Genomic DNA, 576,716 nt, shown 5'->3' with positions numbered 1-576,716 from the left:
CTATGCTTTGTATGAGCCAATGGGCTAACCACAATTCATTATAATTTCACTCAAAAAATAAACTATTTTTTCTCTCTCCTATTCTCTGCCATCATGGTGTGTGTGGTTGACTGATCCTCACCACGGACAACAGCAGGGAAGCCTGGAAGGCACCCTAACCTAGGGGCTTGGATGACGTTGGTTTGAATCCCATCTCTGCACATTAATATTCTGATTTGGGTCTTCTCACAAAACCTATCAAGTAATTCCTGGCCAAGAAACAAAAGCAGAATCGTTTCATTCGCCAGTGGATTCAGATGAAACTGGTAACAAAATCAGGTACAACTTCAAGGGGAGGTATTGGTACTGGAATTGGGAGAACCAAGCTGGTCTACATGAAATAGCACACGAGATGGCACACATATTTATGTTGCATGTAGGTCACATATTCCTATCCTATCACTCCTAACATCACTACTACCTGAGCAATAGATATGTTTTATCAGGGAAATTTTTCTTTTCTGTTACTAGGTTTCTGTGGTAGTTGGTTGGTTCAGTAATAAATATGTAAGACCTTTTGTTTGAAAAAATACATGTAATAAATTTCCAAGAAGATGGTCCTTTAAAGTTCAAGTGTTCTAAAATTAAGTATTTATCTTTTATTTATTTATTTTGTTTTTAATTTTTATTTATTTATGATAGTCACAGAGAGAGAGAGAGAGGCAGAGACACAGGCAGAGGGAGAAACAGGCTCCATGCACCGGGAGCCTGACGTGGGATTCGATCCCGGGTCTCCAGGATCGCGCCCTGGGTCAAAGGCAGGCGCCAAACCGCTGCGCCACCCAGGGATCCCAAGTATTTATCTTTTAGAACAAGAAAAATAATGAAAAGAATACTGGCTAATAGTTTTTTCTTTTTTTTTTTTTAAAGAATTTGTTAGGTTTCTTTTTTTTTTTTTTTTAATTTTTATTTATTTATGATAGTCACAGAGAGAGAGAGAGGCAGAGACACAGGCAGAGGGAGAAGAAGGCTCCATGCACCAGGAGCCCGATGTGGGATTTGATCCCGGGTCTCCAGGATCGCGCCCTGGGCCAAAGGCAGGCGCCAAACCGCTGCGCCACCCAGGGATCCCGGCTAATAGTTTTAACTCTACTGATTATTTTAATAAACAATGAAACTACTAAAATAGTTAAGTATATTACATATATGTAAAGTGCTAAGAAAAAAATAGTAAATACCCAATAACTATCACCTGTGATATGAATTAAATCTCCCATTTTACTCTCCAAGCTTTAATACATTCAAAGAATTAAATACATTCTCTATTTAGTGCTTTACTTATCTATGAGAAGATTTCTTTACTTATCCTTATTTATTTTTTTAAAAAGATTTTATTTATTCAAGAAAGACAGAGAGAGAGAGAGAGAGAGAGAGAGAGAGAGGCAGAGACACAGGCAGAGGGAGAAGCAGGCTCCATGCAGGGAGCCTGATGTGGGATCTGACCCCGGGACTCCAGGATCATGCCCTGGGCCAAAGGCTGGTGCTAAACCACTGAGCCACCAGGGATCCCATAATCCTTTTTTTATTTTTATTTTTATTTTTTAATTTTTTATTTATTTATGATAGTCACAGAGAGAGAGAGAGAGGCAGAGACATAGGCGGAGGGAGAAGCAGGCTCCATGCACCGGGAGCCTGATGTGGGATTCGATCCCGGGTCTCCAGGATCGCGCCCTGGGCCAAAGGCAGGCGCCAAACCGCTGCGCCACCCAGGGATCCCATAATCCTTTTTTTAAAAAAGTAAACTCTATACTCAATGTCGGGCTCAAACTCACAATCCCACCCCGAGATCAAGAGTTCCATGTTCTACTGTCTGAGCCAGCCAGATGCCCCTCTACTCATAAGGCTTACTATTAATTCTGGGCAGCCCGGTGGCTCAGCGGTTTAGCGTCACTTTCAGCCGAGGGCCTAATCCTGGAGACCTGGGATTGAATCCCACGTTGGGCTCCCTGCATGGAGCCTGCTTCTCCATCTGCCTGTGTCTCTGCCTCTCTGTGTCTCTCATAAATAAATAAAATCTTAAAAAAAAAAAAGGCTTACTATTAATTCTATTTATAATTCTTAAATTTTCTCTATTTTTCTTCCTCGTTAGACAAATACACACTCTAAAATATTTGACTAATTTGAAGACTTATTAAAAAACCGAAATACACTAAAAAATGAAAATAAAGTCTTAGCCTGCTGCAAAGAAATATTTAGTCTTGTTTATTAACTACCTAGCTTTCTTCAAAAAAATAAATCTTTAAAAAATGAAAAAAATAAAAATGTATATATAAAAGGCTTAAAGAAAATACAACAAAGTGTGGATTTTCTTCTTTATATATTCCTTTATTCTCCCAATTGCCCACAAAATGCATACATTACTTTTATAAATGGGGGGGGGGGGAGGGAAGCCTTCTTTATACAGAAATCCTGTAATCTATTAAAATATCTTATGAAACTTCATTAAATAGAGTTAACTTTCATTAGTAATGAAAAAATTAACAGTATTTCACTTTTGCACTACTGGTTCTGAGAAGATACGTTTGTTTGTTTGTTTATTTATTTATTTATGATAGTCACACACACAGAGAGAGAGAGAGAAGCAGAGACACAGGCAGAGGGAGAAGCAGGCTCCATGCACCGGGAGCCCGATGTGGGATTTGATCCCGGGTCTCCAGGATCGCGCCCTGGGCCAAAGGCAGGTGCCAAACTGCTGCGCCACCCAGGGATCCCGAAGATATGTTTTTAAAACATAAAAACCATTACATATATTACTTAAGATTCACAGAAAAAAATTAATCACTGTTTAAATTATGTGGTACTTTGATGACCCTTAGTAAAAATTTTATAGGTAACTTAAGTTTACATTAAGTTAAATTTCATCAGTAATCCTATTTTTAAAAGTTTATACTATAAACTTAATAAAACATTTTAAAATGTTAAAATATCTGTTACTGTACTCAGTGTTACACATAGCCTACTGTCTGATAAATGAAATTAAAAGTTGCCTTGAATTATGAAGTTTCCTTTTTCATTTTCCAACTATCTCATTGCCTCTGCAATACTGAAAACATTAGTCTTTTGGTTTTCTTCCATTGACTTAGTCTTATTAGGCCTTCATATGGTCTAGTCTACCTCTTCTCCAACCCCTTACCTTAATTCTATTTTAAGAAATGTTTCCTTTTGGAGCACCCAGGTAGCTCAGTCGGCAAAGTCTGACTTCAGGTCATGATCTCAGGGTCCTGGGATCCCAGTCCTGGGGGCTCCCATCTCAGGTTCTGTGCTCAGCAAGGAGTCTTCTTCTCCCTCCCCCACTCCCTAACTCATGTTCTCTCTCTCTCTCTCAAATAAATAAAATCTTAAAAAAAAAAATCTTTCTTTTTTCCTCTTTACTCACAATCAGGCCACTTTTAAGATGTTTACTGTGGTAGACTGAATAATGGCTCCCCCAAAATATCCACATCCTTGGAATTTGTGGACATTATCCTATATGGTAAAAAAAGGGCTCTGCAGGTGTGATTAGAGATGGGGAAATTATCCTGATTATCTAAATAGGCCTTAAATGCAGCTACATGTATCCTTATAAGAGGGAAGTGCCGGGAGATTAGACAGACAAAAAAGGAGATAACAGGACTATGGATGCAGAGATTAGAGTGACACAGCCACAAACCAAGGACTGCTGGCAGCCACCAAAAGCTAGAGGAGAAATTCTTCCCTAGAATCTCAGGGAGTGTGGTCCTGCTAATACCCTGATTTCAGCTCAAAGATACTGATTTTGGACTTTTGGACTACAGAACTACAAGAGAAGAAATTTCTATTGTATTGTCATTAAATTTGTGGTAATTTGTTACAGCAGCCACAAGAAACGAATAAACTTATCATTATGATTTTGGGAACAATAACCTTGGCTTTTCTCCATTTCCTATGTTTTCATTGCCTACTTAAGCATTGCCCAAATGCAACTGGTAAGAATCAACCTAGGTGCTTGTTAAAAATACAGAACCCCAGTCCCTAACACAGACTTATCAAAACAATCTTCAGAGACTCTTAACTAGAGAAAATAAATGGAGGGTTGCTGGAGGGGAGGTGGTAGGGCGATGGGATAACTGGGTGATGGGCATTAAGAAGGACACCTGATGTAATGAGCACTGGGTGTTATATGCAACTGATGAATAACAGAACTCCACTTCTGAAACTAATCATTTACTTAATTATTGAATTTAAATAACTTTTTTAAATCTTTGGGGAATAAGCCTTAAAAACTGTGTTTGGGAACCCTAGCCTAGATTTTCAGGGTTGTCTTTGCATTTACATTGTCAAAATTTCAGCTCAATTGCTAATCTTCTCTTTTAATGATTACATAAAACATTGTTGCTGGATTTTTTTTAAAAGATTTTTATTTACTCATGAAAGACACAGAAAGAGAGAGAGAGAGACAGGTAGAGGGAGAAGCAGGCTCCATGCAGGGAGCCCGATGTGGGACTCGATCCTAGGACTCCAGGATCATGCCCTGAGCCGAAGGCAAGGCATGTTAAACCATTGAGCCACCCAGGCATCCCTGTTGCTGGATTTCCTATGTATATATACATTTTCATTTTCAGACTTAGTTTTACTTTAGCTGTTGTATTATCAATGTGGTAACATACTTCTCAGGTTTCTACATTTAAGTAACTTATTTATCTTCCAATTTAAGATTATTCCAAATTATTCTTTCTTGTATTTCCTTATCCCTATATATCAAACACTCCCTCCTTTTCTGATAGTGCAACACTTGGCTTTTTAAAATTGTAACTTTTATTGATAACATTCCTATATTATATATTTACTGCTTTTTTTTAGTATACCTTACATACAATGAAATGCAGATTCTAAGTATATAGTTTGAAGAGTTTTGACAAATACACAGGTTACACCCTTGTGATCATGACCACAATAGTTCCCTCTTTTATTCTCTCATTTCTACTTCTTTACTTTCTAACTCTTCTGTAAATTCTTTTTTTTTTTTTTTATGATAGTCACAGAGAGAGAGAGAGAGGCAGAGACATAGGCAGAGGGAAGAAGCAGGCTCCATGCACCGGGAGCCCGATGTGGGATTCGATCCCGGGTCTCCAGGATCGCGCCCTGGGCCAAAGGCAGGCGCCAAACCGCTGCGCCACCCAGGGATCCCTGTAAATTCTTTTACGTGCATTATTAAAGCTTGTAGCCATTCATATATTGCCTCAATGGCCATTAATTCAATCATTTGTCTTTTTCATTCTTTTAGTAACTATGTTCTAGAACTGATCTCGGGAAAAGTGCATGAATCATAAATGTGGTCACAGCAAAATGATGGTGGTGAGATTGTGACTCCTCTAATTTACATTTCATAGTAAATTCAAAATATCAGCTGAAGTGTTCATTCTGATTACATCTTTCTACAGTCAGTTCCGGTGTACACTTCATACAATTTTTTTTCCCCATTTCCTGAGCTTACAGAGAAAAGGAGACATAAAGGAATTACTTTGTTTGACAAGAAGATGTGCTTCACACACATTACGGTTTTTTTTTTTTTTAAAGTCCTGTTTCTAATAACTAAGATGTGTAATGGAAAAGCTGGTCAATAAAATGAAATCATCCCCCACATAAATACAAAACTTCCACTGAAAGGTAATCTGCTATATTTCATCAATTCTAGATGCGTATTTTGCACATTTTAACATTTGAAATAGGAATGTCGGGATCCCTGGGTGGCGCAGCGGTTTGGCGTCTGCCTTTGGCCCAGGGCGCGATCCTGGAGACCCGGGATCGAATCCCACATCAGGCTCCCGGTGCATGGAGCCTGCTTCTCCCTCTGCCTGTGTCTCTGCGCCTCTCTCTCTCTCTGTGACTATCATAAATAAAAAAAAATAAAAAAAAAAAATTTGAAATAGGAATGTCTTGCAACTGACCACAAATTACAGTTTAATTGACAGTAGTTTTTCTTTCTTGGTGGTACGTAAAAGTATACCTTCCAATCAATTGTGCCTTAGGTTTGCTAAGGTATCGTATTGTAAATCTAATGTTACATAAAATGTACACAAGATTTTTCAGATATATTTTCTTCTTTCTTTAAAGACAATAATGTTAGAATTTTTATTTAGGGAAAGAGTGAAAGCAAACAACTTGTGATTCGTCAACATTTAATTAACTGTCTGAAACTAGTGAGGAAATTCTCATTAGATAACATTCAGTGGTTTAATCCTTACATGGGCTGATAAACTTTGTGTTTTGTCAGAGACTGACTAGGTTAAACATTTGTGTCAAGGTCAAGAGAAAGATTTGGCAGGGAAGATGGATTAAGTAACATAAATATAGTATTATTAGAAAGATAATTTAGGGGCGCCTGGGTGGCTCAGTTGGTTAAACATCTGACTTCAGCTCAGTTCATGATCCCAGGGTCCTGGGATTGAGCATCAGTGGCAGGCTCCGTGTTCAGCAGGGAGTCTGCTTGTCCCTCTGCCACCCCCCTTCTGCTCTTTCTCTCTCAAAAAAATAGTATCTAAAAAAAAAAAAGATAATTTAAAGACACTGCCCTATTGCTGATTTTCCATATATAATTATTTAGTAAAGAAGACATTTGCTACTAGTTTACTATACTGACTCATTTACTATAGAGTATCTATCCTAGAACATTCTTAAAAAACTGGTTGTTCACCTTTGGTCAGAAAAGCAAATGTATAATAGGTAGATGGACAGAGGAAGGAAGAAAAGGAAAATAACTATTGCAATGGCTTCCAAACTGGTGTCTTGCTTCTGCCTTTTACCCTCTTCAATCTATTTCTTACAGAGCTACCAGAAATCTGATTAAACTAAAAAATCATTTCTCTGCTCAAAACCTAAGAGTTCCCACTTGGAGAAAAGCCTTACAGGGGTCTCCCAGGCCCAAAAAAATCTCTATCTGACATCATTTCTCAGGCTAATCTACTATTCCTCTGGTTCACTGTAAACTTGTCATATAGCTTCCTTGTTCTTTAAACACTGGGGCATGCTACCACTTCAGGAGTCTGCACTTACTGTGCCCTCTCCCTGGAATATTCTGCCCCCAGATATCTATCTGCATGACTCACTCTTTCATTTCCTTCAAGTATTTACCAAAACGTCACCTTCTCAGGAAGGTCTTTCCTGGCAACCCTAAGACTACAGCTCAACTCCCCTCCATTCTCAAATAATCCTGATCTCTCCCTCATTTTTTTCCATATCACTTGTTTACCATCTACTATATCTTATTTTTTAATTAAAAAAAATTTTTTTTAAGATTTTGTTCATTATTCATGAGAGACATACAGAGAGAGAGGCAGAGGGAGAAACAGGCTCTATGCAAGGAGCCCGATGCAGGACTTGATCCCGGATCCTGGGATCACGCCCTGAGCCGAAGGCAGACACTCAACCGCTGAGCCACCCAGGGATCCCTATATCTTATTTTTTAATAGTCTTCCCTAACTAGAATGTCAATTTTGTGAGGACATGGATTTTTGTTTTATTCACTGCTATATTCCTAGTGGTGACTTCAATAAACACATGCTGAGTGCAAAGGAGAGAAGAGTAGAAAGAAAGGTGGTAACCATAACCGGGCTAAGAACTGTAATTATAGTATAGTAAATGGAAAAACCCTAAGACAGACAGAAGTAAATTCCATTAGGCTCACTAATTCAGTCCAAATTTTAAATCTACTGAACTCCTAGCCCAGATATCATTTTGGAAGTCCTATAATATATCATTTCTATTATTACTGTATGTCTTATACTGAGCAGTCAAATTAGTGGTTGATTATGTGTGTGTGTGTGTGTATATATATATATATATATACACACACAGACACACTTTCTGGAAACTGGAATTTGCAATCAGATTTCCTCTCATATACTATACCAGAAACAACAACATTACTAGGGTCACATATGTCATTCCAATGCCTTTTTTTTTTTTTTTTAAGATTTATTTACTTTATATATAGAGAGTACATGTGAACGAGCTGTGGATAGGGCAGAGGGAGAGAGAAGGGGAGACAAGTGGGCTCCCCACGGAATGCAGAGCCCACCTCGGGGCTGGATCATGACCGGTGCCAAAATCAAGAGTCAGGTGGCTTAACCAATCGACTATGCCATCTAGGAGCCGCTTCCCTAGTACTTTTAACCAAATAATCGATTTTTCATCTTGTTTTAATAAATTTCAAACAACTGTCCTAGGTGTTGTGTAGCATATAAAGTGAACAAAAAGCCTTGCCTTCAAGAAATATGTAGTGAGGGAGACAATTTTATGTGATAAAACACAAAATTAAATATTTCCCATTCTTTTTCCTCACCAACTGTATTCTGTACAATTTAACCTTATAATACTTCCCCATCTTGTGATCTTTCCACATGTCTGCAGCCTGTTACGCTTTTCTACTTCCCTCCTCTTCCACTCCACTGCATATGTCACTCCAATACCTTTCTTGCTGGTCCCGTCAACTCTCATTACTTTTTGCCATACTTGGCTTGCAAATTCCCACTCAGGATCAATTCAACAATCACCTTTGCTTTCTTAGCTGCCTGTGTGGCTAGAGAAAAGTCACAACTGCTTATACTGGTCTACTGCAAATTAATGGTCTTCAAATTGCATTAGGCTCTTAAAACCATTCAACACTCCTGAGTAGATCTGCTCAGCTCCCCCTGATTCCCTTCAGCAACTACTCCAAACTTTTACTACTTCAACTCTCTATATTTCCGCCCCCTCTCTCAACAAGTGACCTTGTTTCCCACATTCTAAAGAAACAAACACTAGCAGCTGTTTTTTCCCCCTCAGATCCATCAATAAACTCTCCTACAAATAAATCTAGCCTCATCATATTCTCCACTTTTTCATAAGCAGTGTCCTCTGGAGGGATGAGCTATCTGTCCACCTGAGCATTTAATTGTGCTGTCTGCTTCACAATCTGCTCATACACTGCTCTTCTAGTTAGCCTTGATCTCACAAACTCTTCACACACAGGATCTAATTTTCAAATCCAGTATTTTTTAGTGTCCTTGACCTCTCTGCAGTATTTTGCCTTGGTGATCATTCTGTCCACTTTCTTTAAACTCTCAACTTATGGGAATTCTCTCATATCCTTCCTACCTCTCAGCCCTGTCAATCGATCCATTTCTTCCCTGTAACCCTTAAGGGTTGGTTTCCACAGGTGCTATCTAGCCTAGGCAATCTCAGCCATTCTCGACTATAACTCCTAAATATTTATCATAAACTCAGACCTCTTATTCTAAATTCCCAATTATACTTTCATGTTATCAACTAGACACATCTGCCTGGACGTATTCACTTTAATAAGTACTGAGTGTCTTCAATGTGCAAACCACTGTCCTAGGAGCTAGGGATGGAACAGTGAAAAGACACAAGCCTCACTCTTCCAGATCTTACACTCTAGTTTGGCAGAAAAGGGATTAGATACCTTCTAGGCACTTCAAATCCAACACATATGAAATCAAACATACTATCTACCTTCTAACTCTGTTCTTCTCTCCTGTATTCCTCATTTTCTCCTCCTTCTCTCCCATGTACTTATACAGTCATTATACCCTGTCAATTCTATCTCCTATACATCTCTTTGCTATGTTCCTTCCTTCATCCTCTCTTCCACTGCCATATACCTTCATCATTTTTACTTAGGATTTTTAAAAATTTATTCATGAGCAGAGACATAGGCAGAGAGAGGCAGGCTCCCTGCGGGGAGCCCAATGTGGGACTTGATCCCAAGACCCTGGAATCACACCCTGAGTCGAAGGCAGACACTCAAACAATGAGCCACCCAGGTGTCCCACCTTCAGCATTTTTCATCCGTATCGTTAAAGCAGCCTGTCAACTGGTTTCTCTGCCTTCACAGTAAGAATCAAACCACTCTCCACATCAGAGTAACCTAACCTACAATGCTATCTTCATCTACGTATAGGTCTTTCCCAGCTTATGATCCCTGAGGACTTCCCATCACTTAGAATTTTAATTATTATGCCCTTTATACTTGATCTGTACTATCCATATCTACCCTTGCTTCCTATAAGAACAAGTGCTTCAGGTGGAACCAAATTACCTACCCATGCTATCTACTCTGCTGGCAAGCCTTCCTCTTCCCTGAGAGCCTACAAAATTCCTGGTCAATATTTAAGGCTTAGTTCATTTAAGTGATAAATAGCTGTTAATAGTGCCAGACCTGAAGCTAGACTGTCTGAGTCTGAATCCAGCTCATACTGGCTGTTATAACCTTGGGCAAGTTATTTAATCTCTCTGAACCTCAGTTCTCTTTCCAAAGTAGAATAGTAGCAGCCACTTAACAGAGATTTGAGAATTGAGTTAACACATGCAAAGTACCTGGCCCACAGTAAATGCTACATTGGTATGTAGCTATCATCATGTCTTTACTACTACTTCCCCTTCTCCCAAAGGCAAACACTCCTTCCTTTGTACTCCCATGGCACTCTATCATAAGACTGTCACTACCCTGTGATGATCTTAGGGCAGGAACTTTCTTAATTTCCTCTGTCAACATAATTGATGTCATATTTTTATCTAAAATAACATCAATAAATATGGAATCTGTTCAAGCTACATGCTGTGTAGGTGCAAAAGAAAATGCAAACATCTGGCCAAGACTTCAAAGATAATCAAATTTCAAGTGGACAAAAAAAAGGTGAGAAAAAAAAGCATGCTACAAGATTAATAAGCATGCATAAAGCAGACACTAAAGTGCAGAGGTGGCTGGGCAATGACAAGCAGACTAGAATATGTCTAGTGCTAAGGATATACAGAAAAATGAAGCCAGCCTGAAAGTGTCACGAATTGTGTTTAATGCCTGCCTAAGGAGTTTGAACCTTACTGCAAGAACTGGGTCCAAGTAAATACTTTTGACTAGTGTCGTTATATGACTTAGTCATTTTAAGTTAGGTAACTTTAAATAATGTGAAGCCTGGATTGGAAGGTAGACAGACAGGAGACACAGATCAATGACAGGTACTGCTACAATCCATTCAAGTTATCTAAACATTAAGTGGGGCCATACAAATGAAAGATGGGATAAACATTTTTGAGATGAAATTAAATGGCTTCGGGCACCCCCAGTGGCGCAGCGGTTTAGCGCCGCCTGCAGCCCAGGGCATGATCCTGCAGACCCGGGATCGAGTCCCATGTCGGGCTCCCTGCATGGAGCCTGCTTCTCTCTGCCTGTGTCTCTGCCTCTCTCTCGCTCTGTATCTCTCATGAGTACATAAAATAAAAATAAAATATTTTTTTAAAAAAAGAAAGAAATTAAATGGCCTCAGTGACTATTCTGATATGGAGATGAAGGATAGGATTCAGAAGTTTCTTGCCAGCATGACTGGAAAATGATAACATGACAAAGATAAGGAACAGAGAGAGAGGAGCAAAGCTAGAATCCAGGAGAGGTGTCTTTACTCCACCTGAAGTAACTTTGAAAACAATGAATAATTTGTTTAGAATTAAAATCAAATGCTAAGAGAATTATTCCATCACACTGGCACCCACTGCTCTTATTTAACAAGCACATCAGAGCAAAATGTGTCCAGTTCAAAGGGCTCATTTGTTTACTAAATAATATGTCACTGTCCTTCATTTTGGGGAAAAAATAGCCTATTATGTAGAGGTACGGCTGAGGAGTGGCCAGTAATTTTCAATACTGTGTATTTCTTAAAGCCTGCTTTTTAAAAAAGTTTTTCACATAACAATATTTTCTTGAGGCTGTAAGATTCTCTTCTCTGCCAAATATCCTGATGAAAATTGAAGGCTGCTTAAGAATGTATTTAAAAATGTTGCCTTTAGTTTTGCTTACTCGCTACTCTGTATGAAATGCTTGCATTATTTTGAATCTGTGATTTATATCAAAAAAAATTTTTTTTAAAGATTTTATTTATTTATTCATTCATGAAAGACACACAGAGAGAGGCAGAGACACAGGCAGAGGGAGAAGCAGGCTCCATGCTGGGAGCCTGATATGGGACTGATCTTGATCCCAGGTCTCTAGGATCTCGCCCCTGGGCCAAAGGCAGGCGCTAAACCGCTGAGCCACCCAGGGATCCCTATATCAAAATTCTTATCAATATATGCACTTCATGCTTTTTCTCTATCAAGACTTTCTCAAAAGGCTGATCAAGATAACCTAAACTTTTAGTACAATGTCTAAAAGTTCTAATTATGGCAGTCTACTTCTATCAGAACAAACACAATATAAGGAAACTTAAACAGGCCAGATATTTCTGTATTGCTGTAAGCAAACTTCAGTGCACAACAGAATACTCCTGGTTGTTTGCTGAAAAAGTAGTGTATGGCAATTACACTGGATTTAAAAAAGAAAAAGAAAAAAATATTTTAAAAAGTAAAATGTCCTTCTCACTACTTCAGGAGATTCTGATTTACTATAGCAGGACCCAGAAACTTTTGTTTCGTTATCCAAACACCCCAGGTGATTCTGAAGCAAATGTTTCAAGGTTACTTTGAGAAACACTTGTATTAGCTCTGATATCAGAAACATGGTTTAGTTTCAAGTCTACCTTTCCCACTCATTGGTTGTGTGACCTTACACCGCTTACTTAGTTTCTTCAAGGTTCAGATTTCTTATCTGTAAAAGGTGAATACTAAAAGTTTCACAAGGATAATTAGAGGATATAATGAAACAATGCTTATACTTAAGACAATGCCCACCTATAATTATTACTATGATTCACCCAGTTCCACAGGACAAAAATAAGGAAGAACTGCACATAAATACATATTCACCATGACAGTCTAAATGCTTTGTAATTCATGGTAATGTTTTTTCACTTCCTCCTGGTCAGGCATGCTCTTTGTCTCCCTTTAATTTTATAATACATGAAAAAAGTTTTTGGACACATTACATAAGTGCTTCGAGTTTCATAAACAAATTTTACCAAAGGCATAAAACAATCAACGTGAATGTTAACCAAAAAATATTTTCATATCAGCATAAATACTCCAAAAATTAACACTTCTACTGAATATTATTAGTCAGATTTTACCAGAGAGCAAATCCTGTTCGCTTTTGCTGGTAGACCACAAAATTAGAAACAAAGTTATCTAAAGAAAGAATGCCAACTGCTTTACAATTAGAAAAATCAGTTTAGGGGATCCCTGGGTGGCTCAGCGGTTTAGCGCCCCCTTCTGCCCAGGGCTGATCCTGGAGACCTGGAATCGAGTCCCATGTCGGGCTCCCTGCATGGAGCCTGCTTCTCCCTCTGCCTGTGTCTCTGCCTCTCTATCTCTCTATCTCTCTGTGTCTCTCATGAATGAATGAATGAATGAATGAATGAATGAATAAATAAATAAAATCTTTAAAAAAAAGAATAATCAGTTTACTGTACTATAATCAATTCATCTCCTTTCATTAGGAAATGGCAAATCTACTGGCTTCCCTATTTTAAAATCCAAAATGTAATTTTTAAAGTGCCCATCTAACTTTAATGTATCTCAGAAGATGCAGATACACATCTACAGAGTTTTTATATATTTTTTTATTTTTATTTTTTAAAGATTTTATTTATTTATTAATGAGACACAGAGAGAGAGAGAGAGAGAGAGAGAGAGAGAGAGGCAGAGCACAGGCAGAGGGAGAAGCAGAGGGCTCCATGCAGGGAGCCCGATGTGGGACTCGATCCCGGCTCACCGGACTTAAGGCGGCGCTAAACCGCTGAGCCACCTGGGCTGCCCTCCAGAGTTTTTAAAAACTTATTAGAAACTAAGCTTTTTAGAAATAACCAGAAAACCTATATGCTGCTTTCACACTAACTAGAAATTCTAAATGATGCTTTTGTGTAAACTGAGAAATTAAAACATCATTTATAAAAGAATGCAGCCCCCTCCTTATCCTTCTACTTGACAGAGTTATAAAACTCATCAGTTAATGGGGATCCCTGGGTGGCTCAGCGGTTTAACGCCGCCTTCAGCCCAGGGTGTGATCCTGGAGATCCGGGATCAAGTCCCACATCAGGCTTCCTGCACGGAGCCTGCTTCTCCTCTGTGTCTCTGCCTCTCTGTGTATCTCTCCTGAATAAATAAAAATCTTAAAACAAAAACAAAAACCCTCATCAGTTAATACTAAATACTTCATTTTTATTTAAAAAATAATATCCTACAATATTTTTATCAGCTGCCAAAAATCGACTGATGTATCTTTCACATTAACTAACATGAATAAGTAAAGGCAAAATGGAAAACTGAAGTGCAGGCTGTTAAACGTGATGGACCCAAGGAACCTTACTGAGCTGCAATCATATATCAGTATTTTTCAAGTGCTCACTTGTACAAGGCACTATATAGATTACCACCCTTCAGCCAGGGCAAATGAGGGGAGAGAGGGAGGGAGGAATCGGAGCCCTGGGGGCCCTTTCTTAAGTAGCATGCAATTGGCCTCAAACCACCAAGAGAACTCGGTAAAAGATGTATTTTTTGGGCATTAAGAAACGTAAAGGTACCCTAAGCTTCCAGTACTTTGCACAATCTCGTAGGCTACTGGAGAAGAGTTAAGGTTCAGCAACTGCAAAATTCCTTGCAAAAGGGTAATTTAGAAAAAGCCTGTACTATATCCGTTTTAGAAGATAAGAGTGGGCGGCACGGGTTCGAGGTCCACAGCGGGAGAAAACTGAGGGTGCCGCCACGAAGGTCTGAAAATGGGTTTTCAGGGCCCCCGAAGTGTCGGGGGGCAGGGGTAAGGCTCCAGCTCCGGCCTCCAGTTCTACTTCCCCCCTGCGCCCCGAGCCGGCCAGGGGAGGGGGTCCAACAGAGGGTCGGCGTCCGGGCGGCGGACAAGTAAGCGGCCGTGGGTCTCGGGGAAATCAGAACCGAGCGGCCCCGAGGGAGGAACGGCTGCAAGAGGGCGGGGCGCGGTGCAGCGAGGAAACCGAAAGGACGCCGGGGAGAAGGTGCCGCGCGACCGGGGACCCTGCCCGGTACCACACCCGGGGGCCAAGGCGCGGGGCCGAAGGGTCCCACGAGCGAGAAGGAGGCAGAACTTACTCCGCGGTCCTCCTCCGAGAGGAAGTCGGGGCCGTCGTCCAGGCCTTCCTGCGGGGTCGCCGGGCCCGGCGCACCAAGGAAAAGATGGGAGTTGGGGAGACACAAAGGGAGACATTAGTGCTCGGCCGGCGCGGCCCCCGCGCCCGCCCCGCGCCCGCTGCCCCCACCGCGCGCCCGGGGCTCGGCACCGCTGAGAACACCCACCATCATGGCTGCTCCGAGGCGAGGGCCAGCGCAGGCGCGCACCGCACCGCGGGGCCGGAGGGAGCCGGCTGTAGAGGGAGGGGCGGGGCTGGTGGCGGCAGGAGGGGGCGGGCTCTCGGAGCGGCCTGCCCCGCCCCGCCCTGTGCCGGGGCCCGGGGCCCGCTCGCCGCGGGAAGAAGGCTGGGCCCTCCGCCCAGGGTTGCAGCGCCGGGTCGGAAAGGGCCCGCAGGCCCAGGCCCACATGGCTGCCGGCAGGTCGCGGCCGGCCGGCTCTGACCCGGAAGGGCCGAGTCCACCTGGGGAGCCGTCCAGTTTCCTTTCCCTCAGGGCTGCAGCGGAAAAAAAAAAAAAACAAGCAAGCGCTCTCCAGAAGCCACAATAAATCGTCTAGTTTTTGTATTATGCCACGCGGTAATTAATCACAATTAATATTTTGCCCATAGAAATTGTGGGAACTGAGGGCCTCCGCACAGTCAGCTGTAATCAAGCTTTTACTGTTGGTGAGGTAATAACACCTCAGGGGTTGGGGCACTAATGGTTGTGGACTATAAAGATGAGCTGAGCTGTCCGCGTTACAAGAGTAGAACAAGTGCCTCCAGACCTACTCTAACTGTCCAGGGGGACAGCACCACAGGAGTGGCCACAGGCAATTTAAAAGATGCAACAAAATCATTCCTTAACCTTTGCCCCATGTCACCTGCTATGCACTCACACACGCGCACGCGCATACACCATCCTTGTACTTTCGGTCACTTAATGGCATCAGCATCTTTACATTTTTCAGGCCAGAAACCTCAAAATCCTATTCAGATCTCTCCTTCCCCTCCATCACTCGTCACACCTTTAGTAACAAATTCTATTTGGTCTATAATTGATTATCTGTCTTATCTCTTAAATTGGTCCCAGTCCACAACAATGGGTCTCTTCCCTTCCACAGCAATTACCCTCAGTATTTGTCTGGACTTTTGCAATACTCTCTTAACTTTCCTTTTTTCTATCTCTCTCTCCTCCATTCTATATCCTGCTGCCAGTTTTCCTCCTAAGACACAGATAACCATGATAAGGGTGCTAACTTGTTCAGTAATCTTTATGCATCTTTATCATATGAAGGTCCAACTCTTCCACCTAGCATTTAAGGCCCTCCACGCTTGATTCTCTCCCTATTTTGCCAGGCGCTTCGTCCTATCTTGTTGAGTCAAAGCTCTCAAAACAATAATGTTAAACTATTAATATTTTCATGAGAACTTCTTGTAGCTTTCGTTTTGTATGTAAGGAGAACTGAGGTATAGAAAAATTACGTTACTGCCCAAGCAAGGATTACTCTCCAATTTGATGGGGGCGGGGGGGTGTCTTTATTTTTTGTCTTTTGTTTCTTGTTTTCCAGTGCATTGTAATAACGACTGGAGTAGTGTTTTTTTTTTCACTGAGAGTCATGAGGCATCATGTGGTGCCAGTGTAGTGTGATGAAGTGTCAGGAGGAATGTTCTGGTAATTTGTTGCTGATGAAAAGTGCCAATATTTCCTAATGATTTGTTTTGGGATTGAAGATAATGCCTGTAGAACTCTTCTTCCTAGATGGAGAGAGGAGTGGAGCTACAATTAATGGGTAGGCTTTGCATAGAACTAGGAGGAGGGGCAAGTGTCTCCTGTGAACAAAGGTTGAGAAGAGCCACCTAGTACCACCTAAATGTCTCTGATCATTAACCAAGAGTTTCAACACTTAAGCCAAGTCCAGAAACACTTAAATTATCAAATGTCAAAACTTTGAAATTACTAATTAGGGACACGTGGGTGGCTCAGCAGTTGAACATCTGCTTTTGGCTCAGGGTGTGGTCCCCCTCCGGGTTGAGTCCCACATCAGGCTCCCTTCAAGGGGCCTGCTTCTCCCCCTGCCTGTGTCTCTGCCCCTTGCTGTGTGTCCCTCATGAATAAATAAATAAAATAAAATCTAAAAAAAAAAAAAAGAATTCACTACTGAAAAACAAGACTTAAAATATAAGTAGCCAAATAAAATTATCAACAAGGACATTTAGTAATCACTGCAGTGAAAATCAATAGCTGAAAACTCACATGAATAGAGAACCCAACCGTGAAACAATAAAGTTATTCATTAATACCTGAGCCTACCTATCCGGGTAAAGGTCTCAAACTATATTTTGTAAATGATAAGAAGGAATTATCAGTAACTGATACTAGCAAGTATCAAAAAGGCAATTACAGAATTTAAGGCATATGAAAGGAAAAGAAATTAAAAAAAAAAAAGTATCTTCAAGAAACCTAAAAAACCCCCAAAAACAAAGGAAAAGAAATTAAAATCAGCTCACATAACAGATTTTTCTGCTACTTATAAAATAAATCAAAGTTCGCCTGGGTGGCTCAGCGGTTGGGCGTCTGCCTTCGGCTCAGGGTGTGATCCCGGGTCCCGGGATCAAGTCCTACATCGGGCTCACTGTAGGGGGCATGCTCCTCTCTCGGCCTATGTCTCTGCCTCTCTCTCTGTGTCTCTCCTGAATAAATAAATAAGATCTTAAAAAATAAAAATAAAGAAGATATTAAAGCTGAACCACTTGTCTAGTACTTTTTATTTTTAAAAGTTTTATTTATTTATTTTAGAGAGACAGCATGAGTGGGAGGGGCAGAGGGAAAGGGGGAGGAAATCCCAGAAAGGCTCACACCCAGCATAGAGCCTGACATGGGGCTCAATCCTAGGATACTGAGATGACTTGAGCTGAAATCAAGAGTCAGATGCTTAACTAACTGTGCCACCCAGGAGCCCCTTCCCTAGTACTTTTAACCAAATGATTTATTTTTCTTCTTGTTTTAATAGATTTTTATGAGATTGCATACTTCTATATAAATTCCTTTTTTTCTTTTTTTTCTATATAAATTTCATGAGCAAATTATGTTTTTGAGCAAAAATTGCAATCTGATTACTTTATATAGATTTAACTACATGAAAATAAAATATTACAATTGGGATTAGATACCCAATAGTGCGCTTCAAAATCAAATGTATTGGAAGATTTTAGAGAAGAATAAACTTTTAGAGAATAATAAAGTCACTTTTAAATATTGAAAATCAAAAAATGTATTTGCTTTGAACATTTTTGTCAAACAAAAAAATCAAGTATTAGGGCACCTGGGTGGCTCGGCGGTTTAGTGCTTGCCTTCAGCCCAGGGCGTGTTCCTGGAGTCCTGTGATCGAATCCCACATAGGGCTCCCTGCATCGAGACTGCTTCTCCCTCTGCCTATGTCTCTGCCTCTCTCTCTCTCTGTGTCTCTCATAAATAAATAAACAAAATCTTTAAAAACAAACGAAAAAAACCCCAAGTATTTTTCTAGAAGAAAACATTTTAAAATATGAAATAGTGATTATTTAATTAGATTTAGAAGAAAATTGTTTAATTCCTTTTATCATGTTCCGATCAAAGAAGGTTTCACCAAAATGTATTTTTACCAACTCCTCACTTCTTCAAATTCTAGATCATTTTTTGTTTTGGACAACTTTTGTATATGTGCTGCTGAAGCGAGCACATTTGGACAACCTTTGGATCTTAATTCTTGCCTCCTCTCTGAGAGTTATGCTACAACAGAATTAGGAAGATTGCTGAACTCTGTTTTTTCGAATTATATTAATTGGGGTGTGTTTACCTGCAAGTAACAGAAAACATCAATTCAAATAAACTGAGCAGTGTAGAAATTTATCTCACAACAAAAAAAAATCAAGAAATAAGGGGTCTCTAGGCATAATATAGATCTTCCTCAATTTATGATGGTGTTACCCTCTGATAAACCCATCATAAGTTGAAAATATCATAATTGAGCATATGTTTAATAAACCTAACCTATTCAACATCATAGCTTAGCCTAGCCCACCTTAAACATGCTCAGAACATTTATATGAGGCTACAGTTGGGCAAAATCATCCAACACAAAGTACAACAAGTGTACATTGTCTCATATATTCATTGAATTCTGTACTGAAAGTGAAAGACAGAATGGTTGCATGGGTACAGAATGGTTGTATGGCCTTGTGATTGTATGGCCAACTGGAAACTCTGGTTCATTGCCAATGTCCAGCAATGGTAGATTTGACAAAACAAATCACTTATAATCCAGCACTTGGAGATAATCACTACTTATACTTTGGCAAATAAGCTTTTAAATGTTTTCCCATGCATATGCCTCATCTAGTATTTTTTTTTATTGATTTATTTAGAGCAAGCATGAGAGAGAGATTGTGCATGAGTAGAGGGAGGGGAGCAGAGGCAGAGGAGAGAGAATCTCAAGCAGACTCAGTCCAACTCGGGGCTTGATCTCAAGACCCTAAGATTACAACCCAAGCTGAAACCAAGAGTTGGTCACTGAAGCAACTATGCCACCCAGGTGCTCCTCTCATCTAGTACTTTTTTGACATAATCAAGATTGTGTTTTATAGTGTTATGTCATATTATTATATATATATTTCTATTCTTCAGCTTGAATTTTAATAACTGTATAATATTCTATCAGCTAGATATATCAATGCATTTAACCAAACCCCATTGTTGAAATTGACATTGTTTATATTTTGGTTTGTTACTTGAAAACAAAAAAGCATAAAACACATTCTTTTTTTTTTTAATTATTTATTATATATTTGAGAGAGAGAGTGAAGGAGAGAACATAAGCAGGGGGAGCAGCAGATGCAGAGGAAGAAGCAGGCTCCCCACTGAGAAGGGAGGCAGACTCGGGCTCTATCCCAGAACCCCAGGATCCTTATCTGAGCTAAAGGCAGATGCTGAACCAACTGAGCCATCCAGGTACCCGTTTGAAACATATCCTAATAGTTAAATCCTTGGAAATATCCTTGATTATTTTTAAGATGTGTGATTATCAGGTCAAAAGTTTTAAATACACATTCCCAAATTATGCTCTAGAAGTGTTGTACTAATTTACACTCCCACCAACATTGTATGAAGTATTCATTTTCCCTTATACCATTTTCCTACAGGGGTTGTAGGAATACAACATGGTTGTAAATGTATCAGTTATATCTTGTGCAGTACCTGCCACATAGTAGGCATGAAAGAAAACATTTATTGAATAATTTATTTAACAGGTAAAAATGAAATCTCATTGTTTTAACATGTGTTTCTTGAAAGACCAATGACTTTGAACCTTGTTAATTTGATATTAGTAATTCTTCTTTTGTGAATTTCTGGTCTTAGCCTCTATTTTTTCTATTGCTTTTCAAAGCTATTTATTTATTTAGAGAGGGGCAGAGGGAGAGAATTCTAAGCAGGCTCCACACCTAGTATGGAGTCTGACATGGAGCTCAATCTCATGACCCTGAGATTGTGACCTGATCCAAAATCAAGAGTTGGGCACTGGGTAACTCAGTGGCTCAGTCGGTTGAGTGTCCAACTCTTGATTTTGACTCAGGTCATGGTCTAAGGGTTGTGTAATTTAGCCCCACTAAATGCCCAGAGTTGCAGTTGGGCTCTACACTCAGTGGGGAGCCTGCTGCTTCTCTTCCTCTCTCTCCCTGTTCCTTTACCCTCCCCATCATGTGCTCTCTCTAAAATAAATAAATGAATCTTAAAAAAAAAAAAAAAAAAAGAGTCGGACACTTAACCAACTGAGCCACCCAGAAAACTTGAAAGCTCTTTCTATATTAAGGATAAAAAGCCTTTTTTGGGTATAATAAAGATTCACGTCTTAACTTGGCCTTTTAGTTTTACAGTATGATGTTTTTGACACCTTAAGTTTTAAAAATTATTTATTTATTTATTTATTTATTTTTAAAAATATTTTATTTATTTATTCATGAGAGACACACACAGAGAGAGAGGGAGGCAGAGACACAGGCAGAGGGAGAAGCAGGCCCCATGCAGGGAGCCCGATGTGAGACTGGATCCCGGGTCTCCAGGACCACACTCTGGGGCTGAAGGCGGTGCTAAGCCGCTGAGCCACCTGGGCTGCCCAAATTTTTAAATTTAATGTACTTAGATCTATCTCTCTTCTCCTTTAGCCTTCTATTTCAGTGATAATACTAATAATACTAATACTAAAAGATACTACCTATCCCAAGTACATAACTATCCACAAATATTTTTTTCTAGTAAGTTTTTTTTTTTTTTTTTTTTTTTATTTATGATAGGCACACAGTGAGAGAGAGAGAGAGGCAGAGACACAGGCAGAGGGAGAAGCAGGCTCCATGCACCGGGAGCCCGACGTGGGATTCGATCCCGGGTCTCCAGGATCGCGCCCTGGGCCAAAGGCAGGCGCCAAACCGCTGCGCCACCCAGGGATCCCTCTAGTAAGTTTTTAGATCGAATGTTACTGACTTAAGTTAATGGACTACATCAGATGAGCAAAAATCACTTTGTCAATCTCATTGCTCCTTGATCCTCCCCCATAATTTAGGGGTTAAAAAAGCAAACCACACCTTATTTAAATAAATCAATAAGCAAGTAAACAACACAGACATCATATATAGAAGATCAAAAAAAAAAGTCATATCTCGAGAATGAGGGTGGAAAAGTTAATGTTCCAGAGATGAAAATTACTCTTAGAGGAAAAAATCAACTCCCACTTTTCTGGGATTCGGACCTGGGAATCAGTACCAGTAGTGAATCTGCTGAATTAATCTTGACCATAGTGCCTGAGGGCCAAGAGAAAAAGTGACAAATCTCTACAGAACCCTGACCCCAGGGCACATGCAGATTTATTGATTAATGTCAGTACCTCTCTAATTCTATTTGGAAGAATCTCTATTTGGAAGCTGAGATTATTTTTTTTAATTTATTTATTAGTCACACACACACACACACACACACAGAGAGAGAGAGAGAGAGAGAGGCAGAGACACAGGCAGAGGGAGAAGCAGGCTCCATGCACTGGGAGCCCGATGTGGGATTCGATCCCGGGTCTCCAGGATCGCGCCCTGGGCCAAAGGCAGGCGCTAAACCACTGCGCCACCCAGGGATCCCAGAAGCTGAGATTATTAAACTGAAGTCTAGCACACTTTCTTTTGCCTATTTTAAACATGAGTTGATAAAGATAGAGATGTAGAGAACAGTTTAATGTTGCTTCATGCCTGGAAAAAAGTAGCACATATATTATGTTAAATAATTTCTAAGTTGTATTTCAATATTGATGATTTGATGACCTCATTCCTCCACCATAGAGCTGCAGTAGAGGCAGAAGATATAAACCTGCAAGAAATATAGGGACTTGCCTAACATGTGACACTCATAAGTAGTCAGAAAAATTAAAATAATAATATTAAAATAATTCAAGATTTCCTACCTCCCTAATCCCAGATGTGAAATGCTTTAGGAGAATGGAGTTATGTTTACATATATTTTCTTTCTTTTTTCTTCAGACAAAAAAAAAAAATCACATCTATTTCAAGAGTTCAAAGTGCAAATACAGCAAGTCAGTTCACAATGTTTCAAGATACAGTTTTAAGTATAATGAAAACTTGATATACAAAAATGAAAGGGTAAATAGCAGAAATAAAGCTCAATTTAAAAAAAAAATTCAAGTAACCCTAAAACATTTAGACTAAAATATCCCATTTATGACAATTCAGAAACGCCTTAATTTATAGATACCAGTAGCACATTGCCATCTGAAAGGGTTTCTCAAAGAAGGAGAATCACCCCAAACCTGTAAGCTCAGGACCAAAGTGGAAGTTCTTGGGGCAGGTTATTCCGGATTTGGCCGCCTCACTCTCACTGTCGATCCATACGGTTTGACCCATGATACTTGGATGTTTAGGCAAATTCTAGAAAATGTTTAAAGTTCAATATGAGACCAACACCCCGCTAAGAGATACTGAAATGGCCACTATATATTTACAAGATTTTAAAGACCATCTTAGCTTCAGGCCTCTGGTGTTACAGGGGAAAGACAGACTGATACTTCTTCCATTACTTAGAACCTTTCTGTAAGGTTAGCAACACGGCCTTTACAACCTCCTCACGAAAATCATACTTCGTTATAGATTTACTTATTTCTACACATACAGAACTTTTATGTAAAGTAGAAAAAGTTCCCGCTAGGAAGAGGAAGATAATTAAAGGTTATTAATGTTCTTTGTATCACTTAGCAGCCAAGACACATGTTTATTTCTGCTCCGCAGAAGCAAGGTTAGCTATTCGCTTCAATTCAGGAAGGTGTGTGCTTTCAGGATGGTAGAGATGAGATATTTATTGCATCTTTTTCTCAATCTTCTTCATCTTTTCATTATAGGCAGTGAATTGAGAGTCTGTTCTGAAAATTCTATCCCACCATGTAAATGTGGAAGCATAGTTTCCGATGAAGTTCATGTGGTGGAAATCATGATGCCGAGAACCAGCATAGAAAAGGATCAGATTTAGGGGATCCCTGGGTGGCTCAGCGGTTTAGCGCCTGCCTTTGGCCCAGGGCGCGATCCGGGATCGAGTCCCACGTCGGGCTCCCGGGATGGAGCCTGCTTCTCCCTCCTCCTGTGTCTCTGCCTCTCTCTCTCTCTCTCTCTCTCTCTCTCTCTCATGAATAAATAAATCTTAAAAAAAAAAAAAAAAAGAAAGGGAACAGATTTAAAGGGTTCAGGGGACTGTCATAGCCACTATGGACATTAATAGTTTCTATCAACCGAATGGTCACCCATGCCCAAAAGAGAATGACATGATCACACAAACGCATGATTCCAATGAAAAATCCAGTTCCAAGAATCAGAGTTTCCAAAGGATGTGCATATTCAGCTTCCATTCCAAATGGAGCCTGAAACTCATGATGAACTTTACGAATATATTTATATATTCTTTTGTGATGCAAGAGCCTATGCAGGAAATAGTGCCAGGTATCCTCAATCACCGCACAGCCAAAGCATCTTGCCAAAAGCATATACCATCTTGGCATTCTTTCCCAATCATAAGGTATATTAAAATACTCTGTAAAATAATAAGTTCCACAGATCAAAGGAAGCTGGATACAAAAGTGACTAAAGAGAAGTACTTTAAAGCATTTCCATTGGTTTTCCCATGTTTCTGGTTTATCCTTTTGAATTTTGTACTTTTTCATAAAAGGTATAAATTGAAACAAAAATCCAGGTAAACAGAACAAGAAATAAAGAACTTCGTGAGCTATCAAGGATCCCCATGTTGCAATCTGGAACTTTGTATAATTATTCAACATAGAGTTCCAAGCATTTTTAAATGGTTCTTGTAGAGGGTTCTCAGGTAAAGTGAATCTACATACTCCACAGCCAAGGATGCTGAACTGAAGATGCTGATACTTTCATTTGGTGCCATTTTTCAAATCTCTGCAGAAAGCCTTAGAATTCTGGCCAAGCGGCAGGAACCATATATTTTCTTTCATCTTTTGTTATATTCCATTATTTCACCTGAGGATTCAGACCCTACAAGAAAATCAGAAATAAAGAGTGCAAATCTTTCAAAGAATTTTTGAAATAAAATATCTGAAAAAAAAAAAGAAATAAAATATCTGGTGTAATGACTTTATTTGCATTTTAGGCACAGTGGAGCAGGCTAAGAACCCTAATGTTTATTACCTGTCAGAAGAATTTTACCCAGACATCATTCTGATATATTTTTTAAAAGATTTTATTTATTTATTTGACAGAGAGAGAGAGAGAGAGAGAGAGAGAGGGAGAGAGAGCACAAGCAGGAGGAGTGGCAGAGGGAGATGGAGAAGCAGATTCCCTGCCGAGCAGAGACCCTGATGTGGGGCTCAATCCCAGGACCCTGAGATCATGACCTGAGCCGAAGGCAGATGCTTAATTAACTGAGCCACCCAGGTGCCCCCTGATATTTTTTAAGTCAGAAAACTTCCAAATATCTAAAATATTTAATTTCTAAAAACTTCATTTTACTCAGATTTTCAAGAATATACCTATCATGCAACATAAGATAGAGCTGTGTTTTTTTAGATCATAGAAAAAAAGGATTTTAAAAGATTTAACAAAATTGTTGGACTCTGGCAGCCCAGGTGGCTCAGCGGTTTAGCGCTGCCTTCAGCCCAGGGCCTGATTCTGGAGACCCGGGATCGAGTCCCACGTTGGGTTCCCTGCATGGAGCCTGCTTCTCCCTCTGCCTGTGTCTCTGCCTCTCTCTCCTCTTTGTGTTTTTCATGAATAAATGAATAAAATCTTTAAAAAAATTGTTGGACTCTATGCCACAAACATTATGTTGTTTCTCTGTTAAGAATTTTTTTTTCTAGTTTTAGAATTTCTGCCTTCAGAATAAAAGCCACACTTCTAAGACATTCTACTACTTCTCTAGGGACTTTTCTCCTTTTTTCTTCATGTGCATGCAGCTATGTGTGTGTGAAGCATTTTCACTTCCACTTTTCCCTATATTTTGTAAGCTGGGATATTTTTTTAAAGTCTAATTGTTGCAAAAAATGTTGATGAACCAAGATGTCTCCTGAAAAAATGATTAATCCAAAAAACAAGATTTAGCAATTTCAAATCATTTTTGGATACTCCCTCTACTCACAATGACATCAATACTATATGTTTTCATTTTTTATTTTTTATTTTTTTTATCTTTTTTTAAAATTTTTATTTATTTATGATAGTCACACACACAGAGAGAGAGGCAGAGACATAGGCAGAGGGAGAAGCAAGCCCCATGCACCGGGAGCCCGACATGGGATTCGATCCTGGCTCTCCAGGATCGCGCCCTGGGCCAAAGGCAGGCGCTAAACCACTGCGCCACCCAGGGATCCCTGTTTTCATTTTTTAAAGGTTGAATTCAGGAGCTTAGAAATTCCTTGTCTTCTCTCAGTCATATTACCTTAACTTTAAAAAAAACTTTTTTTTTAATTTTTATTTATTTATGATAGTCACAGAGAGATAGAGAGGGAGGCAGAGACACAGGCAGAGGGAGAAGCAGGCTCCATGCACCGGGAGCCCGACGCGGGACTCGATCCCGGGTCTCCAGGATCACGCCCTGGGCCAAAGGCAGGCGCCAAACCGCTGCGCCACCCAGGGATCCCCTACCTTAACTTTTAGAACTGGGTCCTTTCATTCTTCTGGTTGACTAATAGATAATTAACCTTAATGTTGACAATTACATTCACTATGCTGACATAAGTGGCTTCTATAATTTTTGAATACCAGATGAGGTTTCCTGGATGAAATTTCAATTTGGCAGTTGGATTGAGCACTTTTTTTTTTTTTTTTTTTTTAAAGATTTATCTATTTGAGGGATCCCTGGGTGGCGCAGTGGTTTGGCGCTTGCCTTTGGCCCAGGGTGCGATCCTGGAGACCAGGGATCGAATCCCACATCGGGCTCCCGGTGCATGGAGCCTGTTTCTCCCTCTGCCTATGTCTCTGCCTCTCTCTCTGTCTCTCTGTGACTATCATAAATAAATAAAAATTAAAAAAAAAAAGATTTATCTATTTGAGAGAGAGATAGAAAGCATGAGTAGGGGAAGGGGCAGCAGAAGCTTTCAAAAAAAGTTCCATGGGACTATCAACAGGTTTCTAAAACGTGCTTGATTTCTTCTTAAATTTTTATTTAATTTAAGTAATCGCTATCCCCAATATGGGGCTCAAACTCACAACCCCAAGATCAAGAGTTGTGTGCTCTTCCAGCTGAGCCTGCCGGGTGCCCCTATAAAGATGCTTTATAAAGCATTTGTTACAAATGTGCTCTTCCGGTTCTTACCTGATGTGCTATTTAAGGAGAAAGGTCAGAATAAATTGAAATTGTTCCTTTACACACATACATCTCTGAAAGTAAATAGCAATTGCCAGATGCTGGGCAGGGTCAGGGGAGAAATAGAAGGTGACTGTTAATGGATATGTGGTTTCTTCTTACAATAATGAAAATGTTCTGGAATTGGATAGTAGTGATGATTGCACATGGTGAATATACTAAAAAGCACTGAATAATAAACTAAAAGAGGGCAGGTTATAGTATGTGGATTGTATCTCAATTAAAAAAAAAACAGGGGAACCTGGGTGACTCAGTCAGTTAAACATCTGCCTTTGGCTCAGGTCAGGATCCAGGGATCCTGGGATCAAGCCCCCTCGGACCCTGCTTCTCCCTCTCATCCCGGCTAGTGCTCTTTCTCACTCTCTCTGTTGCTATCTCTGACTCTCTCTCTCCTAAATCAATAAATAAAATCTTTTAAAAAGAGAATGAAGTGACTTTGGGGAATTTCTTTCTTAAGAGTTTACACACAGTTTTAAAGAAGATGTTTCAAAATGTCACTGCATTCTTTTCTGAAAAGATATCTGCATGTTTGCATAAAGTAGGATGAGTAATGTATACAGATCCTGTGCCTTGTTTGGAAAACCTGCTGTCTCACCCTCTTGCTTTAAAGTTTCTAGGAGTGGTTTATCCCTTTGTTTAGGATCTAAGAATACTTGGGTAAGAACCATTGTCCAGTAAAGATTAATGGGGTTAAGTCCTGGGAGGCCTGGGCGGGGGCCTCAACCTCTGCTATACGAGTCCCAAGAAAGGAAGTATACAGCGATCAGGGAATAATTCTAGCTCCCAGGGCAAAAGGCCTGGAAATACCCCATGGAGACTCAGTCATAGGCCCTGGGCATGTCTATCCCTTTGGGACTGTTGCTCAGAAATAACTGGGCCCAAGAGTTCAAGAAACATGAAGCTTTCCAAATTAGGAGTGGGTGCGAATAATGTTTGGTCATTGTGTTCCACAGAGAATAAAATGGTGGGTCCAGGAGGCCCTTTGATTTGTGGCATTGAACTTTCCCTCTCAGTATGGTGAAAAGACTCAAAGCTCAGTCTGGTCTAGAAAGAGGAGCTGCCTAGATTTTGGTATGTATAGGTGGTATAAGTTTCTTTTCTGATCTCACTGCCTGAACCAACTTCTCATCTTTGCCTCTCCCAATCCTATTCATCCTTCAAGATTGGTCCTGGAGTTGCCTCCATCACCACTCTCTCTTCACCTGTAATAGGTAAAGATGGATATGGGTTCTGGGAATAGTCTCCAGTGGTCAGATGCTTACGCTGCAACTAGTCACTATGGCCGAGCCATCTTCTCTCTCTGCACTACTTTCCTCATACGTAATATGACAACAGTAACATAGTCTCTGAAGTTAGACTTCCTGAGTGTGAATCTAAGCTTTGCATTAACTATTGTGAACCTTGAATATTTTCCTAAATGTTTTTATTTTTTGGTTTTCCTTAAAAAATTATTTATTTATTTGGGAGAGAGAGAACACAAGCAGGAGGCTCAGAGAGAGAAAGAGAGAGACAATCTCAAGCAGACTCCCCACTGAGTGCAGACCCTGACGTGGGACTTAATCTTATGACCATAAGATCATGACCTGAACTGAAACAAGAGTTGGACACTGAACTGACTGAGTGACCCAGGGTCCCCAAGGTTTCTCATTCTCTAAAATGGGGATAAGAAGTACCCCTATTTCAAAGGGTTCAATAAGGTTTAAAATAATCCATGTACAGGGGCACCTGGGTGCCTCAGTGGTTGAGTGTCTGCTTTCAGCTCAGGTTGTGATCCCAGGGTTCTGGGATGGAGTTAGCTTCAGGATCCCTGCATGAAGCCTGCTTCTCTCTCTGCCTATGTCTCTGCCTCTCTCTGTGTGTCTCTCATGAATAAATAAATAAAATACTAAAAAAAATTCCTATACAGCATATAGAAGAAAATCTGAATATGGCAAAAGCTGAGATGTTTGTTATAATGATATTGTTACCATTTTCTTAGAGCTACTTATCCCACTGCAGATAAGTGGGTCTCCCAAAGCCCAGTTTCTATCATGGACGGTAAACCCATCTTACAACTGATTGGGTCAGTGGAAAATATTGGGCAGACTCAAGCTTGCTGGGCCAATCAGATTCCTCTACTTAAGAATTTTAGCAGGGGAGGGGCACCTGGATGGCTCAGTCAGTTAAGTGCAGGGCTCTTTTTTTTTTTTTTTTTTTTTAAAGATTTTATTTATTTATTCACGAGAGACACACACAGAGAGGCAGAGACATAGGCAGAGGGAGAAGCAGGCTCCCTGCAAGGAGCCTGATGCAGGACTCAATCCTGGACCCGGGATCACGGCCTAAGCTGAAAGTAGATGCTTAACTGCTGAGCCACCCAGGCATCCCTAAGTGCCAGACTCTTGATTTTGGCTCAGGTCATAATCTTAGGGTCCTAGGATCGAGCCCTGAGTCAGGTTCTGAATTTAGCAGGGAGTCTGCTTGAGTATCTTCTCTCTCTCTCTCTCTCTCCCTTTGCCCGTTCTCCCACTCTCTCTCGCTAAAATAAAGAAATAAATCTTTTTTTTTTTTTAAGAATTTTTAGCAGGGGCCAAAAGAGAATTTTAGAAGAGACATGCAGAGATAGACTTGGAAGCTGTGTTATGATAGGCCCATCCCTACTCATCACTATTTAAAAGTTATGATAGGGACACCTGGGTGGCTCAGTGGTTGAGGATCTGCCTTTGGTTCAGGTTGTGATCCGGGGTCCTGGGATCCAGTCCCACATCAGGATTCCTGTGAGGAGCCTGCTTCTCCCTCTGCCTATGTCTTTGCCTCTCTTTCTGTATCTCTTATGAATAAATAAATAAAATCTTTAAAAATAAGTTATGGCAGTTACTAGACTTTTACTACTAGATCTAATTATTTAATGTGTTAATAAAAATCCCATATATTATTGTATCACAATTTCTAAAAATTCCAATACTTATATTTCAATATGTTTTGTTTTCTTTATGATCCTATTTTATGCATTTAAAACATTATTCTGGAATTCTACAAAATACTTGACTGATACACCTCAAAAGTACCTGTTAAAGGTCGTGAAAAAAAGGGAATGCCCTAGGGGTGCCTAGGTTGGCTTTGTCAGAAGAGCATGTGACTCTTGACACTCAAGGTTGTGGGTTTGAGCCCCACATTGGGTGTAGAGATTACTAAAAAATAATAAATAAATAATAATAATAATAATAAACTAAAAAAAAAAAAAGAAAATATAGACACTGTTATAGACCAAAGGACACTGAGAAGATTTAATAGCTAAGTACAGTATGATACCTTGGATTAGATCCTGGAACAGAAAAAGGACATTAATGGAAAAAGGAGCTCAATCTGAATAAAGTCTGGAGTTTAGTTAATGATATACACTAATATTGATTTCTCGGTTTTGGCAAATGTACCTCAGTAATGTAAGATGATCAGATCAGAGGAAACCGAAGCTCAGTGAGGAGTATAAGGAAATTCTCTCTACTATTGCAGTAGACTGAATGTTTATGTCTCCCTCCTGCCCCAATCCATATGTTGAAATCTTAATGCCCCATGTGGTGGTATTAGGAAGTCCGTCCTTTGAGAGGTGATTTGCGCCTCCCATGAATGGGATAAGTGCTCCTATAGAAAGGGCCCCAGAGAGAACTCTCACCCCTTCTGCCACGTGAAGTTACAGTAAGAAGACAGCTGTCTATAAGGACAGATTCACTGGATACTGAATCTGCCAAAAGATACTTGGTCTTGGACTTCTCTCAGCCTCCAGAATTGTGAAACAAATTTCTGTTGTCTATAAGCCATCTAGTTTATGATATCTTGTTATAGTGGCCCAAATGGACTAAGATCCTATCTTTGCAAATGCTCTGTAAATCTAAAATTATTTCAAAATACAAAGTTTATTAAAAATGGGGGATGTGTGCCTGGGTGGTTCCATCAGTTAAGCTTCCGACTCTTGATTTCAGCTTAGGTGATGATCTCCGGGTTGTGAGATTGAGCCCTGAGTTGGACTCCGCATCTTTAAAAAGGGGGGCATGATTCTGAAAAGGGATTCAGGTATCCATGGCACAAAAAGATTAATGCCTGCCCTAGAGCCTCAGATGCTATTGAACAAGGGTAGGAAGATCACCAGGATCAAGTGAGAAGCTTCTGTGGGCCAGGCCCGGTGGTACATTCAGTCACATGGTACGTCCTGATAAATAAAGGTCTGGGAAGTGACAGTAACTCCAGGAATGGGCAGCGTCTCTGTACCGTGGGAGGGCACACAACCCAGCTAGCCATCTCCCATGTGAGTTCTGGCAGTGGAGTTATGGGCTTCCTGTCTATCAGGCAGGATTCTAATAGGAAACAGATGTCACACTCAAATTAAGAGATTCAAGGAGGGTTCACTTACAGAGGGAAAAAGTTCAAATGTGGTGGCAATGATGCAGGACCAAGGCAAGCAGAACCCAGGCCAGTATAAGCCCCAAAGAATTGAAATCTTGAGGGCAGGAAGTCCACCATTATAGTAGCATAGGAAGGAGTCTTTAATGGATCCTTAACAAATAGTTTTGTTTTTTTTTTTTCTCAACAAATAGTTTAAATTAAATTGCAGTAAAATGGAATGAAAAACCTGGGAAATTATTATATTATTATTATTATTATATATATTTATATATATATATTATATATATTATATATTATATATATATATTATATATATATTTATTATATATAAATTATTATATTATTATAAAGCAAGGCTGACCTTGAGCAGAAAAGTTAAAGAATAACTTCTTTGAGTGCCAAGACTTGAATTAGACAGAACTCATTTGAGTTCTAGCTACTCCCCTTCTTGATAAAATAGGACTTGCTACTATAAATATTAAAATATTGACTATAAATACATTCCTCAAGTTTATTCCCTGCTTTTCCCTCTCTGGCCTGAGCCTTAAAGCTTTCTGCCTCAGAGCAAGAGAGAGCAGTTACTTGCCCTTCATTGCAAGATACTTGGCTGGTGGAGTAGTTAGAACACAGAGCTCCCCTGACAGTGTAAACAAGAGATTCCTGCCGGCTCCTAAGTCCTTGCTGGGAGACTGGACTGGAAAGGGAGACAGTAGCTCCAGCCCACATCAGCCCTGCTGGGGGGTGGGAGGGGAGACAAAGCGAGAGAAGAGGAGGGCATAGATGCAAAGGTCTTGATTTCCTCTCTTCAGACTTTAGGTCTGGAGGGAAGAGGGGCATCAGACACACTGATGGACATGCTGGTAATAGGGAAACACTCTTGTTCTCTTTCTTTTCTTTCTTTCTTTCTTTCTTTCTTTCTTTCTTTCTTTCTTTCTTTCTTTCTTTCTTTCTTTCTTTCTTCTTTCTTTCTTTCTTTCTTTCTTTCTTTCTTTCTTTCTTTCTTTCTTTCTTTCTTCTTTCCTTTTTTTTCTTTCTTTCTTTCAAGTAGCCTGGGTGTGGGGCCTGAGCCCAATGCAGAGCTTGAACTCATAACCCCAAGATCAAGGTCTGATCAAGAGTCAGACACTTGGGGCACCTGGGTGGCTCAGTGGTTGAGCATCTGCCTTTGGCTCAGGTTGTGATCCTGGGGTCCTCTGATCGAGTCCTGTATCAGGCTCAAGATCCCATGGGGATCTTGCTTCTCCTTCTGCCTATGTCTCTGCCTCTCTTTCTGTATCTTCATGAATAAGTAAAACTTTTAAAAAAATAAAAGAGTTGGACACTTAACCAAATGAGCCCCCCAGGTGCTCCAAGCCACTCTTGTTATTGATCACTTTTAGGACTCTGAGCTGAGCTGTCTGGAGGGCTGCCCCAGTGCTAACCTGGCAGTTCAGTCTTACCAGGCAGAGGGAAGTCTTGAGATTTAGCTTTCCTTGAGATAGGGTTGAGGCCCAGAAGTTTCCCCAATCCTCAGCCCTCTCTCAAAGTCAGAAGCAGCTAAGTTGGGTGCCAGCAGGTCTTCCATGTCTAAGGCACCTAGCAGATACTGAGTAGGTTAGCTGCTGTAGAGATGTTCTGAGGACTTAGACGAAACTTTGAAATGGTCTATACAATGCCTTCTCCATGCCTAGAAATCGTAGAACAGAACAGACCCTACCCCTGGTCCCCTTTCTATCTCCATCCTTCCCCAGCCACCCAACCCCACCCCATCCCATCCCATCCTTGCCCCAGCTTGGATGATTTTGCTCTGAGCCTTCCCAGAAGCAGAGAGTTGGGCCAAACGACTTCTTGAGTTTTTTTTTTTTTCTGCTTTTTGACTCAGCAATGTATTGAATTATTCACTCTTTTATATCCTACAACCACATTTTTTAGTCACTCCTCTGACCTTGCTATTTACACAGTTTCCTTCGCCTTGCAGTTTCTAAAAAGGAAAGTCAGAACATGTGCATCCTCATTTTAAAGGCATATTGGCAGCATACCTTAAATTCTTACTTATCAAAGATAATTCTTTCTTGCATTTAACTGAACCTGTACCTTATATAAACTTGCTATGGGAAGGTCTCAGAAATTTAGGGGAAAACCACCATCATCTGCCACAGGATTCACCACAAGATGGAGATTGTAGTAGTTGTAAAGGTCTGGTCTGGGGCAGGAGGGTGGTGGCCTCGAGGAGGTGAAAGATGTTCAGTCTGGCTGGTGGATCCATGAGGGGCTGTGGAGAAGATAGTCATCAAATCCTCTTCTTTTTTTTGCCGCTGGCCACTCAAAGACACTACATTACCCAGATCCCATAGAAATAGGAGCAGCTGTGTGATTAAGTCAAATAGGATGCGAGTGAAAAAGATGTGCACAGGGCTGCCTTGAAAAACCTCTTTTATGATCAGATTAGTTTTCCTCCTGCTTCTGTGAGAGATTACCACAAATTTAGTTACTTAAAACAACACAGTTTTATTCTCTTAGTTCCAGTGGTCATGAATCTGAAATCAGTTCCACTGAGCTTAAAAGTCAGGGTGTTAGTGGAGCTGGTTCCTCCTGGAGGATCTAGTGGGGAATCCATTTCCTCACCTTTTTTTTTTTTTTTTTTTTTTTTTTTTTAGCTTCCGGAGGTTGCCTGCTTGCCCTGGCTCACGGCCCCTTCCTGACTCCAACATTTCTAATCTTCACATCTCCTCTTTCCTCCTTCCTCCTTCGACCTTCTTGCCTCCCTCTTATAAGGATTTTAGTGATTACATTTAGGGGCCCCCAAAGAATCCAGGATAATCTCCCCATCTTAAGACCCTTAATTTAATCACATCCATAAATTCCCTTTTGCAATATAAGATAACAGTCACAGTATCTAGAGATTAGGATGTGGACATCCTTGGGGACTCATATTCAGCCTACTGTGCTGATCCTGTACACTTTGTCTTTCCATACCTGCAGAGAACGATGAAGCCAAAAGAGATGGGAAAGTCCCCCATATCAGAAGGCCGGGTGGCTGATTGGGTGGAACACAGTTCCCTTGCTGACTACACTGGACTGTGAAAGAAAAATCTTTTGTTGTGGTTAGCCACTGTGGTTGACTGAATTATTGGCCCCAATGCTTTAACTCACCTCCCGCGGCCTTTCCAAAGTGGGTAGACTGTACTTCCTAGCCCTTTGACTTTGAGCTTGACAGTACGGCTTGCTTTGGCCAATAGCATGTGAGTGGAGGTGGCTGATGGCATGCTCGGGCCTTAAAGATCACTCATGCATCTACTTGCAATGGTTGTTGTTTTACACCAACACATTAGGATGGCTTGCTAGATAGCAAAGGTTAACTAATATAACTACTGAGATTTTAATTTGTTTGTTTCAGGCAGTTAGACTAAAGCAGGAGCTGGGAAACTAACTGAGTGAGAGAGATGGAGGAATAGAATGCCGTGGCCAGGGAGTGGGGAGTTGGAATCTATTATTCCAGCCGGGTAGCAGTTCCCAGTGACAGCAAGATCCAGGTATAACCATGAAGGGAGTGGCTAAAACTAAATGGAGCCATTGTCACTGCCAATGAGCAGATCAAAGATAATGACAGAACTTGAGTTGGAATGGAAGACTTGACATGAGCCAAGGGCCTGAGCCGCCACTGAATCAAGGGGGCTGGTCTTGAGACTGGGAAGCTAAACATCAGGTAACTCTGGAAAGAAGAAAATTCAGAAATTGCTAGAATGACCCTATGAAGAGTACTAGGAGTGGGAGACCACCTCCAAACCTTGGTTATATGGAACCAGGGAAAGGTGAAGCAATTGGGAGGTGACATCTTACTCGGAAAGATAAACTGTGCTTGATCTCAGTTGTCTGTTTAGTCCCGCAGAAGAAGAAAGGCAATGGGAATGGGAAGGCTTCCTTAAACCACAAATGTTATGAGATTATACTGAAGCTTCTGCTGAGTGAACCAAAGAACAATGGCACTGGCTGAGTACCTCAACAAGGCCTGAATTAGGTGCAAATGCAAAAGTATCTCGCACTGGCACTTGATAACTGCTTTTGTTATCAATTGGCTCATTATTTCATAAAATTTAGGATAAGACATAATGTATGTTAACTATAATTCAATAATAAATATTAAAAAATAAAAAGGGCAAGTGGGGCACCTTGCTAGCTCAGTTGATAGAGCATGTGACTACTGATCTTAAGGTCTTGAGTTCAAGCCCCACACTGGGTGTGGAGCCTACTCAAAAAATTTAAAAAAAAAAAAAGTTTTTTCAGGGCACCTGGCTGGCTCGGTTGGTGGAGCATACAATTCTTGATCTTAGGGTTGTGAGTTTGAGCTCCATGTTGGGTGTAGAAATTATTTAAAAATAAAATCTTTAAACATAAATAATAATAATAATAAGGCAAGGAATGAGAGTATTTTGGATGTCCTTCATAGAAATTAAGTGTACTAATAATACAATAATAAGCGGGCTTACTATTTGAGTGATCCTAAAAAGGATCTGGAAGTGCTCAAAAACTTCCTCCTGCAGCTCTAAAGACAGCCTGATGATATGAAGTTCATTTTCCAGTGAAGTTGCAAAAGCTACCCTCTGAAACAGCCTACAGCTTCCTGTCCTTCTCACAGATGGCACTATGGTGGTACAATTGGTACAATTCTAATTCCAAGTAGTGTACATGGTGTGGTAGGCGGAGTAATGGCCTCTGCAGAGATCTGTGTCCTAATCGCTAGACCCTGGGAATGTGTTACCTTACAAGGCAAAGGCGAATTAAACTTGCAGATGGAATTAAGTTTGTTAAGCAGCTGGCCCTGAGAAGTGGAGATTACCCTGGATGATATTAGGTGAGCCCAGTATAATCACAAGTGTTCTTGTAAGTGAAAGACCGAAGCAGAAGAGGAGACCCAGAGGTGTTGGCATGAGAAAAATCTGGCCCAATGTTGCTGGAAGGGGGCCACGAGCCAAGGAATGCAGCCTTGGCCAGGGAAAAGGCAAGGAAACAGATTGTCCCCTGGAGCCACCAGAAGGAATACGGCTGTGTTGACACCTTGATTTCAGTTCCATGAGACTCTTTTCACTTCTGAGCTCCCCAACTGTAAGACAGTACAGTACCTTATATGTACTTATCATTACTCAGCTGAAGACTTGATGGGAACCCTCTTCAGATCTTTGGAACTCTTTCTGTGCAGCCAGTCTCTGTGGGGCTCTGCCCTGCAAATTCTAGCCACCCGAGTCTTCTCAAATTCTTCACCCTGTCTCCTTCACGTGGGGAGACTGCAGGGCTCTACCTAGTTTCCCCCTCCCTGTGCCACTGCCTGGAAATTTCCCAAAGGCAGTAAGCTGGAGCGATCATGGACTTCAGCTTTTTATTTCCTTGCAGAGATCACTGTTCTCTGCTGCTTATTGTCCAATGTCTGAAACTGCTGTTTCAAACATTTGGCCCAGTTAAAAAAAAATATCTAAGGCAGGCAGCAAATTTGGTTCCTCTTACCTCTTCATGGCAGAAAGTGGAAGTCCCGGGAGCCATATTTCAATCACAGATGGGCTCTTTTATCCTGAACAAGTTTGTTAATCTCTCAGACCTCGCTTCTTCAAGTGATTTTTGAAAAAAATTTTGAAAAAAAATCAAGTGATTAAGAAAAAATGTAGACTACTTTTAAGCAGTTTTAGGTTTATAACAAAGTTGAGTGGAAGTTACAGAGATTCCCCATATACTCCCTGCTCCTATACATGCACAGCCTCCCGGATTATCAATATCCCCTACCAGAGAGGTACATTTGATACAACTGGTGAACCTGCATGGACGCATCATTACCACATGGGTTCCACAGTGTACAGTAGGGTTCACTTTTTGTGTTGAATATGCTATGGTTTGGACAAATATATAATGACAAGTACCCACTATTTATGATATGCCACAGAGTAGTCTCACTGCCCTAAAAACCCTCTGTGCTCCCCCTAGTCATCTTTCTCTACCCTCCCCCACCCCCAACCCCTGGCAACCACTGATCTTTTTACTGCCTCCATAGTTTTGCCTTTTTCAGACTATCATATAGATCAAATCATACAACCTTTTCAAATTGGTTTCTTTCATTTAGTAATACACACTTAAGGTTCCTCCATGTCTTTTCATGGCTTAATACTCCATTGTCTAAATGTCTCACGATTTATCCATTCACCCACTGCAGAATGTCTTCGTCCCTTACAGGTTTGGGGAAGTATGAATAAGCTACTATAAATATCTGCGTGTAGGTTTTTGTGTGTGCATAGCTTTCATGTCCTTCGGGTAAATACCAAGGAGCATGGCTGCTGAATCATATGGTAAGGGTATGTTTAGTTTTGTGAGAAACTGCCAAATGTCTTCTAAAGTGGCATTCCCATTTTCACCAGCAATGAATGGGAGTTCTTTTTGCTCCATATCCTCACCACTACTTGGTGTGGTAAATGTTCTGGATTTTGGCCATTCTAGTAAGTCTGTAGTGATATCTCATTGTTGTTTTAATTTGCACTTCCCTGATGACATATGATGTGGAGCATACAGATTATATGCCCTTTGTGTATCTTCTTTGGTGAGGTATCTGTTAAGGGCTTTGGCTCATTTTTTGACCAGGTTTTCTGTTTTCTTATTGTTGAGTTTTAAATGTTCTTTGTATATTTTGGATAACAGTTTTTTTTTTTTTTTTAAGAGAAATGTCTTTTGCAAATAGTTTTTCTTAGTCTGGTGCTTGTCTTTTCATTTTCTTGATAGTATTTTTCACACAGCAGAAAATTTTAACTTTAATGAAGTCTAACTTATCCATTTTTTCTTTCATGGATTGTGCCTTTGGAATTGTATCTAAAAAGTCATCAGCAAATTCAAGGGCATTTGGGTTTTCTCCTATGTTATCCTGTAGGAGTTTTATAGTTTTGTATATTACATGTAGGTCTATGATCATTTTGAGTTATTTTTTTGTGAAGAGTGTAAGGTCTGTGTCTAGATTGATTTTTTTTTTTTTGCATGAGGATGTCTAGCTGTCCCAGTACCATTTGTTGAAAACTCAAATGATCTTAAATGATATTTATATATGTATAATATAAACGTCAGCTGCATGGATGTCCTCAAGCTCTTTGAAATTCAAATGGCAATTAGTTCACATACTCAATGTTTCTGAGGATTCTCTGGAGTTTAGTCTCTTCTTGGTGTCCTCTGGTTGAGGTCTTGTTTCCAGCGACACTACAGCCCCTCAAGTCAGTGTTTCTTCTGTCTTTTCCTCATCTCGTCTCCTCACTAGAGAGTGCTTCATCTATTCTCTCTGAAGCACTACTCATCTACAATGTACATAAGCGAATATTATCAAAAGAAGAGAGGCATGGAGGAGGTGATATTTTAGGGCAGAATGACCTAAATTGGATCTTAACACTTCTGAACCTAAAAATCCCTGGTCCATTCTTTCTTATAGTGAAATCATTCTGTATCTCTTCCTTTCAGGTCGTAGTCTTTTTGCGTTATGCCGGGTCCCTCTGGGGGTCACTGCTAATCCATATGACATCTTTGTGTACATTTAGAAAAAAGCAGGCCTCCTTTAGCAGGCCTTGCAATTCGCAGCTTGACAGCAGAAAGTGGGCCAGATTTCACTCGTGTCCCCTCATCTTGCTTTAGCCTTCATCCTTCCCTAACTTATTTGCCCTTAATCCCTCAAATTCTTGTTCATTTTTTATAGAGCATTTTAGCTCTTTCTTTATTGGCTCTAGGCCATCCAAGTTATTCCCCACAGTCTCATCTTCATAATTAATTTAAAAATGTGCTCTTAGCGTCGGGCTCCCGGCATGGAGCCTGCTTCTCCCTCCTCCTGTGTCTCTGTCTCTCTCTCTTTCTCTATGTCTATCATAAATAAATGAATAAATAAATCTTAAAAAAATGTGTTCTTAGGTTCCTCAAAAGTTAAAAACAGAACTACCCTACAATCTAGCAATTGTACTACAAAGGATACAAAAATACTGATTCAAAGACAGACATGTACCCGATGTTTATAGCAGCATTCTTAACAATATCAAATTATGGAAAGAGCCCAAATGTCCATCAACTTATGAATGGATAAAGAAGAGTTGGTATACACACACACACACACACACACACACACACACAATGGGATATTACTCAGCCATAAAAAATATGAAATCTTGCCATTTACAATGATATGGATGGATATAGAGTGTATTATGCTAGGTGAAATAAATTAGAGAAAGAAAAATACCATATGATTTCACTCAAATATGAAATTTAAGAAGCAAAACAGATGAACATAGGGGGGAAAGGAGAGGCAAAATATAAAACAGACTTTTTAAAACAGACTCTTAATTATAAAGAACAAACTGAGGGTTGCTGGAGGGGAAGTGGGTGGGGGGATGGGCTAAATGGGTGATGGGCATTAAGGAGAGCATTTGTTTTTTATTTATTTATTTTAAAGATTTTATTTATTTATTCATGAGAGACACACAGAAAGAGAGAGAGAGAGAGGCAGAGACACAGGCAAAGGGAGAAGCAGGCTCCATGCAGGGAGCCCAACGTGGGACTTGATCTCGGGTCCCCAGGATCAGGTCCTGGGCCGAAGACAGCATTAAACCGCTGAGCCACCTGTGCTACCCAAGGAGAGCACTTGTGATGAGCACTGGGTGTTGTATGTAAGTGATGAATCACTAAATTGTATACCTGAAGCTAATATTACGCTGTACATTAATTAACTGGAAATCAAAGATTTATTTTATTTATTTGAGAGAGAGCATGAGCGGGAGAGGCAGAGGGAGAGAAAAATCTCAAGCAGATGCCCTGCTGAGTGTGGAGCCTAACTGGGGCTCAATCTCAGGACCCTGAAATCATGATCTGAGCCCAAATCAAGAGTAGTTGCTTAACTGACTGAACCATCCAGGCGCCCCTTACCTAACTGAAATTTAAACAAAAATTTGAAAAAAATAAAGAAGAAAAAAAATTAAAATGCTCTCCTAAACTCTAACAGTTTTAACTCTAGAAGGAACACTGGGGTGTTGAATTTTTTCCCTTCACTGCACATACATTGTAATGATGGTAATGGTGATGATGATGATAATGACAAAGATAAGTAAATATGCTTAGGTTATTATATGAAGAGAAAAGTATTTTTCCAGGAAAGTCAATGGTCTTTTCTTTAACATGTAAGAGATTGCATATTATACCCATTTGTTACAGAATAGAAACCAAAGTCTCTAAAGTGCTTTATGCTCTCAAGATTAAAAATGCTTAATGCTGCAGATGCATTTTGCAAATGTATATATAGGGCAGAAAGCCAGGAAGTTCCTGGAAGACAACAGGATGTTAGCCCAGCTTTATAAAGCATATATACTGGCATAGTCATCACTATTCTTGAACAGACCACAGAGAAGCAAGAGACAGGGCCACATCTTTAATACAATGTATTTCTGCAATTGTAGGATATACTGAGAGCATATGGGGGAGTGTATTAAATGTTCACACCAACAATAACCCTCATCCTGATTTCAAAACTTAATTTTTTTAGCTTTTATTTATTTATTTTAACATACTACAATTATTTGCTTTGATGGTTTGGCTTTAATTTGAAAATTTTTTAGGGACACTTGTGTGACTCAGCGGTTGAGCGTTTGCCTTTGGCTCAGGGCGTGATCCCAGGGTCCCGGGATTGAGTCCCACAAAGGGCTTCCTGCATGCAACCTGCTTCTCCCTCTGCCTGTGTCTGGCTCTCTCTCTGTGTCTCTTGTGAATAAATAAATAAATAAATAAATAAAGTCTTAAAATTTTTTTTTTTTAATTCCAGTATAGTTATCATAGCATGTTATCTTGGTTTCAAGTGTACACTAAACTGATTCAACAATTCTATACGTCACTCAAAGCTTATTATAAAGCATGTGTTCTTAATCCCTTCATTGATTTCACCCATTTCCCCCCGCCCCACCTTCCTTCTGGTAGCCATCAGTTTATTCTCTATAGCTAAGAGTCTATTTTTTGGTTTGTCTCTTTTTTTCCTTTGTTCTTTGTTAGCATAGTATGTAGAACAGAAGAGTGTTCACTGCTCTACAGAAATTCAGAAAGACCTGCAAAGGAAAGGCTGGAGATTATTTACTCCCTGTATTATTCAATCTAACTCAACAAATATTTAATGACAATCTACTTTATACCAAGAATTGGGCTGGGAGCTGTTATAGGAGCAAATAAAGAAGAATGTTGTGGTTATCTTAAGAAAAGAGAGCAGATGAGAAATATTTAACAAATTTAATTTTATTAGCTGAAATTTGGGTTTAAACATTGATTATGTTATATTCAAATTATCAAATACATTAAATGAATTAAACAAATTAAATACGGTAAATATGCTATGTTGCTCCAATATACCTATTTAGTTTAATATAGTCTGTTTTTATACACGACTTAGAGATAATGCTTTACTTTTAAATTATATTTTATTTTTTAAAGTAATCTCCATGCCCAATGTGGGGCTCAAACTCAAAACACCGAGATCAAGAGTTGCATGCTTTACTGACTGAGCCAGCCAGCTGCTCCAAGAATGCTTTATTTTTAAGTGGCACTAACCCAGTTTCCCCAAGAAAATTAAAATTTGTGAATCAACCTGGGTAGACACCTTACCTCTAATTCCTGGGCCTGAGGAGTAAGTGAATAAATTAAGAAATATCTCTTACTTCTAAAATAGCAAACCTGAGATGTACTAGGACATGTTCTTGATGACAAGAGTGAATGGCTCTGTAGGACACTTTAGGATTAGATGGTATCCTAGGTATGTGTCATAGCCAGTCTCCAAGATGGCCTCCAGAGATTCTTACCTCTAATTACTGCAGGCCTGGCCAAAATCTGATTGCATCTTCATGAAAGACTCCAAGGAAGAACTTTCTGGCCACGCCCTTTCCAAATTCCTGACTCATAGAAACAATGAGAGAATACAGGATTATTATTGCTTTAAGCCACTGCATTTTAAGATAGATTATTACTGATACAGAATGTATTGAGGTGATGTCAAGTCAATCAAGGATATGAAGGAGAGAAGTACATAGGCTTGCATCTTAGAAATAATACCATTTGTGGTGTGGAAGTTGGGAAACTAAAGGCAGGACACTAGTTAGGAAGCTATAATACTATCCAGGTATTATGTGGTGGGGACCTAAACTAAGTGACTGGCAATCAAGCTGGAGGTTACAGAAATGGATCAAGAAGTGTTTATAAAAGACAGGATGACCTCCATTAAGTGACTGATTGGCTGTGGCAGGAAAGGTAGAGACTAAAATGATTTTTGGTTTTTTTTTCTTTTAGAATCTTGGTGTAAGTAATATCCAGCTCTTTAATTGCTAAATTAAACTACTTGCTAAATTGTATAACTTTGTAGAAAGGGTATCTATTTGCCCTCCAGATCTACTTTTCACCCTTCTTCACCCTGCTCTGTGGAGTGACTGACCCAATGAACAATATGGGCTCAATGTGTTTGACTTCCAGTGAGGTTCAACCAATGAAGATCTCCAGGAGAGATGAGAGGAAGAGAAGACAGTGAAGGTGGTGTTATAATTGTCCAACTTCATCCTTGAAAGGTAACCTTGGGCTGCTTAGGTCCCTTGACCAAAGGTCACATTCCTCTTCTGGCAGGTTCCACATCTCTCTGTAGAGTGTGCTCCCTCTCTGGCCAACAGGTAGGATTAAGCCTGATACATTAACCTTGGTAGTCTCCTTATAGGAGACATACACTGCACACACTTATGTAAATTGTATCTTTATTAAACCCACCTTGAATTATCCTAATTTGAATATGCTCTTTGTTTCTTCCTAACTTAGATACATCTTGATAGAAGCAATTTACCAAGCTATTATTAGCCATAAACATCCAATTATAAATAAACTTACGAGATTGCTTTTCAAGGTATAACTACCTAAGGTCACACTTGGAGGGAATGAGACATAAAACAAATAAATCTTCATAGAGGTAAAAGAGAAACAATACAACACAACCAAAAGAGCAAGGAGTGTGAAACCAAGAGATCTCCAGCTTGAGTTCTAGATCAGCAGTTTATAACACTTTGGGTCTCATTTTTCTCATCTGTAAAATAAGACTTTTATAATAGATTAGTGTCTTTCTTTCTCTCTTTCTTTTTCTCTTTATTTCTCTCTCCTTTTTTAAAGATTTTATTTATTTATTCATAGACACACACAGAGAGAGAGGCAGAGACACAGGCAGAGAGAGAAACAGGCTCCATGCAGGGAGCCTGATGTGGGACTCAATCCCAGGGCTCCAGGATCACACCCCAGGCTGCAGGCGGTGCCAAACCTCTGCGCCACCTGAGCTGCCCTATTTCTCTTTTTCTTTCTTTGATTTTAAGTAGTCTCTATACCTAATGTGGGGTATAGAGATCAAGACCTCACAAACCCAAGATCAAGTCGCATGCTCTTCTAACTGAGCCAGTCAGGTGCCCCTAGATTAGTGGCTTTCAATTTGTATTTCACAAAACGTCGCAGTTCCACAGTGGTACCTCAGTGTCCACCAACCTGGGAAGGTAGAGATACAGAGAAAGGCCTGGAGGAGACAAAGCCCATCCTTACTTCAACTGGGGCAGCTCTGCTGTCTGCTTCACCTGGAACAAACTAACCAAGGATGTGACTGAGGATTCCAGATCAAAGACAGGCTACTTTATTTTAGATACTTCTGAGGTCATGGATGCAAGACTGGGTATTCTATCTGCCAGTCTTCTAGGGAAAGGTGGGCTTTGGTGTGTGTGTGTGTGTGTGTGTGTGTGTGTGTGTGTGTGTGTTTAAAGAGCAGTTTAGGATATCTGCCTTTTGTATGCATTAAACTGGATGGGGAAGGACATCCTTCTTAGCTCCTCTAGGACTCATTGCAGGTGTCTGTGGTGTGGGACAATCCAGGGCAATGCTGGGGGCGATAGAAACTAATCCAGGGATCCCTGGGTGGCGCAGCGGTTTAGTGCCTGCCTTTGGCCCAGGGCGCGATCCTGGAGACCCGGGATCGAATCCCACGTCGGGCTCCCGGTGCATGGAGCCTGCTTCTCCCTCTGCCTGTGTCTCTGCCTCTCTCTGTGTGTGTGTGTGTGTGTGACTATCATAAATAAATAAAAAAATTTTAAAAAAAAGAAACTAATCCAAATCTGAGTCTGCACATTCCCAGCAGAGACCAGTAGGCAAGCAAGAGGAAGACTGGGTCCCAACCCAAGTCTGCACTCTGGAGTTCATAGATTACAGAGAGGAAATCTGGGAAAGGAAAAAGACATGTTCCTGGGATTGGCATACACATGTGTGCATGTGGCAGAGTTGCTTAGTTTTAATGTTAAAAGGAATTAAAAAAAAAGATTTTATTCATTTTTTCAGGGAAGAGATACAGGCAGAGGGAGAAGCAGGCTCCCTGGCAGGGAGCCCGATGCAGGCACTTGATCCTGAGAGTCTAGGATCACGGCCTGAGCCTAAGGCAGACACTCGACCGCTGAGCTACCCAGGGTCCCTGTTAAAAGGAATTTGATGATATTTGGACCCCTATCTTGTAGAAGTGACACATACTCATGACATATCGACAGTGCATGGGCTCAGAATAGGTGCTCAATAACTGGGGACAAATAAATGTATGGATGAATTCTGAATTACACTGCACTAGAAGATAAGGATTCTGCTTTTAAATTCAGGTGTGAAAAGCAATGAGCTAGTTCACATTAGAAGTCTGGTTAGCTGTGATGGCCAGTGAGTATGGGCACACCTGTTCTTGCTGGACCCTTGCAGGTCCTTTACGACATGGAGAAGGGCTATTGGCTTCTAGCCAAAGGAGAAGCAAGGAAAGAAAAATCATAGAGAATACAAATCTCACATGCACATTTTTCTAACTCTGTCACTGGCATTTTTTTTCTTTTATGATTCAACAAGTTCAAAGAAAGATTTCAATGATTCAAAGCTTCAAAATAGTCGCTAGATTTTTTTTCAACTTTTAATCTTGCAATAATTATGGTTCACAGGAAGTTGAAAAACTATTATGGAGAGACGAGTGTACATTAGAAACTATGTACCTTACTACAAGTATATATATATATTTATGTGTGTTATGCATATATGTATATGTGTGTGTATGTGTGTGTGTGTATTTATATATATATATAAAGATTTAATTTATTCATTTCACAGCACAAGCAGGAAGAATGGCAGGTAGAGGGAGAGGGAGCAAGAGCTGAGCAATAGCCTGATGTGGGACTTGATTCCAGGACCCTGAGATCATAACCTGAGCTGAAGGCAGACACTTAACTGACTGAGCTATCCAGGAGCCCCACAAAATAGATTTTTATTTTTTTTATTTTTTATTTTTTTCAAAATAAATTTTTAAAATGTAAAATCCAGTTAAATATTTTGGGATCACTTTATTGCATTTAGTTATTCTTCTGATGTGTTGATTATTTTAGAATCAGGATCTAACAGATATTTAAAAAAATATTTTATTTATTTATTCATGAGAGACACATAGAGAGAGAAGCAGAGACACAGGTAGGGGGAGAAGCAGGCTCACCTCATGAAGCCCGATGCGGAATGCGGAACTCGATCCTGGGACTCGGATCAGGGACTCGATCAGGGACTCCAGGATCACGCCCTGAGCCAAAGGCAGACGCTCAACCGCTGAACCACCCATGTGTCCCAGGATCTAACAGATATTGATCACATTTAAATGGCATCTCAGGGATCCCTGGGTGGCGCAGCAGTTTGGCGCCTGCCTTTGGCCCAGGGTGCGATCCTGGAGACCCGGGATCGAATCCCACATCAGGCTCCCGGTGCATGGAGCCTGCTTCTCCCTCCGCCTGTGTCTCTGCCTCTCTCTCTCTCTCTGTGACTATCATAAAAAATTAAAAAAAAAATAAAATAAATGGCATCTCAGACACACTTCTTTTTTTTTCTTTCCAGACACACTTCTGATTAAGGAATCAAGTTAGCTCCCCCCAAAAAAGTTACTGTTCTCTCTTACAGAGAATAAGACTTCAGAAAAAAAGTCACTCAATAGGGCAAGTTATAGAGAGAAAGGCGTATATTTAGGATGTTTTAAAAATTGAGTCCTCTGTGAAACCATTAGCTGCCTGGCTCTCTGGAAGGTAACCAGTAGAGGGCACTCCAGGCTTCATAGACTGCCGAACACGCTCGGGGCATCAGTCCAGAAGCCTTAATCTTTTTCTTCACCTCATTATGAACTTGCCTTTTGGATGATTGCAGAGTAATTTTCTTGGTGACAAAACCCAAAACTTCTGAACTGCCAAATAGCTATGTCAATATTACACGAATAATTTAAAAATAACCAATGTTCTTGCATCAATGTTGCTCCATTATTCAACTTCTTTGAATCGGCTGCTTAATACAGGATTCCAGGAGATAACATACCCATGATTATGAGGATTTTTAAATTCTGAACACTCTTGCCTGAATCCACATACATTGCGTGAACCCAAATGCAATGCAGATCTATTTCTACATTAGTCTTTAAATAACTTGTAAAACACGAACGTGCTTTGAGCAGTTTGGCAGAAGAGCAAAGCATGCTTTTTCACCTTTTATAAACAGTGTACAAAATATGGTTATAATTTTCCCCATAAACGTGCAGACATAACTAGAACTTCAGCAGAAGTAAACCAATGCATGCTTTATTTTTTTAAAAGATTTTATTTATTTGAGAGAGAGAAAATGAGCGAGAGAGAGGGAGAGAGAGAGAGAAAGAGAGAGAGAAGAGCGGGAGGAGGAGCAAGGAGCAAGAGGGAGAGTGGGAAGCAGATACCCCGCTGAGCAGGGAGCCCAACTTGGGGCTCCTTCCCGGGCCCTCTGGGATCATGACCTGAGCTGAAGGCAGCTGCTTAACCAACTAAGCCACCCAGGCGCCCCTAATGTATGCTTTAGATGCAGCAAAGTCCCTCTGGAAGTGGGAGGAAAACTAATATTTGCCAAAAATTTAGCACTCGTCAGGCACTTGCTGGGTGTTTTACACAGAATCTCATTTCATGCTCCTACTGACATGCCTACCGGGGAAACAAAAGTTGCTCAAGGACATACAGCTAGTTCAAGGACATCCAGAAGCAAACCCAGATGTTTCTGGCTCCGTGGGCCTGTTTTTCCGGGGAGCTCCCTCATCTGTACTGAGTCACTCTGCCATGACTTGTCCTGGCACTTTCTGGGAATGTGTTCCACTGTGAGGTTCATGTTCAGTGATTTCTGGTTGCTTTCATTTTGGAATCTGCCTGTTGCTTACAATATGCCATCTGTTGTTATGAAAATGCTCCCAACTGTAAGAGAGGTTTTTTTAAAAAAGAGAGAGAGAGAGGGCTTTTTTGTGGGGGCTGAATGGTGGGAGAGGAGGGCTGGGCGAGGGCAATGAAGGGAGACCTTTGTTTTTCACCCTGTATGCTTTTGTAATGTTTGAATGTTTTATGATTAGCACATATGCATGTACTCCTTTTTCTTAATAAAAAAGGAAGAAAGAAACTTTTCAGGAAAATACAAAAAAATGTAGAAAGAACCACAGTGCAGTATTTTTTATGATGTATTTATGATATATTTATAGTAATTTGAAGATAAAGACCTCTTTTGAGAGGACCAAGATTTCATTATATGGCTAGTTTCTTCTCTTCATCCCTCACACCCTACACACAGAAACACAAACAAAAGCCTTTTATTGTTTCCCCTCATGGAACAACGATGACTAAGTGAATAAATCATCCAGTCACCAAAACTTCATCCCCAGTCATTTGACACCATGTAGGGAATACTATGTTGGAAATGTGCAGCTGTTTGAATCCGAGCAGCACCACCCCTGGAGGTTAGAGGGCTCGAAGACCAGGAAAGAACTAGTCAATACTGCTGGTCTCTAAGTGAACTAGGGCCGGCTCATTAAACAGTAGTGCCGCTAATTTGAGGGTGAGGGGGTGAAAATATGCATGCCCTTTTCTTCTCCGTGACTCCAGCAGAAGCTATCTTCATAACAAGTTGAAGGAAATGAGTTTAAACATTTTTGGGTTGAACTTGCAAACTGGAGCCTGTTAGATCCATTTCATGGTCCTGTAAAGTAAAACCTGTACCAGTAAATTGAAGTACTCTGGGGATCCCTGGGTGGCTCAATGGTTTAGTGCCTGCCTTTGGCCCAGGCGCGATCCTGGAGTCCTGGGATCGAGTCCCATGTCGGGCTCCCTCCATGGAGCCTGCTTCTCCCTCCTCCTGTGTCTCTGCCTCTCTCTCTCTCTCTATCATGAATAAATAAATAAATCTTAAAAAAAAAAAGAAGTACTCTGGGGTTAACTGTTAGACATGAAAAGGGCTTAATAATCTTCTGTGATGATTCAGTATCTGCTGAGAAGAGTTACCGCAGAGGAGCCTGACAATGGGAACAGTGTCACGACACTCCCCCCCCACCCCCATTACTCACACTGCTTTGAAACCTTATTAAAATGGAAGGCTTGTGAAAGTTCTATTTATTCTAGTTATTCTGTCAAAAATCCCCTTGTTAGGTGGCAGGAGCACCTTAAACTTATTTTCAACCTTCAGCAGCTGGCACCCTGCTTTTCCTGTCACCCCCTGAATAATCAGAACTGCTTAGGTATTCCTCAGTGCCTCTGTGCAGGGCAAATTTTGTGTGTATATGCATATATACTGTGTTACCCACACATATATGTGTATATGTATGTGTTGTGTATGTCTCAGTGTACACACACATATATGTAGGTATATACACAATAAAGACATTTATGTATACATATACATACATCTATATGTATATTAATGTATTTTGTCTTAAGAAACTGAGGGCTTCTAGAGCAGAGTTTCCTTTTGCTGGCCTTTTGTCTCTGGTCCTTTAAAAATCACTGAGGGGCATTGGCTCAGTCAGTGGAGCATGGGATGCTTGATGTTGGGGTTGTGAGTTCGAGCCCCACATTGGGTGTAGAGATGACTTAAATATAGAAATATTTTTAAAAATAAATAAAAATGAAAATCACCAAATTACTGCCCTAGAGGCAATAATTAAATGTAATGAGATGTATAAGAGAGTTCACAAGCAGAGTGTATCTGCTGCAGTCATTGTGACTATGTTCTGCTCACCTATCTGATATTTTTACTTCCTTGTATTGGTTCTTATGACTTTTTGGTAAATATGCTCTTTTGGGGAGTTTCTTAATTCATCTATTTAGATTACCTCATGTTTTTTGCTAGTACGGAAACATATTATTTTACCTAACAAGAAGTTCAGAGGTGAGGAAGATTTGGAGTTGGTTAATTTGGTGTCTCAATGTTGTCAAGGACACAGATTCTTTCCATTTGTTCTCTGGCCATCCTAACTGAATTGGCTTTTCTCCCCAGCGTGTCCCTTCCCAGTCTCTGCAAGTTCTGTTCCTCTGCAAGTTCTGTTCTTGTTGATTATTCTTGGTTCTTTTTCTGGTTTCCTTACCTAAAGGAGTTTTGCTCCAGGAGATCTGAGGCTCTGCACCTTCAGGCGAACTTCCACCCTGTCCTCAGGCTACCTAATCAGACTCCAGCTGACATAGCTCTGAAGCCTTCCCCCCCACCCCACCCCTGGCCTGCTCTCCCAGATGGTCTTGAGAATTAATTTAATTTGCACCCCCCCTTTTAAAAGATATTATTCATTCATTCATTCATTCATTCACTCACGAGAGACACACAGAGAGAGAGAGAGAGGCAGAGACATAGGCAGAGGGAGAAGCAGGCTCCCTGCTGGGAGCCTGAAGTGGGACTCAATCCCAGGATCCTGGTATCGTGCCCTGAGATGAAGGCAGACTCAACCACTGAGCCACCCAGGCACACCAAGCCCTAATTTGCACCTTGAATTAAAGAACCATAAGCAGCTCAGGGGTGGGATCCATTGTTTGTTCCTCATTACCTCTGCACCCCTTCCCCCTGACTCTGCTGGGTGTCCAGCATACCCCACTGCTTTGCTGCTGGCCTGGAACTCTCCAAGGTTCAGACTAGCCTCCTTAAGAATACTCCCTCTCCTGGGAAAGTCACCCATTCCATGGCTTTTCTTTCCACTTCTCTGTAAGTGACTTTCTTCACCTTACCGAGGAAGAGAATCAGGTTCCCATCTCCAGCCACAACCTATTGGGCTTGTCACGTGAATGTTCTGGCATTACTTTGACTTGAACATGCCCCAAGCTGAATGCCCCATCCCCTCCCTCTTCAGCATTGTGTAGATGCTGTTGATATTTATTATTCCACTTAAATATGCTAAGAACTGAAAAAGCTAAGAACTGGAAAATAGTGGGATTGTTTTTAGTATAAGCCACTTTTTAAAAAAAGTACAAGGATCAGAAATGAAGATGAAAAATTGCTGGGGCCCCCACTGAGTTATGAGGCCCATTATGTAAATAAAAATTGAGAGGGAAACAACAGGTTTAGCACAAAAGGGGGAAGTGCTAAATTTCAGAATGACTGGATGAGATGTGACAATTAAGTGGAATGTATGATTTTTTTTCCTTTTTTTCTTTTTGAAGTCTAGATTTTTTTAAACCTATGGAGGAGGACATTATTAGGATAATCGGGAATATTTGAATATGGACCATATATTAGATAATACTAGTGTATTTATGTTCAATTTCCAGAGTGAGTACTAATTCTGCAGTTATGTAGGTAGAATGTCCTTCATCTTAGGAAATACACACTGAAGTATTCGCGGTTGAAGTGTCACAGTGTCTATAATGAACTCTTAAGTGGTTCAGCAAAAAGTTAAAAATTAAAAAGCAGAATGAGAGAAAACAAATGCAGGGAAATTCCACTGGTAAATCTAACTGAACAGCATATGACATTCAATGTACTACTTATAACTTACGTGTTTGAAAATTTTCAATATTAAAAGTTGGGAAAAAGCTGTGCCTGGTAATGAAAATCACTCTTGTGATTCAAGGACTCTGTGTGTGTGTGTGTGTGTGTGTGTGTAAGGGTTTTCATGGTTTAAGTTTATATTTAGAAATTTTGGAGGTATAGTCATTCAAGAAAGCAGATGTGATCATTGACTATTTAAAACTAATAACAGTTTGAACTGTTCTAATGGGTGGAAGGGCTGCTTAGGAATGTTGCTTCCTGAAGGCAGGGGTTGCGTCAATCCCTTCTCTGAAGGCCTTCACTCACTTGGCAGCAAGCCCTGTTCACTGGACATATGCCCCATGAAGCAATTGGGCCACAAGTCTCACTGTGTTCAGATACAGGCATGATGCACTTGGTTCTGGCCCACAGACTGGGGCACCACCACAGGTGGGAAGCAACACGTGGTTCCTGCCAGTTGTCAAGCTCTGTTCTAAGCTTTCACATACATCATCTCTCTCCCTCTATACAGCCTCCTGGTGAAGTAGGAGTTATCATTCCCAGCCACAGAGAAGAAAGCAAAGCTCATGAGTGATTATGTTTTAGCCCAAAGTCATAAAAGTAGGGAAGTGTGGGAGCTGTGATTTCAAACCAAGTCTTTCCATAGAGAAAACCTACCAATTGTTACAAAATTGGTCTCTTTCTCCACACTTCCCTGACTGGACTGTGATGCACACATCTTGAATAGCTTACATATTATCAACCTGGTTGTGGAGTCAAACTGCCATTTGCTATAGAGAGGCTGGAGGTTGTGTAAGTCTGTCCCCATCGAGTAGGGGGTTATCCAGCTCCCAGAGCTGGCCACGAAGTTGCTGACACAAGTGAAGTCAAATAGTTTGGCCAAATTCTTCCCTGCTTGAGAGCACAGTATTAACAGCTTGGAGGGGCTCTGCTGTAGCCGCTGTATTTCAGTAGATGAATCCATTCCAAGCCGACTTTCTCACCTTTCTTTAAGTTGGCAACATCAGGGTTTTGTTTTTGCTTTTCAGAAAATGGCTCAGGACTTAATTTCCTGAATTTCAATGATCATGCTTCCTACTGCTGATCTTCCAGGTCCAGTACTCCCTTACTTTTGCAATGTTCATTCTTTTCTTTTTAAAAATATAATTGAAACTAAATGTGGGTTTTGTTTTTCATTTTTTCTTTTCCAAGGAAAAGGATTTTTAACTTTAAAAATAACATTTTTGGGGATCTCTGGGTAGCTCAGTGGTTTAGTGCCTGCCTTCAGCCCAGGGTGTGGTCCTGGGATCCCGGGATCGAGTCTCATGTTGGGATCCCGGGATCGAGTCCCATGTTGGGCTCCCTGCATGGAGCCTGCTTCTCCCTCTGCCTGTGTCACTGCCTCTCTCTCTGTGTTTCTCATGAATAAATAAAATCTTTTAAAAAATAAATAAAAATAACATTTTCATCAGATCAAAATCTGTAACAAGAGCTGTTATTTATTGATGTGATATAAATTGTACTAGGGGATTTGTAAATATTATATTATTTGCTCCCTGCAACAACCTCCTGCGTAGGTATTCTTCTGAGGGGAAGTTAAGTAACTTGCCCAGGTCACTCAACTTCTAGGTGGCAGAGATAGAGCTGGGGCTGGAACTCATATCTAGCTAACAGCAGAGTCCATGTCCTTAATTACAGCTGCCTCCTATTATAAAAACTTAGTGTGTATCATAAAAATACTTGGAAAATACAGAAAGTCTGAAGAAATAAATTCCCCTGAAATCCTGTCTACCGAAATAAACCACCAGTAACACTATCCTCAGCCTTTTTCTCTGCATATACATCTTTTGCATATATACAATATGTACTTTCATACAATGTTAAGTGAAAAGCGGGAAACAAAGCTACACTGAATAATTCTACTTTAAAAAATATCAATAGAAAAAAAAATCAGTAGGAACGCCTGGGTGGCTCAGTCGGTTAAGCATCTGCCTTTGGCTCAGGTCATGATCCCAGGGTCCTGGGACTGAGTCCCTTGTTGGGCTGCTTCTCCCTCTGCCTGTTGCTCCCCCTACTTGTGCTCTCTCTCTGACAAAAAAAAAAACAAAAACAAAAAACAAAACAATAAATAGAGCTCTTACTTCACATTCATCGTGTGTTTTTTCTTTTTTTTTTCTTTCAAGATTTTACTTATTTATTTGAGAGAAAGAGAAAGAGGGAGCAGGAGCATGAGAAAGGGAAGGGGCAGAGGGAGAAGCAGATTCACTGTGGAGCAGGGAGCTCCAGGGGAGGCTCTATCCCAGGTTCCCAGGATGGATCATGACCTGAGCAGAAGGCAGATGCTTAACCAACTGAGCCACCCAGCCGCCTCTATTTATTTGAGAGAGAGGGAGAGAAAGTCCATGTGCAAGTATAAGTTGGGGGGAAGCTGAGGGAAAGAATCTCAAGCAGAAACAGACTCCCTGCTGAGCATGGAGCCCACTGAGGGGCTCATGACCCTGGGCTCATGACCCTGGGATCATGACATGAGCTGATATCAAGTCGGCCGCTTAGCTGACTGAGCACTCAGACATCCCTCATTGAAGATCTTGATATTTATCCTAAAATGTAAAGAGATTGAAGGATTGTAGACAGGATGAACTCTGAACTGGGAAAAATTCCTCTGCTTGCAGTATGAAGGACATGCAGGAGATACAAGACTGTGAGAAAAAAAAAAAAAAAAAAAGACTGTGAGAAAGCTTCCAGTAATCCGGTGAGAGATGATGGCTGCCTGGCCACTGGAAAAGGTGATCAAATCTGAGATCTTCTAGAAGATAAGGTTTGGAGGACTGGGGATGGATTGGTTAAGGAAGTGTGAGGGAGAAGGAAGTGTTGGCCTGCTGCCTGGTTTCTGACTTGCAAAACTAGAGGACACTGTCCTTCAATCAGCAATATCGGCAAAAAAAAAAAAAAAAAAAGCAAGTTTGTGGGAGGTAGTAGTCATGAAGCTGGGTTAGGAAATGTTTTTCTTCTTCTGTAAAGAACCAATTTTTATAATCTTGGTTTAATTAGTTAATTTTTAAAAAGATTTTATTTATTTATTCATGAGAGACAGAGAGAGAGAGAGAGAGAGAGAGAGAGAGAGAGAGAGAGAGGCAGAGACACAGGCAGAGGGAGAAGCAGGCTCCACGCAGGCAGCCTGATGTGGGACTGGATCCCTGGTCTCCAGGATCACGCCCTGGGCTGACGGCAGCGCTAAACTGCTGAGCCACCCAGGCTGCCCTAATCTTAAACCTATTCTTGGTTTAATATAAAATTTTAAATTTAGGAGTTTAATGTCCACATATTTGGGAATTTCCTAAATTACTTGTCATTATTAACTTCTAATTTCACTCCATTGTGATCAGACAATATATTTTGTTTCAATCCACTGACTCAAACCAGAAAGGCAAAGACAAAATTTTTCCTTTTGTCTTCCTTTTAATTTTTAGGACTCATCATGGCACATGGTGCCAGTTAATAAAAGAACCAGAGTATCACCCCACAGATTAGTTTCCTGGTCACAGGGGGAAGCACAGCTTGGTAATGGGAGGGATCAGACTGTGACCAGCAGACCACAGCCATCAGTCACAGCCTCACTATCAGTGGGACAGCTGGATAACGTGTGCACCTGATGTGAGGCAGTACGAAGGACACAGAATCACCCAGGAAGTGTTCCTACCAAAACGTTTAGCCTGAGTCTAGCCAACTTTTAGATCTAACTGCCAGCTTACAGGAAATGCTAGGAAAGGGAAACAAGGGAAATGACATCACAGGAAACCATCGGACAAATCCAGAAGGTGGGACATTCTACAAGACATACTGAGTTTCTTCAAGTCAGTAGCATTAAAAAAAAGGTTGTTGGAGACTATTCTGGATTATCAGAGGCTTAAGAAGAACAAAACCCAAATGTAATATTTGAACTTTGTTGGATGGTGGTCAAATACATGAGCTGTAAAAAGACATTTTGGGGACAACTAGGAAAATTTGAATATATATCAGGTATTGGATTATATTAAGAAACCATCAGTTTGTTAGGCATGATAATGATCTCTCTTTGATACACAGCTAGGGCTCAGAATCTCAGGGCTAGGCCTAGTGGGACTCAAGCAGCAGACCTGGTATCTGCAAGACCAAGAGTAGTCATAATCTCCCTGGATTTATCTCAGCAGTGAGAAGAAAACCTCTTCTCCAGAAATAGAGCTGGATAAGAAGTGGTTGCTAAGGGTCTTATGTCTAAAAATTATGGATGGTAGATCTGGGATTCATAAAAATTCCAGTAAGCCCAATAGTTTCTTGGAAAGCAGGTGAATTTCACTGGCATGAAGATTGTTCTGGAGTCCCCAAGGATCCAATGTTATGACTGATTCTTCTAAATAAATCAATAACAAGTAGGTCAGATGCTGCCTAGTTTTCATCTGTTCCGTGTCACTGTCCAGGAAGAAATTGACCGTTCCTGTTAGCATTCTTGGTAAAATTTCAGCTTTGGTCAGTTCTCTTTTGCAGCTCCTTCTTCATCTTCACACATGAAATGTGGAGACATGAAAAAGCATGCACTAGTAAATGGGATTTCTTTTTTGCTTTAGAATAGGCTTAGGTTTCATATGAGCTGAATTTCCTGCTACCTTAAAAAAACACGGGATGCCTGGGTGGCTCAGTGGTTGAGTGTCTGCCTTTGGCTCAGGTCACGATCCCAGGGTCCTGGGATCGAGTCCTGTTTCAGGCTCCCTACAGGGAACCTGCTTCTCCCTCTGCCTGTGACTCTGTCTCTGTGTCTCTCATGAATAAATAAATAAAATCTTTAAAAAAAAACCCAAAACAACCCAAGCATTGTGATGGTTTGGATTTTGTTTATTTTGTTGTCTGTTAATGTAACTATTTGTAGAATTTATCTTGCTATTTATATAATTATCATTTTTAAAAAAGATTTATTTATTTATTCATGAGAGACACAGAGAGAAAGAGAGAGAGAGAGAGGTAGAGACACAGGCAGAGGGAGAAGCAAGCTCCCCGCAGGGAGCCTGATGTAGGTACTTGATCCTGGATCCTGGGATCATGCCCTTGAGCCCTGAGCAAAAGGCAGCCGCTCAACCACTGAGCCACCCAGGTGGCCCTCTAATAATCATCTTAATGAAATCAACAGAAATTGAACGGCTAGATCACCACAGTTTGGATGGCCACCTACCTAGTTCAACTGACCTTGGTCCAGGAAATGCTGTGCAAAGAAAGTCCATGAGTCTCTATTTAGATCTCACTTCTCATCTTGATGTAGCGCTTGCAGCCCAGATTTCTAAGTACTGGGGAAAAGAGGAAAGGAGGGAATTTACATTTATCGAGTAGCTATTATTGGCCAGGAATTACACTATTTCACCTATGTTCACTCACTTAACTGGGGATGAATATAAAATAGTTAAGTCTGGCTCTAACTGACCTGGCTCTGATTTTTAATGAAATCAGAGAAAGAGAGGAAGGGAGGGAAGGAGGAAGGGAGGGAGATATTTGTGGGGGGAAGCAGGGATATAAAATTGGCAAAATGTTTTTTTTCTTTTTTTTTTAAGAATTTATTTATTTATTCATGAGAGACACATAGAGAGAGAGGTGGGTGGGGCAGAGACACAGACCGAGGAGAAGCAGGCTCCATGCAGGGAGCCCAATGTGGAACTCGATCCCAGGACCCCAGGGTCACGCCCTGGGCTGAAGGTGGCACTAAACCGCTGAGCCACCTGGGCTGCCCAAAATTGGCAAAATGTCAACAATTATGGAATCCAAATGGAGGGTGTCCATGTACTCTGTACTATTATTCAACTTAAAAAGTTTTCTCTATTATGGGGTGCCTGGCTGGCTCAGTTGGTGGGGTATGTGACTCTTGATCTCAGGGCTGTGAGTTCAAACCCCACATCGGGTGTAGAGATCACTTAAAAAAATAAAATCTTCAAAAAGATTATTTTTTTTCACAATTAAAAAAATTCCTCGAAACCTTAAATATAATTATCATATGACCTAGCATATAGCTACTAGATATATAACCAAGAAATGTAAACTTCTATCTGTACACAAGAAAACTTGTACAGAAATGTTCATAGCTCCATTCATTATTTATAATAGCCAGAAAGTGGAAACAACCCAAGAGCCCATCAACTGATAAACACATAAACCAAAGTGGTATATCCATACAAAGGAATATTATTTTATTTGTTAATAAAAAGGAATGAAGTTCTGACATATGCAATGAAAGGGATAAACTTTGAAAGAATCATGCTAAATGAAAGAAACTAATCACAGAAAACACATATTTTATGGTTCCATATATATGAAGTGTCCAAAATAGGCAAATCTCTAGAAACAGAAAGTAAATCAGGGGATCCCTCCGTGGCTCAGTGGTTTAACGCCTGCCTTTGGCCCAGGGCACGATCCTGGAGTCCCAGGATTGAGTCCCGCGTCGGACTCCCTGCCTGGAGCCTGCTTCTCCCTCCTCCTGTGTCTCTTGCCTCTCTATGTCTATCATAAATAAATAAATCTTTAAAAAAAAAAGAAAGAAAGAAAGTAGATCAGCAGCTGCCTAGTGCTGAGATTCGGCGGTTAGGTAGAGTGATTGTTAATGGGTATGGGGTTTCTTTTGTGGGGCATGGGGGATGTTCTAAAATTAGATCGTGGTGATGGTTATATAACTGTGACTATACTAAAATACTACACTTTAAATGGGTAAATTGTATGACATAAGAATTATATCTCAATAAAGCTGTTTAAAAAAAGGATGACAGGTCAAGATTACCTGGGTTTGGATTCTGTCTCTACCACTTTCTGTGTCATATATCCTTGGGCAAGTTATTTAAACTCTAGGGTACAGTTTCTAAACTAAATAGTGGAGTAATAGCACTACTACTAGCCTTGTTTGGAGAAATAAACTGTGAGGTAATCTATGTGAAGTGCTCATATTAAGTTCTCAATAAATGTTAGCTATTATTATTATTATTGTGGATTATCCAACAACCCTAGAGTTTGGTACTATTCCCATTTTTCAGATAAGGATTCTGAGGCCCACTAAAGTTGGTACTTTGCCTGAGGTCATGCACCTAATAAATAATAGGAGCAGGTATTCTGATGACACATGACTGTAAAAGCCAGGCTTTTCCCCAGTGTAATTTAACCTGCCAGAATCAATATATCTTTTGTGGTATAATATGCATTTATAGAAGGTGCTTTAAGAATTATTTAACTGCATGTGAGAAATTAATATGCTAAAAAACATCTAATTTTGACATAGCCTTTTATGCCAAAGTGATATTATTTATTTCATATTCCCCAAACTGGGGTGCCTGGGTGGGTCAGTCAGTTAAGTGTCTGCCTTCGGCTCAAGTCATGATCCCAAGGTCCTGGGATCGAGCCCCGCGTGGGGCTCCCTGCTCAGGTGGGGTCAGCTTCTCCCTCTGCCTCTCCCCTCATTTATGCTCACTCTCTCTGTCTCTCAAGTAAATAAAATCTTTACAGAATATTAATAATATTCCCCAAACTGCTCTAGCTCAATCATCTGACATAAACCACTTTAGATAAACCATCTTATATCAATAGGATGACAATTTGTCACTGCAAAACATGCAGACTTTCCCTCTATCCATGTAGTAGATCTGAATGGCCCTGGGCTATTTTTACAGCCAGGTTAATGGAATTAATAATGTATTATCTAGGTCCAGCACAGAACACTTCCTACATTGTGTCATAGCTATTTACATATGTCTTCTTTTCTCAGCCCAGTTCCTTCAGGGCAGTGACGGATGCTAAATGTAGAATGTATTCACTAAATTGTTTCTTTCTTTTTTTTTTTTTTTTAAGATTTTATTTATCTACTTGAGAAGGAGTGAGAATGAGAGAGTGCGAGAGCACAAAGGGAGAGGGAGAAGCAGACTCCCCGCTGAGCAGAGCCTGATGCAGGGCTCCATCCCAGGACCCTGGGATCATGACCTGGGCTGAAGGCAGTCACTTATTCAACTGAGCCATCCAGGCACCCCTTCTAAATTGTTTTTGAATAAATGAGTGAGGGAACATAAAAGATGAACAAATACACGCGAGTCACACACATCCAACAGTCATTGGCTCTAATACTGGCAATATATTTTCCTACAGGTTGTGTACTTCATTCTAAGAGCCAGCTGGAGATTAAGATTTACAACTAAAGAGTTAAGGTACTCCTCCATCCCTTTTTGCCCTTTTTTGGGCAAAAAGTCCTAGTAACTCTTATTGATTAAGCTATAAATTACCCACACATTTCCAAAAAGTATTGAAAGTTCCCATTTGATCACCTTCCTCTTTACTTGACTCCCAAAACCATACACATGTACATAGCTGGGATTTTCATGCTTCTTCCTTAAATTTGTTAAACAATGCCTGATTAAAGTTAATCTAGTAGAATGAACTAGAGCTGTATTTAGGTGGTACACACTGTGAAAAGCCTTCCGGCTACCATAAGAAACGAGTCTAGCTGAATATTCAAAATAAGTCTAGCCTAGTACACCCAACTGGACCTGGGTTTGGATGGCAATTTCGTGCCTGGCCCTCAGTGCTGTGTCTGGTACATATTAAGCATTTAGAAAATGTTTGCTGCATGAATAACTGAAATTGCTTTTCCATGGCTCCTATTCATATTGCCCACATTTTGTATTAGAATTCTCATTTTCCCAGGTACAGATTTGAGTTCCACCGCGAGGACCAGGGACAACGTTTTAGATGGAAAAAATAAGAGGGATATTTGAAAATCAGTTCAGTTAGAGAAAGAGGAAATGAAGGGATTTTTTAAAAAAAGATTTTATTTATTCAAGAGAGACACACAGAGAGAGGCAGAGACAGAGGGAGAAGCAGGTGCCTACAGGGAGCCTGATGCAAGACCTGATCCCAGGACCCCAGGATCACGACCTGAGCCAAAGGCAGACGCTCAACCACTGAGCCACCCAGGCGCCCCAGTGAAGGGATTTATAAAAGACCAGAGTTCTTTTATGCAAAAGATTATCTTAGGGTTTGCACTCTGTGCAAGTCAATTTAATTCTCTTTGTTCTGTGGCCATGGTAGGTCCCAAACTTGTCATCTTCTTTTAAGGTATGCCTTTAAAGAGGGAAGGGAATGCAAGGCAAAATAGAAATCCAATACCAATTTTGAGGGGGGAGAAAAGTCTCTCAAGACACAGGTCCTACTAAGAAAAGTCAGTGATATCATCTTTGAAAATGAGTTAATGTTTTAATGCACTCAAAGACTATGAAGATTATGAGCCTCCCTGATAATTCCCTGACCATAGGCAAAATAAACATCCAGAGATTAAATGAGGCAGGATATACTACTCTAAAATGTGGAAGCACAGGACTGCTTGGATTCTCCACAGTTCACATGAAAGTTCATTTACTCTTTCAACAATCTTTTCATTTAAGTGCTTTTTCACATTCTTTTTAGCCCCTAATTTGGATTTCTTTTTTTTTTTTTTTTTTTAAGATTTTACTTATTTATTCATGAGACACACACACACACACACACACACAGAGGCAGAAACACAGGCAGAGGGAGAAGCAGGCTCCATGCAGGGAGCCCGATGTGGGACTCGATCCCGAGACCCCAGGATCACGCCCTGGGCTGAAGGGAGGCACTAAACCACTGAGCCACCCAGGGATCCCCCTAATTTGGATTTCCAGCGCCTAAAATAGTTCTTGGTATAGAGAAAGTAAGAGATAATACTGGCAGAAACCTCCTCCCAATCCTATAGGTCCCACAGAGTACTGACTAGTCTTTCTCTTCCTTGACAGACGAGTTTCTTGAAAGAATAATCTATATACCTCTGCTGCTGTACATAATTAAGAATGAACATTTAGAAACTTCTATAGCAATTTGACATGGCCATGATCTCCAAGCCTGTCATCAGTGGGCTTGTCTTGTTCAACAGAGTATAGACCTGTTAGTTGGTTATCCAACATACTGGTCACGCACAGCAGGACTGCTGTCAGTCTGTGACAGACTGGGAATCACAGACACTGTGCTTCACCACAGACCTTCGAAAAGCACTGGTCTATACCACACCGTTTCCACTTCATCACTTGTTCAGTCTTTTCAGACTGTCATCAGTCCTCCCCACCCTGCTGAAAACGCCACAGGAAATTTCACTGACTTCCTTACGGCCAAGTTTGGTGGATTGATTCATTTTGTCCTCATGCTACGTGACGTCTCCAGCATTTGACACCCTTTGCTTCTGTAACATTATGGAAGCTGTGTGCTCCCACCTCCTGACAACTCCTCCGTTCTCTCCAGGCTTCTCTTCTGCCTACCCGTTGGCCTGCTCCTCTTCTCATGTTACACTCACGCAGATTACTGCCGGGCAATCTTACTGATGTTCCATGGTTTCAACTATACACTGTTGACTTCTGAATCTCTATTTCCAGGGTCATAAACTGGATGGTACACTCACGTGCTTAGAATATTTACAAAAGAAATCAGTTTAAGTTAAAAGAGCAAGATAAACAGAGAATTTTTCATTTACAATTATTTAAAAAAACTATACAGTATTTAGCCCCCAAAAACATTTTTATTACAAATGAAATCTTATATGAACTCTGATATATAAAACAAAATAAAAGCAACTTCTTTGAAGTGGATGTGAGCCCTATCTACTTAGTCCTTTACTTCCTGGGGCTCTCAGGTAATTCCTAAGCCGTGGGGTTTCTTTTCTTTCTTTTATTTTTATTTTTTTTAAGTAGGTTCCACACCCAACAGGAGTTTGAATTCACAACCCTCAGATCCAGAGTAACATGCTCTACTGACTGAGCCAGCAAGGAACCCCTACCATAGGGTTCCTTAACCTGGGGTCTTTGAATGTCCAAGCGATCCATGGAAAGAATTCAGGGGACCTATGAAAAATTACATTAAAAAAAGATTTTATTTATTTATTTGAGAGAGAGAGTGCTCATGTGCATGAGAGCATGAGCATGGTGGAGGGGTAAAGGGAGAGAAAGCAGCAGGCTCCCTGCTGAGCCAGCCGCAGGGCTCGATTCCAGGACCTTGGTTTCATGACCTGAGCCAAAGGCAGATGCTTAACTGACTGAGCCACCCAGGTGCCCTGAAAGTTAAAACATCTTTATTTTAACTAACCGCCACTGAAATCTATTACTTCCTTAAACTATGAATACAGACCCCCCCAAAATAGGAATATAGACCATAAACCACAGTACAATCAGCAGTACTTATGGGTTCGTCACCAATAGAAATCATATATTCAAGTAATATTATGTTACTGCAGATCAGAAAGTATTATTTACATTCATCACTACATATTATGGTATTTATTATATTGCCACTAGACACTGTCATGTGTTATTAAAGAAGCATGTTAAGGGATCCCTGGGTGGCGCAGCGGTTCGGCGCCTGCCTTTGGCCCAGGGCGCGATCCTGGAGACCCGGGATCGAATCCCACATCGGGCTCCCGGTGCATGGAGCCTGCTTCTCCCTCTGCCTGTGTCTCTGCCTCTCTCTCTCTCTCTCTCTCTCTGTGACTATCATAAATAAAAAAAAAAAAAAAAAAAAAAAAAAAAGCATGTTAAGATCACTTTTGACTGATATATTTTATATATATAAATAAAATACATACATATAAATTTTAAAATCTTATTCTAAGAAGGGATCTATGGTACAAGAGGTTAAGAACCCCTGTAGGAACTCAGGATTCTGTGACAATTACCCACATGGAAAACAAAGCTCCCAAAGTAAGGTCTCTATTTTGGCCTTAGTCCTTCTCCAAAAGAATTTAATGTTAGTGGTGATAAAAAGACCCTTTTTGTTCTTAATTTTAAAGAGATATTCAGTGAAGAAAAAGGCTGTTGGATCCTTGTTTCGAATAGTTCTCTATTTGAAGGGAAAATGTCTTGATTTAAAAAAAAATTATATTCCCTAAATGCTATTTAAAACTCACTTCTACAAAATCTTTTCTCTTTCTATTCTTTTTTCTGCACCCCCTCAATGCTTATTCAATTGCTTATCTCTGAATACTTATTAGTTCACAGGTCTATTTTGTTTCGCCAACTGGATTAAAGAAGTGCCCTTGAGAAGTTTATTTCTCAGGATGGCCAGAGTAGTGTTCTACAAATAGACACTAAATAAATGTTTCCTGATGTGTATAAGGCCTTTCAAAAAAGTGAGCTTATTTACCATAAAAGCAGTATTAAAAACCAATATGGTTAAGCAATGTTTATTACAAGCTGCTGAAAACAGAGGAATCTTTGAAAGTATTTTATGAAAGGAATTAAGATGTATGTTTATAAATAGCTTTTATTTACACGTAAGGATTAAAAATCTTCCTTAATAGAAAGTGACCTTTCATATGTCCTGAAAATTCCATTTTCTATCACTAGCACAGTGGGACAGGCTTTCTCTAATGAGCAGAGTATATGAATATTGCTGAATTCTAAAATTTTTGATCCAGGAGTTTAGCGTGTCTTGTATGTGATCAAATAAGAGTTTTACAATAAAAGCTCAAGCACGGAATAACAGAAAAATTCAACAATGATTTTTAAAACTATAGGATATATTCCATTTCAAAGATGTTATAGCTATGGTTGTTTTAATTTTTCTTATTTAATGAAACCATTGTTTTATGAACATTACTGCAAATCAGGTTTATAAATCTAAATTCAAGTAGCAGAACTACAACTTTTTAGCCAATGGTTTATTTCAAAATGCTACTTTCATTAAAAAGGTGTTAGTATTTAATATTTTTTCCACATTTACAAATTTTTTCCACATTACAAATATTCTCTTCTTAGCCAATCTGATGTTTAAATGATCTTAAATATCAACAATACTAAAAATGTAGCTAACATTTCCCAAATAACGGTTAAAGCCTTGTATCCTTTAATTCTGAAATCAAGTCCTGTCAATTCTCCTACATACTTCTTAAATACACTCATCCTAAGCACATTTGCCACTGTCTTAATTCAGGCCTAACTGCTTCCAATTTCCTCACCCTCCTGTACATTCTCAACATGGTCATAAAGTGATCAGACTTGTGTTTCAGAAAGATCATGGCACTCCTCTGCTTAAAACCCTGCACTGGCTCTTTATCAGGCACAGGTTTCATGTTCATTAGCACGGTATCCATGGCCCTTGACGATAGGGCTCATACCTCTCCCACACTTCTCTCATCACAGTGCTTCACACTAAACTAAGCAGCTGTGATGAACTATTTGCAGGGGCTCTGCATGGTTTTTCCTTTCTCCAGGGCCATCCTCTCATACTGCATTCTGGTTAACTCTACCACTCTTCACAGCCCAGCTCAAACATTACTTCTTCTATGAGGCCTTTTTGAAGCCCATCCAACTTCAGTGTTAATCATTCCCTCTTCTATTTCTTGTAACATATCATCGTACTTATCACATTGCATTGGAATTGTTCATATGCTTGCCTTTCCTGTATCACTGTAGACTTTGAGATCATGAAAGGTGCTTCATGTTTGTTGAACTGAACTAAATTTGATCTAATGATCTGAGTAATTGGGAAACAGAGATGGAATGTTTCCAGAATGATTCATAGTGGCCAGGAAGATCATATTTCTTCACAGCAAACATAAATCTTATGTCTCTTTAATCACAGGGATTACCAGACCCTCTTGGAATAGCACACAGAACACAAATGCTTAAATATAGATAACTTCTGGCTTAGTGCAAAATATATACATTGTTTTATCTTAAATCTTTTAGCAGGTACAAAGTAGATTGAAGGATGGTTTCTTTACACTGCATACAAGGAACTAGTATTTATTCACCTTTATCACACACACACCAGGATAAAAGTAGACTCCTGATATATTGGAAACTATTTTGTAAAATAATTTCTTTGGGGGAACAGTGAACGTTATATAATGGGTGCCCATTATCAAGTCCCAATGAAACCAAAGTAGATGGCATAAAAAATACAGGGAAATTTTGTGGCTTCAAATATTTATGGTAGATGGTACCAAGTCATCTAGCAAGCATTCAGATAGTTGGGATGCATAGTTTTCAAGATCCAAATCTGCTCCTCTGTGACTAAGCCACAATAAAGTTCTCTTTCTGGGATAAAAAATACTAAGGAATTTGTACAAACAATATTTAAGGATGAAGTCCTCCTTTTTACCAGCATGCATAAATGACTTAAAAACTAGTTTTAACTACAGGTATCTCCATATAATTCATAATAGCTTAACAGATACTTTGTCTGCAATATTTATAATTAACTCATGACTTATCTTTATTTGCTCTTTTCTGTATTTTGCAGATTCCACACTAAACACATTATTTTTTAAATAAAAGTGTAATCATTTAAAAAAGTTACCCAGAAAAATATCAACCATGTTAGTCCAGCTCATTTTTTAGGGTTTTCCCATCAGAATGTCATTTCTGTTTTACCTAACGCTCATTTTTAAGAATTCTATTCATTATTTTACATATTTCCAAAAGAAAGTCTGAGTGAAATAAAATATCCAGCTCAGAGAGGAAAACTATTGTTGCAGGGGCAATGACACTGAATGACATTTCAACTAATCCCAAAACTTTTTTCTATAGCCAGGACACAAGATTATCTACCTAATTCAATCACCTGGTATTTCTTAAAAACTGCTATTCAATGATAACTATAAGGCATTTTTTCTTTAGCATGTAGATACAAACAAAGCCAAAATAAGGAAGTACTTGCCAAATCAATGTCATCATAAATTTAATTCTGATGCAGCAACTATTCAAAGTCTACACATGACTTGATAGGCAATAGTATTACAAGTTGTCAATCAACAATGTTACTTTTAAAAATCAAGCCTAAAAAACCCAGATATGTTCTAAAATCTAAATATATTGCAATTAGGAAAATGGCTAACACCAGTTTTGTTAGCTTCCCATCCTGTTCTCCCTCTGTAAAAGACTTTTTGAAATGGAAACTATAAAATATCTTTACATCCCTTCATAACGTAATTATCAATAAGCAGTAAGAATAAAGGGGTTGTCACTCTTTTTCTCTAGTTCTTTGATCCATAGCTTTATTTATTTTGGGGGGTGCCTGCGTGGCTCAGTTGGCTAAGCATCTCTGCCTTCAGCTCAGGTCATGATTTCAAGGTCCTGGGATTGGCCCCACATCAGGCTCTCTGCTCAGCATTAAGCCTGCTTCTTCCTCTCCCTCTGGCCTTTATCCCACTCATACTCTCTCACTAATAATAAAATCTTAAGAAAACAAAAAAAGAGATATATTTATTTCAGAGAGAGAGAGAGACCATGCAGGGGAGGGACTGAGGGAAAGAATCTCAAGCAGACTCCCCACCGAGCACAGAGCCCAATATTGGGCTTGATCTAACAACTCTGAGATCATGACTGGAGCTGAAACCAAGAGTTGGACACTTAATTGAGTGAGCCACTCAGGTGCCCTATAGTTTTTTTTTTTTTTTTTAAAGATTTTATTTTTAAGTAATCTCTACATCCAACATGGGGCTTGAACCCACAATCCTGAGATCAAGAGTTGCACACTCTTCCAACTGAGCCAGCCAGGTGTTTCTGATCCATTGCTTCTTTATACACAAAAGGTTTACACATTAATCTTCACATAAAATTCTTTTACATTTATTTCATGAAGTCTACATCTCTTTTAGATGATGTAAAAGTCACCCCCAAAAATCTCTTTTATATCTTATTCCTTATATGATATAGCAACATTTTATGATTTCTAGAACAAAGTACTGCCATTTTGACCTTTGATAAAAATAATTATGCAAATTTGGGAACTGCCTACCTTTTTCATATGGTGATTTAGTTTGTTGCTAATAATACTTTTAAAAAGGCCCTATCAGCTTACAGGAACACATAGAAACTATGGCCCAGGGATCCCTGGGTGGCTTGGCGGTTTGGCGGCTGCCTTCAGCCCAGGGCATGATCCTGGAGTCCCAGGATCGAGTCCCAGGATCGAGTCCCGGGATCGACCCGGGATCGAGTCCCACATTGGGCTCCCTGCATGGGGCCTTCTTTTCCCTCTGCCTGTGTCTCCGCCTCTCTCTCTGCGCGTCTGTCATGAACGAATAAATAAAATCTTAAAAAAAAAAAAGAAAAGAAACGATGGGCCATATGCCCACAAATTTTATGACTCACTCAGTAACTATCAATTTCCCAAAGGAAATATTTGAAATTCCACCATTACGAATATATAAAATGAGGAAAAAAGTACAAAAGTTCATGCCATTAACTTGAGTTTTCATGTTAGAAAATTATACATTTGAACAAAAATCTGTTCCAAATTTTCATGTTATCTGTTCTTTCATGTTATGCCGAATAAACTCCTAAACCATTCTGTATGCATAATCAAATTTGCTGTAGAAGTCAAGAGTAAATGAAAGTATTAGGGATCCCTGGGTGGCGCAGCGGTTTGGCGCCTGCCTTTGGCCCAGGGCGTGATCCTGGAGACCCTGGGATCGAATCCCACATCAGGCTCCCGGTGCATGGAGCCTGCTTCTTCCTCCGCGTGTGTCTCTGCCTCTCTCTCTCTGTGTGACTATCATAAATAAATAAAAATTAAAAAAAAAAAGAAAGTATTTATATATCCAGATGAAGAGTAATCAAAGCTATTTCCAAGTGAACAAATCTAAGGTACATTTAAGAAAAATCTAATAAGCTCAAAAGATTAATTGGCATTTTGCATTTTTAAAGATTACTTTGCTTATCAAATGCATATTCTCATATTCCATTGTTTCAATAATCTAGAATAAGCCTTTTCTCCTAATGGGAACAAATTCATTTGTGTGCCTTTAACAATACAAGTATTGCCAAAGACAAAAATAACTTTTTAAAATATTAATGACAATACACAACTGATAAATTATGGAACACTGCGTTTGAAACATAATGATGTACTATATGTTGGCTAATTGAATTTGAAATAAAAAAATTAAAATATTAATGACAGGGGTGCCTGGTGGTACAGTCCATTAAGCATCTAACTCTTGGTTTTGGCCCTGATCATGATCAGGTCATGATCTCAGAGTTATGAGATAGAGCCCTGCATCGGGCTCTGTGCTTAGTGATTCTCTCTCAACCCTCATGGCTAGTGCTCTCTCTCTCTCTCCCCTCCCACTTGTGCTCTCTCTCAAATAAATAAATCTTTAATATATATTTTTTAAAGATTTTATTTATTCATTAAAGACAGAGAGAAGGAGAGGCACAGACATAAGCAGAGGGAGAAGTAGGCTCCACTCAGGAAGCCTGACGTGGGACTCAATCTCGGGTCTCCAGGATCACACCCTGGGCCAAAGGCGGTGCTAAACCGCTGAGCCACCCGGGCTGCCCTAAAAAAATACTAAATTTTTTATAAATAAAAATATTCATATTAAATATATTTTTTTAAATTTTTATTTATTTATTTATTTATTTATTTATTTATTTATTTATTTATGATAGTCAACAGAGAGAGAGAGAGAGCGCCAGAGACACAGGCGGAGGGAGAAGCAGGCTCCATGCACCGGGAGCCTGATGTGGGATTCGATCCCAGGTCTCCAGGATCGCGCCCTGGGCCAAAGGCACGGGCCGAACCGCTGCGCCACCCAGGGATCCCATATATTAAATATTTTTAATAAAATATCTTAGACACCTTGCAGGGATACAGCAATGCTTCTTTTACCTACAGCTCAGCTATCTTACATACTTACTAAAAATCCAAAAACCAAGAACCCAGAAAGTACACCAAAGTTCTTTAAATAGCCAAAAGAAATGTTAGGAGGTTCATGTGCTCAGGTATTTTGCTCTCAAGCCCAAGTCTATTCACTTTATATACACAATTCTAAACAACCTCGGCTTTCCAAGTCCACATGAGATGAAAAGCAACAATTAAGAGAAACTGCTATAAATAGACTGTTAATAGTAAAATGCAGTATCTAAGAGTTTGTAAGTTTTAAAGTCAAAAGGAAAGCTAAAGTGGCACCTGGATGGCTAAGTCAGTTAAGTGTCTGACTCTTGATTTTGGCTCAGGTCATGATCTCAGGGGTGAGATCAAGCCCTGCAATGGGTTCTGTGGTGGGTGTAGAGCCCGCTTATGCTTTTCTCTCTCCCTCTTCCTTTACCCCTTCCCCTCATCTTCTCTCGCTCTGATTTAAAAAAAAAAAAAAAAAGGAAAACTACAAAAAAAATTTTCATTAAAAAATCCCAAGTTGACTGTTCTGAGGCCAATTACTTAAAAGTAATCATGTACTTCAAGAGAATCTTAGCATACTAGTACCTTATAAAGTTGAAATTAATAACCTTGAGTCTTTTATATAGTTTCTTCTATTTAAGTATTACATTTTGACACCAGCCTACTTTTTGGTAGTATGACTACATCTGGTTTGCTGGGAACTGTTACAACTTAAGCCTATTGTCCTGGGATAATTATTAAAACTCTCCCTTTTGTTCTAAAAAAAAGTCCTGGTTTGGATTGCAAATTAAAAAAAAAAATTATTTATATATTCATGAGAGACACAGAGAGAGGCAGAGGTCTAGGCAGAGGGAGAAGCAGGCTCCCTCTGGGGAGCCTGATGTGGAACTTGATACCAGGACCCCAGGATCATAACCTGAGCCAAAGGCAGACACTCAACCACTGAGCCACCCAGGTGTCCCTATAGAGCGCTATGTGCCAGTAACTACTCAGTGTTTTCATTAATCCTCAAATTCTATGAGACAGGGTACAATCACTGACTCCTTTTATACATGAACTAAGGCTCCGAGAGGTTGATTTTTTTAAGGTCACTCGATAAGTGTTAAAGGCTGATATGTGAACAGCCCAAGCAATCTGATAACAAAGTTCTAATACTTAACCACTTTAATACAAAGTACTATTTCTCCTTTGAAAGATGACTAGAGGAGCATAGGGAGGGAGACATCCAAGTTTTTGGAAAAAGAATGAGGTATCAGCCTTATTTATATAATACATCTTTAATATATTTTTTTAAAGATTTTATTTATTCATTAAAGACAGAGAGAAAGAGAGGCACAGACATAAGCAGAGGGAGAAGTAGGCTCCACTCAGGAAGCCTGACGGTAGGACTCAATCTCGGGTCTCCAGGATCACACCCTGGGCCAAAGGCGGTGCTAAACCGCTGAGCCACCCAGGCTGCCCTAAAAAAATACTAAATTTTTTTATAAATAAAAATATTTATATTAAATATTTTTAATAAAATATTTTAGACACCTTGCAGGGATACAGCAATGCTTCTTTTACCTACAGCTCAGCTATCCTACATACTTACTAAAAATCCAAAAACCAAGAACCCAGAAAGTACACCAAAGTTCTTTAAATAGCCAAAAGAAATGTTAGGGGCCTGGCTATGTCCAGTAGAGCATGTGATTCTTGAATTCAGGGTTGCGAGTTTGAGTCCCATGTTGGGTGTAGAGAGTACTTAAAATCTTTAAAACAATTTTTTCTAAAAAAAAAAAAAAAAAACAAGAGGTATCAGCTTTCTGGAAAATGGGTCTATACAATCCTTATGGGTTTCCATAATCTCATAAACTTACAATACTGAAACATCTAAGAAAATCTTTGAAGTGTAAAATTATTTTAGGCTTTTATGACCATGGGCTTCCTTAGGAGACAAAAATCCCAAGACTATTTTTCAAATATTCTTGAGACACTACTTTGAAAATATACTGAGTAATTATATCCTGCTCAAAAAAACCCAGATTATTCCACTTTTTAAAAAAAAGTAAATTAGTAACTCGCTCTCCATTATATAAATGCAGAGTGAAAAGTATACTGGACAGGAATCAGCTTTGCTACTCAGTAACTGAGCTGTCTCTTAACCTCTCCAGATTTTAGCTTCTTTGTGTGTAGCAGAGAAATACGGTTAGCTGATTATGAGAACCTAAGGGGAGTAGATGAATTTCAAGTACCTGGACAAACACAAAGGACTACAGAAATTTAGGATATTAATAATGAAAAAAAAGGATATTAATAATGATAAGCAGGCATAGGTTTTCAACAACCTGGATCATGACTCATGACAAGTATTCCATACCAATTATTTCTCTAGCTTTATTTCCTCTTTAATTCAAAATTATTTTGGGGAAAAGACTAGTAATTGGTTGTATGTGGAAAAGAAAACTACACTTAAAAAATTAAGAGCAGTCACAAACATCAACTCAGCAGCTATGCGTTGCTACTTTCTGACCGATGTCACGTGCCAGCTAATTCTTACACTGTAGGATTAAGTGGAATAATTACAAAAATGAAGCGGCTCAAAGACTTATAATAAATCTTAAGATTATAATAATCATGGTTGTCTACTTAACTACATTTAGAATGGTTTAACTAAGTTATTACATTTATATAGCATTTTCTTGTTTTCCAAAAGTCATTTCCATAGTTGATCCTCTGTAATGAGGAATGATAGTTATTATGATAAGGCTCAAAAAGAATAATTTACCCAACTGCTTTATGACAGAAATTGAAGTGGAGGAATGACTCCCAATTCTACAAGGAAAAAAAGCAATTTGGATGTTCCAAAGCAAAAGGCTCAGACTTCTTTACTGGCTGAGATGAACACGCAACATCCATAAATTCAAGCTGTCTGAAAAAGCAATCATCACTGGAGCCTGCCAGCACATCTCTAACAATTTTAATATTCATGAAAAATTAATATGCATGTTTGTTTGGATCTCAAAGTATCATTAAATTTGCTACCAAAAATAGGACCTATAAAGAGCAGAATCAGATTTTTTGAGCGGCAAACCTAACAAAGGGTGTTCCCAATCCTTCTATGATTAACCATTGCTGAGATTATTCCTTAATAAGGTACTTAATTTTCTCTCAAACCTCATTTGCTAGATTTCATCAATTAGCTCCTACAAAGGATCTATATCAGAAAAACTCAAAAAGAAGCCTTTCTTCCAATCTACTAAAAAGGCACATTAAATATACAATGCTGGCCTCATTATTTTAGATAATGATTGAAAACAACAGCTGATGATAGCCAGTTTGGGACAAATGCCAACTGTTCCCATTTGTCTGAAAATGTTAAAATTAATTGCTATAGCATTAAGTTTTCAAAGAATATTGATACCTGTAAATGAGAAAGTTTATCAACTAAAATCCTGAAAAAGACTAAATGGTGCCTCCTTAATCTGCAACATTAGTTTTGAAATTTTTAATGTTCTTAAGTGTAAGGAAACACATCTCAACAGCTTTATATATTTTCATACATTTTATTTTTTTAAACACTTATAATTTTGCAAGCTAGCAGTAAAATATTGCCCTCAATATTTTACTAATTAGCACCGTATACTTTTTAAAGCTAACTGGAACATTGTTTCATTGTAAATGATTGTAAAATAAAATGATCATTTCAAATGCCAAATTAGTCTCAAGTAACATGTGAATCATTAATTTTATCATTATTTTTGGCTTTATGCACAAAGATGTATTTCAAAGATGAACTTAGTATCAGTTCCGTCAATCGAAGTACCACAGTTTAAAGCAATATTTAGTTTCTGAAATTATTATTTATGAGGCATATAAGAAAGCTGATAAATCAGCTATAAAAACAAAAGATACTACATAACTTATTTAGAGTCCCTTATTTTTTAGAAGAATGAGGAAAATAATGAAAAATTCCACGGTATAAGAATCAGTTACACATATGGTTTAGTGTATGTCAGTATGAGTTTAGCCTTACCAAAAAGCCATCAAAATGTCCAGCATATTTCACAGGGACAGCTGGAAGCCTGAAATAAGATGGCTCAGTACAAAAGACCCCAAGCCATTCATATAATTTTAAATGGAAGCCTAGACATTTAAATCCTATTTTTGTTTTTACTTGAAAAAATATTCTGAAAATATGGGAAAATATCTAATTATACTCAAATTACTTCCACACATTAAAAAAAGGAGGAGAGTTTTTGTTTCTTGTTTTCTGATAAGAGCATTCTTAAAAAAAAAAAAAAAAAAAAAAAAAAAAAAGCATTCTTCAGAGCTATGGGGTTAAGTTCTAAGCCACGATTGACTGCTTACTAGCATGCCTGTTTTGCATACCAGTAGAATCAAGTCCAGTTTTGCCATTTGTGGATAACTATGACAAGATACAAAAGCATGTGTTTGCCATAAATAGCTCTGGCTAACAGCAAACTGCTCTCACTGAGCAGATCAAATTCTCTATAAGGAGAGCACTCTGGACCACAGCCAAATCCCACTACTAATGCTTAAGACTGCTACATCATTATTTTTTCCAATTTGCAAAATATATTAAGAAATAATAGCTGAAATGAAAGTTCCTAAACATGAGAAGTATTAACCTTTGAAGGACATTTTATAAGTTTTCATTATGACCAAATACGCAGTAAGAGCTTCCTGCTTCTACTAGTCATTTACTTAGAAATGTAAACGTGAATTAAAAAACAACTACCCTAATTTATCCAGAGAATAAATCTGGTATTGAAGAATATTTTTCAAAGTGCAAAAAATAACTTCTGATCTTCATATTAACATATAAGGAAATAAATAAACTAATGCTTATAAAAGTATCCCGTTATAACAATAATATTTTCTATTAGTTGGCTTTAGGATAGAATATTTTTTAAACTCAACAAGCTGGAAAATATCATGCATGAATGTTGTACAAAAAAATTCTTAAATGACCAGTGCAAAGATTAACAGTAGCTGTTTACCCTAAAAGTTGCTTCACGTAACATTTTGCAAAATGTCCAAGGAAAACAAGGCAACGTTCTGTAATATGCCACAATTTTTATTGCAACGTGGCCATTTTTGTGAGGGTAGGGAGTTTGATCTCAAAAACAATGTTCCATTTAAGGCTCTTTTATACAGAAATTGCCATCATGACTGATATTCAAAATATTTTTAGTGTTGTAAAACTTACATGGTAAACATAAACTCCTACACTTATTCAGTAGTGTACACTCAATAGAAAACAAAAAGGCATTAGTAACAGCTATTTCTTTTAAGATATGCAGGTAACAGGAATGAATACTGAGGTACTAGGATAAGTTGATGACACAGTTAACAAAACTTAATTGGCATTCCTTTTGGGGGGGTGGGAGGTTAAACTCATTACAAAAAAAGTGCTTTCAATGCATAGTGTTAAATCTGTGCTGCCATGTCACAAAAATAGGCTTGCCAAGGCAGGTGAGGTGTATGAATGCTCGAGCCTCACAGAACTGCAATCAAGTGCAACTATAAATAATACTGAATAAAGTTTACCATCTGACCAGTGGATAATACTTTCAAGGCATTCAATCAGCTTACCCTTTGCAGTATTCTAAGCTATTCACATTGACAATCACTTTCATTGTAGTGCTTGCTGCAAGGGAGGCATATAAAGAGTTGTTTTGGCTAAAATATGATGGGAAGGCATTCCTTGGGTTCTACATAAAATTAACAGTATTAAACAGTCTAATGGCAATCACTGATAGGCTGCTTACATGAATGATATTTCCTTCATTCACTGTATTGGAAGGACCCAGTGGGAAGAGGGGGAAAAAAAAAAAAAAACACCACCTAATACTATTTAAATTGATTGAGCTGGAGAAATGGAAGCTCCTTAAGATCCAGATGGCACTTGAATCTCATTTTATAAGGGTTTTCCTTCAAGTGAAACTACTACGTTGCCTCCCAATTTCTCTCCAAGTGTCGAACGGTCCTTTATATCATCCAAGCCATTTACTTGCCACTCATGTTTAATACCTAAAAAGGAAAAACATTATCCCATTATCTTATTATAATTAAGAAAGAGTAATTCCTCTGCACAAATTTTTAATGTTTGTACCTGTAAATTTCTTTTTAATGGCATCTTTAGAGCTAGCATAAATCATCTTGCTTTTTAAAGGTGCACTTTCAGGAGCCCTACAGAAAAAAGAAACAATTGTTGAATCCCACTTAAAAGGAAAACGAAGGCAAAACTGACTATGTTAATAACAATCCTTGCATTTTAAAAGTACTTTTTCTTTTGTTTTTACACACCAGAATATAAATACTAGGTCTTCTTTCTTAGACTCTTTTGTTTCGTATGTGGCATCGTACAAAGCATATCGGCAATCATTCAGAGGTAGCAACTTCACAAAAGATGTGTAGGGGTCCTCTACAGTATCACCAATGTCACCCACCAAGATCTGTTTTGCTTCCTCTACAATTATTTGTCTTTTGTCATCGCTTAAACAGAAGAGAACTGCTTTCTTTCTTTTTTTGATCTCCTCTTGTGTAGAAGATTTCCTTACTTTCATATCATTAAAAACTTTGATGACTTCATCATTCACTGTAACTCCAGAAGCCTGAAATAAAAAAAGAACAGTAATTCAGAACAAGTATTTTGGTTTTAACCAAAATTACTGTTTGCCTAGAGAGGATTCACGGATTCACTTTAATCTGGACATCAAAAATTGCATCCTACCAGGCAAGCAGTCCAATCAGAGTTGCCACATTTTAAGTATCAGTATATGAGATGCACCGAAGGATTCTAACTCGTCCTGCCCCATTCATCCTTTTGAAAGGGCTTTGGAGGTTGAAGTAAATGGAAGGTAGAGGGAAAGGGACAAATACAAGCTGTCCCATCCCTGAAATGTTTCCTATTTCACTGGGTGATGTCAGAGCTTCAGGAGCAGCAGCAAAAATACCTTCTGTATTGTGTCAACTCTGCTGGCCTTAAAAAAACACTTTTGGATTTCAGTTAAAGCTTCTACTATTTTTTTTTTTCTTTAAAGTCATCCTAAGCCAGTGCCGTTTCCTCATAAGGAAAGAGAATCAAGTGTGAACTCCAAACCGCCCACGGCTACAACATAATTGCCTCACAGCTCAAATGCAGACACTTCAAAACTCACGGAGCTAGTGTAAAAGCTTTTTACGGCGAAAAGGCATTTATTTTAAAAAGCGTTCTCTCACCTCCTTAATCTCCTCTTAGGGGTTTTATTACAGGGCCAGCAAGATCCTTCACAGAAAGCCTTCATTCAGCAAGGGCTCTTTAGAGCACGTACCAATTTGAGGCGAGCGCCCAGTAAAATAAGGAAGCCCCGCGCGAACGCAGCGCGCCCAGGACGAGCCCTGCAGACCCTCCCGCGCCGCGGGCCGCCGCTCGGCACGCCCGACCTCTCCAGACGCCGCTGCCCGGCTCAGGCCCCAGCCCCGGTCCGCGCCCTCCTCGCCCTCAGGAATCCGAAGAGCGGCAGGGCCTGGCCTGACGGCGGGAGGGTAGGCCGGCCGGCTGGAGGGAGAGCAGCGGGGCCGCAGCGCAGCAACCCCCCGCCTTGAAGGCCCAAATCGGGCTAAAATGGCGGCCTCACTCCCAGGGCCCTGCAGGACCGCGCGGGGGTTTTTGCTTGACGCGTCCCGGCCCTCGGTCCCCCGGGGCGGCGCGCCCGCCTTACCATAGTGCCCGCGGCTGTGGCTGCGGCGGCGGCGGCTCGGGCTCCGCTCTGTGGCACTGGTGGGAAGAGAGGGAGGGGCTGGCGGGCGGGCAGCGGCGAGTGCGGGGCACGCCGGGAGCTGCAGCCCGAGAGGCAGAGGCGGAGGCGGCGGCGGCGGCGGCCGGGGGGCTGCAGACAGCGGGCGGGGCGGTCACGTGGGCACGCCCCGAGCCGGCCCTTCCGCCGCGCGGCCCCGCCCGCGTCCTCGGCCTGACCCCGGCGCGCGCGCCCAGCAGGCCCGGCGGCTGCGCGGCGGTGGCTGGGGCCCAGGGGCCTGCAGAGCCGCCTCCAGCCCCGGGGCGCCGCTCGTCGGCCGGCCGTGGGGCGGGGGGGCGCTTTCACTCTGCCTCCCCGAGGGCGCTGCTCCCGGCCTGGGGCGCCAAGGTGTCTTTCCTTGGGTCCCCTGTGGTTTCCACCGAAAGGGGCTGGATTCCAACGTTTTGAGGGTTGTTTTTTTTTTTTTTTGGAAAACACATAAGACGTGGTGTGAATTGTTTAGATTTCCTTCCTCCAGTTAGATGAAAATAAATACTATAGGGGGTTACCCCAGTTGACTGAATTACTCAGCAAAAGCAAAATGATAAACAGAAGCGTAAAATCACTTTCCCAAAGTCTGTGGTTGGCATAGTAACAAGGGGGGGAAATTGGGTAACAACATCCCTTGGTCCTATCCTTTTGTATCTTAGACTTCACAGGATGCGGATGCACTCTCTCTTTTCTTCATGAAACCCCAGCTGTGACAGCTGATACCAAATAAATGGACCCAAGGGTAGAGAGAGTCCTCCTTCTTGGCAATCACAACCTCTTCTGGCAAAGCCTGCATAACTGAGCCAAGGCTCTTCTCTAACTAAACCTTTTTTGTACTTACACATGTATCCTGTTTATCATAGAAAAAAAATATTGATGACATTTTCTTTTCTTTCTTTTTTTTGTTGTCGATGACATTTTCGATGAAAATTTTCACAGATATTTACTGCTTCATGAGTCTATATGAAAAATGATAACTGAAACACTTATCTATAATGAAAGGAGATCTAATAAAGTGTTTTATTATTTTGGGTTGATTTATGCTACCATTACTCCTGAACGTTTACTATTTCTCTCTTTCCTCATTTGTAAAATTGGTAAAATAAATTTAAAGCTCTGATCAATAGTTAAACTTATTTTGTGAAAAAGACTTGCACTAAAAAAGCACAATTGTTATTGCCTAAGACTGCTGGGAGCAAAATAGTAAGTGCAGATAAACCTTGCCACAAACTAAGCCAGATGTGCAGCTCATGAGCAAGAACTTTGGGCTGGGAATTGAGAGACTTGGGTATTAATCTTGGTATTGCCCCTATCCCTATAACTTTGAAGGGCTTTCAACATTGCCGACATCTGTAAAACAGCTCTTATTAAAATATCTTTAAAGTCCTTTCCAGATTTAAAATTCAGTTTCCTACCATACCACTGTTTCTCAGGAAATTGTATATATATGTTCTCAGGATTAAGTAAATTGAGGGATGGAATATTAGAGTGAGAAGGGGTTATGCCCTAGTTGTGTGATAAAACCTTGTGTCCAAAATTTAATGTATTTTAAATGTACCATGTTAAGTATTGCCCAGCAAACATAGACTTGGCTTAATGTCCACAGCCTGTGTGTTTTCTTTTCTTTTTTCAAATATTTTATTCATGAGAGACAGAGAGAGAGAGAGAGAGAGAGAGAGGCAGAGTCATAGGCGGAGGGAGAAGCAGGAGCCCTGCGGGGAGCCTGACTCGATCTCGGGACCCCAGGATCATGACCTGAGCCAAAGGCAGATGCTCAACCACTGAGCCACATGCCACTTGTGTGTATTTTCTTAACGGAAAGATCGACTTAGTTTAGAGATGAAATTTCCCAGTGCATAAGCATGAGTCCCAAGCAAATGGATAAAAGTACTTTATATTGAGCTGGTACTTTACAATTCATGAAACCATTGGGGGAAGAAACACTTCCCTTTGCCTTTCAAGATCTTTTGGCTGGTCTACAATCAGACTGATAAGTGACAGGTTAACAGAGAGGAAAGTCAAATTTCATTTTGTATATGGGGGAATCCAAATATATGAGGTTCCAAAAGCAAGTCAGGAATGAAATATTTATTTTAAATAAGCTCTACCCCAATGTGGGGCTTGAACTCATAACTCTGAGACTGAGTCACATGTTCTGTCAACTGAGCTAGCCAGGTGCCCCAAAATGTCATCCTAAATTGAGGAGAAGGGGTAGGAGTCTGGGGCTTCAAAGGGAAGGAAGACAATCCATAGGAAAAAAGGAAAGAGTTAAAAAAATAATATATATATATATGTTTGCCAGGCCATCCAGAAACGATGGGACATAGAGAGGGCTTTGATCGAATATGCCTTGCTAGTTTTCTATCTACCATACCTAGTTCATATTTTAAGCTAGTTCTCTGTCGTGATGGCTCTGTTCCTTGAGTAAGTCCCCTATTTAAATTCCTTTAGGCAGTTAGAGGGGAAGCTCAGAATTTCTTCCTGAGTCTTTTGGGCCTTGATTATTTTTAGCCTAAAATAATCTGCATGCCAAAGTGGCACATCTTGGGGCTACTTATTCTGAATGCCTACACATCCTTTTTGCTTTCTTTAACTCTCTTGAAGTTCCACGGAAATCATGGAGAATGGATCTCCAGTGCTCCAAACATTCGCTCTGAGTATGAAGAACGCTTCCTTCCTGGACTCTTTCTCTCAGGGTCTCCCTCCCTCCTCAGCCTTGAAATTTGAACCAGAGAGATTCCATAGAGGCTACAATCCTGACAGAGACCAGATCTGGCTGGGGACACAGGGATCTAGATTAGGTGTCAAAACGTCTCCCCTCAAAACTAGGGACTCTAAAGATGTTAGTCACCCCCAGCTATGACGTCAAACTCTCATCAAGCCCCCTCACCCCACCCGCTGCCACCACCACCCACAGGCAGAATTGATATTTTTCATACACTAAGATTCTTCTTTTGAAGATATTTTTGTCTTTGCACATATCTTGTTGTATTGTAATAGTTTACGTGTTCTGCTACCCGGCTAGGCTCTAAGTTCCTTAAGGATCTGAGTTCTGCTCAATCTTTGAATTTCTGGAACCTGGAATATAGTGGGTGCTCAACAGATAATGAGGTAATACATTTAAGATGCTCAAGTGCTATAAAGAGAACACAGAAGAAACTTTTGAAGACAGTGAGGTCTATGTGCCCTGTGAGGCTGGCGCTTAGAACCTCAGGGCCAGTAGCAACAGCTCTTTTTTTTTTTTTTTTAATATTTTATTTATTTATTCATGAGAGACACACACACAGAGAGAGACAGAGACACAGGGAGAGGGAGAAGCAGGCTCCCTGTGGGGAGCCTGAGGTGTGACTCAATCCCAGGACCCCAGAATTATAACCTGAGCCAAAGGCAGACGCTCAACCACGGAGCCACTCACGTGCTCTTCATACCTGTTATTTGTAACCAGAACCTCCCACCACTTGGTAAAGGGATTGCATTACCAAGAATTGCTGCATGAATTCGGGCCCCTGTGTAGTGGAGGGATCTGAATGTCGGACATCATGTGTGGTGTGGTAAACAAAGGTGGAAAAAAAATGATTAAATTTCCTTACTACTTACAGCCCATTGACAAGTCCTTGAAACAAGCAGAGTGACATTCTTCCCAGAACCCAGCTGCTTCAGGGTTAATACTTTGCTAAGGGCAAAAGGCAATCTTAGCCGGACTCCCAGGATCCTGTAAGTCTACTTTAACATATAAAAATTCTTTGAAAACTTCCTTTATCCCTACCTCCCAAGATGTCTCTTAGCAATCATCCTCCAAGCATATGACCCACCAATATACCTCTGAAGGGTCTCATGACTAAGGTATTATTAAATGGTAATAAGTGACCTTTTCCCAACAATAGCTAGCCCCCTCAAGGTTCTGGGAATCTTGTTTCCAAAATTCCTTAAAGACTTACGCTATCCCTAACCCCTCCCAACTTGAAAGTGTAAAATGGGCCACTCCTCTTGACCCTGGTGCAGCTCTCTCTGCCCATGGGTCCTGTCCCTGTGCTTTAGTAAAACCACCTTTTTGCACCCAAGACCTCACAAGAATTCTTTCTTGGCCATCGGCTTCGCACCCTTCTGTCTTTCCTACATCAATGTGTGTTAGTTTCCTATCGCTGCTGTAAGTAACAAATTACCACGAATTTAGTGGCTTAAAACATACAAGTTTATTGTCTTACAGTCCCAGAGGTCAGAAGTCAGAAAGGAATCCCGTGGGACTAAAATCAAGGTGATGGCAGCTCTACTTACTTTTGGAGGCTACAGAAGGAGAATCCATTTCTTTGCCTTTTCCAGCGTCTAGAGGCTGCCCACATTCATTGGTTTGTGGCTCCCAGACAGCTTCAGTCATCACATCTCTGATTTCTCTCCTGCCTCCCTCTTTTACTCCCTCTTTTACTTTTACTTCATTGTGATTATTTTGAACCCACTGGATAATTAGGATAATTTCCCAGCTCAAAATCATTAATCACATCTGCAGTCTTTCTTGCTGTGTAAGGCAAGAAAGTCACCAGTTCTGGGACTTAAGACAGGGGCATTTTCTGGGGATGTTAAAAAAAAAGAAACAAGCCCCAAATGGAATCATTTGGCTCCCTAATCCCCATGACAGCAAACCAAGACTTAATTACAGTTTCCACCTATCCCAGGAATGTGACCTTTTGTTTTTATAAAAGATTTTATTTATTTGACACAGAGACAGAGCACAAGCAGAAGGAGTGGCAGGCAGATAGAGAGGGAGAAACAGTTTCCCCCGCAGAGCTGGGAGCCTGACAGTGGGGAGCCCAACGTGGGGCTGGACATGGGGCTGGACGTGGGGCTGGACGTGGGATCATGACCTGGGCTGAAGGCAAATGGTTAACCGACTGAGCCACCCAGGCACCCCAGAATGTGACCTTCTAAAAGTCAAACTGAAACGTTCTGATCAGCAGTGAGGTAGTCTGCATGATACAAATCTTGCTGTGCACTTGCTTCCCAAAGAAGATGTCCTAACCTGAAACACGCCTTTCTTTGGCTAATAGCTCTCTTGCCCCACTTTCCTCTGTAAAAACCTTCCACTTTGTACAACTCCTCTCTACTTGCTAGAGGGATGCTCCTCGATTCATGTATCAGTTAATAAAGCCAATTAGATCTTCAAACATAGTTGAATTTTTTTTTTTTTTTAAACCGGGGCCATTATTCTACCTACCACACCACATCTGTTCCCTTTGGCAATTTCAAGCCCAAACAAATAATGAACAGGTGGGACAGAAGGACCCAAATCAGTCCAGTACTAGAACTCACATCTAAGCTAGAATTTTCCACTTGCTGGATCACACGTGGATGGCAGCAACGCACAAGCATTAGGACTAAGAGTAACCTCACAGAGGATGGATCTGAATAGCATCTCTGCTCTGACACACAATAGTGGCACAGTCTTAGGCCATTTACTTAACTACTCTAAGGCTGTTTCTTCATGCGTAAAAAGGGAATTATGTTACCTCCTCCCTCTCAGAATTATGGTGAGGATCAGGTGAGATGCAGTATGTAAAGCTCCTTCCCATCCAGGAATAGGAGCCCTAATGGCCAGTTAGCACCAGCATGGAGTGCAGATGAGAGCATGGTTTTACCAATGATAGGGTTCAGGGCTGGCTGCCCCTAAATATGCCATTTTGGCATATTGATTATTTTAAGTTAAAGTTACTTAAGAAACATCCAGTGCAAACAAAACACTCTGATCATCCTTTGTCCCCTTGAGATAAGGAAATACATCTCCCATGTGAAAGGTACTCTTCCTGTACCGGGAGGTAGAGACATCCCTATCACCAGAGATAGGGAATTCAGGGCCAAGAAAGCTGTATAAACAGCCCTTGTTCCTACTTCAAGCTCAATCAGACCTCTTTGTCTCAGTAATTCCTCACATATTTATCATTTCTTTGTTTAAAAGGGATAAAGCTGCCTGCTCTGAGTTTCACATTTCTATGAGCTCCCATGTATGAAATTAAATTTGTTTTTCTCTTGTTAACCTGTTTTATGTCCATTTAATTAGTAGGCCAGCCAAAGAATTTAGAAGGGGAGAAAGGAGATGTTTTCCTCCCCTACATCAATTCATGGGCAACAGTCATGAAGCAAGGCCTCCCAGGCCTCATGGGTATTGGTCTGTAAGCCTCAGTTTAAGTTTGTTTATTCAGTATACTTAGAAAATTAGAAAAGTGGACATCTCCTAACGCATATTCTCCCAAGAAACAAATTAATCGGAGTTTCTGTGGCATGTAAAAGTTTAGAATCGTTTTTCAAGTCCTGTCGAAACCAATGAATCTGGAAGATTATGCAGAAGCATTCTATTCTAGCCCCACTCACTGTCAAGACACATCACACTCAGCTCCCACAGCTATTTCCTGACAAAGACAAATGTAAGCGTAAAGACATTTGCCACTTCAAAATGTACCTTTCTACCCACATGCCTTCTTTATTCTGACATATGTAACCCACGCCTGAGCTAAAAGACTGGTAAGGAGGCAAGTCATGTATTTTTCTAAATTCAAGTTGGAACTTAAAACAAGAAAATAAACATAGTGGGAGATGTGTCAGAGTCTGATCTTTGTGAATCACTCTCTGATCCACAAAACTCACTTTGGGTCTTACCTGCCTCATTTCTAGTTCTTTCTAACTTAAGAGCATGATCTCACAATAAAGGAACTTAGCAGTTTATGTTACATGACAAGGCAATGAGGTAGAGAGTCGCAACAGTGAAGTGCAGGAAGTAGTGAAATGTTGTTTGAAACAGTTGCAAACTCTATTTACAGATGCTGGTTTCAGTTTATTTACTTATTTTAAAAATATATTTTTTAAAGATTTATTTATTTGAGAGAGCGAGCGAGTGAGCGACAGCATGCACATGCATGGGAGGAGGGACAGAGGGAGAGGGAGGAGAATCTCAAGAGAATCCTTTTGGCGCCCAATGTGGGGCTCGATCCCCTGACCCTGAGATCATCACATGAGCCAGAATCAAGAGCTGGATGCTTAATGGACTGTGTGACCCAGGCGCACTGCTAGTTTCAATTTATTAACTCACAGACACGTCACAGATCCACCTATCAGTGATTTGCTATTAATCAAATTATGATAATAAGTAGCAACTGGTTACCGAAATTATACAACCCATATAAAAGCAACATCTGAGAAAAGAGACTTGCTGGTAATTTATTTAAGGTGGACATCTTTTGTTTAGCATATTTTATTATGAAAGCTGTAGATTTTTATTTATTTTATCTTTAAATAATCTCCACACCCGATGTGGGGCTCAAACTTCAACCCTGAGACCAAGAGTCATATGCTCTATTAATTGAGCCAGCCGGGTGCCCCAAAAGCTGTAGAGTTTCAAATCATAGAAATCATAGAGACATGAAAAGCATTACATACAAAAACTATATATAAGACATGAATAAGAGTAGGCAGGCGAAAAAAAACTAAATCAAGAACGACAAAAGCTTACTCAGTCACTCACTCTTTTGTTTCATTTATTAAGTACCTTTGCTAGAACCTGAGAATGCAGAGATAAAAATAACATAATTCGTGCCTTGAAGGGAGTTCAGTTCTGTGACACTACATCTAGGAAGCCAATGTCTATGGAACAATTGCGTCCATGCTCCAGTGGCATATGCACAGGATGGGTTGGGAGCACAAAGGAGGGCCACCAGCTCAGTCTGGAGTGGTTTGGGTCCAAAGGGACAAGTGTGAGTTCACTAGGCAGATAGGGAAAGAGCATTTAAGCAGAGGGAACTGAACATACAAAGCCCCAGCAGTGTAAGGCATAAGAAACCCATGTAGTTTGCTATAACTGGAGCCCCTAGACTTGGTAGGAATGAAGATGGGGTGATAGGAGATACCAGCTCTTGTGAGCCTTGTATACAATCCTACAGTTGGAATTTTATTCTGCAGGCAATGAGGAAGACAACAAGGATCTTTCAATTATGTTTTTTAAGTAACAGCTATATTGAAATATTAGTCACATATCATAAAATTTACCCCTTTAAAGTGTACTATTCAGAATTTTTTCATATATTCACAGTTGTGCACAGTGAATATGTCACCACTATCTAATTCTAGAACACTTTTATGACTCCCAAAAGAAAACCCCATAACCATTATAAGCACTCCGCATTCCCACCTCCTCTCAGCCCCTGGTAACCATTAATCTGGGTGGATTTTCCTGTTGTGGACATTCCATATGAATGGAATCATATAATACATAATCTTTGGTGACTGGCTTCTTTCACTTAGCATAACATTTTCAAGGTTCATCCACATTGTACTATATGTCAGTACTTCATTCTTTTTCTATGGTGAAATAATATTTGGTTGCATAGATACACTACATTTTCTTTATCCGTTCATTAGTTGATGGGCCTTTCAGCTGTGCGCACTTTTTGGCTATTATGAATAATGTTGCCATAAGCATTCACGTACAAATATTTGTGTAAACATATATTTTCATTTCTTTGCCGCATATACCTGGGAGTAGAATTACTGGGACCTATGGTAACTTCACGTTTAACATTTTGGGGAGCCTCCAGACTTTTCCAAAGTAGCCACACCATTTTACAATCTCATTCACAATGTTCCAGTTTCTCTACATCCTTACCAATACTTGTTATTGTTAGTCTTTTTTATTTTAGCCATCCTAGTGAGTGTGAAGTGGTACCTCTTTGTGGTTTTGATTTGCATTTCCCTCATGGCTAATGATATTGAGCATCTCTTCGTGTGCCTATTGGCCATTTATATATCTTCTCTGGAGAAACATCTAATACCCTCAGTTATTTTTTTAAACTGGTTATTTGTCTTTTTATTGAGTTATAAGAGTTCTTTATATACTTTTTTTCTTTCTTTTTCTTTTCTTTCTTTTTCTTTCTTCTTTCTTTCTTTCTTTCTTTCTTTCTTTCTTTCTTTCTTTCTTTCTTTCTATACTTTGGATCCAAGTCCCTTATTAGACATATGATTTACCAAAAATTTTTGCTTTTTCTGTGGGTTGCAGGTTGTCTTTTCAGTTTCTTAATGAAACGGAAAACTTAGAAGCAGAAAACTTCGGAATTTTTATAAAGTCTAATTTACCTAGTTTTTCTTTTGTTGCTTGTGCTTTTGGTGTTATACCTAAGAAACCATCATCTCATCTATATTTACAAAGGTTTTCTCCTATTTTTTCCCTAAGAGTTTTGTAATTCTAGTTTTACATGTAGATCTATGATCTATTTTGAGTTAGTTTCTTACTGTCATGAGGTAGGGGTCCGCCTTCATTTTTTTGCATGTGGATATCAAATAGTCCCAGCAGCACTTGTTGAAAAGATTTTTCCCCTCAAACTTGTTTTTTAAATGCCATTAGAGTACGCTAGCAATCACATTAAAAAACACTACTGATTTTTAGATTTATAATTGCTCATTGACCAATTTATAATTGCTCACTGACCAATTGAACTGATAACAAGAAAGGAATTCCTCTTGTCTTTCACAACTTGTGTGCCTTAAGATTAATTTCTAAATAAATGTATCAATAGGAAGCACCTGGGTGGCTCTGTTGGTTAAGCAACGGACTCTTGGTTTCCACTCAGGTCATAATCTCAGGGTCTGAGGTCCAGCCCTAGGGCCCCACCTGGGATCAGAGGGGGAGTCTGCTGGAGAGTCTTTCTTCCTGTGCTCCTCCCCTTGGTTGTGCGGGTGCTCTCTCACTCTCGCTTAAACAAAAACAAACAAATAAAATCTTTAAAAAAACATATCAATAAACATATACAGTTTTTTGGTTTTGTCTTTATTTTTTGATTTTCTTTTAAAGATTTTTTATTTATTCAAAAAAAATAAAGATTTTTTATTTATTCATGATAGACACAGGGAGAGAGAGGCAGAGACACAGGCAGAGGGAGAAGCAGGCTCCATGCAGGAAGCCCGACGCGGGACTCGATCCCGGGTCCCCAGGATCACACCCTGGGCCAAAGGCAGGCTGCTGAGCCGCCGAGCCACCCAGGGATCCCCATATTTTTTGATTTTAAAAATATTTTATTTATTTATTCATGAGAGACACAGACAGGGAGAGGGAGAAGCAGGGTCCTGTGGCTGCCCGATATGGGACTCGCTCCCAGGACCTTGAGATGACGACCTGAGCCAAAGGAAGACTGCTCAACCACTGAGCCACCCATGCACCCCCTTTTTGGTGTTTTTTAAGTATTAAGTTCCTACTACGTGCTGAGAACTGTGCGAGGCTCTGGATTTAAGATGAACAAAACACACGGTCTCTACCTTCATGCAGCTTTTGGTCAATTGAGAAAATAACTGGGGACTTAAGGAAGGTTTCTCAGGTTGAAGAGCACTCCAAACAAACACTACAGCATGAAAAAAGATGCTCCGCCTTTTGGGGAAAATAATAAGCCAGTGAAGCTACAGCGTAGCCGACAAGGAGAGCACAACAATGTGAGGCTGAAGTATTAATGCAGGACCTATAAACCTGTCCGAATTAATGCAGGATTAAATCAGTGCGGGACCAATTTAATGCAGGACCTATACACGTGTCCCAAACCCTGGGTTGGGGCTCCCACCCCCGCACCTCCACCCCACCCCACGGGCTCCCAGCGCCCCAGGCCCCCGCAACGCTAGCTGCAGATGCTTTAAGTTTTAAGGGGAACACAGCGACATCTCTCGGACACCGCGGGAACTTACTCACTCGAGCCGGTTTGAACTTGAGATCCCGCTGTTTCTTCGCATTAGTTGTCCGCTGTTGGCGGGATAAAAAGCTACTCCTTCCAGAGAATCGGCGCGGAGCAGGAATCAGGGTGGTTATGGGCAACGATTCCAAGGTTTGAGAAGTTACGTCGCGCCAAGCAGGCACGGTTAGGACTTATATATTAAGTCGCTTGGACTTAACTACTTAACAGACCTGCGAGGTATTACTTTGGGCCTAAGAGCATCTTGAAAACAATTACTGAGGATATTAACGGCACCTTAAATTGAACAGAGAAGATCTGGTAGCTTCTACTGTTAAGGATCTTTGGGTTTTATTCCAAGTGTTAAAGGAAGCTATTAAAAGGTTTAAAATAGGGAGAGTGACATGGAGGGTTTAATACCTTCTAGTAAAATGATACTTAAAAAATCTAGACATTTAGCCAAAAGTGATTTTGCTATCAACTACTTGTTTCATCATCACAATATCAGGTTTAAATTTTGAAACTCTAATTAATTAGGGACTCCAGTGCTTTCCTCCCTAACAATTTTGCCCCAAGGCTAGACACTAATCAAGAACCAAAGCAGAGGCAGATGTCTTTCATTTTTAATTTTTCAAAGAGTGAGAGACACACAGAGAGAGAGGCAGATACATAGGCAGAGGGAGAATTTTGAGGAGCCCAATTCGGGACTCGATCCTGGAAACCAGATCACAACCTGAGCCAAAGGCGGACACTCAGCCACTGAGCCACCAGGTGACCTGGCAGGTGTCTTTCAATAACTTTTAAATTGTTTCTCTCTCTGCAAAACATCTTTATGCCAGCTCACGTACTTTATAAAATTTTCTGAGGGTTATTCTTTTCCTTACCTGTAGCAATCCTTTATATATCCAGTATACCAACTTTTTGTCTGTTATATGCATTGCAAGTACCTTCTCCCCTTCCCAGGGCGATATTTCAATGTGTTTATGGTGTCTTCTAAGAAGTTAAAAAAATCATGTGATAGAATGTATCAAATTATTCCCTTAGGTTTGTTCCCTTTTCTTAATGTTTATGGTTTGTCTTCCCCCCTTCCTTCCTTGATTTTTCCCTTTCATCTTCCTCCCTGTACCCTTCTCCTGCTTCTCCTTCTCTTCCTCCCTACTTCCTCCTTCTTCCCAACCTTTTCTCTTTTCTTTCAAGAAATCCTTCCCCATTAGATATTTGATGAGCTCAAGGAATCAGTAGTAAAGTCTTTTTTAATAATGATATTGAGGTGATTTTTGTTTAGGGTCCCTTTCCTTTTAGAGATACATTCTGAAATATCTACAGATAAAATAGTGTGATGAGTGGAATTTTCCTCAAAATAATATGAGAAATGGAGACAGATTAAACAAGATTGGCCATGAGTTGGTAATTGTCAAAGCTGAGTAAAAGGTACATAGAAGTTCATTATACTATTCCATCTAATTTGTATGTTAAAATTTGCCCATAATAAAAAAGCATACATATTATATATATATCCTATGATATAGGAATATTTTCCTATATTTTCTTCAAATAATTTTAAAGATTTTATTTTTCAGAGAGAGAGTGTGTGCACAAGCAGGGGGAGGGGCAGAGGGAGAAGCAGACTGCCCGCTGAGCACAGAGTCCCATGCGAGACTCAGTCCCAGGACCCTGGGATCATGACCTGAGCTGAAGGCAAATGCTTAACTGACTGAGCCACCCAGGCACCCTATTCTTCAAATAATTTTAAAGTTTTATTCTTTACATTTAGGCCTCTAATCTCTGGGTGACTCTGAAGGAACGCCATAGAAGAGGCCCAGAGAACAGGCTTTTATTGAGCTATCCAAAGATGGTCAAGAAGGAATGCTTGTGTGGTTGGCTGCATCCTATGGCCATTTTTATCCGATGAAAGCCCTTTCCAAACCAATGAGGACAGTTTGCCTTGGCTATGTGGAAGCATATTTTTTGACCCAAATTTGAAGAATGAGGCCCATTATCTTCTACAAAATAGAAATAACCAGAGTACTATTTTACATTTATTAACAATTTTTTAGACCCTTCTCTTCTTCGCCATTCATTTTTTGGCCATAGGTCAGGACATTTAAAAAAATGTGATAACTGCTTTATTTAAGTAAAATACTCTTGCTAAAGTTTCGCCTCAGAAAGTTAGCTCTTTAAGATTCTGCCCTGGAATTCCTTGCACATTTAGAAATGAAGGGCTTCTTTCACATTTGGGTGGGGGCAGTGGTAGATGTTTTTAGACCTAGAAAAAAGTTCAAGCTAAGAGTCTTTGATCTGGTGGGATTCCTAACATATGTGAACTCTCAATACACTTTCTCTAATTCTACCAGATGTAGCATAGCCATAGCTAGTCCATCAACTTATAACTTGCTGTAGTTAGAGATCTCTTGCTTTCTATTATACAGGATGGATTTCCAGATGTTCTTTTGATTTGTAGTTTGCTCCTTTCTTTCCACAAAATTGTCGAGAGATGGTCCGGACTGGTGGACCCTTTATCTTTGTTTGTCCTAAAAGATGGCATAGTTAGCTGCCCCCCACCCCACCCACCCAGTATGTTAAATATGGTATTTTGCAGACTCTGACATAGTTGGTTTAGATGTTAGAGAGAAAAAAAGCAAGTTGAAATGGAGGCTTATGGCCCTGGATATGATCTTAGTATTTGTGCCTTGAGTATGTGAAAAGAATGTGTACTCCACTGTTGTTGGGCAGCAGTTTCCATGAATGTTGAACAGATCCTATGAATTGATGGTGGTTAGTTTTATGTACTTGTTGATTTTCTGCCTACTTCTATTAATTGTTGAGAGAAGAAGGATGAAGTCTCCAACTGTAACTGTGGATTTGTCTATGTTTTCAGTTCTATCAGGTTTTGTTCTACATGCTTTGCAGCCCTAAGTGCATACACATTTAGAATGACCATTCTTGTATTGACCTTTTATTATCATGTAATGCCCCTTTCCTGCCTTTGATAACCTTTATTGTTCTTAAGTCTACTTTACCTGATACTGATTTATATACCCACTCCTGATTTTTTTTTTTAATCTTTTTATCTAAATGTTTGCATGCTGTATCTTTGTCCATCCTTTTACTTTCAAGCTACCCATATAAATTTGGGTACCCAAATCTATCTATCTATCTATCTATCTATCTATCTATCTATCTATCTATTTATTTTATGATAGTCACTCACAGAGAGAGAGAGAGAGAGGCAGAGAGAGAAGCAGGCTCCATGCACCGGGAGCCCGACGTGGGATTCGATCCTGGGTCTCCAGGATCGTGTCCTGGGCCAAAGGCAGGCACTAAACCGCTGCGCCACCCAGGGTTCCCATGGCACCCAAATTTAAATTTGAAGTGAGTTTCTTGTACACAGCTTAGAATTTGGTCATGTGTCTTAATCCACTTTGGCAATCTCTAATTAATTAATTAATCTTAAAAGGTTTTATTTATTTATCATGAGAGACAGAGAAAGAGAGACAGAGACACAGGCAAAGGGAGAAGCAGGCTCCATGCAGGGAGCCTGATGTGGGATCGATTCCAGGACTCCAGGATCACGCCCTGAGCCAAAGGCAGATGCTCAACCGCTGAGCCACCCAGGCGTCCCAATCTCTCTCTTTTTAATTAATAGACTATTTGAACACTTAGAGGTTTACATAAAAGTAGAGCAGAAAGTACAGAGCATTCTCACATACTTCTTAACCCCCATCCCCAGTTTTCCCTATTAATAACATCTTCCATTAGTGTGGGACATTTGTTATAACTGATAAACCAATATTGATACAGTATTATTAACTAAAGCCCATAGTTTACATTAGGATTCACTCTTTGTGTGGTACATTCTACGGGTTTTAAGAAACCTATAATGAAAAGTAGCCACCATTACAGAATCATACAGGATAGTTTCACTGCCCTAAAAAGCCCTTGTGCTCCATTTGACCCTCTTACTCTCTCTTCCTCCCAGTCTCTGGCCGTTTCTTTTTTTATTGTTGTTCTATTTTTTTAAACGGTATATTTGGACTCTTTAAATTGTACATAATTATTGATTTGTTAGGGCTTATGTATACCCTTTCCCCTATTTCTTCTTCAAAGATGTTCTCGTCCTAATCCCTGGAATCCTTACATGTTACTTTACATGGCAAAAGAGACTTCTAAAATGCGATTAATTTAAGGGTCTTGAATGGGGAGATTATCCTGAATTGTCCGGGCAGATATAACCTACCCAAATCGGTTTTTAAAATCAGGGAAGGGATCCCTGGGTGGCGCAGTGGTTTGGCGCCTGCCTTTGGCCCAGGGCGCGATCCTGAAGACCCGGGATCGAATCCCACGTCAGGCTCCCGGTGCATGGAGCCTGCTTCTCCCTCTGCCTGTGTCTCTGCCTCTCTCTCTCTCTGTGTGACTATCATAAATAAATAAAAATTAAAATAAAATAAAACGTTTAAAATCAGGGAAAATTCCCTGGCAGCAGTCAGAGGAAGATGTAACTATTGAAAGAAGGCGCAGAGAAATGTTGGTAGATTTGAAGATGGAAGCCATGAGCCAAGGAATGTGGGTGACTTCTAGAAGCTGGAAAGAGCATGGAAATGCATTCTTCCCTAGAGACATCAGAAAGGAAAGTAGTTCTCTGAAAACTATTTTACTCTATGAGAGTTGTGTCAGACTTTTTTTTTTTTTAAGATTTTATTTATTTATTCATGAGAGACACACACACAGAGACAGAGACACAGGCAAAGGGAGAAGTGGGCTCCCTGCAGGAAGCCCGATGTGGGACTCGATCCCAGGACCCCAGGATCATGCCCTGGGCTGAAGGCAGGCGCTCAACCACCGAGCCACCAAGCGTCCTGTTGTGTTGGACTTCTAACCTACAACTAATAAGCTTGCATCATCTAAGCTGCCAAATTTGTGGTAATTTGCTACAGCAGCAATAGAAAACTGAAACTTTTTTATTTTTTTGTTTCAGGTACGTTTGTAGTCGCTGATTGAAGCTTTTTCATCATGGCTGCTTTATTATTATTATTTTTATTTTTAAAGATTTATTTACTTATTTCAGAGAGAGAGAAAGAGTAGAGGGAGGGGAGAGGGGGAAAGTAGTAGACTCCCCACTGAGCAGGGAGCCCAACTCAGGGCTCCATACCTCCTGACTGGTTAATCATGACCTGAACAGAAACTGAGAGTCAGATGGTTAACTGAGCCACCCAGGTGTCCTTGTCATGGCTGCTTTAAAATCTTTATCACCTGGGTGGCTTGGTGGTTGAGTGTCTACCTTCCTGATCCCGGGGTCCTGGGATTGAGTCCCACATTGGGATCCCCGTGAGGAGCCTGCTTCTCCCTCTGCCTGTGTCTCTGCCTCTGTCTCTCATGAATAAATAAAATCTTAAAAAAAATTAAAATCTTTGTCGCATAATTCTAATGTGTCGTCTTGGTGTTGGCATCTTTCTCTTTTTCATTCAGTTCGAGATCTTCTTGGTTTGTGGTGTAATTTTTGACTGAAACATGGATATTTTCATATTGTAAGATTCTGGACCTTATTTAAGTCTTTCTTAGCTAGCTTTCTCTGGTCCCACTGGTAAGGAAAGCCTGGGAACTGCCTTGAAATTGCCAGATGCAGTAGAAATCGGTTTCCTACTCAGCCTCTCATGACACGAGAAGTGGGGTTTCCATTATTGCTGGCCAGTGGCATGAGTGTAGGCATTCCACTGCCGGGGAGCAGGGAAATATGTCATTACTGACTGGTAAGGATGAAAGTCCAGGCTCCCTTCTTGGTCTTTGCAGACACCACTCTAGTGGAGGTGATGGGGCACCCAATTTTATCCTTATGAGGGTAGAAGTCTAGGCTCCCCACCTGATTATTGCTGGGGGTGGGTAAGGCCCGTTTTTGTCTGTGGTGTTTGGCTGAAACAGACTGGTTATTGTCTAAATGTTTTGTCTTACTAGGTTGCTCCTTTGCTGGTCCTTTGGCTACAAAAAGCTTTGTGCCATATCGAACATCCAGTCGCCGCCCTCGTCAGTATTGTCTGGATATATGAGCCAAAGAGAAAACCCAGGGAATTCATCATTCTTTCCTCAGATCCCAAGGTCCCTAGTCAGTCTCCCTTCTCTTCAACTTTCAGCCTTAAGTTTGCTTTATACATAACATCTAGGGATTTTAGTTTTTAGTTTTATAGCAGGAGGATTAGTGAAAAGAATGCTTACTTACTTCATTATCCTAGAAGTGGAAGTCTGCCTAAAGCTAATTTTTAAAGTTGTTTTTTCTCCTTATAGGCTTTTGGACACTTTGGCAATTTTCCCCCCAGTCTACATTTCTACTTCTTTCTTTTTCTTTCCTTTCTTTCGTTTTTAAAGTAATCTCTATACTGAACATGGGGCTCAAACTCACAACCCAGAGATCGAGTTATATGCTTTACTGAGTTAGCCAAATACTGTTTCACTCTACATTTTCCTTCCTTTTTTTTTTTAAATTAATTTATTTATTTAAGAGAGAGAGAGAGAGCATGAGTTGGGAGAGGGGTAGAGGAAGAAACAGACTCCCTGCTGGGGGGGCGGTGGTAGTATACAGGGCTCAATTTCAGGATCCTGAGATCATAACCTGAGACGAAATTAGATGCTTAACCAACTGAGCCACCCAGGTGCCTCCTGTCTATATTTGCAAAAAATGCATAGTCTTATGAGGGTTTTAGCTTTACATGCGTTTTCAGTTCAGATCTAATTTGAATGACCCCCAGAATTTATGTAGGTTTTATAGTCCAACTCCCTGTAGTATTAAGACCACCAGCTTTCCTTTACCAGCAGCCTACCCTCACTGGCATAGCTGTATCTTCAGCTCATGTGACTGCCAGAATGGTTTTTCAACCACTCTTGTGCATTTGGCTATGAATTTAAACAGATGCTCATTGTGTTTTAGTTGACATTTCTGGGTGTTTAAAAAATTTATATATTTTATCATGGTAAAATACACATAACATAAACTTACCATTTAAAAACTTACTATAAAATATACACATTACAGTTTCCATTTTATGTTTATTTTTAAAATAAATTCTGCTCAATATGGGGATCGAACTCATGACCGTGAGATGAAGAGTCTCAATGTTCCACCGAGTCAGGCAGGTGCATGTGAAGTTTCCATTTTAACCATTTTTAAGTGTTCCATTCAGTGTCATTAAGTACAGTCATACTGTCATGCAACCATCACACCTATCAATTTCTGGAACTTTTCATCATTCCAAACAAACTGTGTTCTGGATGTTTTTAGTTTATCAGCTTCAGGCTGGAAGTGGCAGAAAGACATTTCAGGTGGAAGGCATAGCAAGTGAAAAGGCATGAAGCCTTAAAAGAGGCCTAATACCTGAGAAACAATAGAGGCTAGTGTGACAGGGACCAACATGTAGATGGTGTAGTGGCAAGTAATAGATGAGGCTGACAGAATGGTGTCATACTGTGCAGGCCAAGCTAATCCCATTGGAGGTGAAAGGAAAGGAAACTTATAAATAAGAAATTGAGTGGCTTAGTTTTATTATTTAGGAAGATAATTCCAGCAATAGGGAAATCTTGCAGATGACAGTTCTATATTGGTTATTGTCCAATCTATGAAAGGTTTGGTATATTTTGTTCACTTTTCTAGTTGTTTATAGCAGAGAAGTTTCCCAATGAGGTCTTAGATGCAGTGAAATATTGGACAGCACAAAATGAACAGAGGTATTTACAATGTATTGTACTAAGTGAAAAAAGCTGCTTGAAATAGGATTTGTAGTCAGAGAAAGACAATTATCATATGATCTCACTTGTCATGTGGAATTTAAGAAACTAAACAGGATTATAGGGGAAGAGGGAAAAATAAAACAAGACAAAATCAGAGGAAGACCAACCATAAGAGACTCTTATCATAGGAAACAAACTGAGGGTCGCTGGAGGGGAGTTGGGTTGGAGGATGGGGTAACTGGGTGATGGACATTAAGGAGGGCACATGACGTGATGAGCACTGGGTGTTATGTGCAGCTGATGAATCACTGATACTTCTGAAACTAATAATATGTAAATTAATTGAATTTAAATAAAAAAATAGGATTTGTATGCCACGATCCCATTTTTGCTGAAGAAACTAATTTGAAAAATTATACATCAAATTTATTTCTATTTTGTATTTTACTGTGTTCTATTTTTTGGACAATGGCTGTTTATTAATTTTATAACTAGGAGGAGTAAGCTCTTTGTATTCCTGGAGAAAATATATGTATAATGTTGACCAGATCAAAGGCTTAAATCACAGCTTTAAATTTTGCACTCAGTTATTTGTTCATCAATGCTCTGAATATATTTTTCTCAAATTTGATACAAAGTGTCATTGGCTTTCAAGACAAAACTTCTGCAGAGACAGAGAATGAATAGAAAGATTAAAGGGGGGATCCCTGGGTGGCACAGCGGTTTGGTGCCTGCCTTTGGCCCAGGGCGCGATCCTGGAGTCCTGGGATCGAGTCCCACATCAGGCTCCCGGCATGGAGCCTGCTTCTCTCTCCTGTGTCTCTGCCTCTCTCTCTCTGTCTATCATAAATAGATAAATCAATCTTTTTTTTTTTAAAAAAAAGAAAGATTAAAGGCTGCTTGGTCATTGTATACCATTGAATTACTAACAGGCTGATATTCCTGCATGTTTTTTCTAATCTAGAGATTTGCTCTGATACTGTTACCATAGTAAACCCACTTGAACTGTGAGTATACAGAGCTAACGTGGAATATGTAGTTTATGCGCAATTTTCTTCATGTTGTTAATGAAATTAACCTAGCGCTCTGCCCATTTTTTAAAAAAATTAAAACTGTGAGCCCACATGTGTGCAACTCACCATACCTCTTCTTCTCCTGAAAATAAAATATTTGAATATTTTAGCACTGGAAAAAAATAGCAAACAAATTAGAGAATGAACTATATTGGAAGACGATTTTCAAAGCATGGCATAGGTATTAAATTTCTGCTTCTCACACATTCAAATATGCCAAATTATTAGTAAGGATCCTATAGCCAGTATGAATTGGATCTGTAGCCAAATATGCATAGGACCTAAATCCAAAGTTTGGAAGACAGCAGCTTTTTTAGTACTCATGCTCCCTTAAATACATATTCTGAGCACATGGCTAAAGAATAGGACAGAGAGCCTTAGAAACTACGAATGAGGAAGGAAAATAATCATGTGTTTACAATGAATAACTCTTTGAAAAATGTGATGTAGACTACTGTCTGACATGGATACATCTACATACACATTCTCTATTTTGCCTTCTGCTCACTCTTTTATATTGATCACAGAGGTAAATCTTATCCTTCTTCTTCCTGGAGGTAGCCTAGTGTATTGGAAATACAGAGCTTTGAAAGCCTGGTGTCATTTACTCTGTAATCTTGGGTAAGTACCTACAAAAAAAAAAAAAAATTATCTGAGTCTAAACCTCACTTGAAAAATGGAGAGAATAACAGCAAAAATCCTTATAGAATTGCCTTATCTATTTTTTAAAGAGCCAGAGACATAGGCAGAGAGAGAAGCAGACTCCCTGCAGGGAGCCCAATGTGGGACTCAATGTGGGACCCTGGGATCATGACCTGAGTCAAAGGCAGCGCCTCAAATGCTGAGCCACCCAGGTGCCCCCAGAATTGCCTTATTTAACATAAAAAACATTATTTAACATAAAAAACATTTCCCAGGGCGCCTGGGTGGCTCAGTTGGTTGAGCATGGGACTCGATTTTGGCTCATGTCATGATCTCAGGGTCATGGGAGTGAGCCCCACATGGGGCTCCATGCTCACTCAGCATGGAGTCTACTTGGGATTCTTTCCCTTTCCCTCTGCCCACCCCCCGCTTGCAAGCATGCACGTGTGTGTGTACTCTCTCAAATAGATCAATCTGTCAAGCTTAAAAAAACCTCACAAAACATAAAAAGCATTTCCCATAGTTATTAGATATGAAGGATATAAACTTTTATATTAAGGGCTTAGCATGTGTTAAGGATGCTAAGGATGTGTTAATTTCTTTCCCTTTTGGCTCCGTCTTGCAATTACAAATCAAGTGCTTTTAGAAATATAATTTATCTGGGGTTAGAGACTGAACCTGTAAGTGGTAACAAGCAGACTGAAATTCTCCTTGACTATCTTGGACTTCAGTTTTCTCAATCATGTTTTTGTTCCACTCATTCCTTTTGTAGTCCCTTTTCCTTGAAGAAAAACATAAAATCAAAATAGGAGTTGAATAATGCTATTTTCTTGGTCAACATTACATTCCTAGCTACTAATATGTGTCCTTGCATTTGAGCCTTGTTGCTGTGCAAGATTTCAATTACTGCAGGTATGTATATGAATAAGTAATGATTTTTGTATCTAAGAAAATCTGGCCAGGCAGATTAAAAAGCAATGTCTTATTTAACTGATTCTGAGAAAGGCAACATATAAATTGCCAACTTTTTAAAAGATTATTTTATTTTTTTTTATTTTTTTATTTTTTTAATTTTTATTTATTTATGATAGAGAGAGAGAGAGAGAGGCAGAGACACAGGCAGAGGGAGAAGCAGGCTCCATGCACCAGGAGCCCGATGTGGGATTCGATCCCGGGTCTCCAGAATTGCGCCCTGGGCCAAAGGCAGGCGCCAAACCGCTGCGCCACCCAGGGATCCCTAAAAGATTATTTTATTCTTTTTTTTTTTTTTTTTAATTTTATTTATTTATGATAGGCACACAGTGAGAGAGAGAGAAGCAGAGACACAGGCAGAGGGAGAAGCAGGCTCCATGCACCGGGAGCCCGATGTGGGATTCGATCCCGGGTCTCCAGAATTGCGCCCTGGGCCAAAGGCAGGCGCCAAACCGCTGCGCCACCCAGGGATCCCTAAAAGATTATTTTAGAGAGAGAGAAAGAGCGAAAAGACTGTGAGCCTTGGGGTGGCAGGGACAGGGGAACAGGGGGCAGAGAATCTCAAGCAGACTCCTTGCTGAATGGGGAGCCTAACACAGTGCTTGATCTCATGACCCTGAGATCGGACACTTAACTGAGCACTCAGGAACACCCAGGTGTTCCTAAATTACCAAGTTTTAAGACATTCAGGCAGACTTTCAGACTCAATAATTCAGTAAAAAATTTCCCTTAGTGTTTAGTCTAGAAGAGCAAATATATAAAAGTTATTAATATTAAAAAGTGAAGAATATTAAGTAATCAGATAATTTATTTTTTTAAAAAGATTTTGACAGAGCAAGTGAGCACAAGCAGGGGGAGTGGCAGAGGAAGAGAGAGAAGCAGGCTTCCCATTGAGCAGAGAGCCTGCACAAGGCTGACATGGGGCTCTGTCCCAGAACCCTGGGATCATGAACTGAGCCAAAGGCAGATGCTTAACTGACTGAGCCACCCAGGTGCCCCTCAGATAATTTACTATGGAAGTGCAATTATATTTTAGAATTCTCTCCTAAACATCTAACTACTATTAAATAAGATTTTCTAAGAAATTTAATGTGCTCATTAAACAATTGGCATATGAAATGATTACAAATTTACCAAAAGTTACAGTTGTGATGATATTCATGCAAAGAATCCAGAGTCGATCATCTCAAAGCAAATGAGAAAGACACAAAACATGGGTAACTACCCAATAAACAAGCCTAATTAAATGAGAATATAGTACTGTCAAGATTTTATTTTTTTTTATTTTTTCCCCCACCCCCGTCTGTCAAGATTTTAGATGAGAAAATAGAGGGATGATTCTACCGCCTTCTAATAAAGCCCTGGAGAGGACACCTGCCTTTTGCATCCTGAAAAGGAACAGCAACTCCTATGAAACTGAGGCCCTATGTATCTTCCACACCTAAGAAATAGCACTTCCTATTTTATTTAAAAAAAATTTGAGTGGTGTTTTTTAACCTACCTGGCATATCCTATACTTTCTTTCCTCCTTTTACTCTGAGAATCCCTGTCACAGACGGTTACTGTTACTAATGGAGATATCTTACTCCTCAAGGGTCTGGGCTGAAAAAGGTGCAAATCACTGCCTTACAGACTCAGGTACAATAAAACATTAGTTCCGATGGTCTGTATGGATCACATGTAATAGTCCAATTCTGATTTGTAAAAATTCCAGATTCAGAATACTTGAAAAACATGTATCATTTTATTTGTACACTTAAAAAGTTGTACATAGAAACTTGTAATACAGTTCTGTAAAACTGAAAGAACTGTCAGGGAAAAGGGAGGGTGTTACCTTTTATTGATTGATCATTAAGGAAGTTAGAGAAATAAAACAAAAACACAGTAAAATGTTTAAAAAATTAAAGAACATTTTCCAGGTACAAATTTTATAAATACAAAACAAATTCACAAATTATTTTGAATGCTAAATAAATATCTAGTTAATAAACTCAGACTTAATACCTCCAGCCAGCACTGGTACAGCACTTCAAGGATATAAAACTGGATTCATTCATGTGTAGTGTTGAAAGAATGTGCTCATTAAAAATTCTTAGACATATATACTTTTCTAAACTGTGCTATAGAAGATTTATCCGTTTAGATAAATCTCCTTTAATACCACACTTCTAAAAAAAAAAAATCAATGACAAAATAAATCACAGATGAAAAAATATTTTCAAAGATATTGGGACACATGAATGATCTCAAAATGTACAAAAACCTCTGTAAACCAGTACTATATCCAATACATCTATCAAACTTATTAGATGCTGAGCAAAATTGTAGCAAAGGAAATCTTTCCTACATTCTCCTGAGTGCTTAATATTAAAATTGAGAATATAGTGCAGGCCACACTTCAGTGTGGTCAATCAGTTGTTATTGCTTTATATATATATATATGTCTGCTTTTGAGCATGATTTAATGTTCCATTTTCATGAACAATTTGTTTTCCTCAAATATATCCTTTAGAAGGACAAAATTAGATTCGTGACTTTTTTGCAGCTGGTGGTGTGCTAACTTGATCCACATTCCCGGGAGTGACATGTAGTCCAAGTTTTTGAGCCTGAATATGAAAAAATGCTTGAAGCCTAGTTCCAGCTTTTGCTTCACTTGTGTTACGAGGGTTGTACTCAAAGCAGTTCGAAAACATTAACTCAATATCATCAATAAATTCCGCTAGAAAGAAAAAAACCAAAGAAATTAGAATAAATGTACATAAATTATAATTTTTGTTGTATCATATCTGGAAATGTCACTAAGAAAATGAAGCCCACCTTTTTCTTTAGAAATTGAAGCCTCTGAAACAAGGTAGCAGAACTAAAGCTTAAAATTATTAACTAAGCTTTATAATTGTTCTATTGAAACTATGCAATTACATAATTAGGAACATTAGATGATTACACAGAACTTCTATTAAGACCAGATTCTACAAAATATTTAACTCATTCAGTTCCTACCCAGTATCTTTCATCTCCATATCCATAGACAAACATTTTAGAGACCTCTTGGGATGCCATCTACACAATCACATTAATATACAACATTTAAATCACAAAAAAAACCACAATCTTCACCTCTTTAAGCAAAAATATTAGAGGAAAACATAAATTACTTACATGCTAATTTATATTCACATTTGTTCACTTTTTCACGAATTATATTTAAGGCAATGGGCTTTTTGATGATGTCGTAATAGTCCGGGACCTGTAAAATAATTCAAATATATCTCTCCTATAGAAGATTTATCAGAGTTAAATGGTCAAATATGTGCAAGTTTTGCACTTAAAAGCAACTGAATACTATGATCCCATTAAAACCACATAATATATTTCAGTCACTATAACGTTGTAGAAGCTTATTTGATACTACAAAAAATGTTAACTTATTGTGAAAAGAAAAAGTTTGTGATTTTGCTTGTGTACTCTATTTCTCTCTAAAGAGAAACATATGGGCAGCCCGGGGGGCTCAGTGGTTTAGTGCCGCCTTCAGCCCAGGGCCTGATCCTGAAGATCCAGGATCAAGTCCCATCTTGGGCTCCCTGTGTGGAGCCTACTTCTCCCTCCTCTGCCTGTGTCTCTGCCCCTCTCTCTCTATCTCTCTCATGAATAAATAAATAAAATCTTAAAAAAAAGGGAAGAAAATATTTCTATAAAAAAATAAAGAGAAACATATATGTATCTATACAGTTATTTAATGAGCATTACTGCATTTGTAATAAATAATAAAATGTACATAACAAAACTTATTTAGCACAAAAACTACTCAGGAAAAATGAATTTGAGTCAAACTGAGATTTAATTTTTATAGGATGCTATTCAATGGTAATTAATCCTTCACATTCTTGTTCCAGAAATCTCTCTAACACACCCTTTGCTCCATTCAAACTTCCCATCATTTCCTATATTTTCATTTCTGGGTCTTTAACTTATCATGCCCTTTTCCCGAAATGTTCTTATTCCATTTCTCACTGTTGAAATTCCACCCATCTTTAATGACCGGACCAAACAGTTCTTCCATAACAAACTTTCAAATTCCTGGTATTCTCTCCCTCTGAAAAGCTCAAATCAATCTCCTTTTTTTCTCTACTTCTGGAAGACCATTATAATTCCTATTATAACACTATAATACTGTCATATCTGCTGTAGCACATCATACTGTGCCCCACGTATATAAATAACTCCAGCACCATCTCAAATGCCTTAGTTTTAGGCCCTCTTTGTTTTCTAAGAGTCCCTATCTTTCTCACACAGTGGTCTCTAGACAAGCCCCATCAGCATCATTGCAGATGTAGTGAATCAAGAACTCTGTAATGAGGCCTAGTAACCTGCGTTTTAACAAGACACCCCAGGTGATTTTAGTGTATGCTACAGTTTGAGAACAGCTGTTTTACATAACAGAAATATCAACAGTACACAGTTGAATTAAATCTATTCATATTCATTACCTAGAATAAAAACATTGAAGCCATTTCAACACAACATACTGTCATTATTCATGAGAATCAGTCATAGGATTGGAAGGAACTGAGCAGAGAATGTTCTCTAATCCCCCTTTTTTTTCAATTTAGAAACTAACTTTCCAAGTGTTTAAAAAGCAAAGTATATCGTGACTAATGGATGTTTTGACTGCCATGCAGACTAAATCAGATAATATTCATGAATACGTTTTATCGAGTCTAATAATATTACCTGGATTTTGGAAACGAGTTTCAAAAAAGGCCAGCTGTCATCATGCCGTACCAGTTCCACAACAAGTTGTTCAAAAGCAGACAATTCATGAACTCCTCCTTGTCGGCCTGAACTCCTTCGATTCAGGGTCATAGGAGATGATTCTAAATAAATAAATTTTAGGTGATGACGAAAATTATTTGATCACTACAAGCTAAACAGGTATATAAATACAACCTATCTTCAAACAGAAAATTAACATTCTATATATGTAATTAATGAGATTATTAATGGGCTACTGAACCACACCTGCCCTCAACACAGCCACTCATCTGGAGCCCAGAACACTTTGGAGCCAGACTTAGACCTGTCTGCATAGGAGCCATCATCCACGAGCCAAAAGGAGTCAGACAGCCTCCAGAGAACAGGGTACTACAGAACATTGGACAGCTACCTGCCATGGCTGGCTCCTAGCCACATCCGTCCAGCTCTGGACACACCCCCCAGAGATGGAGATCTGTGGTGGTGGAGACCTCCAGAATGATGCTGTCCTCCCCTACTCCACCCTGGATACATGCTACTTTTGAACCATGAGGCCTTAGGACCATATGGCCTTAGGAAAGCTGAAGGATCAGCCTGGGAACTTGTCTCTTCATTTAGTCCCTAATAAGACAATAAATGTGTTTTTAGAGGCCTTTCAAAAAAAAAAAAAAAAAAAATTAGCCTACATTCTGAAATATGAAAATCTAATGTTCACTCTTTCTTTTTATTTTTTAATCTTTTAAAAGATTTTATTTATTTATTCATGAGAGATGCAGAGAGAGAGAGGCGGAGAAGCAGGCTCCATGCAGGGAGCCCGATGTGGGACTCGATCCCGGGTCTCCAGGATCATGCCAGGGGCTGAAGGCGGGCTAAACTGCTGAGCCACCCAGGCTGCCCTTTTTTTTTTTTTTTTTTAAGATTTTATTTATTTATTCATGAGAGACACACAGAGAGGCAGAGACACAGGCAGAGGGAGAAGCAGGCTCCACACAAGGAGGCCGACTGGGGACTTGATCCTGGGACTCCAGGATCATGCCCTGGGGCTAAAGGCAGGTGCTAAACTGCTGAGCCATCCAGGGATCCCTTTCCTTTTGTTTTAAAAAAGATTTTATTATCAATTTTTATTATTTTTATGATTATTAATTTAAAAAAAAGTCTACTTAAGTAACCTCTACACCAAAGGTGGGGCTTGAACTCCCAACCTCAAGATGAAGAGTCCTATGCTCTTCTAACTGAGCCAGTCAGGCGCCCCTAAAGATTTTATTTTTAATTAGTCTCTACATCCAATGTGGCACTCAAACGTCGTATGCTCCACTGACTGAGCCAGCCAGGTGCCTCCACTGTTCCTTTTTGATCATAAAATTTCTGAATTAATTAAACATTCATTGGGAACATATTGTAAAAACACTGTAATATAAAATTCCTTGAACAGAAAGTTTATAGATTATATTTTAGCCCATTTTATTAAAAATCTATTTTAAAAAAAAATAAATAAATAAAAATCTATTTTCAACTATAATAAAAAGCAAGCAATTCTGCAGAATTTTCTGAAACACATCATTAGGAAAACAATCTTTTCAGATCTAGCAAGTAGACCTCTTTATAAATTACCTTGCATGGTAGAATTGAGATGTTTTAACAATGAAATAAAAGATTATCATTAATTTTATTTATTGATTCATTTGAGGGGAGAGAGTGCATGAGAGAGGGAGGCGGATAAGGAGCAGAGGGAGGACGAGCAGACTCCATGATGAGCATGAGCACAGAGCCTGAGGGAGGGCTTGATCCCACAACTCAGGTCACAACCTGAGCCAAAATCAAGAGTTGGTCCCTCAACTGAGCTACCCAAATGCATCTCTTGTCTTAATTTTATATGGAGGATTTCTGAAAGCAAAATGCTTTCTCATAAAACCTAAGGTATATATAACGAAATCTAAAGTGTATGAATTAGTAGAAAAAGGTAGCATAGTTCATATTATGAATTCAGGTGTTTAAATTCTCTACTTAAATGTAAATCCATACATTGCCCCCTTTGTCATTGGAACCAGGTTAGTAATTTCACAAATCAATTAACAAAATGTTTTCCTTTATTTTTAAAAAATATTTTATTTACTTACTTAAGAGATAGAGATAACAAGTTGGGGGGAGGAGATGAGGAAGAAGCAGACACTCCACCAATACTATGCTTTAGGCCAGGTTGCTCCCCATTGAGGGACCATGACTCAGGTCTCAATCCCAGGATTCCGAGATCATGACCCAAGCCAAAGGCAGATGATTCAACCGACTGACCCACCCAGGTGCCTCCCCAATTTTTTTTCCGAGCAGAGTTTTTAAAAAATACAAATGTTTTAGGTATGCTATGTTTCCAAATAGCTTGAAGTTCAGAATTTGGGGAAGCCCCAAAACAGATAAGGGGATAGGAAAAGCTAAATTAGACCTTTGGTGCTAAGTTACCTGATACAATGCACCGCCTCCCCAAACCTGACAGTCTGGTGATGGCATCAAGGACTAATCGTCTTCTATTCTTTCACCAATGAACTCCTTAATCCTGCCATGTATTTGAATAATGCAATACAACCTATCTATAATTCTTCAAGGAACAGTATCGTTTTTTATGTCTAATTTCATTTTTTGGAAATAGCAAAGTTTTATTACTACTGGCATTAAAGGAAAAAATAGAATTGAAGAGATAAACAAATTTGGATAAAGATTACTATAAACAACAATTATCAGAATTAAAAAGATGGCTGGTGATCACTCCCTAATGATAATATCACTCCCCCAGGTCTCCCCTGCCCCCAAATTCAGTACATCAGATAGGAACCTTACCAAATACCCCTAGACAATGTAGCTTGTCTAGGTGATAATGAGTATGTTGTGTTTTAAAGCAGGAAAGGGTGGAAAAGAATGAAATGTGTCATTTCTCACAACTACTTTGCTACATCACTAAAAAATACTCATAATATAATTTACCTTATTCCCCAAATAGCTGCCCCTTTGATGAATATTACATTTTAGGCCAGGTTGCTAATAACCTTGTATATCCTAGTGACAGCCTTTAAAAAATGATCCAAAATATCTCAACATTCAATATTCGCAAATTACTCCATTTTCTTAGGTAAGAGGAATTTAAATTAGACTTCTTTATACCTGTAGATTGTCTTTTTCTTCCTCTTCTCTTGGATTCACTATCTTGGAGAGAAAGTTTTGAAGTAACATTTAGAGATCTTGACTTCTCACTTGACTTTGTGGCAATGACTCTGAAGTTAGGAAAGTTGGGACTATTTTCTGGTGTATTATTAGCACTTTTCCTTCCTCTGCGTTTTCTACGAGGACTAAGTAGTTCCACAAATACGTCTGCTTGCAGTGGGCCATAACTCTGGCGAGTAGAACGACCAGCAATTCTTAAAGATTTAGTTTCTGTTGGAGGAGCAGACCTTATCTTTCTGAGGCTTCTACCAGTGGTTTTAGAGGAAACAGTTGTTTTGGGTGTACTCTGCTGACTCCGTGAAGTGTATCTTCCAGGATCTTGTCGTTGGCCACGACTTGAGAAAGAAGTGCTAATTCTCCCTCTGGTTTTAATTGGCAATCTGACTTGTGGTCTTCCTCGTTTTGGTGGGCTATAAATATTGTTAGAAAACATGATTATTCTACAGAGAAATGATACACATACGATTATCCCTATTCCCTTTGTTCTACTATTCAGCCAATGATTCTACATATATTTCTTTGGTGTCCTTATGCTACAGGAGACCATTACTTTTCATTATCATTGATGGCGAGGTAATCTACAGTTTTGGTCAATGACAGTAACTAAAATAGGCCCTAAATCTGTGGTTTCTGAATACCATGCTGAGCATCTTTCTGCCATCTTCTGATTCTTACTGTAAAATACAAAACTAGATTCAATCTTTTATTTTCAGTAAACTCTACCCACAACATGCAGCTAGAACTCACAACCCCAAGATCAGATCCAGAGTTACACACTTCAATGACTGAGCCAACCAGGCCCCCCAGGTTCGGTCTTTTAATTGTCTTCAAGTCATAGACAAGGATGAAACAACCCTATTGAGCCTCTTTTTATCCATTTCCCCATACCTGGACTTCCAGTTTACCTGGAATTTTCCAAATTCTTTATCATCTTTATGTTTAACACAAATACTGCCCTTATAATCTACAAGGGCGATGGTTCCTACTAGTTGGAGCTATTAAAAAACAACCTGATTAAAATAAGCAGGGTAGTTCTCTCTATCCTCTGCAGATTGGCCTTTTTGTACTTTGTCAGTTTGAAGTTGCCCTTACTTTAATTCACTTTCCTGATTCCACATGAATGGGGCTCAGATGTTAAAAAGGTGGAGAGGTCTTAGGGACCAATAAAGGGGAGAATGCTCTAGTGCTGCCACAGCAGGAATAACCAGGTCCTCACCCAATTCATTAGGCCTGAGTGACACAGCTTGCTAAGTTGCGGAATACCTGCTTATGTATAGAAGTTGTTTCTAACTGCTAATGTGGTAGGAGTCTAACAATATAATGTGCTTCCTGGCAGATCTCTTTCTCTCTCTGTAGATGCCAAGATCACCCATATTTGAGTATACCTCCTTGAGAAAGCAAGAGGGGCACTGGGAAACTGCATTCACTTTATCTCATGAATATCCTTTGGAATGTTTCTTTGCTGCTGTAGGCACAAAATTCAGTAAAATCAAACTTAATGGGGGTCTGAATTGGTATTCCTACACAAACATCAACTTCTATTGGATTTTATGACCTGGCTAAACTCAATGTAGGTACTACATTCCCTCAGGAATAACTTCAAATGCTTATCATACTAAAGCAAGGATAACGTAAGGACACTATATTATATACCAGTTTTTAAAAAGTTATCGGCCCCAATCATTCCATTTGTTTTTGAGTAGTCAAGAGATTGTCTAGTTATGACTCACAAACTCTCATTTTATTGCATATTAAGACTTACCTGACTTCTTCCTCTTCTTGAGAGTCATCTTCATCTTGGTCTATCTCATACTCCTCCTCCTCACTTTGACCCTCTTCATCATCATCATCAACTTCATCATCCTCACCTCCCATACTGTCTTCCATTTCTTCATCACTTTCTAAGGATGGTCTCTGTCTAGAGGAGAGTCTTCTAGAACGTTGCTTGGGCCGACACTCTGGACAAAACCAATCTCCTTCAGGCACAGTCTGACAAATCACAGAAATGATCATTAATCATCTGTCACTCAAAACCTCAATCACTCAATCCTCATCTAAGAAGTAGAAGGGGGAAAAATACCTTGAGCTTTGGTCGAACACAGTAGGTATGATGACCCCGATCACAGCCATCACAAAGTACCATGTTTTCAGCATCGCCTTTTTTTCGGCATATCTTGCAACGAGCATTCAGTATAGATTTAGACCATATCACACTACGATCCAAGGTGGAGAGATGAAGAAAGACTTGGGATAGACTAGCAGAAGCAAGCAGAGACTCTCTCCAACGGTCCAGGACTGTTTTGTAAGAACGCCCACTGTCACTGGCATCTTAAATGAAAAGGTAAAGTAATTTAAGTGTCTAGGCAAACCTCAGAGATCTCCTAGAACTATTTTCTTGGTATTTTAAACAGGTTAGATTTTAAAGTTCTTCTAAAACTTAACAAAAAGATCGTGTTGATATTAAAAACAAAAACCTCATGTTAAAGAAAATATTTGCTGAGCCATAGCTTGTTTGTGATATAAAAAATTACTTAAATCCATAAATCAAAAGCTTGGGGATTTCAATAGTTAAAAAGAGAAGAATTAACTTAAGCAATGTGTTCTCAATCTAGTGGTTTTTGATCAATTCTTGGCCTGACTTAAAGAACTAGCTAAATATGATAACAAATCAGTTAGTATCCATTTGAATCAAGGATAATGCTTCTAAGTTAAATATCAATCATATAGGAGGTTTTCTCCTGGGGCTGATGAAAATTTTCTGAAATTAGATCATGGTGAATGACTGTGTAACAGTGAATATACTAAAACCCACTGAATCCATTTTTTAAAAGGATGAATTTTATATATGCAAATATCTCAATAAAGCTATTATTAAAAATATAAATTATATAGAAATGCTAACTCTCTTGTCTTCTATCTCTAAGAAAATATTTTTTTTAAATGAGGTAAAAAAAATGCTAAAACTCCACTTCCCAAAAGAACTTTCAGCATTAATATTTATATAGGAACCTTTGAAAGTTTCTGTCATTAATAACATCATTTCTTTGTCTTCTGGACTAAGATTTATTAAGAGTCATTTGGCTAGATGCCATTAATCTATCATTTAACACTGGCATGTGATTTTTCTCTTCAGTGAATCTTCCATCATTGCTACCACCTTATATTCCTAAAACATTATACTTAATTATGAAAGGACTACCACATAATGTCCAATTTCTACAAGGTTTATAAGACTTCAAACATAGTTTGTTCTTATTATGACATATTTCCTACTACTATCCTCAAAAAAAAAAAAAAAAAGTCCTCTTGGGCAGTAGCATAATGATTAAAGGGAATGTGGGCTCTGGAGTCAGTCTGCTTCGAGGTGAGTACTAGCCCCCCTGTTTGAGTGCGGCCTCAGGTTTCCCAACAGTAATATGTGGATAGCATCTACCTCTGAGTCTGAGGGCTGTGAGGAAGATTAAGTGGGATGATATATATGAGACAAGTAAAATGCCTGTCAGGGAGTAAACACTGTTACTGTTATCATTATTGCTGCATTATACTGTTCCTCCTGTGTGCAACAATTTAGAAGATATAAACAATTCATTCTATGGTCCCTACCTTTAAGAAATTTTTTATATAGCTGGGAGAGTGAAGATATATACAAGGAGCTGAAGTCATAAAGGAGCAGATCTGCCAAACATTAGTTGAGTCTTGAGCTTCTGTTTGATTGTTGGGCTGGATGAGAGAGACAGGACGTGATATCTAGGGCTCACCCAATGTGCTGAATCCTTTCTGAAAAGCTAGGACTCCAAAAGGCTATACCTTCAAGCATCAAGGCAGGAAAGGGTACATTGGAGAAAGAAAGAAGTAGCATGGAAATCTGCTCATCTGGACCTTGGTGTTGAGTGGAAAGGGAAAATGAATCTACCCTGAGAACACGTAACCAATGCCTAAACAGTTTAAAACCTGAAAAAAGGGATCCCTGGGTGGCGCAGCGGTTTGGGCCTTTGGCCCAGGGCGCGATCCTGGAGACCCGGGATCGAATCCCACGTCAGGCTCCCGGTGCATGGAGCCTGCTTCTCCCTCTGCCTGTATCTCTGCCTCTCTCTCTCTCTGTGTGTGTGACTATCATAAATAAATAAATTAAAAAAAAAATTAAAACCTGAAAAAACATAAGATTTTTTAAAGCGGCCCAGGTGGTAGTGAAATCAGGTGGATGCCAGAAACAAGTACACATCTTTGCAAATTCTCTCTAAAGAAATATCCATAGATCAAGTTCTGAGGAATGACAGTTAATAGTCAAGACTTACAATGCACATGTGGAAACAAAACATTACAGACAAGAGCCAGCAGAATCTGACCCATAAAGACTTGAGATATTTGTTTAGACACAAAATATAAAGTAACTGTTTTAATGTTTTAAGAAATAAATGTTTGAAAATATAAGGAACCAAGCAGTTTGAAAAAGCATCAGAATCTCCAAAAATAATTGAGACTAATAACTTGATGGGAGAGGAAAAAAACGAATGGGTCAATGGCTCTTCAGGTAAAGCTGAAGAAAAATATTAGCAAAGTGAGAAATAAATGCAGTAATTATTTCCACCCTCTTATTTTGTGTTTTCTATTTACTGTGATTTTTGATATAAGGCTTCATGAAAAGTTCTAGCCTGAGCAGACTCTCTAAGGAAGGAGGCAACAAAAATTGCTAGTTCAAAGATCTTAAAGAAATCTTTCTGGATAAATCCAAGGACATTCTTATTGGTAAGTGCAAGAAATAAGATTGCATATAGGCCACTGTGGAAGAGTGGAGGAAAAAGACAAACTGTGAAGGGCCTTTGGAACCTTGAAAGTCAGTCTGAATGATTTTTAACTTGAAGGTTGGTGAAACATTATGGGTTTTGATCAAAGAGGTGCTTTAAGAAAATTAAATCTGGGCAGCCCAGGTGGCTCAGCGGTTTAGCGCCACCTTCAGCCCAGGGCCTGATCCTGGAAACCTGGGATGGAGTCAGGTTCCCTGCATGGAGCCTGCTTATCACTCTGCCTGTGTTTCTCTCTCTCTCTCTCTCTCTCTCTCTGTCTCTGTCTCTCGGGAATAAATAAAATCTTAAAAAAATAAAAAAAAGAAAGAAAAAGAAAAAATTAAATCTGTGGTATCTCAATGTCCAATTTTTATTCCATCCACTTTTTAAATGGATGTCCACATGCTTCTGCTTTTATATAGAACGTAAATAAGGATAAAAAACAGTGTATACAATTGATTCCATTTTTCTGTTGTCTTGCCACTTCTCCAGATTATAAAACTCCCAAGGGCAGAAGTGTCTTGTTTCTCTTTTATCTTCCATCATGCTAGTATAAATAAATCCCTCAAGAAATTAGGATTAGGATTTTACACATGAAATAATGGTAGACTCATATGATCATATATTACATTGGGAGACTTCATATTGTTAACTGCTACTACATAGTTATCTATGTGACCATGCTATGTAGGTTTTTCCTGGAGATAACACAAAAACTCCCACCCTATAAATCCTCCTATGCTAGCAAAAAAACAAACAAACAAACAAACAAACAAAACAAACAAAAAAAACAAAAAAAAACATTAACCGAGGTATGTAATGTAGAAGAAAAATGCTAGGAAGATATTATTTTATAAGACTGTCTCCAATCCCATTCCTTTCCAAAAAGACCATCAAATTCAAGGTTTTCCTTCCAAAGCTAAATATTCAAATCAGTACTCAGCAACACAGGAAGTAAAATCATAATTCTTTAAAAAGACAAAATTCTTTAAAAAGTTAAAAATTTACCAACTCTCACACTAGATTGATCTTCCTCTCTCTTTTTCGTGTCCTTTTTTTTTCTATCTCCCCTTTGGTCTTTATTAATTTCTGTGTTACCTAATTTCAAATTGATAAAGTTAGTTTGAGGATTTTTTTCATTGCTTAAGGATTTAACCATAAGCATGACTTTATAAATGATGAGATTTCCAACCTAAACAATTCTCACAGATCTCACCTAAAATAATTCAAATATGAATATCTTCCTCAAGTTAAAAAAAAGCCTAGTTTATTAATGTGATTAATGATTAGAATAAGAGGGACATCCTACGGAAGGTGAAACTTAAGTAGAATTTTTATTTTACTTGCTTCCTCAAGAAACTGAAACAGGGATGCCTGAGTGGCTCAATGGCTGAGCGTCTGCCTTCAGCTCAGGGCATGATCCTGAAGTTCCAGGACTGAGGCCCACATCAGGCTCCTTGCATAGAGCCTGCTTCTCCTCTGTCTATGTCTCTGCCTCTCTCTGTCTCTCATGAATAAATAAATAAAATCTTAAAAAAGAAAAAAGAAAAAAGAAAAAAAGAAACCGAAACGATCTCTGAAGCTAAACTGGTAAAATTCCTACCACAGTGAATTTACTATGCTGAAAAATAATCAAAAGAATGGAGAATTTTTATATTCTATCTCAAACATTCATAAAGCAGAACCCACATTTCTCCCCCAGATTAAGGATATTCTTGATAACCTTGCTCTAAATATTTAGATTATCTTCAAACCCCAGAGGCACCTCTAGTTCTTGTGGTCCCATTCAAAACAGATTCCCCCAAAGGCTTAAACAAAATATAAAAACCTACAGACATCAATTATTCTATTAACTTTTTACGGGGCAGCAATGGTAGATAACAATCATATTATAAACAATCAATATCTAAACTTTGATCAACATTTAGCATCAAAGTAAGTTGAAGTTTTCTTATTTCACCTTTTTTAAGACTTCAAATTGAAATTGTTCTTTTTTTTTTTTTTAAAGATTTTACTTATTTATTCATGAGAGACAGAGACAGAGAGAGAGAGAGAGATGGAGACACAGGCAGAGGGAGAAGCAGGCTCCCGGCAAGAAGCCTGATGTGAGACTCTATCCTGGATTCCTAGATTACACCCTGAACCGAAGGCAGACGCTCAACTGCTGAGCCACCCAGGCATCCCAAAATTGTTCCTTTTATATCCCTTAGGATGAAATGAATGTTCCAACACTGCTGTATACAACCTAGCAGAACTATAGCTCTCATCTCTCATATAACCTACTAGATTGTAAGCTGCAACATCTCCCAGTGTTAACTTTTTCCCTTTTAAATATTTAATGACATACTGATGAAAATATGGACACATTAAACAATTTGATATTTTTCTCCTTGATTTTATAAACAACTTTAATTGATGGGCAGTTTCAGAAATGGAAGAAAAATCAGCAGAATTGTGTTTTCTCTCTTTTGGAATCACAGAATTAATAGTAGTATTTAAATATTTATAAGAGTTACATAATTTACAAATAAATTTTATTTAAAAATTTAATTTTAGTAATTGTAGATTCTTATGTGGTTGTAAAAAATAGTAGAAAGGGATCCTTTGTATATGTAGTTCAATTTAGACACAGAAACTATTAAGAAATAATGAAAACTGGGAAATAAGTGATATAACAAATATAAATGAGTATTTTTGTGAGCTATGATCATACATATTTATTTCTCTAATTTTTTTAAAAATTTTTATTTATTTATGATAGTCACACACAGAGAGAGAGAGAGAGAGAGAGGCAGAGACACAGGCAGAGGGAGAAGCAGGCTCCATGCACCAGGAGCCCAACGTGGGATTCGATCCCGGGTCCCCAGGATCGCACCCTGGGCCAAAGGCAGGCGCCAAACAGCTGCGCCACCCAGGGATCCCATATTTATTTCTCTAACTGCTATTTTCCAATCTGAAAAGTGAGTCATTGAGCTCATGGTGGAATTATCAATTTATAAAAATATGAAAAGGCTTATTAGAACAATAAGATACTGGCCATAAACCCTTCAATTTCAAATTGATATTTTATAAATATATCCACATTCTGATAGAACCATATATTTATGAAAGCTGTTCTTAGTACTCAACAAGGTAATATTCAAATAATTGAAAAAGGATTTTAGTCAATTCAAGTTGCTCTCAATAGGAGACCAAAAAGGTATGGTTTAAAAAACTGTTTCTTCTAGCACCCCACTACTGAGATACAAACTACTTTGAATATGATGAATTATAAATTAATTTAACATGTCAGAACAAAGGGAAGTTCAAGGCAGTTATGACTTGAGAGTTGATTTGGAACTTGAAACACATTGCTAAAACACAATCCAGATAGTATCACTTCTATCATCCTACCATAAATTATAGAGCATTTCCTCATTTACGTACCCTTTAACACTTGATTCAGTGCTTCTCATATGGTGCTCAGGTTAGTGACCCACATTATTATTTTTTTAAAGATTTATTTATTCATCTGAGATGAGAGTGTTTGAGTAGAGGGAGGATTGGAGGGAGAAGGAGAGAGAGAATCCTTGAGCAGACTTTCTACTGAGTGTGGAGCCCAAACAGGGCTCAATCCCATCACCCTGAGATCATGACCTGAGCCAAAATTAAGTCAGCTGCTCAGCCAACTAAGCCACCCAGGTGTCCCAATGACCCACACTTAAGCAGCTTCTTTGGGGTTCTGTTTTATATAACAAATATTTATGTACAATTTTTGATTATTCAGAATCTGGCCAGTAACAGGTTTTGGTAATCTTTCTTTTGATGAAACACAAAAGAAAAGATTGACAGAAATAGATAAAAAGACAGTCATTAAGATGAGTATCTAAAATAAAAAGTACTTTTAAGTATTATTTTAAAACATCTCACCTGAAAGAACCCACATTTTAAAATGAAAATACAATCTTAAAATTTTTAGCCAATTTCATTGTGTCAGCCCACACATTTCTATTATAGGGCAATTTCTTTCTTTCTTTCCTTTTTCTTTCATCTCTTTCTCTCTTTTTTAAAAGTATTTATTTATTTATTTATTTATTTATTTATTTATTTATTTATGAATGACAGGCACAGAGAGAGAGGCAGAGACATAGGCAGAGAGAGAAGCAGGTTCCCTGTGGTGAGCCCAATGTGGGACTCGATCCCAGGGCCCCAGGATCATGCCCTGAGTCGAAGGCAGACACTCAACCACTGAGCCACCCCTATAGGGAGCTGTCCCTACAGGGCAATCTCAAAATCATTTAAGGTACAATTAATATTTTGAAGTGCAAACTGGTACTTACCAAGTGGAGCTTTGAGAAAACGCCGCTCAATGCCCTGCTCTATTTGAAAAAGTGCCATTGCCAGATAATGAACCACATTGCTCACTGATTGTGGCGTACTTGCATTAGTTGAGACAGTACTTGGAGTTTCTGTTTTTATGCCCAAGAGTCTACAATGAAAACATGGAAGAGTTTACGTTATTATTATTTTTTTTTTAAAGATTTTATTTATTTATTCATGAGAGACACAGAGAGAGAGAGGCAGAGGCACAGGCAGAGGGAGAAGCAGGCTCCATGCAGGGAGCCTGATGTGGGACTTGATCCTGGGTCTCCAGGATCAGGCCCTGGGCTGAAGGTGGCGCTAAACCGCTGAGCCACGTGGGCTGCCCAGAGTTTACGTTATTAAAAAACACTTAGGAAAAAAAAAAACAAACAAAAAAAACACTTAGGTAAAACTTTAGTCTATTCCTCCAAATGCTTGCTTATTATCTGTGTAAGAAACAGTTTCCTCAATCTCAAAGATTATGTAAGCCAGTAGGAAAGGGAAATAAACACGTGAATCAAGAGCTAAACTAAATACCAAGTCATTTAAGGAGGTCAGAAGGGCAAATATTTGGAGGGAAGGTGGATGAGACAAGGCTTAAGTAGAAAGGTTTTAGGTAGATGACCCAATGATGAGCCTTAAGGACACAAATCCCAGGCAGCAATTTTATTTATTTATTTATTTTTAAGATTTTATTACTTATTTGAGAGACACAGAGAGAACACAAGCAGTGGGAAGGGGCAGAGGGAGAGGCAGGCTCCTCATTGTGCAGGGAGCCTGATGTGGGGCTTGACCCCAGGACCCCAGGATCATGACCAGAGCCAAAGCCAGATGCTTGTTAACTGACTGAGCCCCCCAGGTGCCCCCCAGGCAGTTTACCTCTATACCTTTTTCTCTAGCTTCAATTTTTACTGGCTAGGACACTTGTAGCTGCCTCCTAAGTAGTTCCTTAGCCTCCAATCTCAGCAGCTAAATGATCATTTAAATGTACAAACCTATTTGCTCAAAGCCTTCAGTACTATGTCTCCTCTCCCAGTATCATATCTTCCTTTTTTTCTAGATAATAAACTCCTTAAGGGTAGTTATCTAAAAATAACTATCAAGATAGTCAAAGTATCTATCTATAGATATACAGATATAGGTTCTGATTAATAATTCAGATAATTAAGCCTACCACAATTTACTAAGTTATCCTACACAAAAGAAAAATGGACAGTATAAAGTTAGTCACTTTCTGAGATTAATAAAATCTTAAGTCCAAAGACTTCTTTTTAAGCTCGAGAAATTGTCATTATCTACAAGCTGTCTTTTGGCTACACTAGCACAAAGTGGAGTAAAAGAGAGCCTGAGGTTGAAGAAAACGATCATTTCAGTGGTTACAAGTCTTAAAAGTCCTCATGATAAGATTTTAAAACAATTTTTTGAGGAAAAAGAGAATTTACTAAAATTTTCAATTCTGCAATTGAACTGGGAAGGAAAAGTGACAATTTCTTTAGAAAAACCCTTTTTGTACCTGTCTTTTACTATGACCTTTGCTTGCTCATCAATTTCCATCTCTTCTACATCTTCATTCACAGTCTTAATGATCCCATTTTCCTTGTTCTCCTCACTTAACAGCTCATAACGTCCACTCTCTAATGCTGATCTCCAGATGTGTCGATCTGTAACCTGTAACAAAACCCAAATTTATCAACCTGGAAAAATGGCATATGTTGTTCCCAAGAAGTATGAGATTCAATGTACATATGAAAAATTCATGAATATTCTAGAACAGATTGTGAATCAAAAAGGGATCTAAAAATAAGGTTACTAAGTGGCCAAAATGAAATTCATATCATTCATAGATGGAAGCTTTAGTACCTCACTTTCTATATAGGGAAATCATAATTCTAAGACTGGTTACCTGATAGTAGCAAAAAAGTGACAGATGATATAGCAAAGGAATGAACAGAACACACATATCAAGCATGAATTACTTACAGATTTTAAAAAGGTAACAAAGAAACCAATAAACAAACCAGACTCAGCAGAGCAGGCAGGAGCTAGTCAAGGAAGAAGAAAATATCCTTACACATTTTAACATCTCGGATGAAAATACCATAAAACAGATATTTAAAAAATACTAAAAATTAATATTAAAAATTAGGTCAATGATGTTCATTAAATTCTATTTAAGAAAGCAGATAGCCATACTGTATATTTAAGAAAGATCTCTACTCCTATATACTTTGATACAGGGGAAGAAACTGAGTTTTCATAAAAAATGTATCACTCCCATGTATTTATTCAAAACACACATACCTTGCCTATACCAAGTAAATTAACAAATATGACCAAAACTTTGGTAATCAGGTAAATTAAAAATGGGAACAGATACAAACCTTGATTGCTCCTAATGTTCCCTGGTAAATTCTGTCTTCAATATCCAAAAGAAAATCTCTCAGCCTCAATTCAAGCTGTCTTTCTGCAGACATCTGAGCTGCATCATATGTAGTGGAAGATCTTCCCCGGCAATATGTAGGTTTGCTATCAGTTTGAGGTTTGTCTGAAATAGTTATCAATACCTTTATTATGATTTTCTTACTAAAAAATATGATTTCCCAAAAGTGGTAGTTATGATCATGAGATAATGGATATAAGAACATTTAATAAATCCTCAAGTGCAAAAAAAAAACGGGGGGGGGGCAGAAATGTTTGCACATTAGATATCTAATAAGGAACTTGAGTCTAGAATATTTGAAGAACTTTTTCTTACAACTCAATAAAAAGACATTCCAATAAAAAGAATGGGCAATGAACAGATATGAATAGACTTTTCTTTAAGGAAGATATATAAATGGCCAATAAGACCATGAAAAGATGTTCAACACTATTACTCTCTAGGGAAATTCACATCAAAACAATAAAGTACCACTTCATACATCTAAAATGGTTAGAATCTGAAAGTCAGACAAACCAAATGTTGACAAGGACATGGAAAACTTTTAGCCCTCACACACTCTTGGTAGGAATACAGAATGGTGCAGCAAACAGTATGGCAGTTCCTCAAATGATTAAACAGAATTATCACATGACCACTCTTAGGTATACACCCAAGAGAAATGAAAACATATGTTGAGACAAAAACTTGTATGCAATGTTTACAACAGCATTATTCACAACTGCCAAAATATGCAAGCCACAGAAATATCCATCAACTAATACATGGTTAAATAAAATGTAGTATGTTTCTATATAATGGAACATTATTTGGTTATAAAGTATGAAGTACTGACATGTGCTACAACTTGGATGCACCTTGAAAACATTATGCTAAGTTAAAAAACCCAGTCACAAAAGACCATACATATATTATATGATACCATTCATTTAAAATGTTCAGACAGGGGAATTTACAGAAACAGAAAACAAATTTAGGGTTTCCTTTTGAGGTGATAAAATGTTCTAAAATTGTGTGATGGCTGCACATCTGTGAATATAATGAAAACCACTGAATTGCACATTTCAAGTGAGTGGATTACATGGTGTATGAACTAATTCTCAATAAAGCTGTTAAATAAAGAATTGTGATCTAAAGTTTTTAATGTGAAGAGAACTAAAGTAGTCATGACAATATGCCCCTAAATTTAACAGTTCTTTACCTAGAGGATCTTGTTTAGTGATATTAAAACTTATACCCCAAATGCATTACTGCTTTCTCTTATCTGTTATCAATGAACCAGCCATCATATAGAGATGCTGCTCCCTGATCTGCCGTTGCAGCAATCTCCAAAGAAGTGATCACTAAGAGAATCTGTCCCTGGACTCTCAGCCAAAATCCTTAGTGACTGAACTCTCAGTATCATGTTGAATTTCTAAAACTAATGTTAACCTTAGTGCCTTAGGTATCGAGTCTCTGATCAGGAAATGAGATCAGGAAGAGGATGGATCTTCACACATTGCCGTTTCTCCGTCCAAGTGGAACCCAGTGACATCTAGAGAACCTTGTTCTCTAACTGGCAAACATTCTCTAACTTGTAAACTGAGAGCATGGTCTAAATGGAAAAGGTGTTTTATATATAGCTTTAATAGTTCAACAAATGTTTAAGCCTGAACTAGAGAATTATGGGGAGAGAAAATAAAAGAAAGTTTTCAATGAAAATTTACCTGAAAAATGAAATTTCTCTTCAGAAAAATGGGCTAGCTGTGCACATATTCTGCTCTTCTCTTGCAACAAAGTTTCTTTTAAGGCACTTTCTCTATGTCCTCTAGAATTAAGAGCTTCAATAAGCTGGTCTAGCTGTTCACAAGAACTGTAAAAGCACCACCGATTTGGCTTATGCACTGGTTTTGGCAGTTGCACAGAATCATCACATGGACCTTGGTCAATGTTGGAGGTAGATTCAGGCGTCAAAGACTCTCCAGTTTTAGTGGATACCTGAGGATCTTGAGACTGTATACTATTCTGAAATGATGAAGGTCTAGGCAAGAGCATGTCTTCAGTGAGACCAGAATAATCCTCTTCAATAAATAATCCAGGAATAGAAGGAAAAATCCAATATCGCCTATACATGCGGTCTCGGCCCAAGGGAAAGATATTGGTACATGCTATGGCACTTTGGATTTTTTCCAAGAGCTCTTTCTCTTTTCGTTGATGTTCCTGTTTTAAAGCTTCTTCCTCATCTGCAGTAAGAGGCTCTCTTGTTACACAGTTGACCTCTTCTTGTCTTGTAAATTCTTTAAATCCATTTTGTCCCCTTTTCCCTATAGTTTAAACATTTGATTATCACTATCACATTTCAAATTTTCATCAGAAAAACAAACAAAGCTATCCTAAGTTACCTTGTATTATGGACCAAACTGAATGCCCCTCAAATTCATATGTTGAAATCCTAAACCCTAATGTGACATATTTGGAGATAGGGTCCTTAAGGAGGTAATTAAGGTTTAATGAGTTCAAAGAGTGTGGGGACCCTGTAACTCAGGAGCAGTATCCATGTAAGAAAGAGACCAGGGTGCTCACTCTTCACACTTGTGGGCACAGAGGAGCAGTTCTGTGAGGACACAGTGAGAAGGTGCTATAGCAAGCTGAGAGAGGCCTCACCAGAAATCAATCCTGCTGGTCTTGGACTTCCAGCCTCCAGAACTGTGAGAAAATAGATTTCTGTCATTTAAGCCACCAGTCTGTGGTATTTTATTATGGCAGCCTGAGCAGACTAATACACTATGCTGGTAAGAAACTGGTATATTTAAATACAGGAGACACACAAAAAACTGCAATCTCCATACTGGATAGTGAGGCAGAGTCTATTATTCTCCAACATATGTTCAGTCCTTTCTCTAAGGCAGGAGTCAGCAGACTTTCATAAAGGGCTAGCTAGTAAATATTTTTAGGTTTTGTTGGCCATATGGTTTCTGTCACAGCTGCTCAACTGTGCCACTGTTGCATGAAAGCAGCCATAGACAATATATAAAGGAACAAGCATGGCTGAGTCCAATTAAAACTATGATCAGTGAAATCTGAATTTCATATAATTTTTGTATTACAAAATATCATTCTTTTCCCCCCAACTATTTAAAAATGTAAAAATGTAAAAACCAGTTTAGCTGGATTACATAAAAACAGGCAGGGCAGATTTGGCCAATGGGCTATAGTTTACTAACCACTGATTCAAGGTAACAGAACCCCTAATGCTTAGTTAGGTACCTAGCAGTTCAAAAGAAGGACACTTCCCAGCAGGAAACGTTTCCCCAGGAAGTATGGCTACATAAGAAGCTTCTGATCAAAGAGATGGGAGTAGAATTCTGCATTATATGTAACCTCTGGGTTGTATCTCTTTCTATTTTCCTTCTTTCAACTAGCCAGAATGACGCCATGGGGATAAATCATTTTGGTACATGAGGATGGCAGCAAAACCCTAAGGATGGCAGTATGAACAAGACAGAAAGAGCCTGGATTCCTGGTGAGCTGCCTGGCCTTTTATGATGTGTTGAATTAAAATTCTCCCATTTTAGGCACTGTCAGATTGCTTAGATGGTCAGGGAGTCAGTTTTCTTTCTTTCCTTCCTTCTTTCTTTCTTTTGCTTGAAAGCATCTGTATGAAATTAGAATTATCTGCTTTAAAATTTGGGAAAATTCACCTATAAAGTTGTCTAGGATTGAAGTTTTCTTTGTAGGAAGATTTTTTTTTTTTTTTTTTAATTCAGAAAGAGTAGGAGCAGGGTAGGGGAGAAGCAGAGGGAGAGAAACTTAAGCGGGCTCTACACTGATCTCATAACCTGAGTCAAAACCAAAACCAAGAGTCAGATACTGAGACACTCAGGTGTCCCTGTAGATTTTTTAAAAAAATATTTCATTTAAATACATAAAGTAAATAAGTAAATACTTGAGATAGCAGCAGAGGGCATAAGTGGGCAGGAGAGGGAAAAGCAGGGTCCCTGCTAAGCAGGAAGCCTGACACAGGGCATTTTTATTAAAGATACATAAGTTTATTACTTGTTTATCTTCATTTATAAAGATTTTATTTATTTAAAGACTCTACACTTAACAGAGACCAAGAGAGTACAAGCAGGGGGAGTGGCAGGGGGATATAGGGAGAAGTAGGCTCCCCACTGAGCAGGGAGCCCAACGAAGGTCTCAATCTCAGGACTTTGGGATCATGACCTGAACTGAAGCAGATGCTTAACTGACTGAGCCACTCAGGCACCCCTGTAGAAAGATTTTTAATATTGGTTCAAGATCTATGGTTTAGGACCATTCACATTTTAAATTTTCTCATGAATCCATTTTTTTTTGTTTTTTTATGAATCCATTTTTTAAAAAGATTTTATCTATTTGAGAGAGAGTGAGAGGGTGGGGGGAGAGGGAGATGTAGACCTCCCACTGAGCAGGGAGCCCAACATAGGTCTCGACACCAGGACCCCAGGATCATGACCTGAGCAAAAAGCAGATGCCCAACTGAGCCACCCCGGCAGCCCTCATGAATCTACTCTCATAATGTGTATTTTTCTAGGATTTTGCTTTTGTCTCCACTTTCTTTTCTTTTCTTCTTCTTTTTTTTTTTTTAAAGATCAAAGCAGAGAAAATCAGCATCATACAGTACACTGGTTTTCATTTTTATTTTTTTTAAGATTTTATTTATTCATTCATCAGAGAGAGAGAAAGAGACAGAGAGGCAGAGACACAGGCAGAGGGAGAAGCAGGCTCTGTGCAGGGAGCCTGAGATGGGACTCAATCCCAGTTCTCTAGGATCACACCCTGGGCTGAAGGTGGCACTAAACCGCTGAGCCATCCGGGCTGCCCTTGTCTCCACTTTCATTTTTTTAATTTATTTATTTTTAAAAAATATTTTATTTATTTATTCATGAGAGACACACAGAGAGAGAAGCAGGCTCCATGCAGGGAGCCCAATGTGGGACTGGATCCCAGGTCTCCAGAATCAGGCCCTGGACTGAAGGCGGTGCTAAACCGCTGAGCCACCTGGGCTGCCCTTGTCTCCACTTTCTCAAAGTTAACTGCCATAAAACTGTATGTGCTGTCCCTGTATCTTTAAATTTCTACTTTATCTATAGTTATGCTGCTTCCCTTTTCAATCTTAACCTTGCTGAGACTCCCTTCCCCCTGCCCTCAAATCAATTTCAAGAAAGCTTTGTCTAGTTCATATCTTTTTCAAAGAACAAACTGTTGGCTTTGCTGTTCTTCTCTATTACAGTTTTACTTTCTATTAATTTCTCCTCATATCTATTGTTGCCTTTTATCGAGGGATTTTTCTGTTATCTACCTCTGACTTCTTTTTTAATTTTTTTTTTTTTTTATTTATGATAGTCACACACACAGAGAGAGAGAGAGAGAGAGAGGCAGAGACACAGGCAGAGGGAGAAGCAGGCTCCATGCACCAGGAGCCCGACGTGGGATTCGATCCCGGGTCTCCAGGATCACGCCCTGGGCCAAAGACAGGCGCTAAACTGCTGCGCCACCCAGGGATCCCTACCTCTGACTTCTTAAATGAATACCTAGCTCAATTTGCCTTTCTTCTTTCCTAATAGGTATTAAAACTAGAAATTTTCCTCTTAAGTAGAGGGACTGTATCAAACAAGTGTTAATTGATAGTACTGATAGTCTTTTTCAGTATAGATTAGTTTTATTTTCTAGTTTCCATTTATGGTTTCTACTTTGACCAATTACTTAAAAATGTCTTAAAACTCTAATCAAATGAAGACCTTTTGTTTTACATTTCTAAATCAATTGCATTATAATCAGAAAATATAGCCTCCATGATACAGATTTTGTCTACTTGTAATAACTATTTAGCAAATAATTTAGAAAAAAAAGATACCAACAAAATTATAGGCACAGAATACAGTTAAAAATCTCCTTTAATAGTTGTTAAATGAAGATAGTTAAAGATCTTCAGAAGTAATCTGTATCAACAACTTTTAAAAAATGTATTCCATGGGATCCCTGGGTGGCGCAGCGGTTTGGCGCCTGCCTTTGGCCCAGGGCGCGATCCTGGAGACCCGGGGTCAAATCCCACATCAGGCTCCCGGTGCATGGAGCCTGCTTCTCCCTCCGCCTGTCTCTCTCTCTCTCTCTCTCTCTCTCTGTGACTATCGTAAATAAATAAAAAATTAAAAAAAAAAAAATTAAAAAAAAAAATGTATTCCCCTTGATCCAGCAATTCATGAAATTATTTTAAGGTAGTTGATTTCCATTCTCAGCATATGGAACCTATTAAAAGCATTACTGACTTTTATATTTCTAGCACCTAAAGGGCACTTAATGCATGTTGAGTGAGAATGCAATAGAATAAAAATTTCTATTTGGCTTAATATAAAATAGTAAATACAAAAACTCAACAAAACTCGCTGACTAACCAAAAGTTGAAGTTATGAGAAATGGGCCTATTAAAACAATATGAAAATTGAATAAAAAAAACAACAACAACAATCTGAAGAGGTGCCTGGGTAGCTCAGTCAGTTAAGCATCTGCTCAGGTCATGATCCCAGGGTCCTGACATTGAGCCCTGAGTTGGGCTCCCTGCTCAGTGGGGAGCCTGCTTGTCTCTCTCCCTCTGCCCCGCCTCCCCCGTTCATGCTCTCTCTCAAATAAATAAAATCTTAAAAAAAAAAAACAACCAATATGAATATTGTCACTCTTCCCTCAAGAATAACTTATATGAGAATAAAAACTAAATATAACTTCCAACACCATTTTTTTAAACAAAATGGTCACCATTTAAAAAACTTATCACAGCTATGAGTTGAGCATTTAAGAAACATACACACCTTGGAATCACAAATGAAGTAATCTAATACATATTTCAAGATAGCTGAATTATAAAGTGCCTTATTAATTAAAACAATCAGGCATGCCCTTAAGAAATTTCTGTATTACCCCTTCTTCCTCTTTTATGTGATCCTGGGTCATCTTCATCCTCAGTGACTGTGTCTTGATCAAGTTCCTTTTGCTCTGTTTCTTTGCTTTCAGTGCTAGTATCAAAATCTTCCCTTTCTTCCTCCCTTAATGAAAAAAACAAGGATTATTTTCATTAATGAATATGTAATTCCATTTATGAGGTATTTATTGCCTGCTTATGAAGTGCTAGCCATCATGTTTAGGAAGTAATGGACAAGATGACAGACACAGAGTTTATATTCTTGCAGCGAAAACAGGTAATAACACAATTATACAATTAAAATTTGTAATAACTATTAAAAAATGAGAAGTTCAAGGTGCTATAAAAGCATTTCAATGAGAAACAAATTAGTCTCAAGAATCAAGAAAGCCTTGCCTGAGGGAGTGGCATTTAAACCGAGACTAGGGAGACTGGGCAGGCGTAAGATAGCAAGTGAGAAGAAATCTCCATTTCAGGCACAGGGGATATCATGTACAAAGGCACTGAGCTGAAGAGAAAAGGAAGAAGCTTATCATTTTGAGAAAATAATAAAACAAAAAGAAGTTATCCAAGAACTGGATGAGAAAAAGGCAGGGTTAGATCACACCTGGCTTTGTAGGGCATTATTCAAAAAGCTATGGGAAAAGAAATAGAAGAGTTTTAGAAAAGGGAAATGATGGGTTTAGAAAGCACTTCGGCTGCTATGTGGAAAATGATCGGGGAGAGAAAGGAGATGAGGGGAGACAATGGGTCACTGTATCAGTCCAGGCAGCTGGCTCGGAGATGATGGTTGGCTCAGACTAGAAAGTAGGTAAGTAGACAAATAGTAGAGGAGAGTAGATAACATTTCAGATATACTAAGTAGGCTGAATGACAAGACAGATGTTTTATCTAATTCATTATGCTATCCAAATTAAAACTAAAACTGTATGAACCTTGAAATAAGTTCCACCATTCGTGTTCTTTACCAAACAGAGGTTTGCAAAATCAAATGTTCTTAGGAGCCAGAGAGATAATGTAAAATGAGTGAAGCTAGGCTAGATGAGTATTAAAAAAGTACGAAATGGTGGAATCTATAATGCGTTTTTTTTTAATTAAGAGATTACAAGGAAAAAATCTGTAACTATAGGAGGTGATGAATAGCAACTAAACTTATTGTGGTAATTATTTCATAACATAAAAAAATAATAAAATAAAAAAATTATTTCATAACATATGCATATATCAAATCATTGTTATATGCCCTAAATGATTAACACAATGTTATAAGTCAATTATACTTCAATAGAAATCCAAAAGGTTTATAAAATGTAAAAAAAAAAAAAAAAAAATCGAGCTATAACTCACATATCCTAAAATCATCATTTTAAAGTGTATAAATTCAGTGGTCTTTAATATATTTACAAAGTTGTGCAGACATTACCCTTATCTAATTCTGGGACAGTTTCATTATCCCCAAAGAAAAACTCTATAGCCATTAGTAGTCACCTTGCATTTCCTCTTCCTCACTACCCTGGTAACAACTCATCTACTTTTTGCTGTGGATTTGCCCATTCTGGACTTTTTATCTAAAAGGAATCATACAACACATGGCCTTTTGTGACTGGTTTAACTCAGCATAATGTTTTCTTTCTTTCTTTCTTTTTTTTTTTTTTTAGTATAATGTTTTCAAAGTTTATCCACATTGTTGCATGTATGAGAATTCTATTCCTTTCTATTGCTGACCAACACTCTGCTGAAGAAATACATCGTTTATCTATTCATCAACTGATGAACATTTGGGTTATTGCCTTTCTTTTTTTGCCTACTAAGAATAATGAAACTATGAACTTTTGTATATACATTTTTGGATGAACATATGCTCTTAATTCTCTTCAGTGTATACCTAGGAGTGGAACTGTTGGGTTGTATGGTAAACAAATGATTTTATTATCTGAGAGACTGCCAAACTTACCCAAAGCAGCTGCACCATTTTACATCCACCTGCAATGCATGAGAATTCCAATTTCTCCACATTCTCACCAACACTTCTTATTGTCCCTTAATTGGATTACAGCCATCTAGTGAGTGTGAAGTAACATCTCATTGTGATTTTGATGTGCATTTCCCTAATGACTAATAATGTTGAGTGTCTTTTTCATGTGCTTCTTGCATATCTATTTTTTTTGAGAAATGCCTATTAAAATCCTTAGCACATTTTTTAATTGGGTTGTTCTTTTATTGTTGAATTATAGGAATTCTTTATATATTCTGGATATTAAGCCATTATTAACACACAATTTGTAAATATTTTTTCCCATTCACTGGGTTGTCTTTTTTTACTTTCTTGACAGTGTTCTTCTTCAAAGTACAGAAGTTTTTAAGCTTGAATAAATCCAATTATTTTTTTCTTTGATTGCTTGTTCTTTAGGTATCAGATTAATTTTGCTAATCTATCCAAATTCCATTTCTTAAAATATTGTTGATGGCCATATAAAATACAGCTGTTACATGTTTGTGACCTATGACCTTACGAGTTAATGGGTATTTTTATATGCAAGTATAACTAAAAGTCAATATACTAATATCAGAACACTGAGATTTATAGAACCTTCCTCTGCAATTTCATAAAAAAATTATTTCTGCAAAATTTGAATACGGTTTGCCATCTACAATATGCAAAAATTCCCACTTGTTTTCAGAGCCTATTTTCATCCCAAATATTTTCAAATTGCAATAGAGTATCTAAGTCACTAAATTACTTAATGTGCTTCCTTCTTCTCCCTATACCAATCTATTAAAACCTCCAATTTCATCCCTATTCCTCAATAAACTCAGAGGAGTTTTGTGAAACACAGTGTACAACTGTGATAGGTGGTGGTGGAGGGGGGAGATACCACTAGTAATGCTAGAAATGTATTACTGGTTTAAAATAGACTATTGGAAGGTTTTCTGGGCAATTATCATTTATGACATTAATTCTATGAGAAAATGAGTTCTAGATTCCCTGAAAGTATTTTTTAACATAACACATGTATGCCTGAGGACTCCCTATATGTAAATTTCATAGGCCTACTGGTATAATTATTATGTACCTATAAATAAAAAACTAGAAAACTAGTTTTTAAAACTTCAGCATTTCAGACCTAGACAGAGGGAGAATGCCTGATGCGACTTGATCCCAGGACCCTGGGATCACGACCTGAGCCAGAGGCAGACGCTCAACCACCATGCCACCCAGGTGCCCCTGATTTTTATTCTTTGTATAAAGTCTGGTGAGCACTGTAATTCAAACCATACCCAACAGATATATCTGCAGCTGAATTTCTTTGTTCATCTTCCTTCAGTTTTTCTTGTTTCTCTTTCATTTTCTGTTCTTGTTCCTTCAGTTTTTCTTCCTTCCTTTTACGAATTCTGAAAGTTAACATAAAATATTAGTCTATTTGATGGAAGATACTTTTAACTTTTAGTATCTTGCCTTTAATAAAAAAATTATGGAAGGTGCTTTAAATGTTATCACAAAATCATAATGTAGTAATTCATTCATAATCTCTTAGTTAAGCCATCACACATCAGTGTGAGCCAGTATCACATTACAGCCCAATGTGAAATATCGTTTTAGATGCAAAGAAATAAACAGCCTTCATTAGCACAACTGACTATAATTATCTCTTACCTAGCAGCTGCTTCTTCCCTCTCTTTCCGATGTTGTTCTGCTTTTAACTCCCGGAATTCTTGCTTTGCTTGTCGTAATATATCAACATAATCTTCAATGAAATCCCTAGTAGAAACTAGGGTCAGTAGTTTTCCACAGAGAGCATGAAGTATCTTCATTTTTTCTCCTGTCAAAAATTGGTAAATAACTTCTGTATCATTAAGGATAAAAACGAATTGTTTGAAAAATCTTAATTTGTGGCTTAATGTGAAAATGCTTAATAAAGAATAGGAAAAGCCTCAAGATCAAACACGCTAATGGCATGTCTTCAGAAAAAAGCACCTCTGAATCCAAATTAACAGATATGTGATATACAAGGCATTTCAAATACTAATAAGTACCATATAGACCAGTTAAATAGACATGAAAAATTCTCTAATGACAGAATTTTTTTCAAGTTTTAATTTTTAGGCTCACTTAGGAAATTCAAATAAAAACTAAGTTATTGGGATCCCTGGGTGGCGCAGCAGTTTGGCGCCTGCCTTTGGCCCAGGGCGCGATCCTGGAGACCCGGGATCGAATCCCACGTCGGGCTCCCGGTGTATGGAGCCTGCTTCTCCCTCTGCCTGTGTCTCTGCCTCTCTCTCTCTCTCTGTGACTATCATAAATAAAAAAATAAATAAATAAATAAATAAAAATAAAAATTGAAAAAAAAAAAAAACTAAGTTATTACCATATGAAATTAAAAAATGGCAATAGGCAAATCACTCTCTGAAAATACTGCACTAAAACACTACTATAAATTATAAAACCTATATAAATCTTAGAAATGAAGGCATTCTACTTTTATTACATGTTCTCTTAAATAAGCATATTAAATTAAGCTTTACATATTTGTGCACTGTAATTTTTTTATTTAAAAAAGGAAGTGAAAGGGATGGCTGGTTGGCTCTGTGGTTGAGCGTCTGCCTTAGGCTCAGGGTGTGTTCCCGGGTCTGGGAATTGAGTCCCGCATCACGCTCCCTGCAAGGAGCCTGCTTCTCCCTCTGTCTGTGTCTCTGTCTCTCTCTCTATGTGTGTCTCTCATGAATAAATAATCTTAAAAAAATGGAAGTGAAAAATAACTTCTTCTTAACTTTATTTTTTTTAAAGAATTTTAAATTTATTCATTCATGAGAGACAGACACAGGCAGAGGGAAAAGCAGGCTCCCCAGAAGGAGCCCGACACGGGACTTGATCCTGGACGATGGGACCAGGCCCTGAGCCGAAGGCAGACGCTCAACTGCTGAGCCACCTAGGCGTCCCCTGCATCTTAACTTTATATACTGTTTCTCATATCTCAAATTCTATTCAAGTAAATGTTAGAATTTAGCAGCTACAGCCTAAATTTCTGATACACTGACGAATAAAAGTGAAAGCTAGCTAATTCTCACTTTAGTAGATAAACCACAAATTTTTAAAGTAATAGAAAATCCAAATGAAAAAGAACAGAAAAATCAGAAAGAGTTAAAGCTAATACGAATTAACAACAGTAGTCTCCATTTGGGTCACTAATTGTATTCCAACAATTTTTTTTAAGGACTGTTCTCGTTCTCTTTTAATTAAAACTGCTATCAGGGTGCCTGGGTGGCTCAGTTTGTCAAGCATCTGCCTTTAGCTTGGATCATGATTCCAGAGTCCTGGATCAAGCCTCAAACTGGGCTCCCTGCTCAGCGGAGAGCCTGCTTCCTCTCTCTCCTTTTGCCCTTTTCCTTGCTTGTACTTTCTCTTTTCTCTGTCTTTCTCTCAAATAAATAAAAATCTTAGAAAAAAATAATTAAAACTGATATTATCTAATACTTCTCATCAGTACCTAGTTTTCTGGGCTAAAGAGATAGAAGAGGGGAGGAAATGGGCAGGTTATACAAATTCCAACTTGCAAAGTTTACCTGGTGTCAAATCATACACTGAAGTGCTTGCCAATTTCTTCACTAGACTGGGATTGCTCAAACGAAGCTCCATACAGGCATCATCTGTTGCATCAAATCCTCCTCGCTTTTGGTATCTATACTTTGCATTTGCTGATGTTACATCAGCCCCTGAAGCTAAGATGTGCAGTCTGAGGATTTCAGAAAGAGTGCAGCTGTCAAGATCCAAGCTTTTCAAACTGCAGCCTATAGTTGTTAAAAAATGAAATAGTCATTTAGAACATAAGCAACAGATTCTCAGCAATGTAAAATGTACCTTTATAAAATTAAAAATAAAAAGCCAATAAAAAAAAAAACCCACACATACCCTGGTGCAACTGCGGCCATGCAGCTGCCAAAGATGCAACTGCAGACAGTGCAGATTTTGTGGGGTCTGCATCTTCATCCAAAGCCTCTGTTAAATCTTTAAGGAAATAAACACTTTATTCTAGTGCAAATCAAAGCTGGAATATTTGGGAATAATGCCTTTTTAAAATGATGAAAGGAACAGCAAACAGCTTAATATTCAGGAGCCTCAAAAGAACCAACACTAGGTACAACAAGCATCATTCACATCCTGCCTAGTGTCCACCTAGAACTGTAAGTCCTAAGACATGTACTACACTCATATTTTCCTTAGTTAACATAGAAGACAATTCCCAAGTTATCAAGATGCACATATACATTCCAAAAAATAGTAAAATGCCCTTTAGAATTAAAAACAAATCTCCTCACTCTATATAACTTTAGAAAAGTCTACTTTCAAAACCAGAGTGTATTTGAAGATCTCCAATCTTTTATAAATATTTTAAGATCGAATCATAACAAAGTATGAGTTATAATCAGAAAACCAGCACAAAGAACTAAAACAATGATAGCACTGCTGTCTTCTAACCACTGATTTATCCTCTTTATTTAAAGTTCCTGTTTTTATTTTGAAGACTCTCCAATCCAAGAAACAACAGGAAGATTTCCCTGTATTTTCTAAGTAAATTGCTTTAACTCTGAAAATCATGCCTAGCTTACAAACAGAACTACAGAGTAAATCTACTGGCACAAATGTATTTAAAGCATTAGCATATACAATTATTCCTAATTATAATACACAAATGATAAAAAAAAAAAAACAACTAAGCCTACAAAACTTCAAGCTTACAAAAAACTCTTGTTATATCATAGTACAGTGGGTGTAACTTCACACTGAGTCAGATAATACATACCCTAGTCTTAGCTCTGCCAGTCCCTTAGTTCTTAGTTGTGTTGTCTTTAGACAAGTCGACTTAATTGGCTTCATTTTTCTTAAAGGAGTGAGTCTAGATCAGTATTTTAAATTCTTCAAATATTTCTTGGGAGTACAATACAAAAGAGATAATAAAAGTTCCCTTGTTCAGTGGGATATGGAGATGATAATCCTGCCCAATCATCTTGCCAACTTTCCTGCAAGTGGCACTGAGGAATCCCTGTACAAGTCACAGCATTCCATGGATTAGAGCTGGAAAATCACTGGGCTAAACTGGTTCCATGGTTCCTTAACCTTCCACTATGTTTCCCTTCTGAAAGTTCACAAGCTGACAAAATGAACATCAGAGAACAGAACTACTGTCCTTTACTAAAAGGAAAAAGGCAGTTCTGGGATCATGTCTGATTACAATCAATGACAATTTCATGGCGGTTAAAGAAAGAACACTACCATAAAGGAGAAGTTATCTGACTAAACACTACATTATATACAGAAGTTATCCTTACCAGGCCACGAATCCAGTTTAAATGACAGACATTATGTTCTTCCTTACCAAGGAAATACTAGAACTAAAACTTCCTCGATTTTCATTTTACATGGAAAGCCAAACAAAATTAATAGGCACTCTAAAATTAACAACAGTCTTAGTTACAGAGCTATAAAAGTGGACTGGCACTCTTCGCCACATTTAACCTATGTTATCTGCAGTAAGTTTTAATTTCCTAGGACAAAGTTACAAAGGCCTTAGGAAATGGACAACCAACAATATGACAGTTTACTTTTAATGGTGTTAAACTAGCATATTGAAATATGTATTCTTTAATTCAATTATCTCCAAAAATGGCACTCTCACAAAACTGCATTATTACTCTAGGATTTGCTTAGAGACAGTTACTTTGATACATCATACCAAGAAAATACATTTGACCCTTGAATAACATGTTTTTGAACTCTGTGGGACCACTTATAAGCAGTTTTACATAGAGTACTGTAAATGTATTTTCTCTATACCATTTTTTCTCTAGCTTCCTTTATTGTAAGAATAAACCATATAATACATTTAACATACAGAATGTATGTTAACTGTTTGTATTATCATTAAGGCTGCCAGCAGTTAAGTTTTGGGAGAGTCAAAAGTTATCCGTGAATTTTTGGCTGGGAGTGGGGACGGCTGGCATTCCTAACCCCTGTGTTCTTCAAGGGTCATCTGTACAGCTGAACTATAGGTTATGATTATCTGAAAGTTTCATTTATCATCATAGTAATTTAGAATCTACAATTCTAACACTAAACAATGAGATTTCAGTAAATACACAAAACTATGTTATTTAAGGAGGATGTTCTTCCTCTTATACTTTGAAGGCCTTTTTAAGCTCATGATGGAAGATTAATTTCCAAGATTTGATACAAAAAAAGGGAGATCAAAGGCCAAACAATTCAGATCTTCTCGAAGACAGGTAATTTTATAGGCAAGGCTAGGGAAACAAATATTCAAATTTTCAACATCTTTGCCATATTATGAGGCAATATAGCATAGCCATAATGAGGCTCCAGAGCAGACTGGCTGAGTCTGTATCCCCCATCACTTTATTAGCCATGTGTCTTTGGGCAAGTTACTTACTCCTTAATTTTTTTTTTTTTTTTTTTTTTATTTATTTATGATAGTCACAGAGAGAGAGAGAGGCAGAGACACAGGCAGAGGGAGAAGCAGGCTCCATGCACCGGGAGCCCGATGTGGGATTCGATCCCGGGTCTCCAGGATCGCGCCCTGGGCCAAAGGCAGGCGCCAAACCGCTGCGCCACCCAGGGATCCCTGGGCAAGTTACTTACTCCTTAAGTCAAAGTTTTTTTGTTAAAAGCAGAAAATAATTAATAATAATCTACCAATCTATTATACCTACCTATTTATACAACAAGGATGGTAAATGAAATATTGCATATATAGTGTTTAACATCTGTTGCTTTTTTTTTTTTTTTAAAGATTTTATTTATTCATGAGAGAGAGAGAGAGAGAGAGAGAGGCAGAGACACAGGCAGAGGGAGAAGCAGGCTCCATGCAGGGAGCCCGATGTGGGACTTGATCCCAGGACTCTAGGATCATGCCCTGGGCCAAAGGCAGATGCTCAACCGCTGAGCCACCCAGGCGTCCCCATCTGTTGCTTTCAGAAAGGACTGTGGCAAAGTTTTTTTGTTACGGCGAGAGGAAAACATGAGGAAAATACTTGGGAGAATAGCCTAGGGTCCCTACTATAACTGAAATAACTGTAAAATGCAGCCAATACAACAGGGAAGTGAAAAAGGGTGGAAAAATTCCAAAACATATTTTTTCCTCTCCCTAACATTTAAATAAATAGCTTTAAAAGGAACACTAAAACCTCTATTTAACGACCAATACTTATTCAGAGGTAGACCTTGTATTAGTATGTATAGATAGTCCTATACAGGATTAGAGCTGTAAAAATTACAGATCGAACAAATCATGAAAGGAACTTACAATGGCAATACAAATGCCAGTAGTCACATATATTTTTTCTTTATGCTATCTGATTTTCCAACATAACTTCCTTGTCACCCCACTTTTTGTCATTACAAAACTACAAAATTCGTCCGCCTCAAATCCTGAATTAAATACAAATTTATACCTTATATTATGGTCAGAACTTGGTCCATAACCCTGTGATGTTACTGGTCATTAAAAGAACTTAATGGCTAAATGAATGAGTATCTACTACATTTTCTTAGATAATGCATCTTTAGTGCTGGTACTTGTTATCTCAGAAAATCTTTAGACTTTTATCAATGGTTTGCCCTTCTAATTTCCCTTTAGTTCAGTCTCATTTTATGGACTAGTCATCTGAGATGATAAAAGGGACAACACTATTAAAATGACCTTGATAAGGGACCTATGGTGGTTAGCACTCAAGTTAGAGAATATATTTTGTTTGAACTCAGGCTGTAAAATAAAAAGATAATCAACATCAGATGCATATTTATCATCATCCTGTTGCTTCAGGGACCAGGCATAAAAATACAAGCTCAAGTTATCTAAGGTCAACAATACTATCTGAATGCAACAATGTCCCATCTTTTTGTATAGAGAATGCTAACAAAATGTCTCCCAAAAGTTATTTCTTATTGTGAATTTTTATGCAAATACACTTAAGTACTGTTTAAAAAGGCTTCTGATCCTAAATCTCTTATGTGGCAAAGTTCACAGAGAGTATGATTCAGGAAGCAAATCAATCTCTTAATACAAATGCTTAACAATTCCTCTGGTTAAGTAAGTTCTAAACAAAATAGTGATCATACTCTGTTTTAAAAATAAGAAAGGGTTTCTCCAAGAATTAGTCCTACATTAATATGTGCCATACACTGACTTTAGATATTTAAGTGCATAGAATTTAAACAGCAAAATTTCTAGTTCAAACTGTTGGTGAAATAAAAAAATTAAATTTTACATGACTCTTATCTACAAACTGTCACATCTCAAATGAAATCAGCAATAGCATTTTCAATTTAAAGTAATGATAACAATTAAAGTATTTCCTAGGTGGAGGCAAAAAAAATCATTGCCATTTAGAAGAATCTCTTGGAATTAGAGATGCTGGTCAATGACATCTGTAATGCTCCTAAATCATAGGGGAAATCTAAAGGAATGAAAAGCAAGATAGATTGTGGGATGGGAGTAGATATATTAAGGTCATCAGAAACAGGATACATTAGTTTTTATGAAACTGATAATGTATTGTTCATATATGACTCAAGAATTGGGGAACATGAACAGTTGTATTTTGTAACTGTAAAATCAAGGTAAATTTTAAAATAACCTTCAAAAATCAGTTCCAAAGCTACAAAGCTACTATCAATCAGCAATAATAGTGAATTCTGACCTTTGGTGTCAGCATCCGTTATTTGCTCTTTGGCTACTTCCTCTTCTTCTTCAGCTATCGCCTGGAAGATGGCAGTCAGGAAGAAAAAAAGCAATTCACATAGTGGGCCTTCACTGTCATTTCCTACAAGAGCTTCCTCTAACACTTCTGTGAATAAAATGTTTAAAATGAATTTAAAGTTCCGTTCATGTACTGAAAAAAACAACTCCATTGGAATAATAAACATTTTAATCAAACAACAGCCTGTGTAATGATTTTTTTAAGTGTCTATTTATCAAAGTAGAGTATTATCCAAGGCAAAATAAAAAAACAAATTATAATGATTACAATGAAATATAATAAAACCATAAGCCAAAATCACTACATTCAAGAAAAGCAAAATTAGCCTCCTCAGATCAATACAATATTTCATTTTAAGTTTATTTTATTTTATTTTATTTTATTTTATTTTTATTTATTTATGATAGTCACAGAGAGAGAGAGAGAGAGAGGTAGAGACACAGGCAGAGGGAGAAGCAGGCTCCATGCACCGGGAGCCCGATGTGGGATTCGATCCCGGGTCTCCAGGATCGCGCCCTGGGCCAAAGGCAGGCGCCAAACCGCTGCGCCACCCAGGGATCCCTTCATTTTAAGTTTAAATTTTAGGTGCAAATTAAAGCACATATTAAAAATCATGATTTTATTCTAATTTGAATAACAACTCAAAAAAGATTTGTTATTGTTGTCCCACTGTTCTCAAGAGCTATGTGGGACATTACTGTTTACCAAGTAGTGCAAAGGAGAGGTAATCATTAGTATTAGGTGTAATCTTAATATTGTATCCAAGTCATAAATGTTTCTTATCTAATTTATCTTACCTAAACCAGCATTGTTTAGACCTTGGTCTGTAAGGCACAATGATTCATGCCTCACTCTGCTCATAAAGAGAAACTGAGGGAATGTAAAAGCCCTCCTGAAGAATATACTTTTATTAAAATAACAATGGCATTATAATTCTGTCTTTGAGGGCTTTATTTTAAGAAAATTATCTAGCTATTTGACAATTAAAAATCCAAAATGAGATTCAAAGCCCTCCTCAATGTAGTTCTTATGATGTTTATAAAAGTAAAAGTACAGAGGCAATACAGAATCACAAATTAAAGGTAGGCAGTAACTTGTCTCTAAATGCAGCTGATGTCAACTCCTTTCTCCCCTGAACTTCCATAAGCCATGAAACCTTCAAGAAGAGGAATCTATCCCTTCATTCCCTTAAATCCCAGCAGGCCTGACCAATGGAATATGACAGAAATAAGGTTTGTAGTTCCAAGCCTAGCCTTTAAGAAGACTGGCAGTTTCTGTCCTCTCATTTTGGAGCCCTTAGATACCACATAAGTAGTATATGCTATCCTGATGGAGTGGGATGCCATATGTAGGAGCACTGAGGCACCAGGCATTTGTATGAGGAAACTATCTTGAACACCCACCCAGTCAGGTAAGCCTTCAGAAAACTCCAGTCCCAGCCACTTTCTGTAACCACATGAGAGACTTCAAGAAAGGGCTGGACGGCTAGTTCCAGGGACTCTATCTCTCTAACTTTGAGAGATAATGATTTATTATTTTAAGCTACTAATTTTAGGGTGAACTATAACATAGCAATAGCACTTGCCTAGGGTTACTCCCTCAGGAAACTCATCTTGAAGATCAAAAAGTTCCCCAAAAGCATTAAGAAACTCCAAAACCATCAGAGCATCACCAAAGATTTCAGGAGGTAGTCTAGTCTTCACTGGAGTTGGTTCTGGAAGTTCCTGGAAGATTAAACAATTTATATAACTATTTAAGTCAAGTACAGAAAACTGTAAAAGGTAGATATATACTTTTTACTGAGTAAGATTTATTTCAGGTAGACTAGTGATTCTCAACCCTGGATATTTATCACAATCAACTTTGGAACTTATAAGATTATGGTTGCCTTGGCCTTATGCCAGCTTTACTAAAGCACAGTCACTAGGGACTTTTTTCTTTACCAAACTAAGAACAGCTTTGGGCTGATGTGTATTTCTGACAACACTTCTAATTAAAAGGGACTTTTAACCTAGATTCTGAGATCAAGGCATTAGCTGCATCAATATTAACTTTAAAGCAGGATCTCCTTAGGACATGGAATAGAATTAATCTACCATCTACTAAATTTAGAAGAGATTCCTTATGAACTGAGATGAAATGATAATACTGGATTATCGGCGATCATACAAATGACCAATTATATCTGCAGAATGAGAATTATTATCAAAGTTTGTTATAAACTACTAACAGTGTCGCTTCAGAACTCTTAAATACTGCATTTGGTTAATTAGCTATTTCTTCTTAAATATGAAGAAGCCACTATTAAAAAGAAAGAAAAATTTCATCAACAAAGCCACAGAGCACATAGAGTATGGGTGTGAAATATCACATAACATACTTATACCTTAAGATCATCACATTCCATATCTTCTCTAGGTTTACTCCACTGTTTTAAGTATTCCATATATTTTCGCTTTTCTTCACGTAGTTTTTCTCTTTCCTAAAACAAAAGGTTAATAAAAATTTGTATAAGAATTTTATAAGGCAGCATCAGCATCATCTAGAAACTTGTAAAAATTACAAATATTTGGGCCCTAAACCAGACCTACTCAACAAGGAACTCGGGTTGAGACCCAGCAGTTGATGTTTTAATAAGTCTTTCTGGTGATTCTGATGCATGGTAAAGTGTTAGAACCACTGATCAAAACAATGCCTGCCTAACACAATTGCTACAAAGATGGAAAATGTCTCACACAGAGTAGTCCCTGGATAAATATTAATTCAATCTGACTGCCTATAGGGGCTCTTCTCCTACTTCAAATCAATTGAATCTTGACAAAGTAAGGTAACAAATTATTAGAGTACCTAAAATAAAACCTCCCCCCATATTTGTAACCTAGTTATTTTCAAGATTCATTTAAACCTAATAGCCTAAGAACAGAGGGACGGGTAAGTAAAAGCAGTATCAGAACACAGTTGGTAGATTTTTTTTTTTCTTTTAATCCAGGTCATCAGTCTTGCTCATTTGGTCTTTTGATACCCTTACTTTTTGGTTCTGGTATTTTACAATGGAAGATAAATAATGACCCTAAAAAATCTCCAATAAAACAGAGTGCAAATAAAACATTTTATTTTATACTATATTTTATAATTATTTTCCAACAAATATCTAACATGTTAGTATTATTCTCTTCCTTTGAAATTCAGGACCACTGGAGGTAACAGATGTGCACTTATCAAATTTTCAACATAAAACGACTAGAGATAGTTACAGAACTTACTAATTGTGCTTTAAGTAGTCTGCTATAGTAAGTCTTCCCCCTACACCCCATAAGATGGGTATTCTCATTCACTATTGCTAAGGGTGTAAAATAAGCATGTTTAGCAAACACATATCTATGTATGTGTATAGAAAAAGTGTTAAATATCTTTACCCTTTGACTTATTATTCTACTTCTATGAATTTATCCAGGGACAAAATCGAAAAACAGTAAAGACTTTTAATTCATAAATTTGAATAGGGTACCATTATTGATGAGCAAAAAATTTTAAAGCACTTACCTGTACTTATCTGATTAACTATCATGCAGTTACTAAAAATCCCACCTTACTTATTACTTAATACCAGGAAGAAATAGTTCAACATTAAACAAAACAGAAAAATTACAAAATTACAGATGCTGCATCTTTTTTAAGGCCCAGAATAAAGATTAGAAATAAATTCAAGTGTTAAAAAATGCTATCTCTAGGGATCCCTGGGTGGCGCAGCGGTTTGGCGCCTGCCTTTGGCCCAGGGCGCGATCCTGGAGACCCGGGATTGAATCCCACGTCAGGCTCCCAGTGCATGGAGCCTGCTTCTCCCTCTGCCTGTGTCTCTGCCTCTCTCTCTCTCTCTCTCTCTCTCTCTGTGACTATAATAAATAAATAAAAAAAAAATGCTATCTCTAGGGGCACCTGGGTGGCTCAGCCTGTTAACCATCTGACTGTTGGTTTTTGGCTCAGGTTATGATCTCAGGGTCTTGGGAAAAGAGCCCCATTATCAGGATCCATGCACAACAGGGAGTCTGCTTGAAATTCTCTCTCTCTCTCCCTCTGCCCATCCCCTCTCTCAAATAAATAAAAAAAAATTTTAAATGCTATCCCTAAATATAACCACATTTAGATTACAAGTGGTTTTCTTGTCCTCTACATTTTCTTGAGTGTACATATATTATACCTCCACATCCATCCCAATGGCCTATTTGAAATAGCTCAAGAAACTAGAGGCAATTTAAATGTGCACAGGGTGTAATAAGATCAGCTAGGGCTATTTGTGAATATCCTAGAAAATGAATGACACTTACTGACTCAGGAGAAAACCAGCCACAGAATTCTCTAAGGAATATATACCACTAAAGATTTTAATAAAAGATTTACTGAAAAATCTATTTTTATAGATACTTTGTTCTTCAAGGAGAGTAACACTAATATTCTTGATATTTGTAGATTCTATTGTATTTTTCTAATTATGTATTTTACTTTTGCAAGTTTTATGGATATCATCTTCCATAAATTTGGAAGTCTAAATAATGAAGAAAATGTACTTTAGAATTGTATTAAGGGGCACCTGGGTGGCTCAGGAGGTAAAGTGGCTGCCTGAAGCTCATGATCCCAGGGTCCTGGGATTGAGCCTTATGTTGGGCTCCCTGCTCAGTGGGGAGTCTGTTTCTCCTTCTCTCTCTGCCCCTCTGCCTCCTCTTGCTTGTGCTCTCTTCCTCTTTCTCACTTGTGTTCTCTCTCAAATAAATAAATAAAATCTTTTTAAAAAAAGACTATTTATTTATCCATGAGAGACAGAGACAGAGAGAGAGAGAGAGGCAGAGGCATAGGCAGAGGGAGAAGCAGGATCCCTGCAGGGAGCCCAATGTGGGACTATCCCCACACTCAGGATCATGCCGTGAGCCAAAGGCAGACTCTCAATCACTGAGCCACCCAGGCATCCCAAATAAAATCTTTAAAAAAGAGAAAGAATTGTACTTAAGAGGTTTTGGGTATAAAGGCATATGTATATATACATTGAACTCTAAATTATTCATTAAATTTTCCAAAGCAAAAGAAAGCTAAACCAGTAACTTTATCAGCACTCTATGTACAACTAGAAATATAAATAAAAGTGGTAAAAGCATTTGAAAATTAACCATGAATTAAAAAAAGAAAATTAACCATGAATTTAAATATGCAAAACACTATTATATAGAGAGCATAGCTAATATACTTGAATGAATACCTTTTCTCTTTCTATTTTAAGTCTCTCTTTTTCCTCTTTCTTCTTCAGTCTCTCTTCTTCAACAATTTTCTTCAATTCTTCCTTCTTTTTCTCTTTATCTTCTTTTTCTTTTTTCTTTGCTTCTAGGGCATCTGCTTTTTCTCTTTTTAATTTAGCCTTTTCAAAAGCTGTGGAGAAGATCAAACTTAGAACTATTCACAGACAGAAAATAACACATTTTTTAAGGTAACAGAAGAATCCCTGAAATAATGGTTAAATGTGATCAGTAGAGTCACAGGGGCTGTAAATTGCTGGAGGGAGCCAGCAGGTGATTAAAATGGGAAAGCAGGTTGACTGGGTTTAAGATAAACTACTGCACTGGAACATATACCTGCCTTTCAAAGTCCTGCTACTCTAAGTGTGGCCCTAAGACTAGTAGCAAAGTATCACCTTGTTAGAAAAGCAGAATCTCTTAAGAGATGAACGCACATCTCATTTATCATAAAAGTCTATAGATGCAGGGAGAAAACTATGCTTAAACAAAGAACCCCAAATAACAGAAACATGCCATTTCAGAAATACCCTCCACCAAACACAGAAAAATTCTTTTCTCTACCTAAACAGTTCTTGGAGAGAATATTAAAACTTACCCAGTGACTTCATTTCTTCTTGTTTCAAAAGTTTGTCTTTTTCTTTAGTAGTTTTGTTCCTATAACTTGCAATAGTCTGTTTATTAGCAACGCTGTCCTCCTAAAAAAACAAAGGGACTTTAAACTTTTACAAACTGATGGTCTGCTTGTTCTTTTTTTTTTTTTTTTAATTTTTTAATTTTTATTTATTTATGATAGTCACACACACACACACACACACACACACACAGAGAGGCAGAGACACAGACACAGGCAGAGGGAGAAGCAGGCTCCATGCACCGGGAGCCCGACGTGGGATTCTATCCTGGGTCTCCAGGATCGCGCCCCGGGCCAAAGGCAGGCACCAAACCGCTGCGCCACCCAGGGGTCCCGGTCTGCTTGTTCTTAATAAAAGTTCTATTTATTAATCTTTATTTCTTTAAAAGATTTTATTTATTCATGAGAGACACACAGAGAGAGAGAGAGAGGGGGGGGGGGGCAGAGACACAGGCAGAGGGAGAAGCGGGCTCCATGCAGGGAGCTCGATGTGGGACTCGATCTCGGGTCTCCAGGATCAGGCCCTGGGCTGAAGGCGGTGCTAAACCGCTGAGCCACCCGGGCTTCCCGTAATAAAAGTTTTAAAACTTTCATCAAGTATACTTTCTTTATAGTACAATAAGGTTCTATTTCTAAGCATAACTGAACTTTTGATAACCTTAATCATAGCAACATACAGAATATGAGTTAGTTCTATAGCTCTGCAAATTAGCACAGAAAGCTCCCAGGAAACACAACAAGGAGAATCTTAAAAATATGCATTAGAAAAACAAAACAAAATTTCCAAGTACCTTATAAAACTAAATGGTGTAGACATCAACTATAAAAGAGGCTTATGTCAAAAACATTTTTATGGTCAATGTTAAAAAATGTCAAAAGATTTTTTTACTGTACTTCTTGTGAGAATAATGGTCTGTAACCTGCTTAGTATAATATTATTACTATCTTTTATCTTTTAAATGCTCTTCATGTTTCAATCCCATAATTTATTCCCTGCGCTTCTTCCTGCTTTATGTTTCGGTAACTGCTTACATGCTTGCTTCCACTTTGGTATAAAATCCCTGTGGCATTAAAGGTATGTCCAATTCACACTTAAAACTTCCACAAGCCTCACTGCTAAGCAGTTATCAACATACAGTACACACATTGTACACAAAGAAATGTGTTCCTTCCTAAGGCTATGTGGGTGAGGGGAACCAAACACTGCTTGTGATTTTCAACAGTTTCTTTTTTTAAGATTTTATTTATTCATGAAAGACAGAGAGAGAGAGAGAGAGAGAGAGAGAGGGGCAGAGACATAGGAAGAGGGAGGAGAAGCAGGCTCCATGCAGAAAGCCCAATGTGGGACTCGATCCTGGGACTCTGAGATCACACCCTGAGCCAAAGACAGATGCTCAACCACTGTGCCACCCAGGTATCCCATCAACAGTTTTATTAAGAGCTACAATGCAGCTTTTATTTGTTCTCTACTTACCTGACTAATAGATACTCGTTTGGGAGGTCTCCCTCTTCTTCTATTAGTAGGAGTGAAGATAAATGTGGGTGGATCATCAGGGAAGAAGTAAGAAAAATCTTGTTCTGCTATTTTATATGTTGAAAGAGATGATGCCTTCATAAAAACAAAAAAAAGACATAGGGTACAGTAATAACACCATTTGGAAGCCTTATAGAGATGCGCTCTAAAATGTCATATGACTGCTGTTAAACAGTGGAACATTCTAAACATTAGAATCTCATGTGTTAATATACAGTAACACACATCTTTAAATTCTCTCTCCCTATTTTTTTTTTTTTAAGTTTTAGGGGTTGAATTTACTGATTCATCGGTTGCATGTAACACCCAGTGCTCATTACATCAAGTGCCCTCTGTAATGCCCATCTCTCAACTACTCCATCCCCTTGCCCCCCTCCCCTACAGCAACCCTGTTTGTTTCCAAGAGTTAGAGTCCTTTATGATTTGCCTCCCTCTGTTCTCATTTTATTTTTCCTTCCCTTCCCCATGTTCATCTATTTCTTAAATTCCACATGAGTGAAATCATGTATTTGTCTTCCTCTATGCTTAGCATAATAACCTCTAGTTCCCTCTGTGTTGTTTCAAATCGCAAGATTTCATTCTTTCTGATAGCTGAGTAATATTCCATTGTGTGTGTGATACAACACCATCTCTTCTTTATCCAGTGTTATACATTTTAGCTGGTTTACTTGATTTATCATCAGTCAGCTTTACCAGAAAGAAAACCACGATTCAATTCAAAGGATTCCACCCCCCGATAAAATATGCAAGAATGTTTCAAGAGTTTCTTAAATTCTAAAACTATTTCAAAATTATGTTTACACAGTAATCTTTTTTGGTTTGCATTGCTTTTGACTAATTTTGTACAGAATTTTCTATGTAAATAAGTAATCCACATATTTAACGTTACCAATCTACTGTATTAACCCAATAAATTTTTCTCAATCATTTCCTAATTGCGGAACATTAAGATTTTCCCCCTAATGGGGGTAATAAAACTTATTTTTTCAAAAAAGGCTTTATGTATCAAATTTTAAAGTTGATCTGGCAAAGGAGAAATGCTGATAAATTCTTATCAAGTTTCAATTTAGAATTTTAAGTTCAGAGAAGTCAATCTCATTTTTACCAGAAGTTGTGTGATGTTAGGAAAATTGCTAGATCTAAAAGTTTCAGAACTTATTCACTTGCATCCATGTCCAACTCAAAACTTTTTATTTTTGGCTAGTAATTCTGAAGATTATTTTTGGTCTAATAGCCAAGATCACTATCCTTTCTCTTGAAGAAAACATGCCACTTACAGAAATATTTTTCAGAAAATGTTTAAGAAAATAGTGATACAAAAATTTATTTATTTTAAAGATTTTATCTATTTATTCATGGGAGACAGAGTGAGAGAGAGAGAGAGAGAGAGAGAGAGAGAGGCAGAGACACAGGCAGAGGGAGAAGCAGGCTCCACACAGGGAGCCCGACACGGGACTTGATCCCAGGTATCCAGGATCATGCCCTGGGTCAAAGGCAGGCGCTAAACTGCTGAGCCACCTGGGCTGCCCATGATACAAAAATTTAAATTGTTTTTTTTTTTTTTTAATTTAAATTGTTAAAACAGAAATATTTCAACTGGGAATTAAATTTTGTGTAATAATCGTAATCTTGGTAGAATATAGCTTTTAACATTTAAAATTCAATCAGTTCTGGCTATCATAATAAATCAAGAATCTATTAAGATTTTACATTAAAGTCTATTAAGATGGTAGTTGACTATCCCACGTAAATCACACCTGAATATACAGATTGCCCTTTAAATATGAATATAAAGCATATGAGTGGTTTCTTCTCAAATATATATGCTCACAAAAGGTCAAAATAGGCTTTAATACATTAATTGCCAATGTTCCTCATTCACACATCCATAATACACAATAAACAAATACATCTTTGTGTTCTTGCAGTACTTTTTTTGTTTTTTAAGATTTTATTTATTTATTCATAGAGACACAGAGAGAGAATGAGAAGCAGAGACACAGGCAGAGGGAGAAGCAGGCTCCATGCAGAGCCGGACGTGGGACTCGATCGAGGGTCTCCAGGATCACACCCTGGGCTGCAGGCGGCACTAAACCGCTGTGCCACCAGGGATGCCCTCTTGCAGTACTCTTAATAGCAGACTACACTTACCACATCAGGTTTTGTTTTTTTTTCTTAAGATTTTATTTATTTATTCATGAGAGACAGAGAGAGAGGGGCGGGCGGCGGGGGGGGTGGTGGTGGTGGTGGTGGTGGGCAGAGACACAGGCAGAGGGAGCAGCAGGCTCCATACAGGAAGCCCAACATGGGACTCGATCCTGGGACTTCAGGATCATGCCCTGGGCCAAAGGCAGCGCTAAACTGCTGAGCCACCGGGTTGCCCCACATCAGGTATTAAAACTTTGTTATTTCTGTGTGTGCAAGTACACTAGATATCTGCTAATAATCTTTTGTTATACTCTAAGAGAAGAATGTTTACTGTCATTTTGTCATTTCTTTATTAAATAAAGGTGAACTTCTGTTCATGTTTACTGACTATTTTCCTTGGTGTAAAACTGCTGAGGCTTTCTACCATTTTTTCCCCAATTAGGTTGTTTTTGTTCATTGATACATAAGATTTTTATAAATTAGGGAAATTAGCCAACTTGCTATTTATGATACACATACTACAACTCATTTCATATTGACTGACTGCCTACCAGTGCCAGCACAGTTCTAGCCACTTCTCAAGTATTTGAATCATTAACTCTTTGTAAGCATCTTTTTTACACGGCTATCCGTGATTTTCAAAGCTACAGAGTGAGCACAATTTAAGCTTTTTTCTCTTATCAAGACAAAAACATAAATATGCTTACATTAACAAAATTATTTCAGATGATTCTATGTTTTCAAGTTTTTATATATCACTCACTATGAATTTTGATCATGCCTATTTGTTTATTCTTCTACTGGGATATTTGTGTTTTTCTAATTGATTTGAGCTCCTCACTGTATTTACTGGAAGTATTTTTCTTCTAGCACTTGCCCTTGAAATCTATTCATGATGTTTTCATTTTTATTTAAAGATTTATTTATCAGAGAGAGGGAGAGGGGGAGAGGGAGACAGGGAGAGAGGGAGGGAGAGAGCGCACATGTAGGGAGAGGGCAGCAGAGGGAGATAATCTTCCAGCTGACTCACAACTCTGAGATAATGACCCCAGCTGAAATCAAGAATCAAATGCTTATTAACCAACTGAGCCACCCAGGCACCCCTGTGATGTTTATAAACCTACATTAAACTTATATCGTCAAATCAGGCTTATCCTTGGAATTTCTTTTCTTTTGCTCTTCCTAAGTACTTCAACATGCAGAACATTAATAATTGCTTTATTTCCTTCCCTGCCCCATTTGAGTTGGTTCTAACTTCGTTTCTCCCAAGTTAACCAGGTGTCCCAGTTTTATTTGTTAAATAATCTATCTTGGTCTGTAGAGACTTGAAATGATAATTTTCACATAAAACTCATATATTCCTTTTTTTTCCATTTCTTTTCTTTTGATGTAACATCTATTAACTATGAAATACACAAATCTTAAGCATTTAGTAGCTGACTTTTGACACATGCATACATCTCACTACCCATTTTTACTGATGTTTTACTTAGTATTTCTCAAAAGGAGTTAAATATTTCTCAGTCAAAAAAAATAGTCTTAGCTTTACCACTTATTTATTTCACAATGTGAGATTTCTAAACTTGATTTTTTCTCCTTAATGATAATGAATAAAATACAATCCATCTGCTTAGTATTGGTTTCTGATGTTCTTTTTAACCTGTTTCTCCTTTTTTTCTCCTCCTTCCAATAAATAATTTCACTTCTCATTACCTTAATTTTAATGACCCCATCTTGTGGTTCACAGTGTTGCTTCAGAAAAAGCTTTAATTTATCACGAGAAAATAAGTGTTTTCTCCGGCTACCAGGGAAAAAGGAGGAAAAAGAGTGAAGTGTTAGTATCAAAGAATTCATTTCAAACTCCATAATCTCTATAAATCCACAATCTCAAATTCAAGTTTAGGAAAGAAGGATATTTCATTTTCCAATAGTATTTATGTAGAAGTTATGAGAAACTTTATACAGAAGTATTTATGTTGAATGTTATAAGATCAACTTGAGTGGATCTATTATAAATGTGCTTTACAAACATAAGATACACATTTGCTGCATAAGAATCACTTAGAAATCAAATAAACCTCAAGGAATACACTAAATACACTATTAGTGTATTTATTGCTATTACTAAATACACTATTTAGTAAAACCAAATTTTAGAAAATGAGATGATCCTTTCTAAAAATATAACCATAGAATTTTTTTTTTTTTTTTTTTTTTTTTTTAGATTTTATTTGAGAGAGAGACACCACAAGCAGGGAGCAGGGAACAAAAGAAGAGAAGTAGACTCCCCACTGAGCAGGGAGTCTGACATGGGTCTTGAACCCAGGACCCTAGGATCACAACCCAAGTTGAAGGCAGATGCTTAATCCACTGAGCCACCCAGATGCCCCTAAAATTCTTTAAAAGACTAAAATCAGTAAACTACCAGATATCACATAACACTAAATCAGTCAACATTCAAATGCATATTGTGAACATTCTTGAACATGTTTCAAAATATTTGTATTTAACTTTCATATGGCAGCCAAAAGTTCATGGAATTAAAATGAAAGAGAGTTAGAATTAAGATTATAAAAATATGCTATTTTTGACTCTTCCTTGCCCCCAAATTCAAAAACAGCAACCACAATGGTAACAAACACCATCAAAATCAAATCAAAAACAAACACCCCCCCACCGCCAACACCCAAATATTTCTGGGAAATTTCTGGAAACAAACTAAATGTTTTAATTGAATTCAATGTATTCCTTTCAAGAGAAAGCCAAGTCAAAAGCTTCTAAGAGTGAATAAACAATATAGTCTTAAAGTAGTAGCCTCCTCAAAAATGTATATTCTTTTCTTATAGAAAGGACTATATGAAAGAAAGGATTGGTTTACTGTGATATCCCAGTACTATATATACAGTAGATGGCAATAAGAAGGTAATTAACTGTGGACTAGTGAATAAATATACTAGTCCTCAAGAATTGTATTGTCCTACATGGCGTCTTCTAGCCACATGTAGTTTTTTAATAAAATTAAATGTTAAGTTCCTCACCATTACTAGCCACATTTCAAGTGATCAATAGCTACATGTGGCTACTGGCTACTATAATGGACAGCACACATATAACTTTCCATTTTTTGCAGAAAGTTCTACTTGTCAGTGCTACTGTTATATCAAGTCTTCCTACAGAAATAGTACCATCTCTTCATTATACAGCAGCACTATCTGTTGATGCTAACAAAGAGCTGCAAGTCATTTAAGTTTTCTATTATCATGTATAACATTCTTACCTTATCATTCTTTGGCTCTCCCATTAAGAAAGAAATTACTTACTAAAACTGTAACCAAGATCCAGGAGAATTACATTTAAAGTATAAATCAAGGGGTACCTGGGTGGCTCAGTCAGTTAAGCATATGACTCCTGATTGGGCTGGGATAGTGATCTTGGGGTTGTGAGATGGGAGTCCTGTGCTGGACTCTGCGCTCAGCATGGAGTCTGCTTGTCCCTCTGTCTCTGCTCCCCTCAATCCCCACTCACTCTCTCACTCAAATTAATAAATAAATATAATCTTTTAAAAAAGTGTAAATAAAAAAGTAAATAGAAAAATGAATTAAAGGAAATTATATAAAGAACGTGTCTTGAATAACTAAAGGCCAAAAAAAGATAAAACTACGAATAAGGAAAAAATTGGTGGTCTCTACTATTCATTTGCCCATAAATTAAACAAATTCAAAAATCTGAATAATCTAGGGGCACCTACGTGGCTTAGTTGGTTAAGTGTCTGCCTCCTGATTTCAGCTCAGGTCTTGATCTCACAGTTATGAGTTCAAGCCCCACTCGGTGTGGTGCCTACTTAAAAAAAAAGTTCAAAAAAAGTGTGAATAATCTATAAGCATTATTTTGGGAATACTGTTTTTCAACATAAAATAAGATGCAGAATGCTCCAAAGATCTTAAATTAATGATGGGTCCCCAAAACCCAACCAAACACAAAACTACACACATCTCCTTAGAGTATCTCAGGATTCACTCAGCATTTATTATCACTTTTCTTTTGGACTCATGAGTATATATATATATATATATGGGGGGATAAGAGGTATATGAGAATAAGTAAAATCATTTTATTTCTAAGATTTTATTTATTTGAGAGAGAGAGAGAGAGAGAGAGAGAAAGAGCGAGCACAAATAGTTGTGGTAGGGAGGAGAGAGAGAGAGGAAAAAGCAGGCTCCCTGCTGAGAAAGAAGCCCAGTGTGGGGCTCAATTCCAGGACCCTTGGGGATCATGACCTGAGCCGAATGCAGACAGTTAACCAAGTGAGCCACCCAGGTGCCCCAAGTAAAATCATTTTATATCAAATGAAACACAAGATTGACTACTAGGTGGCAAGTTGATAGTTGGCTGATAATGTCAACTTACTTTCAGATGACTAAGGGCCTAACCCCAGCAGGCAACAAAGGGTACTGTCCTAAACTAGATCTGTGTAACCTAAAGCGAATACTTTTAAATATTAACCACTCATTACCCCTCTCTTTTGATTAGGACTCAAATAGGAATTTATTTATTTATTTATTTAAAAAAAAAAGATTTATTTACTTAATGAGAGTGTGTGAGCAGGGGGAGGGGCATAGGGAGAGGGAGAGAAAGACTCTCAAGCACGACTCTACACTAAGCATGGAGCCTGACACAAGGCTCAATCTCTTGACCCCGAGATCATGACCTGAGTTGAAATCAACGGTCAGATGCTTAACTGACTGAGCCACTCAGGCACCCCTCAAACAGGAATTTTTGAAGATACTAATTTGTTACTACTTAACTTTCTTAGGGAATGGAAAGAGACTGATCAGATGTTTGTGTCTAATGAATATTACAAATTACGTATTTCTAAGTACCATCAGTCTTCTCAGCATTGAAAATTGAGTTCTCTCATGAGAAGTACCTCATAAATAGGATCCTTCTTAATTTTTTAGAGTGAAGACACTTTGGGGTTAGTTACAAAGGGCTCATGGAGTCCATTAGGATTCATTTTATCAGTCTGTAAGTGTACATTTATTTTAAAAAGGGAACAATCACATGCAACACTGTTTGTTCTATAGCAAATCTTAATTGAATATAATCATTCTCTTTTAAACCAGCATAGATAAGATACTGAGTTTTACCTGATTTGTGTTGCTTTAACAATAGCACACTCATACAATTCTTTTTTAGTGGGTTGCACCTTGTACTTGAATAATAAGGGATCAACTGCATCTTTTTTCTTCCTAAAAAGAGCAAAGATACAAAGCAGTTAATAATTTGTTTAAAAATGTAAGATTTTAAGTGGAAATCTAGTTTCTAAGAACACACTATAACAGAATCTAATGTATTTTTAGTTTACCTAGGATTTTATATAAGTTACTGAATCCCTCACCATTCTATTAGCCAAAATAGCACAAAGCACTATTTTAAGTTAGGTAGGTATTTTATTCATTCAATAAATTTTCCTGTGTGAGGAAATTAACTAGAGATAAATAAGCACAGAGTACCCAGTTTAGGTAGGATAAATTTGTAAACAAATAGCCCTTGGATCTTCTTTTAAGTTTTCTTCTTAATAGCTATGTAATCCAAGAGCAAAAGTGGAGATAATGTAGTTTACTCTGTTTTAAGAACTGGCAGAAGCTATGCATTTAATCCTTGCCTCCACCAACTTCTCATCTTATCTCTCCTTTGAAGATGTATTCATCTATCTGTCCAATAAATAGTTAAGAGCCTACAACATGCCAAAAACTAAATAATAAGAATTAAGTAGTGAACATAATAGAAACATAGTGGGGAGACACATGTAAGCAAACAAAAATATACATCAGGGTAGGTGCTAAGTGCTATTAGAAGAATACACTGCAGGGTGGAGGTACTCTATTTTGTATAGTGACAGTCCTGATACACTGACCAGATAGGCCTGATAAGAAGTTAACAATTGTGGTGCCTAAGGTGGCTTAGATGGCTAAGCAACTGCCTTCAACTCTGGTCATGATCTCCAGGTCCTGGGATCAAGTCCTCTATCAGGACCCCAGCTCAGTGGGGAGTCTGTGTCTCTGTTTCCCTCTCTGTCTGCCTCTGCCCCTGCTTGTGCTCCCTCTGTCTCTCTCTCAAATCAATAAATTAAAAAATCTTAAAAAAAAGTTAACATTTAAGCAGAGATCTAAAAGAAAAGAGGGAGCAATTCATGAGAAAAATCTTAGGGAAAGGAGTTTAAAGGAAGAGAGAAGAGATGTGTAAAGGCCCTGAAGTGGAAGTAGGGCATGGTTTGCACAAGAAGCAAAAGAAATAAGAATAAAAGATCCAGTCAAGAGAGGAAACAGAAGGGCCAGATTATAGGCCATCAGTAAGGGTTTGGATTTTACTCTGAAAAGACACCAGAGGATACTGAATAATGCGGAGATAATGATTTAACTTACACTTCAGAAAGAAGTTACTCTGGCTGCCAGAATGTGGGGCAAGAGTGCAAACATGCAATGAACCAAGTGAGAAGTGATGGCAGTACAGACTAGGGTGCTAGTGGTGGCAGTGAAGAGACAAGTGATTGGATTCTTGAAAAGCTGCCTCTGTGAAAGCAAATGCGTATGTACGGGGATTAAATAATGATTATTGAGAAGAAAATGATATGAAAGGATGATAAAGGGAGCATTCAGCAATGAGGGTCAGATATAGTCAAAGTGATTTAGATACAGCACACACGAGGTAGTGGGTGGGGAGATACTCAGCACAAAAAGGAAGTATGAGATAATCACACAAATAAAACTGAAGTATTTACCTTTAACAGCAGTAAGTTCCTAGTTGTCAGACCAAGGATCTTTACATTGAGACCCAGTATACACAGAAACCAGGAAATATACTCAATCATTCACTCTGACTATATGGAGTGCAGTCTAATATTTTCTATTCCATTAAAGTTCATCATTAATTTCACAACCTACATGAGGCTATAACCTGTGGTTTGAAAAGCACTGTCCCAAGAGAACGTATCAAAGAGAGAATTCCAAGTGTTCAGAAAGCAATATGATAGGAGTTCCCAATACTGATACGAATTTCTTGAAATGATAAGAGGGAAAAAGAAAAGCAGGTTTTAATGAATCAGTAGCAGTTGTTTAAGAACAAGAGACCTGATTTTTTATCTTTAAATCATTTTTTGAACTGGTGCTAACTTAGCAATTAACCACTACCATTTTATACACTTAAAGGGTATTAAGGCTATAAAAATGTTATTTTTTGCATACAAAAATTATTTTTTGTTCTTGCTATGTCATGAAATTTATGTCTGAAGATAAAGCATAATATAATCAAAAACATTTTTTCCAATCAGTGAAGATATTCTTATGGGATTTTTGCTATAACGCTTACACAAAACTCTATATAGAATAAAATCATAACTGGATTCTTTCCAAGGAAGTAGTTAGTAGAGACCAACAGAAACAGCTTCTTATATGGATTCACCTATAAAAAAGGAATTAAAATATAATATTAAAAAGAAACCTCATTTTAATAATTTTTCTCCCTTGCTTCCTAAAGCCTAGGCCTAAATAGCTAGAATATTAAATTGAAGTTAGTGATCTTAACCATGACTGTGACTAATAGATGGCAAACAGACACATTAAAAAATACTCAAGGGGTGCCTGGATGTCTAACTCTTGATCTTGGCTCAGGTTATGATCTTATGGGTGGTGGGATCAAGCCCCGTGTCAGGCTCCCTGCTTGGCAGGGAAATCTGCTTGATATTCTCTCTGTCCTCTTCCTTTGTCCCTCCCCCCGCTCATGCACACACGGTTGGTCTCTCTCTCTCTCTCTCTCTCAAAATAAATAAATCTTTAAAAAAATACTCAACATCTGGGGCTTTTAGGTGGCTCAGTTGGTTAAGCATCTGACTATCTTAGCTCAGGTCTTGATCTCAGGGTCATGAGTTTAAGCCCCACACTGAGCTCCACAATGGAAGTGCAGCCTCCTTAAAAACAAATGCTCAGGGCAGCCTGAGTGGCTCAGCGGTTTAGTGAAGCCTTCAACCCAGGGCCTGATCCTGGGGTCCCAGGATCGAGTCCCATGTCAGGCTCCCTGAGTGGCGCCCGTTTCTCCCTCTGCCTGTGTCTCTGCCTCTTTCTCTCTCTCTGTGTCTCTCATGAATAAATAAATAAAATCTTTAAAACAACAACAACAACAACAACAAAAATGCTCAACATCACTAATAATCAGGGAAATGCAAACCAAAACCTTACACCTATCAGAATGGCAAAAATCAAAGAGGCAAGAAATAAGTGTTGGTGAGGATGTAGAGAAAAAAGGACTCTGATACACTGTTGATAGGAATGTTAATTGGTATAGCCACTATGAAAAACAGTCTGGAGGTTCCTCAAGAAATTAAAAATATAAATAAATAAATACACACACACACGGTGGAATATTAGGCAGCCATAAAAAAAGATGGGATCTTGTTTTGTAACAACATGGGTAGACCTAGGGGGAATTATGCTAAGTGGAGTAAGTCAGAGATAGGCAAATACCATATGATTTCACTTATATGTGGAATCTACAAACCAAATGAATAAATAAACAAAAAGCAGAATCAGAACTAAGATAAGAAAACAAACTGATGGTCAATGGAGGGGAGAGGGGTGAGGAATGGGCAAAATGGGTGAAGGTGAGTGAAAGATACAGCCTTCTGGTTATGGAATGAATAAGAACAGGAATACAAAGGTACAGCATAGGGAATATAGTCAATGATATTGTAACAGATGGTAGCTATACTTGTAGGGAGCATAAGTTTAAGAACTGAATCACTATGTTGTACAGTGTTAAGTATAAAGAGATGCTGAATCACTGTTTTTTTGTTTTGTTTTGTTTTTTTAAGTAAGCTTTATGCCCAATGTGGGCTTGAACTCACAACCCTGAGATAAAGAGTCATATGCTCTATAGAATGAGCCAGCCAGGAAGCCTGAATCACTGTTTTATTTTTCATTTTTATTTATTTTTTTAAAGATTTTTATTCATTTATTCATGAGAGACACAGAGAGAGAGAGAGAGAGAGGCAGAGACACAGGCAGAGGGAGAAGCAGGTTCCATGCAGGGAGCCTGATGTGGGACTTGATCCTGGGACTCCAGGATCAAGCCCTGAGCTGAAGGAAGGCACTAAATCACTGAGCCACCCATGGATCCCCTGAATCACTGTTTTATTTATTTTATTTTTTTATTTTATTTTATTTTATTTTATTTTTTTGAATCACTGTTTTAAACCTGAAACTAATATAACATTTTGTGCCAACTATGCTATAAATAATAAATAAATAAATAAATAAATAAATAAATAAATAAATAAAATTTAAAAAATAAAATTAAAGTGGCCTCAGGTGTCTTATTAGAATATTATAGTACTGTTCACTGACAATAGGGAAGAAAAAGACACAAGACATACCGGAAAAAACATTTTTAATTTTGAGATGCCTAAAAGGCAGAGAGGGAACAGAACAGAGCAATAAAGATTTAAATAGCAGTTGTGGAGAACAGAGGAGGGAGTGGAGCTAAAACATGGAAACTTTTAACCAGTTGAAGACTTAGCTGAGATTTTAAATTTACCTGTAGACAATGCCAATCTACATGTGCTTGTGTGATTTTTTTCCAGGAGTACTCAGCTGACCCAGGCTGTCAACTGACTGAACTTCAGAAGGTTAGTTTCTTTATCATATGCACCATAGAGTGATTAAGTATAATAATCAGAGTACAGAATGAATTTTCTCAAAGTAAACTAAATTGGAATGTATAGGTGTAACTGAATGAGGTGAACTTCAATTACTCCTAAGCAGCTGACTAGAGTTAACTAGATACTTTCAATTTTGTAAATTCTAACGCGTATTGTTGAACCATATCACTTGGATGGATTTTACACTGTATTATTACAATGGAAAAAGAGAAGGGTTAAACAGAAAATTATTTCAATGGGGTATCATTAGCTAATCTGATATACATTTTAAAAATTAATAAAAACCACTTACCCATTTTGAAAAGAACTGTTTTGTGTTTCTGAATCATCACTATCACTGATGATGATAGTTTCTCCATCGACACTACTGACATGTCCATTAGCAAAGCCATTTTGATGTGATGGAGGGAGGACTTCCAAAATCCTACATTGTAACCTGAAAGAAAATGATACATTAAAAATGCAAATTATTTGACATTTTATAATCAAACATTACAGGACAACCTAATTATTCTGAACTGAAAAGTTATTTTGTTTTATAGAAACTATGACTCTGATGTAACCAAATTAACAGAAAATCTGTGACATCCAATTTAAACAAAGGTTAGATACAATTTAAAATAATACAAGGTCAACTTATCAAGATTCTTAGCAATTACATTCTTAATTAAAGTTACTGCTTAGAAAATCAAATACTGGCATAATATGTCATTATACAGATTGAGTCTCACAGTTTTTCATAGCATCCAGCATTTTAAATTCTGAAGTTCTCCTGATCATAATAACCTTTTTTATTATCACTGTACTTTTGTTGGCATTTCTGATGTCACAAAACTTCCTATTCACTAGTTCTATTACCTCTATTTTGAGTTCCTTTACCTCTGCCCACTCTATGTGGATTTTATGGGCTGCAATTTCAGACATATTTACCACAACTGAAATATTTCTGGGTCTCATTTTTACTCTGCCAATTTGTGACTAATAATTAAAATGTAGTATATCCATACAACGGAATATCATTCACCACAAAAATTAAAATGAAGCACAGATGAACCTTGAACACATTATGCTAAATGAAAGAAATCAGACATAAAAGGCCACATAGGATACGATTCCATTTATAGGAAATATTCAGAATAGACAAATCCATAGACAGAAAGTAGATGGGAAAGGGAAGAGGGCGAGAATAGACAGCAATGGGTTGTGGCTGCTAATAGGCATGGACATTCTCTTTGGTGTATTGAAAATGTTCTAAAATTAGTTATAGTAATGGTTGTACAACTATGAATATATCAAAAACCACTGAGCTGTATATTTCAAATGTGTGAATTTTGTGCTATGTGAAATGTATCTCAAGTTGTTAAAAAAAAGACTGAATAACAAACAAAAGCAGAGTACAGTAGGGAGTGAGAGAGAGCGTGTATTGCTGGAATTCTAAGTATAGCATCTCTACAACTCTTAGGCAATCCAGGGGGAGGTTTTATCAACTAAGAATATCTCAAGTACATACAGGTACATTTATCAATAGGGTTAAATCCCTTTTATCTGAGAAAAAGTGGTATCACTCATTTGGTCATCTTATGTACCGTAATCAAGTTTTGATACATTATGGGCATTCATTAAACTGTCTATTCACCATCCCCATTCTTCTAGGAACTTCATTCTTCCCATACCCTACCTCTTTCTACATGGCTATTAGTAGGGCTGTCATGTTCCCACAAGGTCCTGGCCAGAGTTGATACTGGGTGGGCACCTTTTTGCTGAGCCAATACATTTTTTCTAAGATTATATTTTTTAAAAGATTTATTTATTTTTAGAGAGAGAGAGAGAGAGTGGGTGAGAGAAAATGTGTGCAAGTTGTGGGGGAAGGGGTGGCAGAGGGAGAGAATCTCAAGCAGACTCCCCCTGAGCTGCAGTCCAATCTAACAACCCATGAGATCATGACCCAAGCCAAAATCAAGAGTCAAACACTTAATCACCTAAGCCACCCAGGTGCCCCAATCTTTTCCAAGATTTTACAATTTGGAATCTACAGAGTAAAAAATCAGTCCCTCTCCCATCATAGAATTTGTAAGATATAAAATTCTGGTGCGGTGGGCAACCACATTTCCTGCCACGAGAAGCAGGTAATTTGTTCAGTGAGAAGATAAAGCCAACAAGAGAGAAGAGAGGAGAGGGATCCCTGGGTGGCGCAGTGGTTTAGCGCCTGCCTTTGGCCCAGGGCGCGATCCTGGAGACCCGGGATCGAATCCCACGTCGGGCTCCCGGTGCATGGAGCCTGCTTCTCCCTCTGCTTGTGTCTCTGCCTCTCTCTCTCTCTCTGTGACTATCATAAATAAATAAAAATTAAAAAAAAAAAAAAAAAAAAAGAAGAGAGGAGAGATGGCAAAGGTACTAGAGACAATCAATTTTCTTATTCCTGTTCTTCCTTAGACTTAGCTGTGCTTTTCTCATCTCAGGTTTAGCTGTTTAATCTTTCCTTTGATTCAATAAACTGGTAATTGACATTTTGCCTATATTTTTCCAAAATTAATTTTTGTCACTTACAGCAGAATAAAGAGAATCATACAATTCCAGAAAGACAAACAGTATATGCAGACTGGATTCATTTTGGGAAGCTGGTGAGTTTTTATGAAATAATAGCACATATTTTCATTAGTGTACATTGTATCGTGTGTTTATTAACTCTCCTTTAGAACACCTTGAGTATGCCCTAAAATATCTAATAGTGCTGTTAGGCACAGAAAAAACCAGGACCATGAATTTCCTGCCACGAAATTTTTGCACTATTCCCAAACTGAAGAAAGCAACTGGTCTTACAGCACCCCAAGGTTTAATAATCAACAAAATGTAGACTACGTAGATGAATCCAACCCTCAAATCATATCTTCTTTCTTTGTTCATTTTCCCTCATTCTGAGTCTTATATAGGTTACAAGTATCGTATGTGACTCCTTTACAACCTGTTCTTAAAGAACTGAGGAAAAAAAAAAGGGAAGTGATTTATTTTACTGGCACTAAATTTAAGAAGATTATAAGAAAAGATTATGGACAATTGTATGCTGACAAACTGGGTAACTTAGATAAAATGGACAAATTCTTAGAAACACACAAAGTAACAAAACTGACCCAAGAAGAAACAGAAAATCTGAATAGATCTATAAATAGTAAGGAGATTAAATCAGTAATCAAAAACATTCCAACAAAGAAAAGCCCAGGACCAGATAGCTTCACTGATAAATTCTACTACACATTCAAAGAATTAATACTAGTTCTCAAAATCTTCCAAAAAATTGAAGAGGAGATAACACTTGTCAACTCATTCTATAACACTACAATACCCTGACACACAAACCAAACACATGGCAGAACATATAAAGAACTCCTATAACTCAACAAAAACCAAACCCAATTAAAAAACAGGCAAAGGACCTAAACAGACATTTCTCCAAGAAAGATACAAATGGCAATAAGCACGCGAAAAGATGTTCAGCCATCATTAATCATAAGGGAAATATAAAATCAAAACTGCAGTGAGATACCACTTTATACCCACTAAGATGGCTATTATTAAAAAAATAAAAATGAAAAATTATGAGTGTTGGTGAAGATAGAGAGAAATTGGAACCCTTGCACACTGCTGGTGGGAGTATAAAATGATGTAGTTGCTGTGAAAACAACATGGTGGTTCCAAAAAAAAAAAATTAAACATAGAATTATCATGTGACCCAGCAATCCTACTTCTAGGTATATGCCCAAAATAACTGAAAACAGGAACTCAGCAGATAATTGCATACCAATGTTCAGAAGGGCTTTATTCACAATAACCAAAAGGTGGGAAAAAAAACTCAAATGTCTACCAATAGGTGAATGAAGAAACAAAATGTGGAATATACAGCAGCCACAAAAAGGGATGAAGTTCTGATACAGGCTACAACATAGATGGACTTTGAAAATATTAAGCTCAGTGAAATAAGCCAAACACAAGATAACAAATATTGTATGAATCCACTTATATGAAGTACCTAGAATATGAAAATTCATGGAGACAGAAAGTAGAATAAAGGTTACCAGGGTCTGGAGAGAGGGAGAAATGGGGAGTTATTGCTTAATGGGTACAGAGTTTCTGTTTGGAATGATGAAAAAGTTCTGGAAATAGTAGTGATGGTTACATAACATTTTGAATGTACTAATGACACTGAATTATACATTTAAAAATGATTACAATGGTAAATTTTTTATTTATTTTACCATGATAATTTAAAAAAAAGAACTTTTTCTGTTCTAACAATAAAGCTTAAGAAGGCTCAATTATCAAGCCTAAATTGATAGCAAATGTAAATGGTATAAAAAGAACTGCAGGCTGACTTTTACCATTGGCTGGCAGAAATAAACCAGTGTTTCTAAAGAGGAACAACTACAGGAAATCCTATTAAAAATGTTAGGTAATTATGTAACCTAATAATAAAAAGGTTCTGTAATTTAGTGACATGAACTGCACAAAAATATTCAAGGAATCAAATGCACCCAGTTTAAAAAAATGTATTATTGAGGTATAGTTGACATACAATGTTATATTCATTTCAGGTGTACAACATAGTGATTCAACGATTCTATACATTATGCAGTGCTCACCACAGTAAGTGTAGTCACCATCTGTCACCATACAATGTTATTACAACATTACTGACTATATTCTCTATGCTGCACTTTTCATTTCCGTGACTTACTTATAACTAGAAGTTTGTACCTAAGCCCCTTCACCTCAAATGGGCCCCACTTTTGAAGGGCCTGGCTATCTTTTAGGGATGACATGCTCAGACTTCCCTGTGGTGATGAAGGAAGCTTCAGTTACATTATGACAAGGTTCTTCAAGTTACAAAAAGAGATGGCTTTCACTGGTAGACCCCAAGTGAGTACCCCTAAGTTGTGATGATGGTAGCAGTCATGAAGGAAAAACATAGTAAATGGGTCTACTCATGTATAGGCTCAGGTATAGTTGGTGTGGTGCCTAAAACAGTCTGATAGTCTACTGGAGAGAATAGTCTATGATCCCCAGTAAGGATCACAGAGCTACAATAATTCAATAATCAATTTATCTAAAACCAATAGAAAAATAAGGTAAAACAGAATTCTCTGACAAAATAAGGAAGAAGCAAACCAGTACAGTACAGACACATAACTGAGAATGCAGGTAATGTTTTATACATACATTAGGCTAGTTATTACCAATGCTATTAACTTTGCACAAACTACAGGTTTAGCATTTTTTGCTAATCTAATCAAGGCCAGGCCTCTCAATAGTGCTTAGCTAAACTTCAGTTAACTATTTAAGATGTCAAGTCAATACTTTCTAATAGATTTACAAAAAGACTTAATCTATGTCTTTTAAATCCACTTGCTATAATTTCTTGGTTCTAGCGGAGTCCAAAAAAGATTGGAATGTTAAAAAAGGTTAAAGAATCATGAATTCAGACCTAGCTAGTGGGTCTTTTAGGATACAGAAGCTTCCTAAATTAAAGTTATGCTCCATTATTTGAGGACAGAGCAGAGGCTGATAATCAAAAGATGATCCTTATTATTAGACTTCCTGTATGTCAGGTAAGTACATGGCTTATACATGTTTCTCTCTTCATATCATCTCCACAGGTTATACATTTTCCAAGAGATGAAAATTTTAGAGTCAGAAAAGTTAAATCATTTGCTCATGATTATACAAACAATCAGTAACAATACAGCCAAAACTTTAGCTTTGACTCTGAAGCCCGTATACTTTCTAATCTTCCATTCTATTACTGGAGTTGAGGGGGAAACAGAAACACTGAATTGCTCCAATGGTATTTCAGAGCTCAAAGCCTAGGCAGTCAAGAGGCTCCTAAAGTGCTAGTGAAGTTAACACTCTTAGGAGTGAAAGCAAGTCTGTGGAATAGCACCAAGCACAGAAAGAGGACATAGAAGTTAGCCATAAATTTGTAACAGTGACAAACTAAGCATGGAAATAGCTTTTTATAAAAATATGCTATAGGGCACCTGGGTGGCTCAGTGGTTGAGTATCTGCCTTAGGCTAAGGTCATGATCCTGGGATCCTGGGATGGAGTCCCACATCGGGCTCCCTACAGGAGGCCTACTTCTCCCTCTGCCTATGTCTCTGCTTCTGTCTCTCATGAATAAATAAATCTTAAAAAAAAAAAAAAAAGGTATATACCTTTCTCCAAAAAGTTGGTTTTAATAGTCACAGTCCAATTTGTATCTCAAAATACAAATTCTCTAAAGTAAAATTATCAAACATTTGAGAACTGAAATATATACAGAGTATTTACAAGGCATTTTGGGTAGAAGACAAAGAGCTAACAGTAGAAGGAAAGAAGACTAGAAACTTGGGGAGACATGCTTGACCTAAGGGACTACCTCTCTGTTTGGATCTCTAAAAATTGAATATGCTGAATTTATGGTATGCTTTATATCTGCTCCCCTATGCTGCCTCATTAGCCTTTTATTTTCTTGTAATACAGGTGTCAAGTACATTTACTTAAAATGCAATGCTTGGATACTTCAACTTTATAGGTAGAAACAGAGTATATATACTTAATTTGAAGTTCAGAATAAAAAAAAAAAACAACACCTCAAATTAAGGTGGTTGTATGATACTCCATTTTAAGTAGAGGAAAGCAGACTACTCAACAAGTCTGCCACTTCAAACAAGACAGAATTATGTTGATTACTTGTCAGTGGGAAGAAGAGGCTACTCAATTTTAGATATACTGATCAGAGTATTTCAAAGAATGTTTCATTTTGAATTGTTCTGAGACTCTTTATGGACCAGAGAACCAGGTCTCATTATTTCTCCAACTGGGATTTGACCTATTGTAAACCCTAAATATCATTAAGAAAATAAGAATCATTAGATTCTTGGGGCGCCTGGATGGCTCAGTCGGTTAAGCGTCCGACTCTTGATCTCAGCTCAGGTTTCAATACCATGGTCTTGAATTCAAGCCTTGTGATTGGCTCCATGCTGGATACAGAGCTTACTTAAAAAAGGAAAAAAAAAAAAAAGAATTATTAGATTCTTATTAAAGGCTAAATTTAGTACTAAAAGGTATACAGTTCAAATGAACATCTTTGGAAACAAAATCCTAGATATATGGGTTAAATCCTTACATATACTTTTTAAAGATTTTATTATTTATTCATGAGAGACACAAAGAGAGGCAGAGACATAGGCAGAGGGAGAAGCAGGTTTCTTACCAAGAGACCAATGTGGGACTCAATCCCAGGATCCCAAAGGCAGAGGCTCAACCACTGAGCCACCTAGGTGCCCCAAATCCTACATATTTTTAGTAAGTTTCAAATACCTGGATATTATCAGCATGCTATTTAAGCTCTTTAGTATTCAAAAATGATCATCTTAAAGCCACAAGAGTTAGGCTGAAGTATAAATCAAATTAATTAAAGCTTCACCAAAACACTTTAAAATTCCAACTAGTATATTCAAATTAGTAGGCATTTAAAGTGTTTGTGTGCTCAGCTTCATGTTAGCTTGGCATTCTCACACCAAAACATAAGAAGAAGACATGATAACCTTATGATAAGGCAAGACCAACAACATATGAAGATCAAAAACTAGTAAACATGAAATATAATGAAATGTCACCTTAGATTTAGAGCAAGTGACCTTTTGTTTCAACATATAGTATTTATTTTTTAAAAAGATTTTATTTATTTGAGAGAAAGCGAGAGAGTGAATGTGAGCTTGAGGGGGAGGGGAGTAGAGGGAAAGAATCTCAAACTGACTTCGGGCTTGATCTCACAACCCTGAGATCATGACCTGAGCTGAAATCAAGAGTCAGATACCCAACTGACTGAGCTACCCAGGTGCCCCATCAACACACAGTATTTTAGAATACTTAATTGGCTGCAATGTGAAGGATGGATATAGGAAGAAAAGAGGCTTCTTGCTTTTCCTCTATCTTGCTGCCATCCTGAACAATGAAAACAATGGTCACAGCCTTAGGATGGAACAGAAACAGGAAAAAAACCTGGGTTCCTGACAACTTTGTGGACCCGCATCCCTCCCGTCCCCTCCCATGGAACTCTGGTATTTTATATGGAAAATTTTTACTTCCTTATGCCATTAAAATTCCTTCTATCATATGCACCCAAGTTAAATCCCAGCTGATAAGAAAAAACACTAAGTTATCTATTAGATGTATTAGATATTTTTTTTAAATTAAAAACTGATTCATTTATAAACATTTTGTCTGTGCTAAGTTCATTTTGAGTCACAATACTGTACTTCTCAATTCAACCAATAAAGCTGAATAAGACTTTCAAACTTGAAAGTTGCTTTGTCATTGGCAATACAGATCTCAACTCCTATTTCAGAATACTGAAAATCTGAAGTAGGAAAATAAATTTAACAACCTATGGTTTGTGGGTATGACTATCAAAGGGCAATTATGAGGGATCCATGCAGTGAAAGAAATGTTCTGTACCATGAGTATATCAATATCAATATTTTGGTTGTGATCCTGTACTACAATTCTACAAGGTAATGCCACTGGGAGAAATTCTGTATTATTTAACAACTGCATGTGAATCTACAGTTACCTCAAAACAAAGTTTAATTTAAAAACGCTAATGATAGACATTAGGAAATAGTTAACTCCAACTAAAAGCATTTGTTTCACATCATGAGGAAAAATCAACAAAGGATACTAAAAAGCTACAGTAAATAATGACACTGTAGTATTGTAATATTGGCAAAAGGAAAGACATACAGATCAATGGAAAAGAAGAGTCAGACCCAAGATTTTATTTATATTAATATTCTGGAAAGGGCAAAATTATAAAGACATAAAACACATTAGTGGTTGCCATATAGTCTAGGTTAGAAGGTGGGGCAAGGGTAGACTACAAAAGGGGACAACAGAACTTCTGGGGAATGGTAGAAATGTTCTGTTTTACTGTGATGGATTATATAACTAAGTCACAGCTATCTATACATTTAAAAATGAATTTTATCATAAAGTAATAGTGCTTTAATAAAACTATATTAGTTTAGACTACTTAGGATCAAGGTCTATCTGAATGTTATTTTATTCTTTAGCTTAAAAGAAAAACATTTATTGTTTTTCTAAAAAACATTAATGCATAAGAGAAAGACTAACTGAAGTAGGTCTACTTGCTAGATCTCAAATAAGCTTAAATTAGTCCTGCAATACTTACCAGAAGAAAGGCAAGAGAGTCATGTGTAACACGTAAACTATGTAAAGGGAGACCTATTCTAGTTTGTTTCTATCTCAATCGTATTAAACATTATAAAAATTCACTTAAAAATCCATTCCTCACAAAAAAAGTTCAATGTATAGGTATTCTCTCTGACAACTTGAGTTAGTCAAATCAAAGTCAAATGGCTTCTACACACCAAAATACAGTGCATAAAAAATAAGAATTGGCAAAGAAATTATTATATATACAACTAACAAGTTAAGATGACAAAATTATGCCAATCATTCCCTGCATTCTCAAATTCTAGCTGGAAGCTCAAAGAAAATAACCTGAATTTTTTTTTTTACTATCTTTAAGGTCAATAGCATTCTTAACATTGACAATGTTAACAATGAAAATCAACATGCTGACTGACTATGGAAGCAAGTGGAAGATTCAAGTGTACCTTTATAAAAATAATTAAAAAGTAAACATCAGCCCATTCTAATGGCCAATCATAGCAAATGATTACTGGAGAGCTAAATTAATTTGACATTCCAGTATCTTTCATTCATTCTATTTGAATGTTGGTGATACATTCACTAACAATATAAAACTTATCTATGTCTCTTTTTCCCTGACTTTTGTTAAGGAATAACTGACATACATCACTGTAGAAGATGCACAGCATGACTTGATGTAGGTATACTGTGAAAGAGTACAATAGGTTCAGCTAACATCCATCATCTCATACAGATACAATAAAAAGAAAACAACAAAGAAAAAATTTTCTCCTTGTGATGATAACTCTTAGGATTTATTTATTCACTTAACAGCTTTCTAGTCATACAGCAATGTTAGCTACAGTTATGTTGTACGTTACATCCCTAGCACTTACTTATTTGTAACTGGAAGTTTGTACCTTTTGACTACTTTCCTCCAGTTCTCCCTCCCCTCTCAGGCCTTCACTTATATTTGCGCTGCAAACTCTATTCCCATTACCTATGTTCTGCTTGAGAACAATAGATACTAATGCTATACTCATACTGGATTATCCTATAGCATCCAACAGTGTTTTATAGAGAAAATACTGAATTTAATGGCCTAAAACAAAAAATTATGACTCAAGACTAGCCTATCAAGTTTTTTTAAAATATATTTTATTCTATTTAAAAAATTTTTTTATTTGAGAGAAAGAGAGAACCAGAGACATAGCAAGCATGAGTGGGGGCAGAGGGAGAAGCAGACTCCTCACCGAGCAGGAAATCCGATGGCACTCAATCCCAGGACTCTGGGATCATGACCTGAGCCATAGGCAGACACTTAACTGACTGAACCACCCAGGCACCCCAAGTTTCATTTTCTTTACGATGCTGATCAGAATCTGAATTATGTTGATTGGTATGTTTCTGTCTCTTGCACTTGAATGTAAGTCCTAGTTCTTGTCTTAGTCACTACCCTCTTTCTGATACCTACAAGAGTAACAACAGCACACAATGCTTATTGAATGAACCATATAAAACTTGGCTTCGTGTATGCTTTAAGTACTAAATTAGAATATTCTCTACTACCTCCAAGAAAAAAGACATAATTGGTTTTTCATTCCTCGTAACTATGCTAAAAGACAGAAAATCAACAAATAAAAATTATAGTTTTCCTCATGCTTGCAGTCACCTTTTGTTGCTAGTAAATAGTATTCTTCCATCTGCAAGCAAACTATTTGAAAAGATTAAAGCTTAAATAGCTCAGAGTACAGAAGTAAAATAATTAAGGTACCCTTGGGGGATGCTGGGTGGCTCAGTCGGTTGAGCATCTGCCTTCAGCTCAGGTCATGATCTCAGGGTCTCTGCTCAGTGGTGAGTCTGCTAGTCTGCTTCCCCCACCCCAACCCTGCTGACGCTCATGCTCTCAGTCTGTCTCAAATATGTAATTTTAAAAATCTTTAAAAAAAATTTTAAGGTACCCTGTGATAAGAACAATGATTAAGAATTTAAATAACAAAAGAACCTGTTTAAATATTGGAGCTGTTTTCCCTCTCTGAATCAATGATCAAAAGATGATGCTGATTTTTAGATACTCAACCTTATGATCTGTATCATTCTTAGAATGAATGATTAAAAGATAATCTAACCATGTATGTATAATCCTGCATCTCTTCACACTTAGACAAATTATAAAATGCTCAGGTAAAGAATAAATAGTGAGTGATAAATGAGTACATTCAACTACAATATTTAATCCTGCTTAAGTGCTATCCTTTAATATTTTTTTTCATACTCATGAATTTCAAACAGAAGCAGTGATTTTTGACACTGTGCTTGGAAATTTCACTTGTGACCTTGGTCAAATTTTAATTAATTAACCTGTTTATGAGCTTCTCAACTGTAAAATGAGCAAATGACCTCTTATTACACATGGCTGTTACGGGAACTAAATAAGATCTATAAATAAAAATCTTAGAACAGTGTGTGGCACACAGTAAGCTCTCAAAAGTTTACAGGTATTGTCATCATCTCCCTAAAATGATATATAGCAAACTCTCAAGAACAGGGACTAAGAAAATTAGGGACTGACTTAAAAAAAGATGAGTCATCACAGCTGGCAGACTCATCACTGGTCTCTGACAAGTACAGGAAGGATCTAACACTGAGTGCTTTATGTGCCAGGTGCTATGCTGGCCTACTAACAAATTGTGGCAGATTATTGCAGGTATGGCCCCCATTGAATCAGACCTCTTTGATTCCCTCCCACAGTAACTCTGAATTTGTTCATGTGACTTGCTTTGGTCAATGGAATACTAATAAACATGAGCATGCTGAGGCTTGAAATGTGCTTATACAGTGGGGCCTGCCCTCTCTTGCTGCTGGGAACACTGCTACCACCTTGGGAACAAGTGAGGATTAGCTTCCTGAAGGATGGGAGGCCACGTGAAAGTAGCCACTCTAGTCTGAGGGCCCAGACATGTGAGTAAGGCTATTCTAAAGTAGAAAACCTAGACAATCCAGCCTAAAGGCAGGCCAGCCCAGACCTTAAGAATGTTCCAGCCAACTAATGATGAAAATAATGTTTATTGATTTAGGCCATTAAGTTTTGGGGTGGTATGTTAAGCAGCAAAAGCTAGTACAATCACCATATGAATATAGATATTATTTCAGTTTTGCAGATTATGAAAGAAGATTTCCAGAAATAGTCAGTTTGGCTCCAAAGGCTTTTTTCCACCATACCAAGCCACTTCTCCGTGCCAAACTCTGAGGTTCTAAATAAAAAAGGGATTCCTGGGGATCTTATTCTATAACCCTTATTTAAAGCAGTAACATTTCCTCTATTCCAGAAGTCCCTACACTATGGCCTATGGGCCGGATCCAACTTACCTCCTGTTTTTTGTATTGTATGATCTGCAAGCTAAGAATAATTTATACATATTTAAATGGTTTAAAATAAAAACCAGAAGACTACTTTGTGATATGTGAAAATAACTGGTTATTTAAATTTCTGCATTTATAAATAAAGAACTACTAGAATACAACCATGCTCATTCATATACTGTTTATGGCTGCTTTTGCACTGTAACAGCAGAGTTGGGTGGCTGTGAATGAAACCATATGAACTATAGTCTGTAATATCTGGTTCTTTATTTTAAAAAAGTGTTCTAAACTCTGCTCAGAATTATTCTCTTAGCATATGTTTTTAATTTAAGCAAAGGATTTCCCCTGGCCTTTAGTGATGTGTAGATTCTATTTGTACTGTTTTCTTTTTTTAAAGTAGCCTTCATACCCAATGTAGAGCCCAACATGGAGCTTGAACTCATGACACTGAGATTAAGAGTTGGACGCCTAACTGAGTGAGCCATCTCGGCATCTATTTGTATTTTTACCACTCTTTTCCCTTTCATTGAAAATTATTTTAGCATATGTCATTTCTCCTAGTTCTCTTTGCCTGTTTTCTTTGGATGGCCTCTGACTTTGTCTAAGATAGATAACCCCATTTTAAAAGCAGTAATTCAGAACCATAGGTCAAATGAATTCCACTTACATACCATACTATTATTGGCCTCCAAGACAACATGGAAAATCAAGAAACTACAATTTTATCTTGTTCTCAGAAAAATTCAAAGTATCTGTGAAGTAAGTTGTTCATTAAAAACTGATCTTATATTGGCCAAATGAAACAGACAGTGAAGGAGGTGGAAAAGATATAGAAGAGAGATTTTATTCAGAAGACACTCAAATTTCTCAGACCTAAACCTGTGTAACCATGTAGAAATGAACAGCAATTTCAGGACAGAAGTAGCTATATATAGTCTCCCCTCTTTTGTGATATTAGTCGCTAATATTTTCCTGCCACAGGGAACTAAGAACTTCAGAATTACTACTGTTCTACTTCACCATCCTGTTACTAACCAGTTCAATGAGATAGAAATTGAAGCAAGCAAACATTTGTTCTTTTTCTGTTAGGAAAGAGGTAAACCTCAATTTACTTGCCAACTCCCCTTTTTATCCTTTTTTTCTTACCCCCAAAGTAATGACTGTAAGTCCTGGTAGAGATTTAGCTGACTGTACTTGGCATTAGTGCAAAGGATCAATAAAGAAGTTGCCACAGAGAATAACTACCCTCACCTCCAACATTTTACAAAGACTTTTGAAAGGCATTAGACAGATGCTCCTAATGACTAATGCAATTTGAAGGCCCTTAGAATACTGAAGATTAGTTGTTTGTATGATCAGTCTGAACCTTACTGAACTATATTTTTGTTAAGCTGAACTATTCTGTTGAGTCCATACAGAAATACAACATAAGCTTTATAGGTGATTTAAATTAAACTTGTTTAGAAAAAAATTCATTTTCAGGGGTGCCTGGGTGGCTCAGTTAAGTGTCTGCCTTAGGCTCAAGATCTCAGAGTCCTGGGATAAGCTCCCTGGCTGGCTCCCTGCTCAGTAGGGAGTCTGTTTCTCCCTCTACCCCTTCCCACTCCACCCCCCTGTTCATGCTCTGTCTCAAATAGATGATGCTTCTCAATTTACATTATTATGCAAGTAAATAGGACTCTAAATTTTAGCTGTTGAACTTGCAGTGACAATCTAAGAATCAGGTTGTAAGTCTGGGTCTTTGGTACATACAATAAACACAACATATGTCTAAAGAAGGTAGTTTTCACTTTAACTTAGAATTTCAAAGAAAGAACAGTTGTCCCAAACAACCTTTTTTTTTGTAATGAAAATTATATCAACATACTATGGTCATGGAAAACAATTTGGGGATGTTGCTAAAGACTCTCTTTGGCTGAGAACCAAAAATTTTGACCTTAAATGATCAGTAGTGGGGTGCCTGGCTGGCTCAGTCAGTAGAGCATGCAACTCTTGATCTCAGGATTGTGAGTTTGAGCCCCATTTTGGGTGTGGAGCTTACTTAAAATTAAAAAGATCAGCAGTGTTAGCTGAGCAACAAAAAGTCTTCTTTCTGAAAAAGAGTTACAATACATCAAGTGCCTGGGTGGCTCAGTCAGTTAGGTGTCTGACTCTTGATTTTGGCTCAGGTTGTATTCTTGGATCCTCGGATTGAGCCCCACACATCTGGCTCCCCACACAAGTGGAGAGTCCGCTTGAGATTCTCTCTCCCTCTGCCCCTCCCCTCACTTGCGTTGCATATGCTCACTCTCAAATAAATAAAACTTTATCCAACCATGTATGTTCAAATCAAAATAACTACATTGGGTCCTCCAATCTTTTATGTTCATTCTATCTTCTCAATATATTTAGAATTTCTCTTTGTCTTCAATATCAATGCAGTTTAATTATTATTCACTAACACCATTTAGGACAGTAATATTTAAAAAGAACCCAAAGATTTATTTTTTTATTTTTTTAAAAGATTTTATTTATTTATTCATGATAGACATAGAGAGAGAATGAGGCAAGAGAGACACAGGCAGAGGGAGAAGCAGGCTCCATGCCCGGAGCCCCATGCGGGGCTCGATCTGGGGACTCCAGGATCATGCCTTGGGCCAAAGGCAGGTGCTGAACCGCGGAGCCACCCAGGGATCCCCAGAACCCAAAGATTTAAAGGTTCATTTTTTAAATTTCCACTTCTAATAAATACTTAGCGCCTACTTTCTACATTCTAGTTTTTTTTTTTTAAGATTTTTTTTTTTTTTTTTTTTTTTTTTTTTAATTCATGAGAGACACAGAGAGAGAGGCAGAGACACAGGCAGGGTGAGAAGCAGGCTCCATGCAGGGAGCCCAACGCGGGACTCGATCCCGGGTCTCCAGGATCAGGCCCTGCGCTGAAGGCGGTGCCAAACCCCTGAGCCACCCGGGCTGCCCTATATTCTAGGTTTTATTTATTTATTTTTTTAAAAAGATTTATTTATTTATTCATTCATAGAGACCAGAGAGAAGAGACATAGGCAGAGGGAGAAGCAGGCACCATGCAGAGAGCCTGACGCAGGAAGATCCAGGGTCTCCAGGATCACGCCCTAGGCTGCAGGCAAACTGCTGCCTCCCCCGGGGCTGCCCTATTCTAGATTTTAATGCTAATTTTGTTACTTCATTAGATTAAAGTGCTTAAAGCATTCTATCAGTGAAACCTAGAAAGCTGTAGGTCATATACTTTTATTAGGTAATGCTTTGTAAATTGAAAAAATTTTTTTAAGGATTTGAGAGAGAGAGAGAAAGAATGAGGAGTGAGTAAGCATGAGCAGAGGGAGGGAAAGAGAGAAGCAGACTCCCCATTAAGCTGGGAGCCCGACCCTGGGATCATGACCTGAGCTGAAATCAGATGCTTAACCAACTGAGCCACCCAGGTGCTCCAACACTTTGTAAATTTTAAATCTAAGTAGTATGGGGATAATATTTGGGAAAATCTGGCCATAAATGAAATTCTTTGGTGTAAATCCAATTCTGCTATTTTACTGATTTAACCTACATTGGAGAAAAGGTCTGTCAGTCAGGAGTCAGAGATTATTATTTTTTTTTTTAAGATTTTTTATTTATTTGGGAGGGGCGGAAAAGGGGGAGGGGCAAAGGGAGAAGGAGAAGCAGACTTCCTGCTGAGCAGGGAGCCAGCTGAGGAGCTCATCCCAGGACTCTGGGATCTTGACCTGAGCCGAAGGCAGATGCTTAACCAACTGAGACACCCAGGTGCCCAGGTCAGAGATTATTTGGGAAAAAAATGCAGTTTATTATTTTCAAAGGGAAAATTCACATAAGGCTAGCAAAAGGAGTAACTTTCTCCAGCCTCAGAAAAAGTAAGTAAGCTTTTTAGGAACCAATAGTTTAATCAGTTTACGCAAAACCAAATAGAAATGTACATCTATGTGTTTTGATATATGAAGATCTCCAAACCACTACTAAGTGAAAAAGATGTTATTTTAAAAAAATGTAGTGCAGTATAGAAAAAAAAGAAACCTATGTACTAATTTTTTTTTTCAGTGCACTAATTTTTTTTTACAATGATTATCTCTGAAAGGAGCGTTTGGGAAATGCACTCTAGGCCTTCACCTTTCATAATTTTCTCTAATATATATGAATCTTTATTTTTAAAAAACCCAGATTTTAAAAAATTATAAACATCAGTCTTAATAAGCAGAGCACATAACTTATATTGTTAATATAAAGTCTTCAGTTTTTAAAAACAGTTTTAAGATTCATAGCAAAATTGAGAGGAAGATCTAGAGATCTCCCATATGCCCTTTGCTGCCCCACATTCACAGCCTCTCCAATTACCGATATCCCCTTCACTGGAGGTACATTTGTTACAAATGATCAATCTACACTGACACATCATCATTACTCAGTGTCCATAGCTTACATGACAATTCACTCTTGGTGTGTTTCACCATGGGTTTGGACAAATGTAATGACATGTATCCATCATTACAGTACACAGAGTATTTTCCCTGCCTTAAACATCTGCCGTGCTCCATCTATTCATCTCTCCCCAACTCCACCTCAACTACTGGCAACCACTGATCTTTTTTACTGTCTCCATAGTTTTGCCTTTTACAATTGGAATCATACATATGTACTCTTTTCAGATTGGCTTCTAACACATGGTAATATTCATTTAAGGTTCCTCATGTCTTTTCATGGCTTGATAGCTCATTTCTTTTTAGCAATGAATAATATTCCTTTGCATGGATGTACCAGGTTTATTTATCCATTCACCTAGCAAAGGACATTTTGGTTGCTTCCAAATTTTGGAAGTTATTAAATAAAGCTGCTATACACATTCATCTGCAAGTCTTTGTGTGGACATTAGGTTTTCAACTTCTGTGAGTAAATACCAAGGAGCATACAACTTTTGGAAAATTCTGCGTCACCTATCAATATCACGAGAATTAAAATGAAAGCATCTAGCACAGTGCCTAGCATACAGGAAACGTTCAATAAATGCGAGTATACTTTCAAATCTGCAATGTCTTCTAATGCTACCAAATTATATACTAAGCCAGGCCAGTATACTTAACCATTAACCAGTAGTTAATGTTTATTCCATCTCCTTCTTAGGAAAGAAAGTGCCACTTCTCGCTGTCAGTATATCTACTTTTTTAGAGGTATCTCTTCATGTCTGTTGCTTCAAATCTCCTATGAACTCCAAGAATATCTTGACTATGCCTGAAATGTCTGAAAACAAGTTGCCCAAACCCACTTTAATTTTTAAAAATTACCAAATACACAATTATATTGATTCAATTTTTCAGATTCTCTCAAACTCTAGCCCCATCCTTCAACTACTGAGAGATGATTCAACAATCCCAAATGTGTTCTTGTGTGATCTCCACCTTCTTTTTTCCTGATTTAATGATCCAATTCTGGGCGGGGCGGGGTGGGGAGAGGGGCAGCAATGGAGAGAGTGGAGAAGATGGGTTTATCATGTAAGCTTTTGAGTTCTAGGTCACCATACTCTCAACCCTTCAGTGAACAACGATAATCAGGCTGTTAAAAAGAAGATAAAGTTAACTGAAACTCAAATGCCTTAAAACTGCTTGTGCAGCATTTTTCAGAAAACCATGTACAAAAGTAGGATGATTATCTTCAAAAACGACTGTCTTTCTTAGTGAAATTGTTAACTGTGGGGTTTCCTTTCAGAGCTACAATAGAAAAACCTGATTCCTAGTTTCACTGGCCCATGCAGTTATTGTAGTCCTACATTTAGTGATATCTCTGAAAAACCAAAAAAAAAAAAAAAAAAAAAAATCCTGCCAAACTGCATGTCTCCCAATACAAACATTCAAATACTAACAAGGCACCTATATCAAATGGCAATATTATATAATACAGCTTAAAAAATTCACATTCATTATATCATTTCATCTTGTAAGACGAACCTGTAATGCAGGGGGTCCATTTAACAGCTGAAAAAAGACGAAAGCTTAAAGAGTTTAAAATACTTGCTCAGAGCAAATAAATGGCAGAATCCAAAACTAAGGAGACAATGATACAGGGAAAGAAATACTTTTGTTTTGTTTTGTTTTTAGAAATACTTTTGTAAGTCTGTTCTACCTGAATTTAAATCCTACCACTTACTACTTATAAGACTGAAATTGAAGCTCCATGACTTCGTTTTATTCACTGCTATATCTCCAGTGTCTAGAGCAGTCCAAGTAAACAGCAGGAGATCAGTAATGTATGATAGATATCACGAAAAAATTACTTGACTTCTTTGGACCTCTGTTTACTCATCTGTAAATGGAAACAATGAGGTCATATCTGATATAATATAATATAATCCTAGTTAAGTGTTCTTTATGGAAGACCACAAATTCTCTCACTTCTTCTATAGGCTCTAAGGAAGTAGTAGAGAACAAATGTCTGCATAACTGGTCGGCAAACTGGGTTAATCAGGATAGGGAGGATAAAGAGTTGAACTGTTGCTTCAGTGAAGTAGTCAGGTGTTGTCTTTATTATTCTACCAAAGCAATGACAAAGGATCTTCTAGAAGAATCCATTAGCTGATTGCTTTTTTCAAAACAGAAAGTATTGGTAAGAAGGGAAGCACCTAATCTATACTTATAAAATGCAACAAGAGAGGAGGGATACCTAAAGGTAAATGAGATAATAAGAAAAGAATATTGAGGTGAAAAGATCCAGAGTACCTATACTGACTAATTCAACCAACAAATAGCCTCTATCCCATTTCCGTGTAATTTAGCATGCTCTTTCCAGTAAATCTAATTCTGGTGGATGAAGAAGTCTTTAGGACCACTGGTAAATACTACCAGAGACAGAAACAAAAGGTATTTGCTATTAACAAGTAGAAACAAAAGTTAAAAGCAAAGGGAGATGATACCTCAAATGGTACCATCAAGAAAGTGAGAAGACAAAGACAACTCATAAAAAACAAATATTTGCAAATCTTATCAGGGACTGCATCCAAAAACACAAAGAACTTTTACATCTCAGTAATAAAAAAGATAAATAACCCAATTTAAGAATGGGCAAAGGACCAGAACAAACATTTCTCCAAAGAAGATATATAAAGGATCAGTAAGCACATGAAGGGATGCTTGACATAGTCATTTGGGAAATGCAAATCAAAATTACCACAACATACCATTCCACACCCACTAGGATGGCAAAATAAAAAAGATGGACAACAACAAATTGTCCATAGATATGACTTGGTAAGGATGTGGAGAAACTGCAACTCTCATACACTGCTAGGGGGAATGTAAAATGATGCAGTTGCTCTGAAAGTTTGGAGATCTTTAAGTGCTAAACATTGTGTTCCCACATATGACTTAGCAATTCTACTTCTAGATATATGACCAAAAGACCTGAAAACATGGGTTCACAAAAAACTTGTACATGAATGCCTATAACAGCATTATTTATAATAGCCAAAAAGTGGGGACAACCTAAATGTCTGTCACAAAATGTGCTAGATCCATACAGTAGAATTTATCAATAAAAAGAAATATTGATACATGCTACAATGTGGATGAACCTTGAAAACATTATAGTAAGTGAAAGAAATGAGACAGAACACTACATACTGTATTATTCCAAGAGGCTATAAAAAGTTTTAATGCAAATAAGGATTATTATGATAAATACTAGTGACTAGCCAATCACAAATGCTTAAACTTCAGGAAAGCAGTAACAATTTTTAATTTAGTGCCAGAGATAATGTCATTTAAAATTTTTGTATATGAAGAATTCATTTTTCTTAAAGAGCTGGGTAAAAGGGAACTCAATGGAGTACATAAAACTCAGTCTTTATATTATCAGAGGAACTACTAAAACCCAGCAAGAAACATATGCATATTTATACTTTTATACTATTTGATAACATAATAAGGACAAAATAGGTATCTTTAAGGTTTGTTTTTTTTTTTTACTTGGAAGTAAAGATGGAACTTCTACACAAGGGGACATATTATACAATAAACAAAAAAGAGAAGAAAGGTAGTTTATAAAGCAATGGACTGACCTTCAAGACATTTTAAATGAGAAAGGTATCAAATATGTTACTTTTTGCATTAAAAGGGACAGGAGACTCTGTGTGGGCCCATGCACATATGTGTACAAATATCTATGCATATACATACATCTTTTGGTAGTCTGGAGAGAAATTAGCTTTGGAAAAATATATTAACTTTAGGACTATCTGTGGGGAGGGTTACAAAGCAGTGGGAGGACAGAAGGGAAATTTTCCTCAGTTCACCTTTTTGTGTACTTTGAATTTTCAGTACTGTGAATGCATGTGTAACAAAAGAAAAAATTAAAAGTACTTTACCTTGCACCATTGTTCCTAATGACTTCCACAGTTTCTTCAACAAAGTATCGATCCTTGACATATGCAAAAATATCATCACATATTTCATGCAAGCGTGAACGATGGGTAAGGTTGGTCAAGTATAAAACTGGAATAATTAGTGGTTCTGGAAAACTCTGAAGATTCTGTCTTGCTTTTTTTTCTGACTCAAGTGCTTCCTGATAGGTCAGTCCAGGTTTACCCGTCACAGCACAACTCCACACAAGACTGTTGCACAGAATGGTTCGTTCAAAAAAATCACTGATTAAAAAACAAAAACAAAAATCCATTCATTACCCATCATTTCACAAATTTTACATTAAAAGCTGATAAAGGATTGTGTCTTCATTGCAAAATTTTACATAGAATTATAGAACAAGGGTTTACTAACTGGTCAACTTATAATATTAACACAAATCTAAGAAAAAGTATATTTAAACTAGACATTTATATTTTGCAATTTAATGGTACATTCATCTAAAATTGGGCTTTGATTTCCATCACTTTTGAAATTGGGACTGAAACTGAAAATAAACCCAATTTTTCTTTTTTCTTCTAATTTTAAAGCTTTTTGTTCCAAAGCAACCAAAATGCTAGGGACAATTTAAGCACTTAACTATGAACTTTAAAAAGCTTTAACATAATAGTGAAAAACTGGCAAATCTAAGCATCTAACAAGAAAGGTTAAGTAAATTACAGTACTTCATAATGAAAAATCCTAGTCATTAACAGTATGAGGAGAGTTCTTATACTTATGGAAAAAAACTTTTTAGTTTGATTTCCTCCTATATTTTTGAAACTAAAAACTTAGCAAAGCAATATATGTAATATGGTCCCACTTGAAAGAAGAAAGAAAAAGGAGGGAAGGCAGGAAAAGAAAGATAATCTAAAGCAGCATAAACTGTTTCTACAATGTTATCCAAAAATCAAGGCAACAGTTACAGAGTAGGGTTGGGCCTCGGGGACCTCTTCTGCACTGTGGCAATTTCTTAAGATGAGCATTTATTTCTTTTAAAAAATTCTATAGTCACTTTTAAAATGCAAGAGATCCATAATATGGAAAGATTGCTAAGGCATGTTAGGTAGAAAAAAACTCAAATCACCAAATAATACAATCCTATATTCATTAATTAGAATAATAAAAATATGTACTTATACAAATACTATAAACAGATGTTCCCTATGGAGAAAAGGAAGGACTGCAAAGGAAAAGGAAAATTTGTTATTCTAAATATGTCTATATTGTTTGAATTTGTATAATGAGCATGTACTTGCGTTGTTTTTACAATCAACACATTTTATTTATTTATTTTTAAAAGATTTTATTTATTCAAGAGAGAGAGACAGAGAGACAGAGAGAGAGGCAGAGACATAGCAGAGGGAGAAGCAGGCTCCCCTGTGGGGACCCCCATGAGGGACTTGATCTTAGGACCCTGGGATCATGACCTGAGCCAAAGGCAGACACTCAGCCACTAAGCCACCCAGGTGCCCCCAATCAACACATTTTAGAAAAGGTCAGACATACACAAAAAGGGTAGTAACAATTGCTTCTAAGTGGTAAGATTTGGGTAAATGTCTTTCCTTCCTCTATACTTTGGGTGTATTTTTCTTTCTTTCTTTCTTTCTTTTTAAAAAGATTTTATTTATTTATTCATGAGCGACACAGAGAGAAAGAGATATAGGCAGAGGGAGAATCAGGTTCCTTGCATAGAGCCCAATGAGGAACTCGCTCCCAGAACTCCAGGATCATGACCTAGGCCAAAGGCAGATGCTCAACCACTGAGTCACCCAGGTGCCCCTTTGGTGTACTTTTCAATAATTATATGTGATTGATACAATTCACTATTGTCTAACTTTTTCTCCTTCCTGAAATCCCCTTTTCCTTCTCTTATTCTAAAAAGTATTAAGCCTATATGTTTACTTCCTGGTTAGTCTATCTATATAGGTTATCCCTGTTGTAGTCTGATCTCCAAAGATTTGGGGTAATTCCATTAACATAGTTTCATTTGTATATTCATCTGCAGTATGAACAACAACAAAAATGAAATCTATGGAAATAAAAAGAAAATAATCATATCCTAACATGAATGAGATCTAAAGAGGTAAGATGCATATGCCAAGTTACATGACTTTAATTCAGTACAAAGATGATCCTTTTGGAAGTATTTACCTGTTAGTAAGGGAGATAATGGATGTATATCATTAAAATTAAAATCACAAAGTGATTAAAAGACAAGCAGATATCCTTTGGATGTTCAGAGTAAGGGAAAGAGAGATAAGCAAAAATGATCAAGAAATACTCTAATAGTTATTTGGAGAAGTGGTGTTAAAAGAGTTAGGTTATAAAGGAAAAGTATGGTTGAAGAAAGAAATGCCAGAGAGAAAAAAAGATGAATGTGATCTGGTTCTCATAAGCAAGAAAATATATGTCAGATAAACAATTTATTAGCTAAGAGATCCACTACAGATATACCCAATAACTGGTTATCAATGGTGCAGAATAAAAGGAACGGAAGGATGGATCATCAAAGAGGTCTTAAGTTTTATTGCCTAAAATTGCAGTTCACTTAGAAAGCTTTATAAAAGTTTTAAACTTTTTCTATTGGGACAAACATATCTGTAAGACTTAGCTTAATAAGCCAACACATAATCAGCACATGATGTATGTGAGTTATACTCCTAATAATTTAAACTATATTTAATACTGTTTAAGAAAAATATACTTCAGGGGCGCCTGCGTGGCTCAGAAGGTTAAGTGGCTGCCTTCAGCTTGGGTCCATAGTCTCAGGGTCCTGGGACAGAACTCTGCTTTGGGCTCAGTGCTCAGTAGCAAGTTTGCTTCTCATTCTGCCCCTTCCCCCACTGATGTGCATTCTCTCTCTCAAATAAATGAAATCTTAAAAAAAAAAAAAAAAAAAAAAAAAAGGAAGAGGGGACTCCTGGGTGGCTCAGCAGTTGGGTGTCTGCCTTCGGCTCAGCATGTGATCCTGGGGTCCTGCGATCGGGTCCCACATGGGGCTCCCTGCATGGAGCCTGCTTCTCCCTCTGCCTGTGTCTCTGCCTCTCTGTGTGTCTTTCATGAATAAATAAATAAAATAAAAATAAATTTTAAAAAAGAAGGAAAAATATTACAAATTTAGGTATCTTACATTAACTAGTCTCTAACCCAATACTAACAGAAATAGAATGCTAGCCACAAATAAAATTTTAAATTTTCTAGTGGCTGCATTCAACAAATTCTAAAAAGAAACACTAATTTTATATATCAGTTAACATTTATACATTTTATTTAACCCAATATATCCCCAAATGCTTTATTTCAATATGCATTCATTTTTAAACTTTTCAGGGAATCCCTGGATGGCTCAGGGTTTATTTAGCGCCTGCCTGCCTTCGGCCCAAGGCATGGTCCTGGATTGAGTCCGGATTGAGTCCCACGTCGGGCTCCCTGGATGGAGCTTGCTTCTCCCTCTGCCTGTGTCTCTGCCTCTCTCTCTCTCTCTCTCTCTGTCTCTCATGAATAAATAAATAAAATCTTAAAAAAATTTTTTTTAAACTTTTCAATATGTAAATATTTTAAATCCTTTTTTGGGGGTACTAAGTCTTCAAATTTCAGAATGTATTTTACCTTTATTGCCCATTTTAATTCTGATTAGTCATATTTTGAGTTATTAATAACCCCCAAGCCAATAACGGCTTCCGTGTTTGACAGCATGGCTCTCACCATAGTGATTTGGTATTTGGTAGCCTGGCATATTTAGTGCCACATAAAGGAGACCGATTTTATACTGAGCTGCAATAAATGCTATCTAGAGGTGGTGAGGTTGTTCATAATACCAAAGAGAGGGGATCCCTGGGTGGCTCAGTGATTGAGCGCCTGCCTTCGGCCCAGGGCCTGATTCTGGAGTCCGGGGATCGATTCCCACATCAGGCTCCCTGCATGGAGCCTGCTTCTCGCTCTGCCTGTGTCTCTGCCTCTCCCTCTCTGTGTCTCTCATTAATAAATAAATAAAATCTTTAAAAAAAAATAAAAAAATAAAAATACCAAAGAGAGCAATGGCACAAGTGCCACAAACCTCCACTAAACATGTTACTGAGCAGAAAAATAGGATAGTCAGTAACCATTGTTGTACATTCAGCTGTCCTACACCCAGGTTTCCACCCTCCTCTTCCAAAGTGTTTGTACTGTTTGTTTGCCTTTTATCATCTACTCTGCAAAGTTGTTATATTATAGCCCTGCTGTGCACAAAGATCTACACTCAGGAGAAGAGAAGGGAGACAGGGCATACTACCATTGTGGCCATTTTAAAGCAAGCAAAAAAAACCAAAAAAAAACCAAAAAAAAAAAACCAAGGAATACTTCTTCCAATTCAGCACGCCCTACCAGCATGGCACATCTAACATTTTTATTATCTTCACTTTCTCATACTTCTGTAATTCTGCTCATCAACCATTTGTCACATAGATTTAAAGATGTGGGATTTTGTTAATAATAATGAACTCTAGGGGGCAGGTTACAGTGTCTCCTCAATTTCTATAAGAATATAAAAATCATGAAAATTTTGTAAGAAACATTTTATTATTGTAAAAAATTTAATATACAAAATACTGCTTTAAATGAATATGTTTAGGCTAATATAGATTATTATGCATCTTATGTATTACTACATTCCTTCAACTATCTTCTCAACCAGAGGTGAGTATACTACTGGCCTGGAGGCCAAATCTAGCTTTTCACCTGTTTTTGTAGTTTATTGGAACAAACCACACTCATACCTTTAGTATTGTCTATGACTGCTTCTTCATCCTGTGGAGTTGAGTAGGTACAATAGACACTATTTGCCTACAAAGACTAAAATCTGACTATACTTGGCCTTTTAAAAAAAAAAAAAGTTTGATGACTGCTGCTCTTTACCATTATTTCTTAAGGAAAAAATTGCTTCTGAGTTACCAGCTCAATTGCTAGCAAGAACACACCTTTAATTAATATAAAGGCAACCAACTCTCAGGTGAACAAACTAGGGAACAAAGAGCAACATACTGTTAACTTACAGGGTTATTTGGAAAACTAAAAATCCAGTAGAGGAGGAATGAAGTGACATACAGAATGGCTAAAATTAACAACACAGGAAACAACAGATGTTGGCAAGCACGTGAACTCCTCCTCTTGCACTGTTAGTGGGAATGCATACTGGTGGAGCCACTCTAGAAAACAGTACACAGGTTCCTCAAAAAGTTAAAAATAGAACCACCCTATGATCCAGCAATTGCACTAGTAGGTATTTACTTAAAGGACACAAAAATATCGATTCAAAAGGATACATGCACCCAATGTTTATAGCAGCATTATCAATAATAGCCAAATCATGGAATGAGCCGACCTGTCCATCAACTGATAAAGTAGAGGTGGTGTGTTTATATATACATAAATGTGTTTCTATATGTATATATTTACATACATATAACGGAATATTACTCTGCCATAAAAAAGAACGAAATCTTGCCATTTGCAACAATGTGAATGGAACTAAAGACTGCTATACTAAGCAAAGTAAGCCAGGGAAAGACAAATACCATATGATCTCACTCTAATGTGGAATTTAAGAAACAAAACAAATGAACATGGGAAAAAAAAAAAGAGACAAGCAAACCAGAAAAGGGACTCTTAATTACAGTGAACAAACTGAGAGGTTGCCAGAAGGGAGGTGGGCCAGGGGATGGGTTATATGGCTATGGGTATTAAGGCAAGCACTTGTGATGAGCACTGGGTGTTGTACGTAAATCACGATCACTAAATTCTACGCGTGAAACTAGTATCAATGTTAACTATTGGAATTTCATTAAAAACTTGAAACTAAAAAACAAAACAAAACAAAACAAAACACAGAACAGAAACAAATAAAAAGAATGAAGGGACATAAAAACCAGAAGCCAAACGCAATTTAGAAAAGATAAATGCAAAAGTGTACTCTACTTAAGGGCCAAAACTTTATCAACTAAACAGAAGATAAGACCCAGCACAATACTGTAGAAAAGATCTACTTAAACTCCTCTGTCCATAAAATATTTAGTATAACTGAGAAATGCAGCCACAGTTAAAAACTAACATAATTTCTGATTTTTAGTAGCATATAATACCAAGAGATGGAAAAGTATAGCTTATAAACTTAGAAAAGTAGAAATTGCTACAAGACAGCATAAATTGTTCTACTAATTTACTCCACTGACAGGATTACAATGCAGATTAGGAGATCTTGGGTATGGCTGACTTAACATGCCTCATGTTATTTTGAGAAAAATCCACTACATGAAAATTACATTTATTACATGTATTGTCAGAAGAAAAGTTAATTTAAAATGTTTAGTTTTAAAAACCATTTAATGACATATTACTCCATACTTAGGGCTGCCTCAGACTCAGAGAATGACATATAAAATCTGCAGATGACACGAAGATGGAGGATAGCAATAAAGATTTTTTTAAATCTAGAGACTTAAATACAAATCAACAAAAGTAAAATATCACAGTAGCTCAACAAAAGTCCTTGCTTAACAATAATGAATGTGAAAAGGCAAATTTTAAGTGAAAATGCAAATTCACATTTCTATGCCCTTCTATAGTTTCCTCAGCTTAAAACGTATTCTTCGGAGTATTCTCTGCTTAGAATGTCATTTTTCTCCATTCTGTGTCCTGATAGCTCTATCTTTCAGGACCCAACTCAGATGTTCTTTCCTTATTGGAGGGCTTCCTCAACTCCCCAGGAGTTATCAGCTCCATTTTCCATGCTCCCATTACACAGGCTCCACAGCACATGTGATTTATGCCATTCATGGTGTTATATAGTCATTTCTCACTAGAGGGACAAATTATCTCAGTATCTCCAGATTCTCCAAAGCGCAGTGTCAAGAGTAATAAAAATACTTTCCACTGGCAGTCCACTTTTATTTTTATGTGTATCTAAACAGAGAAAGTACACATATGAATGTGAAGGAAAGGAAAAGTATCTAAATCTCAGCTTCCCACTTGTAGAATGTATCTTTGGGTAAATTACACAACCTCATTGAACCTGGTTCCTTTTATTATATGGGGATATCTTCCATTAATTGTTAATGTGAAAATTAAGTAAGATAATACTATTGTATGCCCAGCATACTGTATGGGTACAATAAATAGTATCAATTCTAACTGTTCAGGTACCATATTTGCAAACCATATTTGCAAAAATACACTGGAAAAAATAACCAGTGTGATAAAGGAACAATGTCAGATGAGCTCATAAAAGACTTGAGCATCTCTGGAAAAAAAGTTTGGCATTGGGAAGAAGGGTAGCAAGAAGGATAAACTGCAGAGAGATTACCAATGAACTCCCAAAATCCAATCAGGATGACCCAGTCATAAAATCTTACCAGATGCTCAGTGGTAGACTGTAAAGAGAATTGAAGGTATGCAGTCTCTTTAGAAATATGACTGATACTTGTTTCTCATAAGACATGGAATCTATTTTACCACCTCTTTTTAAATCTGGGCTAGCCTTAAGATTGGCTTTGACTAACAAAATACAGAAACGACATGGAGAGACTACTCTCTTGGAACCGAGCCCAGCACCACGTTAGTCTTCTGAGATGAAAGACCATATGGTAAAAAAAAAAAAAAAAAAAGCCATCTCAGTATTAACATATCACACTGTATACTTTAAATGTCTTATAAATCTGCTGGTAAATTATATCTCAACAAAGCTAGAAAAAAAAAAAATAAACACACATAAAGAAAAACCATCCCAGGTGAAGTCCCCGACATATGACTGAGGCTACCTCTTAAACTATCCAACCTCAGCCTACCCTCCAGCTGACCATAGCTAAATGAGGGGACAGGTCAGCAGAACCATACTGGCAATCTACAGAAAAGTGAGCAAATAAAATGGATGACTATTTTGAACCACTAAGTTTTAGGATGGCTTGTTACACAACAACTGGTAAGACATATTCTGTCTGAAGAAAGCCTGTATTAACACAAAACAGGGTAGCCTACTAAGTGTATAAAAAGTAAAGGAAAAGTATGTAGGAATCTTTGCCATATAATCTAAGAAAAAAAGACTCACAGACCCAAATATCTGACCATGTAGCAGACTTATTCCTAAAAAGAAGGTGAAAATCTAATTTGAAGACACTAGTTATTAAGATTATCCAATTCTCCTTAAAAATTCCATGCTCACCAAATGGCCTTAATATAATAATTAGATTTCATACATACCGACTTATCAGTATAATAACTGGTCTGAGTGAAAGACATATATCCCCACTGTAAACTGATGGCATTCTAGCATGTATATTTATTTTCTAGAGCTTAATCATTGGGGATATAATAAAGAAGACAAATGTCTGGGCAGACAACAAGAGTGGTGCCTACCCAAAGATCCAGGCGGTGAGCTTGAATTCAAAGCAGTGCCGTACATTCTTGGTGCACATTTCTGCAAGCTTCAACAAATATTAGGAAAAATTTTATGTACCATGTGGATCATAAATAAGAACATAAACGCTAAAGTATGTGAGTGAAAAGTCTAGTGTCACCAACTGCTAGATAGGTGGTTTTCAAGACTGATCTACTCTCTACTACTACTCTCTACTACTCTCTTTATCCCAAATCCAGTTTCCTTATCTCTAAAAAAGGGCTGTTGAAAGGACTGAATTAACAAATGAAGAGCTGATGAACCATGAAAATCAGGTGCTTTATAAATGAGTTAAACACCTTTTACTAGAAAGCCTGGTTGAGGGAATCCTTGGGTGGCTCAGTGGTTTAGCGCCTGCCTTCAGCCCAGGGCTTCATCCCTGAGGCCCCGGGATCAAGTCCTGCATATCAGGCTCCCTGCATGGAGCCTGCTTCTCCCTCTGCCTATGTCTCTGCCTCTGTGCCTCTCATGAATAAATAAATAAAATCTTCAAAAAAAAAAAAAAATAGAAAGCCAGGTTGAAACATAAAGCCAGCCTATATAAGTGATGAAGAATTCCTACATTTTGAACCATTTGAAAAATGAAACTCACTCAAAGACGGTAAGTACATTCCAATTCTAAGGGTCTAAATGGCTAAAAAACAAAAACAAAAACTATTTAGGAAATGAAGTCATTGAGTAATACAAGAAATCATCTTCCCATCCCACAAATCTAGTTCCTAATATTCAGACCTGACTGCTCCACTTTTTAACAATCCACAGTCCGAAATAAATAATAAAATGGTCAGTTAACCAAATTACAGAGTAAAATTTTATCTTATCTAAGAGATTAAAGTACATGCTTTATTCCGCTCTTTGCCTATGAGCTTATTTTTTATTATTATTGTTTTGAAGATGGGGGTAATCAAGTCTTTCTTAAAGCATGGTAAAAAAAAAATTTTTTTTTAAATAAAGTATGGTAGACACACACGTTAAGTTCGTTTCAGGTGTACAATTAACTGATTTCAAAAGCTTATACATTACGGTATATTCACTACAAGTGTAGCTACCATCTGTCCCCTATTACCGTATCACTGACTAAAGGGACACCTGAGTGGCTCAGTTGGTTAAGCATCCACCTTCAGCTCAGGTCATGATCCCAGAGTCCTGGGATCATGCTCTGTATTAGGCTCCCCACTCAGTGGGAAGCCTGCTTCTTCCTGCCACTCCCCCTGCTTGTGCTATCTTATCTCTCTCTTTCTGGTTCAAATAAATAAAATCTTAAAAAAATAGATCATTGACTATAGAGCTTAGGTCTTTTTGTGTGAGCTTAGTTTTTTTTTTTTAATGTATTTTTTCTAGATTCACATATAAGAGAGATCATTGGTATTTTTCCTTTCTCTGCCTGACTTCACTTAGCATAATGCCTTCAAGGTCAATCCATATTGTCCCAAATGGCAAGATGTCATTCTCTTTATGGCTGAGTAATATTTCTTTGAAATATAGACAAAAATTTCTTTTTCCATTCATCCACTGATAAACAGGTTGTCTCCGTATCTTAGCTATTGTAAATAACACTGCAATGAACACGGGAATGAGTATATATTTTCAAATTAATAGTTTTTAAAATTTGGATAAACACCCAGAAACAGAGTTGTTGGATCATTTGGTAGTTCTATTTATTTTAAGTTTTTTGAGGCACTTCTATACTGTCTCCCAGAGTGGCTGCACCAATTTACATTTCCACCAACAGTGCAGAAGAGTTCACTTTTCTCTACATCCCAGCCAGCAACTGTTATGCTACTCTTTTTGATAATAGCCATTCTAACAGATGTGAGGTGGGATCTCAATGGGGTTCTGATTTGCATTTCTCTCGTGATTCAGGATGCATAGTCTCTTTTCATGTACCTGTTCGCCACCTATAGGTCTCCTTTAGAAAAATATCTATTCAGATCTTCTGCCCATGTTTTTTAGTTGGATGGGTTGTTTTTGCTATTGAGTTGTAGGAGTTCTTGATAATTTGAATATTAGCCCCTACTGGATATATAATTTGCAAATATTTTCTCCCAGTCAGTAAGACACCTTTTAATTCTGATGTTTCCCTTTGCTCTGAAGAAGCTTTTTAATTTGATGGTCCCACTTGTTTACATTTGCTTTCGTTGCTCTTGCTTTTGGTGTCAGATTAAAAAATCATCACCAAGAACGATGTCAAGGAGCTTACTGCTTAGGAGTTTTATAGTTCTAGGTCTTATGTTCAAGTCTTTTAACTTATTTTGAGTTTTGTGTTACTTTTGTGTATAACACAAAAACAGTGGTCCAGTTTCATTCTTTTGTACTTTAGCTTATGCATTTACCTACAGTTAATATGCTATTTTTAATGAGTCTTCTTTACTTATGGAAAGCAGGTCAAACATGAGTTAGTAATTAGTTAAAGAGCATGTAGTTCAAACAAACAGAAAAAGGAGTTTGTACTGTATAACCACTAAGGATCTATCCTGGTCACAGTCCCTTTCTCAAAAAATTCAGGGTCTAGGAAAAGAGAAAAATTGAGGCAATAATGTATTGCATTACTATGTAGTAATAGCTGATCTTACACTAGATAAAATGGAGGGATGATCATTGCTGCCTAGGACAAAGGAGAAAGCAGTAGGCTATTACACCAAGTAGGATAAAGACAAAAAACTATTTAACAATTAAAAGGTCACTGGCAAACTTCTACTAACCAGAGTCAGAAGAAAAAGTTATACTTTGCATTGTATTGCAAAGGGAACAAGGTAGGGAGGTGTAGAAAATCCCTTTGAGATTGATTAAGGTAGAAAGGTTCTATTCAGAAATCAAAAACCTGAGCAAATAGGTGAGCACAGAGCACAGTGGTCTTCACCCCAATACAAAAAACAAATATTCATATAATGCCCTTAAAGGATAATCTTCAAACAAATTCACATAAACCAACTGGTGAGCTAATGAATAAAAACAGAGATTTCCTTCTCCAGACTTGTGCCAAGGGTCAGATTACCATAATACCAAGGATCACCATAAACCAAGAATACAATTTTGATCTCTCTGTAATCATCTAAAAGGGAAAAAGTAAACCAAAATTTAACACAATTAAATGTCAGTCTTCTTCCCTTTTTGCCAATTTAAAGTCACAAAAATTAATTAAAAAAAAAAAAAGTCACAAAAATTAACACCTAAGAACACTAGTAGCTCTCCTTTGTTCTTTGCTCCTAAACCAACTGCCTCTCCTGAACTGCTTGTAAATTCCAAAAACCCAAATACTTCATCACAGGGAAAACAACAAAACCCAAAAAACCAGCTATTTGAAAAAGAACTTTGTTAATGCTATAAAACTACAAAGGACACAGTTTCTTAATATTAGTAGAAGGTGGAATATCTAAAATCTCTTCCTTTATTTCGGCATTTCAGATATCTCCATGATTATAGTAAATCAAGAACCAAAGTATACAAAAAGTTTAATTCAAAAGGGATACAGCCATATTCATGCTCCCTTCTAAAGTGGGAAAAGTCTCTTAAAAAGGTAAGATTGCTTATGCCAAAGGGGAAGTTTGAAACTTAACCCCGTTTTCTATTTTCTTGGCACTCTTAAATACCATTTTTTTTAAATTGAGAATTATTACCAAGGATTTTAACTTAAACTTAAAAAAAAAAAAAAAAGGCATCATCCTTGTCAAGTTACCTAATCCAAATTCACTTAAGTTACAAGAGTGAACTCTATTTGAGTAACAAAACAAGTCTGTACAGGAGTAGATTTAAGACGTGCACTCCTATTTTAAAAGTACAGTCGGCTGAAAAACTTCTCCCGATATAACATGTTTATGTGTAAGTCTTTCTGTGGAGCTGAAGAAAAAGAAGCCTTACTTTTAAAGCTCAAAGGAACTGATTTTTCTAACTTCGCTGCTCGTTTCTCAGACAGGTGCGGACTTTGCTGAAAGCCCTCCCTCGAGTAAGCCCCCACTCAGAAAAAGGTGCCTCCCACACACAAGTTATTTGGTTGCTATAACATTTGGTTTCTAAGCCACAAAGGGACCCCCCTTCTGAGCGGAGAGGATAACGCACGAGAAAAAGGGAGGATCAGGCTGTTTCATTGATCGACCAATTTAGGTTCTCACTTGGAGATCCTGTTTAAACACACATCTCTAAAGCACCCCAGGGTTCGGTGTCACAGGACAAGTGGATCTCTTGGGATAAGCCAGGCGAGGTACTGAAAATTTAGGAGTGAAAACTACACACGCAGCAGCTCCGGATTCTTATCAAAACAATAGCGAGTGGCACATGTCAGGCAGCCCACATGCGCAGGGGGATAAAACGAGGAGACTGGCTGAGGCTGGAGTTGAACTTGTCTTCACCCCCTCCCCCTACGCCCACCGCCGCCCTTGGGGCTACGCCAAAGTGATAACTAAGTGCGCCCAGTGCCCGGCTTTTTCCCCCCTCCCTTCCCCCCCCCCCCCCCCCCGCCCGAACCCGACTTCTTCCTCACCAAGGTCTCCCGGAGGCGGAGACGCTGAGTTCTCCGGGGCCGGGAGTTAGTCACCAAGAAGAGGTGGTGACAGAGCACTAGGCTTGCGTCGCACACTCCGAGGCCTAGCCGCACCGGACGAGAGGCCGCCGGGGATGGCTCGCGGGTCCCGGACCCCGCTGCCCCCCGGCCCGCCGGGGGGTGGGGGTGGGGGTGGGGGTGGGGGCTCCTTCCCCAAGTCTCAACTCGGCCCCCTCCCCTCCTCCCTCCCCTCCCCGCGCTAAGGCAGCCCCAACGTCAGGCTCCACTCTCCACCGAGGAAGCAAGCCCGGCCCGGCCGTTTCCTGCCCCCGGGGGTGGGGATTCCCTCTCCGGGCCGGGGGACGGCGGCCCCGAGCCGCTGACCCGAGCGGGGATCCCCTCGGCCGCCGGGCGGGGATCCCGGAACTGGCCCCGGAGTGCGCGTGTGGCCGAGGCGGGGAGGGGCGAGGCGGGGAGTTTCCGCTGCTCGGCTCCCGGGCGGCAGCGGCTGCTAGAAGCGGTCCCCACGGCCGGCCGAGGACCCCAGCTTCCGCGGCCCCGGCCCGCTCCCCCCACGCGCGCCACAGCCGGCCGCGCCGCCCGGGGACCCCGCGCAGTCCCCGGGTCGGGCTCGGGGGACCGGGAAGCGCGGGCCCGCGGCCAGCCGTCACTTGCGAGTCGCCCCGCCAGAAGCCCAAGGCGAGGAAAAGACGAGAGACAAAAGGACGCTGGGGAGGGAGTCCCCACACTCCCTCGCACCCCCCGCGCGGCCCGGCCCTTACTCGTAGTGGCGGAAGATCTCGTTGGTGACTTTACAGTAGAAAACTTCCTCGTCCGGCCGCAGGTCCGCGGGCGGCTTCTGTCTCACAAACGGCTTTCGGTGTAGCAGCGGCATCTCCCGTCCGCCCGCGGGCTCACCCGGACCCTCGGCCGCCCGCGTCGGCCCCGCTTCCCTATCAGAATTGGAGGGAAAGGAAAGCCGGTAAGGTGGGGAGCGCTCGGCCGCGGCGTGGGCCAGTCCGCGCGCCGGGGGAAGCTCGACTGCCTTTTGTGTGACTGACGCGCCGCGGCTGCCACCGGAGCCGAGGTCGCTCCTGCCGCTACTGGGGTATTGAGCGAGCAGAGCCGCCGCCTCTGCCCTCCCAGCGCGCCCCACCTCCGCACGCCCGGCGGCCGGCTCACAATGGGGCCGCACGCCCCGCCGCGGGCGGGCGGGCGGTGCGGGAACGGCGGCGGCCCCCTCCCCCAGCGCCGGCTCCCAGCCCGCCGCCGCCGCCTCGGGCTCGCAACGTGCTTGGCGCGCAGCCGGCCGGCCCGACGCCGCGAGGAGCTCGCTGCGGGCGGACCCCGGCGCCGCTCCGCTTTGTTCCCCCGCTCGCCTACACTTCCCCGTCGGCGCCGGCCGGCTCCCGACGACCACACGGAGCCCCTCACCTGCGAGCACGCCGACTGCCACTTCTCCACCTTTCCAACTACAAAGGCGGCGAGGGGAGCCTGTGTCCTGCCGGGGGGTCGCTTCTCGCCGGCCCCGCCGCGCCGCCCGCCGCCGCTTCCCCCGCTGCCACGGCCTGGCTCCGCGCGGGGGATCGCGTCCCACCGCCACTTCCCCGCCTCTCGGAGCTCCTGGGAAGTTTCTGATCTACTTTCGGCTCAGAAGGAGGAAGAGCTGTTGGGAGGAGCTTTTCACTTCTCGCTTCTACCTTTTTATTGGCTACTCGATGACTTTTACAGCCTGTCACTGATACAGGAAGAGACGGCGGAGAGCCTGGGAGAGCTACATTATTAATTAATGGAGCAACCCCTTGTGTAGAATCAGAAGCATCCTCCATGTTTGAGATTATCAGCCAAGAGATCTAGGGAAGGCGCGGGGCTTTCATAAACACATGGCTCACAAAGTGAAGCCTTCATCTTCAAGTCTGGCACCATCGCTTGGTTTCACGGTGGGGGAAGGAGTCCAGTTAAGATTTAACTTTTATTTTAAAGATGGGAAGAGAAGTGAGGAATAAAAAATAGAGAGTATTTTGATATTTTCCTCAGAAAGAATTTTCATGTCTCAAAACATATTTTGCTTGTGTAAACATCCTTCTTGAAAAGAAAATACCTTTCTTGACAGCAGTTCTCGTTAATATTTAAAGAGGGCAACTCAGCCAAAGACTTGGCAGAGGAAAAGACCAAAAAAGTGTTTTTTAGAAAATGTCATCATGCCTAGAGGACTCCCACATATTTGAAACTAAAAACTAAATGCACCTTTAAAAAGTAGTATTTGTGATAACGCCAATGAAAATATTTTGCAAAGTATCAACATTCGATTCAATCACACAGAATTTTAAAGGTTGTGGATTTACTAGTGAAATTTCCCCTAAAGCAACTTTCCCATATCCACAATTTCCATTTGTGAAACTAATTTTAATTCACATAATAAATGTGACTTTTGAATTTAAAGGAATTTTTCAAGCTACAAGTGATTCCAAATGTTTGCCAGCTTTGTGTTAAATGGTCTTTTTTGCTACTGCCCTTGACGTTTGCTTATTTGTGGATTAACATGTAAGAATGAATCTATAAGACAGTGAGTTTGAAGAACAGTCATTCAACAAAGAACACAACTACCAATACTGTGAAATGATTATAATGTGGGATCATCTTTTTATCTTGAAATTAAGAACATTTGTACATAGGAACAAAATGTGAGGAATCTGTTCAAATTGCAAGAGTTATAATTTTTTAACTTCTTTCAACGTACTTTTATGGCAGCTAGCAAAATGAATTTTTGTGGAAGACAATATGTTTTGAGTGTCTTAGAAGTCATTAATAAAATTGATGCACTTTACTGTCTGAATATAGAAGTCACAGAGGCTTGGAAATGTTCTCAGTACCAACTATATTCTTTAGTCTGGATAAACTCTTCAAAAAAAATTATGCAGTCATTTAAAGTGGCCTTGTACTTGAGTGACAATTTAAAATTCCCTACCTAGAAAGTATTTAATTTTCCAGGTGAAAAATTTAGAACCTACAAATATAATCTCAAAAGGGGAACATGGAGTATGGATAAATTTACAAGTGCTAATGAAGCATCACTCTCACAATCCAAAATCCCAGCTTATCTGTTAAGCTAAAAACAGGAAATTTTCTCTGAATATATCATATTTGTATTTCTTAGAGCTCACTAAGTTTTTATTTAAATTCCAGTTAACATACAGTGTAATACTAGTTTCAGGTGTACAATATGTGTGAATCACTATTCAACACTTCGATACATCATCACTCAGGGCCTTAGAGCTCACTATTTGATGAGGTTAAAATTTTGTTAAAATCATGATCAAAAATGGTGATTTTATTTTTATTAAATACAGATTTTTAGACAATTGGATTCTTTTTAGTACTAACTTAAAATTGAAATTTTATTCTACATTATCAGAATACTATTTCCCTACCACCATATGCTGATACCAATACTACGATACTATCATTACTCAATTCTCTGAGTTACATACATAGCATTTATTTTAATGATTTGTGATATTTAATAATGTTATACAGTTGTTCATTGTTAATTCACAATAATATATATTTAGTAAATTATAATTAACATATTAGTTTAGTTTTGATGTGTTTATACTACTTGATCAAATTGATAGACTAAGTTACCTCAAAATAATACTACTTTTGTTTATTTCGTTAAAGATTTTATTTATTTATTCAGGAGAGACAGAGAGAGAGGCCAAAGGAGAAGTAGGCTCCCTGTGGAACAGGAAGTTGGATGAGGGACTGGATCCCAGGACCCCAGAATCACTACCTGAGCCAAAGGCTGACACTTAATTGAATAAGCCACCCAGGCAGACCTAAATCATACTTCTTTTAAAGTTATCCTACACACTTATTACTGAAAGTTACCTAAGATGTTTATTTCATATTTTGCTATCACGATTAACTCTTTATTACTACTTCTAGGCTTTTGAGAATCAAAAGCTCATCGCTATTTCAGGAAGTAGTTAAGGATACTGTCATGAAATAAGACCATGTGTGAAAAAATTGAAAGTATTGTAAACTATGAAAATTAAAGTATCATATAAAAAAATGAAATTAAAATATTTTAATTTTTTAACAATTTAATTAAACATTTATCAGGCTTTTCTTATGTGCTAAGACACTACTAGCTCATGAAATACACTATAAATGTATCCTGGCCTTAAAAATTGTACAATCTGGGGTGCCTGGGTGCCTGAGTCAGTTAAACATCTGACTCGTGGTTTCAGTTCAGGTCATGATCTTGGGGTTGTAAGATTAAGTGCACCTCATTGGGCTTGGGCTCAGTGTGGAGTGGGCTTGGGGTTCCTTGCCTCTCCTTCTCCTTCTGTCCCTCCCCGTGCTTGTGCTCTCTCACTCTTTCTCAAATCAAAAAGGTTTTTTAAAAAAATGTACAATCATCTTCTAGGAAAGAGATGATGTAAATACAACAAAAACAAGAATTGTGTGAGTACTAATGATCATGAGTAATATAATGCAAAAAGAGAAGTAGAAAGATTAGAAGTAAATATAGGAGGACGAATGATCTGTCCCAAATGAAGTCATCCATGGGGCTTGATTTGAAAGGCAATAGAAAGCTTGTATTCCAACATTTCCTCACAGGTCTCAGGATCATCCCTCACTCTCCTTTAGTCACCTCTCTGAATGAAGACACCAATTGCCCCCACTTAAACGTAAAATGTAAATATCCTAGGTAGGCAGGACATATATTAGTCTAATATCATCAAGACTAGTTTAATATTTGAGAAAGTACACTGCTTTATGTATGTAAAAACAAATCTATGAAAAATGTATTTTCAAGCTTGAGCTAGAATACTTTTCCTTTTTTCTATTGATTAAGAAAGGCTTTACTTAGGTGGCGTGGTGACATAGTAATTAATTACTTAAAGCTGAAAGAAACCTTTGGGAACTCTTAATTCTCTCATTTTGAAGCTGAGGAAACTTAAATTCAGTAACTGAAATCTAGGCCTCTTGACTCTTTGTTCAATTTCTCTAGACCACTGTGCTTTTCCCCTTGGATTTGATAATATCTAGTTTTCTTGTATACCCATCCCACACTGCATCTATAAGTGAGCTAAAGTACCATTCCAAATCCTTCCCAAACTGCTAAAATTATAAAGGGATAAGCTGTATTACTCATAATCAGAGATAATAATGTATTTCTGAGAATTATCCAGGAACTTATCTTCAAGAATAGGGGTAATGAGAATCCTAAATTTGAAGAGCTGACGAGTCCTGTCTCCATGCTTCAGTTAACACATCTAACAAATATAAACCCTTTATATCCTTTATACCTAAGGAACGGTTAATAAAAGTACTTAAGTATAGCTGCCCTAAGATCTTCTGAGAAAGATGTCTTAGAAGTATATACAAGGAATATCTTCAACTTTGTAACTTGTTTCCTAAATATCTGTATCTGACATCAGTCTCAACTCCTTATGTTCTCTTTTTAATGTCTTCCTAAATAATTCATTGCAGTTGACTTATAGAAATTTCTGTATACTTTTCTTTAGAAGCAATGAACATGTTTTCCTTAACGTCTGAAATCACTGGCCTAGTGTTAGGATAATGGTTCTAAACTTTAGCTGCCCATTGAAATCATCAGAGGGATTTTTAAAAAATACTGATGCCTGAGCCATACCCCAGGCCAGTTAAACAATATCCGGGGTAGGGACCCAGGCTTTTGGAGTTGAAAAATCTACTCGGGTAATTCTAATATACTGCCAAGGTTGAGAACTATGGTTAGAGACGACTGGATTGTTGATGCTAATGTGGTAACGGCAAATTTGGGATGCATTTTTTTATTCAAGCCCTAGTGATTAAAGTCATGAATTTTGGGGTGGTAGTATCAGTTGAAAGAATAGTCTATGGCTATCATCATTATCACAATAGTTTACATTTAATGAGTGATTCCAGCATTCCAGCATTGATTGTGAAGCATTGTGCTAAATGAGGGCTTTAAATGAATCACCTCACGATTCTCACAACAAACTAAGTACTATTTATTACTTCCATTTTACAGATGAAGCTGTTGAGGCTCAGAGAGGTTAATTAAGTAGCATACTCAAGATCTTACAACCCAGAAGCAGAAAAACTCAAGTTATCAACTCCAAAGTCCATGCTCCTTACAACTATATTTCCTGGGACTGATTTGATAATCTAGCTCAGATGTAAATTGAAATAGGGAAACTGATCCTATGCACTAAACCATTTAGAACTTAAAATGATTAAGAATGTCTGTTAATCATAAAAGTACTAGAGGGAAAAAAAGTACTAGAGTCCATGGAGAATTTTAAGAGTTATCTCAGAGTGGGGAAAGTCTAACACAAAGCCCACCCATAAAAATAATTCTATAAAATAAAAATTAAAATAATTCTATAAAATAAAAATCACGTAAAATATAAAATTTACGTGACAAAAGCTATCACAAAGTTGTAAGACAATTATCAAACTGAGGGAAAATTATGTATTTGCAACTCATTGGCAAAGGGCTAGCTTCACTAATGTATAAATAATTTGCTATTGCCTTATTGTATAAGTAATAACACCACCACAACCCAAGAGAAACAGAAAAGGAAACACAAATGGCTTTAAAATATATAAAAAGATTCTCAACCTTACTCATCATAAGAGAATACAAATTAAAACTACACTGAAAAAAATAAATAAATAAATAAATAAAACTACACTGAGATGACATTGTTCATCCTTTGGATTTGCAAAGATCATCATCATTTGTTGGTAAGCCTATGGGGAACCAGGCACAACCTCTATGAAGGGCAAATGGACAATATTTATTCAAGATTACAAATACATCCTAGGAATGTATTACATTACTAGTAGATACTTGTAAATACAAGTTCCATCTCTAGGAAGATATCCACAAATATAGTTGAATATAAGACTATTTGGCTTTGTTAGGAATAGACTAAAATTGAATTAAATATTTTAAAATTAATGGAAATGCCTATAATTAAATAAATGATATGTCCATATAATGGAATAGTATGCAGATGTAAGAAAGAACAAGGAAGTTGAAAAAAAGGAAAAAATGCAGATAAATATGTATGGGAAATTTAATATGTATATACATTTGCTTGATACATAAAATGCATCTGGAAGGATATATAGAAAAATAACACACTGGTTCCCTCTGGGAGAAGATTTGATAGGGGACAGAGAAGGGAGAATTTTCAGAGTAGAAAGATGAATAAAAATTTGTAAGATATAGAGATTAGATGGTAAATAGGCAGGTCGAGACAGATAGATGATTTAATAAAACATGGTCTTTCACTCAAAACTGGAAATAAGTTTAGAACTGCAAATAAAAAGTACAGATGTCTATGTTAAGTATTTTGCAGGGCCTAGCATAGCACCTTTCCCATGACAGGAGTTCAACACATTTTTGTTGGATGAATGAATGGTCAGATGGATGTATAAAATATGAGTTTAATTTGATTACAGTGAAAGAAAAGTCCAATGGATGGCTGCTTTCATCTTAATGTGGAGATAGAATTTAGATTATATGTTACCAAAAAAACCCTCTCTAGATTGTTTATGTTAATAATTAGTTATATACCAATTTACAGACCAAATCATACTATGTTCAGCCAGTTTATTATTGTGTTTAAAAAGACATATAAAGGGATCCCTGGGTGGCGCAGTGGTTTGGCGCCTGCCTTTGGCCCAGGGCGCGATCCTGGAGACCCGGGATTGAATCCCACGTCAGGTTCCCGGTGCATGGAGCCTGTTTCTCCCTCTGCCTGTATCTCTGCCTCTCTCTCTCTCTCTCTCTCTCTGTGTGACTATCATAAATAAAAAAAAAATAAATAAAAATAAGAAAATAAAAAAAATAAAAATAAAAAATAAAAAGACATATAAGGAACAAGTAGAAGGTTTTAAAATGTGAAATAGAGGGTTCTTTTTCTCATTTTTACCAACTACAAAACTAATTTTTAGGTTTTATTTTTTAAATATTTATTTATTCATGAGAGACACACACACAGAGAGGCAGAGACACAGGCAGAGGGAGAAGCAGGCTCCATGCAGGAAGCCCGATGTGGGACTTGATCCCAGGACTCTGGGATCATGCCCTAAGCCAAAAGCAGACACTCAACGGCTGAATCACCCAGGCATCCCTAATTTTTAGGTTTTAGTTTATCTGCAAGCTAAAACTAGCTATCTGTAAACTAGCTCTCAGATAAAAGTTGCACTAATATTTATCATCCCATTTACTAACTAATTTATGTTAATACTGGAGTATAAAATACTGGAATATATTTTGTTCCTCTTTTACTTTCCCTTTAGTGTTCACGCTATAACCTACTATCAGATATCATTTTAAGTATTACCATACAATTTTAAAAATCTGTTTTTTAATCTTTTAAAAAATATGTACTACAATGCCTGGAACACAGCGGCACTCAAAATATAATAGTATAATAGTATAATAGCATATAATAGTCTAGAAAAGCATTATTATCTTTCATTTTTCTTATACTATTTCTTATAATATTTAAATAACACTTATAATAGTCAAATTATAATATAATTAGGGCCGTATCTTTTTTTTTTAGGATCATATCTTTTTTTTAACCAATTTTATCTCATGTGGTTAAAGCATGGTATTAGCATTGTAAATACTGCAAGTTTGACACCAATAACTAGCCCCATATTTCATGTATCCATAGACTGGCAATTATGGCTAAAGAGAGAGAATGAAGACATTTAAAATTCAGAATCCATTTCTGAATATATCACTAAATTCTAATCTAAGAATTCCTGCTGAAACATGTGCTAATGCTACAGGTGCCTATAAATGAAAACATTTAGGGTTTTCTCCCTTTTATTCCTGTTGCCATCATCATACCTAGGACCCAGGAGACATTCTACTACCTTATTTTCTCTAGTCTAAATGTTTAGGTCAAAATATCTCTCTCTTATTTCCTTAGCACAACTGAAATTTCACTCTAAGCTACCAGCAAACTGTTTCTCAATAACTTCTTAGCATTTAGACACTACATACCTGACATCTAGAAACCAGTTTCTCTACCAAAGCCAGCATTTTGCCTACTTCAAGTATAAAACACAAATATTAAACATTGTTATTTTTCCCATTTCAAACTTCCCTCTTAAAATAAAGACCTCAGTTCCAGTGTTGTGGGCAGAATAATAGCCCCCAAAGAAGTGCACAACCTATTCCTCAGAAACTGTGAATGTGTTATTTTACAAGGCAAAAGAAATTAGCAGATGTGATTAAGGTTAAGGACCTTGAGATGGGGAATTATGCCCAGATTATCTAGGTGGGCCCAATCAAATCACCCGAGTCCTTAAAAGTGAGGAAGTTTTCATGAGTGTGGTCATAGATAGATGACATTGAAGAAAGGTTAGAAGGATGTTGCTGGTTTGGAATAGAGAAAAGGGGGTGACAAACCAAGGAATTTTGTGGTCTTTGGAAACTGGAAGAGGCAAGGGAACAGATTCTCCCCAAGAGGCTTACAGAACGGAACCTAGCCCACCAACAACTATGATTTTGCCCAATGAGACCTGTGTTGGGCTTCTGACCTATCACTAAGTTTCTGGTAATTTGTTAGAGCAGGCAATAGAAAACAGATACATCCACTTTTCAGCCTGAAATATATTCTTAATCACTCAGCTGATTTTCATGGCAAATAGTGACTGACACCTTTGAACTTTAATGAATGATTAAGCTCTTTCAAGCTGAGGTTATTAGCAACTCCTTAAGTTTTCTGAAATGATTCATCCAGTTCTACCCCTTCGAGTTGCAAAAAATCATGTAGTCATTTCGTAATGCATCATTTCCTTAGCCATATACAACCATAACATATATATAGTCAAGAATTATCATGTATATAGCAAGAAGGTGATTATAAATGGATGAAGACGTTTTTCTCCTCATTAGATTGGATCTCCCCAGATCTCCTTGGGGATGTCACTCAGTCAATCGTCTTCCCTCTATCTAATATCAAATTCTCCACCGCTGAGATCTCTACCCTCAGGCTATAATCTAGTGCAAGTCTCTGTCCTTGGGTGTGGGGGGGAATTCTTAAGTTCATCTCTCTTTATCTTCAGCATTGTTTCTCTTCTCTCCTTAACCAACATTTTAAAAAGGACATCCATGTTCCTCATTTCTATTTCTTTATTTCTCAATCCTCCATAATTTCCCTATGCTCCCTTGCTCTTGATTCTGACACCCTAATTGCCAAATCCAAGGGACTCTTGCCAGGCAAGAGTCCACCTTATTCAAACTCTGTTCCTTGATACCGTCTTTTACCTTGGCCTCTATGACACACTCTCCCCTGGTTCTCTTTCAACCCATCTAACTTTCCTGAGTCTCTGTGGCATCACCTCTTCTTCCTCAATCTATTTCCTAAACCCTGATGTATCTCATTTTTCTCGTGTCCATTCTCTTTTCTCATATGAACTCCTCAGGGAAGCCTCCTCTAAATCAACATCTCCTCCTGACTACATAAACTGCCCCATTCTCATTGGACTATGATGTCCTCTAGGATCTTCTTGTTTCTTTCAGGACTCTACCACACATAGCTCCTTGAAGGTTTTTGAGATGAGGAATGACTTATCAAATTAACCTTTTATAAAGATTAATCTGGGTGTGATATGTAGGACAGACTGGATTCAGTAGGCCTGGAAACAGGAAAACCAATTGAGAAGGCATAGATGTACCAGTGTGGAACAAGAACAGCCTGAATTATTGCCTTGGCAATGGAAATGAAGAAAAGCCAGGAGAAATATTTCAGTGGAAGTATTTAAGGATAGTATTTAATGACACATTAAGGAAGGGAGAGGGCAAGTCCGAGATGACTCAGAGATTTTAGGTCTAGGATATTAGAAAAGTAACATCATTAACAGAAGTGGGATAACTGGGTATAAAAATAGGTTTGGGAGGAAGCTGAAACATTTAATTTTAGATATGGAACATATCTAAATCTAAAGCAGAGATGCCCCATAGGGGAAAGACCAGGCCCTGTTATCAAAAGAGAAATCAGGATTGAGGCTATAGATTAAGGAACAGTTTCCAGAAATAGGATAACAAAAGCTACTGAAGTTGATGGATATAGTAGTCCTCCCCTTATCTGTAGTTTTGTTTTCTGAGGTTTCAGTTACCCACAGTCAACCGCTGTCCAAAGCAGGTGATCCTCCTTCTGACGAGTCATTAGAAGTTCAACAGTCGCCTAACACCAAGTCATGACATTTAGCTCGTTCACCTTACCTCATCAGATAGGCATTTTTAAAAATATTTTATTTATTTACTCATGAAAGACAGGCAGAGAGAAGGAGAGATACAGGCAGAGGGAGAAGCAGGCTCCCTGCGGGGAGCCTGATGTAGGTAGGACTCAATCCCAGGACCCTAAGATCATGCCCTGAGCTGAAGAAAGATGCTCAACCACTGAGCCACCCAGATGCCCCATGAGGTAGGCATTTTATCATCTCACATCATCACAAGATGTGTGAGTACAGTATAAGATATTTTGAAGGAGAGAGACCATATACATATAACTTTTATTATAGTATATTGTTATAACTGTTCTATTTTATTGTTACTTATTGCTGTTAATCTCTTACTGTGTTTAATTTATGAATTAAATTTTATCACATGTATGTATGTACAGTAAAAAACATAGTATATATAGGGTCCAGTACTATCCATGGTTTAAGGCATCCACTGGGGGTCTTAGAAAATGTCCCCCATGAATGAAGGGGGACTACTATATTACTGTATAATATTTGTACATAAATATTAATATGCTAATAATATTTGCTAAATAAATAAATCTCTTGATGTTATTTCCTGTGTTCAAGTACCCATCCGAAGTATAAGAATGCCCAAGACATTCACCAGCTCTCCGAAATATCTCACTGTCCCACCATGAGTAGCCCCCAACATTTGCTTTTTCTGTTGCTTCTTCCTGATTGATCATTGCAAGATATTACAAAAATGTCGTGTTTAATCTTAGGGGTCTTCATAGATAGACTAAATTCCTTTTAAGACTTCTCATGCTGACATTTTGTTGAATACCCTACAACAGGTTTTCTAAACCTCTTTTCATTTTTCTCAAGCCACCAACCTGATCTTTCCTTCTTAGCCTTATCTTGCTCTCATCACCTTATCTCCTAATAAATATCTGGGCCATTCAATATGACATCTGTTCTCAACCCAAATTTTCTTATATTTTCAGGCCACTCTTTTTTCTTTCCCCATTGTCTTCTCCTTTCCAAGGTTATATCTGTGCCTTTGATCACATTTCTTTCAACCTCCAGGACATTATTCTCTGACTTCCTTCTCAAGGTCTCCCCACTTTACTTGCTCCTTTCTTTTTGGCTATTAACATATTCAAGCCCACCCTACCTTTAAAAATTTCTTCCCTTTGCTTTGATTTCTTCAGAGCATCCTATCACCTTATTACTCTTTTGTATGGATGTGCTACTAAGTAATATAAACTTTACAACTATATGTAGTCTTGATAATGGTTTAAATTCTTGCTAGAGCTATTTGTGTTAGTATGTCCTATATGTTGATGTCAGTGTCTCAAAAATGTGAGTTCTGTGGGGCAAAAAGCATATAGTAAATTAATCATAAAATGTTTTCTGCCATGACTAATTAAAATAGTTGTGAGATTTGGGATGCTGACTTCTGAGAAACAATAAATAATATAAATACTACTTTGCCATTAACTTTTTCCAAAAAGGTAAAATTGTAAATGCACTTAGAGTTGTCATGTAATGCTTATGTCTTAGTCATAAGTCAGGATTTTTCTGATGTCTCTCACAGCAGCAGTTATATTCATTTAAGGCCATAGGTGAGAATCTTGGGCAATCCCTAATGGCAATAGATGTAGACATTCTCATAAGAAATGGGCAGTCAAGTTTTAAACTTAGAAGGCATCATGAGAACACTACTTTTTTTCCATTGTTAATTTAGATGTAAACAATCTTCAGTAAAGCTATTTACATTTCAGAGCTTTCCAGAGGGAAAGTTGACAGTGCTTTCCCTTTATATTCTATACATACGCCTACATGTCCCCCTCCAGCCTTAAAAGCTACCTTTTAGCCCTGATCCACTATAGCTGCCTTCCTAACCGATGAAGTTAGAGAAAATGCCAGAATATGATGCTACATATTTGGACCTGGGAGCTAAAGGACAAAATATTTCAAAACTTACATGAATTTTTGTAACCAACTTTTAGAAAAAGCAATTTTTATAATTTTACAAAAATATGTCTTTTATGTTATCCTAACAAAATTAAGGCCCCACAACTAGAAAACTCCCCCTAAAATTTTAAAGATTGTGATTTGCAGGTAAAGCAAGTTTATTCCTTACAGTGAAGTATAAAAATTCATTTAAAATTCATTTAGTGAGGGGCACCTGGGTGGCACAGTCAGTTGAGTGTCTGACTCCTGGTTTTGGCTTCATCAGTGATCTCAGGGTCGTGGGATTAGCCCTATGTCTGGCTACATGGTCAGCTCGGGTCTGCTTGGGATTCTCTCCCTCTCCTCCTGCACCCTTCCCACATCCCCCACGTTCTCTCTCTCTCTAAAATAAGTAAAAATCCTTTAAAAAATCATTTTGAGAACTACTTGGTATAAAGCACTTTGCCAAGCACTGAGCTTATTATATAAGTATAATATAAGAAAGTCATAATGGCTCAGATTAAAGGTATGCATTACAAACAGGTCTAGAAATACATTCTAGATTGAGGAGTCAGCCCGGGTGGCTCAGCAGTTTAGCCTCGCCTTCAGCCCACGGCGTGATCCTGGAGACCCAGGACTGAGTTCCACTTCGGGCTCCCTGCATGGAGTCTGTTTCTCCCTCTGCCTGTGTCTCTGCCTCTTTCTCTGTGTCTCTCATGAATAAATAAATAAAATCTTTTAAAAAATACATTCTAGATTGTTATTCCTGTTATATTAGATAATAAGGCTGAGGTTTAGCAGAGTAAAGACATTGTTCAAGTTGCCACAGTATGCAAGTAGAAAAGCTGGGATTCGAATTGAGATTGATTAGATGTCGAAGTCTATTCATCTAACGAATATTTCTAAGTATTTTCTATATGCCAGCCACTGTTCTAGAGACATACACTCTATTTGGGAAGAAAACAGAAGATCCTTGCACTCTTGGGTGTTTATCCTCACTAGCTGACAACTCCTCTGTCTTCTCTCCGGCCACTCACCTAAACACACACACGCACACACATGCACATTTACTTTCCCAAGATTAACCCTCTATCTAGATTGTTGATTTTATCACCTTTATTGTAAGTCTCCTTTGAAGCCTGGCTTAATCAGTTATTGCCTCTTCTACTGGATCCATTCAACTATATTAACTATATACAGGTCTCATCTTGAAAAATGCCCCTACTTGTCCTTACTTCCACTCTTTTTTCTTGCTCCACACCACCCCCCACATTCCATAGGACTCATTCTCTCTAACCCTCTGCTACCTGGTTTTCCTTCCACCGCTTATTTGCAGTCCTCATGCCTCTTGATTTGTCCACAACATTTAATGAGGCTGATCACTCCTAGAAATTCCTTCCTTGATTGCCGAGAAGTCTATCTTATGCTGACTTTGAATGAATGGTGTTTCTACATCCATAAAATTATCTTTTTTTTTTCATAAAATTATCTTTAAGAAGAAATAACACCTGTGCATAATGTCATCACAGTGATACACCAAGTAAGTCAGAAAATTGACTAATTTTGTCTTGAAATCATCTAGAGGAATTTTCTCTTTTCATGTTTTTAAGATCTTTCTTTTTAAATTTATTTTAAACTATTTTTTTTTTTTGCGGGGAGGGAGTGCGCCTAAGTGGCTCAGTTGGTTGAATGTCTGCCTTCTGCTCAGGTTGTGATCTCAGGGTCCTAGGATCAAGCCCTGAGTCCAGCTCCTGCTGGGAAGGAAGCTTGTTTCTCCCTCTCTCTCTCTGCCTGCCACTCCCCCTGCTTGTGCCCTCTCTCTGTCTCTCTGTCAAATAAATAATTTTTTTAAATAAGCTGTTTTTTTAGAGAAAAAAATCTCTCTTTTTTAGAGAAAGAGATAGCTTGCATTTGAGTGAGGGGGTGCAGAGGGCAAGGGAGAGAGAATCTTAAGCAGGCTCCACGCTTAGTGTAGAGCCTAATATGGGGCTCAATTTCATGACTCTGAGATCACAACCTGAGCCAAAACCAAGAGTCAGACAGTCAACCGACTGAGCCACCCAGGCACCCCTAAGGTCTTTCTAATACAAAAAAGATGATACGTATTCATATTCATGGTATCATGTACTTCAGTGTAAAGTAGAGATAACTCCCCACTGACCTAAAAATCGGACACAATTTCTACCAGTTAGAAGATGACTCAGAACTACTTCCAATCAAGACACACACTCAGAAGCAAGTATAAGAATTTTAAAAGCCTGGATTTGAAGTCATTTAATGTTAGGACAAAAAAATCCTACATAAATCAATTATATTATAGACCCATAATAAATGTTTATTATAGTGCCTCTAAATTTTTAAGAAAAGATAAAATTATGTTCAGTATACCATACAAGAATTTGAGAATGTATATACTGTATATATGTGTATGCATACAAACACATTTTTACCTTTTCCATTGCAAAATACACAGAAAAATAGACAAAATAAGTATATAGTCTAAGGAACTATCACAAAAAACCACCTGTGTGAAAAAACAGAGAACACAGTGTATACTCTAATGTTTATGAGATTCATCTATGTTGTTACACATACCTGTAGTTTATTCATTATTGTTGCAATGTGGTATTCTATGCATTCACCACAATTTATCCATTTTTCTGTTGATTAACATTGAGTTGTTTGCAGTTTTTGTCTATGAATATTCTTGTACGTGTGTCTTGAACGTATGAATGTATAGATAGGAATAGAATTGTTGGATCATAGGATATACATATTTTTAGCTGTAATAAATGGTCAAACTGTCTTCCAAAGTGCTCATACAAATTGTCACTCCACCAACAACATCATATAAGTCCCAGTAACTGTATATCCTCACGAATACCTGATACTGCCTTTCTTTTTAGCCATTCTGGTGGCTATGCAGTAATACCTCATTGTGGCTTAAATTTGCATTTTCCTGATTGGTAATAAGGTATAAGGTATTTATTATTCTTTCAGATGTCTATTAGCCATTTAGATTTTTTTTTCCTTTGGGGATATCCTCTCTACATTTTAAGGGATTTTGATATTAAGTGGTTAAAATAAACAGAATGAATTTTGTTAGGTGGAACAGGGACAAAGAACGGCTACTAAAGCTCTTTAATTTTGCTCTTGGGCTCTCTGAGCAAGGCAAGAAAAGACCAAATCTGCTGTACAGCCACGGAGAGCTATTGTTTCTATAGAGTGAACATGAGGCCAGCAAACAAAGGGACAATATTACTTTCTCAATAAGCTTTGGAGAAATTTATGCTTCAAACTATAATGTGCAAGTTTTGTGGAGTCTAAAGGAGCAGGGAGGCTAGAACAGGGAGGCTAGAAGTGATCTCTCACATTTCCTTCTAAGCCTCAGGATTCAGAAAGCATCAGTTCAAAGACTGGACTTCAATCAGTTTCTAGTTTCTAGTGGGTTTTGGTAGCAGCAGAGAGCCTCATAACCAGAAAAAATATTTTTGAGAGATTGTAAGGCTGACATTGTAGGCCTCCCCCTAGTCTAAAAGTGAAGCTGCAGTAGGGGCTGAAATGGGAGGGACAGCTAACCGCTGGCTGATCATATATGGGAAATTCACAAATATAGAAGAGTTTCATTTCCCCTCCTTGTCAGATTATTGAGGCTTTCTGTAAATTCTGTTCTATCAGATGAGAAGAATCCCTTATTTGCAAGACATCTCTACAATCGTTAGGGATAATAAACCATGATAGAGAAACAATAGGCTTTTGCAGAAAGCAAATGCCTTTTATGACTGGGGTTTTAAATTTCCATTTGCTCTATATAGACTTGAGAAACAAAAAGTTTCCTCATCAATAAAGAGTGAATATAGATTCCAGGCTCATAACTTTAAGGCATACATAATCCATAATATCCACAACCCATTCTAGAAAATAGAATGCTATGGAAAGCTTTATTATTCATTTTACAAAGTTAGAATAACCCAGAGAACAAAATCTGAGACACATAGTACACAAAAAAGAAAACCACAAATTAATATAACTTATGAAAACTGATGTAAAAAAATCTCAAGTAAAATATAAGCAATCAAATCCAGTAATATGTTATTAGAAAAACACATCCTGAGAAGGGCTTATTTTGAGAATGTATAGATGGTTCAACATTAAGAGATCAATAAGTAAATTTCACCACAGAAATGCATTAAAAAGAGTAATAATCTAAGATTGCTTTGAGAGATAACAAAAGAGAAGTTGGTAAAATTCAGTGTCTGTTCCCACTTTGTCAAAAACCAAAGTATAAATAAAGTCACAATAAAACATAAACAGCAAATTTCAAACCTAATATTAAAACTCCTTCCATTTTCATAAAAATTAGGAACAATAAAAGATCCCCACTATTATTGCTATTGTTTATATCTGTTCAGGAAGCTAGCTAATAAACGAGACAAGACAAAGGAACATGATGTAGATACTTTAAAATAAGAGAAATATGGGATCCCTGGGTGGCGCAGCAGTTTAGCGCCTGCCTTTGGCCCAGGGCATGATCCTGGAGACCCCGGGATCGAATCCCACGTCGGGCTCCCGGTGTATGGAGCCTGCTTCTCCCTCTGCCTATGTCTCTGCCTCTCTCTCTCTCTCTCTGTGTGTGACTATCATAAATAAATAAAATTAAAAAAAAATAAAATAAGAGAAATTTATCGTTATGTGTGGATGGTCTAATTGTCTGGAAAACCAAGAGTCAACTACAAAAACTATTACCACTAATAAGAGAGGTTCAGAAAGGTGGTTACAAGATAACTTTCCTCTACAGTAGGAGTAACCATTTGGAAAATGTAAGAAAGATCCATTCAAAAGGGTCCAGACTGAGGCCTTTCCCTTGGTACTTCTGCTTGAAATATTTCTCCTCCATCTCTATGTGTCTGCCACTCTCTCATCATTCCTTTCTCTTCTCAATTTCCTATGCTTTATAGAGACATCTCCCCATTCTAGGCCCTAACATTCTTAATCATTTAACAGAGGCAGAGACATCTGCTATGTGTGTTAGCATGTGTTTACCTTTTCTCCTGGGTACACAGAAAACATTTCCCAGCCTTCCTTGCAGTGAGTTGTGTCCACGTGACTAAATTCTGGCCAATGTCATATGGGAGAAAGAGCCACTTTGGGAGCCAGGCGGTGGGGAGGGGACCCTCTCAACCACTTCTCTGCTCCCCGTTCTCTTTTCCCACCAAGAAAATGAAAATACTCCAAAGACCTAGAGATGGTGAAGCCACAAGAAGGAAGTAAGAATTAAGGAGTCTACGTATTGAGTCACAGTTTAGAAGAGAATTGCTCAAGGAAGTCACCTTATCAGGAACACCCACATTGGCCTGTTGCATGAGCAGGAAGTAAGTTTATTTCTTTCAAGTAAGACGTTTTGGGGTTTTTTATTACAATGTTAGACGACCAGACTAATACATTTACTGTGTGTCAAACATTACCTCACTCTGTAGACATTAAGTATTTAGTTCCACAGCTTCATTTTCATTTCAGTTTGCTTGCCCAAGGCCCCATAGCTACTTGAGTGGCGAAGCCACTGTTTGTTTTTGGAACCTAAACTCTTTACCACTAGGCTATACTGATTCACCAGAGCAAGAACATTTTTGAAAAAGAAGAGGCATAAAGATGACCTTCCTTATCTTACCAGAAGCAAAACATATCATAAATCTCAAAAGATAAAAAAGAATAAACAGGGCCAGTAGACACTGTTTCCAGATCAATGGAATAGAGTTACAAATAATCCCAACAACAGGCCTGACTGATTTTTGACAAAGGTGCAAAAGCAAGTCAATGGAAGAAGGAGAGCTTTTTAAATAGATGGTGCTGGAGTCATTGTGGACAGCTATAGGCCATAAAATAAAAACTTTTATCAACCTAAAACTTACACTTTACATAAAAATTAACTAAAAATGGGTCATGGACTTAAACTTAAAACATAAAAATTATAAAACTTACAGAAAAAGAAGAAAAATTTCAGATCCTCTGCTTATTTTTCAATCAGATTGTGGGTTTTTTGTTGTTGTTACTGAGTTGCATGAGTTCTTTAAATATTTTGGATGGTAGCTCCTTGTCAGTTATATTATTGGCAAATATTTCTCCCATTTCTGCCTTTTTGTTTTATTGATGATTTTCTTTGCTTTGCAAAAGCTTTATTTTATTTTATTTTATTTTATTTTATTTATTAATGAGAGATACAGAGAGAGAGGCAGAGACACAGGAAGAGAAAGAGGCAGAGAGAGAAGCAGGCTCCATGCAGGGAGCCTGACGTGGGACTCAATCACAGGTCTTCAGGATCATGCCCTGGGCCAAAGGCAGGCGCCAAACCACTGAGCCACCTGTGTGTCCTGCAAAAGCTTTTTAATTTTATGTATGCATGTGTGTATGTGTGTATATACATTTACATACACATATATAAAAATGAAGTTTTAGATATAAATATGTATATATATATATATAAATGAAGAATTCTCAAAATTCAGCAGTTACAAAAACAATTCAATTAGAAAAATAGGCAAAAACCATGAACAGACATTTCACTGAAGAGGATAGACAGATGGCACACATGAAAAGATGTTCAATATCATTAGCCATCAGGGAAATGCGAATTAAAACCATAATGAGATATTATTATGCACCTATAAGAATGGCTAAAATAATGAAAAATGCTAAGACCAAATGCTGGCAAAGAAGTGGAGAAGTTGAGTCACTTATACATTGCTGGTGGGAATGTAAAATGGTACAGTCACTCTGGAAAACAGTTTGACCAAACTGTTGCATAGAACTTTATACACATGCACACATACACACACAAGTGCATATAAAATCTGAATAAGGTCTATGGGTTATACTTATGTCATTTCCTTACAAAGAGAAGGAAAAAACCCAATAGAATAATGGGCAAAGGACATGAAGCCCCTTATAAAGGGAGAAATACAAATGACCAGCTGTTTGGGGAAAGATGTCATCTTAGACATTAGAGATGTGGATACCAATTTTCATGTATTCATCTTCAAGGAATAAATTTTGCCCACCTTTTTTTTTTTTAACTAGAATTATATTCCCCAGAAATTTTGGGTACTGTAAGCAAATATTTATATATAAGAATGTCTATCGAAGTTCTATTTATATTAGTAGAACAGAAAAAAAAAACAAAAGAAAAAGAAAGCAATTCAAATAGTTAGCAAAAAGGGATTAAGTAAATTATAGTATATCCAAACAATGAAGTACTGTACTGCCAGCCATTAGACATGATGTTGTACAAGTGTTTTATTCCCATGGAAAGGTATTTTTAATATATGGTTCAGATGAAAAAAGAAGTTACAAAATAGTATGTATAATATGTCTTAAAGATGTATCAAAATTTTAACACTGGCCAGCATGTATTTCTGGACTGATGGGTTAATTGGTGTTTTTAATTTTTATTTTAAATATTTTCTTTGGGGGATCCCTGGGTGGCTCAGCGGTTTGGCGCCTGCCTTTGGCCCGGGCGCGATCCTGGAGTCCCGGGATCGAGTCCCGCGTCGGGCTCCTGGCATGGAGCCTGCTTCTCCCTCCTCCTGTGTCTCTGCCTCTCTCTCTCTCTCTCTCTCTGTCTATCATGAATAAATAAATAAATAAATCTTTAAAAAAAATAAAATAAATATTTTCTTTTTGTTTTGACTTTTCTGCAGTTGGCATATATTGTGTATATAATAAGAATAAAAAGTAAGTGGTGGTGCCTGGGTGGCTCAGTCCTTTGAGTGTCTGACTTCCGCTAAGATCATGACCTCGAGGTCCTGGGATCCAGCCCTGCGTCAGCATCTGGCTCTGCCCTCAGAGAGGAATCTTCTCCCCCTCCATCTCCCTTTACCACAACCCCCACTTGTGCTCTGTCTCTCTCAAATAAATAAATAAAATCTTTTAAAAAAGAATAAAAAATAAGGTTAGTTGGGTTTTGTTTGTCTTTAACTACTGCAGCTGAGTAATTTTTATGACAACCGGAAGACAATATATCATGAAAACTTTATGATGGGTCTGTGAAAAAGTGTTATTTACAATACACAATGAAATAGTTTGTCTTTGGTAATATTATTACATACAAAGAATACAAAATGCAAGTATGGATGCCCCCTAAGCAACACTATCCTAGTCCCTAAAGTTTGCTTCATTGGACGTGCCTCCACACTGCTCATTTAAGTGGTGTGAACACAGAACACAACTCAACATCACTTTCTCCTTTCCAGTTCTCTGTTGATAATAATGGTAATTTTCATACATAAAAACACAAGGAAAATGGATTTTGAAAAATTATGGCTCTAGTAAATTAGTTTGATCATTTAGTTTATTGGCTAGCAAAGGTCAGATGACTTTAAGTATTGATAATTTCTCAGTTTTCTAATTGCTTGTTTTTAATAAGATAGTTAATTGTCACCTTTCAGAGAAGATACTAAGCACAGTGTCTGCCCATAACTGGCGTTTAGTATTGTTCTCTCCTTCTTATGCAGTATTTGTATTTATAACAAGAATGTTTCTAAACAACAGCAAAATCATAGTGGTTAATGATGTCTTTCACCCTCCTACCAAGAGTGGGACTGATCATGCCCAATTTGTATAACCCGAGAGACCACTTTTCTACTTCTGGGTTTTGATGTTCATTTTATTTTATTTTTTATTTTTTTAAAAAAGATTTTATTTACTTATTCATGAGAGACACAGAGAGAGAGAGGCAGAGACACAGGCAGAGAGAGAGGCAGAGAGAAGCAGTCTCCATGCAGGGAGCCTGATGTGGGACTCAATCCCAGATCTCCAGGATCAGGCCCTGGGCTGAAGGCAGCACGAAACCACTGAGCCACCCAGGCTGCCCTTTATGTTCATTTTAAATTGATTTTGCCTCTTTTTAAAAGGCTGGGTGGACACCCAGTATAATGTGATCTGGGCCCATCTCTCTATAAAATTGTCCTAGTGGCCTTCCCTCAAAGTTACAGCCACACCCACACATTTCACCTCTATTCCTCTGTTGTTTCTGTTCTTTCCCAGAGCTCATGTAGGACTTTTGACCAAACTCATGGAAAAACCCCCTGATGTCTGATGCTACAGCAATAGCAACACGAGAGCAACACTCATCTTTTCTAGGAAGGCCCATGGGTCTTACGGTGGCTCCCTCTCACTCATTTTGAAAGTAAGGCTCTTTGGGACTTGCTACCTACAGATTACTAGTTTAGTCTCTGTCCCTCCTAGGATTTAGCTTCCCAGCAAAAAAGAATAGTCTATCTGTTCTAACAAAGTAACAAGTTTTGTTTTAGTCTGAATATTGCTTGTCTGTTTTTTTTTTTTTTTGTATGTCTGGGTTTTGAATAGCTGCAGGCTTACAAATTGTCTGTCAGTAACATAACTTTCTATGCATGTTCTCAAAGCCTAAAATTTAATTGTGCCTGTGACTTTATTCTTCATAATAATGGGGTTACACAATTAGGTAGACCCCTGGAGTCCACCCCATTGCCTGATTGGACCTTGTGAAGTATATTCAAATATTAAGATTCCCAAGAGACAATCACCCCAGAAGCTTTTCTGCAATTCGCACTTATCTGTTTCTTGTATTATCTGTGTACAGTTTAAAATTTGAAGCAAAGTAGCAGATAGAATGAAAAGCAAATTCTGAACTGTAGCATTTTGTGTTTTTGTCTTTTAATTTTACAAACACATTCCAAAGCTGTTGCAATCAGTCTGTTCAAGAACAAAAGCTCATTACTGTGTCTCAACAGTCAGAGAAAACAAATTGCAACAAGTAGTACTAAAATTTCCAAAATAAGCAGGACCCAGGAAAAACATAAGGAGTCAAAAACTTCTTATGTAACTTTCATTGGCAGGAATAAAAACTTCTATTTTGTACAAGTCAGATATAATGATGCAGACCAAGCCATTGTTTTGCAAGATCAAGACCAGTAATCTTAAAACATATTAGACTATGCACATATCTTCTCAAGGAAGCACTTCCTGTACCCCCACACCCAGACACCAAACCCTGAACGCTTCTTTCTTGGTTCCCATAATTCCCCTACATAGCTCTTTTAACACATCATACCCATTTGTTTATATGTTAATAAAATCCTGGGATGGAGGAGGTCAGGGACATCCCCTTCTAAAACATCCCCTTTAAAACCATATGAGACTAAAAAAAAAAAAAGAAAAAAAAAAGAAAAAAACCCATATGAGACTTACTGTAGTCCCTTATTTAAAGTATTCTAAATGAATGAATGGATATGAATGAAAGGAAGAATCTGGATTGTGTTTTTTCAACCCCATTGTACAAACTTAAAGAGATCTGAAATAAAGGTTTCTCCCTTCTTTGAATCTTGAAGAAAGTTGAAATAAAATCATGTTAGAAGTGGAATGAAAAGAACCCTAGTAGTAGCCAGGAGGTTTAGTTTCTACCATCATTCACTAAACTTCTGGTGAGGAGTGAAGGAGACCCAGTTTTCTTAGTGGTGGGGTTAACATATCTATAAAATAAGAGGTTTAAATTAGATGCTTGCCACAGAACCAGCTATTTTGCTTTTTTTTTTTTTTTCCTTAATGTTTTATAGAGAGGGAGAGAAACAGAGAGAAGGGGCTGGGGAGGAGCAGAGGGAGAGAGAGAATCCCAAGCAGTCTCCGTGCCCAGGGTAGAGCCTGGCTCAGGCTCCATCTCACCACCCTGAGATAGTGACTTGAGGCCTAAATCAAAAGTCCAATACTTAACCAAGTGAGCTGGAACCAGCTTATTTATAGATTTTGTGAGGCCCTTCACTATTCCATAGCACAGAAATGTATCTTTGTTTGTAGGAAAATTGGTATTATTATTATTAACACAGTTTTTGGAGTGATTGTTATTAATGCAAGATCTTTTGCCTTTTTACATGCCATTGTCCTCATACTTTAGCAGAAAAGCTACTTTTTAAAGACCTCTGTAATAGCACTTATCACTTTGTATCATAATTACTTGCTTCCTTGTTGGTTTCTCCTTAGATGCTTAGCTCCTGAAGTATAGTTGTCAGTGTTGATATAGCTTATGTATCACTGTATAAACCACTTCTAGCATATGTTTAATGCACAGTGGGCATTAAAAACATTTTTTGAAAAATGAACTAATTTTTAATATTTTAGGTCCACCTTGAACTATTTCAAGCATAAAATTTTACATATTTTTAAAGGAGTTCTATTTTTAAATTTAGGAGTTTCCATGACTATTTTAAATGCATTTGTATTTCTCTGTGGCTTGCACCATTATTGTTATTTAAATTTTTAAATTTCATTTTAAGTATGTAAGAGAGCATATTAACTAGTTACTGATTCATATATCAAGTGGGCAGATCACAGAATTTAATTACCTATAAACTGTTTGTCAGAGGTATTGTGAATTTTAATGTCTGTAAAGGCTTTTACCATGCTGGGATGAAAGACATTCAAGAGTAATGCGTCACCGTCAGTAGTGCAACCCCCATCTACGCACACAAATTTAAAAGTACATCTAAAACACCACTTCAAATTCTGTAAGGATATGCAAATGTGCCAAATTATGCTATAAACAAAATTAGAAATAATTTATATTTTTATTAGTTCTTATTTTAGCCCATTATTTCTAGCTAAAACGTTTCATCTTTGTCAACAGAACTTAATTAATCTTCAACTGCATTTTAAGAGGGTCTTTTTTTTGTTTTACTGTTGTGGTGGTTATTAATATAGTTAGCTCTCAAATTACTTGATCTCCAAAACATGTATTTCATGGTAAAACCACTTAATTTTTTCTTAATTCCCATTATCTAACTCATAAAAATCCCTTTTTTTAAAAAAAATCACTTAAATCTTATTAAATCTTATTTAAATCTTATTTAAATCTTATTTAAATCTTATTAAATCTTATTACCATAATCACCATACAAATCCATGGTTTGTTATTGTTGATGTTGCTATCATTTAATAAGATCTAATCATGTCATTTTCAACTTTGATTACCTTCAATGTCTTCCCATTGTTCTTAAAGTCCAAACTCCTTAGCACAGCCTTCAAAATCTTGTATGTTCTGATCCCTCATCTATTCTTTGGGTTCTTATTACAAAAACCTTCTTCTGGCCTTCTCCAGCCATGCTCCCCGTCTTTCAATCCTTGGTACTTGTAAAATATCCTGGAGCTGTTTTCTCTGCCAGAAATATTCTTCTCACTGTTTTTGGCCAGTTACTTGTATTCAGACTTCAGAGAACATCTGTGCCATCCTCTTGGAAGCCTAGTGAGGCTTCCTTGACTGAGTTAAAAACCTATTTGCCATAATTTCTCACAGCACTATGTGGATATCTCTCATAGCCCCTACCACAAGTACAGCTTTACATTTATTTCTGCAATTATTTGATTTTGCTTCTTCCATGAGGGCATGGACTATTTTTGTTCACCATTAGCTCCCCAGCTCCTAGAACAGTGTCTGGCACATAGATACCCAATAAATATTTAATTCTATTCTATTAATGCTTTGTCTAAAAGATATTAAAATCATAGATTTAAAAGAAGGAATTTAAAAAGTAGAATAATAAAAAATGAAATAGCCAATAGTCAACCCAGATCTGACTGCTGATTCCCTTCCTCATCCTTTCTTAACCACGAATATCTGTATGCTAAGAGATACTAGATCATCATAGGCTTTGATGTTAGACCAGCTCTGAGTTTGAGACCCAGCTTTAGCACATACCAGCCATTTGATCTTAGGCAAGTTACGTAACCACCTCACTTCCACCCTAAACCTCAGCAGAATTCTGTAAGTATACAATGGAAACAATAGCACCAACCTTGCACATTTGCTATAAGGGTTAGGCATACTATAGATAAAGTGCCTGGCACACAGTATATATTCAAGAAATCACTTTTTATTGTTGTTTTATATGATGTCTATTTTTTTTTTCAAGTAACTTGTTTTGGCAACATTGTGTTTTAGATGGTTCAGGATGGTCCTCTTTCTGTAATTCAAAAGCACTGTCACCAAAAATATATTTGTCAGAGCATGTGTTCTATTTTTTTGTTTATTTAGAAAATAGGATCATTAGTACTAAGCCTATTAAAGATACCTAACAAATCTATGTTAAACAACCAAACGAATATTATATAGCAAACACATGAAGAATTTACGGGTAAACAGAAAAATCCATTTAAAATAGATCAGAAAGGATAAGCAAATTATCTGAGTTTTATCTCTGATTAAGCTCTGAAAATATAGGTCCAATTTAATTTTTGCAATTTGATGCAATAATGAAAAGGCAACATCACTGTCTGTACTATATAGTACATAGTCTACAGTCTATAGTTACTGATTAGTCAAAAGTTATGATTCACTATTCATACAAGCAGAATAGACAAGTAAATACAATGTTAAAATGATGCACAATATTTAATCAGGCGAGGCGCATGTGAAAATAAAAAGAATTATTTAATTAAAAGAAATACATAAGATTCAGATTGTCCACAAAAGTATTGAAAATTAACTGAGTTATTTGAATGATGGGAAACATAGACAAGGACCTTTCAACATAATTGCTAAAAGCAGTTCTGCTTTTAAAGCTATGCCAATTCTTTTTCCCAATTCTAAAACCTTAGGGAGAAATCCAAATTAAGTAGTATAGTTTAAAAATAGAATCCATGAGATCTGCAACTGAAATAGTATGTGGTTATACATTGTATAAATTAAAAATTACAAGTCAGTTTATATTAATCAGCAGTATTGATTTAGAACCTATAATTAGCACTGACGTAAAGTGCCAATAGTTTTCTTATTTTATTCTGATTTGCTCATTAGGGACAAATATGACACGCAAAAATTAGATTCTATATTTTATCCATTTTGAGTGTTTAACACTTCCAAAAGTTCTATCCATCTTGATTAGTGTTTATATGAATTAACATTTCACACTTTAAATTATAAATTTATAATGCTATATTTATACCTGTATAATTTTATAAATGCTAATGTTGTAGAAAACTAGATTGTAACTTTACCATATTTATCATTCACTTGTTTTAATACTTCCAATGTAATGAATAATCATTGAGTTCTGTGACATTCTTATATGACATTTTATTCCTATTTATAAGTGATTAATATAGGAATGCATATAGGATATGTGGTAGCAACAAAGCTAGGAAAAAGATGAATTTCTGATATGTAATTTTGGAATTAGTCTCAACTCTGGATGTTAAAAAAAAATTCCCACATGGGAAACACAAGCAGTAGCCCCTAATGAAAGAATTATTTTATATTTAAACAATATATTATTAAAAAAAAACCAATATATTGTTTCCAAATGAACCCCAGCACTTGTCAATTAATTTGCTTAGGAGAAAGATCACACTTGTAGATAAGCTAATTAATCTGTTGCTCAGGTGGGATTTGAAAGCCACAGAGAGAGGCCTTTCTCAAATCTCTTCCCCAAATTCCCAAGACAGCTGTCAGCCATTAATATGTTAGTCTGAATTAATTTATCAGTTACCAACCTGTGTAAAACTTGTAGGAAATGGGAGCTCAGTGCAGAAAGGAAAGGAAAGGACAACTGTCAGGCTAGTAAATCTGCAGTGGAGACTGTAGGCAGTTTGGGGAGCAGCAGCAGGACACCAGTCCCTGGAAGAATGAAGAATGCAGAAAGATGCCACAGAAAAGAAGATAAAGGATTCATGGAGGAAAACATCACATATTTCATAATTTTTCAAATAATCAAAAGTTTTTAATTTATACAGCTGATCCTAAGCAGTATTCAAACAAAAGTCAGATCTTAAATATTAAATAAATATAACAAAAGCTCTAAATGGTGAAGAAATACTTAAATAATTACCTTATTTTTGGTGTTGAAAAGTTATAGGCTGAATTTCATATCATGAATACATCATGAATGTATTCTATTTATTCTACTGGTTTTCTCCTCTTAGCAGTTAAAAACCAGTAACCTACAGGAAAACAACAGTATAATCTCAACATTCCATGAAAGTTAACCGTAATCGGTAGCTGAGCCAATACTGAAATGGTAAGGTCATTTATTGTAATTTATAGTGAAGATACATGTGTGTGTGTTTAATTTCTTCCATTGGAAATATGAGATTACAGAATATTTAAGTTATTGGAGAAAAACATATTTTTATTTTCCTTTCTTAGTTATTATCTGTACACAATTTTGATACATGGGCTATGATCAAGGGTTGAGTTCAAAATCTGAAAATGAATGTAATATAAGATAAAGTTGTTGCAGAAGGGTGTATGTCCATGTTTCTGGCTAGTTCAGATATGTGCAGAGCTGTCAAAGACAGAAACCAAATATTCAAATGGGCCCTATGGGCACCACTGAGTGCATGAACTTCTCAAAGAGTAGAGCAGAGGAGTCAGAAAAGGACCATTCGCATTTTTGTTTTGTTTTCATATATCACTGAAGAAAAGCAGAGTGTTTTATCAAAAAAAACCAAAGCCTCTCAATTAAATAATAAATAAAATCTAACAAAACAAAACAAAGCAAAAGCAAACTAAAAAAACCACCCATCACCACAGACACATAATAGGGCTGGAATTAAGAGATGAAATTGCCGGGGATCCCTGGGTGGCGCTGCGGTTTGGCGCCTGCCTTTGGCCCAGGGCGCGATCCTGGAGACCCGGGATCGAATCCCACGTCGGGCTCCCGGTGCATGGAGCCTGCTTCTCCCTCTGCCTGTGTCTCTGCCTGTGTCTCTGCCTCTCTCTCTCTCTCTCTCTCTCTCTCTCTCTCTCTCTCTGACTGTCATAAATAAATAAAAATTAAAAAAAGAGATGAAATTGCTTAGTCCGTGACTTCCAAGAACCATCTGAAGTCTGCGGCTTCAATATCCCACCGACAACCTGAAGGAAGGCAGGGAGGTAAATTACCCAATAGTAGAGAGACAACAGCAGCAGACAAGAGAGCAGTTTGTATGGTGGCTCCTCACTTATGCCTTGGCGTCAGGCAGGCTTGGGTTTGAATCCTACCAACTGGCACATAACAGCTGCCACTAAACAATGTGTAAGTGTCTATTTCCTGATCTGTAAATGGAGTTAATAATAGTGCCCACCTCCGAGGCTTGTTGTGAAGATCAAATAAAATAGGTCCCGGGCATAAATGAGCTGAACAGTCATCATTGTTAACTCTCTTCTCTACCACTGTTCTGAAGTTGGAAAGGACAGATTTTGACACAGATCATAAAATATGTGATGAGTTGACTTGTTGCTAAATACTTGTTGAGCCAAATCTGCTTTAACACTCTGACTGTATGCCCAAAATATTAAACATTTTAAATCTTTATCTTGTTATAATTTTTAAAAAATCTTTCACCTGTAGATTTTCTTTAGAAGTTTGTGGGAGGAAACACTTCCCCCCGCCAAGAAAAAGGCCCACTGCTTGAGAGAAATTGTATGATTGTAACAGTAAGAAAAGAAGAAGAAGAAGAAGAAGAAGAAGAAGAAGAAGAAGAAGAAGAAGAAGAAAAACAGTAAAAAAAGGGGGGGGCTACTTGATTACTTCATAGATTCCATCTTCTAAAAACAAAGAAATATTTTCAAGCTGTTAAGAAAGATCAAAATACTTGGAATCTGGTCTCCAGTCCCTCCAAGATAAAACTGTTAACATAGTCTATACTCCTGAGTCAAGCTTTAAAATCTGCAAATTTATCATATCACTATTCAGAACTTTAAGACCAGCTACTTTAACATACAAAATTTCATCTATCCCTTCCAATCCACTTCATTCACACAAGAGTCTGTATTGGTTGAAGACATATTACCTTTCCAAATGGAGACTAAACTCAATTATTCAACTTTGTCCAAGTTCAGCATATCATGGTGCTCACTCATGTATGTTAGATAAACAAAACTAAAAGTAGATGAGAAGAAGCCTACAATATGTGAATAATGACTATTCTTACAGTTTTACTTCTACAGAGTTCAAGACTCCAGGACTCCTGAGAATTATACCCTTAGATGCTGAAAGAATTTGCCCATTGATTTCAGAGTCAGTGTTAGTAATCTGTGAGAAATGATGTAAAAAAAGGGGTAGGAGGGAACAGGTTTCTAAAAACTGTAGACTGATAACTTTATGAATTTTCAATATGTATATTCTAATAATTACACGGTGGAAAGCTTGATTCTGGTAGCCTGCAACATTCTGTAACAGTAGTAAATATTGGTTTATGAGTGGTTTTAAAATTTTATTTTAAATATTTTTTAAGTTATTTATTTGACAGAGAGTGCAAGAGAACACAAGCAGGGAGAGCAGCAGAGGGAGAAACAGGGTCCACTCAGGGGCTTGGGATTCGATCCCAGGACTCTGGGATCATGACCTGAGCTGAAGGCAGCCACCTAACTGACTGAGTCACCGAGGCACCACTGGCTTATGAGTGTTAATGGAAGTTCATTAATGAATAATGGATATTCATTACAAGTTACCATGTGTTCTCTCAATGTCATTCCAAAGGAATCCTTTTTTACCTCTTTTGTTAAAGTTATTGGGATGGTGTATCAGGGGATTTATAGAGTCTGTTTTACTCATCATTGTTGGCTGCACAGTAAAATGAACTGGCCACTGTGATAGCTATTTATGAGTATAGGATTTTAACTGTACAAAAAACCCCAAATCTCTTAACCAAATGCTGGAGCTAGCAAGCAGGGATGAAATTAAACCAGGCTCATGAACTGGGATATTTAAGGTAGGACAGAAACACAAGCTGGAAACAATTTATGACTTCATATTAAAGTAAGAAGACAGGTCAGAAACTTTCACTGGGCATCACAACAGAAAGATGAAGAAGAGGTGGTTCAGTTATCGGGAAGCAAGAGTCATTTATCAAGGAAACCAAAGAAATGGTGGGAGAAAAAACCATGCCAAGCTGGTGTAACAGCTAAGAAACTCTGGGGATGCAAGTTGCACAAATAATGCCTATGGATCATGGTTGTTTTCTAAAGACACCCCATCAGATGATAAAGGCATCCTTCTTGGTTTTTGAGTAACTGGGACCCTAACAATGGCAAGCTGTAATTCTAGAGCACTGCTTCTCAGCCCTGGCTGCAATTACAGGCTTTAAAAAATACCATGCCAAGGGTCTCAACTCCAGACCAATTAGATCAATCTCTAGGGGTGGAGCCCAGTCCTTAGTATTTTTAAAAGCTCCCCCAGATGAATTTACTGTGCAGTGAAGGTTGTGGATTACTATCCTAGAGGGAAATCTCTATTGTATACTGATCTCAAACTTTTAACATGCATACAAATCTCTTGAGGGGATTAAAATGCAGATTTTGAATTAGTAAGTCTGGGTTAGGGCCTCAGATTCAAAATTTATAACAAACTCCCAAGTAGTATTGGTGGGGTTGGCTCATAGACTATACTTAGAGTAATAAGGTTCTAGGACAATGCTACAGGCATCTATATCTATAGAAATTTTATATTGGGTTAAGATCTATAGGCATGATCATTAAATATGATAATTAAAGAGAGAACAAACAGTTTACCTCAGAGTTAAGATTTAAAAATATTTTTACAGGCTTAAATAAACAAGATGAACTTTATCCCTTAACAGAGACCATTTAAAGTCTATCATCTAAAAAAATAAAATAAAAATAAAGTCCATCGTCTAAACGAATTCTGAGAAAAAGGAGGAGATATGAAAATACATTAGAAAGCAGTAATAATTTCACAGTGTGGAAATAGCTTATGAATAGACTACTTAAATTGAATAGTAAGCAGGAAAATGCATCTTAAAACAGAATTTGGAATATGAAAGAAGTGTCTATTTAAATTGGGAGAGGGTCATTCAATTGCATGTATTCAAAATAAAATTTAAAAAATGGCCATCCAGAAAAAAAAATTAAGATCCGTATTTCACACCTGAGGACAAGTTTCGTATAAATCAAGATTTAAACGTAAAAAAAAAACCAAACCCTTGAAACTATGAGATAAAACCATGGAAGTATTTTTTTGCTGCTAATGTCTGAATGGGGAAAGCATTTCTTAACATGATATAAAGCAAAAAAGCCATAAAAAAACTAATACACTAACCAGAAAAAAAATGCATGGTAGAAACCCTCATAGGAAAGTCAAAAGACTAAGTACAAGCTGAGGAAAAATATTTGTCACTCATAGCATAGACAATATTTCTAATATTAAAGAGTTCCTACAAAATAATAATAATAAAAACCCCCAACCCCCAAGAAAGATGAGCAAAGCATGTGACAAAGCTGTTCACAGAAAATGATACCAATACATCTCATGATTCCTCTACCAGTGTACTTATTAAACCAAGATACCCAACTAGTTATCTATGGATATGCTTTGTATTATCTCTAAAGCAAGCACATTCCCATGATGCCTGCTAATTGAGTAGTCATAGAAAGAAAGCATGATCAAAAGGAGGGAGTGATCATCAGGAAGAGTCAAAGCTGGTGAAAGGTCAAGTATGAAAAGTGCCCATTGGGCCCATACATCTATGGTCAATTGATTTCAACAAGGGTGCCAAGAAAATTAATTAGAGGAAAGAACAGTCTTCTCAACAAATGAATATCCACATGCAAAATAATGAATTTGGACCCTATATCAGACTATTCTCAAATGGATCAAAGACCTCAATGTAAGAGCTAAGACTATAAAAGTCTGAGAATAAACAATAGGTATAAATCTTCATGACCTTGTATTAGGCAATGGTTTCTAAGATATGGTACCTAAAACACAAGCAACTAAAGGGCAAATAAATAAATGGGGCTTTAAAAGTTTTTGTGTGTTGGGGTGCCTGGGTGGCTCAGTGGGTTAAGCATCTGAGTCTTGATATTGGCTCAGCTCATGATCTTAGGGTTGTGAGATGGAGCCTCACATTGGGCTCTGTGCTGGTTGAGGAGCCTGCTTGAGATTCTCTCTCCTTCTCCCTCGGCTCCCCCTCCCTCCTGCTCACATATTCTTTTGCTCTCTCTCTCAAAAAGAAAAAAAGCTTCTGTGTGTCAAAGGACACTAACAATAAAGTAAAAAAAATAGCCCACAGAATGAGAGAAAATATTTGCAAATCATGTATCTGACAATGGTCTAGTATCTAGAATATATTAAGAACTTTCACAACTCAATAATAAAAAGATAACCCAATTTAAAAATGAGCAAAGGATTTGAATAGACATTTCTCCAAAGATACATACTTGGCTAATAAGCACATGAAAAGATGCTCAACATTTTTTTTTTTTTTTGATGCTCAACATTTTTAGTCACTAGGGAAAGGCAAATCAAAACCCCAAGGAGATATCATTTCACACCCACTAGGAAGGCTAGAATCAAAAAATCAAATAATAACAAGAGTCAGTGAAATTGGAGCCTTCATATATTGCTGGTGGGAATGTGAAAAGGTGCAGCTGCTTTAGAAAAGTTTGGCAGTTCCTCAAAAGGTTAAATACTTATCATATCACCCAGTAATTCCACTTATATATTTACTCAAGAGAATTGACACATATGATCACACAAAAACTTGCACACAAATGTTCATTATTCATAATAGTCCAAAGTGGAAACAACACAAATGTCCACTAACTGATGAATTGATAAACAAAATGATATATCTATTCTGTGGCATGCTACAGAATATTATTCATCAATAAAAAGGAAGTACTGATATATGCTACATCATGGATTGACCTAGAAAACATGATGCTAAATGATAGAAGCCATCACAAAGGATCACGTATTTTATGATTCCATTCATAGTAAATGTCCAGAATGGGCAAATCCATCGAGACAGGAAGTAGACAGGTGGTTGGCAGGGCCAGCAAGGAAGAGGAAATGGAAAGTGACTACTAATCGCTATGGAGTTTTTCTTCAGGGATAATAAAAATATTCTGGAATTGGGGTAATGGTCACACAATCTTGTGAATATACTAAAAATCACCAAATTGTACACTTGTTACTTTTCTGATATCTTAATTATACCTCTTTCAGAAAGTATTTGTCAGATTTTCAAGACTAGGATATCACTGACATCCTTTGCAAGAGTAGTTTTACAAATGTGGTCAAAGACAGATTGCAGTGGATCACAGAACGAGTGGGAAGTGAAGTATATAGTTAGTGAGTATATGCAACTCTTTCAAAGTTAGGTGAGTGAGAAGAGAATAAGAAGGGCAACAGCTGAGAGAACGGGGGAGGGGCAGAGAGGGATAAGCAGACTCTACGCTGAGCACAGAACCCTTCCCGGTGCTCAATCCAGCAACAGGAGATCATGACCTGAGCTGAAATCAAGAGTTGGATGCTCAAGTAACTGAGCCACCCAGATGCCCCTCTACCTTTAACTTTTTAATCTATGTGAGCCACATATCTGTATTCTCATTCTTCTTTTGGTGTTTTATAAAAAGAAAACTCTATAATCTGCAATACTTTTACAGCTATCATGTACATTTTCCTGAAAACATACAAAATTATTTGTTGACTAATTGTATGTGGATAGGCATGTATGCAGGCCCTGAATCTAACAAAGTTATTTAGAAAGAACACATAATTTTCTCCTAGTCTTAGAACATCCATACTTGATAAAATGATCATAGTGGCATGAACAGCAGAGTATAGTGATTAAGAGTAGGGACACTAGAGCCACACAACCTAGGTTTAAATCCCAGGAATTTCCTATAAATTATGTAACCTATCTGAACTTTAACCTCCTCAAATGTAAATGTTCACTATTAATTAAGTATAAAACATTTAAGATAGAAAAAGTCTATGTTTGAATCTGATACTAGTACCAGAAATCTCAGTTATTTTTTTATTAAAGATTTTTTATTTATTCATGAGAGACAGAGAGAGAGAGAGAGAGAGAGAGAGAGAGAGAGGCAGAAACACTGGCAGAGGGAGAAGCAGACTCCATACAGGGAGCCTGACGTGGGACTCGATCCAGGACTCCAGGATCACACCCTGGGCTGAAGGCAGCACTAAACCTCTAAGCCACCAGGGCTGCCCCAGAAATCTCAGTTATAAGCACAAACTAATACTATTAGTAAAACCAGAAACTCAGTCTCTAGTCTGTGATGATTTAGGAGGTTTAGGGCATTTGATCTGGTCAATTGCCTCTGTAATAGTAAAACCAGAAACTCAGTCTCTAGTCTGTGATGGTTTAGGAGGTTTAGGGCATTTGATCTGGTCAATTGCCTCTGTAATATATCATTGTGTTGTTCTTAAATTCCAAAAAAATCCCCAGGCAAAATAATTTCAAATACCCCAAACAACCCAGTTTGGTTCTATTAGTGATTATGCTCATGCTACCTGGAATACCCTGGTAGCACACACTTTCTGAAACTGATCAGAACCCCTTGGAGAATCTATAGTGCTTCTGACCTTTTGGGCATATGGTACCTCCATTTCCACTCCCTTGATTTAGGTCCCTCACACCTATTCTAATCTTAGTCTAAACCCCTGAAGCAACACAGGATCCTGAAAAGATAGCTGGTAGCTTCTCATCAGTTTAGTGAAACTCTAGGTTAAGCTACAGGTGTCAGCTACTTTCCACTAATGTCTGAGTGGGACTAAGCCACAAGAAACTATTTGTGTAGTTAGAATTCCTTGGTTATTTTAATTTCATATTTCCATCTTGTGTTAGGCGCGTGCGTGCGTGCGTGTGTGTGTGTGTGTGTCTTTATCCCCCTTCTCCACTGTGGTTTGTTATTGTTTAAAATAATCTTTATAATAAACATCACCATGATTTATAAATGACTAATACTTTCCAACTTCCCCCAAACAATGATAGAAATGATATATTCTAATCACATAAGGGGCACTAGCTTTATTTTTTAAAAAAGATTTTATTTATTTATTCATGAGAGACACACACAGAGAGAGGCAGAGACACAGGCAGAAGGAGAAGCAGGCTCCATGCAGGAAGCCCGATGTGGGACTCCATCCTGGGACTCCAGGATCATGCCCTGGGCTTAAGGCAGATGCTGAGCCACCCAGGCGTCCCGGGGCACTAGCTTTAGTATATGTCTGTACCACTTTATTTAGTGCTTACTAAACAAATTTCCTTTTGCTAACCATGATGAAGTTTTGTGTAGGATTGTTGTTTGGGGTCAACAGTCTACAATAAACCTCAGGATATGCCCAAACTCACCAGGAACAAATAATCCAGTTTGCTGAGTCTTCAAACACTGAAAGCTAAACCTCGAGGGGGAAATGGTGGTTAGAGTATCCATAAACAATGTGGCACCTCTGACCCCGGGAGGAATTAAGTGACTAAGAAGCATGGCCAGTAGAGCCTCTTCACATTTCTTCGTCCTTCAACTAATCTCCAAGTTAGAAGGTGAAGTATGTTACTTACCGTATCACCATCAATGTCTTTTCCATCTCTCCCTGTAAAAACTGAAGCACAACGTACTGAAGAAAGGAAGCAAAGAGGCTGTGACACTTCTGACAAGTCAGAAGAATAATCATATCTAATGTAGACTAAACATCTATTGTCTACACACACACACAATTTCTCAACTAAATTCATATTTGTATCTAGTTTTCCCATGGTGTGGTAACTTATCCATTCATTCTGTAGCAAAACCATGGAGGTCACAAAGCTTTCAGCAATAAAGCTAAGGACTCATGTTTCCTGTGCCTAAAAGTAGATTTTTGGGGACACCTGGGTGGCTCAGTGGTTGAGTGTCCACCTTCGGCCCAGGGTGTGATCCTGGAGTCCTGGGATCAAATCCCACATCGGGCTCCCCCGAGGGAGCCTGCTTCTCCCTCTGCCAATGTCACTGCCTCTCTCTTTGTGTCTCTCATGAATAAAGAAATTTTGGAAAAAAATATTTTTATTGTGATAAAGTACACATAATATAAAATTTACCATTTTAGCCATTTTTAAGTATACAATTCAGCAGTAGTAAGTACATTCATAATGTTGTGCAACTATCACCACTATTCATTTCCAGAATCTCTTCATCACCCCAAACAAAAAATCTGTACCCATTAAACAATAACTCCTCATTCCTTCCTCCCCTGGGCTCCTGGTAAACTATTCTACATTCTATCTCTATGAATTTTCCTATTCTAGGTACCTCATATAAGTGGGATCATATAATATTTGTACTTTTGTGTCTGGTTTACTGGACTTCACATGATGCTTTCAAGTTTCATCCATGTTGTACCATGTATCAGAATTTCAGTCCTTTTTGAGACTGAATAATATTCCATTGCATGTATATACCACATTTTGTTTATTCATCTATTGATGGACATTTGGATTGTTCCCACTTTTTGGCTGTTGTGAATAATTCTACTATGAAAATTGGTGTACAAGTATCTGTTTGAGTTCCTGTTTTCAAAATTTTCTTTAGGTATATACCCGGAGGGGCAATTGCTGTATCATATGGCAATTCTGTTTCTTCCTTTCTTCTCCTCTTCCTCCTCCTCCTCCTGCTGCTGCTGCTGCTTTCTTCTCCTTCTTTTTAGGAACCGCCATATTGTTTTCCAGTATGCACCATTTTGCATTCCCATTAGCCGTCCAGGAGGGTTCCAATTTCTCCATATCCTCACCAACACTTATTACTGCCTTTAAATTTTTTTTTATAATAGCCATCCTAATGAGTATGAAGTAGTATCTCATGGTGGTTTTGGTACATTTCTATATTGACTAGTGATGTTGACATTTTTTCATGTGCTATCGGCCATTTTATTTCTTCTTTGGAGAAATGTCTGTTTAAGTTCTTTGCCCATTTTAAAAATTAGGTTGGGTTTTTTGTTATTGAGCTATAGGAGTTCTTTAGACATTCTGGATATTATTCCTTTATCAGCTATATGATTTGTAAATATTTTCTTTCTTTCTATGAGTTGTCTTTTCACTCTCTTAATAATGTCCTGTGATATGCAAAAGGTTTTCATTTTTATAAAGTATAATTTATCTTTTTCCTTTGTTACTTGTGCTTTTGGTGTCATATTTGAGACAACCTCTCCAAATTTAATGCCATCAAAATTTCCTTCTGTTTTCTTCTGAGATCTTTATATTTTTAGCTCTTATATTTAGGGCTTTGATCCAGTTTGAGTTAATTTTTGTATATGCTGTAAGTTAAAAACCCAACTTCATTCTTCTATATGTGGATATTCCTATGCTTTTTGGTTATATTTATTTTTCTCATTTATAAACTTAAGATTGTAATAGCTACATCCTATATTAAAAATTATTGTATGTATTATTATATTGTTAACAAGATAACTACAGCGTGGACAATTTAAAAAGCAGATTTAACTCAATAAGACACTTGTTGTTGATTGTACTTCATAGGCTGAGGATACTTTATACCACAGCATTTGTGGGAAAGAGAACTGGACTAGCAGCTGATTTTCAAAAACAAAAAAAAGGGAATGTTACCAGGAGGAGCCAGCTCTAAAGAAGAGCGGTGTGCTTCAGCAACGGGTAATGGGGACCACCGATGTCAAGATCCCTGCGCTGGGTTATACCATTAGGGACTTTTATAACTAGGGAGCCTGGGTGGCTCAGTGGTTGAGCCTCTGCCTTTGGCCCAGGGCATGATCCTGGAGACCCGGGATCGAATCCCATGTCGGGCTCCCCTCAGGGAGCCTGCGTCTCCCTCTGCCTGTGTCTCTGCCTCTCTCTATGTGTGTCTCTCATGAATAAATAAATAACATCTTAAAAGGAAAAAAAAAGGACATAACAAGAAACTGGAAGAGTCTTCTAAAGCTCTGTGGAATAAAGGCATTCCACGGCAGATCATTTTTGATTTCTGCTTAATGTTAACCCTTGGGCCCTGACCACTCACCCAGGGTAGGTGACCACCCTCCCACCGGGCAGTCAACGAGTCAACGTACCTCCAGCCTGGGTCTGCCGGTATTTTCTCGCATTCTCGGTGCTGGCCACCTGCTGCTCCCCAAGAATCTCCTCCCAGTCCTCACCCGGCTGGGGCCAGCCCTCGGGATGGTGCCCCTGCCCTGAGGGTAGCTGCCGGCTGGAACAGCCCTTCAGATCTCTTCGGGTCACCATGTATGTTCCAGGACAGGATTTCTGCCGGAAACATGTTGAATGACTCGCAGCAAAAAGAGTAACAAAACACTTGTGAGAAGACTCGAGTTCTAAGTCTGCCTTTCCCACCAGCGGAGCTTCAGAAGGGGCAGGTGGCTGGTAGAGAAAGGAGGCTGGGGCCCGGCAGGGGCAGGGCTGCGGGGGAGCCCAGGGCACCTCGCAAGTTTGCACGCCTAGCGCTTGGGAGGTTATGAATGGAGCCGTGGTCAGGCCATTGTGACACACCGAGTATGACAATTACCTACCTGGTCACCTACACAATACTGCCTTTGACTGAATGGTACCTTTCCAAAGCAGACGCTCTAGCTACCTCGGTAAATACGTTACATGTGAGGTAGATATCCTAAGTTATAAACCTAAGTGAGAAGTGGACTGATAGTACTTGAAAATTTTAAAAAGTGGAGACTAACCTTCAGATGATTATGCCCAAAAGTCTGCTTACAGACTGGCTAAAATTATTTAAAACATTTTATCTTTTTTTAAAAAAAATTATTTATTTGACAGGGAGAGAGAGCCAGAGAGCACAAGTGGGGTAATGGCAGAGGGAGAGGGAGAAGCAGGCTTCCCCTGCCCAGCAGGGAACCGGATCAAGGGCTGGATCCCAGGATCCCAGGATCCCAGGATCATGACCTGAGAGAAAGGCAGACACCTAACCGACTGAGCCACCTAGGTGCTCCTGAAATGCATTATCTTCTTGAAGACTCCTAAGGATGGAAATTCTAAAAGCTTATTTAGATAGTTCTTATATGAATGTAAATGAAGCCCTTGTACTAGTGAGGCAGCAGGATGTAATGAGAAAAATCTAGGACTTGGAATTAGGGTTCTGCCTCCTTTTTCTTTCTAAGTTCCACACCCAGGGTGGAGCCCCATGGCAGGCTTGAACTTGTGACCCTGACTCAAGATCTCAGCTGAGATCAAGAGTCAGGTGCTTAACCACTGAGCCACCCCAGGCATCCATCTGCTTCTTTTTAAATGTGTGAACCTAACCTAAGGCAAGTTACCTAACCTTTCCCATTCTTAATTTCCTCATGTTTAAAATAGGAATAATAATAATAGCATCAATGTTATAATAGTGTTATGAGAAATAAATGAGATAGAGTGTATGAAAAGTATATTGTAAAGTGCTATACAAATGTTAATCTTTCAATAAATTTGTGTTTTGTAAACAACTTGTACAAAAGGTCATCCCTTCTATGGCCATTTATTTCTATTTTTTTCTCTTTATGGTCAACATTGACATCTTTCCTTTTTTTTTTTTAATTTTTTATTTATTTATGATAGTCACAGAGAGATTGAGAGAGAGAGAGGCAGAGACACAGGCAGAGGGAGAAGCAGGCTCCATGCACCGGAAGCCCGACGTGGGATTCGATCCCGGGTCTCCAGGATCGCGCCCTGGGCCAAAGGCAGGCGCCAAACCGCTATGCCACCCAGGGATCCCGACATCTTTCCTTTTCTCCACGTCATTATATTGGTCACTAGACACCACTTTAAAATGGCTATTTCTTGTCATGTTAGATTTAATTTTGGTAAGGCCAACCTTATAAAAATGTATCATTTTCTGTGAGCCATTATATTTATAATTCAGATGCCACCAAGTGGAGGGTGGTGCCTGGTTTATGGTTGCATGGGCTTACTGTTTAGTCTATTCTCTGATTTGGATAAGAGAATATAGAGTAGCATATAACCCAGCCAGTTTTTTCTATCATATCTGTTTATTAAGAATAATAGTCTTGGGGAACACCTGAGTGGCTTAGCATTGAGTTGTCTGCCTTAGGCTCAGGATGTGATCCTGGAGTCCCGGGTGGAATAGCACTTTGGGCTCCCTGAGGGGAGCCTGCCTCTCCCTCTGCCTGTGTCTCTGCTTCTCTCTCTCTCTCTCTCTCTCTCTCTCTGTTTATGTGTGTCTCTCAGGAATAAATAAATAAAAATCTTTTTAAAAAAACAATGAATAATAGTCTTGGGGTGCCTGGGTGGCTCAGTTGGTTAAGTGTCTGTCATTGGTTCAGGTCATGATTCTAGAGTCCCATGATGGAGCCAAGAGTCAGGCTCCCTGCTCAGTGAGAAGTCTGCTTCTTCCTCCCCCTCCATACCCCCCACCCCAGCTCGGTTCTCTGTCTCTTATTCACTCACTCTCTCTCTCTCTCTCTCTCCCCCCTCCAAAAAAAGAATAACAGTCTTAACATGAACAGACATTTCTCCAAAGAAGACATACAGATGTCCAACAGATACATGAAAAGATGCTCAATATCACTCATCATCAGGGAAATACAAATCAAAACTACAATAAGATATCACCTCACACCTATCTGAATGGCTAACATAAGAAATATAAGAAACAAGTGTTACCAAGGATTTGGAGAAAAAGGAACCCTCTTGCACTGTTGGTGGGAATACAAACTGGTGCAGCCACTGTGGAAGATAGTGTGGAGATTCCTCAAAAAGCTAAAAATAAAACCACCCTATGATCCAGCAGTCGCACTATATAACACTAATTCAAAGTGTTACATGCACCACTGTGTTTATTGCAGTATTATATACTATAGCTATGGAAGCAGTCCAAGTGTCCATCAATAGAAGAATGGATAAAGATGTGATGGAATATTATTTAGCCATAAAAAGAATGAGATCTTGGGATCCCTGGGTGGCGCAGCGGTTTGGTGCCTGCCTTTGGCCCAGGGCGCGATCCTGGAGACCCGGGATCGAATCCCACATCAGGCTCCTGGTGCATGGAGCCTGCTTCTCCCTCTGCCTGTGTCTCTGCGCCTCTCTCTCTCTCTCTCTCTGTGACTATCATAAATAAATAAAAATTAAAAAAAAAAGAATGAGATCTTGCCATTTACAACATGGATGGAGCTAGAGAATATAATGCTAAGCAAAATAAGTCAGAGAAGGACAAATACTGTATGATTTCACTCATGTGGGATTTAAGAAACAAATGAGCAAAGGGGAAAAAGAGAGGGAGAGAGACAAACCAAGAAACACACTCTTAACTACAGAGAACAAACTGATGGTTCAGAGGGAAGGGGGTTAGGCATGAGAGAAAGAGTAAGGGGGATTAAGAGTACAACAGAATTATTGAATTACTGTATTGTACAACTGAAACTAATACAACACTGTATCTTAACAAACTGGAGTTAAAATTAAAAACTTAATAAAAATAGAACAATAGTCTTCAAGTATGACCTCCATAATTATTGAGGACATATGTTGAACATCAAATTCAATAAGACTTAGAGAAGCACAAGCACTCATATACAAAATGCTCCCTCAGTCGATTTCAACTCTTTAATAACACCTTGCCAAAACCACCAAAGGTTATTTTGGAGCTAAAATCAGAGCTGGAATGTTGCACCCATTAGGAGGGGTGAAAGGTGAAGGCAGCAGAGGGCTGCTGGAGTGGTTCATTCCCGAAAGCCCTGAAGAACAGGTGGGTCAAGTTGCCAAGGTAGAGCACATAGTGTAGGAACCAGAAAGGAATTGTGGTGTTCTCTGAATTAGTCACTGGGATGTCAGGGAGAATATTGACATTAAGTCAGGATCAAAATGAGCCAGGAATTAGGAAACCCAAGAAGATGTCTCACAAGGGCAGGAATTAGGACTAAACTGAGTCAGGCTGCCATGGGGAAAAGCCAATGTATCCTTGGATCAAATCTTGTATGCAAGCATATCCCTCTTGAAAATTAGAATCTCCCTTTGGGTTGGTGGTCAAGAGCTTTCCATAATTATCTTCTTTTTAAAAAAAAATATTTTGTTTATTTGAGAGAGTGAGAGAGAACACAAGTAGGGGGAGTGGGAGAGGGAGAAGAAGACTTCCCACTGAGCAGGGCTCCATCCCAGGACCCTGAGATCATGACCTGAACCGAAGGCAGCCACTTAACTGACTGAGCTCCCGAGGTGCCGTATAGTTATCTTCTTTTTAAAAAATCTGATATTTATTGAGCATCTGCTATGTGTCATCAGTGTTCTAAGTACTTTGCTTGAATTATCTCTTTTAATTTTTACAACAACTCTATGGAGTAGGTAATCTACTACATGCATTTTATAGAAGAAGAAACTGAGGCAAAGAAGGTTAACCAATCAGCTTGTCCAATGTTACTCATCCATTGAGTAAAGCTATGACTTCATTCTAGACAGCCTGACTCAAGAGCCTGCACTCTAAGCCATCTGATCTCATGTTTATCATTTTGCCATTTCACCAGGCTCAGCATAGTTTTGAGAGAGATGGCTGAAGACATGCATATCAGGTCCAGATACTTTTTAGTCTAATTTTTCTTAAGAAAAGTTTTATTTAAGAAAAACTTAAAGAAGTACAACTTAAGGAAAAACATCTTTATCCCTTTTGAGATTAAAAACCCTCTAGTTTGCTGCACAAAAGCCTTGACATTTTGTCATCAGAATTCTTCATGGCAGATTTTTCTCAATTTTGGATTTGTTCCTTTATTAAAGGGAAGTTGGCCTTATTTTTCCTCCTTAAAGGAAAGACCACATTTACCTCTTTGCAGTTTAAGCCCTCATTCCCTGCATTTTTTTCCTCCCTGGGAGCATACTGGATTTAAAGGGATTTCAGTATGTCCAAATGAATATGTCAGCTAATGTGTGTAATTAGAAGTCAAGAGAAATTAGGACTAGAAATGTGAATTAATAGTATTAATAGTAAAGAGGTTATAGTTGAAGTTATGGGAAATAATTAAGATCTCCCCGGAAAAATATTCAAAAAATGAAAAAGGAGGGCTCAGTACAGGTAGGAAAGACTTTGTAGATCATTCTAGTCCAATCTTTTACACAAATCTCAACTCCCCAGAATAAAATGATCCGACTTTATTACTGTACCTATGATAATGGAAACTCATTAACCCCCAACATTAGTTTCCCCTTATCACTGCAATAAATTACCACAAATGTAGTGGCTTAAAAAGCACAAAAATATAATTTTACAGTCCTGGAGGTCAAATGTCCAAAATGAGTTTCACTAGGCCAAAATCAAGGTGTTGATAGAACTGAATTGCCACCAGAGATTCTAAGGTAGAATCCATTTCCTAGTCTTTTCAGGTTCTAGAGGCTGCTTGCATTCCTTGGCTTATGGCCTTTTCCTCCAGCTTCAAAGCCAGCAACAAAACATCTTCATATCTCCCTTTCGCTCTGGCCTCTGCTTCCATCATTTCTCCTCTGATTCTTCTCCTTCCCTCTTCCATATTTTAAAGACCACTGTTATTACATTGGGCTCATCAGGTAATCTCCCTAAATTAAGATTCTTAAATTAATCACCTCTACAAAGTCCATTTTGCCTTGTACAGCAACATATGTGGGTCTTCCGGGTATTAAGATATAGACATCATTAGTACATCTACCACACCCCCAAAATAGCCCATCACCCTAAAGACTAGAAAGTTCTTATATTGAGCTAAGCTTTGTCTACATATAGTTTCTGTATATTGACCCTGGTTTTGTTCTCTGAAGTCACAAATCCTAAGTGTAATATCTACCACTTAATTTTCCTTCAGGTATCTGAAAATATATAGACACTTCTCTCCCCTGGACAAAACAATTTCTTCAGCAGTTTCGTAAGACATAGGTTCAAATTCCTATTATCCTGCTTGGCTTCCTATGATACTTTTGATTTATCAATGCTTTTTGAAACTCTAATGTTGTCTAATCAAGTAAGAATAGATAGGATCAGTGTCCCTCTGGTTCTACACACTGAATTTTAATTAATGAAGCCAATGATTGTAGTCTACCAAAATTCTTTAAAAAAAAAAGATTTTATTTATTCATGAGAGACACAGAGAGAGAGGCAGACAGAGGCAAAGGGAGAAGCAGGCTCCATGCAGGGATCCCAATGTGGGACTTGATCCCGGAACTGCAGGATCATGCCCTGAGCCAAAGGCAGATGCCCAACTGCTAAGCCACCGAGGCGTCCCTAGTCTACCAAAATTCTTGTTCTTCCAGATACTGCTGAAAGACATGTTTACTTGAATTATACTTTTAGAGTTTATTTTTAACTGAAATGCTGGCATTTACAATGGCTTATCAAATAAGTCGTGTCAATGGAACAGTGTGATGAGATGCCACAGACATTTCTAAAAATTATCCTATTTGTGAAAAATATAAAAATATAGAAAAAATCCGTTCTTCAGGTATCTCAAATGTTTCTGCATTTGGTTAGATTTTTCAACTTGTTTTTCTAAGTTTTATGACATCTCATATTTCAATAAGAAAAAAATTTAGAACCTCTGGCACTTATAGCACCAGGCTTTAAGTTAAAATGCAAAGCTATAGTATTCAAAACAATATGGTACTGGCACAAAAATAGACATACAGATCAATGGAACAGAATGGAGAGCCAGAAATTAAACCCATACTTATACAATCAATCTATGACAAAAGAGTCAAGAATATAAAATGGGGGAAAAGATAATCTCTTCAATAAATGGTGCTTGGAAATTGGACAACTACATGCAAAAGAATGAAACTAGAACACTTTCTTATACCATACACAAAAATAAACTCAAGATGGATTAAAGACCTAAATGTAAGACCTGAAACCATAAAACCCCTAAAAGAACACATAGGTGGTAATATCTTGGACCTCAGCCTTAGCAATATTTTCCTGGATGTTTCTCAGGCAAGGGAAACAAAGGCAAACAAAAACAAAAACAAACAAGTGGGGCCACATCAAGCAAAGAGATTTTTGCATAGTGAAAAAAACCATAAACAAAATGAAAAGACAACCTACTGAATGGGAGAAGATATTTACAAATTATATATGCTTTAAGTGGTTAATATCCAAAATACATAAAGAACTCATACAACTCAACACCAAAAAACCCCAAATAATCTGATTAAAAATGGGCAGAGGACCTGAATGGACATTTCCTTGAAGAAGATATGCAGATGGCCAACAGACACATGAAAAGATGCTCAACATCACTAATCAGAGAGAATGGCAAATCAAAACACAATGAGATATCACCTCACACCAATTAGAATGGCTAGTATCAAGAAAACAAGTAATAATAAATGTTAATGTTAGTGAGGATATAGAAAAAAGGGAACACTTATGCACTGTTGGTGGGAATGTTAACTGATACAGCCACTATGGAAAACAGTATGGAGGTTCCTCAAAAAATTTAAAATAGAGGGGTACTCGGATGATTCAGTTGGTTAAGTGTCTGACTCTCAGTTTTAGCTCAGGTCATGATCTCAGGGTCCTGGGACCGAGCTTCATGTTGGGCTCTGCCCTGGGCTCTGTGCTATATGTGGAGTCTGCTTGGGATTCTCTGTCTCCCTTTCTGTCTGCCCTTTCCCCAACTCTTTCTGTCTCTGTAAAATAAATAAATACGATCTTTTTAAAAATTTAAAATAGAAATACTATATAACCTAGTAATTCCACTTTTAGGTATTTACCTAAAAAAAACAAAAACATTAATTCAAAAAAATATATGCACCCCTATGTTTATTGCAGTGTTATTTATAATAACCGAGATATGGAAGCAACCTAAATATCCATTGATAGATGAATAAAGAAGATGTCATAAATATATACAATGGAATATTAGGGAATATTACTAGCTATTGAAAAAGAATGATATCTTGCCATTTACAACAACATGGGTGGATCTTGAAAGTAATATGCTAGATGAAATAAGTCAGGCAGGAAAGAAAAATACAGTATGATTTCACTTATATGGGAATCTAAAAAATAAAACAAATAAAAACAGCAATAGGCTCATAAATACAGAGAACAAACTGGTGGTTGCCAGAGGAAAGGGGAAATGGGGGGAGCAAAGGGGAAATGGGGGATGGGAGAAATAGGTGAAAGGGATAAAGAGGTACCAACTTCCAGTCATAAAGTAAATAAGTCACTGGGATGAAAAGTACAGCATAAAGAATGTAGTCAATCGTAACATTGTACAGTGACAGAGATGGTGACTAATTGTGGTGAGCATTGAGTAATTATATAGAGTTGTTGAATCACTCTGTTGTACACTTAAATCTAATATAATATTACATGTCAACTATTCTTCAGTAAAAAAATGCAAAGACTATTTATTCCCTTATAATGCTAGGTAGATGTGTTTATCAGAATATAAACTCCCTAGCTCTGGAAAATAGTACAGATGTTCTTCAAAAAGTTAAAAATAGAACTATCCTACGATCCAGCAATTGTACTACTAGGTATTTATACAAAGAATACAAAAATACTGATTTGAAGGGATACATGCACCCTGATGTTTATAGCAGCATTATCAACAATAGTCAAATTATGGCAAGAGCCCAAATGTCCATTGACCGATGAATGGATAAAGAAGAGGTGGTACATATATACAATGGAATATTACTCAGCCTTCAAAAAGAATGAAATGTTGCATTTTCAATGATGTGGATGGAACTAGAGACTATTATGCCAAGTGAAATAAGTCAGAGAAAGACAGATACCATATGATTTCACTCATGTGGAATTTAAGAAACAAAACAGATGAATATGGGGGAAAGAAAAAAAGAGAGTGAGAGAGAGAGGGAGAGAGAGAGAGAAAACCAGAAAACAGACTTTTAACTATAGAGAACAAACTGAGGGTTGCTGCAGGGGAGGTGGGTGGGGGCTGGGCTAAGTGGATAATGGAGATGAAGGATGGCACTTGTTGGGATGAGCACTGGATGTTGTATGGAAGTGCTGAATCATTATATTGTACACCTGAAACTAATATTATGCTGTATATTAACTAACTGGAATTTAATTAAAACTTGGGGAAAAAAAGAACATAAACTCCCTACACACAGAAACGTTGTACTATTTGTCTTTGTATCCCCAGTACTTGGGCAGAATGAGTTCTGAAAATGTTTATGTAAAAACACAGTCTCTCGTAGATCACCTACATGAAGAGAACAGAACGATGGCTATCTATTTATCTCTATTTTTTTATTCACTTCATTTAGTATATCTACATTTTTTACAGATGTTTGTGTTTATTGTCTCAAGGGAGCTTCAGCAATGAAATTAAGAGAATGAAGAACTAAATTCCAGTTCCATGCATTTGATTTGCTCTTAAACCGTAGTCAGTGTTCTTTATATCCCCTCACAACATGGGCTAAGTCAGTTAAGTAAAGTTACTGAGAAGTTTTGAGGGTATGTGAATTCATGAATGTGAATAACTGTTCATTTTATTTATTTTATTTTCCTTAAAGATTTTATTTATTTGAGAGGGAGAGAGAGGGAGAGAGAGCATGCAAGCTATGGGGGGAGGATGGGGATAGGGACAAGCAGACTCCATGCTAAGCTTGGAGCCTGACATAGGGCTCCATCTCATGACCCCAAAATCATGACCTGAGCTGAAATCAAGAGTCAGCCAACCGACTGAGCCATCCAGGCGCTCCTAGAACTGTTCATTTTACCAGCTACATTTGTGCACATTTAAGAAAAGAATAATGCTATGTAAATTTTATATATATATTATATATATATAATTAGTAGATGTCATTTGGTCTATAGCCTTCTAAACACTTTATTATCGAAGTTACAGTTCACAATTTGTACCTGTTAGTTAATCATTAGTTAATTCAGAATGTGGTCCAGTTAGTCCTTTTGCATGTGTGCATGTTTGTGTGTATGCATTGTGTTTTTGTTCTTATGTCAGGATTTCCCATTTGTCTCTAGCAATCACAGATAACATTGCTTCACAGAACCACTTTAGATGGCAGTTTTGAATAATTATTTAGATTTATGATCTTGTAAAGCTAGGTTTTTTTGATAGAACATATATAAGAACTTTTCTCATTAAAGTCCTAACAATAGGGAAAAGTGAGTCTTATCTCAATCTTCCACAAAAGACCTGAAAGCCATTGTAGCCCTAAGAGTTTCACTTTTTAAAAGTCCCATTCTTAGTTTAAAAAATTCATGGACTACTTGAGGATATAGAAATGTTCATTATCTTGATTGTGGTATTGCTACAGGTCTATATGTATGTCAAAACTCATCAAATGTACAGTTTAAAAATATGCAGTTTACAGTTTTCAAAATTGAAGAAATGTTAAGCTCATGAAAGAATGACTGAACTATAATTCTATAAAGCAATTGTAAATGAATGCCACAAACATAATGTCGAGCAAAGGAAGTCAGATACAAAAGGGTACATAATATGTAATTCATGCTGAAGGGAGAGTAATGACTGAAGAAAGGTATGAGGAGGTCTTCCGAAAGGTGGTGATTTTGTTTCTTGAATTGAATTGCATGGATGCATTTACTTCATGAAAATTTACTGAACTGTGCATTTGTGCACAGTAATTTTGTGCTGATGGAACTGTCCTATACCTTGATGATGGCGGTGGTTACACAAATCTATAAAGATGTGATAAAATTGCACAGATTTTGATACACACATACAAGTGAGTGCAGGTAAAGGTGGTGAAATCTGAATAAATTCTATGGGTTTACTGATGTCAGTTTCCTGCTTTTGATATTCTACTACAGTTATGTAAGATGCCACCACTGGGGGAAGCTAGGTGGAACCTCTCTGTACTAATTTTTCAACTTCCTGTGAACCTAAAATTATTTCAAAATAGAAAAAATACTATTGTGTTAAGTGAAATTTTAGTGTAAGAATGTCTGTTGGATATTATATAGGATTGGTGAATCACTGACCTCTACCTCTGAAACCAATGATACATTTTATGTTAATTGGATTTAAATAAAATTTAAAAAAATTTTTAAAAAGAACATCTACTGGACTTTTACTTATTTCTCATTTCTAGAAATTTCTTTCTTTTCCATCAGAATTGTGGTGAAAGCTGTTGTGTTCAATCTAAGTGGTCCCAAATCTAGATGACAGTTGATTAGTTCAGGGACGGGCATCTGTCCTAATGTGGACCAACTAGAGCCTTTTCCTGGAATATGGCATCTGGACTAAGAGAACTATTTCTTTTTCTATGTCTGGACTATAACTTTCATTTTTAAAACTATTTTATTTATTTATTTGATAGAGAGTCAGAGAGAGAGTGACCACAGTCAGGGGGCGCTGCAGAGGGAGAGGGAGAAGCAGACTCCCCACCGAGCAGGGACACCACCCCCCAACACGGGGCTCCATCCCAAGACCTGAGATCATGACCTGAGTTGAAAGCGGATGCTCAACCAACTAAGCCACCCAGTTGCCCCTGGACCATAACTTTTAAATTCAAGAGCTTCCAGGCTGTTCTCTTTTCCACAATGTGGTCAGGGGTAGCAGGAGAACCTGCAAGGTAGAATGAAACAGATGCCTCTATAATTTATAATAAATTTGCCTTCTCATCAAAATAAAATCCAATAAAATCTCATTTTTGGGTGAGAAAGCTGAAGCCACAGAGTTTAAGGGACTTAGGTAAAATCATACAACCAGTTTCTAGAGGATGCAACCACCACTATGTCACCTGCCTCACTTTTATATTAAATAGTATGCTTCCTGGAGGGAAGCACCAGAATGTTCCACTGAAGGTTTTATTTGCTTGTTTTCAGTGTATTAGCTGCATAGTTAATGAATCATAATATGATTAACAAGGACCTATTTGAAATATCAAATGAATAAGGGATAGGGTATATGGATATAAATAGAGTTATAACTAGAGGCAGTGACTACTAAAAATTTTTAACTTTTATCATTATTAGTCATAGAGATATTCCATTTGTCACTTAGAATAGATATACGTAGTCTTCTGAGAGTCAAAGGAAACAATTTCAGGGCAGATTACTCAAACATTTTAATTCAAATAGTGAGTGTCTGGAATTGAGGGAAAAAATTTAAGCCTCTATTAAACAGGATGTCAATACTCATTTTGACGTAAACTTCCTGAGAAGTGGAGGTTTGCTCTGAAACTTCCTGCTTGGTCATAAAGAGGAACAAGGCAACTGGAACACATTAGTTTTTCTCTCTCAATCTGGTCCAATGTGGTCGATTAAAAATGCTGATTTGGATTTATTCTTAAAAAACACAAGTTGCCAAAGCACAGCATCATGTTGACTATTTCAGGAGGCACCTGCAAGGTGAGAAAGAAGTTATTACCCAGTTTTAAATAAAGAGAAGTTTGATAAACACGTGACTTGTTGGAAAGCAAAGCACAGAATAGAAAAAGTGTCATTTGCAGCTTTCAGTTTTATGTTCCCTTAATGGAAGTGGCTGCTCTTACCACGGCCAGGACATTGGATACTTAAAGTTGTAGCTGTCTACTTTTTGTTGAAAACTATCTGCCAACTCTCTGTGCTGGGGCTGTGGATGATAATCCAGCCCTCTGTTATGTACACACGTTAACTCTCACTACTCTTGTTCTCCCTTAAACCTGCATAGTGTTTTTGTTTGTTTGTTTGTTTGTTTGTTTGTTTTTAGGAACTCCTTTTATAGAGGGTCACTTTAACACGGATTTCCCAGGAGTAGAGATCCCAGCTCTGTCACCACTTCAAGTGCATATGTTGCTGTCCTTGAGTTGGGTTGTTTTGTTTTTGCTGCCAACCCCTACATCCAATAATTGGTCAGTCAATGATGCTGCATGCTGTTTCTTTGTGATCTCTCTCCCAGAGCCACAGGTGGCCAAGTGCCATTCTTAGTCTTTGGATCTCTTTTTGGCTTTGCATGCTGGTTTGGCTTCCATCTCTCTCTCTCTCTCTCTCTCTCTCTCTCTCTTTCTCTCTCTCTCTCTCTCTCTCTCTCTCTCGATAGGTAGAGTCTATAACTCTCTAATGACCACCCCCAAAGTTGATGGCTCCAGGTCCTTGGTCTTCATCTACTGGAGCCAGGGTACCCGCTCCAGTTGACACGCTTGATACTTCAAAATCTTTGAGCTAGGGGGAAAGAAAAAAACTTTTCTTACTACATAGTTGCCAAAAAGTAAATAAATAACTAAAAATAATAGTTGCTAGAAAAAAGAGAAGGAAGGAGCAAAAAGGAAAAAAGAAAGATCTCCTAGTTCTTAAGATTTTTTTCTGGGGGAGGGGCTTCAACACTTTCATGTTTAGTTGTCTTCCCAATGTTTCCACTCCTTTTTGGAACATTTTCTATTTCTTCCCAGCCTAAAGCATCTTCATAACATTGTTTTGCAAACAAATGTATCATGCCTGTGACTTTGGTATTAATATCTGGCATAATATCAATTTGTCCTCTCCCCCTGTGGAAATCCCCATTACCTTGCAGCTCTGTCACAGAGGCTAGAGTGGCAGAAGGATAAATGTTTTTAATTTAATTTCACAAATCTTTGTTAAATGGAGAAGTACTTTGAGATCGATTGGAAGCTCATAATCCTATAACTGAAACTCTGATAAGCATCAGTTGATATCACGAAGGTACAGACAGTATATAGACACTCAGAAAGTAATGACAGAAGAGTGATGCCAAATGAGAATAATGGGATTTTAGAAAAGTAGAACTCTGTTAAAAAAAAAATTACTGTTCTTTTCTTTGATGACAAAAGGAATACCAGTTTTTCATTCTTAAAAGTTTGAAATAACAGAAAAGTGTGGGGTGCGTGGGTGGCTCAGTTGGTTGTCTGACTGGGTTGGTTTCCACTGGGGTCATGATCTCCTGAGTCATGAGATCAAGCCCCCAGTCTGGCTCTGTGCTCAGTGAGGAGCTGCCTGAAGATTCTCTCCCTCTGCCCCTCCTCTCATGGGCAAGTACTTCCATGCTATGTCTTTCAAATAAATAAATCTTTAAAAAAAGAAAGAAAAGAAATACACAGAAAAGTGGAAAGAAGGAAAAAAGCCACCTGTGAGATAATCACTGTTTATATCTGGGCATATGCCTCTTAACATTTTAATTTATGTATACATTTATACACATCTAACATGCATGTATGTAATTGGAATTTTATTCCATATAACACTCTGTAATCTCAATTTTTCTGCATTTCAAATCCACTGCATAATCGTTGTTCAAAATACAAATTACAAGCATTCAAGAAGCATTCTTGTTCTGATGTAATGACCTATGAGTAACGATTTCAATAATTTTCAGGCCTGAGGTAATTATTAAGAAATGTCGATGTAGAGTTGTATGCCCTTTAGGAAAGAGTTAGCCAGCTATTCTCTACTGATATCTGTGAAGCTTTCTTCATTGAAACTACATCAACTCATATTCTCTACTTCTATCTATTGCTATTATGAAGATATATCAGTATTTTAATGGATTGGCACCACTTTTTCTTTAAAGACCAATTGGTATAGCATCTATTTATAAAACTCACAATGTTCCTTAGTCATACAGAATACAGAGGAATGATGCCCTAAACACTGATTTCAAGGTAACGATATCAATGTCATAAGTCAACTATGAATAGCATCTCTATTTGATTTTATTCATGTATTGTATATTACATTGCCATTAATCTTCCATGGAAAATTAGATATCCATGAATCCCACCTAATAAAGAAAGGCATTTCATTTCATATAGTTCATGCAGAAACAACCAATCACATGATTTCATATACCCTTGGAATAAATGAATTTCATGAAGTGACTTGAGAGTAGAAATATGTTAATATTTGCTAGTCACAAATTTCAGGTAGGGTCAATGTGAAAAAAAAAGCACATATTGAAATTCATGATAACTGTCCAAAAATTTATCCCCTTAATCTTTTGAAGCATAATAGCATATACATTGTTTAAGAGCTTAATTTTGGATTATTCCTTATAATAAGTATTCTGATTTAGAGTAATATCACAAAAGAGTGACTAGCTTTCTGCTATGTGAATTCTGTGACATTTATTGACATTTGATTTTCAACTAAATACATTTCTATATTTTGTAACCTCGTTTTTTAACCTAACAATATACTGTGACTATTTACTCACATCCTTAAATATTTTTCTATACTTGATTGTCATTTTAGAATATAGTAGCTGTGTTTTTAATCTCTATTAAACGTTTAGTTTGTTTTCAATGGGTTTTTTTTTTAAGATTTTATTTATTTATTTGACAGAGAAAGAGCACAAGCAGGGGGAGTGGCAGAGGGAGAGGAAGAAATAGAATGGGCAAGTACTATACCCCATGGGGCTCCATCCCAGGGCCCCAGAAATACAACCTAAGCCCAAGACAAACACTTAACCGACTGAGCCACCCAGATGCCCCTGTTTCCAGTGTTTAACCATTATAAATAACACTGTGGTAAATTATCATACATAAATAACCTTGTAAATATCAGATTATTTTCTTAAGTTCCTAGAGATGAAACTGCTTAGTCAAGGTATTTAAACATTTTGGGGCTTTTATGACACTCCTATCTGTAATATATGAGGGTCTCATATTCTGATGGGTAGAACTTTCTTAGGGGTGACAATATTTCTTGCTTGAAGCTTGATTTGTTTTGAAGATAGAGAAAATTATATAACAGATTTTCCTGCCTGGCATGCCATACCAGGAAAGAGACACAGTGCTCTCTATTCTACTCTGCCAGTTTGGTGCTTGAGTGGAGAAGGGTAAGTTTGTGTTTAAGGTGGTGTCATACCTTCAGTGTGTGAGGCCCAATATATAGATCAAAGAGGAGAAAGCTCCAGGCATTTCTTCTTATTTTCAGTGGGCTCTTGCTAAATGCCTTCCCTGCAATATTAAGCAGTCTACTGCAGGTGTACAGTATATGTCTTTTTTCACCTGAATTTTCTCCCCTTCAAAGGTGAAAACTAATTTTGTTATTTTCATCAAATATTCATGACCTGAAAGATCAGGTCTACTCAAAGATATTTTCTTTTTGCATTTAATGGTAAACTAGGTAATGTTCACAGAAAGAAAGAAAAAGAAAACCAAGTGGCATTAGCTTTGATTTGAGTGTATACATGATGAGAGTTACTCCCTCCCTGTTTTCATGAATACGGCATTAAGTGTATATATTTTGATTTTTAGTGCTGTGCAACCTATCATTGGGAGATTTCAAAGCTGTTATTTAAGATGTTGATTATATAATCTATAGATGTCATAAGTTTGTGGTTTAACCTGTTAAGACACACTTAGAGAACTAAGGAAATGTGAGTATATTATTGTCACTTTATTACAAATCTGCATTAAGATAGATATGTAGTAATGTATAGGTACATATACTATGCTATATAGGTATACACACTACATGATACTATACATGGTATATTTAGTAATCCTTGAATAACAACAGATCATAGGTTATTGAAAAATATTATGCCATACAAAATTTCATTTGGTAATTTATTTCAGTCGCATTCTCCACCTCCACCCCGCCCCCAGTTAAGATTTACAACCCATAAAGACTTTGACCTTGCCTATCTTGTTCACTGCTGCATACCTGTCTTAAACGGTTCCAGATATGTACTGAAAGGTCTATAAATACTTGCTGAATGAATGAAAAATAGAGCCATATTTTAAAGAGAGTAAAGAACAGCATTGAATTTATAAAATACTATAAACAAATGTTCCAGAGGCATCCAGTTCTAAAACAAACCAGATTTGCCAATAGAGTTGCAAGTTTAATCTACTTCCAAACTTCACTTTTTGAATTTTTATTTTTTAAAAAGATTTTATTTATTTATTTGAGAGAGACAGAGAGAGGAGAGAGAGCACAAATGGGAGGGAGGAGCAGACTCCCCACTGTGCAGGGAAGGGATGGGATGGAAGGCTCCATCCCAGGGCCCCAGGATCATGACTTGAGCTGAAGGCAGATGCTTAACCAACCAACCAACCAACCCAGGTGCCCCTCTAATTCCAAACTTTAAAGGGGTAGCACGCATTACTGGTTCAATGAATGATATAATTAGATATTAATAGGAATATTTAAAGCTCAGAGTGAATAATAAAGGCATAGTAGAGTCCATAATACCGGTGCCAAAGGTAGCACTTGGGGTTCTGACTGCACATTTGAGAAAGGGGAGAGATCAGTCCATGCTGGCAGGTGTTTGAGCCTATGGGGGGTGAAAAAGGAGGTAATCGTAGGAACAATTTATTTTTTTCTGATTATGTGGCTTCTCTTTAATGTCTAGTCTTTTTACCCTGTATCTTCCAAAATAAGAGGATTCACTAACTTTGGAGGGCCTGATCTTTCATAAATAGGTAACTTAAAAAATTTTAGGAGAATTAAAGTATGTTGAACTTAATGAAAGCTTAGAAAGCACATCTTTTTTCAGATGACTACTGTATGCACCCTTTAAAACTTGACTTTTCCCTAAAGTCTTAAATTTCAGAAGATGGCAGAAGCCTTGTTTGATTTTTTAACTTTGTTTTTATTATAAAATGTATCATACACACCAAAGAGCATGTAAAACATAGATACAGATTTTGAAGAACTAGAGAAAAATCAGGGTATCCACCAGCTTGAGAATAACTTCTTAACTGCTTATGAGAATTGTCACCTTGATTTTTCTCCCATTGAGTTTTCACAAAATGGTGGCTGTTTATTTAGATAGATATGTCTATTCAAATCCATAGCTCTAATAATTTCCACCACAGAATAGTTATTTCCGGAATAGACCATGGTTACTACAAAGCTAGGAATATATCATTTTTCAGAATAATGGAAAATTAGGTACTTATGGCTGGTGAAAATAGAACCTTGTAGTTTTTTAATGGAAAAGTATGACTGGAAAGTACAATTCTTTAAGATTAATTTCTAAACTCAGAAGTGAGATTATGACACAATCACTTAGCAAGTATCAAAGCTTTTTCTGGGCAATAACTACCCTGAGTGGGTAAAGAATATACTTCTAGATGCCTATCAATTTCTTCTTGAGTGAAATTTGAGTTAGAAGTAAGTTATTATTTGTCATATGGAATCTGTATCAGTTTTCTATTGTTGTACAAGTTACCATTTAGTGGATTAAGGCAATAGACATTGACTATCTTATAGAGTCTATAGTAAGAAAGCAGGACATGGCTTAGTTGGGTCTTCTGGCTCTGGGTCTCTCACAAGGCTGCAGTCAGGGATACCTATTGCTGCAGTTTTCTTAATGCTTGACTAGGGGTGGATCCATTTCTATCTCACTCAGGAGGATGTTGGTAGGATTTAGTTCCTCTTAATATTTTGCGCTAAGCACCTCAGTTATTTCTCACCAGCTGTTAATTGGAGGCTGCCCTCAGTTCTTTGCCACCTGGACCTATCCATGGAGCAGTTCACAACATGGTAGTTTCCATCACAGTGAGGAAGTGAGCGAGAAAAAAAGAGAAAGATGGAAGTCATAGCTTTTGTAATCTAATTTCAGACATGACTTTCCATCACTTTTACCATATTCTGTTCATTGGAAACAAGTCACTGGGTTCAGTCCACACACAATGGGAGGAAATTACAGAAAGAATATGAAAGCCAGTAGGTGGAGATCATTGGGAGCCTCAAAAAGAAGCAGAAGATGCTGTATTTTTAGGTGATTAGTGGAGGATAATCACCGTATTTCCTGCCCTTTGGCACTCTTACATGCTAACATTTCTACTATGCCTTCCTTTTCATCAGAAATAGCTCCTTGGGCTCATTTCATCCATTTGACAGGAATGCTGACAGTACAGCCTTTAGGTGATTACGGTTCCAGAAGCCTGCTGGAGAGATTGCTGTATTAAAAGCCCTTTTCAGTTTGCCATGGCTTTGGTCAGCCCAAAAGTGATTATTTTTTGTTTGGAAAAAGTGAGGTAACTCATCTGAGGTGATTTTTTAAGATTTATTTTTTTTAAGATTTTTTAAATTTTTATTTATTTATTCATGAGACACACACACACAGAGAGAGAGAAAGGCAGAGACAGGCAGAGAGAGAAGCAGGCTTCATGCAAGGAGCCCGACTGGGACTCGATCCCGGGTCTCCAGGATCACACCCTGGGCCGAAGGCAGACGCTCAACTGCTGAGCCACCCAGGCATCCCGTGATTTTCTTTTTTAAGTACTCACAGGGGAGAATATATTTATTATTTCACTTTGAAAGTTTTCTTTTAAAAGTAATTTCTAGGCAGCCCGGGTGGCTCAGCGGTTTAGCGCCGCTTTCAGCCCAGGGCGTGATCCTGGAGACCCTGGATCGAGTCCCACGTCGGGCTCCCTGCGTGGAGCCAACTTCTCCCTCTGCCTGTGTCTCTGCCTCTCTCTCTGTGTGTCTCTCAGGAATAAGTAAATAAAATCTTAAAAAAAAAAAAAAAGTAATTTCTTCTTTCATTCTGTAACTTGTGCTGGGAAATGACGGAACTCATTTTTGGCTTCATTAGAATAACATCTGGCCACTCAAAAATTAAGTTTTATGCTCAATATCTTCCATGATTTAAAGAACATTTTGTGGTGGAAGGTAGGTTTTCAAAAAGCTGCCAGTCTAGAACCTGTTTAATACTTGAAGCCATAAAATTGAGATATAATAAATGATTAAAAGGATTTTTGATATGTTTTCTAAAAGGCTTTAGGGTATTTAATTATTAGCTAGTGCTATACGGTGGGGCACCTGGGTGGCTCAGTTGGTTAAGCATCCGACTCTTGATATCAGCTCAGGTTTGGATCTCAGAGTTGTGAGTTCATGCCCTGCACTGGGCAAAAAATTAGCTAGTGCTACATTTTGGCAAAGCAACATGATTGTTTTTTTCCATTTCTCAATTGTTCATTTCAGGCTTTTTTGCCTTTCTCACTTTTTAAGCTTCCTCTATCTTGTAAAGCAATTCAAAAAACTTAAATTTGGATTATTTAACTAAGAAAATATTAGGAAATTAAAATAATTGTGGCATGATTTCTCCTACCACCAGGGACCAGAATTAGTCTCTTTCCAAAAATAATTTAGAAACTGGACAAAATGTATGAAGGCATGGTTTTCAGGGATCAAACAGCAGGCAGTGCAGGACAGCAATTTTTCAGAGAAGGAACAAACAAGGTGAGTCCTGTAATTCTTCTGGCTGCAGGAGATTTTTTCCACACTGCAGCACGGAGAAGAGGAACCCAAGCAAAGCTCTAGCCCCTCTGAACAGAGGAAACAGAGTTGGGAGATCTGGGAGGTTGAAGGCATCAGAATTTCAGAGTGAAAACCAGAGGAGGAGCGGCCTAAAAGAAGAGCTTGGAAGAGTTCCCCTTGAGTCTGCAACTGAATACTGATCAGCAAGGCAGGTGAGAAAACTAGTAAGGCTGGAGAAAAAAAAATCACTGGAAAAGAGTAAGTAGAGCAAAATTTGGAGTCACACGGGACCAAGAAAAATTTTTGTTCCAACCAGATTGAGTGTAAAGACCGTCTAACATGTAGGCATTGAGTAGAGTCTTAAGAAGGTTATTGCCTCAGTCATTGGGTCAATAAGCCCCAAATTAAAGGCCGTTCTGGACCTGCCCAACAAAGCTTAGAAGTAAGACTTGAAAGGATCAAACTGTTTCCAGGTAACATAACCGTATCCCAGAACAAAGCCCCAAAATGTTTAAAGGAATACAAAAAAATCCAGCATGATGGCATACATTCAAATAAGCAGGAAAATACAACCTATAATGAGAAGAATGTAATCAATAGAAATAGTCCCAGAAATGGCGCAGATGACAGAATTAGTTAAATTAATTAGGAATATTAAAACAGCAATTATAATACTACTCTGTATCTTCAAAAAGGTAGAAGAAAGTGTAAGCATGATAAGAAGAGGTATGTAAAATATAAAAAAGACCTAAATCAAACTTCTAGAGATGAAAAAGAGAAGCAATGTCTGAAATGAACAATACTCTGAATGGGATTAACAGCAGATTGGACACTGCTGAATAAAAGATTAGTAGAACGTTTGGGTGTCTCAGTGGTTGAGCATTTGCCTTTGGCTCAGGGCTTGATCCTGGAGTCCCTGAATTGAGTCCCACATCGGGCTCCCTTGCAGGGAGCCTGCTTCTCCCTCTCTGTGTCTTTCATGAATAAATAAATAAAATCTTAAAAAAAGAAACCACAGCAATTCACATCAAAATGCAATTGTTGAGGACCAGTAATGAAAAGAAAATATTAAAAGCAGCCAGAGAAACAAGATACAAATACAGAGAAACAAAGGTTAAGAATGACAGAAGCAGTGCCAAAGTGCACATAGAACATCCTTAAAGTATGAAAGACAAAGCCATCAACCTAGAATCCTAGGCCCAGCGAAAATCTTTCAGAAGTTAAGTCAAAATAGACATTTTTAGACACATAAAAGCTGAGAGAATTCATCACCAGCAGACCAGTTCTAAAAACAGAAAAGAAAGTTCTTCGAGAACAAGGTAAATGGTAATGGATTGGAAATGTCGATCTACACAAAGAAATGAGGATGACTGGAAATGGTAAATGTGGGGGTAAATATAAAAGATTTTCCCCTTACTTTAAAAATATCTTTTCTTTGGGGTGCCTGGGTGGCTCAGTCAGTTAAACAGCTTCCTATGGCTCACGTCATGATCCTGAGATCCTGGGATTGAGCCCCATATCAGCTCTCTGCTCAGTGGGGAGTCGGCTTCTACCTCTGTTTTCTCCATTGCCCCTTCCCTGTTGCTTTTGCTTTCTCTCAAATAAATAAATAAAATCTTTTTAAAAATGAAGCTAAAAATATCTTTAAAATAATGATCTGAAAAAAATAATGATCTATTTAAAGCAAAAGGCAATAACATTGTAGTGTGGGGTCTATAATATACATGGAAGTATTTATGACAACAATAGCACAAAGGCTGGGTGGGGACAAAGGGAAGTATGTGGTTACAAGGTCTTTATGCTGTATATGGATTAGTATGTTACGTAGGGTAGACTGTGATGAATTAAAGCTGTATACTGTGAATCTAGTGAGGTCAGTTATCAAAACAAGATGGATTGCTAATAAGCAGATAAAGGAGATAAAATCATTAAAAGTGTTCTAATTAATCCAAAAGTAGATAGGACAAGAAAAAAAAAAAAGCAAACAAAGAAGAGATGAGACAGGGGAACCTGGGTGGCTCAGTAGGTTAAGTATCTGCTTTTAGCTCAGGTCATGATCACAGGGTTCTGGGATAGAGCCCTCAGGTCCTCTGTCAACACGTGAAGGCTGTCTGTGTTTATTTCACAATACAACAGGGAAAAAAAAAGCCACCTCTTTCCTTTGCTGGATCTCATATAATCTGAGTCAGCTCCCTGCTCAGTGGGAAGTCTGCTCGTCCCTTCCTCGGCCCCTCCTCCTGCTCCTGCTTTTTCTCTCTCTCAACTAAAATACAAATAAAATCTTAAAAAAAAAAAAAAAAGAACAGATGAAACAAATAGAAAACAAAAAGAAAAATGGTAAATTTAAACTTAATTATATCAATAATCACAGTAAAAGTAATGATCTAAACACACAATTTAAGGGCAGAAATTGTCAGAGGCAAAGCATTAACCTCACATCAAAACCAGACACCGACATTTCAATGAAACAACAAGAACAATTATAGTCTACATATCACTATCCCTTGTAGACATGGATTTAAAATTTTAGCAAATCAAACCCAACAATTTACAAAAACGGTACTATGTCATGACCAAACAGGATTTATCCCAGGGATGCAAAGTTGATTTAACATTTGAAAATCAAACACTGTAGTTCACATTTTTTACAGACTTAAACAAACAGAAGAATCATATGATCATCTCAATAAGGGCAGCAAAATAATTTGACAAAATCAATATCCACTTACGCTATACATCTCAGCAAACCAGGTATAGAAGGGAACTTCACTTAATTCAAAAAGAGCGTGTACTGAAAACCTATAGCTAGTACCATACAGGTGTAAGCCTAAGTGCTTTCCCCCCAGCGGATTGAAAAGAAGATAAGGTTTGTTTTTACCACCTCTGATAAATATTTTGCTGGAAGTCAGATCTACTGCAATAAGGCAAGTAAGGAAATAAAAGTAAATAGACTGGAAGGGAAGAAGTAAAACTTCTGAAGGAATCACCAAGAAACCCACTAGAACTTGTAAGTGAATTTAGCAAGATTACAGAATACAGGTTAAAACATAAAAATCAATTGTATTTCTATATAACTAGCAATAATCAGAAATTGAAAATTTGAAAAATACCATTTATTAAAAACATTAAAATATGAAATTCTTAGGAATAAATTTAACCAAAAAAAAAAAGGACAAGACCTGTACACTAAAAGCTGTAAGAAATTGCTGACAAAAAGTAAAGGCCTAAGTAAATGGAAAGATACACCTTGTTCTTGGGTCAGGAAACTCAATATTAAAAAAAAAAAAAAAAAGGAAACTCAATATTGTTTGGTTAGGTTTTTTTTAAGATTTTATTTTTAAGTAATCTTGACACTCAATGTGGGGCTCTAACACGCAATGCTGAGACTGAGAGTCACGTGCTGCAGTGCCTGAGCCCAGAAAACTCAATATTGTTAAGATGTCATTCGTCATTCCTCTCCAAATTGATCTATGGATTCAATGTAATCCTGATGAAAATCCCAGCAGGATTTTCTGTGGAAATTTACAAGTGGATTCTGAAATTTGTATGGAAATACAAAGGACCTGGAGTAGCCAAAAATTTTTTGAAAGAAAAAGTTGGAAGACCTACAATGCTTTTCTATCAAGATTTATAGAAAATGGTAGTAAATCTATACCACTGAACACTATTCATCAATAAGAAGGAACAAACTATTGATACATACATGAATGGACATTTAAGTCCTTAGGCCAAATGAGAAAAGCTTGAAAAGGAAGTGTATGCAGTATGGTCCCATTCATGTAAAGCAAATTAATCTATCACAACAGAAATCAAATCAGTGATTTCCTGGGGCAGGAGTCAAGGGAGGGATAAATGACAAAGAAATAAGAGAAAAGCCTAGAAGGGATGGAAATAGTTACCATCTTGATTGTGATAATGGTCTCAAAGGTGTATAAAAAGTCATGGTATACTTACTGCAGTTATTGCAGCTTATTTTGTTTGTGTGTGTGTGTGTGTGTGTTGTTCATACTTCAATAAAACTGTATGCTTTGATACCAATAGTAATATTAGATGTAGTACTAAGAAGAACTAGTTAGAATTCAAAATGTATATAATAAAGCCCTGCAAATTGGCTTCTTCAAATAATTTTATCTGTAAAACTTGTAGTCCTTTTGCAGTAATCAAAGATGTTTTATCTGTGCCACTCCTTTTCTACTCAGCCTTCTGAGAGTTTTCAGCATGTATGCATTTATCGGTTCCAGTATATGTTCAGGAACTCTTACTAAATATAGAGAAAAAAGGGGCACCTGGATTGCTCAGGGGTTGAGCATCTACCTCCGGATCAGGTTGTGATCCCAGGGTCCTGGGACTGAGTCCTACATTGGGGTCCCCGTGGGGAGCCTGCCTCTCCCTCTGCCTATGTCTCTGCTTCTCCCTCTGTGTCTTTCACGAATAAATAAATAAAATAAAATAAAATAAAATAAAATAAAATAAAATAAAATAAAATAAATAGATATAGAGAAAAAAGGATGGCATGTGCAATTGCTTTCAGGCCTGCTGCTTCCTTGGTTTTTGGGCAGCTTGCTTTCTTTTATATCTTTTTTTTTTTTTTTAAGATTTATTTATTCATAGACACACAGAGAGAGAGAGGCAGAGACACAGGCAGAGGGAGAAGCAGGCTCCATGCCGGGAGCCTGACGTGGGACTCGATCCGGGACTCCAGGATTGCTTCCTGGACCAAAGGCAGGCACCAAACCGATGAGCGACCCAGGGATCCCTTCTTTTATATCTTTGTCAGTGAGACATATTCCAGATCTTGTTTCACGTCTATAGTCATAAATGTAAAAGTTATTTTCAGTGCTAAAAAATCTATGAAGGCGATGAAAATGCTAGACATCTATCTGCCCAAGGTCCCCAGTGGGCTTGCACCAGAGGAGGAATAGAAAACCTCTGGTTTACACTCTTTTTAGATAACTTTATGTCCACATCTACCTAAAATAGTATGTGATAGTACTAACATGATTTCTTCTAACGAATCTACTGGGATTAGCATAATTTTTTACAAGATTTTTTTTTCTAGATTTATTTATTTATTCATGATAGACATAGAGAGAGAGAGAGAGGCAGAGACACAGGAGGAGGGAGAAGCAGGCTCCATGCAGGGAGCCTGACGCGGGACTCGATCCCGGGACTCCAGGATCGCGCCCTAGGCCAAAGGCAGGCGCCAAACTGCTGAGCCACCCAGGGATCCCCGGATTAGCATAATATTTTTAAAATATTTTATTTATTTATTCATGAGGGGGCGGGGCAGAGACACAGGCAGAGGGAGAAGAAGGCTCCCTGGAGCGAGCCCGAGGAGGGACTCAATCCAGGGTCTCCAGGATCAGGCCTGGGCTGGAGGCGGCGCCAAACCACCAAGCCTCCTCCTACCCCTCCCCCTCCCCCCCCCCCTCCCCCCCTCCCAGATTAGCATAATTTTTAATGTAATTAGTTGTTTTCTGAAAATCAAGCACGTATATGTTAAACTAAGTATAGGTAGTCTTCTCACTTCATTATTTGATAATACAAACACTGCTGTGCTAAATAGTCACCCAACTCTTTCAATGACAAAGCCACAGAGATTGCTTACAACCTAAACTAATTTTGATGCCTTATCTTATTTTTTTAAGGTTTTGTTTATTTATTCATGAGAGACACAGAGAGAGGCAGAGACATAGGAAGAGGGAGAAGCAGGCTCCCTGCAAGGAGCCTGATGCAGGACTTGATCCTGGATCCTGGGATCACACCCTTGAGCTGAAGGCAGACACTCAACTGCTGAGACACCCAGGTGTCCCCTCATTTTATTTTTTTAAACAACTTTATTGAGATGTAATTCACATACAATATACAATTTCATCCATTTAAAGTGTACAGATCAATGGTTCTTTGCATATTCAGAGTTGTGCAATTATCACCACAATCTAATTCTAGACTATTTTTATCACCCCAAAAAGAAACCCACATCTATTAATAGTCACTTCCTATCTTTCCTCTGCTCCCCTCCCAGCTCTAAGCCACCACTAAGGTACTTTCTGTCTCTATTTGCCTATTCTGGACATGTCATATAAATAGAATTATACAACATGTGATCTTTTTTGACTGGTTTCCCTTAGCATGATGTTTTCAAGATTCATCCATGTCCCAGCATGTATCAATACTTTACTGATTTTTATTATGAATAAATGCCATGGTATGGAATTATTTATCCACTATTCTTTATTCATTTATTAGTTGATGGATCTTTGTTTCCCCTACCTTGTTTTTTAGATATTATAAATAATGTACTATGAACATTTGTGTACAAGTTTTTATGTTGGACATATGTTTTCCTTTTTCTTGGGTATGTATTTAGGTGTGGAATTTGTTAGGTCATATGGTAACTCTATGGCTAACATTTTGAGGAACTACCAAATTGTTTTCCATAGCATCTGTACCACTTTATATTCCCACCAGCAATGTAGGAAGGTTCCAGTTTCTCAACATCAACCTAAAGTTTTTTTTTTTTTTTTAATTTTATTTGAGGGAGAGAGAGAGAGAACACAAGGTGAGGAGAGCATCGGAGGGAGAGGGAGAAGCAGGCTCTCCCTGAGCGGGGAGTGTGATGCGGAGCATGATCCCAGGACCCTGAGCTCATGACCTGAGCCAAAGGGAAACACTTAACTGACTGAGCTACCCAGGCACCACCACATGAAGTAATTTCCAAGCTTCATTTTATCCCATAAATTGTATGTCCCATGTTATCAGAATGCAGATCTATTTTAAGGAAGCTGCTTTTCCCCACTTTGCAAAGACACTTCAAATACAATTTTCTTACTCTAAGAAAATGGATTTGAACGGATTTATCCTAAAGTATCTTCTAACTAAAAATCTGTGCTTCTTTCATCTTCCAACAGAAAGAATGGCTCTTCTTATTTGCACCTTGCAGTTTGACCTAAATAATAATGTTTGTTTGGCAGAAAAATAAACAAAGCTGGAGTCCAAAAACTGAGTCATTGTTTTAAGTAAATCATCTATAATCTAGTTACTCTTTCTGCCTGTAAGCCAAAATCTTAGCATGTTTTCTGTCTTCAGTTGCTTTTGAAAATTTCAGGTATTATTTTATAGTGTATGAATAATTTAGTAAATGAGGGGAAAAAAAGGAAGAGATTGAACCAACTGTTTATATAGGTAATTTTTTCTTTTTTTTTTTCATTTTTATTTATTTATGATAGTCACACAGAGAGAGAGAGAGAGAGAGAGAGAGAGAGAGAGAGAGAGAGGCAGAGACACAGGCAGAGGGAGAAGCAGGCTCCATGCACTGGGAGCCGGTCATGCGATTCGATCCCGGGTCTCCAGGACCGCGCCCTGGGCCAAAGGCAGGCGCTAAACCGCGGCGCCACCCAGGGATCCCCTATATAGGTAATTTTTAAAAAAAGATTTTATTTATTTATTTGAGAGACAGCAGGAGGAGAGAGAGAGAGCACGAGCAAGAGGGAAGGGGCAGAGGGAGAGGGAGAAGCAGACTCCCTGCTAAGCCGGGAGCCCCACTCAAGGGCTCCATCTCAGGACCCTGAGATCATGACCTGAGTCGCAGGCAGCCGCTTAACTGATGGAGCCACCCAGGCCTCCCTATAGGTAACTTTCAATGTAAAAACAGTCACATTAATAATTTTGATTTAGGATATTATCATCATAGTATTACTATCAATTATAATATTAAAGCCATGCTGCACCTCTCTTTCATTCAGAAGCCATACATTTTGAACTATGACTTAGTTGTCACTTTTCCTCTTGGTTTAAGCATCTAACAGATTTATAAATCACAGCCGTAACTGGGTGGGGATATGGGTAAAATAGTTGAGGGGAATTAAGGAATGCACTTGTGGTGAGCACTGGGTGTTATATGAAAGCGTGGTATCAGTATATTGTACACCTGAAACTAATATTACACTATGTTAACTAACTGGAATTTAATTAATTAATTATTTTTAAAGATTTATTTATTTGACAGAGAGCACAAGCAGGGGGAGTGGCAGGCAGAGGGAAAGGAAGAAGCAGGCTCCCCACTGAGCGGGGATCATTCCAGGCCTGGGATCACAACCTTAGCTGAAGGCAGACACTTAACTGACTGAGCGACCTAGGTGCCCCAACTAACTGGAATTTAAATAAAAACTTTTAAAGAATCACAGCTGCAGCTTATACATTAAACAATTACTCAAGCAATTCTCACATTGATGAAGAATCCAAAGGCAAAATAAGGCGGCTTCTCTCCATTTTAATCTGTTGGTTTTGTGGTTAATATTAGACTACGAAATTTAAAATACAGAGATAGCATAACAAAAGAGCACAGGCTTTGGAGTTTAGGTAGAAAATAGGATTGAATCCTGGCTGTGCCATTTACCAGCTGTAAAACTTTTGGAAAGTTTCTTACCTTCACTAAATAAAACTCAGTTTACTCATCTTAAAACTCATATTAAATAGGATTAATGGCTCCTACTTCATTGGGTTGTTGTCAGGCTCCATAGCTAAAACATCAAGTACAAAGTCCATGTCAATGAATTTAGATTTTTTTTTTTTTAATCAGAAAATCTTCCTCAAGCACTCAGGATTTAAATACATATTACCTTCCTGGTCTCTAAGTCTGCCTTTGATTTGTCAGTATGGAAGTATTTTAATAGTATTTAACTATTTCTACTTAAGAACTGATTTCATAGCTTGTGATCTTTTCCTGCCATTAGATTCAGATTTTTCGTATATTTTTTCCTTCTTAGTCTACAGGATTATATTTTCATTAATTCATATTCGATTTATCCTAGGTTACCTTGGGCATATGTTTCTTTTCCTCATCTTCCTCAAAGAAAGTAGAAATTTGAGAAAATAAGTTTTGGAGAATTTAATAACCGAGGATTATTCTTGTTAGCAAAAACTAACTTGAAATGAGGATCCTTGATGCAATTATGATGCTTATATCTATCAATTTTCATGAACATGTCTTTAGAGAGAGAATAAATCAATTTCAATTTGTATTCTATTTATATGCCTTTCCTTGTGTCTGTCTCAAGGTATTTACCATTCATTTAATGCACATAATACTCCTGTGAAACTCATGGCCCAAAAACATTAATTAACTTAATTTGCAAGTGGGTAAACTACAGCCTAAAGTGGTTGAGTTGCTTTAGCCATCTGGACAAGTCTAGGGAAGTTGATAACTGCCAAACAAGGCCTGTTTAATTATGTCCCAGAATTGAATTCTTCTGAAAAAGAGAAATCTTTTTCTGTGCTAGCATGTCCCCAGTGAAACCCTTGTTTGTTGTTGTTTCCTTTTTCCCTAGCTAGATTCTTCATTTATTTACATGAAAAATGTTTGGAACTTTATGCCCCACCCAGATCCTTCTCTTCAATGCTAATTAATATCCTTGTTTACTTTGTGTATGTGTATATGAACACATGCATGCACACACACACAGGGGTGTGTTTCATCCTTGGCAGGTTCCTTTTCAAGTTATTGTCTTAATTTTTGCCTCCTAGCATTCATTTTTGGCCATATACTTAGTACTTAACTAATTTTTTTTAAAGATTTTATTTATCTATTTGAGAGGGAGTGAGTGGGAAAAGGGAGAAACAGACTCCCCACTGAGCAGGGAGCCCAACATGGGCTTGATCTGGGGACCCTAAGATCATGACCCTAGCTGAAGGCAGACACTTAACCAACTGCGCCACCCAGGCGCCTCAGTATCTATTTTTTATGCTTATCGTAGAAGACTGCATTCAGTAGATTCTTTGCTATTATCTTTTGATTTATTCTGTTGTAATGCCACATTTGATTTTCTTATATATCTTCATAAATGTAATTTTTAAACCCTCTTCATGTCTGGATTTATGTACAAAGTACTGAGCCCTCCTAGGTACATCTTGACTCCTTTCTTTTCCCTATGTCCCTAGAGTCACTGGACCACAATATGACTTCTATAATTTTATTCTGATCATATCAACATGCTGCTTAAAATCTTCTAATGGCTCACCCTCAGAATAAAATGTGATCTCCTTTGCTTGGTATACCATTCTCTTCCTGATCTGGCATCTATCTACTTCATGATCCTCGTGTAAATCCTTCCTATCCTGGGCTCTAGTCATACTAAAATACTCACTATCCTCTGCCTCTGCACATGGTGTTCTGTTAACCAGGAACATCTTTCCTTATCCTATATCTAAACTAACGAGTCACTCCTCTCCCTCCTTAGAGTCTGAGTTCTTTCATGGTAGAGCCAAGTGTTTTGTTTTCTCTCTCTGTAGAGGCTGGCAGAGTGCCAGATACATAGTGTGAGCTTAATACATGTTTGTGTGATTTGTTTGTGTAATTAATAGCTGCATGGCTTGGAATTCATCATCAATAGAAAATATCTTATGATGACTACTATTAATGAGGTTTTCATGAGATCCTGGAGTGTTTAAACCAAATAGGATCTGGTTGGGACATTAAGGGTGTCTGCATTTAGTAGAAGGGATTGGAAGTTCGGTGAAGGAACAAGATGATCAAACTTGGAGAAGCTCTATGGAGTTCAGTAGTTTTAAAGGAACATCGGCAGAAAAAAAGGTCTAAGAAATAATTTTGTTTTCTATCAATTTAACTCTTTCATCATATTTGTCATGTATTTTATGAGCTAAAGAGCTAAAAAATTTGGACATTTACTATAATCTTTTTTTTTAAATAATTTTTTACTTATTTATGATAGTCACACACAGAGAGAGAGAGAGAGAGGCAGAGACACAGGCAGAGGGAGAAGCAGGCTCCATGCACCGGGAGCCCGACGTGGGATTCGATCCCAGGTCTCCAGGATCGTGCCCTGGGCCAAAGGCAGGCGCTAAACCGCTGCGCCACCCAGGGATCCCATTTACTATAATCTTAATGTTTTGAGTTGTCTGAGCACTAGTAATGCTATACGAAAAAAGATTTAGTTTTGTGTTATTTTTTATTTGGCTACTAAATACAAAAATATCTTAACTCACTGCCCTTCCTCCCCCTGAGCCTTGTAAGACACAGAGCAGACACTGAAAGGGCAGGAGGGAGGCTGAGGCCAAGGAGTGACAATTGTCAGGATGTCTAGCTGGCTCAGTGAGTAGAACACATGACTCTTGATCTTTGGGTCATGAGTTCAAGCCCCATGTTGGGTTAGAGATTACCAAATAAATAAATAAATTTTTTCTGTAACTTTATGCACATATCTATGGAAACCACTGATAATCTGTGCTCTTCGGTGTATTCCACTATTGATAGCTGAATACTTAATTTTTTTTTTTTTAATTAGGGGCTGGATGATACAAAACTACGTTTACAAAGAGACTTGTTCCTCCATGGTTCAGGGTATTGCTAGTATTATCTCTCCTTCTGTCCTGTCCAGGGCATTCTAGAATGCGAGTTCTGGCATTCACCCAGGGCCATAGCAGCAGATTTTGCTTTAGAGGTTCATGCTTCTGAGAACAGTCAAATAAACACTAGGGCAACTGGGAATCAGAGTTTAGGAAATACAGTTTTTTAAGAATAGGTGCATCATCAAGTGAAATTCATGTTCTATGTTTGTAAGTATGTGCCATATTATTAATAAACTTATTTTTCATGCATGTTTACTGTTTGTATCTTATGTATTTGCTAGTTAGTATTGTACTTGAAATTTAAGTGACTATATGCTATTACAATAAATCAATACATTTAATTATGTATAAAACAATCATATGAATAACAGCCTCAAGTATTTTAAGTATTGAAATATTTTCAAATACTTCAATTAATTTTTCTCCTTTTCCAGAAATATTTTCAAAATTTCAGAAAATCTGCACAGATTCCTGGAAACATCCAACTGTTACTGAGATGCCAGGATTCATAGTAACTTTGTAACTCTGCTTTAGCTTCTTCTTGGGTGACTAGAATGGTAAGAATATTTAATGAGTTAGCAGGAATAAGTAATGCCTCTGTGACTAAGAAATTAATGGAATTCCAGCATTTATTATTATGCCAGATACTAAATATGACAGATAATAATAACAGTAAAAGTTCCAAACTTCTTTTATTTTTAGCACTTTCTTTAGCTATTGACCAATAATTTCTTGAAAAAACAAACAAAACAAAAATAAAGGGGCGCCTGGGTGGCTTAGTGAGTTAAGTGTCCAACTCTTGATTGTCCGACTCAAGTCATGATTTTGGGATTTTGAGATTGAGCCCTGAGTCAGCTCCAAGCTGGGTGTGGGGGCTGCTTAAGATTCTCTCTCTCGGGATCCCTGGGTGGCACAGTGGTTTGGCGCCTGCCTTTGGCCCAGGGCGCGATCCTGGAGACCCGGGATCGAATCCCACGTCAGGCTCCCGGTGCATGGAGCCTGCTTCTCCCTCTACCTATGTCTCTGCCTCTCTCTCTTTCTCTCTCTGTATGACTCTCATAAATAAGTAATAAAAAAATTAAAAAAAAAAAAAAAAGATTCTCTCTCTCCCTCTGACCCCCTCCCCCACTCCAAAATTAAAATTGACTGCATGGCAAATTCCTTCTTTTAAGTAGGGGAATGACAGAAAGTACTTTCGATGAATTCCCGCCCCCCCCCCCTTTTAAAAGATTTTATTTATTTATGAGAGATAGAGAGAGAGACGCAAAGACACATGCAGAGGGGGAAGCAGGCTCCCTGCAGGGAGCCTGATGCAGGACTGGATCCTAGGACTCCAGAATCATGCCCTGAGCCAAAGGTAGATGCTCAACCACTGAGCCACCAAGGTGCCCTGGTAAATTCCTTTAGAACACAGATTTCCAGGGGCACCTGAGTGTCTCATCAGTTAAGGGTCCAACTCTTGATTTTAGCTTAGGTCATGATCTTGGGGTCTTGAGATCAAACCCCATGTGGGGCTCTGTGCTCAGTGGGGGTCTGCTTAAGATTCTCTCTTTCTCTCCCCTCTGCCTATAAATAAAAATAAATAAAAACCCTAAAACATAGATTTCCAAAAAGCTCCACAACTCCAAAATGTAGGTTAAAAAAAAAGTAATTTATATATAACACTAAATATGAGATTACTAGAACTAGGTGTTAGGTGTTCTTTTGATGTTTCAGTGTACTTTTATTTATTTATAAAAGATTTTATTCATTCATTCGTGAGAGACACACAAAGGCAGAGACATCGAGAGAGAGGCAGCCTCCCCACGGGGAGCCTGATGTGGGACTCGATCCTTTGACTCCAGGACTCTGGGATCACGACCTGAGCCTAAGGCAGATGCTCAACCACTGAGCCACCCAGGTGCCCCTCATTGTATTCTTTTAAAAAAGTTTTGCCTTTCCTGATTTCAAAAGAAATCCATTCATTACAGAAGAAAACTGTAAAATACAGAAAAACATGGAAAAGAAAAAAAATTATTAGTAACTGTTCCACCTAGACAAAATCTGTATTTATATTTTGGAGGCTATCTTTCTAGTTTTGCTTTTTCCTAGCAACTGTGATTATTTTTTATTTTAATCCTTGTGCTAGCCTCTTCACATAAAGCTGGATACAAGGAATCTTACAGGATAGAGATCTAATAAATGGGATACAATGTAGCCTACTTTCCCCTATATCCTTCTCTCATGATAGAAACACCTTTTAATCCTTTTTGTTATATTTGGAATCGGTACACAGAGTTAGTGACTAAAGAAAGACATATTTATGTTTTTAAAAAGATAAAAGAAACAGGGGGAAACCAAAAATATTCAGATAAATATTTTAATTAAATTATCACAAAAATCAAAGTTGTATATAGACACAACTATGTGTCTATACACAACTATGTATATGTACATATACATATACAACTATTTACAAATATGTAAACATATATATAAGTCTAGAAAGAAATATACAGAAGTATGTGTCCAGGTATTGGGGTGATGTTTCTTTTTTATTAATTTGTAATATATTCAACAAAACATTATGCTGAGGTAGGACTATTTTATGTTATAGAATCTTATACAAATGAATTTGTTCAAGAGCTTCTCTGTCAATATGCTTTTCTGGGTATACATCATAGTTCAGTGTTACCTCTTCAACCCAGGAAGATAATTGTATATTAATCTGAAAGAAAAAAGGTTATAAACAAACATGAAAACTGCAGAATGATTCTATTCTCTAAAGCTTCAAGAAATCATGATGAACTAAGTAACTGAACACAACAGATTTTTTTACAACAAGCAGGACTAAATTTATGTGGTTATTACATGAACGATTCTTTGTTGTACTACATGGTAGGTCTGTGGATTCAGGATTTAATTTATTTTGATTTTGGAATTTGAAAGAATAAAGAAAATACAGAATAGAGTAATTGTTTTAATGTAACTAATTTAATAATTATCATTAAACAATAAAAGATTAAAAAACAATGAGAATACACAGAGGACAGAGAAAACTATTCATAAACACACAGTGATAGTGCTAAGGGGTTAACTTGAGAGGGGCCCATAAATATATATGTATTTATTTTATTTTATTTTTTTATTATTTTTTATTTTGTATTTTTTTATTTTTATTTATTTTTTTATGTATTTATTTTAAAGTGGGCTTCACACCTAGCAGGGAGCCCAGCACAAGGCTTGAACTCAAGACCACTGAGATCAAGACCTGAGCTAAGACAAAGAGTCAGATGCTTAACTGACTGAGCCACCCACATGCCTCGTGGAGACCATATATTTTAAAAGGCATGCTTTTATAAGCATGGAAAAGTATAGTAGGATTATACCACCCATGAGATGGGTCTCTCCTCGAAAAGAGTTAAGTGGAGGGAATGGGGAAATTTTTCTTTCTTTTTTTTTTTTTTAAACATTTTATTTATTTATTCATAGAGACACATACACACACAGAGAGATGCAGAGACACAGGCAGAGGGAGAAGCAGGCTCCACGCAGGGAGCCCGACGCGGGACTTGACTGAAGGCAGAGCTAAACCCGCTGAGCCACCAGGGCTGCCCGAAATTTTTCTTTATATATCTTTTCTTTATATATCCCAGGATTATTTCCCTTGTTAGTTCAAACATGAATTACTTCTGTAATTTAGATGACTGACAAATATTTCTTAAGGAAGTGTTACTGATGATGGTTTAGTTTTCTTTTTTAAAAGGAAGATATAGATGCTTAAATTTGGCAGTGTTTATAGGTAAGAAAAGCACCACTAAAGAAAACTATAATAATACTCCATTATTAAGAAATATAACAGTATCTTTCATCTAGGGGTCTCTAAGAACTTTATAAATACCCTTTACATAAGGTCAACTGATTGGGCTGAAACTTATTAAATATGAGCCTTACTTTATATGAAGAATCTAAGGAACAAAGAAGCAGTTTGTATAAGATCCCAAACTGTGCATAGTACATGGGCTTCCAGTCTATACATCTGATTCTAGAAGCCTTGAGCAACTATATTCCTTTTGTTCTAATGGGAAAGTTATGATGTGGGTGTTCTAAGCCTCTTACAAACATTTAATAGCATTTCTTAACCTAAAACTGTAACCCTCAGGTAGAAAAACTGGGTAGAGAAGCCAAGAAATCTATATCAAGATAAGAATTACAATTTCAGAGCTCTTGAGGCCAATGAACAAGCCACAAGCCAGGTCTTAGGCTTAGTTACTGAATCATCTGTCACTAGATTCAGACAGAATGTCTCTAGAATATCCAAACAGCTATCAGGAAAAAGGAGGAGAATAGTTTTGACAGTAAAAGTGCTGGGAAAGAAGCTTACATACCTGCAGGCGTGAAAGAGAATCTTCAAGACTTGGTACTGTTACTAATAACGATCCTTGTTTCCTTACATTATGGCTGATACATTCCCAGGCTCTGCAACATATTAAAGACTTATATTTTAGGTTTTACCAGACACTAAAACACTTTTTAAACAATGAAAATGACAAGAGAATATGTAGCACAGGCAATACCTACAAATCCAGATGGGCAAAATGTCTGCAGGTAATAGGACTGCAGCAAAATACTAGAAATTGGTAAATTCTTCAGTTCCTGAAGGGGGTGTTGGCAAAATTGTGATGTTACAACACTGAAGAGATTTTAACAAGATGGGGATTTGTGTTAATAGCAGGTATTAAGGCTAAAGCTCAGTTTTCAAAACCAACATACAAGTCAAAGCTGGATCAGCAATTAAAGCCCCTTAAACTCTTCTGGGTTTTTTTGGGGGGGAGAGGGAGAGAGAGAGAGTGTGTGCGCAAGCATGGTTGAGGAGAGAATCCCAAGCAGGTTCTAAGCCCAGTGTAGAGCCCGCACAGAGCTTGATTCCACAACCCTGAGATCATGATCTGAGTGGAAATCAAGAGTTGAAAGCTTAACTGATTGAGCCATCCAGACGGCCCTTAAAGCCACTAAACTCTTGATGAAATGTGTCAAAGCTGGTTCTGCAGAACGGAGAAGGGCTGAGAGGTAGAAGTGGGGAAAAGTCATGCAGAAAGGCCATAGAAACCAGAAACCAAGTAAAGACTAACAATACAGCATAATATGTAGATTACATCTTTTAAAATGACATCAAGACTGAAACTATACTTTATTTGGTGGTCAAAAATATTTAATGGAAAGACTTTTGTACAATATGGCACCTGCGAAGTTGAGTGGGCCAGCCAGGTTGAAAGCACGATGAAATGCCATGTGCATATGTATGTGCCATAGGGCAATGCCTGACCGGTTCTGACTAACTTCAGTGCAGACATGAACTGGATTTCTGTATCGTGCATGAGTGCTGACAGTATACCCCACTACTGGGAAGCAGTGGGTAAGCAAAGCAGAGATGTGCATCCCTTGCAATGGGCAGGTGGGCAGTGGTGTCATTTGCATTTATTTTAGTTACAGCAATAGTTATTAGGTTTAGTATTCTGGAGTTTATTAGGCAAAATGATACAAATGTTCTTTTTCCCAGGCTATATCTAAAATAATGTAGCAGTGCTTGATAACAGCCACTGTGCTTAGGCTAGAGTTATTTTTTTGATGTGGTTCCTTAAAAATGACATTTTATAAGCTTATTTAATAAGAATGAAGAAGTTAATTAAATTGGCATGACTGGTCATGACTCTCAAAATAGTATTTGCTGTTTCTGGTAAGTTGTCATTGTAGTAGTACCTGCTTCACCTACTCAAAAAATGCATTGAGGCACCTTTTAAACTAACAATTACTCTACAAATCTGGGATGTTATTCTGTAATGAGACTGAATTTATTCTGAAGCCTGAGCCTTTCCTGAGTACACATTTTCTATTATTACAAAATATTTGTTTTCTCATATATATTAACTCCTATAGCAATATCATTCAATTTGTCCCAGATTTTAATTAAGACAAGTCCTTAGAGGCTATATGTAGCACCATTTTTCTTTGTCACTCAGTACAATACAGAATTAACATAGGTAAATGATCATTTTGACAGAACAATCCCAATGTCAGAATGATTTACTGTCTTCAAAACATTCTCCTAAATATTGTCATTCATGACTAGAACCTATATTTTGAACGCACTGCACTAGATTTAGGAGAAATGACTGAACAAACACATGCGGCCGATACCTATTTGCTGAACAATGTAGAGAGTGTGAATGAATGTACCAAAAAAGCTTTTAAAACAACCCAAACATTCAGTATTTCCGATGTCAAGTTCACCAGTGGCTTTCATCATTCTTTGGCAGTCAAAATCTTTCTGTAATGAATCTCCAAAGACTTTAAGAAGGTAAAAGAAAAAAAACACCGTAAACAACAGAAACCTGGTAATACTTCATTCTCCAACAATTATGTAATGTTTTGGCTACTGGTCATTAGCTTAAAAAGGTGAAAAGTAAATCGCACTTTGTCCACTGGAAATTAAGTTTAAAGAGGGCTATGATTAAAACAATTTTGCAAAATAAAACAATTTTGCTCATGTTCTGTTTCTGGTCTTCAGTCTGTGACCAAAAATTGTCACACATTCTGGCTGAACTTTGTTTTTTTGTTTTTGTTTTGTTTTGTTTTTAAAGATTTTATTTATTTATTCATGACAGACACAGAAAGAGGGAGAGAGAGAGGCAGAGACACAGGCAGAGGGAGAAGCAGGCTCCATGCAGGTAGCCCCATGTGGGACTCGATCCTGGGTTTCCAGGATCCGGCCCTGGGCTGAAGGCGGCGCTAAACCGCTGAGCCACCCAGGCTGCCCCTGGCTGAACTTTGATTAGGAGATTAGTTTTCACTGAATTAGTTTCTTTTTAAAAATATTTGTTAATTTCATGATGACCTTCACCTACTAGTAAGGGGTATGTGTGTGCGTGTGTGTGTGTGAGTGTATGCATGTGTGACAGAAAATTGGGGGAAGGGCAGAATAAAGAAGATAAAAGGGTAGCAGGATAAAGAGGGTTAGCCATTCAGGATTCTACTCTGTATTAACTATATGGTCTTTACAGCCTGTAGTTATATGATCTTTTTATTTCTCTGTAGTACAAACCTTACTGATGCACTGATCCAAACATTTGTGTAATTCCCTTTCACATACATGGGAAGGAGTTTTCTTGCATCTAGAGTACACATATGCCATTATGAAAAAAACCAGTCAGCAATCCTAACTAGCTAGAAAATCAATGTGTCAGATTATAGACCACAGTGATTTTCTATTTAGAGGAACCTACTGGCTCTGAGGGTCACAAAGCAACAAATTGTGGCAGAGAAGTCAAAATACTGATCACAGATAAGCTAATTTTTCCATTCCCTGAATAGTGGAATATTTTTAGGAACCTACTATTACCACCTTAATATTTTTAAAGTTTGATAACTACTCACTCTTTTGGTTAATATTCTTATATCACTTACAGAAATTAATTCCCATGATTTTGTGATAGGATAGTACACGACTTGTTTTTCTTTTTCTTTTTCTTTTTTTTCTTTTTTTAACGACTTGTTTTTCAAAGAAAATAAAATGGAGACAGAAAAGAGTAAGTATAAACGCCCATTGGGAATGGTTATCTTATTGCATCCCTGACGGCTAAGCAAATGTGTGGGTCATGATATCATTTAATATATGCCACCCCATTTTGTGTAATATTTTACAAAGCTGGACAATATTTTTGTTTTATACATAACATATTTCAAGATTAACATAATCTTGTTGAGGTTGTTTTAAAAAACAGTTTACTATGAAAATATTTCTACTTTACCATCCCTTAAAAAAAAAAAAGATATCTATTTAAGTAATCTTTACATTCATGTGGGGCTTGAATTCACGACCCCCAAGATCATGCTCTACTGACTGAGCCAGCCAGCCACCCCACTAATCCCTTTTTATACTTTGCTGATCATATTTTAACAGATTTCTTCCTTGAATAAATAACATACCTGGCCTGTTCTGCTTCATCAAGAAAATATTCGAAGACATTATTCATTATAATAACATCAGCATTTTGCAGAAGTGAACCCTGGGTACAGATGTCTGCATGAAGCACCTAAAGAAGAATGGGTTCATTTTAAGAAAACAGAGATAACCACAGAAGAAATATCTATTGGTTCAATGATACTGTGAGGCAATATGAGAAGTTAACCCTACTTAAAATGGGAGAAGGAACAGTGTATTTAATAGTATCATCTATGGGAGATACCTTTTTTTAATGTAGACTTTAAAAAAAAAAAAGAATTTTATTTATTTACTCACAAGAGACAGAGGGAGGCAGAGGGAAAAGCAGGGAGCCTGATGCGGGACTCAAACCCAGGACCCAGGATCATGAACCAAAGGTAGATGCTTAACCGACTGAGCCACCCAGGTATCCCTCTATGAGAGATACTCAATATCTAATTAAAAACCATAAACTTGTGAAAGTTTTAGATAGATTTATGTACATAGACATATAATTATGGTCTTTCAATTCCGACTTCAGAGCTTCTTCCTCTATGACTGTATCATTAATTTTAAGAGTCAAAGGCCCTAGGTTCAGACTCTTGCTCCATCATCAACTAAATCTGTATGCTTAGGCAGTCAGTGTCCTCATAAATAAAATGGAATAATATCTGTCCTGATCCACAGAATCAACTGGGATCATATAAAAACTATAAAAGTAATTTATATACTATAAAATGTTAATACAATATGTTTATTGGCTTTGACTGACTTTTCATCTAAAATTTATTTGATTATTTATCCAAAAAAGCAAACAAAACAATTTATTTAAAAAATATATGCCTCACACCCAAAACAACAAAACACCTAGGAATAAACTTAACCGAAGAGGTGAAAAACCTGTACTCTCAAAACTACAAAACACTGATGAAAGAAATTGAAGATGACACAAAGAAACAGACATTTTATGCTCATGGATTGGAATAACAAATATTGTAAAAATGTCTACGTTATCTAAAGCAATTTACAGATTTAATGCAATTTCTATTAAGATACCAACAGAATTTTTCACAGAACTAGATAAACAATCCTAAAATTTGTATGTAACCACAGAAGACCCCAAATGGACAAATCTTTAAAAACTGGTCCGCTACATCCAAAAGAATGAAACCTGACCTCTTTCTTATACTGTATACAGAAATACTCAAAATGGAGTAAAGACCCAAATGTAAGACCTGAAACCATAAAAATCCTAGGAGAGCACAGGCAATAATTTCTCTCACATTGGCCATTACAACATCTTTCTAGATATGTCTCCTGAGGTAAGGTAAACAAAAGCAAAAATAAACTACTGGGATTGTATCAAAACAAAAAGTTTCTGCATAGCAAAGGAAACAATCAGTCAAACTAAAAGACAACCTCCTGAATGGGAGATATTTACAAATGACATATCTGATAAAGGGTTAGAAGTTGCAAAGCTCAACACCAAAAAAAAAAAAAAAAACAAGTAATCCAATTAAAAAACGTGCAGAAGACATGAACAGACATTTCTATAAGACATACAGATGGCCAACAGACACATGAAAAGATGCTTAACATCACACATCATCAGAGAAATGCAAATCAAAACTACAATGATATCACCTCACACTTGTCAGAATGGCTAAAAACAAAAACACAAGAAACAAGTGTTGGTGAGGATGTAGAGAAAAAAAGGAACCCTCACGCACTGCTGCTGGGGGTGCAAATGGTGCAGCCACTGTGTTAGACAATATGGAGGTTTCTCAAAAAGCTAAAAATAAAAAACAAAACAAAACAAAACAAAAAAAACAAACAAAAAAAAAGCTAAAAATAAACTACCCTATGATCCAGCAATTGTACCACTGGGTATTTACCCCCAAATACACTAATTCCAAGGGATATATGCACCCCTGTGTTACTGCAGCATTATTTACAACAGCCAAATTATGGAAGCAGTCCAAGTGTCCTTCAACAAATGAATGGATAAAGATAGTGTGTGTGTGTGTGTGTGTGTGTGTGTGTGTGTGTGTAATGGAATATTATTCAGCCATAAAAAAGAATGAAATCTTGCCATTTGCAAGGATGAGGTTAGAGCTAGAGAGTATAATGCAAAGTGAAATAAACCAATTAGAGAAAGACAAATAACATATGATTTCATTCATATGTGGAATTTGAAAAATAAAACAAACATGTACAGGAGAGAAACAAACAAACAAAAAAGTAGAGAGAGACAAACCAAGGAATAGACTCTTAACTATAGAGAACAAACTGATGGTTACCAGAGGGGAGGTGGGTGGGAGATGGGTGAAATAGGTGATGGGGATTAAAGAGTACACTTATGATGAGCACTGAGTAGTATACAGAATTGTTGAATCACTATATTGTACACCTGAAACTAATATAACACTATATATTAATTAAAATAAAAAACTTAATAATAAAAATTAAGACTATATACCTCAAAAAATTAACTTGACCACAATCAACAAGTCTTAGAGTCCAGGCAAGATAATAAGAGAAAACATGTATTTTCTCAAGAGCAAAAGAAACCACTTTTATTTTAAAAAGAAGAGAAAAAGTTTAACTATTTTGTATTTTTTTTAATTTTTTTTTATTGGAGTTCAATTTGCCAACATATAGCATAACACCCAGTGCTCATCCCACCAAGTGCCCCCCTCAGTGCCCATCACCCAGTCACCCCAACACCCCGCCCACTTCCCCTTCCGCTACCCCTTGTTCATTTCCCAGAGTTAGGTGTCTCTCATGTACTATTTTGTATTAAATGATTTCTTTGGTCTTACAAATAAATAGCATTCAGAATGTTGTGGGGTCTGACTCTTAACACATTTTATTTTCTTTTTTAAGTAGTAAAAATACTAACATAATTTAAATTAGGTGGGCCTCTAGTCTCTGAAACACACCTTGGACATGTTCTTGAACACACAGAAAACAGTTAATCACTTTAAACTTTCTAAACATGTTGCTGAGATATGAAATAGGCATGCAAATTAACCTACTGATATATCACAGTTTCCTCTTTTTCCTTCCCATCTCTGTTCCTCTCTCACACCCCACCACACAGGGTAGGAAATAATCTGGCAGATCAATTCATTATGGCAACCAACAGAGTGCCCAGGGAAACCCCCCAAAATGGCTCTGGACAAGCTGGAATGCTAACAATGCAAAGGTCACAAAGCCACTAAAATCAATTTAATCAATTTTCATGGGCACCTCCTATATATAAGATACTGTTTGGGGAGATACACCATGACCAATGAGATAAAACATCTACACTCAAAAATGTTATGTTCTATTAATAGGATGAAACAGCTATGTTGGTAACTCTAAGTGCCATTCAAGGAATAAGTAAGATATGAATAAAGGAAAATTCACCTTTAGCTTAGAGAAGACGGTGGAAAGAATTTAAATCAATGGGTCTTTCAATGTAAGGTAGAGCATAAGACACATGGCATGTACTCTTATTTCCTGAAACCCTATTATAATAACAATATAGGGTTTTTAGAAGAAAAGATGTATACCAACAAGGATGGGAGGAATGGGAAATGAAATAACAGAGATGAAATTTTGTAAGTTAAGAAAAAAAGAGGAATTAATAAGGAATTTAGGAGATCAGAAAAATCTGATTTCTAAGCTAGACAGATAGAAAGCAAAGACCCAGACTTGATTTATACTACAGAATCTCAAAAAAGGCTCACAATTGATGGTACTAGGTATCTCTGGGTGAGGGAGTAGGGAGAAATGCTAAAAATAAGGTAATTTGGTTCAAAGTCAGTTTTAAAAGCACCCAGACCCTTATACAACTTTCATATCTCCCAGCAAAAGAATAGAGACTGATTCTCTGGAAAGGGTAAAATAAAAGGTCTCTGGGTCAGGGACACCAGGATAAGTTGAAAGAAAGGCTAATGTACTGTAAACAAGGGAAGTAAGGCAGACAGGATGCTGTGAATCCCTAACATTTCACTTCTTTTACTCTACCACTCTGTCCCCAGGATGTTGCTTGCCATAGCCCAAGAGGAAAGATCTTAAGATATGTCATCAGATATTCCCCAACTAATTAATGACCCAAAAGAGATCACTTGACAGTGAAGCCCACAGTGCTCAGAATCCTCACTTAAGTGCTGAGAACTTCAATCAGCTTTTTTTTTTTCTTTCACTCTCTAAGTATGAACAGACAACCAAGGACTCCTAGACTTCTGAGCAAAGTCCTGCTAAAACAAAGACCAAAAAGAACAAAAAACAAAAAGCAGAGCCCAAGACTTAAAGGCTGATGCATTTCACCAGATAATATAAAAAATAACCCTGGAATTCCTTTCTGTTGCTCTTAAGGCCTCTCAAACACAACAACTGTCTCTCCCATTGCGAAAGGAAACTGTTAAGGTTGCCAAAAAAATGGTATAAAAACAGCTTTCTGTCATTGGGTTACTAATTGCCACCAAAGCCACAAGCCTTGAAAGTATGTGGGGTGGGCATTCATCTATATACTCCTTTGAAAAGCAAGGGGTAAAAATCTTTTAATGTGTAAATAAATGTGTTTTATATACCTTTATCATCATCTTAAAAAAATAACAAGAAGTTACATGGTTCTCCCTTATTTATTAAAAGATTTATTTGAGAGAGAGAGAGAAAGAGAGGAGAGAGAGAATCCCAAGCAGACTCCCTGCTGAGCTCAGAGCCCCACACAAGGCTTTATCTCATGACCCCGAGATCATGATCTGAACCAAAATCAAGAGTTGGATGCTCAACTGACTGAGCCACCTTGGTTGGCCAACAACTCCTTGGTTGTCCATTTATAAACTATGATTCTTAAGAGGTCAACTTTTAAACCTTAACTTCAAATTAAATTGATATTCTTAGTAGTTATGTGATTCTTATCATGCAAGAGTAACGTGTTCTTGTTCACTAAATATGGGACAGTGAGAAAAATCCATGGATTTATTAATGGACAATAAATTTGTTTCAATCATTTGCCTATTTCTTTTTTTTTTTTTTTTTAAGATTTTATTTATTTATTCATGAGAGACACAGAGAGAGAGGCAGAGACACAGGCAGAGGAAGAAGCAGGCTCCATGCAGGGAGTCTGACGTGTGACTTGATCCCAGGTCTCCAGGATCACGCCCTGGACTGAAGGCAGGCGCTAAACTGCTGAGCCACCCGGCTGCCCTCATTTGCCTATTTCTGAGATGAGAGATATATGCAAAGAAAAAAAAAGGAAGTCTGGAAGGAGGAAGAAAAAGTTTCCTTCAATAAATAAGGGGAGGACTAGATCTTTAATTCTACCGAGATGTCTTTCAACATCTTAACACCAGAGAGCCTTAGATGCTCAATGTTTCTCTGCATTGCCATTAGAAGTGTAGGATCCTCAGTGGAAGGATAAGAATGAGCACATTAACCAAGAAATGTTTTTTCTCATTCTTGGTTACTTTTCCTCTTACATGTAGAAAAAGAGAAAAGTTTTGTGGTAGCCCAACCCAAGGCATCATTCCCCCTGAACTGCCATTCTGTGGCATCCACAACTCCTCCTGGAAGCTTAGAAAAAGGATAAAGAACTGAAAGCATTACTTAACCTTTTTGATTACTTTCAATCTAAGAGTTTAATTAAGTACATTTATGACCTACATCTAGAGATTCAAAAATGCTGCTACCAAAACTAAACTACAGCAGAGATGAAAGAAATTAAGAAAAATTCTACTTTCTAGTAAAATTGGGGAGGAAGAAAAACGGGAGTGGAAAATAATTATAATTAAATTCACATTTATTCATGTTTTAAAATACTAAGTCAACTTGATCTGTTTCTGCACAACAGCAACCAGGAATAGATTCAAAAAGATTTTCCAACTCCAATCCAGAAGAAACTTAGCTAAATTATGCAATAAAATAGATAACAGAATATATATTTAAAAGGGTATCTTTACTACAGCATAGGGAACATAGTCAATGGTATTGTCATAGCACTGTATGGTGACAGACGGGAGCTACACTTGTGGTGAATAAGCACTGTGTAAGGTATAGACTTGTCAAATCACCATGTTGTGCACCTGAAACTAATTAAACACTGCGTGTCAACTGTACTTCATTAGTAAAAAAATACATAAATAAAAGGGTACCTTTACTCTGTCAGTAAACTGGTATTTTTTTATGACCATTTCCTGCAATTGGCAAAAGTCTCCATTCAATTCTACTCCATATAGCTGCAGTGCTGAACTGTAAAGATAACCCTGAAAGAATGAAAACCTGTTATGATGCAAATGAATGAACTGTGAATTTATGTCTATATAAAATGTAAAAAATCAAACTTTAAAAAACAACTCAATAAAGTGAAAATAAAATGAAAGATAAATAATAATGTGTAATGTATGTAACTCTTAAAACTTCAAGAACTTAGACTCTTACTGATCAAGACCTTGAATGTAGTTTATTAATTTCCATTATTTAAAAGTAATTATAGTTTGAAAGATTGATTTCTCACTTCTGACAAAATGGTACATTCAACCAAGTTGGAAATGAGAAAAGTGACCACATATAGAGTCTCTGTTTAATACCCTATTTCTATAATTTCTTGGAAAGTTACAGCAGGGGAAAGTAAGAAAGGAGTTAACCTGGGGGTGGGGAATATAATGGAAAATCATTCAGAGTCTGACACTAGAGGAAGGTGGCTGGAGATGTGTCTTGTTGGCTTAGGGAAGTCAGTCTGGCGTCTGCAATCTGCCAAATGTAACTGACCAATTAGCTAACAAGGATAATCAAGAACTGACTAGATATTAATATGTATCCATTTTTGGTGGTGATCACAAAAAAATAATATGAAAGGAAAGGTCAAATCATATTCTGAATATCACTTTACATTAACATCCATGTATGAACCAAATTTGTGTTTATAGCTAATGATAGATTTTTAGGATATGTTCAATGGAGCATATGCAGGTATTCAAAAATTTTCTGTCAGCTGAATCAGTAACCACTTTAATACAGAGAAAAATAAGAATATTTTTAAACTTATTAATGCTGCCACATACTTGCATAGCCATATTTTTTCAGCTATATACTTTTCTAACAAATCAAAAAATGGACAAGAGTGGAGCAAATATGGTATACAATCATAATCTCTACTGTTCTCTAAAAACAACCATTTGAAAAACTGTATATCCTATTATGGATATCTTTCCTAATCATAGAATAAAAGCCTTACTACTGAAAAATAAACTAAGCACTAAATAGTTAACTGTTGCCGTTTAGAGCAGGCAATGGATGCTGGGAACTGATAGTGCCTGTTTCTGGCATGAGTCTCTACTGCTGTTGGCCATATGTTTTAACAAGTCTGCTAATAACAACCAGAAACCACATTTAAGTTTTTTGATAAAATCAGTTAAGAGCATTAGAAATACTCATGATTTGAATTTTTAAAAAAGTCACATTGAAGTGATATTTCAGACACAAATGTCCACAAAGTTGAATCATAGAAAATTGGAGCAAGATGTGTCCTCGGATATCATTTAGTTAGCTTACTTACGGGTGAAGAACTTGAGCCAGGGGTGTTAAGTGACTTTGTTATGGCCACATGCAATTTCGTAAGTCAAGTAAATTTTATAAAAGCTTTAAAAAAATTTTTTTTAAATAAAAGCTTCTATAAAAGCTCTTTTTTTTTTTTTTTTTATAAAAGCTCTTATCAAGGCTCAGTACACTATTTTAGCACAGTATAAAGAAAATGAAATTAGGTGGTCAAAAACAAAGTGTTATGAAGGTCACCTGCTTCTGCTTTGTTGATACTCCTCCAGCTGTGTCATAGAGACTCAGAAAAGGAAATCAGAGAGCTGGCCTTTGAAATTCCAAGTTCAATATAATATTTTAACCTTATTTATTCTGTTACTCTAATAAATAAAGCCAAGCTGTCACCTTGGATGGTGACAGGCCAAACTGTTGCTAGCAGCAGGAGGAGAAAGTATTTTCCCAATGTTGATTATGTCCACAAGCTGGACTTTACCCCATAAAGAACCGTGCCAAGCCTGGAGCCAACGTCAACCAAGACTTTTCCCGACAGATCAGGGAGTACATGATGATAAATGAACTTCAATTCCACGAGGGAGAAGGAATGAGAAATAAATCCTGGAGGATTAGAACAGAATAAATATCAAATTGTGCTTGGGTATTACACATTCTATTCTGTATTTCTAATTCTTTTATCTATATTTATAAAGCATATTTCATGTTTTTCTCTTCATCAATGAAAGCCATTCAGAAATTGTTTAGAAAAAATTTATGTGATAATCTTGCACTCATTCACCTGAGCTATATTAGAGAAAATAACAATGAAGTCTCCGACATTTATTCATTTTTACTTTTTAAAGATTTATTTATTTACTTGAGAAAGAGAGTGAGAGCATGAGTGGGAGGGGCAGAAGGAGAGGGAGAGAATCCCAAGCAGACTCCACACTGAGTGCAGAGCCTCATGAGAGCTCAGGGCTCACAACCCTGAGAGCATGACCTGGGCTGAAACCAAGAGTCACATACCTAAACTGCTGTGCCAGGTGCCCCAAAGTCTCTGACATTTAAAAGGCCTCTAGGGAATAGCTGCCCAGCAACCTGTCCCTATCCCTGTGTCCGAAGGTCCTTGGTTAGTCTTTTATTTTCCCATTTTCCCCCCTATGATTTTTATTCTGTGCGATGCTTCCTAACTCCCGTATCATCTGGCTTTCTCGCCTTAGTCCAGAGCAACCACAGACTAGCCCCATATTACTGCATACAATATAGACTACCAAATGAATGACCATCTCTGGAGTTGAGCAATGTGGCAGCCCTGACCAACCTAAGATATGTTCTGGAGTGCAGGGAAGGGTATTAGGAAAGGAAGTAAAGATACTCCCAGAAATTATTATTTCCTCTAGTTTAATTGCTACAATTTTAAAATTGCTACAGACTTCCTAGCCCATCTTCTCACTCCACTGTTTCTGTAATCAAGTATCTGGGAGAGCCTGCATGTACTTTTTAAAAACTTCCTATACTATGTCCTACATAATATATTGGTCAGGAAGGGGAGAAACTTTGGCCATACCTAAACGATGATAGATGGTGGCAAAGAAAATGGAAGTAGGCAGGCTAATAATTCCTTGGAAGAAAATAAAAGGGTGTGACTGGGGGTGGGGGTGGGTTTTGACCACCATTGTACTGGTCTGCCTAGAATCTTCATCTTCACTACTCTGTCACTTTAGCACTTCTGCTTTGGGTTACAGAGTCAACATTAGTGTGTTATAGCTAGATAAGTCCCATGTCATATATTGGAAGGAAAGTTCCCCAGATGATAGTTTTTTTCAGATTTACTCTAGTTATATGGGCTGGCCTACATACCTAGTCACTATATACAACATGATTTCTATGGGAAAATATATCCTAATCTTAAAAATTTTATTTGTCAAACATATCTTTAAACTTCTATAAATCAGGGGCACCTAGGTGGCTCAGTTGGTTGAGCATCCAACTCTTGATTTTGGCTCAGGTCAGGATCACAGGGTTGTAGGACTGAGGCTCATGACAGGCTCCTCACTCAGAGGAGAGTCTGCTAGAGATTGTCTCTCTCCACTCCCCAAAATTAAATAAATAAATCTAAAAAAACCCCTATAAATCAGATCTGATATGATTCACTTTTTAGTTTTCCTTCTATGATTCTTGTCTAAGTCCTTTTCTATTCTGTGAATTTCAACCACCCCCAATGGAAACTATAAGTGCTATCTAAAAATAGAATCTTAAATAGATCAGGAAAGTTTAATTCCCAATTATAATGTAGATACAATATACTTGTATTAGCAGCATATTACAAATTTGGCAGTAGTTAAGTAATATGAACACAAGATTACTTACCTGGAGAGCAGGCCACTCTAAGCCATTAACTCTGCATCTAAGTGACCAGAAATATTGAAATATAGCATGTCTAAAGTAATAGCCTAAGCAATCATATCCAATTTGAACTATATATATAAAATAAAAAGATTATATAAAAGATTTATAAAAGATTTTATATAAAGATTAAAGATTTTATATAAAGATTATATAAAATATTTTATATATATATAAAAGATTTTAAAAGATTTATTTATTTGAGAGAGAGAGAGCATGCACATGTGTGAGTGGTAGGGAGGGCCAGAGAATCTCAAGTAGACTCCTTGCTGAGTGCAGAGCTTGATCCCACAATCCTGAGACCATGACCTGAACTGAAATCAAGAGTCTGATGCTCAACCGACTGAGCCACCCAGGTGCCTCTTAAGAAAGAATACAGTAACAGAAAAGTTAACATATTAGCTACATGGGGTCAGTCTAGTTTCCCATTTTGGACACAGGTGCTCTATCTGAGGGACAGAGATGCAGAAGACTTTTTGTCACTAGAGTTGTTCTCTGTTACGGACTGGAGATATTCTACTAGGTCAAATTATGGCCTGAATAAACTCTTCCTCAAGATCATCTCTGTTTTCTGAATCCATGCATAATCAACAGTATCTGATTACTATCTGACTTCTCAAGTAGATGCTTTTATAGGGAGAACATTTCAGCCCCCTTGTAGTTACATTTCTTTTTTTTTTTTTTTTTAATTTTTATTTATTTATGATAGTCACAGAGAGAGAAAGAGAGAGAGGCAGAGACATAGGCAGAGGGAGAAGCAGGCTCCATGCACCGGGAGCCCGACGTGGGATTCGATCCCGGGTCTCCAGGATCACGCCCTGGGCCAAAGGCAGGCGCTAAACCGCTGCGCCACCCAGGGATCCCTGTAGTTACATTTCTGTTTGTGAATTAGCATTATGGTTTATCTATGAATCTCTTTGATACAGTATGGAAAGTATAAGTTGGTTTCCTGGTTCTCAGTCACTTGTGATTAGTTTCTGGACCTGCAAACTCACCTCTGATTAAACAGTTTCTGTGAAAAGCAGAGATACCCTGCTGGGACCCCTGGGTGGCTTAGTGGTTGAGTGTCTTTGGCTCATGTATGCTCACTGGTTCCTGGGATCGAATCCTACATCAGGCTCCCCCACAGGGAGCCTGCTTCTCCCTCTGCCTATGTCTTTGCCTCTCTCTCTGTGTCTCTAACGAATAAATAAATGACATCTTTAAAAAATAAAAAAGAAAGAAAAGCAGAGATACCCTCCTCGGAGACATTAAGTGGCCCAGCTTCCCTGGACAATACTGCTGTTTGGTCTCCCTAATCTCAATAATCAGTAACGGCTACGCTACAGGGTTGGCCTTTTCCTTTCAAAAAACACCCAATGGGCAGCCCCAGTGGCGCAGCGGTTTGGCGCTGCCTGCAGCCCAGGGCCTGATCCTGGAGACCCCAGATGGAGTCCCACATTGGGCTCCCTGCATGGTGCCTGCTTCTCCCTCTGCCTATGTCTCTGCCTCTCTCTCTCTCTCTCTCTCTCTCTCTCTCTCTCTCTCTGTGTCTCTATGAATAAATAAATTAAAAAAACAAAAAAACAAAAAACACCCAATGACTTGGTCAAGAATTTGTGTTATCAGAACAATGTAAAGTACACACAGTCATCAGATTTGCACACTTGAGTGCCTACCTAAAGGTGCAGTCTGATGTGAGCCACACACCATACAGTAGTTTCTGCTCATTTTTCCTTCCTCACATAATGAATCAATAAAGTCTTCATCATAAAGGAATGCATCAACGTGAACTGTGGGTTCTGGCTGCTGCTCTATCTGGTGGAGAGAAGAAGAACTTCAAAAGAAACCAAGTACAAAGGAGTCTCTTTTTATTGCTAAATAAGGCAAAACATCAGTGGTTCAGATGCTAAAATTCCGAGAGCAACAACAAGGCACAGAAAGACAAGTTTCACTTATTAAAGAGCAACCCTGCTCTTCCTTCATTCTTTTTTTTTTTTTCCTGAGACACCAGCAACTTTTAATTTGGTCTGTAATGATACAAAGCCTGGCTAGGGGAAATATATAAAATTTGAGTTCAAGGAGTATTTATTTTGTGGCCATCTCGTCCATCCTAGGTAGTATATTTTACAAATAAAGAAACCCCCATTCAGAGATTTCTCCAAAGAAATGACCAAAAGAGGGGAAAGAATTGAAACTAATACTAGGTCTCCTGAGTCCCACACATCAGTGACTTAGCAAGTGATCTTTTCCCAGAGGCAAAGTTTTCAAATAATAAAAACATCAGTACAATTTCATGCTTACAACTAATAGCCCTTTATTAATACTGGTAATACATGATATAATAGCAAGTGGCAACAAAGAGAAAAATGTCTGATTCCTTTTACCTTAACTATAATAAAGAATCAACTTATCCACTTAGAGATCTACAAAATTCTATGTACATCTACACACACACATCTATATTGTAAATGTGTAAAACACATGGACATACACAAGAACCAGAAGGAAACAACAGAAGATATAAATAGTTTGTTAGGAGAAGGGATTATGGGTCGACCATTACATTCAAGGAATACTTTTTTGTTGTTTCATATATTTTGGTATATCATGCTACTGATGGGACTGCCTTATGAATAATATCCAAACTATACTACAAACATTTTTGTCGGTTTTTATATTAGCCACTATTTTCCACCTTTGGGAGTACTGTGACTGGATGTTTACTAAGATTTGCTACTGCTCACAATGTGCACAGCACTGTTACAAATGTACAGGATTTGGTTCCTCTGCTTAGGAATCTACGTAGTAAAAAACCACATGGAGGGGTGCTGTTTGGGAGAAGACATTATTATTATTATTTTTGCTTTAGGAAACAATATTCTCAGTATATGTACCCGATAAAAGTTGAGGTTTAAAGGGACTTGGATGAGGGGGCGGTCTGTAGAAGAAAAATGAGAACTTATTTTAGGAATGAAGGAACAGGATAAGCAAAAACCATATGGCACAAAAGCAGGAGAAGGAAACAAAGAGATGAACTTCACCTCTGGCAAAAGTGGGGGATGTGGAACAGGAAAGAGAAAACCAGGACAATGATGGAGGCAGGGCCAGATTACTGTTGGGCCTTGTTTTTGTGTGTGTGTGTGTGGGGGGGGGGGCGTGGAGGGAAGGGGGTTGAATGCCTGGCAAACAGGATGCCCTCAAAAAAAAAAAAATCTGTCGAATGAATGGGGAGCCAGAGGATTATGGACTCAAAAGAACTGGGGACATCGTTGAAGCACCAAATGAAAAATTGTTTTTAAAGCCAAATTCAGGACTATTAGACTGGAGAGGCTGCAGGATTAGGGAAGACTAAGAGAACCCTCAAGGAGCAGTAACGGTACATTAATTTAATGTATTTACTTTTCGGAGGGATAGATGTTCTGAGGACAGCATTGTGTCAAGAGGTAAGCAATTCCGAAGGTCCTCTGCTATGTTTTTCAACATAATGTCATTATTGTCTTGAGTGAATTCATCAAAATCTCCTGGAAAAAAAAATAAAGAAATCTCTTTTTTGGTTTTGGTCATACCTAGACTAAGTGAACACAACAGACATATTTTCCATTAGCATCAAATTTGTAGCAATAAATAAACCTTCTAACCAATGAAATATTCGAAGTCTAATGAATGTTCCACTTCAAATCTCGAGTTTTTCCTTTTTCTAAACCATTTGAAAATACAAAACATGGGGCACCTGGGTGGCTCAGTAGTTAAGCGTTTGCCTATGGCTCAGGTCGTGATTCCGGGGTCCTGGGATCAAGGCGTGCATTGGGCTTCCTGTGAGGACCCTGTTTCTCTCTCTGCCTCTCTCTCTGTGACTCTCATGAATAAATAAAATATTTTTTTTAAAAATACAAAACTTAAAAAAAAATAAATAAAAATACAAAACTTGACTACTTCAGCCTGTTTGAGAAAAACAAAAGCAATTAAAAAATATATAGTATTTTAACTGTTTTTACTCAAGAACAGCACTGCCATTAGTTTGTAGGGTCTTAAACTCACCAGTAAGTAGTCAAATATTCCTTCTCTGACTATACAGATCTGAGAAGTATAGGACATATCTCAGAGATAATTAAAATGATAATTTAGATCTGAGTACCCCTGCCTTCAATAAAATATACCTAAGACTTCAGATAATAAGCACTAACAACAGCTGGCACCAACCATATAATAAACTTCACAATAATCATGTTGCCCTGCTGCATTTGAGCAGCAGACAAATGATCATTAAAATAGCATGTTTCTGGGGGTGCCTGGCTGGCTCAGTCAGTGGAACGTGTGACTCTTAATCTTGGGGTTGTGAGTTTAAGCCCCACATAGGGTGTAAAGATTACTTTAAAGAATAAAAGTGTATTTCTGATGGTTATGGTGTACTTTTGGATGATGTGACAAAAAGGGGAAGGGAATGGGAGGGAGAGAGAGAGCGTGTAGCAATAAAGATGGAGAAGATCTGGTTAAGAGATTGACAGCTGTTGCATCTAGGTGAGAGTATAAAAGTGGTGTTCATTGTTCTGTTTTTTCTACTTTTCTGTGTGTTTAATTTTTTTGGTTCTAAAACAGTATTATTTCTAAGTGGGCTCATATGTAATTTTAAATAGAATGTGACATATCTGGAAGTAACATACTCCTAAAGTTAGCTACTGTCTGGGATGCCAAATGTAGACTAGAAAGCTCTACTAATGAAAATATTTTACCTTTCTCTTAAAAGACTTTCTTATATTGAATTTTTGCTAGAATAAAAGCACCCCAAGGGAATTGTTTATTACTCTGTTTTAGAAGGAAAACCAGGAGATCCTGAAGGGAAATGTCATCTGTGTCCATATTCCCTGCTCTCAAATCTTTGGTTGTTTTTAAGTAGGCTCATGATTTTGTTCTTAAAAAAATAATTCTTGTGTTGGTGCAGAATGCTATTTTCATGTCACTATTAACGAAAGTTACAAAGCAGGCCAACAGCAGCACAAGGAAATAAAGCGGAGGTTTTTTATTTCTAAATACAAGTGCTCATCTTTTTAGCTATGCCCTGTATATGAAGGATCTTTTTCTGCATTAACTTCTCACTGAGCAGTCATAGTTAATACAAAGATTTGGCTCTCTGAACTGATGAGGAAAGGCATTTGAGCCGTTTTATCCTTCTTGCCTATCTAGTATAATGTTCTAAGCTGTTGCTTCAAATTATTTCTAGAAGGAGGCAGAATATAAGTTAGAGTAACAAAAATTCTATTAAAATTCATTCCAAATTGTTTTCAGTGGAACTTAAATAGCATCTGTGATACGTTTTTCAAAAAAAAAAAAAGGCCTTTTTAACTGTATTTGTAAAATCTAATTAAATCTTCCTAAGGTGCTAATTAAACATTTATTTAAGTAATCTCAACAATCAACATGGGGCTCAAACTCATGACCCTGAGATCAAGAGATGCATGCTCCTCGGACTGAGCCAGCCAGGCGCCCCTCAAGGTGCTAATTAATACCTAACAACCGCTTAGCTTCCTTCCCTCCATAGATAGATAGAACACTGTCTGGGAGCCTGTGTGACTCACATTTAAGTCTAATAATATCACTCCCACTAGTGATCCTTAGCAGGTTCTCTCAATTTGTAAATGGTGAAACTAGAGGAGCCACTAAAAATCTCATTATGTGAAACTAAGATATTCCCTATCCCAACTTCTTTGGACTTAATTCTGTAATATAAAGTCATGTTAATGAAACAGTTTGCATGTGCTTCTGCCTTATAAAATGAGTCTTAACAGTGAAAAGGGAACTAGATTATGAACGATTACCAATGGGCCCATCCTTTTACACATCTCCAATATACCTAGGATAGTTGTTTAGTTTTTGCTTGAACACTTTCAGGGCTAGCATTTCTTCCATGTGGTGGAGCCAGGATCTGCCGCTCTGTAACATTAACTCATTTTTCCAGTTTCAGCCTGGGAGGAATCATCATCTTCAATGCTAAACAACATTTACTGAATGAACACTTCTGACATGCTAGACTTGGTGTGGTGCTTTTCACATGACATTTAATCCAAGCAACCTACAAGTGGTACTATAATCACTTCTATTTTATAACAACAGCACCAAAAAATCCAAGGTCAGAGGTTTAAGTTACTTGCGTCCGGTCATATTGGCCAGAAAGTGGTGGAGCTGGGGATTGAATGCAGGTCTTAGTCTGAACTTTTTTTTAAGGTTTTATTTTTAAGTAAATATGTGGAGCTTGAACTCAACCCCGACACTGAGAGTCATATGCTCCTCCGACTGAGCCAGCCAGATGCCCCCTTAGTCTGAACTCTTAATTACTACACCAGACAGTTCTCTAAAGTGGCAAAGAAGGTAGCTGGCTAGTAACAGTTCTCTTACCGCTATCATAGTTTTCTCTTCTCCCCACCTCTGACCACAGTTCTCCATATGACGTGCAGTCGTATCTTTTGCCATTGGCTTCCAGACTTGTTTAACAGAACCCTTTAAATGTGGCCCTGCAACCAACAATAGGCAATCTAGTTCTCTAATCCATGACTACCTTAGTTTATTCTCTTCTATCACTTTGTAGCATCTGGGGCCCTGATCACTACCACCACAGGGTGATTAGTAGATTTGGAAGGGGGGATGGAGGCAGTGGAGGCCAAAGAGTGTCTCAAAAAGTCTTATGTAAAGATTAAGGAAGCTGGAACACTGATAGATAGGAATGGCTGCTAATTTTGAACCATCATAATAGATTTCCAGCTGTCTGAAATAGGTTTGTCAACATCCTAATTAACATGAGCATCACCAGTCAAGATGAGAGATACTAAGAAACTGTATATTAAATTCAGTCATTCAAAAAAGGTAGTATTACACGAAGACTGCATTGTTTTATCTCAATATGAAGGATACCAGGTGAAAGCATGAATTGGCACCCCTTACCGTGGACAATAACTCTGATTCAAACACACTCAAGGGTAAAAAGAGATTTTTTCAGTTACAGCAATGATTCTTCACCATGGTTCTAGTCAAAGAGGATCTGCATATGGGATTTATGTGATTCATAAAGGGCCTAAAGTTGGATGCTTGGTTGTATACATAAATACATATACTTTTCTAGGAAGAAAGTTCTTAAGAAATCTTCAATAATTATAGGTAATACTACTGAGCACTCTATGTAAGGCACTGTAGGAATTTTTAGTGCAAGAAGGTTAAGATTAGCTTTAGTATCTGTAGTGGCTGGCAAATAACTTCTGAAAAGAACAGCAAAATATTTCTGCCCTAATAATAGCTGTACAGGTCAAAAAAGCATGATACGATAGGATATTACTGACATGTGTAAAACACATTGTATATTTACTCTGTTATTAAAGTTCAAGTCCTTAAAACATAATTTCTAAAGGCTGTGCAATATTCTAGTATTGTCTATTTACTTAACCATCGGCTCCTTCTAATACACATTTAGATATAGTTAGAATTGTGAAAAATTAAGTACACTGCAACTAACATTTTGGCATCCATCATCTCTTTGCATTTCTGATTATTTCCTTACTATAAATGTCTAGAAGTAGAAGTACTTACTATTTTAAAGGCTCTTGCTACATATTGTCAAATTTCTTTCCTGAAAGATTATACCAATTTATCTTAACAGAAAAGAATATGTGTCTCATTAAACCCTTGCAGCATTAAATATTACCATAAAAACACACTTTGTTGTTTTAATTTGCATTTCTTTAATTACTGGTGAGGCTAACATCTTTTAACATGTGTAATAGCTATTTCAGAATGTGTGGTAACAGTATTATGCTTGGAAAAAGATTAAAGAAAGGTGTTAATCAGTTGCCTGACAGTAAAGTTTTTCTCAAATTACACATGTAGGTGGGAAGGGAGTGGAGGAAGAAAAGCTTCTCTAGAGGCCAAAGTTAATTCTTTCAGAATTTCCTAGTTATTTTTAAGGAAATATATGAGGAAACAGAAACCACCAAAATTGATGGTATATGAATCAAATCTTACTTTTTTAATCTAGTCAGTATCAAGTCCTACTCCCTTTTGCTCGCAAATTCTACTTTCTCTTTATTTCCACTTCAACCACCTCATAACCAGTCATCACCTCACACTTTGACACCTTACACCATGACAAACTCATAATTAGCTCCTTGATATTGGTCTCCCCCCACTATAAAATATCTTGTACTTCTATTTTAAACTACTTCCCCCCCCCCAAAAAAAAAACTAATTTCACTTTAACCTCACTTTTTTTTTTTAAGATTTTTTTTTTTTTAAGAAATTTATTTTTTTTTAATTTTTTTTTTAATTTTTTTTTAAATTTATGATAGGAACACAGTGAGAGAGAGAGGCAGAGACACAGGCAGAGGGAGAAGCAGGCTCCATGCACCGGGAGCCCGACGTGGGATTCGATCCCGGATCTTCAGGATCACGCCCTGGGCCAAAGGCAAGCGCCAAACCACTGCGCCACCCAGGGATCCCTTTTTTTAAGATTTTATTTTCAAGTAATCTTTACACCCAACATGGGACTTGAACTTACAACCCCGAGATCAAGAATCACACACTTCACTGAGCCAGCCAGGTGCCCCAAACCTATCACTCGTTTCCCTTAACAGGTTTTCGATATTTTTCTACATTTTAACCTAGCAAGTCTCACTTTAGATATTTAAGGTCTTCTATATCAGCAGAGTCTACCCATCCTATTTTCCATTCTCATTATCCCCTGACATAATTTCTCCTCAAGACAGGCCAATCTCTCCAGTTGTTTTCCATAGTCTTTCCTGTTTATACTATTCCTTTCAACTGCATGACCTTGTCTTTTGCAACAGGGCCTGCCCAATTTATTTTGCCTCCATGAGGTCTTACCCTCAACCTGTAGCCTTAACTCACCCACATCTTTACCTCTAATGACTTAGAGTGCATAATTAAACAGAGTTACATGTTACCTACTATTCATTCATATCACATATTACTCTGAAGTCCCTATTCAAATTTTAAAAATTTATTGAGGGGGCTTCTGGTCCCGGACAAGATGGCAACTTTCCTCACTTTCCCCTGTTCCTCCCCTATAACTACAACTAAATACCCTGGAAATAATTCAACAGGCAATTATGAAGACTCTGAAAGCTAGAAAGGTCAACTATCTGGGTGTCTTACGATTAAAGAAAGGCCACTGCAGTGAGTTCCCTGGGTTTTCTTTTTATCTTCCATGTAGCTTAGACTGGGCACCAGAAAGACCTGCATCCCAGAACAACTAACAGACACAGGGGAGAAAAAAATAATGAAGAAAAACTTGCTATCTCTTGCCAAAGACTGGCAAAAAGGGAAGAACAACAGGCGACCTACTGAGAAACCCTAAGCCACACTCCACACCTAGGGCAGTAGTAGACTACCCAGTCTTCAGGCCCTCAACTCGGGGGTATAAACAGACCTAGGTCTGGCATCTACCAGCCATCTGCCCAGTGGTGGAGAACACAGGCCCTGAATTGCTTGTTTCCTTACCCTCACCGGTGGGAGGCAGCTCAGTGAGACAGGGCAGCCCAGAATCTTTCCCCATGCAGGTGACACCAGTATAGATTGAACAAGAACTGTAGCAGTGCCAAAGAATGAAGCAGAACTGAACAGCACTGCAAGGACACTGAAAACTCAACTGTTATCAGGCTAAGAACCAAAAGGTTAAAACTAAGGCAACTGCCTATTAAGATACAAAATCTGAAGAGGAACAAGAGTCTTAGCATAATATTCAAAATATCTTGGATACATTCAAAATTATCCTAGCGTAATACCCACAATATCCATGATACAATGGAAAATCAATTATCACTCAAAGAACAGGAAAAATAACCACTTGATTCGTAATTTGAATCTGACAATCTCTGAATTATTTATCCAATATCCAAATGAATCAGAATTTGGATTATCAGAAAAGGATTTTAAGCAACCATCATAAAAATGCTTTAATAAAGAATTATGAGTTTTCTTGTAACAAGTGAAAAAAAATCTCGGCAAAGAAATGGAAGTTATAAATAATGAAATGGAAATTACAAAACTGAAAATAATCAATCATCCAAATTAAAAAAAAAAACTTGCTGGAAGGGCTTAATAGCAGAGATGACAGAGGACAGAACCACTGAACTTGAGGACAAGAGATAAAATTTACTCCAACTGAACAACACAGAGAAAAGACTGAATAAAAGTTAGTTGAACAGAGCCTTAGATGTCTGTGGGTCAATAAGAAAAGATATAACTTTAGTATCAGAGTTGCATACGTGGAAGAAAGAGTGTGGGTCTGAAAAGCATGTTAAGAAATATAGCTAACCACCCTCCCCAAATGTGGTTTTTAAGAAGCTGAGAAACTCCAAAATAGGATAGACCCAAAGAAATACACAGAAAGACATATCATAATTAAACTTCTGAAAATAAAAGGCAAGGAACAAATCTTAAAAGCAACCTGAGAAACGATTCATTAACTGTAGGCAAATATCAATTTGAACAACAGCAAATTTTTCATCTGAAACCATAGGAGCCAGAGGGAAGCACAACATTTTTCAAGTGCTGGAGAAAAAGGACTGTAAGCTGTGGAGTTTATATCTTTATGAAATTGTCCTTTAGAAATGAAGGGGAAATAAAGACATCCTCAGATGAGGAAAACTAAGAGAATTTGTTGCCAGCAGATTTACCCTTAAAGAATGGCTATAGGAAGTTCTCCAACAGAAAAGAAAGAGCAGAAGGTTTGGAACTTCAGAAAGGAAAGAACAGAATGGGTAAAAATAGAGTAGAATGGGTAAAAATAGAGTAGGTATGAAAGGCTTTTTGTCATTAGTTTCTTACAACATATTTGATGATTTAATCAAAATTTATAAAATCATCTGATATAGTGTTCAATGTATATTGAGGAATACATAAAACAATACAATTTAAAAAGTGGTAAAGAGACATAAATGGAAGTAAAATTTCAATACTTCACTCAAGTAATAAGCACTGATACCAGTAGATGGTGATGAGTTACGCGTATGTAACTACAAAGAAGAGCAATCACAAAACTATATACTCAGAAAAACAAAGAATTCTAAAACTAGTTCTAGTGATCTATAGGAAGGCAATAACAGATTAACAGAGTAACAGATAACAGGTTATGAAACAGAAGGAACAAGCAGAAAACAAACAATAAGATGCCAGACTTAAGTTCTGACACAGTAATAATTAATTTTTTTTAAAGATTTATTTATTCATGAGAGACACAGAGAGAGACAGAAAGAGAAAGAAAGAGAGAGAGAGAGAGAGAGAGAGAGAAAGAGGCAGAGATACAGGCAGAGGGAGAAGCAGGCTCCACGCAGGCAGCCTACACAGGACTCCATCCAGGGTCTCCAGGACCATGCCCCGGGGCTGAAGGCAGGCGCTAAACCTCTGAGTCCCCCAGGCTGCCGGCAATAATTACTTTAAATGTAAATGCTCTAAATGTATCAATTAAAAGACAGAGGTTGGCAAAGTAGATTTAAAAACACAACCCAGGGATCCCTGGGTGGCGCAGCGGTTTGGCGCCTGCCTTTGGCCCAGGGCGCGATCCTGGAGACCGGGGATCGAATCCCACGTCAGGCTCCCGGTGCATGGAGCCTGCTTCTCCCTCCGCCTGTGTCTCTGCCTCTCTCTCTCTCTCTGTGACTATCATAAATAAATAAAAAATTAAAAAAAAAATTTTAAAAACACAACCCAATAGAAACTCACTTCAAACATAATGACATAGGAAGAATGAATATAAAAGGATAGAAAAAATACATTGTGCAAACAAAAAAAAATGGTAGTGGCTATATTAATATGAGATACAGTAGACTTGAAAGCAAAGGAAATTATTAGGAACAAATAGAAATATTACATATTTATTAAAGGATCAATCTACCAAAGAACCATAGTTATCCTATGTGCATCAGTAAACAACAGCTTCAAAATACATGAAATAAAAACTGATAGATGTGAAGGCAGAAAGAGGCAAATTCACAATTATAGCTGAGGACTTTAAGGCCCCAATCTTAGCAACTGAAAAACTACTGCGCAGAAAATTAGCAAAGATGTAAAACTGAAAAATATAATCGACTAACCAGATGTAACAGATATTTATAAAACACTCTACTAAACAAAGTGGAATACACAGTTTTTTCCATAGAACGTTCACCAGGATAAATTATACCCTGGGTCATAAAATAATAAAAAATTTAAAATAATTGAAGTTATGCAGAGTATCTGCTCTGACCATAATGGAATTAAATTGGAAATCAGTAACAGGTAAATCTCCAAACACTTGGAAATTAAAGAATACACTTTTAAACAATAATAGTTACAGTAATCAAGACAGTGTGGTATTGGTCAGGGAGAGATACGTAAAGCAACAGAATATAATAGAGAACTCAGAAACAGATCCACATAAGAATGCCCAACTGATTTTGATAGCCTTGTCAACAAATGGTGCTGGGAGAAATGGACATCGACACGGGGATAAAAATGAACTTCAACCTAAACCTCACACCTTATGCAAAAGTTAACTTGGATCAAAGAATTAAATGCAAAAGACAAAACCAAAGTTCTTAAAGAAAACTACAACACAGAACTTGACACTAATATAGTGGTGTATAATTTTTAAAGAGGAAAAAAAAATGGGAGAAAATCTTTGAGATCTAGAGCTAAACAAAGTTTTTTTTTTTTTTTTAAGATTTTTTTTTTTTTTTTTTTATTATTCATCAGAGATACACAAAGAGAGAGAGGCAGAGACACAGGTAGAGGGAGAAGCAGGCTCCATGCACCAGGAGCCCGATGTGGGATTCGATCCCGGGTCTCCAGGAATGCGCCGTGGACCAAAGGCAGGCACCAAACCGCTGCGCCACCCAGGGATCCCGCTAAACAAAGTTCTTAAAGTTGACTCAAAAAAGGAAAAGTGAGGGGCTCCTGGGTGGCTCAGTGGTTGAGTGTCTGCCTTTGGCTCAGGTTGTGATCCTGGGGTCTTGGGATGGGGTCGCATCTTGCTCCCGGCGGGGAGCCTGCTTCTCCCTCTGTTATGTCTCTGCCTCTCTGTGTCTCTCATGAATAAATAAACAAAATCTTTAAAAACAACAAAACAAAAAAGTTAAAGTGAATACATTGGACCTCATCAATATTAAAAACTTCTGCTTTTAAAAACTGTGGTAAGAGGAGGAACAAATTACAGATTGGAAGAAAATATTTGCAAACTACATATATGACAAAGGGCTTATATCTGAAACGTATATAGAACTCTCAAAATGATAGTATACAAAAAAATACAATTAAAAAGGGGTAAGAGACATGAACAAGCATTTTATCAAAGAGGATATTCAAATGGCAAATAAACACTTAAACAAAAGGTCAACATCATTAGGGAAATGGAAATTAAAACCCACTATAAAATTAACAGAATGGTTAAATAAAAAAATACTGATAAACAAAATGCTAGTGAGGATGCAGAGAAATTGGATTACTCATATATTGTTTGTATAAATGTAAAATGGTATAGCCACTCTGGAAAACAGTTTGGCAGTTTCTGTAAAACTAAAAATGCACTTACCATATGACTCAGCAATTGAACTCTCGAATATTATCACAGAGAAATGAAAACTTATGTTAAACAAAAATCTGCACATGAATGTTGAAGTATGTTATTTGTAAGAAAGGCTTGACCAGACTAGGCATTTCAGAGGCTTCTTTACTCACATGCCTAATGCCAAGGCTAGGATGGCAAGAACAGTTACAACCTGGTTGGGTATCTTGCTCTCCATAGGATAGGTGGGAATTCCTGACAGTTTGACAATCTCAAGGTAAACTATATACATTTGGTTAGCTTCTTCAGACCAAGCATTCCAAGAAACAGAAAGTAGAAGTTGCCAGTTTCTTAAATCCTGGATCCAAAACTGACAAAGTGTAACTTCTGCTATATTCTATTGGCCAAAGCTTTCACAGAGCACATCCAGATTCAAAGGCAGAGGATACAGATAAGATCTCTCATGGAACGAAGATTAAGGAGCTTGCGGACATTTCCAAAAGACAGCTTTATAAAAATAGAATTCATATACAATAAACTGTACATATTTAAAGTGTATAATTACATAAATTTGATGTATGCAGACATGAAACCATCACTTATAATCAAGATAGTGGACATATCTGTCACCCCCAAGTATTTCCTCTTGCCCATCTGTAATCCTTCTCCTCTCCAACCCCTCCACTCACTCAGCTGCCAGAGACCTATTTTCTGTCACTACAGATTAGTTTGCATTTTTTAGTTTTAAATAAATGAAATTATATAGTTTTTTTTTAGTATGGTTTCTTTCAGTATAATTTAAACATGCCATTGTGCAAGTAACTTCTTTCCATTTATTTGCCAAGTAGTATTCTATTATAAAAATATACCACAAATTGTTTCTCCATTTACCTGTTCCTAACTGAAATGCCTCCCTCCTCTTTTTCTTCCGTATTGTACTGGCCAGAAGCTGTATTATGATGCTGGATAGTAGTAATGAGTGCACATTCTTGTCATTTCTGATTTTAGGGGAAAGAACTCAGTCTTTCACCATTAACCATTAACCTCATTAAGTATGAGGTTAGCTGTAGATTTTTCACAGATGCCCATTATCAGGTTGAGAATGTTCTCTTCTAGTCTGATGAGAGTTGTTATCAGGAAGAGATCTAATTGTCTAATGCTTTTCCTGGTCTATTGAGATAATAATATAGTTTTTTTTTTTTACTTAACATGGTGAATTAATTGATTTTTAAATGTTAAACCAACAATACATCCTTGGGATAAACCTACTTGTTTATGATGTGTTATTCTTTTTATATATCATCCCCATTTTTAATACACAACAATATGTTAAAGTACAAAAGTACTTTAGAGAAAAGTATAATTCTTTCTTTTTGTTTAATGGAAAAATGTTAAGAGGTACCAACTAAAAAGAAAAAGAGGTACCAGTTTGCTCAGTACATCTTTTTAGTTTTTGAAAAATCTATTTTTGTTGCCTCATATAATTGATAACTTTCATAAATTCACATGGTTTCAATAAAGACTGGAATATCTTTGTTATACTGATACTTCCTCAGTGGTAATGCACTATGGACTGGCACAGTATGCCATCTGACAATGTATCTAGAAACCAGGCGTGGCTTTTTAGATTTGTAGGAATTTCAAAGAACTTCTAAAAGCTCTGTAGCTGCTGCTCACAAACATATCCAATTTTGGTCAGGGAAGATATACTTAAAATACTTCTAAAAGTATTTTAAAATAGTTTGAAGCTTCTAAAAGCTTCTAGTCACCTACTGTTACCTTTTTTTAAGCATTAAATGATTTTTGATGATTTTATTATTTTTCTTAAAGCAAACCCTAATCTTTTATCTTTTGTAACTTGATTCTTAATAGAAACTCTTATGGGCTGTGGGCCGGACTTCCTCATTTGTATCTGCATGTCCAAGACAAAGTCAGAGGCTTCAGAATAGCATTTGTTAACAGATAGCTGTTCCTATACATACATACATATATATATATATATATTTTGTTTTTTGTTTTTTTTTTAAGTAGGCTCCACGTGCAGTGTGGAGCCTAACATAGGGCATGAACCCATGATCCTGAGATCAAGACCTGAGCTGAGATCAAGTTAGTCGCTTAACCAACTGAGCCACCCAGGTGCCCCTCAATATATTTTTTAATATGCTTCTTGGGGATCCCACTTGCAGTTCTGGCTCTTTGCTCTCTTCACTTAATGGATTGCAGTCACTCTCCTACACTTTGAAATCTAGATCAAGAGCCCACTTTATATACATATAGGAAATAGAAGAGAACAGATGTTCTGCCACAAGATCAGAATCAATCAGCTGAGGTCCTGCTGTATTTTACTTTTATTTATTTTTGGGGGTGGGTGGATGGGTATCTTTGTGTGCTCTGCCTCTCAGACTTGATTCATCCTTCTTCATCCTTCCTATATTAATGTTTGTTTCCTCATCTTTGGCCTAAGCTGTACCAAGGTAAAATGTAGCCTCCTGTTTTTATTTCTTCTATATCTTCAGTTTATCAGGCATTGACATGTGCTTGGCTCTGCCCTGGCCCAAGCTTCTGGTTCGATCAGCCCCATCCTAAATGACCCCAGGTCTTGGTAGGATAATCCCACTATTCCTTCAGAGATCAAGAATATTATTCTTCTTTTTCTGTATCTAAAATTATTGTGATTTTACCTATAATGCTTTTTAGTTTCAATAAACTCCATAAAACTCAAAACTAAAGTCAAACTCAATGCCTATTGCTGTCTCTTGCTATTCCATTAAATGGTAGAAAAATTCAAGGAGAATTACAATTATTAAAGGTCTAAGGAAATGTCAGGCAAGTACTTAATACTAGTGATAGAAGATAATTTGTTTTTCATAGAAGGACACTACTTAGGAAAATACCTGGAAGAACTTTTTGTGCCCTATTTAGAGCCACCTCATAAAAAGGTATACTACGTTTCAGCTCGGGAAGATGAGAAAGTTGTGGTGATAGATAGTGATGATGGTTGCATAATGTAAATGTATGTAATGCCACTGCACTGTATACTTAAAAACAGCTTAAAATGGGGATCCCTGGGTGGCTCAGCGGTTTAGCGCCTGCCTTTGTCCCAGGGCGCGATCCTGGAGTCCCGAGATAGAGTCCTGCGTCGGGCTCCTGGCATGGAGCCTGCTTCTCCCTCTGCCTGTGTCTTTGCCTCTTTCTCTCTCTGTCTATCATAAATAAATAAATAAATAAATAAACAAACAAATAAACAAATAAATAAATCTATCTTAAAAAAAAAAACAGCTTAAAATGGTAAATTTTATGCTGTGTATTTTACCACCTAAAAAAAGGTGTACTAATAAGTTGCTTTTTAAGATTCATGTTAAAACACTCTTTTAAGCAAAGGCACACCCTCATTTCTTTTTAGACTAAAAAATTTTTAAATTTTTTAAAGATTTTATTTATTCATAAGAGATACAGAGAGAGAGGTAGAGACACAGGCAGAGAGAGAAGCAGGCTCCACGCAGAGAGCCGGAAGTGGGACTCGATCCCAGTACTCCAGGATCACACATTCTGAGCCCAAGGCAGACGTTCAACTGCTGAGCCATCCAGGCGTCCCGACATCCTCATTTCTGAAAATACGTTAATAAACATTCGCAGAAACTGAGATTTTTTTCTTTTTTTTTCTTTTTAAAATTTTATTTATTTATTCATGATAGAGAGAGAGGGGGAGAGAGAGAGAGAGACAGAGGGAGAAGCAGGCTCCACGCAGGGAGCCCGACGCGGGACTCAATCCCGGGGCTCCAGGATCATGCCCCGGGCCAAAGGCAGACGCTGAACCGCCGAGCCACCCAGGGATTCCCCTGAGACTTTTTCTAAATCACTTAACAAAATCCATGAACTTCTCGGACTACCGGATATGCTGCAGAAAGAGCTTTTTAAGAAAGTAAAAGGGTACTTTTTTAGCCATTGCTATTGGGTCTTCTTGTTACAAAATTATCATCCAAAACATGCTTAGAAGTTTTCCTGATTTTGAAAAATGGAGTTCTTAAATGATGCCTCTAAAACTGGAGATTTTGATTACAAATGGTTCCACAAAACCAAAATCTTGAGGGCAAGGGTATTTTAATAATTGTGCAATTGCCAGAATCAGGCAGTAGGTGGCATTTTTGTAGGTATTCAGCGTTTTTGGAATAAAAGATCCTGAGCTGAGGAATACAGAAAAAACCCGGAAATTAGCACGTTTTAAAATCAATTGGGATATGATCAATAAAACTGGCAATACAAGGTTTAAATGAAGACAGAAGACTCAGCAATTCCTATCCTGAATCTTGTTATGTTTAAGTATGAAGCTACCTGTCTGGTTTTCTCTACTTTTCCAGGCTAAACTTCACTATCAGTTGCTCAAGTTAATTTCAGTTTGGCATCTTAGCTCAAATGATTCTCCCCAATGGGTAATAATAATAATACCCTAACCTACTGATTGACGCTAACATCATAAAGAAAGAGAGTTCTAGGGAGATGTTTGGAAGTCATTAGCACACAGGAATATTTCAAGTCCTGAGTCTGGAAGAAAATAAACACAGGAATCAACGTTTAGAAGTACAGAGGTTCGGCATAGCTCCCAAACAAGGAATATCTTATTTTTTCGTGTTTCACCAGGCCTCAATTTGCCAAAAGAGACCTAACCATTCTTCAATAAGTAGACCTAATCGCTACATCTTTTCGAGTCTAACTTGTGCTTTTTAGTAACACTTAATAATCAAAGTCTTGTCTCCCCCTTCTCTCTCCCTGGAAAAACTGCTATCAAATTGATGATTCACTTTAAATTTGAGAAAATAAATCCATTAGCTACAGGTGAGCTTGCTTGCAGGGTAAAAGCTTCCTGCTCCACAGACTGAAACTTATTTTGCAATGTGCTTTTTTCAGGTAGTATCTTTACTGAAAATCACAAGCTTGTGGGAGTAATAGGGGCGAGGGGGAGGGCCGGGGTGGGGGTGGGGACGAAACTCCCCCTCTCCTTTTCCTTCGAAAAGGGTTAGGCACAAGGAGCCTCTAGTGGCTTGTCTGAAGTCTGCAGCTCAATCACAAACAACCTAGGGCTTGTTTGGGTCTTCCCGCACCCAATTCCAAACTGGACTCTGAAGCTGCTACGGTTTGAGATGTGCCCCCCACAACCTCTCCTATAGCCGAGCAGGGACCAGCACAGCGACCCCTAGGAGGCCGAAGCCTCACCCTGTCTTAAGTCCCCAAGGTCAGCGGCCACGGCACATCCTGGCCCCAACCGCCTGCGCCTGGCGCTGGTCGCTTACGGGTAGTTCGCATCCACTCAATCAGCGCTGGGAGGTCTGCCGGAGCCACCGTACGCAGCAGCTGCAGGACTGCTCCCCGAGCCGAGCGGAATTCCATGTTGAAGCACAAAACAGCGTAGGAAAAGGTTCGCAACGCGCACGCGCAGGCAGAGACCGGTCCCCACGCCAGATCCGACGCCGCGGAACCCGCCCCCACCCCCGAGCTGCGAAAGCCCTAAGCCCCGCCCCCTGGACGAGTTCTCTAGTGCTCCTGGGGAGGAATCCCTACTCAATTGCACCATCTCATCCTTCCCCTCTTAGCTGGCAGGGGCACAGCGTAACCACTTTTTCTTAAAGTGACTGATGCCGGAACTCTTTCCTGAGATCGCATCCCTAGAGGGCATCCTATCTTGTCACTTTGCTGTCGCAGTGATGGAGCGCTAGGAAACGGAATGTCAGAAAGCTAGTCGAAGCAAAGAAACATCTCAATAAACCTTTTCGGTAAAAGCACTGAAAGAATGCGGCAGGTGCCCCGGAAGCGGAAGTGTATCCTTTTCATGAAAGGCTGGACTTCGCGGAGTGGTGACGTTTCCTCATTGGGCGGAAGGTTCGGTGGCACTCGTCGGACTTCCAGCTGGTGGGAGTTGGCGTCGCTGTGCTGGGCGCTGGAGCCCTAGTTTGTATAGTTTGGGAAGTCGGGCTCTGGAGTCGCACCTGTCTGTCTGACCCCTGCTTTCCTTGGTTTCCTTCCACGGCGCGGGGGCCTCGCGAAAGAATTCCCGGCCCCTTTGGGCCGCAGCGGTAGCGGTGCTTTTTTTGCGGTAAGTGTCTTGCTTTTTCCCGCCCCCGACTAGGGACTGGCAGCTAGGGGCAGCCTCAGCCCTGCTTGGGGGCTAGAGACTCCGGAGAGGGTCGGCCACCGGCTCTCGTCACCGAGACTGAGGTGCATTGGCTCTCTTTCATCTCGTGTGCTTCATCAGAAGTTTTATTAAAAGATGCACTGTGACCCTTTTAAGTTGTTTTTAGGTTTACCCGAGCCAAAGTAGGTGTAGGCAATTAACAGGCCTGACATTCTGCTTTGCTCTTTCGGTCAAGACTTTAGATGCGGCTACTTTTTCCGAAAACCTTTCAGCGTGTACCAGATTTTATTTTTCTCGTGTCCCTTGTGCTTAATACATTGTCCTGCGTGTAGTACGCGTTCAGTAAATGAATAAGGGGTATCAGTTCAATGCCAGTGAGGACTTCACCATTGACCATTTCTTGAAACTCTTTCTTCTGTTGGCTTTCTTGATGCTCTTCTCACCTAGTTCCTCCATAATGCTTAATTCAACAGAATATTTACTTATTCCTATCTATAGGGATACAGAAACGAATTACACAAACCTTGTCATCGAGGAGCTAACAGTACAGTGAAAGAGAGGCACATAAATACACGTTAAAGCACGATGAGTAATGAAAAACTCTAGTAAAGTATAAAGAGCTGTGAGAGCGCTGGGAACATAGATGAGAGTGCTCCTTGGGAGTTTTGGGACCCTGAGCAAGTTGCTCTTCCAGTCCAGCTTCAGTTTCCTCAACTATCTAACAAGCTCATTATGGGGATGAAAGATTAGGGGACCTGTTTCGTGCAGTGCCTAGAATATAGCAATGTTGGTGCCAAAGGAGAAAGGAATTATTTCTCTCAAAACTCTTTCTCTTGATATTTTCATGTGGTCACTTAGTATTTTCTAATTTAATAAAAACATCTTCAAGCCTTCTTTCTTTTTTATTTTTTAAATATTTATATATTTTTGATAGACAGAGAGAGAGAAGGGGAGAGGCAGAGACACAGGCAGAGGGAGAAGCAGGCTCCACGCAGGGAGCCCGTCGCGGGACCCGATCCAGGGACTCCAGGATCGCGCGCCGGGCCAAAGGCAGGCGCTAAACCGCTGAGCCACCCAGGGAATCCCCAAGCCTTCTTTCAAACAGATTATTCCTCTCACTCCACCTAACTGGAAATTCTAGACCTGCCACTGGAATTTAGTAAGATAAATGGTAGCTTAAAAACAAAACTGATTTTCTTCTGTATGCCTTTGGAGAGTGAAAGGAATTAGTAAGGGCTTCTATCCCCACCCCCCTTTTTTTTTTGCCATCCTATGGTCTTTCACAAGCTCTCCTTGAGAATTTTCATCTACATCCATGGCTTCCATACCATTATCTTTGTATGCTAACCATTTCCAAGCTTCTCTAACTTTTTTTTCCCCCTGTAACTTTTGTCTCATAAGTGATATAGTTCTTTAGTTTCTGCAAATTCAATAGGTCCAAACCCAAATTTACTACCTCCACTTTCCTGTTTTTTTTTCATTATTATATCATACATATGAGTTTTACTCCTTGTTTCTACCTGAATTTTGTAATATTTGTATGTTCAATTTTAAAACAATAATAAAATGAATGCCTATGTGCTCAGTATCCTTCTTTAGTAGGACATTACAAGGTATTATAGTAGATGTGCTCAAAATCTCAATTTGGTAGAACATGACAAATACAAGTACAATATTACAAAACCTTAAAACTTCTTGAACTTTTACTCTGTTAACTCTTTAACTTTCAAACCAGCTTCTCTTTTTTGTCTTCCATTCATTGGTTAATGGTATCCCTGGCCATCTGGTTACTGTTGGAAACCTGGGAGTCACTTTTGCCTTTTGTTTCTCCTTCATTTTCCACAACTATTTAGTCATTGATTCCAGTAGCTTCTGCTGTCTGGGCTTGACTTGAGCCATTCTGCTTCCCTGGTTCAAGCCCATATGTCTCCACTAGACTTTGGGAGTATGATTAGTATATTGTAGCCTCCTTGCTCTCAAGTTTTTCTCCCTTCAGTGTATTGCTACATTGACTCTAATTTTTAAATTATAGAACAGATATTTTCTTTCCCTTGTTTCCTTTGAGGAGTATTGCTTCATGCATTGATTATTAAGCCTGGCTGCACTTCAGTATAGCCAGTGAAATTTTCCACAGTGTAGATGCCTTATTTCACTCTCCTAATCAAGAATGTAGAAGAGGCCGCTTCCCCCGAAATCTTTTGATTTTACTATCCTTGGAGATTCTGATTGAATATTTAATTTTCAGCTGATAGGTGTTAGCTACATGTAGCTGAAATAACATATTCCTCCTCTTCCATGTTTTCAGTCTATGTTTTTATCAATTTCTGGACAAACTATTTCCAAGGAATTCTTTTGACTTTGCTTTAATCTTGGTAACAGTTTACATAAAGATTCTTGTTATGATTGATCTGATAGCCAATAAAGTATCTTAAATGATTCTCATTGTTTTTGAGTTACTACCCTTTGTTGCTAATTGATTTTTTGGTATACCTTTTCTGCTATCAAACTATGAAATGTTGTATTGTTTTTTTTTTTAATACTAAAAGGAGTCTTAAAATTTGGAAACCGATTATTTTAATGAAGAGAGAATTTCCTGATACTTTTTGACATAATTGAGTATAACCTTTGGTGCAAAATTAAAGCAGATTAGTCAGTGGTAGTATGATGTATAATTTGTCTTCTGAAGTTTTTTTTTTTTTTTTTTTTTTTGTCTTCTGAAGTTAAGAGAGCAGTCTTGCCTGTGTTAAATTGATGTAATTTATTGATTTGGAGTTAGAACTTTTCTCATGCTGGAATAATTCCTGGAACACAGTAGGTGTTTAATGAATGAATAGCTAAATGAATTCAAGTGGCATTTCCATCTCGGTCCTCAGTAGAATAGCACTGTAATTCTCACAAGGGAGCACTTTGAAAAATAATTAATTTTCCCTTTGATTCAAAAAATAATAGTCTCAGTTATTACCAAAGATTTGGAAATTACAAAATGATATAAATTAAAAAATAAAGATTACTAGTTGTTCATCATCCAGAAATGACAAATATTATTATTTCCTAACAGTTTTATTGAAATAAAGTTCACGTATCATACAGTTCACCTAAAGCATACAATTCAGTAGTTTTTAGTGTATTTACAGAGTTGTGAACCATCACCACAATCAATTTTAGAACATTTTAATCACTCCATGAAGAAACTCCATACCCATTAACAATCACTCCACATTTTCCCCCAACTCCCATGCCCTAAGCAACTATTAATCCACTTTCTATCTCTATAGATTTACTTCTGGACATTTCATATAAGTGTAATCATAGAGTATGTCACTGGTTTCTTTCATGTAGCATAATGTTTTCAGTATTTATCCACGTTGTAGCATGTATTAGTACTTCATTGCTTTTTATTCTCACATATTCCATTTTATGGATATTTGTGGATGTGTGTCTTACTTTCTCTTGGATGTACCTAGGAGCGGAATTGCTGGGTCATATACAGTAACTCTATATTTAACATTTTGAAGAATTGCCAAGCTGTTTCCAAGTGGATGTGCCATTTTACATTCCTGCCAGCACTGTATGAGGGTTCTGATTTCTCTACTTCCTTAACATTTGTTATGTCTTTTTAACTATAGCCATTCTAGTGTGTGTGAAGTAATATCTGATTGTGCCTTTGATTTATATTTCCCTGGAGGCTAATGTTATTTTTTTGATATTTGTTCATGGGCAAAAATGGATTATACTATATGCAGTTTTGTATTCTGCTTTTTGCACTTAAGCATGTTTTTAGCATTAGCAAGCATATTTACAACAGAATTTCCCTCATTACTGCTTCCTTTTCACTCTCCCAAACCATAATTTTTGTGAAAACTTGCCTAAATTATATGCATAGGAAACAAAATCTATAGGAACATATACCAAATTGTTACTGATGGTTATCAGGGGACAAGGGTGTGAGATTAGGGGAATTATATTTTCTACCTTTAGTATTTCTGTAATGTTTGGATTTTTACAATGAACATGTATGCTCCTGTAATCACAAAACATAAATTATTATGGATTATTTCCTTGGAGGACTAAGATTCAGAATGAAAAAATATTAATAAATTTAAAAGTCATAATTAACATTATATTGTTATTTCGAAATAATAATTTTAGCAAATGTGTCTAAGCCACTTTGTTAAATAAATTTACTTTTCTGTTATGCTAGACTATGAATACATATACCGTATGGAATTTAAATATATATGCTCTTATTTAGTATTATAGTCAGGAAAGCAAGTATTGGTTTGGGCTATTGATTAGTTTATGGAAAGATATTTAATGTAGAATTTAATTTTCTAAAGGTATTTACTAATAATATATTTATTTAGTGTTTTGGTCTAATATTGACCCAATAAGTTAGTTACTGACTTAGAAGGGCTTAGAAGAACTTTTTTATAAGGCTTTTCATTGAAATCTCTGGTTATTAGGATCTGTTTATATAACCACAGACCAGGCAAAAAGTTCTGACAGGAATATTTATAATTATTTATATAGAAGAAAGTGGCTTTTTGGACATTCCAGCTTATGTTGAATAGTAGAATTAAAGGTATGTGTAATTGGCACTAAAGATTCCTGGGGTAGCTCCTAGGTAGTGGGACAGAACTTCAGTAGAGTTGTTAAGAAAATTTCCAATTTACTTACACTTCAGATAATACTATAGGGAGAGCCAGTTGGTATTATTCAAGAAAGCAAGGGAGTTAATATTGTAGGCGCTTGCAGACAGTTTTATACTTATTGTCTCATTTAACCCTCACAACATCCCTTCAGGGTCACTACCTTGATAATGGTATTATCTCCATTTTGCAGGTGAGGAAAGTAAGGCTCAGAGAGATTAAGTAACTTGCCCAAAGTAACACAGCCAGTATGTAACAGAGCTGGGATTTGAATCCAAGTCTGTCAGACTCCCAAGCCCATGCTCTTTCCAGTACTTCACACTGCAGCAGGTAAGTATGATACTTGGCCTTGTGCTTACCTTATCAGTGCACCATAGACTTGGGCCTGTTTCCATTGCCTCCCTATCCAACTCCTCTTAGAGTCCTGTTAGAACATGTGATTTGGACATAGCTCAGTCCTTAGACATCCTGATTGCAGTGTCCTTATCAGTTCTTTCTGGACATTGCAACTGTTCTTCCATGAAGAGAAGTGTGCATTTTTGCTTTCAAAATATAATTTCCTCTCTTGTAATACAGCAATTCGTCCCAGAGTTTGCCAGCAGGGGTATTCAGCCCTATTTTTTAAAGCCTCATTCATACTATAGGAACTGTGACTGTGTAGCCAGGGGACTGTGGAAGTTATTTTGTTTTTGTTTTTGTTTTTGGTAGGGAACTCCATTCTCTAACCTGCTTAAATCATAAAATTGTTGTGAGGGTGGAATGAAATAATAGATATTAAACTGTATGAAGTACTATACAGTAATTTACCCTTCAGCCTTTCCAGCAGCCCCATCTAAGTAGAGAGTCCTCTTTTGTGAAATTCTAGTATACACTGATTTACTTCTGTTAATCTTTTTAGTTGAACAAGAGAATTTTGAGCAAGTGTTCTTGAATTGTAAATTACTCCAATTTGAGATAATAGGGTTAGTTAGTAACATTAAAAAAGATGTTTTGTATTTTAGTGTGCATGTTAGATCAAGGTGTAGTTAATTTTTAAGAATGGCATTGGAATTTTTTTAGGAAAATTCTAAAAAGTTATAATAAGTAATGGCAAATGGATACTAATTGTACAATATCAATTATCTAGGTCATTGACTTTGCTTTAATTTCATTGGTTTATATTAGTGGTCTTAAAAGATATTTGTAAGGCCTTTCATGCTTTGGTTTCTGTCTTGCTTTATTCCTAAAATCTTAAATACATTCATAAAGTTCATTTTTAATAAGGGTTCAGTATATAACTCTGAGGATACGTAAAGCAGTGAGCTCACAGGAGAGAGCAAAAGAGGCAGAAGTCCCTGCTCTCATGCAGTTTACATTTCAGTATACTGAATACAGCCACAAACAGTATAAGTAAATCATGTGTTATTTGGTAATGGGACAATGAGAAAAAATAAAGGGAACGGAGGTTGTGATTTTAAACAAGTAATTAGGGAAGGCCTTATTGAGAATCTGCATCTAGACAACAACTGAAGGAGATGAGGGAGGGAACTGTCTTCCTCTTGACAGCCCGGGGAAGATTGTGCTAGTCAATATAAAGGCCCTGAGGTGGTGATGTGCAGCATCAACAGTAAGGAGGTCAATGTGATTAAACCGGAGAGAGAGTGTGTGTGTGTGTATTTGAGAGTGCTTTACATTCCATTTTGCATTTTGAGGCCTTTACCTCTGCATGAAATAGGAAGTCATTGAGGTTTTGAGGAGAATACTAATACCAGAGTTTTCAAAAACCCATCCTTGGAAATTGCACAGAAAATACTGTATAAATAAAGGGTATAATTAGATACCATTATTCCTCTACTGAAATGCAAGTTTTTATAATCAGGCAAATAAAAAAATTTGCTGCCAATAAATACTTATATAAGGAAAAATGTATTAGAAAACTTCACAGAAGTTTTTTTAGTTTAAAGGATCTGGTAAATGTGGGAAAATAGGTTTATTTTTAAGAGTTAACTAGTATAGCTTTTTAAAATGGAGGGTGATGTGTTTATGACAGGATCTCTAACAGTAAATTATGGTGTCATAATTAGGATTGTATTGCTCTTGGTAACACAGTGGTAAAGGAGATGAACTGAGACATCTAACTCTTATTTTTTACCTCAAGAATATTTACTTAAGCAATAATAATTTAGTATAATGAGTACGGGATAAGAAAAAAAAGTGCTGGAAGTAGTTCATCTTTCAGGTGAAGTAACCATGTAACTATAAACAATTTATGGTAAGCATATTTTTTTTCAATTCTATCAAGTGTTGATAGTAATTTTTTAGGTTCTAAATTACCTAGTTTTGCCTGAGTAGAAGTGTAGTGTTTAATTTAGTATATGTGCTGCCGAAGCGAGCACTGTAGTGTTTAATTTAGACTTTAGCCTGAAACATCTCTTTATCAGTGATAGGTCCTTGAGTGCATTTACTTTCCTGCTTCTGACTCTCCTCATCCCCTCTTTTTCTATGTTGAATGAGTCAGCAGTTTTGTCCTTCTGTTTCTCTTATTTTTAATCTCCTACATACTTTCTATATAGGAATCTAGTGTAGATTATTTTAGTTTACTAAATTAGGTTAACTTGGAAGAGTTATTAAAATCATTTTGAACAATGAGCTTTTCTGCTGGTTTTGCTTATACCAGACAATTGATACTTAACTTGGTTTCAGAGCTCTTTACAACCTGTATTTCCTTTTAATTAGATAGCCCACTGTTCTGCCTAGAATATTTTATTTACTGTCTCCCAAATAATACATACTTGATCATCTCTAAGTCCATACGTAATGTGTATGTAAGGTATAATATGTCCCAGGCTTTTCTATGTCTCCATTTCTGCTAATGCAATATCATCTTCTTCAAAATCCTTTTTGTCGTCTTCTCCACCTATCCACGTTCTACTTATATTTCAGGATCAAATTCATATTCAGACTTCTCTGTAAAGCCTGTTCTGTCTACTTGAGCCTGTTTTTTCTTTCTCTGAATTTTTACAGAAGTAATCATTGGCAGTTGATCATAAAGTTTTATTGTTAGCTTCAAACTGGTACATAACTGTTATTAGTCAAGGGTCTCCACAGAAACAGAACAATAGGATACACACATTTATAAAAAATTTATTACAAGGAATTGGTTCATGTGATCATGGAGGCTGACAAATTCCAAGATCCTCCATCTTGGCAATTTGGGAGACCCAGGAGAGCTGAGGGAATGGTGTAGTTCCATTTTGAAGACTGGCAGGCTTGAGACCTTAGGAAGAGCTGATATTTTGTTTGAGCCTGAAGGTAGGAAGAAGCTGATGGCCCAGTTTGAAGGCAGTTAGGCAAAAGGAATTCTCTTAGTATTTATTTTGCTGCACATTCATGTACCTTGTCTTGCCAGTTAGTAGATAAGCAATGTGAGGCCAGGGACTATGTGTCATATTTGCTTGCTCACCACCCATACTCCTTGTATGGTACAAGGACTGAGATGTAGTAGGTACATCTACATACTTTATTAAAACCATAACATTTTAGAGCTAGAAAGGGCCTTTGAGGTTCTCTTGTTTTAAGGGTTGGGTAGTCAAGAACAGCTTTAAATTAGGAAAATTAGTAATATACTCCTTTCCTTGGTGATTGGAAGAGTAAACCATACATAATGTAATATGTATGAAAAGTGAAGTGTCTGATTACTTAAAACTTTTTTTTGGCTTAGAGTATGAATCAAAATAGTTTACAAAGTTCTTTAATGTGATAAATTAGACAGTAATTCTGAGTGGAGATTTCACTTTTTTCCTTCTCTTATTCATATTCACACGTATGTCCAAAATGTCCATGTTCACATTCATGTCCAGCTTTGAGGTTATATCAATATTTCCTCAAAGCATATTATTATCTGATCTATTAAATTTGCCAATTTGTATAAAATATTCCAGTTAGGTATTCAAACATAAGGCATCATAATCAAGTGGTAGTTTTAGCTTTTGGACATGCCTATATTGAAACTGCAGGTTGAGGTTATATAAGTTGCAGTTATAGTATCTAAACATTAAAGTACTTTAATTTGAACTCAAACCCTCTTCTTTAGAAGTCTTCAATTATGGGAACTGGTATTGATTATTTTCAAATGTTTTATTTTAATTTTTTTCGTTCTAGATTTTCTTGTAATCACATCTTAAAGCCTTCAAGATGGTACTAGCAGACCTTGGAAGAAAAATAACATCAGCATTACGCTCATTGAGCAATGCCACCATTATCAATGAAGAGGTATGTAAAAATGTGTGAAAGATACGTGATTGCACATCATTACTAGCACTGGGGAGATAAATTTTTAGTAATCTCTACATTTATATTTGTTTGGATGTAGATTTAATAACTAGGTAAAAACTTAAAACTTGATAAAACTAGTGTTTTTTATTGAGTTAACCATGTTACTGTTTAGCTTTCTATAAAGAATTATGAAAAAGGAAACAAAGCCCTGAATCTTTTTTTTTTTATAAATTAATTTTTATTGGTGTTCAATTTACCAACATACAGAATAACACCCAGTGCTCATCCCGTCAAGCGTCCGCCTCAGTGCCCGTCACCCATTCCCCTCCACCCCCCGCCCTCCTCCCCTTCCACCACCCCTAGTTCGTTTCCCAGAGTTAGGAGTCTTTATGTTCTGTCTCCCTTCCTGATATTTCCCACACATTTCTTTTCCCTTCCTTTATATTCCCTTTCACTATTATTTATATTCCCCAAATGAATGAGAACATGCACTGTTTGTCCTTCTCCGTTTGACTTACTTCACTCAGCATAATATCCTCCAGTTCCATCCACGTTGAAGCAAATGGTGGGTATTTGTCGTTTCTAATGGCTGAGTAATATTCCATTGTATACATAAACCACATCTTCTTTATCCATTCATCTTTCGATGGACACCGAGGAAAAGCCCTGAATCTTAACTAACATGTAAAAATGACATAAATTTTATGTTCTGAAAATGCCTTAGATACGGAGATATACTTTTGCTTTTTCTCTTGACATAGGCCTAAAATGCCAGTGTCCTGCTTCTTACTTTTTGAGTAGGCATGTGTAGGCATCTCACATTTTTCTCCTTCACTTTTATTTAGCACTCTCATAAAAGGCTAGTATCTTCATGTTGTCTACTTTGATTCATTTTCTCTGAAATCTTCACTCAGTTTTGTTTTGTTTAGATTTTGCAAGCTGACTCCTTATATGGTATCTGAAATACTCTTCCTCCTGGCTTTCTTGTTTTAAATTTAAAATATTTCTTTCTGGGCAGCCCGGGTGGCTCAGCAGTTTAGCGCTGCCTTCAGCCCAGGGCGTGATCCTGGAGACCTGGGATCGAGTCCTACGTCGGGCTCCCTGCATGGAGCCTGCTTCTCCCTCTGTCTGTGTCTCTGCCTCTCTCTCTCTCTCTCTCTCTCTCCTCTCTGTGTATTCTCATGAATAAATAAATCTTTAAAATATATATATATACATATATATTTCTTTCTGAAAAAAATAAAATATTTCTTTCTGTCATTTTTTCCCCCCAAAATCTAGTATCTTAATGATTTGTCAATTGAAAAAGTTGAGAGTCCACAAGTATACTTTATATTTTATGGTTCTAATGGGATAGTACTGTAATTGGTTTTAGAAGACCTTGTTTAGCAACCCACTTAGTAGCTTGTAATAGAAATTTGGGCAAGTCAACTTGGGATTTCTTAATGTGTAAAATTAGAAAATAGACTACCTTACAAGATGGTTTTAAGGATCAAATGAAATAATAGTTAAAAGTACTTTCTAGGGACTTCTGGGTGGCTCAGTTGGTTAAGCATCTGACTCTTGATTTCAGCTCAGGTCATGATGTTAAGGTCATGAGATTAAGCCCCGTGTCAGGCTCTATGCTGGGTGTGGGGCCTGCTTGGGATTCTCTCTCTCCCTCTGCCCTCCCCCCTCTTCTCTCTCTCTCTCTAAGGAAAAAAAAAGTACTTTCTAACTTGGAGGTCTGGAGAAAGAATTTTTTTTTAATTAAAAAAAAAATGTTATTCCAGTGTAGTTAACATACAGTGCTATATTAATTTCAGGTGTACAGTACAGTGATCCAGCAGTTCTGTACATTACTTAGTGCTTACTGAAAAAAATAATGCAGAATTTGTATCAATATTTTTAACAAGCTAAAGGAATTTAATAATTTTGGGACCATCTTTGAGTTCAGTTTAGTCCAGCCTCTCAGTTAACAGCAACAAGAAAAGTCAGTTTCACACGTTTATTTATCAGAAGAACCAGGATTAGTATCTTTTTTTCTAATTCCCTATCCAGGGCTTTTTCTAATAATTATTATTAATTGATAAATCATAGCTTAAGCCATTGTATAGTCTTTGGAATTCAGGATAAATAAAACAACAGCTTTCCAAACAGTTTCTTCCTATTGTATAACCCTTATGCTGTTTATGTTTATAGTAGAGAAAAAAGAAACCAGGGAGAAGAACTTGGTGGGAAGTAGAGTAATAGCTGTTGCTTGAATTGGCAACTTCTCTGCTCTTAGTACTGTGCTGCTAGGGAATTAACAGGAAATCCCTGTAATGAAAAATCAGTTTTTGTCAGACCCCTTTAAGGAGAGATAGATCTGATAAACTTCTGTAGCATGTATGAAGTGAGTTGAAGATGGAAATTATTCAAGAAATATTCCAGGGCCTACATTTTTTTTTTTTTAACGATTTTATTTTTGGGTAACCTCAATACCCAGTGTGGGACTTGAACTCATAACCCAGAGATCAAGATTCACATGCTATTACTGACTGAGCCAGCCAGGTACCTGAGGGCCTACATTTTGCAGACTTTTTGCTGGCACCAGGGATACAGCAGTGACAAAACAGACTAAAATCCCTGCTGTCATGGAGCTTACAATTTAATGTGTAAATACTTACTTACATGAGCAACAGAAGCCTCATCTTTTTTTTTTTTTAAGACTTTATGACCTTTTAACCAAAGTCCCGGGGCACCTGGGTGGCTCAGTGGTTGAGCATCTGCCTTTGGCTCAGGGCGTGATCCTGGGGGGAGCCTGCCCTCCCCTCTGCTTATGTCTCTGCCTCTTTATCTGCATCTCTCATGAATAAATAAATAAAATCTTAAAAAAAAAACACCAAAGTACCTTATAACTCAGCAAATATGTGATGATAGTTATTAAGGGAGGATAGTTTTCTTTTCAACTTTGTTCTTCTGCTCTGAGTGGAAATAGTAAGACTGCTAGGTCAGACCAGGTCATTTTCTTTTGTTAATTTTCTCCTGGTAGTCAAATTAAGCAGATATTGTGAATATAAAGTGCTGTGTATCAGCAACAGAAGGTGTTCAATGGTAACATCCATTGTGTAATAACTTTCTTTGGCTTGCATATTGCCTTTACTATTGTTACTTCAATATAGGAATAAAATTGTGATAATACATGGCTAAATAAAACTAAGTGTAAGATCTTACTTTGATAAAATGATTAGACATTTGATAAGATTACCTCTCTGAGGCTAATTGAAAAATTTTTTCTCTAGCAGTGTAGTATTGTTTTTATTAAGCTATGGTAGTATATGATGACTGATCAGCCATTATTATTATTATTATTATTATTTTTTTTTTTTTTTTAGCCATTATTTTTATACAATCGAAATGATACACTGGGAGTGTTGAATTTTTATGTATTTATTTGCAGGTATTAAATGCCATGCTAAAAGAAGTATGTACAGCATTACTGGAAGCAGATGTTAATATTAAACTAGTGAAGCAACTAAGAGAAAATGTAAAGTAAGTTAAATTAACCAGGTAAAAAACAGGCAAACTAAACTTAGTTTACTGGGATGAAGAGCTAATTAGAAAAGTCTGCTATATCATGAAAGTTTCTGCTATACAGCATTTGAAAGGAATAGAACTCATGTTGCACGACTGTGTTTATATAGTATATTTCCATAATGATGTTTCAAAGAATAAACTACATGTGGCTTTCATTTAATTATGGATTTCTTTCCATTTTACTACTCTTCTTTTTGGATGGATTTAATCATACGCAGTATAGTGTTTTAATATAAAAGCCTTTTAACAGTTCTTCATAGAAAAGTACCTTTTTATCCTCTTCAGGTCTAAGGTGACATTAATCAGCCTCCTTCATTATTGGAGAATTGTATTCATTCTTGTTCTCTTTATGGCTTTTCTGTCCATATTTGAATGAATGAATATGATGTGTCATTTCAGTTATTGTATTCTTTGGGAGAGGTACTGACTGGGGCAGGGCACATAGAGTAACACAGGCACCTTAATTAACTGCTTGAATCCTAGCCCTTGTCATGTTCAGGCTATTTCTCCTTTTCGTACTGTTAGACTGGGTAATAAATACCTAACTACTAGCATTTAAACATTTAAAACTAGAGAAAGTAATCCTATTTTTTTGCTGTGTGTAAAGATGCATAAAATACATATGCTGTAAAAATAAATAAATTAATACTTTGCAGTGATACAAGGACAAATTAATATTTAGACTTTCAAAAGAAAGCCTTGAAAACTTAAAACTAACCAAGGTCTTACGTCTAATATTTCATGGTAAATTCTTTATATGCACCTCAATCAGAAGACTATTAGTGTGAATGATCGAATATTTTTACATTCTTTGGAGCAGAAACGTTTTTTCAGAGTGTCTTAACTGGCTTTTCTCTCTCCCACCCACAAAACCCATCACTACAAAGGTCTGCTATTGATCTTGAAGAGATGGCATCTGGTCTTAACAAAAGAAAAATGATTCAGCATGCTGTGTTTAAAGAACTGGTGAAGGTAAAAGTATATCAGGATTGTGCTATGATTCTCTGTAGACTCCAGTGAGTAAAAATACACTAGTCCTGCAACAGGAATACTATTTCAGAATACTTTTTTACGTTTTTATAGAATATTCATCTGTATTAAAAAATATTAATTCAAGGGTTATAAACTTTTCCTAAAGGGCCTATTTTTATTATAGACTTTTCTGAATACAAAGTTCTGAGTATAGATATGATAGGCCAGTACTACTCCCATAAAAATTCCCAAAGCCAGGTTACAAAAGTAAAACTTGACTACAGATGAATTATTATCGGAGGGCCTACCTTGAGTTTATTCTCTTTAATATCAGGTTTTGCTTTTTGAAGGTTCTACCTTTGTACAGAAAGTCATTCTTGACAAGTGTTCTTTCCTGAACTGTTTGTTCATTGTGTACAGAATTCCCTTTGAAAAGACCAAATACCCTGATTCTTGCCTAGATTATGAGCAATTAGTGAAATTTTATTTTGCAAGTAGTAAGTAGAGCCTATTGCCTTGTATCCCTTAGAACTGATATTGCTGCTGGGTCATGAAAATTGTGGTAGAAATATTAGCTTTAAAAAATATGTATGAGTCCAATGGTAAGGGAAAAAAAGGGAAGGAACTAAAAAAAATTTTTGTAGGGCAACATATGTCTGCTAGTAGTCTACTGGTATTTTTCCATTTATTGTGTGAATAGTTTACTCCTTTGGTTTCAGGGGAGCTGATTGATACTTTGAAAAAGTCTAGTATCTCAGATGGTTATGTCATTTAATGTAGTCTTGTAGAGTACTTAATAAAAAAAGAAATAAAGACCTAAAAGAGGTCAGAGAATTTATCTAGTCATACTTCTCAGTTTGAAGTTGAGAAAAATTAAATAGCTAGTTAGTGGCAGAGATAGGTCTGACCTGCAAACTCCTTGTAGGACTCCTCACGTTATTTCCAGTTTGCTTTTCATGTAGCCCCTGATCAGCGCAGGATGAGTGAAAATTTCTATTTTTAGGGTTTGGCACCTATAGGCAATTCTGGTGCATTAACTGCTTTGTTAAGAAGCATTTATTCTAGGCAATTTACTGAGTGCCTGCTTTATTATATGCTGCTGATAGCAGAGATAAATTAGACTGGTCCCTATACTCAGAAGCATATGGTCTAGAGCAGTAATGTGCAAAAGCAAGGTTAAAACTTTTCATAATAATACTAAGACATTATTTGCCTTTCCTGCCTTTTTTATTGTTTGATATTTGCACTAATAATGCAAAAGCAATGGTGGGCAAAACTCCCTAGCATGAATCAAGACAGTAGTACCAAACTGCACTAGGAGACATTGTACTCTTTACTACTACACCCTTGCAGGGAAAAAAAAAAGCCAGTTTTACTTAAGAACGCCCTTGATGGAGCAGAAGTTATTAGTTGTATTAAATCTTAACCCTTGAGTATACATGTCTACGATTTTGTGGGATGAAACAAGAAGTATATAGAATGCTTTTTTGCTGCATATTGAAATTTGATGGTTGTCTTGAGGAAGGCACATATGTGCTTATTTGATTGCAAGCTGAGCTAGCTGCTGCTTTTATAGAACACCATATTTATGTGAACAAACAGATAATCAGACTTGAATAAGATCTTCAAGTAAAGTGAGCCTGTCACTTTAAGGCAAATAATAATATTGTGGCCAGTGATAAAATTTGAGCTTTCCACTGAAAACTAGAAACTTGTATCCCCACCATGAGTTTGACAAGATCCCAAAACATTTCTGATGAGATCAGTATTGATAAATAATTTTTTTGATGTTGTTTAGTGAAACGTGTGAGTGACTAATATATGATTTCATAAAATCATGCACCAGCATAAGATCCATTCAAAGTGCAAGATAGAATAACAGATTTTAATGTAATGAAATATGAAAGTTTATATGGTTTCAGATTCTATATTGCGACTAATCTTAAAAACTACTATAATTACAAAGGAGTCCTGGACACCTGGCTGGCTCAGCTGGTAGAAGCATCTTTGATTCAGGTCATGATCTCAGAGTCCTGGGATTGAGCCCCACACCAGGCTCCCTGCTCAGCGGGGAGTCTGTATCTCCCTCTGCCTCTCCTCACAGCTTATGTTCTCTTTCTCAAATAAATAAATAGAATCGTTTAAAAAAATACAGAAGGAAAGGCGTCCTGAAACTGAAGAGTACTGCTGTTCTAGAATGCAGAAGGAATAGGAGTTAGGTTTGTAAAATAGTCACTAAAATACAGAAGTTCCGAATTTAGGTTCATAGAGAGGTGAGTCCTTCTGCTGTAAGATATTGAGAATGGAGGTGAATGGAGGGTAGCATGAATGTTCTGAAAGGATCTAAGGGAGGGAGAGTGGATTTATGTTTAAGATAGATTTTGCCTATTTCAGAAGTTTCCTTAAGGCTAAGCCTGCGTCTTGGAAAGAGATGACAAAATGTGTTCTCTTTTCCTCCCTTCTCATGGCTTTCCTTGAAATTCAGTTATAATACGGACTATGTGATCTTTATGGTATGGTCTGTCATGAGCTCTAAAAACTTTCTCTTAAGGACTAGATAGTTTAGGCTTTGTGGGCCATATGATTTCTGTTGCAGCTACCTAGCTCTGCTGTTGTAGTATAGAAGTAGTAAATGAATGGGCATGGCTATGTTGCATAAAAACTTTATTCATATGTAGTTTGCTGGTCTCTGGTTTAGGAGATTAACTGCAATTATGGCTTTATTATCATGTGGAGATATGTGCTGTCTGCTCTAAACAACTGACCTGCAAATGAATTATTTTTTTAAATGAACTTTAAAAAGGCTTCATGCTTATTAGTTTGTGGGCTGTCCATATACAAACCTTAATTTCCTACTGACTCATGGAATTGGTGGTTATTTTTTACTAGCCCTCTAAATATAGTAACTTTATAGAATAGTAGGTCTTTGGCATTGGAGAACTTGACATCTGACTGACCTGGAAAGTCTTTCCCATGTAATTTGTAATTTTGCTTATACATAAAAATTCATTGAACATGAAGATAGGTATTGTCCCAGGGTGGTAGCAGCTAGCCCCGTGTAGTTATTGAGCACTTATAATGTGGTTAGCAAATTATACATTGAGATGTGCTATAAGTATGAAATAGATACCAAATTTGAAGACTTGATATGGGAAAAGGGAATATAAAATATCTCATTTTTAAATGTAGGTTACATGTTGAAATGATAACATTTTAATATACTGGGTTAAATAAAGTATTAACATGACTTATTTTCACTTTCTTTTTTTTTTTATTTTCACTTTCTTTAATGTCATTACTAAAACTTTAAAAGTTCATAGAGTGGTCTGCACATACATTTTTATATTTCTGCAGTGCTGATGTGGATTGCTCCTCTCAAACTTGGTCTCACTATTCACACTCCAGCTTGTTCTAAAAAAATGTCTTGAGACCCTTCTCTGAATTGGGTTTGGGAGTATAGGCTTGCTTATGACTTTGCGATACATTTTATATTCTTATATTTCACTGTGTGTGTACAAAGGGAAATAGTAAACATGTAGTAGAATGGTAGGATTATGGTAGTCTTTTATACTAAAATGTCTTTAAATTATTTTTACAATTTAGAAGTTGTGGAGAAAGAGGTTTTGAATGTAAGCATATGTTAACCTGATTTTATTTTTATTTTATTTTTGGTACATAGCTTGTAGATCCTGGAGTTAAAGCATGGACACCGACTAAAGGAAAACAGAATGTGATCATGTTTGTTGGATTGCAAGGGAGTGGTAAAACAACAACATGTTCAAAGGTAAATTATAGGGATCCCTGGGTGGCGCAGTGGTTTGGCGCTTGCCTTTGGCCCAGGGCGCGATCCTGGAGACCCGGGATCGAATCCCACATCGGGCTCCCGGTGCATGGAGCCTGCTTCTCCCTCTCCCTGTGTCTCTGCCTCTCTCTCTCTCTCTGTGACTATCATAAATAAATAAAAAAAAATTAAAAAAAAAAAAAAAGGTAAATTATACTTAGTTTTAAAAAAAGTCATAGAGAAGATATGTTTGTATAAATCAAATTATATGTTAAAGCCAGGGTAGTATTGTTGCTTTACAGTTTTGTGTTTTTCAATATATCTGTTATGTTTTTGTAATAGCTTTTTTTACAATAAAAAGAAAGAATCCCAGAGTCTCCCTTGTGATTGTTTTTTGTAAGAATGGCAGACTTTTACATAATTGTGCTATTTCTTTTACCAAAGAGATTGTTTCTGTCCTTTAAAGAAGTGAGCATATGATTTTTGGAGAAGAGAACATGGAAAGCTTACCTTATCTCCTGTGGTTCAAGGCTCCCTTTTTCCAGTGTCTTGCCCAACATAATCCAGATCTTCATTTGCATATCCTTTTACTAATTTTTAATTCGTTATACCATCTCTTTCTCCAGAATTGGATGCCTCAAGCTTCTTACCAGATTTTGTTTCACAAGCCTCAACTATGTTATAACTTAGAAAAAAAGAGAAAAAGATAATTTCTTAGAGGGTTATGTTATTGTTTCTTTTTACTTAATTAACATGAATATTATACATTTTTCACTATGGTCATGTATTGCTTGATCATTTTATATCCTTTGAATGTTACTAGATGGCAGTTAGCACTTAAGCTTTTTAACATATTTGCTGTATTCAAAAATGTAATACTGGGAGCACCTGGGTGGTTCAATTGGTTAAGTCTCCGACTCTTGATTTTGGCTCAGGTCATAAGATTGAGCCTTTTGTCAGGCCCTGCCCTGGGCATGGAGCTTGCTTAAGATTCTCTCTCTCTCTCCCCACCATCCCCCTGCATGTGCACTCTCTCTCTCTCTCTAAAAAAAAAAAAAAAAAAAAGTAATGAGAGGTGTGTAACTTTAACTTGAATCTAGGAAAATACTATTTTTTCCTAGGAATATTCTTCAGCCATTAAACACCATTTTTATGTGAACAAACAGATAATCTGTGTAATTCAGACTTGAAAAAGATTTTCAAGGAAAGTGAGCCTGTCACTTTAAGGCAAATAATAAATATTGTGGCCAGTGATAAAATTTGAGCTTTCCAGTGAAAACTAGAAACTTGTATCTCCACCACGAGTTTGACAAGATCCAAAAACATTTACACACTCACACGGGAATATTATTTAGCCATTAAAAAGAATGAAATCTTGCCATTTGCTACGACATGGAGTATTATGCTGAGTCAAGTAAGTCAGAGAAAGACAAATACCATATAATTTCATTCATATATGGAATTTAAGAAACCAGATGAGCAAAAGGGATAAAAAAGACACAAACCAAGAAATAGATTCTTAACTATAGAGAACAACCTGGTTGTTCTATCAGAGAAGTGGGGGCGGGGGAGGGGATGGGTCAAACAAGTGATGGGGATTAAGGAGGGCACTTGCTGTAATGAGTACCAGGTGATGTATGAAAATATTGAATCACTATATGTTACACCTGAAACTAGTGTAATACTATTTGTTAACTAATTAGAATTCAAGTAAAAACTTAAAACAGTGTAATAATATTACTTTCAGGAGAATGTGAGTTTATTTTAATCTTTAAGTAATAACAAAGGTAAACAAAAAATTATGTGCATAATAATTTGTAGTTACTAATGTTGTATTTTTAAAATATTTCTTTCCCAGTTAGCATATTATTACCAGAGGAAAGGTTGGAAGACCTGTTTGATATGTGCAGACACATTCAGAGCAGGTAATGTGTTGAAATTTGAAAACTTCTCTGTAATTTTTATTTTTAAGTTTGAGGACTCATTAACTCTTTATCTTATAGGAGCTTTTGACCAACTAAAACAGAATGCTACCAAAGCAAGAATTCCATTCTATGGAAGGTGGGTTTCTGGTTTTTATTTTGATACATACTTATGTGTCTCATCTTGTCTCAGTTTTTATTTTAGGCTGTCTGGTCACATTTTAATATCTACTTAGAAGTTTAAACCTTTCTGGAACAAAGTGGGGTATAATTAATAAAGTGTTCTCGTTTATTATTATAACATGACTCTTCTGATCCAGCCTGATATATCAGAGTGGACATTGTTTAGTTTATAATCTGCCTATACTTTTCATCCTGCTTTGTATGCTTCTCTATTCTTATTTATTTCTTTTCTTCCTTTCTTTTCTTTTCTTTTCTTTTCTTTTCTTTTCTTTTCTTTTCTTTTCTTTTCTTTTCTTTTCTTTTCTTTTTTCTTTCTTGATTTTGTCTATTTATTCATGAGAGACACAGAAGGAGAAAGGCAGACATAGGCAGAGGGAGAAACAGGCTCCATGCAGGGAGCCTGATGTGGGATTCAATCCCTGGATTCCGGGATCATGCCCTCAGCTGAAGGCAGATGATCAACCACTGAGCCACCCAGGCGTCCCTTATTGTTTCTTTTAAGACCTATCTGAAGCATTCCTTGATAAAACACACTGGTGAATTCCATACTATTTTTTTTTGTAAATAATTTTAGAAAGTTTGATCATCCTAAAAAAGCTTATAATGTATAATTATCTCAGGTAGAGATCATTGCTTTCTTTTATTTGATATAGTAGTTCAGTTAGGTAGTTTATATGTTAGAATGATTAATGAAAAGAATTCAGTCTATATTGAATTTAGGACTTTTTGGGAGGATAACATTTTCTTAACATTATTCATATAAATGGTTTCTTAGTAAGTTAAAGAAGCTAAAATTTGAGGTAATTTAATGAATGGTATCATTTTGTTAGTCATGCTTTCTACTTTTTGGGTGGCGAGAAATGCTAATGAACTTTTGGCTTACCATATATTCTTTATTTAAAATTTTTTTCTTTTAGTTTTTTATGATTTCATTTCTTTTTTTTAAAAAGAATTTATTTATTTATTCATGGGAGACAGGTGCAGAGACATAGGCAGAGGGAGAAGCAGGCTCCCCACAAGGAGCCTGATGTGGGACTTGATTCTAGGACCTGAGCCAAAGGCTCAACCACTGAGCCACACAGGCACCTTAGTTTTTTATGATTTCTAATAGGTAGATTAAACAATAGCATTATTTATTTTTAGGATAAGAACTGATTCTAATATGGATTTAAAAATCAAAGGATAAAAAAATATTAAGGGATAACAAACAGTTGTATCCTTTGGTTCAAAATTTGTAAGAAATTTGGCTGATAATTAACTATTGGCTAAAGCCAGAGCATTTTTTAACAGTATTCTCAATACCATTTATGAAATAATCTTTCTTTTACTCATGTAAATTTAAGAAACATAATACATATATGGAGTAAAATGTTAGTGATCATTGTTTTCTCTGGAAGGACTGAAGGGACTGGGACTGAGGAAGAATTTGAACTGCATCTCTGCTGTTAAATTTACATATTAGCATTTATTTCAGGGGTGGCATATACAGAGCTATTTGTTACATAACCATTTGTCCTGTATTTTTTAAAAAATCTATTTTATTTAAGACTTTTATTTTTTAATTTTATTTATTTTTTTAAAGCAGTTCTTTTTTTTTTTTTTTTTTTTTAAGATTTTATTTATTCTTGAGAGAGAGAGAGGCAGAGACACAGGCAGAGGGAGAAGCAGGCTCCACGCAGGGAGCCGGATGTGGGACTCGATCCCGGGTCTCCAGGATCACGTCCTGGGCTGAAGGTGGCGCCAAACCGCTGAGCCACCCGGGCTGCCCTTTAAGACTTTTAAAGAAGTGAAAGCACTAAAGGTTTCACTTCCCAGTTACCAGTTTTTAGCCTGTCCACCTGTGCTTTATTTCAATGTCCGTGCAAATGAACACACAGATATAGACAGATAATTTTAAATTGAAATGGAGTCTTACAGTGCTTTTTACTTTGTTGTGGTAGTGGGTATATGTAAATTTGTCAGCTCTCATCAAAATGAACACTTAAAATAGTACATCTTACTGTGTGTATCAGTAGACCACTAAGGAGTTGATTACAAATAGGATCTTATGACAAGATAGTGGTTACTCTTGGGAGGGAGTGTGGTGCTGGTTATGTTGTTTCTTGACCTGGATGTGTTCACTTTGTGAAAATTCATTGCATTTATAATTTGTGCAACTTTTCAGTGTAAATATATTGTACTTCATTAACACATTCACAAAACAATGAAATCTTTATTCTGAAATAGACCATATACTGTTTAAGGTAATTCCATTTTATGGCATCACTGCATTCCACTGTGTGCATTCCATTCATTCCAATATGAATTACATCATATTTCTTTGTACATTTATAAATTTTAATTATATCTTTAGCATATTTAAAAATATCTGGTAATGCTAAACTTTTTTTTCAACATCCTCTTGCCTGTTTTCATCTGCTTATTTTCCTAGATTAAATTTTGAAATTCCTTATTAAGTTCCCAAAAGATTTTGATTGGAACTACTTTGAAACTAGTTAACTTAGTGAAGAACTGACATCTTTACTATATTGTATAGTTCAGTTTAGGAACCTATTGTGTTATTTTTGCTTTAAAAATTTATGTCCTTAAATATTGTAATTTTCTTCATTTAAATCTCACATATTCTTATTAAATGCCTTCATACCTGATTTTTATTGTTGCTAATTTAAGGAGAAAACTTTTTTTTTAACATCTGTCTTTTCATTTGACAGTATTGATCTGTATAAAAAATTGCCACTTCTGAAAATAGTGCAGATTACAATGTGATCTCGTTTCTGGATTTTAAAGTTTAAAAGATTTTTGACAGTTGTGAAAATGTAGTGAATTAGGAATGAAATTAAACTTTTATGGAAGACGTTTTCCTTTTAGGAACCAAAGCCTACCCATTAAAATAAATGTAATAACATTCATATTATAAGAGTCTCAGAAAAAGGAGAAGGAAAAGGCAGAAAATTTATTTGAGGAAATAGTAGTTGAAAACTTCCCTAATCTTGGGAAGGAAATGGACATCCAAATCTAGGAAGCCCAGAGAACTCCCATCAAAATCAACAAAAAAGAAACCAGAAGCCTAAATTATCAGATCATTTGATCCAATTCAAGCTGTAGGACTGTGTCATAACAATTTTCAAAGAAACAACATTATGAACCCTTTATATTGGCTATATTTTTATTTTTTATTTTTATTTATTTATTTTTTAAGATTTTATTTATTCATGAAAGACAGAGAAGAGGCAGAGACATAGGCAGAGGGAGAGGCAGGCTTCATGCAGGGAGCCTGACATAGGAATCAATCCCAGGAGTCCGGGATCACACCCTGGGCTGAAGTTAGGCACTAAACTGCTGAACCACCCAGGCATCCCTGGCTATATTTTTAATACCAAGAAATTAGAAATACTTCAGATGACCAATAATAGGGCATTTATTTAATAAATGATAGCATAACATATGATGGAATATGATTTAGCCTAAAAAGTCATGTTTTATAAGAATATTTAATGGCTTTATAAAATGCTTATGAAAGGGTGTTAAATGGGAAAGCATGTGTATTTATTCTTCAATTATTAAAGAAAATATAAAAAGTATTTGAGGGAAATAACTCATTCAAGATAAGACATGCAGCAGAATCACTTAGAATTTTGTAATTGGAAAACTAAATAATGCTTTCTGCTGCTCTAGAAGTGGTTTGCTATCTTTATTTTTAAATTTTTTTATTTGCTATTTTTAACATTTATTAGATTTTATTCTTCAGAATTGAAATTGTGACTTTTTCAGAATAGAGTTATACTAACAATTGTCAAATTATTAGTATTCAGAAGTTTTGCTCTGTGGTTGTTGTTGAATCATTTGTCCTTGTTAAATAGCTATACAGAAATGGATCCTGTTATCATTGCCTCTGAAGGAGTGGAGAAATTCAAAAATGAAAATTTTGAAATTATTATTGTTGATACAAGTGGACGCCATAAACAGGAAGACTCTTTGTTTGAAGAAATGCTTCAAGTTGCTAACGCTATAGTAAGTAACTTTCAATTTAACAACATGGTAAGGACTTTGGCTAATTTAATTACAACCCCTTATTGAGTTTATGATCTATGTAAGTTATTTTTGGTTGTATAATAGATTCCAAGTAATTTATTTCTTTCTATTTTGGGTATATGTATTTGTATGGTAAGGACTTAATCTTCTCTATACTAGATATGAAATTTTCATGAATAAGTATCAAAAAATTTTCCTTTCTCACTTAATCATCTTATTGTATATATAATAAAAAACAAGAAACATAATTTTAAAATTAACCTTTCATATTGACTTTTCTGTAAATTATTTAAATCAAATTAGGACATTTCCTTTAGCTGAATTTTGAAAGATTTTCAAAATGAAGCATTTAAAAATGTTAATGATCATTTAGTGTCTCTTTAAAATGGTGATGGAAATAATTTAGGGAAAAGAAGCAGCTTCTAGATAATCTGTAGCACATATTTTGCCCATGAACTCAGTTTTGCCTTTGAGGAGTTGGCAGTAATTCTTTAGCTAATCAATGCTAATAAATTTCTTTTTAGCCATGCATTATTTTGACCTGGTTGAGCAGAGCTAAGGGAAATAACCTCACCTCTGTTTTATTCATTTTGGTTTTAATTTATACTTTTCTACTTTTTCCCCTCATACTTACTTTTAGTATTCTCTTGCGTAGAATGTGATTCCTCAGATCTTTACATATAACAAACATTTTCCTCTTTATTCAGGCCTCATCTCAAATGTTATTCCAGAGAGGCTTCCCCTGGCCGCCCTATCTAAAAAAGTCTCCCATACCTCAGATTGTTGTACATCTGAAATGTTTACTTGCCCATTTATTATCTGTGTCTTCTGACTAGAATATAAGTCTCATAAGGACAAGGATTTTATTTATTTCTTTGTCTCAGGACCTAAATGGTGTCTAATATATAGTACTCCCTCAATAAATATTTATTGATTTGATGAATACTTATAATAAATATTTTTCTATAGCTTCTAATGATGAAATTTGTTCAAGAGCAGTAAAAATATGTATCTTTCTTATTTAAATTTTCTAGCAACCTGATAACATTGTTTATGTGATGGATGCCTCCATTGGACAGGCTTGTGAAGCCCAGGCAAAGGCTTTTAAAGATAAAGTAGATGTAGCTTCGGTAATAGTGACAAAACTTGATGGCCATGCAAAAGGAGGCGGTGCACTCAGTGCGTAAGTATTACTGATGCTATTCTAAGGCTTGGGCTTATATGGGGCTTGTGTGTGTGTGTATGTATTTATAGCTTTCTATTGATCATTTAAAATACAGTCCAGGGGCACCTGTATGGCTCAGTGATTGAGCGTCTCTGCCTTTGGCTCCAGTCATGGTCATGGGATTGAGTCTCGCATTGGGCTCCCCTCGGGGAGCCTGCTTCTCCCTCTGCCTATGTCTCTGCCTCTCTCTCTGTGTCTCTTGTGAATAAATAAATAAAACCTTTTAAAAAATGAAATAAAATACAGTCCAGTATATACCCAAATTGAAAAAAAAATTGAAAAAAAAAAGATAAATTCTAGTGGTATACCTAATATGGTCTATAAAAGAATTTTATTTTATTTATTTATTTATTTATTTATTTTTAATTTTTTATTTATTTATGATAGTCACAGAGAGAGAGAGAGAGAGGCAGAGACACAGGCGGAGGGAGAAGCAGGCTCCATGCACCGGGAGCCTGATGTGGGATTCGATCCCGGGTCTCCAGGATCGCGCCCTGGGCCAAAGGCAGGCGCCAAACCGCTGCGCCACCCAGGGATCCCTATAAAAGAATTTTAAATAAAAACAGAATTTTGGAGTCCTTCTGATATAGTTCTGTTTTAACAAGTGAAAAGAAACTTGAACTGTATATCTTTGTCTAATTACTTTGAAATCTGCTGGAAAAAATTTACCTTTTTTAGATTATTTCATCATTTTCTTTTTCTCTGCAGAGTTGCTGCCACAAAAAGTCCAATTATTTTCATTGGTACAGGGGAACACATAGATGATTTTGAACCTTTCAAAACACAGCCTTTTATCAGCAAGCTTCTTGGTATGTACAGTGGTGGGATATAAAAAAATCACTAAGGAATAGCGTGGCTCTTTAGGACAGATTAGGATTTTAATCCTACTCTCTCGTTGACTAATTTAGGAAAATCATTACCTTCTATGATTTATCTTCCTCACCTGTAAAAAATCAGGATGATGGTTTTCTTCTTCTTTTGGTTTGAGTGGTAGAGGATGAAGTATTAGAAGGAAAGTTCTTTGGAAAAGTTTTAGAGCACAATACAAAAATATGTGGTTTTGGTAATAGCAAGGGTAATGGCAGTAAAACCTTTTGTATCAGGTAATAGAGCTCGAGAGCATGGAGTTTAGAATAAAACCTGGAGCTGGAGTTCCTGCTTTAAGTTCTTGAGGTTCAGTTTTCTCACTTCTAAAATATAGTAGGAATATCTGACCTGTCTCACAGGGGTATTATCTATGTGCATGTATTTTATATAATGTAAAGCAGTATATACTGTTGTTAATTTTTCTTTTTTTGGGGTCTTATAGGTATGGGTGACATCGAAGGACTGATAGATAAAGTCAATGAGTTGAAGTTGGATGACAATGAAGCACTTATAGAGAAGTTAAAACATGGTATATGAGAAGCAAAAAGCATTTGCTCTCTGATGTCTTCTCGTAATTTCTTTTTGATAAAGCTACTGTTAATTTGTTTGAAATGACAAATCTATTATTAAAGTTCAATTCGTCAGATGTTTATTTTCTACATGATTTATATGCAAATCATTTTAAATCTCAGATAATCTGTAAACAATTGTAGAATTGAGTGTTTTTATTTTCTTTCTTGTAATCAAATTGCCTGAAGGTTAAAATTGAGATTTTCATTGAATTTCTTGAGGTAGAACAGGTTAAATGTAAGTTGGAACACTCTTTCTAATCTGTTTATTTACAAATTATGAGTGTGTGTGTATATATATATAATATATACACTAAATATAAAAAAATGTAGAAGAATGAGATTAAGCACACATTTTTTTCACTCCACATTTAAGACCACTCCTATAGAGAATATATGTTGTGATTAAGAGCTCAAATTCTTAAATTTGTCATATTTGAATTTATATTTGATCTATTTTTAGCTGTATAACTTTTTCAAATTACTGAACCTTAATTTCCTTATCTGTAAAAAGTAGGTAATGCTAAGTATCTTCCTTATAAACTTGTGAAGATTAAGTCAGCTGATATATATAAAATCAGAAGCATTCATCCTATATTATTATTGACCATTTCTTTTTTTTCTCCAAATGATCTTACTCTTAGTTTCCATGGTTACATACTATCCTGCCTCTGCTCATTCTCACTTATCTTGTCAGTTACCTATGCCTTTATCCCTCTCTTAAATGTTGGTATTCTTCAGGGACCAATGCTAGGCCATCTTCTTTCTCTGGAGCTTCAGGTTGATACCTGTTTGTTTACTAGACCATACTTGGATGTTCACAGACATTTCAGATTCAGCGTATCTGTATCTTCCCATCCTAAAGTCTCACCTCATTGTTATCATCAATGAATGCTAATGTCATTTGTCATTGCCAGAGGCAGAATCTTGGGTGTTGCCATGGACTCTTATTTCTTTCTTGCTCTGCCCATTCCTTTTCCCATCTGTCAGCTTGTCCTAGTAGTTCTGCCTCCTAAATATCTTCATTCCATTCCCTTTTCTTCCAGCTCCTGCAATTATGCAAGTTTATCTCTTTATTAGGTTGTTTATTCTAAGTCTCATTTTAACAGATCTTCCTGTTTCTTGGATTCTTCCCCTTGGATCTGTTTTTTATACTGCAGCCAAAATGATCTTTGGAAAATGCAAGTCTAATCACATTACTGCCTTTTTAAAAATCTTTCAGTGGCTCCATTGCTCTTAGAATCTTGTCAAATGACTATTATTGGGGTACCTGGCTGACTCAGTCAGAGAAGCATGCCATTCTTGATGTCAGAGTTGTAAGTTCGAGCCCCACCTTGGGTGTAGAGATTACTTAAAGTTTTTTTTTTTTTTTTTTTTTAATTTTATTTATGATAGTCACACGCAGAGAGAGAGAGAGAGAGAGAGAGGGGCAGAGACAGAGGGAGAAGCAGGCTCCATGCACCGGGAGCCCGACGTGGGATTCGATCCTGGGTCTGCAGGATCGTGCCCTGGGCCAAAGGCAGGTGCCAAACCACTGCACCACCCAGGGATCCCTACTTAAAGTTTTTTTAAAAAAAACCCACGACTCTACCAACTAGCTCACATCTTCCAAGACTTTTATTTATTTATCCATGAGAGATACACACACACACACAGGCAGAGACACAGGCAGAGGGAGAAGCTCCATGCAGGGAGCCCGATTCAGGGTCTGGGACTGGGACTGATCTGGGACTCGATCTGGGACTCAATCCAGGGTCTCCAGGATCACACCCTGGGCTGAAGGTGGCACTAAACCGCTGGGCCACCTGGGCTGCCCATCTTCCATATCATTTTTGATGCTCTTTTCCTTAACCTTCCATGTGCCAGTCATGCTGAATTTCTCTCAGGTTCTGAAATATATGTCACCTCTGTGCCTTTGCCTGTTAAACAGGTGTTCTCTCTTCTTCATACTTCTACGCCCCTCTCCCCAGCCATAGAGGCTAACTCTTACTCATACTTCAGTCTCTCCTTCTTTAGGGGCATTTTACCTGATCCCTGGACTGAGTTAGAACTCTGCTATATGTTTCCATTGCACCCTGTAATTTTTGTATTATTCATTATAATTATTAGATATATGTCTTCCCTGTTTGAAGGCAAAGGTAAGTTCATAGCTGTGTTCCTTATATTTTATGTTTATAGTACCTAGCATAGTTTCAGGCACTTAGTAGATTTTTAATAAATATCTGTTTAATGAATGAATCTATCCCTCGTTGCCGGGTGCTTTTCCCCACCTTTCTTTCTTTCTGAACAGCTCTACCACTGCTTCTGCCACAAAATTAAACTGGGTAATATATCCCTAGTCAGTCTACTTTTTAACTGTTAGATCTCTCCTTATGCCTGCATTTTGCTTCTGCTCTTAGCATTCTACTCATTTCTAAGGTCACCAAGGGCAAAAGTAGTAGCAGCCTTTTTTTCCCCCCTTGGTTCCCAATATTTGTTACTTTCTTTTGTTTTTGAACTTTTCATGTGGGTTCCATGACAGTGTATTTCCTATACTATCATGGCTTCAATGGTCACTCCTGTGTAATAGCCAAATATGTATTTCAGCCTTAACTTTTTCTACCACTGTTTACTTTTACATATCTACCTGCCTGCTATAACATTTCCTTTAAAATATTGTACTGCCGGGCAGCCCGGGTGGCTCAGCGGTTTAGCACTGCCTTCTGCCCAGGGCATGATCCTGGAGTCCTGGGATCGAGTCCCGCGTCAGGCTCCCTGCATGGAGCCTGCTTCTCTCTCCGCCTGTGTCTCTGCCTCTTTCTCTCTCTCTCTCTCTGTGTCATTCATGAATAAATAAATAAAAGCTTTAAAAAAATATTGTACTGCCACTTAAATTCAGGATGACTAAAACCAAATGCCTTTTCCAGTTATATCTTTAGGCCATAAATAGAAAATACTCTGGATTGTTGTTGTTGGTTAATTGAAGTTAAGTTAATTTACATATAATGAAATGCGTGGTTCCTAAGGATATTGTTCCAACAATTTTAACAAATGCACAGAAACACATATCCATCAGGAAATATTTCCATTAACTAGAAAGTTTGCTCATTCTCCTTCCTAGTAAGTACATCATATTGTAGGAATCCTACTATGTCCCTTTTTCCCTACACCTGGTTTCTTTGACAGCATAATTTTTTTGACATTCATCCATTTAGTTCTATGTACCTGTAGCTTGTTCTTTTATTGCTGAGTAGTATTTCATCCATAGTCTATCATTTTCCTCTTCATGGACAGCCATGTGTTTAGAAAATGCCAAATAATCTAAAGTGTTTTTGCCATTTTACATTTTTACCAGTGATCTATGAGAGTTCTGCTTGCTCCATATCTTCTTGAACTTTTGGTGTTGTAAGCCTTTTTCATTTTAGTCACCCTAGTAGGGTAGAGTTTGTCTGCCTTGTTTTCACGTTTTTTGTATATTTACTTTTGTCCATTTTCTCTGATAGAGTGTAAGCTTTTCTAGGATAGAATCTGTCTGTGTATCTGTAAATTCTCGACTGCATTTACCATATGATCTTGCCCATAGTAACTGCTCAGGAATATTTATTGATTAGATATTTTGCAAGTATGCTTCAAGATGAATCCATGACTAAGGAAAAGATTAATTTTATTGAATGGAAATGTACATTCTCTAACATACCTGAACCATTTATGTTGTATTTCAGGTCAGTTTACATTGCGAGACATGTATGAACAATTTCAAAATATCATGAAGATGGGCCCCTTCAGTCAGATCTTGGTTAGTTATCCAAAAAAGTTTTTTTTTTTTCTACCTTCTTTTGTTTTTCATTAAAATGTTTAAGAATAGATGCCTTTACTTTCATTATTTTTGCTATTTGGGTAAAAAAATATTTTAAAAATTTAGTGTCAAAATTAAAGCTAGTAGTTAAATGTGAACATTCTGAACAATTTAATCACAAGCTGTTGTTAATTTTATGTTTAAATATATTTGTTTTAGGGTATGATCCCTGGTTTTGGTACAGATTTTATGAGCAAAGGAAATGAACAAGAGTCAATGGCAAGGCTAAAAAAGTTAATGACGATAATGGATAGTATGAATGATCAAGGTAAGATGGCAGATTACTTGATTTAGAGGGCAATGTTCTGAATATTTGCAAGTGGATAGCTTCACTGTGTTCTTGTGGACAAGATTGGAAAACATGTAGACTGAAAGATTAGGTAGATTTGTAGCTGTTTTGAACTCAAGAGTTCTGGTTATTGGATTGACTTCATATAGAGAAATGCGGAGTACAGTGTTTCTCCAAATGAGTTCCGTGGAAAAAACTCTCTTTAGATGATGATAGATATAGCTTGAAAGGAATGTTCTGTAGTCAAATAAATTTGGGGGGAATTGTGGGTTAAAAAAACTAGTAAGTTTATTATATATGTCTCCTCAGAGCTCTCATATGTTAACATGATTTGGGAATCTGTAAGAAATAGTTTAAGCAATGCTTACAAACTTATTTTGTACTGAAACTCTCGAGGCTTCAGTATTTTTTTTTTAAGAGGGAGAGAGAACACGCACGAGTGGGGGAGGGGTGAGCAGAGAAGAGACAGAGAGAGTCTTAGGCAGGCCCCACGCTCAGCATGGAGCCCAATGTGAGGCTCCCTGAGCTGAAATCAAGAGTTGGACACTTAACTGACTGAGCCATCCTGGCGCTCCTCAAGGTTTCAGTCTTATTAGAATTATACTGCTCTCTGTACTCCTGTATTATCACTACCTCCTCCTGTACTTCCAGGCCATTAACATGTCTAGTTCCATGACCCTTTTATCTTTTTTCCAGTTTTTAAACACTCTTTCTGATTCAACCCAGCACGTATTCTGAACCTTTATCACCCCCTCCCGCGCCCCTTAGGCTTTCAATTCTACCACTTGACCTCTGACTTTACAAAGAAACACAGGCTTTTGGCATAGAATTCCCTCAACCTTTGGCTAACTTAGCTATAAGACTGTGACAGTCATGAACCACTCTTCAAGCTTTTTCAAGGACCTTAGATCTCCCTCAATAAAATCCTTTCCTGTCTCCAGTCTTTTCTTACCTCCTGACTTTTATTCCCTTTCAGCATATAAACATTCTTAAGTTCACATTTTCTGGGCTCATACTTCTCCCTCATGCTTCTTTACTCTTTGTTTAAACTTCTTGGAAGAACAGTTTGTATTTTTCTCAAACTACTGAAATCTGACTTCTGTCCCTACCACTATGCAGAAATAGAATATACAAAGATTTCCATTAACCTATTGGGCTGCTCCAGTGGATCCTTTTCAGTCTTTTTCTTGACCTTTACAACACTGGCATTTGTTGATCACCTTTTTGCTTGGCTTCTATTAGTATCATCTTTCTCCACTTTTACCGTACCTTTCTTGTTAACTCAGTCACTTTTTAGCCTGTCCCTAAAATGAATATATATACTACAGGTTCTGACCTCAGCCAATGTTTCTTCTCATTCTGCTCATTTTCTTTGAATAATTCATCCGCATCTATGCTTTCTCTGCTGCTTGACCGATTATTTTTCTTGTCTCTACCTCTTTCCTGAGCTTTAGGCTTTCATAGTCACCCAAATAAGATTGTGTCTTTCTCATCTCTGTATCTTCAATACCACAAAAGGTTTTGTAAGTAGAATTAATAATTGCAGCCATATCTGGAGTATTTACCCTGTCCTGGTATTGTCCTGAGCACTTTACATATATTAACTCATCTAATCATCATAGTAACTCTCAAGGGACAGTTCTGGGTTAAAATCCATTATTATTTAGCTTTTGCAGATTAGGAAACAGATACAGGAAAGTTGAGTAATTTGCCCAAGGATGCTAGTTACAGAGTGGAGAGACTGGGCATCAGACTCAGGCATTCTGACTCAAGAGTCTACACTTCGGACCACCTCCTCTCTAGATGCTTACTAAATGGTGGACAGACCATTTACCTGTTTGAAAGTTTTCTTTTTTTAAAAAAAATATTTTATTTATTTATTCATGAGAGACACACACAGAGAGGCAGAGGGAGAAGTAGGCTCCATGCAAGGAGCCTGATGTGTGACTTGATCCCGGGTCTCCAGGATCACATCCTGGACTGAAGGTGGTGCTAAACCACTGAACCACCGGGGCTGCCCTGTTTGAAAGTTTTCTGATCCAAAATGTAGTTTTTCTCCCTTGGTGAGTGACACTTCCATCTATCTCAGCAATATCTATCTGCTCAGTCACCCAGACTAGAGACTGGGGTCAGGCTAGATTTATATCCTTGCTGATTTTCTGTCTAGTGGTTCTATTGATTATGGAGATGAAGGTATTTAAGTGCCTAATTTTTATCCTCTTAGTTATCTAATTTTGCATCAGGTAAGCTCTTTTGTTGGGTACAGAACCCATTTAGGATTGTGAGGTCTTCTTGGTGAATTGACTTTTTGTCCTTATGTACATAATGTCTTTTGTCTTTCATTTATTTTGTCTAATATTAATATAGCTTTTAATCAGTTGTTTGCATCTTTTTACTTTTAACCTGTCTATATCATTATATTTGAAGTGAATTTTATATCAACAGCATGTAATTGGGTTATTTATTTTTTTTAAGATTTTATTTCACAGAGAGAGAGCACAAGCAGGGAGAGTGGGAAAGGGAGAAGCAGACTGCCCAAGGCTTGATCCCAGAACCCTGGGGTCATGACTTGAGCAAAAGGTAGAAGTTTAACTGAGCCACCCAGGTGCCCCTATTTTTTATTCTATTAATATATTCTTGGGTGGCTCAGTCAGTTAAGCCTGTGCCTTAGGCTCACGTCATGATCCCGGAGTTCCGTGTTGAGCCTGGAATTGGGCTCCCTACTCAGCTGGGAGTCTTCTTCTCCCTCTCCTTTTGCTGCTACCCCTGCTGGTGCTCGCTTCCTCTGTCAAATAGATAAAAATAAAATCTTAAAAAAAAAAAATGGAGTTCTAAGAGGAATAGTCAAAGGAGTTGGATATTTGTAACCTAGAGGAGATTTACCAGAGACTTGGTAGCTCTCAGATATTTGAAAGCCTTTTTCTTTGTGCCTGGCAAGGAGACATGTATGCAAATAAGAAGAAGTGCCAGGCAAATTTATTTTATTTTAATATGGAAAAGATTTTCCATAATTACAGGTATGATAGAATGGCATGATTACTATATTTTAGATAGTGTGACATCTGGACTGAGGGTAGCTGACTATTTAATGGGGAATCTTGTAGAGAGAATGCAGATGTATTAGGAATTTTAATTAAAGTCCATTGTATTCCGTCTGAGATCATATGTAGCTAATGCCAGAAGAAATGCACCTTGTATTCTAAGAGTTATAAAAACACTGGAGGGAATTAACTCATTCTTTATCTCACAGAAAAGATTAAAATACTAGTCGAAATTATATAGAAAATATTACCGTTATTTGGTTGATGATAGAACCTACCTACTTCAGTTGCTTAGATGCCTAAATTCATGATTTAAATGTTAATAGTTATTTAGAGCTAAAGTGAGCACTTTTCTTTTTTGAACATACCTTATGCTTCTAGTATATGCTCTGAGGAGCAGTTGGAAATGAGATATGGAAAAGGTACACATAGGCTTCAAAAGTTTTCAGAATGTCCTATTTTACTTAAACTGTGGGGTGAGTACATGTGTATTTATTTTATTGTTTTTATAGTTTATAAATATTATAGATGTTCTTTTGAATATATTTCATGTTTAATTATTAAAAATCAGATGCAAACATGGCAGATGATAACATTTGTTAAATCTGGCGGTAATTTTATTTTTGTGTGTATAAGATAAATTTGTACATAACTTTTGATAATATTAATTGTGTGTAAATGAAAGTAATTAATCCTTGTCTGCAGAACTTGACAGTACTGATGGTGCCAAGGTTTTTAGTAAGCAACCAGGAAGAATCCAGAGAGTAGCAAGAGGATCAGGTGTGTCAACAAGAGATGTTCAAGAACTTTTGACACAATATACCAAATTTGCACAGATGGTAAAAAAGATGGGAGGTATCAAAGGACTTTTCAAAGGTAAGAAAAGTATTAGACTCATCATTATTTAACATAGCGAAAGTAAAGAAAGAAATTGAGAAACTAAAATTAAAGCCAAGTAGTACTGCCAGTACTGGAAAACACATTGCCGAATTTCATGTTATATTCATGTACTTCTTGAATATGATCTGATTTATGTTTTCAGATTCAAGGTAATAAACACTAATATTTATTAAAGATAAACAATGACTTTATCTTTATGAAGATGTAATACATAGTAAAGAAAATTTAGAGAGAATAAGAAAGTATAAGAAAAAAACTTAAAACACCCATTACCTTTTCTCCCCAGGGAATCCTATCAGTCCTATAACAAAATAGGACTATAACTAGTGCTTTAATATAACTACTGCTTTCTTCTGAAACATCATGACTATTATTCCATATTGTCAAATATTCTTCAAGATTTAACTTTTAAGCACTGAATACTGTTCCAGTTATGATTATATCTTTGTTTGGTGCAGTGGATATTTAGGCTGATTCATCTGCTTCTGGTTAGCCGGGGATTTTGTCTGTTTTGACCAGATACATAGTTGATGCTGAATGAATTTTATAATAATTTAATTATTTAATATTTTCAATTTAATAATTTCAGTTTAATGATTCAGGATATGTTTTTAGATTACTACTCAAGTTTAACATCTCTTCATACATGTATTAGTTTGGATTTCCTTTGTGAATCATCTCTTAGGATCCTTTTCATTTGTCTTTTTTTCTCCCGTTGCTTTGTATTCACTCTTTAAAATCCTTAGCTTGGGATCCCTGGGTGGATCAGTGGTTTAGCACCTGCCTCCTTCCGCCCAGGGCCTGATCCTGGAGTCCCGGATTGAGTCCTGCGTTGGGCTCCCTGCATGGGGCCTGTTTCTCCCTCTGCCTGCATCTCTGCCTCTCTCTCTCTCTCTCTCTCTCTCTCTCTGTCCCTCATGAATAAATAAATAAAATCTTTTATCCTTGGTTTATGTTTACAAATATTTTACCCAGTTTTCATTTGCCTTTTATTTACAGTTTTTAGTGAATGGAAGCTTTCATTTTTAATGTAGGCAAGCCTATTTATCTTTTTTTTTTTTATTTTCTTATGCTCATAAAAGCCTTCCCCATCTTGATAATCACAGTAGTCACCTACATTTTCTACTTGTTTTGGTTTTATTTTTTAGGTTTTTAAATTTTTATCCCATCTGAAATTTATTTTGCTGTGTATTGCATAAGGTAAAAAGATAAATTTACTTTTCCAGAGTTAGTCAATTGTCTAAGCCCTCACAAATATTTTTTTCTGTATTACAAACACTATTGAAGTGAATTTATTATTTCAAACACATTGATTAATCTCCAAAGATGAAGCAATACTATTGAATAGCTTTCTAAAAAGGATGAGTATTTATATAATTTTTTAAATCATCTTTTTTCTTTGATGCTTTATTTTTTTTTGCTTGTTATATTGCTATTTTTTGTGACAGGAAGAAAAATTAGAAAACATGTTTAAGATGGGTCATAATTTCTCACATCACATGCTATTTCAGATAGTGATTTTTTTTCAGATAGTGATTATTAAATATGTTTAACATCTTTCCCAAATAACCCTGTTTGTGTTTTGTTTTGTTTTTTGTTTTTAAGGATTTTATTTATTTATTATGAGAGACACAGAGAGAGAGTGACAGGCAGAGACACAGACAGAGGGAGAAGCAGGCTCCATGCAGGAAGCCTGATGTGGGACTTGATCCCAGGACTCCAGGATCATGCCTTGAACCAAAGGCAGCTGCTCAACCGCTGAGCCACCAAGGCATCCCCTGTTTGATTTTTTTTAAGATTTATTTATTTTAGAGAGAGAAAGAGAGCACAAGTGGGAGGGGTAGGGAGAGAGGAGAGTCTGAAGCGGACTACACATTGAACGTGAAACCCAATGACCTTAAGATCATGACCTTAAGATCATGATCTGAGCTGAAACTAAGTTGGACATTTAATCAACTGGGCTACGCAGGCACTCCCTTTTTAAAGCTTTTTCTTTTTTAAGATTATTTATTTTATTTTATTTTTTTAAGATTTTATTTATTTATTCATGAAAGACACACAGAGAGGCAGAGACACAGGCAGAGGGAGAAGCAGGCTCCATGCAGGGAGCCTGATGTGGGACTCCAGGATCACGCTCTGGGCCAAAGGCAGGTGCTAAACCACTGAGCCACCCAGGAATCCCTATTTATTTTAGAGAGAGAAAGCTGACTATTCTTGATTGAACTACTGTGGACCTGTTTATCTAAGCATTGATAGCATTGATTACTCAATAAAGGCACAATCAAGATGAAATGGGGAGTGGATGTGACATACATTCTTGTCACACCAAGTTCTTAATATTTTTTAGACGTTTTAATTCCTCAGAAATAATTTGTCAGTGGGCAGAGAATTCACACCTTACACAGATGTATTAATCATGAAATTTAAAAAAAAATTGTGAAATTTTTTTTATTTTATCATGTTTTATAAAAAACATCTTTCATTAATATTTCTTAATTCATGTAATCTATTCATTCATGTAATTTATTCAGATTAGCCAGCCTTAATGTTCATTTTCATAATGAGAATTTCTGAGGAAATACCAGAATTAATGGTCCTTTGAAATAATTTTGACTGAAGCAACTCTACTTGTTGTTGCATTGATGATCTATTTTGCTTCCTGTCTCTTAAGACCACAGCAGCTTTTCTCTAAAGGATGCTCTTACCTGTTCTGCCTCAGAGTGCATCTCTTTTATTGGCTTCCTTTTTTACTGTGGAGTTTCAGTTGAGTGTGTGGAAATTCATTGGTAAATGGAGTTGCATTATTTGTCTTTCCATTCTCTGAAGCCTTTCATTATTTTTAATAGCTTCTTAGATATTTGCAAATCTTCATGTTCTCTGTCTTATTCTTTCATATTAATCTACAAGCAATCCAGGTACTTTCCCTGTGAACCCTTATCTATAAAGTCAGGTTTTTGTTCAGCATTCTCCCATAGGGACTATTAAACAATTGTTATAGATTACTATTAATAATCATTGGATACAATTTTTTATTAACAAAAATCATAGCCCTTAAAAAATCCCTTAAATATCCCTTAATACAGAATTTCACTTGTTCTTTCTCAAAAATATGTAAGTAATTGAGATAAAGATGAGAAGGGAATATGTACAAATAGAAATAATGTGTTAGGGTGATAAAGTTAGGAGTGATTTCTAACAAATTTTACTCAGTTCATTAAACTTTCTATACCTTGATTATATTATATTCTACATTGACACAAAACCTTTTTTTTTATTCAGGTGGTGACATGTCTAAGAATGTGAGCCAGTCACAGATGGCAAAACTGAATCAACAAATGGCCAAAATGATGGATCCAAGAGTTCTTCATCACATGGGTAAGTACAAAGTTGTTACCAGTTTATAAAACACAGTTAATTTATAAGGGTTAAGTTTTAATAAGCCTTCTGTTGTGATATGATGAATTTCTGTTCAAAAGATGTATGATTTGAGGGAAATGGTCATCTGAATTCTAAGTTGGATAGTTGTAATAGTGCTATATAATTGAGGTTTTATTCACTCTTCTGCCATCTATGTGATTTTTTAAGCAATATACTTAATCATCTTTTGTTAATGTTTGTTTCAGTGACTATTTGCCCTAGTTTAGAATCTGGGTTATTTTCAATGATAAGACTTTTAAATTATATAAGGATTTTGAAACCCAATTATACTTTTGCTAGTGACCTATGAAAAACGTTCCTTAAATGTTATGAACCTCACTTTCCTCTTTTGTAAAATCACAGATATCTCATCAAGAAATTGTGACAATTAAGTGAGCTAATATACATGAAAGCATTTAGTATAACTTTGAGCATATATATATTTAATAAATGATGAATTCTTTTCTTCCTGTGAGTCCTTTGAAACAACTCCTCCACTCCCCAGAATTGGTTACTATTTACAAGACTCTTGGACTTCTCAGAAAAAAATTTTGTTTAGATTTATTAACTCCCTGCTGTGTGACAGGTACTGTTCTAAGATCTTTTTATATATTATTTATTCCTTCTAACATGATGAGGTAGGTTATTCAATCTCTTTTATAGATAAAGATACAGGTGATAACAGATATTTTTAATTGGTATGTTCTTTAAAGCTGATGACCAAATTGCAGTCAGATCCCAGAAATTTTTTAGAAGTAAAACCATTTATTTGGTAACACCTTTCAAGTTCCACTTAATAATTATCTGATTTTACCCTATTTTTACTCTAGGTGGTATGGCAGGACTTCAGTCCATGATGAGGCAGTTTCAACAGGGTGCTGCTGGCAATATGAAAGGCATGATGGGATTCAATAATATGTAAAGAAGATGCCTTAATTTAAACTGACTCAGTTGATTACATTATTTGCTGAGACCTCAAGAGTTTCCCTCCTTTTTGCAAACAGGAAAAAAAAAAAAAAGTATTTTTCTTGCCTGTCTTGCCCTTTTTCTTTCTCTTCTCATCTTTTTTCCCCTTTCCTTTTCTTCTTTCCTTCCTACTTCCTTCCCTCCCTTTGATATAAGGGAGGAATATATAGTTTTTGTGGAAATCATTATATTTTTGCTTTAGATTTTCTTTTCTTAGTTTTCACCATCATAATACTTCTTAAGTTAAACAAATCATGATGTAAAATTTAGTACTTAGAAGTTTTTAATTGTCTCAAAGGCCAAGCATCACATTTGTAAACAGTCCTGATCAGTAGTTATATGATGTCTCAATAAAAGTGCTGTAAAATAAACTTCAAACTCGTTATAAATTAAGGGGTTGTTAACTTCCTTTATGATTTAAATTTTTCAGTGGATCACATTAAAAGGCAAATAGAAAAACCAATGGCTATATGTTACTTAAAACTAGTCCTATAGGGGCGCCTGGATGCCTGGATAGCTCAGTTGGTTAAGCACCTGACTCTTGATCTCAGGTCTTGATCTCAGGGTCATGAGATCAAGGGTTGGGCTCCATGCTGGGCATAGAGCCTACTTAAAAACAAAACAAAACCAGTCCAACAAGTGTACCTTTAATTGGAAATATGGTAGAATGACTTAACCATTAGTATTGGGAACTTTTGTTTAACTTAGAATAATTATGGTAATTTTGCCATAGAAAATCTCAGGCCTGCCATTTAAATTGAACTTAGTTTATAATAAATGTTTCATATATAGCTTCCATTTTTTTACCTCATATATTTGAAGACTTAATGGCAATATGTTTCTTTTTTTGAAAAGCCAATTTTGTTGTTTCTTACACACACAAAAAAACTGCTTGACGAAATTGATGTACTTTGATAGTAGTTAATGTATAGACCTCCTAATGGGAAAATGGTTACATATATTAGACTGTCACTACTACATATTAAAAATAATGAGACGATGACAAGGTTGATTTGGTTGTTGGTTACTTTGGATTTTTTATGACTCAAGTGTTTTAAAAAGGTCATATGAGCCAAAGTCTCTTTAAAAAAGTAATTACAAAAAAAATAAAAATAAAAAAATAAAAAGTAATTACATAAAGAATGCAGCAGATTTTCTTGTTTACTTGGTCAAAGATTTTATATCCCACTAAATTATTTTTACCAGCTAAAAATTAGCATATCCCTATAGAACACTGTACACCCTATATAAATGATGTATTTTGTGTTCTGCAGAAATGTCATCATAAGGTCCAGCTATAGAAATTTGACAATGAGAAAATATTGTTTTCCATAGCTTCTAATTAAATTGATGCATACCACCTTTTCTGGGCAAGGATTTTTCTGATTTCTATCCTCAGGGTACTACTTTTCACTTTGACCAAAGAAGGAAATAAGACACTTGGCCAAACTTTATGGCTCAGGCACTGTTTTTAAGTATTTTTGTATCTGGTGCAAATTATATTTTTCAGAAGCAAAAATAACAGTGGGCAGAGGACACCAGAACACTTAGTTCAGCTTCCATTTCTCTTTCCTCTTCTGTGAGATGAGGGAATTGGAGATGCTCTTTAAAATTCTGACCGTATCAATTCCTCAATCTGACATTTTTAGTTACAAAAGCTATCCTTCCACCCTTAGTTTTTTGTCAAAGTACTAAGTACTTTGATAAGTACTGATTTTTGTCAAAGTACTGATAAGTACACATAAGTACCCCATATACCAAAATCAAATAATTAGACCAAATTTCCTATTTTTCACTATTGTTGAAATTGGTTCCTAAGCTTTTGTTACCTGTTATATATATATAAGCCCTGCTTAGACTACTAGCTAGATCTAATATTGTGTAACATTGGATTCTTCTGGAATTTTATGGTATTAATTAAATATGTACAAACATAAAATTAGGTGTAATTCCTAAGCTTACAATGCTTATATAATTATAAAACAAAAACTCAGAAATTAATTTCAACAAACTATTGCACCAACAAAGGTCAAATTAATGGCATTTTGATGTGATGTCAGTATTCTTCTGGAAGTATATTTGCTGGCATGTAGGATATAAGGTAAGTATATACAATGCATTGCAGTTTTATGGAGTAATGTTTTGGAAAAAATTAAGTATTTTCTATGTAGTAAAAAGAATTTCAAAATGTGTCGTATACATTATTTTGTTCAAATAAATACAGTATATTTTAATGAGAAAAGTTCCTAGGTCTGATATGCAGTAATGTACTAATCTTGAATAGAAGTATAGTGTCACATAGCTAAAAAGAAATCTAATACTGTCAATAAATACTTATATACAGAGGCAACAAAAGCAGGAAATTTACTAGAACTAAAGTTTCATGCATATTAGTGTAGGTAAAATTAGTATCAATACTTTATTGCAGTGAATATAGAGGATTTAAAAAGTAAGCCATAATATAAAAATAAATTGAATCTCTTTTACATATAGCTCTAATACATACAAATATTTCAGTAAAAAATGGAACAAAGCATTTAAAATAAATGCAAAAGAATTTTAACTTATACTTGTGTATGTGGTAAAATTAAGTATTTTACAGTTTGTATGAGACAGCAACCAAGGAATCTGAATAAGCTCTAATAAAAACTATGTCAGTGAGACTCATGGCTAAATAACAACAAAATGTAAGTTTTGACATTCCTTAAAACCTAGATATAATTATTAATAAAGCCAAATAAGTTCTATCCAAAACTAGAAATCCATCATCACAGCTCGAATCTAGATGATCTTCATTGCTTGCATACACTGGATTTGAAACAACTGTCATCATCACAATTTTGCTCTAAAATCCAATTACCGTATTCTCAACATTAAGCTTGTTGCATTAAAGTTGAATCTAATATCTTCTTTGTTTTTGAGTCATGAGTTACAGGAATGATGAATTTGTATCTCATATGTTGGGGGGTTAATTCAAATTTAATTTCTAGATAGTTGTGTAGTCTGTGGGTTATTTTTGTTAAGTAGTTGATGTGATGTGAAATTTTGTTATGGTAGTTATTTTCCCACACTTTGCAGTTAGGTGTAGGTAAGTATTTGTGCTCAGTGTTAAGTAGTTGCTAACCCTAAAATCTAGCCCCTGTCTCCTCTGACCTCTTATCTGTGATACGGGTATACTGAGTATGAGGTAATTTTCAGATACTTTTAAAGTGAAAATACACCTTGTAAGCTGGTAATTATGGCACATTTCCTTTGATAAGAACTTCGTGCCACAGAAATTCTTTTGAGTTTGGCATGCCTAAGCTAGTGTTTACAATTTTCTCATTTTTCTTTCTCCATTTGAAATTATCATTTCAAAAGCATATATCTTTTAACTTCTCTTGCCTTACAGAGTGCTTGGAGCCTAAAACAGTGCATTTCTTGGTACCAGTTGGATCTAAATGCAAAATATTCAAGTGATTACACAGATATCCCTGCCTGTAACAGGGATAAGACTCCTCTGACACTGGGGCATAAATGCTTTACCTTCTCATAGAATGCAGAAGGGAGTAATACCCTGTGACTATGGTATGTAGTTAAACAACACATGCTCAAATTTTATGAGTCTCTTTCTAGAGAATGGTTACTTATCTGCAAGTAAGGAGAACATGCAGTGTTCTATCTATCTGCATATTTTAGGAACCATGCTTGCTTGCTTTTTATTATTTTATAATTGAATAAGAGAAATTTCTTCCTCAGTGACCCAAAAGAGCTGAGAGTTGTTACAGGCTATATTCATGGGCCCATAATTTTTGACTTTGGGAAATCAATTAAGGGTCATATGAGCCAAAAATTTCAGAATTTCATTTCTGGCAGAAGGTGGTACAAGAAAATATCTGTCAAATTTTTGACACCCTGTTTCATAGGAAATACAGGAAGTGTGAAATCCTTCAGTTGATGTATGTCTTGATTCTCTGCAATTTTCTCCTTACTGTGTTAAACAATGGATGATCTTGGATGGATGAGATGGATGAGATAACTGCTATCTACCCCCCTCCAGTTTTCTTGAAAGATAATTGACATTTATCACTGTTTAAGGTTTCAGCATGATGGCCTAACATATCTATTGTAAAGTGATTACCAAAATAGGTTCAGCTAACTTCCATCATCTCATGTCCATAAAATATGAAGAAGAAAAGAAAAAAGGAAAAAAGATTTTTTGTGATGAGAATTTAGGATTTACTCCCTTAAGTTTTCTAAATATTGTATATCAGTGTTAGCTTTAGTCATTGTGTACATTAAATGGAAAGGCATCCTTAATTGTGGCAATCCTTATAGCTTTATACTTGTTTTTTAGATTATTGTCAGAAGACTCCTTACATTTCGACAGACTTCAGACTAATATGTTTAGCTTTCAACACTGAGATTGCTGTGCTCAGGCATAATGTACAAAGAAACTAATTTTTTATGATTAATGCCATATAAAAAATTCTGCTAGTTGAATATCAATAGTTCATTCCCATGACACACAAAAAAAAATTTGACCAAATTCCAATTAAAAGAAATGTACTCACATGGCATCAAGTAAAACATGTTCACTTGGTATTTTCATTTGTTTGTTAAATATATAGGTCTTTAAAACTTGCAAATGGCTACCTCATAATAGATTTCAAAAAATATATACTTTGAAAATTTGTACTCAAATCTTTTCAAATATCACATTCACCTTTGATGTAGGAATTTTCTGCCCCTAATAGCCTATTTTCTGGCATTTTTTATTCCCAGAGGAGCAGAGTGGCTAAGAGTATAGGCTCTGGAATCAGACTGCCTGGGTTTAAATCCTTGCTCTGCTGCTTACCAGCTGTATCCATGAGCAAATTTCTTAATCCCTCTGAGTCTTTGTCTCCTCATCTGTAGAATGTAGGTAATTATAATAATGCCTCTATCATAGAGCTGTTGTGAGGAAGACAAGGAAAGTCCTTAGCATAGTACCTGTCATATTGGGCTCCATACATGGAACTGCTACGATTATCTAACAATTTATGCTTAAAACAGCCTAACGTGCATTTTTAGTTTTACCACCTTATTTTTTCTTATGTATTATTGACAGTTATCCCTTATTTGAGACATGAGGTAACCTTAAAAAGAAACTTTTTATTAAAATAGATATGTAGCTTTGTGAAGACCATAAGAAAATCTTGTTTTTTATTTGGTGGACATTACTGGTTATTGAATTTTAGTCAGCTTTGTTTTTCCAGCTTTTCAGAGAAATACGAAGATCTAAATTTACTTTTTATTTTTTATTTATTTTTTAAAAAAGATTTTTTATTTACTCATTCATAGACACACACACACACACACACACACAGAGAGGTAGAGACACAGGCAGAGGGAGAAGCAGGCTCCATGCAGGGAGCCCAATGTGGTACTTGATCCTGGGTCTCCAGGATCACACCTGCGGCTGCAGGCGGCCCTAAACCGCTGTGCCACGGGGGCTGCCCCTAAATTTACCTTTTTTAAATCTATAATACCATTAAGTGATAAATTTAGACCACAATTATGTCTTCCAAATAGATAAATTATATTAACACCTGGATGAAAAAAAAGAGCCTGGATGTATTTTTCTCATAGTGCTATACAACTTATACGAACAGGTGAAGAAGGAAAGATTTGATCTATTGCTTTGTTTGCCCACTTTGAGTTGAGTTATGACACTCTGGAAATACTGACAAAAATATAAATTCCCAAAATAAAACTATTAGACTTTATGCTTTTCTGTTGCTACCAGTCCTTCATTTGTAATAGACTTCTCTTGAACTATTTTTGTTAGAAGTAACTCTTCTTAGGAAATACTTCCAGTTCATGTTGGGATATGACTTGCATTTTGAATTTTCGGTTAACTAACAAATACACTTGTAAACTATGAAAACACATTCTACTTCAGCATTGAAAATTGTAATTTGGTGTTTGTCAATTTGCAAAATAAAATCATGCGTTTATAAACAGTCCACAAATTTTTAATATTGTTGATGTCTATAAGAGGAAAAGGATTTTGAATACAAGTAATGTAGAACTGTCCTTGTTTATGAAAACCAAAGCATAAGGTCTTTAACAACTGGCTCTTTATTTTCCTTTTCAATTTATTGCAGAATTTATTTTTGTTGTTTGGGACTGTCTCAATCCCTGCTAGTCCTACCAGGCAGCATCAGGTCATACTACTAAAACCTGTTTACCTTAACAACAAGCCAACTTGATTTTTTTTTTACCAGAATATGGATTATGAATTTCCAACCAACTACTAAAATGTTGATGGTTTTCAAATAATCAACTTTTGTCTTTAAAAGGTTTTTGTTTTTTTGGGTTATAGTTATATGCAAGATAGAGAGTCTATAAAGACATTAACAGAGAAGAAGGAAAAAATAATTTTTGCACAGGAGAGAAAGGAATATTTAAGGTTGCAGGGGTGTTGGACCTGTTGGTGCAATCTAGAAAAACAAATCTACAAGGCCGTAGCTTTGGGGAGTATTTCTGAATTTTGATTGGCATAAAAATGTAATTTAAAGTTTCATAAAAGGCTCCCTGTGGCCAGAATAATGTATTTTATTTTTCACTTCTACAATTCACAGTAACTTGTGTGAAAACTTTCATACTACAACTACAATAAAAGAACATGTACCTGGAAATGCTCCAACTAGTTTAAGTAATACTGTAATCACTGCAATCATGACTTTAATTTGGATGAACACAGGGAAAAATGGGCAAAGTCTGGCATACCCCTTACACACACACACACAAACACACACACACACACACACACACACACACACACGACCCTAAAACATAAAATATTTCTCACATTTGCCAAAATGGACCCTTGCTGGTGCCCTTTGTTCTCCTTCAGATCTCACTTAACTTTTTCTACAGTTATAAAGTATTTCAGAGAAGTGTAAACAAAATTTACCTTTGAGGCTCCTATTTCAAGGGTATTTTTGGCTAGACTGTCATCCATGTTAGGAAGGGAATATGCAGCAGAGCCTTACATCTTAAAATATATTTTCACAAGCCTTTGAAGCACACCACGAGGCTGTTTGATTTCTAAGTGCAGAAACCAAGGTCTGGGAGAGCGTCCGCCCAAAACGCAGCGGGTGGCCGGCTGCGCCCAGATCCCGCCAAAGCCAAGCTCCAGGTGCAGGTACGAGGCCTGACGTCACCGGCGGTGCCAGGCGGCGGCTCTGGGAGCTGCGGCCGTGGGCTGGGCCGGAAGCGGCGCTGGAGCCGGCCGGCCCTCGTCCCGCCCCACGCAAGCCGGTCGTCGCGCCTCCCAGGCCACGGTCCGCCGAGTGAGGGGCGAGGCGCCTGCCGGCCCCGCCCCTCAGGCCGGCCCCACCCACCAGAGCAGCCCCGCTCCTGCCGTGGCGTGGCCGGGCGCGGCGCGAGGTGGGCGCTGCCGGTAAGTCCCGTCTGTGACGGCCGCTTCGGCCGCACCCGGGTGGGGAGGCGGAGGAGGGAAATGGGCTTATCGGCCATTACGTTCTGTCTCGCTAGCGCCAGCAGCCCTGTGGCGGCGACAACGATGGATTCCGAGTCGGTGAGCCGTGCGGAAGGAGGAGAAGCGGTAGCAGCTTCGGGAGCCGCGGCTGCCGCGACGTTCGGGGAATCGGGTCGGCAGGTAAGTGGGGCCGCGGCGGGAGGCGGCGGCGCGGGGGCTGGCGCTAGGAGAGCCCGGGCTCCTCCTCTCTGCCTCGTCCGCCGGCTGCCCTCTTGGCCTGCCCGGCCTTCCTCCGAGCAGGCCGCCAGCCGAAGGTGCGTTTGGGGGTTCCATCTCTCGGCAGCCCCACCTCTGCCCTGAGACACCGGCTTGCGGGAAGCCGACGCCTCCCCACAGCTGGGCGGCCCTGGCCACCCTCCGCTTTCGGCGCCGCAGACCGGGGGGCTTCCCGGCAGCTATTCCGGCTTCGGGTCTGCGAGCGGGAGAAGGAAGGCGTGTCCCCCCGGTGACGGCGGCTTCAGACACTTCTCAGCCTCTCGGGGTGCAAGCGCCTGACTTGGCTTGTGCCCTTTGGTTAGCTGATAGCAACTATGTGCTGAGCGTTTACAGGCTTTATTTCACTTAATCCTAATAACTTCTGCATGATGTGGGCGTTATCCCCATTTCAACCGCGAGGTAGCAAAGGCTCGGAGCTGCCCAACAGAAACGTGATGGGAGTCACACTGTAAATTGTACATTTTCGAGTAGCCGTATTTTTAAAAATAAGATTTTACTTTTTTAATACTATATGTTGACAAATTGAATTTTAAATACAAAATTTTAAAAATAGAAAAAAATGGATTTTTATTGTGTGTTAATATTTAACAAAATCTTCAATACGTAATTAATGTGAAATTTAACAATGAGGTATTTTACAGTCTCTTTGGTACAAGTCTTAGAAATCCTGTGTGTGTTACACCTACTGCGCATCTCAGTTTGAACTGTCCTCATTTCAAGGGCGCATTAGCCACTTGTGGCTTGTGGTTGCTGCGTTGTACCGCATAAGTTTAGAGGGTTAGGTAACGTTTGGAGGTTTGCTTTGTTTTGCATTTGGTAGTCTAAAGTAATAGTGGAGGATCTTTGGCCAAGTAAAACTAATGAAGTAATTGCTTTAGCTGAAACCAGCTCAGGAGTATACAATTTGGGCCATTAAAAACTTGAGTTTAAAAAACAAAACAAAAAAACCCCACTTGAGTTGCTCCTATGTAGAAGCCTTTCCACATTCAGTGAAAATGAAGCTTTTGTATTCGCTTCATTTTTGAGACCACCAGAATGTTAGTAGGACATTCGCCCCAAACTACAGATTCCTAAGGCAATAGTGCCTGAATGTGAGTAGAGCTGTTGTGGTATAAGATGCACTTGCATGAACAAAAACTTTTTCCACGTGCTAGTTTTTATAAGGAATTTTTTGTTTTTCTACTGCTTAAGGAAAAAAGTAACCAGCAAGAAGGAGTTCAGTGGCAACACTAATTGATTAGAGAGCCACTTTTCATTTTCAGTTGAGACCTGTTGCTGATAGGTACATATGAACGGGATGGACCTTTAAGTGCTGGGTGTATTTTCCATTTGATTTTTCATTCTGTTACTGTAATTGTTTTCAACCACTGCTTCAAGGTTTGAATGGCTCTAATAGCAAAGTAAACATACCTGTATTGATTTACCAGCTAAATATTATTTGAAGAGAGCTCTGTTTTAGTGATATTAGGTTATTTTCATATTCTTGGTTGAAAAACTATCTAAACAGTAAAGGAAGCTGTTGAAGAGAAAGTAGAATGTCACAGGAATACTCCCGTCACCAGTATCTCATATTCATGGGAAGTTTGTGTTGTAATTATTATTGGGTTTCCTATGCATATATAATCTCTTCTTTTGTATTAAACACAAATGGGTTCCTACTATACAGACTATTTTCTAACTTTCCCTTTTTGCTCTCTCACTCACATTCCTGAAACAGAAACATCTCTGGGACCCCAGACCAATGCTTTTGAGAACAGTAAGAGAAAAGGCCAGTGAGGTGGGGACTTCGATGGAGGGAGGGACTGCTGTCCTTCATCGGTTTGTCAGAACTGAGAACTTCCAAGTGCAGTGTAGGGAAAGGAGTAAGAAATAGGAGCTTGGCTCTGTTTAGAATTTCACCTCAAACCAGGCTATTCAGCACCTGTTGTGACATTTTATCAGGAAAATTCCCTGACTAGACTTTTAACCCAAATCTGAGCCTCAGTATTACTGAAGTAGTTAAAATGTAAGTACTCATTTATATAGCAGCTCTGCTACCAAGAACTTATGATGTACCAGGAACTATAGGCTATAGGATATAGCAGTGAAGGATACACACTATGCCTATGCCTATGCTGCCAACTACCTAGTTGGGGAAGGTGATACAGAATAAAATCCATGATGTGTATGTAGTACATGTTTTAAAGAAGTTCTTGGTGCTATGAAACTATATAAAAAGAAGATTGCCATTGAAATCAGGCCTTGAGGAACCAGATAAACATATTTCAGTCTGGTGATTAACCGTAAAATTTGATAAAATGTGAATTGACAATGTGCATATTAATTTCCTGGTGTTAGGAACTTTTTTTTAGATCTTTGGAATTTGTTAAAATGAAATTTGTAATATTGACAATGAAATTTTTCTTACTAAGAATTTTATTGTTTATCTGTAAAAAAACATTTTCAAAAGTCAGAGAATAACTTTCATTTATAAATTGTCGAAAATTTTTTATGAAATTAATTTTCTGGTTGGTTTTATCCATCAGTGCCTCCCTTCATTGTTCCTCCCTTCTTATTCCCTAAGTAGAGGTTGGAATCACATGCCATAGATTGCCTTTCACAGATTTTTTTTTTACTTGCCAGCCTGGTTCCTTAAGATGAGGGGTTGACAGAACTATAGACTATGGCCCACCAGCCACTTGTTTATATAAAGTTTTATTTGAACACAGCTATACCTATTTATTATATATTGCCCATGGCTGCTTTCACATAGTTGAGTAGTTTTGAAAGAAGCTGTAGGGCCTTCAAAGTCTAGAATATTTACCATCTGGCTTTTCCTTTCTCTAAGAAAAAGTTTGCTTATTCCTGTTTAAGAGGATAAACCTAAAACTTGGGTTTTACTGTATTAAAAATTAATATTAAATTTTTAAAAGAAAGCCCTTAAGTAAAAGTCTCTTTAATAAAAATCTTTATATGGGATCCTTGGGTGGCTCAGCTGTTGAGCGTCTGCCTTCAGCCCAGGGCCTGATCCTGGAGTCCCGGGATCGAGTCCCACATCAGGCTCCCTACATGGAACCTGCTTCTCCCTCTGCATGTGTCTCTACCTCTCTCTCTCTGTGTCTTTCATGAATAAATAAATAAAATCTTTTTTAAAAAAATCTTTATACAAAATGTTACTAGAGCAAATAAAATACCAATTTAAATTCTATATTATGTGTAGAGACTATTACTCAAAGTTTTGTTTAAATTTAACTAACTTTGGCATTGGAATGAAAAATATGAATCATATTTCAACTTTGTAGGTTTTAAAAAAAATTGGAAATAATATAGCCAAGAGTCAGAGTTAATGGAAATAGTAGCTAAGTTTATACCAATTGTTAGGACCCAGCTGAAATGTTTTGACTCTTTAAAGTTGTCAAGGATGGTAAAGTAGTTGAGCCTATGAGAGACAGCCTTTCTCCTTTGCCTTTGCTTAAGAAAGGAAAAATTGAGCCAGTGAAAAATCGCTAGAAGTAGTAGCAAGAAGCTGCTTCCTGGTCTAATTGGGGTGGTCATAGTGATGAACCTTGAAAGGTCTCAGCTTTATTCACTGACTGGAACTGTTGCTTTGGCATTAGATCCATCCAGATAGTGACAACTGGAGATCTACTTCAACTGCTTTGACTTTCTCTTGCTTGTAAAGGGATCCACAGAGCTAGGTAATGGTTCAAAAGGAAATGTTGATGTCAAAACAACCATAAACCAAATTTTATTCAAACGGGAAAAGTGAGGTTGAGTAGGAATGGCTCACCATGCTTAGGGATCAGGTGAACTTGATGGACCATTTGTTGTCCATTTTGTTTGTGGACATTGTAAATGGGCTGGTCTTCCTCTAATAAAGGCCAGGATGTATGTGAACCCTCAAGGCAGGCAAGGGAGAATTGTGGCTTTTGTTTTTGTTTTTGTTTTCATGTTAATCCATTGGTAGCCCATGCTGTTGAGGTTTTTATGATCTTAGTTCTCTATACAGCAGTTATAGTTGCTGTCAGTCATGTCCTCATGTGTCATGGAGCAATGTGTGTGTTTTTTAGGTTGGATATACCTGAATGACTAAACTTACCTTTGGGAAGTGAAGAACAAAGAGTCATATATATTTTCTAAGATGGAACTTAGAAGTTTTAGGGGATATAATACAAAAATGAAGTTACTTATATTTGCATAACTGGGCAATTCTAGTTGCGCTGTCTTTATCAGTATAATTCTATCTTTGTAACAGCAGCTCAAAGAACTATCTTATTGGTTGAACAACATTCGTGGGTTTAAGTTGTTTGGTCATATCTACAAATGTAAGAATCCTTATAGAGGACGAAATTTTTGAACTCTGGACCATCCTAGAGAATCCCACCAATGTGAACTCCAATCATGGCAGTCTTATAGTCCTGTATCACTTTGGTTTAGTTTTAAAATTATATCAGTAATAGATGAACATATTCTCAGCAAAAACAACAAAATACAAAAAGGAATAACAGACCCCCTTGACTACTCCCTTACCTGTACTTCCTTCTCTGCCTGAGTATCCCTAGGAGTAATACTTGCCGGAATTTTCTTCACAATTGTACTGTGCCTTTTTAAAGTATTCTAGTAAGGAGGTGAAATAAAGACTTTCTTAGGAGTTTAAATTTGAGGCAAGATGAAAGTGAGAAGCTCTTTGTCCTCTCCCACAGTATGCATTTACCCTGAGTTGGGAACATGGGTATATATGTGAGGTAAAATTACTGTTTCCCTATGAATGAAATTTGGATGTAATTAGAATTCATAGATTATTGTACTAAAACTTGTAAAATCTTTTTACTATCAGGAAAATTCTGTTGTCACCTATGCATTATTGACTAAGAAATCTGAAAGTTCATAAATAGAACACTTATGGCTTGTTTTCCACATTTGATCTACAAATGAGTTTTATTTGGACTGCACAGTGCTTTAAAACATTTTTTTCAGTTTGAATGTCTTCATTGGGGATACTTTCTCCACAGGGTCTACTTTACCTATATAGTTTGCTTATTTTGGTACCATGTGGGCTTAAAAGTGATTTTATTTTGGAACTCCTGTTTTGAGAGAAGGAGAGATGCAAAGTTAAGTTGAACTGGTTCTGTTTAGTCCACACATAGCTAAGCCCAAATCCAAAGATTTAGGAGAGTTCCCTGTCATGACAGGTTATCTTATGTCTCTAATATATGTATTTGTGCATCTGTATGATTTTCCTTTGATATTACACAATCTGTAATTAGCATTATTTTTTAAAATGATTGATGTCCTGAGTATCTTCACACATTATATAGCACCAGAATTGCTATGACTTGAAGTATGATGCTTGATTTCTTAGCTGTTGACTTCAAAACAGTTTAATGGATTAAATTTTATTTTTTACCCTCAGCAGTGAGTATGCAGATGTTTGCTTTATTATTCATTGAGCTCTACATTTATGTTATTTGATACTCTTATGTGTGTATATCTTTTTAAAAAAAGAAAAAGTTTAAGGAATGGTTTATGTTTCTTTAGTCCCTAAAATAAAGCAACCAATACTTTTTTTTTCTTTGCCATATGAAAGAAAATTAACCTCACTTGAAACTCATTATCTCATTATTGACATTAGATGAATAGTGAAAGAGGCTTTGAAAATGTAGAACTGGGAGTCATAGGAAAGAAGAAGAAAGTCCCGAGGAGAGTTATCCACTTTGTTAGTGGTGAAACAATGGAAGAATACAGCACAGATGAAGATGAAGTTGATGGCCCAGAGAAGAAAGATGTTTTGCCTACTGTTGATCCGGTAGGTTGGATGCTTTTGTCAATAGTTTTTTATGAGACTGACACACTGCCTACTGCGCTAAGAAGGCACTGGCAATTGTTTTTTAAATTGATTTATTTCTCCTTGAACATTGAATGGAAGGGGTCTTTTGAGGTATAAATCAACAATATTTTGATTATAAAATTATGCATTGATTTTGGTATAAAAATACTATTTTTACAAATATGGATGGAAAGATTTCTGGATTTCAGAGTCTAAAATTTCAGTCTAAAATAGCTGAGTGTCAGATTTCTTCGTCCATGTGGCTAGGTTTTTTAAAGCTTTATCTTACTAAACAGAGTGTTTGAATTCTAGTCTCTCTGAATTAAGGACTAGGCTACCATAGTAGGTTCCACCTAAAACTCAGAATTTGTCAGTTTTTTATATTGCCTCAAGTTTTGATCGGAAGATAGGAGTGTACAGTTCCTCATGTCCATTATTAGCTAAATTTAAGAATTTGTTATACATGGTAAAACTCTAAAATTATAGGACTAGCTACACATTCTTTTTTTTTTTTTTTTTTTTTTTTTGAGGATTTTATTTATTTATTCACAAGAGACACAGGCAAAGGGAGAAGCAGGTTCCATGCAGGAAGCCTGATGTGGGACTCAGTCCCGGATCCTGGGATCACGCCCTGAGCCTAAGGCAGACACTCAACCCCTGAGCCACCCAGGCGTCCTGACTAGTTCTACATTCTTAAAAAGGAGTGTTGCCCTAAGTAATCTTTTGAGAATTTAGTTGATCAATATTTACTGACTTTCTAATAGGTACTGTTTTAGGCACTGATTATACAGCAATGGGCAACATAAATTTTTGCTCTTATATGCTAGTGGGCAAACAGGCAACATAGGATAATTAACAGACTGAAAAGTGCTATGAGGAAAATAAACCAGGGTACCAGGATAGAGAAAAATTAATTTGTGTTTGATTTTAAAAGGTTATTACGAGTATTTCATCAGATTTGGCTTTTCATAGATTTTGGTTATTAAAAAATATCAGATCCAGAGTCTCTACTATAGAATATATTCAAAGGGCCATGCAGTATACTCTGATGACATTTCCAAATGCATACAGAGTATTACAGAGGTGTTTCATGCACTGGGAGAATTATTGGAATAAGTATTTTTCTTTTAAATTACTTTGTAATGGTTAATTCTTATTTGTATACATTTGTGTCTACCTGTTTTTAAAATTCATTGTCCCAGTAGTTACTCTCTATTACATGAAAAATGATAACAAAAGCATTTCACAGTGAGGTGCCTGGTGGCTCAGTTGGGCATCTGACTCTTGGTTTCGGCTTAGGTCATGATGTCAGGGTCATGGGATTGAGCCCTGTGTTGGGCTCCACATTCAGTGCAGAGTCTGCTTGTCCTCTCTCTCTCTGCTGCTCCCCCCACTCACATGCACTCTCTCTTTCTCTCTCTCAAATAAATAGTAAATAAATAAGATCTTAAAAAAATAAAGGCATTGTATAGAAAAAAATGCATCCTTACTACTTGACTAAGGATTACTCTTAAAAAAAAAAAAAACAACTTGAGGTACAGTTCAGATAGCATATACAATTCACTGATTTAAAGTTACAGTGATGTGGCTTTTACTATATTCATAGATGTGCACAACCATTACCATAGCCAGTTTTAGTACATTTGAATCACCTCAAAAAGAAACTCAGTACCTTTTAGTTATCGTTCCTTATCCTTCATTTCTCTAACTCCTGATAATCACAGATTTCCCTATTATGGACATTTCGTACAATGAAATCCTATAACAAGTGATCTTTTGTAAGTGATCACACCTTGGGCCAAAGGTGGTGCTAAACTGCTGAGCCACCCAGACTGCCCATTATTATTTAAATGTTTGGTAGAGGGATCCCTGGGTGGGGATTTGATTTCTTTTTTATTTCTTTTTAAGATTTTATTTATTTATTCATGAGAGACACACAGAGAGAGGCAGCGACATAGGGTGGAGGGAGAAGTAGGCTCCTCACAGGGAGCCCCATGCGGGACTCGATCCCTGGAGTGGGATCACACTCTGAGCGGAAGGCAGATGCTCAACCACTGAACCACCCAGGTGCCCCCGTTCTTGATTTCTAATTTCACCTCATGTTGTTGGAGAACATACTTGTATTATTTTTCTCCTTTTAAATCTATTGAAGTTTGAAGTTTGTTTTATGGCCTAGTATGCGGTCTCTCTTGGAAAATGTTCTATTTGTATTTGAAAAAAATGTAGATTCTGTTGTTAGGTCACGTGTTCTATAGATGTCTGTTAGGTCTATTGGTTCATAGGATTTTTCAAGTCTTCTATTTCCTGTTGATCTATCTAGTTGCCCTATTTATTATTGAAAATGGGGTATCAAAGTCTCCAGCTATTATTGAGTGGTCTATTACCTTCATTTCTGTCAGTTTTTGTTCAGCTGAGCCTCTCCTGAATTTTTCATTTCGGTTATTGCACTTTTCAACTTGAGAATTTCCATTTGGTTCTTTTTAATAATTTTTTTTAATTTTTATTTATTTATGATAGTCACACACACAGAGAGAGAGAGAGAGAGAGAGAGAGAGAGAGGCAGAGACACAGGCAGAGGGAGAAGCAGGCTCTATGCACCGGGAGCCTGACATGGGATTCGATCCCGGGTCTCCAGGATCGCTCCCTGGGCCAAAGGCAGGCGCCAAACCGCTGCGCCACCCAGGGATCCCTCTTTTTAATAATTTTTTTAAAGATTTACTTATTTATTTTAGGGGGAGAGGGAGAGCGAGAGAAACAGACTCCTCACTGAGTGTGGAGCCCAACAATGTGGGGCTCGATCTCAGGAACCAAGCTGAAATCAAGAGTCAGAACTTAACTGATTGAGCCACCCAGGCATCCCTCTCCTAATAATTTTTATCTCTTTTGGTATTCTCTGTTCAATGAAACATTGTTATACCTTCCTTTATTTCTTAATTATGGTTTCCTTAGTTCTTTGAACATACTTATAAAAGTTACTTTGAGGTTTCTTCTGTTAAATCCAACAGCTACTCACTCATGGGTAGTTTCTGTTGCCTGCTTTTCTTCCTGTGTGTAGAACATACTCCTGTTTCTTTGTATGTCTCTTAATTTTTTTGTGGATTTTAGACACTATATTGCAACTCTGGGTATTACCCTAGCCTTCTCCCCCCCTCCCCCATCTTGTTATTTGCTTTTTTTGTTTAGTGACTGCTGTATTATTTTAGTATAGTCTGTCTCCTCCCCACCTCCTGTTCTTTGCTACAAACTAGCTATCCTATAGTTTAGCCTGCATCTTCATAGAATCTAAGAACTTCCTCTCAATTACCTTTCATCACAGTCTCCACCGATTTTGAGAGCACCCTTTGGGCTTGGATTTTTCCAGGTCTGTTGCAAATGAAGTCAGTTCATTTGGGAAGAGATTAGGAGCTGTTTTGTGGCTTACTTTTCCTCCTGGACAAAATCTCTTAGGGATCTGAAGTTAAGAATGGGAACAGTGTTGTGTTCCTGCGCAACAGCCCAACTTTAGGTGCTGAGTACTTGGTGGAGGTGGGGAGCAGTAGCCTTAGATCTTTTTGACTTTTTTCACTGCCTCAGTGAACTGCCCCAGTATCCTCAATGGCACCATGCCCCTGGTAGAGCCTCCATTACATAAATGGAGGCTGACGAAGAAGGAAGCTCCCAACTGTCAACTGCACTCACGTGAAACTTAGTCTCAGTGATAGGTGGCTTGTGGCCAGGATCAGAAATACTGATTGATGTTCTGTTGTGCAGTATTTGTCTTTCTTTAACTGGCTTGTTTTATTAGAATAATATCCTCAAGGTTCATCTACGTTGTTGCCTACAGTAGGATTCCTTTTTCTAAGACTGAATTTTCCATTATATATATGTGTGTGTGTGTGTGTGTGTGTGTGTGTGTGTGTGCGCGCCACATTTTCTTCATGCATTCATTCATCAATGGACATTTAGGTTGTTTCTACATCCTGGCTATTGTGAATAATGCTACAGTGAAGATGGAAGAGGAAATAGCTCTTTGAGATCCTAATTTCATTTCTTTTGGGTAAATACCAATATTGTAAATGGTAAAAACAGCAGGATAGAGAAAGTACAACAATGTTGTAAAAACATATGTGTTCAGGAAAAGACTGGGAAAATATACTAAAATGTTAGTGATAATTATATCAAGGTGGTAGAATATGGGTGACTTAGATTTTCCTCATACTTTGCTCAGTTTTCTAAGTGTTCTACAAAAAAGCAATACTTTTATGGTCTAAAAGTAAGTTATTTAAAAACAAAAAAGATAGCAAGTCTGAATAGTTCTTATTAAGGAAGAGGTGGGTACTTAATTATTCAGGAAGAGATTGATACTTAAATTTTTGGAGGAAAAAAATGAATCAGCTTGAGTTTGCACCATAAACTGGAAGTCTTAAAGACCAAGATCTAGTCCATCTCTCTTATTATTGGAATGTTGGTAGTAATAGTGATAGTGATGCTAACAGTAGTGGCAAGGTTCCAATGTAGACTCTTGAGTCATCTGTCCTTTTGATTCAGTAAGAACAGTGTCTAAACAAAGAGCCCTATACATTACATTCATTCTGTGTAATTGTGTGTGATAATGATTGTTATTCAGGGATCTTTATCCAGTTACTCAGTTCTGAAGCAGGTTTGATTTGTTAGTAGTCACTGCATGGATATTAGCAATTGTTCTGTCTAGAAACAAACCCAGGAGAATTGGTTCACTGAGAAATATATGCTTTCCCTTAAAAGGCCTGTTTAATCCTTTTATAAGTAATTTCTTGGCCCTGTCATTATCGTGTGTTACAGAAACTGGTTCCATTCCCTATATTACTGCACTGTCCCATTTGCTGTTAAACTATAAGGTAAACATCATCTCAGTAAGATGAGAGTATCTTAAATGGAATCCCTAAAATAACTCTTATCCCCACATAAGATACATACTTCCAGCTCTGAATATAGAAGATATAGTAGGTTTGATTGAAGGAGTCATAAATATACAGTATTTTTTTAGTTGAATGTATTTGTTTTTGGACACTCATTCTTGTGTAAATAGAGATTAAGGAGCTAACTCACTTCTGTCTTTTCAAGAATATGATCACAGAAATTCGCATCCTTTTCATGGGAAGAATTTTATGTGTTACTCCCTTTTCTCTTTAGCCCATCTACCCAGGCTTATAGTTAGTCTTGTGTTTGCTGTTTTAATACCCTATAATCATGAACATAATATATAAGCTAAGAAGATTATGTAATTTGATTGTTTTTCTCCTTCCTGAAAACAATATTAAGATAATAATACTATTAATAATAATAATTGTCATTTGACTGATGAAGCATGCTTATATTACTGATTTCATCCACAGAAGCAAACTGTCATCTGTGTGCAAGCTTCACAGAAGTGTTCTATGGGAATTACAGGACCAAGATTAACAGTGGAGTTGTGCATCATAGATTGCCTTCTGCCATTGGTCTTGCTTTACTATATATACACTGAGCTTGTCTTGGGTTATACAGTCTAGGCCCTTCTTAATCCTTAAACAAAGAACTCACCTTGCAACTTATTGGCTACTTATTTTCCCATTATTGAAAGTTCGTTTTATGGGCTCTTACTTAATCCTGCTTACTTTCTCTGAACCTTGATTTCCTTACTACACCATAAGTATATTGTACTATATGATTTGTTTTTTTCTAAGATCTTATTTATTTGAGACAGGGAGAGAACATGCACAAGTAGAGAATAGGTTTAGAGGGAAAGGGAGAAGCATATTACCCCATGAGCAGGAAGCTTGACTCGGGGCTCGATCCAGGACCCCAAGACCATGACCTGAGCCAAAGGCAGATGCTTAACCAACTGAGCCACCCAGCACCCCTGTACTATATGATATCTTAAGGTCCCTTTCTATTTACTGCATATTCTGATATTGTGCTTATGAACAATGAAGACAGAAAAGCAAGACCAGAGAAGAGATCCTAGATTGTCAGTTCCCATAAATAATCAAGATTATGACTTACCAACTCCATTTTAATGGTGGCTGCTTTCCTTGGTTATTCCACAGGAATAAGGTGGTGGTAGTTATGTGGGCAAATATAAAATTTATTTATGGAATTTTTTATATCGAGTTCTTACATTCTTATTTGGGTTGTAGTATATAGTATTATCTATGGAATATTCTATGTGCCAGCCAAATATTTGAACTACTTCATTCTGGCCTAAGTACATAGAATGAGTTTAGGTATGAATATTCCTAACCTGACTTCTCGTTGCAGACAAAACTTACCTGGGGCCCCTACTTATGGTTTTATATGCTTCGAGCTGCCACATCAACCCTTTCAGGTATGACTTTTCTGTTTGAATATTGCATGACTATTATAATATACTCTAAGAACAGGAACTTTGCCAAATGGAATGTTTCCAAAGTGAAGGAGAAACAATAAGGAGTTAGTCACTCTGTTCTCTAGCATTGGAAGATGTTAATCTAACTTTAAAACATTCTTCAGCTTCAAGTTGTGGGTTTTTTTTTAAGAACTGAGAAATGGCTTTATTAATTTATTTTATATTAATTTTTATGTTTTTGAACCTTTTTTTTTTTTTTTTACATTTTTATTTATTTATTCATAGAGACACACACACAGACAGAATCAGAGACACAGGCAGAGGGAGAAGCAGGCTCCATGCAGAGAGCCTGACATGGGACTCGATCCATGGTCTCCAGGATCACGCCCTTGGCTGCAGGTGGTGGTAAACCGCTGTGCCACTGGGGCTGCCCCTAATTTTTATGTTTTTGAACCTTTTCTATTAGCTATTTTGCTAGGTGGTTTCCCTACTGATACTGTCCTTTTTCTGTTTGACTATTTATTCTAGAGCCTGTAGTTATGTAATTCATTTATATTTTAATTTTATTAATATTTCATATCTTAAGTTGATCTGTAACTAAGTCATATTTGAAGGAAATGAATTATCAACTTACGACTTACTCATGCTAACTTTAAATATAGGTTTTAAATTATAAGGCTTTCCTCTGTTTCCAATTTTAATTCCCTGATAGCTTCTATCATTTTCTGCTCTTTAGTAGAGGTAATTTTGAATAATAATTCATTCAAAACACATTTACCAAGCACTCAATATTACTAGATAGTGTGTGTAATGAAGAGAACATGAGCTTTACATTCAGACCTGGATTACATTGTGGATCTGCTTTGTCAGCCTCTCTGAATGAATCTAACCTTTCACAGTGCCTGGCATGTGGCCAGCACTCAGTGAATGTTATAGTACAAGCCATTCCTTCCCTATAGCCCATTGATGACCTCTAAGAGTATATGTTTTTCTTGAAAAAAAATAGGTATGTAATAGATAATTATAATACATGGTGATACATGTATAATTAGAGGTATGAACAGAGTATTGTTAAGGAACCCAGAAGGAGCCACTAGTGCCTCTTGAGGATATCAAGGAAAATATACAAAAGAGATGTATTGAATGTTCATAATCTCTCTGAGGGCAGGGACTGCAACTTTTCTGTTCTTGCAGTGCCTTGCACATAGAAAGTGTTCAAGAAGTGTTTATGGGAATTGTATAAGGCATTTAACTTTTGTATCTTTAGTGTGTGACTTTCTTGGAGAGAAGATTGCATCTGTTTTGGGCATTAGCACCCCAAAATACCAATATGCCATTGATGAGTATTACCGGATGAAGAAGGAGGTATGTCTCCTTTTTACATTTTTTTATTCAGTTAGGTTTACTGGGGACTTCGTGGGTTGTGTAATGAGCATATATATATATACATGCTCTCTAGCTGCCCAAAAGAGAGCTCCCTTAGGGTAGGCATTTCATTCTAGAGTTATTTATCAAGTTAGATGTTTTAATTTATATATTTATTTTTTAACACTGAAACTTCCCTAGGATCTTTGTGTGAAACTAAGCTAGATTTCATTGTGCTAGGTGTTATGGAAGGTGCTGTATATATGTTATCTTATTTAAATCTTCATACATCTCTCTTTGAATTATTCCAATTTTCAGATGAGGAAATAGGGACAGTCTCTACTTAGAACACGTAGACTAGATATATGAGAAGGGGACGGTTTGATGCACAGAGAATTATGAGTACTAGAAATGTGTAAGAGGGCCAGGTGGTAAGGCACAAATTGGTGAGGCAATTTTGTCTGCAAATGTAGTGAGGGCTTAGGGTGGGGGTGAAATGAATTTAGCCTTAAAGAGTGAGAAAAGTTTAGCTCTTAAGGGCATAGGCTGAAGAACCAAAAGGTCTGAATTCAAATTTTGACTCTACCACTTCTAATTTTGTAATCATTGGGAAGATACTTAACCTTCATCTTTATAATGAGGAAAAGTGTGGCATCCATTTTCAGGGTTGCTCTAAGGATTAAATGAGTTGATATATAAAATGCTTAGAAAGTACCCAATGTATATTGGTGAACATGAAATAAATATTAGCATCTCTTATTATTCTCCTTCAAGCAAATGTAGCTAAAACTACATTTAGCTACATTAGCTAAAATGTAGAGGCTTGAGGTTAAGTTGCATATTTGGAAAAGTGGCAGGAGTGGTACTTTGTCACTGGAGTGGAGTGCAACCGGGGAGAGGCTGATGTGAATCTGGAAAAGGCAGCTGACTTTGTATTTGTTATATGGTTTCAAAAATGTTTTATGAGCAAATGAGTGTTTTTAACACTACCAGCCTTGTTTAGAGCCTCATTACCTCATTTGGACTATTGTAACAGGCTCCTAAATGTCTTTCTTGTTTTCTCTCAAGCAAGCTCTAAATTAATCTTCTTGACAGGTTACTTAACTCTCTAACTACTCAGACTGCATCGACCAATACAATTGCCATTTCCTCCATGAATTTAGTAGTTCTGGAACTAGAAATTTTTAAAAAATATTTTTATTTATTCATGAGAGAGAGAGAGAGGCAGAGACATAGGCAGAGGGAGAAGCAGGCTCCTTGCAGGGAGCCTGATGCGGGACTCGATCCCAGACCCTTGGATCACACCCTGAGTTGAAGGCAGACACTCAACCTCTGAGTCACCCAGGCTTCCCTGGAACTAGAAATTATTTATTCTAAGTCTCTAGTACTTATTCCTTTCTGTCTTAATATTCTTTTTTAGGTGTTATAACTTCCCTCCTAGGTTGTAAACTCGAGGGCAGTGACTGCCTTACCTATATACTAGCTGCTTAGGGGAACATTAACTGTATCAGTTAGTGAATAGACCACCCTATTCCACTGAATAGGCTGATACTCTATAATTGAAGTGATATAGTATTTAGCTATTTTTTATTTAGATTAGAATTAATCTGAAAAGCTACAGCCTTTGTCAACGTTAATTCAGGACCCATCTAAGTAGTACTGTACCATGCTTTAAAAATAACTTTCCGGGGATCCCTGGGTGGCGCAGCGGTTTAGCGCCTGCCTTTGGCCCAGGGTGCGATCCTGGAGATCCGGGATCGAGTCCCACATCGGGCTCCCGGTGCATGAGCCTGCTTCTCCCTCTGTCTATGTCTCTGCCTCTCTCTCTCTCTCTCTCTCTCTCTCTCTCTGTGTGACTATCATAAGTAAATAAAAAAAAAATTAAAAAAAAAATAAAAATAACTTTCCTTAATATGTCATAGTTTCCATTTCAGTTTGGGAACAGGGTGGGGATGTATGTCTTGTCTTAATTAGACCAAACTGAATTGGACGTGACACTAATGTTTTAGTTTAGAAAAAAAGGCACAAGCAGTTGAAGTGGGGAACAGATACTGTTCCTTTTGGGCATTTATATTTCAACTATTCTTGATTATTTTAGGAAGAAGAAGAAGAAGAGGAAAACAGGATGCCTGAGGAAGCAGAAAGACAATATAAGCAGAATAAACTGCAGGCTGATCCCATTGTCCAGACAGATCAACCAGAAACAATGGTATCCAGTTCATTTGTGAATCTCAATTTTGAAATGGAGGGAGACTGTGAAGTAATTATGGAAAACAAACAAAACCCAGTCTCTGTCCCGCCATAGAATGACTATCAAACTTCAAATTCTAGGGTTTTTATAATACCAGGAACTTTCACATTCTTTATTCAGTGGGACTTAATACAGTTATTTATATTTTAAATTATTAAGTTATCTGGAAAGGGAAAAATGTTTCTTCATTCTTAGGCTCTATCTAGCAAAAGCCAGATCTGAAATTTGATTATTCGTACTATGCTTTTACTGTGTGTCAAATTAGTGCTTTGATTTTAGAATGTTCTTTAAAAAAACTAAGGACATTGTAGAGCCCTAATTGCCAAAAATAAGAGTTAAATTATCAAGCTTGTCTGTTGTGTTTGTAAGAAAAAAATAGTTAAATTACTGATTAAGACTAATTGGAGCTGATTTTCCTAGTCTCAGATTAAAATGAGGATTTCCCCCCCCCTAGATTTCTCATGTTGTCTTACATTTATATATCTAACCATTAATTTCATACTAAGGATGGTTCACTGAGTGTATAATAAAAGGAGCAAGATAAAAGCACTTTGATTTTTCTTTCCTTGAGAATATTTCATGAAAAGGTAATTGAGTTTATAATACCAATTCTAAGATGGGTTTCCTTTCTTTTGGGGGGGGTTCCATTTTTTAATGCAGGTTTCTTACACTTTTTTTTCCAGCAGTTATTCAAATTAACTAGCTTTGAACATGTTAAAAACACTAGTTATAGGATGTATTTATTAATGTATTTGTATTCAAGTGGTAACACCTAGTGATTATCCACATGGCATCCTGATTTTGTCACTCAGTGGACCCTGAACGCTTCTTGTGGGTCAGTAGTTGGGAGGGAAGTGGGTGGGGTGAGGGACAGATGAAAATTTGACCCTTCAGGGGCATACTGTTGAATACTGTACAAGGTCCAGGGTAGCATAGTGAAGTTTCCAGTCATTCTCTTCTTTGAAGTAGCAGCAGTAAAGTGGACAGTTTACTTAACCCAGGTTTGGCCTCTAGAGCCCACTGTGCTATGAGCAAAGCTTACAAAAGTATAATATGAAACTAACTTTGAAAATATTCCTAAATATATGCTTATAATCTTGAGAGATCTGTATGGCTTATGACTTTGATTTATAACTAAATGTTGGGTAAGGAAGAATGTATGAAATATTTCAGAAATGCTGCTCTTAAAAGCCTAATCACAGATTTAGAGCTTTCAGAGATTAAAGGTTGTTCTAAACAACATTAAGCTGTCAGTCTTAAATATTTTTATATAAAATATGGCTTCAAAGAAACTTATAGGTACAGTGGACCTATTATGAAATCTATTGTCAGTGAACATGAACATCTGGCTAAGTTCTTCAACTGAAATCTGAAGGATTTAGGAAACAATTTTTCATTTGCAATCTTCAGTTACATGGATTTGTGGTACAGTAGTTCATGTATGGTATGTGATGGTAATTTTTTGGTCATGGCTATAAACTCTTTAGTACTTTTAAGGGATTAATCTTCAGATTATGTAATTAATGTCACCATAAATTATAGTTTACCAGTAGCTCTAAAACATGCTAACCTGACCTCTTCCCTCTAATTTGTTTTTAACTTGAGCTAGGACTTCCAACTCAGATATTTATTGGGTTATCCAGTGAAGGCATGCATATCTAAAGATCTGAATCCTTTCTCCCTAGATCTGAAAGTTTACCTAGAAACTTTTCTGATTATAGTAGAAGGAAGATTATGAAAATTTTGTTTCTTAAATTTCACTTTCTTTAATTGTCCAACAGTGGCCAGTTTGTAATGTTTATATAGTTATTCACTGTGCCTTAAATTTTTATACTTTATTTATGCAAATTATAAAATTTCCCAGAAATGAATTAAATGGTTTTGTCTTATTTTTAAGCCTCTTTTACTTTTCCTTCCTTTTCGACCCTTTTTGTAATTACTATTCCCTCTGGATCACTGTTCATATTTTACCCTCTTCTAATCTTTCTTCTCATAAAAAAAATGAAACAGAAGAGTATAATTGAGAACCTTTACACTGAATTAACACATTCTCTAACAAAATTCCTTAACAAACTGGAGTTGAGTCTTATAAAATGTAACCCTAAAAAAAAATATAAATAAAATAAATTTGAAAAAAATGTAACACTGGTACTAGACAGATTTTTTTTTGTACCAGTGATTTTAATGTAAAATATTAACTTGAATATTTTTATTGAAACATCCTCCAAAAAGAAATATCATCTTTAAACACATCTAATCCAGAAGTGGCTTTATTCTAACGAATGGGAAGTTTATAATCTATGATACAGATAATACTTTAGAAGACTCAAGGTTAAATGACCACATATAAACTATCCTTCAGGTATTTAAATTCTTAATGTCTCATGTCAGAAATATCCCATGAAAACTTCCTTTATTTCTAAAGATTATACATAGTTGAATGGATTCTACCTTTTTGCCATATTTGAGCTAAATGGACCAAGAACTTATTACCTCCTAAAACAATATTTGGTCCTATTGCTTCCAAACTACCACAAGCAAAATTCCAATAACCAGAACATTTGCTGTGTTCCATAGGCATATGGAGTGTTTTATTTAAGCTGTTTCTAAGAATTGTGCTTAAAAGGTTTTACGTGGAACATTCAAGCTTATCTTAATGAACAGTCTAGTCTTTGAGAGATCATGTATCATCAAGGTCTGTAGAGTTTTCATTGTCATTTGCAACAAGAGCTTCTCTGTTCTCGTAAGTCCAGAAGCCATTCAGATCAATTAGAATGGTGGTGACTGTGTCTCCTTGATTACTGTTGATTAAATCCTGAAGAGAGATTTTCAAAGGATCCTTTGGTTTAACCATGTCAAAGATTTCATCCTGCAAGAGAGAAAAAAAAAAAAAACACAATGAAATCTGTTATCAGGCAGCCCAGGTGGCTCAGCAGTTTAGTGCCGCCTTCAGCCCAGGGCCTGATCCTAGGGACCCGGGATCGAGCCCCACATCAGGCTTCCTGCATGGAGCCTGCTTCTCCCTCTGCCTGTGACTCTGCCTCTGTGTGTGTGTGTGTGTTTCTCATGAATAAATAAATCTTAAAAAAAAAAATCTGGTATCTGACCCACTAAATTTCTACCATATAGTAATGTGAAATTCAACGCTGGCACTTGAGTTTATGTAAAATTTTTTTTGTAGTTTTTTTTTTTCCTGCTAATTCATACACAGGCAGTCTCCTTTTCTCTATGTACAATCACAATTTTATTGGAGGATTCCTTAGGTATGTAATAGCTATCCCTCATCTAAAAAAAGAAACAATGAACTATTGGGACTTCAAGATAAAAAGCTTTTGCACAGCAAAAGAAACAGTCAACAAAACTGACAACCTACAGAATGGGAGAAGATATTTGCAAATGACCTGTCAGATAAAGGGCTAGTATCCAAAATATATAAAGAACTTATTAAACTCAACAGCAAAGAAACCAACAATCCAATCATGAAACGGGCAAAAGACATGAACAGAAATCTCACAGAGGAAGACATAGACATGGCCAACAAGCACATGAGAAAATGCTCTGCATCACTGGCCATCAGGGAAATACAAATCAAAATCACAATGAGATACCACCTCACACCAGTGAGAATGGGGAAAATTAACAAGACAGGAAACAACAAATGTTGGAGAGGATGTGGATAAAGGGGGAACCCTCTTGCACTGTTGGTGGGAATGTGAACTGGTACAGCCACTCTGGAAAACTGTGTGGAGGTTCCTCAAAGTTAAAAATAGATCTGCCCTATGACCCTGCAATTGCACTGCTGGGGATTTACCCCAAAGATACAGATGCAGTGAAACGCCGGGACACCTGCACCCCGATGTTTATAGCAGCAATGTCCACAGTAGCCAAACTGTGGAAGGAGCCTTGGTGTCCATCGAAAGATGAATGGATAAAGAAGATGTGGTCTATGTATACAATGGAATATTACTCAGCCATTAGAAACGACAAATACCCACCATTTGCTTCAATGTGGATGGAACTGGAGGGTATTATGCTGAGTGAAGTAAGTCAATCAGAGAAGGACAAACATGGTCTCATTCATTTGGGGAATATAAAAAGTAGTGAAAGGGAATAAAGGGGAAAGGAGAAAAAAATGAGTGGGAAATACCAGAAAGGGAGACAGAATATGAGAGACTCCTAACTCTGGGAAACAAACAAGGGGTGGTGGAAAGGAGGTGGGTGGGGTGACCGGGCACTTGATGGGATGAGCACTGGGTGTTATGCTATATGTTGGCAAATTGAACTCCAATAGAAAAAAAAAAAAATTAAAAAACAAAACAAAACAAAAAACTGAGGTTCAGACTTTAATCCAAGCTAGCATAGCTAATTAGTGGCAAAACTAATGCACTGTTCTTTGAATATGTGTTACGTATCTTAAAACTTTTTTATTGTCTTCTAATTGGTGGTAAAGCAAGGTCTTGCTTTAAGTGCAAACTCAGCTTCCAAAGCCAAGACAGTGACAAAGCTTCATTTCCAATATAGATGTCAACCTTTTATACTCTGGATCTAAAATGGGTGGTTAGTGGGGGAGGTTCAGTTTTAAAGAATTAATCATCCAGAATGACCATAAAATTATGCTAAAATTTACTGGAACAGATGGAAAAACTTCTCTACTTTGAGGTATACTGTAGGAGTATTTATAAGGAATTCGGTATATGTTTTCTAATCTTTTTGTAGTAAAATTACTCAGGATTTAGTAGCATTTAAGGAGGCAAATTATATTTAAAAAAAAACAATTTGAGGTGCCTGGGTGGCTTAGTCAGTTGGGCATCTGACTCTTGATTTCGGCTCAGGTCATGGTCTAAGTGTCATAAGACCAAGCTCTGCACTGAGCACAGAGTCTGCTTGTCACTCTCCCTTCCCCTGCTTGTGCACTTTCTCTCGAAAAATAAGTAAAATCTTTTTTTAAAAAAAAGATTAAAACAATTCAGGTAAATTAAAGGTACAAGGTTTTAGTCTTGTATGTTTATGAAACTTCCTTTTCAAGCTTAGAGGCAATTTAAAATTACTAGTTCTTAGGTTGCCTATTGCATAGCTTCAGATTTGTCTCATTTATATTAAACCATAACAGCCCTTTATCTTACACTTAATTAAAACTGGATGGGTTATTTTATTACATTATTTAACCTAAATCTCTACTGGACACTGTATGTTTTTCACAGAAGTCCGACTATTAAAATGAAGTATTAGCATGTGTTTCAAATAGTGGTAGTTTTCATATTGTAGGATTGGTATCTCCTTAATAATAGCAAGCAAGCGGGATCCCTGGGTGGCGCAGCGGTTTGGCGCCTGCCTTTGGCTCAGGGCGCGATCCTGGAGACCCGGGATCGAATCCCACGTCAGGCTCCCGGTGCATGGAGCCTGCTTCTCCCTCTGCCTATGTCTCTGCCTCTCTCTCTCTGTATGACTACATAAATTAAAAAAAAAAAAAAAAAAAAAAAAAAATTTTAAAAAATAATAGCAAGCAAACAAGCAAGACCTTTGAAGTAAATTTTAAAAGTACCCAAACCTAAATACAGCTGACCCTTGCAAACACAGGTCTGAAATGCATGGGTCCAATAAAACATGGATATTTTTGATAAATACAGTATACTGTAAATGCATTTTCTTTTCCTTATAATTTTCTTTCTCAAGCTCTATTTTTAAGATATAGTATATAAAACATATATAAAATGTGTTGTTAACTATGTTACTGTTTATTTGAGGCTTCTACTCAACAGCAAGCTATGAGTAACTAGTTTTTGGGGAGTTCTACATGGATTTTCAACAGCATGTGGGTGGTGGTTGCCCCTAATTCTCATGTTGTTTTAAGGGTCAAGTGTAGTTACCAAGATAAAAATGAATTTTACACTGGAATGGGCTGCCAAAGGATGCAGGCTCTACTGATTCTCTTCATTTTCAATCAAAATGAATGAATGCTTCCAATGAAAAATAGTCTGACAATGCTAAAATTATAAACTATACAAATCATTAGTCCAAGTGTGGTCTGCATTTCTAATGATTTGAATACAGATTCAGAACAAGTAACAGCAAATACTTGATTTGGTTCAGTACTTCATATTCTAGGTTTCTTTCTTACAAAATTTCATTTAATATACATGATTCTATGGTATTGTGTATGTTATTTTTTAAAAGATTTATTTAGAGAGTATGTGTGTGCGTGCGCACATGAGAGGGAAGGGGGGAGCAGATAGAGCCTGATGCGGGCTCAATCCCAGGACCCCAAGATCATGACCTGAGCCATAAATCAACTGGTGCCCAAACTGGTAGGTATTATGTAAGAAAAGGTAGGGGGTGCCTGGCTGACTCAGTCGGTAGAGCATGCGGTGCCTGATCTTAGTTATCGGGAGAGTCCAAAAGCCCCACACTGGGTGTAGAGCTTAATACTTAAAGAAAAGGTAACCTTGACATCTTGAAATGAAACAGGATCTTGTCCATGGATTTTCATTAGTTCCTGTATGGCCTGTATGGGTAGAAATAAGTCTGTAAATAAAAAAATAGAACACAGCCCCCTTCCTGTCCCATGTCCCCTTTCTAGTCCCACTTCCTTTCCTATCAGACCACAAGCCTTATCACTTTGACCACTCTTGCTAATGTTCCCAGCTTCCTTGACCTTGCTTCACATTCAGTTAGCAAAACTTAAACAATGATCAGTGTGACCATCAACCTTTCTAGATCTTTATCTTGCTATTAAGAATTCCAGAAAAATGTATACAAGACTGCAGATTATTGCTACTATATAGGAATGGTCTCCAACCCCAGATGGGTCTTTACATGGCCTAGCAATTATTTTGTTATGCCCAATTCTTGCATTTTCCAGGAATGTTGTTCATACCTTCACCATTCTTTAAGATACCCAATCTGCCACCTCTGCCTCCCACCCTATACTTTGCCTTGTAGTTGACAGAAAAAGAAGTGGAGGTAAGCCTCCCTCAGACTCTTTTATAACCTTTAACAAAAACAACAACAAAAAAACAAGACCCCCCCACGCCTCCCCCCCACCAAACAACCCACTAACAGAAGAAACTACTGTGATCCAGTTGGACTAATAAGTATTTTAGGCAAGAGTCATTCACTAGAAAATGTGCAGCTTAAAATTCTTGGTAAATAGTCAAATATGTCGCAGATGCAGCTACTCTGTATGTGGTGCCACTGATATCACTGTGTGCATAGGGAATCTCTTTGAAGTAGGTGAGAATCTGAGTATATACTCACAGCTACTAGTATAGTAGACCTAGAGATAGGATCTAGAGTGCATGAGCTGGGCCAGCCTTTATCACTGGGATACTGATGTACAAACATTCTATGAACAGCTTACGACTGCAGGACTCAGCACCAGTAAGTCCTTACCTTAATCCATACAATCAAGCCAAAATACTTTGATAAAATAAATTCATGTATAAAATATTTTGAAAACAAAATTTAATATTCTAAGATACTGTAAAGAAATTCTTATGTGAGAGGATTGAGTAATTTCCAAAATATATTTGTTTTTCTAAAACTGAATTTTCATTTAATAGGTCTGCCTAAAGTGGGACATCCATATGATGAGTTGGTATTCTCAGACTGGCCACCGATTGAATTTTTAAAAAATGTATCCTAATACTGTGATTGTAATTTATCCTAATGTTTATAGTCATTACTACCTAGGAAATCATTTTGGAAGTTTACAGAATTTAACATGAAACTATGAATTTTATATACTATGAAACACAGAAACCAAATAGTTATTTTTAAAGTATCCCAAATTTTAATTTTTAAAAATTTTTAAGGTTTTATTTATTTATTTAACAGAAAGGGAGAGTACGTGCGTGCTAGCCAGAGAGCACAAGCAGGGGAAGAGCAGAGGGAGAGGAGGAGCAGGCTCTCCACTGAGCAGGGAGCCCAATGTGGGGCTCAATGCCAGGACCCTGAGATCATGACTTGAGCTGTAGGTAGATGCTTAACCAACTGAACCATTCAGGCACCCCTAAAGCATCCCAGATTTTTAAATGGAAAAGGAAAAGCCTCTGGGGAAAAATGTTTCATGACAAAGATGTGAAAATGTCATTTTTGTTTAAAAAAAGTCATTTCTCCCTACTGTTGTGTTAACCATATAAAAATCAGTCTTCTAAAAATTTGCTATAGAAATAAGATGAGAGAGTGAAATACTACCGTATAAAACTATGCCACCAAACAGAGAAGTCACCAGATTTAGGAAATGATTTATCTTAAAAGGGCAGTCATTCCTACTTTTATACTTTGTGTATGTGAATGCTTATCAGATAAGATACAGTAAAATTTCCTTCAAGACTCATCATGCTATTCACAAAATAAGCACTTTAGCAAATCTGTTTTCATGCTGAAATGCAGCATGCAATAATTTTAAAATTATTACAATAAGTAATTTTTATTTTGTAGCACAGCGTTTAATAGTACTACCAAAGTCTGCAAAACCTCTACCTTTTCTGAACTGTTTAATTGAAGCTTCTGAAGGATTTTACATACTAGTTTTGATCACAAAAGCACAGACTTTCTCATGTATGTCTCAGTCTCCAATGGCCAGTATAGCCCGACACATATTTTACACTTTTGTGTTCTACAACTAATCAAATCAACTTTTAGTCTATTTTAGTCTATTTTAAAAATAGAAAAAAAAAAGACTTGATTTTCTTCTAAAATCTGCTAGTAAATTGGGGTGCCTGTGGGGCTTAGGTGGTTAATTAAGTGTCCGACTCTCGATTTCAGCTCAGGTCTCAATCTCAGGGTTAGGAGTTCAAGCCCCATGTTGGACTCCATGCTGGGCATGCATGGAGCCTACTTAAAAATATTAATAATAAAATCTGTTACTAAACCTTTTTATTAAATTTAAACATCACAAGTTAGATAAAATTGCTACTAAGTAGATAATTTAAATAAAAAATGTAAGATATCTTAAGGAACAATGACTCATTTACAGAAATGAGACTTACCCTAAAGAAGTAATTAAGTGAAAAGACATTCAGATATCCTTTGTTCTCAATATCAAGTAATTTGAAAATATACTGCAGAGCTGCAGGTTCTTTTCGATTTTCTAACGCAAGAACAAAGTCCAGGTAGGTCTTATAATCCTATAAAGAAAAGAATAGCCTTCTTTGGAATTAACTTTTCAAGTGAATAGTGATTTGAAGCTGTATTACAATCAAAGATGGTAATTTTTAAAATATGAAATGAGATATTCATTTGTATACTTGGTTTCTAAAAATTCTACATAGCAGTTAATCTATACAGGACAGTTCTGGGGATACATTTTCTTATGAGAGAGTTGCTGTCTTAAGGAGTAACTTAATTTTATCATGCCTTTGAAATGGACAAGACAGCGACTAAACTATTATATAATGCCACTAAATTAGTATCTTCATTTCAGTGTGGTCAGTTTGGGGGAAAAAAAGTTCATCTGGAATGAAGAGAATATTTAAATAGTTATTTTGAAATTTATTTAAACATTTTAAAATCAGATGATTTCCAGTAAGAAGCCATCTTAAGACTACCCAATACTCTACAGTGAACTGAAACTTTTCTCACCCAAAAAAAGGCAAAACACAAATGAAAGCTAGAAAGACATGAAGAGAATATAGCAAGTTTTCTCTACAAAAAAGGGATACTCAGATGACTTTTTTTGCATAGTGAAAAGAACACTGGAGATTCCACTAAGAAAAAATTTTATATTCTTGTAAGTATTTTTTTAGGCTAACATTAAGAATTCCTTTTTGCATAAATTGCAGTATAAAGGCTCATCATGGTCTAGGTCCATCCAAAGTTGTAGCTGTACAGTTGTGACTGTATTGGCCAGAAGTCATTAGCATACTATAAGTTCTTCATTGTCGACTATAGACAGCTATAGGAGTCACAAAGCAGAATTTCTGCACCTGTTTCCTCTTTTCCTATACTGCTGGCTAAAAATGGTGTTCTTTAGAAAATGGCTGTTCAAGTGATAAAACATAAAACCCCAATTCTTTTCTGACAATATGACCATTTCTTACATATCATTGGTTTGGCAATTTATCACATCTTTTTTTTTAATATATATTTTATTTATTCATGAGAGAGAGAGAGAGAGAGGTAGAGGTAGAGACAGTCAGAGGGGGGGAAGCAGGCTCCATGCAAGGAGCCTGATTTGGAACTTGATCTCCTAGATCAGGCCCTGGGCTGAAGGCGGAGCTAAACTGCTGAGCCACCCAGGCTGCCTAATTTATCACATCTTTAACACGTTTTTAATAACAAGGATGGTGATTTTAAGATGCTATTTAGGACTTCCTTAACTATAGTAGCATTGTTGTGATAAAAGGGCAGGTGCATGTTAATCAGCAGCTGCTAATATACCCACTTTCAGAAAGTAATACAACCTGATTCTTAGATTTAAATCACAGCATCTGTGGTCAGATAGTGTACCTATCCTGAAAACAGTCAAGGATTTGCCAACTTCAGATTTCACCCCCCCCCCATCCATACTTCTTAGAGGAGGTGGGCAGGGGAGATGGGCTAAATGAGTGATGGGCATTAAGAAGAGTACTTGTTGGGATGAGCCCTGGGTTACAGTTGTATTAAGTGATGAATCACTAAGTTCTATATCTGAAACTAATATTATACTATATGTTAACTAACTGGAATTTAAATAAAACTTGAAACATTAAAAAAAGAGATACACTGATAATGAACAAAATATACAAATTTTATATTTGTCCTGAGACTATGTTTTTAAGTAAATTTACCTTAAGATCAAGGACTCCAAAACTCACAATTTGATTAGTTCAGGTTTTTAAAGATACTGGTATAAAAAAATGCTGGTATAAAAAAGATACTGGTATAAAATCACATCAAGAAAAAGGTTTGTGGAAACTGTGGGAGCCTAAATTTTTAAAAATTATCAGAGATTTAAACTACTACCATTTCTCCATCATAAGTCAGACACTCCTGGAAAACGCGATCTAAGAAGACGTTGGTCATGGTTGCTGTTCCATAGCGGGAGAGTTCTTCTTTACTGAGCATACCATTGTGATCCTTATCAAGATTCAAATACTGGCCTTGGGAAGAAAAATGGTAAAAAGATATTTATGACCAAAATAAAATTCTAATTAGAGGACAAATAAATAAATACAAAAAGTTCTTTTTATTGGTTAATACTTTGGTTTTCAAACTATATTAGGGTAGTGCCCTAAGATCAGTTATCCCTGTACTGTCTGTCACAACACCCCTTAAGCTTTGCATAAAGCCATGACCTTTGGGGCTATTTCCATCATTATTTGTTTTCAGTTTGCAACCTTTTAGTACTTTCCTAGGTTTCAAAATTAAACAGGAGTCAATAAAAAGCACTGAAATGCTGGCTCTTGAGAGATGAAGGATGCCAAGATGAGTCAGAAGGCCACCCAACATAAGAATGTAGCACTCTAATAAAATTAAGGGAAAAAGGAAACAATCCTTAGAATACCTGCCACTGTGGACACTGATAGCAGTGGCATTTTATCACAATGCAAGATAATTACATTCTGTATGTTCTATTAAAGAGTAAGAAAATGACAAGTAAATTTTAGTAATCTAAAATATTAGCTCTTGGGCAGCCCTGGTGGCTTAGCAGTTTAGCGCTGCCTTCAGCCCAGGGTGTAATCCTGGAGTCCCGGGATCGAGTTCCATGTTGGGCTCCCTGCATGGAGCCTGCTTCTCCCTTCTCCTGTCTCTCTCTCTCTCTCTCTCTCTCTCTGTCTCTCATGAATAAATAAAATAAAATAATAAATAAAATAAAATATTAGCTCTTAAGGTAATTAGAATACTTTCATCCTAAGGTAAACTAGCTTGTGTATAAAACTGTCCTTTGAATACTAATTAACTGAGGAATGGATCATTCAAATTTTAGAATTATGACAGGAACCATACCATATACCCTTAGGGCAGAAGGTGCAGAAAACCAATTAGTTTCTTGACTTTCCTTGGACAGTTCCTCATCCCTTAACTAAATAAACACAGAGATATAATTAGAAGATAGTAACTGTCAAGTAATATAATTAAGTATTTAAAAAACAGACTTACCTCCAATAAATCATCTAGGAAGCTGCATGCTAAAATATCTTGAATTTTAATCTTCCCTTTAAAGAAAAAACACAATTTTTAAAAAAGAGGAAAATTTTATAAAGGTATTATTTTAGAAGAGTAATCACACAATTGACCTCTTAAGCCTTCATATTTCTCATCGAGAACAAGTCTCCAGTATATTACATATCAGGGATAACAAATCATATCAGAATAACTGGCTGCTTAGAACTGGAAGGATCCATTGGTTATCCAGTTTGTACATTACTTTAGAGATGAAGAAACTAAGAGGTTAGGTGACATGGCTGGTTCTAGTTGGTGCAAGTAAATCATAAAAGATCTTTACATATTAAAGACGATGTGTTAGAAAAATGACATTTTCAAGACTTTTCTCTAGTAACTGAGATTTAAATAATATCTTTTTAATATCTAAGAATTTCTTTTACCTGTTCTCAGAGGGTCTAAAAAGAAGAAGAACTTCCTAACTGCTGTACAAACATAAAAGGAGTAAAAAGACTTTTCCAGCCCATCTAATTGTGGCAAGGTAGGGATAAGTTCCAGTATGTAGTTTTCTAAGTCCTGAAAGAACAAAACAAATCAAGACATTAAAGTGTTAACTGTCTGATCTTATTTCTTCATTAGATACTCGAATGTTGGATTTCAATCCCAAAAAGTATCCAGTTATTAATAGTATATTAATGATAAAATCTAACTATTGTTAGTGGTAAAAACTAATATTACGTTTTACCAATTTGCTTTTTATTTCAATTTTAACATTTTTGAATGAGCAATACATTTTACATAATTCCAAATTCAAAAGGAACAAAAAAGGGGTGCCTGGGTGGCTCAGGTCATGATCCCAGGGTTCTGGGACTGAGGCCATTATTTGGCTCCCTGCTCAACAGGGAGCCTACTTCTCCCTCTTCCTCTGCCGCTCCCCCTGCTTGTGCTGTCAAATAAATAAATAAAATCTTTAAAAAAAAAAAGGACTTCTTTTTTAAAAATAGCTATGTATTATTTCACTGTTTAGAGGTACTATAATCCATTTAACTAGTCTATTGATGGACATTTAGGTTCTTTCTAATCTTTTGCAATATTAAAAATAATACTATAAGGGCACCAAGATAATTTTTCATTCATAGATGTTATGAGAGAATATGGATATAATTTTTGTAAGTGATATTGCTAAGTCAAAGAATGTGCCTGTTTATAATTCTGACAGGCACTGGCAAACTTCCCACCTCCCCCAAAAAGGCCACCTCCATTTTATACTCCCACCAGCAATGTGAAGGCTAAACCGACAGTTCCCAAATTGTTCCCCAGGAATGCTTCAGTAAACTCTTAGGGGTGCAGCAGGATATTTAAAAAACAGTGACATCTGCCAGAGAGTACACAATCAATATATGTTGCCATGAGCTAGAGCTACGAGCTCAAAGTAGTTCACATTTTCAACACTAATGGAGATATATGCTTTCTTTTTTTTAAAGATTTATTTATTTATTCATTCAGAGAGAGCGAAGAGAGAGGCAGAGACACAGGCAGAGGGAGAAGCAGGCTCCATGCAGAAAGCCCAATGTGGGACTCGATTCTGAGGCTCCAGGATCACACCCCGGGCTGCAGGCAGCGCTAAACCGCTGCGCCACGGGGGCTGCCCGAGATATATGCTTTTTGATGACATCAATCTTTGCAAAGGTAGTTTCTTGACGGTTCCTGTGACAAAGCAAGTACTACACAAACGTGTGGAACAAAGCAAGTACTACACAAACAGGAAGGGAGGATGACTATTCAATCTAACTGCCAGGTTTGACTGGCCATACAGTGTGCCCCCTGGGCACAGATTCCATTAGTATTTGTAATTTAAGAATGAAGCAAAAATATTACTTACTTTCAACTTATGTGTATTTTTCTTCAAATGGCTAATATAGTAATAATCTTAATGAATACTTACTAAATTGTTTAGAACTAACAAATGGAACTTTTAGGTATTTCTTTTGATTTAGAGGCACTATGCAAAAATTACTGAGATGCTAAGGGCCCCATGAATTGAGAGTTTGGGAAATCGTGGCCTATTTTATATTCCCTTATTAAGCATTATCAAACTTTCTTTGTCAGCCTGAAAAATTCCTGGCCCTAACATTTATAACACTTATGAGTAACCAACAGTTTTCCTCTGTTTCTTCAATGGTTTTTAATCCTATTAAAACATTACATTCTTTTAATTTTCTCCTTTGAAAAGCTGTTTTTAAAAGTTGGAGGAAAAATCTAAAAAGGAATTTTTGTGGTCAATATATTTTTTTGTGGTCAATATACATTTTAAAAGATTTTTAGTAACACATTATTTGTAAAAACAAACAAAAGCAGAGAAACAAAAACTAATAATCACCTGTAATCCCAACAGGCAGTGATAACTACTGTTAAAATTTTGGTGTCTATTGTAGTTACTAAAGTAGGCAAATACTTACAGATTCCCGAAGGTACCCTTGTCCAGCAACATCATATAAACTGAGTCCTATTCTTGTCTGATGAAGCCAAACTGATAATAAAGAAGATGCAATTTTAAGATCTGTCCTTTACCATAAAAGGAGATAAACAGCTAGATTAGTGGGACAAACTAATAACTCTACAAACATACTTCTTCACACACGTTACTTATTCAGTAACCCCAAAGTTATTTGTAACAAAATAGACAATTTTTTTTTTTTTTTTAATTTTCTTGAGAACTTTATTCAGCAAAGAATCCCCCCAAATGATTCAAACAGCCATATAAGTTCTCTTTCACTCTATGGACGTGTGCGTACATATAGATACTACACTAGCACTTTAGAACATTTCCTGAGCCGCTCTCTCCCGTTGTCTACTTATATTTTAACCAAAGTTTACAGGGAAATAGCTGGAGCAACTGTTTCAAAAAACTTATCTCCAATAACATATCAGCAGTTAAGGCCAGGAGGCAGTGTTTTCTTCCCATTTCCTGAGGCTTTTTAACATAGTCATGTTGATTTCTGCTTCTGCCTCCTGACTCAACTGCAGTCTGAGTTCACCACTCAAAAACCTTTAAGTAACAGAGTCACCTGATGAGTCACCTGAGAGGATTAATGGCAGATATCAATAATTCTACACTGCCTAAAGTGACAATAAAATTGATGCCCCTGAAAATATTCTTTACCCATTAAACTTGGTGTTCCACCAGAAAGGGACAGTGAATGTAATGTTATGCCTATAAATAAAGGTGCATTTATTCTTACTCTACTGAGGTTAATTACTCTGACTAAAAATTAAAGATGGTACACATTAAGACTTCACAGATCATTATGGAACTTATAGGAATCATAACTCCAGGTTGTTTAATAAAAGCTCCTTGAATCTGATGCTACAATTCTGAGTTTGGAACTATCCTCTCAGGCAACTCAACCTGTAATACAGCTGACCCTTGAACAATACAGGTTTGAACTGTGTGGGTCAACTTATACACGTCCTCCCCCCTCCCATAAGTACAGTATGGTACTGTAAATATATTTTTTCTTCCTTATGAGTTTGTTTGTTTCTTCCTTCCTTCCTTTCTTTTTCTTTTTAAGTAATCTCAACATTCTATGTGGGGCTCAAACTCCGAGCCCCGAGATCAAGAGTTGCATGCTCCATTGACTGAGTCAGCCAGGAGCTCCACCTCACAATTTTAATAACTTTTTCTCTTGCTTACTTAATTGTAAGAATATAGTATATAATATGTATAACATATAAAACATGTGTTAATCAACTGTTTATGTTATTCGTAAGACTTCCAGTCAACAACAGGCTATTAAGAGTTTTTGGGGAGTCAAAACTTATACTCAGATTTTCTACTGCACAGGATGTCAGTGTCCCAACCCCTTCAAAGGTCAACTGTATATTGGTAAAATAGAATTACTAGCCAATTACATTATAACTCTTCAGTTTTTGATATATAGCTCTTAGCTAGTATATTTAGGATACATGTTTTGGTTTTGTAATAATGGTTTAGAATAATGAACCCAAATTTATAGTAGAAAATCTCAGCTCTAGTAAGTTCTAGGACAATCAAAATAATAATAATAAAAAAATCTGGGTCAAAAGATAAGAAATTCTACTATTCAGGGGCTCAGTCAGTTAAGTATCCAACTCCTCATTCTGACTCAGGTTATGATCTCAGGGTTGTGATATCCTTCTGGGCATGGAGTCTGCTTGGGATTCTCCCTCTGTTCCAATACCTCTCCCCATGCTGGGTAATGTGTGCTCTCTCGCAAAAAAAAAAAAAAAAAAAAAGAAAAATTCTGCTATTTATTCAAACTTACTAAGAGAGTTGTTTCACATAAAAGGAATACTGTAAAAGCATGTACCAAAACCTCATTGATTCCCAGATTAGAGTTTAAACACAATAAAAATGAAATCACCTTTTCTCATGACATAATTGAAGAACTGCATGATAGAAATTCTTCCATAAGAGTCTGTATGAAGAAGTTTAGCAAAGACTTTTGCTGTGAAAAACTGCCTAAAGAAAGGAAATAAAGATTAATCTGCCAACATAATATAAAAATGACTTCTATACTGAATTAGCAAACAAGAACATGAATTCAAACAATTAAAAATCAAAATGGGGGACGCCCGGGTGGCTCAGCGGTTCAGCGTCTACCTTTGGCTCAGGGCGTGATCCCAGTCTGGGGATCGAGTCCCACATCGGGCTCCCTATGAGGAGCCTGCTTCTCCCTCTGCCTACATCTCTTCCTCTCTCTCTCTATCTCTCATGAATAAATAAATAAAATCTTAAAAAAAAAAAATCAAAATGAAAAAATTCAAAGTGAGAACCACCGTTCAAAACTTAAAACATTAAGTCATACATCTTCGAATTTTATCATCTAAAGAACAAAAGGTTAAAAAAATCCAAAAAAGAGTAAAAGCATATACTGTTGTAAATAAATATACTGTATATGTAGCTGTGTAGTATAAAAATATACTATATTATAAGCTATTGTTTCTTTTCATAACTTCATACCAATGTAATTTTCTTGACTAAATAATTTTATTAAATTTCACTTATAACTCAAATGGACTCAAATTGTCAACACTGTTGACTTATATTTTCATTGACATTTATTTCATGCATTTAGAATGCTTAACATACCCCTTTGTTAATTATACTATTCTTACTTGCATTTTGGTCCAGCTTTTTCACCAACCTTCAAGAAATTTTCATAATTAATCATTGCTTCCTCTCCAATCATAGGTGGTGTCTGGTGCTTATCCAGCAAAAACCATAAGTTCTTAGGAGAATTGCAAAAATGAAGATGTTACAGTTAACAAAACAAAATTTAACATTCGTAAAATGTGTTATTTCCATTAAAATGATAATATTAAATCTCTGCTATCAGACTAAGATGAATCTCATTCCCTATTATCCTTTTGATTACTAATAACATAATACAAATAGCTGGTGTTTATTGAATGACTAAGTTTAAAGTTTTCACATATGGTACCTTTTTAATCCATATATCTACTTGATGCAGATAAATACTGTTATCCATGTAACAGAAGAGAATGGAAGCACAGAAATGTTAAGTCCATTGCCCAAGATCACAGAGCATGGCTAGGATGTAAACCCCTGAAGTTTGAGCCTAGAGTGGTGGTTCTCGACTTTGGCACCTAGGGACTTAACAAAACAAAACAAAACAAAACACAGTATCTTTAGGAGATGGTGCACAGGCAAGCTCTGTAGATGGTTTTGGTAGGAATCATTGCACAAGGGCTGGTGCATTCACCCACTCTCCAGTAGTGGCTCCATTAAGACATCCTGAGATCCTCTATGACTTTAGTACAAATAAAGAAATGGCTAACCTCCAAAGCAATCTTTAATCCTATTCTTACCTGTAATTCTTCATTATCTAACAGTTCTCTGCTTTTCCTTTGTAGAAAGACAGCTCTGGATTCCTCTCTTAATTTTTGTAGTAAGACTTCATCTTCGGCTGGCAGCTAAAAATACACTAGAGTTAATTTCTACACTTAAATTCTATACTATTATTGGATCGTGTAAAATATATTCGGCCTCATAAAATAACTATATATTGCACTGCCTCAAATTACTTTTTGTATATCAGTTTTGCTTAAGGTTATCATTCATTTAAAAAGTTCATTTAACTAAAAGAAATCCACAGAGAATTCAATGATCAGCAAGGCCAGATCCCTGCCTGGAAAGAGCCCAAGTTTCATCTTAAATTCTTAGAGTACTCTTTTCACTATAACCTTAGACTGACATGGAATTATGTTAGGACTAACTGAAGATGGATGGTCTTAGCAAATATGGCTTTGAGCTTGAATGACCTTACTTCTTGGAGACAGTCAAGGCAGGGTCTATTATGTTCACCTCCTAGGCAGAGGGTCTGCCCACTGGAGTGATTTCTGCAAACAGGGCTTTAAAATGACTCATTCCAGCTTGACTTCAATTTGCTTCAAGGATTTATTTCTTCTTAGTCTATATCTCTGTCCTATTAAATGTGACTAAGTAGCCACAGTCCAAATTGGTTCTTTCATTTCCAAGACCTAAGAAGCCATCCCTCCCATCAAAAGGAATGGAAAAGAGGAAGCATTAGGAGGTAAGGCTGGAGCTGAGACTGTGATGGTGCTCTGGTGCCTAGTCAACCAGCTAATCAGCCAAGGAGAGACGTGGTAACCAAAGATGGTAGGTGGTTTCTCCAAAGCAGTGGGAAGACAGAAGAAGAAACAGAAAGAACATCCCATAAATCTACCTCTACAGCCAGGAAATCATGTGGGATCTGGAAGAGGTCACAAAGAGAAGGAAGAGACAGAAGTGGGGAAAAGGTTGGTACTGGAAGTACAGGAAAGTTGAGTCTTATGCTCAGAAATAGGGTCATGTCAACATCTAAGGGCTGTTTCTGGGTTAGTAAGATACTATTTCATAATCCTGATTAAATGAGATCATGAATATAAAGTGCTCTGAAGTACACTGGCACTCAATAAATGTCAATTCCCTTCCTGCTCCCCCAAACTATTAAAAAATTTCATTGACTTTATAAGAAAATGTGAAACACATAAAGCAGAAGTACATATGATATGATTCCATTGTTGTTAAATACACACATGCACAGAAGTATGGAGAAGGATTCATTTAGAAATATTTATATCTTTGTGCAATGTTATGGGAAAGTATCAGCTGTTTTTTCTCTTTTCCATGACAACGTGGATTAGTCATATAATTCTTTTTTTCTTTTAAAGATTTTATTATTAAGTAATCTCTACACTCAACATGGGCTTGAACTCACAACCCCAAGATCAAGTCACATGTTCTACCGACCTGGGGGCAGCTGGGTGCCCCTGGTCCTGTAATTCTTAAAAGACTGGGAAACGGTATTACAGAAAGGTTTCCAATAAAAATGGTTCATTTGGAAAAGGTTGGTTCTTGAAGAAGTAAGTTATAACTATTTAGATAATTCACTTATATTAATACATTGCTCCTAAATGCAAGTAAAACAATGGTTACTTTCTTTTTTTTTTTTTCCTTTTGGTTACTTTCTTTGTAAATAATGTTATAATTGAGTTTAGAAGGTAACAAGTTTAAGAGACACTCCTCTAAAATTCCACAGTTAACTTTCCATTCTGGTCACATTTTACATAATACTAAGTAGGTCTTATTCTTTTCAGTAGTCTTCAATTTCAGGTTTATGTAAGTAACTTTCTTAAGATCTTCCCATTCTCTTTTTTTCAAAGACTTCTTTATGGTTTAATAAAGGAAATATAATTAAGTGTAACTCTTCAAGTTTTCCATTTTAATCTATTTTTCAGTTTAAACTTCAGCAAAATGTATTACACCTTAGAACATGGGTAAAAGACAAAGTTAAAATGGTGATCAGCCCAGTAAACCTGTCTTTTGAAAAGCCGGACACAAAATCCAACAGAATACCTACTACTAATATCTTAAGAAAAATCAGGAAGGAAAGGCCTCTAATTCAAAGGGGGCCAAGTAACAACTTTGTGTTCTTACACTGATTTATATCACAACTTGAGATTTTACCAATTCCAAAACAATAAGATCAACTACAATGAAATATACAAAATTTAAATTATAATTCTCTATTTATTTATATAAAAAGATTCTGATCCCATTTTAAGAGTTACATTTCAGTTATAAACTCTGTGAGACATTTGCTTAGATACCACTTACCCTATAATAAAACCGGGGAATGGTCTTATAGAATTCATTTGTGTTTTTTCTATCTCCTTTCCATTCTGAGTAGTATTTGGTAAACAAATCCATTTCTTCATCTTTTAATTCTTGTTCACTTTTTTTTCCTGGTAACAAAACAAGTTAAAGGGGGAAAAGCGCTTTTAAAATCATTATTTTTATTTAGCTTTTTATAGAGAGCAGGGAGGAGGAAAAGCAAAGAGAGAACCTTAAGCAGTCTCCACACCCAGTGCGGAGCCCGATGTGGGCTCCATCTTAAGACCCTGAGATCATGACCTGAACTGAAATCAGGAGTTGGACACCCAACTAAGTGAGCCACCCAGGCGTCCCTTAAAATCAGTATTTTTTTACTATCATGTAATTAAGGTGCAAAAAAGACGTTCAAAATTGTCTTTATACACTGAACATCTATCTTGAAACACCAAGAATCACAAACCTCCCCTGCATCTTCAACCACATCTTAGTTGCTCCCTCCACTTCTTTTTACCTCTATACTTGTCTCTTCCTCAAGTCACTACCTCTCTTACAGACCTCTGGCACATTCATGATTATTCCATCAAAATACCACTAAGTACCTACTATGTACAGAACACTCCTAGGTACTGGGGCTAGCGTGGTGAGAAAACAGACATAGGCCTTGACCTCATGAAGTTTCAGCCTTGCAATCACTGTTCCTCTACCTTCCATCTGAAGCATACACCTCAGGATGCTCTTACCCTCCAGCCCGCCTGCTGCTGGCCTACAGCTGTCTCATTTAGTCAGTCCAGTGCACTGGCACACAGTGTTCTTCACCTCAAGGTCCTGCACTCGTCAAGAAGGGATAAACATTTGTGAATAACTGACACCTCAACTCTGAAGAGGGGTCATCTCTGTCACTTGGTTCCATGGCAAGACCACAGGTCTTATCTGCTCCTAAATATACTGAACTTAAATAAAATCTTTTTTTTTTTTTTTTTTAAGATTTTATTTATTCATGAGAGACACACAGAAAGAGAAAGGCAGAGACCCAGGCAGAGGTAGAAGCAGGCTCCCTGCAGGGAGCCTGACGTGGGAATTGATCCCGGGTTTCCAGGATCAGGCCCTGGGCTGAAGGTGGCGCTAAACCAATGAGCCACCCAGGCTGTCCTGAACTTAAATAAAATCTTAAACTCAAATATACTCAGATAATTCTTTTCTCTGGCAATTCAAAACTTGTCATAATAGCTACACTTCAGCCTCATTGCAATTCTTCAATTCTGTGACCTATTTTCTTAATAGTTTATTTTCCACTTCCTGGTCTCACTTCCTTCCAACATGCTTATAGCTGTTGCCCTAAACCTCTATTATGCCCACATTTCTGCCACAGTGCCATGTTAATTTTTAACCTTAGGCTGCACTGTTGATTCTCTCATTTTCTGGCCATTCCCTTTTTGTTAATCTTTCTTCCTCATTTCAACTTTTGTAGTTTGACTTCTAAGTCCCAAATATACGTCACTACCCCAAACATTGCTTTTTTTTTTTTTTTTTTTTTTTAAGATTTTATTCACAAGAGACACAGAGAGAGGCAGGCAGAGGGAGAAGCAGGCTCCCTGCAGGGAGCCTGCTGTGGGACTTAATCTCAGGACCCCAGGATCATGACCTGAGCCAAAGGCAGATGCTCAACCACTGAGCCACCCAGGTGCCCCCAGACATTGCTCTTGAACTCTAAACTCATACATTCAAAACAAAATATTTTCATCCTCACACTCCAACACATCTAACATACATTGCTCACCTTACTACTCTTCTTCTAATTTCATATTTCTATCCCCAGTTAATTGTATTTATCCAGTCACCCAAGCCCAAATCCCAAGAGCAGTTTTCATGATTTCACTCTTTTCCATCCAACATATTCTAGGGACACACATGTATATGTATGAGTGGATGTGTGCCCATGTGTCCATACTTACATACAGCTTTCAACAGAGTGTCAGGGAAAGCCTCACTGAGATGTAATGGTGCAAAAAAACCGAAGAAGGTAAGGAAGCAGGTGATCCAGGTAAATGGAGATGTGCGTACGTACCAGGCAAGGAAATAGCCAGTGCCGGGATCCTAAGATAGGAGTGTGCCTGGTGTATCCAAGGAAGAAGGCAGCCAGTGTGGCTACAGCAGAATGAGGCAGAAGAAAGAGTAGATGAGGGAAGGCAGATAACAGGAGTAAACGCCACTAGGTCATTAGAAAGACAGTGGCTTTTATTCTGGTGAGGAAGAGAGCAACCAGAAGCAATTAGAAGGCTAAGGCAGTGATCCAGGTGACAGATGGTGGTGGCCTGGACCAGGGTGACTGCAATGAAGTGGTTTGGGAGTAAATACTCTGGTTATATTTTCTTTTAAGTCTCAGGATTTTCGGACACACAGGATGTGGATATCAGAGAAAAAGAGCAGTTGAGATCTCCAAAGGTTTTGACCTGAGCATATGGGGAAAGCTATGTGTGAGCAAGTTAGAAAGGAGAGCAGGAGTTCAGTTTTGGACAAGTTAAGATTAAGATACCTATTAGAACCAAGTGGCCATGTCAAGTAGGCAATTACGATATATGAATCTGGCATTTGGAAAACAGACAAAAATTTAGGAGACAAAAATAAATATACGGTATCTAAAGCTGTAAGAATGAATGGCTAATTTCACCATGAAGGTGAGTGTAGCTAGCTCTTGGGCACTTCAATGCTAAGCTGTTGGGGAGAAGAAAACACAAAGACTGAGAAGAGATGGCTGGCCGGTGGGGTAGGAAGAAAACTAAAGGAGTTAAGTCACCCAGAAACCGAGAGGAAAGGATGTTTAGGAGGAGAGTGAACAACTCCATCCCTGGCAGGGACTGCTGGCTGGTCAAGTAAAGTGAGGACTAAACACCGACCACTGGAACAATGGAGATCACTGATGATCCTGACAAAAACAGCACAGATTTAAGCAACAATCCTTTTAACAAAGCATTGGTGTAAGGCGGGGAGCAGGGAAATGAGGCAGAGCTAGAGGCCGAAATAAAGACAAGAAAGTTTCTTTAAGGTGAGAGAAACACCACCATATTCATACACTAACAGGGCTGACTGGGGAAGAAAAATTGATGCAGGAGAGAGGGGACAACTGTAGGAGTGTATCTTCAAGTAGGCAAAAAGGGGATCTAGCATACCAATGAAGGAAAAGCCTTAAATACACATTGTACAACCTAAATGATTTACTTACTATTTTATCTCTCCCAACACTAAAGCTTAAGTTCCACAAGGACTTTTGTCTGTTCTGTTTACTCCTATAGCCTAAAAAAGTTCTTGGCATATAACAGGCACAAACATGGAGAGGATTTAAGAGTGAAGAAGAGGAGAGAGTACAAATACACGTGACTTTTTGGATAAGTTTTCCTATAAGGAGTGCAGAAAAATGCAGCAAAAACTGGAGATGTGAAATGAAATGATTTTTTTTTACATGGAATTATTATAGTTTGTCAGAGCTGATGGAAATGATCCAGTACAGGAGGAAGATTTGATGATACATAAAAGATAAGACAGTGAAGTCACTGGATAAAAGAAAGGGAACAGTATCTAGTGTTGGAGTGGAGGAATTGTCTCAAACAGGAGTGTGGACAGTTCATTTTGAACAGAAAAGCAGAAAAGGCAGAGTTTACAGGCATCTATGGTGGTGAAAGGGCTGACAGAAATGGTTACGTGGAACAGGTGAGGGTTTTCTTTGCTTCGACTTTCTCAAATACATACACAAGTTCATCAACTGAAAACAAGGAGTAGGTAGGACATACCGAAGAACTGGAGGTCTGGAAGATGAGAACTGCCTCAGAGCAGAGGAGAATGAATAGGGAAATGTGGAATATGTGTCAATAAAAACTGAAACACTTACGTGGTTAGTGGACATGAATTCAAAGTGAGGCAATTGTCCATGGTTCCGTTTTTCTCCAGCCACTTTTGGCTGTCCCAAGGGCACGTGTGGAATGAGAAAGATAGTTTTAACCCGGCTGGTTAACAAGCCAGTGTGAAGGAGAAGGAAAAGAATAAGGAAAAATAAATTATGTAATCTAAAATGGGTAAGGGAAGTGAAAAGTGTGAGAGTAAAAAGGCGTAAGACCAATGGATTATAGGTTGTAGTAGGATCGAAGAGCTGTTGGAAGCAGGGTTCTCAATTATTCCTCAAAAGCCGAAGTCAAAGCCACGTGAGTGGTATGATAGCTCTTCTTCATTCCGGAATCCTCCTCCCGGTAAGGCTGGGTCAAACCTCTCAGTGCCCCTTAGCCACGTCCCATCTGCCTTTGTCAAGGGAGCTTTCACAGAAGCGTAAAGTGCGGCTCCCAGTAGCTTCTCCTCCCGGATCTCCCTCAGGAGTTTACGGCCGGCCTATCTCCCAGAGCAGCCCCTCTCAAACTCACTGTTTGTACGGGTGTTGGGCATCGCTAACCGCCGGCGAAGAATCTCTTTCCAGTCCATGGCTGACTCCCGCGCAGCAGCTCCTGCATTTGCTGTTTACTAACCGCTCCACCCCCTACTAGCTCAGACAGCAATCACTGCCCAGCCCCGTAAAGGTCAGGAACGCTCAACCGCCATCTTGGACATGGGCGGAAGTCGGCTAACGAGGCAGGAACCGGTGACAGCCACTGCCGAGAATACGGCCATCACGTTACCCGCAGGGAAAGCCGACTTGAAACAGATGGGAAAAAATGATCTTCTCTGAGGCAGGGCCAAACTTCACCGAGTCCAATTTTAAAGGTGCAAGATAAGGAAACCCGCGTTTTATTTCTCTAACTTGGGACGTTGGCGCGTGTGTACCACGTGACTCAGAAGTCCTTTGGTGTTTCCGGCCGGATGGAAGAGACTTCTTGCTTCACAATTTTTCTTTCTTTCTTTCTTTTTTTTTTTGCAGTTTATTTATTTTATTGGAGTTCAATTTGCCAACATATAGCATATCACCCAGTGCTCATCCCGTCAAGTGCCCTCCTCAGTGACAATTTATTTTCCTTGCTCATTGCGGATCCCTAGAAGTCCTAAAGTTTCCTTGTACATAGTAGACGTCTTCAACAGCCCTTTCTGCCAAAACCTTCAAAATTGTCTTTTCTTTTTCTTCTTCTTCTTTTTTTTAATCGCCATCCGGCCCGGCGGAGCGCCTGCGTGTGGTTCAGCCACTCCCCGGTCGCCGGAGCCCTCGCTGTGCATTGTGGACGCGGTAGTCCCGCGGGGCTTATGGTTGCTTTAAACGTGAGCGCGGAGGTGAGTTGTTGATCGGAGTGAACTTCGTTTGTGATCTTCGGAGCAAGGGCCGGCAGTGCCCTTCGTGGACCTATCTTCCTTACTTGAATTATTGGCTCGGCTGTCTCCCCATCTCCCTCGCCCTCATATCCTCACCTGACGCGTTTGGCGGCTTGCTGGGGTTGTTATGCCGGCCCAGGGCCCCTAGATTTTTGGCTTTTGCCGCTGCCCTTGCTGCTCCTAGGTGTGGGGTTGGGGACGCCGGGTAGGGGTTTTCGACTTTGCGCCCCTCCTTCAGCAAGATCCCATGGGATCCTGCCTCTTTTCAGGGGCAGTCGTGATCCATGAGAATCAAACTGGACGGACCTCCTTGTGCTTTTTCCTCAGGTTCACAGATTCGGATATATCAGGCACCGAAGGATTCCTGCCCTGTCTCCTGGTTCTGGGACTTGCGACCGAGGTCGGATTTATTTCCCCGGCTGGTTATTTAATGGAGAACTCACCAGACTCCGTTGTATTAAGTAGCCCCAAAAGCAGATCCTTGATTTGTGTCTGAGAAACTGAAGATCATCTTTTAAGAAGTTGTTGTGCTTCGATTCTCCACACCTTCACTCCCAATTCCTTAATTATTCTATAGAAGTAGGGGTTTTTTGACATCTATCTGGTGCTGGTCTCACTGCATGATGACTTTCTGTTTCACTGGTATTCGAAGCTTTCCTAAGCTTTGGAAGAGCAACCCATACCTTGGCCTAGGCCCAGGACGCTCTTTTCTCTCTCTCTTTCTCGAAGACTGTTATGGCATCCGGAACCAACAGAAGTGGTTTTCTCTTAAAACAGTGTCTGCACAGAATACTAAAGCAGTGAATCTGCTGATCGCCAAGGCCAGATATCTTAGAAATGAAGGCAGTAGTAAGCAAGTTTCTTCTGATACCCATCTTTTTGCAGCTGGAGCGGCTAAGAAGAGATCACAGATGAATCCTCATAGGAAAGATGATGCCTTGCCACCTGTGAGGAATACTATTCAACTCCCAACAAAACCTTTGAATTCTGAAGAGTGGGATAGACTCAAGGAAGATTTCAAAGGAAGGGCTAATTTTGAAAGTTGGATCATTTCTCAAATGGCTCAGTCCTGTAGCTCTGTGGATGTCGCCAAATCTCTGTTAGCCTGGGTAGCTGCAAAAAACAATGGTATTGTAGGCTATGATTTGCTGGTCAAGTATTTGTATCTCTGTGTCTTTCATAAGCAGACATCGGAAATTATTGATGTCTATGAGATCATGAAAGCCAGATACAAGAGATTAGAATCTGGAGGGTATACTCTTCTCATCCAGGGATTAATCCACTCAGACAGATGGAGAGAAGCCTTGTTATTGTTAGAAGATGTCAAAAAAGTCATGATCCCTTCAAAAAAGAACTACAATGATTGTATTGAGGGAGCCCTCCTTCATCAAGACGTAAACCTAGCTTGGAATTTGTACCAGGAATTGTTAGGTTATGATCTTATTCCTATGTTGAAAACTTTAAAAGCATTCTTTGATTTTGGAAAAAACATAAAAGATGATCAGTATTCAAACAAGCTATTTGACATTCTTTTGTATCTAAGAAATAATCATCTATATCCTGAGGAGTCATTTGCACACAGTATAAAGACATGGTTTGAGAGGTAATTTTGATCTTTCTTTATGTGTATGTTTTCATTTTGGTATCTCTACCTAAAAGCAGCCACCTCCTTTTTTTGTTGTTGCTGAAAATTACGCTATTCAAATTATACTTTTCCTTCTCTCAGATTTGTTTCCCTTTAGAGACAAAATTTTCTTACTCTTAAAAAAAAAGTGATGGCAGAAACAAGTTCTCTTCTCCAAGTTCAATTTCAGAGAAATTGTTGGCCACTTGTATGTTTTCATGGTTTCTTTTTCCTTTGTAGAAGGATCATCAGTTTTTTTCTGAGGTGTTCAGTATGATGTAATTACGGATAGCACTTGTGACTGGAGTTCATAGCAAGAAAACTGGAGCTGTTTTGGGATCATATTAGTATTTAAGAAGTTTTTCCTAAACCTAGTGACTGGTATCTGTTTAATCTATGCATTTCATTAACTTGGATGGTTAGAGCAGATAGGGGGACCTTAATCAGACATGATTGATATACAAGTGTTAAAAATGGAAAGTCTCATTGTTCCAGTTCATTTTGGACCCTTCCATCATCCATTTGCTCTCTCCAAGGCTCTCTGCTTTCCCTTTGCTTTTATTCATGTTACTGGCTCTCTGCCTAATTATTGCTTCAGTCTTTATTTGCTTATTTCCTCACTACTAATTTATTCCTTTTCTGTTTTTCTCTTTTCTACTACATATCTTCTTTACAGATCTTTAAAGTAGCAACCATGCTACTTATTATTTATTTAACAAAGTTATTGACTATCACTGAAGGAGCTAAATTGTGAAAATTTTGAATGCCTAGGATTTTAGATTTTATTGTTACCTTGGAGTAGAGTTTTAGAAAAGTAACTGCCTAAACAAAACCAAGGGTTGGAGAGGGATTAAGATTGGAAATAGGGAGATCTATTTGGAGGCAATTGTAGGTTTGAATGAGAAATGACAAGGTCTTGAATTAAGAACCAAGGAAGGAGAGAAGGCAAGCGAATCAATAGGAATCAATAGGAACTGATAGTGTATATAAGAGGAAAGAAAGGATAAGTTGATAAATCAAGTAATTTTGAATTCCTTCAAGGCACTGTGGGTGTTTGGTGATATAAAATCTCTTATGATGGAATTCACAACCTAATTGGGAACATAGTACTTGACAGTTAATAGTAGTATCTAAGAAGATGGTATAGGGGGAGAGGTTACTTTGTGCAGGAAGAATCTCCAGTAGCTTTATGGAGAAGGTGAGAACTGAGTTTGATTTAGAGGTTACACTATTAATGTCAGCTTCCGAGTCCCCTGAAGGTAGATTTAGACTTGAAGATGAGGGTTGGATGACCAGAAAAGTGAAGGGAAGAATGGGGTCCAGAGTAGGGTACTGTCACCGCTTTAGCTCTGTCACAGTGTATCACCCACTCTTCTAATTAAACCATTCTAGGGAAATATCCTAAACTTTTCAGAGCTCTTGCCTACTGGGTTTCTAAATAAAATGCCTATCTTTTGGTTCTGGAGGAATCTGACCTTCAAATGATCTGGTTTTGCAATCTTTTTTTTGTAGTGTTCCTGGAGAACATTGGAAAGGACAGTTCACAACAGTCAAGAAAAGGTAAAGCCCAATATTTAATTTTTAGCTTGCTTGATGCAGGTAGTAAGTTTTGTTGCTACTGATCAAAAAATTTTTGAGAATACATTAGAGATAGGATAATTAAGAGCGTACCCCAGAGAAAAGCCATGTTTTGCATGTAGAGAACTTGTAGTGCTCATAATGTTTTTCTCATAAGGTGGTGGGAACCTTGTGTGAAGCCTCAGAGATCTTTTCCTGTACAGATTTGGGACCTCGTTGTGTTTTGGGAATGACTTTAAAAACTATCTGGATGCCCAGCAGTGTACTTTTTTGGGTTTTCTGGCGCACCTAACGTGTGTTATCAGGTTTATAAGAAATTGGATGCATGTGATGATCACAAAGATTGTAATGTTCTTTTTTCATTACTTTTCAATTTCCTCTTGTTTAAGGATTATTCATTTTAGAAAAAGTTCTTTTCCGGGATACCATTTAACCCAAATTACTGTAATTACAGTGGTCAGTGTTTGGGCTGTGGAAAAACCATAGAATCTATTCACCTGAGTTCAGAAGAGTATGAATCTCTCAAGGGAAAAATCATGAAGGATGTGATAGATGGAGGTGATCTATACAAAAAGACAACACCTCAGGTGAGTCCTGAACAGGTTTTCTTTTTTGGATTGCTTGTCCAGAGTAGGATTGGCAATTTTTTTCTGTAAAAGACCAAATAGTAAATGTTTGAGGCCTCATGGGTCATATTGTCTCTTGCAACTTTTCGACTCAAAATACATTACATAAGTGAATGAGCATGGGTGTGTTCTATTAAAGCTATATTTATGAAAATAAACTGTGGGTTGGATTTGGCCTGCTGGCTATAATTGCCAACCTTCAGGAGAGACTGCTTTAGAATTTATTTATTTTTTTAAGATTCTATTTATTTATTAGAGACAGAGAGAGAGAGAGGCAGAGACACAGGCAGAGGGAGAAGCAGGCTCCATGCAGGGAGCCTGACATAGGATTCGATCCCGGGTCTCCAGGATCACGCCCTGGGCTGAAGGCGGCACTAAACCGCTGAACCATCAGGGCTGCCCTAGAATTTAATAGAATAATTAGGGTAGACTATCATCCATCTAATGGAGTCAGTCCTGTTTTATCTAGGCACAGATCCATTGAAGTCAAAGAGATAGGTGTTCATTTTCTAAGTATTTTAGAAAATTGTTCAGTAACTCCCATGAAAACATGGTTTCTCATAACTTTCCTAATCCAGAGTTTAAGGTAGCTTGACAGAATTATTTCCAGATTTTCTTAATATTGAATTTGATTCTGTAAGTCATTTTTAGTAGCTTCATTTTAGCTAATCTTCAGTACTTTATATTGGTTTACTAAGATTAAGTGAAGAACTAAAATGCTTTTACCTTGGAGAAAGGTTGCTTATCATCTTAGAGCTTTTTCTTCAGGATACCAAATAAAAACAAGAAGTGAAAATTGTTCTTCCTTCTTATCTTGACTTAAAATTGTCACAGAATGCCCCTAGATCATATGAAGACCTTTAATCTTCAAAATAAAGTGAAAATATGGTCCATAAAAACATTAGCTTCAATTTATGGAGTACCTTTTAGCTGATTTTATTGATGAAATTAGAGTTAAGATGCATGAAGTGACACTAAGTACTTTTACATTCATTATCTTATATCTTATTTAATCCTTATAACTGTCCTGTAAGGTACTATTTTATTTCTCTTTTACAGATAGAGTGATTGAGACTTGGGAGGTTAAGTCTGCCCAAGAACACCTCACTAATAAAATCTAGGTCTGACTGACCCCAAAACCTTTGCTGTCATACTCTATTGCTTCTCATTGTATGAAAAGTTACAGTGACAATCCATAGTTCCTTATATACCTGACAGCTAGCTGGTTGTAGCAGCTCTTAATGCTTTAGGAATTTCAACCAGCTGAAATATTATTTGAACGGATAAATTTCTTTTCTCTCATAAAACATCTGTTGAACACTTACATGTATTTTCTGAAGTAGATGTTAAGATAGTTGCAAGGTTGGGATGAAGCCTGTCTGGCTCAGCGGTTGAGCATCTGTCTTCAGCTCAGGGCATGATCCAGGTCCTGGGATTGAGTCCCACGTGGGGCTCCCTATGAGGAGCCTACTTCTCCCTCTGGCTATGTCTCTTCCTCTTCCTCTGTCTTTCATGAATAAATAAACAAAATCTTTAAAAAAAAAAAAAAAAGACGCAAGGTTGTGTGCACATCATGCTGTTTGTTACCAAAGACTTACCATTTCTATTGTGGACTAATTGAATACTCTTCCCACCTTTCAACTTTTTACTTAACAAAAAGAAAAGATGAAAGACTATAGACAATGGACATCTACAAACTCTTCATTTTGAAGTAACCAGTTATTACTATGCCATTTATGCTTTATCTCCATATATGCTTTTATAAACCATTTAAAAGTAGGTTGTAGACACACGACCTTAAATGTTTCAACCTGTATCTTCTTTTGTTTTTTTTTTTTTAAGATTTTATTTATTTTATTCATGAGAGACTTACAGAGAAAGAGAGGCAGAGACACAAGCAGAAAGAGAAGCAGGCTCCATGCAGGGAGCCCGATGTGGGACTCGATCCCGGGTCTCCAGGATCAGGCCCTGGGCTGAAGGCGGTGCTAAACCTGTGAGCCACCAGGGCTGCCCCTCAACCTGTATCTTCTAAGAATAAGAAAATTCTGTAATTAAGGGATCCCTGGGTGGCGCAGCGGTTTGGCGCCTGCCTTTGGCCCAGGGCGCGATCCTGGAGACCCGGGATCGAATCCCACGTCGGGCTCCCGGTGCATGGAGCCTGCTTCTCCCTCTGCCTGTGTCTCTGCCTCTCTCTCTATCTCTCTGTGACTATCATAAATAAATAAAAATTTAAAAAAATAAAAAAAATAAAAAATAAATTAAAAAAAAGAGAAAATTCTGTAATTAAATATTATTATCAGGTTTCAGAACCTTAGCATTAATTCAGTGTCATTTAATAAAAGGTACATTTTCAAATTTTCCCAGTAGTCCCCCTGAAAAGTTATATTTTATAAATATAGGAATTATAAAAATATTTTATATTTTGTATAAAGTATAACTTTTCCCACTCTGATCCAGGATTCAGCTAAGACTTACTCATTGCTTTTGGTGGTTATGTATCTCTAAATTGAGAACAGTGCCTCCCACATTGCCTTTTTAAGTTTTTATGACATTGATTTTTTGGAAAAGTTTAGATATTTTGTCTTGTGCAGGGCTTCTCAAACTTTGTACCTATGAATCACTTGAAGATCTGGTTAAAATATAAATTATGTCTGAAGTGGGGCCTGAGAGTCTATATTTTGAATAAGCTCCCAGATGAGTGATTCTGGTCTTTAGACCACATTTTGAGCAGTAAGACTGTGGACTAATTGTCTGATTGTTTTCTCCTCCATTAATTCAGCATAAAAGCTTTGGGGTATATTGCACAGGTAATGTATGCTCATTGCATCACTGCAATCATATAGTATCAGGTTATTCTCACTATTGATGCTAGGTTCCATCACTTGATTAGGAGGGCAACTGCCAGGTATCTCTATTGTAAAAGTAAATTTTTCCCTTTGTAATTTTTTTTAAAGATTTTTATTTATTTGAGAGAGAGAGAGAGAGAGCAAGAGCACATGCATAAGTGGAGGGTAGAGGCAAAGAGAGAGGGAGAAACAGACTCCCCACTGAGCAAGGAGCCCAATGCAAGGCTCGATCTCAGGACTCTGAGATTATGACCCGATCCAAAGGCAGATGCTTAACTGATTGAACACCCAGGTGTACCTCCCTTCATAATTTTTGTAATTAAAATTTAAGTAACCTGTGAAGTAGTACTTCAGGCCTATACAGATGTCCTGTTAACTCTTCACCCAGTGTTTTTTACATCATGGAGATGATTTCTACTTTTGGAGATTGCGAAGAGTGATTTTCTAGTTATTTCATTCCTTCCACATTTTTTAACTGGTGTTATTCTCTAAAAGATTTCTCCTTTTTTCTGTTCTAGACCTAAGGACTATTTTTTTTCTTAATTAATTGTGTTAGGATCCATTATCACCATCATTATTCTTTTTTGATGCTCAAATTGCCCGGGTTTGTCCTTTGGGAGCCCCTTCAAGCTAGTTCCTGTGTCTTTTTGACATTTCCTCCACTATAAGTTTTTGCCCCCCGTTTTTGCACTTCTCTTATTTCTGGCACAAGATGTCCCAGGGCTCTCACCTTAAAGTTCTTCTGCCTCAGTTATGGAATCAAATTGAATACTTTGGTTTGACACTTGTCAATGATTAAACATTGCTATAATTCCTTTTTAATGTATATTGCTTTGATTCTATCTTAAGAGAAAGAAGATTTTATTAGTTTTCTCTGTTGGCAAAGACTTAGAACCAAGAGCAAATCTTCTTGGAGAGTCTTATACTGTAAGAGGAGTTGCAGGCTCTAGACTATGGTGAGAATAACAAAGAGTAGTCATACATTTAATTACTATAACTCACAAAGCAACTGGATATATTCACAGAAGGATTGGAACATTTTTGGTCAAGGGAAATGATTTCCTCTTTTTTTCTTTCTAGGTATGCTTCCCTTTTCCCTCCTGAGGGTCTCCAATCCTGTATTCCATCTCTTGTCACTGCCTTTCACCTTCAGGCTATTAACATAATAATAATTGCTACCATTTATGAAATAATTGCCACATGTCAGGCACTTCTAGATCTGTTACACTCAAAACAGCCTTGAAAGGATTTCACTATTTGAATATGGGGAAGCTCAAGACAAGCAATGTATCCATGATTAAAGAGCAATGAAGAAAGACATATGATACAGTTGGATTGTTGAGGATTTGGTTTTTGTAGTATTAGTGAGGTAGAAGGGACAGGGATGGATCCAGAGCACTGCTGGTAGGTTGGAGTAGAAGCAACTCTTTTTCTGGGACTAGAGGGAAGGAAGTTAAGGATAGTAGATAAGTTAAGTGTTTGGGTGCAGCAAAAAGTTGAGAACATATATTCATACCTCTTAATTTCTCTGAAGAGTCTGAGGCAAATTGGTCATTTGAAGTTAAGAGAAAGTGTGAGAGTCTAAGCCTAAGGGACCCTGGGGAGAGTTTTAAGCATTGGAAGTTTGAATTATTTGTGAGAGGACTGGGGAAAGTATTGCTGGGTGATGCTGAAGCCCCAGTTGAGGCTGGAGAACGTAAGTTTGTAATGGCATTGATCTGTGAGACATTTTCAGCAGTCCTGGGCCATCCAGATGTAGGAATGGAGAAGGCAGACAGATGGGATGATACAGGATTTGCTGGTCTGGTACAGTTGGAAAACGAGTTGAGAGTGTAGATGAGAGGATGGCTCAATTAAGACCATGGTATCAAGCTTGATAGGAAGTAAAGATGGGTGGGAGCTCATGGATTAGGAAACAATAGATATAAAATTGGATTGGAGGCTCATGGAGGTTGAAGAGCAAGCATAAAAGGAGAGTGACAAGCAGGAGATTTTGATCAGTGTATATTAGAGTTTTGATTTCAGAGGTAGAATGCTCTGCAATGTAAGAGTGTGAGAGTTAAACAGCTGAAGAAGCTTAGAGCCAAAAGTGCTAGATGGTCATCCACAGATTTATTGAGTGTTTACATGATAATTTTTTTAAATAATAATTACAACCACATTTATAAAATGCTTATCAGATGCCAGGTAATGTGCTTTGTTACCCTAGGCTAGTGATGAAGAACTGAATCAGGTAGCAAATTTTTTATAAATGTAGAAGTGCCTGAGATGACACAAGGTGCTAACAAAGAGGAGGAGTCATCAAACTGGTCTGCAGACCAAATTCAGCTCACCACATGTTTTTATAAATAAAGTTTTATTAGAATACAGCCACAGTGATTCATTTATATATTGTCTGTAGCTGCTTTTGTTGGGTACCTATAAAAGAGATCATGTGGCTCATAAAACCTAAACTGACATCTGGCCCTTAATGGAAAAATTTGCTGGCCCCTGATATAGATGACTATCATATAAACTCCAGTTGAGGTAAGGAGTGGAGATATAGTGACTTTGAAGGAGTAATGGGTACTAGAAGAGGGTCTCTTCTTTCTTTTCAGTCCTATAGCATGTTTTGAGAGAATGGATTACATAAGAACTAAGTAGCTGAGAAGTTACTGATAACCTCAGGAAGAGCAGTTTCAGTTGTACATTGGGGTCCAGAGCCAACTAAGTTAGAGCAACTCAGTGAACACACACTGAGTGTAAACTATACTTTTGAGAGGTTTAGATGAAAATAACAAGAAATGGGATAGTTGTGGCTGGACGATGGTAGAGTTCAAGGGAGGATATAGGGACATGGGAGAGACTTGTGCAGTTTAGGAGAAGAAAGGGTGTCAATAAAGATAAAAATGTCAAATTAGCAGGACAGGTAAGAGAGAACGGATTACAAATGAGCAAGGTATAGAAAGAGGGGCTGCCAAAAAGGGCACAAATGGGGAAGTTAGAAATGAGAGCCCTCATTTGAGACTACAGAAAAGAAAGTGGAGATGAGTGCTGATATACACATATGGGCAGAGGAAGAGAAGTTTGAGGGAAATGACACCTGAGTTAAATGGGTACAAGGTAAGAGATTGGAATTAAGTGGAAAGTCTAGTCAACACTAGATGGGAGTCACATCTTTGTCTACTTAAAAACAAAGTATGGTGCTAGCTGACCTCCATAAGCACATAAAATGAGAATTATCAAAATTATTTCAGGCTTAGGGGTGCCTGGGTAGCTCAGTCAGTTAAACACATGCCTTCGGCTCAGGTCATGATCTCAGGGTCCTGGGATCGAGCCCTGCGTCAAGCTCCCTACTCAGCAGGGAGTCTGCTTCTCCCTCTTCCTCTGCCCCTCCCTCTGATCCTGTTCTCTCTTTATCTCTCTCAAATAAATAAAATCTTAGAAAAAATTATTTCAGACTTATGTTTTCATCAAATAGAACTCTTTTGTTCAAAACAAAGTAAATGAGATGGCACCCTCTGATGAAGTGGTTTTCAACCTTGGCTACTAGTTAGAATAGTTTGGAAGATGCCAAAAAATTAGTGATACCTGGACTCTACCCCCTATAGATTTTGATTTTAAGTGTACAGTTCAGTGATATTAAATAATTCAAATTAATGTGTAACCATCACCACCATCCATCCCCATAACTCTTTTCATCTTGTAAAACTGAAACTGTACCTGTTAAACAATAACTCTCCATTTTCTCCTTCCTCCCAGCCACTGGCAACCACCACAGTACTTCCTGTCTTTGTGATTTTTGGCTGCTGCAAGTACCTCATATAAATGGAATCATATAGCATTTGCCTTTTTGACTGGGTTATTTCACTTAGCATAAAGTCCTCAATGTTTATCCATGTTGTAGCATATTGCAGAATTTCCTTCCTTTTTAAGGCTGAATAATATTCCATTGTATGTATTTTTTTAATCCATTCATCTGACAATGAACACTTGAGTTGATTATACAGTTTAGCTATTGTGAATAATGTTTATGAGCATGGGTATACAGATATTTCTTTGAGACTCTGTTTGCAGTTCTTTTGGGTATATACCTAGAAATATGATTGCTGCATCATATGCTAAATCTATTTTCAACTTTTTGAGGAACTGTGTTTACAGTGGCCACATCATTTTACATTCATACCAACAGCTCACAAGGGTTCCAATATCCACATCCTTGTCAACACTTACTGTTTTCTGGTTTCTTTGGTTGTTTTATAGTATCTAGTCTAATGGGTATGAGGTGGTATCTCATAGTTTTGATTTGTATTTCCGTAATGGTTAGTGATGTTAAGTATCATTTCATGTGCTTATTGGCCATTTGTACATCTTTGGAGGAATGTCTATTCAATTCCTTTGCCCATTTTTGAATTGAGTTTTTGTTTTTTGTTGTTGAATTTTAGGTAGTCTCTATATATTCTGAATATTAGTTTCTTATCAGATAATATGATTTACACATATTTTTCCCCATTCTATGGGTTGTCTCTTTACTCTGTTGTGATAGGGTCTTTTGATATACAAAATTTTTTAAATATTGTGAAGTCCAGTTCGTTTATTTTTGTTACTACATGTCTTTGGTGTCATAGCCAAGAAAATCATTGTCAAATTCAGCGTCATGCTGCTTTTGTTCTATGTTTTCTTCTAAGAGTTTTGCTCTTTTAGATTTTATGTTTAGGTCTTTGATTCATTTTAAGTTTCATGTTTGTATAGGGTGTTAGGTAAGGGTCCAGCTTCATTCTTTTTGTATGTCAATATCCAGTTTTCCCAGCACCATTTGTTGAAAAGACTGTCCTTTGCCCGTTGAATAGTCTTGGCACCCTTGTTAGAAATCATTTGACCATACATGAGAGGGTCTGGGTTTATGTCTGTTCTCTTGGTCTATATGTCTGTTTTTATGCCAGTACTACACGGTTGTTTTATATGTTTTTTTTCAAAGATATTATTTATTTATTTATTTATTTATTTATTTATTTATTTATTTATTTATTTAAGATGGGGTTGGGGAAGACCATGAGCAGATGGAAGAGCAGGGGAAAAAAGACAAGCAGATGCCGTGCTGAACGCGGAGCCTGCTACAGGGCTGGATCTCAGGACCCCAAGATCATAACCTGAGTAGGAATCAAGAATTGGATGCTTAACCAACTGAAACACCCAGTTCTGAAACTTCCAGAACTATATTGCTTTGATTACTGTAGCTTTGTAGCAAGTTTTAAATTCAGGAAGTGTGAGTTTTGTTCTTTTTTAAGATTGTTTTGGTTATTCAGGGTCCCTTGAAATTCCATATCAATTTCAGGATGAGTGTTCCTATTTCTGCAAAAAAATATTCCTTGGATTTTGATAGGGATTGTATTGAATTTGTCGATTGCTTTGGGTAGTGTAGATGTTTTAACAATAGTAAGTCTTCCAGTCCACGAACATGGGTTGTATTTCCATTTATTTATGTCTTTAATTTCTTTTAGCAATGTCTAGTAGTCTTCACTGTAATGTTTTTTAGCTTCTTGGTTAAGTTACATCCTAATTATTTAATTCTTTTTGATACTATTGTAAATAGAATTGTTTTTGTCATTTATTTATTTTTTAGATTGTTCATTGTTAATAGAAATGCAACCCAATTTTTGTATGTTGACTTTGTAATCTGCTACTTTGCTGAATTGATTTATTCTAGCAACTTTTTTTTGGTGTGGAATCTAGGATTTTTCTGGATAAAAGATCAAATCATCTGCAGACAAAGATAATTTTACATCTTCCTTTCTAGTTTGGATGCCTTTTATTTCTTTTACTTGCTTAAATTGCTTTGGATAGAACTTCCAGTATATATTTAAATAGAAGGGGTGAAAACAGGCATCCTTGACTTGTTCCTGATCTTACAGGAAAAGTTTTCAGTCTTTTGCCATTGAGTATGATGTTTGCTGTGGGTTTCTCATATATGACTTTTACATTGAGATAGTTTCCCTCTATTTCTAGTTTTTGATTTTTTTAATCATGAAAAGGGGCTTTTGTCAAATGCCTTTTCTGCATCAATTGAGATGATCTTGTGTCTTTTTTTCCCTTTATTCTGTTGATGTGGCCTCTTACACTGATTGATTTCGTATGTTGAATCATCCTTGTATTCCAGAATTAGATCCCACTTATATAGTGTGTAATCCTTTTATTATACTGCTGAATTTTGCTTGCTAGTATTTTGTTGAGTATTTTTGCATCAGTGTTCATGGAGGATCTTGGTCTATAGTTGTATTGTCTTTCTCCGGCTTCAGTTTCAGTGTAACACCAGCCTCAATGAGTTGGGAAGTAGTGTCTCTCTCTTTCAGTTTTTTTGGAAAAAGTTTGAGAAGGATTGATATTAATTCTTTAAATGTTCAGTAGAATTCACCAGTGAGCCATCAGACCCAAGGCTTTTTCTTGTTGTTGGGAGATTTTTTTACTGATTCTGTTTCCTTATATATACAGGTATATTCATATTTCTTTTTATTTGTGATTATGCTTTGTTGCTTGAACCTCTGATCAAAAGCAGCAATCGGCAGAGCATAGATCCCCAATATTTGGAGAACAGGATCTTTTTTGTCCATCCTGGTTCCCATAATGCATATGCAAGCTGCTTTAGGAACATGGTAGCTGCCTGCCATTTGGCTTGGGATGAGAGATGAGTAGCTGCTGCTGCACTAAGAGCTAAAACTGGACAAAATTAAGGATAGTTTTGCATCCAAGTCTTCCCCTGCAATTTGCAAGCCTTCCACAGACTCCAGAGTTCCAAAATAGTTACATCAGACAGTTTCTGTCAGTGTAATTGTTGTCTAGGTGGGAGAGACAGATTCCTGGCACTTCCATCTCCACCATCTTCCCTTTGGCTTGATGAGTTTTGACACATATATACTCCTGTGGAGCTGTCACCACAGTCAATATAATAATATATTTATTACCACCAAAAGTTTCATCTTGCCACTTTGTAATGGCTCCTGTACCTCATCTTGCCTCCCCACCCCAGGTAAACGTGGTGGAATCATACTATATAGTAATGGGTTTTGTCTGTTTTTTAAAAATATATATTCAGCATAATAGTTTTGAGATTTCATTCGTGTCTTGTGTCTCATTTTTATTCCTGAATATTATTCCACTGGGAATAAAATTCCACTGGGATATGCCACAAATTGGAAATTCATTCACCTATTGATTGACATTTGGGTTATTTCCAGTTTGAGCCCCATGTTGGGTGTAGAGATTACTTAAAAGATAAAATCTTTAGGGGCACCTGGGTTGCTCAGTCAGTTAAGCGTCTGCCTTCAGATCAGGTCATGATCTTTGGGTCCTGGGATAAAGCCCCGAGTCAGGCTTTCTACTCAGCAGGGAGTCTGCTTCTCTCTGTCTATCTCTCTCTCCCCTCCCCTCTTCTGCTCCTCCTCACCATTAGTTTTTTTTCTCTCTCTCAAATAAATAAAATCTTTTAAAAAATCTTTTAAAAAATTGGGTTGCTTATTTTTTTAAAAATATTTTATTTATTTATTTATTCATGAGAGAGAGAGAGGCAGACACATAGGCAGAGGGAGAAGCAGGCTTCACGCAGGGAGCCCTATGTGGGACTTGACAAAGGAGAAGCTCAACTGCTCAGCTACCCAGGCATTCCTCTAGATACAATTCCTATGTCAGATATATCTTCTGCAAATATCTTCTCTGTGGCTTGCCTTTCATTTTTATAAAATAGAGGTTCTGATTGAGTTGTTCAGGTTTTGGGGCTTAGACATCAGGATTTTCAAAAGTTCCCAGGTGATTTTAAATGCAGCCCAGGTTTGAGAACCACTGCTTCTAATGTGAGGTTTTGGTCTACAACCATACCACCCTGAACACACGCCATCTTGTCTAATGTGAAGTTTTGAAGAGCCCTAATGATGTATGGCAGTTTTTTTTCTACAGGATAATTTTGGGAGAAAACCTCAGAGGTAAATTTTTAGCTTTTCTGTTTTAAACCTTTGTTTATTGTACTTAGACATCACAGCCAGCAGATGGCAATAGTATAACATGTAAAAATTATTCTAGGTTTTATAGCCCAATCAATCAGGTTAAAGGATTTGAAAGATTATCTATGTCATTTTTAAGTCTGGTTAGTGATAGTAGGTAAGACAGGATGTGAATTTTAAGTGAACAAAGCAGAAATCCAAATAGTATGTATGTCCTGTGAAACTAATTGAGAGAACAATAGTGAAGATCAGAAAGTGCATTCAGAGCTATAGGAATACTGTTAGTTTAATATTAATAAGATATTTTCCCCTTATTTCCCTTCATTCTTAGCAGTAACATTATGGTACAGATTTTTTTAAAAATTCAACTGTTAAGGTATGAATTCAATTCTTCCTTGAATCTTTTTATTAGGGAAAATTTCAAACATATGTAAAAGGAGAGGGACTAGTATATCGACCCCCTAGCTCAATGATTATTAACTCATGGCCACTCTTATTTTATTTATACTTCCACCTGTTGTTCCCTTATCTTTCAGATTATTGTGAAGCAAATCTAATCTTAATCATTTGTCCTATAAATTATAAATTCACTTCACTTGTTTCTTTTACCATAAAAAAGATACTTCTTTGTAGAGTGATTTTTCTTAAAGAAATACTTTAGAACAGCAAAAATCTCTACACTCAATGTAGGGCTTGAACTTACAACCCTGAGACCAAGAGTCGCACACTCCACTGACTGATCCAGCCAGGTGTCTTAAGACCCCCTTAAATTCTTAAAAATTAAGGACTTCCTGAGAACTCTTGTTTATGTAGGATTATATCTATTGATAATTACTGGATTAGAAATGAAAACCAAGAACCTTGGGATACCTGGGTGGCTCAGCGATTGGGCATCTGCCTTTGGCTCAAATTGTGATCCCGGGATCTAGGATCGAGTCCTGCAGCGGACTCCTGCGAAGAGCCTGCTTCTTTCTCTGCCTATGTCTCTGCCCCCCTCTCTCTCTCTCTCTGTGTGTGTCTCTCATGAATAAATAAATAAATCTTAAAAGAAGAAAACCAAGAACCTTTAAAAAATATGTATTAATTTATTTGAAATAACAGTATAAAAACTATTACATGTTAATATGACTAACATTTTCTCAGTAATAACTGTCATCTGAAACAAAAACAATTTGTGAAACAGGAGGCATTGTCATATATTTGTAAATGTCTTTATTTACTTGCCATAATAGAAGATAGCTGAATTTTTGTATCTGCTTCTATACTCTGTTGTGATTTTGGCTGAAGCATATGAAAAAAATGGAGGCTCATTAGAAGTAAACATAGTTAGAAAAGGTAAGATTATTTTATTCACATTTTCAGATAATTATGTTTATTCTTTGATATTATATCAAAACTCCACTGCACACTTGTGAGCAAATGTGAAAAGGGCAGATAATATGTTAATATTATTATAAAAATAGTTTTTAACTGACAGATTTCCTGAACCACAGTGAGAACCACACTGCTTTAGAAATACTCTACAATAGATATAGTTTCCTTTTTCTCTCTTTGAAAAGTTTCAGTAAAATTTATCTCTCTCAATTATACAAACATTAACAAAAAATGTTAAAAAAAAGACAATCTCAATACTCAGCATTTTTTCAGCATATTTTCTATTTAATGTCTTCTATTCTCTTTTAGTTCTTTTTTTTAAAGATTTATTTCTTTATTTTAGAGAGAGAGGAGAGCACTCTAGTGGGAGGGGCAGAGGGAGAGGGAGTCTTAAGTCAGAATCCCTGCTGAGCAGGGACACCCCCCCCAGCCAGGGCTCAATCCCAGGACCATGAAATCATCATGACTTGAGCTGAAATTGAGCATCGGACACTTAATCCACTGTGCCACCCAGCCACCTCTTTTTCACTTTTTTTTTTTAATATTTTATTTATTCATGAGAGAGGCAGAGACACAGGCAGAGGGAGAGGCAGGCTCTCTGCAGGGAGCCCAGGATCAAGCCCCAAGTTGAAGGCAGACCCTCAACCACTGAGCCACCCAGGTGCCCCTATTTTAGTTCTTACTGAAACGTATTTCATCACCATCTGTCACTTCAAAATGGAAGTGTTTTTGTTCAAGGGGATCCCTGGGTGGCTCAGCAGTTTGGCACTTGCCTTCCGCCCAGGGTGTGATCCTGGAGTCCTGGGATCAAGTCCCAGGGATTGAGTCCCACATTGGGCTCCCTGCATGGGGCCTGCTTCTCTCTCTGCCTGTGTCTCTGCCTCTCTCTCTCTCTCCCTCTCGCTCTCTCTCTGTGTCTCTCCTGAATAAAAAATCTTTAAAAAAAAAAAAAAAAGGAAATGTTTTTGTTCTAATCACAAAAATTTTTTAAATAAAATTAATATTTATTAATTATAAAAAAATTTCAGTCAACATAGATAGGTCTAAAGAGGGAAATAATATGGGGATCCCTGGGTGGCTCAGTGGTTGAGGGTCTGCCTTCAACTTGGGGCTTGATTCTGGGCTCCCTGCAGAGAGAGCCTTTGGCCCAAGGCGTGATCCTGGAGTCCTGGGATCGAGCCCCACGTCGGGCTCCCAGCATAGAGCCTGCTTCTCCCTCTGCCTGTGTCTCATGGAGCCTGTCTCTCTCTCTCTCTCTCTCTCTCTCTCTCTCTCATTCTCTCCCCCCCCCCCCCCCCCCCCCGTCTATCATGAATAAATAAATAAAATCTTTTTTTTTTTAAAGGGAAATAATAGCCTACAATGGTCCTCTCATTTTGAGCTTTTAATGAAACTCTTAAACTTTAATCACAATAGCAGTCCCCCATAAGCCTCTGATTTAAAACTTCTTAAATAAAACTTTAATGACTTCGGATTCTGTTTTCTGAAAAAGAAATTGGAAAAAAGCAAATTACCTGTAGTACATTTAATTGAATTTTGGGGGTTAAGTTTAAATCACACCATTTGTTCTGCTTGATATCTCTTGAGTTAATTGACAGAAGGGAGACCTTCTGGTGTTTCTCAAACTACAGACTTAAGACAGCACATGTCACCTGAATGAATGTCAGTATAAGAACCAATCTAATGTAGGTGTTTGTTGTTGTTATTATTATTGTTTTTAGTTTGAACGGCAGTGGCAAACTTGAAAGATGTGAATTAACTAAGCCCTTTGTTACAGTCTTCAGAACTTAGCACTCTCTTTTCTGGGTTTGAAGCTCAAGTTATCTCTAAGATGAACTATGAGGTTTCCCCCCAGTTTTAAAAAAATGTTGAATGGCAAATGACAAACTTGTGGGGTTTGCTACTTTAAGAAAAAAACCTGAGAAAAAAATGCAATTATATGCTAAGTATAGTTATAAGTCTATGTATTTTGAAGTCCCTATAAAAGTCCATTAATGAATATAGTCCTTAACTTAGGAACATTTTACCCAGTGCATACTTAATTAGTCATTAGTGTTATTCCCCATTCTTTCTTCCTTAGCCTTACAATTGAAAACTGGAAAATAGGCATGTCATCTGTAGATCATTCAGGGTGGTGAAAAATCAATGAGTTTTGAAGTACAGGAAGGGTGAAAACATAAAAAGAGAAGCAGATAGATTCTTTGCAGTGGCCTTGTCAATGTCAAATATTTCCCTTATATCTGTATTCTTCTTCATTTTCTCCTATATAGTACTTGCTGAAATTCTTCCAACTGGGATCAAGTCATTTTCATTAGAATTGGCTTTAAGCAGTGTATTTCCTTCTGATCCTTGCTGAATTTTGTTTTACAAGGGAATGGGAATTTTGTGTGGTTTTTTGTTGCCTCTGTTTTAGAGCTGGGTGGGCAATTTTTAGACATGGAGAACAGTTTTCCTGATAGATTTGCAGAGTGATGCTAGAATGGGAGGTTTCATGAAGATTACAGTGCCAGAGACAAGGATAAAGGTGCTTTTAGGGTGGAGATTTGAACAAGGTGGGAGTGTACAGATGAAAAACTTGAATTATTTTTTTCTCAGGCCAAAGACAAGAAAGTCTGGTCTCTCTTACATCCTATGATCTTTTCTCCCTTAGGTTCAGGGGGGTACTGCTATTATAATGTAGCCCCATTATGTAGTTTGGCATGGAAACCAGGTCATTTCTGATAAATTTGGACTTATGGGAAAAATATTGTGAGTTCTAAATAACCCAATTTATAAGTGAAGTTTAGAAATAATGTATTGGAAGTGAGGCACTACCCAGAGTAAGCACACTTTTTAAGTTTTCTTTTCCTTAGGAAATAGATGCCTCAGGTTTCTGATTCAGTTTTCTTTCACTGTTGAATAAATGTGTCAGTTGTTATTGCCTTTACACTTGGTCTCCCTGGAGAATAGAATGGGGACTAAGATAGATTAGAAACAATAACCAACTGGTACTGAAGACTGTTTACTTCTGAGGGAAGAGAAAACTCTCAGTGTGAAATGGCGGCAGCAGAAATGTTGAGAATAAGGGCAAAAGTCTCCTTCATTCTCCATGTGGCTCCAAACTCCTAACTCCTGATCTTTGTGAAGATGTCCCTCTAGCCCCCTTTCTTCTCTCAGTTAAATAGAACTTTGTCCTTCTGGATATTCAGATATCAAAATTGTCACTCATTCTGGACTTCCCTCTTTCTTTCCTTCATACCCTACTGCCAGGTACCAGAAAGTCCTGTTGATTTCCTTCAAAGGATTTCTGACCATTTTTCATCACCTTCACTACTACCAAGCTTTTGATCCAAGCTACTGTCATCTCTAGACCAAGCAATTGCAATGGCCTCCTAACTGATTTCCCTGTTTCCCAATGCCCAAGTTTGTTTTGTCAGTAATCCTTTTGAATCCATGTTGGATAATGTCACTTCTCTGCTCAAAACTCTCCAAGAGCTTTCCATGTCACTCAGGCTGAAACTCAGTCTTTACAGTGACCTGCAAGGCCCTTTGCAATCTTGCTCCCCCTTAGCCTCTCAGACTTTACTACATTTCAGCTGTATTGGATTCCTCTGTGTTTCTTTCTTTTCTTTTTCTTTATTTTTCCTTCATATTTCTTGATCCTAGTAGATATGCTCTTACCTCAGGACCTTTGCACTTGCTATTTCCTCTTCCTCCAAATATCTTCATGATTATTCATCTACTTCTTTTAGCTCTTTTTGCATATGTAACCCCCACACCTCACCCAAGTATTCTGTCCCTGCTTTATTTTTCTCCATAGCACTTATTACCATCTACATACTATATGTTTTGTTAGTTTTTTTTTTTTTTAATTTATTTATGATAGTCATACAGAGAGAGAGAGAGAGAGAGGCAGAGACATAGGCAGAGGGAGAAGCAGGCTCCATGCACCGGGAGCCTGACCTGGGATTCGATCCCGGGTCTCCAGGATCGCGCCCTGGGCCAAAGGCAGGCGCCAAACTGCTGCGCCACCCAGGGATCCCTGTTTTGTTAGTTTTTATTATCTTTTTTTTCATATTAGGTTAGAAGCTCCATAAAATAGGAATTTCTATGTGTTTGAACTCTGTGGTGGTATCCCCATAACTTAGAACAATGCTTGGCATAAAGGTGCTCAATTTGTTGAATTAATAAATAATAGTTACCATTTACTAAATGCTTCCTGTGTATCAGGCACTGTGCTAGATCTTTGTTTTCCCTAATCCTTTTGATAATCCTCTAAAGAAGGCAACATCTCTTATTTGCTAGGCATCAGAGAGGTTAAGTGACTTTGCCAAGCCAAATTTGTTAGTTTAGTAGTAGAGCTAGGGTTAGAACCCAAGTCACTAAAATCTGAGTTCTATTCATTAACCTTACCTATATTTATAATGAAATACTGGGCCACTAAGAAATTTAGTAATATTGTTTGGTGTTTTTCATTTGATAAAGGAAAGTAAGCAACATATTTCTAACAACAAGGAAAGTAAGCAACATATTTCTAACAACACTTTCTATCTTGAGTTATTTTGACTTTAAAAGATTAAAATGGAATAAAGTTGGGTATTTAAAGGAGCATGCCTTAGTTATCTGGAACACTTATATTCCCTCAAAATACAAGATAGAAGGGAGTATTTGTATTCTTGAAGAAATTCAAGAGATCTTTTACAATATTCTCTTTAGTTAGTTTTAACTATGCTTTTAAAAAATAAAGCATACATTTATGTAAGGCTTATATGCTAGTCACTATTGTGAATACTTTACAACTATTAACTCATTTAACATCTGTTTGTTTGTTTTGTTTTTTCCAGAATTATTTATTTTGTTTTAGATAGAGCGCAAGCAGGAGGGGCAGAGGGAGAGAGAATTCCAAATAGACTCCTGGCTGAGCATAGAGCCTGACTTGGGGCTTGATCTCATGACCCTGAGATCATGTACTGAGCTGAAACCAAGTCAGCTGCTTAAGCGACTGCACCACCCAGGCGCCCCTAACATCATCTTTATAATAACCATTAGAAAGTTACTTCATTGCAGTAGTGTTTGCTTATCCGCAGTTTCACCTCTTGCAGTTTCCTGTAGTCAGTCATGGTCTGGGAGTAGATGATCCTCCTGATATAATGTCAGAAGGTCAGTAGTAGCCTAACACTGCATCATAATGCCTGTCATTTACCTCACTTCATCTCATCACATAGGCATCTTATCACCTCACATCATTATAAGAAGGATGAGTACAATCTAATAAAGACATTTTGAGAGAGAGAGACCACATTCACATAACTTTTATATAGTATGTTATTATAATTGTTCTATTTTGTTACTATTGTCATTAATTTCTTACTATGCCTAATTTGCATATTAAATTTTATCATAGGTATATGTATGTATGTATAGAAAAAAGCCAGTTTATTTGAGTTCAATGCTACTGATGGCTTCAAGTGTTCACTGGGGGGGTTGGAATAAATCCTCTGTGGATAAGGGGGAACTACTGTTTTCTTGTTCTCCGTTTCATCATCTTTAAACAGAGCAGATTGAACTGCATAATCTCCAAGGCCCCTTCCAGCTCTGAAATGTTGAGACTTTCTAATTGTTGCCAGGCAACCTATGTGTTAAGTAAGGTAAGGTCAACTTTTCTAGTGGGAGCAGAGATGAGGGTGGTGCCCTGAAAACGGTACAGAGTAGAAGAGAAAGTTGTGATTTAGATGTATAAAAATGCAGAATCTGTATCTAGCACAGTGTCAGTCTGGGAAGGAAGAAAGCGAGCATCAAATCATTGCTGAGGTTTCAGGGGGGTAAGGCTCTTTACCTCTTTGCCTTTCAAAGGCAGAAATTCAAAGTTAAGTCTTGAGCAGAGCACTGCTTATTATTCAGTACTACTTCGTAGCTATATGTTGAAACTTGGCCAATGGTTCTCCCGCTAGCTTTCAAGAAGTAAGAGAGAAGAGTTTAAGAATGTGGTATGTAAAAGTATCAAACTTGAATCTGATCAAACATCTAGAGCCAACTACTGATTTACAGGAAATATAGGGAATATGTTACACCTGAAGGCTACAGTACAAATCTAGTCCATGGGAAACTGAGACAACCCAGTATCTTCCAATAAGTCAGTTGCAAGGAGACAGAGAACAATTTGTATTATATCAATCATTTGTAGGGTATGGACCGTACTGGGCTTTTATTTATTTATTTTTGGTATATTTTTTTTATTGGAGTTCAATTTGCCAACATATAGCATAACACCCAGTCCTCATCCCGTCAAGTGCCCCACTCAGTGCCCGTCACCCAGTCACCCCAACCCCCTGCCCACCTCCCTTTCCACTACCCCTTGTTCGTTTCCCAGAGTTAGGAGTCTTTCATCTTCTGTCACCCTCACTGATATTTCCCACTCATTTTCTCTCCTTTCCCCTTTAATCCCTTTCACTATTTTTTATATTCCCCGAATGAATGAAACCATATGTTTGTCCTCCAATTGACTTACTTCACTCAGCATAATACTCTCCAGTTCTATCCATGTTGAAGCAAATGGTGGGTATTCATTGTTTCTAATGACTAGTAATGGGCTTTTATTTATTTCCATATTTTTAAAAAGATTTTATTTATTTATTCATGAGCGACAGAGAGAGAGAGAGAGAGGCAGAGGGAGAAGCAGGCTCCATGCAGGGAGCCTGACATGGGACACGATTCCTGAGTCTCCAGGATCACACCCCGGGCTGCAGGCGGCGCTAAACCGCTGCACCACCGGGGCTGCCCTGGTATGGGCTTTTAATTCCTAATTTGAATGATCAGAGAATTCTGAACACCAATTTGAACAATCAGAGAATTCTGAACATCAGTTGTTGGAAACATTAGGAAATTACTGTTTATTATTTTTTAGGTGTAATAATACTAGTGAGTTATATTTTGAAACTTTATATTTTAGAGTTACACACTGAAATATTAGGATTGCAATCTGGGCCGTAGGCGGTGCTAAACCGCTGAGCCACCCAGGCTGCCCCAGGAGAGATATGTCTACTAAACCATATTGCTTTTGCTTTGCAAAAAGATTAATGTCTGTTCTGGAGTTTTTAAAAGATTCTTTTCATGTTAATCCATTCTGTAGTGAAAACTATAGCTGTAGTGGCAATCTGGAATGCTCCATTGTGCATCTATCTACCCCTGTCTTTAGTGCAGGTGGCAACTGCAGATTAATTCCAATGTGGTTAGGCCTTCCATGAAGGGAAATTTGAACCTGAGAGCTTATGTTCTCAGCAATTCTAATTGGAAGATGTGGAATAAGGGGATTTCCACTCTTTGTTAATAAGATCTCCAGGCATATTTCCTCTTTGTTTTTGCATTTTCCTGAGCTATGAAGCAGCTGCAGGGTAGTAAAATGTGATTTCCTGCACTTAGGAGTACCAGCTTTACTTTTGGAGACTTATAATTGGAAGAGTGGAATGTTTATGGGTTGAACTACCTACACAGCTGATTTAAATGCTTGTTTTGTTTTGCTTATAAATTCACTGCATTTGTGCCAGTGGTAGGTGTTTGCTCAGTTGATTTGAAGTAGCAGATAACTCAGTTGTCCCAGAGGCAGGCATCCATCTTGATGGACCACTGCTTTTACTAACAGTATGCTTCTTTGTAAACCAGCAGGAAGACTATGAATGATAAAATTGCATTCTGCCATATTAATAAAAATACTGTATCTCCTTTGCAGATTAATACAATATACATGCTTGTCTTTGGGGTTGAACTGATTATTTAACCTATAAATTCCCCACAATGAGAAAAGTGAGAAGGGGGTATTTTTCAGGAAAATAGGATTAGGCCCATATGAGGTACTATGCTGGGTGCAAGATCACTGGGAGATGAAAAGAACTTATTAGTAAAGCAAATGCTCAGGAGCTAGTAAACATAAGGTGAAAGGTAGAAGGGATTATCATAAATTAGCACCTTTTCTGCAGTCAGTATCCCATGGCCTAATAACTGTAATTCATTTTTCCAAAATATATTTAGGGGCCTATACTACATATAAACATGGGCCAGACCTTTGGCTAAAGAAATTTTTGGGGATCCCTGGGTGGCGCAGCGGTTTAGCACCTGCCTTTGGCCCAGGGCGCGATCCTGGAGACCTGGGATCGAATCCCACGTCGGGCTCCCGGTGCATGGAGCGTGCTTCTCCCTCTGCCTATGTCTCTGCCTCTCTCTCTCTCTCTGTGTGACTATCATAAATAAATAAAATTTTAAAAAAAGAAATTTTTGAGGTGAACTCTTCCCAAGTTGCTCACTATTGTGGTAATAGTATCAGGCTTCTGTGCAGAGAAACACCAAATGATTACTAGAAAATAATAAGGGATTATTCTTTTTAAATATTTTTTTTTTAACATCTTTTTTTTTTTTAATTTTTTTATTTACTTATGATAGTCACACAGAGAGAGAGAGAGGCAGAGACACAGGCAGAGGGAGAAGCAGGCTCCATACACCGGCAGCCCGACGTGGGACTCGATCCCGGGTCTCCAGGATCACGCCCTGGGCCAAAGGCAGGCGCCAAACCGCTGTTTTAAAATTTTTGTTTTAAAATTTTTCTAATTTTATTGAGATATAGGAACATACAACATTGTATTAGTTTAAGGTGTACAACGTAGTGATTTGATATATGTAAGGAAATGATTGTCACATAAAGTACCAAAATAACCTGACATCACTTCCAGAAGTAGCAGAGCAGAATGATCAAATCCAAAGCACAGCATGCAGGTTCCTGACCATCAGCCGTGTTATCAGTGAAGCGAAACTAGTATTGAAATCCAAAAGGGTTTACTTTTAATTTAACATTATTGTGTTAGAATTGACACAATTCAACTGTTAAAGTTGAATACTCTTATAAAGGAATGATAATAGATTTTCAGGGGAGAGGAAAAGGTCATAACTTTGCCTTTTGTTTTGCAATTAACTGGTGGTTTTTAGGTTTTGTTCCATGGGATCCTGAGCCACCAGAAACTTCAGTAAAATTTTGTGTAAGTATGTGTGCAGTGTTTTAGGAGGGTTTTAGACTGATAGATACCACATATATATTCAGGGTAAAATTAGATTAAATTTCCTGTTTATATATCTAAGGACACCAAACTTTATCTGAAAATGGTCAAAAATGGAAGAAACAAGTGCAGTGTATTTCAGCAGACTTTCTCTAGTTCCCTGGAGTCCCAAATGGGGCTGAACAGCCAGTGACAATGGCCATTCAGGATAGGATCTCCCTATCTTAATTCACATTGCATCACAGATCTTGTAGACTTAGGCTGACACCACTGTTTACAAGGACTTAAACCACTATCTGGATGACTCCCTTAAGAGGACTTTTACGAATATTGGGCTCTCCTGGACTCCATGTCCTCTCCTCACCAGAAGAGAAAACTCATTTCACTACTGTGGAATGCATTTTTTTTCTCCTGGAAGAAGACCCAGAGGCTTTATGGTGTCCCAAATGGAATTTTTTTTCCCACTGAGCTTTAGTGTTCCTTTGTCCAAATGACTCCCAAATTGTCTTCTTTAGTCCTGACTGTTCTTTCAAACATCAGATCAGTGTAATCAACTGTGTGACATTTATCATTTATATGTGATACGCCATTATGAACTCAAAGTCAGTGCGTCACAAATCAAGTTCTTCATAAACGCTTCTTCCCTTTTAGCTTCTGATCACACACCATTGAGTTTCTGTGTGTGTGTGTGTGTGTGTGTGTGTGTGTGTGACTTTCCTCTTTGCCACCCAGACTGAAGAGAATAAAACTGCTTTTGACTCCTCTCTTGTCCTTAACCTTTGTGTCTAATCAGTCACGAATCCTCTTGTGCACTATTTCTCTTACCTTCCTCTGCTGTTCCATTTCCACTGCTTCCATCCCTCCATTGCTTCCTCAACCTCAGCCTCCCATCTGGTTTTCTAATAACACTCTCCTCCTCCTGTCTTTCTTTCACGCTATTGCCAGATTAGGTTTTTCAAAACACTAATTGAGTTGCTTATTCATTCCCTTGCCCAAAAACCTTTTGCAGTTTCCCATTCCTACCCTAAAAATTACCCCTTCTTTGGCCACAACCCACTTTTCAAGCCTCATCTCTTATTATTCTCTACAAGCAACCACTGCAGCCAGAGCTTACTGCTCACTGGCTCTGGCCTACTTTGCTGCTTTCTTCCTCTACTTTTTCTCCTTCTCTAAAATGTACACTTGTCTCCAAATCCTTTCTTTCTTCAAGGCTTCTCTCAAGTCCCTTTTCAGTCATGAAGACCTCTCTAGTCTGCATTTATCTTTTCTTTTTTTGAACTTGTACCATTTCTGAACCCTGGCAGACACTTGGCTCTTAACCCTATACCATATGTTCTTGTTTTAGTGCTTAGTTTTTCACACTGGTATCTATTGTCTCTTCAACCCTATTATAAACTCTTTGAAGGACAGAGTACCCTTCTTTGTATTCCCCACTATGCTTGGAATTTGGGAGGCATGCAGTAAATATTGTTATTTATACATTTCATCCAGTGTTTATTTCTTTTTTTCAATGTTTATATTTCTTATGTAATAGCTACCATGTACCATGTTAATCAATTATATTGATTACCCTTTCCAATAACTTTTCACATACTCTAAAGAAGAGGAAACAGGCTTAGAGAAGTTCACAGTGTTTTAGTCATAAAGTCAGGATTCAAACTCAGATCTTTGGACTCAATTGCACATGCTATTTACCTTTATTAGTAACTACTTCTTACTAGTTTGATGCATATTTTTTCAGAGTGGAAGAGTGCTTAACACGTACCTTGCTATTACTTGCTTAATTAATGGTAGCAGAGAAAGTGTGCAAACATGGATTAGCAGTCATTACTAACAGGGATAATGCAAACAGATGCAATCTGTACCAAGCAAACTGTGTCAGAGTTCACAGGAAAATAGAATTTCCCCTTAATCTTGTTGGTTACTGGTGGAATGACTCATCTTCCAGTTGTACGTTGTTCTTAAGTTATTCAATATTTGTGTGAGTTGGACACTGGAGGGAAAACCACTGATTAGATATACTAGACACGTCATTTGAGCTTATGAGTGTTCCTGGGATATCCCCAAGATGTCTGCCTGTGCATTCTTGCCTCCAATTTACTTCTGACTCTTTCACCTTTTGGATTTCTTTCAGAGTGAAACCACTTTCCAGTTCCTTTCTGCCTTCCACGTAGACAGCTTCAGTAGGCTACTTCTTATTATTGTGATGCACAAGCCTTTAGTAATGCTTATTTTACTGTAGTCAGATTTACTTTTGTTTACTCAGACACTAAAAATTCCAGGAATTGAAATTTTCCCTTCTCTATTCTCCCTTTTCTATTCTTGATTTTTTTTTCATTAAAAGAGGACTAAAAGACAACCCAAACCGTTTTCTTTTGTAATTAGCAATAAAAAAAGAGTATAGGTGATAGCAAATTCTGCCTCATTGGTAGTGTGAAAATTTTAAGTTTTGATGGCTTTTGCAGATACAATGTTTCTGTTTTATAAACAAAACAAATAGCTTATTCAGCTCAGTAATGAGTTAAGTAAGAGTCAGAAATACAAGTTTTGTATTTTTTATGTAGTCATTAACTTGGTATTTTTTTCCTCTGTGTGTCTCAGTTTTCTCACAGTATTGTTTGTTTGGAGGACAAAATCAGAAGATACATGCACATTGTAAAGCATAGTTTTCGAGGATGCATGACAAGCAGTCCCAGTAGAGAACACTTGATTTATGAATCATCTGTACATGTGTACTGCAAGGGCAATGGATCTAATCTCACAGTTGAGAGCCCTTCTGAAGGAGATGAGCTGAATGGTTTCCTTGGCCCCTGAGTCAGAATACTTAGGAAAAAATGAAGTGTAGACATTTGTAGTATTGACTTTTTATAGTCAAATCATTTAATATTATTGAGTCTTTATGATAGTGCTTCAAAGTAGGTAGGTGGCCCCACTTTATACCGGAGGAACTTTGAGGCCCAGAAAAGTGAACTGCCTTGGCCAAAGTCATATAAGATAATGAATGGCCCCACAGAGATGATGCAAATCCAGATAGTTTTATCGCTAGTCTTATCACACTCCACACTCTTTTAGTATCCTCACAGCTCCTCAGAGGGCTTGTACTTGTATCTGAGAAGGATAATAATAATATGGTATCTGAAAATACTGTTAAAGAAAACATTTTGAGTTTAATCATTTTTTTGGAGTGGACAATGAAAAATCTACAAGGATTCTTAAAAAGAGCCTTGGGTAACCCTCTATAATTGGTTTTCTCTGGGAATTCTTTTTGAGGGCTTCAAGTTCTATCAAGTGCTAAATTTTTCTTCAAGATTTTTCTCTCCCTTATTTGAAAAGTGTTTACTTTCTGATTTTGGGGGGGATGTTTTTCACTGAGTTTTAGCTATGCGTATTTTTATTTTGTTCTGTTTTGGGATCATCCAGTGAAAGGACTTAAATTTTCTGTGTGTTTGCTTCCAAGAAAGGAGGGCAGTTTGGCACAGTGTTGGTGCTTTAGAGCTGGTTCCTGGTTGGTTGTGAAGCAGAGGGGATTTCCAGGATATGTGAGCATGGATGAACTCCTTTAACTGAAAGCAGAATTAAAAAAAAAAAAAAAAGTGGTTAGCAGCATTCCTGGGAGCAGTGTTTATTGCCTTTCTTTGCCTGATTTGTTCCTTTCTAATTTGGGAGCTAGATTCTGCAATTACAAATATATTGCCTTTTTGCCTTTCTTTTAGATGTTCTTTGTAAGTTAGTCAGGAAACGATATTAACAGGAAAGAGAGTGAGATTAAAAAGAATATAGCTTTTTGTTCTCCCTGGAAATTTAATTTCTAAGCTATTTTTAAATTGATCTGAGTAAGATCTATTTCCTCAAAGCCCATGCAAGATTTAAGAAATAACTGTGAACTTGTGAGTAAATACCATTCTGTCTCGGATATATAGTAGAAGAATCTACTTATAAAATATACTTAGCTGCTAGATAATATGTGTTGAACACAACCCAAGGTAAATGTGGACAGTGAAGAACTTTCTAGTCCTTGTTACAAGGAAGGAGACCAAGAGATTCAAAGCACCGCCTCCTTGTAGGGTAAGTACAGGAAGCTTTTATTCAGTATGTTAGGAAGCGGGGCAGGGACTTTACAGACAACTTGTGGTTCAACTGCACATGCCTAGCATGTCAACATACTAGTATATACATCATATGTTCAAAAAATGGCAGGAAACTCTGCCCATAGGAGGAGATCTTAGTATTATAATGAGCTTAAAGGTAACTTCAGGTCAGATTCCAGGGTGCCCTGCATAGATTCTCAACTCCAGTCCAGCTCCAACTGGCTCATGTGTAAGGGGCTACCAGGTAAGACATAGAAAGGGGCTATCAGGTGGAACACCTAATTAGTGCCTCCTTGGCTGGAACTGTTGATTCTGCAAAACAAAACACATTCCTTCCCTACTTTGATCCTTTCTCTTTCTCTTTTCTGTTTAATAGCTTTCAGCCCTCTTAGATTTTAGTGACTTTGCTTTGCATCCTAGCTAACAGAATGACCATAATTTACTTATTTAGTCTTCTATTAAGGGACTTTTAGGTTGTCTAAATTAAGTCTTACTATTGCAAAAATGCCACAGTGAATCACCTTACAAATCTGTAATTTCTCACATTTTCTAAGACAGCTGTAACATTGAATTACCAAGGCAGTGGAAATGTATCAATTTTGATCACCTCCATGGAAATTTATCAGTATATATGCATACTGATCAGTAAAGTAAGAAAATTCTTGTTTCTCTACATCATTGTGTTCCAGTGTGTCATCAAACATATTTATTTTTGCCTACCTAAAGTGAAAATGGAATCTCAGTATAGGATTAATTTACATTTTTCTTAAGTCATGCATCTTTTCATAGGTTCAAAACCACTTGTATTTCTTTTCTGAAAACTGCTTGCTTCTGTCATTTAGAAAAATCTACTTGTAAATCTGTTTGCCTTTGTTGTATTTTAGTTGTTTACTTTCCTTCCAAAATACTGGTTGCAACCTGTTAAATTGATTTCATGACCCAGTACTGGGTTGTGACCTGCAGTTGTAAAATACCTCATTAGACTTCTATGCAGGTGAAATCCCTTTTGTCTACAATAGTCATTTTTAGGGTTGAGAGAGGGAGATGAGGGATATCTCATCCTAAACAAACAAACAAAAAAAACGAAGACCACTTCAAAGCAAGTAGGATTTCTCAACAAAAGAACTCAGAAAGGATATTTGCATTTCTCTCCCATTGTTTGAAAGTAGGGGAGGTCATAGCCTTGATTGGCATGCCTTGCATAAGAATATAGACCACTTCTGAATGCAAATTGGTGCAGCCACTGTGGAAAACAGTATGGATGTTCCTCAAAAGGTTAAAAATAGAACTACCCTACAATCCAGCAATTGCACTACTGGATATTTACCCAAAGAATAGAAAAACACTAATTCAAAGGGATATGTGCAAACCCTGTGTTTATTGCAGCATTATTTATAACTGCCAAGATCTGGAAGTAGCCCAACAGATGAATGGATAAAGAAGATGTGATGTGATATATGTATATATATATATATACATATCCACACACAATGGAATATTATTCAGCCATAAAAAGGAGTGAAATCTTGTTATTTGCAACTACATGATTGGAGCTAGAGAGTATAATGCTAAGCAAAGTAAGTCAATCAGAAAAAGACAAATACCATGTGATTTCACTCATGTGAAATTTAAGGAACAACACATGAGCAAAGGGGAAACAAAAGATAAGTAAACCAAGAAACAGACTTTTAACTATAGAGAAAATGATGATTACCAAAGGGGAGATAGGTGGAGGGGATGGGTAAACTAGGTGATGGGGATTAAGGACTGTATTTGTCGTAATGAGCACTGAGTGATTAAAATAAATACTTCTTTAAAAAAAGAACATAGGCCACGTTTAAAATTAGATTTGGGGTCTTGCTATTGAGTTGTATGAGTTCATTATATATTTTGGATATTAACTCCTTATCAGATATATGGGTTGGAGATATTTTTTCCTGTTCCATAGTTTGTCTTTTCACTTTATCAATGATTTCTTTTACCGTGCAGAAACTTTTTAGTTTGATGTAGTCCTGCTTGTTCTTTAGTTTGTTGCTTTGCTTTAGGTATGATTTCCAAAAAATTATTACTAATACCCATGTCAAGGAGCTTTCTTCCTGTTTTTTTTTTTTCTACAAGTTTCATAGTTTGGGGATTTAGATCTAAGTCTTTCACCCAGTTTGAGTTATTTTTTGTGATTGATATAAGATAGGGGTTAAGTTTCATTTTTTTACATGTGAATATCCACTTTTTCCACCCCATTTATTTATTTATTTTTAAAAGATTTTATCTAAGAGAGAGAAAGTGAGTGGGGAGGAGGGGCAGTGGGAGAAGGAGAAAGAGGGTTTTTTTTTCTTTTAATTTTACTTATTAATGAGAGACACAGAGAGAGAGAGAGAGAAAGAGGCAGAGACACAGGCAGGCTCCATGCAGGGAGCCTGATGTGGGACTTGATCCCGGGACTCCAGGATCACACCCAGGCCAAAGGCAGGCACTAAACCACTGAGCCACCCAGGGATCCCCGGGAGAAAGAATTTTAAGCAGACTCCACACTGAGTATGGAGGTCTACATGGGGCTCGATCTCATGACTTTGAGATCACAACCTGAGCTGAAACCAAGTGTCAATGCTTAACTGACTCCACCACCCACGCACCCCTCCCAGCACCATTTATTTAAGACACTATCTTTTCTCCATTGAGTATTCTTGGTTCCCTTGTTAAATATTAGTCAGCTGTATATGCTTGGGTTTATTTCTAGGCTCCTCATTCTGTTTCATTGGTCTGTTTGTCTGTTTTTATGCCAACACCATATTGTTTTAATTACTATAGCTTTATAAGATAGCTTGAAATCAGGAAGTATGATGCCTTGTTCTTCTTCTATTTTAGGATTTCTTTGGCTATTTGGAATCTTTGTGATTCCATATAAATGTTAGGAGTGTTTTTTCTATTTTTATTTTAAAAATGCTCTTGGAAACTTGATAGGCATTACACTAAATCTATAGGTGGCTTTTTGGTAGTATTGACATTTTAACATTAATTCTTCCAATTCACCAATACCTTTTCATTTAGTTGTATCCTCTTAGATTTCTTTCATCATTGTATGAAAAGTGGACAAAGGACCTGAAGAGACATTTTGCCAAAGGAGATATATTAATGGCTAACAGGTACATGAAAAGATATTCCACATCACTAGTCATTAGGGGAATACAAATTAAAACCACAATGAGATATCACCTCATACCTATTAAAATGGCCATCATCAAAAAGATAAGAGAACAAATGCTAGAGTGGGTATAGAGATAAGGAAACCCTTGTGCATTGTTAGGGGGATCATAAATTGGCAGAGCCACTATGGGAAATAATATGGAATATGGAGGTTCCTCAAAAAATTAAAAATAGAACTACCATATGATCCAGTAATTTGTTCTGGGAATACATCCAAAGGAAATAAAAACACTAACTCAAAAAGATATCTACATCCCCACATTTATAGCTTTATTTACAGTAGCCAACACAGGGAAACAACCTAAGTGTCCCCCTGATGGATGAATGGATAAAGAAGTTGCATTATATATATATATTATATATATATATATATATATATAATGGGAATATTTTTCAGTCATTAAAAAAACAAGGGAATTTTACCATTTATGAAACATGGACCTTGAAGGTATTATGCTAGATGAAATAAGTCTGATAAAAAATACTGTATAATCTCACTTATCTGTAGAATCTAATTAAAGAAAACCACCAAACTCAAAGAAAAAAAGATCAGACTTGTGGTTACCAGAGGCAGAAGATGGTGACAAGGGGATTTGGAGGAAGATGGTCAAACGATGCAAAGTTCCTGCTATAAAATAAATAAGTACTAAGTACGTAATGTACAGCATGATGACTGTAGCTAACACTGCTGTAGGACAAATGGGAAAGTTGCTAAGAGAGTAGATCTTTAGAATTCTCCTCACAAGGAGAAAATTTTTTTCCTTTTATTGTTCCTATAAGAAATGATGTTAACCTTATTGTGGCAATCAGTTCACAATGGATGTAAATTGAACCATCATACTGTACATTTAAAACTTATATAGTGATATATGCCAGTTATTTTTGAATACAACTGGAAAAAAAGAGCATAGACCATAATTTATTAGTATGTACTGTCCAGGAAGAAGGAAAAACTGTTACAAAGCAGGTGCCAGGGGTTTCAGGCCCATGTGAGGACTACTCTACCATCTTCAGTTGTTTTGTTGTCTTCTGGCTTTTTTGGTTTCCAGCTTGATTTTTGTTGCTCTGAGATATTGTGGTGCACATGAGAGCATGACTCCTAGCTTTTGAATCCCAGGGCCACCACTTACTAGTTTGGTGACCTGCTTAACTTCTCTGTGCCTTAGTTTCCTAGTCTGTTCAGTTCCTAACCATTTTTAGGGATGAGTTAAATTTTTTTTAAAGATTTTATTTATTTATACATGAGAGACAGTGGCAGAGACACAGGCAGAGGGAGGAGAAACAGGCTCCATGCTTGGAGCCCTATGCGGGACCATAAGGCGGGGTCCCAGGATCACGCTCTGAGCCTTCCGGGATCACGCCCTGAGCCAAAGGCAGATGCTCAACTGCTGAGCCACCCAGGCGTCCCAAGAGTTAATACTTGAAAAGCACTTAGAATTCTTGTTTTTCTATACTTGGTGATCTACATGGCACTTAGAAAACACTGTAAAAGTCTGTTATTATTCTTATTTGGCTCGATGTAAATACAGGATTTCTTTCTTCAACCTCAAAATTAAAAATTTTGTGAGAAGAGGAGGACTAGATAAATTTTTTCATTAAGTTTTCCCTGAATCTCATGAATCCTTAGAGATGCAGATTTTTTTTAATATTAGGAAAGTTTGGGGTTTTTTTTTTAATGATTAGTTCTGATCTTTTTGTTCTGAGTATTCCTCACTGTTGTGAGGTTTAAATTGTCTCTATTGTCTGTCCTTTGTATCTATAATTCTTTTTTCTCTTAACATTCTCTTTTAGTTCTTTTCCCCTGCATTATGGTAGAATTTCTCAAGATTTGTGCTGCATTTCACCAAATCCATGTTCTCTAAATTACTTCTAATCTTGACTGCTTTTCATGGAGATTTAAATTCTGCTGGTGCATTTCATTTTTCCTTGCATTGCTATTTTATTTTTGCCAGATCTCTTGTCATTTCTTGCAGTTCTCTCCTTAAAGCTTACTGCTCTTTCTTCACAGATGCAACTGAGTTTGTCCTCAATAGTAAATAAACAATAATAAAAAAAATGTCCTCTATCCCCTAATTTTTTATTGTTTCTGAGGGCTTCTTCCTTCTTCTTTTGCTACTCTACCCATTCTCTCTGGCCATTTCACCCACACTGGTTTTCTCTAGCACCTGTGCACCAGTGACTCACAGATATATATAGCTCTAACCCTCACATTCTCACTGAACCCCAAACTTCCTGTTGGGCATCTTCCTGAATAACATTATTTCAGTGACAGGATAAGAGTGGTAAACTGTTTTATTCTTTGTCTATAAATGTCTATTTGAATGATAGTTTAATTATGTAGGATTTAATATTTTCCCTCAACACTTTACAGATAGTATCGCAATATCTTCTGATATCTGTTTTAATTACTGTTGAGATATTTGCTTTCCATCCAGTTTTTTAAAAGTTTAAAAAAATTCTTTTTTAAAAGAATTAAGTAATCTCTACACCCAGCATGGGGCTCAAACTCATGACCCTGAGATCAAGAGTAGCATCCTCTGACTGAGCCAGCCAGGCGCCCCATTGGTCCAAGTTTTATTCTGTATATCATTTCTATCCTCCTCATTGCTCTTACAATGTTTTGTTTTTTTTTTTTTTTTACTCCTGTTTCATTATGATGTGTAGGTATGAATGTATTTATTTTTCCTGCCTGGGATTCACTGAGCTTCCTGAATCTGAGGTTTCATATCTTGAATCATTTCTGAATAATTCTCAGCCCTTGTATCTTCAGTTATTACTTCTCCTGAAATTCCTATTAGACTTTTGTGGGACCTTTTCACTCTTCACCATGTCTCTTACTCTTTCTTTCATATATTTCATCTCGTTATGTTTCTGAATTGCATTCTGGGTAACATCTTTTGATCTATCTTCTAATTCACTATTTTTTACCTCATATATATCTATTCTCTCTACCCATTCATTTACAGTTTTTTCCCCCACTGTTTCAAAAATTTGCAGGCCACCAAATTCACTATTTTAAGTGTACAGTTCAATGATTTTGAGTAAATTTATATATTTGTGTGGCTATCTCCATGACTTAGTTTTAGAATACTTTTTTCACCCCACAAACTTTCATCATGCCCTTTGGAGAGCAATCCCTGCTCCTACCCCTAACCCTAGAAGTCATTGAGTTGCTATCTATTTCTTTAGTTTTGCCTTTACGATAAATTTCATGTAGATAGAATCATAATCTGTAAATTTTTTTTGTTTTTTACTTAACATAATGTGTATTTGTTTTTAGAATATTTTAGATATAGTTTTAAATATGTTTTTGAGTTTATGTTACATGTATCAGTAGTTCCTTTTCATTACTGATGTATTCCAGTGTATTAGGGCCTCACTGTTTTTTTTACCACCAGTTGATGGACATTTGGATTTTCTCCCATCCATTTAGTATCCATTATTTTAGAATTTTAACTTTAGAACTTCTCTTTCGAATTTTTTTTCATTCTTTCATAGTCTATTTTCTTACAGTTTTGATTTTTTTTACATTTTAATTATTTTTCATACTTAGTTTATATCATCTCTTAGGTTTCCTTGTTATCATTTATCTTAAATTCTTTGGGCTTTAACCCTTCTGTTGTGCCAGAGGACTCACACATGGTATTGTTTACTCTTGTGTTTCATAATTTTAAATTGGTGACTTCAGTTTTAGAGGAGCTTGCTCTTTCTGTGAGAATCCCTTTGTTGTCTGGATTATTGATAGTGTCTCTCCAGAGAGGTTTTCTGTTTGTTTCTGCCAAGTGTCCAAGAGATATTACTGGATCAAAACCAGTTTTTGTTTTTGTTTTTGTTTTTTTAAGTAAGCTCTACATCCAACATAAAACTTGAACTCATGACCCTGAGATCAAGAGTCACATGTTCTACAAACTGAGCCAGCCAGGCGCCCCTGGATCACAACCAGTTCTTTTGTAATTTCTTGGTGGAGCATCATGAGTTTAGTATCACATAGTTTGTCTAAATTTGTACTCCAAACCCATTTAAAACACAAGCCTGGAGTTTCTTTTTGTTCAGGGATGTCTTTTCCCCCTATTTAGATCCCTGGTAGAGATAGAGAAGGTGGTGTATTACGTTTTGACATCAGTGTTCTGTTTGTAAAGGTTCCTCTTTTATTCAGTTCACTTCCAATTTCTCCCTTCATTTGTAGAGTTTGCTATATCTCAAGTTCCCATGGGGATATCAAAAGCCAAGCTCCTGTTTGCTAATACCCATCCCATTTCTTTTCTTCTCTCCTAGAAAACATTAGCATCAAACTTAATCCTTGCCATTCCGATTTTCAGGTTTGGCTTTTTCTCTGGCACTGGGAGATTTTTTTCTTTTTCTTTCTCTCTTACAAGTTCAACCACACATAGGTATTTTTGTACAGCTGTATTTTATTTTATTTTTTAATTTTTATTTATTTATGATAGTCACACACAGAGAGAGAGAGAGAGAGGCAGAGACACAGGCAGAGGGAGAAGCAGGCTCCATGCACCGGGAGCCTGACGTGGGATTCGATCCCGGGTCTCCAGGATCGCGCCCTGGGCCAAAGGCAGGCGCTAAACCGCTGCGCCACCCAGGGATTCCCTACAGCTGTATTTTATACAGCTTTTTAGATACCTATAGCGGGAAAGATTTGTTTTATTCTTGTTTTCATCTTACTGGAATCAGAAAACTCAGATAGTATGATCAGATAAGATTGTAAGTATTTAAATATAAGATAGTATACTATGGTAAGTATAATTACTAAATGAAAAATACCTTCTAAAACATAACTTGCTATTAAATGAGGATAAACTTTCTAAGACTATTAGTTGTTAGATTGCAGTGACGTTTTCCAGACACATACATTAAGGCAATCATTTTAGTGTTTTTATTTAGGATTTATTTGTGCGTCATGATTTAAAGAAGGCACACAAAGAAATTTGGCCATCAGAAGCAGAGATAGATTTTTTATTGTGGTTCCCATGTTAAGAGCAGTGCTTCCCACCAAAATAGCTGGTATTCCCCTGTTTTTCCATATCCATTATGACTAAAGCCGGTTGTTTTAATACTCCCTTTCTTCTAATCTTTGGAAAATATAATCTGATTGTTGTAGTACATTGGATATAGTTGACATAAGTTCACTGTTTCTTTTATGATGTAAAGTTTCGAGTATACATTGTTGTAGTCCTCCTGTTTCCCCTGAGTTGCCATTCTGGAGTAGGATGTTAACTCAATAAAATAAGTGACATAGATGTGTTTTGAATTTCCTGGTGAGATTTGTATCAAAGTCTCGGAAGTAAACCACCATAAACATGGATTATCATTACAAAAAATGGAAGAGTTTTAACTTCCTCTAAGTGGCAGGGTAAAGAAGTTTTCGCATCTCTTTGAATATCATTTGTTGAGAAAAGTCAGTTGCTTAACCTCTTTACCTTCTCATCCATAATGTAGGAAGAGTAATAAATAGAAGAGTCAATTTTTACTGCCATGTATGTTTTGAAAGTCACTCTTAATTATGAAGTCAGCTCTTTGATGGCAGGTGCTAGAGTCACCTAGAGACACGTGACACCTCTAGAATTCATGTGTCATGTGTAAAGTATAAGCTGTCCCATTCTTTTATTTCTCATTTGGTGCACATATTTGGATCGTTTTGCTATTCATTTGTGATTAGGTTACAACTACAAAATAATATTAGTTCTGCTTCTTTGTTTCTAGTAAGTTGAATAAGGTAGAGAATTGAAAACTTTTGATTAGCTGTTCTAGAATTGTTTTAAACTTATTTACTCTTTCCCATATTGTACTAATAAATAATAAACATGAATTGACTTTTTAAAATTTAAACTTAAAACATGACTTATAAAGACTTTATCCTTATTCTTTGAGGTTTCAGATTGCTCAGTTGTTCATCCTCAAACATGCAAAGCTCTTTGGTGTTTAACTAAGGGCCTTGGCAGTTCTTCCCTCTGCCTAAAAGGCTCTTCCCTCAGAGGAAGAATGGTTGACTCCTTCACTTCTTTCAAGTGTTTTTTAAATATAACCTCATTGGAAAGGCCTTTTCCTCTCACCATATCTTAAATAGAAAGGGGCTAGGAAAAGTGGTATTAACACCCTACCCTAATTAACTTTTTTTCAAGGCACTTTTCTCTACCTAAAATTAAGTTTTTATTTGTTCTCTTAGTATTGCTTGTTCCCTCTACTAATATATAAATTTCTTAAGCTCAATGAATTTGTTCACAGTTCTGTTCCTAGGGATAAGAACATTATTTGGGGATGCCTGGGTGGCTCAGTGGTTGAGCATCTGCTTTCAGCTCAGGGTGTGATCCCAGGATCCGGGATCAAGTCCCACATTGGGCTCCTTGCATGGAGCCTGCTTTTCCCTCTGCCTGTCTCTCTCTCTCTCTCTCTCTCTCTCTCTCTCTCTCTGTCTTTCATGAATAAATAAATAAAATCTTAAAAAAATTATTTGGCGCATAATAGGTGCTTAATGAAAATCTATTGATTGGTCAAGTGAATATACTACAAACTTGTGGTTTGTGGGTTTGATCTAGCTCATCTCCCTTTATAACGAACCTACATTCTCTAGTTTGTCAGTCTTTATCCTTTTTTCTATTTATTTATTAATGAGAGACACAGAGAGAGATACAGGCAGAGAGAGATACAGGCAGAGGGAGAAGCAGGCTCCATGCAGGGAGCCCAACATAGGACTCGATCCCAGGTCTCCAGGATGATACCCTGCGCCAAAGGCAGGCACTAAACTGCTGAGCCATCCAGGGATTCCCCCAGTCTTTATCTCTTTCTATAGAATCTTGGACAGTGAGACTTACACCATTTGCTATTTATCATTTTGCCTGCTCTGTTATGTTTCCTTAGACTTGGCCCAATTATTTATGTCACCTGCCTGGTCCCTGTAGGCATTTGAGGTAACAACCTCTGTTGCAAGTCATGGTATTTATAATTCCTATGCAGTAACACCTCTCAGATTTAAATTTGAAAGTATAAAATGAGTAAAGATAATAGAAGTTGTGACTGTTATTGAAAGAGCTATACATTGAATTTATAAAACCAATACGTTACAAAAATTAGGAGCTACCTTTAGGCCAATGAGCACATGAAATAAAGCTCAACATCATTAGTCATTTGGGAAACGTACATCAAAACCACAATGAGGTACCACTTCACACCCACAAGCATGACTTTAATAAAAAACACATACCATAACAAGTATTTATGAGGCTGTGGAGAAATTGGAAGCCTCATACATTGCAGTTGGAAATGTAAAATGGTGCAGCTACTTTGGAAAACAGTCTGGCAGTTCCTCAAAAAGTTAAACATAGAGTTACTGTTATTACATATAGTAACTCATTACAGTTTCCCTCCTAGATACATACCCAACAGAAATGAAACATACTTCCATGTAAAACTTGAACACAAATGTTCATAGCAGCATTAGTAATAATAGCCCCAAAGTGAAAATAATCCAAATGTCCATCAACTAATGAATGGATAAATAAAATGTGGTATATCCATATAATGCAATATTATCCAGCAATAAAAAGGAGTGAAATACGGATTTATGCTACAGTGTTAATGAACCTTGAAAATATTAAGTTGAATGAAAGAAGTCAATTACAAAAGGCCACATATTTGTATAATTTGGTTTATATGAAATGTCCGAATAAGTGAATCTACAGACACAGATATAGTTTACTGGTTGCTTTGTGGTAGGGTAGAGAAATGGGGATTGACTGCTAATGGGGATAGAATTTCTAGTAGGAAAGCCAGAATATCCTCAAGTTAGATTGTGGTAATATTGCACAACCTATGAATTGTGTACTTCAGAAGAGTGAATTGTATGGTATATGAATTATATATCAATAAATTTTTTTCAAAAGAGCTCCTTTTGTTAATCGAAAGATTGGTGGAGTTTTATACCCCAGATCATTAGTGAATCTGTAATCAAATACAATCTAGCAGCAGTGCTAGAAAGAAATGATTATTTAAATTTACCCTCCATTAAAATAGTTAGGCTTGCATATTTCTTTTGCCCTATATACTATAGTTAGTATGCTATCTCAGTTGGTCAGCTCTTTTCTCTTCATGCCTTATCAGCATGCATGGTCTACTCAGTGGGTTTTTTTTTTTTTTTAAGATTGCATTTATTTATTGTTTGTTTGAGAGAGAGAGGAGTGTGCAAGTGAGGGTTGGGGGGGAGCAAGCCAACTTCTGAGTGCAAAGCCCGACTCTGGGCTTCATCCATCCCACCATTGTGATATCATGACCTGAGCCCAAATCAACAGTCAGACGCTTGGGACACCTGGGTGGCTCAGTGGTTGAGCTCTGCCTTTGGCTCAGGATGTGATCCTGGAGTTCCAGGATCGAGTCCCACATTGGGCTCCCTGTAGGAAGCCGGCTTCTCCCTCTGGCTGTGTCTCTGCCTCTCTCTCTATATATATGTCTCTCATGAATAAATAAATAAAATCTTTAAAAAAATAGACACTTAACCAACTGAGCCACTCAGACACCCCTACTCAGTGACTTTTAAGTACAATGATATAAAGTTGTTTAGTTTGAAAACTGAGCATCATGGGGTGGGGACACGGGGGCTGTATTACAAAGTAATAAACTTTTACATTTAGTAAATGGAGCTTAGTAATAGAGGGAAAAACCCAACCTGACATCTTGAACTTTTCTGTGTATTAGACATGGATCAGGAGGATAATCTTTGGATGGGATTTTATAACACATTCTATGATTGTGCAGAGGCTCCTGAGACTCATCTTTCAAACAAACCATTACGAGTATACCCTTTTCCATTCTATGATTTTAAGGGATTTCCAAGTCTTATAAAATAGAATATCACAACTGGAAGGAGACTTTATAAATTATTTAGCTTAACTCTTGATTTTTACAGATGTCCATTTTGCCAGTCATAGTGAACCACCTTAGTTTGTCATACTCCTGAGGTGAATATAATGTGGTACTAAGAGCAGCACCACAATGATACATTGGAAATATAGTGGGAAAACCTTTTCCATGTTAATTAGTGGAATCTGAATTTTAGAAATTTAATGCACTTGTTTTGTTTCCCTTGGATCATTCAGACTGAAACAAAAAAAGGTCATATTGTATGCAATATTTTTAATTCTTCTTGATAGCTTTATTTCCACTTATAAAAAATAGTATTCCTGTTGCAACCAATATTTAGTTTTGATATTAATTGGAACTTTCTAAGCATTTTGTAGAAATATTTTTGAGCAGAGAAATTTTTAAAACGGTGTTTTGCTGAGTAGAAAGGAAAGAGAATAGTTCTATACGGCTGGAGTTGGCAAGGATAGAAAAGCTAATGAAGTCAATATGGTCCAGTGCTAATTTTATTTCATTTTTATTTATTTTTAATTGAAGTATATAGTTGATATATAATACTATAGTAGTTTCAGGTGGACAACATAGTTATGTGACATTTATACATTATGAAATGCTTACTGAGATAAGTAGTTACTACCAGTCACCATACAAAGCTATTACAATATTATTGACTGTATTCCTTATGCTCTACTTTACATCCCTGTGACTTATTTTAAAACTGTAAGTTGATACCTCTTAAAATCCTCACCTATTTAATCCATTCTCCCACTCTCCTCCCCATTTAAAAGCTACCAATTTGTTCTCTGTGTATATGAGTCTGTTTCTGATCTGTTTTGTTTGTTCCTTTGTTTTTTAGATTCCACATATAAGTAAAATCATATAGTATTTGTCTTTCTCTGACTTAATTCATTTAGCATTATACCCTCTAGGTCCATTCATGTTGTTGCAAATGGCAGGATTTAATTTTTTTTAATGGTTGAGTAATATTCTTTTGTAATACATTCCACACTTCTTTATCTGTTTATCTACTGATGGACACTTAGGTTGTTTCCATGTCTTGGCTATTGTAAATAATGCTGCAATAAACAGGGGTACATATATCTTTTTGAAATTCATGTTTTGGGTTTTTTTTGGGTAAATACCCAGAAGTATAATTACTAGGTCACATGATATTTCTATTTTTAATTTTTTGAGGAACCTCTGTACTCTTTTCCATAGTGGCTGCACCTGTTTACATTCCTACCAAGATTACATGAGTGTTCCCTTTTATTCATATCTTCACCAACATTTGTTAGTTCTCTTTTTTTTTTTTTTTTTTTTGATACTAACCATTCTGACAGGTGTGAGGTGATACCTCACTATGGTTTTGATTTGCAATTCCCATGCTCGCTTCGGCAGCACATATACTAAAATTGATTTGCAATTCCCTGATTAGTGATATTGAGCATCTTTTGGCAATCTGTATGTCTTCTTTGGAAAAATATTTATTCAGATTCTCTGCTCATTTTTAAATTGGATTGTTGTTTTGGTGTTGAGTTATATGAGTTCATTATGTTTTGATCAATGGTTATTTTAAAGACAAAATATATGTTAGTATTAGGATTTTTTCTTTTGTTTTTTTAATCAGTTTTATAAAGGTATAATTTACATGTAATAAAGTTTGAAAGTGTACATACAACTCAGTAAGTCTTGACAAATATATACAATTGTGTAATAACCTCCATCATAAAGATTTGAGACAGTGATACCATCCCCCAAAAGTTCCATTGCATTTATTGCAGTCATTTCCCCCTCTTCACTTCCTAGAACCATTTATCTACTCTCTGTTGCTAGAGTTTTGCATTAAATTTCATATCTGTGGAATCATACAGTAAGTAACTCTTTGTGTCTGCCTTTTTTTCACTTAGCATAATACTTGAGATTCATCTATGTTTTTGTGTGTATCAGCAGTTGGGTTTTTTTTTTTTTGAGAGAGAGGGAGCGTATATGTGTGTGTATATGTGTGTGAGTGGGGGGAGGGGCAGAGAGGGTGAGAAAGAATCTTAAGCAGGCTTCATGCTGAGTGCAGAGCCAATTATGAACTGAGTCATAATCGAGTCGGACACTTAACCAACTGAGCTACCCTGGTGCCCTGTCAGCAGTTTCCTTATATTGATAAATAGCATTCCGTTGTCTGGATATACCACATTTTTTTCTGTTCTTTCCCTAGTAAATGGACAGTTGAATTGTTTCCACTTTTGGGCAATTAGGAATAAAGCCATTATTAATATTCATATATAAGTCTTTGGGTGGATGTATGTTTTCATTTATCTTCTTTGAATAACTAAAGGTGAACATTGTTGAGTTGTAGAATAATTATAGGCCTAACTTTATAAGAAACTAGCCAATTGTTTTCCAGATTGGTTGTACCATTTTACATTCCTTCCAGCAATGTTTGAAAGTTCCAGTTGCTCCACATACTTTTTATGGTCAGTCTTCAGCCATTCTAGTGATGTATAATGATATCCCACTGTGGTTACAAATTTTCATTTCCCTAATGATTAATCATTTTGAGTATCTTTTCATGTGCTTATTGGCTTAAAGGGAGGAGTTCATCTCTGTAATACTGATACAATAATATTATCTAATCCATAGCTGATCTCAGGTATTGTCAGTTATGCCAATAATGTCCTTTATAAACTTTTCCTTCCCCCATATCCAGTTTTCTCCAACTTTTCCTCCTGTTAACTTTCTTATTTTTCTGTTTCTTTGATTCTGTTCCTTATTATTTTGCTTCTTTGGAATTTGTTTTGCTCTTCTTTTTTCTAGCTAAATTTTTCTAGCTAAAAATTTAGACCAATGACTTAGACATTTTTTTCTTCATTTGAGGATTTAAAGCTATACATTTTCCTCTAATTATTTACTCTTATGTAGCCCACAAATTCTGATATTTAATATTTACTATGTATCACTTTGTTGAAATATTTTCTAATTTCCTGTATAATTTCTTTATTGACTCCTGAACATTTAGAAGTATTATTTAGAAATATGGGACTTTTGGGGGTGCCTGACTGGCTCAGTCAGAAGAGCATGTGCCTCTTGATCTCAGGGTTGTGAGTTCGAGTGCCACACTGGATGTAAATATTACTTAAAAAATAAAATCTTAAAAAAAAAAAAAGAAATGGTCAGCCCGTGTGGCTCAGCAGTTTAGCGCTCTCTTCAGCCCAGGGCCTGATCCTGGAAACCTGGGGTCAAATCCCACATCGGGCTCCCGGCGTGGAGCCTGCTTCTCCCTCTGCCTGTGTCTCTGCCTCTCTCTGTGTGTGTATATATCTCTCATGAATAAATAAATAAAATCTTAAAAAAAAAAAAAAGAAATATTGGGACTTTTATAGATATTTATTGCTGTTGGTTTCTGGGGTTGTGTGTATGTATATGCAAACATACCTTTCAGATTTTAATATTTTGTGTTCCATGTGTATATAAAAAGAATAAATATTTTGCTGTTGGGTGTAGTGTCCTTTAGATATTAAGTCCATGTGGTTAATAGTATAGTTTGTTTTCTCTATCCTCACTGATTTTTTTCTACTTGTTCTATCAGTTATGAAGAGGAATGTTGAAATTGTCATCTATATGGACACCTGGGTAGCTCAGTGGTTGGGCATTTGCCTTTGGGTCAGGATGTGACCCCGGAGTCCCAGTCCCGGGATCGAGTCCCACATAGGGCTTCCTGCATGGAGCCTGCGTCTCCCTCTGCCTGTGTCTCTGCCTCTCTCTCTCTCTCTGTCTCTCACGAATAAATAAATAAAATCTTTAAGAAAAAAAGAAATTGCCATATATAATTGTAGACTTAACTGTTCCTTGTTTCAAGTTCAGTTAAATTTTGCTTCATATATTTCGAAGCTCTGTTCTTATTTATGAACATGACTTCCTGATATATTGATCTTGTCATTATGCAGTTTCCCATTTATTTTTTGTAATATTTCTTTTCTGGAAATCCATTTTATCTAACGTTAATGTTATCCCTGCCACTTTCTTAAGCTTACTGATACATGATATTTTCCTCCTAATTTTCAGTTTATCTGTACTTCGTATTTATAGTATATCTGTTATAAACAACATTTTTTTAAAGATTTTATTTATTTATTCATAGAGATGCAGAGAGAGAGAGAGAGAGAGAGAGAGAGAGAGAGGCAGAGACACAGGCAGAGGGAGAAGCAGGCTCCATGCAGAGAGCCTGACGTGGGACTCCATCCAGGGTCTCCAGATCATGCCCTGGGCTGCAGGTGGCGCTAAACTGCTGCACCACCGGGGCTGCCCTATAAACAACATCTTTGATAGAGTTTAATTTAAATATTTTATTTTGTAATTTATTTCTATTCAAAAAAATTTTTTTGTCTCTTGTCCTTCCTTTCATGTTCGTTTGGGCTAATCAAGATTTTTTTATTATTTCATTTTATTCTTCTGTTCACTTTTTATCTATACCTTTTCTGCATTATTTTTTAACGTATGACTTGGTATTACAATAAGAACCCTTAAGTTAATCCAGTTGACTTAGAGTTTAGTTTAGATTGTACCATTTTACGTTTTTTGTAATGGTACCATTAGTACCATTTTTTGCTAGGTACCTAGCAAAAAAAAGAAGAAGAAGAAGAAGTAAGTACCTAACAGCAATAGAATTCCATTTACCACTTCCTGTCATTTGTGCTGTTGTTGTTATACATACCACATCTGCGTGTTCCATTTACCTATGATTTATCCTGCTTTGTGTTCAGCCTGCTTTGTGTTTACTGTGCTTCTTGGGTTTGTAAGTTACATTTTTCACCAAATTGGGGGGAAATTTTGGCCTTTATTCAAGTATTTTTTTCTAGTCTCTCTTTTTTATCCTCTTTCTAGACTGTAATTACCCATATGTTAGTCTGTTTGACATTATTGCACAGTAGGTTACCAAGGCTTTATCTTTTTCTTTCAATTTTTTTTCTTTAGATTGTGTAATTTCTATTGCTCTGTGATTCGTGTTCACTGATTCTTACTTCTGCCATCCCTAATCTGCTATTAGGTACATTTTGTGAATATTTTATTTCACATTTGTGCTTTGGGTTCTAGAATGTTCATTTTTATAGTTTACATTTTTCTGTTTTCCCTTCTTTGATTTCGTTAACTGTATTTTCCTTTAAACTCTTGATATATTTAGATGAACTACTTTAAAGTTCTTGCCTGATGACCAGCATCTAAACATTGGATTGATTTCTGTTTACTTCCTTTTGTCTTGACCATGAGTCATATTTTCCTATTTCTTCTAATGTGTATTAATCTTTTTAAAAATTTTTATTTATTCATTTGAGAGAGAGAGAGAGCACATGATTGGGGGGTGGAGAGTAGAGGCAGAGGGAGAGAGAGAAAAGCATACTCCCCATTGAACAGGTAGCTGGACATGGGGCTCCATCCCAAGAGTCAGAGGTCATGATCTGAGCTTAAGGCAGATGCTTAACCATCTGAGCCATCAGGTGCTCCTGTTTATTAATCTTTTAATGTATATTGGACATTGTGGGGAACACAATGGAAAGGCAAAAGATTATTTATCTTTTTCCAGAGGTTATTGATTTTTTGCTTTGCCAGGCTATAAAAAAGTTGGTTAGACTCTGACTTCAGACTGTCATCTCTGTAGTAGATAGTAACTGAAATCTCTGCTCAGATCTTTTAAGTCTTTCATCTGTTGCTTTTTTGCTGGGTCCACAGTGTCTTCTCCATGCATGTACAAATAGGAATTAGCGAAGGATTGGAGCAGAATTATGCAAATTTTTATGGTTCCTCTCTTTGTAGCCCCTTTCTTTCTAGCCTCTCTGACAGCCCTAAATGTCATCTTCTGATTTCTCAAACCAGTAAGTCTGCAGTTTTCTGCTTGATTTCTAGCTACCTCTGCCAACCATGCTAACTGGAGAGTACCCTTTGGGAAAAAGCCATAGACAGGCAAATTTTACCTGGTGCAGTTCCATTCTTTTTTGGTTATCCATAGGTTGATAACAAGCCACCCTAATGTAGTGGCTTTAAACAGAAACATTTATTATTTTTATTATTATGTCTCATGGTTCTTGAGCTTGACTAGACTCATTTGTGCAGCTCTTGCTTGGGTATTCAGCACAAATACCTTTAGCCCCCAAATGGGGGTGGAGGTCATCCTGAAGTCTTCCTTAATTCTCACGAGTCTGATGGTTGTTGCTGGCTGTTGGATGGGACTCAGTTGGACTATTAGGTAGAATATCTATACCCGGCTTCTGCCTGGACTTTTTAATGATGGTTGGGTTCTAACAGCAAACATCTGGGGAGGGAGAGCCAGATGGAAACTGTACAGCCTTTTATTACCTATCCTTGAAAGTCACGTAGAGTCACTTCTGCCACATTTGTTCATAGAGGCATTCACAGAGTAGAGCTCATATTCAAGTGGAGGGAAGTCAGCTCCACCTTTGGAGTGGGGGGACAGATCTCAAAGAATTTTCAGACATGTTTTAAGACCACCACAGTGTCTTTCAAATTTTGCATTCTGTTGAATTTCTACCTGGCTTTTGGTCATTCTCTAGTACCTTCAAATAGTTGTTTTTCATGTAGAATCTTTATTATCTGATAGTCCAGTATAGACTATTCCATCATTACCAGAAATGGAATTCCTACTCCTCCTTTTTTTCCCTCAATAGCACTCATCACATTTTTTGACATTTAATATAATTTATTTATTTGGTTTATTTTGTGTCTCCTTCCACTAAAATGCAGGCTCCATTAAGTTAGAGTTTTGTCTCCTTAGTAACTGCTAGACACATAGTAGAGGCTCCACAAATATTTGTTGAATATTCCAATTCTTCAAAATAGCCAGAAGTAAACAAAATCATCTTGATGAACACAGAGAAGCTATTACAGAGCCTTGTTCTTTCAACACTGTTGCACTGGTAGGCTAGTGTGTATCTGAGGTTAAATCTCCCTGGCTTGGGGCAGCCTGGTGGCTCAGCGGTTAAACATCACCTTCAGCCCAGGGTGTGATCCTGGAGACCCGGGATCGAGTCCCATGTCAGGCTCTCTGCGTAGAGCCTGCTTCTCCCTCTGCCTGTGTCTCTGCCTCTCTCTTTCTCTCTGTGTGTCTCTCATGAATAAATAAGTAAAAATCTTAAAAAATAATAATAAATAGGGGATCCCTGGGTGGCTCAGCGGTTTAGCACCTGCCTTCGGCCCAGGGCATGATCCTGGAGTCCCGGGATCGAGTCCCACGTCGGGCTCCCTGCATGGAGCCTGCTTCTCCCTCTGCCTTTGTCTCTGCTTCTCTCTATATATATCTCTCATGAATAAATAAATAAAATCTTAAAAAAATAATAAAATAAATAAATAAATAAATTTCCCTGGCTTAAGAGCAGGATATAGAGACTTTGACATTTCATTTTCATCATGACTGCCATGTGAGTCAATTCAACAGGCAATAGCTGGTTACAGATCAAATGCAATAGCATGTGGAAGTACTCTATGAAGTGTAAAGTGCTATGAGGTTATAAAGTATATCAGATAATTACATACAATTGCATGTATTAGTCTGGTCTTTTCAGATTTAATTTTTTTTGAAGATTTTATTTATTTATGCATGAGAGACATATACAGAGAGAGGCAGAGACACAGGCAGAGGGAGAAGCAGGCTCCACACAGGGAGCCCGATGTGGGACTTGATCCCGGGTCTCCAGGATCACAACCTGGGCTGCAGGCGGCGCTAAACCGCTGTACCACTGGGGCTGCCCTCAGATTTCATTTTTAAAGTATTTTTGAGTTTGTATATTTTTAAGGGATAAATATTTTTACTTATCAACAATAATAAAAGTTACGGCAGTGTGTTTATAGTAAAGTCCTTGCTAAGTTCTTATTAATATTTTATCTGGCTTTTCTTTTTCAGGAACTTGAAAGATTTCAGAACTTTGTAAAATACTGTCCTCCTTTTGATATCGTCATTGATGGGCTCAATGTTGCCAAAACATTTCCTAAAGCTCGTGAATCTCAAGTTGTAAGTATAATTTTATATTGTTATTCCAAATCTCTAGAAATATTTGTTGTACTTATTTGTGATCTTCCTTGGATCTCTTAACTCCCCATTTTTTCCTTCCTCTAAAAATAAACTCCTAAAGATGTCACAATAACTGCTTTCTAAGATTCACTGTTTTCATCTTTGGCAAAGAAGTGGCTATTATAGGCTGGCTAAGAGTGATTAAAAGTCTACTGGGTGGCTCAGTTGGTTAAGCATCTGACTCTTGATTTCAACTCAGGTCCTGATCTCAGGGTCATGAGTTCAAGGTCTACATAGGGCTCTATGCTGGGTGTAAAGCCTTCCTAAAAAAAAAAAAAAAAAAAAAATCCACGTAATAAAGGGCCATCTCAACCCTGTTTCTTATATAATTTTTAATTAACCTTCTTCTACATCTCTCCTCTTTCTTTGAGGTTATTCTAACATTTCCCTGTGAGTCACATTCCTCTATTTGAAATTTATCAACATAAACTATCAAGAGACATTAATATTTTTGTTTTTTCCAAACATAGTATGCTCGTAAACGAATCTAAGCAGTTTTCGGTAAGGTAATCATTTGTTCTATCAATTTATAAATGTCTAGTAGTTTCTAGTAGGAATATCATTATTTTTTTATAGCAGTAGTGAACAATGATTTTCCTTTTTATAGATTAGAATACTAGAATATTAGAAAAGTGAAAGTGGAGGAATTGTTTACAACACATGTGACAAAGAGCTAATTTTCTGACTGTAACATTGTCTCTTAATAAGCCTGTAAGTGGAAGAGTGATTTAACTTTATTCATGATTATAGATATGCAAATAAAATCCATATTTGCAGACTTAAAAATTGATAGTATCCAGTATTTTGAATGGTTTGGAGAGGTAGGGAGAAGGGTATCAGTACAGTATTTTTGGGGGGTGATTTGACAATTTTGAATACTTAAAATATTGAAATGTATGAACTGATATATTGAAACAAACACATAAAGTTACATTTTCAAGCATGTTAGTTAAGCATGATTTGTAAGCAGAAAAGTCTAATCAACCTAAATGTTTATCAGCCTAGGTCCATTTTATTTATTTTTTAATTTTAATTCCAGTATAGTTAACATACAGTGTTAAATTAGTTTCAAGTAGGGACGCCTGGGTGGCTCAGCGGTTGAGCTCCTTCCTGCCTTTGGTCCAGGGCATGATCCTGGAGCTCCAGGATCAAGTCCCACATCAGGCTCCCTGCATGGAGCCTGCTTCTCCCTCTGCCTGTCTCTCTCTCTCTCTCTCTCTCTGTCTCTCATGAATAAATAAATAAAATCTTTAAAATAAATAAATAAATAAATAAATAAATGTATGTATGTATGTATGTTTGTTAGATAAGTTTGTATATGCCCAGAAATTTTCTAGAAAGTACTCATAAAAACTTAACAGTAATAAGCTTTTTGGAGGTGGAGATAGAGTATAAGAGAATGAGAGGATTTCAGTTTTTCATTTGTTTTTTTCAAATTTTCTTTCACAACGAATATGTATTATTTTAAAATAAAAAGCAATCTAGGATCAGGAAAAGAAAGAAGTGAAGAGGCATTCTTGGTAAATATTCTATAATAACTATGTAATACTTTGTATCTCATGGATATTTCACAACTCTTTAATGATTTCCCTGTTGATCGGCATATTAGATTGTTTCCTGTTTTTCAGTATGGTAAATAATGCTTGGAAGATCTCCATGCAGGTTTCAGATTATTTATTTAAAATAGATTCCCAGAAATGGAAGTCAAAGAGTATGGATATTTTCAGGTCTCACTACATATTGCCAAATTGCTTTCCAAAATAATTGTAGCAAGGTATATTCTTACAAAGCCTTCAAATAGAAGTTCCTTAAAGGTTGCTTACTATATTATTGCTGCAACTGTTTAGCTACATTTGTGCTGAATCTATTAAATGGAAAGAACTGGACAAGTTCCCCTTCCCCACCCCCATCCTGCATTTTTTAGATCAAACATTTAAAACATATGTTAACAAAACTAAATAGTCTAGAAAGGTAATATTCTTGATTGTCTTATCTGTCCTTTCTATTTCTGTGTGCCTTAAGCTTTTTCATCTTTGTGTGAAGAAGTTTCTGGATATCTTCTGTGGAATCACACACAGATTATTTATGTTTTTCCCATGAACTCTCTGCATGAAACATTACAAATTCTTGGTCTTTTCCATTTATGGCTAATTATTACATATCCAACAGTGTTCTCTGTAAGTCAGCTCATAGATAAAGACCAATTTTACCTTCACTATTAAGGGAGTAGCACCATGATCATATATCTTGATATCAGAGCCTATAGCTTAGGAGTGACAGAGGTCAAGGAGCTAAAAATATGGCTTATATATAATGTCAGCAGGAACTTGCCAGTTGCTATGTGGAGTTGAGACTTATTGGCAGTTGTCATTGCTAGGGTATGTGTGCTTTAGCCATACGTATATAACATGTATATCTATATCCACTCATCACCTCCATTGAGTTAGTTGTATTGGCAGCTCTATGTTGTTTAATATTAACCTTAATCTTAACTTTAGATATTTGTTGAAGGGTTTCTAACAATGCAGTAAAAGGTAGTGATAATTGACACATTTTTCAGAGTAAGGTTCAGAATTTTTAAACAAGGAGAGGTTGTTAAAAACTAATTTTTGTTGGGCAGCCTGGGTGGCTCAGCAGTTTAGCGCCGCCTTCGGCCCAGGGTGTGATCCTGAAGACCCGGGACCAAGTCCCACGTCGGGCTCCCTGCATTTAGCCTGCTTCTCCCTCTGCCTGTGTCTCTGCCCCCCCCCCCACCCCTGTGTCGGTCATGAATAAATAAATAAAATATTTATTAAAAAAACAAAAAACAAAAACCTGATTTTTGCTTTTTGAAAAGCTGTCACTCAGGCTGCAAACTTCTGTCTGCCAAAACCTTCCCATAGACATTCAAGTATATAAACTTACTTGGTAAATAAGAAAATATTGTTTACAACACATGTGACAAAGACAAAGTGGCATAATTCATTGAAAGAAAAAGCAATAATCAATGTGGAATACAGGTAATACCTCAGTATTCTTCAATCTGTCTTTGCTGTTGGTCCTAAAAGTGATATGAGTAAAGATGAAGAACACAAGTTCTAAGGAAAATGGTATGTAATATATCATCATGAGGATGTACAGAGCTGTTATGGCTTAAAGTGATTCGGAAGAGTGTTTAACTTAGATGTGAAGGTTTATATTTAAATGTTACTTGTGATTCTGAAGAAAGAATATGGTATGGGAAAGTAAGGGTTAATGTATGATTTTGTTCACGGAAAAAAACTTTTTTGCTTAAAAGTTATTACTAAATAAATATTTAATTTGTTTTATCTTACAGTTTCTGATGTCTTAATACAGTTACAGGATATAGTAAATGAAAATGGAGTTTGTAAAGCCCCTGACTAGATTTCCCTTTGGGCATAGTTTAGCATCTTGACCAAGTCATACCTCAATTCTTTAATATCTGCATTGGTTTTCTTTTTCTTTTATTGAGATATAATTTATAAACCATAATAGACTTTTAAAGTGTACAGTCCAGGTGCACCTGAGTGGCTTAGTGGGTTAAACATCCAACTCTTAATCTCTGCGCAGGTCTTGACCTCAGAGTCATAGTTCAGGCCTCAAGGTAGGCTCTACCCTAGTTGTGGAGCCTACTTGAAAAAAAAAGTAAACATAACTAAAAACTTAAAATGTATTTAAGTATACAGTCCAACTTGGCCTTTTGGCTAAGATAATGCATCAAGTGTACTATCCAGTGGTTTTTAATATATTCCCACAGTTTTGCAACCATTATCACTATCTAATTCCAGAATATTTTCATTCCCCCAAAGTAACACCATACCCATTAGTAGACACTTCGAGTTCCTTCTTCCCCTTAGTCCTTTGGCAACTACTAATCTGCATTCTGTCTTCATGGATTTGCCTATTCTGGACATTTCATATTTTCACTTAGTATGATGTTTCCAAAGTTCATCTGTGTTATAACATGAATACCAATTTATTCCTTTTTATTGTAGAATAATATTATTTTGTATAGATAGGCCACATTTTACTTATCCATTCATAGTTTGTGGACATTTGGGTTGTTTCCACTTTTTGGCTATTAAGAATAGTGTTGCTGGGAACATTTCACATACAGGCTTTTGTGTGGATATGTTTTCTTCCTTTTCTTTTAAGTTGTCTTTATTTAGACACTGAGGAATTACCTTCCTGAATGGCACCCCCAAGCATGAAGAATTATGCCTATGTTTTCTTCTAAGAGTTCTATAAAATTTACTACTAACCTTGTAGATGTTTTTCAAGTGTAAAGTGTATCCTGCTTATAATATGTATATATATATATATATATATATATATCCAGCTTATAACATATATAACATATATATGTATATATATAGCACATATATATATATAGTTTCAAATTTTCAGAAGAAGGTTCTGGTTTGTATTTTTATTTTGAAGAAGAGGGAAGGGTTCTGAATGACCAGCAGATTAATTAGATAGCCTCCATTTTGATAACAGAGCATCTTATCTGGGAATTATGATGTAGATTCAGTTACTGTTTATTGAACACCTATTCCATGACAGATACTTTTTTAAGATGTGAGGATATGTCTTTAGACCAATAAAAGGTAGGAATTGCTAGGAACATGATTCAACTAATGGTTATATTATCTAAATAAAACATTCGGGGTGCCTGGATGGCTCAGTCAGTTAAATGTCTGCCTTTGGCTCAGGCCGTGATCCCAGGGTCCTGGGATCCAGCCCTGCATTGGGCTCCTTGCTCAGCGGGGAGCCTGCTTTTCCCTCTCCTTCTGCCCACTTCTCCCCCTGCTTGTGCACTCTCTGTCTCTGTCAAATAAATAAATAAAATCTTTTTTAAAAATAAAGTAAAAATAAACAAGACATTCATAGTATATTGTGCATGTTGTGTATTAACAGTCATTCTTGTATGTGATTCTTTTCTTAAAAATTTATTAAAAATGTCAGACTAGAGAATAACGTTTACTCAAAATACTTGGATAAGAATTTGTTTTAAATAGGTATTGCAAAACAGTTTTCATAACACTCATTTCTCCAGAATATGTTGTAATTTGGGAGAAACTAAATTTGACTAAATTTTAAATTTTGACTAATTTATTTTACTTATTTTTTAAAGATTTTATTTATTTATTCATGAGAAACACAGAGAGAGAGGCAGAGACACAGGCAGAGGGAGAAGCAGGCTCCATGCAGGAAGCCCGTTGCGGGACTCTATCCTGGGACCCTGGGATGACACCCTGAGTCAAAGGGACACTCAACTGCTGAGCTACCCAGGTGTCCCAAATTTTGACTAATTTAAAGTGCCAAGTATGAACTCTTGTACCATTGAACCCTTGAGTCAGTCTTTATGTAGCATGTTCATGTTACTTACTGTAAATTAGAGTATTTTGGATTTTCTTAGGTTGCATTTATTTTCTTTTAATTTAATAAACTTACCGTCTTAGAGCAGTTTTAGGTTCATGAATCTTTTTGTAAACAGCCATCCTCCAACAACATGCTGTTTTGACTCTTACAAATAATTCTAAGGAAAAGCATTGCATAGCCATTTGGGTAGAAATTAAATTGTATTTTTTAAAGCTTAAGTGAGTAGGTAATTAGCACCACCAGCTTCCTAATTGTTTAAGTCAAAAACCAAAGATTCAAGCCTCAATTGTTCTTTTTCACTAGCCCCACATCCAGTTGGCTGGCAAGTTTTATTAGTCATACCCCCCAAGTATCCCATAATCTTATTATTTTTTTCCATCTCCATTAAAATCATTTCTCACTTAAATTCTTATGTGGTTTCCTTCCTTTTTCACCCTTGTTCCAATGACTTTCACCTATACTTAGAATAAAATCCAAGTTCCTGATCATGGATTATGGTACCTTTCATCATCTGATCTTTCCCTCTCTTTCAGCCCCGTTTGTTTTTTTCTCTCTTTCACTGAATTATGGACACTAGAATTTTTCCTATTCCTCAGATATACCAAACTTATTCCTGCCTCAAGATCTTTGTGCTTGCTATTCCTTCAACTTTTAATATTCTTTCTACATCATCAGCATCTCATAGGTCTTCCCTAGTTCTTCTGAAGTAACCCCAGTCTGCTCTCCTACCTTCTGCCTGTATCTTCAGTCACATCAACCTTATTTACTTTAGTGGTGGATTAAAAATGGCCACAGATTCTTTGCAGTTCATCTTATCAGGAGATGGAGTCTGTTTCCTCATCTCTTGAATCTGGGCTTGCTTAATGATTTGCTTTGATGAATAGAATGTGGCATAAGTGACATTATGGAAGTTTCAGGCAAGGAGTTCAAGGGGCCATGCAGCTATGCTGTCACTCTCTAGGAACCAGAGCCTTGTAAACAAGCCCGTGTTAGTCTCCTTGAGGATGAGATGCCACATGGAAAGAGAGGGAGAGGGAGAACGAGGACAGCCATCCCAGCTAAGGCTCTGACATGTGAGTAAGGTCATCTGGAACCTGCCAACTGACAACACATGGATTGGCCTAACCAATACCATGCAGACCACAGGAACTATCTAGCCGAACCCAATCCAAATTGTCAACCCTTAGTACTGTGAGAAAATAACTGGTTATTTTAACCCAAGTTTTGGGGTAGTTAATTATACAGCAATAGTTAACTTATTAAATACCTTCATAACACTTCAGTGCATGTCTTGTTTACTTTATTAATCTCCATCAGAATGTAAATGCCCTAAGATTGAAGATCTTGTGCATCTTATTCACAGTTACATTCTCAGCACTAAGGAAAGGGCCTCTCACATAATAAATTGCCCAGTAGGTACCTAGTAAATGAATGAAAGAATGAACAAGTAGATATACAGTAAATTGTATAACTTGTCAGAAATAGCATCTTTTTTTCAGGATTAATTCTAAAAGACTTCTTGAGTTTCGGTCTTTGTACCCTAGTCCACTTACTAGTGTCACTTAACCTTCTCATGCCTTATGTAAAGATTAAATCGGGTAATTCTTAAAAAGCACTGATTGCAATACCTGGCATATAGTCCAATTAATTTAAACAGAAAAGAAAAAGAACTACCTTGTGAATCCATTTAGTTGTCTATGGCCTTAAGTTTCTAGGAACAATAGCATGGTAGTTTTTTGTGATGTGTTTAGTCTCCTAATTTAAATAACTGACAATCTCCTCTTTTAGTTTTTTTAGTTTGAGGGTCTTCATTTTTTTTTCAAGATTTTATTTATTTATTCATGAGAGACACACAGAGAGAGGCAGAAACACAGTCAGAGGGAGAAGCAGGCTCCATGCAGGGAGCCCAATGTAGGACTCAATCTCCAGACTTGGGATCACACCCTGAGCCGAAGGTAGATGCTCAACCACTGAGCCACCCAGGCGTCCCAAGAGTCTTCTTTTTTTTTTTTTTTTAAACTGATGCTTAGATTCTAAACTTGAGTGTCTAAATTAATGGCTTACTTTTCTATAAAATAATTAAATAAGGAATATATTAACCATATAGAGAAAATAAAAGATTATTAGTATTAGGATATGTTATGCTGCAGTAATAAACCCCAAATTTGGGTGGCTTAAAACAAATTATTTCTTGTACATGCTACATGTTCATTGTGGATCCTCTGTGTCATCATCATTCTTGTCCCCCATGGGACTCAGAATAACTTTCTGAGATATTCCCAGTCACTGTGACAGAGGGAAAAGGGAAGGTGGTAGAGTACACACTGACTCATAAAGCTTCTACTCAGATATGATACCTATAACTTCTCATAATTTATTAGCAGCTAATGCAAGCTATGCAGCTACACCTTAGTTCAGTAAGATAAGGGAGGCAATCCTACCACATGTGCCCAGAAGGAGAAAGAGAATTAGTATTTTTGAACAGCTCTAATGACGGCCGCACTGGGGTTGGTGATGTCTTGTTTGGTATAATGGTCAAAGTCTAGCCCAGGAGCTAGAAATGAGTTTCAACATCACCATGCAAACTGTCTTTGCCTGGGTTCTTTTTTTTCGATGTCAGTTTCCTTCACCATGGTTTTATGTGGAAAGAACTAATGCGTCTGTTGATCATTTTTTCTAGAATGATCAGGTTGAAATTCTTAAGTCTCCATGACTCATAGTTTACACATACTTTCACAACTTTCATTTTTAAGATGGGTTTTTCTTTTGAGTCACCGAGTCATCATTAATAATTGGCAATGTGAGATCGCCTGGAGAGGACAGAGGCACTTTACCAACCTTTCATCTAAAAAACAAAAGGATATAGGGGATCCCTGGGTGGCTCAGCGGTTTAACGCCTGCCTTTGGCCTGGCGCTGGATTGAGTCCCACATCGGGCTCCCTGCATGGAGCCTGCTTCTCCCTCTGCCTGTGTCTCTGTCTCTCTGTCTCTCTCTCTGTCTCTCATGAATTAAAAAAAAATAAAAAATAAAAAAACAAAAGGATATAAAGTGGAAAGCTTCTTATCTCTAGTTTATCTCTGTCTACACACACACACACACACACACACACTCCTACCCATAAGTCCTAGTGTCTTTGTTCCTTGCTCCTTTTGCAGCTTGCATTTTGGGCTTTCAGTTGTTCATAAGCTCCTTTAGTAGAGGGGGTATAGGGAAAAAGTACATCATTTTAGATAATCTTACTAGCTGTTCAAAACTCTACTACCAATTTTTGTAGATAACTGAGAATTGGTTAAAATAGCTTCTGCAGAATGAAAATTTATAATGTAATTTAAAAGAATTACGACCAGAGATCAGCATTGAATGCTTTCATTCTTATAGCATGCTTGGGGCATTGAATAGAAAGCAGTTTGATGGAAACACTGCAGAATTTGTTTTGATTGCCATCTCTTAGTTGGTTTTACTACAGTGAGAGAAAAATGGAGACGTGGGTTTTAGCCATTAAAGGTCATTTGGCAGTAGCATTTACTTGGCAATGAGTTTTCTTTTTTTCCTGCCACCCAAGTTATTTTATTTCTTTCTGTTGATTTACATAACCTCTTACAAATGTTTTAATACCATAAAGAACCTAAGATACAGTAAACTATGCTTGGTGGGTTTTTTGTGTGTGTGTATATATAAAATCTTGGGCATATTTTTTTTTGCCCAAATTGTAGAAATACTGTGTAGTTTAACACCAACTGTGCTTGAAATTATCTTTTAATGATGTTAAAGTAGCAAAGAAACTCTTAAATACTTTACTATGTTTGCAATGGCAAATGTTAGATTAAGTATTGAAGTATTTTTATTATACCTCTGCAACTTTTAAATACTTTTCTCCATATAATTGCTCCTCCTGCTTAAAGACTAGCTCTTAAGGTCTGGCTTTAGAGGTAGAAGGTCTTGTTCCTTGGTGTCAAAACAAGGATGTCGTGCTGCTACTGTTGCCTTCAAAGAACATGTACTACCCCCATGTTTGCTCTGAGAAGGTGTTTGAGTAATTTTTTTCTATATTGAAATCTAGAATCAAAAACTTGTCATTTTTCCCAGTTTACTTTCGTAAGTTTTGTTGATTACTAATGATTGGAAATAAGTGATTGAAGATTATTTCTAAATATTTTCTTAATTTTAGTCAACTGGTTAACAAGTTTCTTTCCAATGGAATTTAAGGAGTGGTTCTTGGGGCACCTATGTGGCACAGTCAGTTAAGCTACCAATTCTTAGTTTCAGCTCAGGTCAGGATCTCAGGGTACTGAGATTGAGCCGAGCCCTGCTACAGGCACCATGCTCAGCATGGAGTCTACTTGAGATTCTCTCTCCTTCTCCCTCTTGCCCCTCCTGCTTGTGTTTGCTCTCTTTCTCTAAAATAAATAAATTTAAAAAGTGATTCTTTCAGTGTTTTTAAGGGCAGGAGTTATAGGAACAATTATTAATCCAGTTATTTCTAGGTTAAACTCTAATCCAGGATAGCACATTTTATTTTATCTGAATTACATATTTCTACAAATATTTATTATATTTCTTTAGAAAAAACTAACTTATTCTTAAAGATAAGAAACTTTAAAATAAATATGTAGTATTATAAACTTAACCACTAATGATTCTGCTGTATTTTAGAATATTGATTCTCAGACTTTAGTGGGCCTCAGAATCACTTTGAGGGCTTTTTAAAACAGGATGCTGGCCCTATACACCCAGAGTTCCTGATTCAGAAGGACTCAATTTACGTTTCTAAAAAGTTCCTAGGTAGTGCTGATGCTGCTGGTTTGGGGACCACATTTTGAGAACCACTATTATATAAAAGCAGTTTCTCAGAAGTGTGTTCATATTGCTTTACAAAAATAAGTAATTTATAAAAGTCAAACACTCAATATTATTAGAAGTCTTAATGATTCTTAGATTGGGAATCTCTTTTTTTAACTGACTTTATGAAACTCATTTTAAGGTACTGAAACTTGGTCCTAAGATTAATATACTTCTTCCACTTCCAAAATAGAAGTTTGTCTTATTTCCATAACCAACTAGTAGTATATATCAAGTACTTGTATTATAAGTATATAATTGTATATTTAAATTTTATATTATTTATAATATAAATTATATATATACTTTATATAATATATACTCATTATAATATTAGAAGTATTATTAAGTAGTTCTATTAGCATTATGATGATTTTAAGGTACCTAGAGTACTCATTCCACCTTCTTGACTCGTAAGAGTTCTATTTTGGCATGTGACTGCTGGAATAGTTTATACCACTTAGAATGGTTCTTACATGTACTGACTGCTAATGGGGTGTATGATCAAGTGCCACTAAGTGGGTTTTGGGTGAAGTAATCAAGGGAGTAAGTAGAAAGCTGAATGAAGCCAGGCAAAATTTCTATAATGAATTTGACCTTATATCTCTCTTTCTTTCCAGATATCCCCAAAAGGGTATATTTTGCATGGTGTTTGAAACAAAATTTCCCTGATTGCGTTAGTCAGTCAAATGATTGTATGTCTTAGAACAGCATTGTTAGGAATACAGCGTTGCCAGGTTCCCATATCTGTTTTCTCTCTGACAGAATATTAATGGCAAGTTGATTCTTCTCTTGATGTGCCACTGATAATGTTTGTGTGATAGCTACTTGGGGTGTTGTGAGATTGTCTATGTGAATCATTGTGTATATCTTGCTTCTATGGCAGTATTTTTGGGGGGGGGGCAGTATTTTTTTTTTAAAGCTCCTTAAAGAGCCAGTTTTCTTTTCTTTTCTTTTCTTTTCTTTTCTTTTCTTTTCTTTTCTTTTCTTTTCTTTTAGATTTTATTTATTTATTCGTGAGAGACATGGGGTGAGGGTGAGGGAGAGAGAGAGAGAGAGAGAGAGAGGCAGAGATACAGGCAGAGGGAGAAGCAGGCTCCATGCAGGGACTCAATCCCGGGTCTCCAGGATCACGCCCTGGGCTGGAGGCAGCGCTAAACCACTAAGCCACCCGGGCTGCCCTATGGCAGTATTTTAAAACACACTTCTTAGGAATGTGCTAGGTAGAACTACCTGTGAAAATATAATACCCACTTTAACCAAAAATTTAAAATACATATTATTAAATCTGCAAGGTAAACAGCAGTTCCAGAATGAGTAGTAAATTAACTTAAATATGTTTTTGAAGTCTTATAAATTGTTCATACCTAATTATTATGACAGTGGTAATATTTTATTAGTCATTAATTTTGTGTTAAAATATTTATTTCAAAATAACAGGTCTTTTTCCTTTTAAAATAGTTTCTGTTTCAGACTTCTAACTCTTGGAAGGATGATTTTTCTCTCAATAATAATTAAGATGAATTCAGAGCTTAGATTTTATTGCAGTATTTCACTTAGACTTTTTTTTTTTCAAAATAGTATTAGGAAGAATATGTAGTTCCTTCAGGTTTATCCTCCCCATTCCAGAGTAGGTACTCTTTATTTTTAGATTATTTCTGTTTTGCTTTGTTCTATTAGATAAAAGATGGTTATAATGATGTATGCACTGCAAAAAATAAACTTAAAATAAGTTAAAATAAAGGTAACATAAGAGCACAAAGGGAAAATAAGCTTAGGAAAAATTAGAAGTTTAAGATTGGCCCACAAAATTCATACCAATGAAGTGCTCTAGTAATTTAGCTGTAAATTCTATCAGCAAACTTGAAGATGAAAACGTGAGTGCCAAAGAGCAGGGATTCATCCTTTTATCTTCCTGCACATCATTCATAAGCACTCCACACTGCATTTATAAACACCCTCTTTACCTAAAGAGATTCTCAAAGGGGCCAGGATGGGCTTGAGAAAGAGTTAAGATATATCAGAAAGTGGAGAAGTTTGAAGACACATAATTCTGGTACACTTTCTAAGGAAGTTATTTCCACTGTAAGATTCACTGATTTTGAGGATTCACATAGTTCATCAGATCAAATGGAAACAAACTGTTTAGAGAAAGTACCATTATTCCTAATATTTAAACCAAAAAGAGCTCTGTTGTAGGCCCTTTCAGTACAGGGGCATGTGGGCATTGTTGAGTGCTCTTTACAGCATCCTTGTTAGGAATAAATGAATGGATTGTGTAAAGGAGTCAGCAGTAAAGGAGTGAGAAACACAGTTACATGAGCTTGAGAGAACAGGCCTCAGTAACTCCATATCACTAGTGCTATCTCAGGTTGGTCAGAAGGCCCAGTAGCAGGACTCATGCTTATTGACCTCTTTGGAAAATGGAAAGCTGATTCTTCACTTTGGATTCACAGTAATCCGTAGCAGTACTAGACCTTGTTTTAAAATTTTATAATTTTATTGCAGTTTTTAAAAATCTGGTCAGGAAGTATATATCCCTAATATACCTCCTATAGAGTAAGCACTCTTAAGATTTAAAGAGATACTCAGGTGGGTTGGAGTATCAGAATTGCCTTTGGTATTTGTTAAATAATTATGGCAAACATCATTTCTTTAATGTGGGGGGGGGAGCTTGCAAATGCAATGTTATTTAGTCAGTAGAGCATTTTTTCACTCTGTTTTGTGTAACTCATAAATGCCTAGAAATTGCTTGTGTATATAAAGTTATAGAATTAATCTAAATTGAAGTTTTCCAGTTATCGTAGATCTCCCTCTCCAGAAAAGATCTACACATACTATGATATGAATGGCAGGAAAACCTCTTGAAAATTTTCTCATCGGTTTAGGAAAGAGATAACAGGCGATCTTCCCTTCCTTCTAAGGGTTTAAGCTTAGAAGATAAATGGAAACAGCACTTCCTCTTCAAATGGACCAAAATAACCCCGCAAAATATACATAAAGTGTTTTATCAATATCAGTCTTTTACCAAAATAAGAACTTGAAAGTGAAAATTGCAAAGCCACATAGTTTCATGGTTGTAAAAACATTCTAAGTTTACCAAATTCTTAATTACTTGCCAGTGTTTTGTTTTATTAATTCCATTTCAATGTCCATCACCTGGTTATCACTCTGACATGTCATCAGAAAGAAAAAATGACATAGAGCTGACAACATCTGTCACAGGATCTCATCCAGAATACCACCTTACATTTAATTCATCATGTCTCATTAGACTCCTCTTCCCTGTGAGAGTTTCTAAGACTTTATTTTGAAGACCTTGACAGTTTTGAGGAGTGCTGGGCAGTTATTACATAGAATGTCCCTCAACTGGAATTTGTTGATGTCTTTCTCATGATTAGCCTCAGATTTTAGATTTTGGGGGGAAAGACCATAAAGGTAAAGTACTGGCCCTATAACATCACATAAAAAGTATAGTATCATCATGACTTATCCTTATTGATACTAACTTTGATCACCTGGCTGAGGAAGGGTTTGTCAGTTTTCTCCAATACGAAGTTTTTTTTCCCCTCTTTTCATGCTGTAATCTTTGGAAGGAAGTCAGTGTGCAGCCATGCATGGGGTGGGGGGGAATGGTTGTATGCTTTACCTCTTTAGAGGCAGAATATTTGCATAAATTATTTTAAATTCCCATGTAGAAATATGGGAAATTTGTATATTCTCTATTTACTTATTTATTTAATCCTTATTTATAATAGTATGTACTCATGGTTTTTTTATTTTATATTTTGGGTTATAATCTAATATTTATTTTGTTCAGATTAGTCTGGCTTTGGCAATTGCAAACTTTTTATTGGCTCCTGTCTCTTTGACATACCCCCATCATTGTGCAGTTTTTTGAGCACTTCTTTGCCCTCTGGCACCACAGTATACCTAATTTGTACAGTGTTCTTTTTTAAAAGCTAAAAACCATAGATAATTAGGTTGGCTACTTCACTCTTCTTTGAAGGAAAAGTTATCAAGATTATCGGAATTATAAAAAAGACTGGCTAGTATTTTTTTCTACTTTTACTCCATTTTTCAATATCTGATAATATTTGTTTCTGCCACTTAGTCTAACAGTTTTGCCCAGTCACCTTTGATTTTTTCTTCAAGGTTAGTCTTACTTATGGATTGCCTGTTTTGGAGGATCGGTGTGTATTTGGGATTTTCTTTTTCCTTTTCTGTTTCCTTAGTAGGGAGTAGGAAATGTACAGCTCAAAGGAGAAATTGAAAAATCAGTATAATCTTGTTCAGAGCAGCTCTCCTATTACTATTCTCAAGTAATCAAAAAAGTGGCTGTTACCCAACTGATAAACATTAGTTACTTCCAAAGAGAAAGGTTATATAAATGTTGGTTTTCTATATTACATATTGCATAGTGTTAGAATTTTTTTAAACAACAAACATATATTTCCTTTATAATCTGGAAAAAAATAAAGGTTTATTTTTAGAGTCAGTGGAAATGCAAAGAAAAAAACTTACCCTTTCTGTGGTTTGAAATGCTTTGGAACTTAAAGACTTTTCCCCCACACTGATGTACTCAAAATTTTTGGTTATTTTTCATTAATATTGTTTACCAGTACCTGTACTAGTGAAATTGGCACATCTGTCCAGTTGTTTTATGTAATTGTAATGCCTGCTTTAGCATTTAACAATTATTTGGGGTTCTCTGACAATTGTTTCAAGTGTGTAAGACTTCTTTTTAACAAATTTTTAAATATATTGTTAGTAAAGACCGTTTTTATGGTATCTTACAAAAAGACATAGAGTTGTTTTGGTGTGTTGCTTTAGAAGGAATAGGTGGGAATCTTTCCCACTCTTTCTTTGTTCTGCTACTTGTGCTATCCTGAGATTTTCTTTCTTTCTTTATATCCACGGTGTTTTCTGTTCTGTGTGTGCTGACCCTTACCGCCTGAGATTACTTCTGTTTTTGGGGTTTTTTTTTTTTTTGCTTTTCTCTCTCTCCCCTTTAACCCACCAACTCAAGGGCCCTGTCAACTTAAGGAAACCCCTCTCCACATTTTCCCTGGGATATGACATGGTCTCAAAATAAGAATGTCACTGCAGCCAGTAATCTGTATGTTTTCTAGCTCTAGTAGGCAATAGCTTCACTCTCTTTATTGCCTTACTGCCACATTCTACCCCTACCCCTTACCAAGAGCCCTAAGTGTTTAAATTCTCAATCTAGCTATCCCATTTGGAAAATAAGATATTCTAAGATTTAATAGCAGAAGGAGTAAATAAAACATTGGTAGAGTTTTATTTACATTTCTTTGTGCTAGTGTAGAAGCCATAAAATCTGTCTTTTTGTCCTCTCCATGTGTTCTTATTTTTATTTCAGTACAACATAAAACAACCAAACATTTGTTTTAGGTAACTCAAAACCAGAAGGTTTTCTTTTACTATGTATTTTGTTTGATGGAGTTTAAATACAGCATAGTCGCTTTCTAATAAAATCTACAAATCAACAAAAGTAAATTTAATTATCTGTGCTCAGATTCAGTTTAATAAATATTAAGTGACTATTATGTGGTTCTGGAAATGACCATATGGCTTGCCCTGAGAAAACTCACAGCTCTGAAGTGATAAGACATACACGATTCGGGGAGGGACGGCATATGAACACTATAAGTGAGATGTAAATAAGGAGATTAAGGAAAGACTTCATGAACAGGCTGGCATTTGAGATAAACTTCCTCAGGCAGAGTTAGTGGAGAGGGTATTCTAAGCAGAGACAGCAGTTTGAGTCATGAGTGTTTAGAGGCAGAAAATAAAAGCATACTTGAAGAATAGTGAGTAGACCCCTAGTAGCTAGAGCATATCTTACTTGTTTGGTAGTAGCGGGACATGAGGTCAAGAATGTTGGTTATGGCCCTGGTTTGAACACCTTAAATATCATATTGTGAAGGGTCCGAATTTTCTTTCAGTTATTCAGCAGCTAGGTTGAGGATACAGTGGTAAATAAAAACAGGCATGATCATTGTCCCCATGGAGGGGACTTTAACTAGCCTGACATTATAATAATCCTAGAAATACAGGTAAAAATGCAAGTGTGATAAGTGGTACCAAGCAAACAAAAAAAGGTCCAAGGTCCTATGAAGACATTTAAGAAAAAAAACTTGACCTAGATAAGGAGATCAGGGAAGGTTTCCTTGAAAATATAGCAAGTGAGTTAAGATCAGAGGGATGATTAGGAGTTAACTAGGTAAAGAAAGATAACAAAAAAGGATGAAAAGAGCATTTTGGGTGGAGAGAATAGCATGTGCAAAGGCCCTTACTGGGGACTGGGTAACAGAAAAATGGAAAGTATGAGAGACTGAAAGGTCAGAATGGTAGCAGAAAGGGTACAGACCTTGTAACTTCAAGGACTTGGGTCTTTATCCTAAGATTGCTAGAAAACAGGGAATTGACATAATCCAGTTTTAATTTTAAAAGTATAATTCTGGCTACAGTGTGGAAAGTGAATCAGTGATTTCCAATCAAGGTGGTTCCATAAATTCACACGTCGATGTACCACTTCTGCACCAAATACGTATCAGTGATAGATGAACTTACAGAAACTGCAAACCAAAAGGATATTGCCAAGCTCAAAAACAAAAGAAAACATAAAGAAAATCTTGAGTAGAGCTAAAACTATTGGCCTGCTTGGTTCTGAGTCCTAGAATAGGCATGGAGACAGGGATTTCAACTCCTTTGGGATAGTAAAGACTAAAAGTGTGCAAGGTGAGATGGGGCAAAGTCAGATTTATTGTTTAGAAGTGGAGCAAGAGTGAGGCTTCTCAAAATGGCAAAAGAATCTAAGGTAAGGGTGGGGGGGAACCCTTATAACTACCATTTGAAGTCAATGGCCTGTAACTCTCTCTCAAAACCATAAAAACAAAATACGTTTTATATGCTCAGATTCAAATTAATATATTCCATTTAAGGCAAACAAGAAAATATTAAATAAAAACAGGCAGAAATGAAATAAGAACCAGATGAATGTTTAAAAGAATCAGTTAGAATTCTTGAATGAAAAATAGTCATTGAAATAATTCAGTGATATGATAAACCCTAGACTGGCCACAATTAAAGAATTTATTAATTGGAAGTTGGTACTGAGAAACTCACCCAGAATAAAGCACAGAAATCTAGATTTAGAGAGGCAGAGACTAGTTGGAAATGGATGAATCTTCATATATTTAGGAAATAAAACTGAGAGAATTTGATAACTGGATGGGAGTATGTGAACTGGAGAAAGAGATCAAGGATGACATCAGAATATGGATTTGTTTAACTGGTTGGAAGGTGATGCCCTTTACTGAGAATTTGAAAGACGTTTGGAGGGAAAATTGTGAGTCTGGCTTTGGATGTATCTAGTTTGATCCTTCCTGGGTATCCAAAAGGAGATACTTAATAGATAGTTGAGAATATAGCCCTAGAGTTCAGAAGAGAGGTCTGGGCAGCAGATAGAAATATTTTACTCAAATGCCTGTGGGTGATAATTAAAATCATATGAAAGGAGAAAGAAATTCTAAGACTGAGCTTTAAGGTATTTTAATACATAACTGTGTAGTAGAGGATACACTTGCCAGAGGACATGGAAGAGTGCCTGCAGAAATTGGAGGTAAACTAGAAAAGTAAGTATGTTATGGCAGCCAAAGGAAGAGAATGTCTCAAAAGGCAGGCAGAGATTAATATTGTCAAATGTTAACACAACAATCATGGAGAATGAGGATCAGGAAGGGTCACTGAATATAGTGATAAGGAGATGATTGGTTGACTCTAGAGTAAGCTATGGAAGTGGAGGGAAGGGAGAAGCAGCCAAATGGAGTAGCTTGAGGGTTGTATAGGAAAAACACACTCTATGTGTCTCTCTTTTATCACTGACACAGAACATGCCACACTTTACTTAACCTCTGACACCAGATGTTTTCACACATCAGGCAATTATCTGTGATATCAGCTGCTTGTCCTACAATTGAATAAAGTTTTTTGACACTAGGAATTAGTGCCAACTCCATAGGTCAAGGGCTGAGTCCCACAAGACTTCACATCCCCTTCGGACATTAGTTGCAAGTCCCAGGTTGTCACCTGTACTTCTGACTGCTGTAAATTGGAAGTTCCCACGACCCCTCTTTGAGTTTTATCGTTTACTAGAATGGCTCTCAGAACTCGGGGAAACACTTACTTAAGGTTACTGGTTTATTATATAATAAAGGATAATGTAAAGAGTACAGATGAACAGCCAGATGAAGAGATACATAGGGCAAGGTCTAGAAAGGTCCCAAGTATGGGAGCTTCCATACAGAAGGAATTGGGGTGTGCCACCCTCCTGGTATATAGATGTATTGAGCAGCCTAGAAGCTCTCCAAATCCCATACTTTAGGATTTTTATGGAGGCTTCATCATGTGGGCATGAACATTAATTCCCAGCCCCTCTTCATTTCCTGGAGAGTGGAGGGCTGGAGCTGAAATTTCCAAGCTTCTAATCATGGCTTGGTCTTTCTGGTGACTGTCCCTCATGCTGAAACTATCCAGGAGCCCATCAAGAATCACCTCATTAGAACAAAAGACACTCCTATCACCCAGGAATTTCCAAGGGTTTTAGGAGCTCTGTGCCAGGAATCAGGGACAGAGACCAATATGTATACTTCCAATATTTCGCAAGTAATGATGGAAATTGAGACAGGAAGCAGGGAGGACAGAAATGGCGCAGTATCTGGAAGGGATAAAGTGAGTGGACAAGTGGGAGAAGATCCAGATAGGGGTTGAAGCTGACTGTGTAAGAGGAAAGGAGCGAGTGATAGTGAATTCAGGAACATAGAAAACGATAGGGTCCAAAGATAGAGGGAGGAATTAGGCAAAACAACAAATGTGGAGGGAAAGAGATGCAGATATTTTCCAAGAGAAATATACTGTTTGACTATGGAACTTTTTTCACAGAGCATTTTGAAGGACATATTCTTCAAAATACACTTGGGGTAGATTTTGCCTTAAAACGTAACTGCCGGGATCCCTGGGTGGCGCAGCGGTTTGGCGCCTGCCTTTGGCCCAGGGCGCAATCCTGGAGACCCGGGATCGAACCCCACGTCGGGCTCCCGGTGCATGGAGCCTGCTTCTCCCTCTGCCTGTGTCTCTGCCTCTCTCTCTCTCTTCTCTGTGACTATCATAAATAAATTAATTAATTTAAAAAAAAGTTAAAAAAAAATAAAACATAACTGCCTTCTGAATTTTCTAAGTCACTAAGTACTATTCACTTCTTATATGAGAAGCTATGGCAGATTTTCAAAATTAGTGTTTTTAATGCTTTTTAATCCTTTATTCCAGAATAAATTAAAAGTAATTTTAGATAGCAAAATGTTCTTTACACTTTCTTAACATTAGTTTGTAATAGCAAAGAAATTGTATATTAATGTAAATTTCTTTTTTTAAAAGATTTATTATTTATGATAGACAGAGAGAGAGAGAGAGAGGCTAAGACACAGGAGGAGGGAGAAGCAGGCTCCATGCCGAGAGCCTGATGTGGGACTCGATCCCGGGACTCCAGGATCACGCCCTGGGCCAAAGGCAGGCGCTAAACCGCTGAGCCACCCAGGGATCCCCTATTAATGTAAATTTCAACCTTATTTAACTTTGCTTGATTTTGCCACTAGTAACATCTAGATTTTAGTATAAGGGTGTTCTTTTGATAGAATTGAACATTTTGTTAGTGTGTTGAGACAAAGAAATCTGAAAATCCAGCAAGAACATCCTAAAGGGTTTTTTTTTTAATTGAATCAGTTCATTAAATTCTGAATGACTGGGATCCCTGGGTGGCGCAGTGGTTTGGCGCTTGCCTTTGGCCCAGGGCGCGATCCTGGAGACCCGGGATCGAATCCCACATCAGGCTCCCGGTGCATGGAGCCTGCTTCTCCCTCTGCCTATGTCTCTGCCTCTCTCTCTCTCTCTCTGTGACTATTATAAATAAATAAAAAATTTTAAAAAAAAAATTTTTTTTTTTAAAAATTCTGAAGGACTAAATACGTACACCTTCTATAGTTACCTTGAGCTTTGTATTTCACAAATGGTATCTCTTATCTCCTTTAATCTGCAACCACAAAAAACTTCCTGCAGAGAAAGAGCTTATATTTTTAGATAATACCCTGTTTACTTACCTTTCTTCTTTTAAATTTTTTTCTTCCACTTTAACATTTGTCAAAGGTGATACTCATGGCACATGGTTGTGTTACTGGAAAGTCATATTGGGAGAAGATTTGTGAAAGAAATGAGAAAATGAATTTCACCTGTGCCAGGAACTGTTCTGAGCATTTAATATGCATTATCTCATTTAGCCCTCATGATAGTCTCATAAGATATTATTTTCATTTTACAAATGTAGAAATGAAGGGTTAGAGGAGTCAGGAAACTTGCCCATGATAAATTTACAGCTAGTAAATGTCAGAATTGAGATTCAAACCTAGGCTGTCTGACACCAGAGGCTTAGCTTCGTGACACTGTATTATATTCTGTCTCTGAGGATTTTGCCAGCTTTCCATACATCTGCTTTGTTTTTTGTTTTAAGATTGATTTATTTATTCATGAGAGACAGAGAGAGAGAGAGAGAGAGAGAGAGAGAGAGAGAGAGAGGCAGAGACACAGGCAGAGGAAGAAGCAGACTCCATGCAGGGAGCCGATGTGGGACTCGATCCTGGGTCTCCAGGATCAGACCCTGGGCTGAAGGCGGCACTAAACTGCTGAGCCACCCGGGCTGCTTCATCTGCTTTATTAATAGAGAAAAGCAGCTTCAGAAGTGAAAGTAAAGCCATCAATGGTATTCATTTATTTTAATTAGATATTGATACGATCTTGAAATAGAAAATGTTCATAGTCTATCAAACAGTTGAGTCTTATATAATATCACCATAGTTTTGTGCCCTTATACATGTAGCTTCATTAGTCTGGCTAATTTTTTTTCCTTCAGGGCTCAGCTTGAGAATCTTCTCCAAGAAGTCTTCCCTAACCCCCTTCCCCACATTCCCTACCTTCACCCAGACGTCCTCATTCTTCTGGGCACATGGCCCCTTATGTGTGCTTTCTGATGAGCACCCTGCTCTCATCTATGGCATAGCACCAGTCACCCGATTGTAATTATCTAGACTCCTTGATAAGCAGGAACTGTTCTTTTTAGAAATTTCAACATCCAGCACAGTGTCTGATATGTGGTAGGTATACGAAAAAGGTTGAGTGAATGTTTGACCCAAAGTGTATTTTTAGACTTATGGAATGTTTGGTGACTGTGATAGTGGTGCTTATGATAGACAATGTACCTTTTGTTTGGTTCTCCAATCTTTCTGGTGAATAAGGAGTGTTTTTCATATCTCTGAAGCCTTGAAGTCATCAGATGGGAGAGGGGTGAGGAAATGCTGTTGGTGAATTCCCTGAGTAAGGCAGAGGACATTGGTGTTATGTTTCCTTCCCTTCCCAGTGAGAAGGGAGCCAAGCTGTAGAGTTAGGGGGAAGATAGTGGCATTCAGATGAAACTTCAGAGTCTATCAGTAGCTTACTATTCACTGGTTAGAACCTCTAATTTAAGTATTGGCTAGGTCTACACTGTTTAGGCCCATAGCTGTTTTATACAACTTTATATTCCCACCAACCAGCACCAACCAGTTTTAAACTTTTGTAAGTCAAGGTGATAGATCATTCCTAAGTGTTCACCCCTAACCTGAAGCCAATGTTTTATTCTCTATCACAAGTCTATCGACTAGCAATATTATCGTGTATCAGATGGCAGGAAAACTGCACACCATCCCCATCACCAATGTTTTTTGACTAGATGACCTTAGGTAAGACAGTGAGCTTCTCTGGGCCTTATTCATCTCCTTTCTAAGGTGAGCGCCCAAGTTTTTATGTTCATGAGACCATAGACAACTTGGATTGTCTTTCAAGGTCCATTCCATTTCTATTTTTGGATCCATAATTTATATTAATTATTTAGCAGTGTTCCAGTGCTGCTCACTGAGAAAGTTGATTAGAAGTGTTCTTCTCTGTGGCAGTTACACATTTGCCATTTGTCATTCAGCAGTGTTGAAATTTAACACATGAATTTACTGCATTTAATGTACTGATTTTTTTTAACTCCTACAATCTTGATAGTTGATTATTATCATGTGGAGGCCTCGTTTTGAGTTTCTCTTCTCAAGGTAGTTGTGTTTCTTTTATTTTTTATCTTTAAGGGTAACAGCCTAATACTGCTGAATGAATACTGTCAAGCTATTTACCTACGGGCACCAGAGCCTTTTGGGCATGTGCATACATTTATATCAGCATATATGATAAATGCTGGAGTGTTCTTGCTGAGGTTCTTTAACTCTCTACTCTCAAAAGAAAGTTTCTGAGTGTAAAATAAAAGACCTTATAATTCTTTATTACGAGCCTTACTTCCGGGGATCCCTGGGTGGCTCAGTGGTTTAGCACCTGCCTTTGGCCCAGGGCGCCATCATGGAATCCCGAGATCAAGTCCCACGTCGGGCTCCCGGCAAGGAGCCTGCTTCTCCCTCCTACTGTGTCTCTGCCTCTCTCTCTGTCTCTATGTCTATCATAAATAAATAAATAAATGAATAAATAAATAAATAAATAAATCTTTAAAAAAAAGCCTTACTTCCTGAAGGCAGAGATCAAATAACAAAAATCAAAAACTGTAGTAGTCAGAAAAAAGTATCTTCTTCAGTATTACTATGAATACATTATTAATTCATTGTCCTATTCTCCACCAACAATGAAACTGCAAAGTATACATTTTAACAGCAAGGGTATCTGGAGCAGGCCTCCTAATCTCCAGTATAACCCTTATGCTATTCCATACTGATAGAACCTTCCTGTTTCCCCCCCTTTTTTTTCAACGTTTTATTATGAAACATTTTTTTTTTAAGATTTTATTTATTCATGAGAGACACAGAGAGAGAGAGAGAGGCAGAGACACAGGCAGAGGGAAAGCAGGCTCCACGCAGGGAGCCTGACATGGGACTCGATTCCGGGTCTCCAGGATCATGCCCTGGGCTGAAGACAGTGCTAAACCACTGGGCCACCGGGGCTGCCCTATTATGAAACATTTTTAAAATACCTGAAAGTTTAAAGAATTTGCAGTGAACATCTGTACACCCATCTCCTTGATTCTACCATTAACATTTTACTACATTTGTTTTATCAGCTGTTTTTCTGTCTATTCATTAATTCATGTTGATTTTTTAATGTATTTCAAAGTAGATTGTAGATATAGGTACCTATACCTATTCTCTTTTGATCAATATTTATAATACTTCTGCCTACAGGCATGACCACTTCTGATTGACTGATTTGACTGATGTAGTTTTTTTGTTTTTGTTTTTGTTTTTTTATGATAGTCACACAGAGAGAGAGAGAGAGGCAGAGATACAGGCAGAGGGAGAAGCAGGCTCTATGCACCGGGAGCCCGACGTGGGATTCGATCCTGAGTCTCCAGGATCGCGCCCTGGTCCAAAGGCAGGCGCCAAACCACTGCACCACCCAGGGATCCCCTGATGTAGTTCTTAACCCATTATCACCAGCCTTATTAGTAGAGTGCTGTCAGCCTATACAAAATGGTCTTCACAGAATAGACCAGTGACAATCTAGAGTAACATTCTAGATCAGCACTGTCCAATAGAAATATGTTAGATTAAATCTTCTAGTAGCCACATTTAAAAAAATTAAAAGAAAAAATTAAAAAATTAAAAAAATTAAATGAAACCAGTGAAATAACTTTATTTATTTATAAAGATTTTATTTTGTTTATTCATGAGAGAGACAGAGAGAGAAAGGCAGAAATGCAGGGAGCCTGATGTGGGAGTCAATCCTGGGTCTCCAGGATCACACCCTGGGCTGAAGCCGGAGCTAAACTGCTGAGCCACCTAGGCTGCCCAGCAGTCAATTTCTTAATGAATGCAAAAGAAGTAGTGGTATTTGGGGCACCTGGGTGGCTCAGTAAGTTAAGCGTCTGCCTTGGGCTCAGTTCATGATCCCAGGGTCCTGAGGCCAAGCCCTGTGTCCTGCTCCCTGCTCAGTGGGAAATCTGCTTCTCCTTTTCCCTCTGCCATCCTCCCCCTCCCCCAGCCCTGCCCACCTCCCTGCCCCCTGCCCCCCACAGCTCATGCTCTTTCTTGCTCTCACTCTCTCTCTCCCAAATAAATGAATAAACTCTTAAAAAAAAAAAAAGAAAAGAAAAGAAAAAGAAGTAGTGGCATTTATCATAGCAGGCCCTAATTATACCTTTTATGTTGAGGTCATTTTTATTCTTAGTTCCCTGATGAGAAACTTCTTAGTCTCCTCTTATTCCCTTAGGCATTTCTCTTGATTTCTTGGCATCAGTACTTAGAGTTGAATTACATTCCCTATAGCAATATTTAGTGTATTTTATTACTTTTCTGCCATTCTCCACGTAGTTTCATGCTGTACCAATTTATCTTCTCCCATTTTTGCTAGAGCCGTCTCTCTAAAACAGATCAGATCTTTACATTTCAATTATAAAAATAAAAAAAATACGTGCTCGTGTTAGGGAGTTTTAACCAGAAGAAAGATTTCTGGCTGAATAACTAGAACAATGTTCCTATTTATAAAGTATAAATTGAATTTCAATTAATGATTTGTCAGAAGTCATCTATATTCTTTCATTTTTCACTAACAAAATATTTAATTTTGGATAATGAAGATGCTTCATCTCATTCTCTGCTTTCAGTTGGTGTATTTTATCCAGAAAATGGATGAGGAAAAGTCAAAAAGTTACATAAAATATATCTGATTTCAGATTATCTTTGGTTTTTATTTTTAACATTTAGCTCGTCATTCTGAGTCTTGACTAGCCCACAAAGAAGACCTAGACTGGAAACCACCAGAAGGGGCAAGAGTAGCTAGTAATCTGGCAGTGGCAGAATTTCACAAGAGAGGGACACTTGGGTGGCTTGGTGGTTAAGCAGCTGCCTTCAGCAGGGCGTGATCCTGGAGTCCCAGGATCGAGTCCCACATCGAGCTCCCTGCATGGAACCTGCTTCTCCCTCTGCCTGTGTCTCTGCCTCTCTCTCTCTCTCTCTCTCTCATGAATAAATAAATAAAATATTAAAAAAAAAAGAATTTCACAAGAGGCTTATGTTGATAAGTGTCAGTTATCTTGAAACTCAGCACATGTGACTAGCTAGAAATACCTAAAACATTGCCTAATTTAGATACTGGATAAATAAAGTAATTTAAATATCTGGGATACTAAGATATGCCTGCTAAACTTTGGAGGAAAAAAGAGCATAGCAGTTCACCTCCTCCAGTAGAGCAAGTCACTATAGGCTCCATGCCCATGTCACATAGCATTTTAATGGACAATCTATAAAGGATTGATTTGGTTGCCACAGTGATGAACAATTTTTAGTGGGTGTTCAACACTATAAAGATTAATTTTAAGGTTTTCTTTAGGTACTCATTTTACTGTCTTCACATTTCACTATCACCTTGTTCATTTATTTTTTTATTTGTTTACTAACAGTTTCCCACTTTACAGGAATGTCCATTCCATGAGAGCAGGAACCTTCCCTCTTTTATCCAGTCTTATATTCCCAGCACCTAAAACCATGCCTTCCGGGCCTGGGTGGCTCAGTGGTTGAGCCTCTGCCTTTGCCCCAAGGCGTGATCCCAGAGTCCAGGGATTAGTCCTACATCGGGCTCTTTGCGTGGAGCCTGCTTCTTCCTCTGCCCATGTCTCTGCCTCTCTCTCTCTCTCTCTCTCTCATGAATAAATAAATAAATACTAGAAAAAAAATGCCTTGCAGGTTGGCAGCTCAGTAAACATTTCTCAAAAGAATTAATGATGCTTACTTACCTTTACAGATTCATCAATAGACAACTATCAGCCAAGAATAAATATCATAGCCCCAGTGCAACTGCTTCATACTTTGAAGGCTGTTAAAATGCTGCTGATGATAAAAGCCATACATTATTTTATTCATCACTTGTCATAATGTCCATTTGTTTCTTTTTGTCAATCATCCTTCAAATAAGAGGAAAACACAGGGTATACTTTCAAAGAATACTATCTGTCAGGGAAACAGGTGTAATGTTTAGATCTAGAAATAGAATGATAAAAGCTAAAATGGCAGTCCTTATATTATTTATATTTTTGGACAGGAGTTATATACTGTTTCTTTCCCTTTATGAGTGGCCATTCATAAACCAGCCTAAGTAGTGAAAATGTAGGACTTTACTTCAGAATAATATCCCAGTTCATTAGGTCGATTATATGATAGATTTTCTTAGAAGCCCAAAATTAATATCGAGTCTATTCTCATTAAGATTTTGTTTTTTAGAATAAATAGAATGATTTTACTCTCTCATCTGTTGCTTTTTAGAAGGATTTATTATTAATAGACAAATGCAGAGGTTATGAGGTTTTATGAACTCTTACTCTGATTTGTTTCAAGCAACAGGCAAGAATGGACAGGTCTTTCTAAAATAATACTTTTAAATGGCTGGGTGCCTAGGGTGCTTTTTGAGTATAGGCCTTCATACTTCCAAAGATTGGAAGAGTTTTATTATTTTTTAATCCTTTAAAAATGTGTTTAATAATGCAAAGACCAGGAAAAAACAAGTTCTGCTTAGGATCTGATGTGGGGCTTGATTCCCAGCTCTGCTGCTACCTCCATATATGATTTGGGGCGGTCTTTTCTTTTGAACGCCAGATTCCTATTTGTAAAATAAGGAGACCAATCCTAATAATTTTAAGAGACCTTTGGCTCTAAAACCTTAGTGATTCCAGCAGGCTCCCTGTAAAAACAATACATTTCTTCCAAAAGAGGGTGCTGTGGTATTTCTGAGTGCTTTAGCATTTTCTTGAAAAGAACTGAAGAGAGAATCTTACCTTAATTTTATGTTTTCAGACTCCCAACCTTTGAGAACTGGCATCTAATTCCTTAAATTTATAGAGATGAGGTAATATAAACCAATTTTTGATGTTATTGATACTTCTAGAAGCTTTCTTTAATGTTGATTTTTAAAAATCTTGCAAGTAATGTTTCAAGGAAAAAACTTTAAATATACATAATCTCACCCACCTGCATTGAATTCCCCATAGGGAGCTTGCTTCTCCCTCTGCCTATCTCTCTGCCTCTCTCTGTGTGTCTCTCATGAGTAAATAAATAAAATCTTAAAAAAAAAATTACTCCTTTTAACTTAAAATATTTGGTTTCATGAAAACAATTTAAAGTTATAAAAAACACTTGTGACATATAGTTAAGATTTATTCCTTTGTCTTAGTTGTCTTTTCTCCTTTTTAAATTATCAATGCAAAAAGTTTGAAACTGGAATGTCATTCTTTGTGAGTATTCACATTTCGTAAAAGCTTATGAAGTACTCAGATTTTTAAGCCCATTTTATAAATTAGTAGCTAGGGCAGAGTGATACGGGCCTACAAAGATATTTTTTTTTCTACAAAGGGACATACAGCATTTATGAAAGCTTGTGGCCTACATGTGACATTGTTTTGACACTGAGTACTTGAAAAGTGTTTGGCAGCCACTCAGAAGAGCATACTTCTCCCCTTACCTGCATAATTTGGATTAGCTACCATTCCTTATGTGCCCATGCATGACATTTGGATGAAGTCCGCATCTAATGGCATTCTACATATTAGATATAGCTTCATGCATTTGTTAGAGATAGGTTGCTACTGTGAACTTTACAACATCACCAGTTAATTTATTGGTAATTTCAGTATGCCAACTTGATTGCATCAAAATTAATATCCTCTTCTTCATTGCCCAAAGAGTAGAGGTGTCAGTTTCTGAAAAGTTTCTGGAAACATTGCTATCACTTTCCGAAGTGTTAGCTTTCCACATAGACTCTATTTTTCTGTTTTTGTTTTTGTTTTTCCCACTAAGCAGGAAATGGCTAGAAACAGATTCTGAGATTTAGAAGTTCTCACAAATCTACTTCTCTAAATTCCCCCTCTCCATATCATGCCACTTTCTCTGTGTCTCTAGGCCTCTCTCCTTCTGTCTCTTATAGAGTCATTGGATTTAGAACTCAGCTGGGTAATCCATGATGATCTCATCTTGGAGATCCTTAACTTGTTTACATCTTAAAAGAGCCTTTTCTCAAACAGGTTCACATTCATAGGTTCCAGACAATAGGACATAGATACATCTTTTCGAGGTTCACTATTCAATATCCCACCCCAGTCTCACTCCACTTGCTGCCAAGTTCACTTTGCAGCTCCTTGATAAGGAGCTGCAGGATTCATGGTCAAATGGCACCTTCATCATTTCTCATCTCTACCCATCCTGTTTATGAACAGTCCTAAAGGTTAAAAATTATTCATTCTGTTAAGCCTAAACCTACCCCAGGATAATATTTGACAATGGAATCTAGATCTCCTACAAAGCTATATGGGATAAGTAAAATTTGTTCCATGGCAAGTCCCAGCCTGATGCTGGGCTAAGAATGAGATGTTCATCTCAGCTGCAACATTTAAGGGGATGCCAAAAAATTCAGTAATTAATAAGGATAAATATTTTAATGCAATTTTTAAAACTCACAATTAATGTAGAAAATCCATGATGGGGGGTCTGGTTGGCTAAGTCAGAATAGCATGTAACTCTTGATCTCAGGGTTGTGAGTTCAAGCCCCCATTGAGTGTAGAAATTACTTAAATAAATAAACTTAAAAAAAGCTCATGATGAACAAAATACCAATATTTTAAAGAAAAAAAGGCACACAACACTGTTATTGATTTTCCCTTTTGTCTCAGGTACCAGTATGGCTAGGCGTGGTGCTATTGTTGAACCTTTTTTTAAATTTTTATATTTTGTTCATCATGGATTTTTGTGCATTAATTTTGATTTTGTAAAATACTGCATTGAAACACTATTAATCTTGTCCAGTGAGTTTTTTGGTGCCCTTTTAAATTTTGTGCTCAAGGCAAGGAAGGGTCTTAGTCACCTTATTCTGGTCTCAGCCCTATAACTAAAACAGATACACAAGATCCATACTTAGCCAAGTGGACTCTCCCTCCTGGGACTTTCCCTCTTGGGACTTTGACTGTGGAGGATGTAAAGACGAGGATGTTGTTAGAAACATTTCACAACAACATCAACAGTGGAAGTCAGTATCCTACCCTACTGTAACTGTGGTGTGTTTGTCTGCACACACATGCAAGCCTGTTCACCTAAGGGTCCAGCGGCAGGCCTCAGAGGCAGTGCCTAATTAACCACTCCTGTGGCATAATCTTGATCATATTACTACTCTGGCTTTGCTGGGTCTTACTCCTTTTCTGAGCTGGTGGTGTGGCATTCAAGACTCAATTTGCTTCCTTTTTGAAAATCAGTCATGTTTGTTTATCTCCAAACTTCCATTCTTCCTTACTTAGAGATGTTGCATGATTATATATGTACGTTTTCTTGGTATCTTAGGATGAAAGTCATCCAGGTCTAGAAAAATGAACTCATATGGAGTATTTTTTTCAGTCATTTTCCTTGTCTTGTATTTCTTTTCTCATTCAGTCTTTTGTCCAAACATTTTCAACTTGAATATAACTTTGAACATTTATTTTTTGTTGTCCATAACTTATAAATTATAATAGTCCCTGGACCTAACTTTATGAACTGCAGAGATTAAAGGGTGCCAGACTCAGGGGATCTCACCAAAGAAAAGCACCAGAGGCATCCACGGAGGGAAACAAATAATGTTTACCAAGAAACAGTGCAATATTTAGAGACATCATTCAGTATTCATTAGGCTCAAACTCCAGTCTTTGGGAAGAATGGCCTTTAAAAATTGGCATATATCTAACAACTACAGATTTGGAAGAACTTTAGAGTAGAAAAACAAAGAGCATTTTCAGTAAAAGCAACAAAAACCTCAAAATAACAGTTATCTGAAGAAGTCACAAGAAATATGGGAAATGTGGGTTTACCACCCAGATCCACTGATGGAGCTAGCCCAGTCTGCCTCATTTCTCTAGATCATCTGGAACCCTTAGTCCAAGCCAGCATTTCCTGATTTTAAGGTCCCCACAGACCACTCTGTTGGCCATAAAATAGCCTATTTGGGATACTGCCAAGTCCGTACCAGTATTTGTCTTTTTCCCATTTTGGACTTTCAAGTTCTTTTCCCAGGCTGAGGTTCTAATTCTTTGGTCTCCTCACTCCTAGGTAGAATGTAACCAGCAGTTCTGACCTGCAAGAGAAGGGGAGGAGGAAACAGTAAGGTGCTGTGGATAGGAAAAGAAATATTTACCTCCTTCTGGGCATTAACTTTACTGATGTTATTGTGGTGAATTTGCACACTTTTTGTAGTCACCCTCTAATAAATACATCTCTACCTGTTTTTTTTTTTCTTTAATTACTTCTCTCCTTTTTTCCTCATTGGAGTCAATAATCTTACAGTTTTGTTTTTAAAGCCTCACCTTCCACCTGTCTTAAGTTACACTCCCTTATAGAGTTTCTAGCTTGGAATTACCCCATCCTATATCCAAACACTTTGGAATTTACTGTCGTAGGATCTAGAGTCCTCCCATGTGAAAGGTTTCCTTCCTTTGCTCTTACAAAGTCTGAACTTCCTTTGTGAGGACCATTACTTCTTTTAAAGCTCTTGTCACTCCTACATCATCTACAGCTTCCTCCTCCTCAATCTTTATAGTCCTGAATAGCAGTCCTCTTTGTTGTTTCTTCTACTTTCTGAGAAATGAAATTGTCAATATGCTATCAACTTATCAGGTGCTCTACTTTTACCAGAATGAAACCTCTCACCCATGCTGGGAGAGGTGACATTTCCCGTTACTACTGTATATAGTGTCTATATCTATTTTGTTATCTGTATTAGGCCATCACTGTCGACCACAAGAGCATCATTAGAATAGAACATACCTTGCCAGTGTCACAAGTTTCAGTGATGTTTGCCTCCATGTGTTAATCTTCTAAATTTCCTTTTCTTATTTTCCATGTTCTACAGATTGTTATTAGGAATAAGGCCATTAGCTTTGCTCTCCATCTACCTGATTTTTCACTGATAAATTATTGGAAGGCTCTATTATTCTTTAGGTACCACACCAGCACCTCTGTGTGGAGGCTCTTCTGATTTTACATGATTTATTGAAATTTCAGACCCTACCCTATCTTCAGCTTTAATCCATACCGTCATATATCTCATAAGGGAAGTGATATCTATCTTCTTATATCCTCTCTCTATATATCCTTCTCACCTCCATGTGTGTATGTGTGTGTGTATCTTCCCTTTAGTTTCTTGTGGCATGTGGTAGATTTGGAGGCGGTGTACTTAAGAACCCTGAGCAAAAGTTATACTATTTCCTAGATAACTATCTTTTAACTAAAATGATAGAAACAGAGTTAAAAATCACAGGGGAGAAAATGAAGGACAGAAAATAAACTCAAAGCAGGGCTTCTGCAAAAATAGAAAACCTTTCTTTAGGTTATACCGAGTTTCATTACAATAAATACATCTGGAGACCTTCTCATCATGGTGGCCAAACTTTTTTTAAGTCAGATGAACAGCTGATGTATTGAGAACAGATTTTATTTAGCAAACATTCATATAGCACTCACTCTGGAATACAGTTCTCAAGTGCTTTATAAACAATAAATTAGTTTACTAAATTAATCATTTAATCCTCATAACAAATAAATCCATTTTTCAGATGAGGAAACTGAAGCTTAGAGAGGTCAAGTGACATCCTTAAGGTCACAGAACTAGTAAGCAAGAGCTAGAATTTGAATTCAAGAAGTCTGCCTTAAGCCAGTGCTCTAACCACTACATAATTGCAGTCTCTTCAGTTTATTTTCTTTCTAAAGTTCCAATGAGAAAAATGTTAAAAATGTTAAAACCTATACTGGAAAATGGGCATGAAACATTATTAATAAAACAATAACTAAGGACTTTATCAGATGTGAAATACCTTGACCTTCATAGTTATAACTTAACCAAAAGCTATTGAATTATAATAATGTTCTCTCCCTATTAATTATTGTCTCCTTGGTTCTCCCCACACTTCCCAACTTTCAAATTACATCGTTAGTATCTGGCTCTTCTTTGACCACAAACTCCTTTTGGTTGGTTGTGATATGTTGTGGGATTCTGGGAAGTTTATTGATTGTTTCCAGGGTCAGACTAATGACATCCTTTCATCTATTTCTCTTTTAGCTTAAGTATAATTTTGCCTGATACTTATTTCTGCCTGCCCATATTCATATCTAATCTTCCATATTTGTTTTGCTAGCATCAGAAATTAATTCTTTCCATGTGTCTGCATGGATTCTGTGTTCTTCTTTTCTGAATATATTGCTCTTGTTTTAAAAGAAACTCTGTTGTAGTTAATTTCACATAATATAGCCTACCATGTACATAAACTTACTAGTAGCTCTGAATTAATCTGTGAAGGGCTATAATACTTGAATACCTTGGTAGGACATCTTTCTACCATAGTGAAGGGAGCCCCAAGTAACTAAATCAGTAAACATAAGGCTAAGAATTCTAATACCTGCCTTTCTTCTCAACATTTTATATTTTAAAATATGTTATGCTTTCCTTTTTGGTAGTTATGACATCTCCCTGGCTGTAGTACAGTCTATCTATAAATTAATGATAAGAGCTTTAGAAGTATTAGCTCCTTGTAAATCACAGGCCCCTAGCCTTATCAAAGCTTTGACAAGTTATAACATTAAGTTGTCACTAGACTGCTGGTGACTTAATTAAACTAATGATTACTCATAAAAACCATGAGCTTAAGTACGTATATTTTACTATAGTTGCCAGAGATTCTAGCTTTCCTTGTCCAAGAAATATTCTTTTTAAGATTTTATTTATTTGAGAGAGAGGGGGGAAGAGAACATGGGAGGGGGGAAAAGGAGGAAGGCCAGAGGAATAGGGAGAAGCAGACTCCCTGCCTAGCAGGGAGCTTGACGCACTGTGGGGCTCCAAGTGAGGCTCCACCCCAGGACCCTGAGATCATGACCTGAGCTGAAAGAGGACACTTAACCAACTGAGTCACCTAGGCACCCCATGTCCAAGAAATATTTGACAAAGACCCTTCTGTTGTTGATCTATGGGCCATGGTATTTCTCAGAAGAATTAATTTGGTTTACTGTGAGCCATGTAAACTTTCAAATGTAAACATACATTATTCATTAAATTTTTGTTGACTTCCTTTCCTATGCCAGGCACAGTGCTAGATATTGTGGCAGATGCAAAGATGTATAAGATGTAGTTTTCTCTTTGTCAAGGAGTTTATAATCTAGTAAATGCACAAACTGTTAATGTTAGAATATATATAAGGGCCCTAAGAAGTATTTAAGAAAAAAGCTAATAAAAAAATTCGTATTCTAAAAAAAAAAAAAAAAATTCGTATTCTAAAAAAAATACTTCTAGCTGGGGAAGAATCAAAGAATACTTAATGGCTAGACATCAGCATTTAACTGGTACCTTATTTTTAGGTTACGTTTTGATAACTAGAGTTGAGAGGGTGGGAAAGAAGAGGGACTAATTCTATATCCAGACAACACTGTTCAAATAGCACCATGTAACAAAGTAGGAGGTAAAAGGTAAAGGGTGGGGTAAAGTACTAAATATCACCTTTTATTCCTATTGTCAAACATACCACAGGGCTGCTGGATGACTCAGTCAGTTAAGCATCCAATTCCTGGTTTTGGCTCAGGTCATGATCTTGTGGGTCGTAATATTGAGCTGTAGGGCTCGCACTCAGTGGGGAGTCTGCCTGAAGAGTCTCCCTTGCCTCTCCCCCCACTCACTTGCATACATTCTTGTTCTTGCATGCTCTCTATCTAAAATAAATTAATTGAGCAGCCCGGGTGGCTCAGCGGTTTAGCACCACCTTCGGCCCAGGGCGGGATCCTGGAGACTTGGGATCGAATCCTGCATCGGGCTCCCTTCATTGGAGCCTGCTTCTCCTTCTGCCTGTGTCTCAGCCTCTCTCTCTCTTTCTGTCTCTCATGAATAAATAAATAAAATCTTTTAAAAAATAAAAATAAATAATAAATCTTTTTTAAAAATTTAAGAATAGGGATCCCTGGGTGGCGCAGCGGTTTGGCGCCTGCCTTTGGCCCAGGGCGCGATCCTGGAGACCCGGGATCGAATCCCACATCAGGCTCCCGGTGCATGGAGCCTGCTTCTCCCTCCGCCTGTGTCTCTGCCTCTCTCTCTCTCTCTGTGACTATCATAAATAAATAAAAAATTAAAAAAAAATAAAAAAAAAATAAAAAATTTAAGAATAAAAAAAGCCCCACATCACATCCTTAATAGGATGAGATTTGAGAAAAAAGATGAAATCTAATACCCAATTGAGAATAGTTGGTTAAACAACCTAGAAAAATTCTCACTGTCTTAATATTATTATCTTTGGTTATCTCCAAAATCAAATTTCTTCTTTTTAATTCTAAAATATAGTTTTAATGGATTCCACTTATTACCTTAAAGCTGCATTGTGACAACACAACATATTGGTATAATATTCTCTTGGAAGCATGAAGATTACTTGTGTTTTGGAATAACTTCATTTAGGTTTTTCCAGCTTGCACCTATAAATCAGAGTCATGCTGTTCACTTTTGATGTTCTTCCTCCTTTTCCATCCTGTCTGTCCCTAGGCTAGCTAGCCCACAGGTCAGTAAAGAGGAATCTCACCAAAAATAAGAGACTCTTTTCACTTCAAAAAAAGGGACTCTCTTACTTCTCCTTGGAAAGCCCCAATTTGTGTCTTATAACAAAATGAAATAAATGAGCATTGGAGCATATTAAAAATATTTCTTAAAATTCTAGCTCAAAATTACAAATTACTTCTTTTTTTCATTATTGATACTTACATAATATTTAAAGCCTTAAAATCATAAGCTCTAGCTTTACAAGATTAATTTTTTACAATATTAATTTTTTTTACAATATTAATTTTTAAAAGACAGTAATCAGCCCATTAAGTATTATTACCTTTCAAAATATGTAGAGAAAACATACTGTGTAACTTTGATAAATGCGTGTATTTAAAAGGGCATAAAGACATTATCCTGTAATATGCCAGGCTTTTCATTTCAGTTATTTCTCCCCTAAAAAAAATAACCATGATTCCTGCATGTACTGTAGATGGCAATACTTATATGGAAATGGAAGTTTGAGAATGATTAGCAGATAGAGTCTTAAATGAGTAAGGTTCAGTTGAAATGTTCTTAATTTTTCTCGTTCACTGGATTTTTAAAAAATAATAATAAACTTTCTTTTTCACTCATGATGTTTCCATTCAGTTTTATTTCACCATCACCTGACCTTCTTCCCCACCTCACCTTTGGTTCAGAAATCACATGTTATACAACCATTTTCTCTTTAGATGGCAGTGATTGGAAACCAAGTGATTATGCACACAGGATCCTGTGTAAAGTGCTGTAGAAGTATTTTTTCTTAGGCAGGTTGAATGCCACATGGCCTTGCTGTAAATTCCAATAGGGACAGGGAAAATACTGTCATGTATGTTTCAAATACACCATCATTAAACATCTACAGTTCCAAGGTTGATGAAGTCTATCTTTGCATGGAGGGAAGTAGCTCATTCTCAATAGCTCATAGCTCAATATGGAAAACTCTCATTCTCCTTAACATTAGGAATTTGGGGACACCTGGGTGGGTTAGTGGTTGGGCACCTCCCTTTGGCCCAGGACCTGATCCTGGAGTCCTGGGATCGAGTCCAACATTGGGCTCCCTGCATGGAGCCTGGTTCTCCCTCTGCCCACATTTCTGCCTCTCTCTGTGTGTCTCTCATGAATAAATAAATAAAATCTTAAAAAAAAAAAAAAAGGAATTTTGCTGTGGGATTCACTCAGTAAATATATATTAAATGATATTACATGTTAGGCCCTGTGCTGGGTAAGCACCTTGCACTATATACATAAAAGAGCATGGTGTCTACCCTCAGACACCCCTTCCAAGCATAATAAAGTATAATAATTCTTATAATAGAGGCATGTAGAAGATAAAGTAAGGCACAAAACAGAAATAAATGGCTGTAGCAGATATTACAAAATATTCACAACATACTTTTTTTTTTTTTTTAAAGATTTTATTTATTCATGAGAGAGAGAGAGGCAGAGACACAGGCAGAGAGAGTAGCAGGCTCCATGCAGGGAGCCCGACATCCCGGGTCTCCAGGATCATGCTGAAGGCAGCGCTAAACCACTGAGCCACCCGGGCTGCCCCACAACATACTTTCTAAGCCTACTGGCCTCAACCTCCTTCACAACACAGTTCTTGAGGAAGCTGCTCTTGTTCTATCAAAAACAAAAACCCCACATTGCAAGAAGAAGCCTTTTGCCTATCATTGGCATAGTGGGAGAAGTGTCTACCTAGAAGTGGTATACATTATGCCACCAATTGTGCAAAGAAGGGGAAAGAAAACACACACACTTTCTTGCTTGTTCATGTCTCTTGAGAGGGCTACCCAAGAAGCAGATAGTATTGGTTGCCACTGGGGAGAGGAGCTAGGTGGCTAAGGGATAGGGTGAGAGGGACACTCTTCAATGAATACCCTTTAGTTTCTTTTGACCATGTGGATTTATTACCCATACAAAAATAAGGCTTTATTCACTTTGTATATCACATTACCACATGAAGAGAATATATATACCAGTTGTCTTTTATTTGGTGCATTCTACAACTTACTAAACTCCTAAACATATAGTAGATAGCAAACAGGTATTGCTAAGGATCATGTAAGTATCTGTAACATTTTTTGTTTTGGTTACAGGGAACTTCCCACTCTATTTTTCACAGCTCTCAACTAGTATATACTGATAAACATCAAGTGACTGTGAGTAGGAGTGGTTCCTCCCAGAGAAGCCAACTGTAGATTTTGTATACAGCGAGGAGCTATGTGTTTTGTTTTTGTTTAGTTTTGTTGTTTTAGTGGAAGTTACAGATGGTATAGGCCAAAACCCATGGCAGAAAACAGATTATGAACAGAAAAATTATGGGTCAGCAAATATCTTTGGTATTGCTCAGAATTTAGAGCAACTTTAGCAGATTTCCTTGATGAGAAGAATTTTTTGTGATATGTCATCAGAAGAATCATTATAGGACATGTAGAGTCATCAGCTCTCTTGAAATAAATTTTTGTAGCTGAAAATTTTCAAAAGTGCTCTAAATGTGTAAAACTCCAGAGTTCTACACATTCACTGGGTGGCTTAGTCAGTTGAGCATCTGACTCTTTGTTTTGGCTCAGGTCATGATCCCAGGGACACAAAATCGAGCTCTGCATTAGGCTCCATACTCAGTGAGGAGTCTGCTCAAGATTCTCTCTTTCTCTCTCTCCCTTTCCCTCTACCCCTCCCCCATGCATGCTTTCTCTCTGTTTCTTAAAATAAATAAATCTTAAAAAAAAAAAAAAGACACCACAGAAACTCCACAGAAATAGCTATAGCCCATGTCTCCACAGAAATAGCTATAGCCCATGTCCGTAGAAATTATATATATATTTATGGGATAAAGATGATATTGAGAATTTTAAGGAAACAGAATTTTAGGTCTAGTTGAAGCCTGATCAGTAGAATAGAATGAAAATCAAGTATACATAAGGAATACATATTACCTATTTTATATACATGCATATATGCTAAAGTTCAGAATATAGTCAGTAGACATTAATTGACTGGTTAATCTTTATGAACTCTATTTCTTTAACTTTGAGAATAAAAAATAGCTAACACTGTGGTAGCGTATAACAATTTAGAGATCACTTCTGCAGTGTTTATATTACTTGATCATGTGTTCAAGAATTTATTTGGGGGAGGGTTCATATTTTAGTGAAAATCCTCTTTTCTTCTGACTTCCACCTCCTTGTATGGTTATGGACACGTAAATACTTTTGATTTAAAAAGAAAAAAAAAGCAGTTGAGGGACACCTGGGTGGCTCAGCGGTTGAGCATTTGCCTTTGGCTCAGGTCATGATGCCGGGATCCAGGGATTGAATCAAGCATCAGGCTCCCCATGGAGAGCCTGCTTCTCCCTCTGCCTGTGTCTCTGCCTCTCTCTGTGTGGCTCTCATGAATAAAATAAAATCTTTTAAAAAAGAAAAAAGCAATTAAGTGAACTTTTCTTGACATACTTAGCCTGTTAACTAAGAAGAAAATCTCCCATCTATGCTGTAAAATGGTCTTTCCACCCTTCATTACATAATTTTTGCTTGACCCTTCATAAGTCCTTGAGCAAAATAAAGCTTGGCAAGACAGTTCAAAACTGGGTCTATCATCCCTTCTTTCTTCTCCTTTGTAACAGGTAAGAATTCCTTTCCAAGTTTCTGGATTTTTTACTTGGTCTGTTTCTTCCAGTTGTAAGGAATCCTTTCCTAACATATACTTCCCCTCTGCTCTCAAACTTCCATTTCCCCTTTTCTTTCATTCATTAGAAGCATTCACTCATGCAGCACATTTTATTTTTTTTTTTTAAACAGGGCCAATTTATTTATTTTTTTTTTTAATTTTTATTTATTTATGATAGTCATACAGAGAGAGAGAGAGAGGCAGAGACACAGGCAGAGGGAGAAGCAGGCTCCATGCACCAGGAGCCCGATGTGGGACTCGATCCCGGGTCTCCAGGATCGCGCCCTGGGCCAAAGGCAGGCGCCAAACCGCTGCGCCACCGAGGGATCCCCCATGCAGCACATTTTAATTGATCATCTGAAACATCAGGCCCTGTTATTTGTGCCAGGGATACTGTGATCAAAACAGAAAAAACTCCCTGCCCTCTTGGAGCTCAAATTGTTTTTAATATACATGTGCCATCAGGGGTGCCCCTCATATTTTGGTCTGTGAATGTTGTCCTAGAGTCGTTCAGTGCACAGCCACCTCAATTCCACATGGTGGCCTTGTCTACTAAGCTTAATTTGGATGTTTGTCAAAATTAATTTCCTATAATAAAGTCAGTTGCCACATTCCATTGTTGCCAGAGAGCAACCCTTTTCTTTAAGGAAAGCATGCAGTCATCTCCATGGGGTGGAAGAAGATTCTGTGGAGAAACCAACCTTTGTCTTCCTTTGTCTGTCTTTTAACACAGACTAACTGTGTTAAAGCTGCTCTAAAATTCACTTACCACTTTTTTCGTCACCTAAAGTAGTGATTGGAGGATATTTTTCTGTGCTTTTAAGGAGTTCTCTAATTATTTTCTTTCTTCCTTTCTTCCTTTCCTCCCTCCCTCCCTCCATTCTTTCTTTTTTTCTTTCTTTTTGTACAGCAAAACATAGGACTTTTTTTCTAGTTTTCTTTCCCTCAATCATCACAGCATCTTTTTCTTTTTTTTCTGAGCTATGTAGTGATTCTTCTACATTGATTTGTGATCAGTAAATGACCACAGAAGTCTGTGCCCTGAATTGTGAAGACAAAGTTGCATTTCTTGTATTTATTAGGGAGAGATATTTGGAAATAGAATTGCATTGGATTCCGTTGTACTATTATCTTGCCTTGTGAGTCTGGACAGTTCTAAATTCTTTAAACCTTAGGTTTTCCTTGTAATCAACATATGAAGCTGAACATACTTATTGATAATTTCACACACACATGCCTCCCCCTCCCTGAAATAACTCTAAATTTATCTAAGAAAGCTATTATGTCAAGACTCATTACTAGAACAAACTGTGTATTTGAAGAATAATTCTTTGTGCATGTAGGGTTGGAAACATTGAGAAGTGTGTTTGCACACCTATTATAGTTAGAATCAGATGGAAAGGTTTAGAGATTGTGCAATTAGGGAATGTTTTCTACCCACAAATTCCCTAGTTGTGTGCTTCATATTCATTAACAGGCCCAAGGATGCTTGAGCTCAAATCTACTTTGGACACTAATTTTCCTAAATATTTTGTTTCCTAGATCTTTGCTAAAATGATCAACAGCATTAGGTATCAGTTCCATCAAAACTTTCCTCCATGAGGTGGCTTGTTTGTCCTGTGATCTTTTCCATGTCCAGCATCCTACAGCTCCCATCTCTGTTGCAAATTGCATCCTTTAAAGACCAGTAAGGGACCTCTATTTCAAATAACTCAGGGACATATGCTAATCATGTGTAAGACATGAGGGCTCCCCAGCCTCACTTCCCTCTTGGCATTTTATTTGCTTCATTCTTTTTTAGACTTCAGACAAGATTAGCTCTCTCAAATCCCTTTCCTCTTTCAATTCTTGTTCCCTATTTTTAGTATTTCATAACTAAATGTCTTAACCTGGGGCAGGCAGCTTTCCATCATCTTCACCGCTTAATTGAAATGACACTATTCAGTGTTACCAGTGACTACTGGGGGCATTGGGAGCTGGTATTTGTTCAGTATGTTCAGTGGAGCAAGCAGAAGGTGCCTGTGTGAAACACTTAAATGCAGCATCTCATTTAATTTCCACAACAGTTCCACAGATAGTGGTATTTCTTTCTTAAGGATGAAGGAACTATGGCTCAGAAAGGGTTAAGTAACTTGTCTCATAGCTAGTAGGTGGTAAAGTCACAGAATTAGATACACTTCCTTCCAAAACCCATATTCTTTCATCTGTAACAGATCTATTTATCCCTTCCTTCTTGAAATACTACTCTGGGCTCTTTGTGTCATGCTTTTTTGATTCTTTGGATCTCCATTGCTTTTTTTGTTATTAAGATTTATTTATTTATTTGAGAGAGAGAGAAAACAAGTGGAGGGGCAGAGGGAGTGGGAGAAAGAATCCTCAAGCAGGCTCCTTGCTGAGCATGGAGCCTGATGTGGCGCTCGATCGCAGGATCCTGAGATCATGACCTGAGCTGAAATCAAGAGTTAGACGCTTAACGACTGAGCTGCCCAGGCACCCCTGGATCTCCCTTGCTTTAATCAGTAACTCATACAGCTGGCTTGCTCTAGCTTCTCTCTTCCTCATCTAAATTTCTCAAAAGACTGGTATACAATTTATTTCTTGCTACCCATTTACTCCCTAACCCCTAAGGGATGGCTTACCCCCATCACTTCATTGAAACTGTTCCCACTGGGGCCATTGTAATTTCCTAATTGCCAATCATAGTCATTTCTAAGGCAACCAATTGTGTTTTGAGACAGCAAATAATCTCAAGGACAGCTGTGATGCCAACCTACCTTAAGAAGTATCGTTTTTCTAATGCTATATTCCTAGATATATGCAGGTATTAGGAAAAAACAAAATTTAGTTCAAGTAAACACCTTTGAATTAGCATGTAGAATCAGCCTGGATCCCCTCACTTTTTGACTCTGTAGCATATCAGAAGGTCTTAGTAATTTTCTATTAGGTTATTCGTAAAAACTAATATCTTCACCTATAGTATGAATATAATTTTGATGAAATCTTAAAGTCCCACTTCGAGGCTAGGTGTATATATTTACAAAGTAGGGTAAAATACCTTACAAAGTATATTTTTTTACGTTAGATTTTTAAAATTATGAACATTTAAAAAAATCTCTTACTATCTTCAAAAATATTGACAATTATGGCTGTACTATTAATGCAAGAAATTATTAATTTGGAAATCGAATGTACTGCCTCACATACTTGGGGTTTTTTAGTTTTAGTTTTTTGGTTTGTTTTTTAGACACATGGCAGTGTGAAGGTATTTCATATTGAATGAAAATACAGGAAGACTTTGACCTCCCATGCCATATCCTTCTTTTTTGTCAAATCCTCCCTTAGAGGAATCTTTAGAAAAGACTGGGTGCATCAGAGAGATCCAGATCAGAATTCTGTGTTATCATGTGCTAGTGATGTCATCTTGGGCAAATAAATAACTTCATTGCTTAGTTAACACTCTAAAACCAAACTTTCTGGGATCCCTGGGTGGCGCAGCGGTTTGGCGCCTGCCTTTGGCCCAGGGCGCGATCCTGGAGACCCGGGATCGAATCCCACGTCAGGCTCCCGGTGCATGGAGCCTGCTTCTCCCTCTGCCTGTGTCTCTGCCTCTCTCTCTCTCTCTCTCTGTATGACTATCATAAATAAATAATAAAAAAATAAAAATAAAAAATAAAACCAAACTTTCTGTCCCTTCCCCTCTCAGACCTAGTCTTCTTTCTGTATCCTCTATTTGGTTTGCAGTACCACTCTCCATTCAGTTACCTAAGCCAGCAATTCCAGGTTTTTCTACCTTTTTATTGTCCACTAAGTTAACAAATCCTGCCAATATCGCCTCCTAAATTAACCCTTCCAGTCCTGCACTAATATGGTAGCCATGAGCCAGTGGGGCTGTTGACCACTTGCAATGTGGCTGACCATATTGAGAATTGCTATAAGTGTGAAATACACACCAGATTTTTAAGATTTAGTATAAAAAAGGGATAGACACTATAGTGATTTTTACATTAATTTCATATTGAAATAATATTTTTGGTATAGTGGGTTAAGTAAAATATATTACTAATATTTATTTCATGTGTTTATTTTTGTTTTTTCATGTTGCTACCAAACTTTTATTTGTGGCTTATGTTCTATTTCACAAGGCCAGTACTTCTCTTGTTTACTTTGTCCTATGTTAGTTTAGACTCTTCATCTCTCACTGCTGTCAAAGTCTAGTAACGGACCTCCCTACATTCTGAAGCTCAGTGAGAATGCTCTTTCTGAAATGAACATCTGAAAGTGTCACTGCTCTGCTACTACAGCTCTTCAGAGGCTTGTCATCACATACTGGGCAGTGCACAGTCTTGATTGTTTGACTTCTGTGTCCCTTTCAGCCTCTCACCTTCTCAGCACCTCCTTCCCCCAACCCTGCACTATACGCTCCAGCAGTCCTCAAATTTCTGTCTTGCCCTAAACACATCATGCTGTTTCATTCATCTGTGCCTTTACATTTCCAATTCTTTAATGTAGAATGCTCACCCCATATCTCCCCCATCTTACTGGGGAGTTGCATTTTAACCTTTAACAACTTTCCAGAGGTCCCTCTTTTCTCCCTCCCTTGTAGAGATTCTACCAAACCTTTATTTACTCCCACTGAGCTCTGAGCTCCTTGAGGGTCGGGGCCATGTCTTATTCATCCTTATGTCCATCTGTGCTTAGGACAGTACCTGGAGCACAAATTACATTCATTTGGTAAGCTTTTGTATTAGTTATGTTTCATTAAAATCATATATATTACAGTGATTTGTTTACATGTCTGTCTCCCTGCTATGGAGAACTCTTGGAAGAAAAGAAGTGAATTTTATTGATACATAAAAATCCAAATATCCCAGCACCTCAAGTAGTGCCTGTGAGAGTGGACGCCATATTTGTTCAATTGAATTAAATAAATTCAGGTAGGACCTACTCTGAAATCTGCTGACTTTCAGGCTCAATCATTCAGAGGGCTATTGACTTGGAAGATCCCTAGGAATCCTTTTTTATCTTTAGTTTTTGGGATTACCTTGTGTGCTATTATTACTGTTTTTCCCTTCAGGTTTATTGAGATATAATTAACATAGAACATTGTGTAAGTTTGAGGTGTACAGCATAATGATTTTATATATATACATGTTCATATGTTTATGTATATATTTGTTTTTTTTAATTAATTAATTAATTTATTTGTGAGAGAGAGAGAGAGAGAGAGAGGCAGAGACATAGACAGAAGGAGAAGCAGGCTCCATGCACTGGGAGCCCGATGTGGGATTCGATCCCGGGTCTCCAGGATTGCGCCCTGGGCCAAAGGCAGGCGCCAAACCGCTGCACCACCCAGGGATCCCTATATTTGATATGTACATAGGGAAATGCTTACCACACTAAGTTTAGTGAACATTTCTATCACCTCACATAGATATAATTTTTTTCTTGTGATGAGAACTTTTAAGATCTACTCTTCTAGCAACTTTCAGATATATAATACAGTATTGTTAACTGTGGTCACCATGCTGTACATTACATCCCTAGAACTTATTTACCTTATAAACTGCAAGTTTATACCTTTTGACAACCTTCATCCATTTCCCCCACCTTCTTGTTGCTGTTTTTTTTAACCTTTAGATGTTTTTCATCCTATTTTATAAAGGTAGAATACATGTTGACTGGGGGAAAAAAAAGTCAAATAATATCAAATGATGGAACTTGAATATTCTCTCAGTCCTGCTTCCCAGAGGAAACCACTGATAAGAGTTAAGTGTGTGTCTTTCAAGACTGTTTTTACACATACACACATAATTATTTTTTACAAAAATAATGTCACTGAGTACAAAGTTTTGTAAGTGTATTTCAACAGTCAGATTAGGGTCATGTTCCATGTTATAACTTTGTTTCTGGGCTGGACAAAGTGCTATTCTTAGCTGACTTATTTTACAATCCAGTGCTCAGTCCTCACACTGCTTGCAAAGAAGAAAGAGCTCCTATACCCACAGGGGTTGGAATATATGACCCTGCTGCAAGTAGAAAATATCTTTGGAGTCTTATTTGTTTTGTCTTAAAAGATGGTGTAGGGGCCCCTGGGTGACTCTGTCAATTAAGTGTCTGCCTTTGGCTCAGGTCATGATCCCGCGGTCCTGGGATGGAGCCCTGTGTCAGGGTCCCTGCTCAGCGGGGAGTCTGCTTCTCCCTCTCCCCATCTGCCCTTTCCCCACCTCATGTGTGCTCTCTCTTGCTCTCGCTCTCTCTCTCAAATAAATCAATTTAAAAATCCTTAAAGAAAAAGTTAGTATAGATCTTGCTTTTGAAGATACATCTCTGTTTTCATAAAAAACAAGGAAATCCTAAACAAACAAACAAACCTAAAGTAAAATTGTCAGTCCAGGAGGATATGCCTATTTGTCCTCTGGGCTTCAGGGTAGCCCCAATATATTGCCAAGTACTGTTTGTGTATACTCCAGTGTAAGAAATACAGTGTTAGGCTTTCAAACAAAAGTAGCTAGGGATTTCCCACAACTTAGGAAGGAGGGAGCAATAGATGGTACTGGAAAAATCATTTTCACAGTTAGCTACAGAATAAGGGACAGGATTAGGAAAGGAACATTTTGAAAAGAAAGGAGTTAGAATAGAGAGGTATTATTATAAGAGGGTTACTGATTAAGAGAATGGATTTAAGGTTAGAATTAACATAGGTTTGAAACCTGGCTTTGCTGTTTACTGGCCTGTGACCTTGAACTATTTCTTTAACCTTACTGAGCATCAGTTACCTCATATGTAAAAGGGCATTAGGAATAGGATAGTAATAATGGTGCCAAAATCATAGGACATCTATGAGGATGAAATGATGATGTATATAAAGACATTTAAAGTGCTTCTGACCTGTCAGAATTGCTCAATAAATTATAGCTAAAGGGAGGAAAGTAGAAGATTCTTCTTTTTAGTTTACATGAATTTTTAACCTATATCTTGGAAAAAGAGTCTCAGATAGGTCTTCTATCAAGAACCAACTCAGTCCACCCATATCTCTGCCTTGATGAGAGAATAATGAGCACACTTGTCTCATTTAATATCTAATTCCTCCTCTCACACCTCTCCCTCAAATCACATCCCCATTATTACTTCCTGTCATTTCCAGTTTCTGTGCCCCCATTTCTGCTAAGAAAAGCAGAAGTGAGGGAAATATGAGGGTTTGGGGATTTCTAAAAACTGTTCCTAAGTTCTCGTTGTTACCTTATATTGAACTGTAGCTCTGTGAATATAACATTTGCTGGATCTTTTCTCTGGGAAACAAAGGAATTTCCCCATTAGCTTTGCATTTTAACTTATTAGAGGATGAGAATTATTGTATTAGGCACATACAGTATGAGAGTTATGCAGATGCAAGAGTTCATTACATCAAAGAAATTCTCTGTTGTTTTATTTTTCACTCTGCATTTTGCAAATGGGGAGACTCAGGCTGTTGACTTGCCTCAAGGGTGCAGGTATATTGCTGACCCTGAACTGCTGGTTGTTGTTGTTGTTTAATATATTTGAGAAAAAAAGAGATTGTACGTGAGCAGGGAGGGGCAGAGGGGAGGGATTAAGAATCTCAAGCAGACTCCATACTAAGCCGGAGCCCCACTCAGAGCTTGATCCCAGGACCACAAGATCATGACCGGAGCCAAAACCAAGAGTCAGACACTCACCCAACTGAGCCATCTGGGCGCCCCCTGAACTGTTAGGTTTAAACATTTGAGGTTGCTCTTTTGTACCTCAAAAATGATAGAATATGAAGACCTTCATATGATTCATATTACAAAGCTTTTGTGTGCATGTGTGTGTAACATATCATAAAGAACACTTTAAGCGTAGATATATAGTGTACACAATAATGATAAAACTAACTCTCCTGTGCCTACCAGTCAAATTAAGCCGCTGTCTGTGTGCCCTAACTTATTTTTCTTCCTCCTACTAACCTCTTCTTCCCCCCATTCCCACAGCCTGAGTATGGTGTAAATAATTTCCTTGCTTTTCTCTATTTAGGTTTGAAAAACTGAATAGCAAGTTCAACCCTAGCTGTGTAAGGAAAGAGCAGTATTGCCACTATTAGATGACAAGTCCCCAGAGAAGGTGAACAGAATCTTTGGTTCATGGCTTCTCTGAGCTTGTAAGAGCCCTTTCTGGGGAAGTAAAGGCTCAAGGTTATGCACAAGCATTAGGAAACAGAGGTTTTACCTCAGTGAGGGCATCTGGCAGAGTTGTAGTTTGGATCAGTTACACAGCATTTGACAGAAATATGGTCAAACACAACAGGCTGCTGTTTACTACCTCTAAACTCGCATGGCTTTCCTCCAGATTTTAGGAGTAGATCAAAGCAAAAGCTTCTTGCATTTTCAGTAAAATGCAAGTCTTCACTGCAGCAGGGCATGGAGTGGGAGTATAGTAACTCCAGACTATGGTTAAGACAGTATAAGCTCATGCAGGCATTCTATGCTTAAATAAAAATGATGATGTGATGGCAGTGGGGATCGTGGTGATGACTGTTCCAGTGTGGCTCTCGCTTGAGTCACTTTCCAATCTGGATTGTTTGCCCTCCAAATCTGATACACAGCCATTATCCTGGAATCTTTCTTCATCATCCTCCTCCACTTCCCACTGCCTCTCTCCTATATTAGATCTGTTTCCTGTCTTCCTCTTTCTTGGGCTAGTGTCTTTAGTGGAAAACATTCTCCAGGAGCTTCTTAAGGAAGGATGCCTGGGAGGTAAAATTTTGGAGCGCTTTCATGTCTAAAAATGTCTTTATATTATTCTTATATATGAAGAGTGGCTGAAAATAGATCTCTAGGTTAGAAATAACATTGCTTTGTTTCCAGTGTTGGAAATCTGAAAACTTCTTTTTAAACTTTTTTTGCATTTATTTTATGCAGAATTTACTCCTGGGCCATAAGTTTTTGTTTCCTCTGGGATATCTTTTTCTTCTGTGTAACATCCTCTTCTGGCTTAGGGACAGTCTGCTCTTTTTCAGTAAGGATGATCTCAGTATGGCAGGGAGAGCTCACATATGGGTGAATCTGCCCGTGAACCCTGTAAATTCTACCCCGCATGTTGGGGGTTTTGTTCACCTGGATGTGCTCAATGACACAGAGACAGAGAACCTACATCTAGACCCTTAAGTTCAGCATTACCCTCTGCATTTTTAAGAATGTGCAGCAGAAATTCAGCACTCTTTTTGGGCCACCGACCCTATCTATATCCAGCTCCACTGTTTGGCCTAGACACACCTACCAACTCCACCATTGTAGCGACAGAATGGTACACATTGCTTTTGCAAAGTGACATTCTTCAGATACTTGGTGGCTTTTCAGATACGCATCCTCTTGATGGCCTGGGCAATTTCACATGTGTTCTTAAAGGAAATATGAAGATTGAACCTCTTGATTTGCATGATTTTGTAGGTTTTTCTGAGTCATGTAAGTAGCAAACCATTTTCAGAGATCATCTCAGGCTGCTTATGGGAAGAGTAGAAATCTGAAGACATTCTGATGCCTGATCTTTTCTGTATGATCTGTTTTTTCTTTCTGGAAGCTTTTAGAATTATCTTTTTTATCTCTAGTATTCTAAGCTTTTATAGTAGTATGACTTGATATGGTCTGTTTTGCCATCCATTGAGTTGGGTATACAATGGACTATTTCATTCTAAAAACTCACTATCTTTCTGTTTTGGGAAATGTTCTTTTATTTTCTGGTGACTCCTTCTCTCTGTTTTCCCTGTTTGTTCCCTCCTACCTTCCTCTCTCCCTTCTCCTCTCTCTCTCTCTCTCTCTCTCCCCAGCTTCCCCCCCCCCTCCCCCTCTCTCTCTTATCCAGATGTTAGCTCTCCCAGGCTGGTCCTCCAAATTTCTTACTTTTTACCTCTTTTCTCCTTTTTTAGGAAGTCTTCTCAGTGTTCTACCCTCTGTTGATATATTATATATATTTTTTTTTTTTTTTAATTCATGGTAGCAGCCATGTTTTAATTCCTAAGAGCCCTTCTTTATTTTCTTCCTTTAGAAAAAAAAGCATAGTGAATATATTGTCTCATGGAATTTTTTTTTTAAGATTTATTTTGAGAGAGACAGAGTGTGCACATACATGTGCAGGGAGAGAGGCAGAGAGAAAGCATCTCAAGCAGACTCCCTGCTTAAAGGGAGCCCCACAGGGGCCTGATCTCATGACCCTGAGATTAAGAGTCAAAGGTTCAACCAACTGAACCACCCAAGTGCCCCATTATCTCATAGGATTATAATGATGGGTTTTTGGGTTTTTTTTAACATTTTGTTAATTTATTCATGAGAGACACACACAGAGAGAGGCAGAGACACAGGCAGAGAGAGAAGCAGGCTCCTTGCAGGGAGCCTGATGTGGGACTTGATCGGAGGACCCCAGGATCATGCCCCGAGCCAAAGGCAGACGCTCAACCACTGAGCCACCCAGGTGTCCCTAATGATAGGTTTTTGTAGGGGTTTGCCTTCTCCCTTTATAGTCTTTTTTGTTTGTTGGTTTTCCTTATTTGTTTTAGACTCTTTCATTTCACAGGCTCTCCACCCTGTGATAATTCTTTGCTATCTGCTTATGATTAAACATAATCTAACGATGATTACAAGCTCTAAGTGTGTAGGTGGGGTTATTGACTGTTGACTTCACGGTAGGGTGATCTGGGTCAGCCATTTGTTGGGGAATTCCCAATCAGTATCTCTAGGGTTTTTTTTTCCTTTGCCCTGGTCAGATCCCCAAAGGAGAGTTTCCAGTCTCTTAACTGCAGGGTAAAGGCCTTACTACTGCAGTTTCTGAGAGCAAGTAAGGAAACAGGTCTGAGTTTCTCTAGGTTCTAATTTCAATATGCATATATTCACATAATCCTTATTTTCAGTATGGTACGCACGCTGTCAAATGTGCTTGTTACACCAGTCTAGAGATCCTTTGATTTACCACATCCACGTAATGAACCTTCAGACGTCCTATCCCCACCTCAGCAGAAGCAATATGGATGTGGGGCGAGAGGGAAAATTTAAGAATCTGATGCTGCTTTAACAGCTTTTACCAGTTCTCCTGAGTTAGAACATATACTTCCATTTAGCCTGCCACCTTTGCTTTTAGTTCTGGAGAAATTAGGTTGGTTCTTAGCTTATCCCTCTTTAAGTTTGACTTTGTTGGATCTGCAAAGTTAGTTGCCACCTGTCCATCTCTTTCCACCTTCCAAATTTTATTGCTGTTATCTCGTCTCTTGTTCTCCAAGTTCTTGTGGGTTTGTCATTTTAGAAGGTTGTATATTACAGTTTTACTGGGATTTCAAGTGGGCTTAATATCAGATGCATGTGTTCCTTTTGTCTTCTTAACCTGAAAGCTTATGTTCTGCTCTTAACAAGTGCTGACAGAGAGATTAACATAAAAATCACCCAAGTCTGTGATAATACCAAAAGAATCTCTTTTTTTTTTTTCAGTTTTTTTTTTTTAAAGATTTTATTTATTTATTCATGAGAGACACAGAGAGAGAGAGAGAGGCAGAGACATAGGCAGAGGGAGAAGCAGGCTCCATGCAGAGAGCCTGACGTGGGACTCGATCCTGGGTCTCCAGGATCACACCCTGGACTGAAGGCAGCGCTAAACCACTGAGCCACCCGGGCTGCCCCATTTTTTTTTTCAGTTTTGATTCTCTTTCCTTTTTAGTTTTTTTCGGGGAGATGGGGTGGTGGTGGATGGATACAGTGAGGTTTGGGAGGTCTAAATGTACTAATCCAGCCTGTACTGTCTAATAATATCTAGTATTATTCAGTTCTTTTCCATATACTTTGTAGCTACGTTAATCCTCATAATAATCCAGTTTGTATCTCCATTCTACCAATGATGAAACAGAGGCCCAAAGAGGAAATGTAAACTTCCAAAGTCACACAGTTCTGACATAGTGGAACCAGAATTTGAATCCAGGTAGCCTGACATCAAAGCTTGTTGCTTTAATTACTATACTATCAAATACTAGGTATAAATTGGAAAAGTCTCTTTTATGCCTTTTATGTTTAGTTTCTTTTATGTTCAGTTTCATTTACTATATAAGCCTCTCTTACTGCAGAAGTGTATAACTGACATGAAGCATCTATACAAGGGGTCTTTTTATATTCTTAGGTCTTTTGTATATTTTGAATTGACAGGATTACTCCAGAAAACAAAATTAATAGCCAAAGTGTACAGTTGTATGTGGCTCGTACTAAAACAGAAGCTATATGAATCAGTGCGGCCATGGAAAGGCTACACAAATTTTCAAGCCTCCACAGCCCCCTCATCTTATTCTTTCTCTTCTAGTCATTAAAGAGTGTCTATGATCCTGAAAGTATTTACATACTTTCCCAGTGTGAGCAGATTACTCCCTGTACATGAACTGGAACCCTGGTGGAAATTTTTAATAAATTTTTGAAAATGGAAATTAAAATGCATCAGAGTAAGTTAATTTAATCTTCCTGAAATTAGTTTTCAATCTTCAAAATACTGTCCTTTTTTACCTCACAGTGATAAAGGAAACACAAATGTAGAGAAATTAAAAAGACCAAAGAATGCATGTAAATGTTTGGAGAAAAGTCATACTATGAGTCAGGAGCCAATCTTCTGTCTTCTAGACAGTGCTGATTGTCAGCTAGCGGGGGAAATCCATCTTGGCCAATTTTAATCATTCTCTAAAAGGCTGGACAACTGTGTGGGTGCTAATGGCTTGGAGAGACATGGTACGCAGGAAAAACATCCCACACTTGACAGGATGTTCCCAAGTCAGGAAGGGCATTTCTCTTCCTCCGTAGACTGTTTCATTGACTAAAGACAACATGAGATCATTGAAATCTCCCCAAAATACCAAAGACTGACGAAAGCAGGATATAGGACATGGTGAGTCTAATGTAAACCAGTGGGATCATTTACGACATCATAATAAAGTTGATAGTATTTTATGCATCTGCTTTCTTCCAAGAGACTTAAAGAGCTTTATAGAGTCAGTCAGTCATCAGATTTTTAAATCTTCGGTGTTCAGAGTACATGGTTCCCAAGGATAGGAGCAGGACTCTGCTTCAGTCTCAGCGTCTCCTCCCTGAAACTCCACTACCAGGCTTTTGAAGCTTCCACTTCTTGAGTACCACCCAGTGAAGTTTCCCTCCCCCTCCTCACCCCAGCTTCTGCTGCTTCTCTAAAACATTTCCTTTTTTCATCTTCTTCCAATTCATTTTCATCAAATGTTAATCTGTGTCATATGTGGTATTTGGTTCCTGAACAGTTCTAGCAATAAAATGTCATTAATCTTCTTTAAGTAAAGAATGATCTCTCTCTCTCTCTCTCTCTCTCTCTCTCTCTCTCTCTCATTCTGTGTAAGCAGCAACAGCTGTTCTAGGTAGAACTAAGGCTAAGACCACACCAGTAAGTAGTTGGCAAATGAAAACGTGATGAGAAGCCTTGAGCCACAACTTTGATGGGTTTCCTGCACTCCTTCCTTGGTGGCATTTTCAGAGGAGCACAGAAAAATACTGAATCTAGCAGTCACCTGAGGACTGTCTCTAGGGCAGGAATTCTCTTCCCCATACTTAGCTTAAGAGAATAATGAGAGTTACAAAGACAAAGAAGAGAATGAAACTGGGTATGAGCTTACCCACAGCTAGTAGGAACACAGAAACAAGTAGAAAACTCCATTGCTCTAGTGTAAGTTATGACTTGCCTTGTTTTTTTCTGCTGCAAACTTTGTGGAGAGCACAGTGTGTCAATTTATAACACTGTGTAGTCTTCTGAGTCTGAGAACATTGTCTCTATAGAGTTCATCAATCATTATATCTCTAAAGTTACTTCATGTTCTCTTGGGAACATGGGAAATAATTGTCAAAATTAATTAATGCACATGAAAGAAAAGGATCCAAAGAATCTTTATTCACTTTTCTTGCTTTCTCTTGTCTGCCTTTAACATAAACCCATTGTATCCCAAAACCCAGCCAAATTCAAATAGGAACCCTCCACCTCCCATCCATCCTAGTTCAAGCCTGGAGTTACCATGAGGTTGTCTTGAGTGAAGCAATAGCATAAAAAGTAGATGTGTATTTCCTGGCTTTAGTGTCCAAAAAAAAAAAAACTATGTAACTGATCTTAGAAATTGGTATTCTTTTATGTTGAAGCCAGATGTAGGCAGTTTGTGATTATTTTAAGAATTTCTGTTTCTTATGGAATTTTAAGTCTCTCCACTTAGAAATAATGGAAAATAATCTCTTTAACATCAACATTCTATTTTTTAAAAGATTTTATTTGTTTATTTGAGAGAGAGGGAGAGAGCGGGCATAAGTTGGGAGGAGGGGGAGAGAGAGAGGGAGAAGAAGACTACCCACTGAACAGGGAGCCCAACGCAGGGTTCGATCCCAGGACCCTAAGATCATGACTTGAGCCTTAAGATATTGAGCCACACAGGCACTCCTCAACATTCTATTTAAAGTTAATCTGCTTTCCTTTTGCAGCTCAGGTGCTGAACTTAATAGCTGTGTATATGTATAAAGAGAAGACAGGTCAAGGACAAAATCACTTCACATCTTCCTCAGTGTGAGCACTATTTACATGGTTTCATCTGAGAAAAATGAGGCCTCCAAAAACTTAGACCATTCAAGTACACAATGCCTTGTTCCTCAAACACCCCATCTGATCACTGTTTGCACCTATAACAGCTACTGACCGTTTTCAGAGAGAACAATTTCTACTTTAATCAAGCTCCTCTTCTGCATCAGGTCCTTCAAAGAAAATTGTCCACAGCTAAATGTAGGAATCTTTGGCCTTCCCATTTCACACCTCGAATACCAGCATCAGAAGCTGCCAGAGAATGACACAGGATGCCTTATTCACTGGGTACTGTGGGCTCTGACTAGCTGGATAGAATTGGGGAAGGAACTGCCCAGAGATAAGGCTAAGATAAGTAAATACAGCTTCTCCTCACTGTTCCCCGACTGATGCATTAAAAGGAGAGAGATTGGACTGAAGAAGGTAGAGAGGTAGGTTGAGGAAGAGAACATACTTCAACACTAACCTGCAGCCTCCCAGGGCCACCTTACCGATTGGTTGGTTCCAGAAGTCATTAGAAAGGGGAGACATTGCCAGAGAGAGCATGCCCTGAAAGCCACATGGTTTTAAGATACTTTCTCCAATGAGCTTTTCATATAGGAATTGTATGTGGCTGTGATGTCATTTTACATTTTTGTTGATGACTTGACAGATAAAAATGTTCATAATACTGTTAAGGATAGTCAGGGAGAGGAAAGAGGAGAGGGGGAGGGTACCTTATTTCACATTTAAAACGTAAAGCAATCTGAGCAAATAAATAAAATAGGAATTTGGAATTCCTGACAAAGACCTGGATCCTGACTTAGATCCAAACCACAGATCCTATATTGATCTAAATTTGGAATGGTATCTTCAGTAGGAAATAGGGAGAGTGATATTAGATGAGTGATGTTTTGATTATGGTTCCACCTGAAAGTGCCTTTTGACCAAATGTTAGTGTGGAACAAGGAATGATCATTACTCACACTGACCTTCTTACTCAGCCAGGACGCTGAGTGCTGAAAATCTCCCTACTGCGCAGACCGCTGCTGCCTCTAGGCACTCCTGGCTTCTACCGTCTTCTGGGTTTTTACACTGATTGGCTTGCTCTGTGAGTCTACAACCGGCTCCCACTTCCAGCCGTACACCAGCTGCATCTCCTCCCTGCCTCTGCCCTTGAGCCTCCAGCTTCTCGCCACCACCACCCCTTTGCCAATGACTCACACAGAAAATAGAAGCTGTTAGGAGGAGCCACCTCTTGTTTCGACATAACACCACACACACACACACCACAGTCAAACCAGTTTATCTCTGCTCAAATCCGCCTCTGTGCTAGAGTTCTCTCTCCTACCGCTTTTCTAGAGTCTCTTGCTGCTTTCTCCCAAAACCAGTTCCAGCAATCATCCCCTCTATGCCTGTACCTTCAGCCTCTACTGTGCACTTTATCTGATCAGAATATGAATACTGTCAGGTTTCTTCCATCTTTAAAAAAAAAAAATCAACCACCTACTCCCTTCATAACGAAGCTTCTGGAGGTTGGAAGTTTTGAAGAGGACGTACGACACAGTTTCTGAAACGAAAAAGCGGAATTGATTGATATCTTTGGTGAGCAAAATAGAGCTATGCTCGTAAGACACAGTCTCTCTAGATAAAGCAAACTGTAACCATATGTAGTTTAGGAAACTGACTGAAATCTCACTCTTGTCACCATGGTGTTGTCAAAGTGACTCCTTCAAGTTGCAGGTCGCACTTTGGTGTCTCTAAGCATTGATACTTAACCTCTCCTTTCTTCTAGAAATGCTTTTATAGTCTTTCTGAGAGACTTCTGTCTCTTGGTTTTGCTTTCATCTCTGGCCATTCCCCAAGTTTATATTAAATTCTTTTCTTATTCTTGTCTTCAAAAAGTAGTATTCCTCGTGTTTCATCCTCAGCTTTATTCCTTTCTAAGTCTGTATCCTTCCTGTGATACCTCATCTACTCCCTGATGGCTCCAAATCTTTATCTCTGGCCCAGACTCCTCTGCTAAATAGTGGAGTCACAAAACTGGCTGCCCATTGGAAATCTCCCACCTGGGGATATCATGAGCTTTTCTTCTCATAGATCTTGTCTTGGTAGCATCATTTGTCCAGTTGTCCCAGTCTTCCTTGGATTTTCCCTCTCTTCATATCCCACATGTGATCAATGATTAAGCCCGATCACTTCTGCTTTTCTCCTGACTCTCAGAGGGCTCTCTTCTCTCCATCTTTACTACCAGGTCTCATCTCTTACTTGGATTACCACAGAAGCCCCCTACTTGATCTCCTTGTCTAGCTTTCTTGCAGTTTACAATTTTGGTCTCTAAATTGGTAGTCATGTCATGCTCCTGTTTTCAATCCTTTGTTTTCCCCCCATTGCTTTGAGGTGGGGAAAGATTCCATATCACAGCTTACACAAGGACCTTTGTGATCTGACCTCTACATTCATTTCCAGCCTCATTTCTGGCATTCATCACTGTCATCCCACACTTTGGCTTGAAACACATTTGACAGCTTGCAGTTTCTCGAATTCAGCGTACTTAATAGAGACCTTCCACCTTCAACATGCTACTCCTTGTCCTTGGAAAAACAGACAACTGGAGAGTATGTTATATGGGGATGCAGTCAGCAAAATCTAAGTGTGGGAAATTCTGTAAGACAAACAGCTATGTTTCTTTAACTGCAATCAAGCAATTGCAATATATGAAGCTTTTTTAGATCCTGATTTTTTTGAAAACTGTTTAAAAAAAAACATGACTCAAGGAACACTATATATTTGATATTAAGGAAGTGTTAAATTTTTAGATCTGATAATAGTGTTGTGCTTTTTTTTTTAAAGATTCCTTATGTCTAGATGTACGTACTGACATATTTACAGAAGAAATGATCTGATATTGGATTTGTTTCAAGATAATCTGAGAGGGAGAATAATCTGGGTGGGGATATAGATGAAATTGGATTGGCCATCAGGTGATAATTATTGAAGCTGATGACAGGCACACAGCAGTTCATTATGCTATTTTACCTACTTTTGTTTATATTTTTAGATTTCAATAATAAAACTTTGTTTTATTGAAATATACATAATGTAAAATTTATTTTAACCATGTTTTGTAGTTTCTAGTTTTTATTTAAATTCCAGTTAACAAATAGTATAATATTAGTTTCAGGAGTAGAAGTTAATAATTCATCACTTACATTATAACCCACTGTTTTAACTGCTTTTAAGTATACAGTTCAGGGATCCCTGGGTGGCGCAGTGGTTTGGCGCCTGCCTTTGGCCCAGGGCGCGATCCTGGAGACCCGAGATCGAATCCCACGTCAGGCTCCCGGTGCATGGAGCCTGCTTCTCCCTCTGCCTGTGTCTCTGCCTCTCTCTCTCTCTCTCTCTCTCTCTCTCTCTCTCTCTCTCTGTGACTATCATAAATAAATAAAAAAAAATTAAAAAAAAATACCATCAACTTTAAAAAAAAAAATAAATAAGTATACAGTTCAATGGCATTAAGTACTTCACATTGTTGTACAGCTGTCATCACCATTCATCTCTAGAACCTTTTCACCTTCCCAAACTGAAATTCTGTATCCATTAAATAATATCTTCTCATTCATCCCACCCCTACCCCTTGCAATTATTATATTTTCTTTCTCTATGAATTTGACTACTCTAGGTACTCAAGTGGAATCATACAATATTGGTTCTTTTGTGTCTGGTTTAATGCCTTAACATAATGTTAACATAAATGTCTTCTAGGTTTATCCATGTTGTAGCATGTATCAGAATGTTATTCCTTTTTAATAGGAATATTATTCTGAATAATATTCTGAATAATATTCTGCTGTATGCCTTTACACATTTTGTTGTCCAGCTGTTGTTAGACATTTGGGTTGCTTCCAAAACTTTTTCCAGACTGTATCTGATAATGAGTATTTTAATATAGGGTATACTAATTATAGGTATCCTGCTGAAGAACTGGCATGAAACTAATTTCTATAGACATCAGATCCCAAAGGCTTAAGGGCTTTTGAAGATCTACAGTCCACACAACCCAGGAAGTGCCAGAGACTGCAGGCTTGGGGTAACAAGTTAAGAATAGGGAAAGGAAGTTACACTTGCTGTTTAGGATTACTCAGAAAAGCTCTTGCTCTCATTGGCCTCTACCACCTCCTGGGCAGCTTTTCTACTGCCTGAGTATCCCTACGCAGTTATTTCTAACACATGTAACCATGCCAAATGTATTTTTACCCTAAGCTCAGGAACTACCTTTCAGCATTTTTATGCCAAAAATAAGTGTGTCAGGCAGCCCGGGTGGCTCAGTGGCTTAGCACCGCCTTCAGCCCAGGGTGTGATCTTGGAGACCTGGGATCAAGTCCCACATCGGGCTCCCTGCATGGAGCCTGCTTCTCCCTCTGCCTATATATCTGCCTCTCTCTCTCTCTCTCTCTCTCTTTCTCTCTCTCTCTCTCTTTCATGAATAAATAAACAAAATCTTTAAAAAATAAAAATAAAATAAATAAATAAATTTAAAAAACAGTCCAGAGTGGATTGTGGCTTTTATGGTCAGGACTGCCCTGAGCTCAAGAAAATTCTTCATCTTTCTCATCTAAACCTATTTCCTGCTTATGGTCTCAGGAGAAGATTGCCTTTTATATCTTATATTAACCATCCAGCATGCATTGGATATTTGTCACAGACCCCTTTGTCCTTAGAACCTCCAGTTTGTTTGGCTTAGAGGTTTTGTTTTTTGTTTTGTTTTGGCTTTTTTGTTTACTTTTTATTTTGAGGTCATCGTAGATTCATATGCAGATATAAGACATAATGCACAGGGATCCCATGTATCTTTTACCTACTTTCCTACAATGGTAGTATCTTGCCAAACTGTATTATCACAATCAGGATATTGACCTTGATAGAGTCAAGATAGAGAAATTTCCATCACCACAAGGATCCCTCCTGTTGCCCTGTTATAGCCACACCTACTTCCTGCCTGACCTCACCTCCAACTTAGCCTCCAGTTGCCACTAATCTGTTCTCAATTTTTAGGATTTTCTCATTTCAGAAATGTTATATAAGGGGAATCGCAAGTACATAACCCTTTCTGTTTGGCTTTTTTCACACAACATAATTCTGTGGAGATCAATCCAAGTTGTTGCAGTATCAATACTTTGTTCCTTTTTATTGTCGATTAATATTCCATGATCTAGATGTACCAGTTTGTTTAACTATTCACCTATTAAAGGACATCTGGACTGTTTCCACATATTGGCTATTAAGAATAAACATAAGTAGTTAAACATGTGTACAAGTGTCTGTGTGAACCTAAGTCTTCATTTCTCTGGGATAAATGTCCAGAAACACAATAACTTGGTCACATTAGTAGTTGCATGTTTAGTTTTACAAGAATCTACCAAACCGTTTCTAGAGTAACTGTACCATTTTACATTCCTACCAGTGGTATATGAGTGATTCAGTTTTTCCGTATCCTCACCAACATTTGGTGTTATTACTATTTTTTATTTTAGGCATTCTGATAGGTGTGTGGTGATACCTCATTGAGTTATAATTTGCATTTCCCTGATGGCTAATAATGTAGGATATCTTTTCATATACTTGTATATCATCCATGTCTTTGGTGAAAGGTCTTTGGGGTTTGTTTTGTTTTATTTTTAAGTAAACTCTACCCCCAGCTTGGGGCTTGATCCCAAGATCAAGAGTCGCATGTCCTACCAACTGAGCCAAAGGTGCCCCAAAAGGACTTTGTTCAAGTTTTATTTGGATTGTTTGCACATTTTTTAACTGTTTTGAGTTTTGAGAGATCTTTATATGTTCTAGATACCACTTCTCTTTTTTTGTATATTTTTTTATTGGAGTTTGATTTGCCAACATACAGTATAACACCCAGTGCTCATCCTGTCCAGTGCCCCCCTCAGTGCCCATCACCCAGTCACCCCAACCCCCCCACACCTCCCTTTTCACCACCCCTTGTTCGTTTTCCAGACTTAGGAGTCTCTCATGTTCTGTCACCCTCTCTGATATTTCCCACTCATTTTCTCTCCTTTCCCCTTTAATCCCTTTCACTATTTTTTATATTCCCCGAATGAATGAAACCATATAATGTTTTTGTTTCTCTGATTGACTTACTCCACTCAGCATAATACCCTCCAGTTCCATCCATGTCGAAGCAAATGGTGGGTATTCATCCTTTCTGATGGCTGAGGAATATTCCATTGTATACATAGACCACATCTTCTTTATCCATTCGTCTGTCGATGGGCACCGAGGCTCCTTCCACAGTTTGGCTATTGTGGACATTGCTGCTATAAACATTGGGGGCAGGTGTCCTGCCATTTCACTGCATCTGTGTCTTTGGGGTAAATCTCAGCAGTGTAATTGCTGGGTTATAGGGCAGATATATTTTTAACTCTTTGAGGAACCTCCACACAGTTTTCCAGAGTGGCTGCACCAGTTCACATTCCCACCAACAGTGCAAGAGCGTTCTAGATACCACTTCTTTGTTGAATATGTAGTTGCAAGTATTTTCTCCCAATCTATAACTTGTCTTTTTCATCTTTTTAACAGGACCTTTCATAAAGGAAACAGTTTTAATTCTGATGAAGTCCAATTTATCAATGTTTCGTTTTCTGCATACGGTCTTAGATGTCAAGTCTGAGAACTCTGTGTAGCTCTCTATCATGAAGATTTTTCTCCTCAGTTTTTTTTTTTCTAACTTTATAGTTTGTTTTACATTTAAGTCCATGGTCTATTTTGATTTAGTTTTTTATATAAGGTATGAGATTTAAATAGAGGTTTATTTTTTACTTATTTTTTACTTATTGATGTCCAATTGTTTCAGCAGCACTTGGCATATTTGTGTGGGTCTATTTCTGGCTCACTATTGTTCTGTTGATCTATATGCCTACCCCTCTACCGGTATCACAGAATTTAAATTACTTTAGCTCTATAATAAGGCTTAAGTTGAGGTAAACTGCTTCTTCCCACTTTTTTTTTTTCAAAATTGTTTTAGCTGTTCTTTTTTTTGCCTTACCATATAAGTTTATAATAATCCTGTCTGTATCCATCAAAAAATCTTGCTGGGATTTTGGTAGGAATTACATTAAAACCCACATATGGATTTGGAAAGAATTGACCTCTTTACTATTTTGAGTCTTCCAATCCATGAATATGGATGGTGTTGTTGAGCTCTTCCATATACTTGCTGATTTTCTGTCTAGGTCTTCTCCCAGTTGTTGAGAGAGAAGCCTCCAACTATAACTATAGATTTGCCTATTTCAGCTTTACATTCTGTCAGCTTTTGCTTCACATATTTTGCAGCTCTGTTGTTTGGTGCACACACATTTAGAATTTCTATGTCTTCTTGGTAGATTGATCCTTTTATCATGTCTAGTAATAATTTTCTTTGCTCTGACTTCTACTTTATTTAATATTAATGTAGCCACTCTGGCTTTCCTTTGAGGAATAGTTTGCATGATTTAACTTATTCTACCCTTTAACTTTCCACCAGCCTCTATTTTTATATTTGAAATGAGTTTCTTTTAGATAGTATGTAGTTGGATTATGTTTTTTAATGCACTCTGCCAGCTTCTTTTAATTGGGGTATTAAAAACCCTTTATATTTCATGTTATTATTGAACTGTTAGGATTTACGTGTGCCATTTTATTTTTTGTTTTTTATCATCTCTATTTTGTGTTTTTGTTTAATTTTTCTTGCCTTCCTATGTATGTGTATACACACACACACACAATATCACAATCTGCTGGTGTCATCATTGTGCAAGTTTTCTATCTTGCCAGATGGTCTCTTTCCTGGTGCTTTGGCTAGAGAAAATAGACCTTTGGTGGGCTCTTTCTGTCTGTACCCATCGGCATTTTGGGGTTTCTGGCTCCAAGTATAGGATATATGAGGCAAAAAGGAAATCTAAGGAACTCACTACCATGTCATTCTTCATGCCCCCAATACTCTAGCCAGTCTGGTTTTTTCTCTTTACCTTTCACAGTCTTCTTTTTCTTAATTTCTGATTTTTTTTCTTTATTTGGAAAATAGGCATAAATTTCATTTTATGCCATATTTTTTAAAGCAATATCCACAACCAACATGGGGCTTAAACTTAAAACCTCAAGATCAAGAGTCTCATGTTCCACTGACTGAGCCAGCCAGGTGTCCCTATACTGTAGTTTATATCTTAAACGTGTTTGATTTTTGGAAACATCAAACTTTCAAAGTCTTTCTGGGTTTGTTTTGTATAATATCTGGAGTTTTTAGTTGTACTTAGTGGCAGAGATAGGAAAATGTAGATTTACTCCCATCTTCCCAGAAGTGGAAATCCCTCCCATTTTTATTTTTGTTCTAATATAGAATTAATGTAAATTTTCTTTTTCTTTACTGTTCTGAGTATACCTATGACTCTGACCTAGCCCACTGGATCCAGCCTTGGAATTTACCTCAAAGGAAGTTGACTCATAGCTAGACTGTCAATAGTTTCAGGCCAGTGCTTTTTTCTGTATACCCTTCTTTCTTTCCTGTGTCTTTCATTTATTCTCCTTTGTTTGCATTGTTTCAGAGAGAGCTAGTCGACACCTCTAAGCCACAAGATGGTGCCCCAGAGCAGTTCAAGCTAATCCTTTTCTGGGCCCCTGTTTTTAACATGATATTAGTAAACTTAAGGCCATTTATCTAAACCAGAGTATAGCTCTGAAGACTCAGTTGTATTTTCCTTTAAGCCACGTCTTCCCAGTTGCGTGGAAATTTAAGCAATCAATATCAAAAAATGTTTTTGTTTGATTGAGGGGGGGCATCTTTTAACTCGGTAGGAATTCATATGGAAAATTTTAAAAGTAATTGTAATTTATCTTCAAGAATCCAGTTGCTATTTTGTAATTGGGCTCACTGAAAATAATCTGTAATTTCAACATAGCTTTAGGAAAGGACCGTTATAGAGGTGCCTGGGTGGCTCCATCTGCTAAGCAGTTAAGTGTCTGACTTGGGCTCAGGTCATGATCTCAGTGTCCTGGGATCGAGCCATGCATTGGGTCCTGCCTCGTGCTCAGCAGGGAGTCTGCTTGTCCCTCCCCCCTGCTCATGCTTTCCCTCTCTCAAATAAATAAAATCTTTAAAAATACATAATAAAGTAAGTAGATAGAAAGAAAAAGGAAGAAGAGAATGTTACAAGTACTTTCTGAAGGAGATGCACCTCTGAGTATCTTTTGAGGTATTTGGATCAATGAGCCAAACTTTCTTATAGTGTAGATGTTTGTTTTTGATTGCTAGCCTTAACTTTTAAAATGATGGCTTAAAAAAATAAATAAATAAAATGATGGCAGGGCTTCCTGGGTGGCTCAGTGGTTTAGCGCTGCCTTCAGCCCCAGGGTGTGATCCTGGAGACCTGGGATCTAGTCCCACGTTGGGCTCCCTGCATGGAGCCTGCTTCTCCCTCTGCCTGTGTCTCTGCCTCTCTCTCTGTGTCTCTCATAAATAAATAAATAAAATATTAAAAATTAAATTAAATTAAATTAAATGATGGCTTACAAGCTTATAAGATTATATAAAAATGTACGGAATAAATCCACTGTTAAATACATGTTAACAGTCTTTGGGTGGTAAGATTTTAAAGAGAGAGAGATTTTATTTATAGGAAAGAAAAAGAGAACAGGGTAGGCAGAGGGAAAGGGAGCTTAACCCACTGAGCCACCCTGGTACCCCAGAGACCAAGTCTCTTAAAATTTTGTAGGCTGAGATACCTACCATGTGCCTTATAATTAGAGAAACCTGGGAAATAACTGTTGAATGAACACAGAGGCCACTATCCCTAGCTTTGAAGGAAAGAATTATATTTTACTAGTTTTAAGCTTTGGGTTTAGAGGCTTTACACTGACTGGTCTTGGTATACTTTTCTGCTTAAGTATTAGCACACATTCAGTGGGCAAGTTGTGTCCATTCTGTCTTAATTCTAGAACTACTAATTAGAGATAATAAAACCATCTGCAATTTCCTAAAATAAGATTAGTAATGGAGTAGGATGGACAATGTAAATCCAAAGCATTAAGCAGTAATACTAAAAATTTGGCCCTTGCTAAATTTATTCTTAAATTGTTAGAGAATCTACATAGATATTATACATAACAGTGCTAAAACTATATTTGACAACTGACCAAATAAACGAATGAAGTTTTATTGATTAAGGAATTTTAAAAAATATTCTAAAAATCTACAGGGGAAGAAATTATGAGTGAAGAGAAGCTAAATTAAAATCAGTGCCCTTTCCAACCATGACTCAAAAAAATTAATTTCTTCAGTGACTTTTAACTCATGATTTTCATAGACTCAGCAATTATTATAAAGAACTTTTATATTTCTGATATTGTATAACAATTTACAATTTTTCATTAAATTCTTTTTTTTAGTAATATCCATTGATAACTTAGTTTAGTACATTGTAAATAAAAGTAATCTATAGACTTCTTATGAAAGGTTGAATGTAGGCAAGCTTACCAAAGTACCAGATTTGCTAAAAATCCAGACTTTTGAGAAGTGGTCATGTGCACACAAGATGAGTGGGAAGTAGAGAAAATGGGAGTAAATTCACTGAAAAGGAGACTAGAGAATAGAAACTGACAGAGCTTTGAGTGGAAAAAAGGATTTCAGTGAAAGGTAGCAGTCTTAACAAAATCATGACACAGAAAAGTTGGCTGAAAAGACGCTTTATAGACTAGCCATATACAAATTAAAAAAAAAAAGAAGTAGAACTCTTTATTCAAATGGAAACTTATGCAGAGTACTGATATGTAAGTATATAAAAGCTGAGCTGTTTTGGTTGAAACAGGTTGGGGACGAAAACCCATCCTTGAACCTTCCTATATCTATCCCAGTGTGCTCTGTGAAATAGACATTAAAAACAACTCATCTTGTCTGGGCTTAGAGAACTCCTCCCTAGACCCAGTGAAAAGTAGCCTGACCAGTAGGCAGGTATTAGTTAGACTTTAATTTGTAATAAGGAAGCATTTTCTTCAGGCTTACAAAGATAGAAAATTATTTTAAGGAATGTTTTCTCACCCCTTACCAGGAAAAAGTATTTTACCATTGAGTACTAGCTGGAAGAATCACTCCACTTACTTGAGATTCTTCCCTTGGCCTTCTTGGGCACTGGTTTTGTGTTTTTTAGCTCTTGGATGTGGTCTCTCAACTAGCCAAGCAGAATCTGGAACTGCTGGTCCTGGGCCGAAAGCACATGCTAACACAGCACTCCAGGTGGAGAAAGGATGAAATGAAAATGGTGCAAAAACAAGCCAGCTGCTTTTTTGCTGACAACCTGTAAGTACTGAAAGTTCTAGGTGAATTACACTAGGCCCAAGTCATCTGCTTGTTAGTTACCTATATTCACCATTTTTAAAGTGCATGTGTAATGAATCCAAAAAAAGATTTGAGGCAGCTTATAAAAATATATTTCCTACACAGGATAAATTTAAATAGATGAAATCAGGAGAAAGGAGAAATAGGATGAAGATAAAGTCAGAAGTGAGATGAGTACACAGAATGCATGCCATTTAGGTCCTACCTAAATCATTAAGCAAATATTATATAAAGATGAAAACCTTCTGTGTTCTTGGAAAACAACAGTTCACCAAGTCCCTGCCTTCATGGGATTTAAACAGGTAAACAAATTAAAAAGTAATGTAATTCTAGGCAGTGATCAAGGCTAAAGACAATAAAGCAGAGTAAATAGGTAAAAAAGGATAAGGGAGGGGGTAGGATTTGGTGGTCAGGAATAGCACATATGGTTTCTATGTATTTGGTGCCTGCCACAGTTTTATATGTATCAGGGCACCAAGTACACAGAAAGTATATATGTAGTGCTCTCATCATCACTATTATATTTCTTAGGTAGAAGAATTAGATAAATGCAGCAATAAAACCAAAAAGCCTGTTGGAAATTGGTCTCATACTTGGTTTGAGACTTGTACTTATTGTGTCCATTAAAGTGACCTTCTATGGCTTCAGATTTGAAGACTTAAGTTTTAATATTAATTCTATTTTCTACCAACGTGCCAAAGAAGTCTTTTCCGACATACATTACAGAGATTAGTATAGTGAATCCCCACGTAACTGTCACCCAGCTCCAACAATTACCATCATTTTTCTAATCTTGTTCCATTTAATCCCCTATGTTTTTTTTCTTTTTTTGTTTCCCTCTCTCTTTTTCCTGGAGATTTTTTTTTAAAGATTTATTTATTTATTTATGATAGACACACAGAGAGAGAGAGAGGCAGAGACACAGGAGGAGGGAGAAGCAGGCTCCACACCAGGAGCCCGACGTGGGACTCGATCCTGGGACCCCATGATTGGGCCCTGGGCCAAAGGCAGGCACTAAACCGCTGAGCCACCCAGGGATCCCCTTCCCTGGAGATTTTTAAGGCAGACAGATTCCAGTCATTTATCATTTCATTCCAAATAGTTCAGTATAAAATAAACACTAAATGGTCCTACCATTTGGGTCATTTGGATCAAGGCAAAAGACCTATCACATGCTGAAGTCCTAATCTCTGAGTCAAGGCAGCTACTGTTGTTCTTACAGCACACAGTACTCCAGTGGTAAGTGCCGAAGTTGAGGGTCCATTGGAGACTCTGAGTCACTGACTCTTCTCAAAGCAGGAGATGCCTTTGGGTGCTGATCTGGGTGACTTCCCAGAAGCTGCTTTGAGATACCAATTTTAGCTTTGAGGGCAGCCCATTATGTTTGGTAACTTGCAAGCAAGTGTCATCCTGCCCTGTTACTATTATGAACATTTTTTTAGTTTGAGTGAGGAAAGCGGGGGAAGGGTGTGCTCTGTGGTGGATAAGGCAAATAGGAACAGCATCTGGGGCACACAGAGACCAACTTTTGAATGGGAAGAGAGGATAATTGTTAGAATTCTCCATTTTAGTGGAAGAGCCCAATTGAGCCAAGGTGAATATTTGCATTCCCTTCCCTTTCGCTTTCCATCTGTGTTCTAGATAGTGCTGTCAATTAGCAAAGGACTTGGAGGTGGTTAGTTTATAAGCATCACTGAAATCATGTCAGTTAAGAATGCAGAGCATCAGAGTGCCTGGGTGGCTCAGTCAGTTAAACGTCTGCCTTCAGCTCGGGTCATGATTTTAGGATCCTGGGATCAATTCCTGCATTGGGCTCCCTGCTCAGTGGGGAGTCTGCTGCTTCTTCTCCTTTTGCCCCTCCCCCAGCTGGTGTTCTCTCCTCTTTCTGTCTCTTAAATAAATAAAATCTTAAAAAAAAAAAAAAGGGGAAAGAAAAGAAAAGAATGCGGAGCACCTCTAAAGAAAGTAGAATAAGAAGTAAAAAGCATGGTAAAGAATTCTGTACTCTGCTTCCTTGGGGTTATGTTTGATTGTATTCTTTCTTATGCCTGGCTCAGCTCAGAGGACGATCCATTCCTTCTCTATGCCACGCTGCACTCGGGGAACCACTGCAAGTTTATCACAAAAGATCTGATGCGGGACCACAAGGCCTGTCTACACAATGCCAAGACCCAGCACCTCTTCTTTAAGTGGCAGCGGGGACATCAGCTAGCAATTCTTAATAGGCTCCCAGGATCAAAAATAATCTTTCAGGTATGTTATTTGTTCTCTACTTAATGTCAACAGAATCCAGTATATAATAAAAATGTGGCATAGTAAAAGAATGTTGCAATTAGTTGAAGGTTCTGAATGCTTTATTTTTCTCAGCTGCAGTTTGGTATTTGGAATTAGCCAGTTCCTGGAAAGGGAAAGTCAGCCAGGGCAAAAGTTTTCATAGACCAGCCCCACATTAATTGATATATTGAAAACATCTGAGATGTCATCAGTTGTGACTTCAATTATGTTACCAATTATAACTCCTCATACATATTTTTTAATTTTCCTATTTATTTGCAATAGCTGAAAATTCCTTATCCCTTGTGGTCCATGAATACCTCTGCTAAGGAATTCCTTTTTCCTGTTAATCCACTTCAGCAGCACAGACTCAACTGAGTTCTCCTTTGATTCTAGTTTATATTCCTACAAATACAAGGAATGTCTCTTGTGTGAAAGCAAAGGGAGAAAATCCAAAGGAGAGTTATTATAGAAAAATACATTACCCAATAGTAAATATGGCCCAATGGTTAAAAAACATACAAAACAAGTCTGTATGAAAAATCAAGATTTTGGGAAATGATACAGAACAACTGACTTGGTTTTCTCAACAACAAAAAATTACAAGAAAAATAGAGATGAGAAGTAAAGGTCTAATTAAAATTAAGAGATAATTCAGCCATGATGTAACAACCTAATTTCAATGCCTATTCAAAGAAATCAACTGTAAAATATATGCATGCACATATGCATATATTTTGGATTGGAGAATATGAACAGTAGACATGATAAGGAATTATTAACTCTTAAGTATAATAATAGTATTGAACTTATATTCACAAAATAGACCCTTATCTTTTAAGGGTACATACTGAATATTACAGAAGAAGTAATATAATGTCTGAGATTTGTTTCACAATAATCTTGAGGGGTGGTATGGATGAAACAAAATTAGCCACGTGTTGATAATGGTTGAAGCTGGGGGGGTGGCTGGGAGTTCATTTTACTATTTCTCTACTTTTATATATATATGAAATTTTTGTCTCACTGATAAAGGCAAGAAAAGGGATACTATAGCCTATAAACGTGATGTTCCTATAGAGAGCGTTTAACCTTAAAATGAACCCCCCCCAAAAAAAGGAACCCCTAATACTAGGGTTTATCTTCACAGAGCTAGCTGCTTTTTGAAAATTCATTAAGTCAAAGAAAATACTCCTGAAGCAAACTGAGAAGTTGTCAGAAAAGAAAGGGAAATGGCCAGGTAACCCCTTAGTGTTCTCAATGTTTGGTTCCCTTTTTAATTCAACAGAATATTCCCAGTTATGACACAGTGGTGCAAACAACTGGAGACTCATGGCACATACCATATGATGACGACATGGTGGAAAGATATTCCTATGAAGTGCCAACCAAATGGCTTTGTCTTCACCGAAAGACATAAGGACTCTACTCTGCCCCATGCCAAACTTGTGTTTGGGGGCCCTTCTGGTTGGCATCAGAGCTCTTCAGTCAGTGCTTGTTTAGAGCATTGCTCCTGTGTGATCCAGTTTGTCCTGTTTGGTCCAGTTGGTTTGCATGTCAACAAATTGATTTTTTTTAATTAAATAAAATATAATATCTTTTCATAACAAGTTGCATTTGTTTTCGGAGACTTACCCAGAGTTGGGGAACTCAAGGTAGAATGAAGCCTGTTTCTCCTGTTGGGCCAGATATCCCACTTACTTGGGCAGTAAGTGCTCTGATATCCATTTTGCTACTCCTGACCTCACCTTTCAGGTCCTCCAATAGTGGAACCAATGCATCTAGGCCTAGGCCGCTCATGTTGTTGTGTGTGCCTTCTCCCATTTCTGGTATCTTTTCATCCTGTACAGATTATCTCCCACTCACACTAAATCACTTAATGACCTCTGATAAATGGGCCAAGATATCAGAAGCTTATTAGAGGACGCCTGGGTGGCTCAGCAGTTGAACATCTGTCTTCAGTTCAGGGCGTGATCCTGGAGTTCTGGGATTGAGTCCCACATCGGGCTCCTTGCATGGAGCCTGCTTCTCCTCCCTCTGCCTGTGTCTCTGCCTCTCTTTCTGTGTCTCTCATGAATAATAAATAAAATCTTTTTTAAAAATTACTCTAAAAATAATAAATAATAAAATTTAAAATTTAAAAAAAGCAAAAAAAAAAAAAACAAAAAAAAAATAAAATAAAATAAAATAAAATTAAAAAAAGCTATTAGCTACTTTTACTTAACCACCCAATGATTTGGGTTGAAGAGAAAGGAGCAGTGCATTCTCTTTAGCCTCTGGTCATTTGTTCTTCATTCTACAATGCCTTTATTCAAATTGATTCAATATTTTATGAACACTATTAATTCCATCCCTTAGTATACGAGGGCTTTTTGAAGGATACAATTTTTTCCCCATTTAATCAAGTTTGACTTAGTTTAACAAAGTGATTAACTTTTCATATTTGCCTTTGTTTTACCTGCCTTCCAGCCAACTTACACCTCACTGGACCTTAATTTTAGCTGGAAATACTCATGTTCCAATACTTTATGTTCTTTACTTATTTGTACATACTGTATGATTTAATATTCAAGAATAGGCCAAGTCAATCTATGATAATAAAAATCACAATAGTAGTGCCTGAGGCAAGGGCACAAGAGAACTTTCTGGAGGGTGATAGAAAGTTCTATGTATTGATATGGGTGATGCCAACTTAGGTGTATGTGTATATTAGTCAAAATTTATCACACTAAACACTTTAAAATAGATGCATTTATAACAATGTATCCAAAAATGTTAACATCAAAAAGATAATTATTTAGGGGTGCCTGGGTGGCTTGGTCAGTTGAACGTCTGGCTCCTGGTTTTGGCTCAGGTCATGATCTCCTGGGTGGTGGAATGGAGCCCTGCATCAAGGAGTTTGCTTGAAGATTCTCTCTCCCTCTTCCTCTGCCCCTTCCACTCATGCTCTTTCTCTCAAATAAATGCATAAATACATAAAACCCTGGGACAACTGGCTGGCTCAGTCAGAAGAAAATGAGACTAAATCTCAGGGTTGTGAGTTCAAGACCCACATTGGGTGTAGAGATAACTAAAAAATTAGAATTAAATAAAATACCAACTTCTACTTGACAGGAATTGAAGTACATCTGTTCTTTGTCCAGGAGTTGGGGAAATCTAGGGCTGCTTAGGTAAATCACAGTGACACAGGACCCTGGGGAATGCAGAGATCTTCTGAAGGAAGGCGGCTGGTCCGAAACACATAGACTGCCCTTTTGTGTTCTGATCACCTGAGTGGAAGAAAAAAACTCCCTGTCAAGCAAGGTCCAAGACAGTGGGAAGAAGAATTCTTTTAAAAGTCGTACTCAGGGGGATCCCTGGGTGGCTCAGCGGTTTGGCGCCTGCCTTTGGCCCGGGGCGCGGTCCTGGAGTCCCCGGATCTAGTCCCGCGTCGGACTCCCAGCATGGAGCCTGCTTCTCCCTCCTCCAGGGCCTCTGCCTCTCTCTCTCAATGTCTATCATAAATAAATAAATAAATCTTAAAAAAAAAAAAAAAGTCGTGCTCTGGGGCATCCCTGGGTGGTTCAGTGGTTTAGCGCCTGCCTTTGGCCCAGGGCGTGATCCTAGAGTCCCGGGGTCGGGTCCCACGTCGGGTTCCCTGCATGGAGCCTGCTTCTTCCTCTGTCTACATCTCTGCCTCTCTCTGTGTGTCTCTCATGAATAAATAAATAAAATCTTAAAAAAAATAAAGCAGGAATGGAAAGAGTGTGTTATGTGGGCACCTGAATTCTGGTCCATCATGGTGAGTTTTATATTCATTTGCTAAAAATTAATATTATCAGGGTAATTGAGGGCAAAGTTCAGATCTGGTATTTTGGCCATCCTTCAGTAATTTGGAATTCTTAGAGTGAAAAACATCTAAGGGAGCCCTTGTGGAAATGACAGAGTACAGGAACATAGACAACTATGATGAAATGAACTTAGATTTAGGTATTCTTTCAGGCTGGGACCTAAGCAGATAGAGTTCTCAATAAGAGGGACCAAGCAGCTATTAGGGCCCCTGGTAACCCACAGCGTTGAGAGGAGTGTCTCCAGGTAAAATGGGACTACAAGTTAAATTTGAATTCCAGATAAATAACATTTTTTTTTTTAGTATAAATATATCTCAAGTATTGCAGGGACAGACTTACACTAAAAGTATTAGCTATCTGAAATTCACATTTAACAGGTCACTCTGTATTTTTATTTGCTACATCTGACAATCCTAGGTGAGAATTACATGGGAGTGTGAGCGATAGTGGGGAATGAAGCATCTGATAGTCCAGCAGTCCTACAGGAGGCAGGAAGGGAACAAAGAGGTGAGTAAGAGGCACCTGGGTGGGGAAAGAAAGATGAGAAGACCAGCTTTTCCTTGCTTTGTCCCAGCCGGTGACAAGCAGTCTGCTTGAAGATATATTCTATAGAAGCAAAGGGACTTCCATTTAGAGATCTAGAGAAAGCCATAGAAAACAGTGAAATGAAAAAATACAGGAGAATACCAATGAGTAAATGCAGTAAATCTTGAGAAAAATCTTGAATTTCCTCTTATCATATCTATTTCATGGCATTTCGAAATTCCCTAAAGCTCTCTCTCTCCTGAGGTTTGTTCTTTGTTGGCAATTTTCCATCTGACGGGTGCTTCCAGAGATCCCACATTCACAACTTGCATTCAACCAGGAATTGATATAAACAGGAAGACAATTATCTAGTCACTGATGGCAGCTAAAAATAGTTTGTGTTGCTATCAGAGTACTGTCAGTACACTCTTATCAAATGAATTGTTATTAAGGTAACCATGATAATTTGTTGTAAATAACAGTATCATATGAAGGGTTTTCAGTAGTTTCTGACAAGAAATGTGATGTAAAATTCAACCACATAAAAATAATTACCCCTGTCTGCTGTTAAGTTAAAATACAGCTGAAAGAGCAAATACTTGAGAAATCACTAAGGACTTTAATTTCTAATACAGTAGAGACATTAATTCATTTTTTAAGAGACCAGGTCAGCTGGGCTAAAACATTACTTGGTATCAAGTTTAGTTCATATTCAAAATACTTAAAATCGATTATTAAAACAGATTTATTTTGCTTTCTATGACTGCATCAGAACAGAGAATGTCATTGTTAGGTGCCAGTGGAATTTTCTGACAATTCTGCTGTTCATATGACTGGCTGGGGCAGAGTGGCGTCCCAGCCTGGGGGAATAGAATGGGCCTCCACCTCCATGAAATAGGTTCCTTTGCAAGTGGTGATGGCAGGTCTTCCCAAAGGTAAGCCCCCTGCCCAGACTTGTTGCTTAAGATGTACTGTATTAGTCTTTTTTTTTTTTTAAACCCCAAGATCAAGATGCATGCTTTACCAACTGAACTGGCTAAGCACCCCTTTTACTAGGTCTTTAAAGGTAAATTATTCTTATAGTTTCTTCCTGTTTTCAATGACCTTATCTTCAAATCCAAAGCTGCATTTTTTTCTATCCTCTGCTCCAAACCTGAGCTGTCAATTGCTATTCTGTTTTTATTCATATATATATGCCTATTACATAGATAAATATTTTTATATATAATTTTTTTTAAGTATCATTCTCTGCAAGCTCTTTTGTAACTTTTTTCACCTGACAGAAAATGAAAACTTCTTTGTGTGGTCTTCTACATCTTCCTGGTGTACTCTAAATCATAATAATGTAAATTCATAAAGAGAGGTAGCCAAGTTAAGCTACAGCATGGTTGTATACCATAAAATACTACTTGCAGAGCTGTATACTCATGAACTCCTCCAGACTTCCTTGTGTTCAGAAGGAAATTTGTGTTCCAGGAAGCTGTCACTCTGATAATATCTATTGGCTCAAATTAGGGGTTATGTCCTTTGGCATTTAGTCTTGTTGTGGCAAGCATGGTCAGATCTTTGAAGAAGTGGGTCTTTTCCAAGTTAGGCCCTCTAATACCCAACTACTAAAGAAATAAACTGTAGTCAGACCAAGTTTTTGAAGAGAGTCTCAGGAAGGATTGCTGCTTTACACAGATAAAGAGCTTTTTATCTTTTAAAGCAAATCACATGACTCCTTTTGTTCGTTGACACACCAGGGGAAGTTTATATGAGGATATGAGTGTCAAACAGTTAGTGCTTTATAAGCATCAGTAGACTTTTTATTCCCACCCACTGCCATTGTCCCCAGAGTGTCCAACACCACGCATGTTTTGGTTTCGTTTCTTAACCTCTTTTTTTTTTTTTTTTAAGATTTTATTTATTTATTCTTGACAGAGAGAGAGAAAGGCAGAGACACAGCCAGAAGGAGAAGCAGGCTCCATGCAGGGAAACTGATGTGGGACTCGATCCCAGGTCCCCAGGATCATACCCCAGGCTGAAGGTGGTGCCAAACCGCTGGGCCATCGGGGCTGGCCCTCTTAACCTCTTAAACTTGGATCATTTTCGCCCCCTGTGAGATGGCCAACCTAGGCCTTTTAAATTACTAAAAGTGTTCCACCTTCAGGATTGCAAACTTTCAAGTTCTTCATTTTGATCACAACTCTTTACCTGCCCCACTCTTTCATCCCAACTACCAGCTCTTAGACCCATCCCTTCTTAGACCCATCCCTTATTCACCTAAAGGCCTCTATTGCTCATCCTCATCTGGGTTTGCTTACCTTCCTCCCCATCCCACTCTTTTTTTTTTTTTTTTAAAGATCTATTTTTATTTATTTGAGAGAGAAAGAAAGAGAGAGAGCAGGGGGAGGGGCAGAGGGAGAGGATCTCAAACAGACTCTGCATTGAGCAAGAAGCCCAATGTCAGGCTCAATCTCACGACCCTGAGATCAAAATCAAGAGTTAGATACTTCATTTCCTGAACCACTCAGGTGCTACATCCCTCCATCCCACTCTTAAAGCATTCATCTTAGAGATGGGTTTCAATAACACTGCAGATTCTTTCATTCCTTTCATCTCCTGCAGTGCCTTATATAAACCTCATTTTGAATAGCCCCAAACTATTCCACTTCATTCCAACACACCAGTATTGCTAGAAAAGTCATGAAATTTTACAGCTAGAACTTCAATTGAAGATTCATGATTTCATCTTTCATTGAATTCCCATTAATTTCCTGAAGGACTTCTCTCAAGCTTTGCAATCTGAACTTGAAAAATAGTTTATCTCTTGGAACTTCCATTTCGTTTTCTGTTAAGCGAGGAAGATGGGCTACAGCAGTACTTCTCAAACTTTAATAGGTATAGAATCATCTGTGATGTTTAAAATGTAGATTCTCATTTGGGTCTGGTGTATCTAGTGATGCAATGCTGCAGACCATATTTTGAATAGTATTTTAAGTAGCAGCAAATGAGCTGAAGCTTACTTTAAAAAAATAATACAACAACCCTCATGAGTCTAAATCCTGAGTCATAACTTCGCCATTCTCACTGTCATCAGATGACTTAACCAGGATCTACAAGCCATCTGTAATGAGCCTCTTCCTCAATTTTTGCCCTTTCCAGTAACTTTTCTGTCCTGACCCTTTCTCTCTTTTCTTTTCTAGGTTGCTTTTTCTACTTGCCTCTATTCTGTCATTCTATCCCTTCTTGGTGACTTGAGACCTTGTTCTCTTCAGTTAATTAATCCCTCTCCACTGGCTCTTTTCCCATCTGACTGCAAATACTTTTAGGCTGGTAGCCTGACAAAACCATGCCTTGTTGGGGTTAGTTTAACAGACAAGTATCTCAAAGGAGGGTGCCATCTCTACCCTTGGTGTCTTTCCAGTTCCATATATGTAGCTAGGCATTTCTACCTGGGTGGCTGGCAGACCCTCAAACCCAAGCACTTTAGAAACCACTCATCTTCACCCCAACAGAGCAACTTCTTGCCATATTTTGTTATTTTTTCTTATTCCTTCCCCCCTCTTACTTGCATACATATCCAATTAGCAAATTGTGTTGATTTTTACCTTCAAAATATCTATTTGGGTTAGTCAATTCTCGACTGCCTTTCCAAAGGAAAAGTTCTTTTTTAAAAAAGCTTTGTACTGAAGATATTCATAACAGTGCTATTGATAATAATAACAAAATTGTAAATAAATGCTCGAAACAAGGAAATGAAGAAGTAGGTGTAATTTTAAATGTTACAGAATGTTAAATTTCTATTTTAAAGATATAACATTTTGCTGAATCCAAAATGTCAGTAGAGGGATCCCTGGGTGGCGCAGCGGTTTGGCGCCTGCCTTTGGCCCAGGGCGCGATCCTGGAGACCCGGGATCGAATCCCACGTCAGGCTCCCGGTGCATGGAGCCTGCTTCTCCCTCTGCCTGTGTCTCTGCCTCTCTCTCTCTCTCTGTGACTATCATAAATAAATAAAAAAAAAAAAAAAAAAAAAAAAAAAAAAAAATGTCAGTAGATATTTCTGGGTGTTAGAATTGTGGATGATTTTTACTTTCTTCTTTTCATCTTCTACATAGTCTGAAACTGTTACAATGTATGTGCCACATTCTACAGAAGCACAAATGTACTAGATATAAAGATTCCCAGATGAGGGTGAGGCACATACCACATAGGCAGATTTTACAAAGAGAATGAAGGAGAATCTGCCTCACAACCTCAGGCCCCTTAGCCAGGCCAAAGATATGAGAGTAAGAGGAGGGAAAAAGATAAAGAAGTTTCTTTGGAGAGCACCTGTGCTCTGAGTTCCTTGGGTGTCCTCTGACCCCAGAACCCCAAGAATGATGCCTTAGTAGAAGGACTTGGGAGATCCTCCTGCAGTATGGCTGACCCAGAGTGCTGGTGCCTGGGAAAGCTGAAGCTTGAGTCTGCCTGCAAATATAGATGACAGAAGGGTTGACAAGGGGCATTGGAAAGGAAACCGGAGAGGATTCTGGCTTGGAAGATCTGATGGGGGCCAGATATGGGAAAGAGAGGGTTGTTTTGAACTAGAGGGGAACTTCTGGATGTCCAGGGGGTTCAAAAAGGAGCTGCGATTGGCCGCCTACATATAAAGATAAATGGACCCAGCAGAGAACCATTGATGGACCAAGTGGCCAAGAGAAGCAGCATCAGCTTTAACCATCTGTCAGGCTCGCCAGAAACACCAGCTTTAAACATCTGCTAGGCCTAGAAAGTATTAAGCCACTCATTTTTACCTACCCTCTCTATTCTAGCCCTCCACTGCCCATCCTCCACCTTGGCTAGGGACAATTTTGAGCCAGGAGTGATTAGGAGGAAAAGCCAACCATGCTCCCAATCCCTTTCCACTAGAGGCTTTAACCTGAAACCAGCTTAAGCTTGGCAGATTAGAAATGATGCAGTGATTAGAAATGGTGCAGTGCTGTTTGGAATTTTTATTGTTTTAGAACTGGATATTCTAATTTCTGGAGTGAGAATGCATTTGTTATTTAAAGTGACCATAGCAGTGCATATCATCTAAGGAACAGAGAAGCAATAAGACCTGTCAGAATTTTCAAGTAGGGGCAAGAAATAGTGGGAGAGGAAGAATCATATTGTAGTTTTACCACAATCTGTTCATCATGCCTGTTACCAGAACCCAGATGCCTGCTTCCATCATTTTTTGCCCCCACAAAGGTAACCACTATCTAATCTTCTAGCAGTATAAATCGATTTTGCCTGGTTTTATACCTTATAAAAATAGAATCATTCAAGTTGTACTCTTTTCTGCCTGGCTTCTTCCTTTCAGTAGTAGGTGAGGTCCATGCATAGTGTTGCATGTAATTGTAGTTCATTCATTTTCATTATTATACAATGTTCTGTAGTGTTAATATGCCACAAAATATTGATTGTACTGTTGACAGGCATTTAAATACCTTCCAGTTTTTGCCTATTACAAGTAGCACTGCTTTGAATAGTATATTACTTTCAACAATTGAGGGAGAGTGATTAAAAAAAATCTCTTGCAAATATTCTTTCTCTTCCATTCTCTCTCTCTCTTTTTTTTTTTTTTTTTATGATAGTCACAGAGAGAGAGAGAGGCAGAGACATAGGCAGAGGGAGAAGCAGGCTCCATGCACCGGGAGCCCGACGTGGGATTCAATCCCGAGTCTCCAGGATCGCGCCCTGGGCCAAAGGCAGGCACTAAACCACTGCGCCACCCAGGGATCCCCTCTTCCATACTCATTACTACCACCCCAGTTCAGGATTTCAGAAACGTCTTCTTGGACTATTAGCAACAGCCTCCTAATTGATATCCCCATGTGTAGTTCATCATAAACACTGCCACCAGGTTTATAGTTCCAGAACATAATTCTAATCATGCTGCTTCCCTAACTCAAAAACATTGTTTTTCTCCCCATTGCCTTTCAACCAGAGCCTAAGTTCCTTAGCTTTGGCATTCAAGGCCTCCTCCCTGCATTTGTATCCTAATCTAGAATATTTGTGAGTCTTAGTCAAGCTAGGCCATTGCCATGTCCTAAACACAGGCTCTTTTTTTTTTCTTCCCCTGCTTCTTTTCATGCCACTCCCACTCCATGTTGCATCGGGGTACCACTCACGCTGCTCATAACTAACATGCCTCTCAGAGTTCTTGCCCTCCTAAGCTAAGCACAGATAGACTTCTTCCAGCAGGCAGCTTACCTTTCCTATGACCCAAGGTAATTTCCCATTTACAGTGGTCTGTTGGACTCTACCTTATGTATCATGAACTGCCTCATGTTAGTATGGCTTTTTTTTTTCTTTTTTTTTTTTTTAAAGATTTTGAGAAAGAGAGAGCACAAGCAGGAGTAGCAGCAGAGGGAGAGGGAGAAGCAGGATCCCTGCTGAGCAGAGAGCCGATGCCAAGCTCAATCCCAGGACCCTGGGATCACAACCTGAGCCTAAGGCAGACGTTTAACCGACTGAGCCACCCAGGTGCTCCTGTTAGTATTGGTTTTATTCATGTTTCATCTTCCCCACTGTGGTGGGACCCCTATCTGGTTCATCTGTGTGTGTCCTAGAGCAGCCAGCCATCTTCTTACCCATAGAAGGGGCTCAATACATGTTTGTTGAATGACTTTGGAGAAGTTGTTTGAAAATGTCTTCCTGATTTTTACCTCTGATTCCCACTTTTTTTTTTGTATTTAAATTTTATTTCCTTTATTTTAAATAATAAATTTATTTTTTATTGGTTTCAATTTGCCAACATACAGAATAACACCCAGTGCTCATCCCGTCAAGTGCCCCCCTCAGTGCCCATCACCCATTCACCCCCACCCCTGCCCTCCTCCCCTTCCACCACCCCTAGTTCGTTTCCTAGAGTTAGGAGTCTTTATGTTCTGTCTCCCTTTCTGATATTTCCTACCCATTTCTTCTCCCTTCCCTTCTATTCCCTTTCACTATTATTTATATTCCCCAAATGAATGAGTGATTCCCACTTCTTTGAGTGAATTCCCCTCAGGCTCCCTGGTAATTTGAGCTGGCTAGTTCAAGAATATAGTCCTTGGTGTCTGATGCTTTTGATTCTCAAGAAATAATGATAATTTCTCAATGCCACCCTCTGTAATCATTACCACTTAGACCCCCCCTGTGTCTAAAATATTTATGTATTATGCATATATTGTTCTATGAACTGTGATGACTAGAATGAAATTTGCTATACCCCTGTAGGACATCATTCCAGAATTTTTAATCTTTTTAAGATTTTATTTATTCATGAGACACAGAGAGAGAGAGAGAGGCAGAGACACAGGCAGAGGGAGAAGCAGACCCCATGCAGGGAGCACGGCAGGGGACTTGATCCCAGGTCTCCGGAATCAGGCCCTGGGCCAAAGGTGGCGCTAAACCGCTGAGCCACCCAAGCTGCCCCAGAAATATTAACCTTGAAAATGTTTTAGATCTGTTGTCTGGTTGAGTTTTGAAAGTTGCCTTTGTTTCATCACTGTGGACAATTGCACTCTGGGTGAAGTTTGGGGATCTCAGCTAAGGTCCGTCATGTCATTTCAAAGGAGAAAATCAGACTGGAGCACTCTCTTGCTTTCCCATTGATAACTGGCTTCTCAAGAACTAGTTCCTAAATTAGTGACTGAAGATATTGGTTATAATGATCAGAAATCTCATTCGTTTGTTCTCTTCCCCATTACCCCACGAGAGCCTGGTTCATTCTGAGCATCAGAGATGACTTACTTTTGTGGTAAGAAAATAGGAATTAGTGGAAGCCAATTAGGAAACCTCAAGGAAGAGGAAGTGTCTCTAGGCTAAAGGGAAGGCTGTTAAGTCTTATTTCCTCTCTGTTCTTAACTCACTGTCTTGGTGCCTAGCCAACTTCTATAACTCCCTTTCCCCACCTGAGCAGGGGACTGGAATAAGGGTAAGGGGGAGGGTGATGAGCAGAATGAATAAAGTTAAATAACATTCATAAGGACCCCAATATGATAGGCATGAAAATTTTACCAATGAACTGATTGTTGCTTACAGTTGCCACCCCCCTGTCCACAGCTGTGGGTGAGACTGAGTGTGTGTGGGACAAGGTGGGTAAGAACTGGCTTCTCTCCAAGTTAAGAAAATAGACTTTCACTTCTGAACAATAGCGGAGTGCAGTGCAGCTTGGTGTAATACTTGGTTTCCTTCTGTACTAGGGAAAGATTGAAGCAAAATAGCCAACAGCCAATCCTAATTCATCAGTGGCCCCCACCTCACAGAGAGAAGCTGAGTTCAAATCTACTAGGTAGCTTATTTTCACTGTAGTGGTTAATATTTTTTTCTCTGTGCCTTAAAGGTGGGTACACCATGCTTACCTGTTTGAGAAAAGAAACCAAGGTCATGGTCATCAGGCAGTCTGTGGCAAGGCTCAGATTGTAATTCAGTGTTTCTGACACTCAGAGCAGAGCCTGACCATGTTTAAGACTCCAACCCCTTCCTTCCCCTTCTGATTTTTCACTGGAACATTGCAGTTCTCTCAAGCTATGAAGGGCTTCCTGTGTTATCATGCCTAAGGGGAAGTTGTATGTTAAAAACCACCAACGGTTAAGCCCAAGCCAGCTGGGGTCTTCCATTGCTTCTTCCAGTATTCTGGGGAGACCCATGAGAACTCTTGATGTTTCTCAAGATCCTAGGGTTCCAGAAACAAGAGATCAGTTGAGCGCTCGGTCTTCATTTCAGTGGAGTTTGGGAAAACAAGAGAAACATCAAATATTTTAAGAGGGTACTACTGAAGTTGTTATAGCTAAAAATCAAGGGTGAACTGAAAACTAAAGATTCTGGCTCTAAAAAAAAAAAGGCTTTTGCTCTACAGAATTGCGGGGGGGGGGGGGGTTTCCTGGGTAGTTTTAATTAAATGTCCTTTGGGTTAGGCTGATTCAAGTTAATTCCCTTTCAAATCAAAGGACAGTATTCTCATTACTGGTGATGATTTAATGGAATCCAGGCACAGAATTATATTGACTGGTAAGGAAAGAAAAGAAAGGAGCATAAGGGAAATGACAGTTGTGTCATTGCTCTGCTCTGTTGACAGACATCATGTTGTACCCACCACTGGTACTAAAGAAGAGAGAACCACACTAGATGTTATGGGCAAGGGGGCAGGGGAGTGTTGCTTTGTTGGCATCTGATCAGGTAAAGGATTTGAAGGGCTTTCACACATGCTTCATGTAAGTAACAGAAGCACACTCCACCCCATGCTGTATTTGTCCTCTTTTGCCCATAAATTATAGAACTGGGGTACAGAGAAATCACTCTTCTCTTCCTCAGAGGCTCACAGAATGACCATTCCCAGACAGCCAGCCATAGCTACTGGGGTGCAGGAAGAGCTGCAGCACTGAGAATACTGTGAGAAAGGTACAAATAGGTAAAGCTACAAATTCAGCCAGGTTCTTTCCCTCAACCCCCTGAGGAGCACTTGACTGGTAAATGTGGCCAGGGAGCTGGGCAGAGATCTACTTCCCTCCTACTGTTCACCCAAGCTGTTATATCCCTAGCCCCATCCTGGCCACTGCTGACCCCTGGGGTCAAGAAATCCTAACTCTCCTAAAGTACTGTATTACCAGTGTTTATGGCTAACTCAGGGCATTGTGTTTCAACATCCACTAATACCACATGGAAACACAGACAAGCTTCATTTTTTATATTCCTTGGCTCACTGAACTGCCAGCAGAGCAATTTAAGCTTAGGGCTAAATTCTTATCTTGCCTTTAAACACCATGTGATTCAGCATGCCTGCAGTCACTGGGAATCTACGCTGCCACTTTTTACCTTTGCCTTGTGGGTAACCCCAACCTTCCACCTACCTCCACCCCCAGGGGAGAATGTGGGCCTTGCCAAATGGAGGCCCCCAGGAGATTTTCCAAGACTCACAAGATGTCAAGTCATCTCTAAAATTTTTCAAAAAACCAGAAAGTCATTTCAAAAAGTCTACCTTGGTGGCCCCACAGAGAGGAAGATGAAACTTTCCACACAGACACAGCAAGTCTGCCCCCATAGGCCTGTATTAAAGCTGCAAGAGCATTGACGACTCTGGTGAAAGCTCCTCAACCCAGGGGGAAGTCCACCTGGTGAGTAGGTTAGCTGCTGCTTCGTACCCAGTGGCACATATTCAGTCTGCTTCCAGGGGATTTCCCTCAGCAGTGGCATCAGCAAGGGGTTTGTCTTTCTGAAAGATTTCCCAGCGGAATTCATATGCCTATGTGGAAAAATATCAAATTCTAATATAAAATCTCTGGACTTTTAGGTTTTTGAAATTTGGATTTCTCATTTATTCACAAATCTCTTCAAATAAAGAAAAAGCATAACAGAAAACTCAAGTCATGAGCCTGCATATTCACTGAGTGATGCTAGACATTGTTTGGCATTGAGGACACACGGGAGAGCAACATAGATGTGACCACTGCCCTCAAGGAGTCTGATGTTACATTGTCTTCCAGTTTGTTTGAAAAATGAGGCTGATTCTTTCCAGCAAATATCCTTAAGAGTATTAAAATGCATATACCATCCAAAGCCCAATGACTCTTTCGGGCCCAGTTTAAATGCAACCTCAAAAAGGGATCAGGATTTCTCTGAACATGTGAAATTGTCATGGCCTACAGCGTGTATGATTTTAAATATCCCATCACTGCATGGCAGTGAATACTCAGAGGTGCCTATGGCAGTCATATCTACATGGGAAGGAATGTATTGTGGCTATGAAAACATTTCTCAGTTATTCCCTTTCTTTTTACAGTTTTCTGTTCAATTTAACAGTCATTTACTGAACTTGAATGAGCCAAGCCTCTTACCAGAGGTGTTAGAAGATACAGAGATGAAAAGTACCCAGCCTCTGTTCTGCTAATCTTCGGTGAAGTCAAGACACGCAACTCTTTAAGTTAAATCATATAATTACCAATATTTGACCATTTTGACCTATAAACATGGCCGTTCCATTTGGTTCAGGCTAATAAAAGATTCAAATTATGTGCATTGGACATATAGAGGGGAAGAGATCAATTGGTGGACTTAAACTTCTTAAAAGAGGGGATGGGGAGGGGGATCCCTGGGTGGCTCAGCGGTTTAGTGCCTGCCTTTGGCCCAGGGCGCAATCCTGGAGTCCTGGAATCGAGTCCCGCGTCAGGCTTCCTGCATGAGCCTGCTTCTCCTTCCTCCTGTGTCTCTGCCCCCCCCCATCATAAATAAATAAATAAATAAATCTTTTTAAAAATCATGAAAAAAAAAAAGAGGGGATCAGGAATGAGTGGTCCTCGAGGGAGGAATAGGAGTATGGGGGAACTAGGAGAACTTGAGGAGTGATGAGGCAGTGCTGTTCAGAGCAGTGCTATGGAGCATTCCTGGGAAAGAAAAGGGCAGATGAAGCAAAAACACAAGGCTGAAAACAGAGGTACAGGTCAACTTGTAGAAAACTCTGAACTCTAAGCAAAAGACTATTTTATTCAGTAGCACAAGGAAATCTGGACAGAGAAGCAACCCAATGAGATCTTGCTCCACAAGAGAATTATTTCAAGAGTGTGGATCAGCAAGAAGAGACTCTATTGTGCCAGATGAGGCAAACTGTGAAAAGGCTCTAAATTCAGAGTGGCATGGCAAATGAAAAGCAGATATATTCTATCCCATAGGAATAATCAACAGGATTTGGTGACTGACCAGACAGGAAAGCAACAGCAACTGTTTCATAAATACTTGTTATATGCTAGGTACTGTGTTTAGTGTCTTCTCATTTAATCCTCACAGCAGCCTCCATAAAGCGAATCTTACCCAAATATAATAAATAAGGGAATCCAGGCCGATTTAGGGAGTTTGCCTAAGGTCACCTATCTAGTACACAAACTGTCACAAATGGCATTTACATTCATTAAATGGCATTAAAATAGAAAAGGATGCACTTTTTTAAAGATTTTATTTATTTATTCATGAGAGACACACACACAGAGGCAGAGACACAGGCAGAGGGAGAAGCAGGCTGCATGCAGGGAGCTGGACGCAGGACGCAGGACTCGATTCCGGGTCTCCAGGATCAGGCCCTGGGCTGAAGGTGGCACTGAACCACTGAGCCACCCCGGCTGCCCAAAAAGGATGCACTTCTAACCCTTATGCTATAAGAGATTCATTCATTCGACTAATATTTATTGAATACTTGATGTATGTTCAGCATTATTCAAGTTGCCTGAGCTATACTAGTGAACACAAAGATTCTTGCTCTCACGGAGCTTAGTTGGAGGGAGTGGAGGGGGAAGGGGACAATATAGTGAACAGAATTACAAACTACAGAACAGAAAAGAAAAAAGTAGAATAAAGAAAGATCAGGATTATACAGGGACAGAGTGAGTTTTGGAGAATTGAAGACTGCATCAAGGTTTTGGCTCTGAGGACTTAAGTTGGTACATGGGATAGGAACTGGCTTGGTGTGAAAGAGATGAAATGGTGAGCTTGGTTTTTGTGTTTCAACAATTTTAATTTTTTAAGAGTGAGAAAGCATGCATAGGGATGAGAAAAAGAAGCGGACTCCCCGCAGCAGAGAGCCCAAGGCAGGGCTCAATCCCAAGACCCTGAGATCATGACCAAGGAGAAGGCAGACACTTAACTGAGCCACACATCAACTAACTGATTAGCTCTGTTTTAAACACAATGGGTTTTAAGGTACCATGTGTCTCAATGTAAAAAAAAAAAAAACAGTCAACTAGATAAGACTGTGCTCCATGGGGCACCTGGGTGGCTCAATCAGTGGAGCCTCTGACTCGATTTAGCCTTGGGGATCAGATTTAGCCTTGGGTCCTGATCCCCAGGGTCTCTGGGTGTTAGGATTGAGTCTTGCATCCGGCTCCACCCTCAGCAAGGAGTCTGCTTGGGATTCTCCCTCTCCCTCTGCCCCTCCTTCACACTCTCTCCTTCCCTCTCTCAAATCAATCAATCTTTTAAAAAGAGAGCGTGAGGGACACCTAGGTGGCTCAGTGGTTGAGCATTTGCCTTTGGCTCAGGTCATAATCCCGGAGTCCTGGGATCAAGTCCCACATCAGGCTCCCTGCATGAAGCCTGTTTCTCCCTCTGTCTGTCTCTGCCTCATTCTCTGTGTGTCTCTCATGAATAGATAAATAAAATCTTTAAAAGCAAATAAATAAAAATAAAAAATAAAAAGAGAATATGCTCCAGAGAAGGATCCAGCTAGAGACCTAGGTTTGGGACACACCAGCATAGAGGGGGCTGTTGAGGCAGTCCATCCTCCTTAGCAGCCTTACAGAGAACTCTTTATTATTATTCAGGCAACGTCTGGGAATTACAATATACCAGGGTAAGTCAGAGTGTGAGAGGGGAAAAAAGCACTGAAAATGTCAGGAGGAGGTGGTCTTGAGGGTAGGGACCTGAATCAGAAGCCAGGGACAACTTTTATCAGTATGCTTGGAAATTAGCTAGAGCTGGAAGGTACCCGGTGTGCCAGAGATGCTGTTTGCATTTAGTATTTTCTTTAAGTTCTGGATTTTTTTTTCAGGTTGATAAAATAGAAGTTCATTTTTAAAAAAAAACATTCTTGAAAATTGGAACTTCCTTAAACTCAAGAGGTTCTTACACATTTTTCCCCCTTTATATGCAAAATGAGTTTAGGAAAAAGTATGTTGAAAAGGTAAGAATCCCTACTTCGCTATTACTTACAGCAGGCACTGAAGTGCCAGAAACATTGGCATAACTGGCCCTCCTAGTGCACAAACTATAAGGGGGGGAGGGGGGAATGACACCGGCCTACAGTCATGTTTTGCATTTTTTATTGGTTAAATAGAAGTGTGCCTTGGGGAAAAGTCAAAATAGGCAATTTTACAATTTGAAAAGCCACCTGCTGTTCTCCCGGGGCTACCCAGTTCGCTTGGAATTACTCCCATCAATTCATTCAACAACAGCCTCCTATTCGCCCCGTCCCTTCTGTTCTTCATTATCAATCAAGGCAACTTAACCTCCTATTCCTCCATTACACCCATATTTCCTGTTTCATTTCTAAGACAAACTGTTGGGGCTGCTGGCCAAGAGGGTCTTGCCTGGCCAGACAACCCTGCTCTTTGCAGGGCCTACCAGAACCCGCTCCCTTCCGTACCTAAAACGAACGGTTACTGCCGCAGTCGCTGCAACTCCTTTTCCCCTGTGGTAGGAAGGAAAAGTGGGTGAGTACAGAGCAGATTAGGAACAGCGCCAGCAATCTAGACCCAAGCTGGATTTACACGTCCCAAAACTAACGACAGACTTAAATACGCCATCCACTTAAGTCCCACCGGTAGGCCGATCACTAGTCTGGGCGCCCAGAAAGGTTCTTAGCCCTCGCCTCGGTCAATTCACTCGCCAGATGAAAGCTCTAAACCGCCTCAACGCCAGTTTCACGGGGCTTCTGCACAGCTCTCAGCCAAGGAGCCGGCGCAAGCGCACACCGAAGGCCTCCCGGCCCTCCCCACCCCTCCCCACCCCCAACTAGGGGCGGGGCCTCGGAGAGCTCTCCGCGCCCGCCAGACGCTGGAGCCCGGAGTTCCGCGCGCAGGAGCGGATGAAGCTCGCCGGTGCCCCGGAAGCAGTCGTTGCAACTTCCGGGGGGGATTTGTACGCCTGGTGTGGAAGCTACGGGGCTCAGAAACAGTGCTTGAAGTAGTGGGTTCGCCAGCATGTCCCGTGGTTCCAGCGCTGGGTTTGACCGTCACATTACCATTTTTTCACCCGAGGGCCGGCTCTACCAAGTAGGTGAGTGAACCGAGTCCGCCTTTGGTCCACTGGAATTGCTCTGTCATGGTATGGCCTGGAGCAGGGAGACGCGGCCGGAGTGTAGTCCGCGAACGAGGCATGGCCGGAGCTGGGACGGGAGAAAGGCCGAGGCAGGGTCCAGCCTCACGGTGTTCCCACCCCTGTCGGGAGGCGGGGACTGGCGGCCCGTTGGCAGAAGGCCTCGGGCTCTTCGGGGCGAGCGGCCGCAACGCCTAGACACAAAGAGTGAAGGTAGGTAGGACTGCAATTCTTGACTGTGGCTTCCAGATGCCTCTTCACTTGTTACATTTTGGCCTGGGTGGGCCCAACGTCTGTACTTCTCTAAAGGATAATTGGCTCCTTAACCTTGCCATTGAAACGCTCCTCTCCGTTTTCCTTTGTTTGCAGCATGCACTTCCTTATCGTAGTTAATTCCACACTTTTATGTGCCAGGCACTGCTGGTCCTAGGGCGTGCAAAGATGTCACACTCTCTCCTGTACTGTAGCTCACAGCTTACAGGGAGTGATAGATATGTAAACGGATAAAAAGAAAAGTAAAGATGTCAAATTACAAGTATCTACGTCTTTGGAAAATTGACAGTGAATGAGTGGTTGTCAATTCTAGAGCTGTTGTTGAAACTAGCATGCCCTTTTAACCCACATCTGACTGTTTCTAAATAGTTCAAAAGCTGGTTCTGACTTGTAGGTGAGGTACGGTGAACTAGCTGTTTCCTGAAAGAACAGCTTTAGTGGAAATAAGCCCAAAATTAGTTATTTACTCAGTATAACAATATATTTTGTTGGATCGAAGTGGTGTCAGGGCTTAGGTTATAATTACAACCCGGATCCTTAACCTCCTGCCATAGAAGATCTGGAGAATGTGATTTACATCTGGCCCTGTGATCCTTTAATTTGGGGGGAGGAAAGTAATATCTGTACTTAGAAATCATAAGGAGAGAATTGGCCTATAAATGAGATTCTCTTCACCTGTGTATTTTAGAAATCGGATTAAAAAATAACTGGGAATGAAATTTACCCAGTATATGGCTGCATACTGTATATAATGTAGCAAGAAACCAAGGTAATTCAGTAACCCTTTTAACTTATCCCCCCCCCCCATTGAAAAATAAGATCAAAGAAGAGAGATAACTGTATCCTTAAGAAGGTTTCATCTATAGTTTCTTTCCTGAGTTTTAAAGAATTTTTCTATGTTGGACCACTGCTTTAAATGTTCTGTCATTCTTAATATGTGAACAGGAAAAGTCAGAACTACACTTTGCTTTCCCATACCATGTTTTGAAATCCAGCCATAAAACACTCTTTAATGCTTCCCAGATTTGGTGAGTAGAAAGGCTAGATATTGTGTCAGTTAAATGATTTTTTAAAATTTGGAATAAAACATGTAGTCAAAAACAAGCTTAATATATAGGCAGGATGACTTGAAGTTCTGCCTTGTTGAATAACACATTGTCTCTACTATTCAGGGTGCTAATAAGACATTGCTAGGAGAAGGAAAGTGAAAGAATAGTATGAGCAAGCAGTATAGTGGTGAAGAGTTCAGGCCCTGGAGCCATACCTGGATTCAGATCCCTGGGTGCTCCATACTAGCCAAGGTGGGCAAGTGATACACAATGTTAGCTTTAGTTTCTTTTTTGCAAAGTGGGGTTAATAATTCCTTCTTGTGTGGTTGTTTTGAGGATTAAATAAAATGATATATGTAGGCTGCTTAGCATAACATTAAGTGTCCAGTAAGTGTTATTAGATACCTATTTGATTCTTTTGCTTTCTTTTGGTCTATTAGATTAGTAGCTCTGTAGACATGGAGTATTTTCTTTATTATGGTCCATCCATGCTTGGTTCTCTAGTGAAGTATTTATACATCATGATAACATTGTAAATGCTATTTATGAGTTTATAAACTTTAGAATCCACCAGAGACAAAGCATACAAGAATTAGGAGTGCAGGGCAGCCCCGGTGGCGCAGCGATTTAGCGCCGCCTGCAGCCCAGGGCATGATCCTGGAGACCCTGGATCGAGTCCCATGTCAGGCTCTCTCTGCATAGTGCCTGCTTCTCTCTCTGCCTGTGTCTGCACCTCTGTCTTTCTCTCTCTCTCTCTCTCTCTCTGTCTCTATGAATAAATAAATAAAGTCTTTAAAAAAAATGAGTGCAAATTGTTAACCTTGATAATGGAAAAATAATATAGCAAAAATGGAGAGATAACAGGAAAGAAAGATTAATGGAAAGGTGAGTCTATGCTCCTCATCTTCCATAGTTGGTACTCAAAAGATAAATGTAATCTAAAGTTGATAAATCATAAGATAGAGGTCTAAATTTAAAGTACAATGCTAACCTTAATTATAAGCAAACTGTTGACAGTGCTTGCTCCCAGGGAATAAGAGAAAGAATTTTGATTGTCATTTGTGCATTTGTACTCTTTAGTAACTATGGACAGATTTATTTTAATAAATGTATTCAAGGGGTGTGTGTGTGTGTGTGTGTGTGTGTGTGTGTGTGTAGAAAAACTGTAGAGCTATACACGGAGCATCTAGCTTTGAAATCTAATTTCAGAAATTACCCAAGTTATCAATGGGGAAACTAAGGCCCAGGTGGGACAAAATAAACCTGATTACTTTCAGGCTCTTCTCTTCTGGTTGCTGATCCTTTGCTGGATGGGTCTGGCAAGGGAGGAGAGGAGTATCACTTGAATTTGCCTAGCAGCTGAATATGAGCATTGCTTAGTTGCATCTAAGGGAGCATACTGATAAGGAACAGGGGGAAAAAATGGACTGGTAGAAATAGATTGAAGACAACAGTTTTCTAATCTAGAAATACCAATCTGGTCTTGGCATAGAAGCCAAGATTCCTGGGTTCAAGTCCCTGCTCCACACCAACTATGAGAACTTTCTTCATTTGTAAAATAGAAATAAAGGGCTTACAGAGCTCTAAGGATTTTTTTTTTTAAACATTTTGTTTATTTATTCATGAGAGAGAGGCAGAGACACAGGCAGAGGGAGAAGCAGGCTCCATGCAGGGAGCCCGACGTGGGACTCGATCCCTGGTCTCCAGGATCATGCTCTGGGCTGAAGGCAGGCGCCAAACCGCTGAGCCACCCAGGGATCCCCGAGCTCTTAAGGATCTAAGCTCTAAGGGGGACTTAATACATGTAATGTACTTAGAACAGTATCTGTCACATAGTAAGTGCTCAGTGGCTGATAAAAATGGATTCAAGAGTTTTATAAATAAATGGACTGAGAAGTACTTAACTGTTTGCATCTTTTGCTATTAAAAAAATACTCGTTTTCGGGATCCCTGGGTGGCACAGCGGTTTGGCGCCTGACTTTGGCCCAGGGCGCAATCCTGGAGACCTGGGATCGAATCCCACATCGGGCTCCCGGTGCATGAACTACTCAAAAAAGTAATGAGATCAAACACTGCTATGTTTTCAAACCTCATATTCACCCCCCACCCCCGTCCCATGCTGGTGCCAAGATTTCTGAATATCCCACCTGCTAAAAGATCATGATGGGGCTTAGGGTTTGTTTTTTGTTTTGTTTTGTTTTGTTTTGTTTGTTTTGTTTTGTTTTTAAGATTTTATTTATTTGAGAGAGAGTGTGTGTGTGTTGGGGGGGGTGCATGTGCTCAGGCATGTGAGCAGAGGCAGGGGCATAGACAGAAAATCTGAAGCAGACATGGTGCAGAGCATGGGGCCTGTTGTGGGGCTCCATCTCACAACCCTTAGATCATGACCTGAGCTGAAACAAAGAGTCAAACATTTAACCTACTGAGCCACCCATGCACCCCCAGATCATGGTTGTAGAGAGGATAATATTAGGTGGCATTACAAAATGAGGTGCACTTCCCATTTAGTTACAAGGCTAGGGAAAGACCGAAGAATGAACAGCTTCCAAAATCTTAATAACAAAAAGTTTCTAGCATACAGTATAGAAATTAAACACAGACCTATTCTGTAGAATACCTGCCCTGCCTGCGTAGAACAACCCTGTTTTGTTTTTTAATAACCAAACATAAAATGTATAAATCTCTCAATTCATTTTTATTTTTCTAGCCTGTGTTTATGTGGAGGGAAAAAAAATTTATCTTCCAAAACTTAGTGTATAGCATTTTAAACAAAATTATGGGCAGGAAAAGTCTTTGAGTTATAGTCCTATAATTGACCGAACTTCAGAATCACCTGTAGACACCTTGCAAAACCAATGTCCATAGGGGGATGTGCATCTCTGCTGCTGCTAACATGCTCACACTGAGCAAGTAGGTCATACTATGAGCCATTGTCTGGCATTGTGTTTGTTCTCAACATTTTTGTCTTAGTATCTTTTCCTGTTTTTTCCTAGTGTTACACAAATGACTCCCAGAAAAGTTGGAAAAGTGTAGGGAAAGAAAATGAATCAGAGATTACTGGGAAAGAGAGGTCTCTCTACAAAAGAGTGCTTTATTTACCATTTTGTTTGTGGTCAAGGAGGCAAGGTACAATCTAACCTAATGATTTATTGTTAGCCATATGTTAACCATATGAAACTGCTGATGTGGGATGCCTGGGTGGCTCAGCAGTTGGGCGTCTGTCTTTGGCTCAAGGCATGATCCTGTGGTTCTGGGATCGAATCCCACATCGGGCTTCCTGTGTGGAGCCTGCTTCTCCCTCTGCCTGTGTCTCTGTCTCTCTCTCTGTGTGTCTGTCATGAATGAATGAATGAATGAATGAATGAATGAATGAAACCTTAAAAAAAGAAACTGCTGATGTTTGACTATTTTCTACTTATAAAACTGTTTCATGGTTCAACCTAACACAAATGGGTAGTTTACTGTGTATTTAAGTTACAACTTAAGAAATTGGAGGCTTGAGATTGAGTGTATTTCATTATAATTTATTCCATTTTAAAAAATAGGAGATGGGCTATCAGTTTTCATTATCCTGCATAATTTTGTACATTCAAGAACAGATTATGGAGACAAATGTAAGAGTGTTTGCTAGTTTGTAAGTTTCTGGATTTTATCCAAAAAACCCGTCTTTATGCTGGAAGCAAAGTGTTTACTATTTCCAACATTTGGATTATGGCTTTAACAAATACAAATGAAATAGTCATTTTTATTTCTTTATTTTTATTTTTTTTAAATACACCTTTTTAATGTTCCCCTTATGCTATTCTGTTTTTTCTTAATTGACCTTCATGCTCACCTCTGCTGTAAACTATATTTTTACCCTACCACTGTTTCTTTGGAAGATACTCTTGTTATTATGTTGTCTTGAGATTCTTTACTCCAGCAGTTTCCATTGTTCTGGAAATTATTACAAAATATGTATTTTATGGTGGTAATGTTATAATGGGGATTCACTAATGCAAAGTTTTATTGAAAATTATAGTGCAGCATAGTGAGAACTAAAATAAAAGCACAAGAAGTTTACTATAGAAAGTGACACATGGGGTGCCTGGCTGGCTTAGGGGGGAGTGTGTGGCTCTTGATCTTGGGGATATAGGTTTGACCCCATGTTGGGTGTAGCAATTACTCGAAATAAAGAAAAAAGTGACACAACCAGGAAAGATTCCTCAGAGAAGGTGAATTGATCTAGATGGAAATCAGATAAAGACATTTGAGGGGAACCAGTGCATCAGACAGTATAGTTGGAGCACAGACAGTGACAACTGGAAGGGGAGATTATAGCAAAGTTTTGAAGAGATCTGGGTGCAGTGGTAGAATTTAGGCTTTGCTGCTTGAGTTTTGGGCATAGCTGGTAGAAGAATGACAAGATTATTAAGTAAGAATGCAGGAGAGTTGAGTAGAATTAAGAGTAGAAAGGGACTGATGACAGGAAGCTCAATTAGGAGAGACTTGTTCAGTAATCCACATAAGCCCTAATGAGTGAACTAAGATACTGAAAGAGAAAGGGTGGAGAAGAGGAGACTCTTAAATTTATTTTAAAATTTTTGATTATGGAAAATGCAAAACAAAAGTACATAGAATAGTACAGTGACCCTCATATTCCCATCACCCAGCTTCATCAGTTGGTGAACATTTTGTTAGTCTTATTTTCTCTTTATTATTCCCTTTTCCATATGCTTGCCCCCTCTTTGCTGTATTTTAAAGCAAATCTAGATAGGAGTGAACATTTTTCTGATGAAAAAGAAGAGGAAGAGTCAAGGATGTATCCAGGTTTGTAGCTTGAGTGGTTAGTAAAATTAGTATTTGAGATAAAGACTGTAAAGAAGCAGGTTAATAAAGAAGAGTAATTTTCAGCAATGCCTGTGGGAGAAATAGTCATTTGCAAATGTGGGTTTAGAGCTAAAGATGACAAGAGTTAGTAGTGATTGTATAGGATAAAATCATCCCAGGATAGGGAGAAATCATGGAATCCTGAAGATTTTATGATACAGAAATTGGTATTGATATAAAAATTGGTATCCAAATATACCAATATTTGAGGACCTGGCTGAAGGAGGTAAAAGAGACTGAGAAGGGGGAGAATTGAATAGTAGAAAAGATATTCTTAACTAAGAACTTTACATTAAAAATTCAGCTCCTCAGTTGCATTAGCCACATTTCAAGTGCTCATAGCTACCAGTGGCTGATGCCTATTTTATTTGATAGCACTAATCTATAATAGAGGGAAGTAGAGGACTCCTTTAATGAATCTTGGCAAATTCACAACTGTATTTTCTATTGAGAAGCATTTTTTATATGTAAAATATTTTTTATTTTGTGGGAGAAAATTGTATTATGTGGTGTGCTCTGTCTTTAATGATTATTATCTTCTACATTATTTTTTGTTATCTTTTGCATTATTTAAGCAGATCAGATAAATAGTGTAAATGAGTGAAAAGGGCTGAGTGAGGTATGACAAGGACTGGTGGAAACAGAAAAACTGCAAAACATGTGCCAGTGCTAGATGATGTTCACTCTGTGTGACAGTCTGTAAGTATGTAAGAATGAGGGTCAGGGTCCCTGGGTGGCTCAGTCCTTGGAGTCCCTTACTTGGTTTCACCTCAGGTCGTGGTTGAGCTCCCAGTAGGCTCTGCACTTAGCAGGGAGTTGGCTTCTTCCCACTACCACCACCACCACCCCCTGCCCCGCCCCATCTCCTTCCTCCCCACTTGTGCGGGTGGCGCATGCTCTCTCAAAAATTTTTTTTTTTTTGAGATTTTATTTATTTATTTGAGAGAAAGGGCAAGAACCAGAGGGAGGGGCAGAGGGAGTGTGAGAAGCAGACTACCTGCTGAGCAGGGAGCCTGCCGCAGAGCTGGATCCCAGGACACTGAGATCAAGACCTGAGCCAAAGGCAGACGCTTAACCAACTGAGCCACCCAGGTACCCTAATAAAACTTTTTTTTAAAGAATGAGGATCAAGTGTTATCTGAATTTTTTTTTTTCCCTAGGAAAAACTAAGACCTGATTTTATTTTATCTGACTTTTAAAACCTTGCATTTAAACCCACTTGAGTAAGCTGGATTGGGCCCATGACCAACCTTTGATTTAATATCTATTGGTTACAAATGTAATTTTAAATTTCCTTGGTTCCTACTTTATTTCACTGTCCAATCTTCATGTGGAAGGGCAAAATACACATTTCTAAATGCTAAAACTAGTAGTGAAATGGGAAATGCTGTAGGAATTCAGAGAAGGGGTTGAAGAATCCCATCTGGGATCATCAGAAAGTATTCATGGAAGCTAAAAAAGGCTTGAGAGGGAAGGGTAAGCTCTGGCTAAGTGGAGATAAGAGTGAGAACAGAATTCGGGCAGGACATGAAGAAGGAGAGAAGTCAGTATAGGAAAGATCTGTAAACAAAAACTATAAGAGAGTGGGTAAACGTTGCAAACTAATATCCCTCTACAGCCACAGGTGGATTATTTTTTAGGCCCAAATCATGTTGAGTAATTGGGTAATAACAGGCAGCAGGCATTTGGAAATGTGATGCTGAAATTGGGCAAGATCAAGGATAGTGACCCAGATAAAAGAATCCTTTGCACATAAATGTTCTCAATATTGCCTTATATTTGTAATGTCTATAATGATAGCCCCTTTTTTATTCCCAATACTGGCAATTTGTATTCTCTTATTTTCTTGATGAGTCTGGCTTGGGGTTTTTATTAGTTTCCTATGGCTATCATAAAAAATTACTACATTTGGTGGCTTAAAACAAATTGATTATCCCAGAGCTCTGGGGCCCCGGAATCTATAATCAATTTCCCTGGACCGGGCAGCCTCCGTGGCGCAGCGGTTTAGCACCGCCTGCAGCCCAGGGCGTGATCCTGGAGACCTGGGATTGAGTCCCATGTCAGGCTCCTGCATGGAGCCTTCTTCTCCCTCTGCCTGTGTCTCTGCCCCTCCCTCCCTCTCCCTCCCCCTCCCTCCCTCCCTCCCTCTCTCTCTCTCTCTCTCTCTCTCTCTCTCTGTCTCTCATGAGTAAATAAATAAAAATCTTTTTTAAAAAAAATTTCCCTGGACCAAAATCAAGGTGTTATGCAGAGCCTTAGAAGAATACATTTCTTGCAGCCTGCACTTCTGGAGGTTACCAGCATTCCTTGGCTTAGAGTGCATCACTTGTAGTCTCTAAGACCAGCATCTTCAAATCTTTGTTCCCTCTTCACATCACCTTTTCTGTGTAAAATCTCCCTCTCCATCTCTTTTACAGGGATACATATGATTGCATTTCAGGCCCACCAGGATAATCTCCCCATCCCAAGTTTGTTGTTTTTATTCAAAGAATTTCTTACTTCGCTGATTTTCTCTTTTTGCTTATTTCATTAATTTCTTCTTCTTCTTTTTTTTTTTTTTTTAAGATTTTATTTTTATTTATTCATGAGAGACAGAGAGAGAGAGGCAGAGACACAGGCAGAGGGAGAAGCAGGCTCCATGCAGGGAGCCCGATGTGGGACTCGATCCCGGGTCTCCAGGATCAGGCCCTGGGCTGAAGCCGGCGCTAAACCACTGAGCCACCCGGGCTGCCCTATTTCATTAATTTCTGATCTTTATTATTGCCTTTTTTCAAATCTGGATTTATTTTACCTTTTACTAACTTCCTAAAGTAGAAACTTAGATCATTGATTTTAGACCTTTTCTAATATAAGTAATTAAGGCTAGCATAGTAGTTTTCTATGATGCATAAAAATGACTACAAATAGCAACTAAAAATAACACACATTTATGAACTCACAATTTCTGTGGGTCAGGAGAAGTCTGCTTAGAATACCACAAGGCTATAAGCATAGTGTTGTCCAGGTTGTGTTGCCATCTGGAGATTCAACCAGAGAAGACTCTGCTTTCAAGCTCACTAAGGATGTTGGCCAGAATTCATTTCCTTTCAGTATAGAATTGAGGGCCTTAGCTGTTTGCTGGCTGTTCACTGGAAGACACACATGGTTCCTTGCCATATAGCCACTTAGCAAGCCGGTAAGAGAAATCTCTAGAGTGAGTCTGCTAGCAAGACAGCCTCTTTTCATGTGAGTGTGTGTGTGTGTGTAGTGTTATTAATAATTGAGGCACAATTTTCAGGTACAGGACTGAAATTAGACTCATTTCACAGGTAAATCAGTTTATAAGTTCATTTAATATCTGTAAATGCCATAATTGTTACCTCTTACAGTATTTTAGATCCAAAGCTATCTGCTTACATTTCAATTATATTTATGAAGGAATTGGAATCAGTTTGGGTTTTCCCCAAAAGCATTAAACTGTATTAGGTAAACATTTTTATTTTTAAATTTTTGTGTATTATACTTGGGGCAGATATTTACCTTTGTAAGGCAAAAAACAATGTGTTACAAAAAGATGATGGTAGAAGAAATAGGCTATGGAACGTAACCTACTCCTTTTGTTTTTAAGACAGTCTTCTAAAATATAATCAGGATAATGACATCCCATCACCTTTGCCATATTCAGTTTGTCAGAAACAAGTTACAGGTCCCGCCCACGGTCAAGAGGACGGGTTACACAAAGTTGTGAACACCAGGAGGCAGGGTTTGTAGAGAGCAGACCACCTTTGGGTCTGTTCACTATAGCCATAAAATTCCTTCTTTTAGCAATATCCTATAAATTTTGATACATTATTATTAGTTCAAAATATTTTTGCATTTCCTTTATGATTATGTCTTTGATCCATGGATTACTTAGAAGGGTATTTTAAAATTTTCAAATATTTAGGGATTTCGGTGCTTTAAAATTTATTGAGACTTGTTTTATGGGTTCTAATATATGCTCTGTCTTAGTAAAGGTACCATGTGCATTTGTATTACACCATGTGTATATATATATATATATTCTTCAGTTGTTGCCAGTAGTGTTCTACAGTTATCAGTGAAGTCAAAGTGGTTGGTAGTGTGGTCCATGTAGTATATATCTACTTTGTGTCTGTATCTATTTCAGTTGCTGTGTGGTAGTGTTAAAATCTTTAACTGGGTGGATTTGGCCATTTCTCTATTTAATTTTGTCAATTTTCCTTTTATGTATTTTGAAGTACTCATAAAGTACATACACATTTATGATATATCTTCCCTTAGGAGTTGATTTTTTACTTTTGAAATGTCTCTCTTTATCTCTGATACATTGTCTTGAAGCCTGTACTTTGATATTAATATAGTCCCTTCAACTTCCTGATGCTTACTGTTTATATGGTAATCTTTTTCCCATCCATTTATTAAATTGTATCTGTGGTAGATAGCATATGTTTGTCTTGCTTTTTTATCCATTCCGACAGTTTCTGCTTTTAATTGGAGTGTTTTGTCCATTACAAATATATTTAATGAAGTTGTTGACATTCTGCTGTATTCCTCCAAAGAATGTTGATTCGTTCTAGCAGGCAGTTACTTTGGGTGGCAGCTCAAATCTCACTTTCTTTTACCCTTAGCTAAGCTGCCTGGAGTCTGTCTTACACATTTGTGGTTGGGGCTTTCCCTCTCCGGCTCTCACACTTCTTTCCCTTATTTTCCAGCAGCTGTAGTTACCCTCAAATTGTTCTCTAGATCTTCATGCCAAAAAGACTGAATTTTCTATAGGTGTTTAGCCCGGACCAGAGCCTGCACTCAGTTTGTAAGCCATGAAAACAGGAAACTCACTTTATGCCATTCCTTTCTTCCAAGCATTGTCTCCCCACCTAGAATCTGCCTACTTCGGGCCACTTTCTGGTGTCTTTCAAGTGATTGTTCTGTGTAGAGTTTATAATGTTTAGCTGTGGAAGTTTGATCTGGTAGAAGCTTTTTGGCCATATGAGAAATAGCACTGAGAAGCATTTTGAAACATTGTACTTTAGAAGTTATTTGTGGTGTAATGGGATGATAAAAATAAACTTGTAATATAATTAAATCTAGGTTAGATTGAGGATTTCCCCTAAAGGTAGAGTCGTTTTACTCTACTTTCCTGTCTTCAATATATAGCCACTTAGAAATATTTGATAAGAGGTCTTTATTATAGTTCCTATTAAAGGAAATTCTGTGGCACAGGTAGTATCTTTTTCAGCTGGTCCTCATTACCATTTGGCTTTTTGAAGAGGTGAGGCCGGGCTTCAGACCCATTACGCAAAGTTGTACTTGACAGAATTTTTAAAACGTTCATATGTCAAAATGTAGATGATTGGAGTTAGGAGTAATATTTTTCTTTTACGTTATCTTCTGTATTCCCCATATTTTCTACAGTGAACATATATTGTTACTGTTTTTGTAATTACAAAATACATATTTATATTAGATTTAAATATTGTAGAAATACCATACCATTGAAAGGAGTAGTCTTATCTGTAATTATTTCTGCAGAGGCCGTCATTGTCAACTAAACTGCAGGGTGCCAAAGTAGTTTGTTTTCATGCTACCACTTTGATTCATCTGTTTTAATCTAGGGGATGTTTTTTTTATATATATAAATTTATTTTTTATTGGTGTTCAATTTGCCAACATATAGAATAACACCCAGTGCTCATCCCATCAAGTGTCCCCCTCAGTGCCCATCACCCAGTCACTCCCACCCCCCACCCACCTCCCTTTCTACCACCCCTAGTTCGTTTCCCAGAGTTAGGAGTTTCTCATGTTCTGTCTCCCTTTCTGATATTTCCCACTCATTTTTTTCTCCTTTCCCCTTTATTCCCTTTCACTATTTTTTATATTCCAATCTAGGGGATGGTTTGACAGCAGCTGGAAGTGCACAAGCCGAAAATAGTTTTAGACAAACTAAAGAATCCTTGTTTTAGGTATGAAAATTGGAAAAACCGTGATCCAGAAAATTTCAACTTAGCGGGGAGAAAGAAAACAATGGAGAATAATCTAACAGCAATTAAAATTGCGTATAGTCAAACTAGTTACTGGCCAAAATTAACAGAAGTAGTAAATCTTGAGAAAATTTAGAGGAACTAAATTTGACTCAGGAAAACTGGACATGGTAAAAATAATGGCCACAAAACAAACTTTTGAAAGATGTGATTGATAATGACTTATACGACAAATTCATTAAATCTTTATTGGAAATTTGGTACTTGAGCCTAATGAAAATAATTACAGGAAACTAAGATGGAATGAAATGGAGTTGGTTTAACAATGATTTGTAATTATTATTATTTTGACTTTGCATATCTTGGACAACATTTCATGTTAGTTCATAGAGCTCTAGCTCATTCTTTTTAAAGACTGCTTTTATGCTATTGCATGAATCTAATAATTTATTCTACCTTTTAAAAACACTATTCTGTTTTCCAGAATATGCTTTTAAGGCTATTAACCAGGGTGGCCTTACATCGGTAGCTGTCAGAGGGAAAGACTGTGCAGTAATTGTCACACAGAAGAAAGTACCGGTAAGTAATACTGCCTGGGGGGAAAAAAAAGTAATGCTGCCTGGATAGCCAATTGTTACGGAACATAATGTAAGGAGTCTTTACAAGTTGGTACAAAGGTATATTACTACTTATATACATTGACATTATTCTTGCTTTCCAGTTTCATTCAAGAAGTATTTACTGAGCAGGTATGAATGGTTTAGCTGAGAAGACAGAATTAATGTATTGGACTTTGTGGCATGATTATAAGCACAATGGGAATTCTAGGTCTTTCATCTTTAGGAGCCTTGAAACAGCTTTTTGTGAGCTATAGTTCTTACCCACAAGAAACTTGTCATCCGAAAAAGGAAGACTGAGTCTCCTTCCTGCCTTTTTTAAAAACTGGTTTTAACTATAAAATGAACAGAAAACATTTTTTACATAGTTTATCACTATAATTTTATAGTATTTTTTATTGCTGCACAGAAACCTCTGATTTTTACAAAATTATCTTGATTTATTTTGTTCATTAGGACAAATTATTGGATTCCAGCACAGTAACTCACTTATTCAAGATAACTGAAAACATTGGCTGTGTGATGACAGGAATGACAGGTAATTGGCTTGATGTCTACTTAGATTTGTTATTCAAATTATTTTTGAGTTTTGTATTAATTTTAAAGGGCTCTTTTTAGTGCATTTGCAAGTGATTGGAATACATTTGCAGTCTTCCAAAGTTAATATCAGTATATTCAGAGTATTTTGAGCTTTTTTGAAATAATAAGTCTAATAGAATTAGATCTCTATGCTGTTGCTGTCAGGAAACTGAGCTGTGGCTCCTCTCATAGATGACTTATTTCATATATAGGTAATAGTTCAAGGAGATATAAGTCAGTATATTTGAAACCTGGTAACAATGACCCTATTAGAAACAAGTGAGAATTATAAAAACTACTTCAGGTTTCTATTTTCTGAAATCAAGGGAAAATTCAAGCCTAAAGAAAAGATGAAGAGAAATATTCTCTCTCCTTAAAACTTGTTCTTTTGGGAATTATTAGACACCTTAGAAACTATTTTGACAGCTTGTGAGGGCTCAGCATGAAAATACAGTGCTATGTGTAGAACTTCTATCTTTTAATTTTTTTTTCCTTTTTTTTTTTTGTCATGTCCTTGTTGCTGAGTCCTTGAATGTTCATGAGTGGTAGAAAAAGCCATAGTGGACCACTTCTACTTTTGTTAAGTTGTATAAGTTGTAGTGGAGATTTTATATATATATATAAAACACACATATGAATTTATATATATATATATATACACACACACACATAAATATATATACATACACAAACACACACACATGAATTTTCTACACACACACATATATATATATACATATTATATATATTGAAAATTGATTTTCAGGTTCACTCTTTCCTATAAAGAAGTAAACTTGTGTTTTTTATGCTCTAAGCTGACAGCAGATCCCAGGTACAGCGGGCACGCTATGAGGCAGCTAATTGGAAATACAAGTATGGGTATGAGATTCCTGTGGACATGCTGTGCAAAAGAATTGCTGATATTTCTCAGGTCTACACACAGAATGCTGAAATGAGGCCTCTCGGTTGTTGTAAGTATACTAAGAAGTCTCCCAAAGAATTGATGAATTACATGTTTTATTTTAGAGAATATGAATAAAGTTATTGCAGTCACATTTGGGTTCTGCACATGTGGTTTGGAAATTATATAAGGTGAGGAACCCTTTATAATAAATCAGCAATGAAGGGTAAGTTTCACAGCAGTATTTTAGGCATTATGTTTTAAACTTTGTTTTCTTTTTTTTTAAGATTTTATTTATTTATCCATGAGAGGCAGAGACACGGGCAGAGGGAGAAGCAGGCTCTGTGCAGGGAACCTGACATGTGGGACTTGATATCCTGGGTCTCCAAGATCACACCCTGGGCTGAAGGCAGCGCTAAACCACTGAGCCACCTGGGCTGCCCTATATTTTTAGAATACATTACATTTTTTAAAAATAAGTAAGATTCAGAGAGATGAGTTTACTGATTTCAGACTTAAAGTAATATATTAGTCTAAAAAATTCACATCTCTTTCTGATATTGTGTCATTTATGAGAATTAAAGCAATCAGTGTAATGATTTTTCTTCATCTGACCCTGTTTTTGAACTCTCATTTAAGAATGTTCCCTCAGAACATAAAGACTCCTAACTCTGGGAAACGAACTAGGGGTGGTGGAAGGGAAGGAGGGTGGGGGCTGGGGGTGAATGGGTGACGGGCACTGAGGGGGCCACTTGACAGGATGAGCACTGGGTGTTATTCTGTATGTTGGTAAATTGAACACCAATAAAAAATAAATTTATTAAAAAAAAAAATGTTCCCTCAGTTTCTTCAGTGATACTCTTCCTCACTTTTCTTAGCTCATCCTCTTCCACTTTTCCTTTAAATATTTTTACTCACTGGGTTTTCTCTGTGGTCATTCTCTCCCCTTTGATTCTGTCTAGGTAATCTCATCCTCAGGTTCATGCTTTCATTTACTATGTGTATATAGCCAGTCATTGTTACATTAGTATTAGCCCTGTCCCTTACTCCATCCCCCACAGATACTTCAGGCTTGAAATCATTGCTGTTTTCCTACTTTAATCCTCAGCCTCTTTCCTACACTCACCTCACTTTCCCGGGTCATCTGGTTAGTCATTGCACCTCACCTCAGATATGTGTTCCTTCTTCATCATCTCTTGCTTTGCCACCTAGTTTACTTGTGTCTTCTCTTCTCATTCTTTCCTCATCTGTCTTCTGTTACTATGTGAGTTACCATTTTAAAATCAAATTTTGATTTTTGCTCCCTAGAAAAACTGATTCCTCTTCAGATCTGGTGTAAAATTCTAAACTCCTTAGTATGATGTGCAAGTCCCTGATAGTTTATTCCCAAGCAACCTCTTTCATGTACTGCTTTCCTTCCTCACCAGAAGTCCCGTAGTACTTGGGTCTTTTGTCATCACCTGGTATACCATTACCTTTCATGTCTTCATACCTTTGTGCATGTTGTTCCTTTTGCCTTGATGATTGCCCTTCATGTCCTTATGACCTATTAAACCCTGTTCATCTTGCAAGATTCTGAAGTAGAGAAGAGTTGTGTCCCCCACCCCCAAGCAGTAAGTGGATACCTCTCTTGTGTGGCCGTGTACTTTGTGTATATCAAGTAAAACATGTAAAGAAAATTATGGGGTGACATAACTTTTGAATAAAACAGATACCTGATCACTATCTTAGTGTTTATCAAATAAAGTTGAAAATTTCTCATTAATAGACTATAAAACATCTATGAATGTGAATAAAGTAATTTCTTAATACTGAAACTTAAGGGATCCCTGGGTGGCACAGTGGTTTGGCGCCTGCCTTTGGCCCAGGGCGCGATCCTGGAGACCCGGGATCGAATCCCACGTCGGGCTCCCGGTGCATGGAGCCTGCTTCTCCCTCTGCCTGTGTCTCTGCCTGTTTCTCTCTCTCTGTATGACTATCATAAATAAATAAAAATTAAAAAAAAAAAAGTGAAACATTTAAAAAAAAAATACTGAAACTTAAAAGAAAGGACAGTAGAAGCACACCTTAGAGATATTGCAGGTTCAGGAGAATAGTTAACATGCTATTGTATATTATTTTCTCTAAAAGAAAATATATGAAAAATATACTTTACAAATTTATTTGCCAGTACCATCTCAAAGGAACATGTTTTGGATAGTAGCAAGGATTAGAAAATTGCTTAAGTTACCCTTTTTGATAATTCAAATTTTAAAAACATCTGTGATAAACCTTTGGTGAAATGGAATTTTTCTTTTTAATAAAAAAAAAGATTTTATTTATTTATTCATGAGAGACGCACAGAGAGAGGGACACAGACACAGGGAGAAGCAGGCTCCAAGCAGGGAGCCCGACGTGGGACTCGATCCTGGGTTTCCAGGATCACACCCTCGGCCGAAGGTGGCGCTAAACCGCGGAGCCACCTGGCTGCCCCCATGAAATGGAAATTTCTTGATTACCTAATTTATCTGAAGTAATAACCTAATAACCAGTTTCTTTTGGGGGGTGGGGTGGGAGGGTATTTTTGTTTGTTCTTATTGAAGTTCGATTTACCAGCATATAGTATAACACCTAGTGCTCATCCCATCAAATGCCCTCCTCAGTGCCGGTCACCCAGTTACCCCATCCCCCGCCCGCCTCTCCTTTCACTACCCTTTGTTCGTTTCCCAGAGTTAGACTTTCATATTTTGTCACTCTTCCTAATTTTTCCCACTCATTTTCCTTCCTTTCCCTTATAATCCCTTTCGCTATTTCTTAAATTCCTTGTATGAGTAAAACCTAATAACCAGTTTCTTAAAGCAAAATACATACCCTAAAATAGATGGACAGAATAATGATTAACAACAGTTTTTTGACGATACTAAGAGAAAAGAAATTGTGTTATACAAAGGTATAAAATATTTATTTTAAAATATTTAAATATATATTAATGTTAATATTTAATGTATATGATTATATATTATGTAATTCCATATAATACATAAATATTTAAATAAATTTAATAATTAATATTTAATGTCTTTCTAGGTATGATTTTAATTGGTATAGATGAAGAACAAGGCCCTCAGGTGTACAAGTGTGATCCTGCAGGTTACTACTGTGGGTTTAAAGCCACTGCAGCAGGAGTTAAACAAACGGAGTCAACCAGCTTCCTTGAAAAAAAAGTGAAGAAGAAATTTGATTGGACATTTGAACAGACAGTGGAAGTAAGTTGGCCAAAAGGAGCTTTTTTTTTTTCTAATGCTATATAGAATAATGAAGATCATTGTATAATTGGCAGTTTATAAAGGCTGTTCCTCAGGTTTATCACAAGAACCAGGTTTGTCAGCTGGTAAAATTGGTGTCATTCAGCTGACACGGGAAGAATGAGGACTGCTTTTATTTATTATTATTCTAAAGATCTTACTTATGAGAGAGAGCGTGCAAGCACAAATGCAAGGAGGGGTAAAGGAAGAAGTCAACTCCCCGCTGAGCAGGGAGCCCAATGTGGGACTCTATCCCAGAACCCTGGGATCATGACCTGAGCTGCCCAGGTGCCCCTGAGGACTGCTTTTATTCACCTCATTCCCTGTCTCATTTCATAATGTATTTAAGACTGCTTTCAACAAAACACATGTAGAATGACAAGATGTAACTAAAAATAAGAATCAAGACTAGGGTCTAAGGACCTACATGGTTGTGACTCAAATTAGGCTAAGCTTCCTGGTAACAAAAGTGAAAAAATATGGTCAGTAATGTTACTCTTAAAGCCCTAAAGGAAAAACAGCTACATACCAAATTCTCGGGAAACAAACATCTTGGTAAAAGAATATATGCTCATAGGGTAACTTGGCAGAGAAATTTTGCTATCCAGGATGCAAAAGTAAAGCTAGCTTAATGCAGAGATATTAAGAAAATTATTCAGTATGATTGGGACATTTTGACACAATAAGCTAAAAGTCTTATACAAATATTTAGTAACCTTAGTCTAAGGAAGCCTCTTATTTACTACTGCTAAGAAGTTAAAAACAAAAAGTTTAATAGATTTTGGAAAGGAGAGTCTGAGATACAGCCATTCTAAAGACTAACACTGTGATTCTGAGAAATGACAAATGAAAAAATGCCATCTAATACTTTCATGTTTGGTTGGCAGTATTATTTATGCAAGAGATATAAGCTAGTTCTCATCTGGGAGGTACTGTGCCCTATTTGATGTTTCCAAAAAGTCTTCACTTGCAGTTCATAATTAACGTTAAGTAATTCATTATGTCAGATACAAAGCCACTTAAATACATTCTTAGGGCACCTGGGTGGCTCAGTTGGTTAAGTGTCTGCCTTCGACTCGGGTTATGATCCTAGGGTCCTAGGATTGAGGCCGGCATCAGGCTCCCTGCTCAGGGGAGCCTGCTTCTCCTTCTCCCTCTGACTGCTGTTCTAACTGCATGTGCGCTCTTATTGCTCACTCGCTCTGTCAAATAATAATTAAATAACATCTTTAAAAAATATATATTCTTAAAAATGTATAAATAAATAAAAATAAAAAATATATATTCTTAAATTGTTATTACTGCAGATTTTCCTTGAAGGAAGACTGTAACATTCATGTTTATCCTCTTCTTCCTTCTCACCCCAAGTGCTAAGCATAGTCCCCAGCATGTAGTAGTCATCAAACAGACTGTTGTGTGTTTATAACCTGTTCTCTTTGATGGACCCCTTTTCATTTATGACTTGAATTTGTATAAGCAAGTTTCTTCTCGTTGGTAGGCAACATATTAGAATTAAGCAATCCACTAGTAACACATGGCTATAGAGCTGCATCACTGAAACATGAAGCAAAAATGAATAGCTTATGGTTAAGTCATTATTTGAATAAGCTTGGAATTAGAAAATCGTGGGATCGCTGAAAAATACTATTTTACTGTTGCTCCTTTTTTCAGACTGCAATTACATGCCTATCAACTGTTCTATCAATTGATTTCAAACCTTCAGAAATAGAAGTTGGAGTAGTTACAGTTGAAAATCCTAAATTCAGGTGAGTTATATTGCCAGCCATGTGCTTAAAGAAGTTTGCCAAGAGATAAATTGCAGTCTAGAAAGGTAAAGTTGAGTGGGTCCATTTGTCCTACAACTTAACGGGATTTTTTTTTTTAACTACATTTACAGTTTTTTCCTGAGAGATCTATTTTAAAACTTACTGGAATTCCCTTTAAAAAGACAGACATAACTGCTTTTCTTCTCATTTCAGAGTGATTTTATATCTATATCAGAGGCAACATAAAATAACCTTCTCTATATTAGAAGTAAAGTAAGCACAGATGTTTTCTCTTTTTCAGCCTAAGGCCAATATAAATTCATTTCCCAGAGTAGTATTTTTTAGTTTTTTCAGGTGGAGCTTTGATTATTTCGTGGCTAGTTAAGTGGAGCTTTGAAAAGCAGTATAAAATTCTCATCTGCATCAGAGCCTATCTGGAGATCTTTGGAAACCCCAAATTTTGAATACAGCTAATTGAATTGCAGATGCTGGATGCTTGTCTGTTCTTACTAAGTGACTAACTCCGCAAATCAACCTTATGGCTTCCATGAGTCAAATCTATACTGGGTGCTTAACATATATGTTACTCACTTAATCCTCCCAGAACACTGTGAGGTGGTTTACTTACCATGAACCTGGATGTGCTTGTAAAAATACCTCAGGTAAATCTACAGATACAAGGAAGTGCTGGGAGGCATGTTAACTATTATTTGTATCTACTCTTAGGTCACAGTTATACGGACACATGGTCATGGTTAGAGGTGGGGTATTAAGGTGGTAAATTAAGCTTAACTGGGCCTTGAAGAGTTTCTTGTTACTATCCTTTTTCCCCCCTAATTTACTTTTTGTTGCCTACAGGTAAGTGATTTAAACATGAATGATTTAAGAAAAATTCATAGAAAAATTTTGAATCCTCTCCCCCTCTCCCCCTTAGGAAAAAGTTGTGGTCTTATTTTATTTTAGCAGTACTATTTTAGCAGGAGCAATTTATAAATCTTAAAGAGCCTGCAAGTTCTTTTTCTTTTCTGAGACCCTCTTACAGCTTTTAACATTTTTATTTCTATTAAGAAACCAAAGAACCTGTATCTTCAAAGAGTTCTGGTATGATTTATAAATTTAGTGATAGTAAGTATGCTACTACAATATATAACATAAGAATCAACAACCACATATAAACTACTTATATTGCCCCAGTCTACACTAAAAAATGTCACTGACAAATTTCACCATTTAGAAATCAAGCAGTAATAGGTCCTATTAAGGTTGCCAACCAGTTGATTTCTTTGGAGAAAATACCATGTGTTCATCAGGAAGTGCCTTATATCTTTTAGCTGATACAAACTTGAGTTATACTAGGTGTAAAGGTATTTTGACATAGGAGCTAAAATAGAGTATAGTTAGCTTTATATTTAATTTAAGCACTATTATAGCTGCAATTGAAAGGACTTGTTTTCAGAAGACCAAATTTCTTGATCTGATGTCAAAAAAATAGATGCTTTTGTGTATAGGTGAAGTTGATATAATATTTGGGAATTATTTCAAAATAATCTGAAGGGATGAGTGGTGGATATACAGATTTTTAAAATATTAGCTATAAATTATTGATAATTGTTGAAGTTGGGTATTAGGTACTCAGGAATTCATCACTATTCTACTTTCTTTCATGTGTATTTGGAATTTTACATAATAAAAAGTTTTCAAAAAGTAAAATGGTTGTGGATTTTTTCTCCCTTGCCTTCTAGGATTCTTTCAGAAGCAGAGATTGACGCTCACCTTGTTGCCCTAGCAGAGAGAGACTAAACATTGTAGTTAGTTTACCAAATCCATGACGCCACTTGCCTGTGTCTGGTAGCAACAGACCAACATCATGGAGGCCCCTGGATTGAAAAAGGAACCTCTCCCACTCCTCCTGCCACTGTGAAGTGGTTAGGACTCTGTATAAATAAAAACAGTGCTTTTGGAAAATAATCGCATCCTGTCTTACTTTCACCTCTAGCTTTAAGTAGTAAGCTTCTGGTGCATGCAGACTGTTAAAAATTCACCATCCCCAGATTGTACCTTTACTCATTTTGTTGATGGAGATCCAAGTTTCTTTGGCCTCAGGAACTTAACAGTTTAACTATAGCTATATGGCCTAATAAGTGGCATACTAAAAACTCTAGTTTCAAAACTTGCTCTGACTCTAAGCTGGTATGTAATAAGGCAAGGCCTTTATTTTGCAATTTTTCACTTAAGTGGGATATTTCTGAACCTAGACTCCGAAGTTCTGTCGGAGGTTTTAACTATAGTGAAAAGATTGGCATTATTATTCAGTGGTTTTGAGATACATATTTAATCTCCATAAGATCCAGTATTTTTAAGAACAAAAATCGCAGTTCTCTCTGAGAAACAATAGGGCTATAAAAGTAGAATATGTGTCTTTTCTATGCTGCCTTAAAATTACTTAAAGCTGACTTTAAGGAATTGTTCTATGATAGAGATGCCAGTATAAACAATATTAAGGGGAAAAGGAGAGTAAATTATATTCAGAATAATTATTAATGGATGGGATTAAGGTTTTTAAATATTTTTAAAAGATTTTGTTATTTTAAAGGGTGCATGGGAGGAGGGATAGAGGGAAAGACTCTTAAAGCAGACCCCCCCAGGGATCCCTGGGTGGCGCAGTGGTTTTTGGCACCTGCCTTTGGCCCAGGGCGCGATCCTGGAGACCTGGGATCGAATCCCACGTCGGGCTCCCGGTGCATGGAGCGTGCTTCTCCCTCTGCCTATGTCTCTGCCTCTCTCTCTCTCTCTCTCTCTCTCTGTGACTATCATAAATAAATAAAAAATTAAAAAAAAAAAAAGCAGACCCCCTCCTCTGAGCCTCATGTTGGCTTGATCTCAAGACCCATGAGATTATGACCTAAGCCAAAACTTAGAGATACTTAACCAGCTGAAACAGCCAGGTGCCCCTGAATTAATTTTTTTTTTTTAAATCCCCATGGTGATTCTTGTGACCTGAAATACTAATTGTTGTAAGATGATCCAAAAATCTTGTGATTTCTAAAGTTGATAACATTTCACGTCATCATTTGTTCTGGGTGAGATGGGCTATCACCTCACACAGGTGAATGTGGCTGGTGGTCTAATAGAAATCCCTGGAGCCAGTTGCTCCTGTTTCTATAGCCACTAGCCCCACAAAAGGGGAGGCCATGTGAACTTGTGACCACGAAAAGCAGGAAACTTCACCAACCACATCCTCTTCAGAGCTGAGTCATTAATTGTAGTAAAGTGTCTTAAAGGGGAAGCAAGATTCTTCCAATCCGTCTGTGGGTCAGATTACCCATCCATATCCACCAGGTTCTGTAAAGTTACTGCCATTTTGAAAGTGGAGTCTGTAGACTCCAGGCCTACTCCCCTGAATAGACAACTATACCTTGGAACGTTGACACTTAGCTCTTCTGGAATCATGGATGACAGTACCAAATAACTTGGTTTTTCTGCAAGAAAATGCCTTCTAGTGAAAAAATGAAAATTGCCTCATTTGTTAGAAAAATAAATTTTTACATTATGCAAAATCTAATGAATAGTTCTTTTCAAGAAATTTTATTTTTAAGTAATCTCTACCCAACGTGGAGCTCAAATTCACAACCCCAAGAGTCACATGCTGTTACCGACTGAGTCAGCCAAGGGCCCCAAATATAAAATAGTTCTAAGTAAGTTTATTAGATTGGTTAAGTATGCTTAAAAGTACTGGAAAAAGTGGAAATAATTTAAGTATGACCATTAGGTCACTAATACTGTTTGTGTGTGTGTGTGTGTGTGGTTTTGTTGTGTTTTTAAGATTTTATTTATTCAGGAGAGACAGAGACATAGGCAGAGGGAGAAGCAGGCTTCCTGCAGGGGGCCCTATGCAGGGCTCTCAAGACCCCAGGATCATGACCGAGCCAAAGGCAGATGTTCAACCACTGAGCCACCCAGGTGCCCCTTTGTGTGTGTGTTTTTAACACAGTCTAGGATAGGTAAGAGTTAATGCAGAAATCTTGCACAAATGCTAATTAAAATATGTTAAAAGGCATTTTGGAAACTAGAAAATGAACACAGGTGAACATTGATATTTAAAGGGATATGGTGCGACATTCATGAATGTGAAGCTATTTGGATAGACACCCACTTTCTCTTGGTACCCATTTTCAATGAAGAAGCAGCTTTGAACCATTTAGGTTATAAGAGAACAACAAATGAGGTACTTATCTCCTTCATTAGATCGCAAATCTAAGATTCAGATTTGTGCCACAACCAAATTACCACATTAAGGATATTCAGGATCTCCCTTAAAAAGAAATGCGTAGAGTTAATATGTTCTGATCTTCTACTGCATTTCCAAAACAAGAAAACCTTAACAGCCAATATAATGGTGAATTACGGTTAGGCACTTACACTGAAATCAGATGTGATCCAAGAATGACTTTTTTTTCCATTTATTTTCCATTTCAGAAAATTCAGCTAACACAAATGAATTAAAAGTTACCAGAAAGGAGATAGAATTATAATTTGCTATTTAGACTGTTCACCCAAAAAGAAGGCAAGAGAATTGCCTAATGAAGTATTAGCCTGTATTGAAGCAGGTCCTATCTTCCATATAATATCCCTGAGTTGAGGCCTCTCGAGTGCCCACAAATTTAGGAACCTGTTAAAACTCATTTAGCTCAAAATGTGGCCCAAACTATTGTGAGGCCATTTATACTCACACTGCAGAGATATCTCTGTAGAAATTTTAATATGTTTAAATTATAAGGTACTACTAAACTCCAGTGGGAGAATTATGTAATATATTACCATATTACCTTCCTAAAATCCCAAACAGTAAACTCCAAATTGAATGTCCCAAGGCTTCTGGATAAAGAATCACAGACCTATACTATTATAGTCCCCTACTGCAAGTGCAAAAACTAAGCTCAGTAAATTAATTTGTCCAGGATCACAAAAGCATTGATGACAGTAGACTACAACTCTGAACCCAAGACATGTTTGTCAGGGCATTAGATGAAACCTACAATCACTTTTGTCAAGTTCTCCCCTCCTCACCAATGGTAAGGTAGCTAGATTCAGAATTCTAAAAAATATTCTATGCCAAGAATAACTGCTTCAAAAATAGAATATATATATATATGTTCTTTATATACCCTCTCTATAATATATATAATAGAATATATGCAGATCAACAGAGGGAATATTCTCTATTTTTTTGTTGCTGCTGCTGTTGTGACTATAGCTTTCTCAGAAATAGTTGTCGCAACAGCAACAAAAAAATTAAAATCCCTAGGAATAATTCTAATTGGGAATACTGAACCTATATGATGGAACTAAAAAACTTGGCTGAGGGACATCCTATTCCTGAATGGGAGTACTGGGTATTATGAAGTCAATTCTTTTTCCAAAGTAACATATAGGTTTTAAGTAATTTGAGTCAAAATGCTAAAGGAAAGTTTTTTGAAACTTGTAATTGCCTAGAAACAGATTTTAGCATATATGAGAATCTAATATATGATAAAATTAGCACCACAAGCTGATGAGGAAACAGTGGGGGTGTGAAGATGAGGAATGACTATATTGGAAAAAAAATGTTCCTCATCTTACATCAGAATAAAATCGGGGTGATTTAGAGAATTTACATACACACAGGGAAAAAAATATATATATATTTAGCCAACTACACCCAGCATGGGGCTTGAATGCATGACCCCAAGATCAAAAGTTGCATATTCTATGACTGAGCCGGCCAGATGACTAGAGATCTTTTTTTTTTTTTATCTTTTAAAGAGAAAAGAAGGAAAAAGTGTAGGTTAAAAAAGATCTTCAGATGGTGAAATACTTTCTAAGCAGAAATAATAGATAAAATCACGAAGGGAAAAAAAATCTGTATATTTTGCTACATACAAATTTAAAGTTTTACTAACAACAAAACATCTACCATAAAGTTCAAATAGTAAGATATCAAGAAAAATATAAAAATAGTAACAACAGGTCATAAAAATGTTCTAGTCAATAGACTCAAAAAAATGGTTAAATTTTAAAATGCAAAATACAAGATAACCATATTTTCTATCAAATTAGTAAACCTTCTACATTTACTATAATACATAATGTACTTGGTACATTTCAAGTGCTCAAAAACTTTTTGTTGCATGAAGGAATGATGATAGTATGTTAAAAGCTAGTTACTCATTCTGCTGATGGAAGGATAAACATTGAATCTTTCTGGAGGGCTACTTAGAATATGCATCAAGAACAAAAAAAAATTATACTTGTAAGAATTTATCCTGGGGCCTTTTTAGAGATGCAGAATTATGTTACAGTTATTTTTATGTACAGCAATAAATTGCATTGCATCTAGTATTGTGGAATATTGTGCAGCCATTAAAATCCCTGTTTTGAAGAATAATGATATGGAAAACATTTACAAAGTAATATTATGTAAGAAACAGGACACAAACTATCCAATGTGATCCCTGCAGCAGACACTTCTTGTACCCAAAACGTGTTATGACTCCTACCAACAATACCCCTCCTCACTGCTTCTCCCTCCATCTGAGGAGCTTCTCTGAAGCCTTAGGCCTTCTGCAAAGTCAGGAAAGCCTGCTCAGTCTGTGCAGGCCTAACACAATCTGAAAGTGTGGCATAAATCATGCCAACTGGAGCTGGTTGATAAATGTCCCAGCCTTTTTGTTGTTAATTGCAGGGCCTGAGTCAGGGACAAGGTCCCTGCTCACCTACAACAGGAGGTCAATGAGCTGCACCTGTGCTGGTAGCCTGGTAGTCAAAGAGCCTGTAGCTCAGGAGAGATGAGGAGGCTGCCCCAGAAGAGAAGGATGAGTAGGAGGAAGCCGGAGGATAGCCCTCACCCTGGCGTCACTGGAGGCAGGCAAGGAGGTTGGGGTAGGGTGCCAGAAGGGGATGCACACTTGGTACATGTACATGTAACCATCCAACACCTCCTCCCCCAGGGCAGCCATAAGTGTGGCCCTGTTCCAGCCTCTTGTGGGACATTTCTAGGATGGGCCATAGAGGCCTCTAGAACTCTGAAACTATGCAAAATTTGGTGTCTTAATTTCCTGGGATAGACCCATAGCTTTCACCAGATATTCAAAGAAGGCTATTGCCCAAGAAAAGAGAACCACTGGCAGAAAAAAAATAGTAGAAAGAAAACAATAGAATGTGAACTGTAGTTATTTCTGGTGGAAATTAACCTGGTTATTTATGGTAGAATTATGAGCACATTTCATTTTTGTCTTTATACTCTTCTGTATTTTAATGTGTTAACTAATGTATTAGCTAATCATAGCTCATAAAATGTTTTGCTGCCATTAAAAGTGTTTTAAAAATTTTAAATGACATTGAAAAATGCTTATGACATAGCTGAGGGAAAAAAACAGGATATAAGATTGTTTACAAAATCTATGACCTCAGCAATATAAACAATGAATGAAGAAAAAACTTCTGGAATTAATATGTGTTTATAGGAAGGTTGCAGATATGGTTTAATATACAAAAGTCAGTTGCCTTCCTATACACCAGCAATGAACAATTGGACTTTGAAATTAAACAGTGAATTTGTAATTTAGTTTAATTTTGAATTAAACTAACAGTGCCTGTATGGCTCTGTTAGTTAACTGTCTGACTCTTTATTTCAGCTCAGGCCTCAATCTCAGGATTTGAGTTCAAATCCTGAGTTGGACTCCACATTGGACGTGGAACCTACTTAAAACACACACACACACACACACACACACACAACACCACAACACTACCATTTACACTAACACTCTCAAAAATGAAATACTTAGACAGAAATCTAACAAAATGTGTTCTAGAGCCATAACTATAAAACTCTGGAAAGATTTAAATAAATGGAAAGGAAGAGTCAATATTGTCAAAATGTCAATTCTTTCCAACTTAATCTATAGATTGCACATAATTCCAATCAAAACCCCAGCAAGTAATTTTATGGATATTGACACTAATTCTAAAGCTTATATGGAGGGGCAAAAGACCCAGAATAGCCAACAATACCAAAGAAGAACAAAGTCAAAGGACTGATACTATCTGACTTCAAGACTTAACTACCTAAAGTAGTGAAGACAGCATGGTATGGTGAAAGAATGGATATACTGATTAATAGAACATAATGGAAATCCCAGAAATGGACCCCCATACATACACTGATCTTTGAGAAAAGTAATAGCAATTTGATGGAGAAAAAATAGGTTTTTTGGTAATTGGTGCTGTAATAACTGGACATTCACATGCAAAACATGAATCTAGACACAGATCTTCACCTATCACAAAAAGTAACTCCAAATAGATCATAGACTTGATGTAAAACATCAAAATATAAAACTTTTAGATAATAACATAAGACAAAATCCAAGTGATCTTGGGTTACAACTTTTGGATACAACACCAAAAGCATAATTCACTGAAGAAAACATTGATAAACTAAACTTCATTACAATTGAAAACTTCTGCTCTGTGAAGACACTTAAGAGAATGAAAAGACAAGCCACAGACTGGGGGAAATATTTGCCCACTCATAGATGGTAAAGAACTGGCATCCAGGGGTGCCTGGGTGGCTCAGTCAGTTAAGTGTCTGCCTTTGGCTCAGGTCATGGTCCTGGGGTCCTGGGATCGAGTCTCATATTGGGCTCCCTGCTTGGCATTAGCAAAGCCAAGCTAATTGGCTTAAATTCTTAAGCCTCAACAGGAAGAAGGGCACCTGGGTAGCTCAGCCAGTTAAGCATCAGATTCTTGTTTTTGGCTCAGGTCATGATCTCAGGGTTGTGAGATCAAGCCCCAAATCATGCTCCATGCTCCTTTGCTCTCCCCCTAAAAAAACACAAAATGCAACAACTCAACAATAAGAAAACAGTTTAAAAATCTGCAAAAGATCTTAATAGACAACTCACCAAAGACGAGATATACAGATAGCAAATAAGCATATGAAAAGTTGTCCAATATCCTCTATCATCAGGAGTTGCAAATTAAAACAACAATGTGATACCACTACACATCTATTAGAATGGTTTAAAACAAATTGACAATACAAAATGCTGGTGAGGATGCAGAGCAGCAGAAACTGTGAGAATGACTTTGGAAGACAGTTTGGCAGTTTCTTATAAAAGTAAATGCCATCTTACTGTAAGATCCAGCTTATGCCCACACAAAAAGCTACACATGAATGTTTTTAGCAGCTTCATTCATAATTGCCCAAAACTGGAAGCAAGATGCCCTTCAATAAGTGAATGGAAAATAAACTGTGGTACATCCAGACAATGGAATATTATTCAGCTCTAAAAAGAAATGAGCTATGGAGTTTGGAAAGACATGGAGGAACCTTAAATGCATATTCTAAGTGAAAGAAGCCAATCTGGAAAAACTAAGACATTCTGGAAAAGGCAAAACTATGGAGACTGTAAAAAGATCAGTCGTTACTGGGAATTTGGAATGGGGGTGAGAGAGTGGAGGAGGGTAGGGATCAATGACTAGAGCAGCACAGGTTTAGGGTGGTCAAGCTGTTGTTTGATATGGTAATGGCGGATGCATGACATTCTGCATTTGTCAAAACCCCTAGAATTGTGCAACATAAAGGGTGCACAATATTAACCATGGACTTTAGTTCATAATAATGTATCAATATTAGTTCATTAATTGTAATAAATTTACCACGCTAATGCAAAGATATTCATAATAGGGAAAGCAGGTATGTGTGTAGGTGGAAAGGGGATTATACGGGAATTCTCAGTAAAATCCACTCCTTTCTGTAAGTCTAAAACTGTTCTCAAAAATGCGTGGGGAACATTTCAAGAGATGATCCAAAATGTTCATACTGGATATAAATAATTTTTCTCATTTCTTATATTTCAATGTATTTTCCAAATTTTTTGGATGAATTATGTATTACTTATGGAACCAGAAAAAAATTAAGTTCTGAATTCTTTTTTAAGATTTTATTTATTTACTCATGAGAGACACAGAGAGAGAAACAGACTCCCTGTGGGGAGCCTGATGCAGAACTCGATCCCAGGACCCCAGGATCATGACCTGAGCTGAAGGCAGACATTCAACCACTGAGCCACGCAGGTGCCCAAGTTCTGAATTTTAAAAACCTATCCTGGAAAGCATGGATTTTTTTTTAACCTGATTACAGTTTTCAGTTTTTTAATGAGTAAATAGGCCCAAACCTTCCCAATAAAATACCAAAAGTGAAGGTACATGTGTGGTCTTACCCATTTTTGAAGCATTTGCACAGCATACGTATCATTACCCTGAGAGGGGTGTTGCTCAGCTAGTCATATGCTGGTCAAGATCCCTTGTTCAAACTCTATGTGGTGCACTTGCTTTCCTCAGTTCGGGGCCACAGACACACTCCAGCCCAGGTGGCGCAAACCCTGAGCATGCATGAAGTATGTTTATCTTTCCTGGGCAAAGTCATCACTGCTGCACCCAGCACACATGGGGGAAAGCAACCTCCCAAGTTCCCTGGTGCACAGTCTCACCCTGCTCACATGTTATCCATCTGACCTCACCTCTAGCCCTCCGAATGTGCCTCGCCTTAGCTTTAGATGAAGCATCGGGGGCTAGTGCAGGCTTCTGTCTAAAGAAGAGCCTCCTGGGTAACGAAAAGCACAATTTGCCCACTGACCTCTCCACCAAGAAGGAAATCGCTGAGCTCAGTGTGGTTTCAAATTCTCTGTATTACCACTTTTCTATGCCCACATCTCATGAGGGTAGCAGCAATATTTTTAAGCTGAAATGTCTGAATTAGCCATTCTTAGCCAGGGTTTCACATCAGAACCACCAGGGGAACTTTGTCAAAGAACACACGCTGGGCCCGCAACCTTGGTCAATCAAATCAGAGGTTCCCAGGATTCTGCTCTGGACATGTGGATTTTGAGGTGCTCCCCTATAGGCCCGGTGTCTGCCGCCAGTCAAGCAGCAGCTGTAGGTTGTTGCATTACTGTGGTACATTTTTATATTGTAGGTGGCATGATTGTGGGCAAGTGTATTTGGGGCTCACCCCTCTACTTTTTTTTTTTTTTTTTTTTTTTTTGGTCAGTGGGCCACTTACGAGTGTGCTGAGGAGTCAAGAGGGTGTCCAGAAAGTGCCCCCTGTGCCTTAGGTTCATGTCATTTGTGCCTTTGCTGATCTCATCCTTGGGTCCTAAAGCCAGTCAAGGGGACAAAAAATGCAAATGTCTAACAATAATGAACCCTTTTCAGCTGCCCAGCTTGCAGCAACCACATCCTGGGGCTCTACTGGCAAGGGCTCCAGATCCACAGGGATATGAAGGGAATACATGGAAATACCCATTTAGGAGGAGAGAATGTGCCCTTGTTCCTTGTTGCTGCAGAAGCTCTGCTGATGCTCTGGATGCCCCTCTGGAGAAGCTACCACCAGAAGACTGTCTGCGTTCAATGGCTTCCACACAGAAAGCAGCATCTGGCCTGCTTGATCTGCAAACCTCAGAAGGAACCCGATCACGTAAGTTTTACCAAGAGCTACAGAGATTAAGCCTCCACTCGAGACTGGAATGAAGATGAAAAGGAGAAGCAGAAGAAGAACAGGAAAGACCTGGTTTCCCTGGGCAGAGTAGGGATGAATTGGGGGGAGCCCCGGCTAACAGCCGCAGGGTGCCCGGCCTGGCTGGGGTTTTCCAGGGATAGAGCAGAGCCTTGGTTATCAACTGGCCCTAGCTCTCGAGCTGATAACCACTATCAGAGCTGTGTTTGCCTGGGTCGGTGTAACCAGAGCCATCCTGCCTGGGCTATCTCCAGGGGTCCAGTGGACACAGGTTTTTGGGAACTTATGTAAATTCTCACCAAGAGGGAGGGCAGAAAAGCTGTATGGAAGGCCATGCTGGCGTTTCTTAGGTGATGGTGGTTAAGCTCTAACCACCATGTGTTTTGGATGGACACAATGGGGCAAAATCAAAACACCCCCTCCAAAAAAAAGTAGCTCACTGATGCTACTAGAAGGGCTGTAGAGACTTGCAGAGTGACTGAGAGCAGCCTACCAGCTTTTCTGTGCCTCTGCGTCCAGCACCTGAGAACCATGCTTCAGGAGGCCTCGGGGAGAACCGCTGCGCAGGGCTCATGACATTGCACCGTCTCCTGGCAATGCAGGAAAAGTTGTCTTAGTTCTTATTTATCAAATCAAATATTTTTAACCCCTTCTACAAGGCAGACCCAGCTTTCAGGCCTGGGGACACAGAGATGAACAAGGCAACCTGGGCTAACTCTCCAGGGGCCAAGGGTATGGGCTCTTGCTTCTCTCGCAGAGCTGCTCCTGCAAGGGAGCTCTGGCTGAGATATTTGTGGCAGCTTCACATCCTGTCTCCATCCAGCAGGGTACGGGTTTGCCCCTTCACAGAGGCAGATCGGGCAAGAAGGCATCTTGTGCCAAGCCAGCCTCTGGGCCCCCTTCCAGATGGGCTTTGTTGAGGCCACCACCCCCCACCCTACCCCCCAGGACCAGCAGCAACCTGCCCATGATGGGTGAGAAGATGCATCTGAAAACTCTCATTTGTCATAAGCTTAGTGTGCTCCTTTCTTGCCACAAACTACGTGGAGATCCCTTCTGGGTTTTTTTTTTTTTTTTCTTTTCTTTTCTTTTTCTCTGTGTTCTCAAAAAACAAAACATCATTGTAAAACAGAGCATTGTGCAGTTTTCTTCTAAAGCAGGAAGGGGTGCAGGTGCTCAAGGCTGATTTCACATTTCTGAAAAACCCCAGTCCCAGGCCTCCCTTACACAAAGTAGGGGGAGCTGAAGGCCTTAAAGGGGGTGCTTTCCATGGAGGGGGTCACCTGAACCCGACACCAGACAACAAAGCAAAACTGGGTGTGGGGAGGATTCCGCTGAAAACATCGTGGCCAGCAGTGCCTGATGGCTACACACCCAGCGTGGAAGTCCCAGCTCTGCATTTGCTCCATTTCAGACTGGGACCCAAGACAAGGACCCAGGTGACAGAGGCAGACTAGAGAGCTGGGGGGAGAGGGCTTCTCTCTGTTGGATTCAAGTGCCAGGGACTTCAACTCGCCAACAGACAGGTTCATTAGGTTCATTGAATTCTTGGCCCACAGCTGAGTAACTTACAGCCTATTTTCTCTTTGGTAAAATGATGTAATCATGGGATCCATTTAAAAGGGACGCTGTGAGAATAAACGACATCATGCATTTAAAGTGCTGAAAAGAACAGTAGGTGCTATCTATCAACAGGGTATGGTGTAGTTCTTCCAGAATGGCTCTTAAATGCTTTCAAGTTTCTGAGGCATCCTGGCCTTCCAAAACATGATTTCCTGGGAACGTTTTCACTCAAGTAGTGGGGTGGGCAGGGCAGAAGCCAGCCCGTAGTTAAAAAGCCTCTCTCCTCAGCCAGAGCCCAGCGGGTGTGGCTTATGAAACTTGCAAAGGCTCATGGTTCAGCCTAAGAGCCAACTTCCCACTTCTTTCTGGGTGAAGAGGCTCCTTCCGGGGGACTTCCATTGCTCACTTACTTATGACATCCACCGGCTGTAAATATTCCCCATGGGGGTCCCTGGCCTTTGGGGCCAGGCTAGAGCCTTCTTGTCCTGGAAGAGCACACAAGATGGCATCAGGAAGCAAGCAGCTCTCCTCCCTGTGAGGGGAACCTGGGCTTGGATCTCCTCCCATCCACCCCCTCTGAGGCCTGCAGAATCCTCCAGAGCCCTGATGGTCCTGGTTTAGCTGAACCCCAGCACAAAAGCTGTAGAGACCTTGGCCTGTACCCAGAGCCTGCTTTCCCAGGGGCTCCTCACCCCAGGTAGCCTGAGGATGACAGCAAAACACATGGAGGGAGGCCAGAGGGCAGGTGCCTCACCCAGGGAGTGTGTGAGTCAAGGCCAGTTAGGGAGGGAGAGGTAGAGGTGAAGGAGCCCTAGGAGGCCAGAAGAGGGGGAAGGAAAAACAGAAATCCTCCTATGCTACCAAGTTCTCCCTGTAGCTTTGGGCCATGCTAGGGGCTCCTGATGCGAGCCAGCCCCTATAGAACCAGTGTGCTTCCACCTTCTCTTCATATCCTTGTGGAAAAAGCATGGCCTCTTGAAGCCTGCATGTGTGGGAGGGATTTTGCAACCTCCTAGTGGCTTTATCACCTATAGAAAACTACAGGTTAGCCAACAAACCAACTTGCTTATCAGGTGATTGGAGCCAGATTGTAGACCTTGAGGTGGGGAAGTCCTATCTTGCATGGCTTCCTTCCTTCTTCCCTTGGCTGGGTCTCAAGTAACCTCCCCACAGTGGGGACACACCCCCTGTCACCTAGATCCTTCTCATCTTCCTGGAGTACAGAGGACACGAGGCGCCCACTTGGGAGACTGGACAGAACACCCCTCACCCCCAGGGCCTTGGAATAGCCTGCTCTAGCCTGGTTTCTTGGGGGAAACAGCGCACTGGTCAGGAGCATTTCTATGTGGCTCTGTACTGCACCAAGCATATCCTCCTGCTTACGGGGCCCTTAACTACCAAGGACCTAATGAGAGACTCCGTGAACGTGCCACCACACAGCAGGTGTCCCATGGCTGTTTTTCCTCAAGGCCCAAGGCCCAGAAAAGCCCGATATTTATCACTATGGGCTGAACCTTAGAGTGTCTGCATCTGACCTTAAGTAGTGATTTATATGCTTGTGGAATCCTGATCGATCCATTTCTTTAAACCCATACGGCCTGGGCGTTTTGTTTTGTTTTGTTTTGTTTTCAGATTCTCAGCCTATGTTGGACCATTGCTGGACCTTCTTTCTATTCAGAAAACAAGATGTGTCTTCTATCATTTCCTAATGGCCTCCCCTTCCCACCGGCACACATAAACGACAAGGCCAGAGTCAGACCAGCTCCCAGGACACAGGAACAAAGAGGAAGGTCTAGGGTCAGGTCTCTCTTCCCTTCCCCTTATAGTTGTTCAGCAACTGCTGCACCCGGGGCCACCCTACCCACCCCAAGGTTTGGCTCCTTCCCCTTGCAGTGAGAGCCAGGGGGAGAGGGGGTGGACATGACACTCACTGTCCCCACCCTGGCTGCCACCTCCTGTGCAGGAGCGCTGTGGGGATTTTCCATCCTACAGCCTGACTGACTCCTCTTCAGATAGATCATCACCTGCTACTGACATAGGCCTGGGTTGGGCCAGCTTTCCTGCAGGTCAGCATAGCTGGTAGAGGCAGCGCCTGGGCCTGCTCAGGAGCTGGCTGGCATCTCCCTCTGTGGCTCAGAAGAGTGGAGGAGGGGTTCAGGGCCCCAGCCATCCATCCCTCAGCCCGGTGCTCAGGCCAAGCTGCATTTCCCCCTGACTGCCTGCAGCCTCTGCCTCTGCCCAGGCCTGTTTCTCTCTGGCCTCTCGCTCTCCTGTTTCCTTCAGCTTTCTCTCTGGAAGGCTCCCAGCTCTTCTAAAAATCCCCTCCAGGAAATTTGCTTGTTGCCACAAAATAATGCAGATGTGTTCCCGGGATTGCTCAGGCAACTGCAGTGTCTGTCTCCAAGAGACCTGGGAAAGGAGGAGGGGACAGGCCTGTGTCTCTCCCCTCCGAGCCACCCCCACAGGGCCAGCAACTCTCAGCACGGTCATGTGGGGGCCAGACAAAGCTTGGCTCTGCTAAGGGGACAGAGCCTGAACCAGAGAAGGGCCACACAAAACCCTCAGATGTTCTGAGGTCATTTCTGTTTAATATAGAAACATGGTTTGCATTAAGTTCGTCTTCATGTTTAGCCTTTATCTCTGTTTAATTTAAACTCGTTGCCCCATCCAGAGCAGAAAGTAAAGACCTGTGTGCAGACAGGTAGTAACTAATGCAAGGACACACAGGAGGGCTGGCTGTATGGCTGTCTGCAGGCCAGGGCCAGGCCCTCGTGTGGGCTGCACAGTCAAAGAGGCCAACTCTTCTGCTCTTGCTGCTGCCACCTCTCAAGATCAGGTCATGAGTGCTCAGGAGAGGAATGGAGTCCTAGGGGCAATCACTCCTAATTAAGGCAAGGTGGCAGGAACACCCACTGACTAATTCCTAAGAACTGGGCCCTTAGATGAGCGCTTAGAGTGAACACTAACTCCACTGACTGATGGTCTCGAGACCAATCCTACGAGGTAGATGTGATCATGCCTATTTGACAGATGGGATTCTGAGGCTCAGAACGATTAGTGACTTGCTCAGGGTCACAGAGGTAGTAGGCGATGATGATTCAAGCCAGGTCTGTTTAGAATTCAAAGGCCATGGAATCTTTCCTGGTTACACAGGGAGCTGCTGCTCAGAACATGCAGCCTTGTCTTGTTTGTTTGTTTGTTTATTTATTTATTTATGAGAGACACAGAGAGAGAGACAGAGACACAGGCAGAGGGAGAAGCAGGAGCCCTGTGGGTAACCCGATGCGGGACTTGGTTCCAGAACTCTGGGATCACGCCCTGAGCCAACTGGTTGCAGGTGACGCTCAACCACTGAGCCTCCCAGGCGCCCCAGCCTTGTCTTGTGAAAACCAGCACAGTTCATCCTGTTCTCACTCAGCTCCCAACTTCAAGTCTCACAGCACCAGGCACCTGCAAAAGGGAGCCCTGAACCTCCCCCGAGGCCCATAGAAGACATGGGTATGAATTGGCTCGGCTTTCTGGAATGGCCTGGAACTGCCAGGTTGGAGCAAGCAAACAGTTAAGAATAATAAGGCAGGCAAAGCTTTCCCATTTTCACCCTAAGCCCTCCAAATTAGGGATGTAGACCAAATGAGGTAGAAGACCTAGTAAGAAGCAAGTCAAAGTAAGCTTGCCGGCAGCCTCGGTGGCTCAGCGGTTTAGCGCCGCCTTCAGCCCAGGGCCTGATCCTGGAGACCCGGGATCGAGTCCGGTGTCGGGCTCCCTGTGTGGAGCCTGCTTCTCCCTTGGCCTGTGTCTCTGCCTCTCTCTCTGTATCTCTCATAAATAAAAGTCTTAAAAAAAAAAAAAAAGCTTGCTTTGTGATTGCAAAGTGGAATTTGCTCTTGTTGGATGGTAGTCGGCAGCTCTATTATTCACTGTGGGCAGCGATCTGGATCTCACCAGGCAGAAGCCAGGGAGGACTTTGGGATTCTGGAGCTGAGCCTGTGGGCCTATCTCCTATTTGGGCAGGGCAGCCCCTCTCAATCCCCTACTTGGCAGCTCTCATGGGATGAAAAGCCACAGGCCAGAACTGGGGCTGGGAAGGAGAGAGAATTATTAGGACAAAAGCTCTGCCTCCCACAAAGGATACTGAAACACTGATACAGTTTGGTAAGTCCTAACATAGACCTCATTCTTCCCGGCCTCCCAGCAAGGGCCTTCAGGGCAGCTCCCCAGTCCAGGCACCGCCCCCCTCCCAGGGCTGCAGTTCAGGACTTTGAAAACAATGAGTTGCAGGTGACTAAGAATCTTAATTGAGGCCCTAAAGTTTATGCAATGAGGCCCATCTGCTCCCCAGCAAGCATCACATGCCTCTGCCTCCTCAGCCTCTGCCCCTGGACAGGGTGGTGAGTTGAGAGCAACATCCTTGACCTGCCTGAGGTCCTCCTGGGGTCTCCTCATCCCCTCTGACCTTCCCACCAGCCAGGATGTTCACCCCTGCCTGCGGCGTCTGTAACCTACCTGCGTGGGGGTGGGCAGCAAAGTAATGCCTTGATGCCTCCGGGTTCTTAGCAGCTGTGAGCTCTTTGTTGCTTGGTGCTTTCAAGCCTTTCTTGTGGACTATTTATCTTGTGGAAAACATCACCATCCACTGTGAGTGCTGGACTGTGAGCTGGGACTTAGTGAAGGCAAAATGCATCTCAGGTTTGGAGTCCCAGACCGGGGCCACCACAAATCCTCACGTTTGCTTTGTCCAAGCTATTTTTCTGGTGGGAAAGACATTATTGAAAATATGGGGGAGGGGGCCCTGGAGCCTCTAGTGTGGCTTTGGTGGTACACAGATGGAGCAGGTGGGAATGCCAGTGAGAAGACCCCCTTCTGAGACCTAGTGGCGGAATGGGGTGGAGGGACTGGAACAGATCAAAGGAAACATCCTGGGGTCTCTGGAGCTGCCACGCCCCATAGTGAGCCACTGATTCCCAGCCTTCCTGGTGGCTTCTGTGCCATATAGACCCAGTTTCCAGGGCTCCAGACCCACTGGCTGCCTGCATCAGAATTGCCTGGATACTTCTTCAAATTGCATGTTCATGGGTACCCTCCTAGACATTCTGATCTCAAAGGAGAGGAAGAAGGATGGGAGTCTTCATGCCAACAGGACCCTCTGCCTCCCAGGCTACTTTTGTACCCTCAGGTTGGAGAACCACTGCCCTGCATCCTCAGGCCAGACACAGCCCTGTAGCACCTCTAAACAAAGCCTGTTTCCTCTTCCCTCACCAGCTCCTTCCTCCCTCAATTTGTGTTAACAGCCAGGAACTCAGTAAAGGCAGCATTTCTCCATATCCTGGTGCTCTCTGCAGAGGAATGAGTGGCCAGGCCTGAGGAGAAGCAGCCTGTCCTGAGGAGGGCGGGGCGGGGGGGGGGGTGCTGGGGCCTCCCAGAGAGGCCCCTCCCTAGGGTCCTCCCCCATGTCACCCCTCCCGGACTTTGCCCTATGGGACTCTGCCAGGCTGACAGCCTGGGAAAACCCCATGGGAGCCGCCGCTGAGGCGGCAGGAGGAGGAGGTACCATAGAGGCCTGGGGATGCGTCCTTTCCCTGGGTGCTATCTGACCCCCCAGGGGATGCCCACTGCTCTCCACTGCACCCACCTCCTCCCCTTCCCTTCTCTGCATCTCCCACAGCAGCCTGCAAATTTGAATTCATCTTTCAAAACCCACCTCATCTCCCCCACCTTTTCTATGAATCCTTCCCACCACCAGGACAGAGCCCCGATCCCTCCCTCTCCCGTGGTGCCTGCGGGGCGGGCGGCACAACTCTCACATCTGTGGTCCCTCCCCGTCTGTGAACCCTCCTGTCAGCACGCACAGGCTCCCTGCAGGCCTCTCCTCTGTGAGCGGCTGCAGGGTGCACTAGGTGTTCAGGGAAGTCGGTTCTTCCAGCTTTGGCTCTGGTCTGATGGTCCTTCAGGGTTTGTTTTACCTGGACAGTGATTTGGGTGGGTTTTCTATGGTCTTTCAGAAGTGAAGCAAGACCAGCTCCGTTACACTTTCAATACTCATGGAGGCCTGTCGCTCTCCGTGTTAGCATGCTGTTTGTTCCTTAGTGCTTGTTGCAATTTGCAATTATTTTGTTCATTATGTTCTTGCTTTTGGGGGGGCTATCTTACCCACTAGAATGTGAGTGCCAATGTGCAACTGCTTCCTTACTGAGTCTTCAGAAACAATGCTGAGGGAGCCCCAGGAGGTGTTCGATTAATGTTTCCTGATCGAGTGAATAGGGCTTTGAGATTCGTTTTTGCAAATCTAAACATTCCTGTGAACGATGTAATAGATATGAAATTAAATCGTTGGTCCTGCCCCAAGGTACTCACTTGACAGGTAATTTAGTCTCGTGGTCTATGTTTTTCAGATCAAATGCAAGTACCACGCTGATTCATGGCCTCCGCTTCTATGGGGTCACTCCTCATTCTGCTCCTGCATGACTCAAGCCACTGGTGATGAAATTTGGTTCAGGGGTGACTCTGCCACAGTGGCAAAAGTTAGGACCTAGGGGAGGATGTGGAAGCAGAGAGTCTGGGGAGGAAGGAAGGGGTCTGGTCTTTGTCAGTCAGGAGCCTCAGGCTACTCTGCAGACCTCGGATCACCTCCCGGGCTGGATCACCTCCTGGGCTGAGCGCTCCCCCAGGAGCCTGAAGCACTGATGTACCAGGTCAGATGTGCTGGCCTGAAAGTGGCACCCCTCCTCTGGGGAAGGGCTCACAAAGCTAGCAGCTATCCCCAGTGTACACAGGACTAATCTCTCATAAACAGCTCCTTTCTGACCCTGGCCTGGTGAGCACCAGATACCAGTCCACATAGGGCCTCAGTTGATGTGGAAAAGGGTGACCAGCAATCAGATGGACACAACCCAGCACCATCTGGGTTAGCCCCCACCCATGCCTCAGCCCACACCTGCACGCTTGTGCACAGTAGCCTTGACCCTAGGAAAGTCCCCAAGATTTGTAGGAAAAGGAAAGGCAGACACAGTACATTCTCCACCAGACCCCTTCTCTGGGCCTTCCCCAAGCATTCCATCCCCTTTTCGTTCTACCATGTCCCAGCTGGGCAAAACTTAGACTCTCTCCCTAGGCCCCTGGACCCTGGGGGCTCTGAGCTGGCCCCACATCCGGGGATTCTAAGTCAGGTTCCTAGCTGGAGCCAGCATTGGCTGGGCTGGCCCACCTGGCTCCCCTTCAAGGCCTGACTTGGGCTCCTGCCCACACCTCCCGCCCTCTGTCCCCACACCTCCCTGCAGTGTTTACCACACAGAAGGAGGCGAGGCAAGCAAGCCGGGAAACTCCCAGCCGCTGCTGCCGCCAGCTGAGGATAATTAGCCCCGCTGCTCCCACAGAGGCGACACTGTGTGCCTGCCAAGCCCCTGCCTTCTGCAGCTTGTTGGCAGCTCCTCGGGGCAGTCGAGCCTCCCAGCCCTGCCTTCACTGGGGGAAAGGCCAGAGCTGCGGATGGGAGAGGAGGGGAACGGAGCCAAGATGGGGAGGCTGGGTCCCAGAGCACAGGGGGGCCTTGGAGTGCTGTCTCCCCAGAGGCGCCTCCTTGTCCCTTGGCCACTAAGCCCCTTGCCCTCAGCCATCCTGGGCTCTGTGCAGGGGTGTGGCAGGAGAGGCCTCTCTGGGCATCTCCACTCAGCAGCTGCCCTTGCTGGCTGGGGCTTTCCACAACACAAACCTCCTGAGCTGTTGGGGGCTGGCCACAGGGGCCTCAGCTGTCCCACACGATGTGTTTCAAGTGGTTTTGCTTTTGAGGAACCTACTGCCCCATGCCTGTCCCAAGGCCTCCACTGGCCATAGACCCATTCCCCGCCACCCGCCTGGCTTCCATCTATTTGCTGCTGGTCTTGGGCTCCTGGGGCCAAGGAGAGCAGGGCAGACATTTGAAAATGCATCAGCCTTGCCCCTGGACTGATTCCAGGCTCTGCTGGAACTCTGGAAGGCAGACAGAACCAGGATGTGCTCCATAAATATGTGCTGAATGAAGGAAATGCCAGAGGTGCCAATGTGTCTTTGAGTCAATGGCCTAGCCCTGTCCTCTCCACCAGGGAGAGGCATGGATCACTCAGAGGAGTTTCATTTGAAAATTTGAAAATGACCATTTGATTCCAGAGAGGGTCTTTTACCACCGAGGATGTTTCGGGCAAGGGGTTTGACCCCTACCCCTCCTCTTACCCAGGCGTGAGGAGCAGCCTGGGGCCTCTAGGCATCATAAGTCATCCATGTGACATTACAAGAGGCCGCTCACTACTGGATCTACATTCTTATTGATAAAGATCCCATCTGCCCAGCACTGGCCTTGCAGACAAGAATCAGAAACTTCCGGTCGGTGGTGCCTTGGCCTCCTCACCAGGATGCCTTTCTGCGTACATGAATGGGAGGGGCCGCCACTTCCTTTTTTTGTCTTCTCCCTTATGACCAGTTCAGTCTGAACTTTGATATTCAAGGCAGGACTGGAAAGAGCATGGGAGAGATCGTCTAGAATCATCTGTTCTTGTGTTCTCTCAGCACAGACAGACGGTCTCAGGTGGTTAAGAAGTCATCCACTGGGTATCCTGAACATACACTGAGGCATATATAAGCACGTCTGGATGAATATTCTGGCCAGGGTCTGCCCACAAGGGAGAAGTCTCAAAGACTATGATGAAGGATCCAATGCTTCCCATTAGCCACTCAAGTAGAGGTCAGAACCTCGTCTCAGAAACAGGGCCCAGGGCACCACCTGGGTGACACAGTTGATTAAGTTTCGGAGTCTGGGTTTCAGCTCGGGTCATGATCTCAGGGTCGTGAGATTGAGCCCCGAGTCAGGCTCTGCACTCAGCACAGAGTCTGCTTAAGATTCTCTCTCTCTCTTTCCCTCTGCCCCTTCCCTCCACCCCCACGTGTGCATATGTACTCTGTCTCTCAAATCAATCAATCAATCTTTAAAAAAAAAAAAAAACAGGGCCAGAATCAGAGGATCAGAGTTGGTGTGGTACTGTGGCCTTGGTGTCCTCCATACTGGGCGTGAGGGAGATGTTGAGCCTCTGACACAAGTCTTGATTTAAAAATGAGTCTCGGGATCCCTGGGTGGCACAGCGGTTTGGCGCCTGCCTTTGGCCCAGGGCGCGATCCTGGAGACCCGGGATCGAATCCCATGTCGGGCTCCCGGTGCATGGAGCCTGCTTCTCCCTCTGCCTTTATCTCTGCCTTGTCTCTGCCTCTCTCTATATATATGACTATCATAAATAAATAATAAAAAAAATTTAAAAAAAAATAAAAAATAAAAATGAGTCTCAATACCACCCCTGATCGTGGGAGGCAGGTGGTATAACTATAATGCAGAGAGAAAAGCCTTCCTCCCCACTGCTTGACTTCTCTGGTGCTACCGAAGGGTCCAGCTTCTCTCCACCCCTCCTTGGCCTGGCACTCAGTCTGGGCACCCACCAGATCCTCCCAAAGATGCTGTCACCTTGAGCCCCCAAATGGTGACCCTGACTGACATTAGTGGCTTCTCTAACCTCCCCTTACTCCTTGGTGAGATAATTCTCCTTAAAGCCTGAGTCCCATCACTTTCCTGCCTCAAGCCTCAATGGCACTGTACCGAAACTTGGGTAAAATCTTTTTTTCAGCCTTGTGGCAAACTGGCTTCCCAAGCTCATCACCAGCACCTCTTTTCATTGGTCTGTTTGTCCTTCAAATGTACCATTTGCCCATCAATACATTCATTCATTTATATTTTTCATGAATAAATTTACTGATATTTACTGATAGGGATAAAAATCATCTTTCATTTTGTGAAGGGACAGGGAGCAAGGAGGTGATCCAGATGCTAACATGTGGGGTGGCCTTGGACTTTTAAATTCTTTTAAGTATTGTTTGACAAATTTATTTGTACACTTACAAAATAATGCAGTTAAAAACTATTTTCAAAAATAAAATTATTTTAAAAGATAACATGTACATCAGAGCAAATACAAAACTTATTTATAATTATCCCAATAGTTAAAAATAACAAAAAAAAAGAAAACCCATATTATTCTTGGTACTATAATCACTTCATTGCTCTTGTACCTCAATCACTTTCTTACCCGAATCTGTCTCTAAATATCATACCATTGATATTTTTTCAGAAAGAAACGCAGTGCTTTCAACCCAGCCTTATTTTTTATTTTTCATAAAATTGCCTGCAATCGGGCAGCCCCGGTTTAGCGCCGCCTTCGGCCCAGGGTGGGATCCCGGAGACCCGGGGTCGAGTCCCATGTCGGGCTCCCTGCATGGAGTTTGCTTCTCCCTCTGCCTGTGTCTCTGCCTCTCTCTCTATGTCTCTCATAAATAAATTAAAAAAAAAAAAAGTTGCCTGCAATCCCTTTGAAAAGTTGCTTTTTAAAGTTAATAAATTTGACATTTTTGGCACTCTTCTCCACTGCCTCTACTACTTTTATTTTATTTATGATAGTCACACACAGAGAGAGAGGCAAAGACACAGGCAGAGGGAGAAGCAGGCTCCTCGCAGGGAGCCCGATGGGGGACTCATCCCGGGTCTCCAGGATCATGCCCTGGGCCAAAGGCAGGCGCCAAGCCGCTGAGCCACCCAGGGATCCCGCCTCTACTACTTTTTTTTTTTTTAATTAATTTTTATTGGTGTTCAATTTACCAACATACAGAGAAACACCCAGTGCTCATCCCGTCAAGTGTCCGCCTCAGTGCCCGTCACCCCTTCCCCTCCAACACCCGCCCTCATCCCCTTCCACCACCCCTAGTTCGTTTCCCCGAGTTAGGAGTCTTTATGTTCTGTCTCCCTTCCTGATATTTCCCAACATTTCTTTTCCCTTCCTTTATATTCCCTTTCACTATTTTTTATATTCCCCAAATGAATGAGAACATACACTGTTTGTCCTTCTCCGATTGACTTATTTCACTCAGCATAATACCCTCCAGTTCCATCCACGTTGAAGCAAATGGTGGGTATTTGTCGTTTCTAATGGCTGAGGAATATTCCATTGTATACATAGACCACAGCTTCTTTATCCATTCATCTTTCGATGGACACCGAGGCTCCTTCCACAGTTTGGCTATTGTGGCCATTGCTGCTAGAAACATCGGGGTGCAGGTGTCCCGACGTTTCATTGCATCTGAATCTTTGGGGTAAATCCCCAACAGTGCAATTGCTGGGTCGTAGGGCAGGTCTATTTTTAACTCTTTGAGGAACCTCCACACAGTTTTCCAGAGTGGCTGCACCAGTTCACATTCCCACCAACAGTGTAAGAGGGTTCCCTTTTCTCCGCATCCTCTCCAACATTTGTGGTTTCCTGCCTTGTTAATTTTCCCCATTCTCACTGGTGTGAGGTGGTATCTCATTGTGGTTTTGATTTGTATTTCCCTGATGGCAAGTGATGCAGAGCATTTTCTCATGTGCATGTTGGCCATGTCCATGTCTTCCTCTGTGAGATTTCTCTTCATGTCTTTTGCCCATTTCATGATTGGATTGTTTGTTTCTTTGCTGTTGAGTTTAGTAAGTTCTTTACAGATCTTGGAAACTAGCCCTTTATCTGATATGTCATTTGCAAATATCTTCTCCCATTCTGTGGGTTGTCTTTTAGTTTTGTTGACTGTATCCTTTGCTGTGCAGAAGCTTCTTATCTTGATGAAGTCCCAATAGTTCATTTTTGCTTTTGTTTCTTTTGCCTTCGTGGATGTATCTTGCAAGAAGTTACTGTGGCCGAGTTCAAAGAGGGTGTTGCCTGTGTTCTCTTCTAGGATTTTGATGGACTCTTGACTCACATTTAGATCTCTCATCCATTTTGAGTTTGTCTTTGTGTCTGGTGAAAGAGAGTGGTCCAGTTTCATTCTTCTGCTTCTACTACTTTTAAACGAGACTTTGCCCTCTGTGTAAGTGCTGAGACGCTCGGAGAGGTTCCGTACAGAGGGGCTATTTTTAATTCTGATTTTTTTGTGCTGGACTCTGTGATCTTGGGCTGAGCCTCCGCGGAACACTGGGCAGCTGGGAAGTCTGTGGAGGTGGCTGCCGGCTAGGAGTCACTTTCCGTAGCTGTGTGGCCTTGCCCGGGGGCTTCCCCTCCGGAGCTGCAGTCTTCCCTGGGCTCTAAGGCGGGAAGATCCCACCCAGCTGCCCGGTGTGCCGAGGCTCCCACGACAAAGGACGCGGCGGGCCCAGCCCAGGGCTGCGGCCGGGAGACGCCGCCTCAGGGCGCCTGTGAGCTGCTCGCAGGCGCCGGCCTCCGCGCGGCCGCCCCTCAGAACGCGCCTGCGCAGTCGCGTCGGGCCGCGGGAGGCTCCCAGGCACCTGCGCGTCGCGGGCAGGCTGCTCCGAAGAACAGCCGCGAGGCACGAGTCTGGGGCCCACCGCGTGCGCCGCACTCTTCGGAGCGCTTTCGGGAGAAGTTAGCAAACTGAATTCTAACGGGTCTAGGGGAGCTACGGTGGTCCCCCGTGTTCCAGACCCGCACACCTGAGGACGCCCCGGGGGCAAGGGCTGGAGCTGGGCGCCCACCGCCAGCAGCCTGGGGCCGCGGCTTGTCGCAGCGACGGCCCCTTATCTCACCAGACCCTCTCCTCACCCGTTGTCCCCTGCACTGTGTCCGGGGGCGGCGGACCCACGCGACTGCTCCTGCCTCCAGGGGGGCGCCCAGGAGGGATGAAAGGGAGGGAAAAGGGCAGCCCGGGTTGCTCAGCGGTTTAGCGCCGCCTTCGGCCCAGGGCGTGACCCGGGGGTCTCGGGATCGAGTCCCACGAGTCCCACGTCAGGCTCCCTGCGCGGGGCCTGCTTCTCCCTCGGCCTGTGTCTCTGCCTCTCTCTGTGTGTCTCTCCTGAGTAAATAAGTAAAATCTAGATGATAGATGATAGATAGATATAGATAAAGGGAGGGAGGAGGGAGGAAGGCAAAGATGGAAGCCCGCTTAACTCCAGGCGGTGTCTTCAGTCAGTCTCCGCTTCCGAATCCAGTAAGCGGGATGAGTGCGGTTGCTTTGGACCCGAGCTGTTGCACTGTCCCTATGCTCTCCTTTCCCCCTTTACATCTGTGTAGATGTAAGTTCCTTCTGGAAACGAATCAGCCACGACCCTGCACTGCCTCACGAGTATCCAGCCAGCCAGCGAGGCTTAGCTTGTCTTTGGGCCTTTTTAGTCTGCTGCTGCTGCTTTTATTCTTTACTTTTCTTATTTTTTGAAAAAATGTAAATGGGTACAAAAGGATGTCTAGCAAAAAGTTCCCCTTCCTCTCTCTCTCAAAAACCTTGCTCTCCCCACAGGCAATTCATGAAATGTTTGGGGGTGTTTTTATTGTGGTTAAATATGCATAATATGAGATTTACCACTTTAATCATTTTTAAGTGTACAGTTCTGTGGCATTAAGTACATTCAGATTTTGTGCAGCTATCACCACCATCCATCTCCAGAGCTTTTTTCATCTATCTGGACTGATTAAACATGAGGTCTGTACCCATTAAACATGAGGTCCTTGAGGGGCACCTGGGTGGCTCAGTGGTTGAGCCTCTGCCTTTGGCTCAGAGTGTGATCCCAGGGTCCCAGGATGGAGTCCCACATTGGGCTCCCTGCTTGGAGCCTGCTTCTCCCTTTGCCTATGTCTCTGCCTCTCTCTCTCTCTCTTTGTCTCTCATAAATAAAGAAATAAATCTTAAAAAACAACAACATGAACTCCTTGAAATGTTTCTGTTTTTGTTTTTGTTTTTGGTGAATTTCTCCAGAGACATTTTATACATATTCAAGCAAATACATATAAATAAAAACACAAATGATAATGTTTTCACCTAGAAATAGATCTTGGATACCATTTTGCGTCAGGAAATAATGCAATTCTCGTCCTTTTGTTCAGCCTTGTATGGATATTCCCTGGTTTGGATATTCCCAGCCTTCCCATGTTGATGGAAACTGAGGGTGTGTTCAGTGTTTTGCTGGCCAGATAGCTATGGTTTCTTCTAGCCTCCTGTCTCCCTTCTTGGCTCACTACCCTGCATCTCCAGCTCTGCATCCCTACAAGGGAGACCAACCACCACTGTGACTTCAGGGCCTGCCAGTCCTCTGGGTTCCCTACTTGCCGTCCCTTCCCATGAGACCATGTTCCTTCACCTCTGGCTCTGCAGGGACCCCAGCCCGTGTCTCTTGGCCCAGCACCCTCCCTGGTGGCCTCTGTTCCAGATGTGACACAAAGTGATGGAAGAGGCCGTCAGTGGCCCCATGGCATCCACGGGTGGGGTTGCTTTCCTAACACAGACTCGTGGGGAGCACCCACATTGCACCTGCAGGGCCGAGGGGCCTCACTGGCACCTGCAGAGGTGAGGAGCTCAGCACTAGGTTTCCAAACTTGAATCCATCCCAGCTGAATTTGCTGGCACCTACTCTTGGGGACGTGGCCGCTGAGAGCCTATTTATCTTTCCACCTACACCCAGTTCTGCTTTTCCTCCCTGGAGCTGCCACTGCCACCTCCACCTCCACCTTCTAGTTAAAAAAGGAACTGTAGCAAAAGGAAAAAGAAAATGGTAGAGAAACACATCCTCCTCCAAAAAAATACAAGACTCAAGATTTACGCTAGATGGGCCTGGGTCAATCACGAAAAAATGCTTTGCACGTTACCCTACTAAAAGCACATGTTTAGAAATATACACTGATGTCTGTGGAGCCTACACCACTCTGTGATGTAAGTACCGTTTTGTTTTCCACCATTTTTCTGATGAAGGAGGCTCAGGGAAGTCAAGGGACCAGCCAGTAGATATCAGAGGTGGGGCTGGACCCTCCTCCCAACTGCAAATCTCCATTACTGTGTACATTTCCCATAATTCAGCCTGTGGTCCCGAGGTAAGCTTGCAGGTGGATAGTGTTGCTCAGAGAAGCCACTGAGAAGAAGATTACCACAAAAGAGCCAGAGGCAGTGAGGCCCCGGCGGTAACGGGCACAGATGTGGGGTAACAGGGTCAGCAAAACTAGGTCAGATTGCAGGCTGGAGGATGTAGGAGGGGACAATTAAAATGGCTGGAAGGCTGGAAGACCAGCTAAAGACCAAAGAGCTGGCTCTGCCCAGGAAAGAGAAAGAGAAGGAGGAGCAGAGTGAGGGTGTCCTGAGCTGGGAGGACCCTCTTAGTGTACAGGTCACTGGATTATATTGCCACGTCCACTTCTAGGAAGTGTGGGACCTCACAGAAAGGACCTTGTCCTTGTGAACAGAAGCCTTAGAGATGGAGCTTTTATTTAGCTGGAGGCAAAGTAAAGATGGAACCGGGGGTGCAGTAGGGATGGGATGAAAACAGCATGAGGAATGAGTTCATTGTGTTCACTGAGGCGCACAATGGCACCTCTACTCCAGCTCTTCCCTCCAGCATCCCTTCCTGAGGGCCCGAGGTCTGTGGTCATGTCACCCTATCCAGCCCCCTAGCCTGAGGGAGAGCCAGCAAAGCAAGGATGGAAGCTAGGGAAGACAGACTTGGGTGGGGGGCCTCACCTGCAGATAGTTAGTGCTCTCTGGAGAAAACCTTTCTTTCCTTGGCTTCTTGGGGTCGGCTGAGGAAAGCTTTCAGGAGAAAGCAGAAGCTGAGGAGGCCATCTGGGGGGCACCCGAAGAACGCCCCTCACTGATGCCCCACCTTCCTGTCCTTCTTGGAGAGCACCAAGGACAAGGACAAGCTGGCTTCTTAAAACCAGCAGGTGCTTCCCAGATGAAGTGCCCAGATATGCAAGGCCCAGGGGTCTAGATGCCACAGAGGAGGGCGAGATGGGCCAGCCTCCAGCCACAAAGGGGGCACAGGCACATACTCAACCCACCACAGCCTCAGATGGTATCAGGAGGGCCTGAGAGGGGACAGGCCCCCAGTAGTGAGGAGTGTGACTGAAAATTGCTGGGAGAGGCTTGGGAAGTTCACAGAGTTTAACGCCTGGCTGCTTTCCTCCTGGGGTTCCTGAGAAACTTTGGCCTCTCCCTCCCCAAGAACTACACACACACACACACACACACACACACACACCCATATCTGGCCATTCTATGTGCACTGCCTCAGGGAAGGGATGTGAGCACAGAAAGAGAAAAAAAAGTATAGAAAGAAAGTCTTCCTGACCTCTGAGCAACAGAATTACAACTCCTCCGAAGGACGGAAGACATAGGAATAGAGGTGAGAGCTCCCCGACAAGGGGGAGCGAGGTTTGTCAGTCTCTCCAACCAGATGGAGTCCCTGGGCTTTGGAAGAGGGCAGAGGTGAGGGTGTCTTTAGATGTATGTGGATGTTGGTGGGGTCCTGAGAAAGAAGCTCTGCCCGAGTTTCCTAGGATGAACCCAGAGAAACTGGCAAAGGTCTAGATTAGAAATGGCCATGGTGTGTCAGGCCAATGGGCCTCTGCATCACTGTGGTCAGCAGAAAGAGTCCTGTGTACTTGGTAGTGCAGGGGCCATGGAGGGATCAGCCATGGAGAGATCTTGTGGACAAGAAGTGACAGCCCAAAGTGACCAGACAGAAAATTTCAGTAGACACCAGATGGATAGCTGGCCTGAAGGACTGAAGGGGCTCCAATGTCCCCTCTTGTACTGAGTCAGCTCACCTGAACTCAGCATCATCCCAGGAACTTTGGGAGGGACTGGCTGACCTCTGAATTGAGGAGACAAAGTGTCTGTCACCTTAGAGGAATGGGAGCTGAAATATAGAAATGATGATGAGATATAAAAAATCAATTCTTGCACACCCAAATGTGTGTATTGAAATTCTAACCTGCTATAGGACAGAATCTGTAAGGGCAATACGTATATAATAAAAGCCCACAAACAAAAGACACCACAAACTGGGGGATATTATTATACCATACATAACAGAAGTAACAATTTCCTTCATATGTGAAGAACTCTTACTTTATCAGTAAGATAAAGACTGGCAACCAATAGGATAGTTCATAAAGGATCTAAATAGTTCACAGAAAAATATTAATGTCTTGTTAACATGTGAAATACATCCTCCTAGACCATAATGAGAGAAATGAAAATTAAAATTACAATGAGATGCCATTTTCACCTCTCAGGTGTGAGGAGCTTTATATGTGTAACAAAGCTGGATGTTGGTGAGAGAGGACAGAGAAATATACCCTCTTTCAGTGAGTGCTGACAGGAGGGTAAATTGGCACAGCCCCTTCAGAGAGCAAGTTGGCAATATCTATCAGAGTTAAAGTACATATTTTCTTTGACCTGCAATTCCAGTTCTAGTAATTTACAGTTGCATATCCCCATGGATCCACAAGGATGTTTATTTAAGGATGTTCGTAGTAGTGTTGTTTGTAGTGGCAAGAAAAAGAAAAAGAAAAAAAGAAACAACCCAAATGTCTATTGATATGGGACTGGATAGATAAATAAATAATAACACATCAATGGAATACTATGTGGCCATCCAAAATGAAATAGATCTGTATGTGCTCATATGGAAAGATCTTGAAAATACATTGCTAATTAAAAATAAAAGCAAGGTGCAGAACGCTGTGTATAGTTGTCTGCCAGTTTCAATTTTTAAACAAAGAATCTATATGCAAATATATGCATATTTATGCGTGGGTATTTCAAAAGATGCGCAGAGGCTAAACAAATATCCACGTATTTTCACAGGGTCATTTTGTACTCTTGGAATAGTTTGTGTCTGTGGATGTTTCACTCGTATAATAGCATTATGAGTTAGAGGGGTGAGCAGGAGCAGAGGAGCAGTGGGGCAAAGGCTCAGCCAGACTTCTGCGGGCCCCAGGGTGAGGAGGGCAGGTTTGTGCCAGAGAATGAGTGCTTTCCAGGTGGACAGCCCCTGACGTCAGGGACTGGAGCTGAGTCACAGCCACCGTGGAAACTGTGACAAAAGTCCACGACAGGCAGGCATTGCTGACGAATTCTAGAACAGTTTATCCTCAGGGAAGGAGCACTGGAGGGGCCGGGAAGGTGTCTGTGAGGAGAGGTGGAAAATGAGTCTGCTTGTCCCCAGCTGGGCTGTTGTCACTCTGCCACCAGAGCACCTGTTTCTCAGCAAAAGCTACCTAAGCTCAAAGGTGAGATCAGCGAAGAGTTGTAAAGAGTCATTTTAGATTATTATTAGGAAGCATGCAAATGCTTGCACAAGATAAAAGAAGAAATTCAAAGTCTAGTAACAGATGGACAATGGGAAAACTAGGAACATCAATTCAAAAAAAGTCCATTCAAATTCAGACAGGGAGAACCCATTTTCCACTCATCAGATTAGTAAAGATGTTAAGGATTGCTTCTATTCAGTATTGGTGAGACTGTAGGGAAACAGGTGCTTTTAAGCACCTCCAGAGAGAGTGAAAATTATCCAGTCTTTTTGGAGGACAGTTAGGCAGTAACAATAGGTTTAATGTGGATTCACTCTGATCCAGAAATTTCATTTATGGAAATCCACCCCTGGTGCCGGCTAGTAACCACACATATGTCTTTTTTTTTTTTTTTGTCTCTCCTGAGAGCCTGAGGAAAGACACCCTCATAGCAATAAGCACACTGAGCACCCAAATCTTGGTTTCTGGAACCATTATCCAATAACAGGGCTCCTTGGAGAACAGAGTCGAGAACTAAGGAAGGTGAGCCTGGAGCATCTTGGAGTACTAGAAAGTAAGGAGGCACTTACAAACACATTGACAAGCGTGTGTCAAAGAGCCGTACAAGCCAAATGAAAGAGTTCTCAATGGCCTAAGCGGGAAGATTTTGAGCAATACAATTAAGGGGAATATACCCCAAAATATAAAATGAGTCCATACTGACATAAAGAAATGATTAAATAAATTAATATATGAAGGGAGATGTGTCTTCTGTGCAGAGTGATTTAAAAACAGAAATGCAGACCACTATTGCACCGGAGAGAACTACCCAGCCTAGAACGCACCGGGAGAGGCAACTCCCCTGCTCCTTCCCTTCACCATGGAGTACCTCTCAGCCCTGAACCCCAGTGGCCTGCTCAGGTCAGTATCCAATATGAGCTCTGAGTTTGGCCGGAAAGTCTGGACTTCACCTCCACCACCCCAGCGACCCTTCCGAGTCTGTGATCACAAGCGGACTACCCGGAAAGGTCTGACAGCTGCCACCCGCCAGGAACTGCTGGACAAGGCAACAGAGGCCCTCCTGCTGAGTGGGATGCTAACATTGGTGCTGGAGGAGGATGGGACCGCTGTGGAGAGTGAGGACTTCTTCCAGCTTTTGGAGGATGACACGTGCCTGATGGTGCTGAAGTGTGGGCAGAGCTGGAGCCCCAGCAGGAGTGGGATGCTGTCATATGGCCTGGGCCGGGAGAAGCCCAAGCACAGCAAAGACATCGCCCGCATCACCTTCGACGTATACAAGCAAAACCCTCGAGACCTCTTTGGCAGTCTCAATGTCAAAGCCACATTCTACGGGCTCTACTCCATGAGTTGTGATTTTCAAGGACTTGGCCCAAAGAAAGTACTCAGGGGAGCTCCTCCGTTGGACATCTGCACTGCTGCAAGGCCTAGGCCACATGCTGCTGGGAATTTCCTCCAGCCTTCGCCACCTAGTAGAAGGGGCCGAGCAGTGGCATTGGCAGCGGCAGGGTCGCCTCCATCCCTACTGAGAAGGGGCTCTGAACTGCTCTCTGCCCCTAGACTTGTTCTAAGACACACTGTAAGGACTCTGACAGCATCGGCTTTGGAGATCTGAGAATAGTGCAGATGAGAGAACTCACCCAATTTCCCCATGGTGTTCTGACCCCACTGCAACAGGTCCCATGGGCATAAGGCCTTATACCTCTAGCCTATACCCTTTCCCAAAGAATACTGTCTCTTCCTAGCCATCTTTCCAGCTTCCCCCTTACCCTAAAAGGCCACAAGCCCATCCCCAAGCATCTTGATTCCACTCTGACCATTGCTACATCAAGATTTCTTGCAATTCCTCCTGTCCCTAAGCTTCCCAGTGCACTGTATTCAGCCTTTGACTTCACCTTGAGATCTCAATTTCTTTATATCCTTCTCCCCAAAATAACAAAAACATTTCCAATAAAAATATAAAAATAAAAAAAAAATAAAAATAAAAAAAACAGAAATGCATGCCTAAGTCCAGAAATGCTCAAGACAGTGTCTTGGCATTTTCAGGGGAAAAAAAGTATACAACTTGTATTACCTGTTTATAAATATTTTGCTTAATATTTGAACCTCAGGCTTCAAAAAATCTGCAATACAATTTGCAAATGTATACATATATGTATTTATGACATACATATATATACATTTACAAGTTTAAATGCTGTAAAAATATATGTACACACATATACATATACATATGCTGTAACACCTCAATTCTGGCAAAGTTGCAAGAAACAGTATTCGCATCCACTGCTGCAAGCAATGCTAAGTTCACACATGCCTTTTGGACAACACCTTGGCAATTACCTGTTAAGAACTAGAAAATAATTCAAACCCCTAAACGTGGTATTTCTCTCTTTCCTGGGAATTAATTATAAGCAAATTTAAATCCGAAGGGAAAGACAGCAAAGAAAGCAAATTGCACTTTTGCAATTTGTGGCTATCACATTTAAATGAACAAAACTGGAAACTAAATGTCCCACAGAAGGTTAACAAAATGATACAGTCACTTGAGGAGTATTAGTTGATTACCAAAAAGAATGATATGAGGACTATGTAGGAAGGAACATGGAAAATGCTTATGAACATTTATGAGAAAGTGGCATGAAGCAAAACATGCAAGTATACTGTAATTCCAACTTTATAAAAGTGCACACGCAGGGGCTGGAGACCTGGGGAACTGAGCAGCTGGACTGTTGGAACCTGGACCCTTTCCCTCCCTTGTCCCACACCCACCCCTCCTCTCTGTCCTTCGGGGTTCCGTGGCAGCCAGCTGCACTCTTGGCCTGTGTACTCCAGGCACAGAGAGGGTGCTCAACACATATTTCTGGAAGGAATGTTTTGTTAGTGTTGCCACGATGTTCTGGGGTGCCGCTTTAAAACTTCTAAAGGCTAACTGGTGAACCTGGATTCAAACTAGAACAGTGCCTGTCAATGCCTAGTCCCCACTTGAGGCCTGACCAAAACCTCCCACGACTCCCACATCCTATTCAAAGTTTCCATTGCTATCACACAGCCACCTACTGGCTCTCTCAGCCCAGCTCAAGAAAGCCCCTGTGTGCCCTCCCTTCGAAGCAGAGGATTTTAAAAGGTCAAAAATGACTGCTTGAAACTCTGCTTGGCTCTTATCTGGTGAATCTAAGAATCAAAACATCTCACATCTGGGCTGGTTGACTCTCAGTCCAGGGAAAGGGGCAGAGCAGAGGACCTCTACGCTTTGGTGGGCACTAGACATGGGGCTGGTGCCTGTGGGCCACCGGGGCAACTATCCGGAGTAGCGCTGCAAGAGAAATGGAGTATGCCCCAGATGTAACTGTGAATGCTCTAGGAGCCACATTTTTAAAAGGGGTTAAAAAATAGGTGACATTTGTTTTAATAAATTTTGTTTAATTCCAAATCTCCAAAGCGCTATCATTTCAACATGTAATTGATAACAATTCTTGTTACCTATTTGACATGCCTTTCTACATACTAAATCTAAAATCCAGTGTGTTTTTTATGCTTCCAGCATATCTCAATTCTGATCAGCTGTATTTCAAGGGTTCCAAAGTCCTATGTGAGCAGAAGCCACCATACTGAAGAATATAGCTCTAGAACTTTTATCTTCTCCTTTCCATTTCTATTCCCTTTCCTTCCCCTCCCTCCTTCCCTCCTTCCTTCTCCCCTTTCCTCCTTCCCTCCTTCTCTCTCCGTTCTTTTTTTTGGGGGGGGGGTTCTTTGTTTCTTCTCTTTCTTAGAAAAACAAATTATTCTTTAGAAACATATATTAGAGGGATGCCTGGGTGGCTCAGTGGTTGAACACCTGCCTTTGAGTGAGGGCATGATCCCGGGGTCCTAGGATTCAGTCCTGCACTGGGCTCCCTGCAGGGAGCCTGCTTCTCCCTTTGCCTATGTCTCTGTGTCTCTCATGAATAAATAAGATCTTTTAAAAAAAGAAAAGAAACATATGTTAGAGACATATGTCTACCTGCCTACAGCATTCTCCAGGCAGATATTTCTAGGAAACCTTATTTTCCGGAATTATCTTCTGTCTAGTGGCCCTTGGGAGGAAAAACTCTTGAATCCTTGCAGGATGCATGTGACTGGGTACCTTCTTTAGGTTTTCTGGCAGCTCTCAGGTTAGACTCCCCTGGACAGATCCAGCCCCTACACCCCCATCGTCCAAGGTTGTAGGTAACAACGGTGAGCTATGTCTCTCCACAGAGCAATGGGGGCAGGCTCATGCAGGCCCTTTACTCTTTTCTGGCAGTCTTTAGTATTTGGCAAGACTCTCCATGTCTTTTCATAATTGGAGTTGCACTTTGCATTGGAAGTTGGCTAGTGGCCAGAGGCTCTTCTAGCCTGGAGAGTCCCTGCATCCATCTCTGGGCCTGAGGGAAACTTTGGGTCCCAAAGTAGGATGTCTCACAGAATTAATTACCTTGCCTGTCTCATATCCCTTTGTGATCCTGGAAAATTGCTGTGGGAAATAAGCTCCTGGAGAAGAGATCTTGATAGGAGGACTTTTGAGGGGATGGGACGAATAGAGAGCAGGAAGTCGTCTTCTAAGCATAATTTTACCAGAAGTCATTACTTTTTTATTTGCATTTCCTTTCATTATCAAAGTTAGGGAAAAAAAAGCGCAATTGCAGTTATGCAATGGTTTATGCAGTTATTATGAGCCTGAAAGTGTTCTTTGGGCTGTGTGTGAGTCGGCACATCCCTGGCTTCCCGCACTCAGGGCAACAGAAGGCACTGGGAATTTCTCAAATGTTCGCAAGAATGTTGAGAGGGAGTTCTGAGTAATCATAATTCCTTGAAGTTCTTGTGGGAAAATGCAGTCCCAATTTCCTTTTAGAGACAGTGGCTGTTGAAAATTACTTGCCACGAGAGCTTTCATTGGTGCAAAGAATGATAGAAATGTGCTTCTGTGGAAGGCCCCAGCAAATGAAAATCCTTCTGCGGGGACAGCACGGCCCTAAGCGTGGAGCAAACTCGCATCCTCCAGCCACCAATGCCTGCTGTGTTTCTGATCCACTCAGCTCTGGTGTTTTGGCCATTAATGGGATCAGCCTAATAAATCTGTCAATGTCCTTCTTGCTGTCCTCTTCTCTGGGAGACCCAAATCTTGGTGTCTCTCGCCTGTCCCTGGTCTCTCCGGCCCTACAGGAATCTCCTGGGCGGTATCTGGAAACCATGTCTCCAGGTTGATCAGCTGGATCTGCTTGTCCTGTGGGAGGCCCAGAAGCTGCTGTCACCCTGTCTTTGCCACTGGGCTCTCATCTCCACTGTAAGTTTCTGTCCAGTGTCGTACCCTTTCTGGTCTCTGGTTTCCACCACCCAGGCTGACAATTAGACTAAGTAAGGAGACAGCAAAGAAAGAAAAAGGAAGAGAAAAGGATAGAAAAGGAAAGAAAAAACCCTAGCCAACCCAAGCCAAGATGCCTGGGTTGCTCTCTGCAGTGGGGACTAGCTAGGTGGCAGCTGCCCTGCACATGGCCCTCCGACTCACAGGTGCAACTGAAGGTAGAGTTCAAGACACGAGGAGATGCCAGGGGCTGATGGAGCCTGCAGTGTGAGGACCTGTCTGCCCACACCAGCACGGCAGCCTGACCAGGCCCACAGTGGCAGCCCACTCCTCCCATCCTGCCCGTGCTGGTCTAGCCTGGACTCTCAGCACCTGTCACCAAGCCTTTGTTTTTGTTTTTAAGGAGCAAAATAACTTTTTTTTTAAAATCCTCTTTTGATGGTCTCAGCCAACACAAACTCTTTATAATTCCAGAAGTAGTCCAGATATGAGTGGCCTTATTCCCTCAAGGTGTTTAGGGCCAATCCCTGCCTCCTTGGAGGAATACAGAGAAAGGGTGAGCCCTTGGGGCATGTGGATCTCTTTGCTCCCAGCTGGGCATCTGCTCACTCTGGAGCTTCAGGCTCCCTTGTGGGCATCAGGTGGGCATCACTCCTCCTTGCTAAGCAGCAAGGCAACAGGGAATATATATGTAGGAGAGCATGGGCTTTAGGGTTTTGTGCCAGCTTCACATCATTTTTTCTGTTCACTGAGTCATCTGACAGACATTAATGGAAAGCCAGGGGCTGAGGGAACAGAAGTGAGCACCTACCCGTCCTGGCTCTGAGGGGCACTCCTGTGCTGGAAAAGCTCACCTCCTGTGTCTCCCCATTCTCCCTCCAGGAGGTGAGGGGCCTCCTTGAAAAGTGCCTACGGAGCAGTTTCATCCCTCTGTGAAGGAGCTTTGGCAAGCACATGGCTGAGTCACAGTCTTGGTGACACAGAGCACGTGGCTTTAAATTGCCCAGAAGTATGACTGGCACTTCAGGCTGTGCCTCCCCACCCGGAGGGGTTCTGGATGAGCCACTGTCAGCTCAGAACAAGCGATCCAAAGATAATCCTTCTTGTTTTCTAAAAGCCAGCTGTTGAGTTTCAAAGCCTGTCTGTACATGGTGAATTCCTTGAAGGCAGTTGAAGTAACCACTATTTTTTTTTCTCTTTTTTAAAAATTACCTAAGCTAAGTGCCTTTTTCTGAGAAGAGCAGATTCCCCTGTGGGTCTCCTGAGCTTAAGGGGAGGGTGGAGAATGCTCTTACTTAGGAGTTGAGTGGTGTGATCAGGCCCAGTTCAAACAGCTTGCTGGTGGCAGGCACCTGGGTTCCTGCCCCTGGAAGCTCATGTGACCCTCCGCGGAGCAGCCCCATCTCTCCGCTGCAGGACAGAGCAGAGATGGGAGAAGGCAATGGGCAGCTGTCCCAGTGTCCACCAGGCAGGGTGGAAGCCAGGCAGCTGGCAGCTTATCAGTGAGAGGCTGAGGCCTGACTCATGGCCCCGTCACAGCCCTTGGTGGAGGACTGACCCACAAAGGAAATTACACAGCACTCTGTGGCCCACAGCAGAGGCAGGGGCTTTTCCAAGTGCATCAACTGGAAGCAGCCTTCACCCACGCTGGGACCTGACTTGGGGACCCTCGCTAGCTTCAGGTTGGGCCTGGTGACTGCAGGAATAGGGTGGCTGGTGCAAATCCTTTGTATGGTTCCCCTTTGGCTGGCCGGGCACCCAAATCCCTAACCCATCGGTGACAGAGCTGCTATGCTCTCGGAGCTAGCCTTCCACACACTGTTCCCCAGGCTGCAGCGCCTACTTGAGCCACAGCCATTCACCCAGAATCTGCACTGGCCCTGGAAGCTTGCTGAGGGACCCTCAGTCTGAACAGACAGTGCTTCCAGTGGAACCGGATGCCTCGCCCCTCAGATAGTTGTGTGACTCTGGATAACTAAATCCGACTTGCTCTATCTCAGTTACCTCTTCTGTAAAACATGTGTGGAACACCTACCTCACAAAGTTGTGTGAGAATGACATGAGAATACATGCAAAGGGCCTGGCCCATAGTAGCTGCTCTGTACAAGTTCCTTGTA

General features: G+C 38.2%; 10 protein-coding genes and 1 pseudogene across 17 annotated transcripts in view; 5 read left to right on the top strand and 6 right to left on the bottom strand.

The window, feature by feature from the left end:
* SNX6 (sorting nexin 6) overlaps window positions 1–15,425 on the bottom strand; it is a 60,775-nt gene extending 45,350 nt beyond the window's left edge. The window contains exons 1-2 of the mRNA XM_041759126.1: window positions 15,250–15,425; window positions 15,046–15,093 (exon numbers count right to left, since the gene is read on the bottom strand). Coding sequence (XP_041615060.1) covers window positions 15,046–15,093; window positions 15,250–15,255 — 54 coding nt within the window. The 5' untranslated portion in view covers window positions 15,256–15,425. The remainder of the gene's footprint in view (window positions 1–15,045; window positions 15,094–15,249) is intronic.
* Window positions 15,426–23,448: 8,023 nt separating this feature from the next.
* Window positions 23,449–34,359, bottom strand: LOC121492387 (annotated as a pseudogene).
* A 39,522-nt stretch (window positions 34,360–73,881) lies between these two features.
* CFL2 (cofilin 2) lies at window positions 73,882–76,685 on the bottom strand. Of its 2 annotated transcripts, none has more exons than XM_041759620.1 (4): window positions 76,527–76,685; window positions 75,130–75,437; window positions 74,936–75,012; window positions 73,882–74,853 (listed from the first exon to the last, which is right to left on the bottom strand). In XM_041759620.1, the coding sequence occupies exons 1-4, from the start codon at window positions 76,527–76,529 to the stop codon at window positions 74,741–74,743; spliced, it is 501 nt and encodes a 166-aa protein (XP_041615554.1). In that variant the 5' UTR covers window positions 76,530–76,685; the 3' UTR covers window positions 73,882–74,740. The 2 variants fall into 2 exon arrangements, with proteins under 2 accessions (XP_041615554.1, XP_041615555.1); XM_041759621.1 differs by lacking the exon at window positions 76,527–76,685 and adding an exon at window positions 76,045–76,496.
* Window positions 76,686–99,402: 22,717 nt separating this feature from the next.
* On the bottom strand, window positions 99,403–189,718 carry BAZ1A (bromodomain adjacent to zinc finger domain 1A). 3 transcript variants are annotated; one of them, XM_041759346.1, is made up of 27 exons: window positions 189,537–189,718; window positions 188,885–189,055; window positions 175,161–175,439; window positions 154,511–154,654; window positions 149,654–149,755; window positions 146,220–146,307; window positions 142,299–142,433; window positions 140,789–140,888; window positions 140,160–140,326; window positions 137,298–137,393; window positions 136,497–136,635; window positions 134,852–134,998; window positions 130,050–130,145; window positions 129,704–129,928; window positions 127,797–127,962; window positions 127,421–127,534; window positions 124,141–124,265; window positions 118,914–119,510; window positions 117,149–117,312; window positions 116,281–116,435; window positions 114,746–114,894; window positions 107,723–107,970; window positions 107,405–107,631; window positions 105,583–106,052; window positions 102,412–102,554; window positions 100,840–100,927; window positions 99,403–100,399 (listed from the first exon to the last, which is right to left on the bottom strand). In XM_041759346.1, exons 2-27 carry the CDS (start codon window positions 188,995–188,997, stop codon window positions 100,203–100,205), a joined length of 4,674 nt encoding a protein of 1,557 aa, XP_041615280.1. In that variant the 5' UTR covers window positions 188,998–189,055; window positions 189,537–189,718; the 3' UTR covers window positions 99,403–100,202. The 3 variants fall into 3 exon arrangements, with proteins under 3 accessions (XP_041615280.1, XP_041615281.1, XP_041615279.1); XM_041759347.1 differs by lacking the exon at window positions 189,537–189,718 and having other exon boundaries at window positions 188,885–189,508; XM_041759345.1 differs by lacking the exons at window positions 130,050–130,145; window positions 189,537–189,718 and having other exon boundaries at window positions 188,885–189,012.
* A 71,132-nt stretch (window positions 189,719–260,850) lies between these two features.
* Window positions 260,851–295,392, bottom strand: LOC121493494. Of its 2 annotated transcripts, none has more exons than XM_041759402.1 (8): window positions 282,767–283,642; window positions 279,776–279,897; window positions 278,053–278,191; window positions 274,488–274,609; window positions 272,614–272,724; window positions 266,473–266,579; window positions 262,875–262,965; window positions 260,851–261,214 (listed from the first exon to the last, which is right to left on the bottom strand). In XM_041759402.1, the coding sequence occupies exons 2-8, from the start codon at window positions 279,857–279,859 to the stop codon at window positions 261,098–261,100; spliced, it is 771 nt and encodes a 256-aa protein (XP_041615336.1). In that variant the 5' UTR covers window positions 279,860–279,897; window positions 282,767–283,642; the 3' UTR covers window positions 260,851–261,097. The 2 variants fall into 2 exon arrangements, with proteins under 2 accessions (XP_041615336.1, XP_041615335.1); XM_041759401.1 differs by lacking the exon at window positions 282,767–283,642 and adding an exon at window positions 295,205–295,392 and having other exon boundaries at window positions 260,855–261,214.
* A 154-nt stretch (window positions 295,393–295,546) lies between these two features.
* SRP54 (signal recognition particle 54) lies at window positions 295,547–334,896 on the top strand. Of its 2 annotated transcripts, XM_041759397.1 has the most exons (17): window positions 295,547–296,004; window positions 300,886–301,022; window positions 304,833–304,943; window positions 308,368–308,459; window positions 309,392–309,476; window positions 313,156–313,260; window positions 315,116–315,182; window positions 315,261–315,318; window positions 319,223–319,373; window positions 320,429–320,577; window positions 321,328–321,428; window positions 321,929–322,015; window positions 325,757–325,830; window positions 326,050–326,158; window positions 329,926–330,096; window positions 333,400–333,495; window positions 334,368–334,896. In XM_041759397.1, the coding sequence occupies exons 3-17, from the start codon at window positions 304,866–304,868 to the stop codon at window positions 334,457–334,459; spliced, it is 1,515 nt and encodes a 504-aa protein (XP_041615331.1). In that variant the 5' UTR covers window positions 295,547–296,004; window positions 300,886–301,022; window positions 304,833–304,865; the 3' UTR covers window positions 334,460–334,896. The 2 variants fall into 2 exon arrangements, with proteins under 2 accessions (XP_041615331.1, XP_041615330.1); XM_041759396.1 differs by lacking the exon at window positions 300,886–301,022.
* Window positions 334,897–341,786: 6,890 nt separating this feature from the next.
* FAM177A1 (family with sequence similarity 177 member A1) lies at window positions 341,787–358,543 on the top strand. Its single transcript, XM_041759403.1, has 6 exons — window positions 341,787–341,932; window positions 342,028–342,151; window positions 347,859–348,032; window positions 354,312–354,378; window positions 355,646–355,743; window positions 357,842–358,543. Exons 2-6 carry the CDS (start codon window positions 342,056–342,058, stop codon window positions 358,046–358,048), a joined length of 642 nt encoding a protein of 213 aa, XP_041615337.1. The 5' UTR covers window positions 341,787–341,932; window positions 342,028–342,055; the 3' UTR covers window positions 358,049–358,543.
* Window positions 358,544–360,559: 2,016 nt separating this feature from the next.
* On the bottom strand, window positions 360,560–383,016 carry PPP2R3C (protein phosphatase 2 regulatory subunit B''gamma). Of its 3 annotated transcripts, XM_041759398.1 has the most exons (13): window positions 382,664–383,016; window positions 378,261–378,388; window positions 375,950–376,054; window positions 375,236–375,348; window positions 374,482–374,579; window positions 372,538–372,608; window positions 370,522–370,654; window positions 370,076–370,131; window positions 369,923–369,998; window positions 368,939–369,075; window positions 366,985–367,122; window positions 364,437–364,496; window positions 360,560–360,863 (listed from the first exon to the last, which is right to left on the bottom strand). In XM_041759398.1, the coding sequence occupies exons 1-13, from the start codon at window positions 382,719–382,721 to the stop codon at window positions 360,675–360,677; spliced, it is 1,362 nt and encodes a 453-aa protein (XP_041615332.1). In that variant the 5' UTR covers window positions 382,722–383,016; the 3' UTR covers window positions 360,560–360,674. The 3 variants fall into 3 exon arrangements, with proteins under 3 accessions (XP_041615332.1, XP_041615333.1, XP_041615334.1); XM_041759399.1 differs by lacking the exons at window positions 364,437–364,496; window positions 366,985–367,122; XM_041759400.1 differs by lacking the exons at window positions 368,939–369,075; window positions 369,923–369,998.
* Window positions 383,017–383,048: 32 nt separating this feature from the next.
* LOC121493491 (protein only RNase P catalytic subunit) lies at window positions 383,049–501,237 on the top strand. Its single transcript, XM_041759395.1, has 8 exons — window positions 383,049–383,498; window positions 383,865–385,140; window positions 386,674–386,721; window positions 387,194–387,326; window positions 432,639–432,746; window positions 497,169–497,317; window positions 499,414–499,609; window positions 500,919–501,237. Exons 2-8 carry the CDS (start codon window positions 384,158–384,160, stop codon window positions 501,048–501,050), a joined length of 1,749 nt encoding a protein of 582 aa, XP_041615329.1. The 5' UTR covers window positions 383,049–383,498; window positions 383,865–384,157; the 3' UTR covers window positions 501,051–501,237.
* A 17,319-nt stretch (window positions 501,238–518,556) lies between these two features.
* Window positions 518,557–540,059, top strand: PSMA6 (proteasome 20S subunit alpha 6). The gene is made up of 7 exons (XM_041760035.1): window positions 518,557–518,739; window positions 531,432–531,526; window positions 532,021–532,102; window positions 532,959–533,114; window positions 536,111–536,289; window positions 538,000–538,094; window positions 539,837–540,059. Exons 1-7 carry the CDS (start codon window positions 518,664–518,666, stop codon window positions 539,892–539,894), a joined length of 741 nt encoding a protein of 246 aa, XP_041615969.1. The 5' UTR covers window positions 518,557–518,663; the 3' UTR covers window positions 539,895–540,059.
* A 30,007-nt stretch (window positions 540,060–570,066) lies between these two features.
* On the top strand, window positions 570,067–571,252 carry LOC121492463 (cell death activator CIDE-B-like). Its single transcript, XM_041757734.1, is given in 2 exon segments — window positions 570,067–570,666; window positions 570,668–571,252. Coding segments are annotated over 2 exon segments (666 nt in total). The 5' UTR covers window positions 570,067–570,138; the 3' UTR covers window positions 570,806–571,252.
* Window positions 571,253–576,716: the final 5,464 nt, after the last annotated feature.

This window comes from Vulpes lagopus, chromosome 6, assembly GCF_018345385.1.
Source record: "Vulpes lagopus strain Blue_001 chromosome 6, ASM1834538v1, whole genome shotgun sequence".
NCBI lineage: Eukaryota > Metazoa > Chordata > Mammalia > Carnivora > Canidae > Vulpes > Vulpes lagopus.
This window is presented reverse-complemented; position numbering and strand designations above follow the sequence as displayed.

Bases quoted from the DNA above. Each gene is read 5' to 3' on its own strand.
- LOC121493491 (XM_041759395.1), top strand. From the start codon at position 384,158: ATGATGACTTTCTGTTTCACTGGTATTCGAAGCTTTCCTAAGCTTTGG. The intron at 387,327-432,638 runs GTGAGTCCTGAA...TTTCTTTTTCAG, and splicing joins ACAAAAAGACAACACCTCAG to GAACTTGAAAGATTTCAGAA. The intron at 432,747-497,168 runs GTAAGTATAATT...TGTGTTTTTTAG, and splicing joins AAGCTCGTGAATCTCAAGTT to CTCTTGGATGTGGTCTCTCA.
- PSMA6 (XM_041760035.1), top strand. From the start codon at position 518,664: ATGTCCCGTGGTTCCAGCGCTGGGTTTGACCGTCACATTACCATTTTT. The intron at 518,740-531,431 runs GTGAGTGAACCG...TCTGTTTTCCAG, and splicing joins GGGCCGGCTCTACCAAGTAG to AATATGCTTTTAAGGCTATT. The intron at 532,103-532,958 runs GTAATTGGCTTG...TTATGCTCTAAG, and splicing joins TGTGATGACAGGAATGACAG to CTGACAGCAGATCCCAGGTA.
- FAM177A1 (XM_041759403.1), top strand. From the start codon at position 342,056: ATGGATTCCGAGTCGGTGAGCCGTGCGGAAGGAGGAGAAGCGGTAGCA. The intron at 354,379-355,645 runs GTATGACTTTTC...TTGTATCTTTAG, and splicing joins TGCCACATCAACCCTTTCAG to TGTGTGACTTTCTTGGAGAG. The intron at 355,744-357,841 runs GTATGTCTCCTT...TGATTATTTTAG, and splicing joins ATTACCGGATGAAGAAGGAG to GAAGAAGAAGAAGAAGAGGA.
- BAZ1A (XM_041759346.1), bottom strand. From the start codon at position 188,997: ATGCCGCTGCTACACCGAAAGCCGTTTGTGAGACAGAAGCCGCCCGCG. The intron at 107,632-107,722 runs GTATTTTTCCCC...GTGATTTGTCAG, and splicing joins GTGTTCGACCAAAGCTCAAG to ACTGTGCCTGAAGGAGATTG. The intron at 106,053-107,404 runs GTAAGTCTTAAT...CAATATTTATAG, and splicing joins CAAGAAGAGGAAGAAGTCAG to CCCACCAAAACGAGGAAGAC.
- CFL2 (XM_041759620.1), bottom strand. The intron at 75,013-75,129 runs GTGTGTAAAAAC...TTTTTTCTGTAG, and splicing joins GACCTAGTATTTATATTCTG to GGCTCCTGAAAGTGCACCTT. The intron at 74,854-74,935 runs GTACAAACATTA...TTTCCTTTTTAG, and splicing joins CATTAAAAAGAAATTTACAG to GTATTAAACATGAGTGGCAA.
- PPP2R3C (XM_041759398.1), bottom strand. From the start codon at position 382,721: ATGGACTGGAAAGAGATTCTTCGCCGGCGGTTAGCGATGCCCAACACC. The intron at 370,655-372,537 runs GTAAGTATTTGC...TTGTTCTTTCAG, and splicing joins AAGGGTACCTTCGGGAATCT to GACTTAGAAAACTACATACT. The intron at 369,076-369,922 runs GTATGGTTCCTG...TTTCTTCCCAAG, and splicing joins TTCTGCCCTAAGGGTATATG to GCCAGTATTTGAATCTTGAT.
- LOC121493494 (XM_041759401.1), bottom strand. From the start codon at position 295,301: ATGGAATTCCGCTCGGCTCGGGGAGCAGTCCTGCAGCTGCTGCGTACG. The intron at 278,192-279,775 runs GTAAATACATTA...TCTCTCCACCAG, and splicing joins AACATCTATCCCTCCGAAAA to ATAGAGCAGCAGCCAGAACC. The intron at 274,610-278,052 runs GTAGGCACTCAA...CTAATCCTCCAG, and splicing joins ACATCAGACTGCACCTTTAG to GATTTATTTCTCATTCCTTC.
- SRP54 (XM_041759396.1), top strand. From the start codon at position 304,866: ATGGTACTAGCAGACCTTGGAAGAAAAATAACATCAGCATTACGCTCA. The intron at 319,374-320,428 runs GTAAGTAACTTT...TAAATTTTCTAG, and splicing joins TTCAAGTTGCTAACGCTATA to CAACCTGATAACATTGTTTA. The intron at 325,831-326,049 runs GTTAGTTATCCA...TATTTGTTTTAG, and splicing joins GCCCCTTCAGTCAGATCTTG to GGTATGATCCCTGGTTTTGG.